At 40.9% G+C, this 576716-nt stretch overlaps 3 protein-coding genes, 1 non-coding gene and 1 pseudogene across 4 annotated transcripts; 2 read left to right on the top strand and 3 right to left on the bottom strand.

Moving 5' to 3' along the window:
* Window positions 1–3151: 3151 nt before the first annotated feature.
* Window positions 3152–184248, bottom strand: LOC126426658 (pre-mRNA 3' end processing protein WDR33). The gene is made up of 16 exons (XM_050088544.1): window positions 183610–184248; window positions 179200–179351; window positions 176139–176256; window positions 164397–164548; window positions 109847–109944; window positions 73828–73954; window positions 70984–71217; window positions 59473–59684; window positions 49170–49315; window positions 48606–48684; window positions 38993–39169; window positions 36480–36746; window positions 33015–33238; window positions 25791–26080; window positions 11300–11453; window positions 3152–3640 (listed from the first exon to the last, which is right to left on the bottom strand). Exons 1-16 carry the CDS (start codon window positions 183892–183894, stop codon window positions 3152–3154), a joined length of 3204 nt encoding a protein of 1067 aa, XP_049944501.1. The 5' UTR covers window positions 183895–184248.
* A 2348-nt stretch (window positions 184249–186596) lies between these two features.
* LOC126427110 (sperm-associated antigen 7 homolog) lies at window positions 186597–269184 on the top strand. The gene is made up of 6 exons (XM_050089333.1): window positions 186597–186777; window positions 191216–191283; window positions 203804–203892; window positions 232618–232789; window positions 241362–241536; window positions 268223–269184. Exons 1-6 carry the CDS (start codon window positions 186699–186701, stop codon window positions 268384–268386), a joined length of 747 nt encoding a protein of 248 aa, XP_049945290.1. The 5' UTR covers window positions 186597–186698; the 3' UTR covers window positions 268387–269184.
* Window positions 269185–272610: 3426 nt separating this feature from the next.
* On the top strand, window positions 272611–335188 carry LOC126427222 (poly [ADP-ribose] polymerase tankyrase-like). The gene is made up of 3 exons (XM_050089461.1): window positions 272611–272802; window positions 323274–323847; window positions 334598–335188. The coding sequence occupies exons 2-3, from the start codon at window positions 323285–323287 to the stop codon at window positions 335079–335081; spliced, it is 1047 nt and encodes a 348-aa protein (XP_049945418.1). The 5' UTR covers window positions 272611–272802; window positions 323274–323284; the 3' UTR covers window positions 335082–335188.
* Window positions 335189–389309: 54121 nt separating this feature from the next.
* Window positions 389310–389384, bottom strand: Trnas-uga (transfer RNA serine (anticodon UGA)). Its single transcript has one exon. It is a non-coding gene; the product is annotated as a tRNA-Ser (tRNA).
* A 47225-nt stretch (window positions 389385–436609) lies between these two features.
* Window positions 436610–436727, bottom strand: LOC126427494 (5S ribosomal RNA; annotated as a pseudogene).
* Window positions 436728–576716: the final 139989 nt, after the last annotated feature.

The raw sequence follows: 576716 nt of genomic DNA on the forward strand, positions 1-576716 counted from the left end.
AATTAAACAGTGAGCTGCAGAAAGGTAAGCTTTTAGAACAGCAAAAGCAGTAAGGGAAACAATACAGCAACTGTGTACCTTATCCGATGTTTTGTAAGAGACATTTCTCAGAACAAGTGAGACGTATCCTACCTCAATACCTCATTATCAACTCCAGTACCCCCTTCCTATAATTTGGACTAAGGCCAACTTTATCACAAAATTTTCGTTGTTATGTTCATTAATCTCTCATTGCTCGTAATGCATTGTGTTGGTCACAGATATCAACACGATCTGATCAACACACGTTTCTAAAGGAACACTCCCATTTACATGATAAAAACGATGCTGTCCCCCCACTCAACCCACAAAATACACACACACACACACACACACACACACACACACACACACACAAACGCGCGCGCGAGGCGCACTCAAGCTCATCCATGCGCGCGCCAGAAACATTGTCACAATGGAAACTCTGAACTAAAGGAAGACACTTTTCAATACTTTCCTTTACTTGGTATCAAAACACAGGCTGATGCCACCCCTCTGCTCCATTAGGTCTCAGTTAATATAAAATGTTTTAGTAGTAATGCAAGATGACTGTGACAGAAAATATTCTCAAAGCACACTAATCTACATCTGGTGCACCACTGATTGTCTTTGTGATGGATTCTTCAAGACACATGAAAAGATAAAACACCAGTGCTCCCTGCTTCGAAATTATGACGTAAATTCTCCGGCAGTGGAAGTAACGTAAACAGGGTAGCAAATATCAGTTTCTGTAACACTGCAGGCTACTTGTACAAATTACATAGACCCATATCCACTCTCATACTCTTCCCATTTTCTTTAAGTACACAACTTCACTTCAAACCTTCCACCACCTTGTTCTCCATTCACCCTCTCATCCAAGTAACAACGAAGGGGGAAAAATCACTTTCATGTTGTATAAAAATTATAATAATAAAAATATTTGAAAATGGCTTTAAATGCCATCTTGAAAGGAAAATTAAAATGATATGTAGGTAAACTACTTGCTCCTGAAAAGAATATTTCCACGGAACCTGTGCATGTAGAAAGAAAACTAAAAAATGCTGCACAGTGGGATCCGATCTTGAGTGTCAGCTATATCAGACAGCCAACAAGTCAGACATAACACACATAAATTCACATTCAGTGTCCCCAGTTTTACTCATATTTGTGCCCATTTATCATTCTGCTCCATGTGTTTCCTCTTTCCCTTGACACAGAGCCACATCCTGTGTATTGTCAAAGCCTGCAACAAAAAATGAATGAAATGGCAGACAGTCAACTAGCAGAGAAACCCATACTGAGCTACGCAGTTCTAAAGGAAGCACATTGTATCCCAAAAACCTACACAAAGGCCACAAGTTCCTGAAAGGCGAAAAATGATATGTCCTTGCTCTACACTGTTAAATATACATTAATGCCTAAAAATTATTGGCATGAAAAATAATCACTAATTTACAGCATCCCTGCTTGAGATCAATGCATGGTTCTTTCCAACACAACCTTACACACCAAAGTTCTGTACACCCCAATTAATGAACACTGCTGGTATTCTTTTATGTTCCCAAGAGCATTAGATACAAATTCATATGCAAATTGGCCATACTTTTGAGAAACAATTGTGATTTCTCACTTTGGGGTACTGTATAAACAGGAGCACTACGACCAAGAGAAAAATGAATAACTGCAGAAGCACATGTTTGTGTCACTCCCGACACCCTGATTCACACACAAATGCAAGGCAGCCGCACATTTTATTAGGACCATTGCCTTTTAGATTGAATCTAGAGAAATAAAAAATGTATTTTCAAATTACGCTAACAGCTCACAACTGTGCTTCAAGAAGCTAAAACAATTTCTGATTAGTGCTGTCATCGATAACTGAAAATGAGAACTCATTTTATTCTAATAGTTCAACACAATCTAAATTTCAATAATACATTGAAGTTGGCACCTCCCCTCCCCCTGGTGATGCCAATACAAATATTGTTTTTTCCACCCAGGTAAAGAGGAGACGAATCATTTACACAACAACTCTGTTAACTGATTGTGAAATTTCATGTGTGAAAGTCTTCAGAAAATTAGTCCAATTCCTATTTGCTCTCTCACCCCACTTCCTAACTTTCCAATCTGAAGTTTCTTAATCTATGTTTTCATGTTCAGTCATCTTCCTCATTTGAGGTACTTAATGCTTACAATAATGGCTTCCCGTTACAGTAACCATATGAACTTATCTCTGTTTCTGTGCTCTTCCTGCTTACTTGGCAAAAAAAGTGTGGAATATTTTGCAAAAAAAAAAAAAAAAATCAATCAATCATTATACAAATGTAAGTTTCTGTACTCCTCTCATGATAAGATCTCACCAAATCACCAAAAAATAAGGAAAGGTAACAGTAATAATAAAAGAACTAAATGGTCAAGTGAGGTGCAACACTGCAAGATGAAAGCTTGTACAATGCACAGTGGAAAAAAATAATTTCTCACTTTCAGACTTAAACATAAAGATACATGCTTTGCTTCCATAGGTAAATGTGGGCCATTTAGGAGGAGCTTTAAGATCAGTTAGCATCTGGTGAAGATTCCTATACTTAGGATTCTGTAGTTAGCCCTAAGGCAAGCGTACAAGTGTTGAAAATTTCTTCATCTAGTCAAGGCACATCTTATTACACTACCCTACACTACATAAGGAGGCTAGACTGGCAGTGAATGGCTGGCCAAATCACATTCTCAGTGTGTGGGCATGGAACAGTGCAGAAGGGTCCATTCCCAAAGCATCAAATAAGCACCACTGTCAGAATTTAAGTGGCTTTTTCTTCTTCTTTTTCAATTCAGGAAATAATTTCCCATAGGAGCAGAGAAGGTCACACCACAGACAGTCTTGTAGCGTATACACATCACTCGAGAACACTAAACGTAATATTCTTCCGTGAATCCGTAATAATTTGAATAGTTTTACAATTCCCTATATTGCAGTGACAAACCTCATGTAGGGACAAATGGCCAACCCTATCTTTGCAAACAAGTCACCGACGAATAACTGATATCATCAGGGGTGGCCATCCGACAGAGCCGCAGCTGACGGGACTCCGATCCACGTTCAGTCCTCACTGTCCGGCTCCGGCTGCGGACTCTGTCAGAAGCCTCCACCTCCCCTCTTCCCAGCTCCACCCCTCATCGACCCCCGCCCCCTGGACGAATACCGACCTCCGCGGCCACCACCCCGCCCACCCCCTCTCGTGTCACCACGGTAGCTGTTAGGAGAGCGGCCCCGGTAGCCACCGGATCCGAGGTCGGCCCCGCTGCTGGTGCTGTCCCTCGGGCGTGGGTACGGATGTGGGAGGAGGCCACCTCCTGCCACCCTGGGTCCGCCAGTGGGGGGTGGCCAGTCGTGACCGGCGTCTCCTTCCGGGCCGACATCCTCGCCGCCTTCGGAGGGTGACCCCGGATAGCCGTCGTAGCCCTCGTCCCTGTACCTGGGTGGTGGTAGCTTGCCGGAGCCTATCCCACCACGTCGATATTCCGCACGGCTGTAAGGCTCGTAGTCGGGCAGAATGGGGCTCCTCCCTCGCTGGTCGCGATCGTAGGTCCGCACCGATCCGCTGCTGCTACGCTGCAGGTACGGCTGCAAAGAGAAAAACAGTTGCAAATTAAATGTTAGAAACTATGAGAAACCATTGCAACCTAAATAAATAATAACTGACATTACAAGAATGTATTCTATAGTGTCACAAATACCGATGGTAACATTGATGTCTTTCATGCCAGAGCAAAGTAGACATCTATACATTTATATTTTAGTATATCTAAAAACAAAGATGATGTAACTTACCAAACGAAAGCGTTGGCATGTTGATAGACACACAAACAAACACAAACACACACACAAAATTCAAGCTTTCGCAACCAACAGTTGCTTCATCAGAAAAGAGGGAAGGAGAGGGGGAAAGACGAAAGGATGTGGGTTTTAAGGGAGAGGGTAAGGAGTCATTCCAATCCCGGGAGCGGAAAGACTTACCTTAGGGGGAAAAAAGCTGACGGGTAAGTCTTTCCGCTCCTGGGATTGGAATGACTCCTTACCCTCTCCCTTAAAACCCACATCCTTTCGTCTTTCCCTCTCCTTCCCTCTTTCCTGATGAAGCAACCGTTGGTTGCGAAAGCTTGAATTTTGTGCGTATGTTTGTGTTTGTTTGTGTGTCTATCAACATGCCAACGCTTTCGTTTGGTAAGTTACATCATCTTAGTTTTTAGATATATTTTTCCCACGTGGAATGTTTCCCTCTATTATATTCATATCATTTATATTTTAGTGTATTTACATTAGCACTATTTCAAAATATTCATTCATTTTTTATTTCTATCTGTTCTGTGTGTATTTTACATAATCATGATAAGGCCTATAGTAGTTCTCTAATGACGTCATATTTTACAGTGCCAATCAGTGTGTCCTTTTAGCCGACAGACAGCAAACGTGTGAAGATGGGATCTGTATTGACAGGAGTCTTGTGGTGTTTCAGACCAGTAACACTGGGCAACAAAAAAATAATTTTTGAATTTTTCGAGCACTTCATGAGGCAATTCCTACTAATTTTAGGTTGAGAAAAACAAATATGACAATGAAAAATTTTTATTAGATCTAGTTTCTATGATGTAAACAAGGTGGAAGTATTACATATTAACGTATTGAGAGAAAAGGATACATTTTAATTACATACATGCTAACAACAATGAAAGTGCATTTGATTTTTTTAACTGGTAATTACATGCTACGAGTTCTAAATTGCTGGAAAAATACTTTGCAGATGGTCGTGTCTGAAGAGAATCGTGTGGTGACCTACTGACTTTGTCGTCTTTTAGCTTGCCTCTTGTAATGGAGTTCCACAGAATCCCTACACAAAGACCAACAGTAATCCACAAGCATTACTTCATTCCAACGGCCCTGATATCTTTGTTCCATAACTGTCCTGATGGAATCTCTCACCATCACTTAATTTTGAAAATTTCTCTCTTATGTACTTAAAGGCTCGTCCTTCTCGATTCATAGCTTTGACAAAGCTTTCCATCAAACCCAGCTCGATGATATGTAGGGGTGGAAGAAGAACGTCTTTTGGGTCCACAAGAGGCTCGGCAACGACGTTTTTCTCACTAGGGTGAAGATTTCTTGCAAGCCAGTCTTCTTTAATATAATGCAATTTCCTATCTCTATTGTCCTACATACATAAGAAGCAGCAATGCTTTGTGTAACCCAGTTGCATTCCTAAGAGTATGGTAGTGACTTTTAGATCACTACAGATTTTTCATCTGTGTTCATGATATTTAATTGAGTCCGAGAGAGCCGTCATATTTGCATACGTCATGTGAACAGCATGACCAACAGGAATAGATGAAAGAAGGTTCCTATTGTGAAGTAACACGGCTTTCAAACTAAGCTTGGAGGAGTCTATGAATAGTCTCCATTCAGTTGGATCATGGTTCAAATTCAAAGATTTCATCCAGCCATTAATGTCGCAGCAAACACCAAGATTATTTTTCTTCTCAAAAACGGGAAGCAGTTCCATGTGACGTTTTCTGTACTGTGAGATTCTCACATCACTTTGGAGAAGATTCCATTGCTGTAGTCGAGACCCAAGAATTTCTGCATTCTCCTTTGACAGGCCAAGGTATCTAATGAGATTTCTCAATTCTGCTTAACTCAGTCTGTGCAGTTTATCATCTTTTCCCTCAAAATCAGGGTCATGGGATATGGAAGGCTTGCTTGGTTCTTCTTGTTCCACACTGTCTTCATTTTCTACGTCAAACACACAATTTTTGGGTGGAGTAGGAACTGGTAAACTATCCAAATGTGGAATGGGTCGAATAGCAGATGGAAAATTCGGGTACTGCCTTTATAGGTGGAGTCAGGCAGAGATAGCAGTCATCTGTATGGTTTGTAGGCTCCCGCCAAATCATAGGCACAGCAAAAACCATAGATAGTTTCTTCTTTTTCAGCCATTCTCGCAGTGTAACTGAACATGCGTTGCAACATATATGTGGAGCCCAAGACTTATCCTGGTCCCCTACTTTCATACCGAAATAATACTGATAGGCAGTCTTTACAAGAGGCATCAGATTGCGTTTCTGTGAGGAAAATGTTATTTCACCACAAATATAACAAAAGTTATTCACCATATTTACATATTTTTGTGGCATTTTTACAAATTTTACACTAAAAAAGCACTCGCAAACCAGAAATTTTCCATTAATTTGAGTAGAAACTACATGTAATTCACAGTCACAGCAACAGTATCTACATTTATGACTTACAAGTAGCTGAAGAGCATTTGTGTTTTGTTATTTGACAGGTGTGCCAACCCCCCCCCCCCCCCCTCACCCCTAAAAAAAAAAAAAGATGGAAATACATGTAAATTTACTATTTTTAAGCCCAAAGCATTTTCATTGTTGCCCAGTATAATTAAACAAAAGCATAAAAGAAAATTTATAATTGAGTTCTGCAATTAGCATCACATAAATGTTTATTGGTCTTCGATAGCTGACTGATGGCCAATGTCATCTGTTCATACTGATTTTATTTGTATTGTACACAGTCAGAGAACACTAGAGGGGCTGCAGACAGTAAAAACTGTAGGGTAAGACATAGATTGGAATAGGTCCAACAAACAATTGAGAACAATAAGATGCAAGTGTTACTTTGAGATTAAGAGGTTTGCACTTGAGAGGAATTCAGGGAGGGACTGTATCAGTCCAAACAGAAGGCTCTTGGAAAAATAAATAAAAATTAAAAAAAGAGCCACTCAGTCAGACAAGTCAATTGATGTATCAAGCATTCAATAAACTATTACACAAGAAGATTTATTCGAAATAAAGTATCATAGAAATTAATCTTTTTACTTGACGCCAATTTATTAAGTTACAACAGTGAGTATGAAAATATTGATAATTCTTCTGGAGAAAAATAAAGTAATGGAAAAAACATAATTATGATATTCACAGAAGATAACCCAAATATCCATTATATCAATGAATTTTGTTTTACAAATGTGGGTGATCAATGACGAAATAATATACTGCTTTCCACATTGCATCATTTCAAGAACCTACAGTTAGAAAAATTAATCAAAACAAAAGAAGACAATGTTCGAAGAGTTATTTATATGACTGCCACAGAAAATAAATGTATGTCAATGTATGCATTTCTCTCACACTCATCCAAAATGATGAGGAACACCCCATCTCACTGTTAATGGCGAACAGCTGGTTACAAACTGCCAATGAAATCAGCAGATAGACATCCTTTTAAGGCTTCGAGAAGGGATGGGAAAGGGGGAAGACAGCATTTTACCAGTCCAAAATGACAAAACAAAGCTATACATGGTGTAACCAACCTGTGGCCACTGGCTGTTTTCAGAATAGTTATTAGAAACATTCGGTAAATTTAGCCAGCTTCTTGATGCATCACACTTATTGCTTTCAGCAACACACAACCAAACTATCACCTTTTACCTAACCAAGATCTCTGGTTACACTGCACGTTGGTCTGTCACCACCACTTTCCTTCCAATAAATAACTTCATGTCATATCACAGTTATTGGCTTCACCAGCTCAGAACCAAAGCAAAGTTTTGAATTTCACATTTAATAAATCACTCAAACAGGAGGATTGTAAAGACATTTTGTTGTTTCATTGTCACAAAGACTTCCATATAAATGACAAACTAATAGGCACCCTGCTGTAGAGGAGCAACTAAGAGAGTTGACAACACATATGTCACAGGGTCCAGATGAAATCCTAGATTGGTTTTTCAGAAAGTACTCAGTAGCACTGGCCCCTTACTTTGCTTGCATTTATCAAGACCTGTTGCCCATCAGAAAGTCCCAAATGAGACACATGACTTCTGTAGATAGGAAGGATAAAAGAATGCAACCCAGAATTACAAACCAATATCCTTGACATCAATTTGCTGCAAAAATCTTCACCACATTCTAAGTTCAAATATAATAAATTTTCTTGAGACAGAAAAGCTTCTGTCCACAAATCAATATGTATTCAGTAAGCATCGCCCATGCAAAACACAGTTTGCCCTTTTATCACATGATATCCAGAGAACTGCATACGAAAGGCAACAGGCAGATCCCACATTCCAGAAAGCATTTGACGTGGTGCTCCACTGTTTGTGAATTTCTGAGCATAAGGAACAGGTTCCCAGATATCTGAGCGGCTCAAAGATTTTTAAAGACGTAGAACTCAGTATGTTGCCCTCAATTGCGAGTATTTGTCCGATACAAGTGTGTCATCAGGTGTGCCCCCAGGGAAGTGTGATAAGATCACTCTTATTTTCTGTATATGTAAATGATGTGGCTGACGCAGTGAGCAGCAATCTGTGGTCGTTTGCTGATGATGCTGTGGTGTACAGGAAGGTGTCATCGACGAGTAACTATAGAAGGATACAAACTGCCTTAGACAGACTTTGTACTTAGTGTAATGATTGGCTGCTTGTTCTGAATGTAGAAAAATGTAAGTTAAAGCAGATGAGTAGGAAAGAAAATCCTGTAATGTTGAAAGACAGTATTAATGGTGAGCTGCTTGACAGAGCCAAATCAATTAAATATCTAGGTGTAACTTTTTTAAGTAATACACTATAGAATGAGCACTTATGAACAGTAGTAGGGAAGGAGAATAGTTGACATCAGTTTATTGGGCTAGTTTTAGGAACTAGTAGCTCATCTATAAAGGAGACCGCATATAGGACACTATGTATGTAGAGGCAGACGAAGTGCAACCAATCAACCTAGTGCAGACATATAGCTACATTACAGTCCAGTCTGTCACTGTGACCTTTATCTCGAACATGAGGGACCTTTCTCTCGAACAAGAGGTAGAACACATCAAAGCTATGATGATGAAAATTTAATGAAGCCCTGAAAATATCAAACTATTTCAATTTTAGCACTCTAAATGAAATGTCTCCTTTGTTGCATATTATCAATAACCATAACTATGCTCACATTGGCTTCATGGTAACATGCATACCCATCCAAGCATACTGGACAAAAAATTAGACACTGGCCCACGACATCACACTAATACCACATAACACTACCTCTTGCCTCGATAATGACCCCATTTGGCAAACAAGAGGGTCCACAAGTTTCTTCGTGTATTCCATATCTGGCTCATTAGCTACACCCAAAAGGAAGGAATCGGGTGGTGACGTATCCAGCGAGTGCAGGGGCCAGGGACCTTTTGTAATTACTCTGTCTCCAAATATTACATGTATAAGTCATAGGGAATGATGTGCCATATGAGCAGTAGCATTGCCTTGTTGGTAAAATGAATGACTCATCTCATTTTCATTCAGCAGGGCAATAATGGATAAATTATGTGGGGACTTCAGAAGTAACAAGAGTATAGAAAAAGACTGACGTTATAATACGTGCTCATGTTATGGCAACACACAACACACCAATTTTCTCTCACTTCAATGGCATTTCTCTTAAGGCATGTGGATTTTATGATGACCACTGCGCAGTTGTGGTGCCTCAAGTATTGGTCAAACTCTCAGGACCGTGGAGGGCTGATGTATTGAGCATAAGTGTCAAATATGCTTACAAAAGCCAAATGACTCTGTTGTAGTAGAAAATTATCTTGGCAGCAGTCATTCTATAGAATATAACAACAACAAGATTCTGGCATGAACTTCAAGCTATTGGGAGAGTGTTACTGAGGAATCAGTTGAGATTAAATAAGCAAGTGATCTTATGTATAGAAATGCAGGTTTTTTGCTTAAATTCTGAATCTGCTCCTGTTCTTCCCCAGATCATAAGGATGGAGTTAATGCTACCTCAGCTATTAATTATTACTATTCAATATTGATACTTCTGACATTGGTTGCCTTTGATTGCGTACTTGTGATAGTGTTTCCCCTGTGTGTTTCTTTTGTCTTTTCACATACACTCTGCATACCAAGGTTTTAAATTTCCTAGCACAATGCTTTCTTGTTGACAGGGATGGCACCTGTCAAAATATCGTCAGTTGTTGAAGCTGTCATGTAGCCGCATTCCCATAACTTACTTGAAAAAGGTTATGACCTGTACCCCATATTATTCGATCTGTGTGCTGAGGAACCCATAATATAAACTAAAGATACATTTGGAAAAGGAATACAATGCTGAAAGGAGTAGATGAATTTTCCTATTTGGGGAGCAAACTATCTGATGATGGCAGAAGTAATGGCTCTACAGTATATTGCATAGTAGTAATAGCTAGAAAATCTTTTCTGAAAAAGAGAAACATTCTGATGTAGAAGTGTCATGAAGTCTCTTCTGTAAATATGTGACTTGGAAACAAAACATGAATGATAAGCAGTTCAGACAAGATGAGAATAGATGCTTTCAAATTACAGTGCTATAAAGAATACTGTAGGTCAGATGGGTAGATAGGGCAAGTAACGAAGAGAGACTGAATCAAATTAAGAACAGATAGTTATGACATGACATAATTAAAAATAATGAATCAGGCGATAGGATGCATCGTAAGGCATAAAGTAATACACATTAAACTGCTGTCCCATAAAGTAGTACTGACAATTTTCTCATTTTCTAGTTATATAGCTATTGGTTAAACAAACTCATTTAAATGTCTATTGTATCTTTGTATCTTCTAATTTTCCCATTTTTATGTTAATACTTAACATGTAATAAACTTATATTTTACCAAACTGTAGTTTTCCCATTATACATGTGTCTATTAACAGGCCCTGTGCAAGAAGAAGTCAGTCAGCCGGCTCTCAGTAGCCTGAATGCATAAATCTATGTTAGTCTGGGCATAACAGTGAAATCAAGTACAATCTGTATTTCACTGCATAATTTTTGTTAATGGCGCATTATCGTTCAATCAATACAGACATTATCTTATTATTTTATTCTAACAGCCTGTGTTCAATACTCAAAATGTGAACATTTATGTGACGTTATTGTAAAGCTACTATTCATTATTGGTATCACCATTTGAGAAACTCTGTCAAGTCACTCAGAGATTGTGTGAAGTGCTGACCATTGATATATTAATTGTTAAAATTACAAAATACAAGCTGATAACGGTCAGTTTAAAGCAATACGTGCAATGAATGAAACAAGTGAACTTGAGTGTCTTGTGCTAGCAAGTCGTTATTTATCGTGACTGAACCTGCTAATTAGCTAAACAAGTTTCTCTAAGGTCAACTTCAACAAGAAGCTTGAGGCAACGTAAAAGGTCAGTAACATTATAACGAGTCCATAGAGTGAGCACCTGTGGAGTAGAAGGTCGTCCATCGTCCGAGCCATTGTCCGCTCCCCAGCGCCTCTTCCGTGGGCCTCCAGGGACAGGTGCGGGTCCCCCACCCCCACTGGGTGCCCACTGCTGCCTCATGTCGTGGTCCTCCACCGGGCCGATGTCTCGATATCTGGATAACAACACGGGTCATAAGTTGAAAATTTGTAATGATATCTCAGTTTTCCAGGAACAAGGAAAATATCTGTTGGTATATTCTGTGAACTTGAACAGAGAGATGTAATCTATCCCCCCCCCCCCCCCCCCGCCCCCCCCCCACCCCCCCCAAAACACACATGCAGCACACCATGAACTTTGCCGTTGGTGGATAGGGTTGCGCACCTCAGCGATACAGACAGCTGTACCATAGGTGCAACCACAACAGAGAGATATCAAAACGGCCTTGCTGTGCTGGCACTGCGAATAGCTGAAAGCAAGGGGAAACTACAGCCATAATTTTTCCCATGGGCACAAGCTTTACTGTATGGTTAAATGATTATGGCATCCTCTTAGGTAAAATATTCCAGACATAAAATAGTCCCCCATTCGGATCTCCAGGCGGAGACTACTCAGAAGGATGTCGTTATCAGGAGAAACATAACAGGCATTCTATGGTTTGAAGCATGAAATGTCAGATCCCTTAACTGGGTTGTAGGTTATAAAATTTAAAAAGAGAAATGGTAGGTTAAAGTTAGATATAGGGGGAATCAGTGAAGTTCGGTGGCAGGAGGAACAAGACTTCTGATCAGGTGAGTACAGGGTTATAAATACAAAGTCAAATAATGGTAATGCAGGAGTAAGTTTAATCATCATCATCATCATCATCATCTTGGACAGTTCCCAGCCTCTGGCTGGGTCTGTATGGAAGTAGGTTTAATAAAGAATAAGAAAATAGTAACATGGATAAGCTACTACGAACAGCATAATGAATGCTACTACGAACAGCATAATGAATGCATTATTGTAGCCAAGTTAGACACAAGGCCCACACCTACCACCACAGTACAAGTTTATATGCCAACTAGCTCCACACTTGATGAAGAGATTGAGGAAATGTATGATGCAATAAAAGAAATTATTCAGATAGATGAGGGAGACGAAAATTTAATAATCATGGGGGACTAAAATTCGATAGTAGGAAAAGGAAGGGAAGGAAAAGGAGTACGTGAATATGGACTGGGGGTAAGGAATGAAAGAGGATACTGCCTGGTAGAATTTTGGACTGAGCATAACTTAATCAAGCTAACACTTGATTTAAGAATCATGAAAGAAGGTTGTACATGTGGAAGAGGCCTGGAGACACTGGAAGGTTTCAGACAGATTATATAACGATAAGACAGAGATTTAGAAACCAGGTTTTAAATTGTAAGACATTTCCAGGGACAGATGTGGATGCTGAACACAATTTATTGGTTATGAACTTTAGATTAAAACTGAAGAAACTGCAAAAAGGCGGGAATTTAGTGAGATGGGACCTGGATAAACTGAAAGAACCAGAGGTTGCAGAGAGCGCTTTAGGGAACGACTGACAAAAACAGGGGACAGAAATACAGTAGAGAGCTTTGAGTGAAGGCAGCAGAGGATCAAGTGGGTAAAAATACGAGGGCTAGTAAAAATCCTTGGGTAACAGAAGACATAGTGAATTTAATTGATGAAAGGAGAAAATATAAAAATGCAGTAAATGAAGCAGGCAAAAAGGAATACAAACTTCTCAAAAATGTCATCGACAGGAAGTGCAAAATGGAGAAAAGAGAACCTCCTGTATGAATATCAAGGGTTCAGACAGAAAACCAATCCTAAGCAAAGTGGGGACAGCAGACAGGTGGAAGGAGTATACAGAGGGTCTATACAAGGGTGATGTCTTTGAGGCCAATATTATGGAAATGGATGGGGATGCAGATGAAAATGAAATGAGACATATGATATTGCATAAAGAATTTGACAGAATTGCATAAAGAATTTGACAGAGTCTCCCATAAGTCCAACCCCTCGTCCAAGTCGTGGGAGATGGGCAATGGCACAAAGTAGGGGACTGCCTATAGGGGCGATGTACAGCGGGGACTTCGTGTGCCCCAGGACCGCTACGGTAGCTGAGAAGGCTCTATGGGAACCCTGAAACGTGACGGCTAACGGGGCTCTGGTGAAGCTGCGATAGGCCTAGCAAGCCAGTAGTGGATAAATCAACTGCTTTTAAAAAGGGAACATGCCTCGGATCACGGAACGGATTTAAAGGAAACCGACCAAGCAATGGAAAAGGATTACGAGATGGTTTACGACTGGGCACTTTAAACGTAAGGACTCTAACTGGGAAGTTAGAAGAAATTGTAGAAATGATGGAAAGGAGGAAATTGGACATCTTGGGACTTGCTGAGACTAGGTGGAGAGGAGTTGGTGAAAAACCACCAAGTAAAGGATGTAAACTGTACTGGATAGGGAATGAGAGGGGAAGAAATGGAGTGGCAATAGTGGTCAGAGAGGGTCTGCAGGAGGAGGTGGAAGGTATCAATGATCGAATGATAAAAGCCAGAGTACGAGTGAAAGGAAAAAGCATTGAAATCATCCAAGCATATGCCCCACAGATGGGGTGTACAAAAAAGGAGAAGGAGGAATTTGAAGATGACATGCAAAAGCAGCTAAATGGAGGTAATCAGATTATAATAGGGGACCTCAATGCACATGTTGGCAAAGACAGGAAAGGATTCGAGGAGATAATGGGACCAGAGGGCTGGGGAAACCGAAATAGAGAAGGAAAATTGTTGCTGGAATTCTGCAAGAGGAATGGGCTGATGATCGCTAATTCCTGGTACAAGAAGAGAAGTAGTCACAAAATAACTTGGTACAGTGGGGACTGGTCCCAAACTTCAGTAGTAGACTATGTACTAGTGGATAGGCAGATGATGAGCAGCCTCACAGATGTTAAGGTCATTCCATCTGAGGCCTTAGACAGTGACCATCGGCTGTTGGTAGCCACCCTGAGAGAGAAAAAAGATAGGAGGGCAACAGATATACAGGAGAAAAGGTTGAAGACATGGATGCTGAAAGAGGATGAACGGAGGACCCAGTACCAGACACTGATCAGGAAGAAGCTGCCAAAGGAAGATCAGAGAACAGTGGAAGAAGAATGGGGGGATTTTAAGAGGGCCCTAGTTGAGGCAGCTGAGACTGTGTGCGGAAGAACTAGCACAAAGAGGAGAAGTAAGGAAACCCCATGGTGGAACAACATATGTAAAGAGGCAGTACTTCGAAAGAACAAAGCCTTCAGAGAATGGTTCCAGACCCGAACAGAGGAAGCTAGGGTAAAATATAAGGAAAGCAAGAAAGCGGCACAGACCACAGTAAGGGCGGAGAAGAAGAAGTGGATGGAAAAATGGACAAGAATGTTAGAAGAGGACAGTGAAGGGAACAAAAAAGTACTTTACACCATGGTAAGAAATAAGAGGAACGACAGAAGCGAGTGCCTGAGGATCATGGATAATAATGGAAGAGTTGTGGAGGAAATGCATGAGCTCAAAAAGATTTGGAAGGAGTACTTTGAAGATCTGTTGAATGCCGCCAAGCGGGTAACTAACAGTGATGGAGAGCCTAAGGCAGCAGACGATGATAATAGTGGGGAAATTGATGATCTAACTTGGAATGAAGTGGAAGAAGCCATAAAGAGGATGAAAGGGGGCAAGGCACCAGGTTGGGACGAAGTAACAGTGGATATGATACGAGCAGCAGGAGAAGTAGGAACCCAGTGGCTATACAGAATGCTGAGGGTGGTGTGGAAGGAGAACAGAATTCCTGAGGATTGGAAGAAAGGAATTATAGTCCCGATCTTCAAGAAAGGGGATAAAAGGAGATGTGAGAACTACAGAGGAATCACCCTGCTATGCCACTGTGGAAAAATCTATGAAAAGATCCTGGAGAAGAGAATAAGAAGCAGTATTGAAAGTAGACTGCAAGAGGAGCAGTACGGTTTCAGACCGGGAAGATCAACAACGGACCTCATATTTGCGGTAAGGCAACTGCAGGAAAGGCACTATGAGTACGGGAAGGACTTAATCATGGCCTTTTTAGATATTGAGAAGGCGTATGACAGTATCTGTAGGGACAAGCTCTGGGATGTGCTGAACGCAAAAGGGATAGATGAAGAGATAACACGAAAAGTCAGAAAAATGTATGAGGGAAGTGAGAGTTGTGTGAAAGTGGGGAGGGAACGTACTGCATGGTTCAAGTTGGAAAATGGGCTGCAACAGGGAAGTGCACTTTCGCCTTTATTGTTTATTATTGTTATGGATGAAATCCTACAGCAAGTGTCAGATGCAATTGGAGATCATAAAATGAAAGCAGTGCTTTTTGCCGATGACCTGATGTTATGGGGAAATTGCGAGAAGGAGGTGTAAGAGCAGTTAGATGCATGGGAGGCAACGGCAGCACAATATGGAATGCATTTCTCTGCAAAGAAAAGTGAAATAATTGTCACTACAAGGAAGACGAATAGGCCAAATGTGGATATAACTTGTGGAGGGGAAAAACTACAAGTGGTAGAGAACTTCAAGTACCTGGGAAGTGTGATTGAAAGTAAGGGGGGAAACGCAATGGAAATAAATGAAAGGTGCAGAAAAGCAGGGCAGTTCTACAAATGCATTAGGGGGCTTATTTGGAGCAAGGAGGTGCCACAGAAATCCAAGGGAATTATATACCGAACCTACTTTGTCCCCATATTGGCGTACGGAAGTGAGACATGGGTAATGCACAAAAGCGACAAAAGTAGAATACAGGCTAGTGAAATGAAGTTCCAGAGGAGCAGGTTGGGTGTAACAAGACGAGACAGATTGCGAAATGTGTATGTGAGGGAAAGACTAAAGGAGGAACCAGTACAGGACAGGATAGAAAAATCAAGACTGCAGTGGTATGGACACATGAAGAGAATGGATGAGGGAAGAATTCCAAAGAGGATGTTTGATCTGCAACTGGAGGGGAAGAGGCACAGAGGAAGACCAAGAGATAGATGGGTGAAGGGAGTGAAGGAATGTGTGACGAGAAGAGGAGAGAACTGGACGAAGGTGGAAGAGGGGGAATGGTGGAAAGACAGAACACGATGGAGAGGCTTGTGTTCCCGACAGACCCAGCCAGTGGCTGGAAACTGTCCAAGATGATGATGATGATAAAGAATTTGACAGAGCACTGAAAGACCTAAGTCGAAACAAGGCTCCGGGAGTAGACAACATTCTTTTAGAACTACTGATAGCCTTGGGAGAGCCAGCCATGACAAAACTCCGCCATCTGGTGCGCAAGATGTATGAGGCAGGCAAAATATCTTCAGACTTCAAGAAGAATATAATAACTCCAATCCCAAAAAAGCAAGTGTTGACAGATGTGAAAATTACCGAACTATCAGTTTAATAAAGCATTGTTGTAAAATACTAACATGAATTCTTTACAAATGAATGGAAAAACTGGTAGAAGCCAACCTCGGTGAAGATCAGTTTGGGTTCCACAGAAATGTTGGAACACACGAGGCAATACTGACCCTACGACTTGTCTTAGAAAATAGGTTAAGGAAAGGCAAACCTAAACTTCTAGCATTTGTGGACTTAGAGAAAGCCAATGACAATGTTGACTGGAATACTCTCTTTGAAATTCTGAAGATGGCAGGTGTAAAATACAGGGAGCAAAAGGCTATTTACAATTTGTACAGAAACCAGGTGGCAGTTACAAGAGTTGAGAGCCATGAAAGAGAAGCAGTGGTTGAGAAGGGAGCGAGGCATGGTTGTAGCCTATCCATGATGTTATTCAATCTGTATATTGAGCAAGCAAAAGGAAACAAAAGAAAATTTGGACACTTCCCTGGACCCAAGTGATCAACTTTAAACATTACGTTATCTACAAAGATTATTCTTATTTCTAGTAATGATTTTGTGAACTGAGCTGTTGGTTTAAAAAAAGATAGTCCCAGCTAAACGAGATATGTGGTAAGTGTCATGGGTTGACAAACAATCTCTGTAATGTATAAGGAAAGACAGACACTCTTGGCATGGAGACGGTGATTCAATTTGATTTGCTTGGAGCAGATGAACTGTGCCAGCTATCAAGGGAAGCCACCCCATACGATTGCTCACAGCTTCCTATATATCCGGCCCATGGCCCCTGGTATTTTTCGCGAAGTTCTGAAAGCTTCTCACCAGGTATACGACTAGACAAATATGGAACAGAGCTTAAAACCATGTATTACAGCAGCGGGTTATATGTATCCCATCAACTATGTGAGGGTTAAGTGTCAGAAACCTGAAACATCCCATACATCTCATGAGAATCTCCTTAGAAAACTTCAACCGCTGTATCTCAGTAGAGAAACAATTACTATTCTGCAGCCCCCTATATATCTGCCCCATAGAGACCTCACAACTAAATCTATGCAAAGAACACCACCCAAGATACAAACAGTCATTGTTCTCTTGCTTGATTTGTGAACTAAATGGAAAAATAATCTTAATGTAGGGTGTAAAAAGAGCTTTCTGTCACAGTTTACAGTCATTTGCAGAGAATTGGTGTGTATGTACTGTGCTCTAGTCAGACCGACTAAAATTGGACTGATATTTACATAAGATTTTTAGTCGGGAGTGCTAATTTTGTGTGTATTTCAGTAAAAGCATTGAGGTACAGTACAAGGTTTCAGACCTCTTTCTAATTTAAAAATGTCCAGCTTACAGCCTAGGAAGTTTTTCATTCCAGTGTTATGGCAAGCCTGGGAGAAGCTTTTGGCTCACCTTTCTGTAAACATCTAGGGAAACATTATACCTACTCATAGGCCCTCATCATCTCTATTCACAAGTGTACTACCTCGTTCCATTTAAGCCACAAGACTGAAAAACAGCCTGGAGGCTATTTGGAAGAACGAGCGGCATAGAAGTAGCTCAAAGAGTGCCCTAGGAAAGTGGTTTAGGTCCCTTGTTCTTGTTGTATATTAATTACCTTGCGGACATTATTAATATTAACCTCCGATTTTTTGCAGATGACGCAGTTTTCAGAAATGAATTACTGTACAAAAATTGCTGCACAAACATTTTGTCAGATCTTGATGAGATTCTGAGAAGATACAGTGGTTACCAACTTGCTTTAAATGTTCAGACATGTAAAAATATAGTATCTCGCGACTACAAATTTACTCAGTCACAATTGGCATCAGACAGCTGATACAAACACCTGATTACAACAGTTTGTAGGGGTAGAAAATGTAATGATCACATAGGCGTAGTCGAGGAAAAACACATGGCAGACTGCAGATCACTGGTAGGTTACTGGGAAAATGAAATCAGTCTGTGATGGAGATTGCTTACAAAACACTCCTGCAACCTATCCTAGAACATAGTCATAGTGTGTGGGACAATGGAACGCATAAGATAATTTTTCGAATCTTACTTGCACATTCTATTAATGGGATTGTGGAAACATCACATCTATTGCCATTAGGGAAACAGTGTAATTCGAAATCGAACATTTCACAATTAGTGGTGTCGCGATGAATCGTGCAGAACAATATCTGTCAGAGGGGTAATGTGCATTAGATGGAACAGCGCACAGGACTGACGGCATGTTTACATTAGTTGCGAGTGGAGTAATGCACCCATGACAGACTCCAATGTACATGCGTCCACATATAGAATGTTCTCATTGTACGCCTCTAAACCAGTGTAGCATATGTATGTCATACACAAATGATGAATACGTGGATACGCTTCTGGTCCTCGGTGCATCTGATGACCGGGTTGGTATCGCTGCTCGTGAATATGCTGCTCGATATCCTCGTCGACGCCATCCAGATAAAAATGCGTTTCGTCATCTGGAGCTGCGACTTTGGGAGTCAGGTTCTCTCCTTCCACCATCGCGTGACAGAGGTCGTCCGTGGACTCGCCGTACTCCAGTACTAAGGAAACTGTTATGGAGGTGATACACCAAGAACCACAGCGAAGTACACGTAGTCCAGCAAGGCAGCTGCATCTCTCTCAACGCACGGTCGTTAACACGCTGCACGAGCATGGACTGCACTCCTATCATTATCACGCAACACCTGCATCCTGCAGACTGCCAACAGTGGATACAATTCTGTGAATGGTTCCAACAACAACAGGAAGCCAACGATGATTTTGTGAACACCGTAATATGGTTGGATGAAGCAGCATTCACTTGTGAGGGTGCCTTCAATACACACAATGCCAACCACTGGTGTGAGGTTAATCCGCACATCTCAAATGTCGATATCAAGTTCGCTTTGGTATCAACATCTGGGCCGGAATATTGGGTGACAGGTGTTTGGGCCACTGCGTGTTGCCTGACTGGTTAACTGCATGAAGGTATCATGCATTCCTGTCAAACTATCAACCTATTACACTGGAAGATGTTCCACTACATGTTCGGCAGAGGGTATTGTTGCAACATGACGGTGCACCTCCACACTCTGGACTTAATGTGCGACAGTATTTGGACAGAAAATTTCCAGGGGAATGGCTCAGACATGGAAGTCCAGTTATATGGCCACCATGTTCACCTGACCTAAATCCCCTTGATTTCTTCCTGTGGGAACACCTGTATTCTACTTCGCCGACAAATGTGGAAGAATTGGTAGCGCTGTGTTCTTGCTGCTCTTATTACTGTGGATGCAGCTTTGCGTTCATGTTATACATAGTATAAATGACAAGTAGATGTTGCGTTATTGTACTGTGCTATCATCTTTAGCATCTCGAAATTGATATTGCTTTTGTAGTTATTCTGTCCTATGACAGGTCATTTGTTTCAACTGTCAACTTTTTATTTATCTAACCACATATTTGTTATGGCCAATGTTACAAAATATCATAAATTTAGGATACATGTGACCCAAGAAATGACGTATATGGCAGTATGAAATGTCAGAATGAAATTAGCAACAATACGCCCCAACCCAGGGTCGAACCGTCGACCTCCTGCAAGCTAACCCAAAACTTTATCTACTGCACCAACTCTACAGCACAACTAATATGTGCTGATGGAGGTAGTTACCATACATGTGGTTACACTGTTGCCAGATTTCCACACTTTAACGCCCTTTTTCTGCCGGATGTACTCGCCAGATGAAATTTTGTGCGACACATCTTTTTTATCGCTTGCACGTGAGGAGTCACGCTGTGAAGCCCGCGTGCACGAATTTCGGTTCACCCTGTATATTACACTCACATTCAGAAAAAACAGAACATTTTGAACAATTAGAGAAATGTTATTCATATTCACAGGATATGTACATTAATAGGTTCTGCAGAAATGATTAGCATTTCAGTCACCTCAGTTCAGTACGTGTCCTGTTGCCTAATAGGCACAGGGTCTGCCATGGGGCCTGACAACTTGTTCCATCCGTGATGCCATTGATGCGTACAAGGTGCGAACAGTGTCCCTCGGTATCACCATCATTGCTGCATTCACCTGGTTCCAATGTTCATCTGCGACGGCTGGCACAGGGTCACAGTGCTTCACCCATTGTTGCATCATGTCCCACACATTTTTGATTGGCGACAAGTCTGGTGATCTGGTGGGCCAGGGCGAAGGGCTGACACCCTGTGATACCAAGGAAGAGCATGTTCGTGCAGCAACATGTGGTTGCACATTGTCTTGCTGAAAAACGGTGTCTGGGATATTGTGCAGGTCACAGGATCTCATTCATGTATTTCATGCTGCCTTGGACACTCACCAACTGTGATTTCTGGTTGTATACAACAGCACCCCACACCATCAGGCCTTGAGCTGCCACTGTATGTCTGCAGCAAACCAAAACGTGCCATAATTTTCAAACAAACTGAACCTAGATTTGTCCAAAAACACCATCTGATGCCATTCCTGTCCCCAGTGATGTTCCATACACCACTGCCATATAGCATGTTTCTGTACACTCGTCAAAGGTAGGCGGAGAAGTGGATGATGCACACATAGCCTTTGCCATAATAAACAGTGACGGAATGCCATCCTTGATAGTGTGCAATGTGTTCCACTGTTCCACAGTTGTGCCAGAGCTGAGGAGGATGCAGATTTGTCTTGCAATGCCATTTGGATGAGGTGTTGATCTCCTAGGGGATGGTGTGGATGGTGCGACATGACCTATCTTGTCACGTTCTACAGCCTATCGTGGACCATTCTGCATACACTAATTGCACTGCCGAAACACTTTGTTAACCACGAGTAGCAATTTCCTGGATGGTCGCATCACGAACTATCATACCAATAATGCGCCCTCTTTCAAACTCACTGATCTGACGGTACAGTTGGCACGTACATCTGCGAGGCATCCTCAACATATGCTCAAGTCACACTGATCCATTACCTTCAGTTTAAAGTGGCAACAAAAGCTGCAGGCTCATTTTACCAGTAGGTGGTGATGCACTGCAATATCGATGTTGACCTTAAACCCACAGGCCAACATGGTTCAAATGCCAATCATTTCTGCAGAACATACTAATGTACATTTCCTGTGAACATGGACGTCCTATCTCTAGTCGTTCAAGGTGTTCTGTTTTTTTTTTCTGAATACAAATGTACTACCATCAAATACAGTGAATATTATCTGAGTTCTGAATATCTTCAGTGCAGTAATAAGGTCAATGTAAAAAAGTGTTGCAAACTGATTTTCTGTTTGATGATGCACTGAAGTACAATAACATTTTATGACGAGTTTGTTGTTACCTCTGAAACTAAAATATGTTTAAGATTTTTTGACTTATTCCACATCGACAAGCACCGTTGACGATGCATATCTACAACTAATTTTATTATAATTTTTATAATAAGTAAATAGGACAAGGATAGTCCAAAAAGTTGTTGCTTATATGTAGATGGTTCAATATTTATTTTGTATTTTATTATTTGTTTGAGGTACTCATTGGGCAGCATGTGGGGAATGGAATTTGACAGCAGACATCCCTATGTCTCGGCAGTTGGTGTATGGAGCTACCAATGTCATATGGAATGCCTAAGAGGGCCTTAGAGTACTACTGTGATTGCCCCAAGTTTACAGAAGCGAAATTCCCTGATTTTCAGACAAGTTTCACTGTCTTTCCCTGACAGATTTTGAGATCTCAAGAGTACATTAAGACGTGAGTTGACCATCTGTCTTTGCAGCTATGGTACAAGAAACAATAGTGCAAACGAGGAAAAATCTAAAAAAAAAACTTGCAAGCAGATGGCATTTCCTGATATGAGCAAATATCTTATGTGCTAATATCAACAACCTTTGAAACGAACTGTTTTTGGTTAGAGAAAGCAAGCCAAATGGTATACATGTTTCATTAAGACTACTGATGTTATTTTATTTCAAAAAATGAAACACATTTCGTGACAAAAATACACATTTCCTTGCAGTTGCAAGACAGATTTAAAATACCTTCTCTGATTTTGGAAATAACCTCAGAAAAAAGTAGACCTTTTGAAAGAATTCTATAAGGTGGGAAAGAATTGTGTAAACCAACACTGTAGCTGACAGCCAATAAAATGTTGGTTCTACTATGTTCGTTATTGTCGGATATTACCCACTGTGTTATATCTATTATCTTACAGGTACTTTGTATTTTACTTTCAAGAAATATACGAGTACTTAGTGTACAAACCACCAGCAATTGACACAATTTTCCTCTTCTTATTGTCCATACTTTCTAACATATAAATTACTTTTTAAAAGCCAAAATGTGCTAGAACAAATAAAATCTCTGTAAAATGCCACACTGTACAACATACTTGCGGCGAGAGAGTCGCAAGTCCTGAAATCCATCACCCATGGCCTCTGACCTGCCGAGGAGTACTGCAGTTCTGTGTCCACGGATAAACTATGAAAATCTGCTGCATTACACCATACACAAACAGACTTGCCCTGCAGCAGTTCGGTGAGATTAGATTTGGTGGGCAGGGCCTGCACATTAGTGGGAACCAAATGGCTTCCGATTGGCAGGCCCGATCCATTAAACGATACCTGCAGAAACGGCCTGCGATTTTGGCCCGCCATGGAAGTCCACTCGTGTGGCCAGCTATTCACGAGACACAGACAGATAATTTGTTCAAATACTCTGAGAATCAATAATAATGAGGGCAGGTAGCATCTCACTGTAAAGATGATTGCTGAGCTGCAGACAGGCACGTAGAAAAGAAAATCACACTCTCACAATGAAATTTTCAGCCATAGCTTTTGTCAGACAATGAGAGCGCACACACACATTCACATAATCACTCAGACACAACTCATGCACACACCACTGCCATCTCCGGGTGCTGCCTCTACAGTCTCTGAGAATCAGATCCAAACAAACCACTCCTCATGCCTCCCTGCCTCTCGCCGGCAGCTGCTAGGCCACTGGCAAAAAGTGGTGGCAGCACTGACTACAAGCAGAACGGAGTGGTAGAAAGGGAGAAGCAGTAGTAATGAGGGAGAAGGGAAGTGACGCACGTACTCAGCTGCACAAAGCCAGCAACGAGGCATGGCACATTAGTAAACAAACCATTTCATATACTCAGATAAAAACGAGATTTTTCCAGTGGTTTTGTTTTTTGTTTTCTTGTTTTTTTCCTTAAAAATTTCCCTGATTTCTGTGATGTGTTTGGAATGCCCTGATATTCCCTGATTTCCAGAAACTGTGGCAACCCAGACTAAACAACAATGGACATCAATGGAGAAGCAACACAACAATATTGTTGAAAAATGAATGACTGAAAATCTTGTAAAGCTTTTAGTTCAGTGTGAGTCTAGCTACTTCTCAAACATGATACCTGTACTCACGTAATAAATGTTCATTGTTTTTTAAAAATGGTAGATGTTACTTCAGGAAAATAAAGACAGACAATAACAAAACACTAATTCATTACAATTAAACAAGAGTTCTACTACAGAAAAAGTTGAAATGCAAAGCTGCAGCAATTGGAGAAAAAAAGTAATGGAAGAAGTCCAAATTTGATAAATATTAGCTGGTTGTTGGTTTTGAAAACCTGGAAAGGAGAAGACATACACACTGGTGAACAAAACTTAAGAAAGAAAGTAACTTTCACATGATTTGTTACTGCCAAGTAACCCAGCCCATGAAACTTGGACCACAAATGGAAAGAACTGCTACAGTATAGTGCAGAAGGTAACCAAAACAAATGTGTTATGAAACAAGCAGATATGATAATTTTATCCAAAGACAATAATTACACAGAAGTCATCACAATTTATGATGGTTCCCTGCACAATACAAAAGGTGGGACACGGTTCTTCGGGCGACAATGCACACTCTGTGACATCCTCCCACGCTGGCTGGCCTCAAGGTTGGTAAGGAATGCTTGTGGTAGGGTGTTCCATTCCCTGGGTTGACAACTGCTGGATGATTGATGGTACATTTGGATGTGTTGCAACACATCTCCCCAATGCACCCTACACATGCTCGATGGGATTTGAGTTGGGCAAATGGCTAGGTCAGTCCATTTGCTGAATATTCTCTCATTGCAGGAGCTCCTCCACATGTGCTGTTTGATGCACTTGCACACTGTCATACATAAAATTAAAGTTAGGGCTGAATACACATGGGGAAGGAGTGCAGTGTCACAACAATGTTGACCAATGAGTGTACCACGTTGAAAGATGTGGAGGTCAGTACACCCATGCAACATTATGCCTCTCAACACCAAATAACTGGACCACCAAAATGACCATGGTCGACAATGTCTCTGGTTGCATTACATGTTCCCATCTCTTGCCATGTGAGAGTGTGTCCTGCATTGTTGAATGTGATTGTATTGGTGGTTCAGATGTTAGGGCGTGGGGAGGCACAATGTTGCTTACATGAACTTACCTGCAAATCTTTAAACACTGTACACTCAATGATAAGCGTTACTGGGACGCTGTACTCTTTCCTTGCGTGCCTCTTTTCAGGCGTGCATTTGGGCCTAACTTCATTTTTATCGCTGACTATGTGTGACCGCATCAAACACTGCAGGTATAGGAGCTCTTGCAATGAAAGGAAACGTGATGAATTGACTGGCCTGCCCGTTTCCTCAACTTAAATCCCATAGAGCACATGTGGGATGCATTGGAGAGATGTACTGTAGCACATTCACATACACCAACGACAATCTGGCAGCTGTTTACCTCATTGGAGGAGGAATTGAATGCCCTACCACAAGAACTCCTAACCAAATTTGTGGCCAGCATGGGTGTACACTGCAGAGGGTGCCTTGCTGTCTTTGGGGATCACATACATGATTAACAACCGTGCTCCGCCTCTTGTAATGTCCACAGGACAAGTTCAGTTCTTTCTGTGTATGGTCCAAGTTTCATTGAGCTATGTTACCTGGCAGTGACATCATCATCTTAAAGTTACTTTTGTTCCTACGTTTTGCACACCAGCCGATTTAAAAGTAAATACTCATCATTTTCATTTAAACACCACAGCTCAGAATTTCATTACACAAATCGCCTTTCATTACTAGACAGTAGCAGACCGACCTGTCGGCATGGGGAGGGACTCGCAAGTCCTCGTCCATCCCACGAACCGGCGGCAGCCCTGCACTCGGCAGCAGTGGCATGCGACGCAGATCACTATCTCCTGTTGTTGACAACATGCCGGACATCGGCGAACTCATCAGCGGAGGCGGCAAGTCGCTGTACAGGTCCGTGTTGCGCAGGTCGACATCCCGACCGCTGCCCGGCGTGGGCAGAAGGGTGGGGGGACCGGCTGGGAACCGCATGTCCTGATCGGACATATTCTGCATTGGTGCCGAAGTGGAGTAAGGAATCTGTAACACCAAAACCGACTTTATGTGGTGCTTCAAACTTGAAAAGACAAATCACTGTCAACTATCACTTATAAACCAAATATGTGTGGCATTAAGCCACAGGTATGGACTTAATTATTGTAGTCCTCAGTCTCAAGACTGGCTCGATGCAGCTCTCCATGCTACTGTAGCCTGTGCAAGCCTCATCATTTCCGAATAACCACTGCAACATACATTTCCCTCCAATCCTTAAGATGATTCCTCGATGTCTCGGCAAGTTTTCTACCAACTGATCCCTTCTTTTAGTCAAGTTATGCTACAAATTTATTTTCTCTCCAATTCTAATCAGTACCTCCTCATTAGTTACTTGACCTTCCCATCTAATCTTTTGTCTTTCTGTCAAAAATGCTTCTATCCACATTTCGCTTCCACACAAGGCTACACTGCAGACAAATGTGTCCAAAAAATACTTCCTAATATTTAAATTTAAGTAGAATGTTAACAAATTGCTCTTCTTTTAGAAATACTTTTCTTGCCATTCCCAGTCTACACCTTATATCTTCGGTACTTTGACCACCATCACTTATTTTGCTGTCCAAATAGCAAAACTCATCTAATACTTTTAGTATCTAATAGCCTAATCTAATTCCTTCAGCATTGCCCAATATAATCTTACAAAGTCTCATTACCCTAGCTTTGCTTTTGTTAATTTTCATCTTATACCCTCCTTTTCAGACTGTGTCCAATTCGTTCAACTGCACTTCCAAGTCCTTCCTTGACTGTGTCTGGCAAAATTATGACACAGTCGGCAAATCACAAAGTTTCCCTCTGAACTTTTAATTCCCTTTCCAAATTTCTCCTTCTTTTCCTCCACAGTTTGCTCAAAGCACAGATAGATTAATACTGGGGATAGACTACAACTCTGCCTTACTCCCATCTCAACTACTGCTTTGCTTTCACGCCCTTCTAATCTTACAATTGTCACAGTGATTGTTATCTCCTGACACTGTAACCTGTCCTTGTCCCAATCAGAAAGGAGAACAGTTAGGGATGTGGATCTCAAGATATACATTAACAAAATATAAGGAAATCATTTAAACTTAATCTGTATACTGTATTAACAATCACTCATGTGCTTCTTCATGATATTCATGCTTAAGCCAACTAAATTTAATCCAATAAAAAAACAAACATAGTTGCTACCCTGAAAAAGCTGCTGCCTTCTGACTTACACTACATACGGACTTCAAAAAGTAGGCTACAAATGTCAACCCACACTAAGCTCTCTGTGTACAAGAGTGACAAATTGTCAAGAGAGAGAACATATTGCTGGTTTGCTGCAAACACAGTTCTGCTGTGGTACGCACAACAGGTGCATCACAATTTGAAAGCAAAATGACAGAACAACTGGAAATGAAATGCAAAGTTGAAATAAATCGGACAGTACGATTCTTGTGGGCAAAATGTCTACATTGCAGACTCACTGTGAAGTTCTGGTGGTGTATGGCCCCAAATGCAGTATCATATCCAGCTACAGAGAAATGGTGCCAAAAATTTGACCAAGGCTGCACAGATGTGGGTGGTGATGATTGGGAAGGAAGAAGATTGACTTCTACCACAAAGGACAATGTCCAGGCAATTACTGAAGAACATTGGGGAAACAGAGATTTTCCAACAATAATGGCATTCAAGCAAAGATTATTGAATGGCTCTGTGGCCAATGAGTGGATTTCTGTCATTGAGGAATTGAACAACTGGTGGGAAATTATGACTATTTTCACAGAGACTTCACGACTATGTTGGGGGTGGAGGGTGGGGGGGGGGGGGCGGGGGAGGGGGGAATCTTGTATCTCTGTCACTTTCAAGTGTAGTGCAGCATTCAATAAAAGTTACTTGGCATGCCATAATAATGTGTAATATTTTTTTCCAAATCCCCTCATACTTAGTTGCTGTTTATCTGCTACTGGTAACTTCATATTTTCTTGACCGCACTGGTACGTTTCCAATAAAAGAATTACCTGTGTCTCTAAATACTGAGTTATATTTATAGCGTATTAATATTTGTCATGTAGCTTTAACACCAAACACAATTACTTGCAAAATTGCTAACAGATCTCTTCACTCACAGCATTTACCTATTCAGATTATTTTTTGAGAGAGAACCTGGTGATATACATTTTTAATTTTCTTTTGACTTGGAGAGAATTCCCAATTTCTTTCTATTAGATTGGAGCTCACTGAATATCTTTCCCCTAGAGAACATCACGCCATTTTGAACTCTAGAGAGGGAGGCAAAGTCTACCTAAAAATTACTTTTGTGTCATGTAATTGTGCATCTACATCAATACTCTGAAATTCATATTTAAGCATTTGGCAGACGGTTCACAGAACCTCTTTCAGACTATTTCTCAGCCATTCCACTCTCCTCTAGCAAGTGGGAAAAACGAACACTTAACTCTTTCTGTGCAATCTCCCTTTTCTCTTACTTTATCACTACGATCTTATCTCAATAGACAGGTGGGTGTCAACAAAACATTTTCGCATTCAGAGATGAAAGTTGATTATTGAAATATTGTGGAAAGATCTTACCTCAGGGAAAATGCCTCGGTTTTACCGATTGCCACTCCACCTCGAAGAGAATGGTCTACTGAGACATAGACAACATGGGTTTAGAAAACAGGGCTTAAAAAACATCAAAATGTTGAGTGCTATCAATAAGGGATTTCAAACTGATTCCATATTTCTAGATTTCCAGAAAGTACCGTACATCACAAGCAGCTTGTAATCAAACTGCATACTTATGGAATATCGTCTCAGTTATGTGACTGGATTCACGACTTCCTGTCAGAGGGTTCGCAGTTCGTAGTAACCGACGGGGAATTTTTGAGTAAAACCAAAGTGATTTCTGACGTTCCCCAAGGTAGTGCTACAGGCGCCCTGCTGTTTCTTATCTATATAAATGATTTAGGAGACAATCTGAGCAGCCATCTTAGATTGTTTGCTTATGATAATGTCGTTTATTGTTTGGTGAAGTCATCAGAAGATCAGAACAAATTGCAAAACAATTTGGAAAAGATATCTGTTTGGTGTGAAAACTGGCAATTGGTCCTAAATAATGAAAATCCTGAGGTTATCCACATCAGTGCTACAAGAAATCCGTTAAACATCAGTTACATGATAAGGGAAAAAAAAAAAAGGGCTGTAAATTCAACTAAACACCTGGGAACTACAATTATGAGCAACTTAAATTAGAGAGAACATGTACAAAATGTTGTGGGGAAGGTGAATTAAAGACTGTATTTTATTGGCATAACACTTGGAAGATACAAGAGATCTACTAAAGAGAGTGTCTACACTGTGCTTGTTTGTCCCCTTTTTGGAGTACTGCTGCGTGGTGTGGGATCCTTACCAGATAGGATTAATGGAGTACATCAAGAAAGTTCAAAGAAGGGCAGCATGTTTTGCATTATCGAGAAATAGGGGAGAGAGTGTCTTGGATGTGATACAGGATTTACGGTGCACATCACTAACATAAAGGCGAATTTCATTGCAGGATCTTTGCATGAAAATTACTCCAAATCCGAAAATATTTTGATGGTGGGGACCTACTGACCTACACTGGGAGAACAATCATCATAATAAAATAACGGAAATCAGAGCTTGCACAGAATGATATAGGTGTTCGTTTTTTCTGAGTGTTGGAAGAATAGAGAAGTATTGTGAAGGTACTTCAATGAAACCTCTGCCAGGCATTTAAGTGCAATTTGTAGGGTAGCCATTAGATATAAATGTAGATCATATTTGTGACACACTTTCCCCTATTTCCCAATAATACAAAAAGAGCCATCCTTCTTTGAATTTTTCCGTTTTCTGTCAATCCTATCTGGTCAGACTCTCACACCATGCAGTAAAATCCAGAAGAGGACAGACAAGTTAAGTGTAGGTAGCCTCTTTAGTAGATTTGTTGCATTTTACAGGTGTTCTGTCAATAACTGAGTCTTTTGTTTGTCTTTCCTGCACCATTTTCTATGTGAATGCGCAAATCACAGTTCAACTGAAACTGTTTTTTATCATCATCAACAAAAACCATTAACGAGTAAATGGACAGTGAAGTGAGTGTAAGAGTACCAAGGTCTTTGAGAAGGCTTCTGCATGGTGTACAGTTCTTTACTTTAAACAATATTCTTACAGCTTTCTTCTGCTGAAGAAAACTTTTTTAACTTCATATGCACTGCCCCAGAAGACAATCCCACAACAGCAAAAACATGCAAAATAAGCCAACACTCTCTTTATTAGCTCAATACATGAGAGATCCTTCAAAGTGAAAAACATGCTGAAGTCAGTTTCACGATTAGTTAATCTATGTGTTAACTAAATCGTATCTTGTTATTCAACATGAAATTTTAAGAGAGTATGTTTCATTTAGTTTATTAGCATTAATCTCTACTTTTGATCCCAGTAGGTCATTACTGCTTGTCTGAAATTACATAATATGTGTCTTTGCAATATTAATCCTTAAACTGTCAGTTACAAACCACTAGTAGGCCTGTTCAGCTATTGTCTGAGCTGTCTCTGTGAAGACTGAGTCTGCACACATTTGTTTCTTGACTTATTTATCCAATCAATCAATCACTGAATGGTTATTAACACAAGACGTTATAATTTCATAAGAATTGTTTCTGTTGTGCCATTGCTCACGAGCGGATACAATGGGGAAAAGAAGTTTGTCCAGTACGGGACAGTGTAGAACAATTGAACTGTTCTATACTATGCCCTAGGTCTTTTATTCCAATAGTTAAACTTTTTATGTGTAGTGAGTCAAGGGCTCGATGAAATATAATTTTGATAAATTTTAGTCAGCTGCATAGAGCAAAATGTAGCAAAAATGGAAGAATAATATTAGCACTATCGTCATGATAGAAAATGAAAAGATTAATAGTCATTGTCAATTTTAACAACACAGGAATACAAAAAAGTTCAAATTTAGTTTTTTCTGGGTTCATTGCCTACAGAAAATGGCCATCAATCTTACAATTGAAAGTAGAGAAAGGGCCACTTCAGCAGGAAATGAATGTGGAAGTAGTAATGCTATATGCATGGATGACAAGCCAAGTTTTGAAACAGTTAAATCAAATATTACCAAAAGATAACACCCAGGCTTAGCCAGAGAGGCAGGTGCGACAGTGTAATGCTGTCCTAGAGTGCAGATAATGCAGGGCCTGTGATCAGCAGCTTGAGAAAGGTGTACTCCAATAGAATGGTCCCTGTCATGCACTGAGTGTGTTGTGTTTGTACAGTTGGTGTGAATACTGGCCAGCTTCCAGTTAAAAGGCAGGTATAACGTAACAGGCATACATTCAAAGTGAAAAATGAAAACAAGAAAGTAAAAAATGAGAGAAAATAAAAAAAGTAAATATGGTGATTAAAATGACATGGCAAAGGATTAGAAATGAAACAAATATACAGGGTGATCAAAAAGTCAGTATAAATTTGAAAACATAATAAACCACGGAATAATGTAGAGAGAGAGAGGTAAAAATTTACACACATGCTTGGAATGACATGGGGTTTTATTAGCAAAAAAATTTAAAGAAGTTCACAAAATGTGCGACAGATGGCGCTGGACAGCAAAACTGCTACCGTGACGCGTGAGAGGTATGCCGATATGTTACAAAATCACATCATCCCCAGCCTGGCTCATAAACACCTGCTGGAACATACGATGTGCGCTCCACCCCATATTGCTAGACACGTGAAAGATCTCTTGCGCGCATCGTATGGTGGTGATCGTGTGCTCAGCCGCCACTTTCGTCATGCTTGGCCTTCCAGGTCCCCAGACCTCTGGCCGTGCGATTATTGGCTTTGGGGTTACCTGAAGTCGCAAGTGTATCGTGATTGACCGACATCTCTAGGGATGCTGACATACAACATCCGACGCCAATGCCTCACCATAACTCCGGACATGCTTTACAGTGCTGTTCACAACATATTCCTCGACTACAGCTATTGTTGAGGAATGGTCGTGGACATATTGAGCATTTCCTGTAAAGAACATCATCTTTGCTTTGTCTTACTTTGTTATGCTAATTATTGCTATTCTGATCAGATGAAGCGCCATCTGTCGGATATTTTTTGAATGTTTGTATTTTTTTGTTTCTAGTAAAACCCCATGTCATTCCAGGCATGTGTGTCAATTTGTAGCTCTCTATCTACATTATTCCGTGATTTATTCAGTTTTCAAATTTATACTGACTTTTAGATCACCTGGTATTTAAATCAATCAATTGATTTAATGTAATGATCACAGTAAATTGCACCTGGTGGGATTCAAACCAACAACCTTCCGCAAACTGGCTAAATAACTTAACAGCTATGTTACAGCACTGCTTTGATTGTGGGGAACTGCCTGAAGTATACTGTTGTAAGCAGAACGAAATGTGATGATCTGCTATTAGAATATGCAGAATAAAGTTCTGGAAAATAAGGGTCACCTTGAGAAAAAGGAAAGTGAATCTACAACAGAAACAAAAGAATTGGCCAATTCCTTGCAGACAGTGAGCTGAAAGCAATTTATACGAACTACAGTGTCTTTTAAGTGTAATTTTGTAAATATCTTGTCAGTTTCAAGTGAATAAAACATAAGTACAGTAGTGAAATGGAGCATGTTTTGTAAATACAGTGAATACCAGTTTCGGGAAAAAACTCATGTAATAACACTGACAGTAGGGAGTTCAATATATTACCCTACGAATTAAATGCAGCCAAAACAGAGGCTCTCTCTAACATCATCAGTCAACAGTGTGTATCCCTACTGTTGAATTCTGTTGCTCAGTCCTCAGGCAAAACACAAAATGCTTCTTAAAATTGTCACTATTCACTTCCCCAGTATTTAGAGTTTTCTTTCAACTGTTTGACATTGACCACAGTGATGTCAAGACGAGGCATCACTCCTCACCTGGTGCTGGTGTGGGTGCGAAAGTGGCGTCTGCCGCATGTCCTTGTCCTGGTGCGGCAACTCCTCGATCTCGTGGTCCTGAGGCCGCTGCATCTGCTGCTGGCTGTCGTCGTTGCTCAGGTCTGGCGCCGGCAGGTCGCTAAAGCGAGTCCGCCGCTGCCGCGTGCCCGGCATCGGTAGCGGATCGTGGTGCCTCGTATTGTTGTGAGGGTCGGTGTCCATACCTAAAGTAAAATTGGAGTCCCATTATTCACAATTGGCAAGAAAATTCCTAAGTTAGTAAATATTTTTAATAAAATGTTTTTGACATCTACTAAATTTACATCCCAACTCAAAAAATCACTGCGAAGTGTATGATGTCACATACCACTCTAGATGAGTGACATGTATCCGTATGTGAAAACCATAAAAGAAATTACTATAGGGGACACCACAAATATTGTGTGATTGCATTACTTTATTTGCATGTGGAGAACCACGTCAAACTACGAGTGTGTGTTTGAGATGGGACAGAAACTTTGTGAGACAAAATAACTGCGCGTATGGAAAGATATGGGCTCCTAACATCACCGGCCTATACTGGAGGAGAACAATGCCCTGGGAGAATATATAAATATAACACTGACAGCAGTTATGAAGAAACTCAAACAAATTGACTGTTAACGAAGTGCCATTCCGAATATTTTGTTCTTTATACATACATCAAAAAGAGTTTTGCATCACCCCAGTTCCCAAAGCTCCTGAAGACAGCCGTCCCTTTGACTGTTCAGAGATGTCACTAAACCCGCCCAAAGATGTAAACAAGCATGCATGAGCAGTGTCTATTAGATGGAGGGGGTCCGACAGCCGATCAGTTTGTCATTCCACCAGGAAGGAGGCACATGGCTCGTGTTGTCTGTAGTTCAACCGTGCCAAGACTGTCAATACCACGGTTTGATCGCATCCACAATATTACTTTGTGCCAGGAAGGACTCTCAACAAGGGAAGTGTCCAGGCGTCTCACAGTGAACCAAAGCGATGTTCAGACATGGAGGAGATACAGAGAGACAGGAGCTGTCGATGACACGCCTCGCTCAGGCTGCCCAAGGGCTGTTATTGCAGTGGATGACCACTACCTACGGATCATGGCTCAGAGGAACCCTGACATCAACACCACCATGTTGAAAAATGCTTTTCGTACATCCACAGGATGTTGTATTAACTCAATCTGTGCGCAAAAGGCTGCATGATGTGCAACTTCACTCCCAACGTCCATGGGGACGTCCATCTTTGCAACCATGATACCATGCAGCGCAGTACAGATGGGTCCAACAACATGCCAAATGGACCGGCATGGAATCACGTTCTCTTCACCGATGAGTGTCGCATATGCCTTCAACCTAACAATCGTCGGAGATGTGTTTGGAGGCAACCCGGTCAGGCTGAACGCCTTAGACACACTGTCCAGCAACTGCAGCAAGGTGGAGGTTCCCTGCTGTTTTGAGGTGGCATTATGTGGGGCTGACGTACACCACTGGTGGTCACAGAAGGTGCCATGTTGGCTGTACGATACACGAACGCCATCCTCCGACCGATAGTGCAACCATATCGCAGCGTATTGGTGAGGCATTCGTCTTCGTAGATGACAATTCGTGGCCCTATCGTGCACATCTTGTGAATGACTTCCTTCAGGATACTTACATCACTCGACAAGAGTGGCCAGCACGTTCTCCAGACATGAAATGTATTGAACGTGCCTGGGATAAACTGAAAAGGGCTGTTTAGGATGACGTGACCAACCTACAACTCTGAGGGATCTACACCAAATCACCGTTGAGGACTGGAACAATCTGGACTAACAGTGCTTTGATGAACTTGTGAATAGTATGCTACGACAAATATAGGCATGCATAAACGCAAGAGGATGTTCCACTGGGTATCAGAGGTACCAGTGTGTACAACAATCTTGACCACCAGCTCTTCAGGTTTCGCAGTATGGTGGTACAGCACGCAATGTGTGGTTTTTATGAGCAATAAAAAGGGTGGAAATGATGTTTATGTTGATCTCTATTCCAATTTTCTGTACAGGTTCCGGAACTCTTGGAACCGAGGTGATGCAAAACTTTTTTTGATGTGTGTATAGGAAGGTTCCAGTATTCATTAGAGCATCAGCAACTACCATTTGCTATCCACTGCAGGGTAAAAGCTTACCTCAGACTTCTCTATGCATTCCCGTCTACAGTTTCCCATTTCCAAAAGCGTTGTGACGTCATCCAACCACAACCCATCATGCCGTCATCTTGGTGTTTCCTCACCTATCTATAGGGAGTCTAGCAGAGAACTTCCTCACCCCATCTGCCACCCATCCTCTTGGTTACATATCCCACCCACTTCCACTCTATTCTCATTATGTCCCCCACACTGACTCATTAGTTGTTTCCCTTTTTTCCTCTCCATTTGTAGGTATAGTTACACACAGATATTTAAAAGAAGAGCAACATTTAATACTAAAATTCCCAGCATCTAATCAAGCAGTTAATCACTACCCATCATCATGTACTCAATTTTCTCAATGGAAAATCTGCAATGGAAAACAATAACAATACACATTAGGATAGGTTGCTACTCACCTCATACAAGAAGTGTTGAGCGGCAGACAGACACAGTGAAAAGCATGCTGTTGAATACTGCTCAGTTTCCAGAGCAATCCATCATATGAAGAAACTTATTCACACATGCGTGAGAGACACACACATGGCCACTGTTGTCTCTGGATGTTGTGGCTGTTATTCAATTTTCTTTTTCATTTTTAAGCCCTACCTGTCATATTCTTCAAACAACTTCCTCAGCATACAGCTAGAGTTGTCACAACCTTTTGCAATTATCAAATAGTCAATGGCAAACAGAAATGGGTATATTTTATCATCTCCCACTGACACTTCCTCAGAAAATTAATTACTTCTCCGAGTGCTTCACACTCGCTTAAAATAAATTTTTACGTGACAATGGGCAATCTCGTCAAAGCCCTTCCCTAATTTGGAATTCCTCTGATAAATCATCACCCACTTTCACCGAGCCAATGTTTCCACAATATCAAACTTTAGCTGCATTAATGTAACATTTAAGACACTATTACACCTCATGCTTAGCCACAACTTACATAATCGCACCGTGTCATATACATTTTCTACGAACGCAAATGTTAAATGGACTGTTTGCTTCCCTTCATTTTTTCTGTTAATTGTTTAAGTATGAGAACTCCATATACACATGGCGAAGCAGCCCTGAATCGATGATGGTCTTTGGATTCTTTAAAATATTTCTCAGTTCTGCTTTTTTGAGACTCGCCGATTGAGCAAACCCGCCCAACAAATTATAGTTGTATCTCTATAATTTCTGCAATACTTTCTGCTTCATTACTTAAAGACACTGACATTAATTGATTAAAAAAATTTGGTTTTGAAATGAAAAGGAATACAAACTTACGATAGGAGTCATTGCTGGTCTCGTCTCGGTCGGAATCGTTAACCGACCGGTCTGCGACGGGCTCCCTGTACTCGGGCTTCCGCGGGTGCGCGCGGGGCGTCACGACTGCCGCAGACACAGTGTTGGAGCCGCGTGCATTGCCGCCCAGTGCGGGGGAATCGTCGTTGTGCGGCATCACGTCCTGCAGCTCCTCGATCTCGCCAGAGTCGATCAGCCTGCGGAGGGCTTCGCCGCCTTGCTGGATCGCTTCCAACAGCACGGGGTTACCTGCAATGCCATTTTCACAATTTAGCTGTGACAGTTTACTGTCTTCTCTTTACACCACAGTCAAGTGAGAGGTCTCCAAAACCTACGATTCAGTCTAACAAGGAGATTTCAGAAACTGGCTCTCTTCAGTTTTATTCATATTTACAGGATTCGAAGCTTAGGACATATTTTTTCTTTCTTAGCTGGCCTTATCCAATGTCTTCACTAGGTCGGCATACTACTTTGGATTTGACAATATTAGTGGTGGAGGGTGGACGGATGTGCTTCCTCTCTCCATCCCTTCCCTGCTGGACGGAATTTTGTACCCCATCTGCCAGTATCCAGTATTATCCCGTGTAAAAGTGAGACAATATTTTTCAAAAAGTTTGCAAATTGCGTAACTGAGGTGGAACATGGGTACCAGCCAGGTACTCACCTAGTCAGATGCGAGAAAACGCCTAAGGATCATATCCAGGCTAGCCAGCAAATTGGTCCTTGTCATTACCCTACCAAGTGGATTCGATCCGGGGCTGGTGTGCCTCCCTTAATCCCGGAAGTGGCATACTGACGAGTGCAGCTATCTGGGTGGGCCAATTTGAAGCTTAGGACATCAGTCTCCTAAAGCAGTGTAATGCAACTCTCAAAACAATCATCTTATGAGATCTGAAGATTTTTGAGAGATGTTAAGTAGTAAACATTTTCAATAACCACGAGCAGGTGAGTGTGTTGTATAAAAGTTTTGTAATTGTAATGTCACTAGTACGAATCTCACTAGTTGTGATTATTGTTTTTATTTTGGTTCTATATTTTATTATCAAATGGAAATGTTAATTAACAAATATTAAATCAAAATTTTGCAATAAAATTAACCTCCTTTTATTTTTAATTACAGGTCTTCCAAAAATAATTTAAAATTTGATGCAGAGGTGCAAAATGCCTCATTGTTAAATGAAAAATAGTTACATACATCAATAATTCTGTCTGGTCTCTTCAAATGAGTAAGTATTTCATTTATTGTTTGATGTTCCACATTTTTATCTCAAATTTCCATTTATCGCAAATACATGGACTTTCATGCAATTAGCGATTAAAAGTAACAAGATATAAATTTTATTAAAAAATATGATTCAATATATGTTAATTTCTATTTCCATTTGTAAGCAAACATGAAAACGAAATAAAAGAAAAAAATTATATATGCACAATTTGGGTCCATGCTTTAGTTTTTCTGTGAAAACGTAGGAATGCAATCATCACAAGTGTATTTTATTAATATGTAATTTATTTATCAACATCTTTAATATAATGGTTACATACAGAAGTGCATATTATAGTTAAAGAATAGATTAATTCTAGCTGCACAAGCTATGTAATTGCTTTATTCCTTCCCCCCCCCGACTGCCGCATTCTCTCGGCACTAGAATTTTTTGGCTTTGTCATTCCTTTTGGTGCAAACTTTCCTCTCACTAGAGTTTTTATAATTCTGAGCACATTTATGAATGACATCTTTCATTATTTTCTAATTTTCAATTTAATACTTACTTTTCACCGACATCCCCTCAAGTATTTATATTGTCTCATTTTGGGTCCCAGTAGAGCTCCACAAGCTCTTCACAATGACTCCTGACTCAATGTCCTAACTAAATGCTTTCCCACACTACACTTATTTATAACCTTAACAAAACTAATTCGTAGCAATCACGCACATGTGATACACTCATAAAATGACGTCGAAGCAAATACTGTGCGACACATATGTACAGACATGATTTAACCCTTGTGAGCTCAATCATTGTTTATGCATTATTAGTCTTGCAGTTATTATCGCATCAAATTGGACGTTATTCGGTCACACAAGAAAGTTTCACCAATGAGTGAATAGACTTTTCATGTCAAAAAATAGTTGCCACTAGTGAGATTCAAACCACTGACATTGCTACTGCAAGACTTCTATATTATCTACTCAGCTTCTGGTTATCACAATGATTATTTGGAAATGTTTGTACTTAACAGCACCCTAATGTTCAAACATGATTTTTTTTTGTCAGACTGCTGTATGAAATTGATGTACAGACAACACAGATTAAAATGCTGTAAATGAAGGAAATTGAGGAGAGCCAGTTCGTGAGTTAGTCTTCCCGTAAACCAGAGTTACAGCTACAAACAAACAGAAACAATGAAAGTGACACTGTATTGTAACAAGTAGTGTTAACCCGACTGCTTCGTTTCTGAGAACTGCCGTGTGACAGATTAACGAGGCGACTCACCTTCAACGGGAATGAGTTTGCCGTAGATGAGGATAGCCTGCGGCTGCAGCTGAGACAGGGGCACCACCCCGGGTGGAGGGTTTGTCTCCATGATCTGCGAGATGACCTCGCTGATGGGGTCCTTGGCGGATCCTCCCCGCCTGTTTCGCCAGCCCTCTTCGCCGTCACTGTCTTCGTCTGCTTGAAAAATTACACAAATATGTTATATCAATATAAACGAACTTGACAAAAGTATAGCTGATTGTGTGTATTGCTAAAGGAGAGATGAGAAACACGACAGAACATATTAGAAATAAGCTACCTGATAGGAAAAAAAGCCAACAGCAAACAGGAAACACACCAAGTGAAACAGTTTCCGACATGTTCATACCTACAGGGTGCTTGAGAAATCTTTTCTCGATTTTATACAATTGGGGATGAACAGTTGTTTCATCAACATTCATGCTTCGAAGTTGACAAAAAACATTGATGTCAGTACTGCATCGTTTCAGTTGTGAAGTTGTGGCTCATGTGAGCAGATACAGTTGCAATGTTTAGGAGTGATTAGTGGCTCGACCACAGGAGGGAAAACAGTGACAGAGATAATGAGTATATTTAGCAGTCACTTTGGCAAACTGGCACCTTGTTAAGTTACCCTGTTCGAATGAGAGAAATTTGCTTTTCTTTTGGACTGTTTCACAGATGTATCTGTCATAGATTTCATGTGAGAAAGTATGAACAACTCCAACACTGGCATACGTTAGAATGAATAATCAACCCTTATGGGTCTGGATTTTGCTGATAACATCTTTCTTCTGGCAGAAACATCACAAGGTTTACAAGATGGAGGGAATGGTCAGTTCTGCAGGGCTAAAAACAAATGGTGATAAAACAAACACAGTGTGCGTAAAAGTGGAAATGTATCTATCCGATTTACAGTGCAACGTATGGTACAACAAGATGTTGACTAATTCCTTGATCTTGGTAGAGTTATCTGTAATAACAAGGACATAGATACACACATCAGCAGCAAAAACGGGAGAGCTTCTGCAGTCGCCCAATGAATGTGATCCATGCAGTAGTTCAACTCTATACGTATGTCCGCAAAGCTTCAACAGCAGTCTTCTATCATCCTAAAAATGGCCAAATATACATGTGAGACCTGGAAATGTCAGTAAAATCAGCATACAAGCTCAGTCTTTTACACCAACAATGCCCAAGATGAACTCTGAAGACCAGTTATCACGGCCATATGTTAACTGATGGGTTGCTGAGAAGAAGCTGTTACGTAGCCAAAAGAAAATAGATTCAGAAAGAATACTGAAGCTTGCAGAGCATGTTCTTCATATCAAAGGTGGAAAATCCCCAAATCAGCACTGTTGTGGGGGAAAAAAAAAACAGATGGATACAGAAGTAGGGGAATTCATTGTAACATCTGGAAATAAACTTTTGGGAATGATCTTCAACACACAAATATGAAAGGGAGGAAGCTGAAAACCATGCAGTTAGCTGGGTACATTAGGGGGAACTTACTGCCTAATACACTATTCAGCATAACAGGAACTAAGTAAAGTCTCAAATCTAAGTGTCAAGACATATGAAAATGTGAGAGGATAAGTGTGCCTCCATCATTCAAACTGAGCCATCCTCAATAAAATCCATTCATAAAAGAGCAGCTGAACTTCAGATACTTTGTGACCACTTTAAAAAGATTGGAAAATGAAAGTATTCAGATTGACGTTTGTGACCTATCTGACAATGACACAGTGCAGTGAGTTGCAGCCTGCCATGCCTTTCTTGCTCAATTTCCAAATGCCGTGTCTTGCTTGTGAGCGTTACTTTCTCACAAATGTGTGGTATATTGCAGTTCACATGGGAGAATTGCTGTTTTGGGAAAATCCCCATTACTTTCAAGAGTAGGAAAGGAACCTATCTTACATTCAGCACATTTTTAAGGATACACGAATTCTTATTTTTGGGCACAGTGCAAACATGGTTAACACCTCAGCTCAAAGATAAAGGAATCGTGCATCATGTGTAATTACAGCTCCTAAAAGCATGAGAATGTTATTGCGAAAAACACAAAATGCATAGAACAAGGCAGACTCCACAGCCGTTATAGGAAAACCACAGTTGTTACAGCACAATTGACCAAATACACACCTTACATGAAGTAATTATTTGAGCCAATGAACATAAAATGCCACTGTACGTAGTTTTTACAGACTGTAAAACAGTTTTTGATTCTTTAAGCCACACTGCATTTACACAGGCACTGATCACACTAGGTGTGGAAACAAGTTACATAAACCTATTATGTAACACCTACAATACCTTAATGCCTCCTGTCAGCAAAGGAAAACACGAGTGAATTTTCAATTGGAAAAGAAATGAAGTATGCTGATGCTGCATCCCCAAACCTATTTACAGCTGTTACTGATATGACTCTGCCCAAATTATTTGGAAAGAAAGTGGAATTAGAAGAAATGAGAAGAGACTCACTAACAAAATTTGCAGCTAATTTAGTAGTCACAGCAAACAATACAACGGAACTGCAGTCCTCTATGAAAGATTTACTATACAGTTGCAAGAAAGTAAGCCTTCAGATAAATCTGTCCAACACAACTGTTAAGCACAACTGGGTAACAGCAAAAGAAATAATACTGAACAACAACCGATTTAAAACTGTTAACAATTATGTCTATCCGAGTGAGTTAACTGATATCCCAGAAGACTTAAAACCTGAAATTTTTTGCTGAATAAAGGTATGTTGGGGGGCCTATGGAAGATATGCAAATGTTTTTAAATCTAATATGCCAACAAACTTTTACAAGAAGGTTGTTTTTAAACAGTGTGTTCTTCCCATAGTAACATGGCCATGAAACGAATTTTAAACCTGTTTTTTATTAACTTCCAACAGCTCAGAGAATTATGGAAAGATCACTCCTAGGCCTCAGAGAGGTTCAGGTTGTTGCACAAAGGGTAAAGGCTCTAAAACGAAAATGGGCAGGATGTATCACACAAAGAAATTACAGAAGATGGTCAAAGGCAGGGGTCCCAGAGAAAGGTGAAGATCACAAGGCAGATCATCCGAACTGAAGGAAGCTCTAGGCTTCAACTGGCAGTGGACAGCAGGAGGCAGGGAGGCATGAAAGGAACAACTGAAATCGTATATTTTAGCTTAAGATTTCTAACCTCAGAGTACCGTATTAACTCGAATCTAAGCCACACCTGAAAAATGAGACTCGAAATCAAGGAAATTAACTCGAATCTAAGCCGCACCTGAAAAAAAAAAAAAAAAAAAAAAACTCGAATCTAAGTTGCACCTGAAATTTGAGACTCGAAATTCGAGGGGAGAGAAAAGTTTTAGACCACACCTCCAAATCGAAACAAAGTTGGTTCATTGTAACATGAGAGACAATTGTGTTCGAATGGATGAAGATACAGCTACAGTAGTTTGGTGCGAGTCGTAAGCTTAACAGTTAAGCTTTACCAAGTAGCCATTGCTATGTGTCAAGCGCTCTGTCCGTATTTATACGGGTGCCCTTCCTTTTTCACGTGCTTCATCTGGTTTGAATTGATTGCTTATTTTGCTTTGATCTGATAAGTGCTGTTATCTTTGTTATAGGTGTTTACGTCGCTTTAAGCTGAAAATGCATTATTGTACTGTGTCATGCATTGTTTGTCTCATTGTGATAATGAATGTTTACAAGCTGTCGCCACTCGTGGCATGGCTTGCTTTTGTCCGTGCTACCACTGCACATTGTTTGTCTCATTGTGATAATGAATGTTTACAAGCTGTCACCACTCGTGCCATGGCTTGCTTTTGTCCGTGCTACCACTGCTTATAAAAAAAGAGAAGAAGAAGAAGAAGAAGAAGAAGAAGAAGAAGAGAGGAATTGTCTCATAAGCGAAACAATGGCAAGAGACTGCTATTTGTTATTACTTTCAATGCAGCTTTCTTTGATAATGATCAACTATTACCAAATAACAGACTGTGTATGATAGAAGATGTTCTGAACGAGAGTTTAGCGAAAAATTTTCTCAATTTGAAAATCTTTGCAACGCCTCTTTAGTACATTACATTTTGCACAGAAATTAGATTCATCTTAGATTTAAAAATCTAGTCAGTTGCCGTGCTTCATTTCTGACTGTATCACTATTCAACATAATAATACTACGAATATTAACAAGACACGATATGTATATTTTTCCGTGTTTGCTGTTGTCTTTGCTGTTGTCTCACTCTAGTTTCGTAGTTTATTAGGCAGACAGGATTTAAATGAGATAGCAGCAAACACGAAAGAATACATGGCATAATGTTTACATTCTTCTACCTTTTCTTTTAATTTATTTACTGACGCAGAGGTTTTGGTGCCAGTATTTATCTTTGTGCCTGCAAAGCATGCCTGTGTAGCGCTACATATAGTCGATGGCCGAAGTTAGTTGTAGTGGCACCTACCAGCATTTTTCAGAACTTCTGCTTACTTTGCACTCGATTCTAAGCTGCAGGTGGTTTTTTGAACTACAAAAACCAGAAAGAAAGTGCGGCTTAGATTCGAGTAAATACGGTAAGGGGACTTCTCACTTCCATCCATTTTGTTCTCTTGTGGATGATGCAAGAGAAGACCAACAGTCACAAAGTCTCTGTAGAATTTCTAATATCTCCCACAATGACATCATGGCCATTAAACAATGGAAAATACAGTAAGGAATAACAACAATATTATAACAGCAGCCAGAGACAACAATCACATGAGCGTGCGTTGTGCCTGTGCGAATGTGTGTGTATTTAGTACTTCAGAAGAGGGGCTTTCAGTTGAAAGCTTCAAGGGGCACTCAACAATAAATGCAACACATTTTTTTTCTTGGCCAATTTCAGATGAAAAAAATCCAGAATTTGTTGTGGCACATCAAGGAATAATCCCATTTCAGCCCCTATAGTTCCTTGACATTCCAATAGATGTCAGCACTATAAGTAGCAATGAAAATGTTGTATGTAACTGAGGTGCATTCCAAACAGAGAGGTGTCATTGAGTTTCTTTTGATGGAAGACCAGAGCAGTGCACATATTCATAGGTGCTTGCAGAATGTCTACAGATACCTGGTAGTGAACAAAAGCATCGTGAGCAATTGGGCGGTGTGTCTGCTATCACCACAACAAAGTCGTGCAAACCTGTCTGATCACCCGCATGCTGGCTGGTCGCATACAGCTGTGACTCCTGTAATAGTGGAACAAGTAGTCACTCTCATTCGAGTTGATTGACAGATTACAGTCAAACACCTCACTGCATAAATGAGAGTCTCTGTTGGTAGTGCTGATACACTCGTCCACCAGTGGGGGTACTCAGAAGTGCGCACTCACTGGGTTCCACGCCGCTGAGCAGAGGACCATAAGGAGTAACGAAGGATCATCTGTGCAGAACTGCTTGGGTGTTATGAGGACAATCACGACAATTTTTTGTCGAACATCGTCACAGGTGATTAAACGTGTGTTTGTCACGTCGAACCGGAAAACAAAACTGCAATCCGTGAAGTGGCACCACAACACACCTCCTCCAAAGAAAAAGTTCTAGGCCATACCCTCAACTGGTAAAGTCATCGTGATGATCTTCTGGGCCTCTGAAGGTATTATTCTGTTTAATGCCCCCCTCAATGTGCAACAGTCCATCCTGAAGCGTATTGTGCTACCCTCAGGAAAATGAACAAACAACTTCAGCATGTTTGTCTTCACAAAAATGCAAATGAACATTTCCTCCTCCATGACAATGCAAGAACTCAAACAAGTGTGCACGCCCAAGAGGAGCTAAGATAGCTTTGTTGGACTATTCTCCCTCATCCATCTTTCAGTCCAGATCTCGCATCTTCTGAATTCCATCTGTTTGGCCCAATGATGGATGCCCTCTGTGGGTAGCAGCTGAAATCGTTATAGGTACAGAAAGCTGGCTTAAGCCAGAGATAAATTCTGCCGAAATTTTTACAAAGGTACAGACGGTGTTTAGAAAGGATAGATTGCATGCAACCGGTGGTGGGGTGTTCGTCGCTGTTAGTAGTAGTTTATCCTGTAGTGAAGTAGAAGTGGATAGTTCCTGTGAATTATTATGGGTGGAGGTTACACTCAACAACCGAACTAGGTTAATAATTGGCTCCTTTTACCGACCTCCCGACTCAGCAGCATTAGTGGCAGAACAACTGAGAGAAAATTTGGAATACATTTCACATAAATTTTCTCAGCATGTTATAGTCTTAGGTGGAGATTTCAATTTACCAGATATAGACTGGGACACTCAGATATTTAGGACGGGTGGTAGGGACAGAGCATCGAGTGACATTATACTGAATGCACTATCCGAAAATTACCTCAAGCAATTAAACAGAGAACTGACTCGTGGAGATAACATCTTGGACCTACTGATAACAAACAGACCCGAACTTTTCGACTCTGTATGTACAGAACAGGGAATCAGTGATCATAAGGCCGTTGCAGCATCCCTGAATATGGAAGTTAATAGGAATATAAAAAAAGGGAGGAAGGTTTATCTGTTTAGCAAGAGTAATAGAAGGCAGATTTCAGACTACCTAACAGATCAAAACGAAAATTTCTGTTCCGACACTGACAATGTTGAGTGTTTATGGAAAAAGTTCAAGGCAATCGTAAAATGCGTTTTAGACAGGTACGTGCTGAGTAAAACTGTAAGGGACGGGAAAAACCCACTGTGGTACAACAACAAAGTTAGGAAACTACTGCGAAAGCAAAGAGAGCTCCACTCCAAGTTTAAACGCAGCCAAAACCTCTCAGACAAACAGAAGCTAAAAGATGTCAAAGTTAGCGTAAGGAGGGCTATGCTTGAAGCGTTCAGTGAATTCGAAAGTAAAATTCTATGTACCGACTTGACAGAAAATCCTAGGAAGTTCTGGTCTTACGTTAAATCAGTAAGTGGCTCGAAACAGCATATCTAGACACTACGGGATGATGATGGCATTGAAACAGAGGATGACACGCGTAAAGCTGAAATACTAAACACCTTTTTCCAAAGCTGTTTCACAGAGGAAGACCGCACTGCAGTTCCTTCTCTAAATCCTCGCACAAACGAAAAAATGGCTGACATCGAAATAAGTGTCCAAGGAATAGAAAAGCAACTGGAATCACTCAATAGAGGAAAGTCCACTGGACCTGACGGGATACCAATTCGATTCTACACAGAGTACGCGAAAGAACTTGCCCCCCTTCTAACAGCCGTGTACCGCAAGTCTCTAGAGGAACGGAGGGTTCCAAATGATTGGAAAAGAGCACAGATAGTCCCAGTCTTCAAGAAGGGTCGTCGAGCAGATGCGCAAAACTATAGACCTATATCTCTGACGTCGATCTGTTGTAGAATTTTAGAACATGTTTTTTGCTCGAGTATCATGTCGTTTTTGGAAACCCAGAATCTACTATGTAGGAATCAACATGGATTCCGGAAACAGCGATCGTGTGAGACCCAACTCGCTTTATTTGTTCATGAGACCCAGAAAATATTAGATACAGGCTCCCAGGTAGATGCTATTTTTCTTGACTTCCGGAAGGCGTTCGATACAGTTCCGCACTGTCGCCTGATAAACAAAGTAAGAGCCTACGGAATATCAGACCAACTGTGTGGCTGGATTGAAGAGTTTTTAGCAAACAGAACACAGCATGTTGTTATCAATGGAGAGACGTCTACAGACGTTAAAGTAACCTCTGGCGTGCCACAGGGGAGTGTTATGGGACCATTGCTTTTCACAATATATATAAATGACCTAGTAGATAGTGTCGGAAGTTCCATGCGGCTTTTCGCGGATGATGCTGTAGTATACAGAGAAGTTGCAGCATTAGAAAATTGTAGTGAAATGCAGGAAGATCTGCAGCGGATAGGCACTTGGTGCAGGGAGTGGCAACTGACCCTTAACATAGACAAATGTAATGTATTGCGAATACATAGAAAGAAGGATCCTTTATTGTATGATTATATGATAGCGGAACAAACACTGGTAGCAGTTACTTCTGTAAAATATCTGGGAGTATGCGTGCGGAACGATTTGAAGTGGAATGATCATATAAAATTAATTGTTGGTAAGGCGGGTACCAGGTTGAGATTCATTGGGAGAGTGCTTAGAAAATGTAGTCCATCAACAAAGGAGGTGGCTTACAAAACACTCGTTCGACCTATACTTGAGTATTGCTCATCAGTGTGGGATCCGTACCAGATCGGTCTGACGGAGGAGATAGAGAAGATCCAAAGAAGAGCGGCGCGTTTCGTCACAGGGTTATTTGGTAACCGTGATAGCGTTACGGAGATGTTTAATAAACTCAAGTGGCAGACTCTGCAAGAGAGGCGCTCTGCATCGCGGTGTAGCTTGTTCGCCAGGTTTCGAGAGGGTGCGTTTCTGGATGAGGTATCGAATATATTGCTTCCCCCTACTTATACCTCCCGAGGAGATCATGAATGTAAAATTAGAGAGATTAGAGCGCGCACGGAGGCTTTCAGACAGTCGTTCTTCCCGCGAACCATACGCGACTGGAACAGGAAAGGGAGGTAATGACAGTGGCACGTAAAGTGCCCTCCGCCACACACCGTTGGGTGGCTTGCGGAGTATAAATGTAGATGTAGATGTACATTGATAGTGGGGAAATTATTGATGCAGCAAGATGTTGGCTCTGACGACCAATACAGTGGTATCATGTGGGCATAAGGGGCTTCCCAGTAAGATGGCCTAAGGCAGTCACACTGACAGAGATTATGTTGAAAAATGGGGTTTTTGCAGCCAAAAGAGCAGTGAATAACTTGCCGTCAGGAAAAAAAAAAAAAAATATATATATATATATATATATATATATATATATATATATATATATATTTTTTGTTGTATTACTTACTGACACCCCTTCATAAAATGTATGGCAGTCTTTTCGTTGTGCCTGTGCCTACCTGTGACTCGTTCCCTCTATATTGTGAGTAGCAATGTATCCTTTTAAGAATATCAACATGGTTATCACACGAGTCCTGAGAGACAATGGGGTCACCTCTGAATGTATGCTTTTAGAACTGAGTATGCCCTACTGTGATGTGCATGGTAATGAAAGTTTCACCTCTGACTGGAATTTGTTGAGCATTTCTAAAATTCACTAACAGTGACAACACTAACTAGAGGTGGATCACACAATCTTGCTGTAGTATTTCCTGTTGCTTTCACAAATGTAGCTGGTTAAGAGTAATGAACTGTACCCAAGAATCATATGGATACGTCTTTTGTAAGCAATCTCCTTCCTAGATAAATTACATGTCCTTAGAATACAATTATTACGCTTCCAAGGAAGCAATAGCTGATATATAAAAATTACCACATAATAAGCCTACAATCACATACACCAAAATGAGAAAGAAAACTTAAAGTGGATTAGAGAGAAACTGTTTGGTTTATGAAAAAGTAAGGACCACTGAAAATTAATTTTAGTATGGTGGCTAACAATAGAGCAACCAACTGTGTCAAGAAATAAACATTCAGACTACAGTTTATATGCAATCTCAATTGTCGAGGTATTACGTATGCTTACAGATTACAACAATAATTATCTAACTGTAATTGGTAGTAATATCTAGACTAATTTTCTTACCCATCCCATCTTCATGATTGAGTTTAGTCTCATTCCACTGTGCTTGGAAGTTGCGTGGAATTGGCTTTGAGTATGGAACCTTAGAACAGATATTACAACTTTATTAGAGCTGCTGGCAAATGTAAATAAATAGCTCATGTACAGTTGTATAAAACTCAGGTTCTGTATCAAAAACAGTACCTGCTAATGACATTGGAATCTAAGACATACTTCTATATAAATAAAGCATTTAAGAAAACATATTAAACATTTTACTTAGTGTGGGCAGCAAAATGTATTTGCAGTAACAGGTAGTGTTTTCTGTCTAAACACAAAGCCAAATAATTATACTGCAGCAGAAATAAAGCATCAAGAATCCCACCACTAAACAAGCCTTAAACAATGAAATACAAGAAGAAAACAGTTGTATATTTCTGGGGGTACAGGCAAATGACAACCTGAATTCAAACATCCACACCATACATTAATGAAACACATTAGTTGCATTTGAAGTAGGTATGAGTACTGGCATACATAAAGCTCTTAATGAAAAATTTCAGTTGAATTCAGACAAATGCGTATCACCTTTTTGTGCAGCTGCCGATGCCTGTCCTCAACACCCTCAAAGTCAAGGCCGGGGATCTGAGACGCAGCCGCAGGAGCTGGCGTTGTCCCATCGGTCGTCTCCACCTTGTCCTCCGGACCCATGCCGGGAATCACTGCTGGCTCATCTGCAACAGAATCACCCACAACACATATTAACACTCTGAGGTCCCTTCAACTGGAAAATTGTAGGCCCTCCCACTTACAGCATTATTTAACACGTAACAGGCACGTCACAGTTTGAGATATCTTAAGGGACAACTCACAATAAAAAAGACTAAGCTTCAAGGTTTATTTTTCATCTTTATTTTATTTCTGCGGCAGATTGCAAACTTCACAATAACAATGACAGAAAGTATAACTATGAACTATCTCCCCCCCCCACACACACACAAAAAAAAAAAAAGAAAAAAAGAAATAATAATAAAATAATTAAAAATAATTATGCGAGGTGAGATCTTGAGCAATTCCACACATAAATGGCTTTTGTATGGAAAAGTCTGAGACACTGCGGTGTGCAGAGAAGTAGGTTGCATTCAGGACAATACCAGCCCGTTTCTTTCCTGCTTACTATGCCAGTAGATTGTTTCGTCTTCTCCAGACAACTCCAGCAAACCTGTGTTGGACACTGTTTCACCTCAGTTGCAGGAATTTTATCAGAAAAGTGTCAGCCTACAAGCCTGTTGCTGATAGTTGCATCAGAAAAAATGTCTTGAGTTAATGTGGTGTTGTGCCTTTCTGAAAGAGTTCTTCACCAGTTTCCTCAGACTGTTTCCTGTCAGATGTTTCTCCCTCCAATCAAGAATTCATCCTATAGTGTTTCCAGACTTAATTACTCACTTAACAAACACAACACATTTGTACCAGAATTACAGAAAACATCAAAACCAAATGAGTACACACAAGAATCTCACGACAAAGTAAGCACAAAATGGCTGTCAGTCAGTCACAACAGCATGACTAGTTTTGGGCCGGGACCCATTTTCAAATCAAAATGACATAGCAAAACATAGTATTTCCCAAAATGCAAAATCCATGTCAAAAATGTGCAAACGAACAGTTACAATGCATACAGTTATAAATACAGCAGAGTCCCGCTAATCCGAACCCTGGTAATCTGAACATTCGGTTAATCCGAACATGAAATATGTTAGTCTAAGTATGGAAAACTGTGCAGTAAACTGCTGTACATACACAATATTTTAATTTAAACAGTACAGTAAACAGGTATTTAAAAAAATGGCAAGAAAACATTAGGTTTAAACAGAGCATAAAAATGAAAGAAAAGCTGTCAAACTTACTAAAACACAGTGGACATTTTATCACTACTTTTTTTATGACAAAAACTCAGTCATTGTTTTTTGGCATAATGAAGACAGTCTGTTATGTGACGCATAGTTGCGCCATCGTCTCGTAAACATCAAATCGGCAGTTGTAGCAGTGGGCTTTTGCTCCAAATAATATAGTGTAAGGTCAAGGGCTTCTGCTGCATCACTGTGTGGCACCAGCTCTCCTTTGTTACTTTCAGGCTCATTGTCACTTCTGTCACAGCAGTCCACTTCTTCTTGGTCTCAAGTCACAGCAGCAACTAAATCAGCATCAGTAAGGTTCTCCACACATGCCCCATCCACTGTCATCCACTCATCTAAGTCTCTTTCATTAGCTTCTTCACATCCAGGGATTGTCTGTATCATTTGTAGCAGATTTTCCTCTTCATTTTCAACTAGGTTGTCCTGAAATTTAAGACTTTCTCCAAGATTTTCTCAGAGTATTTTCTGAAATATTCTGCCACACCTCAGCGGCCCAATAAACAACATCCTTCACATTGGTCTTCTTTATTTTGACCACTAAAGGAATGCTATCATGTTTGATTAGCATTCTTAAAAATTGTTTTCTGTAAATCAGTTTTAATGTTTGCAGTACGCTCTCGTCCATCGGCTGTAGAAGTGGTGTCACATTCAGCGGCAAAAACTTCGCCACAATTTCTCCATCACATAATTCCTCAATGCTTGGGTGAGATGGCGCATTATCAATCAAAAGGATTGCACGGGGAGACAAATGATTTTCCTTAGAAAATGGTCGAACAGAGAGAACAAACTGGCCGTGAAGCCATTCTTTGAACAGCTTACCATCCATCCGTGCTTTTTTCTGGTTGCGATAATATACAAGCAGGGACTTCGTGTTGCAGTTTTTGAAAGCTCTGAGCCTAGCAGACTTGCCGATCATCAGTAAAAGCAGCTTGTGATTACCAGCAGCGTTGCTGCACGCTAATAAAAGCACATGATATTTGCACATTTTAAAACCAGGAGCATGGTCTTCTGCTTTTGATGCCAAAGCTTTTTGTTGGCAATGCCCTAAAATTAAGGCCAGTCTCATCAGCGTTATAAATTTGTTGGGGAGAATGCTTTCCCTCTCTTATCATTTTTTCAAACTCACGCAAGTATTCCTTCTCTGCGTCACTATCAGAGGAAAGCTTCTCTCCAGTAATTGCTAGCTGACGGATTCCATGACTTTTTTGAATCTGTCCAACCAACCTGTACTCGCACTAAAAGACTCATCACCATTAATTAACTTGTTCAGGTAATCAGCATTCTCCTGAACCAGTGCTCCACTCAAAGGATTTCCCGTGTCTCTTTCCAAAGGAAAAGAGCTCCATCCACTTTATCGTACTGGGATTGTTTCAAAGTCTGCCAAATTTCTAGTGTTTTTTGGGAAGACGTTGCACTGGACTGTTCAAGCTTCATTCGGTTCTTCTTCCAATCACAAATTGTTGCTTTACCGACACCCGACACCCGGTTCCATCGCCAGTTTAGATACATTCTCACCATTGTCTATCCGCTTCAAAGCATTCAGACTTTCTTTGAGAGTTAACACAGTATGTTTCCGTTTACTCAGGACGAAAATACGTATACCACTACACCTGAATGAATACAATACAACTGTTACGTGTGCCAGCAATCGATAGCTAACATAACCAAACACTGACCTCAAACACTACAAAGGTCTCAACAATGCACAACAAAAAGGGCAGGGAGTGAGAGTCAACCATTGTTCTCACACTTGTTCTGATTTGTTACCATGGTGTACCTACTTATCTGCTTGGTATACTTCATTCTAGAAATTTGTCACCGTAATTCCAGCTAATCCGAACAAATTGGTAATCTGAACAAGATCCAGCCCCAATTAGTTTGGATTAACAGGACTCTACTGTGGTCACCGAATGAGTAATATTAATTATAAAAAAAGTGAAATTTGCTACTTTGGATGTTTTTATTTTATACTACTACTTTTATCAAAGTAATTCTGTAAACTGACAACACAGGCCAGCACCTGTCAAGGGACAGGTAGCGAGATGCCTATACATTGTTTTTATATGAAACTATTTCAGTTTCTGAGTGCATCATGAAATTAACAGGCCATGATACAGCCAGGAGCAGTTCTTTGAACACTGTGTCATGACCTGAGCTGTGCCCAAGCACAAAGTGTTAATCATATGTATGCATTATGCACTGTGGTAACACTTTTCTGTGCAGCATACCGGAGTAGTCTGACAGAATGATACAAGAGCCCAAAATCAGGAAAGACGTAATACAGGGTTTCTCACTGTCAGTAAAGGACTATCTGAAAGTGAGAGTTGTTTGGCGCAGACAGGAAATCGGCACAATACAGTTTGCTGGGGTGCTCAACGAAATGAAACGAGTCATAGCTTATGGGTACAATATGCACATAAATTAAAGAAAAGCTAAAGTAATTGTGTACACATCAGGTGGATATGCTCGATGGCTAAATGCTAAACTTGAGCAAGTCACTCTAGAAGAAGTGGCTGCATTTTGCTTCCTTGTATGTAGAGTGGATACAGTAGGAAGATGCTAAAAATACATAGCAGCAACAATTGGACAAGGTAAAAGGACTCTATAAAATGCAACCCTTGTTAATATCTTAAAATATTGAAATGAGAACAATGAGGGAGACAAGGCATGAAATGATTTGAAATGTGTGATGGGAGGCTGTTGAAGATCGTATGGAGTGACAGAGTATGGAATGAAGATTCCTGCAATGAGTAAACAGGAGAAAAACTGCCTGATAAAGACAAAAACGAACGGATAACACGCAATGGTTGGACACACATTATGACACGAGCCACTGCTGACAATTGTAATTTGAGAGATAGTGGAAGGAAAGAATTGCAGAGGCAGGCTTAGATACAAATATATAATGCAGAAGACTTTGTAGTCAGGGCAGCCACAGCCTGGATACATCATTTTGAAGATAAATCCACTTCCGCAGCAGTTATGTCAATATGAAGAGCAAAACTGGCAAGTGACAGAACTGCAGAATTGTATCTTACCAATCTGGCCTGTACTGAAATAAATGTAACAGATAATCATAAGAGTGTCTCGTCAGGTTTTTGCATCCCAATGGCATTGGTGTTGTTAGGAGACTGAACACAGACCCAGTTTCTCAAGGACTTTCGAGAAAACAACAACAGCCTTTTTGACAGAAGCAAGCCAACTTTTGTTTGAAGTCATTTAAGGGAACTGCAGCAAATTTAAACTAGCAATATTAGTACAGCACCAGCAGAGCCTCACAGGTGACATTGCATGCCCACCGGAGCTGCAAGCTCCACTGTGTTTAGCACAGTATGTCTTTGAATGGCATGTTTCTAATACGGTCACAGTCGCATTGATTAGTCGATGAAATGTGTACTGTGGATGAAAGTGATCTGTAAATAAGTTCTCAGAGGAGGAGGAGGAAGAGGAGATTAGTGTTTAATGTCCTGTCGACAATGAGGTCATTAGAAATGGAGCACAAGCTCGGATTAGAGAAGAACAGGTAAGGAAACTGGCTGTGCTCTTTCAAAGGAACCATCCCGGCATTTGTCGGAAGCGAGTCAGGGAAATCACGGAAAACCTACATCAGGATGGCCGGATGTGGGCTCGAACCGTCATCCTCCCTAATGCGAGTCCAGTATGCTAACCACTGTGTCGCCTCATTTGGTAATAAGATCTCGATTTGGCAGTGTATTATCAATTTAGCCTGAGTCGCAGCAATGGCTTTTTTACAGTTCTACTTGCTGTAGATTTCTCGTAGTAGTGTGCATTAATTTTGCATTACTTGATTGAGTTAATGCTGGTGAACCGTAAATCAGGCACAATGTGTTGTTCAACAATCTCTAGGAACCAAGAAAGACTGTCACTCATTTGCTACAGGGTCAGGAAATATAAAAGGTCGCTGTTTGACAGTTACACAAAGAAAAAGATAACAAGAAACAGCAAAGTGTGAAAGAGATGTCAGGAGTAACCTGAACATTACTGAAACTCATGGACTCTCTGAATGAGTGAAGAAAGTAGTTCCATTCTATGAAACCTGCAACAAATAGCTCCACCCACCAATACTCACAAAGGCACTGATTGCTATGTAGCTGCATCCTCACCTTCTCAATCATATGTATATATGATCATTTTCTTTCTTTCTGTTTGTAGTTTACCTATAGATTACAAACAGTTTTTATTTCTAATTCACATTGTGGTGTCTTTTGACTTATAAGGGACATGTACACACAGAGCCAAAGAAATTGGAACACCTGCCTAATATCATGTGGGGCCCCCGCAAGCACGCAAAAGTGCCCCAACACGATGTGGCATGGACTCGACTAATGTCTGAAGTAGTGCTGGAAGGAACTGACATCATGAATCCTGTAGGGCTCTCCATAAATCTGTAAGAGTAAAGGGGGTGGAGGTCTCTACTGAACAGCATGTTGCAATGCATCTCAGATATGCTCAATAATGTTCACGTCTGGGGAGTTTGGTGGCTGCGGAAGTGTTTAAACTCAGAAGAGCGTTCCTGGAGCCACTCTGTAGCAATTCTGGATGGGTGGGGTGTCACATTGTCCTGCTGGAATTGCCCAAGTCTGTTGAAATGCACAATCAACATGAATGGATGCAAATGATCAGACAGGATGCTTAAGTATGTGTCACCTGACGGAGTCGTATCTAGACATATCAGGGGTCCCATATCACTCCAACTGCACACACCCCACACCATTACAGAGCCCCTACCAGTTTGAACAGTTCCCTGTTGACATGCAGGGTCCATGTACCCATGAGTTATCTCCATACCTGCACACGTCCATTGACTTGACGCAATTTTAAATGATACTTGTCTGACCAGGTGACATGTTTCAGTCATCAATAGTCCAATGTCAGTATTGACAGCCCCAGGCGAGGCGTAAACCTTTGTGTCGTGGAGTCATCAAGGGTACATGAGTGGGCCTTCAACTCTGAAAGCCCACATCAATGATGTTTTGTTGAATGGTTCACATGCTGATACTTTTTGATGGGCCAGCACTGAAATCTGCAGCAATTTGCAGAAGGATTGCACTTCTGTCATGTTGAATGATTGTCTTCAGTTGTTATTGGTCCCATTCTTGCAGGATCTTTTTCTGCCTGCAGTGATGTCAGAAATTTGATGTTTTACCGGATTCCTGATATTCACGGTACACTCATGAAATGGTAATATGGGAAAATCCCCACTTCATCACTATCTCAGAGATGCTTTGTCCCATCACTTGTGTGACGACTATAACAACATGTTCAAACTTACTTAAATCTTGATAACCTGTAGCTGCAGCAGCAGTAACTGATTTAACAACTGCACCAGACACTTGTTGTCTTATAAAGGTGCTGCCGACCACAGTGCCGTATTCTGCCTGTTTATATATTGCTGTGTTTGAATATGTATGCCTATACCAGTTTCTTTGGCACTTCAGTGTATAAATAATGATGGAATAAAATAACTTTGTTTAATAAGATTTACAAATATTTTTGTTATTTGCTGGAAGCCCGAGAACTCTTCGCCAGCTGTATACGCCGGGAAAGCATACATTCACATTTTTGTTATTGTTTACTGGCCTGCCCTGACATGTAACGGCCTGGCAGTGTGGCCCCTGGCAGGTACTTTGGGGACTATGTGTCTGGTGTGAGGCTTTGCGGTGCCTGCCACAGCCTTGTGGTAATCGATAATCTAATTTCAACCTTTCACATTTCTAATATACCAACGAAAATAATCAATTTTTGACAATATTATAAAACTGGATAGATAAAAAAATCTGTTGGCTTAAATTCTCTAATTTTAATTGCTGCAACAGATTTAAATAATACCTACAGCTTCTGATGAGTGTGTCCCTCGGGATCATCATGTGCCAACTTTGGCTGTGCTGGTATTTTTTTAACGTAATATATGGCGGAACTGTCCAATGGTGATGTCATGCAGAGGTCAAGAAATTTATATGAAGTACCAGGAATTAAAGTCCAAGGAGAAGAAATAAAAACTTTGAGGTTTGCCGATGACATTGTAATTCTGTCAAAGACAGCAAAGCACTTGGAGGCACAGTTGATGAAGTGGACAGTGTGTTGAAAGGAGGCTATAAGATGAACATCAAAAGAAGAAAAATAAGGATAATGAAGTGCAGTCGAAGGAAATCAGCTGTTGTTGGCAAAATTAGATTAGTAAACAAGATACTTAAAGAAGTAAATGAGTTTTGTTATTTGGGCAGCAAAATAGCTGATGATGACCAAAATACAGAGGATACAAATATAGACTGGCAATGGCAAGAAAAGTGTTTCTGAAGAAGAGAAATTTGTTAACATTGAATATAGATTTAAGTGTCAGGAAGTCTTTTCTGAAAGTATTTGCATGGAGTGTAGCCATGTCTGTAAGTGAAACATGGATGATAAATAGTTTATACAAGGACCAGTTGGCAGGACACATTTTGGGACACCTAGGGATCACCAATTCAGTATTGAGGGAAGCATGGGGGACAAAAATTGGAATAATAATTCCTTTTAGAGCACAGACTATGAGCATACTTAAAACTTTACACACAGAATCCACTAAGTGTCTGATGCTGACATCCTAGAGTGTGACCTGGTACACTTGGAACTGGTATTCAGTAAAAATGCATATACAAAGCATCAAATTAAGAGTGATCTGCAAGTGAATATGCCCGAGCAACAAAAGAAAGAGCAAGGGAAAGAGATTTAAAGTCTATGGTCTTTCTGCTGTATGTGGGAAATGTTTCTTCAAAAATTGCCAAGAATAATGAAGAAGCATAATGTGGTTATGATCTTCCTCCCACTGGCCAAGAAAACATCTTCTGTGGTCCGCTTTTATAAAAGGGTGTATATGAAATTCCTTGTCTATATGTAAAAGTTACAGAGGACAAACAATACGCAGTGTACGATGATGGTAAGAAGAACTCCAAGCCAACAAACCTGCAGTGGCTGAACATTGTATTTCCACTGGTCACTATGGGAAATTCAGAGATATTGGTCACAGACTCATCTTATTGGGGTTCAGCAGCCAAAGAGGCTGTAGAAATACAATTAACAGACAATCTAATCAAACGAGATGAGGCTCTTCAGCTTGACAAACCATGGAAACTACTCTTTTTAATGTCTGCATTCTCGGAGGAATTATTATTCTGAGTCTTCGCTTCCTGGCATTCTGACACGTGCCAACACTTTAATAATCAATCACAAAAATCATATGCATTGCAGATTTGCTGACTCTGCATTTTTTTTGTTTTAATCCTAAGTGCATAAAATTTGATGCAGGCATATTTAACTCTCACTATTGTGTCTAGTGATTTAAATTTTGCCAGTGACTCATCAGGAAGAGGGCTGTAATGTTATCGGTTGAAATATCAGAATGACAAATAATACTATTCTGGATGCGTGACTAAAGGATGATGGAATGTTCCATCCACTGCAAAACTTCAAGAAACATAAAAGGAAGGCTGTTCAGATATGTTCCACTAGTATGTATTAATCCTTTGCTCCCCTCTAGAGCTGCCAAAAATAGCTGTGATGATATGGAATCTCCTTGCCTGCCTCCCCTTTCAGTTATGATATTCCCACTATCCTGAGGAAGTATAATGTTAGTGTAACACACACATATATATTCTTCATCATATTGACAAAAATGCCTCATTAATATTCTAATGATTTCAGTAAATAATTGGGTCATCAGTACAGTACCTGTTGTTGTTGTTGTTGTTGTTGTGGTCTTCAGTCCTGAGACTGGTTTGATGAAGCTCTCCATGCTACTCTATCCTGTGCAAGCTTCTTCATCTTCCAATACGTACTGCAGCCTACATCCTTCTGAATCTGTTTAGTGTATTCATCTCTTGGTCTCCCTCTACAATTTTTACCCTCCACGCTGCACTCCAATACTAAATTGGTGATCCCTTGATGCCTCAACATGTCCTACCAACCGGTCCCTTCTTCTTGTCAAGTTGTGCCACAAACTCCTCTTCTCCCCAATTCTATTCAATACCTCCTCATTAGTTATGTGATCTACCCATCTAATTTCAGCATTCTTCTGTAGCACCACATTTTGAAAGCTTCTATTATATTCTTGTCCAAACTATTTATCGTTCATGTTTCACTTCCATACATGGCTACACTCCATACAAATACTTTCAGAAACGACTTCCTGACACTTAAATCTATACTCGATGTTAACAAATTTCTCTTCTTCAGAAACGCTTTCCTTGCCATTGCCAGACTACATTTTATATCCTCTCTACTTCGACCATCATTAGTTATTTTGTTCCCCAAATAGCAAAACTCATTTACTACTTTAAGTGTCTCATTTCCTAATCTAATACCCTCAGCATCTCCCGACTTAATTCGACTACATTCCATTATCCTCCTTTTGCTTTTGTTGATGTTCATCCTATATCCTCCCTTCAAGACACTATCCATTCCGTTCAACTCTTCCAAGTCCTTTGCTGTGTCTGACAGAATTACAATGTCATCGGCGAACATGAAAGTTTTTATTTTTTCTCCATGGATTTTAAGTCCTACTCCAAATTTTTCTGTTGTTTCCTTTACTGCTTGCTCAATATACAGATTGAATAATATCGGGGAGAGGCCACAACCCTGTCTCACTTCCTTCCCAACCACTGCTCCCCTTTCATGTCCCTCGACTCTTATAACTGCCATCTGGTTTCTGTACAAATTGTTAATAGCGTTTTGCTCCCTGTAGTTTACCCCTGCCACCTTCAGAATTTGAAAGTGAGTATTCCAGTCAACAATGTCAAAAGCTTTCTCCAAGTCTACAAATGCTAGAAACGTAGGTTTAATAAAGCAAAAGTATACTGACAGAAAAAAAAAGGTATCACAGTATTTCTGGAAAAACAAGACAATAATAATACAATAAATAGGAACAGTTTTGTGATACCACCAATATTAGGTTCCCAACTGTGAACAGAAGCACTTACCGACATCCTGGTCATCGACACCTGTCAGCCCGGCTGGCAGTGTGTTGAGGTTGTACTTGTCTCGCATCTGGTCTCCCGGACGGTTACGGGTCCAGAATTTGCTGGTGTGGTCGTTCGAGCCCGAGCAGAGAATGTGCCCGAGGGGATGCCACGCCAGTGTCCAGACGATGCTGTCGTGTGCCTGCTCGATTCCGCCCACCTCCTTGTCTGCCCTGATAGTGTAAACAAAGTCTTACATGATGTGTTAAACATTTAATCCGGTCAGAGGAAGAGCCATAGCTGTACAGGCATTGGAAACTGAACACCTAAAAATAGTCTTCCCCAAAAAATATTGGAGATTTCGTTAACTCACCGACGCATGTTGCACAGCGTAGTGTCACAGAAATCTATTGAGGGCACTGGTACCCATTGCATGTTAGGAATCATAGGTAATGTTAATATTTAGGCTGTCCTACTATTTACGTTAACATTATTTTTCAAAAGCAGGGGATCCCCTCGCTCATGGTTCCAAGCGACCTGCGCCTCTTTTCTCACTACAACCTACCACTTTCTCTTCCATGAGGAAGAAATCATTTATTTATTTATTGTACACAATGATGTACAAAAGCTAACCCCATAATGCCTGAATAAATTTCTTCGTGGAAGAAAATAAGTCAAAAATTATGTCACTCTAGAGGTACTCAAAAACTAAACATGGCAGCAAACGTCAGAAGCATTTGTGGCTTCGCGTTGATTCTGCACACCTGATAGGTCACTGCCAAGTAACACACCTCAATGAAATTTACCATATATAGAGAAAACTGAAAGATGTATGCAATGATATGAAATGATACTTCCATTCAAAGAAAATAATTACATTCAAGTCACCATGATTTATGATTGTCCCTTGGACATGGTTCTTAGGATGTGTGACCACAATGGATGGTAATGCACCACACTCTGCAACATGCTTCCATGCTAGCCAAAATGAGTTCTTGTGGTAGGGTGTTCCATTTCTCCAGAAGTGTAGTTGGCATACGCTGCAGTGTCACTGGTGAATGTGGACATGTGCAATGCGTCCCACACATACACATTACAAATGTAATTTGGAACAGGAAGACCAGCCCATTCGCTGAATATACAGGGCTATTACAAATGATTGAAGCGATTTCATAAATTCACTGTAGCTCCATTCATTGACATATGGTCACGACACACTACAGATACGTAGAAAAACTCATAAAGTTTTGTTCGGCTGAAGCTGCACTTCAGGTTTCTGCCACCAGAGCGCTCGAGAGTGCAGTGAGACAAAATGGCGACAGGAGCCGAGAAAGCGTATGTCGTGCTTGAAATGCACTCACATCAGTCAGTCATAATAGTGCAACGACACTTCAGGACGAAGTTCAACAAAGATCCACCAACTGCTAACTCCATTCGGCGATGGTATGCGCAGTTTAAAGCTTCTGGATGCCTCTGTAAGGGGAAATCAACGGGTTGGCCTGCAGTGAGTGAAGAAACGGTTGAACGCGTGCGGGCAAGTTTCACGCGTAGCCCGCGGAAGTCGACAAATAAAGCAAGCAGGGAGCTAAATGTACCACAGCTGACGGTTTGGAAAATCTTACGGAAAAGGCTAAAGCAGAAGCCTTACCGTTTACAATTGCTACAAGCCCTGACACCCGATGACAAAGTCAAACGCTTTGAATTTTCGGCGCGGCTACAACAACTCGTAGAGAATCCTCACACATTCGTGCAGCAAATTCGCAATTCACCAAAAGTTAACGTGTTTTGTGCAATCTCACGGTTTAAAATTTACGGCCCCTTTTTCTTCTGTGAAAAAAATGTTACAGGACATGTGTATCTGGACATGCTGGAAAATTGGCTCGTGCCACAACTGGAGACCGGCAGCGCCGACTTCATCTTTCAACAGGACGGTGCTCCACCGCTCTTCCATCACGATGTTCGGCATTTCTTAAACATGAGATTGGAAAACCGATGGATCGGTCGTGGTGGAGATCATGATCAGCAGTTCATGTCATGGCCTCCACGCTCTCCCGACTTAACCCCATGCGATTTCTTTTTGTGGGGTTATGTGAAAGATTCAGTGTTTAAACCTCCTCTACCAAGAAACGTGCCAGAACTGTGAGCTCGCATCAACGATGCTTTCGAACTCATTGATGGGGATATGCTGCGCCGAGTGTGGGAGGAACTTGATTATCGGCTTGATGTCTGCTGAATCACTAAAGGGGCACATATCGAACATTTGTGAATGCCTAAAAAAACTTTTTGAGTTTTTGTATGTGTATGCAAAGCATTGTGAAAATATCTCAAATAATAAAGTTATTGTAGAGCTGTGAAATCGCTTCAATCATTTGTAATAACCCTGTACTTTTGTTCCTCCACCTCCACAGTTCGATGCTGTCGCACACTGTCACCCACAAAAATGAAGTACGGGTCAAATGCATCCCTGAAAAGATGCACGTGGGGAAGGGCTACAGTGTCAGAATAACCGGTGAGTGTACTATGTTCAAACATTTGGAGGACTGCATGCTCATGCAACATTATGCCTCTCCACACCATAACACATACACCATTGAAATGATCAAGTTCGACAATGCTGGATGTGCGCTCATGTGGTGAGAAGTGGGAACAGATAATGTACTCCAGAACATTGTTGAACACGAGTGTTTTGGTGGTTCAGGTGTTACGGCAAGCAGAGGCATAATGCTGCATGGGCATGCTGTCCTCCAAGTCTTTGGACACGGTCAACATCTACATCTACATCTACATCTACATCCATACTCCGCAAGCCACCTGACGGTGTGTGGCGGAGGGTACCTTGAGTACCTCTATCGGTTCTCCCTTCTATTCCAGTCTCGTATTGTTCGTGGAAAGAAGGATTGTCGGTATGCCTCTGTGTGGGCTCTAATCTCTCTGATTTTATCCTCATGGTCTCTTCGCGAGATATACGTAGGAGGGAGCAATATACTGCTTGACTCTTCGGTGAAGGTATGTTCTCGAAACTTTGACAAAAGCCCGTACCGAGCTACTGAGCATCTCTCCTGCAGAGTCTTCCACTGGAGTTTATCATCTCCGTAACGCTTTCGCGATTACTAAATGACCCTGTAACGAAGCGCGCTGCTCTCCGTTGGATCTTCTCTATATCTTCTATCAACCCTATCTGGTACGGATCCCACACTGCTGAGCAGTATTCAAGCAGTGGGCGAACAAGCGTACTGTAACCTACCTCCTTTGTTTTCGGATTGCATTTCCTTAGGATTCTTCGAATAAATCTCAGTCTGGCATCTGCTTTACCGACGATCAACATTATATGATCATTCCATTTTAAATCACTCCTAATGCGTACTCCCAGATAATTTATGGTATTAACTGCTTCCAGTTGCTGACCTGCTATTTTGTAGCTAAATGATAAAGGATCTATCTTTCTGTGTATTCGCAGCACATTACACTTGTCTACATTCAGATTCAATTGCCATTCCCTGCACCATGCGTCAATTCGCTGCAGATCCTCCTGCATTTCAGTACAATTTTCCATTGTTACAACCTCTCGATACACCACAGCATCATCTGCAAAAAGCCTCAGTGAACTTCCGATGTCATCCACAAGGTCATTTATGTATATTGTGAGTAGCAACGGTCCTATGACACTCCCCTGCGACACACCTGAAATCACTCTTACTTCGGAAGACTTCTCTCCATTGAGAATGACATGCTGCGTCCTGTTATCTAGGAACTCCTCAATCCAATCACACAATTGGTCTGATAGTCCATATGCTCTTACTTTGTTCATTAAACGACTGTGGGGAACTGTATCGAACGCCTTGCGGAAGTCAAGAAACACAGCATCTATCTGTGAACCCGTGTCTATGGCCCTCTGAGTCTCGTGGACGAATAGCGCGAGCTGGGTTTCACATGACCGTCTTTTTCGAAACCCATGCTGATTCCTACAGAGTAGATTTCTAGTCTCCAGAAAAGTCATTATACTCGAACACAATACGTGTTCCAAAATTCTACAACTGATCGACATTAGAGATATAGGTCTATAGTTCTGCACATCTGCTCGATGTCCCTTCTTGAAAACGGGGATGACCTGTGCCCTTTTTCAATCCTTTGGAATGCTACGCTCTTCTAGAGACCTACGGTACACCGCTGCAAGAAGGGGGGCAAGTTCCTTCGCGTACTCTGTGTAAAATTGAACTGGTATCCCATCAGGTCCAGAGGCCTTTCCTCTTTTGAGCGATTTTAATTGTTTCTCTATCCCTCTGTTGTCTATTTCGATATCTACCATCAACGGCTGAAAGCAAGGGGAAACTACAGCCGTAATTTTTCCCGAGGGCATGCAGCTTTACTGTATGATTACATGATGATGGCGTCCTCTTGGGTAAAATATTCCGGAGGTAAAATAGTCCCCCATTCGGATCTCCGGGCGGGGACTACTCAAGAGGATGTCGTTATCAGGAGAAAGAAAACTGGCGTTCTACGGATCGGAGCGTGGAATGTCAGATCCCTTAATCGGGCAGGTAGGTTAGAAAATTTAAAAAGGGAAATGGATAGGTTGAAGTTAGATATAGTGGGAATTAGTGAAGTTCGGTGGCAGGAGGAACAAGACTTCTGGTCAGGTGACTACAGGGTTATAAACACAAAATCAAATAGGGGGAATGCAGGAGTAGGTTTAATAATGAATAGGAAAATAGGAATGCGGGTAAGCTACTACAAACAGCATAGTGAACGCATTATTGTGGCCAAGATAGATACGAAGCCTACACCTACTACAGTAGTACAAGTTTATATGCCAACTAGCTCTGCAGATGACGAAGAAATTGAAGAAATGTATGATGAAATAAAAGAAATTATTCAGATTGTGAAGGGAGATGAAAATTTAATAGTCATGGGTGACTGGAATTCGAGTGTAGGAAAAGGGAGAGAAGGAAACATAGTAGGTGAATATGGATTGGGGGACAGAAATGAAAGAGGAAGCCGCCTGGTAGAATTTTGCACAGAGCACAACATAATCATAACGAACACTTGGTTTAAGAATCATGAAAGAAGGTTGTATACATGGAAGAACCCTGGAGATACTAAAAGGTATCAGATAGATTATATAATGGTAAGACAGAGATTTAGGAACCAGGTTTTAAATTGTAAGACATTTCCAGGGGCAGATGTGGACTCTGACCACAATCTATTGGTTATGACCTGTAGATTAAAACTGAAGAAACTGCAAAAAGGTGGGAATTTAAGGAGATGGGACCTGGATAAACTAAAAGAACCAGAGGTTGTACAGAGATTCAGGGAGAGCATAAGGGAGCAATTGACAGGAATGGGGGAAATAAATACAGTAGAAGAAGAATGGATAGCTTTGAGGGATGAAGTAGTGAAGGCAGCAGAGGATCAAGTAGGTAAAAAGACGAGGGCTAGTAGAAATCATTGGGTAACAGAAGAAATATTGAATTTAATTGATGAAAGGAGAAAATATAAAAATGCAGTAAGTGAAACAGGCAAAAAGGAATACAAACGTCTCAAAAATGAGATCGACAGGAAGTGCAAAATGGCTAAGCAGGGATGGCTAGAGGACAAATGTAAGGATGTAGAGGCCTATCTCACTAGGGGTAAGATAGATACCGCCTACAGGAAAATTAAAGAGACCTTTGGAGATAAGAGAACGACTTGTATGAATATCAAGAGCTCAGATGGAAACCCAGTGCTAAGCAAAGAAGGGAAAGCAGAAAGGTGGAAGGAGTATATAGAGGGTCTATACAAGGGCGATGTACTTGAGGACAATATTATGGAAATGGAAGAGGATGTAGATGAAGATGAAATGGGAGATACGATACTGCGTGAAGAGTTTGACAGAGCACTGAAAGACCTGAGTCGAAACAAGGCCCCTGGAGTAGACAATATTCCATTGGAACTACTGACGGCCATAGGAGAGCCAGTCCTGACAAAACTCTACCATCTGGTGAGCAAGATGTATGAAACAGGCGAAATACCCTCAGACTTCAAGAAGAATATAATAATTCCAATCCCAAAGAAAGCAGGTGTTGACAGATGTGAAAATTACCGAACTATCAGCTTAATAAGTCACAGCTGCAAAATACTAACACGAATTCTATACAGACGAATGGAAAAACTAGTAGAAGCCAACCTCGGGGAAGATCAGTTTGGATTCCGTAGAAACACTGGAACACGTGAGGCAATACTGACCTTACGACTTATCTTAGAAGAAAGATTAAGGAAAGGCAAACCTACGTTTCTAGCATTTGTAGACTTACAGAAAGCTTTTGACAATGTTGACTGGAATACTCTCTTTCAAATTCTAAAGGTGGCAGGGGTAAAATACAGGGAGCGAAAGGCTATTTACAATTTGTACAGAAACCAGATGGCAGTTATAAGAGTCGAGGGACATGAAAGGGAAGCAGTGTTTGGGAAGGGAGTAAGACAGGGTTGTAGCCTCTCCCCGATGTTGTTCAATCTGTATATTGAGCAAGCAGTAAAGGAAACAAAAGAAAAATTCGGAGTAGGTATTAAAATTCATGGAGAAGAAATAAAAACCTTGAGGTTCGCCGATGACATTGTAATTCTGTCAGAGACAGCAAAGGACTTGGAAGAGCAGTTGAATGGAATGGACAGTGTCTTGAAAGGAGGATATAAGATGAACATCAACAAAAGCAAAACAAGGATAATGGAATGTAGTCTAATTAAGTCGGGTGATGCTGAGGGAATTAGATTAGGAAATGAGGCACTTAAAGTAGTAAAGGAGTTTTGCTATTTGGGGAGCAAAATAACTGATGATGGTCGAAGTAGAGAGGATATAAAATGTAGGCTGGCAATGGCAAGGAAAGCGTTTCTGAAGAAGAGAAATTTGTTAACATCCAGTATTGATTTAAGTGTCAGGACGTCATTTCTGAAAGTATTCGTATGGAGTGTAGCCATGTATGGAAGTGAAACATGGACGATAAATAGTTTGGACAAGAAGAGAATAGAAGCTTTCGAAATGTGGTGCTACAGAAGAATGCTGAAGATTAGATGGGTAGATCACGTAACTAATGAGGAAGTATTGAATAGGATTGGGGAGAAGAGAAGTTTGTGGCACAACTTGACCAGAAGAAGGGATCGGTTGGTAGGACATGTTCTGAGGCATCAAGGGATCACCAATTTAGTATTGGAGGGCAGCGTGGAGGGTAAAAATCGTAGAGGGAGACCAAGAGATGAATACACTAAGCAGATTCAGAAGGATGTAGGTTGCAGTAGGTACTGGGAGATGAAAAAGCTTGCACAGGATAGAGTAGCATGGAGAGCTGCATCAAACCAGTCTCAGGACTGAAGACCACAACAACAACAACCATTTTGTCATCTGTGCGACAATCTAGAGAAGGAAATACAGTGCAGTCTTCCTCTGTGAAACAACTTTGGAAAAAGACATTTAGTATTTCAGCCTTTAGTCTGTCATCCTCTATTTCAGTACCATTTGGGTCACAGAGTGTCTGGACATTTTGTTTTGATCCACCTACCGCTTTGACATAAGACCAAAATTTCTTAGGATTTTCTGCCAAGTAAGTACATAGAACTTTACTTTTGAGTTCATTGAATGCCTCTTGCATAGCCCTCCTCACACTACATTTTGCTTCGCGTAATTTTTGTTCATCTGCAAGGCTTTGGCTATGTTTATGTTTGCTGTGAAGTTCCCTTTGCTTCCGCAGCAGTTTTCTAACTCGGTTGTTGTACCATGGTGGCTCTTTTCCATCTCTTACGATCTTGCTTGGCACATACTCATCTAACGCATTATGTACGACGGTTTTGAACTTTGTCCACTGATCCTCAACACTATCTGTACGTGAGACAAAACTTTTGTGTTGAGCCAACAGGTACTCTGAAATCTGCTTTTTGTCACTTTTTCTAAATAGAAAAATCTTCCTACCCTTTTTAATATTCCTATTTACGGCTGAAATCATCGATGCCGTAACCGCTTTATGATCGCTGATTCCCTGTTCTGCGTTAACTTTTTCAAATAGTTCGGGTCTGTTTGTCACCAGAAGGTCTAATATGTTATCGCCACGAGTCGGTTCTCTGTTTAACTGCTCAAGGTAGTTTTCAGATAAAGCACTTAAAAAAATTTCACTGGATTCTTTGTCCCTGCCACCCGTTATGAACGTCTGAGTCTCCCAGTCTATATCCGGCAAATTAAAATCTCCACCCAGAACTATAACATGGTGGGGAAATCTACTCAAAATATTTTCCAAATTATCCTTCAGGTGCTCAGCCACAACAGCTGCTGAGCCAGGGGGCCTATAGAGACATCCAATTACCATGTCTGAGCCTGCTTTAACCGTGACCTTCACCCAAATCATTTCACATTTCGGATCTCCGTCAATTTCCTTCGATACTATTGCACTTCTTATCGCTATAAACACGCCTCCCCCTTCACTGTCCAGCCTGTCTCTGCGGTATACATTTCAATCTGAGTTTAGGATTTCATTACTATTTATGTCTGGTTTCAGCCAACTTTCTGTCCCTAGTACTACATGAGCGTTGTGACCGTTTATTAATGAGAGCAGTTCTGGGACCTTTCTGTAGACGCTCCTGCAGTTTACTATTAGCACATTAATATTGTTATTCCCTGTTGCATTTTGCCTACTCCTACCTTGCTGCGTCTCAGGAGGCGTCTTGTCGGGCCTAGGGAGGGGATTCTCTAACCTAAAAAACCCCCATGTGCACTCCACACGTACTCCGCTACCCTTGTAGCCGCTTCCGGCGTGTAGGGCACGCCTTACCTATTCAGGGAGACCCTACATTTCTCCACCCGATAGCGGAGGTCGAGAAATTTGCACCCCAGATCTCCGCAGAATCGTCTGAGCCTCTGGTTTAAGCCTTCCACTCGGCTCCAAACCAGAGGACCGCGATCGGTTCTGGGAACGATACTACAAATAGTTAGCTCTGATTTCACCCCGCGAGCGACGCTTTCCGCCTTCGCCAATTCCGCCAACCGCCTGTACGAACTGAGGATGACCTCTGAACCCAGATGGCAGGAGTCATTGGTGCCGACATGAGCAACAATTTGCAGTCGGGTGCACCCAGTGCTCTCTATCGCCGCCGGTAGGGCCTCCTCCACATCTCGGATGAGACCCCCCAGCAAGCAGACAGAGTGAACACTGGCCTTCTTCCCCGACCTTCCCGCTATTTCCCTAAGGGGCTCCATCACCCGCCTAACGTTGGAGCTCCCAATAACTAATAAACCCCTCCCCCCGTGTGCCTGCTCGGACCTTGCTGAAGGAGCAGCCACATGTCCACTCACAGGCAGAGCGGGCGACGCCACACGGCCAGCCTCCACATTGACCCTCCGCCTCATGCGCCGCGAACGCCGCTGAACCCGCCACTCCCCTTGGGGAGAGGGTGGCCCAACCGCGCCCAGTACACGCGAAGATGTCTCGACAGCAGGGACAGTGGGTGAAGCATGTAACACCTGGGGTGTACCTTGCGACGCACCAGACTCCCCACTGCCACTACACTCCGAGGCAGCAGCCTGAAGACGGCTGACCGCGGCCATCAACACGCTCAGCTGTTCGCGAACAGTGGCCAGCTCCTCCTGCGTCCGTACACAGCAGTCACACATCCTATCCATCCTAAGGAATCAATTTACTGAAGAGAGTTAATCAACCTTTAACTAGACTGCTAATTCAGTAAAGGCGGCTGTTTATTCACTAAACTGTGGTTGCTAGGCACTTCTTGTAGAAAACAATGAAAATAGCACTACCTGTCTCTGGACTGTATTGCAAACAAACACTAGCACTACTGACTAGCACTTGACTATAGGGACTCTCTCTGACTGTATTCAAAACAAACACAAAATCTATGGAACACTATTAATAGCACCCGATAATTAACGCTTCCTAAAAGCAAATATACACGGAAGAAGAAGTGACAAGTAAGAAAAATACAGTTAATACTTAAATTAAGGTAGCTCGCTGCACAGCAGACGTGAAGCAGACGGCAGTTACGACGACACTGTGGCACTATATTCCTCCCCGTGTGCATCTCTTAAGGAGTGCATTTGGCCCTGAGCTTAATTTTATGGATGACAATGTGTGACAGTATCAAACTGCAGGAGTGGAGGAGCTCTGGATTGGCAAGATATTCGGTGAAGCTACTGGCCTGTCTTTTCCCCTGATGTAAATACCACTGAGCTTGTTTGGGATGCAATGGGGAGATGTATTGCAGCACATCCATGTGCAGCAATGATCGTCAAGCAGTTGTCAAACATGCTGGGCGAGGAACGAAATGCCGTACCGTGAAAACCCCTTATCAGTCTTGTGGCCAGCATGGATGCACATAAAGAGCATGCACCACTGTCTGGTGTGGGCACATACCCTATTAAGAACCATGACCTGTCCTTTATAAAGTTTAGGGGAACACCATAAATTGCAGTGACTTCAATTTGGTTATTATCTTTGAATAAAAGTGTCTTTTCTGTTCACCTTGCTGCATATTCTTGTCAGTTACCTTCTGTATTATACTATAGCAGTTCTCTCTATGTATGGTCCAAGTTTTGCTGAGCAATGTTATTTGGCAATGACACATCGTGTAAAATTTACTTACACACCAGTGTATGTGTGCCTATTTGGAGGACTACCATGTTGTCATCCAAAAATAGTTGCTAGGCAGTTAGTTTGTGTGTTTGTAATTTTGTAATTTGATAACACAAATCTGATTCATTCCCTCCCTCCCTCTCTCTCTCTCTCTCTCTCTCTCTCTCTCTCTTTCCCTCCCATTTCATGTACTCATGTACCGGCAGACTACACTACTGGAAATCATGGAATCATTTAAGTTGCACATGTTATCCAAGATAGAAGGAGAAAGGCTCTCAACAGGAACCAGTCTATCGTCCTGCCTGGACACAGCTTTTATTTGGTTTTCCACATCCGCCTACGTAAATATTGAGCTGGCTTCCACATCCGACAACAGGTACACAAGGCAAACATTTTAAAAAATGGTGTCACATCTGACCACATGACTACACTATATGCAGTGAAAAGGGGTACATGGAATTCTTCCTATGGGGAGGGGGAGAGGCAGCAATTAAAAAAACCTTTAGGAAGGGCGACTCCCCCCCCCCCCCCCCCAATCTTAGTAATAGCTTATATTCAGGTGTGGCCTGTTCTTCACTCCATGAAATTGGAGAAGTCCCATACCAGCCCCAACCCAACACTGAAAGGATACAGGGAACCAGAAAGCAAGGAAGGAACAGCCAGTTGAAATAAATCAGTACTGCCTGTCAATGCACATTCAAGTTCACAGACACTGAATTGGTCTTTAATGCCATTAAGTTGAACAAGAAAAACATATCATTTGCTGATAGATGGCATAGGTCATTGTATTTCAGCACTGAAAGTGCAGGCTTCCATACTGGACATTTTCCTAACACTTTTTGTTAAGACTCCCAGCAGAAGTCTATTAACAGCAGTAGTCATGCTAAGATCTGGGAACTATGATTTTCATCACAAACACATGAGCACTCACCCAACGTGCCAGAAGAGGATAGCTCCATCACTGCCCCCACTGCAGAAGAGGCCCTCGTGGTATGGATGCCAGGCCACAGACGACGCCTCCTTTTTGTGCCCGCGGAAGGTCTGCACCTCCGTTGACAAGTTCCGCAGGTCGAATAGCTTCAGCAAGTGATCTCGCGATGCAGTCACTAACCAGTTGCCATTAGCATTCCACTTGATGTCCATCACAGTGCTCTTGTGAGCGTGCCTAAATAAATAAAATGAAATGTTACTAATGTCTGTAGATTAAAAGAGGCTCGTATATTTACTTCACAGTAAATTATAGGCACATCACAATGCTACAAAACTACCATATATATACGACCAATGTTTAAAGGTACACCAAGATAAAAATACAGAAAAAAATAAAGAAACTTCCAGAATTTAAATACTTTGGAGAAACAGTCCAGCCAAATGCTCTGGACAAAGCACCCAAAAACACAGAGCCACAAAAACAGAAATTGCATTCAAATTAACAAAGAATATGTACAACAAAAAAGTTCTTATTTATTAATACAAAACTGAGGCATTGCAATGTGGTGTTTTAAAACTAAGTATCTTACACGCTCAGAATTCCTCACCATAAACACAGCCAAACTATTAAACAGTTTGGAGAAGAAAAAAAGAAGAAAAGTTAAAGAATTTTGTGTTCAAAGAATGAAAATGGGATTTGGAAATGGAAACACAACAAGATATACGGGAAAAATGACGATATAATACAAACATTGAAAAATCAGAGGATTACATTTTATGTCAATTTAAAAAGAACTGCTAACAAGCCGCTGACCAAAAAAATTAGTTTCTATGATGAAAAATCCAAATTTCATGGTTGGCAATAATACACAAAGACATGGAAAACAGACATCAGTTCAGGAAAAAGCGACAAAAAGTCAAAGGTTTTCAGAAGAGAAAGCAAAAGGAGAGGAGGGAGATGAACAGAAAAGAAGAGAACCAAAGATAAAAAAAGTGATTCAGCTCCGATGAAGAGGTGAAAGAAGAGGTTCATAACTTTCTGAACAGCACGATGGCGAGCTAGTATGACATGGGCATACAAAAACTGTGTCTACAAAAATGCATCAACAGAAATGGTGATTATGTGGAAAAATAGCTAAATGTTCCAGCTGATGTAAACCATTGTAGAAATGAACAGGTCTATGTACTTATAAAAAAATAGGAGACCTTACTTTTGGGATTACCTTCGTACATAAAACTACCAACATTTTGGTCCCTGTTGCAAGTGACTTTCTTCAGGGAGTTTTTGTTTACTGCCAACTGAGAAAACTTTGTTTCTTATATACCTGCAGACATGGCTGTTATCTAACTCTGATAGACTGTTTAGGATTAAGGGGAGGGATGTTAGAAGTCGTTATCGGTGTTTTTATTATTTCTTTTCCATTAGTGGAGACCCGACATGTTAATTGGTGTTTGCATTACTGCTTGTAATTGATGAAATCGGCGCTCCAGTCTGCACTATTATGCCCAGAATGTTAGCTATGATATGCTGACGATACTTTCGTTATCTGGTCACACAGATAGGAAGAGCTATGAAATTTCATCCAACACCTCAACCGGAAGCACAGCAGAATCCAATTCACTATGAAGATGGAAGAGAATGGGGTGCTGCCTTTCCTTGACGTGGAAATTTACAGAAAGTCTGATGGTAAACTGGTCCATAAGAGTATACAGGAAGCCAACCAGTACTGAGAGGTACCTACATGCCTCCTCGCATCATCACCCTACGCAGAAGAAATCCGCACTGCACACTTTAACCAAGAAGGCTCACAGAATCAACGATGAGGAAAATCTAAAAGGTGAACTACAAAACCTTAAGTCCATTTTTTTGTGCCAGTGGTTACGGAATGAAAGTAATAGATAAAACTACGGTGACAAAGAGTGAAGATAATAGAGGAGAGCAAAAGGAAACACAAAACATCACTCTGTTACCATATGTTCACGGTGTCACTAAATGGGTGGGCACAATTCTCTGCCGAGCAGGCATCACATCGATTTTCCAAAGCAGCAACAGAATAAAAGATGTTCTTCGCACAACAAACTACACGTTGCTGGAGTTTACAAAATCAGGTGTGAATGTGGATTAGTGTATGGAGGTGAGACAGGGCGATCAATCAGCACACGGATATTTGAAAACAAAAGATATATCCGCATAAGACAGCACACCAAGTCATCGGTGGCAGAACAAACAGAATGATTTTGCTGAAGCTCGCGTACTAGCGAAACAGCATCTTACTTTCAGGAGGAAGATTACAGAGGCAATAGAAATAGCCAAGCAACCGGCCAACATGAACAGAGAAGACGGCTACTGACTTCCGACATCTTGGCTACCACCAATAACAGCACTACGGGATGATAGCTCACGTGAAGCAACACATACGGGCACATGAGAGACCACAGTAGCTGCATGTACATAGAGTACTGGTGAGCCTCGGCTGGTGCTAGAAAGTAGGAAAACAATGCCACGTCACAGCTGCCACCTGGTGTTCATTTCGCCAATTTCCACCAATTACAAGCAGTAATGCAAACACCAATCAAAACGTCGCGTTTCCATCAATGAAAAGAAACAACAAAAACACCAATAAAGACTTCTAACATCCCTCCCCTTCATCCTAAACAGCCTATAAGAATTAGATAACAGCCATGTCTGCAGGTATATAAGAAGCAAAGTTTTCTCATTCAGCAGAAAACAAAAACACCCTGACGAAGGTCACCTGCAACAGGGATCGAAATGTCCGTAGTTTTATATATATTGACAATGCAGTCACAAACCCAGAAAAATTTTATTGAACATTCATATACTCACAGTGTTGCCAGAGACTGTCCTGTTTTGGGATCCCACAATTTGACTGGCTGCTGGTTATCTTTACTGCCCGATATGATGAGACCTTTCTGCGGATGCCAGTGAACACACTTCACATCAGCTCCATGCCCTGTAAAAAAGAGAGAGAAATTGTTGGAAATACACACATTTCAGACAAGCAAAAATTTTGTCCAATTAGTGGTTGTCTATTTTAAAGCACTATGTTAGATAGTGTGGGTGAGTGTCCAGATATCTGGATATGAAAGCAGGTGTATTGTATATACACAGAATTGTGGACTTCTGCTGTGTTGTTCAATACCAATGATTGGCTTGGAGTATGGATAATTTTGAGCAAAAACTTTCAAAAACTGTTCAATTACCATTAACCATAACTAAAAGCAGGTTGAAAATGACATATATACTATGGACACTCGCAAATAGGATTTACTGCCACAGTGAAAACACATTTTCAATGTTTATTAATGTGAAAATACTCTCAGAAAAGATGTGTGGAGCACAGTAACACATAACAAAAAACAGCATTCATACTAGTTCTTTTTCCAGCAGTAGTACACACATTCACACACACAACCACACAAGACACCCAAATGCACACTCCCATAATCACATATCACAGCAACATGATCATGTGTCTGTTTGGGTGTCTGCGTGGTGGTGATGGTGGTTTGTGTATACTCTCAGGAAAAATAGAAACAATCTTGACAAACAACAATTCACAGTATAGACAGAGCTCTGAACAGCTTCATCTTTTTATATGGTTGTTGTAGTGAACTTTACAATTAAGTAAGGCTTTTGTCTTGATGAACTGCTTTTTCCAAACTATGGGCTGGCTGCAGATACAATTGTTATTCAGTACTATGGAACTATAATCTAACCAAGTTTGATATTCTATTAGGGAAAAGATAAAAAGCGAAGTCAGCAGATTTGTTGTTATGTTCTAGTCTTCAGTGCAGACAGGTTTGTCCACACTAACTTATCCTCTCTCTCTCTCTCTCTCTCTCTCTCTCTCCATCCATTACCAAACTAATTCCTTAGTGCCTCAGGATATGTCCAATTATGTGATCCCTTCTTTCATTCAAGATATTTCATAAATTTATGTTCTTCTCATTCCATTTCAGTACTTCTTCATCAGTTATTTGATGTAATCTTCAAAATTCCTTTGTAATGCCACATTACAAAAGTGCTGTTCTCTTCGTGTCCAAATTGTTTGTCACCCATGTTTCACATCCATACATGGCAGAATCTAAAAAAATTTCTTTAGAAAAGACATCCTAACATTCAAATTTATGCTAGATGTTAACAAATTTCTCTTTTTCATAAATGTTTTTCTTGCTTATAATCTGTATTTTATATGCTCCCTACTTCTTTTAATGATTTCATTAGGAAAGAGACATGAATTAAGCAATCAGGCATCATCAAACTGGGAACTAATTACATGTGGTGTCCCACAAGGTTCTACCTTAGGATTTTGCTTTTTCTTGTACGTATCACTGACCTTTCACCAGTAACATTGCGATATACCAAGTTTCTTTTGTTTTCCGGTGATACAAAGACTCCAATAAATAGCAACTCAAGTGCAGTCTTAGAAAGATCAGTCAATGAAATTTTCATGGACATTAATAAATGGTTTGTAGCCAGTTCCTTGTCACTAGATGTAATTCAGAACTTGTACGTGGTATCCATTGGTATATGTCTAAAATATAATGGCAAACAGACAGAAGAAGTGGACAGTGTTAAATTCTTGGGGTTACAGCTTGATAATAAATTCATCTGCGAGGAGTACACCGCAGAACTGATGAAGTGCCTAAACAAATCTCTATTTGCAATGCAAATGTTGTCAGACAGGGGATATGAAATGAAAGAGCTTGCACACTTAAGAGCTTGCATACTACGCTTACTTTACAAAAAAGTGTTAGAAGAATTATTTGTGGCGTGAACTCAAGAACATCCTGCAGGGGTCTTTTTAGGGAACTAGGGATACTGGCTACTACCTACTTCCAAATATATTTATTCCTTAGTGAAATTTGTTGTTACAAATATATCTCTTTTTCAGACCAACAGCTCAGCTCACAAAATCAGAACTAGAAATAAGAATAATCTTCACAAAGAATCAAAGTCACTTACTTTGGTCCAAAAAGGAGCCCATTATTCAGGAACACACATTTTCAATAATTTGTCAACAGCCATAAAAAATTAACTACAAATAAAGCTTAGTTTGAGATGAGCCTTTTTGTACAAATTCAGTGCAGTAATACAAGCATTGTAAATAAATGTTGTAAAATGACTCTTCTATTCAGTGTTGATTACATCATAAATAAAAATACGTTTAAAATTTTTTTTGACTCATTCCACATCCATGGCAATTATTCCATTTCGGATCTGTGGCAAGTACATTAGTATGTTTCTTTTTCAACATAAATATTTATTGTGTATTCTTGTTCTTCTGACATGTTCTACATACTGGAGGATGTTCTCACTATAGATCAATTGGAAGAAACTGTACATCTAATCTAATCTCTTCTGTCATTATCGTTTATTTTGCTGGCCAAACGGCAAAACTAATCTACTACTTTTAGTGCCTTATTTCCTAACCTAACACCCTCAACATAACCTGATTTGATATGGCTACATTCCTTTATCCTTGTTTTTCTTTTGTAGAAGTTCAACTTATAACACAAGGCGCTGTCCATTTCACTTAAGTGCTTCTGGAAGACACAGCAAATCCAAAAGTTTTTATTTCTCCCTGCACTTTAATTCTTTTTACACATTTTTCTTCATTTCTTGACAGCTTGCTTAATGTATACGTTGAATAACACTGATGCCAGGCTACAGCTTTGTCTCATTCCCTACTACAGTTTCACTTTCATGTTCTTCATGTTTTATAACTGCAATCTGGTTTCTGTAGAAATGGTAGATAACCTCCATCCCCTGCATTTTATTCCTGCTACTTTCATAAATTCAAAGGGTGTATATCAGTCAACACTGTCAAAAGCTTTTTCAAAATCCACAAATGATACAAAAGTAGGTTTGCATTTCTTCAGCCAGTTTTCTAAGGTGAGTCATATGGTCAATATTACCTTACACATTCCTACATTTCCCCAGAACTGAGAGCAATCCTCCCTGAGATCAAGTTCTATGAGTTTTTTTATTATTCTGTACATAATTCACGTCAGCATTTTGTAACCATGAGTTACTGAACTGGTAGTTCAGTAATATTCATGCTCGTAAGCACATGCCTTCTTCAGAATTAGGATTACTGCATTCTTATTGAAGTATGAGGGAATATTGCCAGTGTCATATATCTTGCACATCACATGGAATAGTTTTGTCATGGCTGCCTCTCCCAGGGATCTCAGCAATTCTGAGGGAATGTCAGCTATTCCAGGGGTCTTGTTTCATTCACTGCTCTTCTAATTCTCACAATCTCACCTTTATCTATTTCTACTTATCTTTGAATAGCATACTCCTCTACATCAACGTCTAATACCGTGCAAGTCACCATGAGGTGCATGGGAAAGGGTACATCCCACTGTATCAGTTATTATTAAGGTTTCCTCTCGTTCCACTCACGTATGGAGTGTAGGAAGAATGATTGATTGAATGCCTCTGTGCATGTGGTAATTATTCTAATGTTATCCTCATAATCCCTATGGGAGTGATATGTAGGGGATTGTAGTACATTCCTAGAGTTGTCATTTGAAGCCAGTTCTTGAAACTTTGTTAATAGGCTTTCTCGAGATAGTTTATGTCTATCTTCAAGAGTGTTCCAACTCAGTTTCTTTGGTATCTCTGTGATATTCACCCAAGAATCAAATAAACCTGTGACCATTCATGCTGTCCTTCTTTGTATATGTTCAATATCCTATTTGGTATGGGTCCCACACACTTGAGCAATATTCTAGAACCATCTGCATGAGTGATTTGCATGCAATATCCTTTATAGACTGATTTAACTTCCCTAATATCCTCCCAAACCAACAAACCAAAGTCTACCGTCTGCTTTACCCACAACTGAATCTATGTGAACATTCCATTCCATGACTCTACAAAGTGTTCCATCCAGGTATTTGTATGAACTGGCTGATTCCAATAGTAAGTCACTGATATTATAGTAATAGGATACTATGGTTTTTCATTTTGTGAAATGTACAATTTTACTTTTCTGAAAATTTAAAAGAAGTTGCCAATCTTTGCACCACTTTGAAATATTATCAAGACCCGAATGAGTATTTAAGCAGCTTCTTTCAGATAGTAGTTCATCATCGATAACTGCATCATATGCAAAAAGTTTGAAGCTGTGATTAATATTGTTTGCAGTGTCATTAACACACAATGCAAACAGCAAGTATCCCAATATACTTCTCTGGGGCATACCTGAAGTTACTCCTACATCTGATGATGACTCCCCATCCAAGATAACATGCTGTGTCCTCCATATCAAAAAGTCCTCAATCCAGTCACAAATTGACTTGATACCACATATGATAATACTTTTGACAATACGAGTAGGTATGGTACTGCGTCAACTGTTTTTCAGAAATCAAGAAATACTCCATACACCTGACTGTCTTGATTTAAAGCTTTCAGTATGTCACATGAGAAGAGTGCAAGTTGGGTTTCACATGATAATGTTTTTGGGATCCATGTGGGTTGACACTGAGGTCATTCTGTTCTAGATACGCCATTATGTCCGGGTTCTAAGATTATACAAGGCATCGATGGCAAGGATACTGAACGGCAGTTTTGTGGTCCCCTTCTACTAGCCATCTTGTGGACGGGTGTTTTTCCCAAGAAATGGGCACAGTTTTTTTGCTTGATAGATTATAATTAGAAGAGGGGCTAACTCAGCTGCAAATTCAGTACAGAATCTGATAAGAATTCCATCGGGCCCTGGAGCTTTGTTCAATTTTAACAATTTCAGCTGTTTCTCAACACCTCTAACATTAGTAGTTATATCATTCATCATTTCGGTGGTACAAGGATTAAATTGGGCAGTTCGCCTGTATTTTCCTTTGTAAAGGAGCATACGAAAATTTTCGCCTGGGTATGGACATTAACTTTTGTGCCAACAGCCTTTACATGCAGTCAGAATTTCTTTGGGTTCTGTGAAGCATCATTTAACAATATTCTTCTGCAGTATTCATTGCAGGCATCAAGCATCGCTCTCCTGACAGCCAAATGTGTTTCATTCAGCATATCTCTATGTATGCCCTATGTTTTATTTTACACCTATTATGCAGTAATCTCTGTTCCTTTAGAAGGTTCTTCACAGTGGCTATATACCATGGAGTCTCCCTCAAAGGCCAGCCGGTATGGACGAACAGTTCTAGGCCCTTCAGTCTGGAACCGCGCGGTTGCTACAGTCGCAGGTTCGAATCCTGCCTCAGGCATCGATGTGTGTTCTGTACTTAGGTTAGTTAAGTTTAAGTAGTTCTAAGTTCTAGAGGACTGATGACCTCAGATGTTAAGTCCCATAGTGCTCAGAGCCATTTGAACTATTTTTTCTCCCTCAAAGGCACAAGGAAAAGAGGGCGGCAATAAATGAGATGGATCAATGACATTGTAGAAGAGGTGTAGTTCCAATCTGGAAAATCGGTGGGAAGACTGACGTGCTTTAGTTCACAGGGTCCCAGAGAGTCAGAATTGACTAAAAAAATTCCTTTATGCCTGCTTCATTTTTGTGTTTTCTCTTTTTGTCAATTGATTTCAATATACTGTGTGTTATCCAAGGTTTCTATTAGCTCTTGCCTATTTGATTCTCTGTTGCCTTCACTATTCCATCCTCATAGCTACTCATTCGTCTTCTACTATATTTTTTCCCATATTTCAGTTAACTGTTGTCTAATGCTGCCTTCAAAACTCTCAACTTCTAGTTCTTCCAGTCTGTCCAGGTACCATCTCCTTCCTTTCTCCAAGGTTCTCCAGTTCATAATTAATAAATTATGGCCCAAGTTCACATCTGCTCCTGGAAATATAAGGAGTTTAAAATCTGGTTTCTAAATCTTGTCTTACGATTATATAATCTATCTCAAACCTTCTGGTGTATCTCGGTCTCTTCCACATATGTAGCCTCCTTTCATGATCCTCAAAACAAATTTTTATAATGATTAAATTAATTTCTGTGCAAAATTCTACCAGGAGGCTTCCCTTCTTTTTCATCCTCCTCCCCTCCCCAAACACATATTATCCTTCTCTTCCTTTTTGCTACTGTCGAATTCCAATTTCCCATCAAAACTAATGTTCTCTCTCTCTCTCCCTTAACTATCGGCATAATTTATCTCAGCATACATTCTTTCAATTCTATCGCCTGGAACAAGTACTAATCTAATCGAATCAAGTACAAGTACTAATCTTAGTAGGCATTTAAATTTTTACTTCTGTAGTGGGTGTTTGACTTCATGTCTATCTTAGCTTTAAATAATGTATTCACCATACCATTCATAGTAACTTACCTACTTTCCAATTTTTTATCCATTAGTAACCTTACTCCTACATTACCAAAGACATTTTGTATCTACAACACTGTACTCACAGGACCATATGTGATGTTCTTCCTGCCCCCACATTTCACTAATTGTCACACCATCCAACTTCAACCTATCGATTTCCCTGTTTAAATTCTCTAACTGATTACGAGATCTAACCAATAGATTGCCAGTACTGTTATTCCTGGCGAAACATCCTCCTGAGTAGTCTTGAGATTCAAATAGGGAATATTCTAACTAACAGGATGCCATCATCATTAATCCTTACAGTAGAACTTCATGTCATCAGGAAAGATAACATGCTGCAACTCCATTTTCTTTCAGCAGTCTGCAGGCTTAAAGTAGACTAAAGTGATAAGTCTACTGTAAGAGAAATTACAAATGTAATGGGTATTTGATTATGAGTTTAGACGGTCTAGCATTGTGCACATTTCTTGGTTCATTCTCCCAAAAAACTAAGGTCCATCCCTTTCTCTCTCTTCATTATATCAAAACCTCCAGTTTCGTGCTGACACTTTGTGTGGGATGGCTGGAAATTAAATGTTAATATCTGCTTTCAGATTGAATTACGTCGAGTAACAGAATCTTTAAGGTTGTAAGCAGGGCGTCACCAAATGACCAATTAAAAAAAGAAAAAGGTTAAACTTCAAATGAAATTTGTGAGTTCACGTGTTGAGTGTTGGGCCTGGCACTGATTATTCTACGATATCAGTATTAAATTGTAATTTTGGGAATTATGGGTGTAAAAAAACTATTTACATAATTGATGTGTTGAAAACTTTTGCACAATAAAACAATAATATGCTAATTACCAGAACAGCGAAAACCTTGTTAACCAGTTAAATGGTAAGTTCATTCTAACACGTTGCCTGCACTTTTACCGCTGAGATACGTTATGCCCCTCTTTCTACATCATTTGTTTCTAGTATATTCAATTGGTTGCATATGATTTAAAGTACACTTCTTTCTTTTATTTAATAGTCGAAGTTTTTTAACCTTTTTGTGGGTGTGTGCAGTCTCTAATAAAGGGGAAAAAAAATTCAGGGTCGGCTTCAAATTTTTCTCGTTGCGCGAAGAGAATTAATCATTTAACTCACATTTAAAAAGTGAAGGTTTCCCGTCGCCGTCTAGCTATCAGTTCTAGTATTTCAGGGGTTTCGAAGTAATCGCACAAGCTAAATGCCGGAAATCCAAAGTCGATTTCTTTCCCCATCCTTGTCCAATTCAGGCTTTAAGCTCTGTCCCTCGTTGTCACAGGCGTCTAAAGCTAGCAAAATGAGGGATGCTCAACTACTGGACCTACCGATAGATGGCCCTAGCGCGTGCCGGCCAAACATCATATCATTGAGTGTCCGCCAGAGATCACTGGTGTCCGCCATATCTGAATTTGGCAAAAAGCGAAGTGTCAAAACACGGATGAAAATGTTTTTCGTTCTGCGCCCTCATAAGTCTTTTATATTCTATGTTCTAGATATCTACACATCAACATAATGAAGTGTTTCTAATCTAGCGAGAAAAAACAGTGACTGTTCTGCTATGAAATTCCTAAATTCGAGTGTGTTTTGGAAGTTTGGCAAGCTGACCTATAAATTGTTTACTATTAATTTTATGAGTGCTTTACTTATTTGCCCGTTTTAAAACACTATTTAAGATTCAATTGAGGTCAACAAATTACCTTGCTTGCCAAAGCTTTTAACTACAGGTATAATTCGGAAAATCAAGTGTGGAAAAGAGTGAAGACGTCCCTTAAAGAGAAGTTGACATCGTTTGCTTAGGGGTATCTTTACTGACAACAGAAATTACAACTGAACTATTAAAGTATTACTTCCGTATAAACGGAAAAAATTTTTCTTTATCTGTAGTGATGCATTACCGATCTGCTTATATGCTGACACTGTAATTGCAACATGCACTTACGAATTTGGCTCACTCTTTGATCAGAAATTTAAATACCATGATATTATTAACGCCTGTACATGACACGGTGTATTTTAACTGAGTGATAAGGTAGAAGTACTAGTTTTTGAAAGTGCTTCAGTCTTTGATACGAGACAAGAAATACATTTAAATGAGAGAAACACAAAAACCAACGTTAAGGCTCCTCTTAAATGCATGACTTGTATCATTTGGAAGTTAAGTCTATTAATAATATTATATTGGACTGATCCATGATGATGTAGGAAGTGAAGGAACTTGTTGAAAATAACATCGTTCACAGCTGTTAATTTTAAGGTTGGGGTGTCTTAAAACTGTAATTTTCCAGTCTGACACCCAAACAATGACTGGTACCATGGTTTTATTTTAAAATTGAGTTAAAAACATGTCAGTGAGAAAAAATTATTACACTATGAATTACAACCATGGAATCTTATTTCTGTGAATCTTGGTTCCAGTCTTTGACATGGTGTCAATCACTGAAATGACTGGTTGTCAGTATAGGGCCCAAGCAAAAAACAAACCTGAAAGCAAAAGCTGCAGAAGTTGGCACCCCAATGGCTGCTACAATCTGTGAGAGACAAGGGTGACATTATATTTCAAATTTAGTGTAAAAAGTTCCATATTGTCTGAATTTGTCCTTTAATGACAGGACATTCTAGTCCAGTCGATTTTCTTACCTGCAAAAGTACACTAGCCAATACCAGTGGCACAAAGGCAGTGCCAAATTACAAACTATCCAGTAACAACAGAAGTATTGCTGGACAATGTACAGTAAATAATATGTAATAACCTGAGAAATTCAGAATTGGTTTGAAGAAATAGAACAGTATTTGGAAAGAGAGTAACATTTTGAATATAACAAATGACGCAAGTAGAGTTTTCAGTTATTATGAGAGCTTGCTTAATTATTTTTTTTCCTCTCTCTTCTCCATTCTCAAGGGAAAAATGTGATAACATAAAAGTGCAAGAAAGTTGTGTACAATGTTGGAAATGACAAAAAAGAAAATCGCACCATGCTTTTAACAGCATATGCTGCTGTAAAGGTTGCTCCTCCTAAGAACATGATGTTCTCCAATCTCTCTCTCTCTCTCTCTCTCTCTCTCTCTCTCTCTCTCTCTCTCTCTCTCTCTCTCTCTCCCCTCCATGTGAAGAGTATTCCTGTAATAACAGCTAATAGCATACCAAGAACACGAGGGTGTCACAGTGGAGATTTGTTTTCTGGTACAGACGTCTGATACAACTATTCCACAGCAAAACTTACTTTCAATAGGTGTGGTAGCAGTGCACTCCCATAGGATAACAGAATATTATGTCCTCCAGGAATCACATTGGGTACACCACTTACAGCATAAACTGTACAGCAACTACAATGTTTTGTGAGCAAGTAATACCAGTCAGTATCTTTAATTTTAACATAACTCTTGACTCCCATAATTACCTGCTTATACATGTGCTTGTACTACAGGTTATTGGTAAAGCAAATACTTATTGAATAGGTCTTACACATTTAATACTTAGCAGAAATTCTTTTATTACTGTATCACCTCTATGGTGAATTAAGAGGTACTGACTGGTTTCTTTGAACATTTAATAGAAGCCTTCTTTTTACCTGCTATTGATAGACAGCCATTCCAAGTTCTGTACAGAACAATCTCTCACATTTTTCATGAGGTTTGTTATTCTGTACACTAAGATTTCCTCTTCTAAATTGTAAATATTGCATTCAACATTGTTGGTATTAAAGATAATTCATGAAATAAATTATATTTAAACCAGAAAATTAAAGGTTCCACATGGCACATGAAAAGTACCTTGCTTCACACATGTATGTACAGATTCCAAAATGTCTGTGAATTTGAGTTACGAACTTTTTTAAATTGAAATATGAAGATCACAATACTTTGGGTCAGCAATAACTCAAACGTAAAATACTTTTGTTCCCTATGGGAAACTTTGTTCTTCATGTGACTCGTGCAACTGCTTTCACTCTTAATGGAAAACTAAACGGTTTATGTTAAAGCTAACTAGCAAAAAGTGTAACCATTGTTACATAATTTCTGTGAAGTAAGATTCCTTATTCCTTCCTTTGTCATCATAACTTGATAATTTCAGTTCCATATGGGACATATGAACTAAAAAAATGAAATGCTTTTATTACCAATCAGCAAAAAGTGTAACCGTATAATGAAGGTAAATGTTGATTATTTGCATCCTCTCCCCCCCCAACACAGGAAAATATATAAGAAAATTAGGTTTTGCCTGAATCAGGCCCCCTTATTCTAGAATGGTTCTAAAGTAATAAGAATGCTTACGATCAATTGGAACATTGTGTTCATTCTAAGAAGTATTAAAACAAGAATTAAGAGAGTAACAATTTTATTGCTCTTATGTTGCAGAGTATCCACAAACATTACTGTTTGAAACATAGGGCTACTGCATACTCCATTAGATCACACCCATTCTGTGATTAAACTGCTTTCTTAAAGTGAAAAATTCAAGTTAACATAGTTATTGAGGGAAATATTTTCTCACACTGAAAGCTATCTCTCAAATAAGTCTCAGAACTTTTTTTTTCATTAATTTCACACAAATCACCTGTTTTTAATGCAAGTGCATATTTTGTAACACCTAACATCTTAAAATAAGCTTATATAATAAATAATTATTGTGGTGTCACCGCCAGACACCACACTTGCTAGGTGGTAGCTTTAAATCGGCCGCGGTCCACTAGTACATGTCGGACCCGCATGTCGCCACTGTCAGGGATCGCAGACCGAGCGCCACCACAAGGCAGGTCTCGAGATACGGACTAGCACTCGCCCCAGTTCTACGGACGACGTAGTTAGCGACGCACACTGACGAAGCCTCGCTCATTTGCAGAGCAGATAGTTAGAATAGCCTTCAGCTAAGTCAATGGCTACGACCTAGCAAGGCGCCATTAGTAACATTGCACGTATCTATGGAGTCTCACTTATATCGTCAATAGCGATGTACCAAGGATGGATTAAAGTTAAGTATTCCAGAAGCTACGTACTTTTCTTTATAGCATTCATTACGTATCCTGTTTCAGACCTCACGCCATCCTGCTTTAGCTTAGCACGTGCCTTTCGGCTTCCTCTCATTGTGTCTAGGCTGTCTTGTCTAGACACAACAATTATAATTTTGTTACAATATCTACACAGGATGTAAAGAGTTAATTTTACTTCAATGTGATTCATCGTTTGAAGTTCATCATTATACAACAACAAATCTATGGACAAAATAGTTTTAAAAAATCTGTCAAAATGTCACACCCATCTGCATGAAATGTCCCAATACATAATCTTTTCCAATTTGAGCACTATACATGATTAAACAATATGAGTTTATTTAACTTCTGCCTTATACGTGATTTGTTGTTTAAAATTTTCTCAGCGGGCTTTTTTTTCCATATGTTTTTAAGCATGTGCAGGAGTACAGGGATGCAATCTTACAAACAAGTTGAGTCTGATGTAAATCCTCAATCCCAATTTCATAATGGTAATCATGACCAAGAGCAGGAGCAGGAAATGGGTAATCTACGAATTTAATTTTAACACAATGCAAAATCTTGGCCTGTATATATTTCTGTCGCATATCCCCAGCAATCACAAAGATCTGAAACAGTTTCTGAGTATTCTACAACAGAGTACACGCAGTCACTTGTTTTAAACAGTTTTCCCCAGTTAACAAAATTTACAAATGCATTTTTATTGGCATAGAGATAAATACATTCTAATGCAGATTTAACATTTCTTGCATGGAGCAGCAATGGAACACCAATGATTTTTAAGCTTTTGATATAATTTTCAGTGTCTGAAAATACCAAGGACTAGTGTAGCAGGGGATACAACCCGTCGGCTTTGGACATTGACGTCACAAGTCGCCAATCGAGAAGCGATTCTTCTTAGTGTTGTAGCTCCCTTCAGTGACTGATAAGTGTTTTTTGGCTTTTTTAAAAAAAAAATCTCACGAGATAGAATAAACAGATCCGCTTTATTAAGCAATCAGTAAAAAAATGAAACTGAAACATAACAGCAAAAGCGAAAATGGTAAACTGCTATCTGGCGACTTGTGACGTCATTGTCCAAAGCCGACGGCTTGTATCCCCTGCTACACTAGACCCAAATACCAAGCCAATAAGATTTGTTGTCAAGTCTCAGGGGGCTCTTATACCCTTTACCTAATGGATTTCTAGAGTTCAGAATATCAAAAATCCTCTCAATAAAATACAAAAATTCTACTGTTGCTTCACTTCCTTTAAAATTTGGATCACAAACCCTCCTCAAAAACTCTATACTATCTGCCACGCTAGAACTCAAAGTCTGTGCAGCTAATGAAACATTCATTTTTCTATTTACACTACTTATATGTTGTCCTGATAGTTTGTTCGCGAATGTCATACCTTCTTCTTGTTGTACCTTGTTCAATTGCTCAATGAAATGCCATCTAATAATGCCAGTTGGTGACTCAATAGCAGATACTTCTGCTAGAGCATTTCTGGCAAACTTAATCATATGGCACATGTCCAAGATACATTAAACATTGTATTTTTCCACAGGATGAGGAAAGTAGCTTTTAAAATCACCCTTGTAAAAATTTAAAGTACAGCCAAGTGAACGTAAAGTGCTTATATTTACCTTACAGCCATCACATGTAACACACCAAACCCTAATGCTAGAACTATGCAGCCTCTCTAAAGCAGATTTTATCAGTGTGGCCTGATTATTTGCCTGTACACCGTTGATAAAGAAATATGCAATCAGGCATTTAAATTTGCCTTTAATAGAGACAAGCATGAAAACCAGAGCCTCAGATGGCTCTACTACTTCTTTTACTGAGGCACTTCCCCATCAAAGTCTAAAAAACCTGTGCTTAGTTCCTTGGTCCCAAACTACTTGCTTCCTAATTGCCACACTGTCTACAATTAGACATGAATCGCTGAACTGGTCCCTTACAATGTACTTGAAAACATCTTTTAAGACGCCAGGTTCACAGTCTACACTTGCCACCCATTTTGAAATCAATGGGGCAGAGGCATTAATTTTTTCAGGTATTCATATGCTGCTGGTGAATAAAAGTACACAGTCATCGCAAACATTTTCACATTTGTTGTGTATCTATTACCCTTTGATGAGAGAGAGTTGTTCACTAAATTGCACACTAATTCCACTTGTGTTCCTTTCTGATGATTGAGGAAGTTATGTAACTTCTCAGGAAGATGCCCCTTCTCCTTCAATGAACTTATCATGTCATCCACGGAAAACACTTTTTTCTTCGAATTTTTTCACGAACACACTTCAGTTTACGTTTTAATTCGTGCACAATGTCTGAGGAAAAGAAATGCAGGTTTCGGTCGCCTTGTCTTCCATTTATACTTTCGACTGTATACCACAATCAATTACTGAAGAACCAACTGCACTCTAAATAAGGAAATAATTTCGTTATATACGATTGAAATAACTCAAGGTTTGATGAAAAAATATTATAAGAAAACGTTGGGGGTGTGAAAACATCCTTATACTAACGTTTTCGACACAATTCGCAGCTTCTGCATTGGATAAGTGGGACATGCTTTCCACGGAAGAATTCTCATTGACAACATTCTCCACGCAATCAGCAGCGTCTGCAATGGGCAAATCGAGCACGGATTCCATGACAGAACGCTAAAAACAAAAATATGGACCTGTATTACAACATTGCTTAGACCTATGTAGCGTACGAAATAAATTTACAAAAGTAAAAAGCGCACACACAGCAAGGAAAGTAATTAGCTACCTCAAATGGAGAATAATCGTTTTCACTCAAAATCCTAACAACATGTCGTCGTGACTGTTTATTTGGTGCATCAAATGTGTCGGAAAGTCAAAAACTATGGCACTGCTTCTGGTTTGAAACGTTTCTCCCACGTTCCAGGGCTCACTACGTAATCATCTTGTCGGAAACGGTTTCCGCAAAGAAAACTGCAAGACGTAGGATTAAAATCTTTCCGCTTCACTGAAGTAATCCATGTCTTTAGTAGCTCTGGGTGCTTTAGAGGAAACCTGTTCAAAAACATCGAATTAGCAAACGCACTAAGTCTGTATTTTTATCGTATTGTATCGGTAGTCGTATTACCTGTGAAATGGTAAGTCACTCTCCTTACTCCATCGCTTCGTACAATTGAAATCGGAACAAGAAATCACCATTTCGATAGTCCGTAATTCCTTATACACCGTACAGACCGAGAGTAACTTCTTGCCAAATTCGAATATGGCGGGCAATACAGACGACTGTAATCAGCTGGTAGAGCCATCTATCGGTAGGTCCGGTAGTTGAGCATCCCTCATTTTGCTAGCTTTAGACGCCTGTCTCGTTGTCGACCAAACAATCTTCCTCGCAATTTTTTCAGCATACCTTTGGACGCTCAATCTCTGTGAATCATGACGTACAGTTTTTAAAATGTGATCCAATACATATTTCTCATTTTAAACGGATCATCTATATGTCAACAGTTCAAACGCGTTTCGAATGCTTTGATTCCACCTCGTATCTGCCCTCCTTGCTGTGTGTGTGTTTATGTTGTGTGTGCCTTGAGTGACAAAATATACCATCGTACATTAAATATTCTTTGAAAAATCGCCAAGCAATGCAATAAAAATGTATAGTTTTATGTTTCATTCATGTTAACATGAAAATTAAAAACTACCACAGTATTTGAAGAATTACATATCAATATGGCGGATCCACAAAAGGACGATAACATCGTGAAAATCGATATATCGAAACGTGCAGGCACTCGCTCTTATGGCGCCATGAGGAATGATAATACATGCCCTAAAATCCTGCCAGACTAGCCTGTGGTTAACAATTCATTCGACTATCTCAACACCACGAATATTTGTTTCAGCAACATACCCGATATTAACTAAAACACTGATAATATGCAGGTGAAACCATAAAACCATTTGTCTCCAAACGGCACAATTGACTCAACACACATGTGGAATAATTATAAGTAACATTCTTAACTTCCAGAAAATTTGTGGAAATGGCATTAAAAATTCGTTCGGAGTTAACACTCAAGAGCTACAATACGAATTGATGTTATTCAGTTTTATTTACAGCATTATTGTTGACAAGCATATGTTATTGGTAGGCAATATTATGACTTGTTTCTTTAATTTAGTCCCTATTTGATATACGTGTAACTTATATGTCAGTGCAGCTTTGATGTGGCAAATTATTCTTTTTCCGTATTTGACGCGTCGGAAATCCAAGAAACATATGAAGTACCGTTCCAAAGTAATATTCTTATAACGTGACTAAACGCAACAACTAAGACGACGTTTATGCTTGACACAATTTCCGGTCGTCGGAAACAGACTTTCGGAAACCGTTTATCGCTGTCTCACATGTTAAGACCCGAAGTGAATTTCCTACACCGGTAAAACATCACGTCTGGAAATCAGCTGTTCCGGTTTTTGATGTAATCAGCATAATGATTGTTTCTCGGTTAAATATTAGAGGTAAACAGCTTCATGCGCAGTCTAATATTTCTACTTCTTCTTCACTATACGAAAAGTTACTCCGATCAAATTAGTAGACAATTTTTAAAAACAGCACTAACCGGAAACCCAAGCTCATTTCAAAAACTGTTTGCTGGGAGCGAAAATCGATTGTGTAAGTGGAAAACCCGATTTCTAGATTCGATTGTTGATGTTACTTAACCAACCAGAAACAGCGTTCGGAAATGTTTATCAAGTCCGGTTATGACTTTTCCTGCAAGGAGTTTTAAAAACTTGTGAAATTAGTTTTATTTTTTACAGTATTCCATGTAACAAAGTCACTGACTTGGGAAACTGCAATATTCTAAGAATTACTCTTAGTCAACCTCCGCTGCCAATTGCCGTATAGGGCACATACATGTAAAGCTTATTTAGTTCACAAACAGTCACCTCCGTCACTGTCGAGTCTTCATTTTCCACCCAAATTGGTGCAGTACTTAGCACAATGGATGACATTTGGTACAATTGCAGTTAAAATCCCCGTCCTGTTATGTAGATCTAAGTTTTTCTGGTTTTTTCCTAAATCACTAAATACAAACGGCAGGATGATTCCTTTGAGAGAGATGGAAAATTTCCTTCCTTCCCATCTATCCGCTAAGCTAACCTCACACTCTCTCTTTTTGTTTACTCTCTAGTGCTGTATGAAGCAAATTGCAGCTCCAAATGTGAGTACCATACTTACCGTGATCTCCCTCACACACACAATATATATATATATATATATATATATATATATATATATATATATATATAGTCTTTAAATATGTCTGCTTGTGTCTGTATGTGTGGATGGATATGCGCGTGTGTGCGAGTGTATACCTGTCCTTTTTTCCCCCTAAGGTAAGTCTTTCCGCTCCCGGGATTGGAATGACTCCTTACCCTCTCCCTTAAAACCCACTTCCTTTCGTCTTCCCCTCTCCTTCCCTCTTTCCTGATGAGGCAACAGTTTGTTGCGAAAGCTTGAATTTTGTGTGTATGTTTGTGTTTGTTTGTGTGTGTCTATCGACCTGCCAGCGCTTTTGTTCGGTAAGTCACCTCATCTTTGTTTTATATATATATATATATATATATATATATATATATATATATATACACAAAGATGATTTGACTTACCAAATGAAAGTGCTGGCAGGTCGACAGACACACAAACAACCACAAACATACACACAAAATTCAAGCTTTCGCAACAAACTGTTGCCTCATCAGGAAAGAGGGAAGGAGAGGGGAAGACGAAAGGAAGTGGGTTTTAAGGGAGAGGGTAAGGAGTCATTCCAATCCCGGGAGCGGAAAGACTTACCTTAGGGGGAAAAAAGGACGGGTATACACTCGCGCACACACACACACACATATCCATCCACACATATACAGACACAAGCAGACATATTTAAATATGTTATGTTAAATATGTTATTTAAATATGTTATTTATAATTTAAATATGTTATGTTAAATATGTTATTAAATTTAAATATGTCTGCTTGTGTCTGTATATGTGTGGATGGATATGTGTGTGTGTGTGTGTGTGTGTGTGTGTGTGCGCGAGTGTATACCCGTCCTTTTTTCCCCCTAAGGTAAGTCTTTCCGCTCCCGGGATTGGAATGACTCCTTACCCTCTCCCTTAAAACCCACTTCCTTTCGTCTTTCGCAATATGTGTCGGACTTCCTTTTGACCGTTGTAGTGCAGCAATGGGCTCAACAAGTCATTGGTGGAAATCCGCTGCATAAATACTGAGCCATGATGCCTCAATAGCAGTTCATAATTGCAAAAGTGTTGGCAGTGCAGGATTTTGTGCAAGAACTGACATCTCAATTATGTCTCATAAATGTACTGTAGGAACCAATTTAGAACAGTTGTGGCATGGTGACGTGATGCATCGTCATCCATAAAAATTCCAAAAGTTTATGGGCACATGATGAATGACAGCAAATGGTATCCAGGTAGCCAAACACAACCATTCACAGTTGATGATGAATTCAGTTGAACCAGAGGCTCTCGTCCACTCTATGTAGACGCAGCACACATCATTAAGGAGCCACCAACAGCTTGCACAGTGCCTGGTTGACAACTTGGGTCCGTGGCTTTGTGAAGTCTTCACCACACTCGAACCTTACTGCAGCTCTTACCAACTGAAATTGGGACTCATCTGATCAGGCCATAGTTTTACAGTTGTCTGGGGTCCAACTGATATGGTCATGAGCCCAGGAGAGGCACTGAGGCGATGTCATGCTGTTAGCCAAGCCATTTGTGTTGGTTGTCTGCAACCACAGCCCATTAATAACAAATTTCTCCACACACGGATACATTTGTCATATGTCCCACATTGATTTCTGTGGTTATTGTATGCAGTGTTACTTGTATGTTAGCACCGACAACTCTATGCACATGCGGCTGCTCGACGACTGACGCTGTCTTTCCAGATTCATTACTTATATAGCTGCCAGTTATCAAACCACAACTTCCGGGCTGCAGCGCAGTGGCAGCGGAAGGGTGTTGACCAGAAGTTTTATCTTAGTGCAGCAGCTGTCTCGTTAAAACTAGAGACAGATAGGCAACCAGCTACAACATTTTCAAGACAAGATTTTCGCCCATATGAACAAATATTAATGAGCATTTAGCATCACAGGGTGCCCCAGAGAGCTACAACACCAAGAAGAATCGCTTTTCGGCTTTTGGCAAGATCAATGTGTAGTTTTTTTAATAGATAAGGAATAAGGATAAGGAAGCGAACTTTATTTAATTTCCATAATGATGAGTCAGATCACCGAGTGTGATCTTTTTATAGTTGTCAACACCTTTCACCCACACTGAGACAGATTCCGTTTCATTTATTTTTCGATGATTCCTGGTCCTGAGAACTAAAGGCATAGTCGACATGTAATATGATCACTTATCTCTGTTGTAAACTTCACAAATCTGAAATGTCCGATGAGTGATGACATCACGTGAATTGAAATTATCTAGCCCTTTTGCTTTATCAACTTTTGGTCCACGTACAAGAGCAATGATGACCCAGCTGTTACCGTGTTCATTCGTATCCTTGTTAGCGAGTAACAGCTGGCTCACCGTTGCTCTTGTACGCGGACCAAAAGTCGATAAAGTAAAAGGGCTAAATAATTTCAATTCAAATGATGTCATCACATCGGACATTTCAGATTTGTGAAGTTTACAACAGAGATAAGGGTTCATCATATTACATGTCAACTATGCCTTTAGTTCTCAGGACCAGGAATCATCATAAAATAAATGAATCGGAATCTGTCTCAGTGTGGGTGAAAGGTGTTGACAACTGTAAAAAGATCACACTCGTTGGTGATCTGACTCATTATTATAGAAATTAAATAAAGTTCCCTTCCTTATCCTTATTCCATATCTATTAAAAAAACTACACATTGATCTTGCCAAAAGCCGAGAAGCGATTCTTCTTGGTGTTGTAGCTCTCTGGGGCACCCTGGGATGCTAAATGCTCATTAATATTTGTTCATATGGGCGAAAATCTCGTCTCGAAAGTGTTGTAGCTCGTTGCCTATCTGCCGCGCCAGGCCGTCTCTACCTTTAACAATTTGTTATTGGTAGTCTGTAAGCAATTTGGTTAATTCCCTTCATGTGTCCATAATCACATTGGAAACCTTTTCTCATGAATCACTTGAATACAAAGTGTCGTTCAAGTATCAGAAGGTACCAGACTCATCAGCTGATGGTTTTCCCCAGCACGTCAAATTCTGCCAATGGTATCTATGCTTAAATGTAAATATTCCTGAAGCTCAAACGTGTGTTCTGTATACCAACAAGGATACCTTCCTAAAGGATGGGAAGCAACATCTCTATAACAATATTCATCACATGGCGGTTGAACTCTCACTGAACATTACTAGTGTCAAAAAATCTTCATGGACACCTAGTGAGGAAACGGTGCAGCTGTGAAATTTTTATAATGTCCTTTTTATCTCCTCTAAACGCTCCAAAATTTGTGATGACAACATGCTGCGCATGGGAGATAGGTGATAACTTGGAGTGAAAGGAGGAGGAGGTTGAGGAAGAGAATTACAGCTTCCAAACTCCACAACACAGCAATAATCCATATAATTACTTAAAGAAACGAATGACCGCTCACACATTCATGAGTAATTGAATTAAAGGTGATTCAAATTGGGAGTCACAGAAAGTGAAGCATTCCACGATGCATTTTGGCTGGCAGCATTCACAGACTTTTAACAGAAAGGGAAGGCCACTAAACATTTGGATGCCATGCGTTTCTCATGGGCTTTGCCCCTTCTCGTTTCAATGTGCTGGCTGTCTTCTACTACCATGTGGAAGTGCCACTCAGTTATTGTGCAAGTAATGATCGTTTTTTACGTTTTGACATCCTACTAATACATATCATTCAACCAAATGTTTCATTAGGCTAATTTTGGGTTACTCCATTGAATGCATCCACAAAATTAAAAAAAAAAACTTTTTGTCATAAAATACAAATTGCGATTATCTGTTGATCCTTGAAGTTGCACGAAACACGTCATACGCTGCATTTTCTCCACCTAGCTCAAACTACATCACGGCTGAGGAAGAGTTCAGCTCACAAGTCATTCTCTGGCTCACGTGCTACATAGCTCTATCTCACTTCGATTCACATTCCCCTGCCACCACGGCACACTGTCTGAGCATGAAGAGGGAGAAGAGGAGGAGGGAACTGTCAATGAGCCACATTTAGATTCCTATGCAGTCCCACTGCATATGTCTTGGTTTCATATTTTATATTTTTCTACAACATATATCACAAATAAAAGAAACTTTCAGTATTATTTGATTATTTTTGGCACACTAAAGACATAATATAATTTTTATCTGGTACAGATTGTCGGTGTAAGGACAATTTCACTGAGATTTTCACTCTGTTTGCCATGTATTCATAACTTATTTAATTTCATAATTGAAAAAAGGTCTTTCACACACATACATTGATCAAAACATTGTGTCACTTATGCAGCCTCATTATGGAGATGTGAAAACTCTACCTAAGGAAAACAATGTAGACATTCTGGACACTTTTAGCGTTAAAGGATTTGTTTTTAAAATGGGAATTACACTGCAGATCAATCAATCCCATCCACACATAAACAGGGATGCTGGCCACTGGAAGGGCGAACAAGTCTTAAAAACAAGTAAGGTAGAGGAGTGTCTTTAAAACATTTAGAAAACTAGTAATTCCTTCAAGGCCACAATGAATTCTTAAACCTCACATTTCCTTTATGGTAGGTGACTTCAGTGAACTGTGTTCTTTGTCAGAATTTGTCCCTCCTACAAGGAGATTTTCTTTTTAAATATCTCCCCATCAAATCAGAAATAAATTGTTTTTCACCTTGCAATGTCTTACTGTGGGAAGTGCGCAGTCAAGTTCACTTGAAATGCAAGGTCTGAAGTCCATTCTGGATGTTCTGATTTTCATTCCTGCTCTCTGTTCTCCACTGTAAATTCAACAATTGTCTGTTTTTAAATCAAAAAATCAGCTGTCTCGATGTAACCAACGTACTTTACAGTAATATATTAAGACCGTAAACTTTGTTCAGTTCCATCGAAAACAGTTGCGACTGACAGTGGAATGATGCATGCGACTTCAGAAAATTTACTATTGTACCACCAATTTATTCGTGTGCTCCACGTCTGCAGATTTAGCACAAAATGCCTTTTAATGTACAGAACAATGAACCCAGTCTTTTGACCCTAGAAATTTTTTACACTCTAATTCTCAACTAAATCTTTAAATTCTTTTTGTATGGTACTGTAATGTTGTTTCATGTAACATTTGCCATAACCATTGATTATGCAACTGCATAACAGATATTGAGACTTCTCGTCCTTCTCTTCTGTTATTCCCATTCATTTTTAAAAGCTTGTGATGATAGATTCCTAGACTGCCTCTTTTAGCGCAAGCAGTCATGGGACCTGCGAACTTCCTTTATACCACAAACAAAGAGTGAACGGTAGTAAGCAGAGCTGACAACACAGGTTTTGCAAAACTGAAGAGAGTTGTGCCAACCAAAAAATGCTGCACCCCAATACTAAATGAAATGTCACCCTGTATTGAGTACTTCCAAGAAGGCCGTGCATTGGACTGCACACAATCGGCACATCAGGCTCACGTGCAATTTCGCACACCGTGGCCGGTCCTATCTACACACTATAAAAACAAAATTTAAAATGTCTGTCAAAACTAAATAGAAAATGTGACTGACAATTCTTAGAAGACACAGGTGGTCTAAGAGATATCTTTGAGGAATTGTACACTGAATACACTCAGTACCGACCTTCTCACATAGCTTGTTATCTTCTTATAAAAAATGAAGAAAGACAACTTGATAATGTCAGACCAGACTAGAGCACGTGGAATCTATCAAAATTTCCCAAGCTAATCTAGGTCGTAACTGCACAGCTGTAAACCTATGATAGAAAATAACAGCCAATCAGCAATCAGTGCACAGAAATGTGTCTGGTTAGTGAATGTGTTTGGGTGTGTCTAACAGGGCAGGTTTGTCTGACTAAGCTGCTGCTATGTTGTTGTTGTTGTTGATGTGGTCTTCAGTCCATAGACTGGTTTGATGCAGCTCTCCATGCTATTCTATCCTGTGCAAGCTTCATCATCTCCCAGTACCTACTGCAACCTACATCCTTCTGAATTTGTTTAGTCTATTCATCTCTTGGTTTCCCTCTACAATTTTTACCATCCGCACTGCCCTCCAATACTAAATTGGTGATCCCTTGATGCCTCAGAATACGTCCTACCAACCGATTCCTTCTTCTAGTCAAGTTGTGCCACAAATTTCTCTTCTCCCCAATTCTATTCAATACCTCCTCATTAGTTATGTGATCTACCCATCTAATTTTCAGCATTCTTCTGTAACACCACACTTCGAAAGCTTCTATTCTCTTTTTGTCTAAACTATTCATCATCCACGTTTCACTTCCATACATGGCTACACTGGATACAAATACTTTCAGAAACGACTTCTTGACACTTAAATCGATACTCGATGTTAACAAATTTCTCTTCTTCAGAAACACTTTCCTTGCCATTGCCAGTCTACATTTTATATCCTCTCTACTTCGACCATCATCAGTTATTTTGCTCCCCAAATAGCAAAACTCATTTACTACTTTAAGCGTCTCATTTCCTAATCTAATACCCTAAGCATCACCCGATTTAATTCGACTACATTCCATTATCCTTGTTTTGCTTTTGTTGATGTTCATCTTATAACCTCCTTCGAAGACACTGTCCATTCCGTTCAGCTGCTCTTCCAGGTCCTTTGCTCTCTCTGACAGAATTACGAGGGCAGTTCAATAAGTAATGCAACACATTTTTTTTCTGAAACAGGGGTTGTTTTATTCAGCATTGAAATACACCAGGTTATTCCCCAATCTTTTAGCTACACAACACTATTTTTCAACGTAATCTCCATTCAATGCTACGGCCTTACGCCACCTTGAAATGAGGGCCTGTATGCCTGCACGGTACCATTCCACTGGTCGATGTCGGAGCCAACGTCATACTGCATCAATAACTTCTTCATCATCCGCGTAGTGCCTCCCACGGATTGCGTCCTTCATTGGGACAAACATATGGAAATCCGACGGTGCGAGATCGGGGCTGTAGGGTGCATGAGGAAGAACAGTCCACTGAAGTTTTGCGAGCTCCTCTCGGGTGCAAAGACTTGTGTGAGGTCTTGCGTTGTCATGAAGAAGGAGAAGTTCGTTCAGATTTTTGTGCCTACGAACACGCTGAAGTCGTTTCTTCAATTTCTGAAGAGTAGCACAATACACTTCAGAGTTGATCGTTTGACCATGGGGAAGGACATCGAACAGAATAACCCCTTCAGCGTCCCAGAAGACTGTAACCATGACTTTACCGGCTGAGGGTATGGCTTTAAACTTTTTCTTGGTAGGGGAGTGGGTGTGGCGCCACTCCATTGATTGCCGTTTTGTTTCAGGTTCGAAGTGATGAACCCATGTTTCATCACCTGTAACAATCTTTGACAAGAAATTGTCAACCTCAGCCACATGACGAGCAAGCAATTCCGCACAGATGGTTCTCCTTTGCTCTTTATGGTGTTCGGTTAGACAACGAGGGACCCAGTGGGAACAAACCTTTGAATATCCCAACTGGTGAACAATTGTGACAGCACTACCAACAGAGATGTCAAGTTGAGCACTGAGTTGTTTGATGGTGATCCGTCGATCATCTCGAACGAGTGTGCTCGCACGCTCCGCCATTGCAGGAGTCACAGCTGTGCACGGCCGGCCCGCACGCGGGAGATCAGACAGTCTTGCTTGACCTTGCGGCGATGATGACACTCGCTTTGCCCAACGACTCACCGTGCTTTTGTCCACTGCCAGATCACCGTAGACATTTTGCAAGCGCCTATGAATATCTGAGATCCCTGGTTTTCCGCCAAAAGAAACTCGATCACTGCCCGTTGTTTGCAACGCACATTCGTTACAGACGCCATTTTAACAGCTCCGTACAGCGCTGCCACCTGTCGGAAGTCAATAAAACTATACGAGACGAAGCGGGAATGTTTGAAAATATTCCACAAGAAATTTCCGGTCTTTTCAACCCAAATTGGCCGAGAAAAAAAATGTGTTGCATTACTTATTGAACTGCCCTTGTACAATGTCATCGGCAATCCTCAAAGTTTTTATTTCTTCTCCGTGGATTTTAATTCCTACTTCAAATTTTTCTTTTGTTTCCTTTACTGCTTGCTCAGTATATAGATTGAATAACATTGGGGACAGGCTATAACCCCGTCTCACTCCCTTCCCAACCACTGCTTCCTTTGCATGCCCCTCGACTCTTATAACTGCCATCTGGTTTCTGTACAAATTGTAAATAGCCTTTTGCTCCCTGTATTTTACCCCTGTCACCTTCAGAATTTCAAAGAGTCAGCATTGTCAAAAGCTTTCTCTAAGTCTACAGAAGCTAGAAATGTAGGTTTGCGTTTCTAAGATTAGTTGTAGGGTCAGTATTGCCTCACGTGTTCCAGCATTTCTACGAAATCCAAACTGATCTCCCCTGAGGTCGGCTTCTACCAGTTTTTCCATTCATCTGTAAAGAATTCATGTTAGTATGTTGTGGCCATGGCTTATTAAACTGATAGTTCAGTAATTTTCACCACATATGTCAACACTTGCTATGTTATGCTGTGGTCATTGGGCTCTGCTGTAAGTTCATTCATTCTCGATCCATAAAATTGCAAGAATTCAGCCATAAACAAACTTTGGCTGCTGGTCATATTCCAGCTGTAAACCGTTTAGCAATCTTCAGCATGAGTAAGAAAGACTGATGAGGTGCAGCTATAAAATAAGGGGACTGATGCTGTCACAGAGTAAGTACACATGCACCATGCACCAAAGGTGAACAACCAACAGCTTTGAAGCCTTCTTTGTCGAATGCAGCATCTCTGGTGGCTGTAGACAAATCAGTATTGCCATGGTCTTCATTTGTGTAAGAGCTGTTATTTTGTTTTGTCAGAAAACAGGTAAGTGTAGTAATAGAGTAATGAACTGTCATGAAGTTTCACATAAATCTTGGAAAAACTGTTTGGAAATCTATCTTGTGCTAAAAGAATTGTATGGTGAAGACTGTTTATCATGAACATGAGTTTCTGAGTGGTTCGAGCATTTCAAAGATGGCCAGGAAGATACCGAAGATGACTCATGCCTGGGACCCCCATCGACTTCAAAAATGGATGAAAATATCGAAGAAAAAAAAATGGTAATCTGATTTGATCTGACCGTCAGTTGAGTATCCAATCGATTGCTGAAACTGTAGGAATTGACAAAGAATATGTAAGGCAGATTTTACAAAAGCAATTTAACATGAGGAAAGTGTGTGCTTGCATTTTGAACACCACTAAAAATGGTCCTAATTCCTTGAGAAGAATTACAACATCTGAGAGGTTTTGGTTTTTTTATTTATGATACAGAAACTAAGTGCCAATCAATGGAAGTGCAGTGGAAGATCCCAGCTCCATCTGAGAACAAAAAAATCTTGACTGAGCAAATCAAGGTTCAAAGCAATGATTATTGTTTTTTTCCCCGGTATTCTTGGTATTGTGCATCTTCACTAGGTTCCTGAGAAGGTCAAACATTACTGTGTTGAGTTTTTTGCTCAGCTCTACAAGAAAATAAGAAAAAAACGACCCAACATGTGGAAGACAAGTTTTGTGTTCTGCATCAAGACAAAACACCACTTTAGACCACATTGCCTGCCAAGAGGTTTCTAGCAATGCACCATCTCTGTGTTAGACTACCCACCTTATTCAGCTGACCTAACACTATGCGAATTTTCTCTCTTCCCCAAGGTCAAATCCGTGTTGCAAGGAACAAGATTTTCGAAGCAGTGAAAGAGTTCAGTGCTGTTTCCATCAGTGGAAAATACGCATGGAGCATTGTAGGGGAGGGGGGCGGGGGTTATATTGAAGGTGAAAATAACTAGATATGTATTTTTTAGAAATAAATTTTTTTTACAGCAATAGTCCCATTATTTTACAGCTGCACCTCATATACTGATAGGGCAAGCCAAGATCATATGAATAAATGTCACATCATAGTGAAAGAAATATCATACGGACAGCAGAGGTACATGTTACCGTGTCCTCTCAATGAAGGACGTTCCACAAATTCTGGTACACAAGGGACAAACCCATAGTCTATGAAAGTAAACTATTGCCAGTGCCAGATTCCACATTTTGCCAATGTTAAAACCATCTTTGCCATTGATTAAATAATTAGTCAAATATATTTTAATAGTTTCCTTGAAAACTGAATCCCCAAAATGTCAAAGATATGTTAAAATCTGGATGTTCTTGTATTCCAGATTTTAACACGTTTCATTCTATATACAGCCATGCCATGCTATGGGCTATTAGAACATCCAGATTTTAAAGTGGGTTTCAATTTTCTGGGGTTCAGTTTCCAAGAAAGCTATTAAAAATATTTGCAAATGATTTAATTAATGGTGATGACAGTTTTAACCCTGACAAAAATGGGGATCAGGCACTGATAACAATTAACTCTCACAACAACAATACTGTCACCCTGTCATCCAGAATTTGTGAAACAACAGTCTTCTCGGAGGGGTCATGGTAGCAAATCTCTCTGCAACTGTATGGTATTTCTTTCAATTTCATTATTAATATCATTGCTTTTCAATGACTTACTGATACCTTCAGCTGCCGGTGTCTCTTCATTTCACTATTACAATCTTCCTAGTATCAAGTATGTTAAAACATCAACCTTATGTATAAGAGCTTTGCAACAACTGCTCGAAAGTAATGTACTCCTAAAATAGTAAAAACCTTTCTGACAATATTATGAGAAGGAAAGTTGTTACTCACCATGTAGCAGAGATGCAGAGTCACAGATAGGCACAACAGAAAGACTTTAACCCTTAAAGCTTTTGGCCAATGGCCTTCGTCAACACATGCACACACTCACACAAATGCAACTTACACACACGACTGCAGTCTCAGGCAACTGAAACTACACTGAATGCCCAGTTCACACCCACTAATTCCACCATCCAGTCACATCTTCCGTCCCCCTTCTTCACACTTATCCATCCTCAGACCTGCTACCCACAGTAATATATATTTTTTATTAGTTATTCTTTACTTTGATCCTTGTGACTTCTCGCCAATTTTAGCAAGTTTTCACGTTTCGCCATTGTTGAATCTCTCAAATTTCATCTTGTTTTCCCCCTTCTGCATCAATTTCATCCTTTTTGTATGTTTTCACACGTATTTGGGTGTATCTTTGAAAAATTTTTTGGATGTCATTCTACATTATTTACGAAATTTTTCGCATTTTTCCACCACCATGGATTCTTGCTCCTTCCACCTGTATCAATAGAGAAAAGTGTCCTTATCCCTACACAAATCCCAGTACCACATACTGTTCCTGCATTGTTGCTTGGCTCACGGAATTCCCCCTAATGGCTTTACCATCAAATTACTCATCTCTGACTGCCATATCTCCTTCCACAATGATCTCCACCTGTTCAAATTCTGCCAATCCTTAGCCCTCACCAACATAGTCCTGCAAAACCATACCAACCAAGCCCAAACCTCCTTGCAGTATCTTTTCTCCATCCTTAAGGTTCTCCTGCTATGCAATCCCAAATTCCTGAAACCCATAACACACAATGAAACTGTTGCCCTGCAGGAACTTGAGCAACACGCACAAGGCCACCTCAAAAAGCTCTCCATCCTGCTCACTTCCTACTCCCGCCTTGGAGTTTCCACTGTCCACCACCTCTACAACAACCCTCCAAACCTCCCCCACACCCCTTCATAGTGCCAAACCCTGTCTCGTAGACCTACTACTCTTACCCCACCCTCTGAAACTCCCTTCCACCACCACACAGAATCCAGAAACTAAACAGACTTGCAATACAGTCATGAACCTTTCCTCCAGAAGCCTTAGCCCCACAGAAATATCAGTCTTTTCCGAAGGGCTCACCTTTAGCCCACTCCCAAATTCAACCATGCAGGACTTGTTAAAGACCTTCTCTCCCTTCTCCCGGTATCTACAGTGGAAACACTTTTTCGCCACCAACCCTAACAATCAGACTCAACCAAAGACTGATAACGAACCTTGCCTAACTCAGTTCACTCCTTCATCGAATCGTGACCCACCCTCACTGCTCCCAAACCACCCCCTGTTAACTTTCCAGAATTTCTTAATCACAAACCTTGCCTCACCATCATTCCCCAAATCCCTCAACATGCAGACTAACCTTACATCCACAGAAAAAACCAGTCCACCACCTAAAAATGGATCCTCACCTTATAACCCTACCTGCAGACAAAGGCTCCACCACTGTTGTTCTGAACCGCAAGGATTACCTGGCGGAAGGACTCTGCCAGCTATCAGATACTCCCACATACAAATCTTGCCACAGTGACCCCATTCCAGTAATCCAGCAGGATCTCCAGTCACTACTCAAATCCTTAGGCCTATCCCAGAACCTCTCCCCGGATTCCATCTCTCTACTCACCCCTACCACTCCCCGCACTCCTACCTTCTACGTGCTTCCTAAAATCCATAAACCTAACTGCCCAGGACCAGGACGCCCCATTGTTGTCGGATACTGTGCCCCACTGAGAGAATCTCTGCTCTTGTAGACCAACACCTTCACCCTATTACCAAGAACCTATCCTCCTACATAAAAGATACCAACCATTTCCTCCACCATATTTCCACAGTTCTACATCTACATCTACATCTACATTGATACTCCGCAAGCCACCCAACGGTGTGTGGCGGAGGGCACTTTACGTGCCACTGTCATTACCTCCCTTTCCTGTTCCAGTCGCGTATGGTTCGCGGGAAGAACGACTGTCTGAAAGCCTCCGTGCGCGCTCTAATCTCTCTAATTTTACATTCGTGATTTCCTCGGGAGGTATAAGTAGGGGGAAGCAATATATTCGATACCTCATCCAGAAACGCACCCTCTCAAAACCTGGACAGCAAGCTACACCGCGATGCAGAGCGCCTCTCTTGCAGAGTCTGCCACTTGAGTTTATTAAACATCTCGGTAACGCTATCACGGTTACCAAATAACCCGGTGACGAAACGCGCCGCTCTTCTTTGGATCTTTTCTATCTCCTCCGTCAACCCGACCTGGTACGGATCCCACACTGATGAGCAATACTCAAGTATAGGTCGAACGAGTGTTTTGTAAGCCACCTCCTTTGTTGATGGACTACATTTTCTAAGCACTCTCCCAATGAATCTCAACCTGGTACCCACCTTACCAACAATTAATTTTATATGATCATTCCACTTCAAATCGTTCCGTACGCATACTCCCAGATATTTTACAGAAGTAACTGCTACCAGTGTTTGTTCCGCTATCATATAATCATACAATAAAGGATCCTTCTTTCTATGTATTCGCAATACATTACATTTGTCTATGTTAAGGGTCAGTTGCCACTCCCTGCACCAAGTGCCTATCCGCTGCAGATCTTCCTGTATTTCGCTACAATTTTCTAATGCAGCAACTTCTCTGTATACTACAGCATCATCCGCGAAAAGCCGCATGGAACTTCCGACACTATCTACTAAGTCATTTATATATATTGTGAAAAGCAATGGTCCCATAACACTCCCCTGTGGCACGCCAGAGGTTACTTTAACGTCTGTAGACGTCTCTCCATTGATAACAACATGCTGTGTTCTGTTTGCTAAAAACTCTTCAATCCAGCCACACAGCTGGTCTGATATTCCGTAGGCTCTTACTTTGTTTATCAGGCGACAGTGCGGAACTGTATCGAACGCCTTCCGGAAGTCAAGAAAAATAGCATCTACCTGGGAGCCTGTATCTAATATTTTCTGGGTCTCATGAACAAATAAGGCGAGTTGGGTCTCACACGATCGCTGTTTCCGGAATCCATGTTGATTCCTACATAGTAGATCCTGGGTTTCCAGAAATGACATGATACGCGAGCAAAAAACATGTTCTAAAATTCTACAAGAGATCGACGTAAGAGATATAGGTCTATAGTTTTGCGCATCTGCTCGACGACCCTTCTTGAAGACTGGGACTATCTGTGCTCTTTTCCAATCATTTGGAACCCTCCGTTCCTCTAGAGACTTGCGGTACACGGCTGTTAGAAGGGGGGCAAGTTCTTTCGCGTACTCTGTGTAGAATCGAATTGGTATCCCGTCAGGTCCAGTGGACTTTCCTCTATTGAGTGATTCCAGTTGCTTTTCTATTCCTTGGACACTTATTTCGATGTCAGCCATTTTTTCGTTTGTGCGAGGATCTAGAGAAGGAACTGCAGTGCGGTCTTCCTCTGTGAAACAGCTTTGGAAAAAGGTGTTTAGTATTTCAGCTTTACGCGTGTCATCCTCTGTTTCAATGCCATCATCATCCCGTAGTGTCTGGATATGCTGTTTCGAGCCACTTACTGATTTAACGTAAGACCAGAACTTCCTAGGATTTTCTGTCAAGTCGGTACATAGAATTTTACTTTCGAATCCTATGAACGCTTCACGCATAGCCCTCCTTACGCTAACTTTGACATCGTTTAGCTTCTGTTTGTCTGAGAGGTTTTGGCTGCGTTTAAACTTGGAGTGGAGCTCTCTTTGCTTTCGCAGTAGTTTCCTAACTTTGTTGTTGTACCACGGTGGGTTTTTCCCGTCCCTCACAGTTTTACTCGGCACGTACCTGTCTAAAACGCATTTTACGATTGCCTTGAACTTTTTCCATAAACACTCAACATTGTCAGTGTCGGAACAGAAATTTTCGTTTTGATCTGTTAGGTAGTCTGAAATCTGCCTTCTGTTACTCTTGCTAAACAGATAAACCTTCCCCTCCCTTTTTTTATATTCCTATTAACTTCCATACTCAGGGATGCTGCAACGGCCTTATGATCACTGATTCCCTGTTCTGTACATACAGAGTCGAAAAGTTCGGGTCTGTTTGTTATCAGTAGGTCCAAGATGTTATCTCCACGAGTCGGTTCTCTGTTTAATTGCTCGAGGTAATTTTCGGATAGTGCACTCAGTATAATGTCACTCGATGCTCTGTCCCTACCACCCGTCCTAAACATCTGAGTGTCCCAGTCTATATCTGGTAAATTGAAATCTCCACCTAAGACTATAACATGCTGAGAAAATTTATGTGAAATGTATTCCAAATTTTCTCTCAGTTGTTCTGCCACTAATGCTGCTGAGTCGGGAGGTCGGTAAAAGGAGCCAATTATTAACCTAGTTCGGTTGTTTAGTGTAACCTCCACCCATAATAATTCACAGGAACTATCCACTTCTACTTCACTACAGGATAAACTACTACTAACAGCGACGAACACTCCACCACCGGTTGCATGCAATCTATCCTTTCTAAACACCGTCTGTACCTTTGTAAAAATTTCGGCAGAATTTATCTCTGGCTTAAGCCAGCTTTCTGTACCTATAACGATTTCAGCTTCGGTGCTTTCTATCAGCGCTTGAAGTTCCGGTACTTTACCAACGCAGCTTCGACAGTTGACAATTACAATACCGATTGCTGCTTGGTCCCCGCATGTCCTGACTTTGCCCCACACCCGTTGAGGCTGTTGCCCTTTCTGTACTTGCCCAAGGCCATCTAACCTAAAAAACCGCCCAGCCCACGCCACACAACCCCTGCTACCCGTGTAGCCGCTTGTTGCGTGTAGTGGACTCCTGACCTATCCAGCGGAACCCGAAACCCCACCACCCTATGGCGCAAGTCGAGGAATCTGCAGCCCACACGGTCGCAGAACCGTCTCAGCCTCTGATTCAGACCCTCCACTCGGCTCTGTACCAAAGGTCCGCAGTCAGTCCTGTCGACGATGCTGCAGATGGTGAGCTCTGCTTTCATCCCGCTAGCGAGACTGGCAGTCTTCACCAAATCAGATAGCCGCCGGAAGACAGAGAGGATTTCCTCTGATCCATAGCGACACACATCATTGGTGCCGACATGAGCGACCACCTGCAGATGGGTGCACCCTGTACCCTCCATGGCATCCGGAAGGACCCTTTCCACATCTGGAATGACTCCCCCCGGTATGCACACGGAGTGCACATTGGTTTTCTTCCCCCCTCTTGCTGCCATTTCCCTAAGGGGCCCCATTACGCGCCTGACGTTGGAGCTCCCAACTACCAGTAAGCCCACCCTCTGCAACTGCCCGGATCTTGCAGACTGAGGGGCAACCTCTGGAACAGGACAAGCAGCCATGTCAGGCCGAAGATCAGTATCAGCCTGAGACAGAGCCTGAAACCGGTTCGTCAGACAAACTGGAGAGGCTTTCCGTTCAGCCCTCCGGAATGTCTTTCGCCCCCTGCCACACCTTGAAACGACCTCCCACTCTACCACAGGTGAGGGATCAGCCTCAATGCGGGCAGTATTCCGGGCAACCACAGTCCTAGTCCGATCAGGGGATGCGTGGGACAAGCTGGCCGTCCCCGACAAAACCCCATCCGGACCCCCACAGTGATGCCCATTGGCAACAGCCTCAAGCTGTGTGACCGAAGCCAACACTGCCTGAAGCTGGGAGCGAAGGGATGCCAACTCAGCCTGCATCCGAACACAGCAGTTGCAGTCCCTATCCATGCTAAAAACTGTTTTGCAAAGAACGTCTGAACTAATCTACAGAGAGCGCAAACAAATCGACAAAATTTAAACGGTTATTAAAATACAAGATTGCCTAGTAAATGCAGTAATGCTGCTACTTGCGCACTGCTGACACTGCTCGGCGGCGGAAGGAGACTAAGCGAAATTACACTATTCAGGTACTAAAACACGATGCTACACTCTCAAATACTATAATACGCCCGAAATTTATGAATTAAACAATGCAAGTACCAAAAACACGCAAAGAAATTAAGAATTAAACTATGTAGCAAATGAGTGAGCTAGGAGTATACGACTTGCTGCTGCAGCTGCTTATCCAATGGCGGCAGGGAGCACACTCCTGTCCCTTTACCACATGGTGTCCTGCTCATCACTATTGATGCCACCTCCCTGTAAACTAACATTCCTAATGCCCATGGCCTTACACTATTGAACACTACCTTTCCCACTGCCTAACAGTTTCCAAACGAACAACCTCCTTCCTAGTCACTATGACCAACTATATCCTCAACCACAATTACTTCTCCTTTGAAGTACGAACAAGTCTGGGGTATAGCTATGGGCACCCGCATGGCACCATCCTATGCCAACCTATTCATGGGCCACCTAGAGGAATCCTTTCTAAAAGCCCAGAATCCTAAACACCTTACCTGGTTCACATTCATTGATGACATCTTTGCCATCTGGATCGAAGGTGAGGACACCCTATCCACATTCCTCCAGAACCTCAACTACTTCTCCCCCATTTGCTTCACCTGGTCCTACTTAACCCAACAAGCCACTTTCCTAGATGTTGATCTCCACCTCAAACATGACTACATCAGTACCTCCATCCATATCATACCTACTAACCATCAGCAATACCTCCGCTTTGACTGCTGCTACCCATTCCACACCAAGAAGTCCCTTCTGTACAGCCTAGCCACCCATGGTTGTCACATCTGCAGTAATGAGCAGTCCCTTTCGAAATATACCAAGAGCTTCACTGAAGCCTTCACTGACCATAATTATCCTCTCAACCCCGTACAGAAACAAAGCTCTAGTGTCTTACCTTTCCAGTCTCCCACCACATCACAAAGTCCTACCGTCTAGCCACAGAGGACCAATCCCCTCGTAACTCAATACCACCCAGGACTGGAGCAACTGAATTATATTCTCTGCCAGGGTTTCGATTACCTCTCGTCATGCCCAGAAATTAGAAATATCTTGTCCACTATCCTTTCCACAGTGGTATTCCACCGTCCACCGAACCTACACAATATACTCGTCCATCCTTACACAATCCCTGCTCCCAATCCCTTATCTCATGGCTCATGCTCCTGTAATAGACCTAGGTGCAAGACCTGTCCCATCCACCACCTACTCCAGTCTGGTCACTAACACCACCTATCCCATCAAAGGCAGGGCTACCTGTGGAACCAGTCATGTGGTCTACAAGCTAAGCTGCAACCACTGTGCTGTATTCTATGTAGGCATGACCACCAGCAAGCTGTCTGTCCACATGAATGGCCACCGACAAACTGTGGCCAAGAAACAAGTGGACCATCCTGTTGCTGAACACGCTGCCAAAGATGATATCCTTCATTTCAATGACTGCTTCACAGCCTGTGCCATATGGATCCTTCCCACTAACACCAGCTTTTCTCAATTGCCCAGGTGGGAATTTTCCCTGCAATACATCCTACGTTCCCATAACCCTCCTGACCTCGACCTTCGTTAGTCACTGTCCTCACCCATCCAGCCCACTTCCTGCTCCCATTCCAGCACTACACAGCTGTCATTCCACTACCACACCCAGTCTTTTTATTTATTTCTCTCTATTTCTCTCCTTTTCCCCTGCTTCCACCCCCCCCCCCCCCCCACCCCTGCCCTCTGCCTAACCTGCAGCACTTCACTGTCCACCATCCCCACCATACTATCCCTCCCCCTCCCCACCCCAGCCTCCTCCTTACCCCCACCCAGTCGCCACTCCCATCATGCACTGGTGCTGCTGCTCGCAGTGTGGTTTCAGTTGCCTGGGACTGCAGTCGTGTGTGAGAGTTGCATTTGCGTGAGTGTGTATGTGTGTGCGTATGTGTGTATATTGTTGACAAAGGCCAAATCGCTGAAAGCTTTAAGGGTGAAAGTCTTTTTGTTGTGCCTATATGTGACTCAGCATCTCCACTATATGGTGAGTAGCTCAAATGGCTCTGAGCACTGTGGGACTAAACATCTGAGGTCATCAGTCCCCAGGGTGAGTAGCAACTTTCCTTCTCATAATACTAAGACCATTACATGCAGTCACAGGAGCAAGGATGTACGTGGCATAATGTACTACAAAATGATCATCCATAAAGTGTGTAGTAATGTGCCTAGTATATCTAAAGATATGACTTGTTCCTATGTCAAAATCACAAGTGTCACTAATGATCCAAAGTGTCACTAATGATCCAATGTATAATGCTTCTGTTTTGATGCTTGAAACTCGCCTAAGTCTGAAAGTGTACAATTGTACAATAAGTAAAGAGATTGGCAGCTAGAAGCATTGTGAAATCATTCAAGAAATTCATTGCACCTGCAGACCCTATCGTATTGAAAATTATGATAACATTGCACCTCCAGTACCACATGGCAATCCTGTTTCTGTGGTACAACTTACTAACATAATAAATTATCAGCACTGTGGTACTTTCAGCATAGTTCCTTTATTACCCAAGCTTTATCCAATAAACCTCACAGAGAATACCATCCAATGCAACTAGCCATCCTTAGCTTTGCCTGTCCAGTTGAAGCCACTGTCTTCAGGTAATTTGTGAGGGACATTCCAAAAGAAGGCTTAATCAAAGTTGTGGATTGATATTTAATAACAGGCTACATACCTCGGAGTATCCTCTCTTCGTGGCAGCGCATGAAATCCCATATCCTGAGGGTGCCATCGTCAGAGCAAGTCACAAACTTGTGGTCCGTCGGACTGAAGCTAAAGTTCGAGCGGGGGGAACAGACAAAACAAAAAAAGCACGTGATACAAACATATTCTGCCTCATTATGTCAATAGATAAAGGAAGTAAACAGCAAAATGAAAACTGGAGGATACTGTTTCTGTTTGAGACAGCCAGTGCTAGTGCGCGCACATCCAAACACAAACACGCAGGTGCAAGCACGCGAGCACACACACATACACACGCACACACTCACTCTCTCTCATTCTCTCTCTCTCTCTCTCTCTCTCTCTCACACACACACACACACACACACACACACACACACACACACACACACACACACATCCCTCCCTCCTGAAATGAGGTGCACATCTTATTAAAAGTCAGTCATTACAGCATGGGAACAAATTATAAAACTTTATTTTAGTTATTGACTTTTGTCCAGCCAACTCATTTGTACAGATCATCAATAAATGTTACAGATCATTGCTATTACAGAACTTTTTTCCCCCACAAACGGGATGCATTGTACTGATTTTACATGTAGGTGTGTGTCCCATCATAGTTTCTTTTCAAAATAACATGTTAGGCACCTGTACACGTGTCCCCAACAAATGTTTTAGAGATGGGTGATAGAAGTCACCATGTGTATTACTCAAAAATGGAGACACAGTTAATTTCAAATAAAAATACAATGCAGGCTTTCATGGCCAGTACTTATATTCTTCATGAGATTGGTGATTGGTTATATAAGCCTCGATGGTGATGATGATGATGATGATGATGATGATGATGATGATGATGTCTCAAACTCCGAGGAGCGTAGGGCACAATGTGAGAGACCCGCACCGCCGACTAGGAAAGGTCCTAACGGAGATGGTTTGCCATTGCCTTCCTCCGACCATAATGGGGATGAATGATTAGATTAGATTAGATTTACTTTCATTCCAATTGATCTGTAGTGAGGAGGTCCTCCAGGATGTAGAACATGTCAGAAAAACAACAATACATGACAAATATTTACAACTCAAACAAATAAGCTAATGTACCATTCCACAGGTCCCAGGTGGCATGGTCGTCATTTTTTAATGAACGCTATATGAAAGAATCATTTTACAAATACTAATGCACTGAATTTAAAATAAAAAAAAAATTTTTTAATTTATTTATAAGGTAATAAACGTGTAATACAACTACTATTTGCAGAGATTTAATGACTTCAACATCATAACATCAACAAGCAAACATGAAACATTAAATGTTTTTGAACATCATGGGATAAAAGGAGGCAGTACACAAAGTTTCTCATTTTGCCGAACTGGCACAAATTGTGGCTTTCGCAACTCCCAACCATTTCATAACAAATATTTCTTTCCTTTCTCCAATCACAAATGTTTTTTTTAACCCTTTTGCAGCTACTGGCTTTCAGATATGTCTGGGAGGCGGAAAGTCTAGATGGCTAATGGCATTCATATACGCCCATGTTAGGGAGCAGGTAAACATACACATTAGAACCCTTACTTAATGTTTTCCGCATTTCTGACAACAATGTCATTATCTGGTTTTCTTTGTAATGTAGGAAAGAGCTATAGTTTTCACCTCCTCTTGGCCCTTTCTGTTTACGAGTCTGACATTCGGCCAGTCATCTTTTCGCTTCTGGTGAGACGGCAGCGTTCGCGGATGTAGCCTTTGCCATGTTGGGACACAATTCATCGCACAAGGAAATCACGAGTATTCTAATGAATAATATCGACGAAGACTGTAGAGATAAATTAGATTAGATTAGATTTACTTTCATTTATGATGATGATGATGAAGACAACACAACAGCACCCAGTCATCTCGAGACAGGAAAAATACCTGACCCCGCCAGGAATTGAACCCGGGACCCTGTGCGTGGGAAGCGAGAACGCTACCGCAAGACTATGAGCTGCAGACATATATGCTTTAGGCTGTGTTATAAGGTCACCCTCAGAGGTTGTAAGGCACATTGGTAAATTTTCAAACTCAAATTTTTGGACATGGATAAATTAATGGAACCACAGGCTGTTCAGAGTTTCAGTAGTGTTAGGTAATGTTTGACCAAGACAGGGAAAGAATCCAACAGAAAATTAATGTGTAACTTTGAGAGATGAAAAAGGGAAGGCAGCAGAATAAAAAATATATAAAGACAAGGCCCAATAGAAATTATTGGATAGCACACGAGTCACTCAATTCAACTGACGAAAGGAGTAGGAAATATAAAAATGAAGCAGGTGAAAGGGAATATAGACATCTAAAAGTGTGTTACAGAAAGTGCAATTTGGCTCAGTAGGAATGGTTGGATGACAAATGCAAGGCTGTAGAAGCATGCATGACTAGGAGAAAGATAGAGGCCACCAAGAGGAAAATTAAAGAACTCTGGAGAAAGGAGAAGCTGCACTATGAACTCCGACACAACCCAGTACTAAGTAAAGAAAGTAAAGCTGAAGGGTGGAAGGAGTACGTAGAAGGGCTACAAGGAAAATTAACTTACAGATAATATTATAGAAAGGGAAGAAGAAGTAAATGAAGATGAGATGAGAGATATGACACTGTGAGAAGATCTTGATACAGAACTGAGAGGCCTAAGTGGAAATAAGGCCCCTGGACAAGACCACATTCCCCCACAATTACCGATGTCCTTGGGAGAGCAAGATGTGGCAAAACTATTCCACCTAGTGTGCAATATGAGGCAGGGAACATAACCTGAATTAAAGAAGCAAGTGTGAAGACTGCTGAACCAGCAGTTCAATAAGTCATGGTTGCAAACTACTGACACTTTATTTACAGAAGAATGGAAAAAAACTGGTAGTAGCCAGTCTCAGGGAAAATTAGTTTTGGTTATGGAGAAATGTAGGAACATGAGAGACAATACTGACCAATGACTTACCTTCAGAGACAGATTAGAGAGAGTTGAACTTATATTTATAGCAAATAAAACTGTATGGTTCCAGAGACCTTCTCCAGTCTCAAACATCTATGATGTATATATGTGACCAAAGTGATAAGTGAAAATTTGTACCAAAGCCAGGATTCTAACCCGGGTCTCCTGTTCACTAGGTAGATGTGCTAACCATTATGCCAGCTTGGCACAGAGGGTTTGCACAACTGCACAGATTACCCTAGCACGTCTCCCTCATCAATCCAAATTCCCATTCATGCCTTAGTCCACTTGGCACTCCGCCTAAACTCAGAGGCTCTGCAGCTGTATTGGAATAGCATCTCAATATCAAATGTAGCACTTCATTTGATTAAAGTACTTATGACTGGGTTTTAGGCAGGATCCTCCATTTCATTTGATGCTGAGGTGCTATTCCAATACAACTGGAGAACCTCTGTGATGCTGTTTGAGTTTAGGGGGAATACCAAGTGGTAGGTAAATATGGACTGGGGGTAAGGAATGCAAGAGGAAGCCACCTGGTAGAATTTTGCACAGAGCATAACTTAATCATAGCTAACACTCGGTTTAAGAATCGTGAAAGAAGGTTGCATACGTGGAAGAGGCCTGGAGACACTGGAAGGTTTCAGATAGATTATATAATGATAAGACAGAGATATAGGAACCAGGTTTTAAATTGTAAGACTTTTCCAGGGGCGGATGTGGACTCTGACTACAATCTATTGGTTGGGACCTGGATAAACTGAAACAACCAGAGGTTGAAGAGAGTTTCAGAGGGAGTGTTAGGGAACAATTAACAAGAACGGGGGAAAGATATACAGTAAAAGAAGAATGGGAAGCTTTGAGAGATGAAATAGTGAAGGCAGCAGAGGATCAAGTAGGTAAAAAGATGAGGGCTAGTAGAAATCCTTGGGTAACAGAAGAGACACTGAATTTAACTGAAGAAAGGAGAAAATATAAAAATGCAGTAAATGAAGCAGGCAAAAAGGAATAAAAACCTCTCAAAAATGAGACCAACAGGAAGTGCAAAATGGCTAAGCAGGGATGGCTAGAGGACAAATGTAAGCATGTAGAGGCATGTATCACTAGGGACAAGACAGATACCGCCTATAGGAAAATTAAAGAGACCTTTGGAAAAAAGAGAACTACTTGTATGAATATCAAGACCCTTGTATGAATATCAAGAGCTAAGATGGAAAACCAGTTCTAAGCAAAAAAGAGAAGGCAGAAAGGTGGAAGGGCGATGTACTTCAGGGCAATATTATTGAAATGGAAGAGGACATACATGAAAATGAGGTGGGAGATATGATACTGCATGAAGAATTTGACAGAGCACTGAAAGACCTAAGTTGAAACAAGGCCTCGGTAGTAGACAACCTTCCATTAGAACTGCTGATAGACTTGAGAGAGCCAGCCCTGACAAAACCCTACCATCTGGTGAGCAAAATGTATGAGACAGGTGCAATAGCCTCAGACTCCAAGAAGAATATATTAATTCCAATCCTAAAGAGAGCAAGTATTGACAGGTGTGAAAATTATCCAACTAACAGTTTAATACGTCATGGCTGCAAAATACTAACATGAATTCTTTACAGACGAATGGAAAAAATGGTAGAAGTCATCCTTGGGGGAGATCAATTTGGATTTCATAGAAATGTTGGAACACGTGAGGCAACACTGACCCTACGACTTATCTTAGGAGATACATTAAGGAAAGGCAAACGTACATTTCTATCATTTGTAGACTTAGAGAAAGCTTTCGACAATGTTGACTGGATTACTCTCTTTCAAATTCTGAAGGTGGCAGGGGAGCAAAAGGCTATTCACAATTTGTACAGAAACTAGATGGCAATTATAAGAGTCGAGGGGCACGAAATGGAAGCAGTGGTTGAGAAGGGAGTGAGACGAGGTTGTAGCCTATCTCCGATGTTATTCAATCTGTATATGGAGCAAGCAGTAAAGAAAACGAAAGAAAAATTTGGAGTAGGAATTAAAATACATGGAGAAGAAATAAAAACTTTGAGGTTTGCCAACGACACTGTAATTCTGTCAGAGACAGCAAAGGACCTGGAAGAGAAGTTGAATGAAATGGACATTGTCTTGAAAGGAGGATGTAAGATGAACAACAAAAGCAAAGCGATGGTAATGGAATGTAGATGAATTAGATCAGGTGATGCAGAGGGAATTAGATTAGGAAATGAGACACTTATCTTAGCAGATGAGTTTTGTTATTTGGGCAGCAAAATAACTGATGATGGTCAAAGTAGAGAGGACATAAAATGTAGACTGGCAATGGCAAGGAAAGTGTTTCTGAAGAAGAGAAATTTGTTAACATCGATTATAGATTTAAGTGTCAGGAAGTCTTTTTCTGAAAGTATTTGCATGGAAGTGAAACATGGACGATAAATAGTTTAGACAAGAAAATAGAAGCTTTCGAAATGTGGTGCTACAGAAGAATGCTTAAGATTAGATGGGCAGATCACATAACTAATGAGGAGGTACTGAATAGAATTGGGGAGAAGAGGAATTTGTGGCACAACTTGACTAGAAGAAGCGATCGGGAAGGGATCAACAACCTGGTATTGGAGGGAAGTGCGGAGGGTAGAAATTGTATAGGGAGACCAAGGCATGAATAGACTAAACAGATTCAGAAGGATGTAGTTTGCAGTAGTTACTCGGAGATGATGAATCTTGCACAGGATAGAGTAGCATGGAGAGCTGCATCAAACCAGTCTCCCAACCGAAGACCACAACAACAACAACAACAACAACAACAACAAAGAGGGCTGAGGCATGAATGGGAATTTGGATTGAGGAGGGAAGCATGCTAGGGTAGTCTGTGCAGCTGTGTAAAGCCATTGAGCCAGTATGGTATGGTGGTTAGTGAATCTGCCTAATGAGCAGGAGATGCGGACTTGGTATAAATTTTCATTTATTACTACAGTCTGCATATTATATAAAATTCAATGTTTGTTCGTTTGTTCATATTTTATGTACTGCTATGCCGTTCATATGATTGGCATAAAACTTTGTGTACTTATTGCTTACACCTGTGGGAAGGTTACAGGTACAGTGCAATTAACTTATGCGGGAGTAAGCACCATGTACCAATCAAATGGGTGGGGGTGGGCTAAAAACAATCCTAGCTCATGACGCGTGAATTCCCACACTGTCACATCCTTCATAACAGAATGAGAGTACTTAGTGACTTTCAACAAACTTTACACATAATTTCACATCTTTATGAAAGTTTTTCTCACTCACAATCCCCACAAAATGATGAAAGGAATGAAGTTCATCGCTAACTACATTTCTGCTGGCCATGCGCTAAAACTGCTGTATCAGGGATGACATTTTAATTCTTTAGTTTTTTACTACTAAATTTATTCATAACAGATTCTGCATACAGTATACGCAAATACCACTGAATGTACCTGCAAAATAATATCATTGTACGACACATACTTCATGAGACATAAAGTCATATACACTGAGATGTGTAGAAAACAGCCGCATCATGCCTGATGTTGCAATTTATTATGTCTTTACTACCGACTCTATTCACAAAAAATTTAACAGACAATATAAAAATTTACCACTAAATGCTCCTGCAAAATTATATCATTCTATGACATATTCTTCAGGAGAAATGACATCATAAACATTGAGCTGCTTGAAAACAAAACTGCAGGGCAAAATTCACTACAGATACAGGTGAAATATATGTACAAATATGTGTGACATATGTTAAATATAGTGAAAATATATGACATGTGCATACTATGGCAAAGTTGCTGGAAAAAACCTCCTAAACTCCTGGAATAATTTCAACCACACTTGGTGCATATAGTACTTAGTATCTGGGAAGACTTGTTGTGGTGGTAAGAACCACCTGCCTGCTATTTTGGTGGGGGATAAACTGGAGGGAAGGAGATGGAGAGAGGTAGGACGAGATGGACATAGATAGTGAGGAGGGAATGGACAGAGAGAGAAGGATGAGGATATGGACAGAGAGATGGGAAGAAGGTGATTAAAAGAGAGGGGGAGGAGGAGATTGAATTCAGGAGGGGGGGGGGGTTGTTAGGAGATGGACTTCAGATAGGGGAGGATGAACTTAGAGAGGGTAAGAGGAGATGGACTTAGAGGCAGGAAGGAGGTGATGGACAGTAATAGTGGGAGGAGCGGATAATCAGAGGTGTGAGGGGGGGCGGGGGGGGGGGGGGGAAGAGGCAATCAGGTGGACAGAGAGACGGGGGGGGGGGGGGGGGGGATCAGATGCACAAGGAGAGAACAGGAGATGGATAGGGAGGAGGACAGGAAGAGATGTACAGAGTGGGGAAGAGGAGATGGACTGACAGAAACTTGGAATAAACATATACTCAGGCAATTCTGGGTATCCAGCTAAGCTAGTACATTATAATTATAGTTTCTGTAAATTTGGAGAAAGCTTGTTCACTGAATTCGCTCTTTGAAATACTGAAGGTAGCAAGGATAAAATAAATGGAGTGAAAAGGTATCTACACTTTACAGAAACCAGATTTTAGTTAGAACAGTTGATAGACATGAAAGGGATAGATAGAGAATGTTGTAGGGCAGGGTTATAGCCTAACCCTGGTGTTATTCAATCTGTACATCAAACAAGCAGTAAAAGAAACCAAGGAGATACTTGGAAAGAGAATTAAAGTTAAGGGAGAAGAAATAAAATCTTTCAAGGTTTGATGATATTATAATTATGTCAGAGACAGCAAAGATTATGATGAGCAGTTAAATGAAATGAGTAGGGGAGGGGCAAAAGAGAAGGAGGAAAGAAAATAATTTTGCCAGTACCATAAAACACAAATATTTATAACTGCAAATGCCAAAAGTTGATACCACCCTTCTTTTAATTAAATATAAAAATACAAGCCTTTGAATTTTTAGCAATATTCACCATTAAAATTGTTCTCTGGCTACTACCATATCAAGTGATTAACCTGATTCTATCTTACGCATTGTCAAGTGTCATAATTGTTGTGTTAATACTAATCTTTATAAGTATAAGTTCTAATTGTTTGAACAGTGGAAGGAAAGAACCCATATATGTGTGAATTGAAATGGATCTTACTTTGGAAATGACCATTTTTTGATGCGTACATATAAGAACACAAACTCATGGCCCAAGTCCTGTTTATTTTATGTCAAACCACATATACACAGCACAAAAACATGTACGTAGTAAACCGCTTGTCCATTGTCATGGAGCTGATTGATTTTGATGTTACAAGAACAAGTTTAAGATTTAAAAACAGTCATGCAGTATTATGCCATGAAACACAGTTCCTGAATAATGCAAACTGTCTGGTTCCTTTTGAAAAATCTCAAATAATGCATCTATTTTTAGTGTCCCTACTGCATCTATGACTCAAACACTCTCCCTCCCTCCTCCCCCCCCCCCCCCCCCCCCTCTCTCTCTCTCTCTCTCTCTCTCTCTCTCTCTCTCTATAGCTTTTCAAATTTGCAAATCTCATGTGTTACTAGGATATTCTTGATAAGCAATTTGATTCATTATCTCAAGTCCAGAGTGATGTTTCTCCTTTATTCCTGATTATAGATTTGTTCTCAACAATGATTCCTTTCTCAAGCATCTGTATGTCACCTTTTTGGTCCACACTTGTATTTGCTCCTAGAAATCTTTTCCCAACAGTATATGACTGCAGTCATCTTTAATAATGAACATTGGACAGAAATGTTTGGAAAAAAAATTGTAGTATGCACGAATTAACATTCTTATATTTACAGGAAAGACTACCAAGACACTGATAAGGCAAGAAATGAAGACATTTTTTAACAAGTTAGAGATACACACACAAACTAATGGCAGTATTTACAAATGCCAACAAAGTTTGATAAAATGTACAAAAAATAAAAGTGGACACTGATTAAAAACTTCATCTGCAAGGCTTTTCCTATCAAACTTAGTCCTTATCTTCAGTCAAGATACTATGAGGAAAAGGGAACAGGTATTCAAAGTAGGAATTACAACAGAAACATTGATAACTTTTACTCTTTTTTTTGCAAACAGTTTTGAGTTGCCTTTAACAAACTTATTACATAAGTACTGTTAAAAAAAGAAAGTGATGAATGTGAATGATGAGCAGGATGACACAGCACATGAAGCATGCTATTTGAAACTATAGACAGGGTGAACATTAATAAAACCAACAAACTACAGACAGATTCCTAACTGGAAATGGAAGGAGAAAAGCTCGTATGAACGTGTGTCTGGAAATGCATCACAGCCACAGAGATGGCGCTGACAAATGACAGTTCCTCTGGCCACACGGCATGTGCTGCAGGCTGTGATTGACACAGCATGCTGTAAGTTGCAGAATAGTCTGGTATTCGTGTCGGGGCCGGCCGAAGTGGCCGTGCGGTTAAAGGCGCTGCAGTCTGGAACCGCAAGACCGCTACGGTCGCAGGTTCGAATCCTGCCTCGGGCATGGATGTTTGTGATGTCCTTAGGTTAGTTAGGTCTAAGTAGTTCTAAGTTCTAGGGGACTAATGACCTCAGCAGTTGAGTCCCATAGTGCTCAGAGCCATTATTCGTGTCGGGACCAAGCTGAGATAGTGTTTGTGTACGGCCTAGAAGATGGAAAGTGTGGAGAGCTAGCATGGCTATACTAAAACAAGTACCCTCACAGACACCAAGCATGTTACACAATATCTCAAGCCCTTTTTGGGAGTTTGGATAATCACGGGTCCTTTAAGACAGATGAATATGCAGAGAGGTGGTGGACTGTGCATACAACAGATTTGGAGGATCGGGTTCTGCAGGACATTGAGACGAACCCTAGTCCCAGCTCGAGACAAATGGCCCACCAACATGGTGTAAGCAAAGTACAATTGTGTGTCTCATGCATGACAACCACTACAATCTTTATCACCTACAATCCCATGGAGGTCACTTTGAAGATCTGTTGTGACATGGATGTGATGCAGCTCTGTATTGTGCCTGTGTTCTGGAATGATTTGTTGTCACTGCAGGCACACCGTCCATTTCCAGACACCTGTTCATAGGAACTCTTTTTTTTTTTTTTTTTTTCCTCCATTTCCAGTCAAGAATCCATCCCTGCACTTTGCCACTAAAAAAAAGTTGTGAAATACAGTGTATACAGCAAACAGATTTGTGGGAATGAAATATAGACTTTGGAAATGGCATGCACGCATGCACGTACGCACACACACACACACACACACACACACACACACACACACACACACACACACCAACCATTGGCAGGTATGCAATGGATTAGAGCAGCAATTCTCTGTGACAAGTAAAATGGCATGACTGTGAAGGACGGAGATGATGTACACTCATGTCAGATAGTGTTATCAGCATATGACAAGAGTTTGAAACAGGACTCATTCTGGATCCCCATTTGACTGGCTGGTCAGATCGTGCAATATCCAGATTTGTTGGGCATTCAGATGTGAGAGTGGTCTGATGCTGGACAGCATGAGAATGTCAGGGCGAGCATACCCGTCGCCTAGGTTCCCAGCTACCATGTCTGACCACCAGGAGGGAGGATCCCCATATTGTGAACCCTTAAACATCTGTGCCGCCCATTGGAGAACGAGTAATGGACTCCGTGCAACATTCTGTGCCATCCCACTTCATTGGTCAGACACTAGTAGCAGCCACAGCCACACTCTTTGCCTTTACAAATGTCTGCTTGTGTCTGTGTATGTGCAGATGGATATGTGTGTGTGTGCGAGTGTATACCCGTCCTTTTTTCCCCCTAAGGTAAGTCTTTCCGCTCCCGGGATTGGAACGACTCCTTACCCTCTCCCTTAAAACCCACATCCTTTCGTCTTTCCCTCTCCTTCCCTCTTTCCTGATGAGGCAACAGTTTGTTGCGAAAGCTTGAATTTCGTGTGTATGTTTGTTTGTGTGTCTATCGACCTGCCAGCACTTTTGTTTGGTAAGTCACATCACCTGTGTTTTTAGATATATTTTTCCCACATGGAATGTTTCCCTCTATTATATTCATATCATATATTTTTTTATGATGTTAAGGTGCTCCATTGACCAGCAAAATCCCCAGATCTGTCCCCGATACAATGTAGGTGACCAGCTCTGGATGCCAACTTTGTACCAGTGTTTGAATCCAGATAATCGAGAACTAATTACACCAGTTGTGGGTCAGCTAGCCTCAGGAGAGAATACAACGGCTTTATGAGACCCTTTCCACTTGAACTGATGCATGCATCCAGAACTGAGGGTATGCAAAGGCATTCTGGTAAGTGGACTCATGGTGCCAAGTTCTTTGTAAATTCAACACAAATTTGTAACCACTGAAATATCACACACCCTATCAAACTGTTAAGTTTCATTTTGTTTCCTCTTCTCCCTCTGGGTGCTTCAATTTTATTTACTTATTTTTTTTTCCTGGCAGTGTAGAAGCACGACACGGAATAATCCTAAAACACAGAGGCCTTTTTATGAGAGTAAAACACGATGAAAGAGGAAGTAGGATTTGTACAAGCATGATAAGCCTGACGAAATCCATCAAAGTTTTTATTGTGTACCAGTTACAATGTTCAACAGATTGGTGATACAGAAATGGATGAAGTGCATGTCAAACATCTTACAAAATGAAGTCTTAAGGAGTTATCAACTTGCAAGTCACAGGATATGGAACTGTACCAGCAAGGCTGGCAGAAATATTTAACAACATGCAGTTGAATCTTGAGTTTCAGGATTTTTGGACGTTCCTCCATAAAGGCAAAGAAGATTCTAAAGAAAAGGGAAAGGCACTCAAAAGTCTAGAACAGCAGAGACACACAATACAGTCCAGTATTTAGCAAGGAACATTGCACAGACAGACACAATTCAAGTTTGACAGTTCTACTAATGATGGTCAATAACCCAGAGATAAGAGCTAAAATCAAATGAAATACTGAGGAAACAAATACAATAGTTGAATTCAAACAAAAGAAAAGGTAGTGAAGTTGGAGAAGGGGGATTTGATGAACGGGATAAGAAAAGACACGAAAATAAAGAGAGAGAAACATTTTGATAATGTGTAAAATGACTGTAGAAAAATATCTCAAGGAAATTAATGAATTTGTTGGTGCGTCCTGCATTTATTCTCAACATTAACAACGAACATATGCAAAACAGACAAGTTGCAGAAAAACTTGCATTTGAAAGCCAGTCCTCGCTTCCGTACAAAAATTATTACCAGTAGTAACAGCTGATGCTATAATTGTGTTACAGAGCAGGAATCAGTACAAATGAAAAATTAATATTCATAACTTTCCAAAACAGTAAGTGAGGGACGTCCAACACCAGACAATGATAGTTTATCTGTTTAATGAAAAAGAGAGCATTTCAACAAAGTTTGTTCATAACAGTCAAGCTGTTACTCGGACACTTTATCTACACTTAATGAAGCTATGTTTCGTATGGTGTGAGATATAGAGCCATGTGGTGATTTCTTGTTTAAAGATGATGGTGTTTCAAATGGCTTGACATGACAAGTGCACCCAACCTCACTCTGTGCAACTTTTAACCCCCCTTCCTAAAATCATGAGAAAAACTTGAGTCTCACCTGATTTTGTTGACACATTCTTATTTCTTTTCAAGCTTTCAATGTTGTACCACCTGGTCTGGTGGTCTAGTGGTAAAGTGCACTCCTGGAAACCGAAAGGTCACTATATCAAATCCTGGATTCACCAACTGAAATTTTCAGTCTGCCTTTAATTTGTCCTTCACCTCTCCATGGCGTGCAGAGTTGCCAGGAATGACACACGTTTCAGATTCCACATTAAACTATAGGTTCCCTTTCCTTGTTTGGACAAACGAGGTACATTAGGTACATCCAAGTTCGCAAAGTGGTACCCAACTGAAAGAATTACACTTGAACCCAGATTTACAGAAAATTATTAACATTGTAACACACCGTAGATTTTTGATAACGGTTGTAACATGTTAAGTAGCTCCTCATATAATAATGTAGGGGAGTGTAAGACTTTTTTTTGAGTGACAGAAACCAGTACATTGTGCTGGAGAGTAAGTGTTGGTACGAGACACAGGTGGCGCCAGGAGTGTCCCAAGGAAGTGTGGTAGGACTTCTGTTCTCCACATATGTAACTATCGGTTCAAAAAGAATAGGCAAATGACGACAGGCAAAGTTCATGTATTTGTAAAAAAGAACGATGTGAAAAGCATACGAGTACCACCATACTTTACCAAAAGATCTTGCTGAGAACCTGAGAAAATTCTGGTACTAAGTAAAACTGCTAAGCGCGTTGAAGGCTTCCATCCAGTCCCTCATTGACCAGTCTGGTGTGGCAATAGAAGGTAACAAAATGAAAGTTTTAAATTTCGCATTTAATATATCATTCAAGGAAGAGGACTGTACAAACATACTGTTATTTGACTCTCACACAGACTCCTGTATGGAGGACATAGTAAAAGGCATCCCTGGCATAAAGAAGCAACTGAAAGAGTTAAAAATAAATAAGTTGCCAAGTCCAGATGGAACCCCAGTTCCATTTTACAGAGAGTACTCTTGTTCCATTTTACAGAGAGTACTCTATGGCATTGGTCCCTTACTTTGCTTGCATTTATAATGAAGCACTCTCACAGCACGAAGTCCCAAGTGACTGGAAAAAAGCTCAGGTGACTCCTGCACATAATAAGGATAAATGAATGGACCTACAAAATTATAGACCAATATCTGTAACATTGGTTTACTGCAGAATTATTGAACATATTCTCAGTTTGAATATAATAAATTTCCTTGAGAGAGAAAAGCTTCTGCCCACAGATCAGGACAGATTTAAAAAGCATCGCTCGTGTGGAACTCTGCTTGCCCTTTTCTCTTGTAATACCCTGCGAACCACGAATGAGGGGCACAGGCTGATTCCATTTTCCTATATTTCGCATAAGCAGCAATCTGCAGTTGCTTGCTGATGATGCTGTGGTGTTGGGAGAGGTGTCATCCCTGAGTGACTCTAGGAGAATGCAAGATAACTTACACAAAATTTCTAGCTGGTGGGGATGAACGGCAGTTTGCTCTATAAGTTAATGTAGATGAACAGAAAAAATAACTCCATAATGGCTGAATACAGCGTACTGCTTGACACAATCAGGTCAACTAAATATCTAGGCATAAAGGTGCAAAGTGATATGAAATGGAATGAGCATGTACGGACAGCAGAGGAGAAGTTAAATGGTTAACTTTTGTTTACTGGGAAAATTTTATGAAAGTGGATCATCTGTGAAGGAGATTATTTATAGAACACTAGCATTTGTAGACTTAGTGAAAGCTTTTGACAATGTTGACTGGAATACTCTCTTTCAAATTCTGAAGGTGGCAGGGGTAAAACACAGGGAGCGAAAGGCTATTTACAATTTGTACAGAAACCAGATGGCTGTTATAAGAGTCGAGGGGCATGAACAGGAAGCAGTGGTTGGGAAGGGAGTGAGACAGGGTTGTAGCCTATCCCCAATGTTATTCAATCTGTATATTGAGCAAGCAGTAAAGGAAACAAAAGAAAAATTCGGAGTAGGAATTAAAATCCATGGAGAAGAAACAAAAACTTTGAGGTTCGCCGATGACATTGTAATTCTGTCAGAGACAGCAAAGGACCTGGAAGAGCAGCTGAACGGAATGGGCAGTGTCTTGAAAGGAGGGTATAAGATGAACATCAACTAAAGCAAAACAAGGATAATGGAATGTAGCCGAATTAAATCAGGTGATGCTGAGGGTATTAGATTAGGAAATGAGACGCTTAAAGCAGTAAATGAGTTTTGCAATTTGGGGAGCAAAATAACTTATGACGGTCGAAGTAGGGAGGATATAAAATGTATAATGGCAATGGCAAGGAAGGCGTTTCTGAAGAAGAGAAATTTGTTAACATCGAGTATAGATTTAGGTGGCAGGAAGTCTTTTCTGAATGTGTTTGTATGGAGTGTAGCCATGTATGGAAGTGAAACGTGGACAATAAATAGTTTAGACAAAAAGAGAATAGAAGCTCTCGAAATGTGGTGCTACAGAAGGATGCTGAAGATTAGATGGGTAGATCACATAACTAATGAGGAAGTATTGAACAGAATTGTGGAGAAGAGAAATTTGTGGCACAACTTGACTAAACGAAGGGATTGGTTGGTTGGACATATTCTGAGGCATCAAGGGATCACCAATTTAGTATTGGAGGGCAGCGTGGAGGGTAAAAATCGTAGAGGGAGACCAAGAGATGAATAAACCAAACAGATTCAGAAGGATGTAGGTTGCAGTAGGTACTGGGAGATGAAGAAGCTTGCACAGGATAGAGTAGCATGGAGAGTTGCATCAAACCAGTCTCTGGACTGAAGACCACAACAACAATGTAACCCATTCTTGAGTACTGCTCGAGTGTTTGGTCGAAGTGACTTCAGAGAAGGGCTGCTAGGTTTCTTACTGGTAGGTTAGATAAACACAAGTATTACAGAGATGCTTTGTGTACAGAAATGGGAATCTCTGGAGAGAAGACGGTGTTCTTTATGCAAAACACTATTGAGAAAATTTAGAGAACTTGCATTTGCAACTGACTACAGCACGATTCTACTGGCACCAGCGTACATTTCACGTAAGGACAACAAAGGCAAGGGGACTTCAAGTCAACATTCTATTTGTGCAAGAAACGGGAAAAGAAATGTGTGTGTGTAGGTGTGTGTGTGTGTGTAAATACAGATATAGGTGTAAACACATGACCTCATTTTACCTAATCCAATTCCTCATCCACCTTCCTGAAGGCAACTGTTAACTACTACTTCCAAATGTATGTTGAACACGTTCACTAATAAAGGCAATCCCATGGTAAATTTAGTTCCTTCTGATATTTTTTGACAATTTTTACTTTTATTTATTGTTTTACATTTTCTGTTTTAAATATAAATGGCATAGTAATTACACAAGAAAGTGAAATGATTCAAAAAGAGCGGTGTACATATTACATTTACTCTGCGGAGACTATAGAAAGCAAAACAAAAGTTATGGCCCTCCTGCAAAAAGTCCCTGTGTGATCTCTCAAACAAATGTCAATCTCCAAACATAGGGTTATGTTTTCACCGTCGTCAATGGTTTCTTCCTCATTGTACTTAGCAATGCATATTGCTTTTGATGTTGCTGTCTGGCTCCTGTATTACAGCAGCCATTTTAATACAGTTCCTTTTAGTAGTTGGTGGTTATAGTTGCCACACTGTCAAAACTCTATAAACTTCACTCGTGAAACTGACTGTTCACTGTGTTTCGTTTAACTGATTATGGTGAAAATCATCTCCATACAGGTGAAGAAATAACAAGAAATCACGTTTTGCTCAAATTAGAACCTTAGAGTTTTGTTTAAAGCAAATACACACACACAACTAGTGAGTTTTCATAAACAGAAATTGCCTCAAGGTGAATACCTAAAACGTACTTCAACTGTTGCTATAGACACTGAAACCAGGACAAAAACAAGTAAACTGTGCATTACAAAGTAAACTGTGCATTACAATACAAATATGACTAAGGAACAAGTCAAGAAAGGAAGTAAGGATAAAATTTTACAGAAAATGCCATTTGTGAACCCTTCTATTTGGATGTAAAACATACACAGTTAATGAAAAAAGTGGAATAGATGGTGCAGTCCACTGAAATGAGGTTACTTGAGCAGTAAAGATGTTCCCTGGGGAGACATTGTCAGAAATGAGGACTCACAATGGGGAATTGACAGTATAAGTGTACTTAGGAAAGTTAGGTGGCACAGGAAGCACTGGAGTGATTGTGTTACATACTGAATGAAATTATTCAATCTTTTATGGCCATCATTTGTAGAATTCACCTGGTGCTTGATTACTGGGCCTCGTGATTATTGTATACTAACGTTCTTCCACTCAACATTTCATGACCACACATGAGTAGCATTTTCAAAGGTTTTCCGAGTTCTAGGAAATTTTACCTATGTGCACTGGTGAAAATCTGGAAGAAGAAATGTTAGTGGACAATGTCCAGTATGCACAATAACCAAGCCTCAAAAAAACTATTCATCTTATTTGGCTTAAAATGTTCTCTGGGATATTTAGTTTATTGCAGCATTCATCCAAGTTTGCCAGAAGTTCCGTAATTGAGTTACAAGGTGATTCATGAAAAAATTCCCTGTTCTGCTGAATGCCAGTCCAAATGCACTCGCCGGATATGTCAGTTACTTGTGTCTGGTCGATGTCTCTGAAAACCATCCACAGTGGGGAAAAAAATAGTCAACATCCCGGCCACGTGGCTGCACGCAATTTCAACACAGCCCAACGGGCACTGTGGATATTATGAAAGTGCTCTAACTTGGGTGCAGACAAGCCTGCTACAACTTCTGCACAAAAGCGGATGAATGGCAGATCGAGCAAACAGAGCAGAAGATGACAGAAGCTGCCAAACAGGCCCACAGAACCACCATGGCCACATGGAAGATGGAAGGGGAACTCCTTTTGGGTCTGGAAGGATTGATGCACAGTCCAGGAATGACTGGCAAGAGGTATGTTTACAACTTAACTAGAAAAAATGTAATGCGAAAATGTAAATGCGCTTTTCAAATTGGTGGGAAACGTAACTTTAGACTGCTACTTACGTAGCCATTTTGCAGTGTCTTCAAAAGTCTATTTTTGGTCCACGTGATTATTTGGGTGCGAGGGAGGGGGGGTTAAGAAATTTTTTTCAACACATCATCATTTTTTAGCACTTAATATTTTTAGTTATCCTATGTGCTATCACAAAAGACATATTGAAGATGACATATACAAAATTACATTGTTACAAGGCCAATAGGAGGCCTTTAGGACCAGTGTTCTGGCTGCAAGAGGTCCTACCATCTTGTGCAGTGGTTACAGGACACATCCAATGTTAACACAAAAATGGTTTCGTAAAGATGAAAGCTAAGGAACAAAAATATACCACCAGATTTAGCATTCATTTTATTTCTACTTGAAAAAAAAGTACAAAAATAACCTGTTTTTCATGCTTTCAAAGAGGGCTACCTTGTTAAGTGTATGTGACAGGTTAGCTCTCTTTCTAAATGTAGAGATATCAGCCTACCAGCAGGAGAGACTCTGGAACACTCAGGAAACAACAGGTATCTAAACATGCTACTTAGCTCAATTCTTGAATGACGGTGTAGGTGGTGGTGATGGTGGTTGAGTGATATGTTTTCAGATAAAGCTCTCAGCTAAAGAACCGAAAATGTTATTGGCAGAAATGAATCAAACACACTACAAATCAAATTTAAGGGAAGACTCTTTCATCATTGTGACGCCACTCTTCCTACATCTCAGCTGAAAAGAAAACAAATACTACTGAGCTACGCACATTCACTATATGACTGACCCAAAGCTTCATCTGCCTTGAACTTCTCTCCTATTGGTCAAAACTACAAAGCAGCTTCCCTGCATAACTTTTTTGACTAATACTGCATGGAGAATTGTACTAGGAATCAAAGCTTTCAGTCAGGCTGCAATGAGAGCTGAGACTACTCACAAGGAAAGAGCATACCCTGCAAAAGGAGATGATCTGGTTCATAATCCTCAACGACCACACTGTTTTAAATCACCCGAAAGTGTTATCACAGTATCTGTGGTAGCAACAGTGTTCTCAGAGCACAAGAACTGATGCTTGTCATTATGGCAGATATCTACTGAAGGTAGGAGACCGAGACTTCCCAACATTGCTGCGGAAGAACTGAGAGTTCGTGTTGCAAGACTGTGGAGGCATGACAGGAGGGAATCAACAATGAATGGATTTAAAATTGTTTGGCACTGAAAGGTAAGGCCATTAATCCTTTTTTCAAGACCAGGGTGCTGTTATATGATTACTCATTCTTGTTAAAAAGGAAAGTAATGGGCATGTATCTAAACCCACAATTAGAAAAAAACGTTTCACATAAATCCACCAGTAGATCTGTTCAAAATGTTGTCATACACTAATAGTATTAATAAAACAGTAGATGGCATGAATATGAACAGTTGATCATATAATTAATAAAATGAACCAGGCACCCAGAACACATTAAAATCTCTGTCCGGTCGGGCAGGAGCCCTGACGCCACACAAAGTATGAAAAATTTTCTTGTTATTGTCTCATCATCGTCTACAATTGAGGGTAAGTCCTTCACAAGACCAAAGACACACAGCATTAAGACATGATCCACTGTGAGTATGATGCCACAAACACTGCATTCCAGTGGATCCTCATGCCACAAGAGATAAGCATGTGGCAGTGGGCAATGTCCGATACAAAGTCGAGAGAGGACCACCTCGTTCCTTCTTCGAATTCGATAGGAAGTGTGCCGTGGTCAAACAGGGGCTTTGACTTACTGCGGCTTGTTGGCCACTTACAGCCACTGGCTTTCCCACTGAGATATCACTCTCTCTGTTATCCGTGACAGAATACCCTGTGGGGTGGCGAAACACATTACAGTGAACTGTTGTGTTTTCCTGTCAGGCTGCATATGTTGCTCTGTCAGCTTTCTCGTCCCTCCTCAATTCCTATATGGCCAAGCAGCTTTACTGCCTTTGCAGGTAGCAAGTAGTGTCCTGGACCATTTGAACTATCCTTTCTGTTGGGTATGTCAAAGCACAGTATTACAGTGGTACATAAACCACAATAAACACACTGCCATTAAGCCCTGGTAGTGTTACTGTCAGGCAGATTCAGAGTCCAATTATTCATGATAATGCAGTGTGCTGACCTGCCCAGCTAACCACTGTAGACCATGATTAGAGTATCTGTTGGGTACCGTTTAAAGAACAATGCCAGTGTTAGGTCATTTCTAACCACTACATTCCAAGACAAAATCTGCTTACTTCTACTGGACCAAGAGAGACACCTATCCAAAATAACAAACTACAAGATGAACATTGTCCAACACACTGTTAAAAATTTCAGAAAAGGAATCTGCATAGTCAAAAAGTGAAGCTGGCAAGAATTCCTTACATGAAGCAAAGAAGACTCTTGTACTCATAAAGAGAAAAGAAAAATCTGGTGGAATCAAGAACACCAGGAAGCAAAAAGTAGATCTGAGACATTGGGAAGATGGAAATCCTCTGGAGATGCACAGCATTTGGAGCAATTCAGATAACAAAGGACACAACGTCCAGAATGCTTCATAAAACTGAATGGTCATTTCAAACAGCACAGTTAGGAAACCTCCTGCGAGTGGTGACTCCTTTACGCATAACTAAGCAGATTCCTTGCAGACTTTTTTGAGAGAGAGAGTTAGTTTTAGAAATGCGCAAGGCAAAACTGGACTTAACAACGAAGAAGTTGTGAGACACTTGTTGGGTATTTTCAAAAGCTCTTGAGATGCCCGCACATAACTTCTAGGCTAGAAATCCCGGAGCTTAGGCTAGAAATCCTGGAGCTAAGAAAACTCCCAAATGACTGACCATCAACAAAAGAAGAAATTGGAGATGACATTAAGAATCTCAAACACAACAACTTGATTAACAGAAGTATTAAAAAGAGCAGAACCACAAGTTCTAGACAACCTTCACTGAATCATTGCCAAAGTGTGGGAAACAGAGAGAATTTTAGAAGAATGCAAAACTATTTGGTCCACAAGAAATGGGATAAGCAAAACATTAACAACTGCAGAATCGTGTCCCTCTTCACAGTTGCTTATGAGATTATGTTGAAGCCATTTGTACGTAAAATAGAAGAAACACCTGAAAAACGACTATAGTCCGATCCACGAATGGTGGCAGTTCGTGTATTTCGGGATACGGACTGGGTTTGCATTCTTGCCGTTTCCAAGCGACAGCTGCGGTATGCACATACATGTGCTTTGCCCTTGTTGTAAGCATCTTTTCTGCAAATTATGTCTCTCACTTGCTTGTGTAGAATCTGTCACTTGACCACCATTGCAACAAATGGAATAAAAACTGACTAAATAACTCACTACGATTGCATTTAATGTTCGCAGTGGGTATGACATTCACAGCAGAGCACTCAGACCACTCTGAACGCTCACTGGCTGTTGGAGAACTCGTGACGTGAACTCAACCGCCACCGTTTGTGCCTCCAGCTACAATTGAATGTTACTTTCCAGAATGAGATTTTCACTCTGCAGCGGAGTGTGCGCTGATATGAAACTTCGTGGCAGATTAAAACTGTGTGCCGGACCGAGACTCGAACTTGGGACCTTTGCCTTTCGTAGGCAAGTGCTCTACCATCTGAGCTACCCAAGCACAACTCACACCCCGTCCTCACAGCTTTACTTCTGCCAGTACAGAATGTTACTTTGTTGAAAATTAATGTCATGAAGCTGTGGCTTTGCAAAATTGAAGTTTAATTCTTACAAGAAAGTGAAAACAGCAGACAGACACTGTCAATAATTTTATGAATTAGAAACAAAGAGCTCTGTTACCAGTTTAGAACCAACAGGCTCATTCTCAAATGACTGTTCACATTACACTGTACACTGTCTGATCAGGAGTATATGGACACCCCTTTGTAATGTGGAGTTGACCACCAGATGTCACAGGAGGTGGATATAACATTGTTAAGTATTGTGTTGTCAGTAGGGAAGCGGTAACAGCAGAATGAGTTTGTTAGGAGAGCTCAGTGACTTGAAGTCACTGAATAACAGATCCATCAGGGACATTTTAACCCTTCTAAAGCTACCCAAGTCTACTTTTAGCGATGTGATTGTGAAATGGAAATGCACAGAAATAACCATAGGTACACCAAGTCGTAGCAAACCTTGTGTACTGACAGACAAGAACCACACACACACACACACACACACACACACACACACACACACACACACACACACAACTTGCACGAAATCAGCAGAGGCAGTCGCTTGTGCGTTCTGAGTGATACCAGAAGTCGAACTAGCAGAATGATTGTGTGAAGGGAGGTATAAAAGAATGGGGTACAATGGTTCAGCAGCTGGTCATAAGGCACACATTTCTATAGTCAACACTAAGTGATGCTCGAGATGGTGTAAAGGGTGATGCAACTGGACAGCAGATGACCGGAAATAATGGTTTGCAGCGACGGACTACACTGTACTCCGTGGCAATCTGATGGAAGGATTTGGGTTTCGCGAATGTCTTGAGAACTTTATATGTCGTCATGTGTAGTGCCAACAGTGCAGTATGGAGAATCCTGATTCTGAGCAAGTGCTTAGTGCCTAAGGAGATCAAAACCTAAGGTCATGAATCTCCTATTCACCCTCCTCCCCCCTCAAAAAATCCCTTCCTCCAGTCTGTATTTATATAGAGTAAACTATGTGTGCAGACACTTTGACTGAAAGAAATCTAAGGCAATGTATCTCACTCACAAGCGAGTTGGCCACAAAATATTAATCCAAATGATTCCCAAATACTCTTCATAAGTGTGTGATGCTTAACAAAGTACAGCCGGAAACAGGGTGACACAGAAATCAAGAACAAACTTCAGATATAAATACTGTAAGAAAGGCAGAGTGCATCACGCAAGGAGTTATTTCCCAAGGCCTGCGTTTTGCGCAATGATCGTAGTGGGGTAGTATTAGAGGTATTTGATCTTATATTGAGAACTGGTCTCTCATTCTTTCTTATCCCGCATCACCTGTAAATGGGAATAAGTCATTTGTGATGGGAAGGGGGAGAAGGGGAAGGATTATGCTGGGCGTCCTACACTGTACTGTATCCTGAGTTGCTCAGTGCAGAAAACTGAAACAAGTAACATCTTAAAATTACAATATCAGTGACACACAACTGGAAACAGTCAACTTAAACCAAATACATGGGTCTAACAATTTGTGGCGATATGAAATAGAATGATCAACTACTCGAGTAGTGTAATGTTCAGTGTGCTAGCTTGGGAGACAGTAATGTCAGCCAGACCCGGATTGAATCAGAGCTGTGAATTAATGACCAAAGCTGGTACAAGAGCCTCTGTACGGTTTTCAGGCAGTTTTGTATGCTCGTTTAGGCAAATGCTGACCTGGTCCCCAATTTCTGCATCAGAAAATATGATAAACAGTTAAAATATGATCACACAATTCAGATACATGTGGTGCACTTAGGTAACTTATGACACACTAAAGGAAGGGCATCAGACCACAAAGTTAAATAAAACAAATTTGCAAAATCTTGAGTACAGCAGAGCATGTGGTGGATGGGATTAGCACTAAGATGATGATGAAGAAGAAGAAAAGAAGAATGATTGCATAAGCTCAGTCGTAGGGTGGAGGTGGAGGGGTGGATGGGGGAGAGAGTTAGGAGTGGGGAGCAGGAGCAGGGGGCAGACTTTAGTTCACCAGAAAGGTACTAGGAAATTGCAGGTGGTCGACAAAGGAGATTGCTTACAATCAACAAAGGAGATTTCTTACAAAACGCTCATTACTGCCATCCAAGAACACTGCAGGTTTGTACAACCCATCAGAGAGCATTACGGAAAAGCTGAAAAACGTGAACTGACACACGCTTTAAATAACTAATTACAGCATGCACAGAACACATTCGAGCAATCATTCTTCCCGCACTCCAAAAGGAATGGAACAGGTAAAAGTACAATGAAAAGTACCCTCTGTGCAGTGGTTCGCATATTATAGCAGTAGATGCAGACGCAGAATAACATATATAATTTCAATAAGTACTTTTTCTTTGTGTGCCTGACGGCAAGGGGCAAAACTGTGTAGACGATACCATTTCGATAGCTGTGTGTCGAGTGTTACTACCGAAAGCATAAGATTACACAGTGCAGAATGAGCAGAGTAGTCTAAGTTTTCATTATCACTTCAAACAAATAAAATTATATAATTAATTTTTTGATTGTATGCACATGTAAGTACACCCTCCTGGGACACATACTGAAATCACTGAGCTAAAGTACTGTAATGTGGTTGTAGAGGAGCGAAATCAAAGTGGCACAGCCCATCTCCACTATTTCTATGGGCTGTCACCTATTTGGAAAACATTTCTTTCTTAAAGAATGTTTCTACCTTCCCTTCACAAAGTGTGTGTTGCACCATTTACATATGTCAAGTGAAGGTGGAGTTTTAGTTAGTGTTTTGTGTTGTTGATAATGATGATGACAGAGGAGGGAGAGGGAAAGACCTGGTGTTGGCACACTGCCTACTCTCTTGAAATAGCAGCAAAAAGGCTGCCAAGCTTCAGAGTCCCCGTCCAACAAACAGATATCCGCCGACAGTGCCACACTGCAGACAGGTCTGGCATGTGACCAAGGACTTTGGCATAGACAGACAGTCAAGGACTGCACCATAATGCCACTGTTGTCCTTGACTCCCAAATACTGGAATGAGATGTTTCTTCCACCAGTCAGGATTCAAATACACTTCTGTTTGAGTTCACATCTAACACTTGTTTTGTGATTGGAAGCAATAACATTTACCCTTCAATTGTCCTGCCAGGGTCAACACTATTGGAAGTTTTCTGTTGTGTGTGTGTGTGTGTGTGGGGGGAGGGGGGGTCTGCTACAATAGCCTTCAGTAGCCCTCTGCCCTACCAAACCTGCACAGTAGCAGGTCCTTTCGATGGACTGACCGGTGGACCAACACCATTGCTAGATGACAAATCTCGGAGCTAGCAAGAAAGAGTTGGATACGTGGTGCAGATCAATTCCCTGAAGATCAAAACAGACTCTCCCCCAGTCATACTGCATATGGCCGAGAACCCTTCACAACAACCAAACAAGTTGACAACAAACTTGAAGCTGCTGAAATAAAGTTCTTAAGAACTGTGGTCTGGAAAACTAGGAAAGATAGGGTACGGGAAAAAAGGGCAAGAAACTGGAGTATACACAACCTGTGGACAAAAAAGGGGGTGACATGGGCTTATTTCAGGTCTTCTGGCCACATCAAATGAATGGGGGTAAGGATAGCAAAACAATGGCTACACATAGGCGTGACTGGTAGAAGACTGAAGAAGAAATGGCTGCACCAAGGAAAGCAGAGTGTAGCAACAGGAGGAAGCAGCTAGGATACAGTCCTGAGAGAAGAATGGAATTCACACTAGTTCAGTCCCTTCTACAGGTAACACCTTCCTCTATTCAACGCAGCTGTTTGGCAGAAACACTGGTGGCATATGACCAGAAAAGTAGCAATGATGTCACACGAAACTGAATACTATTTGGCTTAATGGCTAGATCTAACACTCCAGGAAAGTATTCACTGTGAACTGAAATCTTTCTCGAGTGTTGCGATATGCTCGTATTTGGGGAAAATTTCCTATCTCACGCCTTCGCCCGTACGGCTGCCAACAATTGCAGTAGCACAGCAGATTGTGGGGTTCTCAACTTCTGAAAAATCTAGCACACACTTGGCTCATCTCATATCCTACACTGTTCTTTCAAACTACTGTATGTAAAATCATTTTGCAGACAGAAATCAGAATCAATGAGAACAAGTACTTACAATCTCTGTAAAGGTGCCCAAAGTGGGAGAGCTGTACAGCTTGTCTAAATGATGGACATACTAGCAGCTTTGTACAATGTAGTGATTGTACGGTTAAAAAAGGACCTGAGAACTGAGTACAAATCTGAAACCTCCCATTTCCATTTCAGGTAATAACCGAGTGGAAGTGGTTGCCTGCAGAATCCCTCTGGCCTGTTATGACATGTCTAGTCTCTACAAGGGCAAGTCACAAGGTTTTAATTATCACCTTGAAAAAAATCAACCTACATAATTATTTTTTCATTGCAGGTAAACACAGGTACACGTCTGTAGTCCTGGTGCAGGCTGAAATGACAGTTGTTACAGATGTGTGCTGAGTGCACCTTATGACCTCAAAACAAAGGAGGGAAACAAACAGTCAAATGTGGGTCTGCCACTGCCGAAAATGGCAAAGACCCAGCCATCACTGGGCAAAGTGATGATGAGTGTTTTTGGGCTGTCACAGCACACTGCTACCAAATTGTGCTGGTAAGGGGGCAAATTGCCACAGAAGCATACAACTGAAATCTCATGACTAAGCCAGAAGAGGCTGTCAAGATGAAGCACAGTGAGGAGCTGTTCATGGCAACATTCCAGCTAATTCTGCACAAGACGCAGAATGACAATGAGATGATTTTCTAGATGGAACATTTCCTGAAAAGCCAAGATCTCTGCCAAGCCATCCATCATTGGGAAAAGAGTGTGGCATTGAAGGGAGAATGTGAAGGGAAGGACTAATAGCAAGTTTCGGGTTACAGCTTGTACTTTTGGAAGTGATAATTGAATTAAAACTTTATGACTATCGCTCATATGATTGTGATCACAGAAGTCTCCCTAAACAAATAATTTTTTTTTCTCAGCCATGGAATTCTCACTGGTTCATCATTATAGGTGAATGAAGATAAGATAGTACCCTGGTGCCAACACATAGCCTACTCTCTTGTAACAGCAGCAAGGTGGGGAAAGATGGGGGGTAAGGGGCAGAAGTGTCAAGGTTAATGTTCTCATTTGTCAGGTGGATTGCCATCAACAATGTCACAATACAAACAGGTTTTCACTGGGATCTACGACACACACACAATACTGTGATCTGGAACCCACTCTAAATCTGTCCTATCATAGACAGACATTTTTGTCACAACCACAATCCAAACTGGTTACCTACTCTGTGAGCAGCACTGCACAAGCCTGCATTAGTGAGCACAATTGTGTAGTTGAATTGCACAGTACAGTTCCAATTCTTCATCTCAAAAGTATTTTGTGTTTTTCCCATTACGGAAAAAATTAGGAAAGGCCAGCTCCACTTGTATACACAAGTGCTTAGGTCAGTCCACTCTGCACCACTGTCATCTATGGCCTACCCAGTTGGCCGTGTGGTCTAACGCACGGTTTTCCGGGTGGGAAGGAGCGCCTGGTGCCCGGCACGAATCCGCCTGCCGATTTTGTGTCGAGGTCCGGAGAACCGGCCAGCCTGTGGATGATTTTTAGGCGGTTTTCCATCTGCCTTAGTGAATGCAGGCTGGTTCCCCTTATTCCGCCTCAGTTACACTATGTCGGCGATTGCTACGCAAACAAGTTCTCCACGTACGCACACACCATCATTACTCTACCATGCAAACATAGCGGTTACACTCGTCTGGTGTGAGACGTTCCCTCGGGGGTCCAGTGGGGGCCGAACCACACAATAACCCTAGGTTCGGTGTGGGGCAGCGGAGGGGTGGAGTGGACTGCGATAGTCATCGTGGGGTTGTGGACCACTGCGGCTGCGGCGGGGATGGAGCCTCTCTGTCGTTTCTAGGCCCCCCAGTTAACATACAATACAATACAATACAATACTGTCATCTACACTGTGCACATTCTGTACCAGTGGCAAGTGATCATGTCGACAACTTAGGTGGAAATGCTATGATGTCATTAACGTAGATACAAACATCTTTGGTCTCTGCACAGAAGATGTGATATATCAAAGTGGTGTACTTAAATATGCAGAAGTGGGCCCAGCTAAAGTAGGAAAATACAAGAATAAAGCCAGTACTGAAGGAATTATATTAGGAAATCAGTTTTGTTACTTGGGTAGAAAAATACACACTTGCAATAAAAAAAAGCATTTCTCAAAAGGAGAAATGTAAGAGAAAGAGTTTAGAAGCCTTTTCTGAAACTATTTGATGGAACATAGGAAGGAAAATCTATCTCCATAGCCGCGCTGTGGAAAGGCAAACCAAAGATTGTGTTTTATTTGCAGTTCACTTAGAAAATGTAACAGATCTACTAAAGACATTGTCTACACTATGCTTGTCTGTTCTCTTTTGGAGTACCACTGTGCACTCTGGGATCCTTACCAGACAGGATTAACAAAGTACATCGAGAAAGTTAAAGGAGGAATGGCATGTTTTATGTTATTGCAAAATGATATAGGATTTGGGGTGGCCATAACTTAACAAAGGCTTTTTCGTTGCAGTGGAATCTTCTCACGAAATTTCAATCACCAACTTTCTCCTCCAAATGCAAAAATATTTTGTTGATGCTGACCTACACAGGGAAAAACTATCATCACAATATAATAAGGAAAATCAGAGGTCACACGGAATGATACAGGTGTTCCTTTTTTCCATGTGCTGTTCGAGACTGGAATAATAGAGAATTATTGTGAATGTGGTTTGATGACACCTTTGCCAGGCAAGTGTGGTTTGCAGAGTATCCATGTAGATGCAGACGAGTGGCCAGTGTGGTCGACTGACGTGTGGAGGATGTGGGTTCAGTTCCTGGTACTGCCAGGAATTTCTCCTCGATGGGATGGCCAGACAGGGTGTTCTCAGCCTTGTGAGACAAACTGAGAAGCCACTCGATTGTGAAGTAGCAGCTACAGGTCATAAAAACTGATAGCGGTTGGGAGGGCCACGTGCCACCCCACACCTCGTCATATCGGATCTGATAACACTACAGGTAGAGGACGACACGGCAGTCAGTCAGTAACGACGGGTATCTATGCCCTAACACGGTGCTAGCTGCACTAACAGTGCCAATGCCGTTTTTCGGCAGGTGGGCTGGTTGTGGTGGGTGTAGTGCTCAGTGGGGCAGGTAGAGAGAGAGAGTGAGGCAGGAACTAGGGAGATTGGTGGGTAGCAGCTTGGAGGGAGGCAGCCAGTTTGCTGGCTAAGAATGTGGGAGGGAGCGGTAGCAGGCACAATTATAACGGTCGGCGAGAAGCAGCACGTGCTGAAGGCGATGGGTAGACACGAATTGGCAGGGTGTGACAGCACAGAGGAAGGGGAAACTATTGGATGTAGGGGATCGGGGACAGTTGTTTACCTGACACTGAGACCAGGACAGTTATGGAAGCGGAGGATGTGTCGTAAGAATAACTAACTCCCAAATGTGTAGTTCAGAGAAGCTGGTGCTGGGCGGAAAGATCTGTATGGCTCGTGTTGTGAAGCAGCCACTGAAATTGGGCATGTTGTTGTCAGCTGCATGTTGTCCCAGTAGATGATGAACTTAGTTCCCAGCAACTGTTTGGCAGTGGCCACTCATCATGGCGGACAGCTCGTTGGTAGTCATATTGACATAAAAAGCCGTGCAGTGTACGCAGCAGAGTTGGTATGTAACATAGCTGCTTTGAGAGATTGTCTGGATTCTGATGGGTGTGATGAATCTGTGACAGGTCTGGAATAGGAGGTACTAGGTGGGTGGATTGGATAGGTCTTGGACATAGGTCTGACCAGTTTCAATGGCTGCTTCACAACCTGAGCCATGTGGGCCCTTCCCTCCACCATCAGCTTCTCTCATGTACATATCTGGGAGTCAGTTACCTTTAAACCACATCCTCTGCTTCCATAACTATTCTGACCTCACTTACTGGCCTCGGTCTGAGGTAAACGACTGTCCTCAAGCCCTCCACACAACAGTTTCCTCTTCCTCTGTCTTGTCACACCCTGCCAATTCATGTCCCCGCATCACCTGCAATGTGTGCCACTTCCCACCAATCACTACAATCGTGCCTAGCCTTTGTGCCTGCCACCTCTCTCTCTCTCTCTCTCTCTCTCTCTCTCTCTCTCTCTCTCTCTCTCTCTCTGTGTGTGTGTGTGTGTGTGTGTGTGTGTGTGTGTGTGTGTCCGTGTCCGAAAGCTACGAAGTTTTCTTCCTTTTGCATGTGGCTATCAACAAATCAATGGTAAAGATTAGATTAAATAACTAATTAAGAGGTACTGAATTAAATTAGGATGAAAAGGAATTTATGGTGCAACTTGAATAAAAGAAAAAACTGGTTGAGAGATCACATCATGAGATATTGAGGAGTAGTCAAGTTGGTAGTGATTTGGAGACCATAGGCAGTGACAAAACCAAAAATGAGGCAGAAATTGGTAGTGCAAAATTCCATGTTAATAAAGTCTACGAAAATGAAGAGAAAACAAAATCATTAAAAGAACTAATGCTAAATATGAAAAAGAAATGTACTGTAAGTTTAAAATGTAGAGAAAAGAATACTCTTTCATCTTATTGTATTACAGCCACTTACCAAAAAATGGCAATAAATTACAAAGCAAGTATGTTACGTACGAATCCTTTGGCACACAGAATCGGAAAAGGCTATATTGCTAACACATATTAGTTCAAACTACAAAAGGAGGGGTGATTCAGATTTAACACCCCGTTGATGGTGAGGGAATGAGAAGGAATAGTGCCAGCACGGAATGGCCTGCATAAGCAGAAACACTTCAGGAAGGAAAAGTATGGAACTTTCTTGCCATCGATGAGACATAGCTAATATTTTTGCAAAATATTAAGCCGGTACACTTCACATAACTATTAAAAATTAGAAACAATATGCCAAATAAATGCCTATTCTGCAGATGAGATATACAGTTCAATGGAACAACTCCACTAGAAAGTTACCATCAGCATCTGTGGACACACACGGGAAACAGTGATGTCTTACATTAAAAAGTAGGTCAGACACTAATTCTGGAGAGGTAGTAGGAGAATGTGCTGGAAACATTTAAATAGCCTGCCAACAAAATATATTAGATGTAAAGTGTCTTTAGTTTCAGAAGTACACATTTCCTATACCAACAGAAAATGTTTGTTATTGAAAGAAAGATTAAGACAGATTTTTGCACCATTCTGGAAATGAAACATTTTTGTCAATCATTTTCGATTTAACATAAATATACAGGATAATTATAAAGTCCATAAAAATTTCAAAACATTGGTACAGATGAACGGCCAAGTACAACATAACAAATGACATTGCACGTGAAAGACAAACTCTCCAAGTATTTTTTTACAATGTTTAGAAATTTTCTACGCGTAACCTTTCATTATATTACACATACCTAATCGGTAGTCCAATCCTGCCCACACCAGACCCAGAATATCAGGAGGGATGGTAAGAATAATTGGTGATGTAGAGTCACAAGGGTTCAATGTCCCTTGGTATTACACTACAAGAAAAGATCACACATCAAGTCTAGTGACTGTGGTGACCTAACGAGTAGCTCAAGGTCAGTGGTTGCAGCACGGTCTGTGGCATCCTTGTCCGCAGTTTTCAAAGCTAATTTGCTAGCTCCACATTCAATAAAAACTTTGAGTCTGTCTTTCATTTATGGTATCTTTTGTTACATTATGTTCAGCCATTTATCTATGACAATGTTTTTAAATGTTTCACGAATTTCATAATTACTTGTACTGTCAAGCACTGATGACACCATTTCCTGCCACAGGGTAGATTCCTTAGTGTGGCAGCCATGTTAAAGATGCCTTCTTCAGCACTGAAGTGGTTTCTATTTATCCTCACAGTACCTATGGCCAACAAGATTTATAATGAAAATCATCAGAAACACTTTGTTACTATCAAAGTTTCAACAACACAACAAAAATAACTGTTTTACTGTAATCTAACTTTACACGATATATTGTCATATTATAATCATTTTCTATCACGTGACCATAGGCTATATTTACAAAAATGCCAACATCATTGTTTCACTTTGACCCCACACTATTGCTGAATTCCTTGTTGAAGAGGAAAAAACAGCTGCCGAAATTCATCTCCAGACCTGTGTGTATGGATGGTAGCTGTGTTAGAAGAGGAGTGAAACAGTTTGAAGGTAAGGAACACTAGCATCTGAGATGCACCTCGTAGTAGTCACACTGTAGCATCCTCTATGATACGTAACAAGAAGAGAGTAAATGAGATCAGTAGAAAAGGTGAACATTTTGTTGTGAATGAAATACCAACAAGGTTTGCAAAGGATGTAGTGCATTGCAGAGATGATTCAAAGCTCAGGCTGTGGCCATCAGATTGTGTGTTTGTTGACTAAAGATGCAACGCCTTCTTCAGAGACGAGTTTTTTTAATCACTATTGTAACAGATAATGGAAGCTAGTACCATCACTATGAGACTGAATTACAGTATGGAACAGCACAATTTTGGTTCACTATTAAAAAGAAAAACGACAGTTATCTGCTGGGAAAGTTACAGACAGCCTCTTCTGGGCTGGAGAAAGTTTTCTGATCGATTTTGTTTAAATTGGGTGGACCACAAAAGCTGTCTGCTACTACAGACAATTTTGAAGCTACATCATGCATTACACAATAAACGCCCTGGGGGGATGATCACCCCGCCGTGCAATAATGTGAAGTTTCACACAGGTTGTGTCGCTGTGGAGAAAGTTGGGTAGGAAAGTTTCCCAAACCCTCTAGACAGTCCTCACTTGGCAATCTACAACTACCATGTTTTCAGTTCTATGAAGGAACATTTGGAAAGCCAATGCTATGACATGCTGGAGGACATCCAGAAATTGGTACATCAGTGTATGGAGGCATCCCAGAATGGACTTATACTGCTATGGAATTTACGCTCTCTCAGAGTGACAGGAAAGGGCCGTGCAAATAAATGCAGATTACATTGAAAAGTGATACTACGTCGATAGATTAAAATGACGTACATAGTTTATCTAAAATAGTTTGTTCATGACTTCTCAGTATGGATATGTGTTTGCTATTCCACTAACCACCTGGCCTTAAAGTAAAAATCGCATGTGTTGTTCAGTACTTGCTTCCTCTTTCAGTCCTTAACTACAAGCCCCTTCCCCACAAATTTTCAACTATTCTCACACTTCTTCCCACATTTTCAAAATTTAATATTTTACAGTTTATGTTTCTTCTTCCTTTGCTCATGTTCTTTCGTTTATGACAGTAGTCTTCCATCCCAGGTTGGTGTGCATATATTTTTGGAAGAACAAGAGGGATCCACTCTTAAGTGATTGTATCAGTTTTATTGTATAATCCTATAAACAGTACCTTGTAGATGGTAATTCTAATTCTATCATTAATTTTGGTGTAATTTTTTTACGACCTTGTTGTTCTTGAAAACCTCATGATAGCTATAACTTGTTTTTTACATTTTGTTAAAATTCATACCCATCTTACATACACCAGAGTAGGTATAGCCACAATGACTTACAATTTATTTCTAGCCTGTCTCCTAATTTTGCTTTTTACTATTACTATAATGCATGTCTTTCAAGCAATTGAACCTTTGTTTTACATGCAATGTACACTACTTTTTAGAAAGTAAATTGGAAATTTACTGCTACACAAAAATTAAAAGGACCTTCAGAGGAAACAGAACCGCCTGAATAAATATCAAAAGCTCAGATGGAAAAGCAGACCTAAGCAAAGAAGGGAAAGCAGAAAGGTGGAAAGAATATACAGAGGGGCTAGACAAGGCAGATGTACTTGCGGGCAATGTTATGGAAATGGAGGAGGATGTAGAGCAAGATGAGAAGGGAAGTATGAGATACTGTGTGAAGAATTTGATAAAGCACTACAAGATTTAAGTCAAAACAAGGCCCCAGAAGTAGATAACATTCCATTAAATCTACTGATAGCCTTGGGTAAGCCAGCCATGACAAAACTGGTAAGGTGTATGAGACAGGTGAAATATCTTCAGACTTAAAGAAGAATATAATAATCCCAATTCTAAAGAAAGCAGGTGCTGACAGGTGTGAAAATTAGTGAACTATCAGTTTACTAAGTCACAGCTGCAAGATATTAACATGAATCCTTTACAGAAAAATGGAAAAGCTGCTAGAAGGCAACTTTGGGGATGATCAGTTTGGATTCCAGAGAAATGTAGGAACATGCAACGCAATACTGACCCTATGACTTCTCATAGAAGATAGGTTAAGGAAAGGCAAACCCACACTTATAGCATTTGTAGACTTAGGAAAAGCTTTTGACAATGCTGACCAGCATACTCTCTTTCAAATTCTAAAGGCAGCAGAGGTAAAATACAGGGAGTGAAAGACTATTTACAATTTTTACAGAAACCAGATGGCAGTTATACGAGATGAGGGGCACAAAAGGGAAACATTGGTTGAGAAGGGAGTGAGACAGGATTCGTAGCTTATCCTCAATGTTATTTAATATGTATACTGAGCAAACAGTAAAGGAAATCAAAGAAAAATTTGGAGTAGGAATTAAAAACTTTGAGGTTTGCCAATGACATTGTTATTCTGTCAGAGACAGCAAGGGTTTGGAAGAGCAGTTGAATGGAATGGGCAGTATCTTGAAAGGAGGATATAAGATGAACATCAACAAAAGCAAAATGAGGATAAGGAAATGTAGTCAAATTAAATCAGGTGATCCTGCGGGGATTAGATTAGGGAATAAGATACAAAGTAATTAATGAGTTTTGCTATTTGGGAAGCAAAATAACTGATGATCGAAACAGGGAGGATCTAAAATGTAGACTGTCAATTGCAAGAAACGCATTTCTGAAGAAGAGAAATTTGTTAATGTCGATTATAGATTTAAGTGTCATGAAATCTTTTCTGAAAGTATTTGTATGGAGTGTAGTCACATAAGGCAGTGAAATAAGGACAATAAACAGTTTAGACAAGAAAATAATAGAAGCTTTTGAAATGTGGTGCTGCAGAAGAATGCTGAACATTAGATGGGTAGATCTCGTAACTAAAGAGAAGGTACTGAACAGAATTGGGGAGAAGAGAAATTTGTGGTACAACCTGACTAAAAGAAGGAACTGGTTGACAAGATACATTCTGAGGCATCAAGGGATCACCAATTTAGTACTGGAGGGAAACATATAGGGGTAACAATCGCAGAGGGAGATCAAGAGGTGAATACAGTAAGCACATTCAGAGGCATGTAGGCCGTAGTAGTTACTCAGAGATGAAGAGGCTTGCACAGGATAGACTAGCATGGAGAGCTGCAACAGACCAGTCTTTGGCTTGAAAACCACAACAACAACAACAACTGCTTCTTATTTGGAAAGTCTGATCACTTAAGGCATATATAACTAGTTTACACCTAATAGGGTCCAATTCTTTACAATTTATGGTTCTAGTTTTCCTGGTCAAAATAATAAGTTTGTGGTCCACAATTATCAAGTGGAATTCAAGAGAGGCTCTTTGTAAAGATTTCTCACTGTTAGTAATTATTATCTGAAAATCAGAAAACAAAACTGTATTGTGGAAGTTGTGTTTTTAGTTGTACTTTTTTCTGCATACTGAATCTTCGCCATAACACCGAAATTGTTTTTCTTCTTCGTATCTTCATTTCCAGCAATGATTATTTGTGAGAGCTTGTACATATTTTAGCATTACATTAGACTTAATGTTCTCTGGAAAGAATACATGGTTAACAGGATCAAATGCTTTCGTTCTTAATCTATGAAGTAAAGGGAGTTTCCCCTCAATATTCTATAATGTACATCAATTATTTAGCTAATAATAAAAATGGTTATCTATACATTATCTTACATGAAGTAGAGTTCAGTCTTCTAGGAAGAGGTATTCCCCTATTTTGCTTAATCTTTTGGTTGTTATTTTTGTTGGTCACATCCATTCTTCACTACTACTACCTTTTTTTTCTTTCAATTGACTTTAGTTCCTGTCTCATCTGCACCCTTTATTACTATTATCTCTCTCTCTCTCTCTCTCTCTCTCTTTCTCTTTCCCTGCAGTTTTTTGGCTGACTTATCAGAGAGTTCTAAGTTTATGTCTTCAAATTTCATCTGTTAGCAGCATTTTGCTGTGAATTTCCCTTGTTCCATGTTGCTGTCTCTCACTTGACCACTGGTCCTTTTTAGTTTCCCTGCTTCACCCTTTTTGTGTGATATCTCCTTTAAGCTTACTAGCAGAGGAAATCACTCCGTACCACCATCATCCAAAGATGCCTTTCACTCTGACAGCACTTTTATGTAGGTAATCTCTTTCTTTCTTTGATAGTACATATTTTCTCTCTCATCATTCTTTGCCTCTTCCAAATATGTTCCTGTTTCATAACACATGTTATAGCATTCAGTATACAGATTTGATGCAGGAAAGCACATGTGTGTTTTTGAGACCACACAACTCAAATTACCCTTGTACATGGAGAAAAAAGTTTTCTTCAATAGTTCCTGGACACTGCTCCATATCAACAACTCCTGTTAAGAACCCACAAATTATGCTACTTTGAATACTAGCAAATGGTTACATCAACAGATTCAACTACAACACCTGAAACATATGTGGAAGGGTCATATTTTATTTCCAAGTACATTGTTTTCGATTCTATTGTTAATATTTTACTGTTCTGGCGAAACATCACAACAAAGCTGCAGAAACCGAATAATTGGATCAGTTGCTAAATAGAATAAAAAATGGGTCTGAAACTTGAAAGAAAAAAAAGCTGTAAGATTACCACTGAGTGTAAGGAAATCATCAACAACTTCTAATGGTTGTGCCTAGTCACTGCAAGAAATTACAATTAAGAAATGTGATGCATGACCTAAAGGTCAGACAACTTATGAGATTTTTTCTTGCACAATATCTATGGCTGAGAATTATCACATAGTCTAAAATCACACCCCTCACACATATGCCTGATGGGCTTCATGTTTTAATAAAAGGATGCAGAAAAATTTATGGGAATGCACATATAATGAAAAGAGATACCTTTATTTGTCTTTCATCCAGGAAGGATACACATTAACACCACACCAAAATCAATTTTATTCTTTCTTTATTTTGTCCAGAAAAGTGGGAAGGATTTAGGAAATTCTTTATTACTTTATTTTTTGCAATACTATTCTGTTCAAATATATATAGATATACACAAGAACAATACTCTGTTTTTATTGAAAATTTGCAGTTCAAGTGTGTGTACTAAAAATATTTATTTTCTTTATCATTTCATTGTCTACAAAAATGGGACTTAATAATGTAAATTCTACATGTAGACACAGATGACTTACTGCAAACAATGGCAAAATTTTTCCAAAATAATACCTGGCATTCTCGTTCAAATATGTTCAACAATTTAGTCCCAGATAAAGAAAGAAATCTATCCCTCTGACTGCTGCTAACAAGAATGCCAGCCAAAACTTTGGAAACATCATCAATACTTTGCACCATTAGAAAATGTATCTTTTTGAACAAAGTGGTGCAAAATTTTCACATTTGATGTCAAGTACATATTACATCATTTGCCCACTTTCTGGTTAGCAAGTTAAATCACTCTCCACAAGTGGAGCAGGTAAGAAAATGCTTTCCATATATTGTGTGAGGGGAAATTTTTCCTTTATTTGTTCTTTCATCACAGATTACAAACAAGTGATAACAAATATACAATCAGTAGTATATTTGGAAGTGCTTAAAATAAGGGAACACTGAACCCCGAGTGGCCATACAAATGTTACAGTGAGGAGTACGTAACATCGCGGCTTTATTGACCTTCATTCTGGCAAGATACATACTTTTAAAGTGTTTCCAAATCTCAATAACAGAACGATCACATGGGGCTTATTCCACTAGTAATTTCTATTGCTGGTTCACCACAGTAGCGAAACTAAATCCAACATGAGAAGTTTCAGCAACATTGTCAAATAATCTTAATTATATCAGTTGGCAGAACATATATTAACTGTCCTATAGGAATATTAATAGGAACTGGGTAGCAAGCAAATTGTTTTCTACCAAATATGAGCATAATTCAAAATGCTATTACAAAGTAAATCCTTCTGCTGAGCAAAACCAAATATTTATTCAGCTATAATGAAAATATTTAATCCGCAACATCATACATTATGTTGAACAGCATTTATGTCCTAAATTGTAGTTATTGTGCATGTACATTCATGCTGGTACATGTATCTCGTGTCTTTTCCCCCTAATCACCTATGTAACATGTTACACTTGTTCATCACAGCACTTTCCCCCCTCCAGCAGCATTAATTTAGCAAATGACCTGCCAATATTATACACACTATTTCATTAAGGGGAACAAAGGAGGTGGAAGCACAGTCACACCAAACACACATTACAGTCAGTTCTACTGTTCTACGAACTTAAAAACTTATCAGTGCACCCATCTCTTTCGAGGACTGGGTTTAAGAAAGTTTACCAAATAAGTAGCTCAGAGGTAGATATCAGTATAAATGTAAAGGATTCTCAGTATCAGCAGAAAATAATTTTACTGAAGGGTGGGGCAAGCTCATATTTGACAAATTTTGACAGCTTTAGAAATTCGGTCCACCATGTGAAAAATACAGGTTTTGTTTTATCATTCTCTTTTACAACAACATGGCCAGAATTTTTTACTATTAACCCTCAAATTAATGTTAATATCTGTTAGGACTAATGCACTATTTATGTTTACATTCACGCAACCTAAAATTTCTCACATTTACATTCACGCATCCTAAAATTTCTCACGTACTACACCAGTGATCATGTGATAAGCACATTACAGATTTGCAACTTGCACGTGTACAGTTACAGCACATTTCCATCACAAGGATGCACAGTATCAAGGATACTTATAATTGTCTCAAAATTTCGACGTACATACTCCATAACTTTATTCATCATCATCATCATCATCATCATCATCACAATCACCATCACCATCAACGTTTTCAAAAAGCCTGCAACTATATCACTCATGATTTAAATTACAAAACATTGCACCAATTACGTATTTTTTCATTGTTTCTAGAATTTATTTGCATTGTCAAGTGCAAATATTTACATAAGTATTTTGTGTGATGTTTGCATGTATGTCGTTCTGCCTTTCTTGCACTGTAGCCACAGAGGAGGCACACACAGTATCTTACAACCTCCAAATGACTATGGTGTAAGAGAGGCAGTACAACACACATGTAAACATTACAAATAATATTTTCGTAAATATTTGCGCTTTCAAAATGAGAATAAATTCTCGAAAGACGTTGTGCTAAGTACGAAAAATACATAACTGGTGCACTGTTTCATTAATTAAATCATACATATTTCTGTCAAAACCACACTTCAATGCAAAAATTTGGAAATTTTGAACAATCTTAATAAAATGCAATTTGTCTATGTTACAGACATTATGCATTATCCATACACATGCAAGCTGTCAATCCTTAGTATGGACATCACACCGTAAGACAGTGTAATAAGAAAGAAGAATAAGAACAATGAGCAAAAATGAAGGCAACAGTACAATAACATAGTTTATTACAGTCAAAGACTCTCAATGTGCATGTTTGTTAATTTTAATTGTGCTGGAATGTAAAACTGTAAGCAATGTTCTTATAGGCACATCCACCTCTAAATAAGATCTTGTAAAGGCTCCAGTCAGCCTACCCACAAGAGCCTCACAATATGGTGATGCTCGAGATATTGGGATAAAGCCTTAGCACACGAGTCATTATGTGGGATCATTTTACATTTTATGTAGTTAGTTATATATCTGTGTAGTTTATTAATGAAGGGTGTCTGTATGTCTGTTTATAATATATTTCTCTTCGCGTTCTTTCAGGGCTATTGAGGGGGGCGGGGGGGGGGGGGGGGGGGGGGGGGGGGGGAATAATCCTCAACCATACACTACTGGCCATTAAAATTGCTACACCACAAAGTTGACGTGCAACAGACGCGAAAATTAACCAACAGGAAGAAGATGCTGTGATATGCAAATGATTAGCTTTTCAGAGCATTCACACAAGGTTAGCACCAGTGGCGACACTGCAACGTGCTGACATGAAGAAAGTTTCCCACCAATTTCTCACACACAAACAGCAGTTGACCAGCGTTGCGTGGTGAAACGTTGTTCTGATGCCTCATGTAAGGAGGAGAAATGCGTACCATTACGTTTCCGACTTTGATAAAGGTCGGATTGTAGCCTATCACGATTGCGGTTAATCGTATTGCGACATTGCTGCTCACATTGGTCGAGATCCAATGACCGTTAGCAGATTATGGAATCGGTGGGTTCGGGAGGGTAATACGGAATGCCGTGCTGGATCCCAATGGCCTCATATCACTAGCAGTCGAGATGACAGCCATCTTATCCGCATGGCTGTAATGGATCATGCAGCAATGTCTCGATCCCTGAGTCAACAGATGGGGATGTTTGCAAGACAACAACCATCTGCACGAACAGTTCGACGATGTTTGCAGCAGCATGGACTATCAGCTTGGAGACCATGGCTGCGGTTACCCTTGACACTGCATCACAGACAGGAGTGCCTGCGATGGTGTGCACGAATGGCAAAACGTCATTTTTTTTCAGATGAATCCAGGTTCTGATTACAGTATCATTATGGTCGCATCCATGTTTGGCGAAAACACTGTGAACGCACATTGGAAGCGTGTATTCGTCATCGCCATACTGGCATATCACCCGGCGTGATGGTATGCGGTGCCATTGGATACACCTCTCAGTCACCTCTTGTTTGCACTGACAGCACTTTGAACAGTGGATGTTACATTTCAGACATGTTAGACCCGTGGCATTACCCTTCACTCAATCCCTGTGAAACCCTACATTTCAGCAGGATAATGCACGACTGCCTGTTGCATGTCCTGTTCGGGCCTTTCTGGATACAGAACATGTTCGACTGCTGCCCTGGCCAGCACATTCTCCAGATCTCTAACCAATTGAAAACGTCTGGTCAATGGTGGCCGAGCAACTGGCTCATCACAATACGCCAGTCACTACTCTTGATGAACTGTGGTATCGTGTTGAATCTGCATGGGCAGTTGTACCTGCACACGCCATCCAAGCTTTGTTTGACTCAATGCCTAGGCGTATCAAGGCTGTTATTATGGCCAGAGGTGGTTGTTCTGGGTACTGATTTCTCAGGATCTATGCACCCAAATTGCGTGAAAATGTAATCATATGTCAGTTCTAGTATAATATTTTTGTCCAATGAATATCCGTTTATCATCTGCATTTGTTCTTGGTGTAGCAATTTTAATGGCCAGTAGTGTATTTACAAGAATTTCAACTGTAATAAACCATTGTTGACAAGCATGCTCACTGCTTCTTTCTGGAAAAAAAAGACCCTCACAAAAATTAACATTAATTCTGGGACACTAGTAAAGAAGCCAACTGACAACGCCACAGCAGTAGCAAAACATATTTGAAAAACACAAATGAATAGTGTTTAACATCCCATTCACGATTTAATTACTTGAAACAACAGCAATATTAGACTTTTAACACCCTGTTTACAATACAACAAGGTTTTTAGAGATAGGCACAAGCTAGCACTGGGTACTAATGGAAAATAAAATGTAGTGCCCCCCCCCCCCCCTCCTTCTTTCAAACAAATCCTCCTGGCATTTGTTGTAAGTAATTTAGAGAAATCACAGAGAATTGATTTCTACACAGCTGAATGGGGATTTGAAGTGGTGTCCTCCAAATGCTGGACCAATGTCGTAAACAGTGTGCCATCTTCCCTGGTCAAAAAAATCTTTAATCAGTGACCCTGGGATCACTTATTAAAATATTCTGGTTGTTATGCCATGGTCGGATGAATTTCTTTTCGAAACACAACATTTTGTCTCCATCTGCATATAACATCATCATGGGACGTTGTAGCTATTCCAACCGAATAAGAAAGGTCTTGATGAAATAGATTATAGCTGTAATCTACAAACCCACTTGGAAGATACAGGAACACGTAAAGTTGGCCAAGGATGCTCGGAAACCACCCAATAAAGCAAGAATTTATATTATACTGCAGAGGTGTGGTGGCCTGTACATGGGTAGTACTGAAAGAGTGGTTAAAAAAGACCAAAGTTTTCAGAGTGTGGCAGCACTCCTCTGTGCAGGAGCACACAGAAAGGGAATTTTACTTCAATCAGTAGTGAAATAGGGTGCGCATCAGATCTTCAGAAAAATTACGGCCCCCCCTTTGAAGACAACCTTGGCAGATGGAAACAAAACAGCAATTTTCAACTATAAATTCTCCAACCAGGCAAAGTATAGCCAGCAATATTTTAACAGGTGTGACATTTCTGTCGATAGTTTACATTTTACAAAGGATACTGACTATTTCCTTCGCTAAAGTAGCATCCCAGTGTTTCTCTGATTGATTTAGAAAGAAAACTTAAATTTGAATGGGTAATTGGGAAACAGAAACCCCAATTCATCCCAAACACCCTCTACTACGAGAAAAATAATTAGCTGATGATGAAAAAAACTATTTTGTGTAAGCTAGACCCAATTTACAAAAATGCTCGTGTGGGAATATTATAAAACTTCCTGGCAGATTAAAACTGTGTGCCCGACCGAGACTCGAACTCGGGACCTTTGCCTTTCGTGGACAAGTGCTCTACCATCTGAGCTACCAAAGCACGACTCACACCTGGTACTCCGGTATTCACAGCTTTACTTCTGCCAGTATCTCGTCTCCTAGCTTCCAAATTCGTGCTTTGGTAGCTCAGATGGTAGAGCACTTGCCCGCGAAAGGCAAAGGTCCCGAGTTCGAGTCTCGGTCGGGCACACAGTTTTAATCTGCCGGGAAGTTTCATATCAGCGCACACTCCGCTGCAGAGTGAAAATCTGATTATGGTGATTATAGTTAGAGCTACACAAGATAACTGACCTTCCAAGTTCACCAGGAACTGTACTGTGAGTCAGTGTAAGACACTATGCAAATTCTCAAACTGATGACATAGTAATAACCACCACCAAGCTGTTAATTTATTCAACCAAGCGGTTTCCCTGAGGTTTACAGGTTGAAATTCTTAATTTTCTTCAATCAGTTTTTCTTGCTGCGTGACAGCAAATTCTGCTATACTACTGCTTGGTCACAAATGGAATTTTTTTTTAGTTGCCACAATACCTATTAGTGACTACCCAATGTCAAAAAATAATACTGAGTCAAAAACTGTAAAAAAGTTTTTATAAAGAACTGAAAATGTTTTATTACAAGCATCATTTCCAGTGCAAAAACTATACTGAAGCTCGGTGGAATCTAGTCTCAGCAGACTTTGCTGACCGAGTCTCTTCGTTATTCTCAACCAGACACACCTCATTTACTTAGTCACTCCTTTCTATGTTCAGTTTCATGATGTTGAAATTTACAACTTTCCAACCAGAATACCTCTCCAGAAAGGATGGTTTTTCTGTGCAACTGTAGGAATGTTGTGCATTCGCTGCACTCATGTATAAAAGCATCAGCCAGAGGGTGGCAAAGACAGTTCTTTTGCACAAGTTTGAAGCAAGTTTATGCAATCATTTCTGATTCATGTCAGGGTTAGCTCCAGGCTGAAGACTACTTGCAGCTTTTGTTAACAGGGAAGTTAAAAGATGATATAGGAATTTTTGACATAACAAAGACAGCTTAAAATCTTAGGAAGATTTGTTTAGAGTACAGTGACGGGGAATTTTGTGTATCATTATCTAGACACAAAAACAAAGAAAATCAAACAGGAGTTTATTTACAGTTTCAGAAACAATTATGCAAGTCACAAGGCTCACTATTCTGAGCTATTCCCGAACAGTGTGGGGTAAACTGAAGTGTATGACGTTATCTCCTAGCATGGTAATAAGAGAATGTTATTACATCTTGATAGCAAGAATGGATGATGTCTCAAATTGGATTCTTGTGCCATGGTGGTAATTTACTTGAAACACAACAGTGTAGAAAGTCAGCACAGAACTAGTTTGGAATTAGCATACGAATTTACTATTGATTTTAAAAAGGTATGTCTGTTCAATGCAAACTATGAGTATTCAAATAAAGCACCCATCTTTGCTATTGTGTGAACAATGTAATTACAGCTACAGAAAATTTCAGATGCCAATGTGACAATGATGCAATATAAAATATACATGGCAAAACATTCAGTTTGTATAATGAGTGACAGCTATCTAGAAATGCAGTTACATTTAAAAAAAATGTGGAAAAGTAGGTGGAAAAATTCTACCAGTGATAGCCCAGTCGTCTAGAATGAATTTTTATTTCACTCTGCAGCAAAGTATCTACTGTCTGAAACTTCTTATCAGATTAAACTGTGTACTGGACTGGGACTCAAAGCTGGATCCGTGCATCCTGCAGGCAATCAACTTAACGAATGGGGTATCAGGATAAGGCTCCAGGTTTGAGTCGCATTCCAGCACAAAGTTTTAACTTTCAGGAAGTCTCAGACACGCTCATATTTGTTGAAAGGTGTGCCCTTATGAAGCGACGGGAAGTGCAACAAAGGAGTCAAATCAATTTAGGAAGTGCAAATTGAATACTTCAATTTCTTGAGCTAATTCTGAGATAGAGTCATAGTGTTAAGGAGGAGACCGACAAGTTGAGGTCCCCACAAGTGGAGCTGTTTTTCAAAACCACCTACACAATAGTGTAGGTTAGTGCCCAAGGTATCATTCTGCAGTCATTCACGTTGGTGGGCTCTCATTTGCATGTAATCGACAAAACAAAATTTCATAATTTTTTGTTATCCTGTAAAGACTTGAAATTATCATAACTTCAAAGAGGAACATTAGCATAATCATTAATTTATTTTTTTTAGCTGGTATACTGAACATTGTGGGTCTGAATCCCATCAGGTACAATCTACTTTTTTTGTCTATATTGAAATGACGGAAATTGTTATTTTAAATCAAAGAATTGATTCAAATATTTTTTTTTATTTCTAATCTTCTGCTGCATCCATTTTATCAACATCATTTGCTTTTTTTTTACTTTGTTTTAATCCTTTTTCATTTGGCTCCTTTGTACATGTGATTTTGGAAACCTGGGCTGGATTCTCAGCAATATAAGGAAAAGATAATCGCTACTCACCAAAAAGATGGCACGCTGAGTAAAGACAGACACAATGAAAAGACATATACATATTAATTTTTGGTCAAAGCCTTCTTCAGAAAAGAAAATACACACACATTCATCCACACAAGCAAACACACTTCACACACACGATCCCATTCCGGTAGCATTCCTGTCCGAGCTGCCGGAGGTGGCGGTCAATGTGAGCACGAGGTGTACTTGCTTGTGTGAATGAATGTGTGTGTGGTGTTCTTTTTCTGAAGAAGGCTCTGGCCGTAAGCTAATGTGTAGTGTCTTTCAGTTGTGCCTGTCTGCAATTCAATGTGTCATCTTTACAGTGAGTAGCTCTACCTTTCCCTTATATTGATGATTTAAAATATTTTAATAGAGGGAAACATTCCACGTGGGAAAAATATATCTAAAAAGAAAGATGATGAAACTTACCAAACAAAAGCGCTGGCAGGTCGATAGACACACAAACAAACACAAACATACACACAAAATTCTAGCTTTCGCAACCAATGGTTGCCTCGTCAGGAAAGAGAGAAGGAGAAGGAAAGACAAAAGGATATGGGTTTTAAGGGAGAGGGTAAGGAGTCATTCCAATCCCGGGAGCGGAAAGACTTACCTTAGGGGGAAAAAAGGACAGGTATACACTCGCACACACACACATATCCATCCACACATACACAGACACAAGCAGACATTTTTTCCCCCTAAGGTAAGTCTTTCCGCTCCCGGGATTGGAATGACTCCTTACCCTCTCCCTTAAAACCCATATCCTTTTGTCTTTCCTTCTCCTTCCCTCTTTCCTGACGAGGCAACCATTGGTTGCGAAAGCTAGAATTTTGTGTGTATGTTTGTGTTTGTTTGTGTGTCTATCGACCTGCCAGCGCTTTTGTTTGGTAAGTTTCATCATCTTTCTTTTTAGATATATTTAAAATATTTTTATTTAGACAAGTAAGAAGTATGTCCGCATACAAGCAATACACCCGTTTCTCCACATTTATTCTCTGCACTGAATAACACTACAAGGTTGTGTAGCACAGTTCATATAGCACGACAAAATAGATGTTAAACTGAAATGGCAACGAAGTTCCACTTTTGAAAAGTAAAGATCAATTTCATTTTTGCATGCAGAATATGTTAAGACATGTTGTTGATGTTTCCAGTGATGGAAATGGTACATAATTTTTCAGAACTGCAAAAAACAGAAGTTGACAAAAAAAAATCTGTTGACAACCTTGTGTGACCAAGGATACAGGTGAACTTCATAATTAAACTATATTAAAATTACTGAATGACATCTTCACAAAGACCACCATATAGTAGCACGAATATTTTATTTATCAACACTTGGACAAGATCCGACTAATTATAGTGCACAAAGAAAGGTGCACTGGCCTCCCTCTCCTGGAATCTGTAGTACAGTGTTTTTATTCATATACTTAGTGTATAAACACAATTTCTCTGAGATATTACAGCTTGTTGCGACACTTATAAAATTTAGTTCTTATGGCAGGAAATATCTAAAAATTGACCAAACTGGGCATTCTGGCCTGAGCTGCCGGAGTTTGTGGTCATGTGTGAGTGAGGGATGCTCACTTGTGTGAACGAATGGTGCACGTTTCTCTTTTTCCGATGAAGGCTGTGGCTGAAAACTTACGTGTAAGTGCCTCTTAATTGTGCCCATCTGCAACTTAGTGCATTATTTTTATGGTAAGTAGCAATCTGTCTTTGCTTACATTGGTTATATTTCTACCTGGAGTTTCCATTGTTTGATTTAACTGATCAACTCAATTACATAAGTAAAAAAATGGCAACTTTTGAAATCTTGCTATCCCCCCTCCCAAACTCAACAAAATTTCTGCAGATGTTCATGCTCCATATATGAATGGAACAGAATACGTAGTACAGTGGGAAGTACTCACTGGTATACATTTCACAGTAATTTGCAGAGCATGTACTTAGTTGCCAATATTTCAACATAAGCATATTACCAATAGTCAGATGTTGAAACTGCAGAATTAATAGTGTTTACATATTGATGTCACAGTACAACCATTTATTACCTGACATATCCTGAAACAACTATACACTTTGCCACAAATTTAACAGCATACGTAGATTCAGCAATTTTCACTGTGGGCGAGAGAAATGAAGTAAAATCAAATGACATCAGCTTTTGTGCAAAAGACTGTCATCACAGTGGCACACACATCAATGGATTGTGCTTACGAAAGACACTGGTTGAAGAATTCAGATAGTGTCATTGCAATTAAAATCAGTGTGTTTTCTTTGACAATCAACCAATGTTCCCACGTGAAAAATAGGACTGAGACAAACTTTTAAGTTCAGTCCAAGAAAGGAGGAGCTCGGTGCATCCTGAGGGGCAACAAAGATAATAATATGAGTATGCCTCAGAATCTGCAGTCTGAAATCACAACTTTATAGGAAGTCACAAGTTTTGAACAAACTAAAAATTTAATAATCATTCACTGAACAGTATCTCATGTGCATTAAGAATGTTCTGTGGCTATCTAACTGTTTCAACCTTATGTCTATACTTAATGTAGTACATCATCTGCAAGACATGCAGATTCAAATTGGAAATTTTAGGCCTGGATTGTAACCTCAAAACATTGTGTATTCAAGTGAGGAAAGTGGCATTTGTCAATTTTGATGCTTATATTTTTTTTAATTTTTTTTTATTTTTTTTATTTTATTTTTTTATTTTTTATTTTTTTGTGGGTGAACACTAGCTATATACAAATTACTAGTACTGTTTACAGTTGTTTTTATGCCAGAAGGGTAGTGATTTTGCTATGTGAGGTGGTTTTCAAATGCAGTGTTTGTGGTCTCCACTGTTCAGTTCTTTTAAGTGTTCACAGTACCTTATTGAAAAATTTGTATTTGCCTTTCACACATATGCTGAATGACAGTCATTAAAGTTTGATTTGCATATACCTATTTTGCTGCACTTATTTGATGTTGTGCAGAGTGTTTCTAATTTGCTTTTCAATGTCACCACTGATCATCTTGAGTCTGGAATAGAATGTTTCTCTTTTCTCTCACAAATTCGTAAAACTTGTATAGTTGCTCCAATAACAGTACTCGCCACACAAAACAGATTCTAGCCTCTGTGAAAGCATAGATTCTAACCCTAACCCAACTTAACCTCCCTGACCTCATCAAAAACTGACAAAGGAGACCGAATGCACAGTGACCGAACTGTCAGCCAATGTAATTGGGTGACCTCTGGTGACTGTGTCGTGCCACTGTTGGTGATACTGACTACAGCCTAAGACAATGTATTGATCACCACACTTTCACACTTGACTGTTGATGGTTTTATCCCAAAAAATCTCCCAGGTGTTAGTAAATAAAATATTCATGGAGCTACATCCTACTGCTACTTATGTCATTCAAGAAATATTTATTGACTGTAAAACGTGATACTCAAATTTGCAAAATGTCATCAATGTTCTATGTCAGCAAATCGCTAGATCAATGTCAAGAAATGTGCAGTTGTGTACAAAATTAGTGCAGAATATTTACATTATGGCTAATGGGGATGTTCAGCAAGACAAGGAGCAGCACAAACATCCTGAATTTGTGATAACCAAGCATTTTCTTGACCATGCTGCCATAGGGTGTGAAACCTATGTTTCATGCAACACCCTGGATGAGAACTGAGCAGCCACGATGTGAAAACTTGCTTATTCACCAAATAAAATCTATAGAAAGTAAAATGAATTATCGAGGTGCAAAAACTGACAATCTCTGTTTTCTCGACTCATCAACAGGTACTCCTCACTGCTGTTATGCCCTACACCACAATACAAACATTGGAAAGAGTTACAGCATCCTTCCATGTTGTCATCAAACTAAGCCAAACTCCTGCAGAGGCTAAAGGCAAGTCCACCCTTGAAACTTCCTAGCAAGCTAAAGCTGTGTGCCAAACTGGCACTCGAACCCAGAATCTCGCCTTATTTCTATGGTTTTCTTATCCAACAGAGCACAGTTTCTGACAACAGCTCCTAATAAATTAAAACTTTTGCCACCAAGGACTCATCGCTGGACCTTAGCCTTTCCACAGCAATTTTTAACCAATTCCAGCAAACCCCATAACTCAGTATCTTTCTCCCACTCTCCCAAAGTACAAAGAGGAAAGTATACAGGGTAACACTGCTAAATGAGGATGAACTGTAAGACATGATACCAAAGGGGAAAAGGAACAAAAACAAAAGGTCATACAAACATATGGCTGCAAATGCCTTTCAAGGAAGTCACAACCATTTGAAGGTGAACATAAAAGATGTTTGACAGTGTGGGATTCAGTAATTGAAAGCACACACAAAAACACATCAGGTAATTGGGAATATTCTGTTGTACTAGTGTTTTAGCTCCATACTCCAGAGTTCAGTGAGCTGGACCATCATCATGCAATAATCACAATACTTTTCATATCACCACAGGTTCATCTTCCAGCATGGGAGACAGGACGCTCACAAGTGAGGCATCGCGGAAGAATGACTGAACCGGTGTCAACATTTTGCTGTCACCACACCGTTGAGATTCACTGTAATCCACATGTGGGAGTTGTGAAGGTTGTCGATGCCAACCCCCGTGTAGGTAGCCTCATCTGTGAATAGGATGGATGACAGAAATCCCAATACGGTGTTCACCTGTGAGAACAACCAGAGAGAAAACCGTTACTGCTGGGATAACTCCGTAAGTAATAAGGCCTGCACACCTAAGTGATACGAATAGTGACAGATGTTGTGGAAAATGTTCCACACGGATTTTGGGTTACTTCTTTCTGTCAGGCTACCCTCCTTGTGCTGGTACAGAGGTCATGATCTACACCTTTGATCTCCATTTTCAAGTGGAATTACCTGTCTTGGAACACATTTCTGGTTGTATGTCCATACAATCTTTTTTGCTCCTTATCCTCCCATGAATCATTTTCTACAATTTATCCACATTTAGCAAGATCACCCTATATACATTCTGTGAATGGCACACCTCACAGAAATGTTGTGCCCGAGAATGGCTTACCAAAAAGCGAGGAAGTCTTTTCAAGAATGTAACTTACTCTTCAGAGGTGTGTACACTGTGAAAGTAATTTGACACATTAAATATCGATATTTACCTTTCCTGAGCAAGAATCTGAACAAATAAAATTTCTAGCTCCTTCTCCTTCCAAGATCATGTTTAGATAATTCACTGCTAATGATACTGAAATAGAAATTCACTCTATGAAACTGTGAAGTTATGAGGAAACTGTATGTCAAGCCAGTATTTACCTTTAGGAGACAAAATTTTATTTCTGCTGATAAAAATGCTTAAAAAAAAAAAGAAAATACTAATCATAGTTTCTGAAACAATTAAATGTTGTTTCGTCCGATCATTGCCTCCTATCGTCCCAACAAGTGGGTTCTTCTAAACCTTGGCTCTGAGCGACTGTGACTTGCTTTCCAATCTACTGTTTTCCCCTGTGAAGAAAATAATTTCCTACCTTTAAATGTGTCCAACAGCAGTAATTGGAATTTTGCCTGGTGAAGATAAGTACTGGCTGGCCATTCTCTCTCCTTGTAATTTTATGGTTAAGTAACTACTAATCAGACATGAACTGTAGAATTCACCTGGTCATTGAATCTCAGGCATATTGGCCACCACCCACTACCACTTCTTATTTCTGATGCTTCACTGGCTGAAAGCCCTTGAAAACGCTAGTCGCGCGCACTGGCGATAAGTCATGTGATGAAAATGTTATGAAGTGTGTTCATAACCCTGATGACTATATAACATGGAGAATTACAACAATATAGAAAGGGTACATTGCTGCTCAGCACATAGAGGAAATGCTGAGTCACAGAAAGACACTATGGAAAGAATACTAGAAATATTTAAGCTTTTAGATAAAGTCCTTTTTCAGAAGTAGTACTCTCACATCCTCTCTTAGCAACAATAACAAAACAACATACACACACACACACACACACACACACACACACACACAGGTGACTTGTCTCCAGCCATTAAGACCTGACTGCACCCAGAGACAGTAGCCATATGAGTACGAGTTGTTGTTGGTGTTTAAATATGTGAGAGTTCTACTCGTGAGGCAGGACTTTGTTTGAAAGTTTAAATATTTCTAGTCTTCTTTTGGTTCTGCCTGTCTGTGACTCAACACCACCTTTATGTGGCGAACAGCAATCCATCCTTTCCATATTGTTGATCTCCCATCCTGGAATTTCCATTGTTTAGAATGGAGAATTCTGAGTTTTGGTCACATTTTGATTTATTTAAATTGATTACCTGTTTTGCTTCTACAGTTATAATTGGATCTTAAAAAGAGCGGTAACACACAGGATGCAAAGCACTACACTGAACTTACTTAACGCAATTCAGTTCACAACTAATTGCCCTACACACCACAGTCCTTTTTATGGTCTGATAATCGTTGTACAGTAAAAACCAGTAACTTCATTAATTTAATAAAAATGTCGCCAACACAGAATTCTTTGGTTTAAAGAACTAACATTGACAATAACCAACATGCTCAAGGCCTGACCAAAAAGAGGAATTCTACAAATGATATCCTGAATAATTTTATTGTGGTATAAACTGTCAGTTCTAAGCAGTAGAAAACAATATAAAGACACAAATCATTCTCTGTACATCCATCTACTGGTGGATATTAGGACAACACCTGCTATTTTTACAGCTTGTACAAAATAGATACGTGTTTCAAAGTTTTGCTGCTGACCTACAAAGTAGTCACCAGCATTGTGTATAACCCGATGCCAGTGATGTGGAAGTCATAGGACACTCTTAGCAGTGCCAGTTGTACTGACAGTTCGAGTGGTGTGGTCTATTGCCTGACGAATTTGTAGCAGTTCTGAAGTGAATGTTGTGAAGTGTTTCCTTCAGTTTAGAAATCGAGTTGAACTCACGAAGGCTTAAGTCAGGAGAGTGCAGTAGGTGGTATAGCACATAGCAGCCGCATAAGTGAAGCAAATCAGCAACAGCTTGCATTGTATGTGCTTGAGCATTGTCCTGCAAAATGATGGTCAGGTCCTGCAGAAAGTGTCATCACTTCTGTCTCCGAGCTGGTTGCAGGTTGTGTTCCAAAAATGAACAGCATACAGACAGAAGTGATGACACAATGGTCACACATGTACAGTGCAAGCTGTTACTGATTTGTTTGACTGTTGGGGCTGCTAAGTGCTATACTTCCTACTGCACTCCCCTGACTTAAGCCCTTGTGAGTTCAACTCGATTTCTAAACTGAAGGAAACACTTCACGGCATTCGCTTCAGAACTGCTACAAATTCGTTGGGCAATAGACTGTGCAGCTCGAACTGTCAACACAACTGGCACTGCTAAGAGTATCCTACGACTTCCACGTCGCTGGCAACGGGTTATACACAATGCTGGTGACTACTTTGAAGGTCAGTGAAACTTTGAAAAACTTATCTATTTTGTACAAGCTGTACATAAATAGTTGCCACTATTAAAGTTCCAACCCTTGTACATACAGCATCTTTACCCTGTCTATAACTCCAAGTGATTACATTGATATGAGAATCCCATATACAGTATGAAGGAGGCTCAAAACATTGGTGTCTGCTAAACAGAAACTAAGCTGATGTACTGCCGCAGTACACACCATAGGCGATAAGAAGCTGTAGTTTAGTGGACACCGATGTTTTGGACCTTCTACAGAAAGTTATACAACTCCCGGTATCAAAGTAATCACCTTCTGTCACAGAGAGGCCTGAAGATGGTGTACCTTGACACCGAAAACTTGTTACGTATGAATAAAATAAGTAAATGCAACTGACAGTGTTATCCCTACTACGTATAAGATACAAATAATTCCGTCCTTTACTCAACAGTATTTACACAAAAATGGGAATACACCTCGCCGACAAACAGTACAGTACTCACGGGCCAAAAATTAAGACTTGTTGCAAATGATCACTGAAAAATTCCTAGAACGTAAATTTCCTTATGTGATAGTAAATACAGTTCCACAGCTCTAAGGTGCAGAGAAGTTCCAACATAAATAAATTGTGAGCCAGAATAATACATAATTTATATGGAAATTCGTTTGAAATGTTGTGATACCGCACAGTGAAATGTCAGGAAAATGTCTTATCTCTACTAACCCAACAAGTGCACACATCTAACTGTAAGGCATTATCAAAAGGGGAAAAAATAATAAAGGAGGAAGTTAAAACCCATTGAAAATCAAATGAAAGGAAGTTTAGGGTTAAATACCCTGCCAATGAAGGGATTATTAGAACTCAGCACAATCTCAGGCAGGGCAAATATGAGGAAGGAAACTTGTCTTTTTTCTTTTCCCCCAAACAGTTCATCCTAATAAAAGCCATTAGCAACAATGGAAATCATTATGGCTGGACCACGATATGATCATATTTGTTCCAAAAATAAGTCTTCCATTGATAATGTGATGTATCTTACGTTTTGGTAGTCTTTGCACTGTCATTACTGCTGTCTTCTATCTGAAGACTGCGTGCTAGTCTATCTGTTAAAGTCACTTAATCTCTGAAAAAACTACTGCACCCTATATCCACTGGAACCTGCCTACAGAATTATTATACAGCTTTGGTCAGCTATCACAATCTTTACTGTTTCACACTTCCCTCCATTACCAAATTGACAATTCCTTGACATCTCAGGACAACATATTTCTATTTATGAGGAAAGCTTTTATTGGAATTGCTAGTTTGCATTCCATTCCTTTTTTGCTTCGATCATCACTAGTTATTTTGCTGTCCAAACAGAAAAACTCGTCTATCACTTGTGGTGTCATTTACTAATCTAATTAGCTCAGCATCACATAATTTAATCCTACTAAATTCCATTATCCTGGCTTTAATGCTATGTATGTTCATCTTATAATCTTCTCTCAAGACACTATCCATTTCGTTCAACAGATCTTCAACTGTCCTTGTCCAGAATTATGGCACAGGATAACCTTTGAACTTTAATTCCTCTTCAAATTTCTCTTTGGTTTCTGTTTACTGACTCATCTGTGCACAGATTGAATAACAAAGGGAATAGGTTACAATCATGTCCTACTCCTCAGTAACAGGGAAATTTGAATAAAATTTAATTATTACTTTGAAAAAATAATGTTGCATAATCAGTTTTTTGTTCGTTTGTAGGTACACGCCTGCAGTCCTGATACATGTTGAAATCCTCATGCCGCAGAACCGTAGCACACTGCTGGAAGAGCCAAAACTGAATGATGCAACCCACTTGTATAAAGTTGAGATGGGTGGCGTCATTTTGTTTCAGCTATTCTAACAGTGTGCTTCCGTATTGTGGCATGAGGCTTTCAATGTGTACCAGGACTGTAGACATGTAGCTGTAAACAAACAACAAATTAATTATATAACTTTATTTTTTAAGGTGATATTAAAAATTTTATGGTGATCCCTTCGTACTGCTTCCCTTTCACGTTTTTCGATTCCCATAACTAGGTCCAGGTTTCTGTATAAGCCATAAATAACTCTCACCAGCAATTTCCTGATTTCTAAATGTTTATTCCAATCAACATTGTCAAAAGCCTTTTCTAAACCTACAAATACTGTAAGCTTCGTGTTGCCTTTGGCCAGCCTGTCTTCTTGAGATAAGTCTAAGCATTGCCTTGCATGTTCTTACATTTTTATGGGACCCAAACTGATCATCCCCAAGATCGATTTCTATCAGTTTTTCCATTTTTATAGACTTAAAAAGAAATATAAATAATATAACAGACCCTAAGATAAACCGACGAAGAGTTACTACGATGAATAGCTGTGGATAAACATGTGAGGTGTAAGAGTACATTCCTGCAACATAATGTGTTTCAAATCAACTTTCTAAACACGTAGAGCATAAGGAAAAAGTGTCGAGTACCAGGAACAAGCAGACAGACAGATGTAGCCTCAACCACGACACCCCGAGACACAAGAAACTGTTCTCCCACCGTTTCGGTGACGGTTCGGGCACAGCAATCGCATGAGGAGCAGGCTGAGAGAGAGTACCTGAGGCCACGAATCGCTTCCTTGTGCGCCTGGAACATTTTCACATTGTTCATGTTGCTCTGCCAGTACTTGACGTAGCCTGCGTGGTCCCCAGTCACCATCCACACATCATTGTGCGACCACACCATCGTCCGCACTGGACTGTCGTGAGCCTGCAAAAAGTACGGTACATTCTTCGACATGTGACAAGAAAGAGAGATTAGTGCTAAATAAACTGTTGCTAGTGTGTGCGCTCACATACACACAACTTAAAAACATTTTTGAAATTTCGTTTTTGGAATGGGTAGATGGAGTCAGCTCCAACAAATACTACTATAATTATGTATTTCATACAACACTCATTCTCAATGGCAAACTTGGTTTTGTCTCTCATCGCAAACAAAATGTTATTTGACTGAGCAGATCCAAATCAAACTAGTGTGATATTTGATTTTGGGCTATGTATTAAGTGGGACAGAAAAAACACAAAGAATAACCGTACTTCCGAAGTGGCAATGTAGTGCCACTATGTGGCAACAGACAGACAGTGCAGGGCGTATAAAGACATGGTTGGCATTTTTGTTACATCAGAAGATATCCCCATTTTGAAATTACAAATTTTACTGAACCTATTTTTGTTGTATGTCTGAACAACTTTTACTTGTTCCTGTGGCTGCAAATGAAATTTTTTGATTTGCACATCACTTGTTTGTCGTTATTCCAAATCTGACAAGGATTCCTAGTTCTATCAATTTTTCTGTAAGATGTAAGCTCTTTCCATCCCTGCTGGAAATTCCTTTGTTATCCTTCTCCATTGCCATTCTGTCACTGTGCAATAATCTCAGATGTATGAGAAATATCGACAAAAACACATTTCCTATTATTATCACTGGAATGCAAGATCAATACTTCAATAACAGTGATAGATTGTGTCTCATACTAAATGGTTTTTTACAATATATTCACTATTACCATGAAGGATGAGACTACGAGAAAGTCAGCAAGAAATAAATCCTGAATATTTAAATATAAATAAGCACTTATAGTTTTCATAAAATTAAAAAAAATACCATGATGAATTCACTGCTATTACTTTCTTTCGAGTACATACCACAATACTACTTTTTTAATGACAACATCATTCACTTTCAGCTTTAATAGCTATTTGTTAATAATCTATACATATTATAAATTAGGTCCCATGCTGTGTTTATCTGTCTGTATATGAAGGTTAATTTCCAGAACTACTGTAGGGATTTTGATATAGTTGTCACTAAAAGATAGACTGATTCAAGAGGAAGGTTAGTGTACAGGATATCCTTAATTGAAGTTCCAGTTTCAAAAGGCTGTAAAAAGAGAACCACAGTTCAGAATGACATCAAATTTGAACAGCTTATTATTGATGCAGGTGCCATCATCATGGGGAGGGGAGGGAGAATAATAATAATAATAATAATAATAATAATAATAATAATAATGATAAATAAACAAACAAATTGGATCAATGGATGGTACTGTAAGCATCAGAATATGGAATATGCACACCAACAATGCATGGTGCACGGTTGTTCCTCAATTTGTGTCCGAGATGTCCACCATTACTGTCTCCATAAAGGACCGTACACTGCTGGTAAAACTCTTTTACAAGAACAGTGACTGTGCACCAGCAGCCCTGCAGGAGTTCCGGACACTCAAAGGTATGAAGAAAGGCATTGGTCCATTGTCTGCTAAGGATCTGGAGAAAAAAATTATAAAATTTGAAAAGATAGATTCTTTTTTTAAGTGAATGTGGCAAAGGGAGAGAAGCAGTAGATCCGATGCCTGTCGGAGATGTGACTACAGCATTGCAGGAGTGCTTGAGTAGTCGTGTGCAAACATGCAGTGCACAAGCCCCACATTGCTATTCATATAAAATCATGCACGTTCAGGACTTGCTACCTGCTGACCTGCTAGCAAGACAAACGTGCTCCTTGGAATTTCCTCCTTGCATGGAAGCGGACAATGAAGCGATGGAACATTCTGTGGACAGATGAAGCCCATTTCTATCTCCAGGGACATGTTATTATGCAAATTGCAGAATATCGGCAATGGAAAATCTGCACATACATCAACTAATACCACTTTTCATTCTGCAAGGGTGGAGATGAGTCTTGCGGGTCCTGTTACTTATACTGTCACTGGTAAATGCTATGAGAGTATTTTGTACACCAATGTCATTCCAACTGTTCTGCAACATAGATGTGTGAATAGGGTCATTTTTATGGAAGATGGCACTCCTCCACACATTGCACCGCCAGCATAACGGCTGCTGCAGAGGCATTTTAGAAATGCCAGAATTATCGGCCATTACTTCCCTACACAGCCTGACTGCCCAGATAACCTAATCCTAACCTGTGTGACTTCCGGCTGTGGGTTTATTTGAAAGATATGTTCAGTGCTCCAATTACATACATAGCTGAACATAAGGCAAGCAATGCATCTCACATGCTGAATGTGACCCCTGATCTGTTGTGGAACATGCTGTTTCTCGTTTTCAGCTTATGGTAGAAAAAGGAGGACAGCATATTGAACATGTCTTATGTCAGTCTTACAACAATTAGAAACTGATGTATTTTTACTTTTTGTGAGATTTTTGGCTCCAGGACAATTAAAAAGTGATGTTATTTTGCTTTTTATGTGGTTTTCTGGCCCCACAATTTTAGGCCTCAGGGCAATTAAAAAAAGATTTTTGCCATTTTATGTGGTATGGCCTTGCAATGGTGGACGAGCTTATATGACACACAGGGCCACAACTGTTGACTACTGAACTTGTGCAGTCATGCACGCTAAACAGTATGGATCGTGTAATGTGCAACTCAAACCATAGCTGATGTAGTGTGATTCATATTTCATTTGCAGCTGACCCCAATTACGTTAAGATGCTTACAGTGGCATCAATTGGAAAACTCTTCCCTGCCCCCCCCCTCCCCCCCTTCCCCCATGCGGTGATTATATGCTGTTCAAATTTGATGTCATTCTGAGCAGTGCTCTTCTTTCTACATCGTTTTGAAACTGGAACTGGAGGAAAACCTACACATAATTGCCATACGCCACTTAAGTCCTTTGGACATAGACATTTGGTGCTACTTGTGTGAAGGCAGAGTGGGTCACTATCAACAAAAATAAATAAATAATTACAGAAGAAGGTGGACAATGAAGCCATTTCAAAAATTCACAGGTACATGATAAATTCTGACACGCACACAGCATTCTGTCACACACATTCGTGCAATGGAAGCCTAATCTGGAACGAGAGTCCATAGACAGTAATGAAGGCTCCTGTGTCAGTGAGTGCATTGCAGTTAGTTGCCACCAAGCAACAAATGTCACAACAATTCATTGCCTTCTTCGACTAGTCTTTTAAGAGGCCACAAACGATTGTTTCCAAAGCATAGTCTAAAAGATTTGTAACAAAATGACAAAGATATTTATTTTTGTCAACAAATAGTTCTACTAACCACAGAGTTTTTCAGAATTCTCTGAGACTTCTCTGACTATTCTAGTAGATTTTACCTCCCTGTGAATATCCAATTTTTTAGGTTTTCCACACAAGTCAGCACCCCGTCTGAGTACTGTGTCTACATAGGTTATTCTTAGTCACTAGATCAGTTGATAAGAACAGATATCTAAATATCAGTTACAACTTATTCACTATGATTCCCCTGCCCTACTTATCTGCATTTTGCTGCCCCTGAAGCACATACTGTTAAACAGAACACTGCTCTAAACCAAATTGCGGCCATTCTATGAATTGGTGCATAAAAACAACATTAAAAAAACATTCTGTTTGCAATGAGAAACAAATCAACATTCCTGAATGAATTTTCACTCTGTAGTGGAGTGTGCACTGATTTGAAACTTGTGGCAGATTAAAAGTGTGGCAGAATGGGACTCGAACCTGGGACTATCACCTTTTGTGGGCAAAAGCTGCCGACTGAGGGGCAGGTCATAAGTCATGGTCGGATAGCTCAGTGGGTAAAGCTCTTGCCCGTGAACAGTGAAGGTCTCAGGTTCGAGTCCCGGTCTTGCATGCAGTTTCAGTCTGCCACAAGTTTCAAATCACCATTGCCCACCTGCTGCATGTCATATGCAACAATGATGATGATGATGATGATGATGATGATGATGATTGCTTTGTGGGGTGCTCAATTGCGCAGTCATCAGCACCTGTACAAAGTCCCAACTTTTACACAGTCGAATTTCTTGACACAGTTCAGTCTAGCCACTGTCACAAATAATGATGATGATGAAATGATGAGGAAAACACAAACATCCAGTCCCTGGGCAGAGAAAATCCCCAACTCAACTAGGAACCGAACCCGGGTCCCTGTGATCCAGAGGCAGCAACGCTCGCCACTAGACCACGAGCTGCGGACATGCAGCAATAATGAGAAGAATTTGTTTGGGCTGACTACCTACATATTGCAAAAATGCCTGCCTAAACACCAGGGACAGTACATCTACTGGTTCTTAGAAGACACTCACTTTCTGCATCTATACGGTCAAAAAACAGCTACTATGAAGAAAAGCAACCACTCTTCCTCTTGCATTACTCAAGTGCTGTTCATATCTACTAAATCGTACAAATTTGTCTAACTACGCCAGTAAAAAGTGTTGTTTGTCATTTGCTTGTGAAAAGATATGATTTATAGATTGTGACAATCAATTAATCATACAATGCAGATTTGCACAGCTGGTATTTGCCGATTTTTGTTTTATGGCATTAGATCATGATCCAAGGCATATTTCTCTGCTGGTGACATCATCAGAGGATTTAACAACTCAGATAGCAGTTACAGTCTCAATATTTATATACATCCATGCAACAGTTAGTTCGTGATGTCATCGAACCACTGCCTAATATCGCAAACTCATGCTGCCATGTGTTGGGGAGCTTGTAGTGAGGAAGAAATTCAGAAGTATAAAAACAACATTAACAGAAAAGGAGGATTTAAATTAAACAATTTGTGGGCAAAACTCTTCTGCAGTACAAGATCCACAACACTTCTCGGCGCAACTTCAAGTTTGAGGCGGCAGTCTGACGAAGTGTGGTGTGGATATGTATAAATAGTTTGGCTTGTTGAGGTTTTTTTGGTGCTGTACCTGTTTTCTGAGTTCTTATATCCTCTTATAATGTCACCAAAATTGGAAAATGAAACATGAGGCAGATAAATATGCCTTGGACTACAGCCTAATATCCATAAAACACACATAAAAAAAAATGACAAACTATCAGTTAGCCTGTTGATCCTTCCGAGGTGGACACAACTGGATAGGCAATGTGATTTGCATATTCTCCATGGTCTTCATCTGACTCGTCACTGTCATTCTTAACAACTTTCTTTGCATATGAAATGTCTATTATCATTCCATAACTGCAATACAAAGTATGATACGTCAAGCATCTCGGCTTTACCTCTGCACAACACTAAATCTTTCTCAGCCTCCTTCAACATTCCAGCCATAAAAGTTGAGAACAAACTGTCCAGTAAGCTTCTTATTATGCAAAACTGCTCTGCACTCCGGAGTAGATTAAAGGTTTACCTGTTATTACTGATGCTTGCCCAAAGCAGTTTTAAATGCCCAAAATCTGGGCATTTATAAAAAAAAGTACTTTTTAAAGTTTTTACTTTTAGAATGTATAATTTACCAGTTACAGGACTGGAGTAGGTGGTGGTGGGAGGATGCATGGGGCAGGTTTTACATCGGGGGCGGTTACAAGAGTAGGAGCCAGAGGGTAGGGAAGGTGGTTTGGGGATTTCATAGGGATGAACCAAGAGGTTACGAAGGTTCATCCCTATGAAATCCCCAAACCACCTTCCCTACCCTCTGGCTCCTACCCTTGTAACCGACCCCGGTGTAAAACATGTCTCATGCAGCCTCCCACCACCTACTCCAGTCCTGTAACCCGGAAGGTGTACACGATCAAAGGCAGAGCCACATATGAAAGCACCCACATGATTTCCCAACTGACCTGCCTACACTGTGAAGCTTTCTATGTGGGAATGACCAGCAACAAACTGTCCATTCGCATGAATGGACACAGGCAGACAGTGTTTGTTGGTAATGAGGATCACCCTGTGGCTAAACATGCCTTGGTGCACGGCCAGCACATCTTGGCACAGTGTTACATCGTCCAGGTTATCTGGCTACTTGCCACTAACACCAACCTATCAGAACTCCGGAGATAGGAACTTGCCCTTCAATATATCCTCTCTTCCCCTTACCCACCAGGCCTCAACCTCCACTAATTTCAAATTGCCACCGCTCATACCTGTCATTCAACAACATCTTTGCCTCTGTACTTCCGCCCCGACTGACATCTCTGCCCAAACTCTTTGCCTTTACATATGTCTGCTTGTGTCCGTATATGTGCAGATGGGGGTGTGTGTGTGTGTGTGTGTGTGTGTGTGTGTGTGTGTGTGTGTTTTTCCCCCTAAGGTAAGTCTTTCCGCTCCCGGGATTGGAATGACTCCTTACCCTCTCCCTTAAAACCCACATCCTTTCGTCTTTCCCTCTCCTTCCCTCTTTCCCGATGAAGCAACCGTTGGTTGTGAAAGCTTGAATTTTGTGTGTGTGTTTATCAACATGCTAACACTTTCGTTTGGTAATATTAATAAAAGATGCTGTGAATTATCAAACGATAAAGTGCTGGTAGATAGACACAATAAAAAACATACAAACACACACACAAATTTCAAGCTTTCGCAACCCATGGTTGCTTCATCAGGAAAGAGGGAAGGAGAGGGAGCCCACATCCTTTCGTCTTTTGTCATTCCCTTGAAATTTGTGTGTATGTTTGTGTGTTTTTTATTGTGTCTATGTACCAGCGCTTTCTCGTTTGGTAAGTCACAGCACTTTTTTTGTAAATATATTTTTCCCATGTGGAATGTTTCTTTCTTGCTGTACCAAAGGAGAGTGCCCGTTGCTCTCTCTCTCTCTCTCTCTCTCTCTCTCTCTCTCTCTCTCTCACTCACACACACACACACACACACACACACACACACACACACACACTCATGGACACCACGTTAAACAGCTGCGTAGTGATAATCTAGTATTAAAAAAAGCCATTATCATTAGGTCATCGCTTTGCATACACACTTTATAATCTGTGCTAAATCTCAGAATATTATTGGAGATTATATTCGAATATAAAATATCAGCCCATTTTTTTTTATAAGTGCTGCTTATCAATTAATCTTTAAAATGCATAAATGCCTGGGTATTTATGAATTTTGGGCATTTGCCCACCCATTTATCCTGAGCATCTGTCCAAACTTATAAATTCCCAGGCATTTTAGGCCACTACCTGTTGTTATTTGTCCATCCTCCTTCCCAGCCTGTGTCCGCTGTTTCTTTCTGCCAACCAGTATTTGTGTCACACAATAACCACACCTCCTTCATCAATATAATATGCTAACTTTATTATAGCTCAATCATCTGCTGACCAACCAACATCTCCACATTTGATCTTATTTGTGCTGCTGCCATACATTTCTTCTTCCTCAGATATTTCTGCTTATGCAGGTAATTCATGAAGCTTCTTCCATCCTTCTCTTTTTCCTCACAGTCTACCATTCAGCATTCCTCCCATTCTAGCCCTCTCAGATTCACATCATCCTTCACCTGGCCTCTCCATCTTGTTTGAGGTCTTCTCCTAGGTTCCATCCATTCCAGGGTTCTTCTTGGTAGTCTTTCTTTTCCCTTTTGGTTAAAGCAGCTAAACCATTTCACCCTATTCCTCTCCACACTTCCATTTAGTGGATCGATCTGAGGTGCATTTAGTGTCATTTCAGTTTTTATACCGTCCTTTCTCATCTCGCGCAGGAACCATTGTAGAAAGAACACCTTTGTCACTTGTATTCAATTCAGATATTTGTTTGTCCAGTTCCAACATTCTGATCCATGGGTCAAAATTAGTAGATGATTTGTATATCAAGATCTATGCTTTGGCAGGTGTTTTGCAATTCCTGATTGTGCCTGATGGAAAATAACAAAATTTTTGGGCAGTTTTCTATCCTTTCTAAAATTTGTTCTGTGTTGCTTCCTTTCTTGGTTAAATTATTTTCTTTATATTTGAAAGCACCTACTTCTTTAATAATTTTTCCATTACAACTTACAACATTAATTTCTTTTATTTCCCCTGCTAGTTTTCATTACCTCACTTTTCGATACATTTACTTTAATGCCTGTTTTCTCAACTACCCTCTTCCAGTTTCTGCTCACTGTCTTCACATATCACCATATCATACACATACGCTAAGATTTCCTTATCGTCTGGTGTTGATCTGTGGCAAACTTTCCTTATGATGTTATCTGTGGCTATATTGAAGAATGTTGGTGAGAGCACACTTCCTTATCAAATCCCTCAGTTTGCTCTAAACTATTTGGATTGTTTGCCATCTATTGTAACACGATTCAGGCAGCTGTTAACATTGTTTCTGGTTCTGAACTGCATTCATTTTGACAGTTCCAGTCTATTCAGAACTTGCAGCAATTCTTCCCTTCTAACAGCATCATAAGTCTTTTGTAGTTCTATGAAAAATCTCTTTTAAATGTTTGCAATAAGAACGTACAAAAGAAATTGCTTAACACGCTATTATAAATACTGACATTTTTTAAGTATCTTATATTCATTTGTGTAACTATTATCATCATTTCTTCCCTCTCCCCCACTTTGACCAACTAGGGACAAAAACTTCAATTCCTTAATCTGCTCTTTCCTGTTCCTCCAACATTCTTTCAATTGTCAACATTCTTTCTGCAGGGCACTTTCTATCTGTCATCTTACTGCTTCTGCCTCGGAATCAATCTAAATACAACACCTTCATTCTGAAAATCTCTCTTTCTGCTGCTGCTTCTGCTTTTAATGTTGCTTTTTTCTTAATATTTTTTAACTTCTTGGCTCCAGTGTCTTATTAACCAGTAAACCCCCCATTCTTTAAACAATCAAACTCCCAAGTGTAAAACAGCTTTGACAGTCATTACTTTACAAATGAGCTAAATATTTGCCTTTAAGTATGCAAGGCAGATAAAGTTTAGGTAAGTTTTGAAATTATGATTAAAGTTTATTGGAAGTTACTAAGTGCTCTATTTATGAATCACTGGATAAATATAAACTGGACAATTTGCACTCCATTTTAAGCAAAAGCTAGTTTTTCACACATCTCAGTGTTTATGATGTCATTTCTCCGGAACTGTGTGTCATACAATGATATAATTTTGCTGGTGCACTCAGTGGTATACATGGGTACTGCCTGCAAAATGTGTTGTGAACAGAATTAGTACTAAAGAAGCAATAAATTAAAATGTCACACCTCTTGCTGACTGAATGAAATGCAAAGATGTTGTAAGCGATCAAGTTTTTTTTTCTTTTCACCATTTTCTTGGGCATGTCAGTAAGAACAAGTTTCATGAAGGTTTGAAATTATGTGTAAACTTTGTAACAATATTTTAAATTCGATCAATAATTGCGCGAAACATTGAAAATCAAATTTTTGTTGCCCCTACACTGTAATTGGTACCATGCAGGGAGAACACACGAGGCAAGTGGGAATGTTCCATCTGTAGTGTTGTTTTAGCCCCATTTTCAAGAGGGCAGTGACTGGAGCACCAAATGCACATCTTCTGGAAGACAAAATGGGTTCATTTGTAGAAGTGCAGATATGCCTTGCCTGTGATACCTTTTGGAAGGATGACTGGTCACCAATAATCCCTGCCCACACACTGAAGCTGAACCGCCAATGATGATTTACTGCCACCATTCCATGGGGATTTTCTGCGAACCACATGTTAGTGTTGTGAAGATTAATGGTTCTGCCCCTAGTAAAGATAGCCTGATTTGTGAATAGCATAGATAACAGAAATCTCAGCACAGTAGCGGCTGTGTGGTGAACCAGCAACAAAGCTGTAGCCATGGAGACAAGTTTGTAGCTAATAAAGACTGCATGTGTTGTAAGTAATACGGATAGTGGCAGTTGTGGTGGAGAATGTCCCACACAGTCATTTGGCTTAACCCGTGCTGGTGGCCACCTGCCGTGTGCTGATAGTAGAGACTGTCACAGATCTTTTATCTCCACGTTGAAGAGGATATTCCTCCCTTGGAAAACATTTCTGACCATGTGTCCATATAACTGTTTTTGCTCGTTATCCTTTTAGGGATTGTTTCCTGCATTCTTCACCACTTAGGAAAATCACCCAGTATAAATGTCCAAAGAATATGCCTTCTTTTACTTACTGTTTCACAAAGTGGGGAAAAGATAGATCGCTACTTACCATAAAGATGGCACGTTAATTCGCAAGGAGGTGGAACTGAAAGACACTTACTTACACATTAGCTTTTGGCCACAATTTTTGTCAGAAAAAGAAACACATCCACATTCATTTACACAAGCAAGCACATCTCATGCACAGGACTGACATGTCCGGCAGCTCTGGTCCAAGTTTCCGGAGATAGTGGTCACGTGTTAATGACGTGTGCTCGCTTATGTGAATGGATGTGGTTGCTTTTTCTTTTTTTGATGGAGGCTGTGGCCGAAAGATAATGTGTAAGTATCTTCCAGCTGTGCCCGTCTCTGACAATGTTTCGTCTTTACAGTAGGTAGCAATCCATCTTTTTCTTACACTGTTGATATTCGAACCTGCAGTTTTCACTGTTTGTTTTTTCCGTATAGTCTGTTCTTTTTTGATACATTTCACCAGCAATAGTGCTTCTTAATTTTCAGGGCTCTGTGCTTCTTATTTGACCTAAAATTTTCCTTGTGATACATCTCTCCAATATTTTTAGTTTGTTTACATTATAATTCAGTGTTGGGCATTTGTTTGGACTGGGTCATTCTGGTTTCATTATTGTATTGTAATTTCTTGATGTCCAATTTTTACTGTAACTACTTTTTGTTATCCCATATGTCCTTCCCATCTTGTGAATGATTTCATTTTCTTCTAATGCATTTTACTGATTTCTCTCTTGTACATATTATTTGCCCTTTTCCATTTGACCAATGTTAGTCTAAAATACTGGCGAATCTTTCTTGTGTCTGTGATAAATTTGGCTTTCTCTGCAGAAATTTTATCCTGGTCTATTGTCTATCTGTTCCAAAACACTGCCCCGTATTTCTGCGTCTGCTATATGTTCAGACAACACAGCAAAATCGCTAACAAATCCCAGGCAATAAAGTATTTGTTTCTTACCAATTTCACTGGTGATATTTAATCTTGTAATTTTTCATTCCAAATTCATACTGTTTTTCCCCCTCTAACAAACAGTTAAAGATAACTAGAGATTAAATTGCCATCTAGTCTTACACCTATATTTATTTTAAAGAGTTTACAAATTCCCTCCATGAACTTTTTTACATTTCAGACAGCTTCTGTAATCATCATCATCATCATCGTCATCATCATCATCATCATCATCGTCATCGTCATCGTCATCATCATCATCATCATCATCATCACCACCACCACCACTACCACATCACCGTCGTCATTATTATTTTACTGTTCAAGTATTATGCACATCATGAAAGAGGTATGGTTAAATGTAGCAGTGGGCTTGATCAGTTTAATCTTTTTATGCGAAATAAACGCATAAATACATAATGAATAATGCAGATGAAGAAATGGGAAATACTCCCAGCACATTGTCAATCTCAATTCAAACCAGCAGAGTCCTGAAGCTAGCGCACAGCGAAGCAGTGAGGATACTGTAAACCAACCCACCTGCAATATTGTCTCAAAGTTGAACGTGAGTCCATTCCACAATGTGAACTCTCCACTGGATGCTCCTGTGACCAGTCTGCGCCCCTCCGGTGTCCACGCCATGCAGAATATGGGACACCTGGAAAACAGCACACACTGAACTATAACAGACCAAAGTACTGAGCCACTGAGTAATTTCTTGACATTTGCATTGTTAATGTTACTGGAGAACATACTTCACAGCAAATTCAAACAAATTAAGCTGTTACTAAAACAGAGATACAAGTCCAGCATGACCAAATTGCACAGAGACCATGCTTTTATTGAAATACAGTGCTTATTGTAGGAAGGAGGGTGACTGACTAAATTGCTCTCTATCCTCGAGGTATATATAAAAAAAGATAATCATTCTGATTTTTATACCATTTAAACTTAATTTCTAACAATTTTCATTATAACTATAATTAACAAAGAAGCAGATGGCTCAGTTACTTATATCATTTTTATTTTCTTCTCCTTAGTTTTCCTTTTTCCCCTACATTTTGCACCAACCTACACAATGAATCATTGTGCCTTCTTAGTAATGACATATCATTTAACAACCACATGATGATTATAAGTTTTCACTTACTAATACCACAAAATTCATTCTCTAACCCAGTGGTTCTCAGCCTTTTTCAACTCAGTGCCCCCACTTGCTGTCTTGGAAGGGTTTTCAGTGTGGTTGAGAACCACAGCTTTAATCAATGTCTACTATTCAAAACGTTTATTTGCTTGCACATTTAAAAAAAAAAAAAAGAAGAAATAATTGTTTTCCCTAGCTGATAAGAAAACCAAATGATTTACTTTTATAGTTTCTTATACTCCTAGTACTTTTAAACTTTTATTGTGTTAAATAAAACAGCCATTCTTAATCATTTTAAAACCATATCACTCCGCTAATGTGATTTTTTCCCACGATGTCATCATTTGGTGACTACTGCAATTCCTGAGCAACAATGAACAATTGCTTAAAAAATGGGGCTTGAACTATAAATAATTATAAAACTTAGAAAATACACAGAACAACAAGAGATTGTCCTTCCACCTGAAAATTTGTATGCTACATGACTTCCATGCACAACACAAATTTACAGAGTTCTAAAGTAACTGTAAAATAAATAGCAAGCACACATATTACAGAATTATATGATAAAAGAGTAGTTGTGGGACAACATATTTTCAAGGCAAGACACAAAGGAATGAGAAATCCATCCATACTTACCTACAATTAATCATCATCAATTGTGCATGCTTGCAACTGTAAACACGACTGTGTAAGTATGTTCTACCACCACTTCTGCATCATTTTATAGCACCACAGTTATGTTCATCTCCAAGGATAGAGGGAGGAAAGTATGGCAGTTAGAAAATCTGATTCTCTTGCAAGTTCAAAAATAGGGATTGAAATCATATCAAGCAACTTGTCTTCCAAGTACGTTAACTTCTGTAATATAATAATAAAACAGAAATTACCTAAAACCTTTTCGAAGTACTTCAATTACAACAACTTTGTGATCAATGTTTCAGGGGGGCAGAGCAGTACGGGTCAGCCAATCACCACACACTCATTCTTAAGTGCTGCAAGAGCAGTTTGCTTGTTTCATAGGTGCCAGTCAAGCGTGACTAGCTGTTTACTGGCAACACTGCCCCCACCACTGTAATCTGTCGATCACAATGTAATTTTATTCAATGTTGTAAGGGAACAGTGTGAGACGGCCCTACTTGTTCTTGTACCACTCCTGGCATCAATAATACTTTTTCCTCCTTGTCTTTGTTAATATTACACATACCATAGTTACAAGAAATACCCAATTTCTTATTTAAGCAGGGAATCTCTAAACTTTAGTGTTCACTATGTAGTTTCTCATCATTAATGATAATATTATAGCTAGTTTAAAGCAAATATTTGATGGGCAGAAATACTGGAGATTTACAACATGCGCAAATCAGGTGAGGTGAAATTGTCAATGAGCAAATAGTTTTCTAAAATGGTACAGCTCATCTGAAAGCCCTCATTTTTCTCTTTCCAATAAGTGTCTTATTTCTTCCAAACACTTTATACTCGAAAACTTATTTGTATGCAAAATTTGTGTGTTTCAGAATGTTCAAACCTCAAGATGTACTTATTTCCAAAATCAAATATCATTGTAATGTAGCCATGATCTTTCTGTGTCCAAAACTACACATTGTCATTACAATTTCTTGTTAATTATTTACATTAGAGAATTTCACTTTATTGAAACTTTTAGTGGGTTTTGGGACTCCATGTGTACCTTATCATTGTCCTCATAAAATCGTTCCTATTTTCTAGTTATACCAACCTTAGCTAAATGAAAATATTATGAAAATTGCTACTCACCATACAACAGAGATGTTGAGTTGCAGAGAGGCACAACAAAAAGACTTATCACAAAGTAAGCTTCCAGGCAATAAGGCCTTTGGCAAAAATAGATTGCACGCATGCGTGCAAATGTTGCCAGTGAGGAATGCAAATCACAACAGATAAGCCTGTTACCACAATTTTAATTTCACGTCTACATGTATTAACTTCATCAACTCGCAATCAAACTGTCATCTTCCAAGGCCACAGGCTACCCCACAGATCAGTCTGTTGTCACAACCTAGATCTTGGAAGGGGGAGTGGATGTACGACACTTAAACATAATTTATTACTATGTAAACACTCACTAAGCAGAAAAATGCCACAAACATGGCTACGAAACATTTACTCACCAATCGGCAGCAGATGGAAACTCATACAAGTACATAAAATTGCGACCTTTGTAAGCCACGATTTACTTCTGATGTGAGAAAGGAGCAATAGGTTCGAAGAGAACAGACTGGTAAGGTTTATCTGTGCACGAAACATCACAGAAACAGTCATTTATGACATAGGCTCAAGGGAGAATTAATCAAAAATTCGAGACAGTGAAAAGTTGGGTGACTTAAAATACTGTTCCTACATCACCATCACCTGTGAGGAAACACAGCAACTATCCTAAGAAAAACAACAACGTTGGCCTGGTAGCAATGACATTACCTCATTTTATTGGTAGCAGTCTTGACAAAACGTGTGGTCACTGAGTTAATGGGATTATCTGCATACGCTGGGGGCGGCTGGAGGTCTGGGTAGTACAGCACATCCGGCTGCAGCGACCGTCTGTCTCGGAAATCACGTTGCCACACCCGAGACTGAAAAAAACAAAAAAATGAATAAATTATTAAATGGTCTACTGCAGAAATCGGAACTTATTTCAGGAACCAGAAGCTTCCATATAAAAACTACAGATTATCATTCAACTATCACCATAACAGATTCCTTTGACAACAATGGGTGGGAGTAAAGAAAGATTACCATTTTACAAACTGTCAGTGATGAGGCCATTAAACAATGAGAACAAATTCAGACTGGTGAAGGAAAATCCATGTCGATTTCAAAGGAATAATTTCAGCATTTGCCTTCAATGATTTAGAAGGACCATGAAAATCTTAAAACTGGATAATGTGAGAAGATCTTGAACTATCATCATCTCAGGTCAGCAGTAGTAATTTATTCACCTGAGGATCATTTTACGAAGACACAGGATCTGTTCCCACAGGTGGTTTGCCATGACCTTCCTGAAGGTACCATCCTAGCACTTGCCAAAAGCGATATTGGAAAACAACGAAAAAACAAAACTAGATCATAGAACTACCACATATCATGTTTAAAAAGAATGATAATTTTAACAATAACAATTTTAAATTGCAGTTTCACGAGGCATTTTATAAAATATTGTGGGTGTTACCACCCCCCCTCCCCCCTCTTCAGCCCTGACAGTTGCCTCTAAATACATCTTAACAAGCCACCCACAGACTCATTTTTATATGCTGGTTCTTTAATTATGATTCAGTTTTTCTTCCAAAACAGTTTAGAATCAGTGGGCTAAATCTGGATGAAGTGCCAATGGCAGGTAATGAAAGTGAAGTGTCCAATGATGACATTATGCGCATGGAGCTCATCTCTCTCCATCGTTGCATGTCCACATCCTCACCAACACTCATTTTTAATTCCACTTAAACATCAGAGAAACGAAGTGTTGTTACCACGGCCAGCAGAGATCAAACATGCAGGTTTACACAGTATTAACATTAGATTAATCTTATAGTTATAACAATAGTATACTGCAAAATAAAATTTTGATTTTGTGAAATATCAAAATATTCCTTAGCGGACACTAACAGGATGCTGTAAGGGGTGTGTAGTGTGTGTAATAGAATGAGTTATAACTCCTGGTGACTAAGATGGGATCTTTCTCCTTTCCTATTTCCAACTCATTATCTCTCTCACAATCTTTTAGTTATGTGTCTTCAGTTTTTCACAGAGTTTATATCTTTTAGGTTAAATAGAAATATGTTGTACGAATTACTAGTAGATCATACTTTAAAGTCACATTATATACATGTGGCAGTTGAATGCCATACTGTATGTAATTATGATTATTAAGTGTGTCATTAATGGAATGTATATCACAGTATCTAGATGGATGATGATACGTTCTTGCCACAAATAAACAAATTATGAACTCCTACATCTTATTTAATAATTGACTGTGCGATGAGTGTTGATGGATTCGTATATTATTTTGCAGTGTTCCTATTGCATTCAGACATGACTTGCGAGTACAATAATTTTGCTACACCTCAGAGTAAGCCTTACTTCTCTAAATTTATCATTATGGTCAATATTTTAGGTGTGTATGGCAGAAAGTAATATATTTGCCAAGCTGTGTTGGAGAGTACCTGTTGTAGTGTGCAATGAGTTTGTTGTTCTCTCTCTTCCAACAAATTTAGATGGACAGTTACATGTCACACATCTCATGACTAAGGAATCCGATGACAAAGCAGCTGTTCTCTGAATTCTCCCTACATTTTCCACTAATCAAATTTGGTGATGGTAGCAGATTCACAATCATTCAGTACAGTATGACCATAGTGATAACTGTGTAATTCTGTGCATTTCTGCTGTTACAATTTTTTTTTTAATACTTCAATGATCTTTTTCATAACACAAGTGATGTAACCACTGTGGTTCTCAGCTGGTGAATAAGATACACAAGAGCTGTAACATAATGGAATATTACACGAGTACGTTGAAAGGAAAGGAAACTGTAACAACCTTACAAACAAGATGACAAGAATTAGGGTACATAATAACATAATTTTCCTGCTTTCTATTCAGAAATGAATTGATAAAATGAGGGACAAAACAGTCCCAAAGAACAAATTTTATGACTCTTATAGCACTTTGCTCTTCTCAAAAATATTTCGGAAATGGGAACTTGAAGGACTGGAGTACAGGTGGTCAACAGACTTTTATTCATGAAATATATAGCTGGTTTTTCCCCATACATTAAGTAAGGTAACCAAGAAGTAAATCCTATGATTATCAATGTGAATAATTAGCATCACTCACAATTTGTTGTCAGAATACTTTAGAGATGTAACCTGCAGTGACTGCTTTGGTGTGTGTATACCTGGAGTCAGTCCACATCCTTAAAGGCTCTGATGGGAGCATGATGTGTAAATGAACAAATGCAGATATAGATGTGATAAATGACCACCAGAACAGATGAAACAACAGTAAGAGGATGACTGTTCATTGGTGCTGCCATACTACCGACACTTTCCATATCCTTTATAATCGTGACAAGTATTTCAACATATTATTTATCTAGCTACATACTGTTCAATGCTGCTCTTAAATGGTATAGTACAATGTTTTACACAGGAGTTTACATTATTGTAGCAGAGTTTAAATACACCATTTATCACTGGTCAGAAATGGGATAAACAAAGATACCAAAACATCTGACTTGATTCAGAACAGATGCAGATCAAATTAAAGGATAATAAATTTAAAAATAAAAATATGAAATCACAATGGACAAGACTAGGGAAGGAAAAGGGTTGTGTCCTTTTCAAATGAATACCATGGCTTTCATCCTTGGCAAATTATGAAAATGAATATCATGGCATTCATCCTAAGCAAATTATGAAAACCTAAATCATTATGGCTGAATGGGTATTTGAACGCAGTCTTCACAAATACAATGACACTATCTTACCCGTGAATTACCTCACGAGGTGCAAAATAAACAAATAAATACAAACTTACACAAACAGTAGACCATGAGCATCCAGAAACTTAATAAAAAATGTCGAGTTCAAATATTTACAATCTGAACAAAAAACAAATAGGAACTAGCATAGATCTGTTGTTCCATCTGCAATATGATTAGTAGACCCACCCAGGTAAGTCGATTTCCAGTCGAGTGAAAGAAGGAAATAGGCAGACGCTTGTTCAAGGCGCAAACTACAAACTGTCCCCCCCTCCCCAAATGTGTGACCTCCCTCCTGAAGTAGCAGCATTAGCTGACAAACTTTTTTAATTTATTTTGTGCAACATAACGGGGAAAATAAGAAATAATTTACACATTTTGTTAAAGCTGTCAATGGCTCCACTCTGAAAAATAACTGGCACTGAAAGTGATCAACTGTAGATGTAATAAGACGCTACAGTTTGAAACAAAAAGGTTGTGAGAGACTTGGGACAAACCTGAATACAGCAAGAATGGGGGGTGAGAAACTGAACTGGTTACTTTCCAGAGGCCTCATAGCAGCATTCTCTTTAACAACTGGGATATCATGGCACATTTAAAACAGAATGGCCAGATGACTATTTAAACTCCACTCCTTCCTATTGTGCCTTGTGCAAACCACGGTGTCACCTCACATGGAACAAAACTAGAAAAGTATCATACACTACTTGTAGAGAGAAATATAGGAGGAGGTGAAGGATCTGATAGTTCAAATACTTTCCAAACAGGTGTAGGAACTATGATTTTTCCACACATAATATAACAAATACATATCCCTCTAAGTTCCAAGTTTCAGCTAGGTTTCTTATAAAGATGAGATATTGTCAAAACCAGGTAAAAAGGTGTCTCATACAAGTTTATAATGCTATAAATAGCAGCAGTGAGTCTAACGTTACACGGACATGATTTGAAAAACATTACAGCAAATTAAAAGGCTCCGCGCACACACACCTATTCTCAACTACATCTCCTGTTTCATGATCAACTGTTACACAAAATTCAATGAAAACATTAAAACCAATTACTGCAAATAGCGACTGCACCGAAAGAACTTATTTCTGAGAACCCTAATACATTTATAACAACCCTTGAACCAACATAGGTACCGATTACAATTATGACATAACACTGCTTCAACTGTCAGTATACTGAAGGAACGTTAACAGATGAGAATAAGTAACAGTATACTCGGTTTCCTAATGACAAGAAATGCAATCATATACACAAATCACCGAGGCATGGAACAAACACTATTAATCTACCAGTCACAGGAAATCTATACATTCTAGCCTTTCCCTCATTATACATACCTCCAACATTTTAATTATTGCTGAGTTGTAGTCAACTGTCTTTCTCATAACCGATTTGCGCAATCGTTTGCCATCAAACTCACTATCCGCACCTACAGGGCCTGGTCTGGTGTACGGACGGAAAGGCTGGAAAAAATGTCCCCTGTGTACTCCTCTTGGATCGGTTCCATAACGAAGCTGTTGCTGCTGCGGCGGGGGTTGCTGGGGCGGTGGAAAGTTGGGAGGTGGTATGGAGAGATTCGGCATAGGGGGAGGAGGTTGACTGAACTGCACACTTTGCAACATTGTGAGAATTGCTTTGTAAACTACAACTTTTAAACCTAAAGTCTACGATGCTTCTCCCATATAATTAACATAACAATTTCGATATGTTTCCGCAATTTATGAAAACACAACACGATCGTCCTTTATTATACGCTATAGCAATAAAACAATAAATGGATGCTGGCGGGCATGTCCTCTTTCCCATGCAACCACAAATTCCTATAAGTGGGAAACATACGATGTGTCACACCTACGCAGATAATACATCACCCAAATATTGGCGTTTTTTAAACATTGGTTAACCAGATTTCTACAAAATAAATTTCAGGTTTATCTTTATTGAACGCCAACTCAATACATTTGTCCACCATTGCAACAACGACGAGAACGAACAAATCGAATCAAACTGACAGAGATATTTAGTAACATTAAACACTATGCCAAAGAACTAAACACCATAGACCAATGCTATGTAAACGTTGAACGACAATTTTGCCCTTTTGAAATTTAAATATATTTACTTCCTTAACTTAAAACTTTAATAATAAATAACAAAAAACTTATGCTTTATTTTTTATTATTGCATTACACCGAATAATTACTGACCAATGTAGTTGATTTTAGACCAAATGTTAATTTAAAAACAGAATATCAATTAGATAAAACATTACTACATATTAATAAGTCACTGCTGTAAATTTGCTTCAATTAATTAAATAATATCGATCGTTGAGAAAGTCTTTGAGTAATGAAATGTAGTATATGATCATTGATTAGGCCGGTATTACACTATCAAATTTCTTTGTCCAATATCTTTGTCCAATATCTTTGTCAAAGATTTTTGATAGTGTAATAGGGATCTTTGACAAATGTCGTCCAATATTTGATCAAATCTAGGCCGAGGCCGTATATTTGATCAAAGAAATCGCTTGTCTTCTGTTCACTGCAATGCGATATGTTACCACGCGGAGCGCTAGCATCGCTGCAGCGTTCTGTCGTCTGTAGTGTTTTTATAACCATTGCCGGTAAATACAATTGGTGTGTGCCGACAACTACAGAATTAATAGAGATGTCTGAAGCTTATCAGGCGCGTTACAACGTGAGGCACCCTGAATAAAAAATAGATTAATAAGATTGGAGACCTAACCTGACCTAACCTAACCTAACATAACATAACCCTCTCCTGTAGCAAGGAATCGGAGTGTTATAGTGAGCCTGTCTTCTGAAGATGTAGCAGTTCTTAAGTGAAAATTGTGCTTCGTGATATGAGGATGCACTTCACTGAGCACATACAGAAATGTATGCTCATCCATTCTTAAGTAATTGATGTACGACTTGACGTCTTCCACTGTAAGCTCACGTAACAAGTTTTGTTGAATGCTTTTATCGTGTCGTCGTAAAACCCACGGCTTCACCCAGATTAGATTAGTTTTTCGTTCCATAGATCCGTGCTGAGGAGATCCTCGTGGATGTGGAACATGTCGATTTTTTTTTAAGCTGAAATAAAAATACTAATAGTATGAATAAATACATCATTTGTTTCTATTAAAAATTTCGCCAGTGGAGTAGAAGGAGTTTGCCAGTAGTAAGTCTTTCAGGCTCCTTTTAAACTGATCTTTATTTCTAACTAAATTTTTTATGTTTCCTGGCAAATTATTGAAGATGAGTGTTCCTGAGTAGTGGACCCCTTTTTGAACTGAAGTAAGTGTTTTTAAGTCCTTGTGCAGATCATTTTTGTTCCTGGTATTGTATGTATGAACTGAGTTGTTTGTTGGAAAAAGAGATATATTATTTACGACAAATTTTATTAAGAAGTAAATATACTGAGAGGCAGTAGTTAACCTGCGAGCCGGAAGTATAGTGAGACTGTCATTTGGGCCTACGAGAGTTATAGTTTTTTTTGTTTGTTTCTCATGCCTAGATAACTGTACAAACATATCGTTGCATGTATTGTAATAATCATTACATATAATGATCCACATGCAACAATATCTCTACGGAAGTATCTAGGCATGAAATACAAAACAAAAAAGCTAACCTGCAAATCTCGTACGTCCAAACGACAGTCTCACTGTACTTCTGGCCCGCCAACAGTTTCATTTTCTTTCTTATTATCCCCCGTACCAATGCAAGAATCTGAAGTACCCAGTTCTTTGAAGAGGTTTCTGCAGGAGGTCCGTGAATTTACTCCACAAATAATACGTATTACACGCTTTTGGACCTTGGAAACTTTTGTTTTGACTTCAAGATTTACCCCAAAATATTATCCCATATGACAATGAAAGTATGCAAGCTTTTTCATTTTTATGTTGCCTATGTCTGCTAACACTCCAATTGCAAATACAGATTTGTTAAGGCGTTCTGCAGTTCTGTGGTGTGCTCCTCCCAACTGAATTTATTATCAAGTTGTAATCCCAGGACTTTTAAGACTGTCAACCTCGTATGTATGGTTCCATTTTCTCCCCCCACTTCTTTTCCGCATGTGTACACAATGCAATTGGAGTACGTAGAACTGCTGCGGTTAATAACTTGTTGTCAGCCATCTTGAACTTTGACGAAAAATTTGATGACAGTGTAATACCCCTCGTAGCGCTACGTCAAAGATCTTTGTCCAATATATTGGACGGAATATTGGATCACATCTTTGATCAAATCTTTGACAAAGAAATTTGATAGTGTAATACCGGCCTTAGACACTACAATATCTTTGTTACCAGTGTCAAAGAAGTGTTTTGAAAAAGTAGTCGACCTTGTGTGAATATTTCATTGTGAAATTGTTTAGAAAAATATTAAGTTATTTACGCCTGTAAACAGGAAAGTAAATTATGGATCTCCTAGGCTCAATACTAAATGCAATGGACAAGCCACCTAGTGTAAATGACAAACAGAGACTTATGATGAAAAGTAAGAATATAACCTACAAGTGTGTTGCTATTAATTCATTAATATATTATGTATACCGTCAATTCTTTGACTTATGTGACCGTCGAAGTTCTGTGTATTTTACATGTAATGTAGAAACGTTTTCATTCCCCCTCATCTTTGCTTTTTCCGCCTAGTGCCCCTTTGTTTACTCGTGTAGACCAATATCTACAAATATTTATATTGTACCTACTCATATCTCGCTGGTCACATCCCAGCCTTTCAGTAAAATTGTTTATCGCCAGCACTTAACGAAGTGCGGCTTGTGAACAACTGCATATAAACAATCGTAGTAATTGCTACCCAGCACTTCATTAAATTTTTTTTGTAACTGCAGATAAATCTTGGGCTACGCTTGTTGTGCACAAGTGTTTACCAGACAGTACTGCTTGTACTAAGTATATCTCATCCTCAGTTATTTGAAATACTTGCAACAAGTGACTGGAAAGATATGAAGACTATTAAAAGCTGCTGTCGAGTTTCTTGCTGTGCTCCCCCTTTTACATGCCATTGCAGTGTATTGTGTAGAAAGATAATTGACACAGTTCTATATGCGCTGCATTACCTGCAGATGTCTACAAAAAATTCAAACTGTAAACAACTGTTGGACTGAATCATATAAATTTTTATTGTAGTATCATTTATAATTGGACTTCAGTATTTGATTAAATATACAACAGTAGTTGAAGTATTATCTGTTTTTACAGTAATGGAATCTGGAAATCCAATAAGGAGTATGATATACTTACTTAATATTCACCAAAAGTTCATAAGATATTTTATCTACTGTGTGCCAGAGCTTACTGAATTCACCTTGTAACTGTCAATTCAGATTCTAATTTTAGGTATTTGTAACAGAGTGTGTGTTGCCATGAGAGATATTGCAATTATATATATCTTGACAAAAGCTTATTTTTGCGTTCTTGCTTGCAGGGCATAATAGCTGACAATTTTGATCATATATAATGATGATCTTCAGATCTAAATGTTCACGATGGTTAATAAGTTGAAATAAATAAATTCTAACACTTCAGCAGCAAACTCTAGTGCTGGTGTGTTAGAGTTTCTTTATTGTGTGACTTCCAGCTGATCTCTGGGACCGCATCTTTGTCTCCAGGCTGAGTGCAGTGTTCCAAGCCTGACTAAGTTGAAGGCCGCTGTCTTTATTAATTAGATCGTGCTGTAGTCTGATTTCGATGGCCTCTTTAGTAACTCCGTCCCAGAAGTAGGAGGATTGACAGAGTATTTTTGTTTTTTCATAGTCCATAGTATGCCCAGACTTTATACAATGGTCAGCTACAACTGATTTAGTGGCCTGGCGTAATTCGGTATGGCGCTTGTGTTCGCGGCACCTCCCTTCTACATTGTGGACTGTCTCCCCAGTATATGATTTTCTGCACTGACAAGGAATTAGATAAACGCCTGGTTTTCAAAGGCCTAGGTCATCTTTCACTGAACCCAGTAGGGTCAAGGTTTTTGCAGGGGGTCTTGAATACACATTTCACCTGGTGTTTCCCCAGGATTCTGCCGATTTTTCTTGAGGTGTTTCCGACAAACGGAATGCACGCCAATGACTTGTGTTCTTCTGTTTCTTCTTCTTGTTCTCTTGGCGCAGTCTGTCTGAGTGTGATTCTTATTTGCTTCTGGTTTACCCATTTTTCTGAAATGATGTCTTGACGTGCTGCAGTTCTGCTGGAAGGCTCTCCTGATCACAGATCAATCATGCCCTGTGAACAAGTGTGCACAAAACACCTTCACACTGGGAGTTTTTGTAGCAAGTGAAGGCATTTAGGTACAAATCGGTGTGTTTAGGCTTTCTGTATACACTGTGTCCCAGCTTGCAGTCATGTTTCCATTTCACCATGACATCAAGAAACGGTAGGGCACCATCCTGCTCCACCTCCATCGTAAACTGTATGTTGGGGTGCAGCGAGTTGAGGTGTTCGAGAAATTCATTTAAGCTGTCCTGTCCATGTGGCCAAACAACGAACGTGTCATCCACGTAACGGAAGAAACAAGTTGGTTTTTGTTTGGCTTGTTCTAGTGCCTTCTCCTCGAAATTCTCCATAAAAAAGTTGGCTACAACCGGTGAAAGCGGGCATCCCATGGCAACGCCATCTGTCTGTTCATAAAAATTTCCGTCGAACAGGAGGTATGTAGAGATGAGCACAAACTCGAAGAGCCTTGTTAGGTTCACCCCAACCCTGACATCTCTACCGATTGTGGACATTATAAGCTGTGTGGAGCAGGCCACCTACACTCTGCCAGCCAGTGAAGCAGAAGAAGTACGTCATGAAACGTGCCGTGCGCTCACCGGGGCTGCACCACTGAAACAGAACATCTCGAAGGAGGAGAGAGCGGCTGTCCGTTAGTTACGCAGCGATCCTGAGTTGGTTATCTTGCCTGCTGACAAAGGCAATGCTACAGTACTGCTCCTACACTCAGAATATAAGGGAAAAATGTACAAACTTCTCAATGTCGCAGCGTACAGGAGGATGGAAGGAGACCCGACAGGCCGCCTTCAAAGAAGAACCGTAGAACTTGTTCGCAGTACCTTTGATGGAAAAACTGTCAAGAAACTTTGAACACAAGCGGCTGCACCGCCACAACTGTATGGGCTACCAAAGGTCCACAAGGATGGGACACCTATGCGTCCAGTAGTCAGCAACATAGGAGCAGCAACCCATGAACTGGCCCAATACCTGACGAGTCTCCTTAGTCCATTTGTGGAAAAATGCGAACACCACGTCCACAATTTAGTCCACTTTGGACAACATATACAAGAACTTTGGCTCCAGGGTAGCGACTTGTTAGTGAGATTTGACATAGTGTCCCTCTCCACTAGGGTACCCCTGAAAGACTCAATCAATCTGATAAGCAAGAAATTCAACAACAACTGAGCTAGACTCTTCGAGTTTGTGCTCACCTCAACATACTCCCTGTTTGATGGATATCATTATGAACAGATAGATGACATCGCCATGAGATGCCTGCTTTCACCGGTTGTAGCCAACTTTTTTATGGAGAATTTTGAGGAGAAGGCACTAGAACAAGCCAAACAAAAACCAACTTGTTTCTTCTGCTACGTGGATGACACATTCGTTGTTTGGCCACACGGATGGGACAGCTTAAATGAATTTCTCGAACACCTCAACTCGCTGCACCCCAACATACAGTTCACGATGGAGGTGGAGCAGGATGGTGCCCTACCGTTCCTTGACGTCCTGGTGAAACAGAAACCTGACGGCAAGCTGGGACACAATGTATACAGAAAACCTAAACGCACCGGTTTGTACCTAAATGCCTTCAGTTGCCACCACAACTCCCAGCGTGAAGGCATTTTGCGCACACTTGTTCACAGGGCGCGATCAATCTGCAATCAGGAGAGCCTTCCAGCAGAACTGCAGCACCTCCAGACAGCATTTCGGAAAAATGGGTACAACCAGAAGCAAATAAGACACACACTCAGACAGACTGTGCCAAGAGAACAAGAAGAAGAAACAGAATAACACAAGTCATTGGTGTGCGTTCTGTTTGTCGGAAACACCTCAAGAAAAATCGGTAGTATCCTGGGGAAACAATGTGAAATGTGTATTCCGACCTCCTGCAAAAACCTTGACCCTACTGGGTTCAGTGAAAGATTACCTAGGCCTTTGAAAACCAGGCGTTTATCAAATTCCTTGTCAGTGTAGAAAATCATACACTGGGGAGACAGTCCGCACTGTAGAAGAGAGGTGCCCCAAACACAAGCGCCATTCCGAATTATGCCAGGCCACTAAATCAGCTGTAGCTGGCCATTGTATAAAGACTGGGTATACTATGGACTATGAAAAAACAAAAATACTCCGTCAATCCTCCTAGTTCTGGGACTGCATTACTAAAGAGGCCATCGAAATCCGACTACAGGACAATCTAATTAATAAAGACAGTGGCCTTCAATTTAGTCAGGCACTCAGCCTGGAGAGAAAGATGCGGTCCCAGACATCGAAGACCGCCCCCGACGGCGGCAGCAGGGAGACTGCAGACCCCAGTTCAGACCCAGACGCCGCTTTCCCCACCACCAACAGTAGCCGCTGCACCAAAGACACCGGGAGAGGAACGGTGGAGGAGGGTAACAGCTAGTATATATAGGGCGCTGAGAGGAGCAGCTTAGCATTAGTCAGGAACCAGCTGAAGATGGCAGGCTGTACGTCTGCCAAAATATTGTGGAGAAATAATGACGCTGCCCTGTTGGATACCCAAGAGTTGTTCCAATTGGAAATATGCTGGGAAAACTTCAGATCGCATAAATTTTTCTTATTATAGGATTTTTCATTTGATAAATATTAAGTAGTATACACCTTTTGTAACTTTTTTCTTTCCTGTAATACTGACAGCTTTGTTAGCTTGCTGATGATGTCTTTTGGCTTTTATGTTTCAGAACAGCGTGAAGCCATGTTGAAGAAAAAAAATGAAGATAAGGAAAAACTGAAGAAATTTAGGGAAGAGGTTTGTGTTAATAAAGTTCCGTGAAGGTTTGTGTAATGACTTGGCCAACAATGTAGTGCACTAATGCTATTCCTTTGGACATGCCATTCTCTATTAGATGACTAGCTTATATTTATTCCTGTCTGCTTTGTGCATGGAGTTTGGTGCTTAGGAATTTTAAGTGGAGTTCTTTTGTAGGTATAAGCATTCAAGAGTTTGATATTATAATGAAAATTGTGCATCATTTGAGGACGCAGTTGTTATAAAGCTCTGAAAAGTTAACTAAGAAATTCTGACTCAACTTGTTGCATCAGTTACAGTGACTATTCCTTTTTCTTCCATGAACTATATGTTTTCCTCTTCTGTCAAAACTTTGTTCACTTTCCAGTCACTATATCAAATTAGGGCACGCATTAGTGTGACCTGTTTTTCTCTAAGTGGAAATATTGAAGCATCCAATGTACCTGGTTGCAGCATTGACCCATGGCATCATCAAAATAGTGGGCTTGTAATATTTACTATGAAAAATTTTAAAAGTTCTGCTGGAAGTGCCTAATATGTTGAAAGTAGTTGCTGAATAATAAAATAGAAACTTTTATTAGCTTGGTGTATTTATTTTACAAGAAAACAGAACAAAATATAAAACTTCCCACTTTCCCCCTCAGAGTGAATCAGTAACATAAGTACCACTTGCACATGGTCAAGTGGTACCCGAGATAGATTTTTTTGAACCAAGTACCCCACTGAATAGATAATCGCAAATTGTGACAACAGCATCACATGAAATTGTCACTGCTACAAGAATGAGCAATCTCAACCATTTTGGCAGGGTTTCCTCATCTTTGATGACACTTAACATACTCTCCCAGTACACCATTGTCCTGAAGGAAAGTTATGGTGTTCAGTACGTCACACATCCATTCCACCAACGTAAGACTGTTGTACTTCACTGTTGAATCTCTCATGCAGCCATGATACAAACTGTTCAGGATTAGTTAACAACTCAGTACCGTACCAACAAACGGGTGACTTAACTTCGTGGAGATATGAACACTAAGAAACAATCAGTAATTGACATAGCTTACAACATGACAGCATTAGCAAAGCAAAATTCAAGAAACTAATATGAGCTACACGTGAGCAGGAGATATCGTGCCAGGGCTGTTCTTGCTATTAATCCCTTCAAACCTGTGAAACCTTGTGCATGTTAGAATATTCTGTGAAAATAAGGGTTTTATGGGGGACACAGCTGTAAAGGAAGTCATGATACATTCATTAACTTTCCCAGCTCACAGCTAATTTGTCACCTTTCAACTTAGCCTAGACCTCAGGTTATGTTGTAGTCAGCCTGTCACCACAACACAATTAAAAAAAAAAAATTCACCAAAATGCAAAACATCATTCCCCTCTGGGTTACCATCTCCACTCAACTTAGTAGGCCTAGTAAACAACATGACCCAAGCCACCGCCCACAAGAAATAAATGACACATTATGAACAAAACATAAGACCAACATTTACATCTGAAATATATGAAGAAAAACATCCCAACACTATCTACATAACATATGTCATTGTTCTTCAAAGAATATATTGATGACTCTAATAGTTCCCTAGAACCACATTTTACAATTAACAGCACACCGTGAACTTCTTTACTATCAAAATTTACAAGCAATACACCTGTTGCAAAGTGACTTTTTCTCACATGCCACTTTTCGGATTAGCTGCTCATAGAGTATATCAAACGTTTCTTCATGGTAAGGTCACAAATCCAAGCTGGAGCATGGTACCAGGTGTTTCAGTTGACCTATCTGTCATCTTTTCTCTAATGATCCAGTTGCATTGTGTATATTTTGAGCAACTCGTGATAAGATTGATTGCTTCAACTTTCCCACAAACATATAAACAGCAATATTTTGTGAAACCAGGTTCTAAAGCTGTAAGTAATGAAACAGTTTTAAACAACTGCATATTGTACACATATGATCTTTTAAGTTTGATGGCTTCCAATAGCATAGCAATACTTTCATATCTTTTCTTCTTACTCACTGAATTGACCAGTGGTACTGACAGACTTTACTGCCATTATTCAGTAATATTACTTTTAAATTGCTTTTAGACGCGAGCCTGCAAATCTTGCATCAAACAATTCGCATGTGTATGTACGGACACAGAATTTTTATTGTTGGTGTATGCAGGCAAACCACTGTCTACAAATCGGAATGATGAATTTTTGTACCTAGAATGAAGAGGTCACCTCGCTGCAATCCGTCATCCAATATTTCAGTTTGTTTAGACAATTTTAGATTGCAAACTAAATCATTTAGTTCCATCTGGAGTATGAGGCAAGGGAAAGTGTCTCACGATTCAGGGATGTGCTCATTCACTGCTGGAGTATCAGAGTCACTTTCCTCAGGTAATTCTGATTGCCCCACTTTGGTTTCCAGATTGCAGACAGGAGCAAGCAAGCCTGGCTGAAGTTTAGATTGGGCCAATGCCAGTTGTGGTGGTGTTTCTTTACTGCCCAGAAGTTGCCAATGTGTTGGTTTCACGTAGTCATTGTGAAGATAGTTTCCCATGACTAATGAGAGATGAGAAAACAGGCAATATATATCTAGTGCCAAAACTGAAACCGTTCCCATCTTCACTCTTGATTCATGGGTACTTACTTCTAACAAAGGTTGCAGTAACAGAGTGATCTGTAACATAGGCTGAGGTCTGGTTTAGGCTGAAAATCTGACAGTAAGTTGGTGAAACCAAAGAATTGTGTCCTGTAAAAAGATCCATCTCTTGGAATGGAAGTTGTTTAGTGGTGTATAGCATAGCCCAAAGTATAGATTAGGTTGGTTGGTGATAATTTAGTGGTGAACTGGCAAAGCAAACGAATGTATACGTGAAAAGAAGCATTGTCTCAGAATACATCTATGTTGGTATGAGAATGTCATAGTATTCCTTTGTCTCGTGCTGCAAAACATGTTATCTGCCCTCTGCTCTCTCATTGGCTGTGTAGAACCAGCGACTGGCATTCGTCTTTCATTCCCATTGTACTTTGCAGCAACCACTGACAATGTTGCTGTACGAAATGTGGGAGTATGACAGTTATACCTTTCCAGCCTGGGCTTCAATATTAGGAGTATGTTTGTGTACTGAAGACACTCTTGGATCCATAATATTATGTTTGGTGTTAGTAGAAACCTGCAAATTTTATCATAGAAAAGCAGCAACACGTGTGATCTTTTGGCTCTTACCGGACCATTGCAATGGCAATGAAATGACTGAAATAAAATAATACATAATTTTAAATATCCCAAACTCCTTCATGACACCACATTAATACAGATACATTTTGATTCTACAATCAAAAATAATTTGAATTGGTATATCATATACAAGATTCAAAATGATCATTGACAAGTGTAACTGTACTTTTAGAAATAAAAAGTTAATATTGCATATTTAAATATCTTTCAGGAAATACATATTGACTCATTGACTGACAATAGTGATAGCTACAAGAAGGGAGAATGGGGTCAGCTGTACCAAGTGACATGTTTTCAGTACTTTGGTTGAAATACCACAATAGTACTAAGAACTAATGTTTCTCAGTTGACTGTTCTCAGTTCACTCTATAAAAGATTTACATGTTTGCACCTGTTACTGTCCTTCCAAAGTTGTCACCAGTATTGTGTAGAACCCGTTGCCAGCAACGTGGAAGTCGTAGTCTATCGTTAGCAGAGCTGGTTCTGTTGATGATGTGAATGGAGCGGTCTAAAGTTATGGTGATTCTCGTGTACGACTGTCACAGTGTTATCCTCCACGGCAGACCGTCAATGCACAGTTTTACTGTTCGTTTTTGGAGCATCTTCTGCAACATGCTTTGCGAAAGAAGCGGCGACACTTTCTGCGCGACCCACCCATCATTTTGCGAGACAATGCGCGGGTGCATATAGCGTAAGCTGTGGCTGCTCTGGAAGTACTGTACCATCCACCATACTCCACGGGCTTAGTCCGTGTGACTTTGATTTGATTCCGAAGATGAAGGAACCACTTCGTGGCATTAACTTCAGAATTGTTCCAGAGATTTGACAGGCAGTAGGCCACCAAGTTTGGTGTGGGTTGGACTTGGCACGAGCCGTATATCTTAGTGTAGTTTCCGTGCAGTGGGTGGTGCAGCAGAAAAAGTACAGGACAACAATCCCAGGGTCTTTGTGCCAAGTCCGTATATAGAAGCTTTTTTTCCCTACCTTTATGTTACTTACACTAAAGAAATTGAAATAATGTTCAGTGCATTGCATTTATTAATATTTCTGTAAATAACATTAAAATGAAAGGAAATTAAATTTTTGGATTGCAAATAAATTTCCAAGAAAGGATTGTACTTACAATATCTACAAGAACTCTGCAAATAACCCTCAGAGACAGGGTTGTAATTGATGTGTACAGGACTCTGTATTCTGTTAGTTTCATTTTGACATTTGACCAGCCCTTGGCGGCAGCAGCATGTGAATAGTAGGTTCCCGGTGAAGGTAAAATTGGATGTATTGGCCATTGGGGAAGAACACTAAATATGGCTACAGAGCTCATTCGCTTGCTGAATCGTGAGCAAGTAACGTACAATTTTCAAGCCCATTGTGATGGGATAGTAAGAATATTTCTCTATAGAAACTTAAAAAATAACCATAAATAACCGTATAAATGTAAAAATGTGGCAAGATGCTGTGAAAATTACTTCTTACCCTGTTTTTATGATCAATATCAACCGAGCACATGAAAATCATCAACTGTAAAATAATAAAACTAATTTTACGTACAAAATTCTCATGTATAGCTTACAATTGCTTCCTGGAAATTTACTTGCAATCCCAAACTTTCCTTTTCAAGCCTTTTATGAAAATATTAATTACTGCAATTATTAAGCATTATGTCAGTTTATTTTCTGTGTAAGTAACGTGAAAAAAGAAAATAAAACAAGTTCCCAGATAGGGACTCAAACCCAAGAGCCTCAGATTGTCATTCTATACTTTTCCTGTCATGCTAATCACTGCCTGTCAACTACACTAAAATAAATGTCTTATGACTCAACTGAACCGTGTCAAAAATTCTATTTTTTCTAATTGCCTGGCCATCTGGAGCTCCCACGTCTATCGCTTCCATTTCTGGTCGAGCCTTGCAAACACCATAAATTTGGACAAAAGCAGTCGTTACGAGTAGTTGCAGTCCCCTCGTGAGTCATCACATGTATTCTTACAGTCACTCAAGGATGACACTTTCTTGGACATTACAGCACCATCATACCATTTATACGAGTAGAGAACAGGAATGGTCACGTCACACTTACCTGTGGTACTCGTGGGATACCCTAACCTTTTGATCCCGTAGTGTTGTTACAGTCAGTGTTTGTTGGATAACGGTTGCAACTTAACAGTACGTTGTCACTCTAACCATCACCTTTAGAACGCTGTTTCCCGTACAGTAGTGCCATTCTGGATATCTCCCCACAAAAATTACTGAAGCTTACTTGAAACATTGTATAGGATTATTACTTTTTCCCATCATGCGCATTCAATTTTCAATCTTAAACTCGTGAGCAATTTAAAATCGAACACAACTTCTTAAATGACTTCTTATTATCTTTCTTCTGACTACTTTAACTAATATTCTTCCATATATTTTACTTCCACTTCTCACCCGATCATGACATTTGTCTCAGTTTCAGTATTTACTAATCTTCAGTATCACATTTCCACTAAAGACTCTCCCCTTACAGAGCAACCTAGTGGCTCAGTCTCTCACAGCGACTCACATCTTCATCCACACACTGGTAACCACTGTGAAGTGAAGTGTATGGTAGAGGGTATTTCCCATTGAACCACTTATGGCTTCCTCCCACTCATTCACATATGGAGCACAGGAAGAATGATTATTTGATTGCAACTGTCCATGTTGTAATTAGTCTAATCTTATGCTTGCAGTCATTATGGGAGTGATACGTAGGTGGCTGCAGTACATCCCTAGATACGCCATTTAAAGCTGGTATTTTAAACTTTGTAAGTAAGCTTTCAAGAGATTCTTCAAGCATGTGACAGTACAGTTTCTTCAGCCTCTCCATGACCCTCTCCCACATCTCAACCAAACCTGTGAGCATTCCTGTTGCCCTTCCCTGTATATGTTAATCCTGTTTGGTACTGGTCCCACACTTGATCAATATAGGGTGGGCCAAAAGTCACTACTCATCATAATCTTACTAAATACAAAACAAACAGTTGCAGTTATGAAATAACTGAAAACTTTATTGAAGCTAAACGATTATTTATAACATTCACTCTTGAGTTGTTTTCCACATTTGTGGATACATTTCATCAGACAAATTGGGACACGTAAGCGTACTTGTTTACACAATGATTTATTAGAATCGGGATCTTCAAAATTGTTGTAAATAGCTTATTTCAAGACCTAATGCAGTTTTATAGCATAAACTTTAACATACCCCAAAAAGAAGAAATACATAGGTGTCAGGTCAGGGGAACTGTGTCACGTTTACATTACCCTTCACTTTCCAATAACTTTTCCTCCAAATACTTCATCAAAGTAGTTTGGCACAGCTGGCGAGTGAAGTGGTGGGGCCCTGTTGTGTTGAAAGGAAAGTGTTTGGAAGTCATCGTAGGTTATTTGTGGTCCGGAATGGTGTAGATCATCAACATTTCCAGTTAGTTCTCTCTACTTTGAGCAACACCCAAGTCCCAATTACTCCATGGCATGAGATGACACCCCAAATGGTGACCCCAGCTTGACTTAACTGTGTCGTTAAAAAAAATTCTATATTTCTCTGTTTACCATCAGGCACTGTTGTATCTGTTGACGTGGCTTGATATTGTGAAAGTTGCCTCATCACTCCAAATTCCCACAACTAAACGTGATTACCTTAATGTTTACAGCTGGTTGTGGTGGGTAGTGATGTTTTAGGCCCACCCTGTATTCTAGGCTATGTTGCACAATTGGTTTGTAAGCTGTCTGCTTTATACACTGATTACATTTTCCTAGAATTCTACCAAAAAACTGAAGATGACCACTTGCTTTGTCGATACTGAGCCTCTGTGATTGTCCATTTCATATCCCTACAAATACTTACAACCCAGGTATTTGTATGAAGTGGCTGATTCCAGTTATGAGCTATTGATATTGTAGTCATAGGATACTCAGTTTTTTTTTTCAGTTTGTGAGGTGCTCAGTCCTCCATTTTTCAGTGCTGAAACAAGTTGCTAACCTTTGCTCACTTTGAAATCCTGTCAAGACCCGACTGAATATTTATGCAGTTTTTTGATACAGTACTTCTATATTGGCAACTCCATCATCTGCAAACAGTCTGAGCAGACTCCACTCACCACTGACTTGCATGCTCAAATAATGAAACACCCATTCTCAGCATGACAATACCTAACAAATGTCTGCCTTGCAAATAACAAGGTTCCTAGTAGATATGTTACACCATTGTTACATCCACTCGAGCTGTTGTTTCAGCATTGTGATTCTTGACATTCTCCTGGCATATTTGACAACTGAACAGTCCACAGGTGTACTACCAGTCCATAGTGTCCGACGGGCACAATATTTGTGCGCCATTGTTATGTGCGCTTATGAACTTAGTTTCTGGGGGTGCTCAGCCGACTTATTCCTCCTCGCACCACAAACCATTCCCTCTCTGATCCGCACCCGAGAGCACGCATTGGAAGTTGTGGAGACACTTTGTTGGAGTGTGTGGTAGCTTCGATATACTTTACTCTGTCTGCCCTGGTTGCCAGATCATTGTGTTTGCTGAATGTCTTAATTAGACCTAGTGCTAGTTTCCAAGCCTTGCTGAGATTATAGCTACAGTCCTGATTGATAAGATTATCCCTAGTACAAATTTTGATGGTTTCTCTAATGACACTGTCCCAGTATGCCTAAGTCTGAACTACAATCCTGGTATGTTTGCATTCCATTGCGTGATTCTCTGACGAACACTGCTCTGCATCTGCAGACTTCGTGGGGTACATTAGTCGAGTTCCCAGCATCAATCTTCGACGATGCACACTGTTTGTGCAATATGTGTTGCCACATGGAGTTTGATACACCCCAACGTTCCTCAAACCGAGGTCATCTTTGACAATTCCCAATAATGCCCCTATTTTATTGGGCACAAGACAGGCCTTACATGATGCTCTTTCAGTATATGCCCGACTTTTCCCGGTAGCACGTCAGTGAACGCCATTTAGGCTGTGATCACCTCTTCCTCGTTGATGTCTTCTGTCTTCACCATTTGTACTGGAGCGGTTGGGTGAAGAGCGCGCTTAATCTGCTATTATGAGTAGCCAGATTCTGAGTGTACAGATTATCAGAATGGCAGATTAAGCACGCTCTTCACCCTACCCCTACAGTACAGAGAGTGGAAACAGAAGAAATCATGGAGGAAGAGGTAGTCACAGCCTTTGTACTATACACTGAAGTGCTGTCAGGAAAAGTTGAGTGCATACTGAAAAAGCACTGCTTAAAAACTGTCTTTTGCCCACTCAATAATAAGCAGGCATTACTGAGAAGTGTCAAAGATGACCTCAGTTTGCAGAAGGACGGAGTGTATTAGATTCCGTGCCAACATGGTGAAAGATATTGGACAAACAGTGCGCATCACCAAAGATCAATGCTGGGAATGCTAGTGGCACCCTCGACTAATGTGCCCCAAGTTGATGGTTGCAGATAATGATGTTACGGAATATGAACATACCAGGATCTTAGAGCAGACTACGGATGACACTACGGATCGTCATTACACTTGTGGACTGTTGTTTCAGCGCAAATTATGGGCGCTTGTCGGAAGTGAGGAAGTCTGTTTTCTACTGTGGTACTTGGTGCGCAACTTGAACACAGAGGTCCAACTGGAGTACCCCATACGTGGCTTGCATGTGATGATAGATTTCAATACTGTCACACCTCTTTGGAAAGTCACATCCTGCTTGTTTGGTTGTAATTAGCACACATCACTGCTGTGTGCTGTGCAGTAACCTCTGGAAATTAATAGTATCCTGTAGTTACAGCTTATTGCCAGTTAAACTACACTGCTGTGTTGTAGCTGAGAGACAAATATTTCTGGCATTACAGGCTTTGTGTACATTTCATATGAATGACCTGTATACACCAGTAGCTGACCTTATTGTATAACCCATTATTACATCAGATTCCTCAAATAACCAAGTGTGTATGGATTAAGGAACACCAAAAAAGAAGTGTCGCATATTCCTGAAGGAGGTAGTATTGATCAAAACTTGAAGAAAAGTATCTATAATTTATGTGTCTGGAAACCAATATAAGTTGAGATTGGGCCATTTTGCTTGTTACGAGTAATGTGTAGTATTTGGTAGTGTTTTACTGTTCACAAGAGATGCGTGCATGTGTAGGCAGATGCAAATCCTTGACTAGGCACAGAAGTGAGATATCAGCATCGCTAGAATATCAATGTACGGGAAGGAATTGTTGTTGACAGACTTGTACGGATCATGTGACATTGCCGTATTGCACTGTTCCACATATGATGGATTCGTGGAGGCAGTCTGGCAGCATGTTCTTGCCGTTCACCGGACATGAATTGGTTGGATTTCTGGCTGTGGGTGCATTTAAAGGTATCGGTGTATGCTTGATCCAACGACGGTGTCCAGATGTTACAGGGCATGTGACAACTATGTGTGACGCAAACTAAATGGAAACGTGTGTATTTAAAGAGTGCAGAATCCATTGTGAAGAAACGCTCAAATATGTGTCAGCACTGCCTGCAGTATCTATTTCTGCATAACAGATGGATAGGAATGAGAGGACAGATTGCCCCATATCTCGACAGGTTTTGGTGTCCGTAAATATCATTATAAGAACTTTCTTTGTATTTTAGACAAATACTACCTCTTGCAGAAATATGTGATGCTTGAAAACATCTTGTATAACAGCGCACACACACACACACACACACACACACAAAACTTATTTTTATAATTAATGTTCAAAGATGTTGAACTCACTTTCAAATATTGAAGTATTCATGTGGGACTGCCCAGTTTTCCCAGTGTAATTGGCAGCGACACCATTCGTAGGTGTGCAGCTGGATTTCAGTCTCCAATGGGCACAATATTTTAGACACCAAAATGGGATGTATTCCAACTGTACTAGTGTTCTGGCACATATCAACAGGACTGTGTCAATAAAGGATCCCTTGAGATAAATGGTAAGGCCTCTGCCAATTGACATATACATACTCTTTGCCTTTACAAATGTCTGCTTGTGTCTGTATATGTGCGGATGGATATGTGTTTGTGTGCGAGTGTATACCTGTCCTTTTTTCCCCCTAAGGTAAGTCTTTCCGCTCCCGGGTTGGAATGACTCCTTACAGAGGGAAAGACGAAAGGATGTGGGTTTTAAGGGAGAGGGTAAGGAGTCATTCCAATCCCAGGAGCGGAACGACTTACCTTAGAGGGGAAAAAAGAACAGGTATACACTCGCGCACACACACACACACATCCATCCGCACATATACAGACACAAGCAGACATATGTAAAGGCAAAGAGTTTGGGCAGAGATGTCAGTCGAGGCGGAAGTACAGAGGCAAAGATTTTGTTGAATGACAGGTGAGTTATGAGCGGCGGCAACTTGAAATTAGCGGAAGTTGAAGCCTGGTGGGTAAGGGGAAGAGAGGATATACTGAAGGGCAAGTTCCCATCTCTGGAGTTCTGACAGGTTGGTGTTGGTGGGAAGTATCCAGATAACCCGGATGGTGTAACACTGTGCCAAGATGTGCTGGCCGTGCACCAAGGCATGTTTAGCCACAGGGTGATCCTCATTACCAACAAACACTGTCTGCCTGTGTCCATTCATGCGAATGGACAGTTTGTTGCTGGTCATTCCCACGTAGAAAGCTTCACAGTGTAGGCAGATCAGTTGGTAAATCACATGGGTGCTTTCACGCGTGGCTCTGCCTTTGATCGTGTACACCTTCCAGGTTACAGGACCAGAGTAGGTGGTGGTGGGAGGGTGCACGGGACAGGTTTTACACCGGGGTCGGTTACAAGGGTAGGAGCCAGAGGGTAGGGAAGGTGGTTTGGGGATTTCATAGGGATGAACCAAGAGGTTACGAAGATTAGGTGGACGGCGGAAAGACACTCTTGGTGGAATGGGGAGGATTTCGTGAAGGATGGATCTCATTTCAGGGTAGGATTTGAGGAAGTCGTATCCCTGCTGGAGAGCCACATTCAGAGTCTGAGCCAGTCCCGGAAAGTATCCTGTCACAAGTGGGGCACTTTGGGGTTCTTCTGTGGGAGGTTCTGGGTTTGAGGGGATGAGGAAGTGGCTCTGGTAATTTTCTTCTGTACCAGGTCGGGAGGGTAGTAAGTGGATCTGGTAATTTGCTTCTGTACCAAGTTGGGAGTGTAGTTGCGGGATGCGAAAGCTGTTTTTAGGTTGTTGGTGTAATGGTTCAGGGCTTCCGGACTGGAGCAGATTCGTTTGCCACGAAGACCTTGGCTGTAGGGAAGGGATCGTTTGATGTGGAGTGGGTGGCAGCTGTCATAATGGAGGTACTGTTGTTTGTTGGTGGGTTTGATGTGGACGGACGTGTGAAGCTGGCCATTGGACAGGTGGAGGGCAACATTAAGGAAAGTGGCATGGGATTTGGAGTAGGACCAGGTGAATCTGATGGAACCAAGGGAGTTGAGGTTGGAGAGGAAATTCTGGAGTTCTTCTTCACTGTGGGTCCAGATCATGAAGATGTCATCAATAAATCTGCACCAAACTTTGGGTTGGCAGGCTTGGGTAACCAAGAAGGCTTCCTCTAAGCGACCCATAAATAGGTTGGCATACGAGGCGGGCCATCCTGGTACCAATGGCTGTTCCCTTCAGTTGTTGGTATGTCTGGCCTTTGAAAGTGAAGAAGTTGTGGGTCAGGATGAAGCTGGCTAAGGTAATGAGGAAAGAGGTTTTAGGTAGGGCATTCAGATCACAGATATCACATTCTAGATTATCAAACATCTCACATGGCGTTTTTTCATTTAAATAAGTGATTACTTACAGTTTATGTATTTTATGCTTCACAGAGATACTTGTAGAACAGGCATCTTTGTTTAAAAATTTCAATCCGCCGGCCCCCAAGTGGCAGGCGAGTATTCTATCACATAGCTGTACTGCTTGTGGGACGACTGATCTCACTTCATTGTATTGACGATGGTCGGAAAACTTAGAAATTGATTTTCTTGAGGATTTTTGATAGTTGGCTCAAACAGCTCTGGCAAGTTGATATTTTACTTCTGAACTTAATTTACCACAAGTATAAAATATTACAAAAATCTGACTGGTGTTAGGTCAAAATATTGTGTCTGTCACTGTATGTTCCAGTGGTGATTACTGTACTGCACTAGCTTTTTTTTAGCATTGGATGTGTGGCATTAAATTGTTTTGGCTGTTTTGTGTATTGACAGCAAATGTTTTCCCTGTACTCTGTATTTAATTTACGTGTCACTTTACATTGCAGGTAGAGAAGACGATAGAAGAATTCATCAAAGATGACAGCAAGGGGAGGCACGTGTTTGAACCAATGGAGCACGTGCTCAGGAGTGTTGTGTAAGTATGTCAGTCAATGGAGTGCATGACATTGAACAGGACTAAACTCACTGATAGTTGTTTTGTAAACAAAACCACCTTTTCTTGCTGCAACTTAGTACATCTTTCCCACACGCATTTCATCTTTTTCTTACTCTAAGGCATCTTCAGTGGGATCTAGAACGATGTAGTTTTTGTTATTTCTAGATTATCAAACATCTCACATGGCTTTTTTTCATTTAAATAAGTGATTACTTACAGTTTGTTGACATCGGCGCTTTCTCTCGTCTGGTCTGGAGGTCACACTACTGCTTCATTTCCAAAACATAAGCACAATTTTGTATTTCGAGCTTTTTCTTTCACACTGTTCACCACATTTCTCCTTCTTCTTTGTGGTGCACTATTATTCTTTTGCCACTGGTCATAGCTGTTTGTTTGAACACCGTGCTTTTAAAGATGTGTAAACATTGTGAGTCCATTATGTGTTTCCTCCTGGTTGGTTTGCCAACCTTACGAAGTATATGTTGAAAACTAACTTCTATTCATGATGCGCTCTCTCTCTCTCTCTCTCTCTCTCTCTCTCTCTCTCTCTCTCTCTCTCTCTCTCTCTCTGTGTGTGTGTGTGTGTGTGTGTGTGTGTGTGTGTGTGTGTGGGTGGGCGGGCGGGCGCGTGCGTGCGTGCGTGCGTGTGCGCGCGCCGTGTTGTCCTTTTCCATTTTGTCCACGATATTTTGATGAGTGACCCGACAATCACCTTCAGGTACTGAAAGTTGTGCCGTGTGTACTCACTGCCTACTATACTCTGGCTTAACTGTCAACTACTCATTATCCTGCACCACTGTAGTGCTCCTTTATTTTTGACAGCCTCCTGTGATATTCTGTGAAACTCAAATCCTCAGAGTGTGTGGCTACCGTATTTACTCGAATCTAAGCTGCACCTGAAAAACGAGACTCGAAATCAAGGGGGGGAAAAAAAAATTTCCCAAATCTAAGCCGCACCTGAAATTTGAGACTCGAAATTCAAGGGGAGATAAAAGTTTTAGGCCACACCTCCAAATCGAAACAAAGTTGGTCCATTGTAATATGAGACACAATTTAGGTCAAATAAATGACGATACAGCTACAGTAGTTTGGTTCGAGTCGTAAGCTTAACAGTTAAGCTCTACCAGGTAGCCATTGCTATGTGTCAGACGCTCCGTCCGTATTTATACGTACCCTTCATTTTTCACGTGCTTCATCTGATTTGAATCGATTGCGTATTTTTCTTTGATCTGATAAGTGCCGTTCTCTTTGTTATAGGTGTTTACGTCACTCTAAGCTGAAGATGCATTATTGTACTGTGTCATGCACTGTTTGTCGCATTATGATAATGTGTGTTTACGACCTGTCGCCGCTCGCGGCATGGCTTGCTTTTGTGCGCGCTACCGCAGCTTACAATAAAATAGGAGAGGAATTGTCTCATTAGTGAAACAATGGCAAGAGACTGCTATTTGTTGTTACTTACATTGCTGTTTCCTTTGATAATGATCAACAAGAACCAAATAATAGATTGCGTATGATAGAAGATGTTCTGAATGAGAGTTTAGCTAAAATTTTTCTCTGTTTGAAAATCTGTGCAGACACCTCTTTTGTCCATTACATTCTGCACAGAAATTAGAGTCATCTTAGATTTAAAAATCTAGTCAATTGCCTTGCTTCATTTCTGAATGTATCACTACTAGGCATAAGAATAATACGAATATAAACATGACATTATATGTAAATTCTTCCGCGTTTACTGTTGTCTCACACTAGTTTCGTAGTCTATTGGGCTGACAGGACTTAAATGAGATAGCAGCAAACACGAAAGAATACATCGCAAAATGTTTATATTCATATTATTCTTATGGTAAAGAGAATACTGCATGTGATTCACAGTTCATAAAAGTTCCTATTAGCAACCATCTCTTCTCACAGGTAGGAAAAATTCAGACCGTAGAGTTGGCCATATTGGCAAACATCCCAAGCAGTCTTGCCACTCGGATTTTCGTAGTACATTGGAATGCTGCTACATTTGAAGATGAACAATACGGAATTTGTATTTACTTCGTTGGATAATGTATGAAATTGCAGATGTCGAAACTCGGGGCGGAGAAAAAAGCTCGTCTTCCACCTTTTTTTTAAATTTATTTACTGACCCAGAGGTTTTGGTGCCAGTATTTATCTTTGTGCCTGCAAAGCATGCCTGTGTAGCGCTACATATATTCGTCAGCTAAAGTTAGTTGTGGCGGCACCTACCAACATTTTTCAGAATTTCCGCTTACTTTGCACTCGATTCTAAGCCGCAGGCGGTTTTTTGGATTACAAAAACCGGAAAAAAAGTGCGGCTTAGATTCAAAATAAATTGAGTGCTGGACTTCAGGTCTAAATTGACTCTAGGTTTAAATTGTAACCACTGTCCTTTCTTATAAGGTTTTCTGACATCATTAATCTGGTAAATTCCTTAGTTAATGCTGTCCCATAAATTTGGTTTTTGCATCACAACATTTCTCTCGTCTTATTTCGTTTCAGTTTATATTCGAGTCAGTGTTTGGCGATTTTTACAAATGATCTAGATATCAGAAAGCTGGATGTGTACTGCATTCGTGCGAATGTGACACATCTTATACAAAGAAGACTATCGGAACAGTTAAAGCGAGATGTAAGGAGCATTGTCGACATGCCCGAATAAAACAGTCGAGATGATTGGCTATCTCTGAGCACTGCACCAAATACAATCAAGACAGGATGTGTGATGGTGCAAACTCCAAGTTTCTGGACAACATAATTAATGTGTGTGTCAAACTGAAGTTGGCAGAAAGCCAAATCAACAGGGACAGATGTTTCAATGCAAACGAGACTTGAGATCTGGCTCTCAATTTATTAAGATCTTACCGACCACCACATCCACCAGGGCTGGGAAACACTGAGAGAATGTGCGTCTCAGCTAATATCGGTTGAGCTCTGAAAAACCAAAAAGTATTGAAGGGTAAAAGTAAAGGGAAATTGAACTGACAAGGAGCCCATGTGGCAATAGGATTTTTGTATTTTTTTAATTTGTGGTATGTGGAGTTCAGAACTCAACTATTAATCACCCAAAGCACTTTGATGAAACTCTCAAAAATTCTAAAGAGTACTGATCTTTAATATGCTAAAGTGAGGTCAGTTTTTCTTGAGAGGTGACGTGTCTCTGTGGTCGAATGCTCGCCTGTCATTTAGGGCTCTTAGGTTTGATCCACAACCATTGCAAGTTTTAAACACAGGTGCTTGTTATGACAGCATTTCCATGAAGTGTAAAATACATAAAGCAACAAAAATAATCACTTTTTGAAAATATAATGTAATTGGATAGATAAAAAAATCTACTTACCAGGCAGCAGCAGGAGAACACATTTATAAAAGGTACTACAGTTTGCAAGTTTTCTGAGCCAGTGTCTCCTTCTTTTGGCAGAAGGAAGAGGCGTGAAGGAAAAGGAGCAGAGTTTGGAAAAGTTATCCAGAACCCCAAGTCACAGGGATATACCACGCCAGTCATTTTCTTTCGCCCCTCTTTCTTTCCCTTCAGCACCTGAAGAAGAAAGCTGTATTGGTCATTGAAATATTATGTAGAAAATGGCAACAACTACTAGGCAGAGCACGTTGAAGCATCCCATCACTTACAGTTGCTCACTTGTTGTCTTTCGTACCAAAATGTTTGCAGGACAGATGAGTGAAGGTTTTTTTGGGTGATTTTTAATACTTTTCTAAAGGCCTGACTCTGCAACAGTGCCTCCAATTGCTTTGTTGGGCTTTCTGTAATTGATAACACTCAGATTAGACTTTACATGCAGTTTGTGGAATTTTGTTTTAGTGATTCTTCTGTCAGCACCGAATTTTTTGGAAATTGGACCAAAGTCAGTTGTTCCAAAAGCCACTACTGCTTTTCGATATGATTGAAGACGTTCAGCATAGGACTTACCACGAAATAGAGGCATCCATAGAAATTGAAGACTGTGGCACATTTGATTTTGTACAAATGTTATGTTACAGAAAAAATCTATTACTGAAGGAATCTACATAATTTGTCCAGCTCAAAAACAGGACCATATCAACGCCTGTAAGGAAATGCTCTGAAAACTAGACAAAGGAATAATCTGTATACAGCATAGTAACAGGAGACAGAACTTCGATGTATCCGTGTGATCCAGAAACTAAATATCAGTCAGTTGTATTGATCGTTCAAGATGAATCCAAAACAAACAAAAGTGGTTCGTTTATGAAGCAGGTGAAAGAAATGATGGCTCATTTCTTTTGTTAAACTCGACATGTTACAGACACTGCTTGAGAGAACTGGAGAATAGTTCATGCTGAATGGTTCGCAAATGTATGTCTGCTAAAAGTTATCAATGACATCAGCAAAACCAACAGAAAACATTGTGTCATTGTCATGACAATGACACTTGGCACACAGCACGTCAAACAATTAATTATCTGATGTAGAAAAACATGCACTTAATCTCATATTGCTTGTATTCGCCTGGTTCGTTACCTATCGAATTTCTTCTGTTTCTCTGCATAAAAGAAGAAGAAGAAGAAGAAGAAGAAGAAAGAAGAGTTGGTGGACACTGATATTCATCATCACAAGGATCTGTAGAATGTAGCAAAATCATATTTATGTGGTATCAACATCACAGTATCCAATACTACCGTCTGATTATAGAGCTTCCGTATTTAGTATTTGAAAATTTGCAAAACATTAAATTTCTGATTTGCAGGTCATTTGATCAGAATAAGCCAGTGAACGTCACAATGAGTTAACAGCACCAGATGCTGAGGCAAAATTGAATAATAATGTTTTAAATGTTATTTAGATTTGAAGGTTGAGTTGATCATTGCCAGGGATTCGATCTTCATTAATAATAACCTGACATCTGTATACACTTGATCTTCTACTTATTAACTGTATTAGCAACAGACTTCAACAACATTGTTCGTATGTACATTTCACAATTCTCTATTCGTTTTTCACAAATTAAACAATGAACACAATTCGATAAATACTACTTGTTACTTTCTCCACACTACTGACTGAACTGCCTCTAATGACTACCTACATTCAGACTGTGGCATGCGCTGCCTCCCAAAACTATATATGAATACAGCAGTCAAAATCTTATAATGCATTAACAAAAAATGTAAAATTCAGGTAGGAATATTAACAGCGTAGGAAAAGACAGATTGCTACTTACCGTAAAGAAGACATGTTAATTTGCAGACAGGCACAGTTACACTGAAGAGCCAAAGAAACTGGTACACCTGCCTAGTATCGTGAAGGACCCCAGCGAGCATGCAGAAGTGCCACAACTCGCTGTGGCGTGGACTCAGACAAATGTCTGAATTAGTGCTGGAGGCAATCGACACCATTAATCTGTAAGAGTATGAGGGGGTGGAGATCTCTTCTGAACAGCACATTTCAAGGCATCTCAGATACGCTCAATAATGTTCTTGTCCGGGAAATTTGGTGGCCAGTGGAAGAGTTTAAACTAAGAAGAGTGTTCCTGGAGCCACTGTGTAGCAATTCTGGATGTGTGGGTGTTGCATTGTCCTGCTGGAATTGCCGAAGTCTGTTGGAAAGCGCAGTGGACATGAATGGATGTAGGTGATCAGACAGGATGCTTCTGTAGTTGTCACCTGTCAGAGTTGTACCTAGACACTTCAGGGGTCCCTTACCAATCCAACTGCACACACCTCACACCATTACAGAGCCTCCACCAGGTTGAAGAGTCCCCTGCTGACATTGTGTCCATGGATTCATGAGGTTGTCTCTATATGTGTACATGTCCATCCGCTTGATACAATTTGAAATAAAACGTTTCCGACCAGCCAACATGTTTCCAGTAATCAACAGTCCCATGTCGGTGTTGACGGGCCCAGGCGAGGCGTGAAGCTTTGTGTCGTGCAGTCATCAAGGGTACACAAGTGGGCCTTTGGCTCTGAAAGCCCATGTTGATGATGTTTTGTTGAATGGTTTGCAAGCTGACACCTGTTGATGGTCCAACATTGAAATCTGCAGCATTTTGTGCAAGGGTTGTACTTCCATGATGTTGAAAGATTCTCTTCAGTCATCATTGGTCCCATTCTTGCAGGATCTTTTTCTGACCGCTGCAATGTTGAAGATTTGATGTTTTGCCGGATTCCTGATATTCACGGTACACTCGTGAAACGGTTATATGGGAAAATCCTCACTTCATCGCTACCTCAGATATGCTGTGTCCTACCGCTTGTGCACCGACTATAACACCACGTCTAAACTCACTTAAATCTTGATAACCTGCCATTCTAGCAGGAGCAACCAGTCTTAACAATTGCGCCAGACATTTGTTGTCTTATGTAGGCGTCGTCGACCCCAGTGCCGTATTCTGCCAGTTTACATATCTCTGTATATGAATACGCATACCTGTACCAGTTTCTGTGGCACTCCAGTGTAAGGGACACATAGATAAAGCTTCCGGTCACAGTCTTCATCAGTAAAAGTGAGACACGCACCATTCATACACCCAAGTTGGCACACATCATACACAAGACCCCTAACTCCAGCATCTCGGGCCGGAATGCAACTATCACGTGGGATGCAAGCAGCAGTCTGGAGAGGCAGGGAAGGGAAACAGATAGTAGTGTACGGATGGGGAGAGAGACGGATGCTGTGTGGTGAAGTATGAAAGGACTAGAATGCCAGCAGGTGCAGCACCAGGAGGTTGTGGGGCAGGGAGTTGGGAAAAAAAGGGGCAAAAAAGAAGAGGAGTGGGGAAAGACTGTTGGGTGGAGGATGTGGTGGCAGTATGTTACTGCAGGTTGAGGGTTGGGATAATTATGAGAGTGGTGAATGTGTTTTAAGGATATCTCCTATCTGCACAGTTCAGAAAAGCTGGTGGTGGTGTATCTTTAGCTACATGTTGTGCCACAGGCTAGTCTACTTTTCTCTTGATGTCCCTCATCTCAGGGCATGATGATGAGTTATGAAAGCCCTGCTGAAGGATGTGGTTCAGTTCTTCCAGTCTGAGGTGGTATTGGGTGATGAAGGGGATACTCCATCGTGGCTGGTTTTTGGGAGTGGTGGGAGGATTGGGGATGTGAGGGGAAATGGCACGGGAGATCTGTTTGCGGACTAGGTCCGGGGGAGAGTGGCTGTCTGTGTAGGCCTCAGCAAGATCCTCGGCATACTGAGAAAGGGAGTTCGCGTCACTGCAGATACATTGCTCCCAGATGGTCAGACTGTATGGGAGGGATTTTTGTGGTGTGAAAGAGCTGACAGCTGTTGGGTTTAATGTGGACAGAGATGCAGATGGAGCCATTAGAGGGGGCGAGGGAAACATCCAAGAAGTTGGCACGTTGGGGTGAGGAGTACCGTGTGAAGCACTTGGTAGAGGAGGTGTTGCGGTTATGAAAGAATGAAGATATGGTGTCTTGGCCCATGAGTCCAGATCATGAAGATATCATCTGTGAATGTGAACCAGACGGGGGTTTGGTTTTTGAGAGGCTAGAAAGGTCTCCTCTAGATGACCCATAAATAAAAACGTTGGCGCAGGAGGGTACCGTGCAGGTGTCCATGGCTGTGCTGTGTGTTTGTTTATATAACTTACATTTGAAGGTGAAGTAGTTGTGGATTAGGATAAAATTAGTAAGTTGTTTGAGGATTTAGGTAGTGGGTTTGGAGTCTGAAGTGCGTCGGAAAAGGTAGTGTTCAATAGCAGTAAGACCATGGTCATGAGGGATGTCGATGTATAGGGAGGTGGCATCAACAGCGATGAGATCGATGCAGGAGGTAAAGGGGTGGGGATGGCGGAGAGTTGGTGAAGGAAGTGGTTGCTGTTTTTGATGTAGGAGGCTAGGTTACAGACAAATCTCCCATGCCAATTTCCTTGGTCTCCAGCACCTGGAGGAGCATTCCAGAACCACCTCCATAAGTTGCCAATCTGCTAACTGCCTACTGCCACCTCAGGGGACCATTATCCAACCCCTATCGTATCCACAATGTTCCTTCTCATCCATTCCTCATAGGAGCTGAACTCTGTCTATCTGATCTCTACAACTTGCCACATCCCCCTAAACACCTTACTAGTTCTCCATCAAATCCAGAGCCAAAACTTCCCAACAACACTATTGTTAACCTTTCCACCAACTCCACAGAAGTTTCAGACCTATCCAAAGGCCTCACCTTTAGCCCTACACCCAAATTTAACCATACTGGACTTGTCAAAGACCTACTCTCCTTCTCCCGATCCCTGCAATGGAAGCACTTCTTTGCCGCAAACCCCTGCAACCAAAACCACACTAACACCAACACTGAAACATGCCTCTTCCAGTTCGTACCACCATTCAACCACCTAACCACCTGCTGGTCACCTACTAGGAACTAGCTATACACAGCCTAATAACAAATCCTGACCCAATCATCCTACCTGCAGACAAAGGTTCCATTGCTGTTGTTATGAATCACAGTGACTACCTGGCAGAAGGCCTCTGCCAGTTATCTGACTCCACCTACAAACTCTGCCAGAGTTATCCCATCCCAGAAGTTCAACGTAATCTCCAGTCCCTGCTTAAAGCATTTGGCCATTCCCAGAATGTCACCCCTATATCCATTTCCCTCCTCACCCCAATGACACCCTGCACACCCACCTTCTACATGCTCTCCAAAATCCACAGATCCAACAATCCTGGACGCCCCATTATGGCTGATTATTGTACCCCCACTGAAAGAATTTCTGCACTCATTAACAAACACCTTCAACCAGCTGCCTGTAATCTAGCCTCCCATGTCAAAGGCACCAACCACTTCCTTCACCAACTGTCCACCATCCCCACCCTTTTACCTCCTGGATCCGTACTTGTCACTGTTGACACTACCTCCCTAGAAATCAACATCCCTCATGCCCATGGTCTTAGAGCTATTGAACACTACCTTTTCCCAATGTCCTTCAGACTCCAAACCCATTATCTCATTCCTTATACACCCTACTAACTTAATCCTAACCCACAATTACGTCTCCTTTGATGGAAAGGTATATAAACGGATCTGTGGCACAACCGTCGGCATCCACAATGCGTTCTCCTGTGCCAACCTTTTTATGGACCATCTAGAGGAGACCTTCCTAGCCTCCCAAAACACCGAACCCCAAGTCTTGTTCAGGTTCATTGATGATAGCTTCATGATCTGAATTCAGGACCAAGACACCGTATCTTTGTTCTTTCACGACCTCAATGCCTTCTCTCCCATCCACTTCATGTATTCCTCCTCAACAGTCTGTGCCACCTTCTTAGATGTTGACCTCCTCCTCTCTGATGGCTCCATCTGCAACACTGTCCACATTAAACCCACCAACCACCAACAGTACCTGCATTTTGACAGATGTTATCCCATTCACACCATTCAGTCACGGCTTATCTGCAGTGACATGAACACCCTTGCTCATTATGCTGAGGGTCTCACCGGGGCCTTCACAGATGGCCTCTATCCCCCAAACCTAGTCCGCAAAGAAATCTCCTCTGCCATTTCCCCTCAGACCCTCAATCCTCCCACCTCCCCCAAGAACGAGCTGCAAAGGAGTGTCCCCTTCATTATCCAATACCACCTTGAACTGGAACAACTGCACCACATCCTTTGCCAGGACTTTGATTACCTATCATGCCCTGAAATGAGGGACATCCTACTCGAGATACTTCCCATCCCTCCTAATTTGGTGTTCCGTCACCCACCCGACCTCCACAACATAGTAGTCCGTCCCTATGCTACTCCCAATCCAAATCCCTTGCCACGAGGTTCATACCCCTGTGGAAGACCCAGGTGCAAGACCTGCCCAATCCACCCATCCAGCACTTCCTATTCCAGTCATGTCACAGGTTGATCCTACCCCATCAGAGGCCGGGCCACCTGTGAAAGCAACTGTGCTACACTCATTGCACGGCTTTTATGGTGGTATGACTACCAACTAGCTGTCTACCTGCAGGAACTGCCACCACGAAACTGTGGCCAAGAGCAAAGTAGACCAGCTTCTGACACAACATACAGCTGAACATAAAACACTTGATTTTAATGGCTGCTTCACTACCTGAGCCATTTGGATCCTTCCCTCCACTTCCAGCCTTTCTGAACTGCGTAGATGGGAGTTATCCTCATAACACACTCTCCAATACCGTAATTATCCCAGCCTCAACCTATGGTAACATGTTCCTACACCCTCCACCCAACAGTGTCCACCCCCTCTGTCCTGTCATCTCCTCCCCATTCTCGTCTCCCACCCTATTTATTTGCTACCCTCTGGCAACGCATCTGCCCGTATTTACCCGCTCCTCTCTTTTTTTACTCCTTTTTCCCCCACCTCCCTACCCCACAACCTCCTGGCTCTGCACCTGTTGGCATTCTAGTCCCTCCACACTCCATCAGATGGCATTCGTCTCCCCTTCCCCACCCTCTCCAGATTGCTGCTTTCATCAAAGTGATAGTTGCATTCTGGCCTGAGTTGCTGGAGCAAGGTGCATGAGGTGTGCTTGCTTGTGTGTATGAATGGTGTACGTCTGTTGTTTACTGATGAAAGTTGTGGCCAAAAGCTTTATGTAAGTGTCTTTTGATTATGCCTGTCTGCAACTTACCATGTCTTCGTTACAGTAAGTAGCAATCTGTATTTTCCATGTCGTTGTTATAAAGCATCGGTGCAATAACACCATTATTGAAGTTATAATTACAGGTTATTACTTCACACTAAGTCTGGTATGGCATAATGATTTACGCAATAGGTGGAAATGTTTAACATAATTTTGTTGTTGGTTAGTGTGCAATTTCAGTTTAAAATTAATGAAGCATACCATCCAAAGAATTACACTAGATTAGTCTTCAATTACATATTTTTAGACATTTTTTTATACTAACAATTATACTCATTTGACATTTTACAGTATTCATCTGTCATTTCTATGAAAACAAATACTGTAGAAGAGAATGATTTCAGAAACTGATGATCTTCCAATCTTTCTAAAATAAATTCTGAATTGAATACTGAAAATGATTCTAATTGACAAAAAAGTAATTGTAAACTCATCTGTAAGAGAAAAGTAGTTTGAACATCTTAGTAATTATTAACAGCATGTGTGTTCTGTCCACATGCGGTGGATTGAGATGATCATCGATTCTGATATTGATAGCTTCATAATGTCTTTTCCTGCTTTGCCACATTATAAGTGGAACAAATCTTTCAGAATGTATTTGAGCACATGCAGAAGTGTATATATTTTATAGGTGGATATTTTGTGAAACAGTAAAATGATATGCATCAAATAAATATTTTCCTTTTATTTTTTTTTTTCCAATCCATGCTGTTGATGTGTCCTTAGTGAAAATAAGTTGAGGGGCATTTCACAAGGTGGACACACTTTGTTGCTCCATTACTGGAGTGTTCTTCAAATCCAACACCTGGCTGTGTTGGTGTATCAGCACTGGTATGAGTTGGAGGCTTTATTCAGTTGTCATATCCCTATAGTGGCATACAAGTTAGAAGATGGCTGCATGATGGGTGCTGCACTTAGAGAGATGGAGAATACTTTTTAGCAGCACGATTGTGCTCTCTGACTCTGCCCACATTTTATCTTTTAATTAATTAATTTATTTTTTTGCCACAGTCATTACCTATCCTGGTAATATGCAACACAGATGAATGCTGGATACCATCACTGCTTCTGCCACTCTCTAGAAAAACCAATACAGTCAGAAAATTATTGCTGTCCCTTCATAATGTAACACTTCTTTTTGCTTCCCATAATGAACACTACAGAGGCTACACACTCATTATATCTAACCTCATGTGAAAAATGACCCTAAATGTTCGACACTTGCTGATGTGCACCCTACACACATAGTGCCATAATGACCTGACTAACTGGAGCATCACGTAGTACACTGCTCCGAGCTGCTGCACATCCACCCGTGAGCCTTCTCGTGGACACACCTCTATAACTGTGTTGTACAGGGACTGGCGGCAAGATGCCCTGGCTAAGAGTGCTGGCTGAAGTACAGGTCCTACAAAATGTGTCACATCAGAAGGTACATCTCTCCTTAGGAGAGCCGTAGGGGAGTGTGGAGCAGATGAGGTTTGTTTAAACATTGTGGCAGAGAGGGTGGTGGGAATGGCAGAATGGTTCACTACTGGACCACCTGGACCACCTTCCGATATGACACACACTACAGGTGACAGATACTGATGATTCCAGTCGAAATGTGCAACACAGGGTCCCCCCCCCCCAGTGCAATGTGAATGCATTATTGCATGTGCAAATAATGTGAGCTTTTGTGAGAAACTTTGCCATGTTTTGATCAAAAACAACATAGATTTTGAGGTGTGAAACTGGGTGTTCCTCCTTCTGAAGGTGGTGTAGCTGTAGTCCAGCATTCCTGCAGTACCCTCAAAACAGGCTCACATGTCTGCCTACAGCATGCATACTTGTTGATAGTGCATAACTAAACCTCTTTTTTATGACATCCTCAAAATCCAGTGCCTCACATAATACCTTTGAAACAGTCTGGCAGTCTGCCTTTAGTGTACACTTCATCTCCGAGTGATGCACAGAGTCATCAGGAAAGATGCGTGGTTCGGATTCCACGTTAAACTACATATACCTTTTACCTAGTTGGATAAATGGGGGCCGGCCAGAATGGCCGAGCGGTTCTAGGCGCCACAGTCCTGCCTCGGGCGTGGATGTGTGTGGTGTCCTCAGGTTAGTTAGGTTGAAGTAGTTCTAAGTTCTAGGGGACTGATGACCTTAGAAGTTAAGTTCCATAGTGCTCAGAACCATTTGAACCATTTTTGATAAATGGGGTAAATAAGGATGCCCAAGTGGCTGAAATGATATCTAGTTGAAAGACTTGCACTCGGCCACTGAACCACACAGATTTATTATTATTATTATTATTATTATTATTATATAATGAATTTGACAGTCAACATTCTGAGGATGTGGACTTGCTATTTCTGGAGTTTGTTGAAAGATTGCAGCCTGGTTCCTACGATGTGGATGCCTGCTGTGAGGAAATCACTGTGCAGAAATACTACAAGTGTGTCTCTTCTGTTGCCCTTTGCCCCTCCGTAACTTCTGTTATTTCAATGAGGTGAAACTGTTTGTAGCCTGTACTGAAACCAGAAGTTCAACTTTAAACACCACCAGTAGGTATTATTTGTTCACTTGAAAAGTGTTGTGGTGCATTGGCTGAAAGGAGTAGCTGTTTCAGTGGGAGTCAAATGGTCTCAGTTGTTGCTGACAGCATTTTCATCACAGCCAATGTAGTCGAGCATAGTTAGCAATGGGCAGTGTGTTCAGCACATCTGTGTACTTGTAAACAGAAGCAGACATTAAACGTGGAGTTTGAGATCATAAAAATGTTGTATGCAAATGAATTTGTTTAAATTTGTTGATATGTTCAGTGAAGATACTCTTTGCACATATTATTGAAAGCTAAGGTTGGTAGTGACCAGATACAAGTGAAGTCACACTCTTTCTATTGAAACAGCTAGTCCCATCAGCAAGCAGACTGTAGTAAACAATTAATAATGCACACTGGACGCTGACTAATGGAATGGTAAATGAGTATCACCATTAAAGAAACGGTACTGCGTAAGTGACTCTGTGTCGATTTTCCACTTAAATACAAAAGTACGTGTGCAGACACAACACATTATTTTTGGTTGTTATGTCCATCTGCGTGCTGGAAAGCAGTCTGTGACTCACGACTTATTATTTTTGCTTGTTATGTACGTCTCTGTGCTGGAAAGCAGTCTGTGAGTCACGACTTATGTAGACAGAAATGGACAGCTTTTCACAAGATTATCTTTTCGTCATCATCATATTGTTTGTTGTTCTAATGTATTTGATGGCTAGCAAATGATGGTTCTCCTCCAATTACAGATCTTAAATTTCTCTCCTCCTTTGATACAGTCCCAAGTATGTCCTCTCTGCTGAATAACAGATTTCACCCTATTTTGGTACCTGATTCTTTGAGCGTGCATTTGTATCTTTGTGGTATGGTCGCATGGTGAAGAGAAGCTGGATGCCCTCTTGGTACACTAACAGTATGAGCCCAAAAATTCGGTTTACAGTGGAAATGGAGAGCAACGGGCAACTTAATTTTTTGGATGTACCTGTGATCAAATGGCGGGCAGGACTTTTCAGGCTATAAGGTGAACAGAAAAGCTAGATACCTCCATAATGACTTCAATCATCATCCAAGGCAAAAGAGAAGTGTCATTAAGACCTGCCAGGCGGTTTATTTATAAGATGAGCTGAGTCACTTACTGTTGGCTTTCAAGAAAAATATTTATGCCAGAAAGGAGGTGGACTGACCACTCCAATGAAGAAGAGAGAAAGCCAGTACTAACGAGGAACAACAGGAAAAGTTTTGCTCCCATTTAGTAACAAAATTATGGACTAGATCAGGAAAATGTTGACCAAGTGAAGTAGAAATGGTTTTTATACTCACTAAAAAGGTGTACAAAATTCTGTGTAGTTGTGGGAAAGTGTACATTGGCACCACAGTATTAATATCCGTCGAACTGAAAACAGGAGGAACTGCTGCCTGGGATTCCCTGACAAATCAGCTGTAGCAGAACATGTCTTTCGAGATGGACACCACGAAACAAAATTCAGTGTGAAGAGTTTCCTAACAAAGCTGACACATTATCAAGTGCCTGTGTGTTTAGACCGTAGAGATTCACAAGCGCCATCATTTTAACAGAAAATAAGAAGCTCTTAAGGTAGATATAACACAGATGTCAATTTTGCACCAACAAAATGGTGATCAATTACTTTTAATTGAGAAGGATGGTGCCAGTCAGAGATAATCACACAACTGGCATCAGGTGATGAATGGTGGTTCCTTCTGTGTGGCTCTATAAATTCGGGTGCCTTTGGAGCCCTCGTTGCAGCTGCTGTTTTACCTCCAAAGATGTCTCCCATAGTTGTAGGTGAAACATCAGGATAAAGTTTTATTTATCAACTATTGCCTCTCAGTCAAGAAGTTTTAACTGAAGAACCTTTGAAATTTTGTCGGTGGAGTTGGGGTTCGCCACCTCCCTCCCCCCTGACGTATAGGTGGTCTGCCCCCGCTGAGCTCCACATAACAAGTGGAAGGGGGGGAGGAGGGGGGGGGGGAGAGGCTGCACAAGAGTCTCCGGCTGGGGGTGTTCAGAACTGTTGGCGCTAATGAGTCCCAAACAGAACTCTGTTGGTAACTTCTGTCTCTATTTACGAGGTCACCGTTGCTTCTAATTTGGCTCTTTCCTTTATTATACCATCCCAAATTCCACTAGCACTACACAGCACTCAGGTTGTTCAAAATCAGAAGTACCTGCATTTAGCTGCCGTAGTTTATTTTCCTGTCTGAGACAAAGTGCCCTGCCCTCTTGCTTCTGCAATGTGGTTACCCAAGAAGCCTGGCGGGTTGCAACAGCCACCAGAAGACTGCATCGGTGGACACAACTCGACACAGTGTCATTGACTGTCGCCCCGGGGCCGATTCGTCAGCCAGTTGATGCCGAAGGCACTATCTTGGCCGTGAAACATTGCTCGTACAAGTCGCCGAGTTCTAGAGGCTGAGCCCACTCGAGGCACGTAAATATGCCATTTCACTGCCCAGGAAAAGAAAACCTCAGTGCCTATTCAAAGAGATGGTGCTGGTTCGCTGTACTGAACCCTAGAAAATCTACAGTATAACCACTGATAGACAAGCTGTCAATGTGAACTATGTTGGAAGGAACGCCATTAAAAAAACAGTGCATGGAAGTTGTCGTGGTATTTGGTTATTTATCGGAGTTAGCCCTCAACCTGATACCCCAGTAAACTGAGCTGCAGCTGCAGCAGTCTTCACCACAAACACTGTTATGGTACAGGCATCGTTACATTTCCTACGTACTGTACTTTCCGTTAATCGTCTACGGTTTTGTATGCGGCACTTGTTGTGAGGAAGTCTGCAGAGTGGGCCACAGGTGAGCATGGTGTGCACAGTCCTGCATCAGAGTACAGAAAGTATGAGACTGTTAATAATTGTTGATTCACATTAGTTTTGTATTAAATGAGAAAACATTAATCATTCACACTGGAGGAATGTGCAAACCTACTGTTGTTATACTGTCGCTCAGAGTCCTGTAGGGATGACACAGGAACAAATGTCCCTGATGTAGGTGAAGCAAGTGACGGAGTTGAAAACAAATAAGTCGGCCGGTTGATGCCGAAGGCACTGGAGGCACTATCTTGGCCGTGAAACGTTGCTCGTACAAGTTGCCGAGTTCTAGAGGCTGAGCCCACTGGAGGCACTCTCGTTATAGCTCTCAAGTCCTCCAAGTGGTGAATCACCTCCTCGTAATATGGCAAGTGTTAACCACGAATTGCCACTAACGACCTCTGTAGTAGTACAAGAAAATTGAATCTTGCAACCAACAAAGGTAATGGGTCCTTGTAGTAATTCTTGCTGGCCAGTCTCATTTGGTGTAATAGAAAAACTATCAACACTCTTGTATACAGGCATCCTTTGTCTCCTGTAATATCTTCTCCTCCTGTACGGCATGGCATGGCATGGAGGAGAAGATATTACAGGAGACAAAGGATGCCTGTATACAAGAGTGTTGATAGTTTTTCTATTACACCAAATGAGACTGGCCAGCAAGAATTACTGGTGGAATCCCAGTTTGATTTTACGGAGAGTACTCTGCAGCATTGGCCCCTTACTTAGCTTGCATTCAATGTGACCCTGTTGCCCAGTGCCGAGTCCCAAGTGACTAGAAAGAGATCCAGGTGACACCAGTATATAACTAGAGTAAAAGGGCGGATGTGCAAAATTACAGACCAATATCCTTAACATCGGTTTCCTGCAGAATTCTTGAAATTGTTCTCAGTTTGAATAGTAATAAATTTCTTTGTGATGTACAAGCTGCGGTCCACAAATTCACACATCTTGTGCAAAACTCAGCTTGCCCTTTTCTTGCACGATACCGTGTGAACTGTGGATGAAGGGCAAAAGGCACATAGCATATTCCTTTATTTGTGAAAAGCGTTTGATACAGTGCCCCACTGCTGACTTAATGAAAGTACAAGCATGCGGAGTAGGTTCCCAGATATGTTAGTGGTATGAAGGCTTCTTAAGTAATAGAACCCAATATGTTGTCCTCGAGTGTTCGTCAGGGGTAAGGGTATCGTCAGGAGTGTCCCGAGGAAGTGTGATAGGACCACTGTTTTTCTCTGTGTACATAAATGATCTGACAGACAGGGTGAGCAGCAATCTGCAACTGTTTGCTGATGGCACTGTGGTGTATGGGAGGGAGTCCTAGAATGTCTGTAGGATGCTAGATGACTTCTGCAGCATTTCTAATTGGTGTGAAGAATGGCGTGTAGAAAAATGTAATTTAATGCAGAAGAGTAGATAAATAAGTCCGATGTTTGAACGTGGCATTATTAGTGTGCCACTTGAGAAGGCGAATGGCTGACTTCAGTTTATTAGGAAAAATTTTGGAGTGTGTTTCATCTGTAAAGGAAGATTGTGTACAGAACACTAGTCCGATGCTTTCAGTACGCCTCGTGTGGGGTCCCCACCAGGTCGGATTGAAGGAATTCAGAGGTGGGCTGCTAGATTTGCTACGGGTAGGGTCAATCGACACACGAGCATTAGGCAATATGGAGTTACGTACTACATGTCTCGACAGTTACTGCTTCATTTATTAACCGTTCGTGGGCGAATGCTCCGTAAGTAAAGCTTTGTGTGAGGGGACATTTCAAAGGAAAAATATACGAAAATAACCCTGGAACAGAAGACTAACGGAAGGGAAACATAGACCTGTACATTAAAACAATCGATGTTACTGTTCTGCATCAAGTCAGTGGAGGTGCAGGGAACCATTTTCAACATATGCTGTAGTTTTTAAATTGTCATTTTTAGATGTATTTTCTAATTTGTTTAAAAAAAATAGTTAGCTGCTCTGGTGTCACCCAGTTAGTACTAGACCAGTAAACACACAATTCTTAAGGGAATTGAACTCCCGTGTAAGTTACTGGAAAATGAAAAGAAAAAGAACATCAAGAACGCATTGACCCAACAGAGCCATATACATTTCCACCTGGTGCCTCAGTTGGGCCAGATTTGCTGCTATACTTGCGGACTGTGTGAGATAATGTTGTGTCCAGTCCCCAGTTAGCTCAGTGGGGGACAGATCTAGGGATCGTGCTGGCCAGGGTAGTTGACGTACACCTCGGAGAACGTGTTCGTTGGCATGGGATACTGGGATTCCTGTAGATGTGCATTGTCTGTCGATACAGCACTTTGCCTTATTGGTGCACCGACAGTAGCGTGATGGGTCGAATATTGCTCGGATGTACTGTGCACTATTCAATATTCCCTCCACGATCACGAGAGGAGAACAACCCTTTTAAGATACGGCTTCCCAGACCGAGATGCCGGTTTTTGCCCCTGTGTGCCTCTGTCGTGTACACTCCAGACATTGGCCCTCAGCTGCACAATGCCACGCACACGTATGACCACCGTTGCCACCGAGGCAGAAGTGATTCTCGTCACTGAAGATGACAGGTCTCCATTCGTCCTTCCGTAAGTGCCCGCCGCGACACTGGTGCGGGTGGGCCGCACGGTGCCCGGTTGTGAGCGGAATACGTCCTAACGGCACACGGGATCACAGTCATGTTTCACAGAGATCTTTGCGAACGGTTCTCCCAGATGCCCCCAGATCGACAGTGTCCCTAATTCGTAGTGAAGTTGAGGTGCAGTGCAATCTGGCACTTCGTAAGATGCGGTTGTCCCGGCACGCGTCTGTGCGTCACTGCTGTACAGATCTGAGCTGCGGGCACGTGCACTTCCTGCTGACCACAGGCAACAACATCGACACACTGTGGAGGTCTCTCGCCCCACAGGTAGCACAGCTCTGCAGTACGATCACTCGGTCTTCCGCTAACTCCCCGTACGTCTTCGCTCGAACTCCATCAGTCGGACAACCGCTTCACGTCCACATTGTCGCAGCATGCTGACGGTGCTGCAGATGCAGATGGAGCAAACTGGCACTACTGTCTCTGGGACTGAACAGCTGCTCCGATGTTTGCAACATTCCACGGCTGATAATGCAGTTCCCAGTTTGTCTGCAGTACAACACATTTGGTCGTCACATTAACTGTCCTCTCGTAGCGTCCTGTGCAAGTACGGAATGCCTTAGTCACTTACATTGAGGTCTTCCTTTTTCGTTTTCCAGTAGTGTATAAAATTACTTCAAAATATATCTAAAAACGAAGATGATGAGACTTACCAAACAAAAGCGCTGGCAGGTCGATAGAAACACAAACATACACATGAAATTCAAGCTTTCGCAACAAACTGTTGCTTCGTCAGGAAAGAGGGAAGGAGAGGGAAAGACTAAAGGATGTGGTTTTAAGGGAGAGGTTAAGGAGTCATTCCAATCCCGGGAGTGGAAAGACTTACCTTAGGGGGAAGAAAGGACAGGTATACACTCGCGCACACACACACACACACATATCCATCCGCACATACACAGACACAAGCAGACATTTGTAAAGGCAAAACGGTTTTGCCTTTACAAATGTCTGCTTGTGTCTGTGTATGTGCGGATGGATATGTCTGTGTGTGTGTGTGCGCGAGTGTATACCTGTCCTTTCTTCCCCCTAAGGTAAGTCTTTCCACTCCCGGGATTGGAATGACTCCTTAACCTCTCCCTTAAAACCACATCCTTTAGTCTTTCCCTCTCCTTCCCTCTTTCCTGACGAAGCAACCGTTTGTTGCGAAAGCTTGAATTTCATGTGTATGTTTGTGTGTGTATCGACCTGCCAGCGCTTTTGTTTGGTAAGTCTCATCATCTTTGTTTTTAGATATATTTTTCCCACGTGGAATGTTTCCCTCTTATTATATTCAGATTACTTCAAAAGTATGATTAATTTACAGTATTCTGGCCGTTGGGCATGTAAGCGAGAAATGTTTGGAAAAGGTTTGAAATTATACTTAGTTTGTTGGGAGTCGTCGTCATCGTGAAGTACTGGATGAATATAAACTGGGTGATTTGCACTCCATTTTAACCAAAAGCTAGTTTTTCATACATGTCAGTGTTTATGACTTCATATCTCCTGAAACTGTGTTGTACAATAATATAATTTTGCAGATATGTTCAGTGATACTATGTAGCTGCTGTGTGCCCAGCGTGTTGCGAATAGAGTCGGTAGTAGAGAAGTAATAAACGAAAATGTCATACCTGATGCTTATGTTTTACTGTGCCCCATTTTATGGAAAAGCTTGTTTTTCACGCATCTAAATGTTTATGACGTCATATCTTCTGAAATATGTGTTGTACAAGGATATAATCTTGCAAGTGTGTTCAGTGGTATATGTGGATACTGTCTGCAAAATGTGTTGCGAATTGAATTTGTAGTAAAGAAATAATAGATTAAAATGTCATGCCTGGTGCTGAAGTTTGACTGCATGAAAAAAAGGGGGGGGGGGGTGCATGTTGATGATAAAATTTTTTTATAAAGGCTTGAAATTATGTGAAAAGTTTGTTGGAAGTCACTGAGTGTCTTCATTCTGAAATACTGAATGAATGAATTCCCTATATTTCCACACTATCATTCACGCGTTCTCAGGAAAAACACGCTGTTTCTAACTGTAAAACTTGTCGTATTGTGTTGAACTTTAAATAAAGTATTGAGCCTTGTAATGAGGATATTCTGGGAGCATTTAAATTTTTACATTCTGTCCGTGATTACGTAATATTGAAAATCAAATTTTTGCTAGCCCTATGATGCAACTGATATCAGTTTCCAGGATAGCATTTTAGAAATACAGATATGTATAGCTGGGCAAATTGTCTTGTGTAGTAGTAATTTTGTTTGTGGGCCACTGTATGCAGTTATGAATCCAGCACCAGTCTGGGATGAGCTACATTTTTTGTATGACCTTTTCCCATGTTTCCCTCCACACTCCTTAAATGTTTTTATGAAAAGAAATCCGGATAAGTGTGAGTAGAACTGACACAGTACTGTACTGAGCTTTCAGTACAGATTTAATTATGGATATAGACAGCTCATCCATTCTGGGAGTTTAGAATCTCTAAGATTTTAGCAGTTATCTGTATCGAATACTGGCAAGATATATGTCTACACGTTCCTGAGGAAAATGGTCATATAGTTGGAATCATGAACGATGGCGGTTGAGTTTAGGCTTGTTCTGCACACCTAAGTAACGCATTTTCTGACAGCCAACGAGCATTCCGTAGTGTTCTGATTGCTCTGTTGTGAATGACATAGCTAATGCGAGCATTAAACATTATTGTAGGGAGTTGTTTAGTGAATGTTCCATTTGCTGTGAGCTGTCATTGCGGATGGTGATGGTAAGTGATACATTCCGCGTAATAAATCCTCATCCATATCTCGACATGCACAAACCGCCATTGTTCGTGGATCGTACTACAATAGATAGATAAATAGACACTCAGATAACAAAAAAAATAGGTTATGTGTGATATAATTACAAATTAACAATGTTCAGATTTTTTCCTTTACTTGGGCTGTGAAACCTTGCTTCTTGCCAAATTTTATGATTCTAGGTCAACAGGAAGTACCCTATAGGTTTTGATGAGTGATTTTGTGTGTACCAAAATATGTGACATAAATGGTCGTATTTTTTTATTGCATTGATTTAAAAGCATAAATATTTCACACCACCAATGGACCATAGACGTTAGTGTGTGACATAAATGTCAACCATAGACACATGTATCTATTTTCGAGAAGAAGGTTTTGTAACAGTCAGACAGACCAACAGACAGGCAACAAAGCAATCCTGTAAGTTTCAGTTTTTACCTACTAGGGCATGGAATCCTAAAAATCTGTTCTCACTGACTTAATATCTCGTACATGCTCTATTGCAGGGTCATTCAGGAAGTTGGTGTTAAATTGTGCTGGCTGGTGCTGTAGTTGGGCAGCCTTACACCTATCTCTTGAGCATTGCTAGATGGCAATGGCATAGTTTTCGCAGTGATGGAGGCACTTTAAATTCCTCACAGTTTAGCCAGTTTGCATTAAATATTTATAAATTAGATACACAAACCTTCTTCATGAATGAGTCTGTCCATTAGTGCAAACCCTTGTCAGAATCCCTACAGTAGTTCCTGAGACTAGCTCAAAAATGCAGCCAGAAACTGTGGTAAAGGTCTTTAATTTGTATACAAGGTTCCACTCAAAACTGACAGAGTGAGGTGGCGCAGTGTTTAGCACACTGGACTCGCATTCGGGAGGACAACAGTTCAAACTTATGTCTGGCCATCCTGATTTAGGTTTCCCGTGATTTCCCTAAATCACTGCAGGCAAATGTAAATGGGGTCAGTGACGGAGGACTCATGAATTGCAGTATGATGGGTACAGTTTGATCTGTGTGTTACACCACCTATACTGTTCACTGTGCACGACAGCACAAGTTCGGCAGTCAACAGTTATGGCACTGTTAGGTAAGCCTATTCACCTTGGCGTGGGCATACGATATTGGATGGGGAAAACCACTTTTTAATTGTCATGAGGCCAAAAACTGTATAAAAAGCAAAATGACAGGCCCTACGATAATCGATGCTGTCAGCCTCTACCGAACAGTAACCATTGCAGAATGGAGTGGTATAATTTGATGTGTGTGCGAATTTTCCATTGCCCGTTCTTTGCAATTTTGCATGTTGACATGTCCTTGGTCATGGAAATGGGCTTTGGCTGTGCACAGAATGTTCCATGGCCATTCATTGTCCAGTTCCATAAGAGCAAGAAATTCCAGAGAAGATGTTTGTCTTGCTGGCAAGTCATTAGGAAGCAAATTCTGAATGTGGGTTATTCTGTATGGATATTAATGCAGGATGTTTCATAGTATTTGATGTACCATTCTCACAGGCAAGACCAACATTCAGGCAAGTCTCCATGCACTGCACGTCTGCATATCACTGCTCAGCCCCTCATTCAATACTGTGACCACATCTTCAACAGACATTTGATCAAGTGCTTTCCTTCCTCTGCCACATTGCCCTTCAAAAGAACCTTTCTTTTCGTATTTTGTACTCATTTTCTCATCCAGACCATTAGCAGACATTGGACCAATGTCTTTTCTTCATACCCTTGGGTGTCCTATTTACAATGCCATATAATGGTCAATTTTTAATTTTATCCCCCCCCCCCCCTCTCCAACGTTTACTCCTACGACAATAACACGCTGTTCAAATTTGAAGTCATTATAAGCAGTGATTCTCTTTCTCTTTGTACATTTTGAAACTGGAACTTTAATTATTTACACCTTATTTATGTAGAAGATAGATGATGCTGATCTTTGGCAGAATATGTGTGTCACTGGCATGGGGATATTTTTATATTTGTAGCCTTGTGTGTTGCTCTGACACTGCCAGACTAATCTCACTGGGATTCAAATGTGGCACCTCCCCGCACTCATACCTGCCTGTGGCACCAGGGGGGAGGAGGGGCAGATGGCCTACATAAAAGATGCCCTTTGCGACTTTTTATGTGCATTTGTCCATGGTCCAAGACATACTTGTCTGCAAGGTGTAGTACGACTCAGACACTGGTTCCTGTCTCGACCTGAAGGTCACACACATGAAGCTCGTCAAAATAGCATATCGTTTCAATGAACTCACCTGGCTGGAAACCCGAGAGGTTCATATTGATCCTGTTTATTGCCCTGGTAAGTTGTGCATCTTCATATTTTCACGGCATATTGGTCAGTGCATTTGATTTCGGGTGTACAGACACAGAAATTCAGTTTCTTCTATTGGCCATCTTGCGAGTGAGCTGACAGACAGAAGTTAAGCACTCAAATCTGTTATTTTAAACACGACAGCCACCACAATGAACTTAGAAAACAGGATACACGAGGGTCAGTATGTTATATTGTGACAGATAATTACGTGTGGTTAGACACGAAATCTGTGCTGGATGTCGGTGCATTGACAGGAACTGCACAGCTGTGAGTTGATGGTAGTCCTGTGTTCTGTGCTTTTACATACTAAAATACCTATCTGTGTCAGTTAAATATTTTGTTAATTGAATTTCCACTATTTCTTTAATGAGCAAGTCCCAAAAAAAGATGAAGTCAGAATTAGGATTTCAACATTTTTGTACTGCACAGAGTGGCCAGAATCAATGCAGTGCTCTCCCACAGCCAATTAATGGGGCTGTAACAAGCCAGTGTACCTTTGGCATTCAGTGCACGTTACGAACTGTAAGAGTCATCTGCCTGGTGTACGAAAGGCCACATTAACATGCATCTTGTTACCCCAGGCTTGCGGAGCATCCAGTCGTCCTTGACAGAACCCAAAATTGCTATGGTCCTTGCTGGAGGCTGAAGGATTACTTTAACTCTGTGCTCACTGTGGTTCCGACGTATGTCTGGCAACACACTTGCCACATATGGCAGGGGAGCCATGGTTTTAACCACCAATATTGCTATCAGTGCCTTGGTTTTACCACTCATACATTCTTTCATAATTTGATCAAATTTCTGGCTGACGTCACTAACTACAGATGAACTATCTCTTGGCTGAGGGTCTGATAACATCTCCGTTTAGTTCCATAACCCCACAACCGACCAATGAAATAATCTCTCTACTTCATCTTCCGTAGTCCACTGTAGGTTTTATCGGTAGTGCCTTGCTTAAAAAGCTCTTTTTAAATGTAAAAGCTCATCCTGTAGATTACTTTCATCAAGAGTGCTTGAATCAAACCTCTGAGAACACCCACTGTGTGTGTTGAAGGCTCCTATCCAGTCGCTTGCAGACCAGTATGATGTGGCAATAGAATACAGCAAAATGAAAGCCAGAGTTATAAATCTCCCATTTAAGAATCGTACAAACAGTCCGTCATTCGACCGTCCAGCAGATGCCTATATGGTGGACCTTCCGGGATGTAAGGTCGTGGTCCATGAAACTCTTCAGTTCCTAACGTTTCGTCCAGAGCTGCGCTGGACATCTTCAGAGGGGTGTTTCTCCTCCAGTGAGTCTTGCGGAGGAGAAACACCCCTCTGAAGATGTCCAGCACAGCTCTGGACGAAACGTTAGGAACTGAAGAGTTTCATGGACCCCGACCTTACATCCCGGAAGGTTTACCAGAAGATATGTCATCCGGTCGTGAAAGCCTTCATACTATGACCTATATGGTGGGCGTTCTAATAGGCATCCCTGGTACAGAGAAGAGTTGAAAACTGATAAGTCACCAGGTCCATATGGAATCTCAGTTTGGTTTGATAGAGAGTATTTTACGGTATTGGCATCTTACTTAGCTTGCAGTTATCGTGAATTTCGCACCCGCCATAAAATCCTCAGCCAGTGGAAAAAAGGGCAGATGACTCCTGTGTATAAGGAGGGTGCAAGAATGACCTGCAAAATTATCTTTGCTGTGCTGTAAAATTCTTGAACAAATTTTCAGTTTCAGTGTCATAAATTTCTGCAAACCAGCACAGGCTTACGAAGCATTGCTTGTGTGAAACTTGGCTTGCCCTTTTCTCACTTGATATTCTGTGAATTTTGGATGAAGGGCAACAGGCATATCCCGTATTCCTAGATTTTTGAAAAGCATTTGACACAGTGCCCCACTGCAGACTGCTAGCAAAGGTACAAACATACAGCTTACTTTCCCAGATATTTCAGTGGCAAGACTTCTTAAGTAATACAACCCAGTATGTTGTTCTCAACGAGAAGTGTTCGTCAGAGACAAAGCTATCATCAGGAGCGCTCTAGGGAAGTGTGCTAGAACCACTGTTATCCTCTATATACATAAGCAATTTGATTTACAGTGTGAGTGTCAATCTGCAGCTATTTCCTGATGATGCTGTCGTGTACAGGAAAGTATCACTGAGTGAATCTAGGTAGACGCAAGAGATTTAGACAAAATTTTTAGTTGATGTGATGAGTGACAGCTTGCTCTGAATGTAGAAAAATGTAATTTAATCCAGATGAATAGGAGAAACAATCCCATAACATTGGAGTAATTTTTTGATTCTGTAACTTTTAGAAATCATGTGGTTTTGATGAGAACTACTTGTCGAGCCGTGTTCGGAGCACATTTTGCATCCAGAAAGAAAGTTCTTTGAAGGTTGTTGCATTACAGCGAATTGTAGTGAAACAGAAAGTAAACCTTCAAAGTGAGCTGACAGACTGAAATTACAATACTTATGTCCGTTATTTTCAACACGAGAACTGTGCCGCTGCCTTACATTCTCAGATTTTTTGGTTCATCGCAGTGATGATGGCCCCTCATGACACACAGTTTATCACAAACTGAGTAATACAGACTTGTGTTCAGGTGCAAGTAGTGACCACCTCTTCTGCGACTATACGTACTTCACAGGCCACAGTATGGTATGTGGTAGAGCGTATCTTGTACCACTCAGTCATTTCCTTTCCTGTTCCACTCAGAAACAAAGTGAGGGAAAAACGATTGTCTACATACCTTTCTATGAGCCCTTATACAGGGTGTCCAGAAAAGGACTCCCTGATTTCAAAATTAAATATCTCGAAAACAAAGCTCAATAGAGGAATGCAGTAAATGGTATGTTTATTGTGAAAGCTGTAAGAAGTTTATGCACCAGTTTGAAATAATAGTTACAAAAGCTGCTAACAGATGGCGCTGTAATCGCCATACGTAATGCCTAGTATAAATAGTGATCAGAAGCCCAGAGCGATCAGTTCCACTATTGAAACATGAAAGGAGGTTAGTGTACTGAAGGAAGAGATTAAAACCATGTACTCCATTGAACATTGCGTTTTACTGGTGCTAGAGTACCACAGGTTAGAAGAGAGTCCTACGGCAACAAGGTGAAGTTTTCGAGCACGATTTAATGTTCCAAAAGGGCCCGATGCGAAAACCATTCGTACGCTCTTCGCAAAATTTCAATGAACAGGCAGCGTAACTGATAATCTAGTGGGGCATGTTGGCCACAAGCAAACCGCAGTTACGCCTGAAAATATCGCCACAGTTTCTGGAATTATTCAGCGAAATCCAATGTCATCCGTCCGTAGAATTGCATCTGAGACTGGTTTGATGCATTCCAGCACGCAGAAAATACTGAGAGAGAGCCTACACGTGTTTCCATTCAAAATTCAAACGCACCAGGCCATAGCCGTAGGAGCTGTGCAGCAAAGGGTTGCCTTTGCTAATCAGATGCTCACAATGATTGACAGTGAAGGATTTGATGTTGGATGCATCTGGTTTACAGATGAAGCACACTTCCACCTGAATGGATACGTGAATAAGCAGAACTGGCGATTTTGGGGTTGCGAAAAGCCATATTGGTGTGAAGCGAAACCCCTGTATTCTCCTAAAGTTTCTGTGTGGGCTGCAGTATGCAGCAGAGGCATTATTGGCCCGTTTTTCATTCGAGAAACGGTCACTGGTGCACGTTACGTTGCAATTTTGGAACAGTTTGTCGCCACACAGAAAGCATTAGAGCATAGACCAGGTACTGAATGGTTTATGCGAGATGGAGCCCGACCACATCGGACCGAACAAGTGTTTTACTTTCTTGAGGAATACTTCGTGAATCGAGTCATTGCTTTGGAATATCCCAAATTTACTGGTGCAGGCATGGATTGGCCTCCATATTCGCTGGATTTGACTCCCTGTGACTTTTTTTTTGTGGGGCACAGTGAAAGACACGATCTACCCGAAGCATCCCGCCACGCTGGACGAGCTCAAATCGGCGATCTCTGTGGCATGTGAATCCATTTCAGTTGAGACACTACGAAATGTGATGGCAAATTTCATTCTTCATTTGCACCACCTCTGTAGTGCCAATGGTGAACATTTTGAAAACATTGTGATGTGATTGTTTGCAAAGATTGTTTTCATACGATTATTTCACTTATGTATGCTGATACGAGCTGTACAGCGCCATCTATTAGCAGGTTTTGTAACTGTTATTTCAAACTGCTGTATAAACTTCTTACAGCTTTCACAATAAACATACCGTTTACTGCATTCCTCTGTCGATCTTTGTTTTCGAGATATTTAATTGTGAAATCAGGGAGCCCTTTTCTGGACACCCTGTATCTCCTTTCTTCGTGGTCCTTAGGCAGAATGTACATTGGTGGTCGTGCAATTAGCTTAAAATGCTGGTTGTCTAAATTTTCTCAACGGTGTTCCACAAAAAGAACATCATCTTCCCTCCAGGGATCACCACTTTTGTTCATGAAGCACCTCTGTAGTTCTCGCATGTTGATTGAATGTAATGGTAACAAATCTAGCAGCCCACCTTTGAGTTGTCTCAATGTCTTCTTTTAATACAACCTGTTGGGATCCCAAACACTCGAGCAGAGCTTAAGAATGAGTCGTACTAATGCTGTATACAGGGTCTCCTTTACAGAAGAACTACACCTTTCCAGAATCCTCCCAATAAACCTGAGTCAACCATTCGCCTGCCCTACTACCGTTCTTATACGCTCGTTCCATTTCATATCCCTTTGCAGTGTTATGCCCAGATATTTAACAGACGTGAATGTGTCGAGCAGTACACTGCTGATGCTGAATCTTTAACTCAATTTTTTCTGGACTAGTGTCTTCACAATTATTCACCATTTTTTCCAGAATACTGTGTATAGTGGCTAACTATTGTTTAAACGTTTTCTTAAATACTCAAACTGTCAAACTGCTGTAACATCAACACACTGTCCTCAGCCTGGACGTGGTGGAGGTGGCCGGCGTATCGGCATTCATGGTGGGGGAGGAAGGTGTGGACCGGCACGTCGTGGCGTACAAACGAGAGTTCGCTCCTTCGGAGGATGAACTGGCTGTGCTGAGGAGAGGCGAGGAGTGGACTCCGGAAAAAGCTAAGGAAATTGCAGAGCAGGTGCGTATTGCGAGGGACGCGCAATGTATCTTTAATCACACAGTTGCTTCCGTGTCAGTTCTTTCTTGCTAAAGTTTGTGAAAGGATGTTTGTGCACTGTGCATACACGTGGTGTAGGTGAGATGACAGAGTGGCAGAGCATCATTGTATCAAAAGGAGGCAGTCAGTGGGTGGACAATGTGGTGTAGCCAGTTGGAAGCACTTGTATGCCAGAAGGTATTACATTGGTGCATAAGTTTTTAGCATTTTTCCATAAGTTTAATAAAACCAACAGGTACACATAACTGAGACTTTAGTTTTAAATAATATGTTATCCTTCACTATTTACAAAAATGTGGAACTGCAAGGGTAACTTTTCAATTCTGTGACTGTAGACATTGTGTGGTTTTGATGTTAAGGACTCATTGAGACATGTTTGGAGCGCATATTCATCTGGAAAGGAAGTTCCCTGTACACTGTTTGGCAGAAAGCGGTAAAAATTAAAATCTGAGGGTGCAAATTCATGTATAGGGTTTTTTGTCAGTCCAGCGGAACGCTGGCAAGTGTTATTGAGGAGTAGCATCACTTTGAGCAGTCTTCCTGGTCGTTTTTCTCGGATTGCATCTGCAAGACATCTCAGTTGTTCACAGTGAATGTCAGCAGCGATGATTACACCTTGGTGAATCAATCAGTAGTACACCATACTATTTCTGTTCCACCAGATGCATAACATTATCTTTTGCGGATTCACGCAGGTCTGTGTATGGGTTGCTGCTTTGTGTAGACTCAACCATTCCGTTCTTTTCCTTATGTTAGCATAAAGACACCATTTCTCGTCACCAGTAACGATACAGGATAGATATGGTCAGTGTTGTTCACGAGCCAGTTGAGGATGAGCAAGCAAAGATGCACCTGCTAATTTTTGTGATTTTGGATTAGAGCATGCGGTACCCAGATACCCGATTTTTGAACATTCGCCAATTCTACAGTACACCTACATGAATCATTGTGGATTAATGTGTTTAAATAATCGTCATCAAACCCCTGAATGTGGAGAGAGACTGATGTCAAATGATCGCCCTTAAAACGAGAAAACAATTTTCTTCCTGTGTTCTGTCCAGTGGCATTATCCCCATATATGGCTTAAATGAAAGACATACTCTCCTTCTCCTGCTCTCTACAGAGGAAACACATATTTGCCACCATCCAAAGCCAGTCCAGTCCTAACAATGAATCCTACCTGTCTCAATTCATACCACCATCCAACCATACTTATAATCATCACCCAGTCACCTTCCAGGAATTCTTAACTTCCAACCTGCCTCATCATCCTTCCCCAGGTCCCTCCCTAAGAACATGTAAGCAGAAGAAAGGTTTGCACAACACAACCTAAAACTGGATCCTGACCAGATCATTCTCCCGGCAGACAAAGGTTCCACCACTGTTGTGATAAACCGGAGTGACTACCTGGTGGAGGGCCTCTGTCAGTTGTCAGACACTCTACCTACAAGCTCTGCCAAAGTGACCCCATTCCAGAAGTCCAACATAACCTCCAATCCCTGCTGAAATCCTTAGGCCCTTTCCAGAACCTCTCCCCTGAATCCATCTCCCTGCTCACCCCAACAATAGCCCGCACACTCACCTTCTACAAACTCCCCAAAATCCACAAACCTAACAGTCCTGGGCACCACATTGTGGCTGGTCACAGTGCCCCCCCCCCCCCCCCCCCCAGAAATAATCTTGGGCCTTGTTCACCAATATCCGCAACCTGTTGCCCAAATCCTAGCCTCCCTCATTAAAGATTACTACCACTTCCTGCACTGGCTCTCCACCATCCCCACACCCTTACCTCCTGGGTCCCTACTCATCACTGCAGATGCAAACTCCTTATACACCAACATGCCGTGCCCTTGCTACGATTGAACACGCTCTCCTAATGCCCTGCAGATTCCAAACCCACCACTTCACTCCTCATACTCCTACCCAACATCATCCTAACCCATAACTACTTCACCTTTGAAGGGAAGATATACAAACACACCTGTGGCACAGCCATGGGCACCTGCATGGCACCTTCCTTTGCCAACCTCTTCATAGGCCATCTAGAGGAAACATTCCTAGCTTCCCAAACCCCTGGTCTGGTTCAGGTTTATTGACGACATCTGTATAACCTGAACTTACAGCCAGAACACCTTATCCTCACTCCTCCACAATCTCGACACCTCTGCCATCCACTTCACTTGGTCCTGCTCCCAGTGTGTACCCTCCTAGATGTCGATACCCACCAATCACCAACATTACCTGCACTTTGACAGCTGACACCTCTTCCACACCAGAAAATTCCTCTCATACAGCATGGCCACCCGTGACATCTGCAGTGATGATAATTCCCTTGCCCAGTATGCTGAAGGCCTCACAAAGGCCTCGGCAGACAGACAATACCCCACAGGTGTGATACACAAACGTATCTCCCGTGCCATATCCTCGCACACACCTGATCCTCACACCTATCCCGACAAGACAGCAAAGAAATGCCACCCTTGTCACCTAGTACTACACGTGACTGGAACAATTGAACCACATCCTCCGTCAGGGCCTCGGATTATCTATCGTCGTGCCCAGAAATAAGGGACATTCTATGCAAGATAATTTCGTCCCCTCCCAAAGTGGTGTTCCACTGCCCACCCAACCTCCACAACATCCTAGTCCATCGCTATGCCACTCCCAACCCCATTCCCTGGTCACAGGGATCATACCCTTGTGGAAGACCCAGGCACAAGACCTGCAGCCATCCAGCACCTCCTATTCCAGTCCCATCATAGGCTTATCCTGCCCCATAGAGGCCAGGAAACCTGTGAAAGCAGCCATGTTATATACTAGATCTGCTGCAACCACTGCACAGCATTTTACATTGGTATGACAACCAACCAGCTGTCAACCAGAATGAACGGGCACTGTGAAACTGTTGCCATAAACATGGTGGACCACCCTGTGGCACAACATGCAACAGAGCACATCAGGCAAGATTTCAATGGCTGCTTCACAACCCGTGCCATCTGGATCCTCCCAACAACCATCACCACCGCGAGCTTTTCTGAGCTTCAAAAATGGAAGCTTTACAGCTTGTCTTTCGCTCCTGTAACCTCCGTGGCCTAAACCTAAGGTAACTCGCTGTCGCCCACCCCCCTCCTAATAGCGAGTGTCGTGTGTCGTGTGTCGTGTGTCGTGTGTCGTGTGTGTGTGTACACACACACACACACACACACACACACACACACACACACACACACACCATCTCTTTCCCATTACCTCCTTCCAATATGTGTCAGCTAAAGTGCTCGTCATTTATGATGGCGGCCGAGTTTAGGTTCGTTCTGTGCATCTGAGGTCACAAACACAGTTAGCCAATGAACAGAGAACGACGTTACCAGAGCTCAACTGCATTGCAGAGCACGGACGAGTGTCTTCAGTTTTAGAAACATTCAGGCATAAATAAAGTAATTGAACAAAAGCAATGTGATGATAGCAGACTTTCTTTTATAGAAAGTTTGGAAAAAGCATTCTTTAAACCAATTGCTTCATATTCTATTAATTAATTAAACCAAACAAGCAATAAGCCTTTTAATTCAGGCGATAGCAAGGATAGGTGTTTGTATCATTCTCACTAACCGCTTTTTCGCAATAAAGAACAGCGGTAATTGTTTATTTCCTATTGTACTTCGACGAAACGTAAGTAATTCATAATCATACCAACAGTGTTTGTCGGTATTTTGCGTGATATTTTAAAGTCCTCCGGGAAACACAATCAACGACGAGCTGCGTTAGCGTAATGGTTAAAGTGTGTGGCTGCTAAGCGAAAGGTTCTGAGTTCAAACCTAGATTGGTGCTTAATATTTTCTTTATTTTAAAAACAGTATCGAAGTGTCTTACTTCATGAATTTTATTCGTTTGAATGTAATTTTTTGAAATTTCTAGTGGCAACTAAAATCGACCATACGGAAAGTATACACTATGGACTTTACCTCTGCATACTCTTCAAAATTTCGTTCAATGGTTTACTACATCTAATGCTGCACAATAACTGCGTTGAACATCGAAACAAAATTAAGTCATTTATGGGGGGAAGGTATCAGTCAAGATGATGTGTAAAAATCAAATTTTTGGGCCAAATAGTTTTTGTGAAATCGAATGATAAAGTGTGTCAAAGCAGTCGAAATACTATGTGTCTGCACAGGCGAGCAGTGCAATGATGACAAAATTGCGGAATGCGGGGAGCACGTCTCTGTAGCAGTGAAAGGGTTAATGCAGCCGTGGTGGCTTTACTTCATAAACTGCACGCTCCCACCTAAACGTAACTTTGCGAACTATACTGTGGCGCTGCTTCTCTTGGCGCGTACAACTGGCAACGCAGCAGTTTCCCGCGTCTGGGTGCGCATGCGTGAACCGCCAAGATAAAAGAATTGAACTATAGTTGTGTGCTGCCATTTCACACTCAAGCCTGTGAAATCGCGTGCTCAGTTGTTTGCCACCTGCCCCCTCTACATGCACCCCTAGCTGGTCTATGGACAGCTCCCCACTCTCCCACAAGCCGCTAGATGCTCACCTCCCCCCCCCCTCCCCAAACCCCTCCCCCCCCCCCCACCTCTCTCCAGCCCTCATTCCACCCCATCTTGCACCCCCACCTCACCCCAGTACACTCATCATGGGTGAGGAAAGATCTGGAGGTCGAATGAGCACAATATAGGGAGACAGGTGTGTGTGTGTGTGTGTGTGTGTGTGTGTGTGTGTGTTTCTCCTGCAGCTTGAGAAAGGAATTTCATTCCAAAAGCTATGTGTGTGTGTTTCTCCTACAGCTTAAGAAAGGAATTTAATTCCAAAAGCTAACAAAGCAAAACTCTGTTTTGTTTGTGTATCTGATGATGACACAGCAGTTCTACCTCATTATTCCTAAAATTAATTATTCTCAACCAGAACTTTCTGTGCATTATAATTGATAATAGTTATTCTGTGTTGTATTTATCTATTGTCTCTGTGTTTTTCTTTTTTACACCAGTGTTGTATTCTAAATTCTGTTCCTCATATTCATTTGTGATTCCTGGGTGAATTCAGAGCTTTTTGTCATTCATCTGATGAGTAGCACTTACACCCAATCACTAAATTATTTGTTAGATATATCCCACCCTCTGTCATCTTGTACTGTGTGTGCCCTCTACTCCATAAAGTTCTATGGGAGTTAATCCCTGATGCCTTAACACACATAATCTCATCCGACCCTTCTTGTAATCAGTCTTCCTCAATACACACACATCAAAAAGAGTTTTGTACCATCTTGGTTCCGGAACCTGTACAGAAAATTGGAATAGAGGTCAACATAAACATCATTTCTGCTCTTTTTATTGCCAATGAAAACCACACATTGCATGTTGTACCACCATGCAGCCAGACCTTTAGAGGTGGTAGTCCAGATTGCTGTACACACCAGTACCTCTAATACCCAGTAGCATGCCCTCTTGCATTGATGTACCCCTGTATTCGTTGTGGCATACTATCCACCAGTTCATCAAGTCGCTGTTGGTTCAGACCGCCCAACTCCTCAATGGCGATTTGGCATAGATCCCACAGAGTGGTTGGTGGGTCACGTCATCCATAAACAGCCCTTTTCCATCTATCCTAGGCATGTTCGATAGGATTCATGTCTGGAGAACATGCTGGCCGCTCTAGTTGAGCGATGTCGTTATGCTGAAGGAAGTCATTCACACGATTCATGATGGGGGCACGAATTGTCGTCCATAAAGACGAATACCGCACCAATATGCTGCCAATAAGGTTGCACTGTCAGTTGGAGGATGGCATTCACGTATCGCACAGCCATTATGGTGCCTTTCAGGACCACCAACGGCATACGTCGGCCCCATATAGTGCCATCCCAAAACAGCAGGGAACCTCCACCTTGCTGCACTCACTCGATAGTGTGTCTAAGATGTTCAGTCTGACTGGGTTGCCTTCAAACATGTCTCAGACGATTATCTGGTTGAAGGCATATGCGACACTTATTGGTGGAGAGAACGTGACGCCAATCCTGAGCCATCCCAAAACAGCAGGGAACCTCCACCTTGCTGCACTCACTCGATAGTGTGTCTAAGATGTTCAGTCTGACTGGGTTGCCTTCAAACATGTCTCAGACGATTATCTGGTTGAAGGCATATGCGACACTTATTGGTGGAGAGAACGTGACGCCAATCCTGAGCAATCCATTCGGCATGTTGTTGGACCCATCTGTACCACACTGCACGGTGTCGTGGTTGCGAAGATGGATCTCGCCATGGACGTTGGGAGTGAAGTTGCGCATCATGCAGCCTATTGCACACAGTTTGGGTCGTAACACAACATCCTGTGGCTGCACGAAAAGCATTATTCATCATGGTGGTATTGCTGTCAGGGTTCCACTGAGCCATAATCCACAGGTAGCAGTCATCCACTGCAGTAGTAGCCCTCGGGCAGTCTGAGCAAGGCATGTCATCGACAGCTCCTGTCTCTCTGTATGTCCCACATGTCCGAACAATAACACTTTGGTTCACTCCGAGATGCCTGAACACTTCCCTTGTTGAGAGCCCTTCATGGTGCAAAGTAACAATGTGGATGTGATCTAACTGTGATACTGAACCTCTAGGCATGCTTGAACTGTAGACAACACGAGCCGTGTACCTCCTTCCTGGTGGAATGACTGGAACTGATCAGCTGTTGGACCCCCTCCATCTAATAGGCGCTGCTCGTGCATGACTGCTTACATCTGTGGGTGGGTTTAGTGACATCTCTGAACAGTCAAAGGGACTATGTATGTGATACAATATTCACAGTCAACGTCTATCTTCCGGAGTTCTGGGAACTGGGGTGATGCGAAACCTCTTTTGATGTGTGTGTTATTTTTGTCACTGGTGGACCTCCTCATACTTTATAAGTCCATTTAATTTTCATCATCCACATCTAGAATGCTTCTCTTGTTTTTTGGTTTTCTCTCAGTCATATGTTTGATACTACTTTTAGCAAGGAAATCTCTTGTAACCTGTGCAGATACGCTTCTTATATCCTCCCCCCCTTATCTGTGTACAGTGTTCCACAATTTTCATATTAAGTTCCAACAGGTCCAGTAAAGCAATGTTATCAGCAAATCTTATCGCTGAAATCCTTTCATGCTGAATTTTAATCCCACTCCTGAAATTTTATTTTTGTCTCTGCTTTCTCGATGTAAAGGTACGTTTACACTGGGATACATGTATCGCGACATGTATGAGCGACATGTCAATTTGACATGTCGCGATACATCACCTCATACAAAAATTCACGGAACTTGTATGCGGACCCTCGAGCTCATACATGTCGCGTATACATTTTGTATATCGCTTTTTGGCCATATACGCGACATGTATGAGCGACATTTGAAGAACTCGCGCATGCGCAGTACTATCATTTCCTGTCGTCTTGTCGACTGCCACTTATTTCGACGATTAGCGCATGCGTAGTACCAGGCTCTTTGGCGGCTGTTTGAGTTTTGAAGGTGCCGACTGTCGTTTCGACTTTAATGTATCTGCATAAAATATCAAAAAGTGCCATATGCAACGTTATTCTTCGTGTTTGCGAGGCCATTGTGCAAGTTTTATCCCAAGAAGTGAAGGTAAAAGTTTTATATATATCAGAGTATGTCATACATTAAATAATTTTTTCATGCATCTGGCACGTATATCAATGTTTTGCTGTTATTCCGGCGGCCTCGCGTGATAATGTTGACAACGGATGCCGACAATCGTGTGTGAGACGTCGGCATTAGCAATTGCGCGACAATGCAAATGTTTTGTCATGAAATCTTCGTTTTACGAGGAATCCCCAGTGGCTAAAAAACGGAGTGTTACTGCCAACTGATCCTCTGGTGGAATCGCTTCCCGAAAATTTGTGTTGGTTTTGGACACAAGAAGAGCCACAAGTGATAACAAACCGCGGAAATCCTCCATACTCATCCTAACATAATTTCTAAAATATGGCATTAATTCGCGAGAAACTCTCTGTGCCACCATCTACGCTTCCTCCGCCTTTTCTTCCTATCATCTTCCAAAAGAGCAAGTGTATCAGCACATAAAAATGTGAAAACTTCCAAATCGTCGTCGGAAGCTATCGCACAGTGATACATATCAACCAGTGTAAACACACGCTCATACATGTATGAGGTTGATACTTGTCAACTCATACAAGTCGTGATACATGTCGCAAAGTCGTATATACATGTATCGCATACATGTGCCGATACAAATCGCAGTGTAAACGCACCTTAAGGTTGAACAGTGGGGGTGAAAGGTTGCATCACTGCATCACTGCCTTCTCTCTCTCTCTCTCTCTCTCTCTCTCTCTCTCTCTCTCTCTCTCCAGTTATTGTACACGTTGATACCAGTGACCCAGCAGAGCAGTTTAGGACTTTAAAACCAAAATCATCATCATTGTCATAATGATCATCAGAAACAACTGCATCAGATGAAGCCATTTGAATGTATCATTTTGATCAACTCTGCTCTGTTTTATTTTTGTGCAACTTCTGTATTTCCAGAGAGAGCGTGATCGGCAAGAAGCAGAGGAGGCATCAAAGAAACGTTCCTCGCGTGATGAGAAAAATTTTGTTCCTGCCTCCAACTTCTACAAGGACAAGTACAGGCACCTGATTGGCGAGGATGCTGCCCTAGCAGCTGCAAAAAAGACTGAGACAAATAGAGCTTATGGGTTTGGTAGGTACCAAAGTGTCCTCTCTCTCTCTCTCTCTCTCTCTCTCTCTCTGTGTGTGTGTGTGTGTGTGTGTGTGTGTGTGTGTGTGTGTGTGTGTGTGTGTGTCGTATTATAGAGCAGCTGGGAGCTTGATGAAAGCTGGACCATATCCATATTATACATTTTTATTTCAAGAAGTTTTGAATTAAACACCTTTACATGGACGGCACAGCCAAACATTTACAATGCCACAGCATTTCCTTCGTTACCAGGACCAAAGATGCTGGTCTACTGCATTGTCAGCAGTGGACGATACCTCATCTTCTGTATTAACACCACCCTCTAACATTACATTCAGGCATATGGTATGATACACAGTGGGCATATATAGGGAATAAGGTTTTTTTTATACACTTTAGTTTTGCATATGCAAGTTTTGTTTATTTCTGGATATTCATGTACTACGGTACACAGTGAAATCTTGTACAACTCCCTCCTCATTGGCAGCAACTGATCAGTTATTATTTTACTGTTGCTATTTTCATTTCAGTGGAATTTATTTGATTATTCTTGAGAGTTACGTTCATTTGGTGTGTTATCTACATAATTTTCAACCAGCAAAATTATTGTCACTGGCTTTCTCTGATGAAACAAATAAAAAATATCTGAATATAACCTTTGAGTTTTGTTACATGAGGTAGACTATGTTGTGTAGTTACGAAAAATATTTTACAATATAATGTTAAAGCAGTATTTATAGAAGTAAAGTAATAAGAAATGGATAAGTTTGAAAAAGTCATCTTGACTAAATTACTCACCATTAGTCCATATTTATTTTAAGTTTAAAGCGGACAGGTGCTTCTGCCTAGTATCGACAATATAACATAGTTTTAGTATTACATTTTGTTCCCATACTAAAATATGTTGTAGATGGCTTCCTGATTCTTTTATCATTCTTTTTACCAGATAAAGCTATGATAACAATTTCTCTGGATAAAAATTGTGCAGGTGACACACTGAATGAACCTAATTCGTAACGATAACTAAATAAATAATTGAAGTAAAAATAATAATAAAATAATAACCAGTCAATTCCTCCCACTGAGGGGGATATGTAGGGGATATTACAATACTTGTGGTAATGGGTGACCCACCTTCTGTCTAGCAAAGTCCAAACTTTCCAGTCTTCAGTGTCACCAACTGAGTATTTGATATGCCATTGAAGGCATACATCCTATACAAAGCTCGTGAATGTACAGCCATTTTACTGTAGAAATAAATATCAACATGAAGCGATATGCTGAACTCACCCTCACATGTCATTACAAATAAATTTTAACTTAAGCAGAATTGTGGTATGCAAATATGTGAAGCACTCCTGTGTATTTACTCATTTTTATCATCTCTAGAATTGCTATTAACACGAGACAAGAATTGCTGTTAACATGATGAGACACGAAACACAGTCCACAACATTAAACACTTGATGGATTTTGCCCATTATAGTACTGAAAAAGGGGATCTCACTACTTGGAAATACACAGATCTGGCAACAGATGGGAAGTAGCACATTCCAGGACTTTTTGGTTTTTTATTTATTGATTTACTTAACCTGGCAAGATCATGGCCATCAGGCCCTCTCTTACATCTAATCAGGTGTTCTGCGAGGGTAAGTCAATTATTACCTGCAATTTAGTTATGTTTTTGTTTATTTTGGTAGTGCTGCTGTTTTACATTGATGGCACATGCTTTGTTTATTCGTTGTTATATCTTTACAGTTTTCAAGCTGCTAGGTTGGTTTTGTTATCGCTGTGTTGCTGTTAATCATGGTTGCTCTGCTATCTATTTGCACCAAAGAAGAGCAACATTCAGTGATCCATTTTTTGTGGTCAGAAGGCGTATCAGGGGCCAAAATTCATCAAAGACAGTACGGGAACAGTGTTTTGCCACAACAGAGTGTCTACGAATGGATTGAAAAATTCCGAAATGGTCGAACAAGTGTTACGCACGGAGAAGTAGTCGGACGACTGTTTACCACCACAAATGAAGAAACCGTTGATCTTTCACGTGAAATGATTCTCTTGGACAGAAGATTAACTGTTGACGAAGTGGCACATTGTCTGCAAATTAGTCATGTTCCTGCCTACAAAATCATCCAGAACAGCATAAAGTTTGTGCAAGATGGGTCCCAAAACAACTTGCACAGCTGCATAAACAAACACGCTTGGACACCTGCAGAAAACATTTGGATCGCTATGGTAACGAAGGGGACAACAACTTAGACAGGATCATTACTGGTGACGAAACATGGATCCATCATTTTCAAGCTGGAGAGTAAACGGCAGAATGGAAACATCCAAATTCATTGTACAAGAAAATGTTCAAGACCCAACTGTCCGCCAGAAAACCGATGCTTACGGTTTTTTGGGATACAGTGAGATGCTTACTGCCAGACTAAAGCCTGAAATTTGAAGCAAACGTTGAGGATTGCTGTCAAAAGGTGTTACATTGTTGCAAGACAATGCCCGTCCGCATACTGCTGCCCACACTGCTGAAATGCTCCAGAAACTCAAATTTTAACTACTGGATCATCCTCTATATAGTCCCCATCTTGCCCTTTCTGACTATCACTTGTCTAGTCCACTCAAACAGGCATTAGGGGGCCGTCAAGTTGACTTGGATAAAGCAGTGAAAGAAGCTGTGCGTTCCTGGCTCGCAGCTCAACCAAGAACCTTCTTTTATGCAGGCATCAGGAAGCTTGTACACCGATGGACTAAGTGCACTGAAACGCAAGGAGATTATGTTGAAAAATGTTCTTGTAAGTTTCCTATTTGATTACAATAAAATTTTATAACTACTTTGTGGATAATAATTGACTTACACTCTTATATATTTTACATCGTATTACAGGAAGCATGTTATACTAAATTTAGAAAATAGAAATTACAGTGATATATATAAAATTTAAATAATACATACAATTTATATTTGTACACGATAAATACAACTATAATTAGTGATTATGGTAAAGCAGGTTTTTAATAACGAGTGCTGGCAGCAGTGAGCATGGAGAAAGAAGCGGAGGAGGGAGGGAAAGAGGAGTGTGGTATAACATAGTTAAAGATTATAAGAGAAGAGGGAGTAGCCTGACTCACAAGTTGCAGGATAAGAGAAAGAAGGATAACTGGGGAAAGATAGGAGCATTGACTTTCCTATTTGATGGAGGGAAAGTTTACCATGTACCGTATTTACTCGAATCTAAGCCGCACCTGAAAAATGAGACTCGAAATCAAGGAAAAATAATTTTCCGGAATCTAAGCCGCACCTGGAATTTGAGACTTGAAATTCAAGACGAGAGAAAATTCTTAGACCGCACCTCCAAATCGAAACAATGTGGGTCCATTGTAACATGAGACACAATTTAGGTCAAATGCATGAAGATACAGCTACAGTAGTTTGGTTCGAGTCGTTAGCTTAACAGTTAAGATTTACAAAGTAGCCATTGCTATGAATCAGGTACTCTGTCTATATTTATACTGGTACCCTTCCTTTTTCACGTGCTTCGTCTGGTTTGAATCAATTGCTTATTGTGCTTTGATCTGATAAGTGCCATTCTCTTTGTTATAGGTGTTTACGTCACTCTAAGCTGAAACTGCATTACTGTATTGTGTCATGCAATGTTTGTCACATTCTGATAATGAGTGTTTACGACCTGTAGCCGCTCACGGCGTGGCGCGCTTTTGTGCGCACTATCGCTGCTTACAATAAGAAAAAGGAGAGGATTGTCTCATAAGCTAAACAAAGGCAAGAGACTACTATTTGTTGTTACTTACACTGCTGCTTTCTTTGATAATGATCAACAAGAACCAAATAATATACTGCGTATGATACATGATGTTCTGAACGAGAGTTTAACGAAAAATTTTCTCCGTTTGAAAATCTTTGCAGACGCCTCTTTAGTACATTACATTCTGCTCACAAATTAGAGTCATCTTAGATTTAAAAATATAGTCAGTTGCCGTGCTTCATTTCTGACTCACTATTCAGCATAAGAATAATACGAATATAAACTGACACGATATGTATATTCTTCCGTGTTTGCTGTTGTCTCACTCTAGTTTCGTAGTTTATTAGGCAGACAGGATTTAAATGAGATAGCAGCAAACACGAAGGAATACACGGCATTATGTTTATATTCTTCTACCTTTTCTTTTAATTTATTTGCCGATGCAGAGGTTTTGGTGCCAGTATTTATCTTTGTGCCTGCAAAGCACGCCTGTGTAGCGCTCATGTATTCGACGGCAGAAGTTAGTTGTGGTGGCACCTACCAACATTTTTCAGAACTTCCGCTTACTTTGCACTCGATTCTAAGCCGCAGGTGGTTTTTTGGATTACAAAAACCAGAAAAAAAGTGTGGCTTAGATTCGAGTAAATACGGTATGTTAATTCTGGGGAAGCCCTATGACAATGACAGAAGGAAGTGCTTCAACTTTTAATAAAAAGTCACAGGGCATTGAATTGTGCGAGGAGTATAGGGCGGCTTGTTCCAGAGGCAAACAGCAGTGAAAGTGAAGAAGATTGGAAATGTTTTTGTTTTATTAATGGGCACAGCTAGTATACTAGACAAGTGATACCTAGTATTTATATTACGGTACCACGAAAGATATTTAATCTCTGCACTGAGGTACTCAGGTGCTGGCACAATTGAGGAGCCATCGAAGTAGATGTACCGTGCGGTGGTTCTGTAACGTGTCTGGCTGCTAGCACCCGAACTGGGTGTCTGAAGCACTGACACAGTTATATCGATGAATGTTGCGTGTGTAATGCATACAACTCTAACCGTGTCATGTCCTCATTACTCGTACCATGTTGAATTACATCACAGTAGTGGAGGTTTGGTAGAACAAGCGATTACACGAGTTTGCATTTCACATCCTGTGGAAATATGTTACAAAGCTTTTAGAGAACATAGAGGCAAGCAGGCGTCTTCTGACACACGGTATGATTCTCTGCTCAATTTAAACACCCAGCTTGGTCACTGTTTTGTGGTGTGGTATTGGGATCCATCAAATTCAGTGGGAAGCAGTTGATTGCAGAATTCCGAACTTATTAATTTCTTGTGTATACTAAGAATACTTCAACCCTTTTGCATAAGGGAACTACTTAGATTACTTGCAACTCTTTTGCATAAGCCCTACTGAACATACATCATCATCATCATTCATCTAGGTAATCACAGCATTTATGAGGAGTGATCATAAGTAATGGTTGGTTGGTTGGTTGTTTGTGGGTTTTTTTTTTTTTTTTTTTTTTTTTTTTTTTTTTTTTTTTTTTTTTTTTTTTTTTTGAGAATCTTTATTTATTGATCACCATCAACTTTTTCCCCTGCAAAGTACTCCCTCGCAGATATAGTACACTTGTGCCAGCAATTTTTCCAATCTTGTAAATACTTCTGGAACTAACTTTTCATTGTGGTGTTTTCAGCTCGTTCAGTGATTCTGGTTTTATTTCATCAGTGGTGGCAAACAACATCCTTTCACGGTTCTCTTCGACCTCGAGACTAAAAAGGGGGCCACACCTGGCAAATACAGTGGCTGAGGCAACGGTTTTGTTTTTTGCCAAAAAATCGTGAAGAGGCATTGAGGTTTGAGTAGGAATGTTATCACGATGCAATTTCCACGAGCGCTTTTGCCACAATTCTGGTCATTTTCTTTGTACGGCATCTCACAAATGGCACGCAACTTCCAGGTAGTATTCTTTATTTGCTGAATGACGATAAGGCAGGAACTCGTGATGCACTGTCCCATTGTAATTGAAGAGAAAGTGAGAACAGGTTTTGCATATGATCAGACTAATCAATTTTTTCAGTTTTGACTCATCAGGCAATTTCCATTGGGGCAATTGGGCCTTGGTTTCAATGTCATACCCGTCTATCCATGCTTTGTCAACTTTGATAACCTCCTTTAGAAGTTTGTTAGCTTCATTCAGCAATTCATAAGCAGTGACTGCACGATGACACTTTTGGTCAGAATTCAACAATATCGGACAAACTTTGGTTCTACATATTTCATACCCAAAACGTTAAAAAAAATGCTCGTTGTGAGCCAAAGGATATGCCAACACCATCAGCAACCTCTCTGATGGCGATTTGGTGATTTTCCAGAACCATTTTCTTTATTTCTTCCACATTGTCATCAGTAACTGATGTGCTAGGATGTCAGGGCGGTTGTTATCTTCACCGTCTTCTCAGTCCTGTTTGAAACATTAATACAACTCGTAAACATTTGTCCTGTAGTGGACTCACCAAAAGCCACAGTCAACAAATCAAATGTGTTGCTACACTTTATTCCATTTTTCAAGCAAATCTAATGTGAATTCTTTGTGCAATCTTTATTGAAAGTAAAAATTCACCGAACATTCAACAACACACATAACTTGACTATCAACAACTGATTAAATATTCAAAATAGCTCTTAATGCAAACATATAACAGAAACAAGTATAACAGCAAGATAAAAGAAAAAAAAATTGGAAGTTGGATGTTTAAAGCTTGCAAAATTAAAAAATCTGGTTACTTTTTGATCACACCTTGTAGATCTTCAGGTCTCGGACTGAAGTAGAGCTGTCTGCAGCTTGTGGTCTCTCGGTCGCGTTCACACTTCCTGAGCACGGGGTCCCGGGTTCGATTCCCGGCGGGGTCAGGGATTTTCACCTGTCTCAGGATGACTGGGTGTTTGTGCTGTCCTCATCATTTCATCATCATTCCTGAAAGTGGCGAGATTGGGCTGAGCAAAGGTTGGGATTTTGTATGGGTGCTGATGACCACGCTGTTGAGCGCCCCACATACCAGACATCATCATCATCATCATCATCATCAAGTAGAGCTGGAAGTCATTGGTACAGGTATGATATTTACAGGACAAAATGGATGAAATATAACTGACCTACAAGGAAGACAAAAGTGGGTCCAAGCCTGTTTGTTGTGGTGCTCCTGACAGAATATTTTTGTAGGACAATTTTTCATTCCCATAGACAACACCTTGCTGTTTGTTTTTCAAGTAACTTTCAGTCCACTTCAGTGCACTATTTGAATAATTTAGCTGGCACATTTTTCTGAGCAGTATCTGAAAGCTGACAGAGTCAAAGGCTTTGCTGAAGTCTAATAGTGTCAGTATTATGACCTCTCTGTTTTCCAAGGCATATTTCAGGTCATCAGTGACCTTAATTAGTACAGTATTTGTGCTACTGTGTTTATGAAAGCTGGACTGATATTTGTCAAATAAATGAATTTGGTACGTGTTTCCTTATTCGTACCACACTTACCCACCATATCTTAGATACCATAAAAGAGGAAGTGGGATGGAATCATGGTTGGTAGTCACAATTTATAACTAAGACAATTTATTGACATTACGCCTTTTAAGGAATTTGACAATTACAAATTGTGGACGAGCCACTAGTAGAAATCCAACGTACTCAGTACTCAAATAAACAGTCCCTTAAGAGAAAGTTATTAAATCTTAATTTGCCAGGCATTTATAGAAACCTTAAGCATAGCAATTATCAATTACTTCACATAGTCACTTCATCAAACTCCTTAAAACCAGTTATTACATTAAGATGGCCTCACTTAACATTCTTCACTAAAATACCCTTATAAACTTACTATTTCAATCTGTTAAAGAAACACATGTTAGGAGATCAATTACAAACTTAACGTTTCCGGGCACTAATACCCCTCGCTTTATTTTCCCTTATTAAGAAAACAGAATTACTGACAAACTTCAGAAATGCAAACTTCCAAATAGGATTTCCCTCAAAATACATATAATGAAAACAGTTACCAATAAAGGGTGACTTAATGACACATCAACAATAGTGCCAAGCTGAGATCCAATTACATAACATGGTAGAGAACCACTTACATAACAAACTACAGCAGAAACACTGATCTTTAAAAATAAATGTTCAGGCACTCAGACGTGTTAATAAAAGACTACTAGAAAGAGCTGCGAAGGAACTCAGCAGATGCTATGCAATTTAAAGTTTAGCGAGTTGCTAATATTTAAGGAAACAGGTTCGTATAAGAACAGGTTACATACAATATATGTTTGTACATCTACCAGCTTAACCTGCCTTGGCAGAAGGAAGATAAATACTAAATTTTGGAAGGAGGTATGTGAACGACTCCCGGTAGTGGCCAGGTTCTTAAACACTGGCAGGCCTAGACCTCGGATGACATTTCACCCCCCCCCCCCCCCCCCCCACCCCTCCCCTGCTCTCCAAAGGGCACTGGCACAGTCAAAAGTTTTTGCACGACTCACAAAGACATTCCAATAACTCTGAAACATAGAAACACTCGGCAGAACCTTTGATTTGATTTATGGGTAAGCATGTAAAGGAACACGTTACACTACTGACAAATTTGCAACTTTGACCTTAAGCATTTTACTCATGGACAATTGTATTAATAGAGTGCAGGCTTTGAAAACGCCAACATAAAATCATTTGATTACAAGAAACACAGACCACTAGTGAAACTTCTGAGTAAACTTTCAAATAACAGCCACCATTTAACTAGGCCAACTGATCTCTTCCACACCATTCTAAAGTTCGACTATGAAAGTCTCATAATAATAATAAAATTTAAATGCCTCAGAGTGTCAGTCAACAAAACACAATTACGACCACTTACTTCATATCACATACACAATACAAAGGAGCAGGTTCCACAGCTTCACTTTAAATTTAGTTCCCAGCGAAGTCACAGAACTTGTATCTCCAAGCTGCCCATCTCGCCAAAACACCCGACCTATTTCACACCGCAACATGTAACGGTCATCATGCTCGTTAGGCAGCCGTTGACACTCGTCTCCCAGCGAATGTCATGAGATCTTGAGGGTTACCCCTCGAAGGCTAACAACCAAATCACTTCACCCACTAACCCGGAAGATAAGACACACGAAAAGCAAAGATAGCTTAGCTCGACCACAATCGATCTCAATGATACATGAACAAAATAACATTGGCGCCAGCTCAAAATTCTCACAAGTGTTCAGTAATATGGTCATGAACAATATATTCCAGGGCTTTGGAAACAGGAGGTAACATGCTGATTGGTCAGTCATTACAAGGTGATTGTGGATTTTCTATCTTAGGGATATCTTGGATTATGCTTTGTTTCCATTTACAAGAGAAAAATTTAATATGTCTGTTAAGGGGACCCGGTCATGAGCGAATGTCCTATGGTTGACCATACTAGTGTCAAAAACTATTTTTTCAAATCATCCAGATTTGAAACATGCGTAAGTTGTCAAATTTTCTTCGAAGTGTATATCTTATGAGACAATAGTATTGTTATCACAATAGAAATTCCCAAACGGTATTTGACGTAAAACATTGGGATTTTAAAAAAATAATATCTAAGTGTTTTTTAAACCTTTTATTTGATTGCCATAATTATGGTACATTTTAATGAAAGTTGTTTAGTTAATCTCTGTACCATGTTTTATTGACATAGGTATATTAGTCTTAGAGAAAATTGTATCCAAAGCTAAAAATTTCATGGTTTCTCTTCTTTCCCTTCTATGGCAATGCTTCATGTAATGTTAATGCGTTGCTCTATAGGTTTAATGTTAGAACTTCTTTCAAGGCCATTAACACACTAAGTCAGTTGCTTGTACATAATATTAAAACTAACAATAACGATTTTGCAGTTACAGGTAATGTAAAATCCAGTACACTGACCGCAAAGCTTTTTATATTGGCCAAACGTGCAGACATTTCAGAACCATATACAACGAATGTATACAAACAGGGAGAAAAAAATGTAGAAGATAAATCCACGTTTGCTTCCCACCCAATCACATAATGTTACTAATATTGAAAATAACATTACAATTTTGCATAAAGTGGAACAGAACTCCCCTACGCACTTTCTGTAAGAAATACAATATTGTAAGCATGTGCACTACGATAAGAACAAAATTATTAAAGAACAGAAATACTCTAAAAAATTGTTTTTCGTGATGCCTTTCATAATGAGTTCAGTATGTTCAAACGTATATGAACCTATCACTTATTGTTACACCGTATGTGTACCTCACTTACTGTAAACAGCAGCTCATGCTCAGTACTTCAGACTTCACGTTGTGTAAATATCTTGTTTGTGTACAGAGTTAAATTTCCTGATAGTGCTTGTTCACCAATGCTGGCTTTCCAGCCTTGACACTTATTCCATCAAGGTTCTCTGAGCATAATCTCTTGTCTTTACTTTTTTCATATTATTTCTTTTTATGCTGTTCCATCATATGTGTCTCTATAAATATTTTCTGAACTATGTAATGCTGCATTTTGTTGTCGTTTGGTGTGCCTCCCCTATTTATGCATTGCGTCTTCGCATTCTCACCAGTCTGTATCTGTGTACTTCCATAACACTAGGCTCATAAGTTTGTTCATTATTTATGTTTTCTTGTTAAAATTTGGACAAGTTGTTATACAATGTTATTTACACTGAAGTGCCAAAGAAACTGGTATAGGCATGTGTATTTGAATACAGAGATATGTAAATAAGCAGAATACGGCACTGCGGTTGGCTATGCATATACAAGACAACAAGTGTCTGGCACAATTGTTAGATCGGTTACTGCTGCTACAATGGCAGGTTATCAAGATTTGAGTGAGTCTGAATGTGGTGTTATAGTCGGAGCATGAGTGATGGGACACAGCATATCCAAGTAGCGATGAAGTGAGGATTTTCCCATATGACCATTTCATGAATGTACCTTGAATATCAGGAAGCCGGTAAAACATCAAATCTCTGACCTTTCTGTGGCCAGAAAAAGATCCTGCAAGAATGGGACCAACGACAACTGAAGAGACTCGTTCAAAGAGACAGAAGTGTAGCCCTTCCGCAAATTGCTACAATTGCAATGCTGGGCCATCAACAAGTGTCAGTGTGCGAACCATTCAACGAAACATCATCAATATGGGCTTTCAGAGCCGAAGACCCACTTTTGTACCCTATTGGACTGTTGATGACTTGAAACATGTTGCCTGGTTCGGACAAGTCTCATCTCAAATTGTATTGAGCTGATGGATGTATGCAGTTATGGAGACAACCTCATGAATCCATGGACCCTGTGCGTCAGCAGAGTTCTGTTCAAGCTGGTGGAGGCTCTATAATGGTGTTAGGTGGGTGCAGTTGGAGTAATATGGGTCCCCTGATATGTCTAGATATGACTCTAACAGGTGACATGTACATAAGCATCCTGTCTGATCATGTGCATCCATTCATGTCCAGTGTGCATGCTGACAGACATGGCCAACTCCAGCAGGACAGTGTGTGAGACCCCACACATCCAGAATTGCTACAGAGTGGCTCCAGGAACACACTTCTGAGTTTAAACACCTCCACTGGATGCCAAACTCTCCAGACATGAACATTATTAAACATAATTGGGATGCCTTGCAACATGCTGTTCAGAAAAGATCTCCACCCCCTCATACTCCTAAGGATTTATGGACAGCACTGGAGGATTCATGGTGTCAGTTCCCTCCAACACTACTTCAGACATTAGTCAAGTCCATGCCGCATCGTATTGGGGCACTTCTGCATGCTCCCAGGGGTCCTACACGATATTAGGCTTGTGTAACAGTTTTTTTGGCTCTTCAGTGTATTTTACATAATGTATTTCATACTGTGCTGTATTGTCTTAATGATGTTTGTTGTCACTTTCTCTTTTTTATGTAATTTAATCCATTTGTGCCTTGCTTTTTAATGTTGTTATGTATCTTTATTCAGATAACCAGTTGAAAATAGCTCTGGTGGGTGAAGCTGGTTTTGATGTTAAAAAATAAAATTGCAACTGCTGCTGTTAATTTCAAGTTGATAAGTACAGTTTCAAGTATCATTAATCATCATGCTCAACATGCTGGTCAGGAAAAAAAATCTTACATATCAGTTACAGGAACTTAGTATGGTCAGACTCACAAGCAGAAGGATGACACGCGAAATCGGTGTCCGGCCTCTATGATTTAGGTTTTTTGTGATTTACCTAAATTGTTCTAGGCAAATGCTGGGATGATTCCTTTGAAAGGTGCTTCTGATTTCCTTCCCCATCCTTCCTTATGCTCAGGTGCTCTGTCTCTAATAACCTCATTGTGTGTGAGACATCAAACACTGATTTTCCTTCCTTCCGAAGACTGTATTAGTGCAGCTCTCCACACTGCTCTATCTGTGCAAGCCTCTTTTCATCTCTGCACAATTACCACAACTTCCAACCATTTGAGCGTGCTTATTGTATTCCTCTCTCCGTCTCCTTCTACTGTGTTCCTCCTCTCCCCCCCCCCCCCCCCCCCCATGCTTTCTTCTGTTAGTAAATAGACTGTTCCTTATTGCTTCAGAACGTATCCTATCATCCAGTCCCTTCTTTCTCTCATCCTCTTTTATCTATCTAATCTTCAGCATTCTTCTGTACCACTACATTTCATACACTTTTATTCTCTTGCCTAGAGTGTTTATCATACAAATTTAACTTTCACACAAGGCTACACTCTTGTGAAATCCCTTTATAAAAGACTTCCTGACGATGAAATTTGTATTTGATGTTAAAAGAGCTCTCTCTCTCTCTCTCTCTCTCTCTCTCTCTCTCTCTCTCGTTACATCCTCTCTACTTTGGGCATCATCAGGAATTTTGCTGGCCAAATAACAAAACTTATCGACGGACTTTAGTTTCTCATTCTTTAATACAGTTTCCTCAATGTCACCTGATTTAATTCAAATAACTTCATTACCCTCCTTTTCCTTTCGTTGACATTCATCTTATAACCCCTTTTCAAGGTATGATCTGTTCCATTTGGTTGATCTTTAGAAGCCTTTGCCATCTGTGACAGTATTATAATGCCATCAGCAAACATTTTTTTTCTCCTTGATCTAAGATTTTTGTGTGTCCAGAAAGAAACATCTACAATTGGAATGCATTACCTGTTCTGACTAATGGCAGTCAGATATAAACTTGTAGTGCAGTAAGCATTGGGAACATGAATTTGGAATGTTTGGGAGAGGAGAAAATGGGTCAGGGGACAGATTTGAGAGGAAGAGATAATTATGACTGTAGAGCAGGGGTGGGCAAACGTTGCACGCGGCTCATGAGCACACAGCGCTGCACGTGTGCTGCTCGCGTGCAGGTGTCGACAGGGGCAGTGGCGACAGCCGGCAGGTTGCGGCAGTGTAGTACCAGGCTAAGATGCGGACGTTGAAGCGAAGCGACCACTACGTAGTGAACGTTGTATTTCAATAACCGGAAAATGCAGAGTGAATCAAGGAAACGGAGAATTGGAGATTTGCTATCTTTTAAAAAGGAATGGGAGACTCATTTTTTTCTCTGTGCAAAAACGTGAAAATTGCAAATGTATAATATGTGACAGTATTCTGGCTGGTCAGCGGAAGTTTAATATTGAACGCCATTATAATAAATTTCAGTATGTTGCCTTTCTTGGTGCAATAAAAGAGGAATTTCTCAAGAGATTTGGGGATATATCTTACTTATCCCAAGGTTTTGAATAGTTCTCGAGACAATCTGCTGTTTCTGTAGATGATATTCATCCCAGTTTGCAAATGGAATTAATAGATCTACAGCGTAATTCTCGTCTGAGAGACAAGTTCCTTTTGGCAAGACGTGTAATAGATTTTTATCACGACTTTCCACAGCAAGAGTTTCCTCGTCTCCATCGTGAAGCCATGAAGATAATGTCAATGTTTGGCTCGACATACGTTTGTGAGAGATTTTTTTCTGTTATGAAAGTCTCAGTTAAGAGCAAACATCAGTAATGAAAATTTATGTAACTGTTTGCGTTTGTATGTAGAAATTTTGTTGAAGACATTAAACGTATTGTAAACTCCACCTGTGATAATTAAACAAAACGTATCGTAGGTAAGAGGTACTCTTTCAAACCACAATTACTTTCAAGCACTTCTACTAACCTTATTCCTTTATTCAATAAAGAAGGCCAGGAAACAAAACGCATTACAAAGGAAAAAGCTGTGAGACGGTATGGCGGGGAGGGGAGAGAAGTGGGTGGCCAGCTTGCCCCTGTGTGCGCGCAGGACACCTGTTAACTGCACACGTGCATGTGCACCACACACATGCAGAATTCCTGCCCACCCCTGCTGTAGAGGGTCTGGACCCCATACAGAGAGGTGAAACAGGGAAACACTGAGACTATGAGAGGTGGGAAGGTGACATTAGGAGATTTGTAAGGGAGATAAAGATGCATGGAGTTGGATATGTGAATGTGTGGGAGATATCTGGGTTGGGAGCGGTGGAGGTCATATAACTCATTATTATTATCAGTATTATTATGATTTATAGCAATAAACACACCAAATGAGTTAACTATGTTGCTTTTCATATTTCATCACTAGTTGGAAATGTCCCAAATACCTAGGACTATGTGATGTATAGGTGAATAATTGGTGCAGATTCCAGTAAAGACCCTTTCATAGTTGGCAAATGGATATTTCATCAGTGCCAATTCTTCTTCTTTTTCTTCTTCTTCTTCTTTTGTTTCACTCTACTATGTGGGGAGAATATTTTCTGTTATTTGGAGTTCTCATAAGTCCTCCACTTCCTTAAACCAATTTTGTTGTGATTTTCGTTGCGGAAATAGTAATTTTTTTTCTGTTCTGAGGTTGTGTTCATAAAAATCGATTCTTCATTTCTAATTTTGTTTGAGAGTTTCTCAGTAGTTTGATAAAGGTTTGCATTTTTTACACGAATTAATTTGTTTTGAAATCTGGGGCCAAGGATTTTTCTTAATATCTTCCTTTCTTTCATCTCCGACCTTTCAACTGGGCGATGGTTGGTGCTGGACAATGTTTCCGCTGCATACAGGACTTCTGGTTTGATTACTGTATTGTAATGTCTTATTTTTGCATTCCATGACAGAAACTTGTTGTTGTGCGTGTGTTTGGTGAGTTGGAACACCAGTTCAACTTCACTTATTCTAAATTCCCTTTCCTTTTCCTCAAGGGCATTCCAGCTGATCAATTCTCCAAGATATTTAAATTCTTTGACAATGTCAGTTTTGGAGGATTTCTTATGTTCGTCAGTATCTTGGCCTTTTCAAAGGAGATTTTGAGACCTATTTTTTCAGCTGTTTTTGTAGTTTGAGGATGTGTTCTGTGGCTTCTTCCTAGGCCTTGGCTAATAGGGCCATATCATTTGCAAAGGCTAGACAATTGACTTTGATGTCCTTGTTTTTTGTTCCTAGTTAGAGTCCAGTATGGATCTTTGTGTTCCACTCTCTGACTACTCTTCCTAGGACACATAAATAGCAGTAAAGTGAGTCATCTTGCCATGCACCAGTTTTTATCTCAAAAGAGTTGGAGAGTCCACCCATGAATTTGAGTATGTAGTCGTAAGGGTTTCTCTGATTAAGTTAGTTGTTTTGTCGCCTAGGTTTAACTCTTTTAGTTTAGAGATGAGATATTTCTGGTCATTTGAGTCGTATGCTTTCTGAAAGTCAATGAAAGTGAAAACATGATTTTGCTCTTGATTTTTGGTATGCCATGAGGTTTTTGAGGTTTAGGATTTGTTGTGGGCAGGATTTCCCTTCCCTGATACCTGCTTGGTATTCTCAAAGTTGCTGGTCTACTTGGAGTTCTGTCCTTTTTAGTAGGACTCTAGAGAATATCATGTATGTTATATCTAGGACTGAGTTGTTGGAGTTTGTATTGGGCGCTTTCTTGTGGAGCGGGTATATGAGAGCTGTCTTCCATTCAGCTAGGATTCTTTAATTTGACCAGATTTCTTCAAAGATGCTTCAGAGAGAATCTATGACATTTTTGTTGACATTTTTCGAAAGTTCAGCTGTGATTTGGTTTTCTACCGAGGCTTTATACTTTTTGAAATTTGAAATAACTGTCTGTAGTTCTTCAGTGTAGGGTGGTTCATAGTTAGGGTTTGTTATTGTTGAGGTCTTAAAGTCCATTTTTCTGTGAGTTCTTCACAGTTGAGAATGTTTCTGAAATATTCTGCCAATATTTTGCAGTTATCCTTGTTGTTGTGGGTAATATTGCCATCTTTGTCTTGGAGTGGTAGGGTCGGTGGGCTGTATTTGGTGTGTGTGTGTGTGTGTGTGTGTGTGTGTTTAAAGGTTTTGTGGAAGATCCTTGTGTTGCTTTTGATGAAGTCTTCGTTGATCTGAAAGAGGAGTTAGTTTTCTTGGGCTTTCTTTATTCTTTTGATTTGCTCACTCTTTTTCTTATGATTAAGAAGTTTTGTCTGTTACATTCATTTTTCTGTGATTGCCACTGTTGCTATGTTTTTCTTCTCAGTTCAAGCAGTCTGACACTTTCTTCTGTCCACCAAGCTTGTTTTTTGGCTTTGGTTAAGGAAGCTAATTGTTTGGCTTTACTTATTAGTCTTTCATGTACTTGATACCAGTTTTGGTTTTGCATGTCTTCAGTTGTGAGGGGAAACTCCTCGGAGTTTATTATCTTTTTTGAATCTCATTTTATTCTTTTAGGGTTGGAATGGCTTTGAGTTTTATTTTAGAAAGTTAGCGATCAGAATCTTGGTTGTCTTCTCTGAGGACTTTGACATTTTGTATTTCTTTATGGCTCATGACATTTTGTATTTCTTTATGGCTCTTTACTTTGTGGCCACTTGATCAAGTTGGAATTCAGGTAGTCGTGGATTTGGTGGAACCTATGTTTCCGGGGTAGCTTTTTAAAGGCTGTGGATGTAAGGATAATGTTGTATGCTTGGCATAATGCTGTCAGTCTGGTGCCATTTTAGCTAGCTCTATTATGTGCTGAGTAGTTTCCAACAATTCCCCCCCCCCCCCCCCTCCTTCTCCTCTGTCTGGGCATTAAAATCCCTCAGAAGTAGGACATTGTGTTTTTCTGGGATTCTTTGAACATCATCGTCGAGTTAGTCCTAAAAACATTCCACCTTTTCTTTGCCCTTTTTATTGTCTTCATTTATGGGGGCATATGCAGTCACGATAGTGTATACTTTATTGGAAGATTTGAAGATAAGTGTAGAGTCTCTTTCTGATTGTGATTCAATATTGATAATGGAATTCAATTTATTTTTGTCTGTTATGAAGCCAGTTCCAATGTGTGGGTAGCTGGTTTTTCTGAAACCTTCAGAATCGAAATTGTTTTCATCTAAGTATCTAGTTTCCTGTACGGGCGTTATCAGACATTTGTGGTTCTTAGGGCTGTCTGTAAGGTGTTTTAATCTTCCAGTTTTTAGAAGAGAATTTATGTTGAAAGTAGCTATGTAACTTCGTATTCTATACTCAATCTTGTTTGAGGTTTCAAGGTGCTCCAACTCATCTCTGTGTAATGCTGTAGACTCCCCATTATCTAATTGTCTGCTTATGCACTTGGGTGCGGTGTATTGTTCACCTGGGGTAATTCGTTTCACATCACACTCTTCCGTGATTGATAGTATTGTGTATGGGGTGGCACCTGCTGTTAGAGCCACTGGTTTGCAACGACGTTTATTAGCCCTGGAGGTTTTTCTCAGCTGCCCCTAACCTGGGGAACAGACACTGACCAAAGGCCACCCAATCTGTGGACAGTCGCATTTGGTTTTTGATTTCTGTGTTGGTCAGCATGTGGTATTTTATTTCCCACTTACCCTGCATATCTATAGAGCCTTCTCCTATCCAACACCTGGGGACAGACCTGGTAGGGGAACAGTAACCCCTGGGATTACTACTACTACTACTACTACTACTGTTGTTATGCTGCTGGCAAAGGAGGAAAGATGATGGTGTAGCATAAAAATTGTACTTACCAGACTTGGAAACCTCTCCACACTGTGTCACATAATTTGGACATATAATACCGATGATTATCAGCGTATCGGATAGAGAGGTGAATCTGGTGGCCCTCTCATTGCTGAGGAATAAGTTATGTGCCAACTCTGGTTTGACCCTTTCTCTTGTCTCATCATCATTGTCATTGTCCACAACAACAATAAATGTGGGACTATGCTATAGACACTCTCCTCACAGTGGCTTGCACGAAGAAGTTGCAACTGACCAACATCTGACATGCAAAACATTATGGTGGCATGGAAGGAAGATTAGAGTTTATTTTGCTGTCAACAAGTAGGTCATTAGAGACTGAGCAGAAACACAAAATGTTTCAAGCATGAGGAAAGAAATCGGCATTACCCTTTCAAAGGAACCATCCTGGCATTTGCCTGGAATGACATAGGGAAATCACGGAGTGCCTAGATCTGTATGGCCAGGTGTGAATTAGAACCATCATTCACCTGAATGCGTGATACGTTAACTTGAAGAAGTGGCTACAGCCTATGAATCACACAGCTAAATAAGTAATACAGTTTCGAGTCCAATGCATTTTGGACCAGCAACTCCAATTACAAGGACTTTATTGTCTTCTTTCGGACACAGTACATGGGTCAACAGTATCCATGAGAAGGTTTTGCATGGGTATTCACACTTCAACAAAATTTGTCATATCTATTAATATACTGATGTACATTACAGAATAGTGTCAAATTTCATGAAGTGCAAGTGGTACTTTTTCTGCAGCTGAAGAAAGGTAATAGATAAAATGAAGCAGGCATAACTCTCCAAAGCATTAATCAGTCCTTGGAAATAGTGTGGCAGGTCTGAATCATCAGAAAAGTTATTTTATTATGGATCTCCTCCTAATAACAAATAACGTTTAGAATCTTTTTTATATACAGGAAGAATATGTACACAATTGTGAATATTACATCTATAGTAGTTCAGGACCTCAAACAGAACTACAATCAAGGTTTAATCAGATGGAAACAAAACAATTAAATAAATGAAAAACTGTTACGTGCTCATTATTACTAAATGCAATTTTTGTAGTCTCCCCAAGTGTGCTGCCAGATTCTAAAATCAAAACAATTTGATCTTTTGGTGATCCATCCGTCTACTGTCTTCAGGAGAGCACTGCTGCCACTGCGTCCCACTAAAAACTGAACTAAGGCTGCAAATCTTCATCCTATGCAGGCCTTATATATCGTACACGGTGCATGCCCTTCCCGTCACAGCTGCTGCTCCCCTAGACAGGACTCGGAGAACCACTCCTGGTAGAACACCGGCACCAACTATATACTACACTCAAGCTGGTCACACCAAAGAGCATTGCGTTTTCATGTGAGACAGCAGAATGTGAAACCCTGGGCTAAGAGGAAAACGCTTGTCTTTATTAATCAAATTATCTGCCAATCTAATTTCAATTGCCTCTTTTCAAACATTGTTCCAAAACCTGGAAGAACTGGTAACCATTGTAGTCTCATCAACTTTCGTCTCATGACCCTTGTTCACAGTATTTCAGTACCACCAATTTTCTCAGCTGTTGTAGCCTTTTGTGAATTTCCATATTGATATCGAATTTTGTATATGCCAAGCATTGTAAGTCCCAAATCATCTTTGACAGAGCTGAGTAGTGCCCTAATCTTGGAAGTGGATGGAACACATTCTTAAATTTAAACCCCTTAAAGTTCTTCCAGTCTTAAACAATACCGCCCAAGTGTAAGGAATAGAGGCCACAGATCTATGCTTGTCCTGATGTACCTCCAGGGATGGTCTAAACTCCATAGCCTGAAGAATCTGCTTCACTAAGTATCTCTTTTCCCTAAACACAGCCATCAAATATGCAATTTCCTGGATTATCACAAAATCAGCCAGAGTACTGTTGATGTCTGCAGCACTGTGGATTTCACAGAGTAACAGAGCAAGCTGAGTTTCGCAAGATCTCTGTTTCCGAAATCTGTGTTGATTTTTATAAAGGAGATTTTCATTCTCCAAAAAGTCATAATATGTAAGCATAAAACATGTTTGATAATTCTACAACAGATTTAGGTGAGCAATATAGGCCTATAATTATGTGTCTGTCCTGTGCCCCTTCTTGAAAAAGGGATGACGTGTGCTTTTTACTGGTCACTAGATACCCTTTGTTTCTCCATTATTTTGCATAATCTGTGTAGAATCTTGTCCAGAAGGTTTTCGACTAGTAAGCAGTTATAGCTGCTTTTCTGTTTTGCGATTGTTTATCTCAGTATCTGCCATTTCAGCATTCACACAGTGAATGAAAGGAGGGATGGTTGTACGGTATTTTGCAATGGGATATTATTGAGGCAAGAAATGTCGTTACACGGTATTAGTACGATGTCTCCATGGAGCAATTAATATTTTAATTGGCACACTTATCTTTGTCCTGCTGGTCTCTGACAGTTCCCCCTTCATTTTGTGTTCCCTCATCCTCCAAACAAGCGGGTCCAGCTCGACCTGTGATCTGAGTTCCTTGCCATTTTCTCTTGCTGAGGAATGGACATAAAGGAGCGATAGCTTAAAGAAATTTTTTCTACTTTTAAGTACTTCCAGCAGCGAGTTCATGGATTTTCATATCCTGAAGATAGTATTAGCCAGCCCTTCTGTATCCTTGTGATTTCACAGTTCCTCAATTCAAATATTCTTTGAAAATGATGCACTCTTTATTATTTGAGGAGTATAGGTAACAGCTCATTAAATAAGTGAGGTGCAGAGTTGTCAGCAGTAGGGTTCTGGGTGGCAAAATCTTAAAAATATACACTCCTGGAAATTGAAATAAGAACACCGTGAATTCATTGTCCCAGGAAGGGGAAACTTTATTGACACATTCCTGGGGTCAGATACATCACATGATCACACTGACAGAACCACAGGCACATAGACACAGGCAACAGAGCATGCACAATGTCGGCACTAGTACAGTGTATATCCACCTTTCGCAGCAATGCAGGCTGCTATTCTCCCATGGAGACGATCGTAGAGATGCTGGATGGAGTCCTGTGGAACGGCTTGCCATGCCATTTCCACCTGGCGCCTCAGTTGGACCAGCGTTCGTGCTGGACGTGCAGACCGCGTGAGACGACGCTTCATCCAGTCCCAAACATGCTCAATGGGGGACAGATCCGGAGATCTTGCTGGCCAGGGTAGTTGACTTACACCTTCTAGAGCACGTTGGGTGGCACGGGATACATGCGGACGTGCATTGTCCTGTTGGAACAGCAAGTTCCCTTGCGGGTCTAGGAATGGTAGAACGATGGGTTCGATGACGGTTTGGATGTACCGTGCACTATTCAGTGTCCCCTCGACGATCACCAGTGGTGTACGGCCAGTGTAGGAGATCGCTCCCCACACCATGATGCCGGGTGTTGGCCCTGTGTGCCTCGGTCGTATGCAGTCCTGATTGTGGCACTCACCTGCACGGCGCCAAACACGCATACGACCATCATTGGCACCAAGGCAGAAGCGACTCTCATCGCTGAAGACGACACGTCTCCATTTGTCCCTCCATTCACGCCTGTCGCGACACCACTGGAGGCGGGCTGCACGATGTTGGGGCGTGAGCGGTTGACGGCCTAACGGTGTGTGGGACCGTAGCCCAGCTTCATGGAGACGGTTGCGAATGGTCCTCGTCGATACCCCAGGAGCAACAGTGTCCCAAATTTGCTGGGAAGTGGCGGTGCGGTCCCCTACGGCACTGTGTAGGATCCTACGGTCTTGGCGTGCATCCGTGTGTCGCTGCGGTCCGGTCCCAGGTCGACGGGCACGTGCACCTTCCGCCGACCACTGGCGACAGCATCGATGTACTGTGGAGACCTCACGCCCCACGTGTTGAGCAATTCGGCGGTACGTCCACCCGGCCTCCCGCATGCCCACTATACGCCCTCGCTCAAAGTCCGTCAACTGCACATACGGTTCACGTCCACGCTGTCGCGGCATGCTACCAGTGTTAAAGACTGCGATGGAGCTCCGTATGCCACGGCAAACTGGCTGACACTGACGGCGGCGGTGCACAAATGCTGCGCAGCTAGCGCCATTCGACGGCCAACACCGCAGTTCCTCGTGTGTCCGCTGTGCCGTGCGTGTGATCATTGCTTGTACAGCCCTCTCGCAGTGTCCGGAGCAAGTATGGTGGGTCTGACACACCAGTGTCAATGTGTTCTTTTTTCCATTTCCAGGAGTGTATTATCCAGTTTTGATTGTGAGGCATTCCTTTTTCTTCTGTACTTTATAAATAAGTTTCACTAGATTATACAGCCATGTACATTTATTCCATGAACATCTGCAAATGTAATTTCAGTGTTGATATCAAAATTACACTGAAGCAAACTAGGAGGTTTTTTATTATATTAGATGTATACATTTTTGAATGTAAATTCCTTCTTGCCAATATACCACACACAAAAAAATGCAGGCCTATGTATTACTTGAAACATATGTTTTAATGTGACATTAATAAACAACATGTTTAGTCATTTATATAAGACACAAGTGTACAGGAAAAAGTCCTGTCTCTAACTACTCATAATTCTGTACTCTCACACCAGTAGTCACATAAATAATGCAGAGAACTTCTTTGCTTGCCTTAGCCTTCTGATGAAATCAGAGCCAGAGCACACGAGTGGCCCCCCCCCCCCCGCCCCCCCCCCTGCCCCCCCCCCCCCCCCCCCACACACACACACACACACACACACACACACACACACACACACACACACACACACCTGCATAGCTACACTGGCGTGACTGACTACACTGTGCTGATGGCACTGCAACTCAACTGGAGTGAGGGATTTCATCTTGTGGGATGGGTGGGAGGAGAAAGGACATAGGGAGCAGGTGGGAGGGCAAGGGAAGGGTGGCTGATGGCTGTGATGGAGAGGCAGCAGGTGTCCCGAATATGAATCTGGCACCGATGGGCTTGCTCTGACTGCAGGCTGGGGCGTTGTGTGCAGCACACGATGATGCGAAGGAGTGCATTGGGAGGGGAAGGCAGAACGGAGGAGAAAGAGGACTTGGAAAAAAGCATGTGGATGCAGGATGAGCGAAGATGGCACCTAAGTAATTATTAATCATATTAGTAACTCGAATATTCCATTCAGTTGTAGTACTGACCACTAATATTGCAAAGCTTATTTAATGTTCACTGTAAGTATGTTATGTTAAAATGTTTGAATTGCGTAACTTTCACTGGTAGCAGTCATCTAGAAGATGTATCATTCCACCAAAAACACCAGTATTCGGGCTTAGATCTTTGTAAGTACTATACTGAAGTGCTAGTTTCTTCTTCGTTTTTCAATGTAATTTGACATTTTCAACCAAATACGATGTTGACAAGACAGCCCGAGTTACAAAATGACTGTTTACAAAGCTTTTTCAGAAGCCAAAAGTCAATTTTCTAGAGTCTGCGCAGAATAACATGGCCGGTAGATGTTCGATCGGCAGTGCGTGCGTGCGGAGAGAGGTAGTGGTGGGGGTTACGGACAGGCGCTGTACGGGAGATGCCGAGTGCTGGAGGGGAAGTGCCAGTCTGAACTGAAGCCTACGCTCACATTTTCTGTAAATATTAAGTGGGGCCCCTTGGCGACAGGAAGGGCATCTGGCCACCCCTTCAAATTAGCACGCCAAATCCGGTTAACCGTATCAGCAGACCCCGCACGTCGGGATTAATGCTTGGAAAGAGAGAGAGTAAGCGGGGCCCCTCCACACCCACACTTGCTTTGTGACCATTCAAGAAGATTTGTTACATCTGCTTTGGTTAGTATCTAAAAAGACTTCCACTGAAAATACAACAAAAAACAGCAATTTATTTTCACCTGGCTTGTCAACCATTTGTAACTTTCAGAAAAGCGCCACAAGTGGCGAATTTTGAGTAAAAACTACATATTGCTCTTGTTTCCCTGTTAAAATTTGCTGCTTTTGCCAAAACACAGCAGGGTTTACACAGTCTCGCCTCACTGATGTGCTGTGCAGACACAGTTGCATGAGAATTCTGAAACAGTGGTTTATTTTAGTAAGTGAGAAAAAGTAAGGTCAACAGCTTTTGAAAAAAAAGGTGTAATGTCTTTACTTGTGTTGTTCCAAAACCTATAGCATTTCTCATTTCACCATGTGTCGATGGCCCTTAAAAATTACATCCTTTCGTTGAAGAAAAGTCTATAGTTAGTGGAATGACTCGATAGATAATAACTGTAACATGTAATAACCGTGTGGCAAAATACTCTCCTCATTGCGTGCTGTCATTTACCAAAATCTCTAACTGTTTATGAAATATGAGGAATGTGGATATTTCACTTTGGCTTTATCACTGACAAGCACAATCACAAATGAGTGTGCTTCATCAGGTCAATTTTCTTGAGATTGGTGACAGATAGAGACCTCCACCCAAGTCTAAAGAAAAATTCAATACATTGCCTAAATTTCATATGCAGCAACATATGTAATATGCATGAATCACAACAACATAGCGACCCCTAATTTTCCTTCCAACCTTTTTCAAATTTTGCAGTGTGTCTTACTTCCATGCAAATGTCACAATAACTATGACCATTAAAAAAATGATGGGCACATCATTATGAAGCTATAAGTAATGCAAAAATGAAATGTTTTAACAAATAGTTTCTGTAAAATCATTTGAAAAAAAAAATTGCATAGCACGCATCTCGATTCTGTCCTTGCCGACTGGCTGAAAGGGGGGCAAACACTGTCAGCCTCCCCTTGCAAACAAACAAATGAACTTGCTCAGCATTTCTGATGGAAATTGGTCACTGTGCATCGGCCACCATATCCTTTGTGGACTCTTTACACTTGCATGTGTCTGACTACTTTGTACAACCAGCCACTACGTACTCATACTGATACATCCCTTGCCCCCCCCCCCCCCCCATGTGATCTCATAACTAGAGACACTGTTGCAGAACAGATGAGTTATGAACGGTTTATGAAGATATAAATTGCAAATTGTAATTGTAAAATTAGAAACTCATGTGTTATTGAGTAATGTGAATTAGTTCATCTTTTAAAATTTATGACTTTGCTTACATTTGCTTTTATGCGATTTATAATCATCAGGACAACTGATTATCTGGGGGGGGGGGGTTTACATTCTTGAATTTTAATTATAGAAAACATTTATGTTAGGTTTAAAAACCATAAAGCAACTGTAATAACAGAAAAGTATCTTAATGCATGAAGTACTTTTGCAAACACCGAGAAGCACATGTATTCAAACAAAAGTGGCATCAGAAACTTCAGTAGAACAATTGGCACATTCTAATATTTGTATTGTATAAAGAGCAGAACCCATTGTACAGTTCTGCAGGTTTTGAAGTATCCCTGATATCCAGCACTTATGATCAGCAACATATTTTGCCACTGAGTGCTCAACTCTGCTCATAGCCACAGTGCAGGGGTTACAGCAGAGCTGATTTTGACATGACTGCTTTCACAGGTGGCTCTGCCTCAGATAGGTGGGACAAATCTTTGAAGGGACTGGAATAGGATGTTCCAGGTGGGTATATCAAATAGGTCTCGCACCTGTTATTCCCCAATCATATGACCCATGTGGCGAGGGGTCAGGAATTGGTGTGGCCAATGGATAGACTGGGATATTCCACAGAGGGCTTTCTCTTACCAATCTCTCTATTATTTAAAGCATTTTGGAGCATATACTGTACTCGAACATTATGAATCACCTTGAAGAAAATGACTTATTGATACATAACCAACACGGATTCTTGTGCAACACAGCTAGTTCTTTATTCCCATGAAGTAATGAGTGCTGTCGACAAGGGATCTCAGATCAATTCCATATTCCTAGGTTTCCAGAAGGCTCTTGATACCATTCCTCACAAGCGGCTATTAATCAAATTGCATGCATACAGAGTATCGTCTCAGTTGTGTGACTGGCTTCGTGATTTCCTCTTAGAGAGGTCACAGTTCGTAGTGATAGATGGTAAATAATCGAGTAAAACAGAAGTGATATCTGGTGTTCTGCAAGGTAGTGTCATAGGCCCTCTGCTGTTACTGATTTACATAAATCATGTAGGTGATAATCTGAGCAGCCACCTTGGATGGTTTGCAGATGATGCTGTAATTTACCGTCTAGTAAAATCATCAGACAATCAATTCCAATTACAAAATGATCTAGAGAGAATTTCTGTATGGTGCGAAAAGTGGCAATTGGCACTAAACAAAGAAAAGTGCGAGGTCATCCACATGGGTACTAAAAGAAATCCTATAAATTTTGGGTATACGATAAATTGCACAAATCTAAGGGATGTCAATTCGACTCAATACCTAGGAATTACAATTATGAGCAACTTAAATTGGAAAGACCACATAGATAATATTGTGGGGAAGGCGAAACAAAGACTGTGCTTTGTTGGCAGAACACTTAGAAGATGCGACAAACCCACTAAAGAGGCAGCCTTGTTATCATGCAATAGGGGTGAGAGTGTCACTGATATGATACGCGAGTTGGGGTGGCAGTCACTCTAACAAAGGCGGTTTTCTTTGTGGCGAGATCTATTTACAAAATTTCAATCACCAACTTTCTCTTCTGAATGCAAAAATATTTTGTTGACACCCACCTACATAGGGAGAAATGATCATCCTAATAAAATAAGAGAACTCGGAGCTCGGACGGAAAGATTTAGGTGTTCCTTTTTCCCATGCGCCATTCGAGAGTGGAATGATAGAGAAGTAGTATGAATGGTTCGATGAACCCTCTGCCAGGCACTTAAGTGTGAATTGTAGAGTAACCATGTAGATGTAGATGTAAGGCATTATTTGGCATTCCATTGTTTCATATTAACACTTGTCAGTGTGAATAAAACTGAAATTGTAACATTCCAGTACCTAGCGAGAACAAGAAGGATGTCCGATCGATTGAGCAGACACTGGCTGACCTCCAGAGGCGGAAACGTCAGAAGGTGGATGGTGGAACTCGTCAGGAATCACCCCCGCCGGGCAACAACGGGCCGACGGAGCCATCCGAGGCTGCTAAGTATCCGGCCTGAGGGCAGTGCCAGCATTCAGTCTCGTACGGGACTTTTAGAGCCTGCTTGTGGATTACCAGAGAGACACACAATATCACTCGGAAGTCGGCAGGTTCAGTAGTGTCTTGCAAAACCCACGTTTTATGCTTCGTACCTTTGTGACGTAATTCCTATTATAATCATTATATGTGCTCAATGAAACATGTTTTGGTTTATTACAAAGTTCATTGACTAAACTGAGTGTTTCACAGCAAACCCTTGCTGTTTCGAAGTCCTCTGTTATCTGGGGCCTATGCTGTTTGGTGTGTTTTCATGACTGAATGCTATACATCAAAATAGCTGACTTTTCTTGCTCATAATTTACCTTTCATCATTTTTGTGCCTCTGACAATTCCTGCCATAGTTTATAGAAGTGACGAGCTTTGTAGTTTTCTTTTATCAGATAATTTTCAGTCGTGATTTGTGTGTGTTCAGTAGTTTGCTAGGTAATAAGTGATAGAAAGCAAATACCCAGTGGTGGGGCACTGTACGTTCCTAATGAATCGGGTTTTCATTTAGTGCCTTACAGAGCCAAATGTTGTCAACATCTTTTTGGGTAACTTCTGAATCAGAAAATGGCATAAAGATTACAGGTGTGTTGTGTGTGATCTGTGTGTTCCAGATCACAAAGAAGATTCATTTTATTAAACTGTATTGTCTTTTGTGCTACAATTCAATCATTTTCAGATTTTTCCAGCACACAGTGTATCTGTAAAATATTGTTTGTAATATTTATGTCAATATTTATACAAAATTGAATTAAATGATGTATAATCAGCATTTTGTGTTATTCCTTTTTTAAAAGCCAAGAACAACTTCATGTAAACGTGTATTATTATGTTTTGCATGCTGACGCATCACATAGAAAAATCTACTTCTCATGACAGATTTAATGTTTTGTTTACTTGTACTGAGTGGTATAAAATTATTGTGGGGGATCAATTTCGAAGGTAATACATTTAATCATCAGATACCAATTTATGCCCCCAGTCTCTGGCAGTGGTAGTTGAGAACTCAAAGCTTAGCTGGGGGCGTAAATCTGTATATGGTGATGAAGCACATTAGCCTCAAAATAAATCACATATAAACATTTAAATTGAATAAATATGAGTGAATAGAAAGCAATTTTTTATGTAAATACGTCTGCTCAATGCAGTTACTCTGACAAAGACAGTAACACTTGCTGTCGACGTGGAGTAACCTAACACTGAAGTGACACCCAAGTTCATGAGTGGCAAACAATTATAATTAAGTGTCACTGAATTAAGTTATTAAGTCCTCGAAGTCTGTCATATCAGTACAAAAATAACATGCACAGTAAATATTGGCAGTAGCCCTGTTCAGAGCTTGAATCTATTTTCACAGTGAGAAATATTGAAGTTTGGCACAGTTTACAGTGGGCATTATTGAAGATTGGCACAGTTTATGATATTAATTTCACATTTACTATCCAATTAATCATTTAAAACAGTTACTGAATTATTGAATAAACCCCTGAACATGAAATCTAGACAAATTGAGATCCCATTTCTCGTGTGTTTTACACTATGTGTGTGGTACATTACACGATATTGATGGACTTAGGTCGTGCTTCTTTCTGCAAACTAACTCAAAATGGCTCACAACAAGATCCTTATGTAGATTTACAAGAATTAGACCTTTGTAAACTATTGTTGTTTACTAGATTTTCACAATTACGGTTAAAGATTTATATTTCTAAATAACTGAAAAGTACAGGGATATTTGTTTCAACAAGTACTTTTAGATATTATGATAACTTCTATTCAGTTACACTGGCTAGTTTTCCTAAATATGGAATTCTCTTTTAGTAACATTATTACTAAGGAAGCTAACTACTCTGAAACTAAATGAATGCTAACATATTTTCATCGTTGGATGTATGGGTACTTCACTTATTTATATATCTTTTTTATCTATTTTATTAGGAACTTAGTAATCAAATGTATGTTGAGAAATGAACAATGACAATGAAAACCAAAATTACTGATATTTTGCAATTAATGCAATTTTTAGGCAAACCAGCTGGCTCATTGACTTTTGATTACAAAAGGAATGTAGTAGATAATAAAATTATGCTGGTTAAGCCCTGGGTCAATATTTGGAATTTTAGGTACTGTGCACATCATCCAAATAACATTATTGAAGAGATCATGACATTTCAAAAACAAAAAATAATAATTTTTGGAGGGAAGAAAAACATAACAGCTGGAAAAGACCAGCTTGCTTTGTTGCAAGTACTTACCAGTGTAAAACTATTTCATTTGAATGCAGTGAATGACTGCTACCTACGTATCATGGCTCGGAGGAACCCTGACACCAATGCCACCATGTTGAATAATGCTTTTCATGCAGCCATAGGATGTCGTGTTATGGCTCAAACTGTGTGCAATAGTCTGCACGATGCGCAACTTCACTCCCAACATCCATAGTGAGGTCCATCTTTGCAACCACGACACCATGCAGTGCAGTACAGATGGGCCCAACAACATGCCAAATGGACCACTCAGGATTGGCATCACATTCACTTCCATGTGCCTTCAACCAGGCAATCATCGGAGATGTGTTTGGAGGCAACCCAGTCAGGCTGAACACTTAGACACACTGTCGAGCGAGCATGAAATATATATATATATATATAACTGCAAAAATGTCTGTTACTAGAACATAAATGAAAATTGGAATGTGTCAATTTGTACAAATCTTGCATATGGATTGATGTAATTGGAGACCCTAGATACGTTATGAAATTTTTTTGTTTGTTTGTGAAGTAAATACCAGACTAGGTGGCACAAGATTGTAGAACTGGACCCATATTCCTAAGGACTTGGTTTCAGGCCTGTTCTGTGTTTTCTACGATTTTACAAAGTCTTTAGCCTGAATGCTGAGATGGTCCATTGTAAATGCCACGGCAGACTTCCAACTCCCTGCCCCACTCTTGCCAGGTCCAGTCATACTCCATACACATTTCATAAACATATATTTGAAGTGCATTTGATGAAATATCCCACACCATTATGTTAAAGGACAAATAAATAAAATATGCTGCTGTAACAATTTTATACAAATATGAAATGCATCGTGTAAGACGTGCTCATTTGCTGATACAGAAGGTGACAGACTTCAATTCAGTGGAAAAGTGGAGTAAGTATATGAAGGAGATGCCTAAAACACCATTGTACAACTCATCCTAGAAAACTGCTGAAGTTTATTGGACCCGTACTCAAAGCACTAACAGGAGTGTCGGGTATGTACAGACAGCACAGATGTCCGCAGTTTTTATTTGACCCATGGGAGAATGTCACACACTGAAGATAAAGAAACTAACCTGCTAAGCTCTACTTGCTGTTTTAGGAACTACTGTTCCGTTAAGAATTTAAGGAATATCACTCTCATGAGGAGTGCTTAGGCAAGATTGGGCTAATTAGATTGCGCACAGAGGCATTTTAACAGTCATTCTTTCTCACGATTCTTGCAATATTATTTATGCACCAGCTGATGAAATACAGCACTGTAAAGAAAAATAAAACCAATGATTTTTGTGTAAACTTTATGTATGTAGGATAAAAGTTATCCCTCATAATTTTAGGAAAGTTTTTTTTTTTTTTCAAATTACGGGTATCAAGATCTTATTGGTGGTGGCGCACATATTGTAATAACTACAGTAACGGATATATAAGAAATGAAGCATTTATCAACTGTCAGAATTTTAAAAAAAGTCTTATACTTTGCTCTTCATAGTAGAAAGCGTGTCGATTGGCTGAATATTTGTAACACTTCTGAAAATGAAGCAAGTATATTTTAGGAATAAAAAATCTGTAGAAAGCCTATATTTCAGTTCTTTCCGATACAAATCGGAAAAATCTAATCTGTCTGTATTTCGGACGTTAGTATTGGAAATAAAATCTAAAAACCGGAATTCAGGCAGACGACGGACTTATATCCATAACGTATACATTTTTTACTGTCTGTTTGTGTCACATTAAATATTCATTAAAAAAAAGAAACAACTACTTCGTTTCTTGCATGTATACAGCCGGACGACGTGTCCTATTAACATTTCCAGACTTCCAACTTCTCCAGAAAATCTATCACGTTAACGGTTAGCCATATTTGAACAACGTTTGTTTCCGCGCGCAATGACTGAAGGTAAACTTTTGTCGGGCGGTTGGCACGACAGCGCACACGCGCCAAAATTTGTTTGTTTGTAGGTGAGGTGCGGCACGTGGGACTGTGAGTGATCTTTGGCTGTCAGGTGTTCAGGTACAACTACATACATAGAAGTCTCCATCCTTTCGGAGATTGTGCCCAACCGAAAGGTCGGTCGCTACTGGTGCCCGTGTGAAGGGCACGTAAACACAATACTTAGCAGATTCTACCGTAAGTTTCCTCATCACGCCATTTATTCTTTGTAACATGCTGCAGCCTACAGTCGGTATCGCAAACTTCGCAGTACGGAGAGATAATAAAAAGCGGCTAAGATTATGAACGTCACTCTTATTTCACTCTTGATTTATGTATAAAATGAAGAACAAGGTTCTATATCCGCGTGGGCCAGATACGTGTAAAATAGTTGCTTCATATTATATTGTCGATCACGAAATTTTTTGTAATTTTTGTTTAAGGACAGCTGTTTTTCAGGTGTGATAGAATCCAGTCTCCTGCATTCACTCGTAGCCGTATAGCATACACCCAACGTATCTAATGATGTTTTAAAATCCACACAGTCAAAAGCCTTAGTTAGATCCTAAAGTACTATTACACATCTATTTTTAGAATCGTGAGTTTCCATGAGATTCTCAGTGAGATCTGTGCCTGCATCAACATTGCATTTATCTTTCTTGAAGCCAAATTGGTTTTGTTGATTGCCCCATATTTAATTAGAAATGCAACTAATTTCTGTGCATAACTCGTTCAGAAGTTTCGGATGTAACTTGTAGAGGAGCTATGGGTCTGTAATTTTTTGATTTGTTTCCTTTTTTTTAATGTATTTATTTTGAAGCAATTTCGAAAAATTTCTCCCAAGAATGGTGTCTTGATAAGTTGTGTAAATTTCTTGAATTCCATCATGCAAAATTTAATTTCCATAAGTGGTGTTTTTTCAATTTCATATGATTTGGTTGTTTTAGGTTTATTAACTGTAGGATGTTTTGTCACCATTGCTTTTCCATTGGCTGAGTAAATGATTTCAGTGTGTTATTGTATCCATAATTTGTTTCTTGCTGAACAAAAACTGATTTTTGTTTTTCATATCCCTGTGAATTTGGTGGTAAAAAATGTTTGGTATTAGTTTCATAACTTTCCTTTTGTATCAGTGTTGAAATAATTCTGGTTTGTTTTTATTGTACCATGGTCAGGCACAATTGCCCCTGTAATTTCACTTTTGCAATGAAAATCTTATATATTTGTGAATATGTTGTGAATTTGTGTACAGGAGTGTGCAGTTGTACTTGATGAATTTTATCTTGTGTTATTTAAGTCATCTATTTTCATTGTATTATGAAGTTTCCTACTGTCTTTGAGAGCTTGCGATGTATTTGTTTAGATGATCTGGAAGTATAAGTCTGTAGCTTTTGTTTAGAATGATATGCAGAATTTTTGCAATATTTTCAGTGAAAATGAATAGGCTCAGTCCTTGTCAAATCACCCAGTATTTCTGGAATTTGTAACCCTCCAGCTCAGATTTTCATGGAACTGTATATTTGCTTATACCTATACCATAAGTACTTCTGGAAATTCTTTTCGGTCTCTGAATGAAATGTTCTTTTTTATGTTAAGTAGTCAGTGTAGCGATTTCCTGATAATTTGACTCTGCAAGAATATCCATGCAAAGCGGTACTTATCTACAAAAATGCTCTTAACTTTTTCAGAAGTTGAGAGAGACATATTTAATCATCATCATCATCATCATCATCTTGGACAGTTTCCAGCCACTGGCTGGGTCTGTCGGGAACAGAAGCCTCTCCATCGTGTTCTGTCTTTCCACCATTCCCCCTCTTCCACCTTCGTCCAGTTCTCTCCTCTTCTCATCACACATTCCTTCACTCCCTTCACCCATCTATCTCTTGGTCTCCCCCTGGGCCTCTTCCCCTCCAGTCGCAGATCAAACATCCTCTTTGGAATTCTTCCCTCATCCATTCTCTTCATGTGTCCATACCACTGCAGTCTTGATTTTTCTATCCTGTCCTGTACTGGTTCCTTCTTTAGTCTTTCCCTCACATACACATTTCGCAATCTGTCTCGTCTTGTTACACTCAACCTGCTCCTCTGGAACTTCATTTCACTAGCTTGTATTCTACTTTTGTCGCTTTTGTGCATTACCCATGTCTCACTTCCGTATGCCAATATGGGGACAAAGTAGGTTCGGTATATAATTCCCTTGGATTTCTGTGGCACCTCCTTGCTCCAAATAAGCCCCCTAATGCATTTGAAGAACTGCCCTGCTTTTCTGCACCTTTCATTTATTTCCATTGCGTTTCCCCCCTTACTTTCAATCATGCTTCCCAGGTACTTGAAGTTCTCTACCACTTGTAGTTTTTCCCCTCCACAAGTTATATCCACATTTGGCCTATTCTTCTTCCTTGTTGTGACAATTATTTCACTTTTCTTTGCAGAGAAATGCATTCCATATTGTGCTGCCATTGCCTCCCATACATCTAACTGCTCTTGCACCTCCTTCTCGCAATTTCCCCATAACATCAGGTCATCGGCAAAAAGCACTGCTTTCATTTTATGATCTCCAATTGCATCTGATACTTGCTGTAGGATTTCATCCATAACAATAATAAACAATAAAGGCGAAAGTGCACTTCCCTGTCGCAGCCCATTTTCCAGCTTGAACCATGCAGTACGTTCCCTCCCCACTTTCACACAACTCTCACTTCCCTCATACATTTTTCTGACTTTTCGTGTTATCTCTTCATCTATCCCTTTTGCGTTCAGCACATCCCAGAGCTTGTCCCTATAGATACTGTCATACGCCTTCTCAATATCTAAAAAGGCCATGATTAAGTCCTTCCCGTACTCATAGTGCCTTTCCTGCAGTTGCCTTACCGCAAATATGAGGTCCGTTGTTGATCTTCCCGGTCTGAAACCATACTGCTCCTCTTGCAGTCTACTTTCAATACTGCTTCTTATTCTCTTCTCCAGGATCTTTTCATAGATTTTTCCACAGTGGCATAGCAGGGTGATTCCTCTGTAGTTCTCACATCTCCTTTTATCCCTTTTCTTGAAGATCGGGACTATAATTCCTTTCTTCCAATCCTTTGGAATTCTGTTCTCCTTCCACACCACCCTCAGCACTCTGTATAGCCACTGGGTTCCTACTTCTCCTGCTGCTCGTATCATATCCACTGTTACTTCGTCCCAACCTGGTGCCTTGTCCCCTTTCATCCTCTTTATGGCTTCTTCCACTTCATTCCAAGTTAGATCATCAATTTCCCCACTATTATAATCGTCTGCTGCCTTAGGCTCTTCATCGCTGTTAGTTACCCGCTTGGCGGCATTCAACAGATCTTCAGAGTACTCCTTCCAAATCTTTTTGAGCTCATGCATTTCCTCCACAACTCTTCCATTATTATCCATGATCCTCAGGCACTCGCTTCTGTCATTCCTCTTATTTCTTACCATGGTTTAAAGTACTTTTTTGTTCCCTTCACTGTCCTCTTCTAACATTCTTGTCCATTTTTCCATCCACTTCCTCTTCTCCGCCCTTACTATGGTATGTGCCGCTTTCTTGCTTTCCTTATATTTTACCCTAGCTTCCTCTGTTCGGGTCTGGAACCATTCTCTGAAGGCTTTGTTCTTTCGAAGTACTGCCTCTTTACATATGTTGTTCCACCATGGGGTTTCCTTACTTCTCCTCTTTGTGCTAGTTCTTCCGCACACAGTCTCAGCTGCCTCAACTAGAGCCCTCTTAAGATCTCCCCATTCTTCTTCCACTGTTCTCTGATCTTCCTTTGGCAGCTTCTTCCTGATCAGTGTCTGGTACTGGGTCCTCCGTTCATCCTCTTTCAGCATCCATGTCTTCAACCTTTTCTCCTGTATGTCTGTTGCCCTCCTATCTTTTTTCTCTCTCAGGGTGGCTACCAACAGCCGATGGTCACTAAGGCCTCAGATGGAATGACCTTAACATCTGTGAGGCTGCTCATCATCTGCCTATCCACTAGTACATAGTCTACTACTGAAGTTAATAAGAATGCATTTATCTAAACAGTAAAGTTACAAAGAAAATTTAAAAAATATTAATGTATGTCACTTTCCAATTTATGGGAAAATTACAAGGACGTTTAAAAACAGTTATTTTTTCCAGCTTGCTGAGAACCTAGTTGTGGTCTTAAATTCCTAAAGTTGTAAGCTTTCTAGTAAAATAAAAATATTAATTCGTTTTTTTTTTTTGTGAATGGCCACACAAATGAATTGGAAATCAAGAAACCTTTTACTGTGATGAAAAGTCACTGCATATATGTTCAGCCTGGTCTGACACCCACTGTCTCAGATGCAGGAATTTCAAATAAGCATGTTTAAATATCAGTTTTTCTAGGCAGACAAATTACTCCCAAGTGTGAAAAATTTCATTTTATTAATTTAGTGATTTTTGAGAGCATAAAATATATCGCATTTATAGCTGTACAGCTAACCACCAACTCACAGAGATAGTGTTCTATGTATTTGCAGTAGGTTGCTTGAAATCAGTACATAAATGAAGACACTGCAGCAATCACTGTCATATGCTGTTGAACATCACTGACATGCAACAATCAGTCCATTTGGATTCAGTTGCTTTTTGTATTACTGTGAAATGGGTAGTATTTGTTTATGGTACAGGCATTTATCATTCTTTTTGTAATGCAGAGTGTTTTTAACTGAAGTAGTGCTCAATTACTTAAAATGGAAAATATGAATTCATGTAGTGTTGGAAATTACCCACACCATGCCATTTGGCGACCTACACCTCAGTAAAAAATCTTCAAAAAATATTCAGAGCTGAATGAAGACCTGGGAGATTTGGTAGTGGTATGGTTCAATATAAATTTTCCACATCTTCAAGGAAGAACATAAGTGGACATCACAATTAAAGGTTTTTAAAAGCTGTTGAAGAACTTGTGATCCTTTCAAAGTACGTGGACAGACAGTTAAAAAATCCGTGAGGTCAATAAGTTTGGCTGGAAATACGGAAGCGTCCGATCCCACTTGTCTGCTTTGACCCATGACGTCACAAATATGGCGGAAACATAAACAAACACACACACTTTCCACAAGAAGCCTAATGACACTAACGGGACAAGCGCGGGAAACAGGGTGTTTTGGGTGGGGGGCAAACTAAATATAAACAAATTTAGACGCCTTGTGTAGCTACAACGTGTAAGTGAAGACAGCCATGCATGAATACCCACCCACCTCCCCAGGGGTCGTAACCCCTGCAACCCATAGAAGATAAAGATGCTTCAGTAGCTGATTAGTGTTTTTTGTCTTTTAAAAAAAAATCTCACGGGATAGAACGAACAGATCAGAAAGATAAATATAATAAACTGAAACAGAAATTGGAGGAAACAGATAATTAAAATAAGTAATAAGTGTTTTTAAATTTAAAAAAAACTCACGAGATAGAACGAACAGATCAGAAAAGTAAATGAAATAAGATAAAACGGAACTGGAGACAGCCACACTCAAACCAAACTCCGCGCTGTCATGACGTCACACACAACACCCTTACGTCACTGGTCAAAGCCGACGCATTGGATCGGACGCTTCTGTCGACCCGTTTGGCTTTGTCTAAATCATTGAGTGCTGGGAGAATCGATGCCAAATCGGGCAAAATACTTCGTACAACATGTCATATGTGAACATAAAACGGAAATCAGTGATAGAAATGAAAGTGTCAGTGACCCAGAGGTGATATTTCCTGAGTGAATGCTAAAAAGTCGAAGCAAACTTTAGATGATTTGGGGTGTTCTCCCTTAAAAATAAGTATATTTAATTGTTCCTGTGTGCAACTTAGCATGTAATCTTTATGGTAAGTACCAATCTGCCTTTTCGTACATCGTAAACATTAACAGTGGTTTGTCTAAATTTTGTTCACTAATGCCAAAGTCCTATATTTTAGTTGGTGCTCTAGGCACTCATTCAGTGTGTGTCTGTTATCCAAGAAAAATTATCTTAGAAAGATGCTGCTGATAAGTACAGCCAGTGGATTGATGCAGACTATCAAACTGGACTGGGAAAGCAATCTGCAACTGTTGATGGAATGCACTGCTTTGTTGGTAACAAAACTACAGCCACTTAAACCATATTCATTTATATGTATGTATTAGAAAATGAAAGAAAATCTAACCACAGAAAAAAAGCAGTTCTGTTAAGGCCGACCAGTGTGGCCAAGTGGTTCTAGGCACTTCAGTCTAGAACTGCCCGACCACTACCGTCGCAGGTTCGAATCCTGCCTCGGGCATGGATGTGTGTGATGTCCTTAGGTTAGTTAGGTTTAAGTAGTTCTAAGTTCTAGGGGACTGATGACCTCAGATGTCAAGTCCCATAGTGCTCAGTGCCAATTCTGTTAAAATGCTTTTCTGAAAAGCTACTGTTTCGTAATTTGAGATGTAATCCAGGATTACCACTGGACATCCCGTTTCTGTTTATGTGATAAATGAGGAAAATACGTTGATAATAGGAAACCATTGCTTTATAAGTGATGATATGGATCACAATGTACGCTTTGTAAATGCTGTTCCAAAAGGAGTGGTTAAGTGGTTGGTTGAACACTACCCATGAGTCAAAAAACTGCGTTTCACTAATAGATGTGCTGCTCAATGTAAAAAGTAGAAAAAAATCTTTAAAACTTGAACACAATGACTTTTCGATTGACACTGAAAATTCCTTTTTTTTTCTACTGGTCGTGATAAATCTGTGTGATGGATAGAGGAACTGTAAAACACATGTTGAGAAAAGCTAGTCTTCAACTGGATGATGTCCAAATAACATCTGCACCTGGTGTTCACAGTTCCTGCAGGGTCAATATTGACAAGTGGTTTTTTACGGAAGAAACTCCGAGAAATTTTTGACAGTGCACGATACTTTGTACCAGGAATTTTCGCAGTTACAAGCCACTTTCCTTGATTCATTAGGAATTAGAAAATTAACTTGTTCTGAAAAGCTTTCTTTGGTTTTCTCATTCAAAATGCCCCGCAGTGGACATGTACCTGTCCTCAACAAAACTCTTTTGTGGCAGCTGTCTATGATGACAGGCAATACATTACTTTCTTCAAGAATGTAAGTCACGAAGGAACAGATGCTGAACTACTCTCTCTCCACCCATCTGGATGGTCAGTGTCAGTCTTTTGGCCTGAGAAAGACAACTTGTTTTGTGCCTTTGGAAAAACTGTTGGTGTACCTGAATCGAGCACATTAGGTAGAATGTACGACTTCAGTGAAAACAATGTGAAGTTAACCAACATATTTTCCAGTGGATTCAGACCAGAGATGCTATCACTGGATAACTCCAAAGCTCTTCACTGCTGAACACATAAGTCTTAAATTTAAACATTTGTCTGAAGGAGATACAAAGTGATAGACGACATAAAGGGAAGAGGAAGTGATGTAGACCTGAAGAGGATGGCAGAAGACCGGACAGCCTGGAGAGCTACCATGTGAAAACCTGCCTTTAGGCAGGATGATGATGGTCTGTGTAGAATACTTGTCATTTAAATATGCTGTTTTGATATCTGTAGATAAAGTTAATATTAGTAATGAAAATATTTCAATTAAAATTATAATATTTGGCTCTGTACTTTAATTGTAACAAGTTCTAAACCTTAGCAATCTACATAACGTGTTTTGAAAGACCTTCTGAACTACATTACTTTGGTTTTAATCACATCATATTTGAGTTTAAATTACAAGAAAAATTTGCCTGCTAACAGCTCTGTCTAGAAATATTTTGAATATTTCAGAAATTGTTTGGGTCATAATAATTTAATTTGATTTTCTATATCAGCAGAAGTTGAGCGAAATTATTAAATATTTTTTCCCATAAAGATACATTCTTTTTCTGGTAGTTGGAAAAGTATAATGGTGATTCATTGAAAATTGTCTAACTTCTGTTCTCCCCCCCCCCCCCCCCCCTCTTTCCCCCTTTCTAGAGTAATAAAATGCAAAGCGGGAACTTTAGACACAGTGTAAGCTTCTTGAAAATTTTACAATATTTTCCTTCAAAAACTATATGAAATATATGTAAGAAATTTTACACTGGATTTTACTATGACAAAAGTAACAAGCAAAAAATCTGAGGCACTGAGCATTATGCACAGATGAGCTTACTAGGAATGTCTGTTGGTTCATTTCAGTAAAAAGTGTTTTTGAATTTAGGTTTGTGTATCCATTCATAGAAAACCCATTAATATTTTTATTTTATTAGAAAACCTGACACTTACGTATTCTCTGAAAGCATTTGTATGGAATGTAGCCATGTATGGAAGTGAAACATGGATGATAAATAGTTAAGACAAGAAGAGAATAGAACCTTTCGAAATGTGGTGCTACAGAAGAATGCTGAGGATTAGATGGGTAGATCACGTAACTAATGAGGTGGTACTGAATAGAATTGGGGAGAAGAGAAATTTGTGGCACAACTTGACTAGAAGAAGATATCTGTTGGTAGGACATGTTGTGAGGTGCCAAGGAATCTCCAATTTAGTATTGGAGGGAAGTGTGGAGGGTAAAAGCCATAGAGGAAGACAAAGAGATGAATACACTAAGCAGATTCAGAAAGCTGTAGGTTGCTGTAGTTATTCAGAGATGATGAGGCTTGCACAGGATAGGGTAGCATGGAGAGCTGCATCAAAACAGTCTGTGGACTGAAAACAACAACAACAACAGAACCTACAACCTTGGAAGTAATTAAGACCAAAACCAGATTCCCAGCAGGTTGGAGAAATGTGATAAAAGTGCTTTTCAACATCCCTGTAATTTTTCCAGAAACTTGAAAGTGACCTACATTAATACATTTTGTAATTTTCTTTGTAACTTTATGGCTTAAATAAACGTGTTCTTGTTAACTATATGCCTCTCGTAAGTTCTGAAAAAAATTCCAAATCATAGGCTTTGTATACCCCTGAGTCGTGCGTGTTCATGTATGTAAGTACCACTTTGCATGGATATTCTCTTGGAACCAAACTATCAGAACATCAGTATATTGAAAATTCAAAAATTCAACACAAAAAAGTTTGTCTGAGCCCAAAAAAGAATTTCCAGAAGTATGTATAAGTATCAGCAAATATACAAAGTTTCATGAAACTGAGATATTGGGTGACATGACCTGAGTGGTTTGACATGGACTGACTGAATATGTATTCATTTGGCAGAGTGTAGATGTTGAAGATGTGTACAGTGTGAGCAACAACTAAAATTTATTTTCTGCCTTTTTACTTCTACTAAATTTTCAATATTGTATTTTTCTTTGTAAATCAAGACTATATACATAGTTTTCTCTTATCTTGTTACAGATTAATATAGCAACTCTCCCACCTTTATTATTCCTTCAGTGTGATCTAGCTGTTACACTGTAATTAAAGTGAGATTTGAAATGTTATGCCCATTTAGTACATGTTCTGTCAGAAGTAGAATATTAGGACTCTCTTCATTTACTATTATCTCTGATTGTTGAAATAATCTGCAGCCAGTTGCACAAAAGAAATTTTATTCTTGTACTGGTCTCAAGTGTTCTTCAGAAGATTATATTATCACATTATTAGTGACTGTAAAAAAAAATAAGCAGGTGTATGCAGCATATTACTGTAGTCATGTGGGCCATAATGACTGTATAAATAAAACATAAATATCAAACAGCAGTACAACAATACAATACAATACAATGAAATCAAACAACTGAAGACATCATGCCATAACTGGAGCTTGTTTGGTTTCGTTATACTGTATTTGTGCAGGCTCTATAATCCACATGACTATAGTAATATGCTGTATACACTTAATTATTTTTGATGCTCCCTAATAATGAAGAAGGTCTGAAACCAGTAAAGGCATAAAATTTCTTTTGTGAAAATGGTTGCTGATTATTTGTACCAATAAAAATACATTTGCTTTGTTTGTGGCTTTTCTTTTTGGACTTTGGTGTTCTGAGTTTGGCCTAAGATTTCCTTGGCTCCTGGTAAGCAACTTGTTAAGATATAAAGGAAAAAAATAAAGTATTTTGCTCTGTGCCTGGATAAACAGCCATAATACTAGTTGCAGGTATGTAGTTTGTATATGTCTGAGTCTTCTATTTTGTTGAAAAGTCAGGCTGTGAAATAAGTAACCTGTCATTGCAGCACTGTCCTAAAGCCCCTGTTAATGCAATAGGTGTTGTAAAAACGTAACTTAAACACGAGTCATGAAAAATGGTAAATTAAGAGATTATGCCTTAAAGGTGGTAGATTTAAACGTTCATTATCTCGCGAATGGAACGGACATTGGTAGATGTGGTGTACGTGTACAGACAAACAAATGAATACGGTTTCAGAAAAAATTGGGTGATTTATTCAAGAGAAAGAGCTTCACAAATCGAGCTTGCCAATAATGTGTTGGTCCACCTGTGGCCGCTGTGCAAGCAGTTATTCGGCTTGGCATTGATTGATAGTTGGTGTCAGTTCTAAGTGTGACTCATCACTGAAGATAATTGTACTCCAGTCATGGGATTCCAGACTGAAGACATGTTCAGAGACGTGCTCAATTTGTGAAACTTTGGTGAAGTACACTACTGGCCATTAAAATTGCTACACCACAAAGATAACGTGCTACAGACGCGACATTTAACCGACAGGAAGAAGATGCTGTGATATGCAAATATTAGCTTTTCAGATCATTCACACAAGGTTGGCACCTGTGGCGACACCTACAACGTGCTGACATGAGGAAAGTTTCCAACCGATTTCTCATTCACAAACAGCAGTTGACCGGCGTTACCTGGTGAAGCGTTGTTGTGATGCCTCGTGTGAGGAGAGAGAAATGCGTACCATCACGTTTCCGACTTTGATAAAGGTCGGATTGTAGCCTATCCCGATTGCAGTTTATCGTATCACGACATTGCTGCTCGCGTTGGTCGAGATCCAATGACTGTTAGCAGAATATGGAATCGGTGGGTTCAGGAGGGTAATACGGAATGCCATGCTGGATCCCAACGGCCTCTTATCACTAGCAGTCGAGATGACAGGCATCTTATCCGCATGGCTGTAACGGATCGTGCAGCCACGTCTCGATCCCCGAGTCAACAGATGGGGACGTTTGCAAGAAAACAACTATCAGCACGAACGGTTCGACAGTGTTTGCAGCAGCATGGAGTACCAGCTCTGAGACTGTGGCTGCGGTTACCCTTGACGCTGCATCGCAGACAGGAGCGCCTGCGATGTCTTACTCGACTACGAACCTGGGTGCACAAATGGCAAAATGTCATTTTTTCGAATGAATCCAGGTTCTGTTTACAGCATCGTGATGGTCGCATCCGTGTTTGACGACATCGCAGTGAACGCACATTGGAAGCATGTATTCGTCATCGCCATACTGGCGTATCACCCGGCATGATAGTATGGGGTGCCATTGGTTACACGTCTCGGTCACCTCTTCTTCGCATTGACGGCACTTTGAACAGTGGACGTTACATTTCAGATGTGTTACGACCTGTGGCTCTATCCTTCATTCGATCCCTGCGAAAACCTACATTTCAGCAGGATAATGCATGACAGGAGCAGGTCCTGTACGGCCTTTCTGGATACAGAAAATGTTCGACTGCTACCCTGGCCAGCACTCTCTCCAGATCTCTCAACAACATACTGTGATTGGATTCAGGATTTCCTAGAAGAAAGAACACAACATGTCATTCTTAACGGTTCAAAATCTGCAGATGTAGAGGTAATTTCGGGAGTACCGCAGGGAAGCGTGATAGGACCTTTATTGTTTACAATATACATAAATGACTTAGTTGACAACATCGGTAGCTCCGTGAGGCTATTTGCAGATGACACGGTTGTCTACAAGAAAGTAGCAACATCAGAAGACTCGTACGTACTCCAGGAGGACCTGCAGAGGATTAATGCATGGTGCGACAGCTGGCAGCTTTCCCTAAACGTAGATAAATGTAATATAATGCGCATACATAGGGGCAGAAATCCATTCCAGTACGATTATGCCATAGGTGGTAAATCATTGGAAGCGGTAACGACCGTAAAATACTTAGGAGTTACTATCCGGAGCGATCTGAAGTGGAATGATCACATAAAACAAATAGTGGGAAAAGCAGGCGCCAGGTTGAGATTCATAGGAAGAATTCTAAGAAAATGTGACTCATCGACGAAAGAAGTAGCTTACAAAATGCTTGTTCGTCCGATTCTTGAGTATTGCTCATCAGTATGGGACCCTTACCAGGTTGGATTAATAGAAGAGATAGACATGATCCAGCGAAAAGCAGCGCGATTCGTCATGGGGACATTTAGTCAGCGCGAGAGCGTTACGGAGATGCTGAACAAGCTCCAGTGGCGGACACTTCAAGAAAGGCGTTACGCAATACGGAGAGGTTTATTATCGAAATTACGAGAGAGCACATTCCGGGAAGAGATGGGCAACATATTACTACCGCCCACATATATCTCGCGTAATGATCACAACGAAAAGATCCGAGAAAGTAGAGCAAATACGGAGACTTACAAGCAATCGTTCTTCCCACGCACAATTCGTGAATGGAACAGGGAAGGGGGGATCAGATAGTGGTACAAGAAGTACCCTCTGCCACACACCGTAAGGTGGCTCGCGGAGTATAGATGTAGATGTAGATGTAGAAAATGTCTGGTCAATGGTGGCCGAGCAACTGGCTCGTCACAATACGCCAGTCACTACTCTTGATGAACTGTGGTATCGTGTTGAAGCTGCATGGCCAGCTGTATCTGTACACGCCATCCAAACTTCGTGACTCAAACCCCAGGCGTATCAAGGTCGTTATTATGGCCAGAGGTGGTTGTTCTGGGTACTGATTTCTCAGGATCTATGCACCCAAATTGCATGAAAATGTAATCGCATGTCAGTTCTAGTATAATATATTTGACCAATGAATACCCGTTTATCATCTGCATTTCTTACAAATGTCTACTTTGTGTGTGTGTGTGTGTGTGTGTGTGTGTGTGTGTGTGTGTGTGTGTGTGTGTGTGTGTGTGGGCACGCGCGGATCTGTCCTTTTTTTTCCCTCTAAGGTAAGTCTTTCTGCTCCCGGGATTGGAATGACTCCTTACCCTCTCCCTTAAAATCCACATCCTTTCATCTTTCCCTCTCCTTCCCTCTTCCCTGATGAAGCAACCATTAGTTGCGAAAGCTTGAATTTTATGTGTATGTTTGTGTTTGTTTGTGTGTCTATCGACCTGCCAGCGCTTTCGTTTGGTAAGTCTCATCATCTTTGTTTATATTTAAAAACAAAGATGATGTGACTTACCATACGAAAGCGCTGGCAGGTCGATAGAAACACAGACACATACATACACACAAAATTCAAGCTTTCGCAACAGACTGTTGCCTCATCAGGAAAGAGGGAAGGAGAGGGAAAGACGAAAGGAAGTTGGTTTTAAGGGAGAGCGTAAGGAGTCATTCCAATCCCAGGAGCGGAAAGACTTACCTTAGGGGGAAAAAAGGACGGGTGTACACTTGCGCGCGTGCGCGCACACACATATCCATCCACACATATACAGACACAAGCAGACATATTTAAAGACAAAGAGTTTGGGCACAGATGTCAGTTGAGGCGGAAGTGCAGAGGCAAAGATGATGACGAATGACAGGTGAGGTGTGAGTGGCGGCAACTTGAAATTAGCGGGGATTGAGGCCTGGTGGGTAATGGGAAGAGAGGATATATTGAAGAGCAAGTTCCCATCTCCGGAGTTCGGATAGGTTGGTGTTGGTGGGAAGTATCCAGATAACCCGGACGGTGTAACACTGTGCCAAGATGTGCTGGCCATGCACCAAGGCACGTTTAGCCACAGGGTGATCCTAATTACCAACAAACACTGTCTACCTGTGTCCATTCATGCGACTGGACAGTTTGTTGCTGGTCATTCCCACATAGAATGCATCACAGTGTAGGCAGGTCAGTTGGTAAATCACGTGGGTGCTTTCACATGTGGCTCTGCCTTTGATCGTGTACACCTTCCGGGTTACAGGACTGGAGTAGGTGGTGGTGGGAGGGTGCATGGGACAGGTTTTACAACGGGGGCGGTTACAAGGATAGGAGCCAGAGGGTAGGGAAGGTGGTTTGGGGATTTCATAGGGACGAACTAACAGGTTACGAAGGTTAGGTGGATGGCGGAAAGACACTCTTGGCGGAGTGGGGAGGATTTCATGAAGGATGGATCTCATTTCAGGGCAGGATTTGAGGAAGTCGTATCCCTGCTGGAGAGCCACATTCAGAGTCTGGTCCAGTCCCGGAAAGTATCCTGTCACAAGTGGGGCGCTTTTGTGGTTCTTCTGTGGGGGATTCTGGGTTTGAGGGGACGAGGAAGTGGCTCTGGTTATTTGCTTCTGTACCATGTCGGGAGGGTAGTTGCGGGATGCAAAAGCTGTGGTCAGGTTGTTGGTGTAATGGTTCAGTGATTCCGGACTGGCGCAGATTCATTTGCCATGAAGACCTAGGCTGTAGGGAAGGGACCGTTTGATGTGGAATGGGTGGCAGCTGTCATAATGGAGGTACTGTTGCTTGTTGGTGGGTTTGATGTGGACGGACGTGTGAAGCTGGCCATTGGACAGGTGGAGGTCAACATCAAGGAAAGTGGCATGGGATTTGGAGTAGGACCAGGTGAATCTGATGGAACCAAAGGAGTTGAGGTTGGAGAGGAAATTCTGGAGTTCTTTTTCACTGTGAGTCCAGATCATGAAGATGTCATCAATAAATCTGTATATATATCTATACCGTGTGTGTGTGTGTGTGTGTGTGTGTGTGTGTGTGTGTGTGTGTGTGTGTGTGCGTGCGCGCGTCCTTTTTGCCCCCTAAGGTAAGTCTTTCCGCTCTCGGGATTGGAATGACTCCTTACCCTCTCCCTTAAAACCTACTTCCTTTCGTCTTTCCCTATCCTTTCCTCTTTCCTGATGAGGCAACAGTTTGTTGCGAAAGCTTGAAATTTGTGTGTATGTTTGTGTTTGTTTGTGTGTCTGTTGACCTGGCAGCACTTTCATTTGGTAAGTCACATCATCTTTGTTTATATATATATAAAACAAAGATGAGGTGACTTACCGAACGAAAGCGCTGGCAGGTCGATAGACACACAAACATACCCACAAAATTCGAGCTTTTTCAACAAACTGTTGCCTCATCAGGAAAGAGGGAAGGAGAGGGAAAGACGAAAGGAAGTGGGTTTTAAGGGAGAGGGTAAGGAGTCATTCCAATCCCGGGAGCGGAAAGACTTACCTTAGGGGGAAAAAAGGACAGGTATGCGCGCGCACACACACACACACACACACACACACACACACACACACACACACACACACATCCATCCACTCATACAGACACAAGCAGACATATTTGGTCTTTAAATATCCGTGCTGATTACTGTTTATCAGATTGTGGATATTAAGATAATGTGTGACTCTATATTTCATTATTATCTCTAAAACCTTGGAGAAAGTTGGGAGAAGTGAGACAGGTCTGTAGTTTTCTATTTTAAGCTTATCACCTTTTTTCAACAGGGGAACAGAAATTTTGAGTTTCTGTGGAAACACGCCCTCAGCCATTGACGAGTTTGCTATGTGTGCCAATGGTTTCGCTATTTGATTAGCTGTTTTCTTTACTAGTATTATTGGCACCTCATCTACTCCAGCTGACACCTTGGACTTGAGTCTTTTAATCACTTTTAAAACTTCCTTTTCGTTTGTTGTAACTGCCATCATACTGCTGGCTGCCTTGGGTGCTTCCATCTTAATCTGCTCCCCAAAATTCCTGCTTAATGTCTGGGGTACATTTAGAAAGTAATTATTTATATAATGTGGCATGGCATATTTATCTACCATTTTATTCTCCTCATCTCTTAGAATAATTTCCTTATCTTTGATAGGTACCCCAGTTTCTTTTCTCACAATTTCCCATGCTATTCCAGTTTTATTTCTGGACTGTTTTATTTCCATATAATTACTTAGTAACTTTGCATTGGCAATTACTCTGAGTTACATTTACTTATATCTTTTTACATATTCTATAAAATCGGTATCTGCACACTCCCTCAACTCTGAATTCAGTTTTTTCATGTTTTCACATGATTTCTTATTGCCAAGAGTCATCCAAGAACTTGACTGTGTGTCCAGTAGACTTGATTCTGGTCAGTTTCTTTGGAAAACACATCTCAAAGTTCATCATATAAATCGATGCAAATACATTGTATGCCCCATCTGTACTTGTTTGTTTCATAACATCTAACCAATTTTCATTTTCTAAGATACTTATGAACTGATAACAGCTGTTCACAGATAAGTTTCTTTTGTAAATATTATTTACACCTTTACCTTCCTTTGACTTTAAAGGGATTTCAATGATGGGAGCATTGTGGTCAGGCTATCCTAAATCTATGTTGTTGACATATTTGAGAAAATGTTATCTATGAGGCTATTGGAGGTGTTTGTTATTCTGGTTGAATTGTTTGTGTGTGGTGACATGTTGAAACTCTTTAATATGTCCAAAAATTGCCTTTTTTTGTTGACTTTCAAGTAGAAGATTAATATTGAAATCACCACATAATCAGTTTCTTTTCTGTAAAAAGTATTTAGCAACAATTCTAATTTATCATGTTTCCACATGATGATGACCTATACACTGTTATGACTATGACTTTACACTGTACTGAGCATAAACGGCACACACGATTACTGCAGCAAAGTAGATCTGAAATTGCCAAACATTGTTTGGATACTGGTCACCTTGATATTGGCATGCACATCCAGCTATTGGGACAGTGTTACTAAGGAAGCTGTTGAGATTAAATTAGCAAGCAATCTTGTAAACAGGGATGGAGGTTTTTGTTCAAACTCTGCTTGGAATCCTGCTATCTCCCTTGTCAAAAAATAGAGGGACAGAGTCAGTGTTACCTCACTGCTAGTTTGTAGTCTTTCACTGTATGCGAAGAGAAACTTGGGTCTCACATTGTTTACCTCTCCGGGGAGGAAACGTATCAGTGTTTATGAAAGTTGGATGAACTTCGTAGCTGTCGACTTCGACTGCAATGTGCTTTATTGTTTTTTATTGAGGTGTCGTGATGAAAATTGTGTTCCAACATTTGCTGAGGTTGTGCATCACATTAATTCTCCTGCCGCCAATCGCATCAAGCAACGTGCTGGCTTGGTTCTTGTGTGTGAAAGGACTTTTTACTCATCGACGTTTGGATTCTGTTTCCAAAGCACTGTTTAGTTTTAATTTATGGTTGCTTCAAAATTGTGCTTCGAAATGGTTTGATTTCACTTGGGATTGGTTGGATGGTGTCTATGGACTCGAGCTGATTGGGAATGCAATTCTATTACTGCTCGGTATTTGGCAAAGTTTGAATGTTTCCATCACTCAGTCTGATTTTATATCTCGACGTTCTGTGATAAATCTCGCAGAGAAATCTTTTGACAACACAACCTTATCTGTGCTATGGAAGGGTTTATATTTTGCACCCACACTGAAGAGTTTGCCAGTAGTTGATCTTATTTGTTCAATTGAACAGGCAGTTGGCAAACTACCTCCTGTTGCTGTAGAGGAGTTAAGGAGGGTTGTGTGTCATGTGTTGACTAGGGCTTGTCCACCCAAGAGTAATGTAACAGCAGCAGAGAGACCTGCTTTACACTCTCTCATAGTTGATCTTGATGTTGTTATTTCACCTGTGGACAAGGGCAATACCACGTTGTTTTAAACAAACAGGTTTATGTACAAAAGATGCAATGTTTATTATCTGACTCAGCGTATCGCAGAATCGATGCTGACCCCACAAAAAGTGTTGAGAGAAAGACCAACAGCCTCCTGAAGGAAAGTGGTTTGTCGCAGGACACTACCAAGAGTCTTAACACCTATAGTGCTGTTCCCCCTAGGTTATATGAAGGTTCAGAAGGAAGGGGTTCATTTCCACCCTATAGTGAGCAGTATCGGCACTCCGACATATCGTGTAGCTGAGCATCTTGCTTCTCTGTTAAGCCCACAAGTTGGTCGTTGTGAACATCATATCAGGAACTCAGCTCATTTCTTATGTCACTTGCAGGGAATGTGGTTGAATGACGTATTTTAGTATGTTTTGCTGTGGACTCCCTCTTCACTCGTGTTCCACTGTCTGAGTCGTTGCAGTTAACTGAGGTTAGGTTTGGTGTGGAATTAACTAATCTCTTTAGACATATGTTGACATCCACTTACTTTTTAATTAATGGCCAGTATTATGAGCAGGCAGATGGAGTTGCGATGGGTAGCCTGTTGTCTCCTGTGATTGCAAATTTGTTTATGGATGACTTTGAGGAACGTGCATTGGAGTTGGCGCCTTTGAAACCCACCGGTTTCTTCAGATGTGTTGATGATACTTTTGTTGTTTGGCCTAATGGCAGGAAGAATTTGAATGCTTTTTTAGAACATCTGAACTCGATCCGCCTGATTCGTTTTATGATGGAGGTGGAAAAAGATGGTTGCCTTCCCTTTCTTGATGTTTTGTTGGAAGGAAGGTTGATGGGTCATTGGGACATGCAGTTTACCGCAAATATACTCACACTGACTTGTGTTTACAGGCTGATAATTGTCAATAAAACTTCGACACGAGATAGATCTTAGTGTATCACATCGTAAAGTGTTCAGCTAACACAAATTACAAAATTTTGAAGATCGCCGATAATAAAGTCCTGAGTACACTCATCCACTGGACTTTGACTGAAATATCCTGAAACTTGCCACTTATTAATTTCTGCGTAGCCACAAAGTCTAACGATATATTTCACAATGGCTTCCTGTGAACAAAGATCTTGGAGGAGCTGACTGGAGCTCAGTGGATGTATTTATCTTGTACCACTGAGCAGTTGTCACTGTGCTGACAAACTGTCATCACTTTCAGTCTCTAGTGAAGTAACATCACATTCTTCTTCACTTCTGAGCCACTAAATTCAATGTCAAACTTGGGATCCCATAGCCATCCTGTTTTCTAAAGCATTGCCTAAACAGCAAGGCTGAAAGTGCAAGCTTTGTTGTTGCATATCCAAAGCTGCTTGCAGTGAAGATGATATCTAGTGGCAACTCCCTCAAACAAAACCTGATAGTCAGGCTACAAATAGAGGGCCGAACTATCAGTGCCAAAACGGATATAAGCACAGTTTTACTTTTTTCTTCAAGGTCTGTTCTCAAGTTGTCTGAGTATGCTTGGGATTTTAAGTTTCTAACCCAGGATTTTATGTTAATGGGTTGAAATGAACAGGAAACACCTCATTTGTAATGGAAAAGTTAGGTTATTACAAGAACATCAGTAAAAGTTATGTACTGGTTTCCCTCATACCATTTTCAATGTAGCACGGCTATAAACAATAGTCTTAGCTATCAGCGAATTTCTTATTGCAACCAGATTTTCCGCTTTCACCCTTGTTGTCTCCGCCAACTCTCAACCAGTTTGTCACTGTCCAGCTTGATCTAGACGTCTGGCTGCGTTACGGGTCAGTTTGCCAACACAACCGAGATATGGGGTGGTCGAATATGCAACGTTAACCACTACCCCCATTTGAAATCCGTAGTATGAATGAAAGGTAATGTCTGGCAGATGATGTCCATTTTCTTGAATCCAGGTTTCAAACCTGTGGTGAAAATCAGTGTAAGCACTGTCCAACACTTCACAATAAATTGCTTTCATTTTCAGCGTGATTGCCTCCTTCAAATTGGGGTTTGTGAGAAAAAATATGATTTTAGGTATACCTCCAACCTCCCCCCCCCCCCCCCCCCCCCAAAAAAAAAAAAAAAAAAAGTTGCAAGTGCTTAAATTGTGGGATGTCATCGAAATGGGAAATGACCCTCTTTGGACACAAGCAATGATGCACGTCCGTGGAGCCATGTGCAGGGTGGCACCATTTTGTTGAAAATGAACACTATCCTTGTTGCGTAGATGTCACTTTAATAATTGTGGATACAAAAAATGTTAAGCATGTGAATGTAATGTTCAGTGTTGTTACTTTTGCACCATTTTCATGTATAAGAAAAGGGGGCCAATGTTGTTGAAATTGCTAATTGCATTGCACACCACGCCATTACACACTCAGGATGGAGTTGTTTCGTGAATGATGCTCGGATTGTCAGAAGCTCAGTAACAGAAATTTGCTTATTAACTTCCCCACTCAAATGAAAACAATCTTCATCACTCATGATTATTGCCCGCCTTTGAAATCTTCTTAGGACCAAGTGGCTTCTGCTTTACATTACTTCCTGTCATCCTCGCCCGCATCTCGTGGTCGTGCGGTAGCGTTCTCGCTTCCCACGCCCGGGTTCGATTCCCGGCGGGGTCAGGGATTTTCTCTGCCTCGTGATGGCTGGGTGTTGTGTGCTGTCCTTAGGTTAGTTAGGTTTAAGTAGTTCTAAGTTCTAGGGGACTGATGACCATAGATGTTAAGTCCCATAGTGCTCAGAGCCATTTGAACCATTTTTTCCTGTCATCCTTGGACTGGTAACCCACCTGAGAATCATATTGCAGCAGGGAATTCCAGCATTCACGGTTGAAATGAACGTGAAAAAGCCACTTTACTGCTGGACACTACAAACGTGTCATACGCAAACGTGTAGGAAGACAGATTGCTACTTACTGTAAGGAAGTCGCATCAAGTTGCAGACAGACACAATTTAGACGGCTACCTAAAGCTTTTAGCCATAGTGTGTGTGTGTGTGTGTGTGTGTGTGTGTGTGTGTGTGTGTGTGAGAGAGAGAGAGAGAGAGAGAGAGAGAGAGAGAGAGAACATGATTACAACACTTCTGGCAAAGAACAAAATTAAAAATTGCATGTTGATGCCCATGTGTCAGTGGTTTGGTTTAGTTCAACAAACACTCTAAGAACAACTTCAATACAGAAGTAAAATATCTACATCTACATGATTGCTCTGCAATTCACATTTAAGTGCTTGGCAGAGGGTTCATCGAACCACAATCATATTATCTCCCTACCATTCGACTCCCGAAAAGCGCTTGGGGAAAAAAGAACACCTAAACCTTTCTGTTCGAGCTCTGATTTCTCTTATTTTATTTTGATGATCATTCCTCAACAAAATATATTCGGAAAAGGAAGTTGGTGACTGAAATTTCGTAAATAGATGCCGCCGCGATGAAAAACGTCTTTGCTTTAATGACTTCCATCCCAACTCGCGTATCATATCTGCCACACTCTCTCCCCTACTACGTGATAATACAAAACGAGCTGCCCCTTTTTTGCACCCTTTCGATGTCCTTCGTCAATCCCACCTGGTAAGGATCCCACACTGCGCAGCAATATTCTAACAGAGGACGAACGAGTGTGGTGTAAGCTCTCTCTTTAGTGGACTTGTTGCAGCTTCTAAGTGTCCTGCCAATGAAACGCAACCTTTAGCTCGCCTTCCCCACAATATTATCTATGTGGTCTTTCCAACTGAAGTTGTTCGTAATTTTAACACCCAGGTACTTAGTTGAATTGACAGCCTCGAGAATTGTACTATTTATCGAGTAATTGAATTCCAACGGATTTCTTTTGGAACTCGTATGGATCACCTCACACTTTTCGTTATTTAGCGTCAACTGCCACCTGCCACACCGTACATCAATCTTTTCTAAATCGCTTTGCAACTGATACTGGTCTTCGGATGACCTTACTAGACTGTAAATTACAGCATCATCTGCGAACAACCTAAGAGAACTGCTCAGATTGTCACCCAGGTCATTTATATAGATCAGGAACAGCAGAGGTCCCAAGACGCTTACCTGGGGAACACCTGATATCACTTCAGTTTTACTCGATGATTTTCCGTGTATTACTACGAACTGTGACCTTCCTGACAGGAAATCACGAATCCAGTCACACAACTGAGATGATACCCCGTACGCCCACAGCTCGATTAGAAGTCACTTGTGAGGAACGGTGTCAAAAGCTTTTCGGAAATCTAGAAATACGGAATCAAGTTGATATCCCCTGTCGATAGCGGCCATTACTTTGTGCGAATAAAGAGCTATCTGCGTTGCACAACAACGATGTTTTCTGAAACCGTGCTAATTACGTATCAATAGATCGTTCCCTTCGAGGTGATTCATAATGTTTGAATACAGTATATGCTCCAAAACCCTACTGCAGACAGACATCAATGATATAGGTCTGCAGTTCGACGGATCACTCCTACTACCCTTCTTAAACACTGGTACGACCTGCGCAATTTTCCAATCTGTAGGTACAGATCTATCGGTGAAGAGCGGTTGTATACGATTGCTAAGTAGCGAGCTATTGTATCAGCGTAATCTGAAAGGAACCTAATCGGTATACAATCTGGACCTGAAGACTTGCCCGTATCAAGTGATTCGAGTTTCTTCGCAACCCCTGAGGTATCTACTTCTAAGAAACTCGTGCTAGCAGCTGTTCGTGTTTCAAATTCTGGAATAGTCCATTCGTCTTCACTCGTGAAGGAATTTCGGAAAACTGTGTTCAATAACTCCGCTTTAGCGGCACAGTCGTCGGTTACAGTACCATCGGCACTGCGCAGCCAAGGTATCGACTGCGTCTTGCTGCTCGTGTACTTTACATACAACCAGAATTTCTTCGGATTTTGTACCAAATTTCGAGACAATGTTTCGTTGTGGAACCTATTAAAGGCATCTCGCATCGAAGTCTGTAAATTTTAGCCAATCTTCGGGATTTTACGTTATTCTGAACTTCACACGTTTTTTCCATTGCCTCTGCAACAGCGTTCGGACCTGTTTTGTGTACCGTGGGGGATTTTCTGCTATAAAAATATTTACATTCATTTAAGGAATTGTAAGACAGGACTTGTGATGTCAAGCAGTAGCATAGCAGCAGCTGCAAAGTAATGATGGGTAAAATAGATACTATTTTCTTTTCTGACACTGTAGCCTGTGAAGGGCCCGAGCATGGCCTACCTAAAGTCTCCTCTAGTCAGCTCTTGACTTCGCCAGTTCCAAACTCCTACCTTTCTCAGGTTTGTCTCTACATCATCCAGCAATTGTAGTCTGTCTCCTCGCTGAACGGCTACCCTCTGGCTTTGCAGTTAGCACCTTCTGTGCAGTCGCTGTTACTCCATTCTCTGCACGTGCCCCAACTACGTGTCTTTAGATCTAAGGTGGTAGAGGTCTAACAGTTCTGCATTGGTCCTAATTCTCCAAATGTGATTTTCACACACTACCCCACCTATCTTGTGCACTACTTTGTATTCGCATGCATCTGAGGTATTCCTGACGTGTTGTATTATTGTCCGGGTTTTGGAGCCATAAATAACAGCTGGTTTTATAATTGTTTTGTGCACTGATTTCTTCAGCTGTCTTGAAATGTTGCGAGGACCACAAAATTTCAAGGAAGCTGCAATAGCACTTGTTGTTTGCTGCCATTATCTCTGTTAGTACCACAGTGTCTTCAGTAACTATTCCTCCCAAATACTTAAAACTGGTTTACTCTGTCAAACTCTCCAGCTAGTTTTGTCACTGCTCTTTATACAGGGTGTTACAAAAATGTACAGCCAAACTTTCAGGAAACATTCCTCACGCACAAATAAAGAAAAGATGTTATGTGGACATGTGTCCGGAAACGCTTAATTTCCATATTAGAGCTCATTTTAGTTTCGTCAGTATGTACTGTACTTCCTCGATTCACCGCCAGTTGGCCCAATGACCTCAACCCTCTTGACTTTCATTTATGGGGGCATTTGAAAGCTCTCGTCTACGCAACCCCGGTACCAAATGTAGAGACTCTTCGTGCTTGTATTGTGGACGGCTGTGATACAATACGCCATTCTCCAGGGCTGCATCAGGGATTCCGTGCGACGGAGGGTGGATGCACGTATCCCCGCTAACGGAGGACATTTTGAACATTTCCTGTAACAGTGTTTGAAGTCACGCTGGTACATTCTGTTGCTATGTGTTTCCATTCCATGATTAATGTGATTTGAAAAGAAGTAATAAAATGAGCTCTAACATGGAAAGTAAGCGTTTCCAGACACATGTCCATATAACATATTTTCTTTCTTTGTGTGTGAGGAATGTTTCCTGAAAGTTTGGCCGTACCTTTTTGTAACACCCTGTATATGTTGTTGTAGTAGTAGTAGTAGTAGTAGTAGTAGTAGTAGTAGTAGTAGTAGTAGTAGTATTCAGTCCTGAGACTGGTTTGATGCAGCTCTCCATGCTACTCTATCCTGTGCAAGCTTCTTCATCTCCCAGTACCTACTGCAACCTACATCCTTCTGAATCTGCTTAGTGTATTCATCTCTTGGTCTCTCGCTACGATTTTTACCCTCCACGCTGCCCTCCAATACTAAATTTGTGATCCCTTGATACCTCAGAACATGCCCTACCAACCGGTCCCTTCTTCTTGTCAAGTTGTACCACAAACTCCTCTTCTCCCCAATCCTATTCAATACCTCCTCATTAGTTATGTGATCTACCCATCTGCTATTCTCTTCTTGTCCAAACTATTTATCGTCCATGTTCCACTTCCATACATGGCTACACTCCATACAAATACTTTCAGAAACGATTTCCTGACATTTAAATCTATATGTTAACAAATTTTTCTTCTTCAGAAACGCTTTCCTTGTCATTGCCAGTCTACATTTTATATCCTCTCTACTTCGACCATCATCAGTTATTTTGCTCCCCAAATAGCAAAACTCCTTTACTACTTTAAGTGTCTCGCTTCCTAATCTAATTCCCTCAGCATCAACCGACTTAATTCGACTACATTCAATTATCCTCGTTTTGCTTTTGTTGATGTTCATCTTATATCCTCCTTTCAAGACACTGTCCGTTCCGTTCATCTGCTCTTCCAAGTCCTTTGCTGTCTCTGACAGAATTGCAATGTCATCGGCGAACCTCAAAGTTTTTATTTCTTCTCCATGGATTTTAATGCCTACTCTGGATTTTTCTGGTGTTTCTTTTGCTGCTTGCTCAATATACATATTTATATTGTATATAAAAGTGTTTTTCTTACTTATGACCAATTGAAGTGCAGCTACTTTACATTTTAAAAATACATAGTTTTACAGCAAATATTCTGTTCCTTCCAGGCATGGCTGTGCGTTCCATAAATGCCATATTCTGAGTTGTAATGTTCAAACTTGTAGCATCTGTTTTGCTTCGCAGTTTTTGCACGACATCTTCCAGGGACAAGTCAAATTACTTTGGCGATATAGAATCTCCTTTCTTAAGTCCTTGAAAGATTGGAAACTTATCGGAATGTTTACCATTAGCTTTTATCTTACAGTTGGTGTTGCTTCACCTGTAGCGCCTTAAAGACTTTCTATTGCTACTGTTATAATTTGCTTTAAAATCCACGTACTGTTGATGCACCCTTATACTGAACTTATAACACTTTTCAATTATTAATCTGCGAGTGAACATCTGATCTGTTGTTCTTTCTTTCCTGAAACCGCTTTGGTTTTCCAGTCATTGCATCTGCATATTGTCATCATTTCTTGTTCTGTATCCTGGCAAGTATTTTGTGGGCTGCATTCGCTGTGGTTATTCCTCTGTGGATATTGCAATTTGTTATATAATCTTCACATGTATTGGTATAATGATGAATGTTTCCAGTTCATTGGTATTTTTTCCCTTCTCCATATTTAACGGACCAGTTCATATGTTTTTTTAATGTCTCCATACCACAATACTTAGTATCTTATCTTCCTCCACAGCTCTGTGGCTCCTTATCTCCTTAACAGCTCCAGTGACTTCTTCCAGTGCTGATCCCTTGTCATTATCATTGCCACCAGCTTGTTCCACCCATTCCTCCTCTTCAAATAAAAAAGATATTGTAGTACAGGATGTCCATAATTAAAGTTCCAGTTTCAAAATGCTGTAGAAAGAGAACCACTGCTCGGAATGACGTCAAATTTTTAACAGCAAATTATTCCTGCAGGGCTAAATGTCGCGGAACACAAAATTTAACCAAAATTTAACAAGTAGGTGGCACTCTAAGCATCTTAACGTAAATTGGGTCAGCGACAAATGACAGATGAATTGCAGCACACCAGCTATGGCTCGAGCTGCACATTATGCCACCTGTACTATTCAATATGCACGACAGCACATGTTTGGCAATCCTAAAGTTGTGACACTGTTACTTAGGTAAGCCCATCCACGACATCACGGTCATACCACATTTGATGGAAAAAGTCAGTTTTTAATTGTCATGGCTCCAAAAACGCATAAAAAGCAAAATAATATTGGTTTGTGATTGTTGAGAGACAGGCGAAAGGTGTGCTAAATATGCTGTCCACTGTTTTCTTCCACAAGTTGAAATAGAGAAACAGCACGTTTCACAACAGATCGGAGTGTCTCGGGGGTCACATTTTGAATGCATCGTCTTGAGTGTGCATTCAGAGGCTCAGCATTTGTTTGCCGAGTACGGGCCTGGGGACTCCGGGGTTCCTGATGAAATATGCTCACTATTTTTATATACTTGAATTTAGCATATTTCGTGACAGTAATCACTTTTACGTGAAATGTTTATAAGGTGATATTTGACTTTTCTGTGTTGGCTTCAGTCGTCTAGTGAAAGTATGATTCCACAATGCTGTTTCGTCGGCTGCAGAAATGACCTGGTTCGATGCATTTGCCTCACTTTTAGTGCTTCAAATACCATTTCTTCGAATGTGGTTCCTTCTTGATGTTTATATAAAAAAGTAGTAACATAATTCGTTCTTCCTTTTCACTTGCAAATTATTATAACGGCGACCTGCACATTGTTCCACCGTCACACACACCGAGAGTTCACTGCCGACTGACTACGGTCAAAGACGACTCCAGTGTCAAAGACATTTCACACAACACACGAGCTTCTACTTGTAACCAGGCTGTTTGATATTCTTTGTCACATCTACTAATGTTAATCAATATGCTGTCACTCTCAATCATATACGCAAATTAGCATAAAATAAGGCAAATTACAATTCACACCAAAAAAATATTCTGACAAAAATATAAGGAAACATTTACAATCTCCCTCATTAGATTTGGTATCGACAAATCCGGTAGAAAATAACACATCTCCCAGATCCATTACACTGAGCTGGGGGCTGGTAAGCGCCGCCAGTCCTCTGTCACTGTAAGCTCTGGATGTGCTGCAGCGGCCACTGTACGGCACGGCAGTGGAATGTTGTTTGTCACGGGAATGGGGCTCTGAGCTTGATTGCCAGGATTGTGAGGATAGAATAAGCCTCTATAAGAAAATCCTTCAATCCTGGGGTGTGCTGTGCACTGACGACACGCGTGGCTGTCGAGGTGGAACAGTCATTAGTGGGCAACCCCTGGGGAACCTGCTGCGTCTCAGTTTATAAGGCTTACTCGGGCACGTGGGGCTCTGTCTGAGTGGACCCTCTCTTCCTTAGCTGCTTGTGGGACCAAAATGGATTCTCCGAAATTTTCTTTTTCTCCTCCCAGGAAAGGGTGGGCTGCTGGTACATACTAACAACCGGTCTAACAAGAGAACTCGAGTAGACGGTCCTGTCTCGGGGGTTATACAGAGTTCTTCAGTATATTGTAACAGGACACTTGCTGCTGGTCAGAATGTGTTTGTGATTGTGACATGAAAAGAGGGCAGCTTTGAGATGATGATGCCTTTTTATATTCAGAAAGGTATAGAGGGCATCGCATATGCTCTGAAATCTGTCAAGCAGTTGTGTAAGGGAACACTGTTGGTTGAAACTGCTAATTCCCGACAAGTCACCAAACTCTGGAAATCTAAATATTTTGGGGAATATGCCATAGAAATCGAGCTCCACAGTATTCCCAAGAGGGGGAATTGAAGGATGAATGGGCTCAGGAAGGTATAGTTGACATACAAAATATATTGAAAAGGGTGGATGGGGATCTCATAAAATCTGACTCCATCATCCTTACCTTCACCAAGTGAGGTGGCGCAGTGGTTAGCACACTGGATTCCCATTCGGGAGGACGCCAGTTCAAACCTGCATCCGGCCGGCCATCCTGATTTAGATTTTCCCAAATTTCCATAAATCGCTTCAGACAAATGCTGGGATGTTCCCTTTGAAAGGGCATGCACGACTTTGTTACCCATCCTTCGCTAATCTGATTGGACCGATGACCTCGCTGTTTGGTCCCTTCCACCCCCCCCCCCACCCCCTCTCCCCCCCTCCCAAATCCACCAACCTTCACTTCAATAGCATGAAACTACCAGAGCACATCAAGGCAGGTTTCCTTTGTCTAAGTGTATGGCCGTATGTCCCTAACCCAATGCAGTGTTTACAATGCCAGCACTTTTGGCATACCACCTTCGGATAGGAGGGTGAAGGGGGCAAATGTGTGCTCTGAGGGGGATCATCCTTTCTGGAGTAGGGATTGCAGAGGCTTCCTTGAAGAACGGAAGATACAGGAGACTGACATCAAAATGTATCCCGTATGAAGAGGTCAGGATGATATACGAGCCTCTGCGCCTTCCCACATTCGCTACATCTTTTTCTTTGTTGCTTAAAAAGTCCATTTTGACAGCCAATGTTTCTACACAAATGTAGGTTGCTAGTATCAGCACTAGTACCTGTGTTTGCAGTGCAGTGCGGGTGTTTCAGAGCCAGTAGCCCTCACGTGAACATCAAATAAACTGACAGTTGCTGCCACTGTGAACCTTCCAGTATCTCCAAAGGCAGAGCCCGCTAAAAAATAAGGCACTGCCTCCACTGCTGCTTTGGTAGCTCCTCCAAATCCCTCCAGCTAAAAAAACAAATGGAGAAACTTGTACTACAGGCAAAAATAGGTGGTAAATTGTTGGATACTGTTGATGCCATTCGACTTTTTGGCTCTGCTGCTTCTGACACCACTTCTCTGCTCATTCCTTGGTTGCTGACCTACAAGCAGTAGCTGTTGCAGTTCATGTGTTTCAGATCATCACTATTTGCTCCCTCTATTTATCTCTGCTGGATGCAACAGACTCTAGGAGTCTTGCAGGCCTTATTGAACAACTCCCCTGTCCATTTATCCTCCTGGCTGATTTCAGTGCCCGTAATGTATAATGGGGCACCAGCTATACTTGCCCCGGGGTCGAGTATTTGAGAACCTCGTGACATCTCGGGAGCTGTTCGTCCTCGACGTGAGCAGTCCCACTCATGTCAGCTGCTACTGGGTCATCCTCAGTCATCGACCTCTCTTTCTGCTCTCCCGCCCTTGCAGACTCGTTGCTGTGGGAAGCGACGGATGGCCTTCATTCCAGTGACCACTTTCCACTGTGGATCCACGTACTGGACTGAGGATTAGTCGAATAGAAGTAAACGCAGTGGACGATCAGCGAGGCTAACTGGGCGCCGTTCGGCCAGCCGGCTGTGCTCGAACGCTGTAACAGCATCCGGGAATGGGTGGTCCACATCACAAGAGTGATCCGTTGTGCCGCTTACCTAGGCATTACAAAGTTCTCGAGTCTCCTCAGGAGGTGACCTGTACCTTGGTGGACAGAAGAGTGTCGTGCAGCAATTTAGGACAGGTGTGCAGCTCTTAGACAGTTAAATGCTGACAGAGGAAAACCTCGGGGCGTTTAGAGTCGTGAAGGCCAAGGCTCGACACGTCATTACGGAGAGCTGTAAACAGCATTGCAAGCATTCCTGGACTCTTACCAACCATTCCACTTGCTCTATTAAAATATGGTAAGCCATCCGGCAGACTTCCAGTGAATGCAGTCGTTTACCGACAGCAGCAGTGGCGAAACAGGACTGTCTCCAAACAACACCCAAAGACATTGTTCAGACACTGGCCTAACATTTTGCAACAGCTACTGCCAATGCAAGCCAGGGCCCAATGTTTGGTCGCTACTGTGTGACTGCTGAGAGGGCCAAGTTGGACTTCGGATCCAACTGTGCCGAGTCCTACATCTCTCCTTTCTCCGAGCGGGAGTTGGAATTGGCACTGTCTGAGACTCGTGACACTTCAACTGGTCTCGATCAAATCCGGCACTGCAGGCTTCAATATTAGCAAGCAGCGTCGGAGGAAATCCTCCTCGAATGCTTCAGTCTTATACGGCAGACAGGTAACTTTCCGAACTCGTGGAGGAAGGCAATTTTAGTACCTCTCCTCAATTCAGGAAAGGACCACATGTGTCACAGCAGTTACAGCAGTATCAGCTTAAGGAGCTGTGTAGAAAAGATCCTGGACTGAATGGTTGACCATCGTATGATACGGTTATTGTAGACCAGGCAACTCCTTAGCCACACTCACAATTGTGAAATTCAGATTCGATTCACACTGCGCATAATAAAAGCTCATGGCCAGAGGAGTAATGTGGCAAAGCACCAAGATGCACTTCTCAGCCGTTGTTGAGAAAATCGACAGTTAAAAGAAACCGTTGCGGTGAAATACTCTCTACGAATAATAATTTTCTACAGCGTCGTGGCGCAAAGGTAAGCGCTCGGGTTCGTAATCCGAAGGTCGCCGGATCGAATCTCATGCCATGCAACTTTTTTATCATTCATGTGTGTATATATATAAAAAAAATTCCCGGTAATCAGTTGCAACAATTATGCATATAATAAGTTGTTGAAAGTCGTTTATCGTGGAAAAACTGGCGACTTCGAACATCATTATGTTTTCCGCAAACAAAGTTGTATAGTTAACGGAAGACGTAGAAACGATATTCCGAAATAAATACGTATAGCGCAAGTCAAACGTTCGAATTAGAATTCAGACCCCAAGAACACAAATTTGCTGTGGCAGGTATGAAATATAAACTCCGTTACTCGCTCGTTACACTTGAAGGACAGATGTTGAATGGGCCGAAACGAGCCGCCGCATAACAGCGTAGTTGCCTGCTAACTTCGAAAGAAGGTAGATGCGGTCCCTAGCGCAACTTATAACATCGTCGAAAATCAGTGCGGACGTGAGAGCTTTGGTAAACCCTGTTAAACAAACGGAAAAATGGAGGCGGTACAATTGGAGAGCGATCCGCCTTCACCAACGTGCATAAGCAATTCATTAATGTTTAAATTACAAAAAAGTAATAATAAAAAAAGTTTGTGGCGCGAGATTTGATCTGGCGACCTTCGGATTACGAACCCGAGCGCTTACCGCTGCGCCACGACGCTGTAGAAAATTATTAATCGTAGAGAGTATTTCACCGCAACGGTTTATTTTAACTGTCGATTTTCTCGAAAACGGCTGAGAAGTGCATCTTGGTGCTTTGCCACATTTCACAATTGGCGGCCTCCCCTTGTCAGTATGGATTCTCGAGATTTCAGTGCAGTGTCAACAACCTGACCCTGTTAGAGGTGGTTATTCAAAATGCTTTCCCATGTAAACATCACTGTATCAGCATATTTTTTTTTTTTTTTTTTTTTTTTTTTTTTTTTTTTTTTTTTTTTTTTGTCATCAGTCTACTGACTGGTTTGATGCGGCCCGCCACAAATTCCTTTCCTGTGCTAACCTCTTCATCTCAGAGTAGCACTTGCAACCTACGTCCTCAATTATTTGCTTGACGTATTCCAATCTCTGTCTTCCTCTACAGTTTCTGCCCTCTACAGCTCCCTCTAGTACCATGGAAGTCATTCCCTCATGTCTTAGCAGATGTCCTATCATCCTATCCCTTCTCCCTATCAGTGTTTTCCACGTATTCCTTTCCTCTCTGATTCTGCGTAGAACCTTCTCATTCCTTACCTTATCAATCCACCTAATTTTCAACATTCGTCTATAGCACCACTTCTCAAATGCTTCGATTCTCTTCTGTTCCGGTTTTCCCACAATCCATGTTTCACTACCATACAATGCTGTACTCCAGACGTACATCCTCAGAAATTTCTTCCTCAAATTAAGGCCGGTATTTGATATTAGTAGACTTCTCTTGGCCAGAAATGCCTTTTTTGCCATAGTGAGTCTGCTTTTGATGTCCTCCTTGTTCCGTCCATCATTGGTTATTTTACTGCCTAGGTAGCAGAATTCCTTAACTTCATTGACTTTGTGACCATCAGTCCTGATGTTAAGTTTCTCGCTGTTCTCATTTCTACTACTTCTCATTACCTTCGTCTTTCTCCGATTTACTCTCAAACCATACTGTGTACTCATTAGACTGTTCATTCCGTTCAGCAGATCATTTAATTCTTCTTCACTTTCACTCAGGATAGCAATGTCATCAGCGAATCGTATCATTGATATCTTTTCACCTTGTATTTTAATTCCACTCCTGAACCTTTCTTTTATTTCCATCATTGCTTCCTCGATGTACAGATTGAAGAGTAGGGGCGAAAGGCTACAGCCTTGTCTTACACCCTTCTTAATACGAGCACTTCGTTCTTGATCGTCCACTCTTATTATTCCCTCTTGGTTGTTGTACATATTGTATATGACCCGTCTCTCCCTATAGCTTACCCCTACTTTTTTCAGAATCTCGAACAACTTGCACCATTTTATATTGTTGAACGCTTTTTCCAGGTCGACAAATCCTATGAAAGTGTCTTGATTTTTCTTTAGCCTTGCTTCCATTATTAGCCGTAACGTAAGAATTGCCTCTCTCATCCCTTTACTTTTCCTAAAGCCAAACTGATCGTCACCTAGCGCATTCTCAATTTTCTTTTCCATTCTTCTGTATATTATTCTTGTAAGCAGCTTCGATGCTTGAGCTGTTAAGCTGATTGTGCGATAATTCTCGCACATGTCAGCTCTTGCCGTCTTCGGAATTGTGTGGATGATGCTTTTCCGAAAGTCAGATGGTATGTCGCCAGACTCATATATTCCACACACCGACGTGAATACTGCTTGGAAACACAGTATTCTCGCAACAACTGCATCAGTGAGGCTTTCGTGGCCACCTCTCCATTTTCCTATGCTCTTTCCCGTCTGTGGTTTTTTAAGACCTGATTTGGTGACATGCTGTCTGATCATTTTGAGCAGGAGAATGGTGTCCCTCAGAGCAGTGTTTTAAGTGTTACTCTTTTTGCGAAAGCCATAAATGGTATCACGTCTATGGTGAGGAGTCCTGTACAGTGCTCCTTATTTGTGGATAATTTTGCTGTTTTCTAGTCCTCCTTCAGTGTTGCAATAGCGAGCCGTCAGTTGAAACTTGTGTCTGTAATATTTAATATCTATTCCGAGAATGTCTAAGAATTACGTCAAAATATACACACCTACAAAGCGACAATGTCTGTGACGACAGTACTAAAATAATGACATGAGAATGAAGTGCGTTCTCTAATTGGTGATTAATTATTAAAATAAATATACAACAATCTTTGAAAATGTTACCCAAAATGTAAGCTAAGCTACATAGTTCGCTGTTAGGCCATAACTGCAAGTTGCTACGACTGAAAGAATATAGAAATAGTGTGTGTTTTGGTCAAAGGGCATAAGTGTCATTGCTCTGAATTCTGTTTTTATTTGACACAGCACATTGTTTTTAGATGGTAGAGGCGGAGAATACAACTGCTTTGTTTACATTGGAGAAAATTTGTGTGTTTCTTGTCTGACGCGTGGACTATAGTGTGGAACATGTTCCGTGTATCACTCTTCCTGTAACAGTACACATTTGCAATTGTAGACACTGCATCGCTTAATTTTCGTCTCGCATCCTCCAGTCTCACAAAGCATAGCTTCGTTAAAGGCCATCTGATCCAAACAGTTGGTCATTTTGGCTTATCAGTGCTCGTGGTCTTGCGGTAGCGTTCTCGCTTCCCGCGCACGGGGTCCCGGGTTCGATTCCCGGTGGGGGTCAGGTATTTTCTCTGCCTCGTGATGACTGGATGTTGTGTGTTCTTTATCATCATTTCCTCATCGTTGACTCGCAAGTCGCCGAAGTGGCGTCAACTAAAAAGTACTTGCAATACAGCGGCCGAACTTCCCCCGCAAGGGGCCTCCTGGCCAACAATGCCATACGATCATCATCATCATCATCATCATCATCATAATCATCATCATCATAAGTGCTAGTTTACAACAGCAACACTGTGCTCTTGACTTCCATATTAAGTCACAATTTGTCTCTCTTCCAAATGCTTCAGCAAGACTGAACGAGTTGCCAGACAGGAAGTGACTGCAGTAGCACAGTTCTCTATCTTGGTCATACTCGCTGAACTACAGCGGGAATGAAGAAAGCCAATATAACACTGATGTAACAGTGGCGCCTGGGTTTGTAAAGGGTGCAACCCACATCATTAGACTCGTACTTGCTCCAGTTTCTGATCTCTCGTGTTGTTGTTGTCATCTTCAGTCCTGAGACTGGTTTGATGCAGCTCTCCATGCTACTCTATCCTGTGCAAGCTTCATCATCATTTAACCATACAGTAAAGTGGGTAGTTAATTTATTCAGCGGAGTGCTAAAGGCATCCCATGTTAGCAGTTTTTACTTGACTGAACTGCTTCTAATGTCAATGACGGGCTGGTTTTGCTTGTGGCAATATCCTGGGAGGGAACTTAAAAGTCTCAATGGAAAACAGTGTGAGATAAAATTTGCATAAAATCCTAAATATGTTGAGACTGACTGGTTGTCCTGTACAGAGGGATTTTTGTGAGTGTGAGCAGTTGCGGAACCCATCAGGCAGCATGGCCTTAAAAATATTCAAAATGTGGAACGCAAGACGTTGAAAATGATTTTAGCTTTTTTACTATAACCTGGATTGTGACACACTGATCTTCAAACATAACGGCCTCCACTTCTCTTGTGATTGCCATAACCAGTGCAATGCTGCTGCATTGTTGCTGTGAACTTGTAGCAATTATTGTTTCAGCATTGTTCCTCTTCAAATGCAGAAGAAATGATTTTTCTGTGCCCCAGAATTGCAGACATGTGCCTGAGGAAAAAACAAAAATTAATTATGTGACTATCTTTTTGATGTTATAATTTATTTATTTATTTATTTATCGTATCCAAGACATCACCATTTTACAAAAAAAAAAAATTATACTACAATTCAAGAGAAGCAGTTATAATACAATAATACATGGTTATAAGGTAAATTAACTACAATAATATAGAAAAGTATGTAACATATAATAAGTGCTAAGGATGCGAAACAGAGAGATTTTCATATCCCACGTGAAGCCCAATACACTGTAGCTTGAATAGCCTTGTCATTTGCTTCAAATAGATCTTGAGTCGAACACGGGTTGTTTAGTTTCCTGCAGACCAGTAGGTGTTGTGTCTTGCTGTTCTCCACACTCACAGGGCTCGTCTGCACTGATGTAGCCCCATTTTTCCAAGTTTGCTCTGCATCTCGATACGCCTGTTCGTAGTCTATTCAGGGCTTTCCAGGTCGTATATGGGAGTTCAGAGCCAGCTGTGGGTTCTTCCCTGGGGCTATTCCCTGGTCTTCCTGGGTCCACATTGTACCACAGCTCTTCTCGTCGTGCTCTAGGCGATAAGAGTTGCTTCAGTTGTTCGTAGGAAACTCTTCCTCGATTTATGTCAGTGAGGTTGAAGATTGTATCCGAACATTGGATGCCTGGGATCTGTCTCCTGTTTATGTTTCTCGATTTCTGCGGCAGTCCTTCTTCTGATGTCTGGCGGGGCTATGCCCGTGAGGTGGTACAGCTGCTTTGTGTGAGTTGGGCGGAGGCATCCTGTCACGATGCGTCCAGTCCCATTCAATGCTATATTTACTTGTTCAGCGTGGGTGGAATTTTGCCAAACGGGTGCCGAGTACTCCGCAGTGGAGAAACATGAAGCTAAAGCTGACGTGCGGAGAACTGTAGGTTGCGCTCCCCATCTGCTATTTGTTAGCTTGCGGATTATGTTGTTCCTGGCACTCACTTTCATCTTTGTGGCCAAACAGTGTTCCTTGTAGGTGAGAGCACGGTCAAGTTTAATCCCAAGATATTTTGGTGTGTCGCAGTGAGATAGATGTTGAGTTTCCTCCTTGCTTCCTTGATGTTATAATTATAACTTTGACATACACCTTGTCTGCTGGAGCAATCTTCTTCTTCAGTAGCTCTACAGCCCTTGGTGAGCCTTTGCTTCTTCAACAATCTTCCTCCACACTTCTTGGTTATTTGCTGCTCTTTTCCACCCCCGGACTCCCATATTGCTGATATCCATTATTACCTCATCGATCCATCTTCTTCTAGGTCTCCCTTTTCGCCTAACTGAATGGATCATACCTTTCATCATTTTCTTTGGCATTCTATCCTCTGCCATTCTCTCCAAGTGTCCTAGCCATCGTATTCGCTGTGATTTAACAAATTTTACTATGTCCCTGCCTTGTATTAACTCCTGTAATTCAGCATTGTAGCGTATTCTCCAGCCTTCTTCCTCCCTTATTGGCCCATAGATTTTGCGTAGTATTTTCCGCTCAATGCTTCTTAGAGCATTTTTATCGTGTTCTGTCAATGTCCATACCTCTGAGCCGTATGTGATAACTGGGCGGACTAGGGAATTATATATTAGCAATTTAGTTTTTCTTGTAACAAGGCTACTTTTGAAAAGCTGCATATTTGCAAAGTAAGCTCTGTTTCCTGCTTGTATTCTTTCCCTTATAGCCTTTCCAATACTGTTATCATTTGTTATTAGGGCTCCCAAATAGTTAAAAGAGGACACTCCATTGAAGCATTTCCCATTGATGTTTAGGTTTTTAGGGGTTCTTCTGGCCTCAGATTGTGACATTACCATATATTTTGTTTTGTTTACATTTACTATGAGGCCAATTTTTAAGGCTTCTGTTTCCATTGCCCGGTATGTTTCTAGGAGTGTATTGGTATTTCTTCCTACTATAGCAATGTCATCAGCGTATGCACATATCTGGCTAGTTTTCATAAATATGGTGCCTCTTTTGTTGATTTTATTTACTGCACTATGCAGGGCAATGTTGAATAGGACAGTGGAGAGGCTATCCCCTTGCTTCACACCTTTATTAAAGTCAAAGCTCTTACTTGTTCTGCTAAGGACCTTTACTTTTGCTCTTGTCTCTGTCATTGTCATTCTGATTAGTCTTATTAATTTAGCACATATACCAACTTCTTTCAGTACTCTGTATAGTTCTTGCCGAATTATGCTGTCAAAGGCTTGTTTGAAATCGATGAATAAGAAATGCAGATCTATATCATATTCATAGAACTTTTCCATCATTTGCCTTATCACAAATATTTGATCAGTTGTTCCTCTGCCCGGTCGAAAGCCACACTGATATTCCCCTAGTATGCCTTCTGCACACTTCCGTATCCTTTCGTTTAATATACTTGTGAAGATCTTATAAGCTGTACTTAGGAGTGTTACACCTCTATAGTTTTCACATGCTGTTCTGTCCCCTTTCTTATAAATGGGGACTATTATTCCAATTTTCCAATTATCTGGCATAGTTTCTGTTTCCCATATATCTGATATTAATGTGTGCAGTTCCTTTATTACAGCCTCACCACCAGTTTTTATTAATTCAGCAATTATGCTGTCTTCCCCAGGGGCTCGATTGTTTTTTGACTTGTGCACAGCCTGGGAGACCTCTTGTAGTGTTGGTTTTCTTGCCTCATTGGTTTCATTGTCTACTTCCAGCTCCACTCTTCCCTCCTGTGCAGCTGTCTCTTCATCTTCTAGGCTGGTGCTTAGTGTATCTTTGAAATATTCTGCCCATCTTCCCACTATCTGTTCTTCCTCCCTTATCATTTTCCCATCTTTACTGGAACAGGCCATTGTCTTTGGTTGGAATCTATTCTTCATTTTGCCTATGGCATGACAGAACTTTCTTATTTCACTCTGTTCCTTTAGTTCTTCTAGTTCTTGAAATTTCTTCTTATTCCACTCTCTTTTCTTTCTCTTGCACAGTCTGTTAGCTCTTCTCCTTAATTCTCTATATTGTTCCACATTATTTCTGGTTTCTCTCTGTAGCATTTTTGTTCTTGCCCTGTTCTTTTCCTCTATTGCTGACCTGCAATCTTCATCAAACCACTCCTGGGTTCTTCTGTTCCTTCTTATGCCTATTATTTCCGCTGCAGCATCCTTAATGGCTTTTTCAAACCTGTTCCACCTTCCATCTACTCCTTCTGTGGTCTCTTCATTGCTCAACTTTCTGCTTAGTGTTGCTTGGTATTTTTTTACTTCATCGGGGATGTTCAGTTTGTCTGTATTCCATTTCATCATCTTTCCCATTCTGTTGCCATTTGTTAGTGACAGTTTCTCTCTCAAGACTGATTTTATCAGAAAGTGGTCTGAATCACAGTTTGGTCCTCTGCAGCTCCGTACATCCGTAACTGACGTGGAGTGGCGTGCAATCACTAAAATATGATCAATCTGATTGACTACTCCATTGGCTGCAGACTTCCAAGTTCCCAGATGGATCCTTTTATGTGGAAAGCAGGTACTTTTAATAATCATATTATTCCTTGCTGCGAATTGGCATAATAAGTCTCCATTCTCATTGTTTTCTTCATGTAGTGAATATTTTCCAGAAACTCCATACAGATGTTCATTCCTCCCTATTTTTGCATTAAAATCTCCTATTACTAGCATCAGGTCATATTTAGGTACTGCACCGTATACTTTTTCCAAGTCTTCGTAGAAATGTTCTTTAATTGTATCCTCTTTTTCCTCTGTTGGTGCATGTGCATTAACTATTGATATATTCCTAAATTTACCTTTTAGTCTGAGTCTGCACATCCTTTCATTTATGGGTTCAAATTCTAGAAGGCTTTTCCTAACTTCCCTGGTTATTATAAACCCTGTTCCAAGTTGGCCTGTTCTTTCTTCTGGTCCACTATATACCAACGAGTACTCAGGTTTATCTATCTGCCCATTCCCCTGCCATCTTATTTCCTGTAGCCCTACAATATCATATTTGAATTTTAAAATTTCATTAGCTATTTCTTTCATCTTTCCAGGCTGAAGCATTGTCCTCACATTCCATGATGCTACTGTTAGATCCTTTATCCGTTTCCTTTGCCGGGGTCGTGATACATGCTTTCCATCCAGTTTCCGAGGCTTCTGTTGAATTTCCGTAATATTCTTCTTCTTCTTCTTCTTCTTTTTTTTTTTTTTTTTTTTTTTTTTTTTTACAGTATGGGGTTATTAGCCCCATGCCCAACCCCCAAACTGGAGGACCAGGATTTGTATGAGGTTTACTCCTCTAGGGAAGCTGGCTTCACTACGCCTCTAGAGCCCTCCCTGCCCTATGTTGTGGGACACACTTTGTCTGGCTCCTCTGTCGGGACCAGTCCGGCTTGGGAGACCCTGCCAGTAGCTATGCTACCGCCGGCATAGCTCTCGACTTCACCGAAGCACACAAACCCTCCCGCCCGGCACTGAAGGTGCCTACTATAAGGCGGTGTCCCCTGAGAGGGCTGCAGGAGCAATGATTTATATTTTATTCCAATAATGTAAGCACTCTGATGCTCTGCACCTTCATTTTTTAATCATATGTTAGCAATATAATGAATATTATTAAAGACTGTAAAATGTCGCATCACCTTTGAGTCTTAGCTCCATTCATACAGCAAGGGAAAAAATCACGGTTTATAAATACTAAGTTTAGCAATGATAAAACTGTGATAAATGTTTTGGTCCACAATGTATTTAGGCCCCCCCTCCGGGTCCGGGGATTAGAATAGGCCCGCGGTATTCCTGCCTGTCGTACGAGGCGACTAAAAGGAGTTTCAACCGATTCGGCCTTCCATGTAATGGTCCCCCTTGGGGTTTGACCTCCATTTTTCAAAATTCTACAGAAGTACGAGCCTTTTGGGGAAGGACACCTTACATGGTGTACCACTGGTCCTAAGTGCACTAAGACCTTGGCACTCAGCATTGCACCGGCGTTGTAACCTTACCCACTATTCCTCAAATTGGGCCTCAACGCGTGATGGGTTGTCCAAGTTACGCCCATAGTGCATCTCCATCTGCACCAGCAATCATGATGGACTTTCCATGGCACCAGAAATCCAGCACGGTAGCCAGCCCGTTGTGGTGGGGTCGTCATGTACCCTCTAGGTTGTAGCCCCCTGACAACACAGGGATCGTACTGCCGATACCTGAGCTGCACCCTCCCCACGTCGGCCAAGGAGTAGATGCCCGTCTCCTTGGGGCATCAGGACTCCCGGCAGCTGTCATCCTGCCAGGTGGCCCTTGCTGAGGCTGGGTGGCGCCCGTGGGGAGAGCCCCTGGTCGGAGTGGGTGGTATCGGGGCGGACGTTTCGCAGATGAAACGTCAACATGTATCAGGTCGCTCTGCGGCCGAGTCTTTCAAAAGAAAAGGTACCGTTTCTAGTTCTGGTTCTCCTGCCCTTTCCCCCTTGGCCACTCCATGGGAGGAGGGACAGGCCCGCCGGCTTGGGGCGAAGTACTTCCCCAGCTATTTGGTCTGTTCTCGAACCGATGGGGGGACGTTCGCCACCTCCAAGCCCATGTTCTTTGTTCAGCACATTGAGGACGTCTTCGGGGAAATCGAGGCTCTCAGCAAGATGCGATCAGGGTCCTTCCTTATCAAGACCACCTCCGCCACACAGTCGGCGGCGCTCCAGGCGTGCGACCGCCTAGGGGACATCCCAGTATCCATTGTCCCACATCTGCCACTAAATAGGACGCAGGGGGTTATTTTTCATCGTGACCTCCTGCTACAATCTGATGAGGAGCTCAGGGCCAACCTGGAGCGCCGAGGCGTGCATTTTGTCCGGCGAGTCCAGCGCGGCCCCAAAGACCGTCGCATCGACACCGGGGCCTTTATCCTCGCCTTCGAGGGGGACGTTCTCCCGGAGAAGGTAAAGGTGATGTGCTACCGGTGCGACGTGCGACCTTACGTCCCGCCTCCTATGCGCTGTATTAGGTGTTTGCGCTTTGGGCACATGTCGTCCCGGTGTGAGGCTGAGCCCCTTTGTGGCGATTGTGGACGTCCTCTTCGTGAGGAACATACATGCACCCCACCACCTCGGTGCGTTAATTGTCCTGGCATCCACTCGCCTAGATCCTCAGACTGCCCCGCATATCAGAAGGAGAAGAAGGTACAAGAAATCAAAACTTTGGATCGGCTCTCTTATTCTGAGGCCCGGAAGAAGTACGACCGCCTCCATCCCGTGTCATTGACCACTTCGTTCGCCTCAGTTGTGTCCACTCCTTCCGCGGTATCCTCACCCCTATCCTGTCCCCCCTCCGCCTCCTCCGCCCATCAGGGGGCTCTGCCTCCGCCTCCCAAATCCCTCCCTTCCAAATCCTCCTCCCCCGTGGCCCCCACCCCCTCTGCCCCAGGGGCCACTCCTCCTCCTCCTCCTCCTCCTCCTCCTCCTCCTCCTCCTCCTCCTCCCCCCCCCACGCCACCTGAGAAGCGATCCTCTTCTCAGGCGTCCATCGGGGCAACGTTCCGGACCCCAGCTTCCGAGGTCCGGCGTTCCAAAACGGACCCCGCGCGTGAGGACCTTCTTCGGGTCCAGCCCACCATCCCTGTGCCTCCTCGGCCTTCCAAGAAGGCCTCCAAGAAGAAGTCTCTCTCCCCCTCTCCACCCCGGCGCGTTTCGTCTGACGCTCCATCCGTGAGTCGCTGCTCCCGGCCGTCCTCAGTTTCGCCGGGGCGCTCTGCTGCCAGGCGCTCAGCTGGCCTCTCGTTGACAAATGATGCTGCCCCTCCTATACAACCAGGGACAGCGGCCGCGGCTGGCGACGAGTCGATGGAACCGGATCCGCCTCCTGTCGGTTGTAGCGTTGTTCCCTCGCAACCTGGCCCTCTGCGGCCGTCGAGGTGACCAGCTCTTCCCCCGTCTCGTTCCCCCAACCTTTTGACTAGCGATGGCGTTGTTTCATTGAAACATAAGAGGTATTCGATCTAATCGGGAGGAATTACAACTGCTCCTCCGCCTGCACTGTCCGCTCGTCCTTGGTCTCCAGGAAACCAAGTTGCGCCCGACTGACTGTATTGCCTTTACCCACTATACCTCGGAGCGGTAGGACCTCACCCCTGTGGACGGTATCCCAGCTCATGGTGGGGTCATGTTGCTCGTTCGGGACGATGTTTATTACCATCCCATCCCATTGACCACCCCACTCCAAGCAATAGCTGTCCGCATTACTCTTTCTGCTTTTACTTTTTCAGTTTGTACCATCTACACTCCACCGTCATCTGCTGTTAGTCGGGCTGACATGATGCACCTGATCGTTCAGCTTCCCCCGCCGTTCTTATTGTTTGGCGACTTCAATGCCCATCATCCCCTTTGGGGCTCTCCTGCATCCTGTCCAAGAGGCTCACTCTTGGCGGATGTCTTCAACCATCTCAATCTTGTCTGCCTCAATACCGGCGCCCCGACTTTCCTCTCGGACTCTACTCATACCTACTCCCACTTGGATCTCTCGATCTGTTCTACCACTCTTGCCCGTCGGTTCGAGTGGTATGTCCTTTCTGACACCTATTCGAGCGACCACTTCCCCTGTGTCGTTCGTCTCCTGCACCACACCCCATCCCCACGTCCTTCGAGCTGGAACATACTGAAAGCTGACTGGGGACTTTACTCCTCCCTGGCGACCTTTCCGGACCACGATTTTCCCAGTTGTGACAGTCAGGTCGAATACCTCACGGCTGTTATCATCAATGCTGCCGAACGTTCCATTCCTCGTACTACTTCTTCTTCACGTCGCGTTTCCGTCCCCTGGTGGAACGAGGCTTGTAGGGACGCTATCCGTGCTCGACGACGTGCTTTACGCACCTTTCGCCGCCATCCTACGTTGGCGAATTGTATTGAATACAAACGACTCCGAGCGCAAAGCCGTAGAGTCATCAAAGACAGCAAAAAAGCTTTTGGGCCTCTTTCACCAGCTCCTTTAACAGTTTTACTCCCTCTTCCGTCGTTTGGGGTAGCCTGCGCCGGCTGTCGGGCATTAAGGCCCACTCCTCAGTACCTGGCCTGACCTCAGGTAATGAGGTCCTTGTTGATCCTGTGGCTGTCTCCAACGCCTTTGGCCGCTTTTTCGCGGAGGTTTCAAGCTCCGCCCATTACCATCCTGCCTTCCTTCCCAGGAAAGAGGCAGAAGAGGCTCGGCGACCTTCCTTCCACTCGCTGAATCTGGAAACTTATAATGCCCCCTTTACTATGCGGGAACGTGCGCTTGCACTGTCCCGGTCCTCTGCTCCGGGGCCAGATGCCATTCACGTTCAGATGCTGGCACACCTTTCTCCGGCGGGCAAAAGCTTCCTTCTTCGTACCTACAATCGCGTCTGGACCGAAGGTCAAGTCCCCATGCATTGGCGTGACGCCGTTGTTGTTCCTATACCCAAACCCGGGAAGGATAGACACCTTCCTTCTAGTTACCGCCCCATTTCTCTTACAAGCTGTGTCTGTAAGGTGATGGAGCGCATGGTTAATGCTCGGTTAGTCTGGATTCTTGAATCTCGACGACTACTTACTAATGTCCAATGCGGCTTTCGTCGCCGCCGCTCCGCTGTTGACCACCTTGTGACCTTGTCGACATTCATCATGAACAACTTTTTGCGAAGGCGCCAAACGGTAGCCGTGTTCTTTGACTTGGAGAAGGCTTATGATACCTGTTGGAGAGGTGGTATCCTCCGCACTATGCACAGGTGGGGCCTACGCGGTCGCCTGCCCCTTTTTATTGATTCCTTTTTAACGGAACGAAAGTTTAGGGTACATGTGGGTTCCGTATTGTCCGACGTCTTCCTCCAGGAGAACGGAGTGCTTCAGGGCTCCATCTTGAGTGTAGCCCTTTTTGCCATCGCGATCAATCCAATTATGGATTGCATTCCACCTAATGTCTCAGGCTCTCTCTTTGTCGATAACTTCGCGATCTACTGCAGTGCCCAGAGAACATGCCTCCTGGAGCGCTGCCTTCAGCGTTGTCTAGACAGCCTCTACTCTTGGAGCGTGGCAAATGGCTTCCGGTTCTCTGAAGAGAAGACGGTTTGTATCAACTTTTGGCGATATAAAGCGTTCCTTCCGCCATCCTTACATCTCGGTCCCGTTGTTCTCCCATTCGTGGACACAACTAAGTTTCTAGGGCTCACGTTGGACAGGAAACTGTGTTGGTCTCCACATGTCTCTTATTTGGCGGCCCGTTGTACACGTTCCCTTAATGTCCTCAGAGTTCTTAGCGGTTCATCTTGGGGAGCGGATCGCACTGTCCTGCTTCGCTTGTATCGGTCCATAGTCCAATCGAAGCTGGATTATGGGAGCTTCGTCTACTCGTCTGCTCGGCCATCCCTCTTACGCCGGCTCAACTCCATCCACCATCGGGGGATACGTCTTGCGACCGGAGCCTTCTACACTAGTCCTGTCGAGAGTCTTTATGCTGAAGCTGCCGAGTTACCATTGACCTACCGGCGCGACGTACTGCTGTGTCGGTATGCCTGCCGGCTGTTGTCTATGCCCGACCACCCCTCTTACGAGTCCTTCTTCGCCGATTCTCTCGACCGTCAGTACGGGTTGTATGTGTCTGTCCTGCTGCCCCCCGGAGTCCGCTTCCGTTGCTTGCTTCGACAATTGGATTTTGCCCTCCCTACCACCTTCAGAGAGGGTGAGAGCCCGACACCACCTTGGCTCCAGGCTCCGGTTCCTATTTATCTCGACCTCAGCTCACTCCCGAAGGAGGGTACTCCGGCTGCAGTGTATTGCTCACGGTTTGTCGAACTTCGTGCTTGCCGGTCACACCTTTATTTACACCGATGGCTCCAAAACTGACGACGGTGTCGGCTGTGCCTTTGTCGTCGGGGCCGCCACCTTTAAATACCGGCTCCTCGACCAATGTTCCAGCTTTATGGCCGAGCTTTTTGCTCTCCATCAGGCCGTTCAGTATGTCCGCCGCCACCGCCATTCATCGTATGTACTCTGCTCTGACTCACTCAGTGCTCTTCAGAGCCTTGGAGCTCCCAATCCGGTCCATCCCTTGATTCAACGGATACAGCAGTCCCTCCATTCTTTCGCTGATAATGGTGGTTCTGTCAGCTTTCTGTGGGTTCCCGGACATGTAGGAGTGCCTGGGAATGAGGCTGCGGATGCTGCAGCCAAGGCTGCAGTCCTCCTGCCTCGGCCAGCCTCCCATTGTGTCCCGTCATCTGACGTTCGTGGGGATGTATGTAAGAGGCTTGTGTCGTTGTGGTGGGATGCTTGGTCATCCCTCCAAGGAAACAAGCTCCGGGCAGTAAAACCGCTCCCAACTGCTTGGACAACATCCTCCCGACCATCTCGGCGCGAGGAGGTCCTTCTGACCAGGTTGCGGATTGGGCATTGCCGGTTTAGCCACCGCTACCTGCTCTCCGGTGACCCAGCCCGGCAGTGCCCTTGTGGTCAGGCATTAACAGTGCGCCATGTTTTATTGTCGTGTCCCCGTTTCAGTCAATTTCGTGTTATCCTGTCCCTGCCATCTACTTTACCGGATGTTTTAGCTGATGGCGTTCGAGCAGCTGCTCGTATTCTGCGTTTTATAACTTTAACTTGCTTGTCCAAAGACATTTAACCTTTTTAATTATTTTATCTGCATCTTTGTCAGGTCCTTCTGATGTCCCCCCATCCCCTTGAGTTTTAGTGGATTCCATGTGCTCTAACACCAGTGACTGGGCGCTAATGACCTCAGCAGTTGAGCGCCCTTAAACTCTACCCAAAAAAAAAAAAAAAAAAAAACGTATTTAGGCTGTGTATACTCTGAAACTGTCAAAAGTGAAGAGGGTGCCCTTACTCTTGATTTCACTAACCAAGGTAACCATTGCTCCAGATTTCTACCATTGCTTGAACTACTGGCAAGCAGAACTGACAGTTCTCTTCGTTACAGGCAAACTTTTGCATGTCAAGTATTTAAACTTACCAGTGGTTGCATACGTAGCTGTGCAGTTTTGCTGGATCACCACTTGAAAATGCTGTTGTAGGATTTATTCTTAAAATGAGCAGCCAGATGCTTCTTTGTTGTCAGTTCAAAATTGGAAGTTCACCAATTTTTAATTGTGTGCTTAAGACCTTTACCGGTGATGACCAGATCTCTTACAGTATCTAATATCTACAAACAGGTAGTTAGTGCTGACACATGCAGAGCTCAATAGTTCTCATCTTCTCATAAAGTAAAAGAGCACACAGTACAGATGAAGTGATCAAAGGTTGCTTCACACACTATTTTGTAAATACAGCTCACAACAGTTAATATAACCGCCAACAGTCCTCAGCTAAACCGAAATTATACATTTTAATGACTATTTATACCCATTCAGTCCTTGTTAGACAAATATAACTTTTAGCACTGGCTAAATTGAACAAAAGCAAAGGCAAAATCAGAACTGGTGCAGCCACTGAAAAGCGTGTGCTTTAGCCTTATGAACACTAGCTTTAGGATATTGTTCAACTTCATTAATTTACACTACTGGCCATTAAAATTGCTACACCAAGAAGAAATGCAGATGATAAACGGGTATTCATTGGACAAATATATTATACTAGAACTGACATGTGATTACATTTTCACGCAATTTGGGTGCATAGATCCTGGCAAATCAGTACCCAGAACAACCACCTCTGGCCGCAATAATGGCCTCGATACGCCTGGGCATTGAGTCAAACAGAGCTTGGATGGCGCGTACAGGTACAACTGCCCATGCAGCTTCAACACGATATCACAGTTCAACAGTAGTGACTGGCGTACTGTGACGAGTCAGTTGCTTGGTCACCACCATTGACCATACGTTTTCAATTGGTGAGAGATCTGGAGAATGTGCTGGCCAGGGCAGCAGTCGAGTATTTTCTGTATCCAGAAAGACCCGTACAGGACCTGCAACATGCGGTCGTGCATTATCCTGCTGAAATGTAGGCTTTCGCAGGGATCGAATGAAGGGTAGAGCCACGGGTCGCAACACATCTGAAATGTAATGTCCACTGTTCAAAGTGCCGTCAATGGAAACAAGAGGTAACAGGGATGTGTAAACAATGGCACCCCATACCATCACACCAGGTGATACGCCAGTATGGCGATGATGAATACACGCTTCCAATGTGCGGTCACCACAATGTCGCCAAACACGGATGCGACCATGATGATGCTGTAAACAGAACCTGGATTCATCTGAAAAAATGACATTTTGCCATTCGTGCACCCAGGTTCATCGTCGAGTACACCATCACAGGCGCTCCTGTCTGTGATTCAGCATCAAGGGTAACCACAACTACAGCCACGGTCTCAGAACTGCAAACATCGTCAAACTGTTCATGCAGATGGTTGTTGTCTTGCAAACGTCCCCATCTGTTGACTCGGGGATCGAGACGTGGCTGCATGATCCGTTAGAGCCATGCAGATAAGATGCCTGTCATCTTGACTGCTAGTGATACGAGGCCGTTGGGATCCAGCACGGCGTTCGGTATTACCCTCCTGAACCCACCGATTCCATATTCTGCTAACAGTCATTGGATCTCGACCAACACGAGCAGCAATGTCGCGATATGCTAAACTGCAATTGCGACAGGCTACAATCCGACCTTTATGAAAGTCAGAAACGTGATCGTACGCATTTCTCCTCCTTACATGAGGCATCACAACAACATTTCACCAGGCATCGCCCGTCAACTGCTGTTCGTGTATGAGAAATCGGTTGGAAACTTTCCTCATGTCAGCACGTTGTAGGTGTCGCCACCGGTGCCAACCTTGTGTGAATGCTCTGAAAAGCTAATCATTTGCATATCACAGCATCTTCTTCCTGTTGGTTAAATTTCGTGTCTGTAGCAGGTCATCTTCGTGGTGTAGCAATTTTAATGGCCGGTAGTGTATAATAGTTTGTAAATTCTATAGCTAAGAATGTCTGCCTTTCACTGGCTGACAAGTTTATTATTATATTTTGTTTATACATTATTGCTCTTGAGCTGCATTTATCGACATATGCAATACTAATTTGTGCTCACACAGTTGGGAGTTTGATTTATGACCATAGGAACCATCTTGTAGACAGAAATTGTCATTGAAAATTTAGTAATTTTTAATGAGTGACTCTTGCTCATCAAAACAAGTGTCACTGGATTCGGAAAAATCAGGAGATCAAAAGCATATCAACAGATACCCGAAACTTGATGGTTTGGCTATAATTGGCACTGAAAGTTAAGTCCAGATGAAATCTTTAATTATCAAATGGAAAAAATGTGCGTTGCATTATTTCGAGCCCTGTCCATACCTCCAAGTTTCGTCAAGGTTGTTTGTTTACATCCGAGAATGTTCCCTTTTGAGCAAAATACAGCAGTCAAAACCACTGCATTTCAATAGCTATACGGGATGTAATTGTCGGTGACTTTGACCAGATATGGACTACCTAAAGAAACTTGTTAATTCTCTTCCTCGATGTCTCGTGAAGGTGACTAAATTTTGTCTAATGTGCTTAGTGGGGAGAGAGAGAGAGAGAGAGAGAGAGAGAGAGAGAGAATCTTAACTGTAAGCTCTTTCTAGCAGTGAAAGAACTTAAATAGTTAAAATTTGACAATTGTGAAATTTTTGTAATAGAATGAGAAAACAGTGCCCAAATTGATTTCTCACACCATTACACAATGCAATAGTAACGTGAATGTTACTGCAGAATGGACATAAATCACTCTGAACTTAGGAAGTGGTGTGGTTGACTAAATTTTTGCACATGTAAATAAATACAACTCTCATGTTTCTTTGATTTTGGACAGAAATACGGCCTCACACCTAGAGACTAACAATTGGTCATGTGCGAGTAGGATTCATGTACTGAGGGTTCTATGCAAACTTAATTATACATACATAAGAATCGCAACGATGTTTGTGTGTTATTGATATTGAAACTGGCAACATATTAATCCTGGAAATTCAAAGACCGTGTCAAATTCTGTACAGTAGTCCTCAGGCCAGCCCAGGCGTACAAAAAGAAGCGAGCAGGGGACTAAAGTCTATACATGTAGAGAGAGATGATTTAATAAAACATTTTTTATTTTCCTTCCTGGAAGATACAAACTGTGTGCAAAGGATTTTCTTTTGAAAATGTATGTGGTAGATATTGATATTATACTCAAAAATTAGAGCAGAAACTTGACTTGGCAGTCTTGCAAGGCCCAGAATTGTTTTAGAACTGACTTTGTGTTTGTGGCAAGAATTTAGAGCCATATTGACTGCTAATCGACTGAGTCTGTTTCAAAATCCTTTACGTATATGGAAACCTTTTTGTGTATGTTAAGTACAAAACAAGGTGACGCCCAGGGCTGATAAGTAGTCTTCACTGAGGTGTCTTCAGGCTTGGACACTTCTTAGCAGGTACAGAGTATTAAGTGTTAAGCGGTACTGGAGCACATGAGACAGTTTCAAGGAAAGAAATTTCTTATTTGATCTAATTTCCTCAGTGCACAACAAGCACCAAAAGTTACGAACCTGGCAGAGAAAACAACTTAGAACGTAGACCCCTCTTGGTGTTTCACAGCGGAAGCAGTGTGTATCACACTGCAGAGTGTGGAGATAAGTGCAAATATGGGGAAAATGAGTGAGCAAGTATCACAGCTGAAAAGCTTACAGGAAAGCCACAGTGTGGCGGTTACCTGTGGGCTCGCATCTCGCTGTCGAGTCGGGCAGGAGTGGCTGGCAGTGAGAGGCGACAAGCTGTGCTCGAGGAAACCAACTCTGTGATGTACCTCACACCAGTCGCTCGACGGCACAGTCACCTCGAACTGTCTCTGATTTGTATACTGTGTATAAATGCGTGGCTTTATATTTGTCCTTGCCCTTGCCACAGCCCCTGTAGGCTGTGGTGGTTGTGGCATACAAAGCACCTCGTGCCACATTTTAATACTGTATTTCATATCCTTACAAGATGATAGCATTAAACCTGACTGGTGACCTGTGCTCTGTATTGGATGGCAATGAGTGGAATGTAGAGGAGGATGAAAATTGGAGTGTAGGCTTTCTCAATGAACCTCATTGATAAAATATTCTTAAGTTATCAGCCAAGTTGTGGTATCGTGTTGCTGCAACGTTTTGACGAGTTTCCTACTTGTCATCCTCAGGTGAAGATGACGAATGGAAAACTAGAAATACTGCAGTAGCACAACACCACAACTTGGCTAATTATCAGAGATTTCTTAAAACGTCTAAAATGTGGGTCATCTGGATCACGGACTAAGCCCATAGATTGGAGAGTTTAGTGTCACCAAGTGGTGGACTCGTCCTCTTTTCGTGCAGTGATGATCCAGCCACATGCATCTTTTTTTTTTTTTTTTTTTTTTTTTTTTTTTCAGTCACTGCTTCATTAACTTGATTCCCTATTTTAAGCATTTTAGGTACTGTCGTACATAAGTTTTGGGGTAGGGTGAGGGTGAAGGTGCTTAACTTTTCAGACTTTTTAACTACACCTGTCTTATCAAATTTAGTATGTACATAGGGGTTGCACTGTCTTGCACCAAACAGTCCTGTTGTCATCACGCCAAAAATAACTATTGATGTACTTTCTTTTTCTGCAACAGTAAACAATGTTTCATTATGCATTGTTATGCGCAATATTTGAGATAAAGCCTTTTCTTGGAATGAATCCTGACATGTCCAGAAGCAGTTCTGATCATGGCTCTGAAGGATAATTGTTTCAGTTTCTTTATACAAGTGATTCAACAGTGAAGTCGGGATCTGTACAGTGCTGGAATAATTTAGTCATTTCACGGTTTAAGAAGTAAGAGGACAGAAAGGCAAGTAGCTGCGGCTAACTTACAAACAACAGTTCTGCTAAAGAAGGACAAATGATGGTTGGTGAAATTAGGACAAATTAGGTGTATTAAGAGAGAAGGATTTACTGTTTAGTTACCTTTGAAAATTGAAACTACGTCGTACGTGTTTCAGGAGGTACTGCAATGGCAGCGAGAAACTCTAAGGACGGCAGTTTCGCAAGTGACATGTGTGCTCTGCTAACCTCTCGCGAGGGTGCGGACGTGACTCTGGTGGTTGGTGCCTCGCAGCTGCCGGCGCACAGTCTCGTCTTAGCAGCGAGGAGCCCCGTCTTCGCCGCCATGTTGCGGAACGACACGAAAGAAGCCGGCAGCCGCCAAATTGAGATAACCGACGTGCGGGAAGATGTGTTGTGGCAGTTGCTGTGTTTTGTGTATACTGACACAGTTCCGAAACTGGGAAGAATGGCAGCGGAACTGTTAGGTGCTGCCGATAAGTACGACCTGCCGTTGCTCAAAAAGAGGTGCGAGGAGCAGCTGGCGCAGGGCCTGAGTGTGGACAACGCTGCCGCCACCTCACTCCTCGCCGTGCTGCACTCGTGTCCGGAGCTCAGAAGTGCCACCGTGGACTTCATAGTGAGGCACCCTGAGGTGATGACATCTGACGGCTGGATAAAAGTGCTGCGGAACAATGCAGAGGCTGCAGCTCAAATTTGCAGTCTGGTGGCGGCGGCAACACCGAAAAACAGGTCTGAGCACCTCTGTGTGTGTGTGTGTGTGTGTGTGTGTGTGTGTGTGTGTGTGTGTGTGTGTGTGTGTGTGTGTTTGAAAAATTACAAATAATAATCTTACCTTTTTTTTAAAAAATTCTTCCAAAGACAAACATTGCACAAGTGGTGTTTCCCTGTCGATACAGTTCCCCACAGTCGTTTAATGAACAAAGTAAGAGCATATGGACTATCAGACCAATTGTGTGATTGGATTGAAGAGTTCCTAGATAACAGAACGCAGCATGTCATTCTCAAAGGAGAGAAGTCTTCCGAAGTAAGTGTGATTTCAGGTGTGGCGCAGGGGAGTGTCGTAGGATCGTTGCTATTCACAATATACATAAATGACCTTGTGGATTACATCGGAAGTTCACTGAGGCTTTTTGCAGATGATGCTGTGGTGTATCGAGAGGTTGTAACAATGGAAAATTGTACTGAAATGCAGGAGGATCTGCTGCAAATTGACGCACGGGGCAGGGAATGGCAATTGAATCTCAATGTAGACAAGTGTAATGTACTGTGAATACATGGAAAGATAGATCCCTTATCATTTAGCTACAATATAGCAGGTCAGCAACTGGAAGCAGTTAATTCCATAAATTATCTGGGAGTACGCATTAGGAGTGATTTAAAATGGAATGATCATATAAAATTAATCGTCGGTAAAGCAGATGCCAGACTGAGATTCATTGGAAGAATCCTAAGCAAACGCAGTCCGAAAACAAAGGAAATAGGTTACAGCACTCTTGTTCGCCCACTGCTCGAATACTGCTCAGCAGTGTGGGTTCCGTACCAGACAGGGTTGATAGAAGAGATAGAGAAGATCCAACGGAGAGCAGCCCTCTTCGTTACATGATCACTTAGTAATCGCGAAAGCGTTACGAAGATAATAGATAAACTCCAGCGCAAGACTCTGCAGGAGAGATGCTCAGTAGCTCGGTACGGGCTTTTGTTGAAGTTTCGAGAACGTACCTTCACCGAAGAGTCAAACAGTATATTGCTCCCTCCTACGTATATCTCGCGAAGAGACCTTGAGGATAAAATCGGAGAGATTAGAGCCCACACAGAAGCATACAGACAATCCTTCTTTCCACGAACAATACGAGACTGGAATAGAAGGGAGAACCGATAGAGGTACTCAAGGTACCCTCCGCCACACACCGCCAGGTGGCTTGCGGAGTATGGATGTAGATGTAGATATATGTTTGTGCAGATGTATTTAATTCCTGGACATAAAAATGTCAGCCTACACACAATATTATCACAATTATAAATGAAATAATTAATACAATAGCCCCAAAATATAGTAAATATGGTTTTTGTCTTTGGAAGTTCCTAATTAACATGATAGCCCTTGAAATGTGCAGCAAATTTTAAAGGTCCCCTTTACTCCATAGAAATACGAGCACTTGGTTTTCTGTCTACGAGGTGCAACAATAAAGTAATGAGACTGATGTGAAAAAAAATATTGCTTAACGTTTTAGTCAAGTTTAGTGCTCTTCTTCAAAGTAGTTCCCTTCTGGTTCTACACATTTTTTCCAACGCTTCTGCCATTGATGGTAACATTTCTGGACTTACATTTTGTAATAGCCTCAAAGACCCTAGTCACCTTTTTGGCCATCTTGTGTTGTTTGAAAATAGTGTCCCTTGACCACCATTTTGACTCTTGGAAATAGAAAAAAAGTCACATGGAGTGATACCTGGTGAATAAGGTGGCCATGGTAGTACTGAAATTTGTTTTGAGGTTAAAAATTGCTATACTGACAGAGTAGTATGGGATGGCGCTTTATCGTAATGCAGAATCCAATTATCAGCAATGTTGGCACGGGCATGAAGAACTCTTTTACGAAGTCTTTCTCAAATTTCTTTGTAGTAATATTGGTTAACTGTTTGTCCAGGAGGCACCCACTCTTTATGAACAATTCCCATGGAATTGGAGGTTGATGGTCATCCACTGTGGTCTTCATCTTCAACATTCATTCTGCCTTCACTAAACGTTTTATGCCAATGAAAAACTTGAGCTCTTGACATAACCTCCTCTCCAAAAGCCTTCTGAAGTTTACCATAAGTTGTCGTCACGTTTTCACCCAATTTAACGCAAAATGAAATGGCTACTGTTGCGCAGTATTATGCGGTTTGATTTCAGTGATGAGAGAGACAAACACATGTTAACGTATTAAAGCACAACCCACGACTGAGCAGTTACATCGATGTACCACTTGGTCTAGAAGCAGCTTATAGACATATGAACCAGAATCCCCCATTGGAAACGCCACTAAAAGCAAATATCTTGGTTTAGGATCATCAAAATTTGTCACCATTGTTACCTTCCTCTTTAACCGATTCATCCAACGAATCTTTAGTGGAATACTGTTTGTCTTCGTCACAGTCAATGGAATCCTGGAACACTGACTGGTTTTTTTTTTTTTTTTACCTATTGTTTTTCATGGTTTCGTTTTCTTCATTTCTTGGTTAACACATGATGAAAGATTTCTTCAGTTGGCTGAGATGTTCTGCCTTCAGTACTGGCAACACACTTTCCTGTCGTTTTCCCTTGTTTTGCCGTCTCTCCCCCCCCCCCCCCCCCCCCCACATTGTTTTCCCCTTTTGTTTTGCGATTTTTCATATCTCGTGCCCTGGAACACTTTTATGACTGCTTCTCCCATTACTGTGGGTGTGGTCTGAAGTTCTGGAGACTCTACCATACCAGACTGTGATGATGGTAGTTTATTAAGGACTTTCTGTGGCTCAAACAGAGAAATTGCACAAACTCAGAATCCAGACTTCAAGCTAGCAGCTGCATTACAATGGATGGTCTCCATCAACTCACAAATAAGAGCAGGAAAATTGTCCTTTGGAATTGAATTTGGTCTTCTGTCTGCTTTCTGGTGCCATTTTGACAGTGCTGCTCTACATGCCATTTAAAGGGTCTTAAAATGCCACATCCAGAGGTTGTAGCTAATGTGTGGGATTTGGATGGAGACAGATGAATTTAGTTTTGTGCTCCTTCCCCATTTTCAGCACCTCTGATGAAAGACAGATTGTCACCCAGCACTGCTTTAACTCCTTGTTGGCTGTCCCAAGGTATCACGGTAGTATGGAGCCAGTCTTTGAACGTCACTTCATCGAACTACCCAGACTTCGTCCTGTTACATCTGTTCCCTTAGGCCCTCCTTGTGTCAAAGTATCCCACATACGTTCAGATTTGTAAACGACATATGCATGTAGGAGTTTGCCATCGATTGCATCGGCAAACATAGCACTCGTTACTGATTTAGAAGAGTTCATTATTCTCTCCAGATACTCATTTGAGAATACACACTTTTCCATCCCGTTTATCCGACAGATTGGTTTCATCGTAATTTAGGATGTTAGGCTGATCCCTTGTAGAGTCTTTTCAAGGTTTTCAAAATAATTCTTAACTGTATCAATATCAATGTGAAACATAAATAAGAAAAAATTAATAATTTTGAGCAGAGAAAATAAGAATTTCTTCACGAAACAGAAAACAGCATAAAATTGTCAGGTGTGTTTTATGAAATTCTCGTTGACAGCATGGCATTTTTATGATACAAACCGCCTGTCGTCTCTTCTCTGGAGAAACACTTTTTGAACATGTTTGCATTCCGTTTTTTCTTTCCAGATGAAAGTATAGCTAATACCTGAGTTTCAAATTTTGTAGATAGAAATCCCGACTCTGAAACAGTAATGAAGTGTTCTGTAATGATTTTCACGTGTGTCTTCCCATTATATGGTACCCCTCGGTAGTTTGTGGAATTCTGTACTTCTTTACATTTGTAGCTGATAATGCTTTTGACTTTTGTCTTAAACTGCTTTAGAAAATATGGACTTTTCCATCAGCCACTAAGTGACAGATAAAACTGACAATGAGAGTACAGAAATATTGGGAAGACAGTGGCTTCCACGCCAGCAAAAAATTGTGCCATAACTAGTGCAGGGTCATCCCATGTCAAGTCACCCAGGCCTTGACACCAGCCATGTCAGATTTTGATGAAACTTGGTACATTTACTTCTTTTATCATCCTGAAAGCACTTGTAAAATTTTTTTGCTCTATCTCTTATAGTTTTTTTATATAAATTTTTAAAGTTTTTAGATTTGGCGTTGTTTCAGCAGTTGAAAATCGTAACTTAAATGTGTCCTCACAACTAAAAAAATTTGTATGTTAAAGAATACTCAAGATATCAGTATGAAATTTTGGAATAAGTTTGTGTATTATATCTAAATGTTAAAAAAAATTACCATAAAGATATATTAAAATCTTCCAAATAAAAAAAATTACAAGTAGTTGTTGGTTTTTTGTTTTTTTTTTTTTTTGTTTAGTTTTACAAAAACTGCAATATCTAGAGTCTCAGACCTGATAGAAAGCTCAAATTTGTTTTAAAATACTCTTAATTGTATAGGCTATTAGAGAAAAGAAAAATTACGTTGGCTTTTTAACCTGTTCAATAGTTATCTAATTTTTTAAATAATATTAATTATATTTTAAAAATAAAAAGTACCAAGTGACTTAGACACCAAAAATAAGTTTTTATCTTCTTGGAGTAACAATTTATGCTTGGATTTTGTTTTGTTATTCCTGTGTTTTGAAGTAAAAAATTATTACAGTGTTAAATAGTGCTTGGATAGTATTTCATTAAGTTTATTCGAACTTTCAGTAAGTACTGTTACTTAGTTTACAGAGATTCTTTTCCAATATCCTATAAAAGTAACCAGAACAGTAATCAGACCAAAAGTGAAATCAGTATGTCAGATATTCAAACCTGTAGCGTAGGGTTATTTAAAAAATCTGTTTCCAAACAACGTACACACCTTCAAAAAAGTTACAACCACTACCTGAATTGAGTGAGGAAGAAAAAAATTTGATCCACTTACGATCTGGAATTAATCTGTGTGAATTTAAGAATATATGTTCACACCACAGCTACTACTTTTTAAATGTTTTTGTAAAGTATCAAACAACATGTGTAGACCCACTAAAAAAAACACAAAAAGCCCATCAAGTCGTTGAGAAGTGTAGGCTTGGATCTCTCTAAACAATTACTGACAATAAATAGTAGCGTAAAACCTGGACAAAAGCTTTGCTCAACATGCCGTAGCTTTTGTGAGGAAAAATTAAGAGTTGAAGTCAATGAAAGTGAAACAGATGATGAAGTCATGGTTGAATTAGAATCATTGGAATCCAGAAATGAATCCCTTGTATAAACAAACATTGCTCTTTATAATTTAGGTTTAACACCGATAAAGCTTCATGGCTTGTCAGAACAAAGTAAAGGGTCTTATTTTAAAAGGAAGGTTAGTAGTATTGAAAAGACTGCAAAAAAGGCGGTTTCAAAAGCATTAAAATATGATGCACCAAGTTCTGATGATGACGAAGAAGATACAACTGTGGTTGAGAAAGCAAATGATTTTGATGTAATGATTTCTCTTATGAAAGAGAAGATATCATCTGTTGGAGGTCTAGAAAAATCCAGATTCTGACCTTGGCTCCAGATTCTTGGAGTCGAAATAAAGTGATGAAAGAATTTAATGTAAGTGAGTACATGGTGCGACAAGCTAGAAAGCTAAAATGTGAAAAGGGTATTTTGGAAACTCCTGGTCCAAAAAAAGGTAAAACTCTTTCTGAAAATACAGTAAGACTTGTAACAGATTTTTATGAAAAGGATGAAAGTTCCAAAGTGCTACCTGGAACAAAAGACAAAGTAAGTGTTCAAAAAAATGTGTAGATGCAAAAAAGACTCATTTTGTGTAACTTGAAAGAACTCTATTATTCTTTCAAATTGGATAATCCCGAGGTAGAAGTAGGATTTTCAAAATTTTGTTTCTTGAGACCTAAATGGTGTATCTTTGCTGGTGCTGCAGGCGCACACACTGTATGTGTATGCAGTGTCCACCAGAATGTTAAACTATTATTGGATGCTGTGAAAATTGAAGAATCTTATAAAGACCTAATTAAGATGCTTGTGTGCAACACGGAAAACCAAAACTGCATGCTACATCATTGCGACAGCTGTCCTGCAAATGCTGCACTGACTGAGTACTTAACTGAAAAACTAAGTGAAGATTATGATTTAGAAGAAGAAATTGTAATCAGTCAGTGGGTTAACACAGACAGGGCAGAAATGATCAAACAGTCTATCAGTGTTGAAGACTACATTTCTTTATTGGTTAGGTCATTGGAAAAGCTCACCCCGCACTCGTTTATAGCAAAATCCCAATCAGCAGCCTTTAAAAGATTGAAAGAAGACCCATCACCCAAAACAGCAATTATTGTGGTGGATTTCAGTGAAAATTATTCCTTTGTTATACAAAATGAGATCCAAAGTTACCACTGGAATAGAGGTGGTTGTACTCTACACCCAGTTGGAGTTTTCCTAGGAAATGAGGAAAACAATGTTTTTGGTTTCAACCACTGTTTTATTAGTTATGACCAAGAACATGACACTTGTTTTGTTAACTTTGTACAAAAAGAAATTACAAAGTGGCTGTCATTACATCATACTGACATTGACTCAGTTCACTACTTTACAGATGGTTGTGCTGGGCAGTACAAAAATAGAAACAGTTTTAAAAATTTGACTGAACACTTGAGAGACTTTAATTTGAAGGCCCAACACTTTTTTTGCAACGAGTCATGGGAAGTCAATTTGTGATGGCATAGGAGGAACTATTAAAAGAATTTTAAGGAAAGCCAGTCTACAGTTTTCAGATGAAGAACAAATAATGACAGCAATCGATGTGTACAAGTTTTGTGAAAGAAATATTGAAAACATTCATTTTCACTTTATTGACAAAAAAGAAGCTGATTTGCTACGGTTAAAACTAGAAAAACGTTTTTTCAGCAACCCGAACCATTCCTGGAACAAGAAGTTTTCATAACTTCAAACCACTTCCAACAAACAACCTTGAAATTAGAAGGACTACAGATAGTGTAAAACCCTCCTTAGCCTTTTCTTTCCATTCTTCTACTGATTGGGTTCGTGTTGAACCATGCAAATCATGATGGTAACTGGTACTTTGGACAGGTAAAAACAATATTCAATGATGAAGAAGATGCAGAAATTCTATTTCTACATCCTTCAGGACCAGCTGCATCATTTTATTGGCCTGAAAGAGAAGATTCTTGCATAGTGCCTTTGGAGCACATAGTCTGTGTAGTAGACACACCTCAATCAAGCGGCACTGGAAGAATGTATTACTTCAAAAAAGACTGTATCAAAAGAACTGAAAGCTCTTGGATGAAGTGGAAAAACAGTTTGAATCAGCATTAATGTTTATTAAAAAGACAAAATTACTCAAAAAATTCAATGTTTCAAGCAATAAGTTGGGTTATACATAAGTGTTGTAAGAACACTATCTTTGTACATAATTCTAATGTAATCTACTATAATTAATAAACATGTTAAAAAGCCATCATTATTTATGTTTTATCAAGTAGCCTATATAAGAGATACAGCAAAAAAAAATTGCAGGTGTTGTCAGGATGGTATTAGAACCATTTGAGCCAAATTTCATGAAAATCTAAGGAGGTGGGTGTAAAATTTATTTTTTATTGGGTGATTTGATATGGAATGACCCTGCAGCTGTTTTGCTTTGTCAGATGTTTGATTGACTCTGTACTGGAATACTATTTCAACTTGTGACAAGTTTCAATAATGTGAAAAAAATATTTTCATTCTAATATTTTTAAGCCAAAAATCATGACTATAGAAATAAGATCAGTTTTTGCTTTAGTACAGCTTAAAAGTGCTAAATGGATCAAAGTCAGACACAGTACTTTTTAAAATTATTTTTGCCATTGGCAACGCAATGTTTTTCGTGCCAACTTCCTGTGTCAAAGGCAGTTGGAAGCCAACAATGGCAGCTGGTAGCTTATTGTGTTTGGCATAAACACACCAATTCAGTTTGTGTGAATCTAGACAACCTCCCAGTTTGGTTTTGTGGCGCTGCTTGGAAAACTAACCCTCTCCTATTTAACAGTTGACACTTCTCTAGTGTAATCGTGACCACACAATGAGCACACATCTTTCTCCTGCAAATGCTTTGCTTATGAGCAAGAGCTTGATCAGACACAACTCCTCATGCCAAAAATCTGTGCTTTGTTACATCTTAACCTATATAAGAGTGTATACATGGATGAGAAAAACAATTCTTGAATTTTCTATTTAAAATACACTTTTTCTGGGTGAAAATGCACTATACCACAGGTAAAATACATTTTTTCTATGTTAACTGACAATATACTTTCTCTCGGAGCTGTAAAACTTATCAAGCCTTTGACTGGGAAAGGTTTTATACATCTACATAGAACTTCCAGGCACTTTAGGAAACAAAACCCAGCAAAGATTTTGTAAAGATCTTTGACATGTGGCAACATGTTCACTGCATAATTTCATATTACAAAAGTACAAATATGAATTCCACCAAATACAGCTTTGAAATTAAGATTGCAATGTGCTTTTGTCAGCCAATAATAGCTTATGCCACGTGATCTCACCAGCCAACAGCAGCAGATATTCAGAGTGTAGGACACGCAGTGTCGTCAGCCAATAGGAAAAATACTGCTAATAACACAAACACACACAAATAGGGAAACTTGGTGGTTTGTTAATATACACACAGTACAGATACAAGAAAAGTTACGCTTTCACATTGGTTGTGGAAAAATGTTTTTGCTGGTTCCCCTCCCCTCCCCCCCCGTCCTCTCTTCTTCTCGAGGATCCTAAGAGCACAGTTTAAATTGCGGCAGCTGAATATTTCTGAAAAGCAGTATTACAAAAATTCACTGCTGTGTACTAAACATTTCGTGGGTTACTTGGCTGAATGCATGTTCTGTCGAGCATTTTGACTCTTGCGTTGCACAATTCATAAACTATGAGAGAGTTAAAATAGAACACTTTATGTTCTGTTGGGTCCACAGCGTTGTATATGTCGGTATAAGACATTATAGAAATGAATGCTCCAAACCAGCTGCAATAAGGTAGTATGTTTTTTAATATTTTAAATTACAAGCCTGTTTGTTTATTGCCATTATCAAGTAACTTGTGAAATAACATTAGTAAGATCAGCTGTACATAAATTGTAGCTGTTTTACATTTACATTTGCACTTGTACTCAAGTCTAGTTGGAAGTAATGAATATATTGCATCTGTAGTAAAGATCTTCTGTCATGTCTTGGTGAGTATAAAAGTTCTTGTAGTTATTGAAATGTAAAAATAAGTTTTTGAAAGATATTTCGACAGTTCAGTTTTGACAGTTCTTTATTCTGATGCTATATGTGTGTGCAAAGTTTATACAGCTTACCAGAGGTGTTACGTATTGATGGTCTTAGTTGCTTTTAAACTTAATCTGTTGTCCATGTATGTTTTGTTTACCACTTCACTGTGTCTTCTCATGTTCTGTCATGTCAGTAAAGTTTTCTAGATATAGCATATATCTTTAAAATTTGTGTGTGTGTGTGTGTGTGTGTGTGTGTGTGTGTGTGTGTGTGTGTGTGTGTTCATTTAGAATTTCATGTGGGTATTTCCTTATGAATATAAATTTCCAGTTCAAGAATTCATAGTAAGTTCTTTTGGTATTTTATGTAATATTACAGTTTCAATTTTCTCCTCTTGGGGGTGTTGAGTTTTCAGAGACAAATAAAAGCTTGATGGATTACTGTCACTGTTTCTAGTTTCTTTAAGATATATCAGACACTAATGTGCCAGTAAAATTTTAAATAATGGCATAAATGACTGGTCTTCTGAGACTGAAAATTTTCCAGGTGGCTGATGAGTATCAAACCTTCTGTAATTTAAGAAATTCTTTGCACATTGTCACATGTAGCATAATTGATCTTGTGTAAAAGGAAATTTATTTTGCAAGTACCAGTAATGCTTCTAAAATCACCATTAACGATATTTTCTCTTGACCTGCTAGAAGTATAGAGAGTTGCGACATCACACTCATCGAAAGCACCGTGTTGTTACGAAATACTGTGTGGTCTTCATCCTAAAGCCTTTGACACATTGTGCTGTCAGTAGATGTTTGTATGTGCACTGTGTCTTGTTGTTATAAATTGCACATTTCTTTGAAACTAAAGTTTTATTTTGGTGTTACTTTCTCGTTTGTTTTATTGCTGCAGTATTATTCTGCAGTAGCAAGCTAAAGTAAAATTCTTTGTTAAAGTGTCAGTTCTTAACAGTCAAAATAACAAAAATAGAACTAAAAACTAAAACGGTGAAATATTCCTGGATATTTTTTAAAAAATTCCCCTGTTTTCCTGTGTTTCGCGGTTGTCCTGGGTGGTATATATGCTGTCCTTGTTTTATTTCCACCCCAAGTCAGACTGTAATTTTCTGTTACAGAATTTTCTGCCATATTTTGAATGGTAAAGATGGTTGCACAACAGTTGTAAAGATTGTCAACCAGACATGTGACTAACATTTCATGTAAAATTTCCATATGAACGGAACATTCTTTTTTGCTTAAGAAACATGACTCTAGCATAATATTAACTATTTTTATCTGTTTTATTGTTTATCCCAAAGTTAACTCAAAAGTACCAACATTTTTGTAATCTTAATATGCTACTGCACTTCCCTGTACATTTTCTTACACAATTTATTGACACTGTCATTCCAAACGAAGGCAGCCACCTGTGTGAGTTTTGAGTATTACACATGCGACGTCACTGTCAGTACAGAATTGTGCCAACTACAGTGCACTTTGCAGGACTTCGTCTGTGGAGCAGACAGAGGACTTGAGCGAGTGGCTGGCAGTGGCAGCCAGAACGGGTGACGTGGGTGAATTGCGGCGGCTGCTGGCCGCAGGAGCACCCGTCGACGCGAGGGACGGCGCTGGGTGCACCGCCCTGCACCTGGCAGCGATGGACGCGAATCCGGAGACGGTCAAGTGTCTGCTGAGTGCAGGGGCTGACATCAATGCGAAGGACTCGAGTCTGCAGACGCCTCTGCACGCGGCCGCGTACCGGGGTAACTTGAAAGCGATGTGGGTGCTGCTGACGTCGTCGGCACAAGTAGACGTTCGGGACCGTTGGGGGAAAACGCCGCTGCACTGGGCTGCTGCCACGAAGCGGGTAGAAGCAGTAAGGGCTCTGTTGCTCGCCGGAGCGAGCAAGAAGGTGAAGGACAACGAAGACATTACACCTGCGGACACTGCTACCTCGTCCACTAGAGAGCTGTTCAGGATGTACTAAATCTGACGTAACTAAGCCCTCTACTTCTGTACCTCTTAAATGTTACAATAAATGTGTAATTTATTACTGTTTTTTCCTGTTGTATCACAGGAATCTTTGTAATAAAATATTTCACAGAATGTCTGCTTCATTTGCTGCCATCCCTTGAATATCATCTAATTGGCTTAGATACACCCAAGACGATTAGGTTTAGCATGAATTGATGTTTGGTGTCACATATTTATTCCAGTTGAACAAATCTAATTAAATAGCTTTGTAATACTGAGGCAATTAAACATATAATACTGCAACTCCACATCTTTAACCAGTTTGATGTCAGCTTCATGCAACATGTATCTGGGTTCATCAAAGTGTCTAATCCTTCAGATATATTTCGTAGCTGCTTAAGATGTCTTGTGGTAGAGTAACTGCTTTTGCAAGCATTTATGCATAATAAAGTAAGCTGTTCCAATTAAAGTGTCATAAATAACATTGCCTCTGTTGAAGGAAAAAAAAAGCACAGCAACTGAAGGGCTTGAGTAATGCAGTTGCACCCATGTCAGCCTGCTTGTGCTGGTGTCCGTATCTGCAGTGTTAAAATATGGCACTTGTTATGTAATCTCTCGGATAGAATTACAAACTGGAAAAATGATTTGGGTTTGTTGTAGTTTTTTTTAAAATGTAACTTGTAACGTAGGTCTTGTTCTTTTTCACTTCAGCTGCTATTTGTGTAGTGACGGTTTTGTTGAGTCTGCCTAGTGCTGTTGGTGAGCGGGGTGGACTCGACCCTTGTGGGGCCAATTGAGGCAGCCAGTTGGTATTACATCAAGCCTGGGCCTACAAGGCCAGTTCGGATTGGATGATGGTTTTTGTGTGTGTGTGTGTGTGTGTGTGTGTGTGTGTGTGTGTGTGTTGTTTGGGGAAAGAGACTGAACAGTGAGGTCATCGGTCTCATCAGATTAGGGAAGGATGGAGAAGGGAGTCAGCCATGCCCTTTTGAAGGAACCATCCCGGCATTTGCCTGGAGTGATTTAGGGAAATCATGGTAACAACTTTGTTTGAAGTTCTGGGTTGATGTGCAGCATCATGAGGTCTCCTTAAGATATGTTTATATCGCTAAACTTTTTTGATCAACTGTCGACACCGTGTGACACATTCGGCTGCATGTGTACCACTCTTCCACCTGTGTATATAACTTAAGGACAAAAGTAATGTGTCGCAACCAAGTAACGTAGCTCAATGGAACTTGGATCATACATAGTGATGAAAAATATTATTTAAAGGCAAGAAAACATTTTATTAGCTTTGTAATTACACCCTGGATACGAAAAAACAAAACACATTTACTGTAAGAAAAAAAACACACAGAAGTTACACACAAGCCAAGAATAAAGATATTGACAGCACATAAATATAGACGTCAAGGAATTTTTTCTTTTCTTTTAACACTTCCTCCAAAAGAAAAAATCATGAAATTATTGCTTTGTCTCTTGCATGCCAAGTTCTGAACGTAGAAAATTAAATCGAACTCGTTCAAGAGGTTTCGTCAAAATATCTGCCAACTGATTGTGTCCATCAATGTATTCCAAGAAAATCTCACCGTTCAGATATCTTTCATGAACATAGAAATGTCGGACCTGTATATGTTTAGAATGTCGATGATATTCTTGATTTTTTGCCAACTTCAATGCACTAGCATTGTCAATGTAAAGAACTGGAGGCTGCTCCGACATTTCCACTAATTCTGATAGCAGACGACGTAACCAAACTAACTCTTTTGCTCCTTCACTAGCTGCAATTATTTCCGCCTCGGTTGTGGATGTGGCCACTACTTTCTGCAACTGACTTGTCCATGACACTGCACCACCTGAGTACTTTGCAAGAATTCCAGTTGTTGAGCGCCTTGTCCGGTTATCACCTGAGAAATCTGCATCAGCGTAAATCTTTAACTCTTCTTTTTTATTATATACAATTCCAAAATTTAAGGTCCCTTTCAAATACCGGAAAATGCGCTTTACTCTATTCCAGTCTTCAGTGGTTGGTTTCTCCATAGCTCGAGCAGCTTTATTGACTGCAAAAGTGATGTCTGGACGAGTTACTGTTGAAAGGTACATGAGACAACCAATTGCTTCACGGTAGGGTACAGATGACGAAACTTCTTCGTTTTGATTATTGTCCTCACGTCCAATAGGAGTCGAGATTGTATTGCATTCTGCCATTTGAAATCTTTGCAGAATTTCTTCTGTGTATTTCTCTTGACTTATCATTATTGCTCCATCTTCATATTGCTTTATTTTTATGCCAAGAAAATTGTCAAGACTGCCAGTTGTTATTTCGAATTCATGTTGTAAAACATCCATAAAAACAGCAATTTCTTTCTTGTTACTGCCGACAATCGGGCCATCATCAACGTAGATTGCCACATAAAGGCTATTTCCATTCTGTCTACGATAAAATAGGCATGGGTCTGCATCCCTGTTTGAAAAACCAGCTTTCTTCATGAACTCAACAAAACATTTGTTCCAGCAACGTGGCGCTTGCTTCAACCCATAAAGACCTTTTTTTAAGAAACATACTCGGCCTGTACCATCTTCGAAACCTTCTGGTTGTTCCATATATACTTCATCTTCAAGTATTCCATTCAAAAAAGCTGTCTTTACATCGAATTGTTCTAGCAGCATTTTCTTTGAAGCAGCTACAGCCAACAGAGTTCGTATGGTGTCGTAACGTGCCACAGGGCTAAAGGCGCCGTCATAATCAATTCCTGCTTTCTGAATACAGCCTTTTGCAACCAATCTGGCTTTAAAGCGAGTACCTCCATTGACTGCGACCTTTCGCCGTAGAACCCAGCGGTTTTGCAATACTTTGGCATTCTTCGGACGGTCAACCAGCACCCAGGTATTGTTTTCCTTAAGTGATTGAAGTTCTTCACTAATAGCTTGCATCCATTCTTCCTTCTCGTTTGACTGCAATATTTCTGAAAAACAGTTTGGATCTTTGTATCCAAGTGCATCAACTTTTGTTGCCATACAAAATTCACCACTTTCCATCCAGGTTGGTTTTCTTCGTTGTCTTTTATTCTTCTGTTTCTCTTCGTTAGAAGATTCAGCAGCTTCTGCTTTTAGAAATTCTGTTAATTCTTTATTTTCTTCAGATTCACTCGACTATTGACTCTCTCTAGAATCGAGAGTTTGGCTTCCTCCAGAAGTGTACAGCCTAGGAGATTTACATTGGTCATCTTCGTATCCAGGGTGTAATTACAAAGCTAATAAAATGTTTTCTTGCCTTTAAATAATATTTTTCATCAGGTTATGGGCCCAGTACACGTGTAAAGGCAAACAACACAGTTTAATTAAAACAATATTTGAAATGAGCGTATGTCTGTATAGAAACATGACTGCTAGCAGCGATTATAAGGTCAGCATTGATAAGCTTGAAGGACCTGACGACTGGGCCCATAACCGGATGAAAAATATTATTTAAAGGCAAGAAAACATTTTATTAGCTTTGTAATTACACCCTGGATACGAAAAAACAAAACACATTTACTGTAAGAAAAAAACACACAGAAGTTACACACAAGCCAAGAATAAAGATATTGACAGCAGAGTCGTGGAGCAGCACATAAATATAGACGTCAAGGAATTTTTTCTTTTCTTTTAACACATAGAAAGAACAGCCACGGTGTAATACAGAAGATAACACACAGAAATATGCAACGGAATGAACGGAAACGACACTGTTATTCAAATACATAAATTTCACTGAAATCGCCGCGATTCTTGGCAGTACACCGCACATTACAAAATGGGGGACATGGTTGTTAATGGGGTGTTTGATCACAAAGGATGGCAATGCGTGCTCCGGTAGTTGCTCCCATGCTGGCCACAGTATTGGTTTGGCGTTCTGGTGGTAGGCCTTTTCATTCCTCAAAAAGCACAGATGACAGCTACTGGATGGTCATTGGTGGACGTGGGCGTGCTGCGGTATGTCTCTGTAGAGTATGTGTAGGCCGGTCCATTCACACAACACACTCTCATTCCACAAACTCTACCACCTGCACTGTTCGACGTGGTTGCGCATTGTCATTCATAAAAATGAAGCCGGTGCTGAGTACGCCCCTCAAAAGATGCACCTGGGCAAGGGGTACAGTGTCGCAGGTACATTGACTGATGACTGTACCGTGATCAAAGATTCGGAGGCTGGTACACCCGTGATGCAACTTACGTGTCCACACACATCACCACCACCTGGGCCACGAAAATGATCACGTACGATGAGGTTCTTAGATGCATTGTGTGTTCCCATTTCTCGCCACATGAGGGAGTGTCCAAAATGACTGCTCGTACTGAATCTTCTTTCATCCGAGAACAGCAGGTGACCCCCACTGCTAACTGGCCCAGTCCTTATGCTCTTGACAACCACTGCAAATGGTGCCATCAATGTGCGGGTGTCAACGGAAGACAAAGTACTGTCTGTTGGGCAGAGACCAACCCCACGGAGATGCCGTGCCACTGTGAAGCGTGAGAGGGTGTGCCTTACAATCCTATAAAATGTGGTTGCAATTACATCCATTGTTTGCTGTGGATCCCTCCTTGCTTGTCGAATAATCTGATGTAGCTGGCCGTGGTCGAGCACTTCCTGTCCTTCGCACAGCAGTGGCTGTGGTTCGGAATGCTATCTGTGCACATGAAACAGTGGTGTGAACAGTACCAAACTCCTGGGTTACACTCATCCCTCTTCATTCTCATAAGTTTCTCAATCTCACTTCTCCTGTGAAGTCATCCAAATGTTCTCACTGTTCTCTGTTTCAGATTGCTTGCACCCTCAGTGACTCCAAAGTAGTGTTACTATAATTGCCTCGGAAAGTGTTGTGCTGACTGTGTAAGGGGCGATTAATTCATTAACAACAGTAATTGTGCTAATGTTATTTTTCTTCTACTCATTGCATTCTATTACAACAGCAATAATTCGAATTTCTTGCTACAAATAGGTACCAAATTTGAAGGTGAAGTCTCTATAATGCGCATTCACAAACCCACATTACTTTCGTGTTAATGTTTATACCTTACCAGCTGATCAGTATGAGTTGCACACGCTTTTCAGTTGTTCGTACTGGAAGACAAACAATAAAATATCTACCCTTATCACATCCTATAACCTCGCAGTGGTCACATTACCCCCTCTGCCTGTGAGGTAAGTGGCCAACTTTACTTGGATCACTGCCAAATTAAACAGTGTCGGTTAAAGATAAGCACATCTTAAAATATTAATGTCTATTTTAAGTTCTTGTCTGTAACTGAGCAGCTCTTAGCACTAGTTAACATTTTCAAATTCCACTGTGCTAATTGCTAGGTGCAACCGTGGGCCACACAGATTCTCGAAATGGGCCGCAGTTTGACAACCACTGGCTTATGGCAGCGGCTGCTGGCAACGAGGGTGCAGAATTTCTCACTCGAGATATTATCACCTACAGGACATTTATGATCAATCGTACATCGGCTGCAATGAGGACTGACCACGTCTGCTAAATTTTATAAATATAAATCTGTATGTGCTCATATTAGATGTATGTGTAAATTGTGTGAAGATGACACAATGCATGTATTTGTTCATGGTCATGGAATTGATACAAAGTTTGATTTTGTTGTTTATATGACTGTGTATCATAGTGTATAGGAAGTGTACATCGGGAACCAGGGGCTCAAGGATGCAACAGTTTTGTTTCCAGAATGAGATTTTCACTCTGGAGCGGTGTGTGCGCCGATATGAAACTTCCTGGCAGATTAAAACTGTGTGCCAGACAGAGACTCGAAGTCGGGACTATTGCATTTCGTGGCCAAGTGCTCTACCAACTAAGCTACCAAAGCAAGACTCACGACCCATCCTCACAACTTCAATTCTGCCAATATCTCGTCTCCTACCTTCCAAACTTCACAGAAGCCTGCAGTCAGAAATGCACAAAATACATCAAAAATCATTTTCTGAGTCAGTATTTCACATACTAGCTCTGTAAAGGCACTAACTTTACAGGCTGCTGACTTTACAGAAGGAATGGAATCACAACTTAGCTACACTATGTGATCAAAACTATCCGGACAGCTGGCTGAAAATGAAAGTTCTTGGCGCCCTCCATAGGTAAAGCTGGAATTCAGTATGATGTTGGCCCATCCTTAGCCTTGATGACAGCTTCCACTCTCACAGGCATATGTCCAATCAGGTGCTGGAAGGTTTCGTGGAGAATTGCAGCCCATTCTTCACGGAGTGCTAGGCTGAGGAGAGGTATCGATGTAGGTCGGTTGGCCTGGCAAGAAGTCGGCATTTCAAAACATCTCAAAAATGTTCTATAGGATTCAGGTCAGGACTCTGTGCAGGCTAGTCTGTTACAGGGATGTTACTGTTGTGTAACCACTCTGCCAAGGGCTGCGCATTATGAAATCGTGTTGAAAGGTGCAATCGCCATCCCCGAAGTGGGAAGCAAGAAGGTGCTTAAAACATCAGTGTAGGTCTGTGCTGTGATAGTGTCATGCAAAACAAGGGGTGCAAGCCCCCTCCTTGAAATACACGACCACACCATACCACCACCATGATTAGTCCCTCCACACAATGTTTTTCCACTGTTCAATTGACCAATGTTTATGCCCCTTACACCAAGGAAAGTGTTGTTTGCCATTTACCGGTGTGATGTGTGTCTTACGAGCAGCACTTGACTATGAAATCCAAGTTTTCTCATTGCCTGTCCAACTGTCATAGTACTCACACTGGACTCTGATGCAGTTTGGAATTCCTGAGTGATAGTCTGGATAGATGTCTGCCCATTACACAGTACAACCCATAAACTGTCGGCAGTCTCTGTCAGTCAGCAGATGAGGTCTGCCTGTACGCTTTTGTGCTGTACGTGTCTCTTCACGTCTCCACTTCACTATCACATCGGAAATAGTGGACCTAGGGATGTTTAGGAGTGTTGAAATCTCACATACAGACGTATGACATGTGACATCCAATCACCTGACCACGTCCGAAGTCTGTGAGTTCTGCGGAGCGCCCCATTGTACTCTCTCACAATGTCTAATGACTACTGAGGTTGCTGATATGGAGTGACTGGCAGTAGGTGGCAGCACAATGCACCTAATATGAAAAACGTGTATTTTTGGGGGTGTCCAGATACTTTTGGTCACATAGTGTAAATTATAGGCATTAATTCTTTGGAAGCAGAATCTAAGCTAATGTAATGTAAACTAACAATTGTGAAGGTATAATGTAAATGGATAGATGAAAAATCTACTCTCAAGCAGTGGCAGGGGAAAACACACACACACAAACACACACACACACACACACACACACACACACACACACACACACACACACACACACAGTTTAACTTGGAATGTGAGGGCAACCTTCTTATTGTCAAGGTTCCAGATGACCACACCTGTCAACCGCAAGGGAGGGCTGCTGTATTGTGCAGCAAGCACATCATAACTCCTTTACACCTGCGCATCTCACCTGAAAACAATGTACTCCCTTCATCTTTCTGTGTCATTACACACAACTGGTCAGAGACTAGCAGTAGCCGTTCTAGGCAATTATTTCCATTAAAACCACAACACAAACAGCTGATTATGGAGTGGTGCTACAAGTGGGAAGTGGAGATTGTTGATGAATGGAGTCATGTTGTGTTTAGTGATGAATTGCAGTTCTCCACTAACCCAGGTTTGCTGCAGAATCCTCGGACATATTCTCAGTTTGAATATAATGAATTTTCTTGAGCACAAGAAACTTATGTCCACAAATCAGCACGGTTTTTGAAAGCATTGTTCGTGCAAAACTCAACTTGCCCATTTCTCACAAGGTATACTGTGAACTACAGATGAAGGCAACAGGCAGATTACATAATTCTATATTTCCAGAAAGCATATGACATGGTACCCCATCACATACTGTTAAATAAGGTACAAACATATGGAGTAGGTTGCCAGGTATGTGACTGGCTTGAAGACTTCTTATATTACAGAACCCAGTATGTTGTCGTCCATTGCGAGTGTCTGTCATAAACAAAGGTATCGTCAGGAGTGCCACAGGGAAGTGTGATAGGACTGCTGTTGTTCTCTGTATACATAAATGATTTGGTGGAGAGGGTTGGCAGAAATGTATCGTTTGCTGATGATGCTGTGGTGTACGGTGAGGTGTCAAAGTTGAGTGTGTGTAGGAGGATACAAGATGATTTAGACAAAATTTCTAGATAGGGTGATGAATGCCAGTGAGCTCTAAATACAGGAAAATATTAGTTAATGTGGATTAGTGGGAAAAACAAACTGTAATGTTCAGGTACAGCATTAGTAGCGTCCTGCTTGGTGCAGTCGCACTGTTTAAATATCTGGGTGTAACGTTGCAAAGCAATATGAAATGCAACAAGCATGTGAGGATTGTTGTGGGAAAGGCAAATGATGGACTTTGGTTTATTGTGAGAATTCTAAGGAAGTGAGGTTCATCTGTTAAGGAGGCCGCATTGAGGATGCTAGTGTGGCCTATTCTTGAGTATTGCTTAAGTGTTTGGGATCTGTACCAGGTCAGATTCGAGGAAGACTTCAAAGCAATTCAGAGGCGGGCTGCTAGATTTGTTACTGGTTGGTTCAAATGGGAATGCCTGGAGGGAAGGCAAACTTCTTTTTGAGGAACACTGTCGAAAAAGTGGGGAACTAGGATTTGATGCTGACTGCAGAATGAATCTATTGTCAACAACATAGGAGGGCGGTTTGAAAAGTTCTCGGAATCACCACGAGAGGCCAGCACTAGTGCAATGAGTTGTTCAGTGTTGCCTGTAAACATGTGCCACGTCAGTGGTCTTGGAAGAGGGTTGTGACGGTGACGTGAATCTGTTGTTGTTCCCATGTAGTGATTTGCAAAGATGGAAAAAAATTGAGATTCGAGCAGCGGTTAAATACTTCATAAAGAAAGGTATGAAAGCAAATGACATTCATGCTGTATTTCAGAATACACTGGGGGACTCTGTTCCTTTATATTCAAATGTTGTCAAATGGACAAATGAGTTTAAATTTGCTCGGGAGAGCTTAGATGATGATCCGCGCAGTGGTCAGCCAAGATGTGTCACTACTCCAGAAATCATTGCCAAAGCGCAAAAAATTGTCATGGAGGCTCACCGACTGAAAGTGCGTGCAATTGCTCACGCTTGCCAGATGTCATATGAAAGGGTATATCACATTTTAACTCAAGAATTAGAAATGAAAAAAAATTATCTGCAAGGTGGGTGCCACGACTCTTGATGCTGGATCAAAAGCGCATGAGAATGGACAAAACGCAACAATGTTTGGCCCTTTTTAGGAGAAACGAACAAGATTTTTGTGCCCCTTTGTGACGACAGATGAAACGTGGTTGCACTACTGTACCACAGAGACAAAACCACAGTCCAAGTAATGGAAACATGCTGGTTCTCTGCCACCAAAGAAAGCAAACACAATTCTTTTTGTGGGAAAGCTCATGGCATCAGTGTTCTGGGATGTAGATTATCTCCCCACTTGGCAAATAATTACTGGAGAATACTATGCTAATCTCCTGGACAAATTGCAACAAAAGATACGCGAAGAAACGCCAGGTTTAGCAAGCAGGAAGTCCTCTTCGATCAAGATAATGCACGCCCGCACACATGTGCCGTCGCCATGCCAAAATTACGCGAACTAAGGTATGAATTGTTGACACACCCACTTTATTCCCGTGGTGTGGCTCCTTTAGACTTCCATCTCTTCCCAAAACTGAAAATTTTTCTCGGTGGACGAAGATACACTTCAAATGAAGAATTGATAGCTGGAGTTAACAACTATTTTGCAGACCTGGAGGAAACTCATTTTCGAGATGGGATCAAGGAACTGGAACATCGTTGGACCAAGTGCATTAATCTGCAAGGAGACTACATTGAAAAATAAAACAAGTAAGTAATAGATTTCAGATATCAGTCGTCCTTTTTAAATTTTATTGGCATATTTAGATTTCAGCTAGAAACCAGCCATTCTCAATGAACTATCATTTTTGATCAATGCATGTAAAGCCTGTTGGTTGGGCTTCATCCACAGTTCATTGAGTATTCAATGATAGTGCACTGAGAATGGCTAGTTTCTAGCTGAAACCTAGATCTGCCAATAAAATTTAAAAAGGATGACTGATAGCTGAAATCTATTATTTACAAATCAATATAACGCCGCATGCAACAGCCTTCTGAATGGAAGGTAACCTGATGAAATAAAACCGTTTCAGTGATGTAAGTACTTTTTTCTGTTCCGTTCCAAGAACTTTTCAAACCACCCTCATACATTGTGCATAAGAACCACAGGGATGAGATATGAGAAAATAGGGCTCATACAGAGGCAAATAGATAGTCGTTTTTCCGTCATTCTGTTTGCAAGTGGAACAGGAAAGGAAATGATTAGTAGTGGTATAGGGTACCCTCTGCCACGCACTGTAAGGTGGATTGCAGAGTATCGATGTAGGTGTAATGACCACTGTCAGTGAGTATGATGGCAACCGGGAGAGAGTTCTTCCAACGTTTTGGAGAGGCACAGCAGAGTTCAGAGTTCCTTGTGGTATCATGGTGTGGAGAGCCGTCAGGTATGGCTGGTAGCTACTGAGGGAAATCTGATGGTGCAGTGGTATGTCGCAGACATCCTGCATCCTCACTCGTTACATCTCCCGTATTGTCTGCAAGAGGACAATGCCTATTCAAATGTGGCGCAAGTCTCCTTGAATCATCTGTGTTGTGTCAACATAATTTCATGGCCAGTAGGATCCCCAGGTCTGATCCCAATGGAACATTTGTAGGACTAGCTTGGATATCAACTCCATCCCAGTGCCAGTGTCTGGGATACTTTCCTAAAATGTGATTCCAGCAATTCGATTGCAATGCCCTTTAAGCAGAAATTTTTTAAAGTTTTGTTTAACAATGTGCAATACTCTTCCCATGTCTTTGACACTAGTAAAATATCATCTACATTCTTGAAGACTTAGAGATTTTTAAACATATTTCTCGAAATGATAGCCTCATTCTCAATGAGCAGCTGCAGTTGTGTAATAAAAATTTCTTCAACTATATAAAGCTGGTACTTGACATTTAATTTCGGGCCGCCTCGTGCAATTCACCGAATTTTTTTCCCCCCTTCTAAGTCATCTCATTATTTTTCATTTATTAAAAGGTTTATTGGCTGTATTTCATGTTATATCGTTATCTACAGGCTGTGTCATTCAGTCCATTCTGTATTTTCCACAATGAAGTTTTTATGCTTCAAACTGTACTTCTAAGATCCGATGTAGACAACATGTTACTTTATCTGTCACTGTTAAATAAAATATTGCCTTTTACATTATGTACTGAACTATATTCGTTATGATTTTCGCCTGTCTACATTCGAATGTTAAGTACGGTAGCCAAGTTGTACACGCAGCTACTAGATGGTGCTCTCACTGCAATGTCATGTTCGCCTGCCGCACTTGTTAACGTGAGCACCTCAGTCCGTTGCAACCTGTGGCTGTACAGGTATGAGCAGCCCTTACAGGCTCGCCTTCACACATTCCTTTTAAATGTTTTGTGACTAAAGCCCTTCTGGCCTGTTATTTATTTTATACGAGACATGTAAGTACTGTCTTTGTCTTGTATTGTTAGTCAGTACTTACACTTTTTTATATAAAAAACCTTTTTCTTTCCGTAAATTTGTAATTATGTTATAGACCACTTTAAATGCGTAAATTCTGATGAAGGCACTCTTAGAAGTGTTGAAACCTGGTTAAGACTAAAAAATTGTGATCGCGGGCTCATTTGTTTCAGTTTTAATCTACATAAATCATTAACTACTGTAATAAATCCTCACCTAACACTTCACCCAGTGCTTATATGAACACTGACACTGAGATGTTTATCGCAAAACGCAGCACTCGAAACTGACAAAACTTTATGTCAAATAAAAATACGGTATACTTCCTTGAGTTCTCCTTCAGGCTTACCTACAAGGACTTGGCAGACTCATGGTGACAATTACTGAACTACACGAAAAAAACTGTAAATTAGTTACAAACTACAGCGTGCACACACATTATTCAACATGTAAGTCTCACTACATGTTTTCGGATTTAGGATATGACATTTTCGATATACCTGCCACCATTGGCGATAATGTGTTACAGATGAATATCGAAATTCTGCTTGACCCGCTGAAGTGTTGGAACATTGATACTACTGATGACCTCCTGAATGACTGTTTTCAGCTCAGAAATGGTTTTGGGTTTATTGCTGTATGCCTTATAGCCTACAAAAAGGATTCACGTGTTCATATCTGGAGAATATGGTGTCCAATCGAGGCCCATGCCAGTGGCCTCTGGGTACACCAGAGCCAGAATGCTGTCCCCAAAATGCTCCTCCAGGACATCAAATACTCTCCTCTTTTAATGAGGTTGGGCTCTGTCTTGCATGAACCACATCTCATTGAAATCAGGGTCAATTTGGGTAATGGGGATGAAATCATCTTCCAAGACTTTCACATACCATTTGGTAGTGACCATGTCATCAAAGAATATCGCAACAATTATTCCATGACTGGACACTGCACCTGTTGAAGGTGAAGAGACTTCTTGATCACGAAATGCGGATTCTCAGTCCCGCAAATGTGCCAGTTTTACTTATTGATGAACCCACGCAAATGAAAGTGGGCTTCATTACTAAACCAAACCACATACGGCAAACCGTGCAGTTTGAACATCCTAACTCAAACTGTTCAGAAGTTATGAAGATTTCATTTCGTATAGTTCAATAATTGTCACCCTGTAAATCCATAGAACTAATTATCACCCCTGTTCAAATTTATTTGTCAGTACAGATGGGTCTGCCTTTCTCTGTTTCTGAATGACTATTAAGTGTTCGTGCATTTAATATGAACGACACCCCTGCTATGGTTTTTCTTACTACTACTGAGGGTTTATTATACACACTTAAACTTCTTTCTATTTTCCACTATACTATTTTCCTCTTCCTGTACTGCATGTCTTAAACTAAAAGATGGAATACAATTTACTTTTTATTAGGTATTGGCACACATATTCGCCAATTACTTCTCATGTGTCAGAGAATACACTATTGTTCTTTAACATGATAATCACGCCTTTGTTCTTGAGTTAACAGGTTGGATGTGTAAGCTTTAACCCGTATATGTTCATCCAATTAATCAAAGTCCATTACTTTTTCCTCTTTGCTCACTACTTTATCGAATAATACCTTTTGCTTACTTTCTGGATGATTGACATTAAACAGTAGTATGTAATTATAATCTTCATTCTTCCAGTACAATACTTCAGCCTCAAAGCGTAGTTTCTCCTTACATGTTAGTAACCATCAATATCTAGCAGAATTTGCAAAAATTTACATTTGGTGCCACTGAACAAAGTTTGCATGACCTTAAAGTTATTTATATCTAGGGGTAACCTTATTTCTTATTTAATTAACATTCCTTTGCTTCCCATTATTGCAACAAAATAGACTCCAGTCAGTGGTAATATGGGGCAAGGATTCTTATTTTTAATTGTCTCTAAGAAATCCTGGGATACCAGAGATACCTCACTCCTGAGTCAATGTAAATGTCTACCTTCTCCCACCACATGTTTCTTACCACTTTAGGTCTAGTTTGTTCTTCATTCTTACAGAATATTTATATCACCAGCATGTCTTTGTATTTTAGACCTGCTTTCTTCAACACTCTGAACATCTCTTGCCAGATAACATTATCAAATGCCTTTTCCAGGTCTACAACGGCAATATAAGTTGCTTTATTTTCTGTATTTGCTTTTAAATTAGAAGACTCAGTGCCAGAATTACTTCTCTTGTCCCTAATCCCCTCCTGAATCCAAACTGTTCGTCACTCAGTATATCCTCCATCTTCTCTTCGGTTCTCCTCAGAATTATCGTTATAAGAATTTTTTATGCGTGCAATACTAGATTTAGGGTTCCGTACAGTTAGCATTTCATACCTGCTGCCTGCTTCGGTATAGGAACCATTATGCATCTCTGGAAGCTGTTGATATCTCTGATGTTATATATGGACCTAATCAGTTTCAGCAGCATCATCTTCATTCTGTCACCTACATTCTTAATTAGTTTCGCAGGAATGTCATCAATATCCGTTGATTTTTGTTCCGTAGAGCTTTCTCAAATTCTGCTTGCAAAATGTTGTTTCCGTTGTCATGTTCATCTACTTCCTCTTCTTTTCCTATTACATCCTCTGATAAAGGCATTCCATCATACAATTCCTCGATGTATTCTTTCCATCTCTTCTTCATATAGCATTTTTCGCTCTTTGTCTTTTACTGTACATGAGTTTGTTTGTTTTGCTGTGATGCTCTCTACAGAGGTAGAACTTTATTTCTTCAGTGTCTCCTTTGGTGGGTTTCTAATACTGGGAAGGGAAGCGCAGCCGCCGCTACGACCTCTGCCATTACGTCTAGAGGAGCTGATTGCAGCGTCGGTATGCAATATAGTTGACACTGGGTTTCTTTCGGCTGCCGGTCTGGTCCAGCACCAGTACTGCAGGTAACGGGGATTTTCCAGAGTTCGCAAAGTGAGCACATATGTCCCAGTCTTGAGGACCTTAATTATTCTCAGAAGCATTCCTTTTCTCAAACTGGACTAGCCGGCTGCTGTGGCCGAGCAGTTCTAGACACTTCAGTCTGGAACTGCGCTGCTGCTACGGTCGCAGGTTCGAATCCTGCCTCGGGCATGGATGTGCGTGCTGTCCTTAGGTGAGTTACCAGGTGTACCGGTATGAAATGAGCGTTTTTTTGTGAAAAATGAAACACTAATTTTGAATTGAAAGGTAAAAACATTTTATTCAAAGTACTGACCATTGCTTTCTATACATTTTGAGCACCTTTCTGGCAATTTGTGGACACCACGCCAATAGAAATGTTCATCTTTTGAAGCAAACCAATCAGACACCCAATTTTCGACTTCTTCATAGGAATCGAAGTGTTCCTCAACCAATCCATGTCCTATTGATGAAAACAAATGGTAGTTGGAAGGGAAGTCTGGTGAATATGGCGGGTAGTGTAGCAGCTCCCAGCCAAGTGTTTTGATTGTATCCTGAACCAGTTTTGCTTTGTGTGCAGATGCATTGTCATGTAGAAAAATTACGTTGCCATGTCTTGTGGCCCATTCTGGTCCTTTTTCGATCAATGCATAGTTTAAATTGATCGTTTGTTGTCTGTAACGATTAGTATTCACAGTTTCACTGGGTTTTAGAAGCTCATGATACATGACACCTTTCTGATCCCACCAAACACAGAGCATTGTCTTCTTGCCGAATCGATCTGGTTTTGCAGTTGATGTTGATGGTTGTCCCGGATTAACCCATGATTTTTCCCGTTTAGGATTCTTAAAATAAATCTATTTTTCATCGCCAGTAACAATTCGATGCAAAATTGATTTTCTTTCATGTCTTTGAAGCAAAATTTGACAAATAGTTTTTCGGTTTTCAATCTCTCTCTCATTCAATTCATGTGGCACCCATTTTCCACACTTTTGGATCTTTCCCATAGCTTTCATACGGTCAGAAATTGTTTGTTGTGCAACATTTAGCATTGATGCCATTTGCTTCTGACTCAAAGTATCATCTTCATCTAATATATTGCTTGCAATTCGGCGTCTTCGAACTTTTTTGGTGGTCTTCCACGTTCTTCATTTCTTACATCAAAATCATTATTTCTGAACCGTTGAAACCATCTTTTGCATGTTGCTTCTGATAGAGCACGATCGCCATATGCCTCTACAAGCATTCGATGCGACTCTGCAGCACTTTTCTTCAAATGAAAACAAAAAATTAATGCTTTCCGCAAATCTTCGCTTCCTGGTACAAAATTCGACATTGTTAACACGATGAAAACATATGATGATGTTTGTTCCATGACTTGGTGTATACTTAATATCTTTGACAGATGTCATACCAACTAAACAAAAAAAATATTTAAGTTCGTTCACAACAAATTTTCCCTATCTACACATTTGTATCTTAACCATGGAGGTAGAATCATAGAGTAAATATCTCTTACTCTCTGGGTAGAATAAGGGGAGATGGCATTGTACATTGTTTTGAAGCCAGTGGACGAGGCCTGCCGCCATCTTGGATCCCCCAAAACATTAGCAGACGAGTGTTTACAATTGCTTCTTATTCGCCATTTCTGTCGTGTGCACGCGATATTTGTTTAATATAGTAAATGTTACACAGTTCTAGTGAACAACACAGCATAAGGAACGCAACTTCAAATGTTTTTCTTGTCTTAAATGCGTATTCGATACAGTAATACGACGCATCTGGCCTCAGTACTGTAATTCTTTTTTGTTTATACACTTCGAATAACCGAGAAGAGAAGTATGTGCTACGAAAAGCGTGCTTTCGTAATCCATTTCTATTCACTTTCATTGTGTTTGTGTCGATTATTGATAAAGCCAGAACGCCAAAAGCAATGATTGATAGCTTAGAGGCACCGATTTGTATTCGTCGCATTTTCAAGTCAAATGCAAATTTTAAATGTTCAAGTTTGCAAGAAACTTACATTATTTCCTTTGGTGTCCCATAGACATATACATGGATGGTATAAACAAGCCAGCTGTCATGTCAACAACGTGAAAGATTCGTTAAATTACGAAGGAAAAGAACTGAATTTAAGATTGTCAGGCCCATTGTAGTTTAAACGTCTGCTTTGTTTTTAATTTGTACCTACCAAGTGACATTCACTGTGGCGAACAACAGCAATTTACAGGGTAATACGACAGCACAGTGATTAATGTAATGATCTAAATAGCCTGAAACTTTGCTTTAACAAATATGTAACCCTTTAAGTACTTATAATTTAACCACTGTAACAGGCGTTCCACACATCTTACTCAAGATTTAATTAACTACATGTAGTTATGGAATTTAAAACATTAGTCCCCATTTCCAGAATATTTCATGCCAGGACTTTTCAGTTACTAGGGAGTAACCAAACAATGAAAACCAAGTGTATTGCTCACCTCCTTCCAATTAATTTTAAATTCCATTTTGAGGGTTTTAGAGTACACAGAGTTACAGCAAATAAGTCAGTAACAATATTAATATCCCTTGCAATTACTTTTATTTATTCATTCTTTCATCCATCCATCACCCAGATAACATTTAGTACATTGGACATTTTCAATACAGCACATTAGTGAACTCAAGTATGAAAGATAATTTATTTTTTCTCTATACTGAGTGGACAAATGCTGACATGGCAAAACATACATAAGCAGTTAAGAATTTACTTTTTACAGACTAAACTGAAATGAGACAAATTTGATGAATGCAATACAATATGAAGAAGAAAAGCAATCTTTTACACAATATTGCTCTAAGAGATAATTCTCCAGTTTTAAATTCTCATTTCAATTGCATAACATTCTGTGCCAACATGCTGCCAATTTTAATCACTTGTACTTGGCAAAGTTACACAGTTCTTTGATTAACATTTTCAATTCTAAGTAAAAAGTGTTTTGGGTGACGCAACTGGTAGTCTACAAAATCTGACTCACTGATAAATTTTGAAAGTGTTTTCCAAAAATATTAGTCAAAGTCAACCCATCTGGGCATAGACACACAAATCTAGGATAACACACAGTATTATAAATATTAAAACATATGTGGGTACCATTATTTATGGTATATTAACAACATGCAGAAAAAAATGCTCCATTGAGAGAGAACTTTCAAATTCATTGGCTCTTAAAAAGCACCAGCTTTGTGTATGCTGATCTCAACTTTTTTTGCATGCAGTGCATCTGTTGCACATTGTGCAGAGTGTTTCTGCCATGTCAGCATATACCTTTTGGCAATCGTCTTGATAAGCAGCAGTAAATGAGTGTCTAAAGGGTGCTGATCCTTCACGTGTTCTGTCAAGTCAGTGAATATTGGTCTGTACAGAAATGTTGTGAGTATTTCTGACACACACTTAGTACATAGGTGCTTCTTTGGAACTTCCCAATCTCCAGCAGTGTATTTTCTGAATGTCTTTTCTGCAGAAAGGCAAATGTTAACAACATCATTTGATGGTGAAATTAAACCACCTCTACTCTTCATATGTATAAGGGAATATAAAGTATGACTGCCATCACCTCGCAACACAGATAAGCATTGTTCACACTGAAGTGTACTTTCTAAGTGGCGAACGACAAGCCCCGCAATGTACACTACAATATGGGCAGCCACTTCAGAGAGAAACACACCAGCTTCAACATAGTCATGGTCATGAGTCATTAAATAGCTGTCCATGTCTACTAACTGTGAGCGAGTTGAGGTGAGATTTGTGTGTTCTTCAATACTCTGGCTGCAGTAAGTCAGAATAGAGATATCTTCAAGTGCTACACAATTGCCTTTCTCAGACCCGCGAATCTCATTGTGTACTAATAGCCTTTTGTAGGCAGACATGAACTGACGTGCAGTTGGGTTATTGTTCCACCCACCATGACTACGAATGGCACTGAAGAACATTTCTAAATTGTCTTGAGAGCACTTGTAAATTGGTAGGAATTTCAGCAAAGGCGCAGAAGATTGAGGCTCAACTAGTTTTGCATACAAGTGTAAAACACTGTGTATACAAATAATAAAGCCAACAAATCCCATCTTCCTGTTGGAGTCCACAAGTTTTGTGTTATGAGGCACTGGAGACACTGAAAGTGTTTTGATGCATTTCTCTGCATCCAACAAAAATCCTTCCACAACTCTAAAGTTATGAACTGTCAGAGGCTTCTTCCACTAATTCTGGATTAGGCTCCTCGAATTCAGCACATCGAAAAAGTTATTGAATATGCAGATAAATTTTGTAGTTGCAGATGCATCGCCAAAGCCAGGGATCTTCATATCACAACAATGTGGAGGATTTAGCATAAATGCCACTTCACAAGTGGTACCTTCAACAATAATTGTTGTCTTTAAATTATCAAGGACAAGACTGCATCCCAAGTATTTGGCCATGGATAAATTTGTGGCACAACCATCACAAGACAGAGACACCACCTGAACACCACTGGCACTGGCAAGGCTAATGCATTGTTGAATTATTTGAGCTTTCTGCTCCCCCATTATCCCACAAGTCAAAATGTACCCCACTGGTAGCTTCCAAGAGACATTAATAGCGCACAACGTCAGTACAAATGCCTCTTTAGCTACAGGTAAGGTATCCATGGCTATAGAGGACGCCATATCAACAAAGCCATAGTACTGACTACCATCAAACTCAATGTGTTGCCTAATTGCAATCTCATCAACCAATAGGCTGCAGAGAATACTCTTACCTAATCCTGATGCTATCTAATTATGGCAAAAGCTTCGGAAGTAAATCCAGGTGTCCCACCCACACACTGGTATCACCTTGATAATGTTCTAGGATGTGGTAGACATGTATTAAAAATATTTCTGACATACTTATATGCTCTTGGAGAGTAAAAGTGTAAGGTTAATGCAAATGATTGCAGTTCGGGTCTGTATGTTCTAGGCACACTCTGACAGTTAGCTTTTTCAGTTTGCCATTGCAACAACTCCTTCTGCATTCCAGGAATACTTTCCAGGACAGTAAGGCCACTTTCATCAATAAAATTGTTTTTCCTAAGTTCATTAATAACACTGTTCAAAGATGTTACTTTCTTTTTTAGACATCGTTTTGACTGCTGAAGAACTTTTATTTTTTTTCTTGTATTCTTCATTTTTTGATGACAAAAAACTCACATCCCTCTTGAGTTTTTTTACCACAACTGATGCTTCATCATGTCTACCACTCGAACACTTTGTGGTCTCAGCAGCAAGTAAAGACACTTAAGATTCAGTTGCATTTTTGGTGGCTAGATCTGCAGTGCTTTTTGTAGCCATCTGCCTTTCTGTTGGTGATGGTCTCTTCCTCTCTTTCTAAAAAAAAAAAAAAAATGAAAACAAAAAACTTAGCTAAAACATTGCAACTGAAATGTGTTGCATGTAAAAAAACCAAATTTGCCTCACAGCACTCTAGAAACTCCAAAGTTAAATGTAAAATGTCACATTCTCATAGAAACTTATTAAAGGAACATAATAATCATCTTGTGCACAAACAGATTTCGTGCACTATAGGAATAATGAAGGGACATGCATATATGGTAGAGAAGACACTGAACACTGGTGCTTAAAGTTCATTAATCAGCTAGGGACAGAGCACGTTTTTGAAATTTCTGCTACAGAAAGAAAGTTAAATATAATTGCGAAAATGGAAATGATTGTGCAGTAGAAGTCAAGGAAGTGATTGCAGTGTCAAAGTGCTAAACTGACACAGTTTGAAGTTATTTGGCCTGCCAGTTTAAATGCAATTAAATATAAGTTTTTGTTTAACACCTACAACAGCAGAAATAAGATCTGTAATCTTGCCAAAAAACAGTCAAACAACAAAATATGACAATAATGGACAGTAAATGTTGATTTAATTTACACACACACACACACACACACACACACACACACACACACACACACACACACACAGAGAGAGAGAGAGAGAGAGAGAGAGAGAGAGAGAGAGAGAGAGAGAGAGAGAGAGAGAGTTAGCTAATGGACATTAGTAAATGAAATGGCATTAATGTAAATGAACTTCCCCCTTCAAATATCTGTAACGTGTAATACAATAACAAAGTGAAATTAACATATCTATGAACAAATACTACACTATTATTACATACAGTTAATCCCGGCTGGCCGCAGTGGTCTCGCGGTTAAGGCGCTACAGTCTGGAACCGCGCGACTGCTACGGTCGCAGGTTCGAATCCTGCCTCGGGCATGGATGTGTGTGGCGTCCTTAGGTTAGTTAGGTTTAAGTAGTTCTAAGTTCTAGGGGACTGATGACCTCAGGTGTTAAGTCCCATAGTGCTCAGAGCCATTTGAACCATTTGAAAATACAGAGTGGTTGAACGAGAAGCCTTTAGCATTCGTAGAGAACTGCGGACAAACTGAGGATCTGTGGAACGTACATGAAAGTAGTTATAGAAATAATGCAGTGAAAATGGACGTTATACGAAATCTCGCTTCAAGATATGAAATCGATGAGAATGATGTGAGGAAGAAGATTAAAAATCTGAGAAGTGCGTTTCGTCGCGAACACACGCATGTGACGAATAAAAAAGCGTCTCAGAGGGTAATACGGAAATAAAATGTTTCGCATATGAATCGTTAAAATTCGTCTTAGATGTGACAGAACCACGTGCAGGATTGGACAGCTCAGTTGTAAGTATCTCGATTTCAATAACTACTCATATTTCTTAACTGAGTGCTATGGTATATCAATCCACGGCAACAAAATTATCAATAAGTATATTCGTACAATTGGTGCAATGAATGGGCTACATGTAGTACCTTCTACCAAAGGCTTTCGATTAAGAATGTAATCGCTAGATGTAAACAGAAATTTCAATATACATTTTGCTACAGTGGAAGAAAGAAACTAAATAGTTCATCTAGATAATTCTGTTTATTTACGTAAATGAATATACATTGTAGTACAAACATAATTCATATAAATGATAATTATTTGATAATTATTCTAGAGAAGCTGCACGGTCGTCAATGGTACCTGTCCTTTCGAGAACAGTTACTATCTTCGTATATACACTCCTGGAAACTGAAATAAGAACACCGTGAATTCATTGTCCCAGGAAGGGGAAACTTTATTGACACATTCCTGGGGTCAGATACATCACATGATCACACTGACAGAACCACAGGCACATAGACACAGGCAACAGAGCATGCACAATGTGGCACTAGTACAGTGTATATCCACCTTTCGCAGCAATGCAGGCTGCTATTTTCCCATGGAGACGATCGTAGAGATGCTGGATGTAGTCCTGTGAAACGGCTTGCCATGCCATTTCCACCTGGCGCCTCAGTTGGACCAGCGTTCGTGCTGGACGTGCAGACCGCGTGAGACGACGCTTCATCCAGTCCCAAACATGCTCAATGGGGGACAGATCCGGAGATCTTGCTGGCCAGGGTAGTTGACTTACACCTTCTAGAGCACGTTGGGTGGCACGGGATACATGCGGCCGTGCATTGTCCTGTTGGAACAGCAAGTTCCCTTGCCGGTCTAGGAATGGTAGAACGATGGGTTCGATGACGGTTTGGATGTACCGTGCACTATTCAGTGTCCCCTCGACGATCACCAGTGGTGTACGGCCAGTGTAGGAGATCCCTCCCCACACCATGATGTCGGGTGTTGGCCCTGTGTGCCTCGGTCGTATGCAGTCCTGATTGTGGCGCTCACCTGCACGGCGCCAAACACGCATACGACCATCATTGGCACCAAGGCAGAAGCGACTCTCATCGCTGAAGACGACACGTCTCCATTCGTCCCTCCATTCACGCCTGTCGCGACACCACTGGAGGCGGGCTGCACGATGTTGGGGCGTGAGCGGAAGACGGCCTAACGGTGTGCGGGACCGTAGCCCAGCTTCATGGAGACGGTTGCGAATGGTCCTCGCCAATACCCCAGGAGCAACAGTGTCCCTAATTTGCTGGGAAGTGGCGGTGCGGTCCCCTACGGCACTGCGTAGGATCCTACGGTCTTGGCGTGCATCCGTGCGTCGCTGCGGTCCGGTCCCAGGTCGACGGGCACGTGCACCTTCCGCCGACCACTGGCGACAACATCGATGTACTGTGGAGACCTCACGCCCCACGTGTTGAGCAATTCGGCGGTACGTCCACCCGGCCTCCCGCATGCCCACTATACACCCTCGCTCAAAGTACGTCAACTGCACATACGGTTCACGTTCACGCTGTCACGGCATGCTACCAGTGTTAAAGACTGCGATGGAGCTCCGTATGCCACGGCAAACTGGCTGACACTGACGGCGGCGGTGCAAAAATGCTGCGCAGCTAGCGCCATTCGACGGCCAACACCGCGGTTCCTGGTGTGTCCGCTGTGCCGTGCGTGTGATCATTGCTTGTACAGCCCTCTCGCAGTGTCCGGAGCAAGTATGGTGGGTCTGACACACCGGTGTCAATGTGTTCTTTTTTCCATTTCCAGGAGTGTAGTTAAAGTCTACCCAGCCATTGACTTTCGTCTGTGCATCCGCACAGGCTGCCCAAACTCTTACGGGAATCGTCACCTTAATTGGCGCGAGTAATGAGTGGATGGGCAAATATCTATTAGGAACATTACATATGTAGATTGTGGACAGTTGGGAATGTGGGTCTCACGAGGAGCGTGCAAGGGATAAGTCCCTGCAGTCGCGCTATTCATCTGTGTCCTCGGTGGCTCAGATGGATAGAGTGTCTGCCTTGTAAGCAGGAGATCCTGGGTTCGAGTCCCGATCGGGTCACACACTTTCAGCTGTCCTCATCGAGGTACATCAACAACACCTGTCGGCAGCTGATGGTTTCAATTAATTATCATTTATTGTAGAGAAGCTGCACAGTCATCAATGATATCTGTTCTTTCGATAACAGTTACTATCTTCATATATAATTAATATACATTGGTGCGCCGCTGAAGTGGCCGAGCGGTTCTAGGCGCTACAGTCTGGAACCGTGCGACCGCTACGGTCGCAGGTTCGAATCCTGTCTCGGGCATGGATGTGTGTGATGTCCTTACGTTAGTTAGGTTTAAGTAGTTCTAAGTTCTAGGAGACTGATGACCACAGATGTTATGTCCCATAGTGGTCAGAGCCATTTGAACCATTTGAACTGCCTGTGCATCACACCGGAAGGTCTTCGAGGTACCTTTGATAAATTCATTAAGCCTGTATAGTTGCGAGTAGCTTCTCTCCACTCTCCAAGAGTAATTGCACCATTATCTACCTCTTCTGTGTCCAAACTATCTGGAGGTGAATAAATAATTCTGGACGTTGCACTTTGCCTTAAAAATCTATGGAGATACGTACAAGCTTTTGAAGCTGTTTCAGCATTCTCGACTTTAGGTAACAATGGCTTCGTAAACACTGTAAATCAGAGGACATTGTTCCGAAAGTGTTTCCGACAATACGTCGTGCGCGAGAAAGTCGGTAATTAAATATTCTTTCCTTCGATCTTGGTAACTGTCCAGCATGCGGTTTCATTACATTTGTGGTCAATGGAAATGCCTCGTCCGCCACTAAAACATATGGTATCAAATTTTCTTCCTGGAAGAGATTCTGGGAGAGGAATGTTTAATTTATTTTCCGTTAACCCTTTATGAAACGAAGTGTTCTTAAAAACTCTTCCATCTCATTGGCAGCCCTGACTGCCAACATGTACATATTGAATGCAATAATTTGCGTATGAAATCGCCATAAGGACGGTGCTAAATGTTTTTCTGTAGTTAATATATTCACTTCCAGTATTGGCAGGACATATAATTTGCACATGTTTGCCTTCTGTGGGTCCTACACAGCGGGGGTAGTTCCACTTCACTTCGAAATTTCTGGCGACATTCTTTCATTCTTCAGTATCCTTTAGAATCTGAAAAGTAAAACATTATCATTAGTTTCTTCATTTTCTTCAAAAAGACGACACAGAAACAAAATACGAAGATGCAAGTCAGCCTTCTGAAGACGATGTGCCTCAAACACCAACTAAGTCTGCCGAGGAAACACAGAGAAAGAGAATTGTTAAAGCCAAAACAGCTCAAGAAATGGAGAGAGATGCTCGAATCGAGGAAGCTTATCGGATTGTAAAAACTGTTGGCAACAGAGATGAATGGAGTGTGTATGGACAGTTCATCGCCAGTGAATGAGAAAATTTTCTCCCACAACACAAACGTATGTGAATCACATCATTGGAGATGTGCTGTTCAGATCAGCGTTGGGGGAGTATGAGATGCGAACTCCCAGAATCACTTCATTAGCGGTTGTCATATTGGAAAACAGTGCAGAAATAAGCTGTTCACAAGCTAACTACGAAATTATATACGATGACAATGGTACTGGTGAGACTGAAGGATTCGCTGAAGTACCAGGCACATTAGAAAAGCTCTGTCAATTTATGCAATTTAAAAATACGTGAAATACAGTAGAGCGTCGAATATCCGAAGTAATTGTGGGACATGGGTGTTCGGAAAACTGGTTTGTTCGGATAATCGAACTCTACATGTTTATGTGCCAAAAAGAAGTTGGTTCAAATGGCTCTGAGCACTATGTGACTGAACATCTATGATCATCAGTCCCCTAGAACTTAGAACTACTTAAACCTAACTAACCTAAGGACAGCACACAACACCCAGTCATCACGAGACAGAGAAAATCCCTGACCCCGCCAGGAATCGAACCCGGGAACCCGGGCGTAGGAAGCGAGAACGCTACCGCACGACCACGAGCTGCGGACACAAAAAGAAATACGGTACAGTAAATTTATTCATAAAAACAGGCATCTCTTTTAGTATTACAAAGTAACATACAAAGGCAACTTCAGTAGGAATATATAGAATGTGGCACAGTTTATTAACCAAAAATATGTACATATTACATACGCAGTTTACATGAACAATACACACAGTATACAAAATTAAAATTGGATAAAATGGTTGCAGATTCACCTTCTTGTAACCTTTTAATAATCTCGTTCTTGTCCCTCATAGAAAGGACAACACGTTTACGTTGAAGCATTTTGTATCGTCAAGTTCACTTCTTCACGGAGCAGCACACAAGCGGTCGCAACAGGGAACAGTAGGTGACTGTTTGCACCGTGAGAAGCACTTCTCGGGAGCGCGCAGTCCTTGAAACTGCGCGGAGCGGCACGCCTCAACTCTAAAGATGGCGCAGCTGTTGCTGTGAACAGCTTTGACACTGCCGCTACTTCTACTGCCAGTGCCGAGCCGACAGAAGTGGCCTGATTGTTGAAACACAGCGACTGGCGGCTCGGCCGGTCAGCAGCGCCTCGTGAAGGCCCCATTAGAAGCAATGTTCCGCCAGCGGTGGCGCAGTACGCCGACTACTGTGGGAAACTTGGTTTGGGAGTGAGGGGGATGATGGACGGTAGGGTGGGAGAGTAACAGGTGCGAGCGACTACACAGTTCGGTTAAGCGGCCGTTCGGTTGACCGACGTTCGGATAACCGATGCTTTACTGTACTTTGTACCAGTTATTTAATTTCGATTATAACTTACTTAAAAATAAAAATAAAAAGTTATTTAAACTGAGTATTGAACGTTGTGTATCAACTTTTACTACAATGTAGACTTTCACGACCGGAAATGTCATGTCCATTATAATTATCCGGGCTGTTATGCCGTGGTCGGTTGATGAATTCTGTGGTGATTCCCAATGTTTCGTCTCCGACTGCGGGAGACATCTTCATGGGCGTCTGTAGCTCGATGGAAGGTCCAACACACCCACTGGCTCGCTACTGACTGCGGCTGAATTCCGTGTCCGCGCGCTCCAGCGTCGAGGCGTGACGTCACGTGTTTTGGAAACGTCAGTGCAATTGGCCGCTGTCCGCTGCCGTCGATCGCCGTCGCCATCCCCCAGTGGTGGACGGGTGGTACACGTCTTCTTCAACACCGGCATTAATTTCAAGCCCTCCTCCTTTCGATTGAAATTATTAAGGTGTTTGGCGATTTCGATTGCCTCCCTGTAGAGTCCTTCGTAATATCCGCTTGTGGCCGCTAGTACTTGCGTCTCCTCGAAACGAATATGGTGGTTCCCTGTCTGGAAAGCATGCTCCGCAACAGCTGATCGTTCCGTTTCTCCTCTTCTGCAATTGCCCTTGTGCTCTTCCAAACGTTTTGAAACAGTTCTTTTCGTGGTACCCACATAAACATTTCCGCAGCTGCATGGGATCCTATATACTACAGCTTTTTCCAATGTTTTGCGAGCGTCCTTGGCAGGCTTAAGGTATTCCTGTATCTTCGTGGTGGGCTTGTAAATTACGGTAATATTCCGCTTCGTCAAGATCCTCCCTATTCTTTCCGTTACATTTTTAACAAACGGCAGGAAAACCAGTAGCCTGTACGTCACTATGATTTCTGTGTGGCTGCCTTAGCGCACGCGTACAGCGGCCAATTGGACTGGTGTTTTCAAAACAGGTGACGTCACGCCTCGGCGCGCACACGGAATTTAGCGGTAGTCAGTAGCGAGCCAGTAGGTGTGTTGGACCTTCCACCGAGCTACAGACCGCCTTGAAGATGTCCTCCGCAGACGGGGACGAAACGTTGGGAATTAGAATTTATCAACCGACCACGGCATAATAGCCCGGATAATTATAATTGACATTAACTTTTGCGTAATTCTTCAACACTGATGAAATAGCTTCACATATTTCACTGTATGGGAAATAGATGAATATGATACTTCGAATAAGTACATAAGTAACTTGTATGAATCCCCAGTTGCTAAAAATCGTAATGCGATGGCCAGTCGAATTCTTGGTGAAATACTGTCGTGGCAATTGGTTCTTTCTTTAGAATAAGAGGTGTAGTTAACTGTAATAAATAACTCAAGTCTTCATTGCACATTCTCTTAAAATTACTAAACAATGCACCATCTATTGCTGGATCTCCTAGTGTACTCGTTCGTGGGCCTTATTTAAATGTTCTTCTCTTTCAACATAGTTTCCTTCTCCGTCTATTTTCATGTCCATTGTTACCTACATGTGCGATGACCAAGTAAGCAGCCATCGCAATCACTTTATCACCCATTCTCCTGCAAGACCAACTCAGTGTGACACAAATTCTGTTGCTTTGATATAAATTAACCTTCCGCGTGCAACACAGGCCGCAAGGTGTTGCCTTTCGTAGCACACTACAAGACCCCACATTTCCGTAGCATGCCACAACGTTTAAGAGGGGACGTTGATGAAATGGACCATGTAAGTAGGCTGTTTAGGTTTTTTTATTGGTAACGCCACCTCTGTATGAAAATCACTGGCTGTGCTGTGTGCAGTCTGTGGCTGCTTTGCATTGTTGTAATACTCGCCATTGTAGTGTTGGGCAGCGGCAGCTGGATGTGAGCAGCGCGTAGCGTTGCGCAGTTGGAGGTGAGCCGCCAGCAGTGGTGGATGTGGGGAGAGAGATGGCGGAGTTTTGAAATTTGTCATGAACTGCTATATTTATATATGATGATATCAAGGTAAATACATTGTTTGTTCTCTATTAATATCTTTCATTTGCTAACTATCCCTATCAGTAGTTAGTGCCTTCCATAGTTTGAATCTTTTATTTAGCTGGCAGTAGTGGGCCATTCTTTTGTAGGGAATTTTGAAAGTCAGATTGCGTTGCGCTAACAAAATATTGTGTGTCAGTTTAAGCACAGTCATGTATAATTGTTCAAAGGGGACGTTTCATGTCGACCCTTAGCCTAGGATACCTCACTGGAATCTTCTGATTTTTTCTTGTAGTTTGTGTAATTAGTGTAGCTATTGTGGCCGGCCGAAGTGGCCGTGCGGTTAAAGGCGCTGCAGTCTGGAACCGCAAGACCGCTACGGTCGCAGGTTCGAATCCTGCCTCGGGCCTGGATGTTTGTGATGTCCTTAGGTTAGTTAGGTTTAACTAGTTCTAAGTTCTAGGGGACTAATGACCTCAGCAGTTGAGTCCCATAGTGCTCAGAGCCATTTGAACCATTTTTTGTAGCTATTGTTTATTGCTAGCGCGTAATTGTAGAGAAAATCTCCTTTGTAGTTGCAGTCTTTCATTGTTGTACAGTAAAACAGTTGTGGCATGCATGTAGATTTGCACCAAGTATTTCGCAGCTGCAATTAACTAGATATTATTTTCAGTGCTATGTTAATGTGTTCTCTTATTTTTGATCTTCAAATTGTGTTTTTCTGTGTTGTAGTGTGAAATACTGTGACAATAATGGCGTGTGAAAAACGTAATACTAGGCTCCAAAGTAAACTGAGAAATGACAGTGAAAATGAAAGCAGTGTGTTAGCGCCACCGAGTAATGAATTAACTGATGTTCAAAGTAGTAATTTGGTAATTGTGCATAGGGAAATGGAGCGGGCTGCAAACAATGGTGTAGACATTGAAACAGGTCGTGAACAGGGAAGCATTATCGATCGATCGGTCGGCAACAGCTCGCCTCAGGAATCCGAAATGACAGGACACAATTTCGCAAATACTGTAGATTCAGGTTTTGGGTTCTCACCGTTTTCTCAAATGAGTCAAGACACATTTTCCGCTTGTCAAAATGTGAATGTTGCCGGTGCAAATTCACTGCCGAAAAGCACTGAGGAACATGTTTCAGACACCAATGCATTGTTATTACAATTAATACAACAAATGGGACAAACACAGCAAAAGCTTCAGAAGTTAGACACAATGGAACAAAATCAGAGACAAACACAGCAAAAGCTTCAAAAGTTAGACACAATGGAACAACATCAGAGACAAACACAGCAACAGTTAGACGCAATGGAACAAAATCTTCACACCACGCTTGAACAAACACGTGAAGATTTAACTACTGAGTTACATAACATTGAATCGAAATGTCAAAAAGTCTGTAATGACGTAAAAACACAAATTTGTGAGCATTTTCAACCCATTTTTTCACGGCATGAAAATGTATTACAGAATCACGAAGCAGCCATAAAAGAACTGCAAACTATTGTTCATGAAAATCATGAGACCTTGCAAGCTAAATTTGACTCAGTTGCATCTACCGATTCGGTTACGCAACTTGCAGAAACCCAGGAAAACTTGAAGGATACAGTAGATTCGATTTCAACACAAATGGACACTCTGAAACTTGGTTCAGAAAAACACACTGAGGAAATGTGTTCACTATCGGAGAAAGTAGCCGAACTTTCGGATCAGGTCACTAATTTATCTACGAGGGTAGATGATAATCTGAATGACACAAAACCGGCAGTCTTTAATGACACAGAAGAGAGCGAACAAATTAGGAAACTGAAACAAAATCTGAATCAAATTAATATGCAACACCAAAGAGAAATCCGGGAAGTACAAGATCAGCTGACACAAGTAATACAAAAATTACATATTTCAGAGGACACTCACGCTCCAACACGGGAAGAGGGACACAGAAATACGGAACAGCCACAAAATAATAACACAGGGCATTTCGGAAGTTATGAAAGAAATTGGCAATGTGCACCGAATTTTGAGATGGAACGGCCGACACGACCTAACAATGACCGATATGCGACTCGCCGACATGATGATTTTGGCTATAAGCTGTTCATTACTACACGTAAATTCAAAACATTTAAGAATTCTGGCTACGACATTCATCCACAAGCATGGCTCCATCAATTCTCGCATTGTTTTCCTCCCAACCGGTCGTTAGAACACAGATTAGAATTTATGTGTGGCTACTTGGAGAATGAACCAGCTGTAAGAATGTGATCGGTAATTCACGATTGCCACAGTGAAGGAGAGTTTTACCATGCCTTCCTCTCAACATATTGGTCTCAAGCCACACAAGACCGAGTAAAAGATAGCATCATAATGATGAAACGTTTCGAACAATCTGAATTTTCCAGTCTTATGAAATATTTTGAAGACATGTTGCATAAGAATCAGTATCTTTCAAACCCATACAGCCCCTCAGAACTCATCCGCATTTGCTTACTCATATTGCCTGAACATTTACGACATATTATTTTAGCAGGACGTTGCAAAGAAGACATTGAGGCTTTTCAGGGACTGTTACAAGAACTGGAAATTGACACAGACAGTTGCGGGATGCGAAAACAGGAAAACAATCACTACAGGTCACATCCGTCACAATTCCGTGACGACAGAAACAATAACTGGACACGACAGGTCTATTCTTACAACGCAAATCGTGACCAAAATAGACACCACCCGTACGACAACCGTTGACAGAGTAGTAATAATTACAGGGAAAGATCACCTCTCCGCAGTAGTGACTATCACAGAAACAATCAGAGAAACAGACAATATGGGAACCAAAATAATTATTATTACGGGAGACAGAATAACTTTAGACGCAACGGTCCAGCGCGCAGTTACGATTCAGGGAGAAATTCTCCACCACTTAACCGACAAGAAAGAAACTACAGGAACTACCGACATGACGACAGACGATGTGATCGTAACAACAGACCTGAATTGTATCAGAACTGGCGGGACTTAAACAGGGCAGGGCCCTCTCGTCACGGTGAATTTGTAAAAGTTAGGTCTCCAAATCCCAATAACGACGCGCGCCAACAAAGAGACAATAGGCAATGACTCACACCGCTGGCAGCAACAAAACGTACTTATGAAACTGATGACGCAGCTGCCGTAGCTAGTAATTACGTAAAAATGGAAGACATTAGGGACCTCTTACTCCAGGAACACGACGTAAAACTTAACAACATTGCATATCCTGTGATTCACATTACTGTAAATGACGTAAAATTTACGGCAGTACTTGACTCTGGCAGTCCCATCTCAGTAATTAGTGAAACAGCCTTTAGCAAATGCAACAAATCGAACGATTGCCCCACACTTCCGTTACGTAAGAGTAAATTACAAGGTGCAATCTTTGGAAAAAGTGTAGATGTACGCCAACAAACCAACTTAGAATTCTTTTGTCAAAGCCACAGCTTCTCTACGAACTTTCTTATTGTTCCATTATTGTCGACGGAAATTATATTGGGAGTAGACTTTTTGAATGAATTCAAAGCAATCTTAAACTTTCACGATGCTGAAATAAGTTTAGAGAAGGAAGGTAAGTCAATAGCTTTGAAATTTGAAGATTGGCTCTCAAACCGTGACGAAGAAATCAATCGGCTTTACCTTCTGTTGGACAACAGTTCGGAATTTTCTACGGAACTAGACACTAACAATCACTCTGCAAGTACTGACAGGGATGATATCGACGGCGCATTTGACACTAATAAGTTAATTCAGAATAAAATTCAAACAATTGAGAATTGTAATGACACTGATAGGCAGGACCTTTTTGAGATTTTACAAGCACATTCCACAGTTTTTACTCACAAAACAGGAACAATCAAGGGATTTCAATACCAATTTCGTGTTCGTGAGCATACTAAATTTTGTGTTAGACCATATGTAATTCCAGCACATTATAGGGACCGTGTTAGAACAGAAATACAATCTATGCTTGACGAGGGCATTATTGAGCCTGCAGTAAGCTCATACAACAATCCATTACATGTTGTTGAGAAGAAAAATGGATCGATCAGGCTTGTCTTAGATTCGAGACAAATCAATACGATCATTATTCCTGAAACAGACAGGCCGCAAACGTTGGAAGAACTTCTTCAAAATTTTAATGGTGTAAAAGTGTTGTCTTCCATTGATCTCAGATCCAGCTTTTATCAGATCGAACTTCATCCAGAATGTAGAAAATACACAGCTTTCCTTTGTTTCGGCGTTTGTTATCAGTTTCGGAAACTTCCCTTTGATTTGAACATTTCTTCAGCAGCATTCATTCGCGGGCTAAATTCCATATTACCTGAGTTCTTAAAACGTCACATCACCTTATATGTGGACGATATTCTAATAGCAGAAGCTTCATGGGAACTACATAATCGCATCCTCAACAGTTTGTTACGTATTTTTGCAGAATCTGGAATTACAGTTAACTTGGAAAAGTCTGAATTCGGTCAGACAAAGGTGAAATTTTTGGGACATATTATTTCTTCTGAAGGCATTCAGCCGGATCCTGAAAAGTTAGAAGCAATCAGAGCCATTCCAGTTCCATCCACAAAAAGACAAGTCCGCAGCATTCAGCAGCATTCATTCGCGGGCTAAATTCCATATTACCTGAGTTCTTAAAACGTCACATCACCTTATATGTGGACGATATTCTAATAGCAGAAGCTTCATGGGAACTACATAATCGCATCCTCAACAGTTTGTTACGTATTTTTGCAGAATCTGGAATTACAGTTAACTTGGAAAAGTCTGAATTCGGTAGGACAAAGGTGAAATTTTTGGGACATATTATTTCTTCTGAAGGCATTCAGCCGGATCCTGAAAAGTTAGAAGCAATCAGAGCCATTCCAGTTCCATCCACAAAAAGACAAGTCCGCAGTTTTCTGGGTCTTGTAAATTTTTACCGTCGTTTTCTGAATATGCAAATTCTTGTTACACCAAAACTTTGTTCTCTCACTGGAAAAAATACTATTTGGAACTGGGACGAACAAGCACAATTGGAATTCAATTCTTTGAAAGAAGCGTTACTTCACGCGCCAATCTTAGCTCATCCAGATCTGTCACAAGATTTCTGCCTTAGCACGGATTCTTCTAAAGTCGGTCTTGGTTCCCATTTATTTCAAGAAGCCATAGAAAATGACACTACCATTCAGAAAACCATTGCTTTTGCTAGCCGAGTGCTAACAAAATCTGAAAAAAATTATTCCGTTACTGAATTAGAAGCTTTAGCTATCGTTTGGGCATTTAACAAATTCCGTTTCTTTCTTTCTGGTAAGCACGTAAAAGTATACAGTGATCATCGTGCATTACAATTTCTTATGTCTTCAAAATTAAATCATGACAGGTTAAAACGTTGGGCATTGTTTCTGCAAGAATTCCGCTTCACAATAGTCTACATTCCCGGCAAGGAGAACATTGTTGCGGACGCACTGTCACGCGCACCGGCTGGGCTTGAGAAAAGTACCACAGAAGGCAACCTCGAGAAAAATTTCAGAATTCTTTACATTCAGAAAGTCGCCTTTGAAAACTTCATCACCACATCTTTAAAGGACATTGCTCATGAACAAGATAAAGATCCGATTTGGAAAGACATCAAGAGCAAATGGCATGAAAAGACACACACACAGATTCGGCATTATTATCTGGTTAGAAACAACATACTGTTCAAACGCTGCACTGTTGATGACAAGCTATGGGTACTTTGCATTCCTGACGATTTTGTTAATAAGCTTATTTGGTACATTCATTTCAGCTACGCACATTTTGGTCCACGAAAATGTTATCATATTCTTCGAACGACTTGTTATTTTAACAATATGGAAAAAAGAATTCGAAGAGTCTTGTCTATTTGTAAACTTTGTCAAAAGGCGAAACCATCTACTGTCTCACATCGTGCTCCATTGTTTCCTATTATTCCTTCTAAGTTAAAAGAATTTCCTGCTGTTGATCTCTTGGGACCGCTTGTCAGAACATCCAATGGATTTTCGTACGTTCTAGTCGCTGTTGAACTTACTTCAAAATTTGTTTCTTTCACTCCGTTACGTAAAGCCACTGGACGATCTGTATCCAACGCCTTTGTTAAAAATTTCTTACGTGAAGTTGGCCACGTTGCTAAAGTCATTTCAGATAACAGACCGCAATTTAGATCTGCTGTTTGGTCACGCACGCTTCGGAATCATAAAATCAAACCTGTTTTTATTTCATTGTACTCACCACATTGCAACCCGTCTGAACGGATTATGAAAGAAATCAATAAGCTTTGCAGACTTTATTGTCACAGAAAGCATCAGCATTGGGACAGATATCTACAATTATTTCAAAATGTGCTGAATGAAATGCCTCATGATTCCACTGCTTTACCACCTACTCTTGTACTGAAGAATGAAGAACCACCGAACAGAATCAGAGAGCTTGTTCCTTTCCCGAATACACGTAAACTTCGACACAAAGACATAATTGATTTGGCTCTTAAAAATATAAAATCTGCAGCAGACAAAAGGAGAGAACTACACGGTAAAGCAAATGCAAAGAAATTATATATTGGTCAGAAAGTTCTCATTAAAGCTCATTCATTGTCACATAAGAAGAAACACTTGAGTCACAAATTCTTTCTAGTTTACAATGGACCTTACAGAATCCGACGTATACCACATGATAATTGCGTTGAAGTTGAAACTCTGCGTACTAGGAAGAGTAAAGGTTTACACCACATTTCACATGTAAAACCGTTTATTGAAAGATAATCTGCTTTTTAACTTTGTCATTGCCATAAAACTTTTCACTTTACATTACTAGTATGCTTGTCAGACTTAGAATCTGTTAACATGCAACAATGTTTGAAGTTAAATATCCAGTCAAGAACCAAGAGAACTTGTTGAAACAGAAATGACGAATGCATTGTTATAGTGAACAGACGTCACAGTGTTATTGTGTGTGTACATTCTTGCTTGTTAGTTGCACGATTATGGAACGACTATAAGGCTTACATACTTAGAACATTTACCAGTACTGCTAATGAGATTTTAATGCAACATTTTGGTTTACTTGAAAATATATTCTGGATTTAAAGTACTTTCAGTGAGATACCAGATGGCACAGTGGTTAGTTTATGTGACAGCTACACGGTTTTATCACGACGCTACTAATGAGTAACAATTTACAATGTTGCTTTTGCGGTGTATCTGTTTTATATCTGCACAGTTTTCTGTTTTATTCTGGAAAGTAAAACAGGTTTTAGTAGTAACTTTTGTGGTATAGCTACAATGAGACTGCCTTTTCCGTAGCACAACAATACGTTATAGCACAGTACTTTCCTCATCACGGCAACAAGTGTAATAACTAAGACATTTATACGCAAAGCATTTCACTTTTGTGTATTATGAGGTAAGTACATTGACTTCTGCAGAACTTAGCTTTCGGAGGACGATAACTACGACACTTCCACACAGATTATGTTGCAACAAGACGCACATTTAGCGCTACAGTACACATATTCGAGTGATTAATTTTGTACTTAAAACATTTATTTTTAAAGATTTTTGAATTACAAAGAAAGTTTTCCATGATACATTTCATTCCATTGCTGTAATCTGTAACACGGAGGGTATAATTACATTAATCCTCAGGGGAGTACACGCTTACTTTGTGTACCATGTCTGTGGCAACCACAAGGAACCCTAGCTAATATGGTATTTGCTTATACAACTTTACACATCGGTACCATATTTCTCTAACACACAAATTACACAGCTATCTGATTATTTGACAGAGAAACAAACATTCTTTTTACTACATCAGTGACAGATGTTTACGCAATTACACAGTTGGATAACTTCACACTTATGAAATTGTATTTTGTCTGTACTTTGTGAACTGCTCATATTTTTCGGAACCATTGTGATACTACGAGAGCTTTGAATGATGTATTTGGTATGAGATCATGATTTTTAAAGTACGTTTGAGGTAGATGACACTATTGAAATGAGCAGAGAATTTTTTTTAGGTTTTGAAATTATTGCAGAAAGCTACGACGTTTTTGAGATTTGACTGAGGTGTTATGATGTTATTATTACGACGACGATGTGTACTATGCTGTTGAGATATGTTTATGATCAATAAGATGATGCTACCGTATATGAGGAATAAGAAGTATGTTGGAAACCAAGAATCGTACTTTAAGAGTTATGAAATGTGCGTAAATGCGTGACTGTATCACAATGCTGACGAATATTTTATTTGGACACTTATATATATAGGATTTTCTTTCTACAGATTTGCAACGCTAATTCTTGACCTGTGAAATATTTTTATGTGAGACTGTCACTGTAGCGGAAACTGCTGTCGTAAATATTTCTGTAAGAAAGTTAAGTAACCACCTGCACGTGCGTCGTCGGCACACCGCTGTGTCAGACACCTGGAGAACAAGCCATTAGGGTGCGCCTTTCCGGAAGCACAGGTAGAAAAAAAAAGGGGAGGCCATTATCCTCGCTATTGACATTTCCTTGTTGAAAGCATACTGTGGAGCTCGTAATTTATGATATTTACTGAAATGCCTAATGAAATGACGAGAAATATTTTTACATCTGCACACCTGATTACGACAAGCGTCTTTCTACGAGAGTTGAGAGAATTTCTACTAACTTATGAAATGTCACATGACTATTGAATGATATTTGTATGCTTTGGTTTGCGTAATTGCTTATTTCATTTGATACCTGTTTTCCAGCTGTGTTACAGCATTAGTTTTATAAAATAAACTTAGATGCATTTGCTAATGTGAACACTTTCTGTCAACAGATCTATTAAATAATTACTTTATGATCCACATTCTTCGAAAGAGGAGCTCTTGGAAAGGAAAGAACAATAAGAAGGGACTAGTAACAGTGACTGCACACACAATTTTCTTTTCAAGTACTTGGTAATTTCTTTTGTTAAATAATTTGTGGTGCACCACTTTAATTACATAGACATTAAGATGTGATTCTACATTTCCCTTATCTGCATTGTTATCTTTAGTGTACTATTTTTTCTGCTTGAGCTATGTCATGTTTAGATATAAGCTGCTGTTTGCCAGGCATAGTGCTACTGAACCTTAATTTGTGTTACTCCGCTAAGCCAGATTTATTTTTTTGTTTGCTGCGCATTGCCTCATATTAGTTGTAATGTTGAATTGCTTGGTAATTTAGATTTACTGTAGCTTGCTTTGCGATTTTCCATTTTTTTTATTGCTGTTTATATTAATTGTTTTAGGTGCTGCTGCATTGCCTCGTCCCTTAGTTTAGCATCTGAGCTCAGTAGATTTAAGTTAGCTTAAGAGGGGGTAGACTATATAAGAAACTGACTATGGAGAATAGGTAAAGAATGCATTGCGAAGTTATATGAAAAAGATTTGGGCCCAAATGAGTATTGTACAATCAGAAATAATTATTTTGAAAGAAATATGAACAGAATACAGAAAGCAGGCTTAGATAGGACTTTTCGGAATAATGATGAACAAAGGGAGATCTCCATGCAAAATACTGCAGTAAAACAAACCCTGTCCTTTCCCTTTTGTGTTATCCCACTCTGTGTTTGTGTACCCTTGTGTATTTGTTTTCTTCCTGTCTGTGTGTAGTTTCACATAATTTTTTCTTCTTTTAATATTAAGCTACATTCACTATGATGAGGAATACTGTTATCCTCGAATATAATTGGCATTAATAATATGTTATTTACTTTGTAAAGATGTTAGACATTATTAATTCTGTTCTGTTTAATGCTCATGTGTGAAGTTGATGTTTCAAAAGTTATTGTGATCTTTTATGTATGTACTCATGTCATAATTCCACTGATGTATATGTTTATTTCTATTCTGTTGTAAAGCCTGTACTACAAATGTTATCTGTATTGTTATGTTCTTTAATGATCTATTTTGTGCCTTTGTTATTGTATTCTTATGTTATAAAATTGTAATTGTCACCAGTTCATGATATTATTAACTTGTTAGTTACATTTCACTGCACACGTTTCTGTTGGTCATAGTATATGGACAATATGTGAGAAGTTGGGACTGTTAGTGTTTGCACGTGTGTTAATAATTCAGCAAGGGACTGGATAACAGCATTGTTGGTTCTAAGGACAGTTCCGAAAACTTTGTGAGTGCACAAGTGGTGGTTTATGGACTTGCTATATTATCCGCAAGACTCTTCAATGGTGATTGTGCACCTGCACAGTCACAACAGATGGCTGCTGGCTATCTCTACAAGGACTACAGTGGGTCTACATCTTTGATGATCCATCAATACCATTATTTCTACAAGGACTGCAGTGGGTCTGCACCTCTGGTGGCCCACCACTACCGTAATCTCTACCAGGACTACAGTGGGTCTGCTCTGTGATGACCTACCTACCAATACTCTTCAAAATTTCGACTGACTCTGCTGTGGGTTTGCTCTGTTGTGGCCCATTACCTGTATGCATGTCAAGAGTCAGCACTGTCTTTCCGTTGGAAGGACAACACTACTTCTTCAAGACTGCATGGAAATCCGCTACTTCTGTGTGCATTTTCTTTTACTGCTCAGACTTTGAGAAAAACACTGCAATTTTACTGTGACGAATGATGAGGACTGTCTTTATGGACTGTGAGAAAATTTCAGCTTTTGACCAACATTGTATCAATAAGTGTGTGCCTTTGATATCTTTGTTATTGTAATTATGAAATTTTTTTTCAAATCTGTATTGGCCACTGCCCAATCCAATTTGTAAAATTTTTTGTGGGGAGCATGGGGGCTATGTAAGTAGGCTGTTTAGGTTTTTTTATTGGTAACGCCACCTCTGTATGAAAATCACTGGCTGTGCTGTGTGCAGTCTGCGGCTGCTTTGCATTGTTGTAATACTCGCCATTGTAGTGTTGGGCAGCGGCAGCTGGATGTGAACAGCGCGTAGCATTGCGCAGTTGGAGGTGAGCCGCCAGCAGTGGTGGATGTGGGGAGAGAGATGGCGGAGTTTTGAAATTTGTCATGAACTGCTATATTTATATATGATGATATCAAGGTAAATACATTGTTTGTTCTCTATTAATATCTTTCATTTGCTAACTATCCCTATCAGTAGTTAGTGCCTTCCATAGTTTGAATCTTTTATTTAGCTGGCAGTAGTGGCGCTCGCTGTATTGCAGTAGCTTGAGTAGCGAAGATTTTTGTGAGGTAAGTGATTTGTGAAACGTATAGGTTAATGTTAGTCAGGGCCATTCTTTTGTAGGGAATTTTGAAAGTCAGATTGCGTTGCGCTAACAAAATATTGTGTGTCAGTTTAAGCACAGTCATGTATAATTGTTCAAAGGGGACGTTTCAACCAAAAATGTCAATTTTCGATTTATTTTTTATTTGTTAGTATAACCCATGGACAATAAGTTCCCAAAGTTTCAGTGTTGAAATCGCATCCGAAATGCCTGAAAATTAATTGAAACTGTGTCGCGGCCTCCCTGCCACGCCAAGCTCAGAGGGATAACAACCCCAAAAAATTCACAAGTAGAGGCTTCCAAATTGTATCCTGGATCTTGGCAAGCCCACTTACAGGTTTCTGGACGATCCTGTACTTCTCAGAAAGTGTGTTCATGGCAAAACCCAAAATCCAAATGAGTCTCTAAATTCGCTCATATGAAAACGATGCCCTAAAAACACTTTTGCATCTGCTACAGTTGTCAGAATTGCAACTTATGATGCAGTTATTATTAAGGATGAGAACGTCGGGAGGGTGACGGTATCAGAAAGAATGGGCTTCAAGATAGGAAATTTTACTCGACGTCCTGAGAAAAATAGATTTACAGCACGTCTCTGCAGCTGAAACGTCAGTTGAAGACCTGGTAGAGGAAAGAAGACAGACAAGACACCAGAAGAGAAGCCTTGAAGGGAAAGACGACCCAGAGTACAAATGTGGTGCCTTCTGAAGAAGTGACATAAGGAAAAAAGTTAGGTTGAACTTTAAATTGCGTTTCCTGAAAAGTTTATTTTTTAAAGTTTATGTACCGTTTCCTCAGATTCTATGACTGCTAGAATTATGAAATTTTGTACACATATTTCTGTAAACTTAATAAATGTTGTGTCAAGAAATTTTGAAATTCTGATTACAAGCTGAGATTTTGGGGCAAAGTGCTTGGAATTTTGCATGAATTTGAAATTATACTTGTGGAATTATACTTAAAAATTATGAAAATTCTCGTATTTGACCTATTCCAAAGACCTCATGAGAGAAGCATACAACATATAAAGAGATAAAAAAGAGTAATTTTTGTATCTCTTAAACACTTTCCGAGAAAAAGGTACATACATTATTTTTTGAAAATAAAACTTCAAATTTAATTGAAAAAAGTTGAATATATAGAATCAAAGGATTTTTATATGTAAGTGTGTTACTTTTATGTAAAGTGTGGTACAAAATTTCTTTGCCATATCTCCAAAACTGTGGATTTGGTGCATTTTTGAAATAGTGTGTGATTTTCATCAACGTCCCCCCTTAAGATGTTGCCCCAGCGTAAACGAACCTTTATAACCGTTAGCTGTGTGACCTTCACTGTTGTCTTCTGTTGCCTTACGGACTGGTATAAACGCATTTTCGGTGGCCTAACAGTTCTGTCATTCGCCCGTTATGGTCTCTGAAAGCTGCTTCCACTTACTTACGGTATCACCTTTCTTGGAACAATCACAACTTTCATCTTGAGAATATTAAACGCTTTAATGGCTTACAATACGACACGTTTGTAATTTCCTTACACAGTATGGCTGACGTCAGAGATCTTTAAATTCTCACGTCGTTGCAAGATGTACATTTCTTAGAACACTCATCTCGAGCATATTCAACGTTTTAATGGCGTATGATAAAACCCATGTTCTTAAATTCCTCACACAGTATCGCAGACACGAGAGCTCTTGAAATACATTGTTGCCGATGCTGCTGCCGTGTCTACAAGGCAGGAACACATGTCGTCGTACCAACAACACCTAACACCTAGGTAAGACTTAGCAAAGAACCCTTCCATCCTGCATGGTTAAACACATATCCAATGGAATTGGCAAACCCTACGGTTTCTGGCCTTTCAGATTTTTGCTCGAATGTTGTGTGCCTTTGCAGGCTCAGACAAACCTCAGATTGTTCATGATGTTACTATGTTGTTCTTGGTCTCACATATGCACCCAGTTTCTCTGTACAGAACTGGTCTGTAATGTAAGAATTGTTAAAGATTATCTCCTCTTCATTATTGCTTTAATTTTTGTAAATATTTTTAAGTTTATAACTATGCATTAACACGGGCGCCGACTTCCCAAAATTTCTGTGGGTGCATATCAATGACAGAATGTAGTATATGTTTTCTGGAAAGTTTCGATGGTCTTTTCTTTTTTTTCGATGGTTACCTTTCATTTGTAATCTTTTATGAACACTGCCTGTGTCATAAAGATCTGTGCTGTGATAAAGTAAAATATACCGGTACTATAAGCATACATTGAGACTGCCCTAGCTTAGTCGGTAAAACAGCTGACATAAAAGCAACAGAATTGAGAACGAACTCGGGTCCAGTTGTACTTGGATGAACCTGCAGACCCAGAATCCTAACTTACGCGATATGAGCCCGCAAAAATAAAAATCCTGACCCGCTAACATAAAACGTATAACCTATCATTAACTAACGCAGTTCTCATTACAGCAGGTAGGAATTTAATGGAGTGCATTGTAAAATCCCACGCAATATAAAGAAAGACATCATTCGTGTACTATATTTGAAGTATTAAAAATTAGTAATACCGATAAATGTTATTAAAAATTAAACACATCATAGTGACTGACAGTCAGTATTAATAAGCATAGGCCAACAGGTCTATCTTTTGTTTAATTGATTTGTACTTACAAAACCTCACTGTACTCACCTTGATCTCTAGTGAAATTGCACAACGCGGTGCACTTTCTGTGACGGAAGGTATTGATTATTTAACTGGTATCAACAGATCACTTTGGGTACTGTAGGTGCTGAGTTCACTAACTCTGTTTGGATCACATAATTTCACAGATAGTTCTTTATAAGTATGAGCTTCAAATATAAGCAGGTATAGTTTTGTACTTTTATCTTGAACGCTACAGAACACTTTGTCGTAATAAACCGAAGGAAATGTGTTTTTCCATCCTTCGTAGTATGACCTGCCTGACGGTTTCTCGACACTTCTCGCTGATATACTACAGGAACTGGCAGAAGACACATTCTAGCATTCCTTATTTTTTTGCTGAACTTGCTTTTCACCATTGTCGGTGTTAGTGATGATGACGACAAACTTACGACCAATTGATCCATAGCAACAAGGAAACTGTTCGAACTCGAAAGTATTCGTAGAAGCAATACGCAATGTTGTGTTTCAGCTTTCCACACGCGTCCAGTAATCACGCAACGTTTGAAAATTGCTGAAACTTTTGTTCGACGAAGAGCTTTTGCTCCACGCATCCCGTCGGTAGACCCTCTTCTTTGAACTAGCTATTAAAGCTGCAACACACCTTCAGTCTACAGTATAAGCTCCCGCTCCCTTCAAAGCCATTGTCTGAACAAACAAAACGATAACAATCCAGATTACAGGAAAACAATTTCACGGAAATCTTAAACCACACCAATATTACGTTAAAAAAAGATACTGAGGTAGCCGGTAACAATCGGCTTCCTCGTATCTCTGATCATTATTGCTCGATATTTTCAAGCAGATATTGTAACACATTGACTGTCACGTGAGTTAAATACGGTATAACTCACAGGAAGTGTTCTCTTTGGGCCGCGTGAAGTAAATACAACTCACGGACATTTTTCCATTTAAAGCTCCGTGGTGCAGTTGTAACTAGGGTGACCATATTTTCTTCGGACAAAAGTGGGACTTTAACACATTTTCTTGGCCAAAAAGTGGGACAATTTTTATTTCTCGTTAAATATCACTTTTAATGTTGACGTTTCTTCTTCCTCTGCAAATATAGCCTTCACTGATATTTGTGTGTGTGTGTGTGTGTGTACAAAACCAAACAACGAATGGAAAGACTGGAAAGAAGTACATTTCAAGTTTTCAGAAATTTACTTGTTAAGAAATGTAGCATTTATAACACGGAATGTAGAAAGACATACAGTAACAATCACTGCTAAAAAAGTTCCTAGTGAACACAAGGAATTTATGGTTTTGTGGATTCCACACTGCAATCATATTTCTTTGAAGATGAAATTTCATTCAACAACTCAGGTTTGCCTAATAGGTATGAACAGAAGTTAGTGCAACTCTATTTACTGAAGTTTAAACAGGTCAGTAAAATACACTTAACGCTCCTCACCGTAAATCTATTCCTCTCATCTGTCCACTGTGACGATAGTAAGATGAAAGCTCTTTCAACATTTGCATTGTGGGCAGGGAGTGCAAAGAAGTACTGCGCTATATTAAGCGATTCTCTGAACTGTTCATTACACTGGCAAGATCTGAAAAACCTACACCATTTTTCATGTGCCAACAACTGATTCCATTGTTCACTGTCTGTTTCCACATGTTGTTTTACAAATAACTGTATATGAACTATTTCATCAAATAAGAGGCTGTCATTTACTAGAATGCCCTTTTCATTTAGTCACATTAAAGTATTTTCAACTGCTGACCATTCTGATGATTCTGTGAGCATCATCCATGAGAATACAGAAAACTCAGCTATTCCCTGTAACCATGAGGATGAATAGTTTACTGAAGCATCATAAAATGTTGATACTGCTATGTCAAATTTCTTAACAGACTGGTCATCACAATCATTCAGCAGTTTTTTTACACTTAGTGGTACAAAATGGTCATGTTTCCTTGAATTTAGACTTGTAAAAGCTTTATTTAAGACTGCTAATACTTCACATATGGAATTATTCTGTTTCCCAATGCTCAGAATGGATTGTTGGAAAACACTCATTTGTGAATGTACAAAAACTAAATAACTTTCATTTATAGGATCACTGAAAAAACTCGTTAAGATTGCAGGGCGCTTTGAGTTAGACTGTGACAAAAAGTAAGATTTCAAAGGTTCATACATTTTCAAGATCCTTTCTATGGCTAGCAACAATGAAAGCCACCTTGTTTTGGAAAAGGAAAGTAAATTTTTGTAAGTGACACCAACAAATTCACAGAATTCAGTGAGTTCTGCAACATAAACAGAAAAAAATATGAAAATGGTTGTACAACTTCATGACAATGCAGTCAATGTCAACAGGTAAAACATCACAAGCACTTTGAAGTACATTATGAATAACATGTGCTGGACAACCTATGCCAACAATGTAAGAATTTTTTAATTTTTCTTTCAGATGTGTGAAAACATTATTACCCTCTTTCTTCATTAACCCCCCAAAATTACAGTTAGTATTGTCTGCACCAAATGCAACACACTTTGAAATGATACTGAATGACTGTATAACATGAGAAAGATAATTGGAAATTGTTTCGGACTTTTCGTTCTGCAATTCATCAAGATCAAGCAATTTCGTCTCCAGTGCAGACTATCACAGGAAAAATTTTCTGATGCCCATGGTTGCTAGCATCAGTAGATATTGAAAAGTATTTTGCACTGTTTACAGCAGCTATTACCTGTTTCTGGGAATGCGGAGCTATAACATTGTTGATAATTGCTTCACACTTTGTTCTTCCACACGAAACATTTTCTGCAACCTTAAAATCAGGAAACATTTTTTTGTTAAGTTGAACAGTGCAGTCATTAGAACGATAGCTTTGGTGGTTTTTAACAACATCGAATGACAGGGTTCCTTCTGTTGCAGCTACGTTTTTCTGTTCCTGTGTATTTGAAGTTACAAAATATCTCGTCATTTTTTGCGAGGAACCTGCCGATCGAAGATTCTTCCTGTGTTTCCCTGATTCCGTATGATGCTTGAGATGTGCAGCACCACCATGAGACACGGATGCAGCACAGTTACATACGTTATATTCTGCTGAACATTCATTGTCTGTAGCAGTGAAGCAAGGAAATTTCCTCTGAAGCTCTTCCGAAAACTCTGATTTTCGTTTCGGCATCGCCACGACGTGCTAGCGCTTCACGAAACTGAAACTGAGTGCTGACAACAATGGCAAGCAAAAGCAAAGAAAATAAGAGTAGTCAACAATTATAGTGCTTAAGCTGTACATTATCAGGGGGTACCAACGTACGGAATGTCAGTTTAATTGATAGTTTATAACATCGACACTCAAATATTTCAACCACTTTGTAAATGTCTGAAAACAATCCTTGAAAATCGGGACAAATTGCTTGTTTTAAAAAAAAAGTCGGGACAAATTTTTGAGCCTCAAAAAACGGGACAATTCCGATTAATCGGGACGTATGGTCACCCTAGTTGTAACTCACAGGAGTGTGCTCTGACTCGGTGTTATAGTATGTTATGGCCCCAGTAACAAATCATGTTGGTGGCCTACGGTTTCCAAGAGCTCAAGAGTAGTCCTTGACATTTGAATTCGTGAGTTATATATAACTCACATGGCTCAGTCGTATTGGACTTTTCTTCTTTTTATTATTTATTTTAAAATATCACTAAAACAGTAGTGTGATGTTACAAAATAGAAGTGATGTTGCTATTCAATGGAAAGTTGGAAATTGAGATTTAACTAACTGTTTTATCAATCACAATTGGCGTAAGAATCATGGATTGACCATTGTCATAAAATATTGCATTATGAGATGTGAATAGTTTTTACTTGCGGTTTCACGTGGCTTGAGGCAGTCACAACTAGCGTGCTATTGATTAAGAAGTTGCGTTATCGTCTTTCTAATTACTTCATGATCGTAGATACGATCATACCCGGTTGTGAAGTTATTGTTATGACAAAAAAAATTTCCTAAGGGACCAGAAAGTTCTTAAGGGCGCAAAAACAACTGTAACATCACACAAAAGAGAAATTCAATATTAAAGCTGATGCAAGAAGACGATAAAACAGTTTTCTTTTTATCAATGTAACACGCACATTGGACTGCTGATCTTGGAGTCTGTAATATTAGCAAAATGCATAATTAAAATGAAAATAATACTGAGGAGATAACAGAAATGAGCACTGCTAAATGATTCAGTATTCCCAGAACAAATATTTATTATAACTAAAACATATATCGTACCTTAAGCTTAATACTACAATGACGGTAGATTTTTATGTCCATATCATGTCCATTGAGCGCTCTTTTATATAGCCATTGTCCTCTTGAGTCGCTCGTGCTTCGTCACGGTAAGTTACAACAGTTCTTCTTCCTACACTTCACTCAAAACTTAGACGGAACACGTTTTTATTTATTTAGTAAAAATAATTAGATCAGACCGCTACAAATCTGCGTCCGTCTTACTCGAGAAAAACAGTAAAAGTCTTTTTAGCGCTCGAGGCTTCATTTGTTCTCCAGCGAACAAAATAGTGAAGGATCGCATATACATCCGTACTTTTCTGTTTATATTGCCGCCCAAAGACGACGAATTACATTATCTAGAAAATTCCACCGTCGCCATGCGACGCCTTATTATATATTAATCATTCTTTATAAACAAGTATTTGCCTTCTGGCTGAATTTGCTGTTTTAATTAAGCCAAAAATAGCGAATATCACATTGCCTCCCATGAGGAGAGAGGGAATGCCGAAGGATTACCTCGATCCTCATGTCCTCATGAGATATTCGTGATTTTTGGTGTGACATTTACATAACGTTACTGGCGTACAAAGTACATAAATTGAAATCACATTTTTAAACATATATCAGATATTTATCATTTTTCAAAATAAAGTTTTTCATTCTTTGTTCATCAGTCACTTCATTCCATAATACCAAGACTAACATTTATGTGCATTTTTAAGTTTGGTCCATATTTGCTTATAACAATAAGTGAACGTTCATTTCGCTCTTCAGGGGATAGAATTCAGAAATTACTTTCTCTTGAGCTTAACAACTAATACATGAGTACAGTGAGTGCTTATTTTCACTAAACTAGAGTGGACAATGTTCGAGCATCTGTTGACTCATTGTGGTTCAATTACAGTTTAATAACGTAGCACTACACTTCGTGATGCTTTCACTTTCTGTGTTAGCTGTCTACGGCGTTCATCATGCAGTACATCTGTCCTTTCCGCTGTGGTGCCAGGAATTCAAGTGGCTTCCCGGGTTTTTATTTACAATATGAAACAGAAGAAGTGGAAAATTATTAGTATAACTTACAACCTATTGGATACATTTGTTAAGGATCGGGACTGGTCTGGAGTTTAGTGTCTTCCTATAGTGCACATTCATTTTCTTTGTCCATCAAGAGACAGGGTTATAATTCATTCTAGCAGTGTTCAGGAGTGCCGGTATTAATGGCTTTAAGGCCTGAGTAATCTATCAATCTACTTCTCACTCATCTTAACTTCAACTCAAGAAAATTGCTTAATTTACGTATGAAAATGTAGTCACACAAGTGTACAAATGTCTTTCCTCCAGTATGTACGATGGAAGTCATGGCGGTTAGCAGTTTAAAGTTTGGATTGTTTCGTCACCCACACGTCAGCCACTCACAGCGGCTGCACAGTGTTGCGTGAGCTCCAATACTCAGTATCCGTTCGCGCTAAGGCTGTAACAGAGCTGCTGGTCGTAGATTGCTCCTTTTTTTTGTGAACTTCGTATCACACGAGTGCATCGATACAAACACCTCGCGCGCGTTTTCCATCGGAGGAGCTGGACACTGACGCTGCCTCCATACTTCTCTGTCAGGACGTATGGTCACCCTAGTTGTAACTCACAGGAGTGTGCTCTGACTCGGTGTTATAGTATGTTATGGCCCCAGTAACAAATCATGTTGGTGGCCTACGGTTTCCAAGAGCTCAAGAGTAGTCCTTGACATTTGAATTCGTGAGTTATATATAACTCACATGGCTCAGTCGTATTGGACTTTTCTTCTTTTTATTATTTATTTTAAAATATCACTAAAACAGTAGATTGCAAATCACATACAGTTTCATTTACATTCTTCAACTCTAATTGCAACAACCATGAAACTGAAAAATTTGGGTCATTACATTTTGTTTCTCTAACAAAGAAAATGTGATTCACAAGTCTTATATTTCCATGTAGTTTGTTTGCATTTCTTGACAGCTTGCTCTCGTCCAAATTCATTCATTATTTTTTCGTAGCACACTGTACACCTACGTGTGGCTGCTCCCATGTACAAATTACATGTACAAATTATTTTGTCGAGTGGTGTATTCTAAAATTTCATCAGTTAAAAAATATTTGAAGAAATCGTATTGTTTCTTGCTTTTAAGAGTTAGTGCAACAGAAGCATTTACACCAGAACTGGAATGAATAAATGTAAAGTTTTTCATATTTTTATACGTAACTGGCCCCCAGACAATCTCATTAGAATTCGATCTGTGTGTGTCATCTTCATCTTCAGAACTTTCTGATATTACACTTACTTCAATTGAACCTGAATCAACTGCAGTAGTTGTGGCGCTAACACGGTTAGAGGTGCTTTGTTGCCTGGCTTTTACAGCTGTGAAGTCTGGTTCTTTGACTGAATGTACACCTAAAATTCTTCTTCCTACCTTCACTGATGTGACTTCATCATCAGAACTTCCGGTTTCGCATCTGGTCTCCTCTAGTAAAAATTCGTCTGAGCTATCACCAAATAAAGACACAGCATCTCCATCAATTATGTCCATAACTTAATGTAAAATGTGCTGTACATGCCTTTTTTCATCTGAATCTCCATCACTTATGTCCATAACTTAATGTAAAAGGTGCTGTACATGCCTTTTTTCATCTTCATAACTTCTATGAGACATTTTCTTCTGCCAAAATATCACTTTGTTACGGAGCAAACAACACTGAATAAAGACTGTAGCAACAATACAGGAAGGCAATAATGGAACTGTACACAAATAGTGCTGTGGAATGAAAAACTGACAGGAGTACAAACCTAAAATTATTAGTGACATAGCAAATAACACACCTGGTACCTTTACTCTGGAGCCGTGTGAATCATATGTAACTCACACAAAAAAATTTAAAAAAAGGTACTAAAATGCTACATTCTCACTTTAATTGTTCTTAACAAATTTACTTGGAGCAGACTGAAGCAGGATGTTGAAAAAAAGTAAATGGCCCCAAGAGGTCGGTAACCCAACTATACCATGGCAGTCAGTGTGTTAAAACCGTTATTGGCGAGTGGAGTGTGTGAATTGTACGGAAACATGAAAGCAAGCTGAAAAGACGGGATTCCATTCACAGTGTTGAGCGACTGTTATACTGTGGAGTGCCTTTGATATGGCCAGAGAAAGGCAAGTAACGGGTGAAAGTGTTGCTTGTTTGCTTTTGCACAAAGACATCTAAAACCAACAGATATGTTTTAGAAGTCAGAAATTTTAACTTCCATTACTTAAAAGCTCATCACTTTTTCATAAGGGCAAGTGGGAAATGTTTATTTTGTTTTGTTTTTATCAAGATTATGTACGTGGGTGCTCGAGGTAGTCGGCAGGTCTGTGCATTAACCTCTTTGGCGCAACGACATTTGATTCTAACAAGCTATTGCACCTGACACCTCATGCCCATTGAACCCCCCTCCCTCCCGTCCCGATTTTGATGCATGTTCGTCCGCACCCTCTGATATCTTGGCGTTTTATCCTTTACATCTACAGTGTGTTCGGAAATACCCGTTACAAACTTCTAGGATTTATACAGGGGAGTGAGTATATAATATTTTGAATAGCAACTCATCCAACGATGCTATAGAACGTCGAAGTTAAACACACCAGCGCCTGTAAATGTATGTATCTACACTCATGCTCATAAAGTAAGGATAGTTCTGATACACGGTGAAACAACGCTCTGGTGGGCGGTTTGCGGGTTTAAATCACCTCGGGGTCTGACCGTGCGGTGCATTTGACCTGCGGTCGTCGCACGGTGGCGCTGGCAGCAGTCCACAAATGCAGAGGTGTGTCGGTGCTGTCAGAGTACGGTGCAGCGAGTAAGTGTGCAGACGTTTTCAGACGTGCTAATGGTGACTGTGTGTTGAAAATGGGTCAACAAACGCATATTGATGTCGTTATGAGAGGTAGAATACTAGGGCGACTGGAGGCTGGTCAAACAGCAGGTCGTAGCATGGGCCCTCCGTGTGCCACAAAGTGTGATCTCGAGATTACGGCAAGGATTCCAGCAGACAGGAAACGTGTCCAGGCGCTACAGTGCGGGACGTCCACAGAGTACAACACCACAAGAGGACCGATATCTCACCATCAGTGCCCGCAGACGGACACGGAGTACTGCAGGTAGCCTCGCTCGGGACCTTACCGCAGCCACTGGAACAGTTGTCTCCAGACACACAGTCTACAGACGACTGAACAGACACTGTTTATTCTCCCAGAGACCTGCAAGGTGCGTTCCACTGACCCCTGGTCACAGGAGAGCCCGTAAAGCCTGGTTTCAGGAACACAGTACATGGTCATTGGAACAGTGGTCCCAGGTTATGTTCATGGACGAGTCCAGGTATAGTCTGAACAGTGATTCTCGCCGGGAACCAGATGCCAACCCCTTAATGTCCTTGAAAGGACCTGTATGGAGGTCGTGGTTTGATGGTGTGGGGTGGGATTGTGATTGGTGCATGTACACCCCTGCATGTCTTTGACAGAGGAACTGTAACAAGTCAGGTGTATCGGGACATCATTTTCAGGGGTGCAGTGGGTCCCACCTTCCTCTTGATGAATGATAACACACATCCCCACGGAGCTGCCATCGTGGAGGAGTACCTTGAAACAGAAGATATCAGGCGAATGGAGTGGCCTGCCTGTTCTCCAGACCTAAACCCCATCGAGCACGTCTGGGATGCTCTCGGTCGACGTATCGCTGCACGTCTTCAAACCCCTACAACACTTCAGGAGCTCCGACAGGCACTGGTGCAAGAATGGGAGGCTATACCCCAGCAGCTGCTCGACCACCTGATCCACAGTATGCCAACTCATTGTGCAGCTTGTGTACGTGTGCATGGTGGTTATATCCCATATTGATGTTGAGGAACATGCGCAGGAAACATTGGCGTTTTGTAGCACATGTGTTTCGGGACGGTTTTCTCAACTTATCACCAACACCCTGGACTTACAGATGTGTGTGGTGTGTGATCCCTATGTGCCTATGCTATTAGCGCCAGTTTTGTGTAGTGCCACGTTGTATGGCACCACATTCTGAAATTATCCTTAATTTATGAGGATGAGTGTAAATGGTGATTCCGTGGTGACGTTACGTACTTCCAAGGATGATGGAGAAGTATATAGGATGTAAGGATCCATGTAACGTAAATAAAGGAATCGTAAGTTACAAGCGAAAATCGTTCTGATATCTATGACAGTAGAATACATGTACCGGTACTGTCGCTTTCAGAGGTGGTAGTATGGACAAAAACAAGGAAAAAATGTGTAGTAAACATGGGCTCTAAAATGTATACCTGGGGAGCTATGAGCACTTATTCGTGTTCGCTAGCGTGAAACAAATCTCTTCTATTGAACAAGTGCTCATAGCACATAATGTATGCGTCTTAGAGCCCATGTTTCTATGGGACATTTTATCTTTTTCTTTCTTTCTGCTCCATACAACCAATTGTGAAAGTTGCATAAACTGCGTTCTTATCAGCAACAGGTACATGTATTCCACTGCTAGAGGCATCAGAAAGCTTTTCACTTATCACTCCCGAGTCGTTCGTTTCCGGTACAGAGAGGTTACCTCAAATTGATACGTTTATCCTTATCCATCATCCTATAAAGTTAGCAACATCATCACGGAATCACCCTGTATATACATACATTTAAAGACGGCGGCGCCCATAACTTTGACGCTCTGTAGTGTCTTTGGATGGCGTTTCCGGATATGGGTTCCTGTTCAGAATATCATGTGCTCATTCTCCTCTACAAAATCTAGAAGTGTGTAAAAGGGAATTTCCGAACACCTGTATATGTGATGTCTTACTTAGACTATGTGCTCAAAAGTATCCGAGCACCCCCAAAAACATACGTTTTTGATATTAGATGCATTGTGCTGCCACCTACTGCCAGGTACTCCATATCAGCGACCTCAGAAGTGAATAGACATCGTGAGAGAGCAGAATGGGGTGCTCCACGCAGCTCATGGACTTGGAACCTGGTCAGGTGATTGGGTGTCACTTGTGTCGTACGTCTGTACGCGAGATTTTCACACTCCTAAACATCGCTAGGTCCACTCTTTCCGATGTGATAGTTAAGTGGAAACGCGAAGAGACACGTACAGCACAAAAGCATACAAGCCGACCTCGTCTGTTGACTGACAGAGACCACCGACAGTTGAAGAGGTTCGTAATGTGTAATAGGCGGACATCTGTCCAGACCATCATACAGGTATTCCAAACTGCATCAGGACCCACTCCAAGTACTGTGACAGTTAGGCGGGAGGTGAGAAAACTTGGATTTCATGGTCGAGCGGCTGCTCCTAAGCCACACATCACGCCGGTAAATGCCAAACAACGCCCCGCTTCGTGTAAGGAGCGTAAACAAGGACGGCTCAACAGTGGAAAAACGTTGTGTGGAGTGACGAATCACGGTACGCAATGTGGCGATCCAATGGAAGGGTGTGGCTATGGCGAATGCCCGGTGAACGTCATCTGCCAGCGTGTGTAGTGGCGACAGTAAAATTCGGAGGCTTTGGTGTCGTGGTGTGGTCGTGTTTTTCATGGAGGGGGCTTGCACCCCTTGCTGTTTTGCGTGGCACTATCACAGCACAGGCCTACATTGATGTTTTAAGCACCTTCTTGCTTCCCACTGTTGAAGAGCACTTCGGGGATGCCGATTGTATCTTTCAACACGATCGAACACCTGCTCATAATGCACGGCCTGTGGTGGAGTGGTTACACGACAATTAAATTCCTGTAATGGACTGACCTGCATAGCGTCCTGACCTGAATCCTAGAGAACACCTTTGGGATGTTTTGGAATGCCGACTTCGTGCCAGGCCTCACCGACCGTCATTGATACCTCTCCTCGGTGCAGCACTCCATGAAGAATGGGCTGCCATTGCCCAAGAAACCTTCCAGCACCTGACTGAACGTAAGCCTGCGAGAGTGGAAGCAACATCAAGGCTAATGGTGGGCCAACACCATACTGAATTCCGTCATTACCGATGGAGGGCGCCACGAACTTGTAAGTCATTTTCAGCCAGGTGTCCGGATACTATTGATCACATAGTGTATCAAATCGACTGTGGCTGATCCGTCTGTTCTTTAGTTATAGGCTTAAAATGTCAGCATTCTCTTAACGACGTTTGTAAATGTGTGCACAATAGAACAGTTTTAGATAGTGATTGTTTTGTAAATTTTGTCGGAAGCTGGATCCATAGATATTGTAAAAAGGGAAGCATGTGCGCGTATGCGAGTATGTTCCACATCTCCTCCTAAACCGCACGTACCGCTTTCTGTCAGGCAACAATCGCTGTGAGGGTTAGGACCATCTGCCTATAACAGTTCAAGAGACATGACGTTGTATGCCATGAGATGCGTGAAGAACTGTCGCATCATGCATGACGTTTAAGTATATTGCTTCTCTACTACTATTCTTGTTGGCAAAAAATTTCGCAGACATTATCCACATATACCGATAAAACCCCTACGAAAGTATACCATGGTACCACAAACAGTTCAGCAGATATAACGTCATAAACATTGAGATGCGTGGAAAAATGCTGGACATTTGCCTTGTTGCGGTCCATACTAGCACCTCCGAAAGTTGCCTACTTTACAATGTTAACAACAACAGCACCAGTACACGCATTCCGCTGTCAGAGGTATCGGAACGTTTGTCACTTATAACTTTCGACTCGTTCGTTCTCGGTAATGAGTCTGTATATACATTCATTTACAGGGGCCAGCGCCTATAACCTCGACGCTCTGTAGCGTCGTTGGACGACGTTTCCGGACATGGGTTGTGTAAAACCTGACCTACGAAGACGTCTCCACAACCTCTAGAAATGTGTAACATGAATTATGAAACGCCCTGAATGAGGTTTTCACTCTGCAGCGGAATGTGCGCTGATATGAAACTTCCTGGTAGATCAAAACTGTGTGCCGGACCGAGACTCGAACTCGGGACCTTTGCCTTTCACGGGCAAGTGCTCTACCAACTGAGCTACCCAAGCACGACTCACGCCCCGTCCTCACAGCTTTACTTCTGCCAGTATCTCGTCTCCTACCTTCCAAACTTTACAGAAGCTGTCCTGCGAACCTGCAGAACTAGCACTCCTGAAAGAAAGGATACTGCGGAGACATGGCTTAGCCAAGGCTGGGGGATGTTTCCAGAATGAGATTTTCTGTCTGTAGCGGAGTGTGCGCTGATATGAAACTTCCTGGCAGATCAAAACTGCGAGGACGGGGCGTGAGTCGTGCTTGGGTAGCTCAGTTGGTAGAGCACTTGCCCACGAAAGGCAAAGGTCCCGAGTTCGAGTCTCGGTCCGGCACAGAGTTTTGATCTGCCAGGAAGTTTCATGAAACACCCTGTAGACAAATAATCTGGTGGACAAGGCAGGCAGCAATCTGCGACTGTTTGCTGATGATGCAGTGGTGTACGGGAAGATGCCGTTGTTGAGTTACTGTTGGGTGATACATGACGAACTTGACTAAATTTCTAGTTGATTTGATGTCTGGAAACGTGCTCTAGAGAAATACTTAAATGCAGATGTATAGGGAAAACAATCATGCAATGAAACTTCCTGGCGGATTAAAACTGTGTGGCGGACCGAGACTCGAACTCGGGACCTTTGCCTCTCGCGGGCAAGTGCTCTACCGACTGAGCTACCCAAGCACGACTCACGACCCATCCTCACAGCTTTAATTCCGCCAGTAGAGCACTTGCCCGCGAGAGGCAAAGGTCCCGAGTTCGAGTCTCGGTCCGGCACACAGTTTTAATCTGCCAGGAAGTTTCATATCAGCGCACACTCCGCTGCAGAGTGAAAATGTCATTCTGCAATCATGCAATGTTCGAATACGGCATTAGTAATGAGCTGCTCGACCCAATCACGCTGGTTAAATATGAAACGAAAAGAGTGCGTCAGAACTGTAGGAGAGAGGGAGAATGGTCGACTTCCGTTTATTGGGAGAATTTCGGGAAAATGTAGTGCATTTGCTGCGTATAGAACGCAAGTGCGACATGTTCTTGAGTACTGCTCGAGTTTTTGGGCCTGCACCAGGTCGGATTAAAGGAAGATATCGAAGTAAGTCAGAAGCAGACTGCTAGATTTCTTACCCACAGGTTGAATCAACAGTCGATTATTATGGAGATGATTCTCAAACTCGGATGACAATCCATGGAGGCAAGTCAATGTTCGGCGAAACGCTATAGAGAAAAATCTTGGGAACTGGCGGTTGCGGCCGACTGCTGAACTATTCTACTGCCGCCAACGTGCGTAAGAAATGCGAAGACAAGGTAGGATAAATCAGAGCTCGTACGGAATCCGATAGACAGTCGTTTTTCCCTCGCTCTATTTGCGAGTGGAACAGAAAAGGGAATGACTAGTAGTGGTATAGGGTACCCTCCGCCATGCACCGTACCGAGGCTTGCGGAGTATGTATGTACATGTAGACCCATAAATGTTAAAACATCAATCATACAAAACCCAATTTGCGCTTTTTCTCACATGACATCATCGAAGCCATGTACCAGCCTCATGAGGAGGCTGCACTATTTCTTGTCTTTCGAACACAATTTGACTCACGAAGAGAACACCGGGAATGCCATGACCCGAATCCCCAGAAACTTCGCGCTCAATGGAAAAGCAGTCAAAATAAGGGAACATGTGACTCAGCTTACCTGTAGATAACTGACGAAATGACGGTGAAAATTTTAGAGGTACACTATGTGATCAAAAGTATCCGGACACGCCCAAAAACATACGTTTTTTTCATATTAGATGCGTTGTGCTGCCACCTGCTACCAGATACTCAATATCAGCGACCTCAGTAGTCATTAGACATCGTGAGAGAGCAGAATGGGGCGCCCCGCAGATCTCACGGACTTGGAATGTGGTCAGGTGATTGGGTGTCACTTGTGTCATACGTCTGTACGCGAGGTTTCCACACTCCTAAACCTCCCTAGCTCCACTGTTCCTGATGTGATAGTGAAGTGGGAACGTGAAGGGACACGTACAGCACAAAAGCGTACAGGCCGACATCGTCTGTTGACTGACAGAGACTGCCGACAATTGAAGAGGGTCGTAATGCGTAATAGGCAGACATCTATCCAGACCATGACACAGGAATTCCAAACTGCATCAGGATCCACTGCAAGTACTATGACAGTTAGGCGGGAGGTGAGAAAACTTGGATTTCATGGTCGAGCGGCTGCTCATAAGCCATACAACACGCCGGTAAATGCCAAACGACGCCTCGCTTGGTGTAAGGACCGTAAACAGTGGACGATTGAACAGTGGAAAAACGTTGTGTGGAGTGACGAATCACGGTACACAATGTGACGGTCCGATGGCAGGGTGTGGGTGCCAGTGAACGTCATCTGCCAGCATGTGTAGCACCAGTAGTAAAATTCGGAGGCGGTGGTGTCATGGTGTAGTCGTGTTTTTCATGGAGGGAGCTTGCACCCCTTGTTGTTTTGCGTGGCACTATCACAGCATAGGCCTACATTGATGTTATAAGCACCTTCTTGCTTCCAACTGTTGAAGAGCAATTCGGGGATGGAGATTGCAACTTTCAACACCATCGAGCACCTGTTCATAATGCACGGCCTTTGGCGGAGTGGTTACCGGACAATAACATCCCTGTAGAGGACTGGCCTGCGCAGAGTCCTAACCTGAATCCTACAGAATACCTTTGGGGTGTTTTGGAACACCGACTTCGTGCCAGGCCTCTCCGACTGACATCGATACCTCTCCTCAGTGCAGCTTCCCCAAGAAACCTTCCACCACCTGACTCAGCGTAAGCCTGCGAGAGTGGAAGCTGTCATGAAGGCTAAGGGTGGGCCAACACCGTATTGAATTCCGTCATTACCGATGGAGGGCGAAGTCATTTTCAGCCAGGTGTCGGGATACTTTTGATCACATAGTGTATTTTCAGGCACTTTACGCCCGTTTTAGCGAGTAAATAGTTCAATCGAAGCAGTGGCACAGTGGCTAGCGTCGAGGTTTCACAGTTTTGCTCCAGTTATTAACCATTGTTATTTTATTTATTTTTGTTTTTCATTTTGTTACCCATGTCTGTAAATGATTACTACACGAATGTTTTCCAATGTATACCGAAACAACGTTGTCCTAATTCGTCTGTTAATTGTGTGTGTGGTGGACGAATATTTTTAAAAAATGTAAAAGTTATTTGGAATCGTACGCCGGGTGCCGCGAAATTATTGCCAGTGCATGAAATAAACCGCAATGTTTACAACGTTTCTTTCTCGAGAGAGAACCATACGAAGAAATGTGGCTGTGGCAAACCTGCCTTCACGCGATGTTGGGAACTTCTATGTTTAGCATTTTTCTATATTCGGTATCATGCAAGGGAACGCATCAAATTTTTCTGAAGAATAAAGATAAGAATAAAATGTACGAATTACGAACTAATATAGGAAAGAAATATAAGAATATGAGAGTTCTCATATAGTAATCTCTGAAGATAACATACACATATATTATACAATTAATGTTGCACTTATTGTGAAATCCAGTTACAATTCTACTGTTACGAAAACGCCCTTGCATCGCCTAACTTGATAAGAAACATTCGTGTGGTAACCTTCTACAGACATGGATAGATAAATGAAAATAATTTTAAAAAAATAAATAAAAGTAATAATCTCGTTTCGAACACGGGACGCAAAAGAGAAGCAACGACGCTATACTCCATTCATCATAAAAATAAACCTGATGTAAACAAACACAAAGTCGGTGATTGGTCAGAAGCCGTAGCACACGTACACTGGTGTTGTTACGCTCTGGGAAGTAGATCCTACTTGTGTATTAGATATCTCATTCCTAACTTACGTCACATGAAACTTTAAGGTATTCTAATGTATTAACAGCCATCAACGTCTTTGTTAATGACGCGTTAGCTACGTAGTATTTATTTCAAAAATCGTGTACTGTCACAGTCTCTGTACTATTGTGCTGTGATTGTCGCGCTGTTACCAACACGCAGTACAAAAACAGCTGAGGCTGCTTCCTGCTCCGTAGTGAATCACGCGTGTGGGATACGCTGAGGCTGCTTTCTACGGTTAGAAAGTGCAGAGAAATAAGTTGTTCTCAATATTTTTCATAAATTTACAGAATAAAAATCGGCTTTGAAGTTTTCTGAGGTTAATACAGTCGGCATACTAATAAACCATGTTTGTATAGCGGAATCGATAGTGTAGTAGCATGATAATGTGGTGCAGTTCGTGGGTCGCTGGTTCAAGTCTGACCTTGGTCACCTGCGCTTTTTTTTTGTTAAATTTGAAATACTTAAATCTTGTAACAGTAAAATTAATCATCATTTTTTATGAGTAATGCACGGCTTCTTGTTTCTGATTACATATTGCACGGAAAATTCCCTTTTTCATTTCAAATATAAATTCTTAGTTATCGATATTTTATGAAAGATTGTTAATAAAGGTTACTTTAATTAAGAAAACATAACAATTTGATTCTGGGGAGAAAAATGAAAAACCAGATACTATGTGTTTGGACTATGTCCATTTTTTTGTTTTTTGTTTTGTTTGTTTGGCCTTTGAGTGTGTACTCAATTTAGCCATCGGCAACACATAGTGACAATGTACACATAATTGAATAAACAAACACAGAAATGCATATTTACAAGAATAAAAAGCTTAACTGTTACAGTTGTGTACATAATGTTTTATAAATTGAATTGAATTTAACTGGAAAATAATTAAAAGTGTCTTGGCTTACAATTCACACCAATTCTGAAATATCTTCATCAGCAAGACATATTTATAATTCATGTACACCATTAAAACCTACAGAATGTAACCAGTACTCTTGATGAAGTTAACTGTCACTTTATATAGACGAACGTCTTTAGTACACAAAAGAGAAGAAGCTGATTGAGGAAGATGGTAGCCCATACTCAGCAATGTCTTCAGAAAGACCAACCGTTCATGGTCAAATTTGGGGCACATAAATAAGATGTGGTTGACATCAGCTTCCCACTCAGGATCACACTCACATGCTGGTGAACTGTAAACGTTGATCCGATGTAGACGTTGTGGGAAAGAGGCACGATTGAAGCGGAGTCTTATGATGGTAGAAATCGTGGATCGGTCCAGATGTGTCCTCACGAATCACAGCTGTGAAGGAATCGGAGGTTGTAGCACTGCGTAATAACCGCCTTTTGTGTGTTGAGAAACGGTCCACATTTCCTGCCATTGTTGTCTTGTGTGATCCTTGACTTCACGTAAGTAGTCTGTATAAGGAAGGTGCTGATCCAGGACGGTGGATAACGTTGCCGCTTGTTTGGCTAATGCATAGAGGATACCAGAGTGGGAAGGTACCCACAACAAATGGATTGTCCGGCCCGTGCGTGTGCTGCGAATATATTCAGATATCACATCCAAGATATAACTGTTGGTTGTTTTGTTCCATCGACTGTACTGAATGTTTTTAAGAACGCTTTGCGAGTCACATACTATCAATATCTTGGGGAAGGAAGTGCTAGAGACAAATTTAAGTGCTCCCAAAACTGCCACTGTCACCGCCGTAGTCCACCTTTTTATATCACAGATGTAGCCTCACACGAACCAGAGCTGTAAGTGTCGTAGGAACATGAAATACAATCTTTCCACAGCATCGAACACACCATATAAATGCTGCATTTTTACATTTGCCACCGTACCATTCCAACATGAAACCAAGGGTACTCATCTGGAGCCAAGTTAAGGGATTTGTAACGAGAAATAACAAAACTGTTAAGCTGACTGGAGTACCGGTAGTAACGCACGCAGTTTTCCACATGCCACTACCGAACGCTGGCGGGTTATAGAACAACACGTCTTAAAATAAGAGAAGAAGATGCGCTACCTGGGTGGCTTCGTGGATTCTACTGTCGATCAGTTCGTTATCAACGAAGTCGATGATAGTTCCAGGACCGAAATGCATTTCTCTGATTCAGAAAAAGAAAGAGCTAAGCGATTACCGGACGACCGACTGTAACTAATACCTTCAGTGGCTTCAGTATTCAACAATACGGCGAAATCCCTGCAGTATGCTTTTGCATCACATATAAGGTGCGACAATAAGTAATGAGACTGATGTGCCACTGATGGTAACATTTCTGGAACTCATCTTCTGTAGTATCCTCCAAGACCCTAGTCACAGCTTTTTGGACGCCTTGTGTTGTTTGAAAATGGTGTCCGTTGACCGCCGTTTTGACTATCGGAAATAGAAAAAAGTCGCACAGAGCGATATCTGGTGAATAAGGTGGCTCTGTGGTAGTACTGAAATTTGTTTTGAGGTTTAAAATTGCTGCACTGACAGAGCAGTATGGGACTGCGCATTATTGTGATGCAGAATCCAATTATTACTAGACGAACCATATCTCGATTGATGTTCAGTTCTTCTGCAATCATTTTCACGGATAATCTTCGATCAGATCGTACGAGTACACGCGCCCTGGCCAAGGTGTCATCCGTCCGTGGGGTTGATGGTCGTCCACTGCGGTCTTCATCTTCAACATTCGTTCTGCCTTCACTAAACATTTTATACCAACGAAAAACTTGAACTCTTGATATAACCTCCTCTCCAAGAGTCTTCTGAAGCTTACCATAAGTTGTCGTAGCATTTTCACCCAATTTAACGCAAAAAGAAATGGTATACTGTTGGGCAATATTATGCCATTCCATTTCCGTGATGAGAGACACAAACACGTGTTAACTTATTACAGCACAACTCACGACTGAGCAGCTGCATCGATGTGCCGCTTGGACTAGAAGCAACTTATAGAGCAAGGTCACAGATATTGTGCCCATGCAAGCCTGCAGGGTTGCCACATCTTGCAAAGAAAATCAGTCTCATTACTTTATTGTCGCACCTCGTAGAGCTCGCCCAGAAAAATTACCCTGTGTTTGAGTTAGGAACTTTCATCACTCTTGTTTGTAATTAGAATGCTGTGTTAGATGAGAACGAGGGCATTTGATGCATTCTGCCTGGTCACCTAAAAAGCGTGCGGTAGTGCCGGAGTTTCGCCGAATATTATTTCATTCTTTTCAAAAATTAAATGACATTCAAGAGGGAACTTAAGACTTACATATTAGGGACGGTATAGCCACCATTGTTGTGCCCCTCTCATCTCTTTCTTTCTCCTCTCCATCATAGCTTCGAATTTTACCACTCTATTTCTCTTCGTCTAACCTGTCTACCTCTTCTATATCTCTTTCACCCCATTCTATCGTCTTACGACTCTGCTTGATGAGAATAACTCACAATCTGCAAGAATATAACGAGAAAACTCCCAACTAGCAATAGGACTGACATTCATAAAAGAAAACTATGTTTACTTTCATATAAATAGTCACTACTATTATTATTATTATTATTCTTGATTGTTATAATTATTTTTTGATTGTTATAATTATCATTGTACTACGTTTATAATCTCTATTTTTTTTCTTTAACATAAATACTGTATAACATGTTATATGTCCTTAATGTTCTGTAGAAACTGAAATTTGTTGAATCTGAGTATGCCTGGTTAGGTGTAAGAGAGGGCCTGAAGGCCCTAATCTTGCCAGGTAAAATAAATGCATAAATAAATAAATATATTGTCTCACTTTTCACACCGTTGCAGGTTAGTTGGACCGCTGGCTGACCAGTGCTGTCCGAGTTAAATGCGTCGGTAGAGCTGTTGTCTCGCGTTATCACTCAGTTTATGTGCGTGTAACACAGCAGAAAATGTATCCTTATGGTCGTACTTGTCACAGCTTGGCTGCACGTAAAACGAAATCCAACGAGATTTAACAAACGCGGAAGAATACATCACGTAATGTTTACATCAGTTTATTCTTATGATGAACTGAGTGTAGTTCTACTGCAAGCGACTTCTTGCTGTAGAGAGTACACTCGTTCTCTTACTGTGCAACAGAAGCGGGCGTAGTTCACCATACACTTAAATGACTGTTCAGCTTACGTATGTTGGGCAGATGAATAAATTCTCTGTCACTTTACGCGCTGGATGACGGTCGAACTGTATATGGCTGATTTTCATTTTTTGTTCAAAAGCCAGCTGTTAGAGCTATTCAATTCTGCGAGGCCTACTACTGTCTGTGGTATCAGTGTAATCATAGGGTCTAGAAGAAACCTTTTTAGTTGATACCACTTCGGCCACTTGCGGGTCAATGATGATGAAGGGCCCCCTGCGTGATAGGCGGAAACGCTACCGCTACGCTACTGTTTTTAATCTCATATTGTTCGTTTTCGTTCGTTACATCTGCTCGTGGCGGACGTCGCAAGACACCCGTTTCAGTTCGTTGTTTGACCCATTAACTCAGTTTTCTTATTACAGAGAGCTGCTAACCGTCTGACCGAACACGCTGAGTTACCGTGCCGGCATCCCTAAGGAGGCGGACGTCTAGAAGAGGACAAGTTTCCACGAACCTGTCGCTTAGCGCTGGGCGAGGACCTTTCCAATACACGTGTTAACACGTATTAGTGAGTGCCGGATTAGCCACGGAGCAGGATTTAGCCAGTAATCGTTGTGTCGGAGCTAACTTCGATGGCCAGCAACAGCTTCTTAGTGACATTTACTTCATGCAACATACCCCTTGCACGCAACCAACGCCACACAGCGCAACAATTAGAAATGTAAAAGCGGGGGAGTGTTGACGCTGACAACAGCGATTCAAAAAGGGCAGACGATACAAGTCTCGAGAGGTACACATGGCGTGACCATATTTTCTTCGGACAAAAGTGGGACTTTCATACATTTTCTTGGCCAAAAAGTGGGACAATTTTTATTTCTCGTTAATTATCACTTTTAATGCTAACATTTCTTCTTACTCTGCAAATATAGCCTTCACTGATATTTGTGTGTGTGTGTGTGTGTGTGTGTGTGTGTGTACAAAACCAAACAACGAATGGAAAGACTGGAAAGAAGTACATTTCAAGTTTTCAGAAATTTACTTATTAAGAAATGTAGCATTTATAACACAGAATGTAGAAAGACATACAGTAACAATCACTGCTAAAAAAGTTCTTAGTGAACACAAGGAATTTATTGTTTTGTGGGTTCCACACTGCAATCATATTTCTTCGAAGATGAAATTTCATTCAGCAACTCAGGTTCGCCTAATAGGTATGAGCAGAAGTCAGCGCAACTGTATTTACTGAAATTTAAACAGGTCAGTAAAATACACTTAACGCTCCTCACCGTAAATCTATTCCTCTCATCTGTCCACTGTGACGATAGTAAGCTGAAAACTCTTTCAATATTTGCATTGTGGGCAGGGAGTGCAAAGAAGTACTGCGCTATATTAAGCGATTCTCTGAACTGTTCATTACACTGGCAAGATCTGAAAAACCTACACCATTTTTTTATGTGCCATCAACTCATTCCATTGTTCACTGTCTGTTTCCACTTGTTGTTTTACAAATGACTGTATATGAACTATTTCATCAAATAAGAGGCTGTCATTTACTAGAATGCCCTTTTCATTTAGCCACATTAAAGTATTTTCAACTGCTGACCATTGTGGTGGTTCTGTCAGCATCATCCATGAGAATACAGAAAACTCAGCTATTCCCTGTAACCATGAGGATACATAGGCTACTGAAGCATCATAAAACGTTGATACTGCTATGTCAAATTTCTTAACAGACTGGTCATCACAATCATTTAGCAGTTTTTTTACACTTAGTGGTACAAAATGTCCATGTTTCCTTGTATTTAGACTTGTCAAAGCTTTATTTAAGACTGCCAATACTTCACATATGGAATTATTCTGTTTCTCAATGCTCAAAATGGATTGTTGGAAAACACTCATTTGTGAATGTACAAAAAGTAAATAACATTCATTTATAGGATCACTGAAAAAACTCTTTAAGATTGCAGGGCACTTTGAATTAGACTGTGACAAAAAGTAAGATTTCAAAGGTTCATACATTTTCAAGATCCTTTTGTCTTGGAAAAGGAAAGTAAATTTTTGTAGGTGACACCAACAAATTCACAGAATTCAGTGAGTTCTGCAACACGAATAGAAAACATATGAAAATGGTTGCAGAACTTCATGACAGTGGAGTCAATGTCAAGAGGTAAATAATCACAAGCACTTTGAAGTGTGTTATGAACCACATGTGCTGGACAACCTATGCCAACAATGTTAGATTTTTTAAATTTTTCTTTCAGATGTGTGAAAACATTATTACCCTCTTTCTTCATTAACCCCCCAAAATTACAGTTAGTATTGTCTGCACCAAATGTAACACACTTTGAGATGATACTGAATGACTGTATAACATGAGAAAGATAATTGGAAATTGTTTCGGACTTTTCGTTCTGCAATTCATCAAGATCAAGCAATTTCGCCTGCAGTCCACCCTCACTTACAGAAAAATACTGAACTATGAGAGGAAAAATTTTCTGATGCCCATGGTTGCTAGCATCAGTAGATATTGAAAAGTATTTTGCACTGTTTACAGCAGCTATTACCTTTTTCTGGGAATGCGGAGCTATAACATTGTTGATAATTGCTTCACGCTTTCTTCTTCCACGTGAAAATTTTCCTGCAATCTTGATTAGTTGAACACTGCAGACATTAGAACGATAGCTTTGGTGGTGTTTTTACAACATGGAATGACAGGGTTCCTTCTGCTGCAGCTACGTTTTCCTGTTCCAGTGTATTTGAAGTTACAAAATATCTCGTCATTTTTTGCGAGGAACCTGACGATCGAAGATTCTTCCTGTGTTTCCCTGATTCCGTATGATGCTTGAGATGTGCAGCACCACCATGAGACACGGATACAGCACAGTTACATGCGTTACATTTTGCTGAACATTCATTGTCTGTAGCAGTGAAGCAAGGAAATTTCCTCTGAAGCTCTTCCGAAAACTCTGCTTTTCGTTTCGGCATCGCCACGACGTGCTAGCACTTCACGAAACTGATACTGAGTGCTGACAACAATGGCAAGCAAAAGCAAAGAAAATAAGAGTAGTCAACAATTATAGTGCTTAAGCTGTACATTATCAGGGGGTACCAACGTACGGAATGTCAGTTTAATTGATAGTTTATAACATCGACACTCAAATATTTCAACCACTTTGTAAATGTCTGAAAACAATCCTTGAAAATCGGGACAAATTGCTTGTTTTAAAAAAAAAGTTGGGACAAATTTTTGAGCCTCAAAAAACGGGACAATCCCTATTAATCGGGACGTATGCTCACCCTAGGTACACACACCTAACAATCGGTGCTTGGAGGCCAATCGTCAGCTTATTTTACAAAGCAGAAGATCATTAAGTGGGTGACATCGATTTTATAGAGTGATTCCAAAATTGCTGACTGGAAAAAGAGAACCACTGAGGCATAAGGTAAGATCCTTGTTTGTTCATATACAGTGTGGTCCATTGATAGTGACCGGGCCAAATATATCACGAAATAAGCATCAAACGAAAAAACTACAAAGAACGAAATTCGTCCGGCTTGAAAGGGGAAAGCAGATGGCGCTATGGTTGGCCCGCTAGATGGCGCTGCCATAGGTCAAACGGATATCAACTGCGTTATTTTTTAAAATAGGAACCCCTATTTTTATTACAAATTCATGTAGTACGTAAAAAAATACGAATGTTTTAGTACGACCACTTTTTTCGCTTTGTGATAGATGGCGCTGTAATAGCCACAACCGTATAAGTACGTCGTATCACGTAACATTCCGCCAGTGCGAACGGTATTTGCTTCGTGATACAATACTCCTGATAAAATGGACGTTTACGAATTGCGGACACGGTCGATATCGTGTTGATGTATGGCTATTGCGATCAAAATGCCCAACGGGCGTGTGCTATGTATGCTGCTCGGTATCCTGGACGACATCATTTAAGTGTCCGGACCGTTCGCCGGATAGTTACGTTATTTAAGGAAACAGGAGATGTTCAGCCACATGTGAAACGTCAACCACGACCTGCAACAAATGGTGATGCGCAAGTAGGTGTTTTAGTTGCTGTCGCGGCTAATCCGCACATCAGTAGCAGACAAATTACGCGAGAATCGGGAATGTCAAAAACGTCGGTGTTGAGAATCCTACATTAACATCGATTGGACCCGTACTATATTTCTATGCACCAGGAATTGCATGGCGACGACTTTGAACGCCGTGTACAGTTCTGCCACGGGGCACAAGAGAAATTACGGGACGATTTTTTGCACGCGTTCTATTCAGCGACGAAACGTCATTCACCAACAGCGGTAAAGTAAACCGGCATAATATGCACTATTGGGCAACCAGCGACCTTGGTGGGTTAATGTATGGTGCGGCATTATGGGAGGAAGGATAATTGGCCCCCATTTTGTCGATGGCAATCTAAATGGTGCATTGTATGCTGATTTCCTACGTAATGTAATACCGATGTTAGTACAAGATGTTTCACTGCTTGACAGAATGGCGATGTACTTCCAACCTGATGGATGTCTGGCACATAGCTCGCGTGCGGTTGAAGCGGTAATGAATAGCATATTTCATGAGAGGTGGATTGGTCGTCGAAGCACCATACCGTGGCCCGCACGTTCACCGGGTCTGACGTCCCCGGATTTCTTTCTGTGGGGAAAGTTGAAGGATATTTGCTATCGTGATGTACCGACAACGCCTGACAACATGCGTCAGCGCATTGTCAATGCATATGTGCGAACATTACGGAAGGCTAACTACTCGCTGTTGAGAGGAATGTCTTTACACGTATTGCCAAATTCATTGATGTTGACGGACGTCATTTTGAGCATTTATTGCGTTAATGTCGTATTTACAGGTAATCACGCTGTAACAGCAAGCGTTCTCAGAAATGATAGGTACACGAAGGTACATGTATCACATTGGAACAACCGAAATAAAATGTTCAAACGTACCTACATTCTGTATTTTAATTTAAAAAACCTACCTGTTACCAACTGTTCGTCTAAAATTGTGAGCCATACGTTTGTGACTATTACAGCGCCATCTATCACAAAGCGAAAAAAGTGGTCCAATCAAAGCATTCAAATTTTTTTACGTACTACACGAATATGCAATAAAAATGGGGGTTCCTATTTAAAAATTGCAGTTGATATCTGACCTACCTAGCGAGCCAACCATGGCGCCATCTGGTTTCGCCCTTATTTCGTGAAGTATTTGGCCCGGTCACGATCAGTGAGCACCCTGTATACCCCGAAGTTTAAATTAAAAAAAAAAAAAAAAAGGATATTGGTTCCCGGTATGTAACCATGTAGGAATCAGCTCTTTGTGTTTCAGATCATCACAAAACACTATAGTCTTTATTTGGATGATTTCGAATACAGTAGACATTTATTTAGCGCTTAGTACTCGTTCACCCTTAGTATCGGTATATTCAGCGTTATCGACTTGAAGTCATATTTTAAAGAGGAAAACATAACACTGGAGAAATAACAACCTTGCAATGGATTTTGCGGCAAAATTTGAGCGATAATTTTGATAGTGCGCAGGTTTGCCCATCTGTGATGAACATTTATGGTAAGGCATTAGGACATTGCAAAACCCCACTCCACTGTATCCTTTTAATGGTAAAGCGTGAAGCACGAACACAGGTAATTGGTGAAACAGTTATTTTAATAACGGGTTAATAATTTTCAATTTACAAATCCGTAGCGTTGAAGAATGGTGTAGCTCTTGAGTCTGTACTTCACATTAATATTGTCAGCTTTACAGTTCAGAGGAAGTGTTCCCTCTAAAAATTTTTCGAAGGATGGTGATTTGACGTCCACCCAGCTACGCAAGACATTGGCAGCGAAAGTCATTCAATATTGGACATGGCTTTGCTGCATATTAGCCGGTTCTCTTCGAATGATACATTCAGTGGTTTCTACAGCATTGTGAATTTACACATATAGTAAAATTGTAACTTGTAGATGTCTGTACGAAGGAAATACTTAAGAAAACTGATTATGACGGTATGAGAATTTCACTCTACAGCGGAGTGTGCGCTGATATGAAACTTCCTGGCAGATTTAAACTGTGTGCCGGACCGAGACTCGAACTCGGGCACACAGTTTTAATTTGCCAGGAAGTTTGAATATGACGGTGTTTTTTATATCAGCTATCGAAGAGAAAAAAATTATTTTTAGAACTTTTGTGTATATATCTGTACACTCACCACGCAAAAACTAATGCACGGAATTTGATGCGAATTTCAGTTGTATTATTGCAGGCAAAAACTTAAAATGTAATACAGCTTTCATTTTGACACGCCTGGTAGAATCAAAGTTATCGCAGTTCTGCCGTAAAAGCATGTGCTGTTACACACCATAGGACATTGTCGCTTGTAGGAAACGATCAAATGTGCCGGCACGACGGCAAAGCTTTGTGAGCCGCTGCAATCGTGGCCGAAACGTTAGTTTTCTCCAGCAGCAGTAGTTTTTACATTATGACGCGGTACCAAACCCAGAAAACTTTTATGCCGACTGACTCTGGCCGCGGAGGCCTACGCAAATATGTCGAAAAACAGCTTAAGATGCAAAAAAATCATATATAGAGGCCCATACCAGTCAATAATAAAGACTAAAACATAGGAGATAAAAGATAATGTAAACTCACCCGTGTAATTTGTAGCTGTTAGTTGCCAGAAACTGGAAAGCTTGCATAATGACTTAGCAGTCTTCACTGACAAGAGATCTTTGCTGATTTCTTTCGTGCGAAAGAAATGGAAAATTAATTTACCGCCAAGGTCAAGTTCATGTTCCAACAACATCCTAAATCGCATGTTCCAAAAACAATTTCGCCAGCGCTGATTAAACACTCATAAAATATACCACACATAGATTGAGATGGAAGACAGTTTCTTTCCACGAAATACTTCAACTTGGAAAAGTGTGTTGAAAACGCTTTCGGACGAATAAGTCAAATAAGAAGGGCTATTTATTGATCCGTAGTCCTTCATGCCGATGAAAGTTGAAACTTTTGTGTCAGACGGATTTTTATTCACAAGGCTTGAGCACAATTCACACAGCTGCTCTGTTTGTTAAGCTTTTTGGCAATGTAACCTCCAGTCCCCTATCACCGTTTTGTCCTTAATTTTGTCCTCCGTTTCTTTAGCACACAGACGCATTAAACTCGGGTCACAGTTTGCGGCTGCAGGAACGGCCATCCTAACAGGGCATACACGCACTCTAACTTGTGTACTTGGCAGAAAATCTACAGTTGATGGGTGGTGTCACAACTTATTTCAAAATGACGTTCCAGAGGGTCTTGGCTGATTTTTCCTGTCATTATGTGTTGTGGGTTGCCAAGACAGCCAAGCCACTATGAGGAAGCCGAAAGGCACGCGTTTAAGCTCACGCAGGCTGGCGTGAGGTCTGGAACAGGTAAAGTAATTGAGACTAGCAAATAAAGTACGTAGCTGCTGGAATACTTAACTTTAATCCGCAATTGGTGAACATCGCTCTTGACGGTACGTGTTTTACAGCATCAATAGTAACTGCTAATAGCGTCTTGCTAGGTCGTAGCAAACGACGTAGCTGAAGGCTATGCTAACTATCGTCTCGGCAAATGAGAGCGTAGTTTGTCAGTGAACCATCGCTAGCAAAGTCTGCTGTACAACTGGGGCGAGTGCTAGGAAGTCTCTGTAGACCTGCCGTGTGGCGGCGCTCGGTCTGCAATCACTGACAGTGGCGACACGCGGGTCTGACGTATACTACCGGACCGCGGCCGATTTAAAGGCTACCACCTAGCAAGTGTGGTGTCTGGCGGTGACACCACATTATGTACCTAAAATCTGTGGACCATGAATACGGAAAAACTCCTAGTGTATGCTTCAGTGTGACAGAGATTCCATTGTTCTGTTTGAGAAAATGTGTTGTTTCCTGAGCAGATGGTTTCGTAAAAGTCTGTTAATATTTTGTATGAAGGGGAATGTTTCTAAAGTGAGTTATTTGGCATTCTAGAGTTGAGCTCATCTGAAACATTACGGTATTCATATCACTCGTTAATATTACCGTATTTTCTCTGCCGCTAAAATGGTTCCAATGGCTCTGAGCACTATGGAACTTAACTTCTGAGGTCATCAGTCCCCTAGAACTTAGAACTACTTAAACCTAACTAACCTAAGGACAACACACACATCCATGCCCGAGGCAGGATCGAACCTGCGACCGTAGTGGTCACGCGGTTCCAGACTGTAGGGCCTAGAACCGCTCGGCCACCCCGGCCGGCTCTGCCGCTAAAATTCTCGGTATAGTTTTGCGGAAATACCCTACAAACACACATGAAAATATTACTCTACTGTCACTTTTAATTAACAAATTCCTTAACATCACGAAACAACTAAATATAAGAACAATTCTAAATGTCTAACGAGTGCACTGTTAGAATGTACTTCAGCCAGCCACAAGCGACCGTTGCGCGATCTGTCGGTGGGCGCAGCAACTACCTTACCAAGGATACAAAAAAAAAAAAAAAACAAAAAAAAAACAGAAGTAACGGCACTTCTCCTTCTAAGTGCTAGCGTATATTCATCGACATTCCTTATGAAATCTAATAGCAGCTCTCCGTTGCATTTGAATTTTCCCCGCAGTACCAGATTCCACTCATTTCCTTTACGTGTGCTGTTCCTAGTCTTCTTCAAACCGAACCCTTCTCCATAGTTACGGAATCGAATGCCTGTATTTGATACCTACAGGATGTGACCTCAGTACCAGTTGTCACGATGTGTAGTAGGTTATTAGAAGATATTTCATTTGTTAAATACACACATTAAAAAGAGTTTTGCGTGACCTCGGTTCCGAGAGTTCCGGAACCTGTTGGAATAGAGATCAAATTAAACATCATTTCCGCCCTTTTCATTGCTCGTGAACATTGTATGTTGAACCACCACACAGGGAGAGCTTCAGAGGTGGTGTTCCAGACTGCTGTAAACACCGGTACTTCTAATACCCAGTAGCACGTCATTTTGCTTTGATTTATGCCTGTATTTGTCGTGGTATACTATCCACAAGTTCATCAAGGCACTGTTGGTCCAGATTGTCCCACTCCTCAACGGCGATAGGAGTAGATCCCTCAGAGTGGTTGGTGGGTCACGTCGTCCATAAACAGCCCTTTTCAATCTATCCCAGGCATGTACGATACGAAGTTCATATCTGGAGAACACGCTTGCCACTCCAGTCGATTCGAATGTTACAAGATGTGCACTATGGGGCCGGGAATTGTCGTCCATGAAGACGAATGCCACGCCAATATGCTGCCGATATGGTTCCACTGTCGGAGGATGGCATTCACGTATCGTACAGGTGTAACGGCGCCTTCAAATGGTTCAAATGTCTCTGAGCACTATGCGACTTAACTTCTGAGGTCATCAGTCGCCTAGGACTTAGAACTAATTAAACCTAACTAACCTAAGGACATCACACACAACCATGCCCGAGGCAGGATTCGAACCTGCGACCGGAGCGGTCGCTCGGCTCCAGACTGTAGCACCTAGAACCGCACGGCCACTCCGGCCGGCAACGGCGCCTTCCATGACCGCCAGCAGCAAACGTCGACCCTACATAATACCATTCCAAAACAGCAGGGAACCTCCACCTTGCTGCACTCGCTGGACAGTGTGTCTACAGCGTTCAGCCTGACCGAGTTGTCTCCAAACATGTCTTCAACAATTGTCTGGTTGAAAGTATATGTGACACTCGTCGGTGAAGAGAACGTGACGCCAATCCTGAGCGAGCCATTCTACATGTTGTTGAGCCCATCTGTAGCAAGCTGCACAGTGTTGTGGGTGCAAAGATGGACCTCACCATGGACGTCGGGAGTGAAGTTGCGCATCATGCAGCCTACTGGGCACAGTCTGAGTCGTAAGATGTCCTGTGGCTGCACAAACAGCGTTATTCAACATGGTGGCGTTGCTGTCAGGGTTCCTCCGAGTCATAATCCGTAGGTAGTGGTCCTCCACTGCAGTAGTAGCCCTTGGACGGCCTGAGCGAGGCATGTCATCGACAGCTCCTGTCTCTCTGTGTCTCCTCTGCCTCCGAACATCGCTTTGGTTCACTCAAAGACGCCTGGACACTTCCTTTGTTGAGAGCCCTTCCTGGCACAAAGTAACAATACGGACGCGGTCGAACCGCGGTATTGACCGTCTAGGCACGGTTGAACCACAGACAACACGAGCCCTGTACCTCCTTCCTGGTGGAATGACTGGAACTGTTCAGCTGTCGGACCCCCTCCGTCTAATAGGCGCTGCTCATGCAAGGTTGTTAACATCTTTATGCTGGTTAGTGACATCTCTGAACAGTCAAAGGGACTCTGTCTGTGATACAGTATCTACAGTGAACGTCTATCTTCAGGCGATCAACTTTATTAGATGTCATTAGTTTGTTATTTATAGTACTGTATAGCTATATTAAAGATAAACACTAAACAGTCTAAGATTTCTAGTGTTTCTGGCATTGTGTCAGAACTTATTACCGAGCGGGGTGGCGCAGTGGTTAGACACTGGACTCGCACTCGGGAGGAAGACGGTTCAATCCCGCGTCCGGCCATCCTGATTTAGGTTTCCCGTGATTTCCCTAAATCACTCCAGGCAAATGCCGGGATGGTTCCTCTGAAAGGGCACGGCCGACTTCCTTCCCCATCCTTCCCTAATCCGATGAGACCGATGACCACGCTGTCTGGTCTCCTCCCCCAAAACAACCAACCAACCACCAGAACTTATTCTTTGCAACAATTCAAAATAATTTAAATGGTATTAACCAAAAAATATTTTCTCGATACTTCAGTGTTGTAAGAGTCAGCATCCCTGAATATGAACTGTTGAGTGTCTGAACCACTGATTACTGATTGTTCGTGAAACCGCACTGAATAATACAAGTCTCCTTCTCGTCAAGACGAGCCATACATTACATGAAAACTACTATACCATGTAAGAATGCCTGTGTAGCAGCAATACGGTTATCGCAGGTCGTCGTTAGCCGTTGTTACTGTGTACACTGAGGTGACAAAGTCACGGGACACCATTTAATACCATGTCGACCAGCTTAGTGCAGCAACTCGACGTGATATGGACTCACCAAGTCACTGTAAGTCCTCTGCAGAAATATCGAGCCATGTTGCCTGTATAGCCTGTAGTGGCACGTAAAGTGCCCTCTGCCACACACCGTTGGGTGCCTTGCGGAGTATGAATGTAGATGTAGATGTAGCTGTTCATAATCGCGGAAGTGTTGGTAGCGCAAGATTTTGTGCACGAACTGATCTCTCGATTAAGTCCCATAAATGAGCTATGAAATTCGTGTTGGGCAATCTGGATGGCCAAATCATTCGCTCCAGTTGTCCAGAATGATCTTGGAACCAATCGCGAATAATTGTGGCTCTCTGATAGGGACATAGGGTGCATTGTCATCCACAGAACTTGTAAGGCGTATGCTTCGCCGGCGATGGGCGAGGCATGACAGAATCTCTGACCAGAGAGTAGTTTATCGTTAGTTGTTGCTTGTCGCTAGTCTGCGCTTGTCTGCGCAAGTCGACGGGTGTAGTCTGCGTGAGTCGGCGGGAGTCGGCATGCGTCGGCTGTGTGCTCAGCTCGCGACTCTGGTCAGGACTCTGCAGGATGAGTATTCTTGTAGAACGTAAAGAAGCAGCCTTGCGCATATTTAATAATGTATGTTAATTGTAATTTAATTTGTTCCAAGAAATGCCCCAATAATAATTTTTATAATATAAAGCAACTCTTTTAAAGAAAAGCATTCATTTCAATTTAAAGAATTTCCAATGCACAGTATTACAGTTCTGAACATTTAAAGTAACTTTGAAATCTCCTGAGCACCAGACTGACTGACTGTGCAGCGTTTTTGAGACATTACTTCGTTTTAAATAACTGCTATTAATTTTATCCGCAAGGTCATTAATGTACAACATGAACAGCATGGCTCGCAAGACACTTCCCTGCGGCACTCCTGAAGTTACTGCTATATCTAACGATGATTCTCCATCCAAAGCAACATGCTCTAACGTGTCTACCAAGATATGCTCAAGCCAGTCCCAAATTCCTCTTGATATGTCATACGATTGTACTTGGCGTGGTACTGAGTCAAATGTTGTTCGAAAATATACATGTACTACAGAGACTATAAAATTAGCTCTATTTTGAAAGTGGCGCCTATGTAGTTGAATTGTAGTTTGTGGTATTTTGTAGGCTGATGGGCTGTGTGGCAGTTTTGCTGCTGGCTCTGCTGACGCCCTCGCTGTTGGCTGCTGAGGGAAAACAACTGCGATGTTCAAACGGAAAGACGAGCAGAGGCATCGAGCGCAACCGCGAAGAAGAAGAGAAAAGAGGTGCCATTTAAACAATGTCATTATTTACTACGTTACAAAACTCTGCAAATACGGATATACATGCAGCGATTTCCTTTGATACTAAACAGTATCCATAGAGACACTTCCAATAAAAAGTAAAAATACACACAGAGTACCCAAGTTATAAACACGACGCTGCATTATTTTTAACCATTTTATACGAAAATCACAATGAAGCGGTTTTTGAACGTATAAACTCTTTTAATCTTAATAATTTTTTCCATAAAGCGGGGCCACAGTCATATTTCTTTAAAGTCAGTACCGCTATTGGACTGTTGTTTATTTGCAGTGTTACATTTACACGATCATGATTTAGGCTTCAAAGTCCCATTATCAAGTGTTTTAAGTGCTATACGGTGCCTAAGATGGCATACTGTCGTATTTAAAACACACTATTAGACACATTGTCTAAGAGTCAATTTTTCTGGTAAAGCCTACTGCTTTGTTTTATCATTGAGTATACCATCGTAGGCACTGTATAACACTTAAAACACTCCATAATGGCACATTGAAGCCGAAATCATGATCGTGTAAATGGAAATGTCGTGTGGCTAGGGCCTCCCGTCGGGTAGACGGTTCGCCTGGTGCAGGTCTTTCGATTTGACGCCACTTCGGCGACCTGCGTGTCAATGGGGATGAAATGATGATGATTGGGACAACACAACACCCAGTCCCTGAGCGGAGAAAATTTCCGACCCAGCCGGGAATCGAACCTGGGCCCTTAGGATTGACAGTCTGTCACGCTGACCACTCAGCGTGTAAATGTAACACTGCAAATAAACAACAGTGGGTATTGACTTTAATGAAACTTCTAATCTTCCTTCTGAACTGTTCTCCTCTTAGTTAATCCAGCAGTTTGTGAAAATAACGAAAACGTGAAGTCGGAATTGCGACTTCACCGCCATAGTCTTCAGTACCACTGGTACCACATCACGGTATTACCGTAACAGCCACGCTAATAAAATTATAGGCAGTATTTCCATATGAATACGACACCAGAATCGAAACCTTCTGCCTAAAGCCAAGTAACCTGTGATATGTAAGTATGCAAATGTGGAAACATGTGTAACAGCTATGGAATGCGAAATGTTTTCAGACTCCTCTAGCCTCTCAAGTGACCTTATTATCTGTCCGATCATGCAGCTGTACTATATACACACATCAAAAAACAGTTTTTGCATCACCCCGGTTCCGAGAGCTCCGGAACCTGTACAGAAAATTGGAACAGAGATCGACGTTAACATCATTTCCGCCCTTTTTATTGCTCATGAAAACCACACATTGCATGTTGTACCACCATACAGCGAGACCTTCAGAGGTGGTGGTCCACTTTGCTGTACACACCGGTACCTCTAATACCCAGTAGCACGTCCTCTTGCATTGATGCATGCCTGTATTCGTCGTGGCATACTGTTCACAAGTTCATCAGGGCACTGTTGGTCCAGATCGTCCCATCCCTCAGAGTGGTTGGTGGGTCACGTGGTCCATAAACAGCCTTTTTCAATCTATCCCAGGCATGTTAGATAGGGTTCATGTCTGGAGGACATGCTGGTCACTCTAGTCGAGCGACGTCGTTGTCCTGAAGGAATGCATTCACAAGATGTGCACGATGGGGTCGTGAATTGTCGTCCATGAAGACGAATGCCTCGCCAATAAGCTGCCGACATGGTTGTCGGAGGATGGCATTCACGTATCGTACAGCCGTTATGGCGCCTTCCGTGACCACCAGCGACGTACATTGGCCCCAGATAATTCCACCCCAAAACAGAAGGGAACCTCCACCTCGCTGCGTTCGCTGGACAGTGTCTCTAAGGCGTTCAGCCCGACTAGGTTGCCTCCAGACACGTCTCCGACGATTGCCTGGTTGAAAGCATATGCGACACTCATCAGTGAAGACAACGTGATGCCAATCCTGAGCGGTCCATTCGGCAGGCTGTTGGGTCCATCTGTACCGCGCTGCTCGGTGTCGTGATTGCAAAAATGGACCTCGCCTTGGACGTCGGGAGTGAAGTTGCTCATCATGTAGCCTATTGCGCACCGTTTGAGACGTAACAAGACGTCCTGTGGCTGCACGGAAAGCATTATTCAACATGGGTGGCGTTGCTGTCAGGGTTCCTCCGAGCTATAATCCATAGGTAGCGGTCACCCACTGCAGTAGTAGCCCTTGGGCGGCCTGAGCGAGGCATGTCATCGACAGCTCCTGTCTCTCTGTATCTCCTCCACTTCCGTAGTACATCGCTTTGGTTCACTCCGAGACTCTTGGACACTTCTCTTGTTGAGAGCCTTTCCTGGCCCAAAGTAACAATGCGGACGCGATTGAACAGCGGTATTGACCGTCTAGGCACGGTTGAACTACAGACAACACGAGCCGTCACCTCCTTCCTGGTGGAATGATTGGAACTGATCGGCTGTCGGACCCCCTCCGTCTAAATAGACGGTGCTCGTGCATGGTTGTTTACATCTTTGGATGGGTTTAGTAACATCTCTGAACAGTCAAAGGAACTCTGTCTGTGATACAATATCCACAGTCAACGTCTCTCTTCAGGAGTTCTAGGAAACAGGTGTTGCAAAACTTTTTTTTATGTATGTATTTTCTCCAGTTCCTCATCTGGATCTATAGAGATATGGAGCACAGCGAATATGTGGCATATTTCTTCGTTAAAACTTATTTCGACTCCCTGTGAGATACTCTTTCAGTTTCTCCCTTCTGTTTCAAATGGTTCTTCAATTTGTCAGTCTCAAACATACTGACTTTATTTAAATATTTTTTTGTATGTGTAAATAAATATGATATTTCTATCCAACCGCGTTCAACTCTTTTTTTTGCTTTTTTCACTTTAGTTGGTGTGGTATCTGAAATTACCATTCAAGCGTTTACTAGACAGCAACTGCATCTTCGGTCATATTTTGCAAGGCTACAATATTAACTGAAGGTACAGGATAAGATGTGTAAAACACGGGCTATCAAGCACTGAAACTAAGCTTAGATGTGTCGTTGTTGTTGTTATGGTCTTCACTTTGATGCAGCTCTCCACGTTAGTCTATCCTCTGCGTTTCTCTTCATCTGCATAACTACTGCAGTTGACACCTATTTGAACTGCTTTCTGTGTTGTGTTCAAACCTCGGTCTCCCTCTAAAACTTTATCGCCCCTCCCTATCATCCCCCTGCTGTTCTCTACTAGCAAATTCATGATTCCTTGATTCCTCATAATATGTTCTATAAACTGTTTCCTTCTTTCATCAACTTGTGTGACATACATTTATTTTCCTCACAATTCAGTTCATTTGTTATGTGTTCTGCCCACCTAATCTTCAGTGGCACCGTATTTCAAAAATTTCTATTTTCTTCTTGTCTTAATTGTTTATTGCTCAACTACTACACTGTTAAACTTTGGACAAATACCTTCAGAAAAGAAATCCCAAAATTCAAATTTGCTTTTGATATTAAGAAACTTTAATTCTTCAGAAATTATTTTCTTTCTATTGCATTTCTGCATTTTATATTGCCTCTGCTTCTTTCATCATCAGTTTTTCTGCTGACAAATAGCAAAAGTCGTACATTACGTTTGGTATCTCTTTTTCTTATCCAGTGCTCGTTATCCAGACTTTGAAGGCCCAAGGTATGTATATCGGCCGCCGTGTCATTCGCTGCGTTGCCACGCCATGCAGATGCGATGTGGAGGTGCATGTGGTCAGCACACCGCCTTCCCGACCATTTTGCACACTTCCCAGAGGGTGAAGCCGCTACTACTCGGTCGAGTAGCTCCTCGGTTGGCGTCACGAGCCTGAGCGCACCCTGTACCGGTCCTCTCACTGAGGCCAAGTTCTTGGTAGCACCGGGAATCGAACCCGGGTCCTCCGATGGCAGCCATCTGTGCTGACCACTCAGCTGCGGAAGTGGACTATCTTCACCATCGCCTGATTCAATTCGACTACAAATCGCAATCTTTCTTTTCTTGTATATAACCTCTTTTCAGAAACCATTCATTCCACTCAACTGGTCTTCCAAATACTTTGCTGTGTCTGACAGACTTGCAAACCCATTAGAAAACTTCAAAGTTTTTATTTCTTCTCACTGACCCTGAATACCCTTTCGTAATTTCTCCTTAGTTTCCTTCACAGCTTGCGCAATGGCCAATAATTGTGGTATGAGTCCACATCTACTCCTGGAAAAGTTTTACGTTTTGAAGTCTGGTTTGCAATTTTGGAATTCTGTGTTACACAACTATGTAACCAGCCTGTAATCCTCCGGTGTTCTCAAGTTTCTTCCACATATGCAACCTTCTTTCATAATAGTTAAACCGAGTTTCTGAAATAATTAATTTATCCTCTGTTGGAAACTCTACCATGTAACTTCCCCTTTTATTTCTCTTCTCCAGTCCATGTTCTACTATTTCTCCTTCTCTTTCTTTCCCTGATATCGAATTCCAGTCCTCCATCACAATAACGTTTTCTTCTTCTCTAACTTTATCAAAAATTTCTTTTACCTCACCAGTCTCTTCATCGCCTATGGAGCTAGGAGGAATATAATCTTGTACTATTGTAATGGGTGTGGACTGCATCTCTATCTCGCCCATGATGATGTGTTGACTATACTGTTCATAGTAGCTTCTTATTTCTTATTCATTATTAGACCCACTTCTTCATTACCCCTATTTGATTTTATAGCTATGGCCCATTCTTCCTGTCACATTATTTCACTAATTCCTACTGTATCTAACTTAATGCCATTAAATTCCTTTTTTGAAATTCTCTAAAAACCTTACTACTCTGTTAATGCATTTAACTCCGGCCAATTGAACGCCAGTTTTATATTATCTGGTGATGGCAGGAGATCTGAAGGGGGGACTGTCAAGGGCATATTGGCTTATGTTGCCAGATTAGTCAATCGTCTGGACTGTTGTTCCTGCAGCTATTGAAAAGGCTGCTGCTCCACTCCAGTAACCACAATTTTGTCAGGTATCTTAACAGATACACCTTCATTGTGGTACAACATGGCTATCCGTAATGTTGAGATGTGGCAAGGTTCTTGGTTCAACTGAGAGAGGGGTGCGGATTTAAGAATGTGAATATAAGAGATATATCAATACACTGAAGAAATGTGATACGTACAAATAGTTGAAATATCTTGTAGAAACAAGCAATTTTATCTGGAGTCACATGCAATCTAATCAAAAAATAATTAGTATGTAGGTGAGCAGGAGAATAGATGACCTGCTACATATCACCTAAATGTAAATTTTATGCAGCTTCATCAAAATTTAATTCCATAACAGTGAGAATTCCGTAGAAGTTTTAAATGGTACTAAGGTCAGCAAAAATAGTTGGTTAAAGTTCGTCGCTCCTGCTATCGCGCAGAACGGATCTGAAGACAGCCCCAAACTATGTACACATATACAAGGCAGGATTCTGCATGAACTCCACTCATATTGAAGTTACATATGAATGTAATTGTTACACATGTATACAAATTTTCGTTGATAAGATGGAACTTGTTTTATCTTCTGTTGATGTAAGAATCATAATAAAATAAACGTCAGGAATAAAATTAGTATACTCGATTCTCTGTGAGAGGTAGTCGGAGACTCGTGGGTATTTCGTGGTCCCATCACTCTCCAGTCTTTTTATATCGTATACAACAGTTCTCTTTGCGCAGTTTTCCACAGTATTCGGTTACTTTGTAATGAAGGTTGCAAACTCCATAGGAAGCAGACGCTTCTGACGGTTCACTGACAGTTCCCCATGGCAATAGAACCTGCAGTGTATGATTTTAAACTGAATCATCAAATATCCACACCAATAATCGGAAATGAAGTTTTCCAGAGAGTCAGCGGGTTTTCTTTATTGTTTTATCTCTCATTTTATTACATTTGCTGACAATGACTGGTTTTACTCTGACAATGACAAGTTTCAGACCAGTTTCTGATGTAATGAAAGAAGAAAGCTGAATCATTTGTCAGACATTGCTCTGCAAGTCGATAAGTAAGTTTTATTTCACAAAATCATCCGTGTACCTTCCTTGCGCTTGAAGTGTGAGGATATATTTTTATTGAACTACTAGCTAATGCCGCCGAACTTCGATCCGCCTCTGAAAATCTTTATATGTTATAGCTGACCCGCAAACGTTGTTTTGCCATATAAGAATAATGTATACGTGTAACACAATGTATACGTGTAACACAATAACCGTTGTTGGCGGGAGCTCGTGACACAAACAATAGTAATAGCCGAAAACTGTGTAGGGAGTGAGAAAAGGCTTAGGGGGAAGTCCGGCAGTATCGGCCACTGTTAGTTCTGGCGATTCTACGGCAGATCCCCGCGGATTTAACAACTGCAGCCGATACACGGCTCGCCCATGAGCACACAAACATGGTGGCAATTTCGTGTCGAAACGTGTTCGCCAGCATTATGAAATAAGGCCAAGCACACACGCATCGATTTTTATCGTACGCAAAAATATTGTACGCTTAAATTCTTTTAGAGGAACAAAGGAGAGCATAGGAACTTCTTTGTTCCACTAAAAGAATTTCATCGTACGATATACTTCCGTACGATAAAAATCGATGCTTGTGCGCTAGGCCCAAATGTCGGTTTGGCGAATGACGCGTGCTACCTAGTTAAGCTTCTCGGTCTAGTTACGTCGATGCAAAGAGGCGTATTCGAGTCGTTGCTTTTGGTACGTTTTCTTCAATTGCCTATCTATAGAACAGAGAAAGAATGTAACTGGTAGACACCTGGCGAGGATAACTGATCAAGTGATAATTGATCAATTATCGACTGGGGTTGAAAACTACTAAATTACTAAAATCGCTATTAAAAAACAGGGGTTGGTGGTAGAAGGGCGAAAATTTAGGATTGCGTATATTTTGTAATGCCACATCATAAAAAAAAGTAAAAAGTTCTGTCCAAAAACTAAGAAAACAATTTTTTGAGGTGGACCACCCTTATCACTTAGGGGTATGAAAAATAGATTACGACAGATTCTAAGACGTACCGAATATACATGTAAAATTTCATTGGAATCGATCGAGCAGTTGATCAAGTGATAATTGATCAGTTATCGATTGGGGTTGAAAATTATTAAATTACTAAAATCGCTATTAAAAAATAGGGGTTGGTGGTAAAAAGGTAAAAATTTAGAGTTGTGTGTAATTTTTAAGGCCACATCATAAAAGTAAAAAAGTTCTGTCCAAAAAATAAGAAAATAATTTTTGGGGTGGACCACCCTTATCACTTAGGGGTATGAAAAATAGATTACGAACGGTTCTCAGACGTACCGAATATACATGTAAAATTTCATCAGAATCGATCGAGCCGTTTCGGAGGAGTATGGCAACTAACAGTGTGACGCTAGGAATTTTTTATATATATAAGGATATATACCAATACACCATTGGTATCAAACAATCATCTGTTTAACCTTAGGGTGTTTTAAGGCCACCATTTGTTTATTGTTGATTTCCTTCACCAGCTGTTGTATTGTTCGTTTACACTCTTTTAGAGATGAGCAAGTAACGTAAAGGACCGCTTTGCAAGCTTTCTTCATGTTGCATCATCACTCTATTTTTGTACAGAGTTTTATCTTCATAATTATGTGCTATTGTATAACCATTTCAAACTGGTGGTGTTGATATCTGAGTTAACTGAATAATTCTCTTTTATTTCAGCTGAGCTGAAGTTCCCAGAGTGGACGTCGTGTCGTGTTAATCCCTGGGAACAGAGTAACAAATTTGAAGGCGATATAATTGTAAAAAATCACACCGAACTGAAACAGGCTCTCAGGGATCCGGAAAGGCTGTGGCCAAACAAGACGGTTCCGTATCGGTTTGGGCACCTGTACTTCTGTAAGAGAGTTAAATTATGGTTAACCATTTTCTACTATGTGTATAAATTTGGAGAGGTCATACTGTACCACATGTCTCACGGCTTATATGAACAGAATACAATGAATGGTGACTGTAAGGGCATTGAATTGGCATGCACACGTAAATTGCTTAATATATAGCCACAAGTAAATTTTAAAATTATCTCGCGAGAGCTCGCACAAAGTGGGCAGTAAAGTAATTTGGTCAGCGGAGAGCATTAAGAAAAATTGGTATTTATTGGCCGGCCCATGTGACCGAGCGGTTCTAGGCGCTTCAGACCGGAACCACGCGGCTGCTACGGTCACAAGTTCGAATCCTGCCTCGGGTATGGATGTGTGTGATGTCCTTAGGTTAGTTAAGTAGTTCTAGGGGACTGGTGACCTCAGTGCTTAGAGCCATTTCAACCATTTTTTTGGTATTGTCTGAGGCTTACAAAAGAGGAGCATACCGCAGATGATATGGTAATGTGGGGTGATAAAGAGGTAGATGTACAGTTACAGCTTGATGCGTGGAAGGAAATAATGAAAAGGTATGGATTAAAAATAAATAAAGATAAGAGTGAAGTAATGGTATTTGGAAGAGAGAAAGGAATCAACAGAAATATTACCTTGAATGGAGAACACCCCAAAGGGGTAGAAAGTTTTACTTACTTAGGGAGTCAAATATCTAGGGATGGAAGAATAACGAACGGAATTAATAGGAGTTTACAGAAGGGGGGCAATTTCTATCAAACAATAAAACACCTGATTTGGAATAATGAAGTTTCAGAAAGAGCAAGACTCCTTATGTATAAGAATTATTACATCCCTATTGTCACCTATGGTGGAGAAACATGGTCAATGACAGAAAGGGACTGGAGCAGACTGGAAGCAGGGGAAATGAAATTTCTCAGAGCAGTTAAGGGAAAAACAAGAATGGACAGAGTATGGAATGTAGAGATTAGAAAGGACCTCAAACAAGAAAGTATGAGAGAAGAAAATGAAAGAAAGAGATTAAGATGGTATGGGCATGCTAAGAGGATGCATGGGCAGAGACTTCCCAAAATTATGGAAGAACTAAAGATGGATGGGAAAAGACCTAGAGGGCGCCCAAGAACACGGTGGAAAATGGGAGTGAGAATATCTGTAGAAAGGAGAGGTGTGACATGGCAGCAAGTGGAGGAAGGAAACTGGTGGGAGGACCGAGCCACGTGGAGAGGACTCGTCAGCACCCAGACCTGGCAGTAGCTGGAGCGGGATTCGGATATAGATAGACTGAATTAAGATTGTGACCGCCTTTTTCGAAAGCGTGGAAGCAGTTCAAAATCGCATTCGATACCAAGGAAACGTAACCTTACAAACATATTGCCACGCATGCTTGTGATTTTTGTAATGTCACCATCGGTGAGTCCGTGATCTCCTTATAGGAAGGACTTTCTCATGATCCTGTAGATTTATATACAATATCAGAAGAGCATGTAAAATGATTGTCCCTTGTAAAGTCAACTCTTAATATTTAGAACGGTAGTTTCAGATAGGCTATGTGGGCAAGTGGAAGTTGAAAGAAACGAAGGAGTTGAGTGCTAGTCACCCTAGGCAACGAATATCACACCTTTCAAGACGTTGTAGTACTTTTTATTTGGATTCCGTAACGAACTCTTAAGTGCCCTGCAGTCGACTATATTATCCTCTTTTGTGATCAGATTCTGATGTGTGCATATCGATATAAAACGAACATCCGTAGCAATTAACTATTTATGAACAGCTACTACGTGAGCGGAGATGTACACTAACAAGGGAACCTCCCCATCGCACCCCCCTCAGATTTAGTTATAAGTTGGCACAGTGGATAGACCTTGAAAAACTGAACACAGATCAATCGAGAAAACACGAAGAAGTTGTGTGGAACTATGGAAAAAATTAGAAAACTATACAAACTGAGTAGTCCGTGCGAAGATAGCCAACAGAAGGACATTGGGTGTCAAGGAGAGCCGTGGTCCCGTGGTTAGCGAGAGCAGCTACGGAACTAGAGGTACTAGGTTCAAGTCTTCCCTCCAGTGGAAAGTTTAATTCTTTATTTTCAGTTTATGTGACAAACTCTTATGTTTTCGTCATTTTTTTGGGAGTGATTATCACATCCACAAGAAAACCTAAATCGGGCAAGGTAGAAGAATCTTTTTACCCATTCGCTAAGTGTACAAGGTAGGTGGGTCGACAACATATTCTACATCTACATCTACATCTATACTCCGCGAGCCACCTTACGGTGTGTGGCGGAGGGTACTTATTGTACCACTATCTGATCCCCCCTTCCCTGTTCCATTCACGAATTGTGCGTGGGAAGAACGACTGCTTGTAAGTCTCCGTATTTGCTCTAATTTCTCGGATCTTTTCGTTGTGATCATTACGCGAGATATATGTGGGCGGTAGTAATTGTTGCCCATCTCTTCCCGGAATGTGCTCTCTCGTAATTTCGATAATAAACCTCTCCGTATTGCGTAACGCCTTTCTTGAAGTGTCCGCCACTGGAGCTTGTTCAGCAGCTCCGTAACGCTCTCGCGCTGACTAACTGTCCCCATGACGAATCGCGCTGCTTTTCGCTGGATCATGTCTATCTCTTCTATTAATCCAACCTGGTAACGGTCCCATACTGATGAGCAATACTCAAGAATCGGACGAACAAGCGTTTTGTAAGCTACTTCTTTCGTCGATGAGTCACATTTTCTTAGAATTCTTCCTATGAATCTCAACCTGGCGCCTGCTTTTCCCACTATTTGTTTTATGTGATCATTCCACTTCAGATCGCTCCGGATAGTAACTCCTAAGTATTTTACGGTCGTTACCGCTTCCAATGATTTACCACCTATGGCATAATCGTACTGGAATGGATTTCTGCCCCTATGTATGCGCATTATATTACATTTATCTACGTTTAGGGAAAGCTGCCAGCTGTCGCACCATGCATTAATCCTCTGCAGGTCCTCCTGGAGTACGTACGAGTCTTCTGATGTTGCTACTTTCTTGTAGACAACCGTGTCATCTGCAAATAGCCTCACGGAGCTACCGATGTTGTCAACTAAGTCATTTATGTATATTGTAAACAATAAAGGTCCTATCACGCTTCCCTGCGGTACTCCCGAAATTACCTCTACATCTACATTCCTGTCATGAGATGCACATGCCGTCACCAGTGTCGTATAGAATATATCAGACGTGTTTTCCCGTGGAGGAATCGGTTGACCTATGACCTTACGATCAAATGTTTTCGGTTCCCATTGGAGAGGCATGTCGTTTCGTCTACTAATCGCACGGTTTTGCGGTGCGGTCGTAAAACACAGACAATAAACTTATTGCAGTAAACAGAGACGTCAATGAACGAACGGACAGATCATAACTTTGCGAAAATAAAGAAAGTAAAATTTTGGGTCGAGGGAAGACTTGAACCTTTTTTTTTTGTAACCATATATATTTATTTAAATATATTAACAACGATACATTAAAAAAAAGACATTTTATTCTATTAATCTATTACGTTCCTAGTGATGGTTAATATTACTGTCATTTTATATGTTTTCGTTTTTATATTTTCCTTTTTCGTTTTTGTCTTATTGTTTGTTCCTTAAACCCTTTTACATGGCCATTTGTCGTCTTTTTTTTTTTTTTTTTTTTTTTTTTTTTTTTTTTTTTTTTTTTTTTTTTTTGAGGGGGTAGACATTGGACAGGCATAACAGTTTGTATTTGGCATCGATGCATTGATTTTGAGTTTATGTTTCTGTATGTGATGCACTTGTGATGACACAGGCACATTGTGTATTCTGGTTTGATCTCTTCCTCTAGTTACACTGTTAAGTGGGACAGTATGAAGGAAACGTCACCATGATAGGTGGAGCAGAAGTGGAAGAAACTTTTTTTTTTTACATATACTACAGAATATACCTAAATTGAAGAAGAGAGAAAATTTTGTCATATTACATAAGAGAAGCAGAAAGGATTGAGTAATCAATAGAATTTTATAGGCACAAAGTAAAGGGAATCAAAAATATCTAATAATAATAATGAGTAGTTGGCACTTTCCACTAAGCAGCACTTTGTGTCACTGATTTCACTAAGAAGAAACACTTTATACTACTATACTTCACTATTTGATGCGAGAAGGGAAAGCACTTTATCTTTTGTGTTGCACTTGTTCACTATCACTGCACGCGTTTGTCTTGTGGTGAGTGTGTGGTGAGGTGAGGTGGCTGGTGGCGGTGCTGAGGGTCACAGGCTGGGGAGGACTCTGGCGATTGCTGTCTGCAGTGGAATCTGCAGGAAGTTTTTGAAGTTCTCGTGGTATCGCCTGTGCTGCTGGGCCGTCTTGTTCTCCTCCCAGAGGTCCATCAGGAAGGCCAGCTGGTCGGTCTGCCTCCGCGCTACGATAGCGTGTGCCGTCATGGCGAGGATCCAGAGAGTCGCCAGTCGCTTGGGCCGTGGAAATGGGTTGCAGTCTGGGGCGGTGATTGCTTCCACTGTGATGCTTCCCGGCGCCGTTCTCTTGATGTGGGCCACCATCTGCTGGCACGCTTCCCAGCTGTTGGTGGCATTCCCGCAGGTGAATCGGTCCTCGAGGGTGTCGGTCATGCCACATACGTCACACTTGTCACTTGCGACGAGTTTTATCTCCGCCAGTCTTTGGTTGGTTGGTACCGTTCTGTTAATTATTTTGTACCATGTCTCCTTCGCATGTTTAGGCAACACGTTTTCCGAGACGTACCCCCATATTTGTTTCCAATTGTATTGCAGGAGTTTTTGTTCAATTTTGTTTTTTGCCGGCTTCCCCCTGAGGGCCCAGTATATTCTCTTGGCTGTTCTGTGGCTGGGGTTCGCCACGGTGTCCAGAACGTAACTTTTGTTGGCGTAGTGCAGCCTGACGTGTCGCATTCTGCAGGGAATGTGTCTCGTGTCGACCGGTGCTTCTTGTGATGCGGGCTTGTATCTTCCAATCATCTTGGCTGTGACGCTGTCAGGGTTTTTGTCCTGGATGGCGAGCGTTCGTTTCAGTAGAAGGGCTGCACATTTGGTCTTTGTATCAACTAGACCTAGTCCTCCTTCTTTTGTTGGCAGCGAGCATGTTGCTTGCGCCACTTTGAATATATTTCGAACCCAGGACCTCTCGTTCCGCAGCTGCTCACGCTAACCACGGGACCACGGCGCTCCTGAGCTCATATCCTCCTCGATGTTACATGGACTACTCAGTTTGTATATTTTACTAATTTTTTTCACGGTTCCACACAACTTCTTCGTGTTTTCTCGATTGATCTGTGTTCAGTTTTTCAAGGCCTATCCACTGTGCCAACTTATAACTAAATCTGAGGGGGGTGCGATGGGGAGGTTCCCTTGTAAGATGACAAAAGCCATGGGGTAGCAATATGCACATATGCAGATGGCGGTAGTATCACGTACACAAGGTATAAATGGACAGTGCGTTGGCGAAGCTGTCCTTTGTACTCAGGTGATTCATGTGAAACGTTTTTCGAAGTGGTTATGGCCGGCCGGCCGCGGTGGCCGAGCGGTTCTAGGCTCTTCAGTCCCAAACCGCGTTGCTGCCTCGGTCGCAGGTTCGAATCCTGCCTCGGGCATGGATGTGTGTGATGTCCTTAGGTTAGTTAGGTTTAAGTAGTTCTAAGTCTAGGGGGACTGATGACCTCAGATGTTAAGTGGCACAGTGCTCAGAGCCATTTGATTACGGCTGCACGACGGGGATTAGCACACGTTGAACGAGGCAGGGCGTTTGGAGCCAGATGCACGGGATATTCCATTTGGAAAATCGTTTGGGAATTCAATATTCCGAGATCCACAGTGCCGAGAGTGTGACAAGAGGACCGAATGTCAGGCGTTGCTTCTCACCACGGACAATAGCTCTGAGCACTATGGGACTTAACATCTGAGGTCATCAGTCCCGTAGAACTTAGAACTACTTAAACCTAACTACCCTAAGGACATCACACACATCCATGCTCGACGCAGGATTCGAACCTGTCACGGTAGCGGTCGCGCTGTTCTAGACTGAAGCGCCTAGAACCGCTCGCCACATCGGCCGGCTCATGGAAAATGTAGTGGCAGATGGCCTTCACTTAACTACCGAGAGCAGCGCTCCTTGTGTAGAGTTATATGAGCTAACAGACAAGCAACACTGTGTGATATAATCGCAAAAGTCAGTGTGTGGCGTACGACGGACATTAGAATAGTGCGGCGAAATTTGGCGTTAATGGGCTATGGCAGCAGACGACCGACGCGAGATTCTTTGCAAACAGCACGACATCGCCTGTAGCGTCTGTCTCGGGCCTGTAACCGTTTTGGTTGGACTCTAGACTACTGGAAAAACTGGAGAGTCCAGTTGATGAGAGCTGATGGTAGGGTTTTAGTGTGGCGCAGACCCCACGAAGCCATGGAGCCACATTGTCGACAAGGCACTGTGCGAGCTGGTGATGGCTCCATAATGGTGTGGGCTGTGTTTATATGGAATGGACTGGGCCGTCTGGTCCAACTGAACCAGTCATTGACTGGAAATGGTTATGTTCAGATACTTGGAGAGCATTTGCAGCCATTCGTTGACCTCATGTTCCCAAACAACGGAGGAATTTTTGTGGATGACAATGCGCCATGTCAGAACATTCTCGACAGTTCGAGTCACCACTGTCGATACCCAGATAGCCAGACTTGGATCCCGCCAAACGTTTATGGGGCACAATCGAGAGGTCAGGTCGGCCACAAGGCCTTCCGATACTTTCGCAATTATGGACAGTTACAGACGGAGCGTGACTCAATATTCCTGCAGGGGACTTGCAACGACTTGTTGAGTCCATGCCACGTTGAGATGCTGCGCGACGCCGTACTTAAGGACACGAGGAGGTGTCCCGTGACTGCTTCCACCTCAGTGTAATGAACGTTGGATCTATTCTGTTATAGATCGTCCACGGCCTTTTTATTCTTTGCCTTTAGTCTACGGTTAGTTCTCGATCAGGTCGGTCTTGCTTTAGACGAAGATAAGTGAACCGTGATTTTCACCATCAAAATCTTTCTCTTAAAGAATTTACTTTATTTACTAGCGATTCATCAAAAACATTAACACATTTAATCACACTGGGTGAGCGTGGAAGTAGTTGCCAGGGAATAACTGATGGAAATTTCTTTTAACAAATGTGAATTTCATTCGTAAAAGCTTTTTCAAAAACAGATTTAAAAGTATAAGCAGAGAAGCACCCTCGAAATATCAAGTTACAATTTTATTTAGAGGCAAAAGAACAATATTAACAATAGGAGCCTTCGGGCTGAGAAGCTTGTCTGCTCCCTTTCAACAGGGCCGTAGTCATGACCGCTGACAACAACCTCTGAAAGACTACACTGGTGCAAACCTGCAACCCACCAGATTACTTTAAACTAAAAAATTCTAACAACTCACACAAACACGTAAACTATGCACCCCGTAAGATGGATGGAAGTGGTACAACACTCAAATTATTTGCCACCGAAAGTGCAATTTGTTTTTTTTTTAAAGGACTCATACGGTAGAAGGTTGGCAACCTTATAACCTAAAATGACTATTTAAATAAAGCCCATAAAATGCAGACTTACATAAAATGTACAACGTGCTCTACATTACACATATACCACCCCGCAAGATGCTAGGCATATTCCAAAGAATTCGGCCTTTAAGCAATAAATTCGTCAACACCGAATCCGACAAACATGACAGAGGCAGAATGAGATTTTCATTCTGCAGCGGAGTGTGCACTGATATGAAACTTCCTGGCAGATTAAAACTGTGCGCCAGACCGAGACTCGAACTCGGAACCTTTGCCTTTCGCGAGAAAGTGCTCTACCAACTTTTTTTTCCCCCGTCCTGACAGCTTTACTTCTGCCACTACCTCGTCTCCTACCTTCCAAACTTTACAGAAGCTCTCCTGCGAAACTAGCACAACTAGCACTCCTAAAAGAAAGGATATTGCGGAGACATGGCTTAGCCACAGCCTGGGGGATGTTTCCAGAATGATATTTTCACTCTGCAGCGGAGTGTGCACTGATATGAAACTTCCAGGCAGATTAAAACTGTGTGCCGGACCGAGACTCGAACTCGGGACCTTTGGAAGGTAGGAGGCGAGGTGCTGGCAGAAGTAAAGCTGTGAGGACGAGGTGTGAGTCGTGCTTGGGTAGCTCAGTTGGTAGAGCACTTGCCCGCCAAAGGCAAAGGTGCTGAGTTTGAGACTCGGTCTGGCACACAGTTTTAATCTGCCAGGAAGTTTCATTACAGAGGCAGCTATTAAAGTATGGTAGACCGACGGACAGACAGACACACACTAACTGCCTAACAAATGCGAACGAGAGACAGACCAGCAACTGGTGACGCGAGACTGACCCAGCCTCACCCAGACTGACTATCCTGGCGAGCTCATAGCGCCCCTTAAATGCACGTGAACAGGCAACTTTTCCCGTTTCCCATCAGAGGGAGATACCAAAGCTGTACAGTTGCTGAAATCTCAGAAGCGAGGTGATGCAAAACTTTTTTTATGTGTGTAGTAATGTAGATAGGACATATTACGACAGAATAAAGCGTTTCGGCGGTCCGAGAAGAGCAGTGCACTACTTATGAAACAAGACTGTGAGTACTAAAATGCAGTCATGTTTTAACAAGCCTCACACATGATGAACGCGTAGCCCATAATCAGAGAGATGTGACATCAGACAAATGCCACTGGGTGGATAACTTGCAAAGCACCGGTGTCAGCAAGCAAGCGTTACAAAAAATGGCTCTGACCATTATGGGACTTAACTTCTTAGGTCATCAGTCCCCTAGAACTTAGAACTACTTAAACCTAACTAACCTAAGGACAACACACACATCCATGCCCGAGGCAGGATTCGAACCTGCGACCGTAGCAGTCGCACGGTTCCGGACTGCGCGCCTAGAACCGCGAGACCACCGCGGCCGGCGCAAGCGTTACAGTCTTGCGCTGTGTAACACCATAGAAAATGGCATAATAACGTCTTGGTGAAATAAATGACTTGGTGTTACCTAGAGACAACTGACAGTACCTCACTATGCAAATCAGACACGAAGCCATACCACCTATAAAGCCACAGTGGTCAAAATTCTCCAGAAGAAATAGTCAGAGTGTTACGCGCCTCGATTGACTGCGCATATGCTTTCGAGTAAGTAATTGTTGAAGTGGTGTCTCAACGTGAAGTCCATGTTTCATGTCAGAATGAGACTTCAAAATGGTTCAAATGGCTCTGAGCACTATGGGACTTAACTGCTGTGGTCATCAGTCCCCTAGAACTTAGAGCTACCTAAACCTAACTAACCTAAGGACATCACACACATCCATGCCCGATGCAGGATTCGAACCTGAGACCGCAGCGGTCGCGCAGTTCCAGACTGTAGCGCCTAGAACCGCTCGGCCACTTCGGCCGGCTGAATGAGACTCTGTAGTGTTTCCTTTCCTCGGGGTTCTGCCGAGAAAATATAAAATAGAAAATCTGATTGGGTTTTGAATTTTGATGGAATAAGTTACGGATAAGGCGGACTTCGTATTACTGATTGAGATCGTGCTGTAATTTGACCGTGCATGGCAGACCGGGTCGGCAACACTACAAAAAGCGACTGTACGGAAATAGCATCAGAAACTAATTGAAATTTACCTTATAATCTCGTTAGATACGCATTATTAATTACAATGTAGTCTTTATGTCTGTCCTCGTAATTTCTCATGTAGGACGACCCGTCTTTCACTTTTCTCCGTCTGTTGAGAACTTCTTCAAGTTGCCACTGTCATGATCAGTTTACAAATTTGATGATAACCACCTCGAATCACTATTGAAACAACCTCGCTTTGTAATACAATTTTAATTTCCACCCAAAAGCACATTCAACACATCGCCGAAAAATACACGTGTTTCGTATGAAGACAAGAGAGAGAGTGTCATCAATCAGTTGTTAAAAAACAAACACCTACGCAAAAGTAAAAAAAAAAGATCAAAATTATGTATAAAAATCGGCCGCTGGCGCAGCGCTCTTCCGCATGCGCTATCGTAAATCATATCTTTGTATTGGCGGAGGCGCGGTAGTCAAAGTACCGTAACAACTCGGTAAGCCAACCGTGCCGAGTTTGAGCTAAGCGTGATTAGATCAGGCACACCTGTGGCGTTAACTGCTAGGGACCACTCTGATATGCTACCTCAGGTGGCTTCTGACTCAGTTCGGTGAAGGAACAGGCAGTCGAGAAGCGATATAACCGGCCGGCCGGAGTGGCCGAGCGGTTCTAGGCGCTACAGTCTGGAACCGCGTGACCGCTAAGGTCGCAGGTTCGAATCCTACCTCGGGCATGGATGTGTGTGATGTCCTTAGGTTAGTTAGGTTTAAGTAGTTCTAAGTTCTAGGGGACTGATGACCTAAGAAGTTAAGTCCCATAATGGTCAGAGCCATTTGAACCAAGCGATATAACCGAAATGTCTCGGTGGTTCCATTAAGCAATCACAGTTGATCACAAGGGCGAATGCGTGGTTGCGCACAAGTGGTGAGAGCAATGTGGACATTGGTCCGTGGACCAGTAGCACAAGTCTCACAGAGTGATGAGTCGCAGAGCACAAACTGTCTGTGACACGGATCATGGACGAGGATGACGACCATTTGTTGTCTATCCGATGACATATGCGGTTGGATAGAAAGTTTTCTAACAGACAGGAAGCAGTGTGTCGTCCTGAACGGGGTGACTTCAACAGAAACAAGCGTAACTTCAGGTGTGCCGCAGGGCAGCGTAATAAGTCCTCTGCTTTTTACGATTTTTATAAACGATCTGGTCGATGGTATTGACACTGGATTAGACTGTTTGCCGATGATGCTGTAGTGTACAGGAAAGTAGTATCCCACGAAAGTTGTGAACAAATCAATGAGGATTTGCAGAAAATAAATGTGTGGTGTAATGACTGTCAGTTATCTCTGAATATTAGTAAGCGTAACCTACTGTGTATAACAAGGCGAAAATCCCCATTAATCTACGAGTGCAAACTGAATGCCCAGTCCTTGGAAGGAAGCGGTAACGTCCGTCAAGTATCTGGGTGTGACTATTCGAAATGATCTCAAATGGAATGATCACATTACACGTTCAACGGGTAAGGCGAACTCCAGATTGCGGTAGAATCCTGAAGCGATGCACTCCTTCAACAAAGGAAATAGCTTACAATACAGTCCAGTCTTAGTGTTCGTCTGTGTGGGGCCCCTACCAGTTGGGTCTGATTCAAGAGACTGAGAAGGTCCGAAGAAGATTCGTGATTGGTACATTTAGCCATCGCGCGATCGTTACAAATCTCATGGAAAGTTTGAAGTGGGACACACTCGTAGATAGACAGAAGGGGCTGCTCACTAAATTCCGAAATCCGAGCTTCACCGAGGATCGTAGAGCATGTATTATTACCACCAACTTTCAAATAGCGCAATGACCACCATTCAAAGATAAGGGAAATTAGAGCTCGTACTGAGGCGTTCAGACAGTCTTTTTTCCCTCGCGCGATCCGCGAGTGGAGCAGAGGAGGGGGGGGGGGGAATATGACTTTGGCGCGAATTGTGCCCTCCGCGTTACACCCCTTGGTGGCTAGCGAAGTATATATGTAGATGTAGCGAAAAGGAAATTCTGATGTAGTCTGATTTCCCAAAATTAGTTTGTCTATCTATGTATGGAAACGTTTTGGGCGAGAGTGTGCTTCTCAGATTGTGATAATACAGGGTGTTTCAAAATGAATATACAGGTTTTAAGACTCTGTAGTATTTATTACATTCAGCTTAAAATTATAAATAACACATCAAATGAAAGAGCAACTCAAAGAGTTTTGACTGTATACCTGTGCGCAAAGGGAAGAGTACAGAAGGGCAAAGAGTGCATGAAGAGCTCGCTGACCGAGTGAGAGTCTTTCACGCTTACCCCAAGAATCAGTTCGGAATGCTAATCGTCCATTAGCAGTTCCAGTGATTTATGTGTGGAGACTTTTAAGCAAACGCTTACAATTACATCCTTATCGTTTGCTGTTGTTAAGAGATCTACAGACTACGATCTACGTGCCAACTTTGCAAACGAAATGTTGCTACATGACGAATAAGATTTTCTGCATCGTGTGGCCTTCAGTGATGAATCGACATTTCACCTAAGTGGAAATGCGCACATCTGCGGGTCAGCAAATCCCCCCGAGATGGCCGGCCGGAGTGGCTGAGAGGTTCTAGGCGCTACAGTCTGGAACCGCGCGACTGCTACGGTTGCAGGTTCGAATCCTGCCTCGGGCATGGGTGTGTGTTATGTCCTCAGGTTAGTTAGGTTTAAGTAGTTCTAAGTTCTAGGGGACTGATGACCTCAGCAGTTAAGTACCTTAGTGCTCAGAGCCATTTTTGAACCCCCCAAGATTGTATAGTTTCACAAGACTCCCCTAAATTGAATTTTTTTGGTGCCATATCCAGGCAGAATGTTTATGGTCCTTTCTTTTTCGGAGAAGTAATTGTAACTGGTATTTGTTATCTCTAAACGCTAGAACTATGGCTCTTTCCTCAGTTGGAAGAAGCTTCAACAGTACTTTACTCGGCAGCGAGATGGTGCGCCACCTCACTGCAACTCAGCTTGCAAGTGGTGAAGCGACGTTGTATCCGACCCCTTGATTGGCCGCAAGTGGCCGGATGACACAGCTTATTTGCACGACTTCCATTTTCACACACGATTTTTCTCTTTGGGAGTTAATCGACATCTACATGATTACTCTGCAATTCACATTTAAGTGCTTGGCAGAGGGTTCGTCGAAACACAATCATACTATCTCTTTACCATTCCACTCCCGAACAGCGCGCGGGAAAAACGAACACCTAAACTTTTCTGTTCGAGCTCTGATTCCCCTTATTTTATTTTGATGACCATTCCTACCTATGTAGGTTGGGCTCGACAAAATATTTTCGCATTCGGAAGAGAAAGTTGGTGACTGGAATTTCGTAAATAGATGTCGCCGCGGCGAAAAACGTCTTTGCTTTAATGACTTCCATCCCAATTCGCGTATCATATCTGCCACACTCTCTCCCCTATTACGTGATAATACAAAACGAGCTGCCTTTTTTTGCACCCTTTCGATGTCCTCCGTCAATCGCACCTGACAAGGATCCCACACCGCGCAGCAATATTCTAACAGAGGACGAACGAGTGTAGTGTAAGCTGTCTCTTTAGTGGACTTGTTGCATCTTCCAAGTGTCCTGCCAATGAAACGCAACCTTTGGTTCGCCTTCCCCACAATATTATCTATGTGGTCTTTCCAACTGAAGTTTTTCGTAATTTTAACACCCAGCTACTTAGTTGAATTGACAGCCTCGAGAATTGTACTATTTATCGAGTAATCGAATTCCGACGGATTTCTTTTGGAACTCGTGTGGATCACCTCACACTTTTCGTTATTTAGCGTCAACTGCCGCCTGCCACACCATACAGCAATCTTTTCTAAATCGCTTTGCAACTGATACTGGTCTTCGGATGACCTTACTAGCCGGTAAATTACAGCATCATGTGCGAACAATCTAAGAGAACTGCTCAGATTGTCACCCAGGTCATTTATATAGATCAGGAACAGCAGAGGTCCCAGGACGCTTCCCTGGGATGGACCATGTGTATGTGTCTCGGTTACTAACTGACTGAACCGTGGTGCGGCTCGCGTTGGTGCTGTTTGTAGGTTTCCGCCCTCTGTTGGAGGCCAGCCGGTATCGTTCAGTTGGCACGGTTGCGGTTCTCGTGTTGACTGGCGCCACTCGGTTTTGCAAGCGTTGCCTATCCGGCAGTGGCAGCAGCGGTGGTTATCGATTTGTAGTAACTGTAGTCCTATCTTTGGGGAGGCATCGTTGCTTTTCCGGGTCGTGTGAGTGAGGCAGTTCGGCTGGGGACTCAGGAGGAGCGAGGTTCGCGCAGCGCGAGAACACGCCGGGACCGCTGGCGGCACGCGTGGACTGCTGGATGGAAGGGCTGCGGTCGCGAGGCTGCACGACCTCGTCGTAAACCGGATCCAGCGACCTTTAAGATGAGTGCATTTCAATCCAAGTAGAGAAACCATTGTGACATATCGCGATTCTCCAGTGACTCGGGTTCGTGTCGCTGCTCGTAGTGTTGCCGAGGCGAAGAGCAGCGAGTGGAGTGCTTGGGGAAGGCGGATCTGATTAGCTCTCCGCGATTTCTTATTACCGTTTACTGCGTTCAACTTGTTACAATTTGTTAAGCTCAACCAGCGGTAATTTTCCTTGCCTGGTGGCCGCTAACGCCCCAGTTACCTGCCCTGGGGCAGCTCTCCGCGATTTCTTATTACTGTTTACTGCGTTCAACTTGTTACAATTTGTTAAGCTCAACCAGCGGTAATTTTCCTTGCCTGGTGGCCGCTAACGCCCCAGTTACCTGCCCTGGGGCAGCTCTCCGCGATTTCTTATTACCGTTTACTGCGTTCAACTTGTTACAATTTGTTAAGCTCAACCAGCGGTAATTTTCCTTGCCTGGTGGCCGCTAACGCCCCAGTTACCTGCCCTGGGGCAGCTCTCCGCGATTTCTTATTACCGTTTACTGCGTTCAACTTGTTACAATTTGTTAAGCTCAACCAGCGGTAATTTTCCTTGCCTGGTGGCCGCTAACGCCCCAGTTACCTGCACTGGGGCAGCTCTCCGCGATTTCTTATTACCGTTTACTGCGTTGAACTTGTTACAATTTGTTAAGCTCAACCAGCGGTAATTTTCCTTGCCTGGTGGCCGCTAACGCCCCAGTTACCTGCCCTGGGGCAGCTCTCCGCGATTTCTTATTACTGTTTACTGCGTTCAACTTGTTACAATTTGTTAAGCTCAACCAGCGGTAATTTTCCTTGCCTGGTGGCCGCTATCGCCCCAGTTACCTGCCCTGGGGCAGCTCTCCGCGATTTCTTATTACCGTTTACTGCGTTCAACTTGTTACAATTTGTTAAGCTCAACCAGCGGTAATTTTCCTTGCCTGGTGGCCGCTAACGCCCCAGTTACCTGCCCTGGGGCAGCTCTCCGCGATTTCTTATTACCGTTTACTGCGTTCAACTTGTTACAATTTGTTAAGCTCAACCAGCGGTAATTTTCCTTGCCTGGTGGCCGCTACGCCCCAGTTACCTGCCCTGGGGGTTAGTGTATGTAACGGCAGTGTACGTTTCCTCGCCTTCCAGCTGCCGACCGGTAAGGCGTGTAGTTTTGACAGCTTTCTTTATCGTAGGCCGTTTGGTGATTCTTCTTCTCTGGTGGTAGTGATTCCTTTCTCGTTCTGGGCGCTCTAAGCACAGTATTCTGGGGACGTAATGCACACCGCCGGTTCAGGCTTTGGCGTATTGTTCCATCGTTGCATTTGGTTTATCGGACATCAGGTAGCTTCAGCAAGATTATCATTAGCCATTCGTTAGACTGCAACTGGTCTGAGTTACCTTCTTGTGAAGTGAGTGCAACTCTTGGCTGCCTATCTCATCGCTCGCGAAAGTGTTTGTTGTCGGACCTTCTCAGAGGTCGATTCCTGGAGCACTGTCTGTGGCCCCTTGGTCCTTGTAGACGTGTGTTCTAAAAGGAGGTCTGATGGCCAGTAATTCACTGTAATCATCCTTCTGCTGTGTTTGTGGCGACTTACCTTTAATGTTTCAATACCTGTGAGTTGTAAATTGCAGCGAGTTCTTAAGCAATTCTTAATTTATTGCCATTCTTGGCGTGTAAGGCCTTCAGCTGTGATTGTGGTCACTTGCCTTAAAATTCTAATTTGGTATTTGTATTTACGCAGTAAGTATTTGAAATGTTATTTACTGCCATTCCTGGGATCTTATGCCTTCTGATGTGGTTTTGGTTACTTGCCTTGAATATTTCAATACCTGTAATTTGTAAGTTGCAGCGAGTTTTAAACAATTCTTAATTTATTACCATTCCTGGCGTGTAAGGCCTTCTGCCCAGATCACAGTGGCTTGGTTTTAAAACATTATCTGCTGTATCTGTATTTAATGGTGATTTGCTAAACTGTAACTCACTGAAAACACTATTATTTACTCAGTTGTTTATTCCTTCATTAACAATGTGTGGTATTTTTGTAGTGGCGTGGCAAGACAGCCAAGCCACTCGGAGGTAGCCGAAAGGCACGCGTTAAGCTCACGCAGATTGGCGTGAGGTCTGGAACAAGGTAAAGTAATTGTCCTATAAAGAAAAGAACGTAGTTCTTGGAATACTTAACTTTAATCCACAATTGGAGAACATCGCTCTTGTTTAGACATTATTACACTGAATATAAACTGGTAATGGCGCCTTGCTAGGTCGTAGCAAATGACGTAGCTGAAGGCTATGCTAATTATCTTCTCGGCAAATGAGAGCGCATTTGTCAGTGTAGCATTGCTAGCAAAGTCGGCTGTACAACTGGGGCGAGTGCCAGTACGTCTCTCTAGACCTGCCGTGTGGTGGCGCTCGGTCTGCAATCACTGACAGTGGCGACACGCGGGTCCGACGTATACTACCGGACCGCGGCCGATTTAAAGGCTACCACCTAGCAAGTGTGGTGTCTGGCGGTGACACCACAATTTTTTATTTATTGTTGATCCTGGAATTACTCGTTAAAATAAATTGTGTATAACAATAAAAGGCAACCAGCAGGAACTGATTAAGGCCCCATCCACAATCGTAACCGAATCCTGGCTTCCCTTGACTACCAGGTTACACTGATCCACACGACCTTGGAAACAGCCATGTTGTAACAATTTCTGCAGACACACTGATCAAGATTTGGGAAGAACTCGCCTATCGACTCGATGAGCGACAAATGGCGCTCACGTCGAACACTTGCGAGAAAAACTGTCTGAGGTGCTCTTTCATATGATGTATTGTTAACAATATTAGACTACTGGCCATTAAAACTGCTACACCGCGACGATGACGTGCTAGAGACGCGAAATTTAACCGACAGAATGAAGATGCTGTGATATGCAAATGATCAGCTTTTCAGAGCATTCACACAATGCTGGCGCCGGTGGCGACACCTACAATGTGCTCACATGAGGAAAGTTTCCAACCGATTTCTCATACACAAACAGCAGTTGACCGGCGTTGCCTGGTGAAACGTTGCTGTGATGCCTCGTGTAAGGAGGAGGAATGCGTACCATCACGTTTCCGACTTTGATAAAGGTCGGATTAGAGCCTATCGCGATTGCGGTTTATCGGATCGCGCGACATTGCTTCTCGCGTCGGTCGAGATACAACGACTGTTAGCAGAATATGGAATCAGTGGGTTCAGGAGGGTAATACGGAACGCCGTGCTGGATCCCAACGGCCTCGTATCACTAGCAGTCGAGATGACAGGCATTTTATCCGCACGGCTGTAACGGATCGTGCAGCCACGTCTCGATCCCTGAGTCAATAGATGGGGACGTTTGCAAGATGACAACCATCTGCACGAACAGTTCGACGACGTTTGCAGCAGCACGGACTATCAGCTCGGAGACCGTGGCTGCGGTTACCCTTGACGCTGCATGACAGACAGGAGCGCCTGCGATGGTGTACTCGACGACGAACCTGGGTGCACGAATGGCAAAACGTCATTTTTTCGGATGAATCCAGGTTCTGTTTACAGCATCACGATGGTCGCATCCGTGTTTGGCGACATCGCGGTGAATGCACATTTGAACGGTGTATTCGTCGTCGCCATACAGGCATATCACCCGGCGTGATGGAATGGGATGCCATTGGTTACACGTCTCGTTCACCTCTTGTTCGCATTGACGGCACTTTGAACAGTGGACGCTACATTTCAGATGTGTTACGATCCGTGGCTCTACCCTTCATTCGATACCTGCGAAACCCTACATTTCAGCAGGATAATGCACGACCGCATGTTACATGTCCTATACGAGCCTTTCCGGACACACAAAATGTTCGACTGCTGCCCTGGCCAGCACATTCTCCAGATCTCTCAGCAACTGAAAACGTCTGGTCAATGGTGGCCGAGCAACTGGCTCGTCACAATACGCCAGTCACTACTCCTGGTGAACTGTGGCATCGTGTTGAAGTTGCATGGGCAGCTGTACCTGTACATGCCATCCGAGCTCTGTTTGACTCAATGCCCAGGCGTATCATGGCCGTTATTATGGCCAGAGGTGGTTGTTCTGGGTACTGATTTATCTGGATCTCTGCACCCAAATTGCGTGAAAATGGAATCACATATCAGTTCTAGTATAATATATTGGTCCAACGAATACCCATTTATCATCTACATTTCTTCTTGGTGTAGCAGTTTTAATGGCTAGTAGTGTAAGTCGAATGTAGTAAATGCTATAAAGCCTTAAAACCCATACATTCGTTTTGAAACACCCTGTATTTTGTAATTAAAATTTTTTCCTCTAAGATTGTTCGAGGTTCTCTTAATGGTGGAGTGACCACTGCCACACAGAAGAAAACAGGGTGGATCTGTTGGACTAGATCCTACCTGACTGCCATGGATTAGCAGATGCTCTGCTGCTTGGTAGCTAACGTCATACAAAACCCTGACAATGACTCTGTATCATGGTTCAGACAATACGGATACAACTTGAACACCTCCTGCATCACATTTTATTGGAGGTTATTTTCGATAAAACGCACAGTAGTTGTGAGAAAGAAGGTGTTACACGCTGTTATACCCCGCATCATAGAGGCTGGGTGATAGGGACGTGTGAAGGGGATGAAGTCTGCACATGCGTGGCGGCAGAGACTGGGCAAACAAGGTCCGTGTTGCCGACCTGTGTAGCTGCGGACAGCAATCAGGCGCAGTTGCATTCGGTAAATCAGTTCAAATCTATGAGTACTCCGTCTTCAGGCCACGAGTGGCCTCCCGGGACCATCCGACCGCCGTGTCATCCTTAGAGGAGGCTGCAGATAGGAGGGGCGTGGGGTCGGCACACCGCTCTCCCGGTCGTTATGATGGTATTCTTGACCGGAGCCGCTACTACTCGGACGAGTAGCTCCTCAATTGGCATCACGAGGCTGAGTGCACCCCGAAAAATGGCAACAGCGCATGGTGGCCTGGATGGTCACCCATCCAAGTGCCGACCACGCCCGACAGTGCCTAACTTCGGTGATCTCATGGGAACCGGTGTATCAACTGCGGCAAGGCCGTTGCCTTCAAATCTATGAGGGAATAACATATTTTAAAACCGATTTCGATCAGTTATCTACATGAGAGAAATCTTACTTCACGTCTTGAGGTTGGGTCCACCGCTCCACAGCAATTGTCTGTGTGTCGTCGGTAGGAGAGAACAGCTGATGCAGTCTAACGACAAGACCATCGATAATGGTTGCAGAAATTACCATTTGTTGCGATTTGGACTATATTATAAATAAAAATGTGGTACACAACAAAATATACTTCAAACGTAAACCGAACTCATTATTGATATTTGACAATTGCTTCTACTCGATGTAATTTTTTAAATGTATATAACGCGCGTATGTGGGTGTATTTCACTGCAGTTCAATGTAAATCACTATGCACAAAAAAGAGTTACTAGTAACAAAGACTAGTGCAAAGGACTATCGTAAAAATTGGCAGTGTGTCATATTTTACGGTATAAAAAGAGGCATTATGATTTTAAATTAATTCGTTCCACATTACAATGGGAGAACGCATTTATGATCCATTGAACAAGCAAACAATTAACCATCTTCCGTGAATAACTAGGCGGAATGCTCGCGATAACGTCGAAAAGCTGCGATATCTCGACGGGTAACCCTACCTTTCATTTTAAGGCGTTTTCCAATTCGTGCCTTGAAAATGACAGCGGTTTACTTGTCGAAATATTGCAGTTTTCGACGAATTTATTCGGCCGCATTCTCGTGAGTAACTAGAGCATACAACACGGTGTGTAAACCTTAACTTCTCGCTGGGCGATGTGTTGAACATTATAGAGTGAATACTTGATGGGCTACATATTCCTAATCAATAAAAGCTAGGAAGTTCTCATGTACAGCATGTTGTTCTCAATGGAGAGACGTCTACAGACGTTAAAGTAACCTCTGGCGTGCCACAGGGAAGTGTTATGGGACCATTGCTTTTCACAATATACATAAATGACCTAGTAGATAGTGTCGGAAGTTCCATGCGGCTTTTCACGGATGATGCTGTAGTATACAGAGAAGTTGCAGCATTAGAAAATTGCAGCGAAATGCAGGAAGATCTGCAGCGGATAGGCACTTGGTGCAGGGAGTGGCAAGTGACCCTTAACATAGACAGATGTAATGTATTGCGAATGCATAGAAAGAAGGATCCTTTATTGTATGATTAAATGATAGCGGAACAAGCACTGGTAGCAGTTACTTCTGTAAAATATCTGGGAGTATGCGTACGGAACGATTTGAAGTGGAATGATCATATAAAGTTAATTGTTGGTAAGGCGGGTGACAGATTAAGATTCATTGGAAGAGTCCTTAGAGAATGTACTCCATCAAAAAAAGGAGGTGGCTTACAAAACACTCGTTCGACCTATACTTGAATACTGCTCATGGGTGTGGGATCTGTATCAGATCGGGTTGACAGAGGAGATAGAAAAGATCCAAAGAAGAGCGGCGCGTTTCGTCACAGGGTTATTTGGTAAGCGTGATAGCGTTACGGAGATGTTTTGCAGACTCTGCAAGAGAGGCGCTCTGCATCGCGGTGTAGCTTGTTGTCCAGGTTTCGAGAGGGTGCGTTTCTGGATGAGGTATCGAATATGTTGCTTCCCCCTACTTATACCTCCCGAGGAGATCACGAATGTAAAATTAGAGAGATTCGAGCGCGCACGGAGGCTTTCCGGCAGTCGTATTCCCGCGAACCATACGCGACTGGAACAGGAAAGGGAGGTAATGACAGTGGCACGTAAAGTGCCCTCCGCCACACACCGTTGGGTGGCTTGCGGAGTATAAATGTAAATGTACTATGTATCCAGTTGGGATGTTGACAAAAACATTGTTAACTTATGAGTCTTTAAAACCAAGAAAAATTATTACCTCACTTTGTTTCAAAGTCTACATCGTAATACCATCTGCTATCCGAGTCCATGTCCGAACCATTTGATTGTAAATTTAGGATGACAAGTTTAAGGCTTTCTCCTCATCCTTCTTTACCTCCCTGTTGGTCCTCGTCCCGCGCACATTGTACTTCGAGCTGAAGGGTGACGCTGTCTATTGCTTCATGTACAAGCGTTTCAGTGTCTGTTATTTTGAATGTTTAATTTTTTTCCCCACATGGCTTGTAACCCGTGCACAAATTAATTCTAACCCATTATACTGACAGTGGTGTGTGGGTAAATGCAAAACTGTGTGACCACAATCACCTGCAAGAAAGTAAAATTTGTACATTCTTTCATGTGACTTTTATAAATTAACGAGCTGCAGGCCTATGCTGCCTGGAATATTTTTATTTTTGAACCAGAGCAGAATATCCCATTTCTAGGTACTCGTACCTGGTCTTCTCCCTGTAACAGCTGAATGATAATTGCCATGGTAATACAAGGACCGACAAGATATGGCAAGAATTGTTCAGTGAGCTGCTTGTTGAAAATGGCACTGTTCGTTTCCGAGTGGTAGTCACTATTGATTTTCTTACACGTGAATACTAGCTTACTCTCTGGAACCAAATCAGAAGGGTCAGCATGCACAATAAGTATCCGAGAACCTTTTCCTATGGGAACTTTAAAACCGTCAGTACCATCACTCGTTTCCCAGCAGGTATTCATGGAATGAATTTCACCCATAGTGATTTCTGTTTAACTCCGTGACTGTTCCTTTACAGGGTCTAGAAAAATTTCCGCTACCAGTCACAATAAAAGGTTATTTTCACGAGCTGCGACATCGTCGCGAAAAGACAGTGACCCGTATATGTAATAAGTTTCCTTTAATTTACGTCTATGGTCACAAACTTTTTGTTAACAGATTACCGGTTTCGGTCTTTAGTGACCATCATCAGATCTGCAGCAAAAATGGGAAAAACATAAACACACTCGCATACTGTATACAGCAGTGGAAAGCGGTGGTGCTCTTAATTTGTTAGAGGTGCTTGAAATTTATAAAGCGAAAAATAGTGAACCAACTAAGCTGCTTAACTGGCAGAGCGACCTTGTACCCAATGCCTACTTTACTTTATTAGACAATCATTTACTCTAATTACTGCACTCCTCTGTTGTATATAATTTGTTGATAAGTTCCACTAGTATTGAGTGCTTCACATATTTACTTCGTTTTCATACGTTTTATGCATGACTCTAGTACGTTCTCGTTCCTTCTCTATTCATGTCATAGACTGCATTAATCAGCTAATGTGGCTCATCCACTGTTACGGAATTCTGTCATTCTCTTCTTGCAACGGAGTGCCGCAGGGTACGAGGTGCCCTCTGCCGGTCACGTTCCTCCAACCACTTTCCGCGTGTGCGGAATTCTGGCGTTAGCGCTAACAGAGGGGGCTGATTATGTGCTGCACTGTGTTTTCTTTCATTTGTGGCTCCTTTAGCGATTTGTTTTATGGTTGTTTAACACTACCCGGTGCACTATCAACGGTGTTTAATATTTATGTCATTATCTAGAATATTGGCACTAGAGCACATGTCAACCACTGTTTCTTAACTCTTCCTCTTTTTAACAATATTACTCAGGCGATCTTCATAGGCCGCACCACCCGCTCCTTCTGCCTCCATGATTCCTACCTCACCATTTATGGCCGTCCTATCCACCTCACTCCTACCTTCAAATACCTTGGCCTCACCCTAGACCGCCACCTCACCTGGACTCCCCACCTCGTCACCATCCAAAACAAAGCTCACAACCGACTCCACCTCCTGAAACTCCTGTCCAGCCAGACGTGGGGTCTGCATCCTTCCACCATCCTTCACACCCACAAATCCTTGATCCGCCCCATCCTCTGTAATGCCAGTGTAGCTTGGATTTCCGCCCCTCCCCGGTTCTATAAAGCCCTCCAAATCCTCGAACGCCACGTGCTCCGCCTCGCCTTCCGCATCCGATTTCCGTCCCCCACGCGCATCCTCTACGACCTCGTCCCCTTCCCCCATGTTCTCCTTTTCCTCGAACACATCCGCACACTATATATTGTCCGCCGCCTCGATCCCCCTCAGCCCCTGGTGTCTTCCTTCCTCTCCACCCCCAACCCATTGCCGCGCCTTTACCGTTGTGTCCCACCCCCTCTCCATCTCCACACACTCGGCCTCCTTTTCCGACGCAACTTTCACCGTCTATCCCTCCCGGATGATGAGCTTCGCCCCGACATCTACCCTTCCTACCAACTCTAACCCCCCTCTTCCTGCCTCCTCGTCAGGGCTCCCTCTCCTCCCCCTTCCTTCCCCTGAGCGGCTTACCCCTCCTACCCCCCTCCCTCTCTTGTGCTCCTTCAGTGTCTCTGCACTCCCTCCTGTCTTGTCTTCCCTCTTCATCTCCTGCCCCACCAGTCTCCTGCCTCTCCGTGTACCCACTGACGCCCCTACTCTCTTCATCCTGCTGCCTCCCCTGCTGCCCCTTTCTCTCCCCTCCTTTTCCATCCTCTCCAACCTTTCCCTCAGTAGGTCCCACCTAGCAGTTTTGTTCTTCATTGTGTGTGCTCCAAGTCGGTTTTAAGTGTGCTGTTCTGGAGTGTTTTTAATACTGTGGCCGACTTTTAACCTGTGCATGTGCATTCAATGTCTCCTCTGTGTTTTAAGAATCGGCAACTGCGTTTTTTTTACTTTCTGGTGACTTTTTTAATTCTCCCCCATGAATGTCCCCATGTCAGTGTATTTTTAGCTCAATTTTCTCCTCTGTTTTATGTTCCCCTTTTTTATCGCGTTACGTATGTAAATTTTATTCTTGTTTTAGTTGTCGTGTCACTCAGCTAAAGAGCGGCGGATTGTGCCACTGACAGCCCTCCCCTGCCCATATGGGGCAGGGGAATCAAATCACAATAAAGAAAAAAAAGTAATATTACTTTTGTCGTGTTCTTCTTTTTATTGCTTTTTATTACTGTAATGCCTTTTATACGTTATTAGCTTATTACAGACTTCAACTATTGTATCTCCCTTTATTTTCGCTGTTTCAATTAATTATTGAAAACTAGTGTATGCCGACATTAACGACATCTGGTGAACTTACAACACAAACATCTTGTGGCTATTGTACGGCAGCTTGTTTTGAACAGTAGTACTTCTGACATGACTTGTGCATGTGATGTTATCTATATGTATTTGACGATGCTGGTGCTGATTCCGCATTTAACATTTGACGATGCCACTGTGGCTGCAGTGCATTAGGACTTTATTTTTATGAAACAGGTATGCCTCTATATATTAAAACGCACATATGTAAATTTTGTCACTACTACTTTACATTATGGTCTATGTATTGTTCTTAAGCTGTATACAGTTTGCGAGTGTATTTATGTTTTTCCCAGTTTTGCTGCAGATCTGATCATAGTCATTAAAGATCGAAACTGGTAATCTGTTAACAAAAAGTTTGTGACCATAGACGTAAATTAAAGGAAACTTATTAAAAGATTATTTATTTGTCACACGACCGGTTTCGGGCTTGTGCCCATCTTCAGGTGTTTATACATTCATGTACATGTTTATATTGCTGGAGATCACTATAAATACAAAAAAATATTTGCTGGTGACTAAACAGATACAAGTGGAACAATTGTAAGTGACAAGGCAGCATTTGTCGAAAATATATCTGCACTTACATAAAGATGAAGCATCATTATTATAGTTATGCTGTGGTGACAGTTTTTCCACCTATTTGCACACTTATTATCATTTTCACCTCCATATTTCAGTTTTATAAAGTTTAGCTGCACTCGTGAAATACACTGTGTTTACATACAAACATGTGGACTATGGTCAAAGAACTGAGACGTAGCAGGTGTAAAGATGTTGCTCATACAGAAACATGTAAGTTATGGTCAAAGAACTTAGCCACAGGAAGTGCAAGGGTGTTGCACATATAGAAACTTAAAAAGCTATTATAAACTGCGAAGTTTTTGATACACATTTTGAAATTTTTTGATCCATTCATGGAATGATAATGATTCATCCACGTTTCAACAGTGTAATACACTGTAAAACTACCTCCCCTTGTTGTATCGTGCACTCTCATAAGGGACGTTCTTCGTGCTGCTTCTATGTAACTTCCTTCACTTAAAAGCTCTCTTCGTAACATATTTGAAACCAATGCCTTTTAAAATTCATTACATTGACGAAGCGCTACCCATTGAAACCAGTTTGGTCAGCCATAGTTGTAATAAATTTTCTGATGTCGGGTATTCCCTATTTATTTACATTTCAAACATGGAACGCTTTAAAATATCGTAGTCAAAACCATCCGTTCATTTGTGTTACAGGTTTCTTGCAGTTTCGGTGCCTTCCAGGCAACACGAAAAAAAAATTTCCAGAGGTTTCTACAGCTCCAACACTTTTGTTTAGTGCTCTCTGTACAGCTCTCTTACCGACCCAAGCTTCTGCAGTTCGTTCTTGAGTCTTCAAATTGTCAACAACAGAAGTCTCGCTTTCAGATTCACATTTTAAAAAAGTTATAAATGCGGGACATAAACCTTCTCGACTGCTTGTGAAGCAACTGCTCTACATCTACATGATTACTCTGCAATTCACAATTAAGTGCCTGATAGAGGGTTCATCGAACCAACTTCAAACTACACTCCTGGAAATGGAAAAAAGAACACATTGACACCGGTGTGTCAGACCCACCATACTTGCTCCGGACACTGCGAGAGGGCTGTACAAGCAATGATCACACGCACGGCACAGCGGACACACCAGGAACCGCGGTGTTGGCCGTCGAATGGCGCTAGCTGCGCAGCATTTGTGCACCGCCGCCGTCAGTGTCAGCCAGTTTGCCGTGGCATACGGAGCTCCATCGCAGTCTTTAACACTGGTAGCATGCCGCGACAGCGTGGACGTGAACCGTATGTGCAGTTGACGGACTTTGAGCGAGGGCGTATAGTGGGCATGCGGGAGGCCGGGTGGACGTACCGCCGAATTGCTCAACACGTGGGGCGTGAGGTGTCCACAGTACATCGATGTTGTCGCCAGTGGTCGGCGGAAGGTGCACGTGCCCGTCGACCTGGGACCGGACCGCAGCGACGCACGGATGCACGCCAAGACCGTAGGATCCTACGCAGTGCCGTAGGGGACCGCACCGCCACTTCCCAGCAAATTAGGGACACTGTTGCTCCTGGGGTATCGGCGAGGACCATTCGCAACCGTCTCCATGAAGCTGGGCTACGGTCCCGCACACCGTTTGGCCGTCTTCCGCTCACGCCCCAACATCGTGCAGCCCGCCTCCAGTGGTGTCGCGACAGGCGTGAATGGAGGGACGAATGGAGACGTGTCGTCTTCAGCGATGAGAGTCGCTTCTGCCTTGGTGCCAATGATGGTCGTATGCGTGTTTGGCGCCGTGCAGGTGAGCGCCACAATCAGGACTGCATACGACCGAGGCACACAGGGCCAACACCCGGCATCATGGTGTGGGGAGCGATCTCCTACACTGGCCGTACACCACTGGTGATCGTCGAGGGGACATTGAATAGTGCACGGTACATCGAAACCGTCATCGAACCCATCGTTCTACCATTCCTAGACCGGCAAGGGAACTTGCTGTTCCAACAGGACAATGCACGTCCGCATGTATCCCGTGCCACCCAACGTGCTCTAGAAGGTGTAAGTCAACTACCCTGGCCAGCAAGATCTCCGGATCTGTCCCCCATTGAGCATGTTTGGGACTGGATGAAGCGTCGTCTCACGCGGTCTGCACGTCCAGCACGAACGCTGGTCCAACTGAGGCGCCAGGTGGAAATGGCATGGCAAGCCGTTCCACAGGACTACATCCAGCATCTCTACGATCGTCTCCATGGGAGAATAGCAGCCTGCTTTGCTGCGAAAGGTGGATATACACTGTACTAGTGCCGACATTGTGCATGCTCTGTTGCCTGTGTCTATGTGCCTGTGGTTCTGTCAGTGTGATCATGTGATGTATCTGACCCCAGGAATGTGTCAATAAAGTTTCCCCTTCCTGGGACAATGAATTCACAGTGTTCTTATTTCAATTTCCAGGAGTGTATTTCCCTACCGTTCCACTGTCGGACAGCGCGAGGAAAACACAAACACTTTAATCTTCACGTGAGAGCTCTAATTTCTCTTATTTTTCATGATGGTCGTTCTTCCTTATGAAGGTGGACGCCAAAAAAGTATTTTCACAATCGGAAGAAAAAGCTGGCTACTGAAATTCCATGAGATTGTTTTGATGGCTACCTCCCCAACTCGCGTCTAATAACTGTGGTCGTCTCTCCCCTATTTCGCGACAGCACAAAACGAACTGCCCGTCTTTGAACTTTTCGATCGGTCCTGTCTGCTGTGGATCCCACACCGCACAGCAGTACTCCAGAAGAGGGCGGAAAAGCGTGGTGTAAGCAGCCTCTTTAGTAGACCCGCTGCATTTTCTAAGTTTTCTGCCAATAAACCACAGTCTTTGGTTTGCTTTCCACACAATGTTATCCACCTGATTGTTGCAATTGAAGTTGTTGCAATTGAAGTTATTTGTAATTGTACACCCTAAGTATTCAGTTGAATTTACAGCCTTTAGATTTGTGTGTTTTATCCTTAATTTGAGGAAGAAATTTCTGAGGATGTACGCCTGGAGTACAGCATTGTATGGTAGTGAAACATGGACTGTGGGAAAACCGGAACAGAAGAGAATCGAAGCATTTGAGATGTGGTGCTATAGACGAATGTTGAAAGTTTGGTGGACTGATAAGGTAAGGAATGAGGAGGTTCTACGCAGAATCGGAGAGGAAAGGAATGTGTGGAAAACACTGATAAGGAGAAGGGACAGGATGATAGGACATCTGCTAAGACATGAGGGAATGACTTCCATGGTACTAGAGGGAGCTGTAGAGGCCAAAAACTGTAGAGGAAGACAGAGATTGGAATACGTCAAGCAAATAATTGAGGATGTAGGTTGCAACTGCTACTCTGAGATGAAGAGGTTAGCACAGGAAAGGAATTCGTGGCGGGCCGCATCAAACCAGTCAGAAAAAAAAAAAAAAAAAAACAACCTGTAAACCGAAATTTAGCGTATTCCTTTTAGTACTCATGTGAATGACTTAAAATTTTCATTATTTAGTCAATTGCCACTTTTCTCACCGCACAGATATTTTGTCTAAATCGTTTTGTGACTTGTTTTAATCATTTGATGACTTTATGAGACAGTAAATGACAGCATCATCTGCAAACAGTCTAAGAGGAAAGTTCAGATTGTCTCCTTGTAAGGTGGCTATAATTTCGCACCTTACAAGAACTCATCCACATACTTCGCCATGATCTACAAACACAGTTACGTATCATCTGACAGGTTGTACATTGTATATATCATTGTATAAAGGAGACTGACATTGTCACGTACATCTTGTAAATAATTGTTAACGCTTATTGCATGAAAGGTGACGGAGTGTCTTTATTATCAGAACAGCAAAATGAATGATTACTAGTAGAGGTTGGAACACCAGTGGAAATGAAACGACAGGCAGAACTCAAGCTCTGGGCGGAAGGCCCACACAGGTGTTGGTCCGGCTCAAACCCTGGAAGTAGCCAGGCGGACGTCGTGGCACCTGAGCTCTGGAGCACAATAGGGTGACGGCCGGCCGCTAATGTAGCAGGGGCTGGAAGGATAATCGCATAATACTTCCGAACGCTGAAAGTCTTGGACTTAGGTGAGAGGAACGAACAAGCGGCACCTCGGAAACCACGCAGGCTGGGTTGTTTCCAAGGGTTTTTACGCAGAAGCGTACCATTGCACGAGTATGGGTTTTTCCTCACAAACTTTCCACGCTGGACGACAAGAGACTAAAATATGGTTGGTTGGCGTTCGGTGGAATCCGTAGAGAGGAAGAATATTCCGAGGCTTCGGGAATATGATTCGTTTTCGGAATTACGGTGGTGGGGAGCCGAGCCTCGCTGGGAGGCCAGCGGTGGAGAGACGAGGTCTTCCGTTGTGAGCGCCCGTGTGTGACGGTCAAGCTATATCAGCTTTGTTGGTACAGACGGACTTGCTGTCTTTGCTCTCAGGAGAGTTTATAGTCAGAACAGTTAGGCGCTGTACTGTTGCGAACATATCTGATTCAGGACTTCCCCTCCGGGTTGGAAGTCGTCGTTGAGTACGCAGCGTTCAGCAATTCAGAGCACTTCTTCTGCCCACACTTACGTTGAGACGTTATCTGAACTCCGTCCTTGTGCCTGGGAGTTCGCGTTTCTCGTCTGCAGAACCGAGAACCATCACTTCGACGCACCAGACGCAGTACGTACGGTGATATCGCAAATTGCTTCGGTTTATTAGGGCTATAACAGATAAACAGCTGCAATCACGATAGTTTATTTCCACTGAGGTTCCACACTACCATAGATCATCTTTGAAAGTAGTGTCTTCTAGTGTTTCGTACGTAGATGATGTCAGTCATTTCGCGTTATTGATATTAGACCGTGCAATCATAATAAAGGGCAGAGTTGGGCAGTTGATCAGTAATTTACTTAGGAAATGTAAATTTTGAAATATAACTTATTTAAAATCTACAATACACACACACACACACACACACACACACACACACACACACACACACACACATATATATATATATATATACATATATATATATATATATATATATATATACACAAACAGGAACAACGTTTATCGTTTAGTAGGATTAGTGCCATCATCATTCATTTATGCTTGGGTTGTAATTTATAGAATTAACAGATCTTAAGATCTGCTTCAGGGAGTAGTCAGACAGGGCCAGATCTTCATTTTAGCCTTATTACACTACTGGCCATTAAAATTGCTACACCAAGAATAAATGCAGATGATAAATGGGTATTCATTGGACAAATATATTACACTAGAACTGACATGTGATTACATTTTCAACCAGTTTGGGTGCAACCCACAACAACCACCTCTGGCCGTAATAACGGCCTTGATACGCCTGGACATTGAGTCAAACAGAGCTCGGATGCCGTGTACAGGTACAGCTGCCCATGCAGCTTCAACACGATACCACAGTTCATCGAGAGTAGTGACTGGTGTATTGTGACGAGCCAGTTGCTCGGTCACCATTCACCTGACGTTTTCAATTGGTGAGAGATCTGGAAAAAATGTGCTGGCCAGGGCAGCAGTCGAACATTTTCTGTATCCAGAAAGGCCCGTACAGGACCCGCAACTTGCGGTCGTGCATTATCCTGCTGAAATGTAGGGTTTCGCAGGGATCGAATAACGGGTAGAGCTACGGGTCGTAACACATCTGAAATGTAACGTCCACTGCTCAGAGTGCCGTCAATGCGAGCAAGAGGTGAACGAGACGTGTAACCAATGGCACCCCATACCATCACGCCGGGTGATACGCCAGTATGGCGATGGCGAACCCACACTTCCAATGTACATTCACCGCGATGTGACCAAACACGGATGCGACCATAGTGATGCTGTAAACAGAACCTGGATTCATCCAAAAAAATCACGTTTTGCCATTCGTGCACCCAGGTTCGGTCGTCGAGTACATCATCGCAGGCGCTCCTGTCTGTGATGCAACGTCAAGGGTAACCGCAGCCACGGTCTCCGAGCTGATAGTCAGTGCTGCTGCGAAGTGTTCGTGCAGATGGTTGTTGTCTTGCAAACGTCCCCATCTGTTGACTCAGGGATCGAGACGTGGCTGCACGATCCGTTACAGTCATACGGATAAGATGCCTGTCATCTCGACTGCTAGTGATACGAGGCCGTTGGGATCCAGCACGGCATTCCGTATTACCCTCCTGAACCCACCGATTCCATATTCTGCTAACAGTCATTGGATCTCGACCAACGGGAGCAGCAATGTCGCGATACGATAAACCAAGATCGCGATAGGCTACAATCCGACCTTTATCAAAGACGGAAACGTGGTGGTACGCATTTCGACACAGAATTCATTAACCGACCACGGCATAACAGCCTGGATAATTATAATGGACATAACTAATAATCGCTTAGGCGCCCAAAAATCAGAGTTACAAGCACGTCAAAGATCATAGTGACAAAAGAAAGAATACACATTAGAATAATATCATTGCAATATAAACATATCGATGTATCAAAATACCTCTACATTAATGAAATCAAATCTGAATGTTGTCTCAGAAATATGTCAACTACTTTACAGAAACACAGTAGAATATTGCTGGTATCGAAAGGTTGAGTTGAGGTGCCGTAATGGTTACGTAATTGAAGTACCATTCCACCGTCTTGCAGTGGTCCAAGCGCCGGCCGGTGTGGCCGTGCGGTTCTAGGAGCTTCAGTCTGGAACCGCGTGACCGCTACGGTCGCAGGTTCGAATCCTGCCTCGGGCACGGATGTGTGTGATGTCCTTAGGTTAGTTAGGTTTAAGTAGTTCTAAGTTCTAGGGGACTGATGACCCCAGCAGTTAAGTCCCATAGTGCTCAGAGCCATTTGAACCATTTTTGCAGTGGTTCAAGCTGCAGAAGGTGGCTATTCAGGCCTCTGAATGTGGTTGGACATTCGAATACGACCACCAATCTGTCTTAACAAAAACCATGGTTCATCTGAGCAGACGACGTTTCTATTGGCTCACCGTTCAGTCTCGACGATGCCGTATCTACTGACATCGCAACTGGCGACGTCCTTGTCTCAGTAAGGAAACAGGTTAGAGTCGCCTACTGCGAAGCCTCACGCTCAACAACCTGCACTGAAGGAGGCGCTCCCTCCGAAAAATACTTGCCCGGACCAACGCTGCACTCTTTCGTCAGATCTGCCGCAGCTGTCGCCTACCCTGATCTACAGAGCGCGACAGCCTCCTACTTCCACGTACTGTGATGGCGCGTGGACGTCGACTGCTTGTGGATGTTCGCCACAACAGCACACAAACAGCCGTGCAGTTTCGCCGTTTTCAAGTCGCTCGTTCCCAGTCACTGGGCCATAACAATCTCCCCTTTGTCAAAGTCGCTAGTGTCAATGGGTTTCTCCACTTGTGCCCTGTGTCGCCGCTAGAGTGATCCCTCATTCACTCTGCTCACACACTTTCCTTACCACGTCACGTGACCACAGGGTCACCAGTCGGCATGCACCAACGCGTGGGCAGTGGTCATAATAATTTTCCTCATCAGTGCATCACAAAACACATCCTTATTGACTCTCAGTTTGTTTTGTGGAATATGTTAGTACCTGAGCGACTGGAACAGGTCTCAGACAAATGAAGGACTCTCCGAAAGGGCAAGAAGATGAAAATTGTGCAGAAGGAATTACTACAGAAAAGGAAATTAGCAATTAATGGTGGTATTACCTCAGGAAGATTCCTTTGGCAGAGATTCCAATGTGTTTCTTAGAAAGGTTTACAAATCAATCTTTATTAATCAGGTAATATCCAGCATTGCAAATCATAAATATTTGCTCGTTAACATAGGTAACGTACATTAGAATATTAAATTTTTGAATAATTTTTAATTTGCAAATTTAGTTAAGTAAATATATTAGTGAAATATGTAATTGATTTAAGCACTTTCTCTGTTCAGATGAGAATGAACTGAAGAGAATAAATGATACAATCAAAGAGTTCAATACTTTCACCTGTGTGCATCTTCGTCCTGCCACGGATAAAGACAAGGATTACATCCTGATAACTGGCCACAGTGAAGGTTGCTGCACAAAGATTGGAAGAGTGGGTGGAAAACAGCTGCTGTATTTGGAGCCTCCGGTTTGTGTTTTCAAGAAAGGCTGTATACACCACGAAATCATGCACGCCATAGGTTTCGGCCATGAGCATAATGCACCTTCACGTGACAAATATATTCGAATTAATTGGAGCAATGTCAAAGACGGTAAGAACAATGGAAGGCTTCCAATTTATTGCACTTATTATTTTAATTTTGCATTTTGTCACATAAATATTCACTAGGGTATTTCCTGTATGAACGCCTGGACAAAATAACACATTGTACAACAGAATGATGCAGTCATAGTAAAGAGAAACAGTAGTCCTCCTAGCGAACAGTGCGTATAAGTTCTGAATGATGATCAATGCAGTTTTGTAGCAAGGAGAAACGCTGGAGTAGAATAACGGGCAAGTAATTTATTTTTCCAATATGAACCACAATGATTTGATAAATTTGAAGTCTGTGAATAATGGTTTACAGGCAACATGAATTACTGTTTGTGCAATCCAGCATAACATATTTCCAGAAATATGAGTAGCTCTATTTTAAGACAGCTGTTGGACAAAATGTCTGCTTCATTGGGTAATCTGTTCAAATACTCGCTGCATCCTTCAGTGCGTCATTAGAACTGTCCAAAACTGTTCTACGGTTATCCAACTTATGAGTCAATCACCACCACTGTTAGCAGTTGAAAGAAGTGAGTCCACAGTTTTCCTTGGTACAGTCAGGGTGTGAACCCAACGCGCAACCAGAAAAGGTATAAAAGTAGCTTCGTCAGACTTGCCCGATAGTACAAGTTTTGGTTTGATTGAACCTTAGAGGCCCCTTTCTACATTCAAAAAGCTTGTAAAAAGTCCTACAATTTCACCTTTGTTTATGTAGCTTCTGTGCTACTGTTTTTGTTGATCTGTGTCCCAAAGACAAATATTAAGATTTTTTTCGCTTTTGAGACAGTGATATTATCAAATATATCATTGATCCGCAATCCCTGGTTGTATCTAGCAATATTTTCAACTTTCCTCCTCTCACAGTTCTTAGAAGCCGACATTTTCTCGCGAAACTAGTACGCCAGCCTCCGTCACACAAGCACAGACCAGACAGGTTTCGAGTCCTGCACCTCTTGCAAACTCAAATTCAACCACCGAAGATTTGTGGATGGCATCTGATACTCAAGCCTCAAAGGCCTAGGACCATCATAACGTTACCGTTTTGCCGCTGCCAAGCTGATGGCGGTGATATTTATTCGCTTGGGAACCATACGAGATGTGCTTTGGTGGGAAGTCGGAATTTCGCCCTACTGCGCCAGGAAATGCGATGTTACCTTGCTGCAAGTCTGTAACAGCTCCATTTCAGACTTTCAGATGCTAACATCATTCGCCTAGCGTTATTATGGGCGGCGTTTCCATTTTTGGTTCAGAACTGCTCTTAACCCTTCCAGACCCGAATTATTTCTCGAGGAAAGACAATTTATGTTTACGTGGTAATACTCTTACGTTATTGTTCAATGACTTTAGATGCAATATTTTTACAGAAGTTCTTGTTTTCTAAACATACACTTCTGGAAATTGAAATAAGAACACCGTGAATTCATTGTCCCAGGAAGGGGAAACTTTATTGACACATTCTTGGGGTCAGATACATCACATGATCACACTGACAGAACCACAGGCACATAGACACAGGCAACAGAGCATGCACAATGTCGGCACTAGTACAGTGTATATCCACCTTTCGGAGCAATGCAGGCTGCTATTCACCCATGGAGACGATCGTAGAGATGCTGGATGTAGTCCTGTGGAACGGCTTGCCATGCCATTTCCACCTGGCGCCTCAGTTGGACCAGCGTTCGTGCTGGACGTGCAGACCGCGTGAGACGACGCTTCATCCAGTCCCAAACATGCTCAATGGGGGACAGATCCGGAGATCTTGCTGGCCAGGGTAGTTGACTTACACCTTCTAGAGCACGGTGGGTGGCACGGGATACATGCGGACGTGCATTGTCCTGTTGCAACAGCAAGTTCCCTTGCCGGTCTAGGAATGGTAGAACGATGGGTTCGATGACGGTTTGGATGTATCGTGCACTATTCAGTGTCCCCTCGACGATCACCAGTGGTGTACGGCCAGTGTAGGAGATCGCTCCCCACACCATGATGCCGGGTGTTGGCCCTGTGTGCCTCGGTCGTATGCAGTCCTGATTGTGGCGCTCACCTGCACGGCGCCAAACACGCATACGACCATCATTGGCACCAAGGCAGAAGCGACTGTCATCGCTGAAGACGACACGTCTCCATTCGTCCCTCCATTCACGCCTGTCGCGACACCACTGGAGGCGGGCTGCACGATGTTGGGGCGTGAGCGGAAGACGGCCTAACGGTGTGCGGGACCGTAGCCCAGCTTCATGGAGACGGTTGCGAATGGTCCTCGCCGATACCCCAGGAGCAACAGTGTCCCTAATTTGCTGGGAAGTGGCGGTGCGGTCCCGTACGGCACTGCGTAGGATCCTACGGTCTTGGCGCGCATCCGTGCGTCGCTGCGGTCCGGTCCCAGGTCGACGGGCACGTGCACCTTCCGCCGACCACTGGCGACAACATCGATGTACTGTGGAGACCTCACGCCCCACGTGTTGAGCAATTCGGCGGTACGTCCACCCGGCCTCCCGCATGCCCACTATACGCCCTCGCTCAAAGTCCGTCAACTGCACATACGGTTCACGTCCACGCTGTCGCGGCATGCTACCAGTGTTAAAGACTGCGATGGAGCTCCGTATGCCACGGCAAACTGGCTGACACTGACGGCGGCGGTGCACAAATGCTGCGCAGCTAGCGCCATTCGACGGCCAACACCGCGGTTCCTGGTGTGTCCTCTGTGCCGTGCGTGTGATCATTGCTTGTACAGCCCTCTCGCAGTGTCCGGAGCAAGTATGGTGGGTCTGACACACCGGTGTCAATGTGTTCTTTTTTCCATTTCCAGGAGTGTATTTAAGAGCAGGTGCAATCATTCCGTCTACATGTCGGAGCACCGTTCTAGTATGAAATGTTCAATCTCTGCATTGGGCAGAATGTTAAAGCGGTCTGACGACTTTACCCAGACGTTCTTTGATATGCTACAGCCAAGAGCCTCTCAAACAATGTGACGCAAGCAGTGATATCTCCACTTTCCACTCGTTGTTCCATAAGACTCGATGTGGCGTCTGCTCGTCTGAGAAGTATCCAAAAATGACATCGCTCTCTCCTTTCCGTCTGGTCTTGAAGAATCGTGTGATCAGGACGTCAGACAGTCATTAATGATTCCTCTATGCAGTGTAAAGACACACAATAGTGTGGCATGAATATTTTTTGTGCTGCGGTAGCATCTCTTGTTAGGCAGAGAAGGTATATATAACAGGGGAGAGCCCTCCATTCTCAACCTTGACCTTTCAAACCTTTTGGCTCATGTAAGTAGAGCAGAACGACGTCGATTCCATGAAAAGCAGTTCGTTACTCTTCTACAGGGTTATTACAAATGATTGAGGCGATTTCACAGCTCTACAATAACTTCATTATTTGAGATATTTTCACAATGCTTTGCACACACATACAAAAACTCAAAAAGTTTTTTTAGGCATTCACAAATGTTCGATATGTGCCCCTTTAGTGATTCGGCGGACATCCAGCCGATAGTAAAGTTCCTCCCACACTCGGCGCAGCATGTCCCCATCAATGAGTTCGGAAGCATCGTTGATGCGAGCTCGCAGTTCTGGCACGTTTCTTGGTAGAGGAGGTTTAAACACTGAATCTTTCACATAACCCCACAGAAGGAAATCGCATGGGGTTAAGTCGGGAGAGCGTGGAGGCCATGACACCAATTGCTGATCATGATCTCCACCACGACCGATCCATCGGTTTTCCAATCTCCTGTTTAAGAATGCCGAACATCATGATGGAAGTGCGGTGGAGCACCATCCTGTTGAAAGATGAAGTCGGCGCTGTCGGTCTCCAGTTGTGGCATGAGCCAATTTTCCAGCATGTCCGGATACACGTGTCCTGTAACGTTTTTTTCGCAGAAGAAAAAGGGGCCGTAAACTTTAAACCGTGAGATTGCACAAAACACGTTAACTTTTGGTGAATTGCGAATTTGCTGCACGAATGCGTGAGGATTCTCTACCGCCCAGATTCGCACATTGTGTCTGTTCACTTCACCCTTAAGAAAAAATGTTGCATCACTAAAAGCAAGTTTCGCACTGAACGCATCCTCTTCCATGAGCTGTTGCAACCGCGCCGAAAATTCAAAGCATTTGACTTTGTCATCGGGTGTCAGGGCTTGTAGCAATTGTAAACGGTAAGGCTTCTGCTTTAGCCTTTTCCGTAAGATTTTCCACACCGTCGGCTGTGGTACGTTTAGCTCCCTGCTCGCTTTATTCGTCGACTTCCGCGGGCTACGCGTGAAACTTGCCCGCACGCGTTCAACCGTTTCTTCGCTCACTGCAGGCCGACCCGTTGATTTCCCCTTACAGAGGCATCCAGAAGCTTTAAACTGCGCATACCATCGCCGAATGGAGTTAGCAGTTGGTGGATCTTTGTTCGTCCTGAAGTGTCGTTGGACTGTTATGACTGACTGATGTGAGTGCATTTCAAGCACGACATACGCTTTCTCGGCTCCTGTCGCCATTTTGTCTCACTGTGCTCTCGAGCGCTCTGGCGGCAGAAACTTGAAGTGCGGTTTCAGCCGAACAAAACTTTATGAGTTTTTCTACGTATCTGTAGTGTGTCGTGACCATATGTCAATGAATGGAGCTACAGTGAATTTATGAAATCGATTCAATCATTTGTAATAGCCCTGTATATTTCAGTGCGTTACCTTTTGGCAACAGTTTCAGCGGCCAACTACTACAAATCGATATACTCTGATCATCCAGAACATTCTGGCCACCTACATATAGCCAGTATGTCCACCTATGGCATGGATAACAGCGGCAACGTGTCGTGGCATGGAAGCAATGAGGACTTGATAGGCCGCTGGGTTGAGTTGGTACCAAATCTGCACACACAGGTCACCAAATTCCTGTAAATTCTGAGGAGTGGGGCAATGAACTCTGACGCAGCGTTCAATCACATCGCAGATGTGTCCGATTGGGTTCAGATCTGGTGGGTTGGGGGGGGTCAGCACATAACTGGAACTCGCCACTGTGTGTCACGAACCACTCCATCACAATCCTGACCGTGTGGCATGGCGAATTAGCTTGTTGAAAAATGTCACTGCCATTGGGAAACATGATCATCACCAAAGGATGTATGTGGTCTGCAACCAGTGTGTGATACTTCTCGCCCATCATGGTACCTGGCACGAGCTCCACTGGACCCACGGATGCTCAAGTGAATGTTCCCCAGAGCATAATGGAACCGCTGCTAGCTTGCCTCTCTCATGCAGTGCAGGTCTCAAGGACCTGTTTCCCTGTAAGATGACAAAATGGTTCAAATGGCTCTGAGCACTATGGGGCTTAACTGCTGAGGTCATCAGTCCCCTAGAACTTACCCTAGAACTTAGAACTGCTTAAACCTAACTAACCTAAGGACATCACACACATCCATGCCCGAGGTAGGATTCGAACCTGCGACTGTAGCGGTCACGCGGTTCCGGACTGTAGCGCCTAGAACCGCTCGGCCACCCCAGCCAGCTGTAAGATGACAGATTCGCGCTCTCCCAAGAGCATGATGAGGAAGATTTCAGGATTCATCAGACTGTGCAACTCTCTGGCACTGTGACAACGTCCAGTGCCAATGGTCACGTGCCCATTTCAGTTACAGTTGGTGATGTCATGGTGTTAACATTGGCACAGGTCGTCGGATGTGGCGACCCATCACTAGGAATGTTTGGTGCAGTTTGTGTTCAGACACACTTGTACCCTGCCCAGCACTGAAGCCTGATGTTAGTTCCGACACACTGACATGAAGGGTGGCCACGCAATCCCATGGCGTCTGGATGTGTGGCCACCTTGGTTTCGCCACGTGTTGAAGACACTCACCACAGCACTCCTCGAACACCTGACAAGACGTGCAGTTTCCAAAATGCTCATGGCAAGCCTTCGGGCCACCACCATCTGCTCTCCATCAAACTCAGATATTTATTTTATTTATTTATTTATTGTTCCGTGGGATCAAATTAAGGAGAAGCCTCCATGGTCATGCAAGGAGTCAATACATGAAATTTTAACATGATAGTAGAAACAGAGAAAATGAAATATAAGAAACATATGCAGGCGACAAGTCGTACGTTTAAATAAAGAAAATCAACAATGTAACACTGGAATTTGCTTAATTTTTCAGCTCTTCCAGGAGCTCCTCGACAGAATAGAGGGAGTGAGCCACGAGGAAACTCTTCAGTTTAGACTTAAAAGAGTTTGGGCTACTGCTAAGATTTTTGAGTTTTTGTGGTATTGAAAATGGATGCAGCAGAATACTGCACTCCTTTCTGTACAAGAGGCAAGGAAATGCATTCCACATGCAGATTTGATTTCTGCCTAATGTTAACTGAGTGAAATCTGCTAACTCTTGGGAATAAGCTAATACTGCTAACAAGAAACGACATTAAAGAAATTATATACTGTGAGAACAACGTCAGAATACCCAGACTATTGAATAGGGGTCGACAAGAGGTTCTCCAGCTTACACCACATATAGCTCGAACAGCCCGTTCTTGAGCCAAAAATACCCATTTTGAATCAGAAGAATTACCCCAAAAAATAATACCGAACGACATAAGCGTATGAAAATATGCGAAGTAGACTACTTTTCGTGTTGAACTGTCACTTATTTCAGATACTGTTCTCATGGTAAATAAAGCAGCATTTACTTTCTGAACAAGATCCTGAACATGGGCTTTCCACAACAGCTTACTATCTATCCGAACGCCAAGGAACTTGAACTGTTCTGTTTCGCTTATAATATGCTCATTCTGTCTGATCAAAATATCGGTTCTTGTTGAATTGTGAGTTAGAAACTGTAAAAACTGAGTCTTACTGTGATTTAGCATCAAATTATTTTCCAGAAGCCACGAACTTGTTTCACGAACTACATTATTTGGTACTATTTCAGTATTACACACAAGATCCTTCACTACCGAGCTGGTGTCATCAGCAAACAGAAATATTTTTGAATCACCTGTAATACTAGAAGGCATATCATTTTTATAAATAAGAAACAGCAGTGGCCCCAGCACCGACCCTTGGGGAACGCCCCACTTAACAGTGCCCCATTGGGACCGAACGTCACTACCACTCTCAACAGATCGCGTGCCTTCTCCATTCTACACATGGACGGCACGCTCACTGATACTACGCACTGTGCGTGTGTCTGGCTGGCAGTCTTTCCTCGCCGGGTGACACTGCTATCGCCTGGACGGGTTTATATCTATAGTGGGCTGGCGGTTATAATATTCTAGCTGATCAGTGTAAATAGTGTTGACAAGTTAGACAATTTCGCGTTGCCATCGATTTCTCTATACTTTACATTCCATCTTTGGATGGCTAGCTCTCTTGAAAGATCTTGCATTGCGATTTCTGAAAAACTCTCTTGCAGGCCTACAGTTTATTGATTTTCTTCATACCCGATTTTTCTCGCTATTGTGTGGCAGGAATGTTCTAACAAGGGGACCCTCCATACTGTAAACCACGGATTTTGATGCGCTTCAAATATGTTATAGAGTCACCTTGAGTATCTGGCTATCCGGTGTTTCAGCGATGGGCCTTGGTTTTTGAGAAAATAGATTTTGAAGGTCATTGAGCGCTTTCTATATACGTAACTTCAGAAATATTTCGAGTATACACTCCTGGAAATTGAAATAAGAACACCGTGAATTCATTGTCCCAGGAAGGGGAAACTTTATTGACACATTCCTGGGGTCAGATACATCACATGATCACACTGACAGAACCACAGGCACATAGACACAGGCAACAGAGCATGCACAATGTCGGCACTAGTACAGTGTATATCCACCTTTCGCAGCAATGCAGGCTGCTATTCTCCCATGGAGACGATCGTAGAGATGCTGGATGTAGTCCTGTGGAACGGCTTGCCATGCCATTTCCACCTGGCGCCTCAGTTGGACCAGCGTTCGTGCTGGACGTGCAGACCGCGTGAGACGACGCTTCATCCAGTCCCAAACATGCTCAATGGGGGACAGATCCGGAGATCTTGCTGGCCAGGGTAATTGACTTACACCTTCTAGAGCACGTTGGGTGGCACGGGATACATGCGGACGTGCATCGTCCTGTTGGAACAGCAAGTTCCCTTGCCGGTCTAGGAATGGTAGAACGATAGGTTCGATGACGGTTTGGATGTACCGTGCACTATTCAGTGTCCCCTCGACGATCACCAGTGGTGTACGGCCAGTGTAGGAGATCGCTCCCCACACCATGATGCCGGGTGTTGGCCCTGTGTGCCTCGGTCGTATGCAGTCCTGATTGTGGCGCTCACCTGCACGGCGCCAAACACGCATACGACCATCATTGGCACCAAGGCAGAAGCGACTCTCATCGCTGAAGACGACACGTCTCCATTCGTCCCTCCATTCACGCCTGTCGCGACACCACTGGAGGCGGGCTGCACGATGTTGGGGCGTGAGCGGAAGACGGCCTAACGGTGTGCGGGACCGTAGCCCAGCTTCATGGAGACGGTTGCGAATGGTCCTCGCCGATACCCCAGGAGCAACAGTGTCCCTAATTTGCTGGGAAGTGGCGGTGCGGTCCCATACGGCACTGCGTAGGATCCTACGGTCTTGGCGTGCATCCGTGCGTCGCTGCGGTCCGGTCCAAGGTCGACGGGCACGTGCACCTTCCGCCGACCACTGGCGACAACATCGATGTACTGTGGAGACCTCACGCTCCACGTGTTGAGCAATTCGGCAGTACGTCCACCCGGCCTCCCGCATGCCCACTATACGCCCTCGCTCAAAGTCCGTCAACTGCACATACGGTTCACGTCCACGCTGTCGCGGCATGCTACCAGTGTTAAAGACTGCGATGGAGCTCCGTATGCCACGGCAAACTGGCTGACACTGACGGCGGCGGTGCACAAATGCTGCGCAGCTAGCGCCATTCGACGGCCAACACCGCGGTTCCTGGTGTGTCCGCTGTGCCGTGCGGGTGATCATTGCTTGTACAGCCCTCTCGCAGTGTCCGGAGCAAGTATGGTGGGTCTGACACACCGGTGTCAATGTGTTCTTTTTTCCATTTCCAGGAGTGTATTAGCGTAGAGCAGTGGTGAAGGTTCACAGTCACCGCGCTGCAGGTACGTGTTCGAATCCTGCTCTTGTACTTTTTTTTTCCAAATTCGACCGAATTTTTCGATTTTATTTCAAAGAATATCAACACAGTGTAAAGTGTGCGGAATTATAAAGACATATTCAGTTATTAATTTTTTCTGTCATACACTATTGCAAAATCTTATTTTTCATCGCCCACATTGCTTGATGCGCCAGAACAATATTCTGAGTGATACTTATCACACAAACAACCGAAGCACAAATTTTCGCAGCACCACGCGCGTTTTATGAAAGCAACCGTCTTGCAGGCGCACGGTTTCTTCATGAACGATACCGGGAAACACAATTCTTTTGCATTCAATAAAGATTTCTCTTTCATCCACTAATTTCGATGCGAACCATGCGTATCTAACCATGCTTTCAAAATTAGGTGCGCTGAAATCATGTAGGATTAGCGAAAGTAATTTATCGAATCTTCCCTAGAAGCGATCTCCCTACTGTCTTTCATCAAGTCGGGAGCATTCTGAATAATTTCCGTGAAGATTTTCACCTGTCGGTAAAAATCAGCCTCGCAGAGCTGGCAATAAGGAGTGCACTTTGGTGGGACCACTTTTAGGTTGCAGGTGCTCGCTTTCCTTTCATCAGTGAATAGATGATCGTATAAAGTTGAATCGGTTTGTGCTCCCCACGAATCGATAATGTACAAAGAAAATTTCTATCGCACGTACGGAAGAATTACAGAACGCAAAAACTCTTCGTACACCAGTTTCGTGAACTTCCCGAATTTCGTACAGGACACGACTACATGTCTGTATTTCCCAGTTAAGTCGTCTACTCGTTTTTGAACGTTAGGACAAAATTTTCCGGACGGTTCTTACATATACAAAAAAACATATGGGAGCAGGATTCGAACACGGTACCTCCAGATCGGTAGCCGTGAACCTTTAACGCTGCGCTACATTGACTTGCTCGGAATATATGTAATGTTACGAGTATACAAAGCGCGCAGTGAACTTCAAAATTGATTTTGTCAAAAACCAAGGCCCGTCGCTAAAAAACCGGATAGCCAGGTGCTCAGGGTAAGTGCCTCTACTTCAAGCGCATCAAAATCCGTGATTTACAGTATGGAGGGTCCCCTTGTAAGAGTCCAAGATCTTTTACAGTTACATCACACTTTTGCCTGTCCATATTTGGGGCCATACGGTGGATTACTGATGCTGTCATTGTAGTGACTCCTGTTGCTGTATTGGCCTACAGGGACATGACAAAAATATGAAGGATGCTGCTGAGGGTGCTGCTACTTTCATTCATCATATTCGTGATTATGTTTATGCCTCAATACAAAATTATGTTGACTTTTGTTCTTGAGAGTTCATCCAGAACTTCTGTTAATTTATTGGAAAAAGTCTTCACACTGTCATGGGGTGATTGACACACGCACACACACACACACACACACACACACACACACACACACACACACACACACACAAACACAAGCAGACACACACACACGCACACACACACACACACACACACACACACATTCATACACACACAAAAAATGGTTGTAATGTTATGCCCTGTTAATTCAATAGTTATTTCAAAGTGTCTGTGTTCACTTACTGCACATATGTCACGTCTTGAATTAAACTGTGTTCCTTCTCTGGCATAAATGCATGACCCTCCATCCACTGAAGTAGTTCTACTGTAAGAGAGTGTCATTTGGCACAACGATAATACGATATGTTGGGTTTCTGTACCACTACACCAGTGATCAGTGACACGAGCTACTGTGCACTTCCAAGATTGGTGCTCAACTTCAAATTGATGAGTTTTATTGTTTTATTGCTTGTATGTTTTGTTGTTGTTGTTGTTGTGGTCTTCTGTCCTGAGAATGGTTTGATGCAGCTCTCTATGCTACTCTATCCTGTGCAAGCTTCTTCATCTCCCAGTACCTGCTGCAACCTACATCCTTCTGAATCTGCTTAGTGTATTCATCTTTTGGCCTCCCTCTACGATTTTTACCCTCCACGCTGCCCTCCAACACTAAATTTGTGATCCCTTGATGCCTCAGAACATGTCCTACCAACCGGTTCCTTCTTCTAGTCAAGTTGTGCCTCAAACACCTCTTCTCCCCAATTCTATTCAATACCTCCTCATTAGTTATGTGATCTACCCATCTAATCTTCAGCATTCTTCTGTAGCATCACATTTATACTCGATGTTAACAAATTTCTCTTCTTCAGAAACGCTTTCCTTGCCATTGCCAGTCTACATTTTATATCCTCTCTACTTCGACCATCATCAGTTATTTTGCACCCCAAACAGCGTAACTCATCTACTACTTTAAGAGTCTCATTTCCTAATCTAATTCCCTGAGCATCACCCGACTTAATTCGACTATGTTTTGATGAAGGATTATTAAAAATCTGTGAAGTGTCCCACGATACATTTCCAATAGTTTCTTTCTATTTATGACACGTAGTGCGTGTGTCCTATTTGATATGTTAGAATCTATCTTGGGAGTGATTATTCACATTTATAATGAGTTTTGCATTGGATGGGCGATGCAGTTGCTGAACTTACTGTTCCCACTCCCTAATAATGGCCTATGTTTCCCCTGACGATAACTGGTGGAGCATGCAGAACGTGGATGGTCTTATAGGTGTTAGCTGTAGCCATCAGATCACCAGGAGTGAGTGGTTGTGTGCATCATGCTGGTGCACAGTGTACCCTTTGTGTACAGAGATTTTCTGCACTACATACTACCAAGCTACTTACTTTGATCATCACTGTTTGTGTTCTAGGTTCTATAGATCAGTAAAATTCGCACAACTCCCCAATGATGTATCAGTTTTAAAAATTCTTGCAGCCAATTTCTCTCTTACGGCAGTTTTATCTCTAGTCTCATAATCTAAAAATGTACGAGAGTGAATCAAATGAAAACTTTAAATATTTTTTTAAATATTATTTACTGTGCAGAAGTGGTACAAAGCTGTATCACTTTTCAACATAATCTCCCCCACGCTCAATGCAAGTACTCCAGCGCTTACAAAGTGCATAAATTCCTTTAGAAAAAAATTCTTTTGGTAGTCCGCGCAACCGCTAGTGCACCGCGTGGCGTACCTCTTCATCAGAACGGAACTTCTTTCCTCCCATTGCGTCTTTGAGTGGTCCAAACATATGGAAATCACTCGTGGCAAGGTCTGGTGAGTATGGTGGACGAGGAAGACACTCAAAATGCAAGTCTGCGATTGTTGCAACTGTTGTACGGGCAGTGTGGGGCCTCGGATTGTCATGTTGCAAAAGGACACCTGTTGACAGCAATCAACGTCGCTTTGATTTGACTGCAGACCGCAGATGATTTTTTAGGAGATCTGTGTGTGATGCACTGGTGACAGTGGTCCCTCTAGCCGTGTAATGCTCCAAAATGACGCCTTTTTCGTCCCAAAAGAGAGTCAGCATAACCTTCCCTGCTGATGGTTCTGTTCGAAACTTCTTTGGTTTCAGTGATGAGGAATGGCGCCATTCCTTGCTCGCTCTCTTCGTTTCCGGTTGGTGGAAGTGAACCCAGGTTTCGTCCCCAGTAACGATTCTTTGCAAGGCAGCCATCACCTTCTCGTTCAAAGCGCCGAAGAAGTTCTTCACAAGCATCGACACATCGTTCTCTCATTTCAGGAGTCAGCTGCCGTGGCACCCATCTTGCAGACATTTTGTGAAACCGGAGCACATCGTGCACAATGTGGTGTGCTGACCCATGACTAGTCTGTAAACATGCTGCAGTGTCATTCAGTGTCACTCGGCGGGTTTCCTTCACTATGGCTTCAACTGCTGCAATGTTCTGTGGAGTCACAACTCTTTGTGCCTGAACTGGACGAGGAGCATCTTCCACCGAAGTCACACCGTTTGCGAACTTCCTACTCCACTTGTAGACTTGCAGCTGTGACAAAAATGCATCATTGTACTGAACCTTAATTCGTCGATGAATTTCAGAAGGTTTCACACCTTCACTACGCAAAAACCGAATAACAGAACGCAGTTCTTCCCTGGTGCAAGTCGCAAGTGGGGCGGCCATCTTTATACTGATACTGCGACGCTAGGTGTGCATCTGCACTATGCTGCCACCTACAGGACATTCTGCGCGCTGTTTGTAGCACGCTTACCAACTTACAGGATAACGGCGCGAAATTTCGATTTTATTTTACAGATTTAAGGTTTTCATTTGACTCACCCTCGTACATCTGTGTGTGTATAGAAAAGTAGCACATGCTGCTTTGAAGAGGCATAAAACACAGTGTTAGGTGCAACAGATCCAAGGCAATTTCACTTAAATGTATCCAGCGAGGTGGCACAGTGGTTAGTACACTGGACTCACATTCAGAAGGACGACAGTTAAAATCTGCATCCGGCCATCTTGATTTAGGTTTTCCGTGATTTCCCCAAATCGCTCCAGGGAAACGCCGGGATCGTTCCTTTGAAAGGGCATGGACGACTTCGATACCCTAATCTGATGGGACCGGTGACCTCGCTGTTTGGTCCCTTCCAAGATGTGACACTCAGCGTGCGGTATTGACCACCTCGTGGAAAAAAGAAGTTAATAGCAGCTGTGGTGCCGTCCCAAGGCCACACAGCATGAACTCAGCTAGCCACAGTGTGTACCAGTCCGAACGGCACAGTCTGCGATAAATCCTTCCGCTACTGAAAAGGTGTTACGGAGGTGGTGTAGCAGCTAAAGCACTATGCTGGCATTCACTAGATGTGGGTGTGTACCTTCCTTTCAGCTTCAACATTTATGTGATCTCTCTACATCAGCATAACACTATCAGGATGGTTCTTGTGCATACAGCCAGTTACGTTCCTCCTGTCTGTGCAGCCCAGCACACCTCGAATAACCTATGTAACGAAACTTCCTGGCAGATTAAAACTGTGTGCCGGACCAAGACTCGAACTCGGGACCTTTCCCTTTCGCGGGCAACTGCTCTACCGTCTCAGTTATTCAAGCACGACTCACGCCCCGTCCTCACAGCTTTACTTCTGCCAGTACCTCGAATCCTACCTTCCAAACTTTACAGAAGCTCTCCTGCGACTCTCCGCTGCAGAGTGAAAATCTCATTCTGGAAACATCCCCTAGGCTGTGGCTAAGGAATGTCTCCCCAATATCCTTTCTTTCAGGAGTGCTAGTTCTGCAAGGTTCGCAGGAGAGCTTCTGTAAAGTTTGGTAGGTAGGAGACGAGGCACTGGCAGAACTAAAGGCTGTGAGGACGGGGCGTGAGTCGTGCTTGGGTAGCTCAGATGGTAGAGCACTTGCCCGTGAAAGGCAAAGGTCCTGAGTTCGAGTCTCGGTCCGGCACACAGTTTTAATCTGCCGGAAAGTTTCGTATCAGCGCACATTCCGCTGCAGAGTGAAAATCTCATTCTGGGAACCTATCTAACGTTAAACGCAATCTTCCATCCTTCCTTCTTCCAGAGGTCAGCAGTGTCTTGTGGCAGTAGTGTTAGGGTTGCAGTCGTTCAAACTCCAGTGTTACATTCTCCTTCCGCCGGATTAACTCCACAGACACCACCAGGTACTCGTCCATCGATCCGTCTGTGGTCGTTCTTCTCAGAAATATATGTACAAATTTGCCTTCACCGCTTCAGTCCACACTACTGGCCATTAAAATTGCCACACCAAGAAGATGACGTGCTACAGACGTGAGATGTAACCGACAGGAAGAACATGCTGTGATATCAAAATGATTAGCTTTTCGGAGCATTCACACAAGGTTGGAGCCGGTGGCGACACCTACAACGTGCTGACATGAGGAACGTTTCCAACAGATTTCTCATACACAAACACCAGTTGACCGGCGTTGCCTGGTGAAACGTTGTTGTGATGCCTCGTGTAAGGAGGAGAAATGCGTACCATCACGTTTCCGACTTCAATGAAGGTCGGATTGTAGCCTATCGCGATTGCGGTTTATTGTATCGCGACATTGCTGCTCGCGTTGGTCGATATCTGATGACTGTTAGCAGAATATGGAATCGGTGGGTTCAGGAGGGTAATACGGAATGCCGTGCTGGATCCCAACGGCCTCGTATCACTAGCAGTCGAGATGACAGGCACCTTATCCGCATGGCTGTAACGGATCGTGCAGCCACGTGTCGATCCCTGAGCCAGCAGATGGGGACGTTTGCAAGACAACAACCATCTGCACGAACAGTTCGACGACGTTTGCAGCAGCACTGACTATCAGCTCGGAGACCGTGGCTGCGGTTACACTTAACGCTGCATCACAGACAGGAGCGTCTGCGATGGTGCACTCGACGACGAACCTGGGTGCACGAATGGCAAAACGTCATTTTTTTGGACGAATCCAGTTTCTGTTTACAGCATCATGATGGTCGCATCCGTGTTTGGCGACATCGCGGTGAACGTACATTTGAACCGTGTATTTGTCGTCGCCATACTGGCGTATCACCCGGCGAGATGGTATGGGCTGCCATTGGTTACACGTCTCGGTCACCTCTTGCTCGCATTGACGGCACTTTGAACAGTCGACGTTACATTTCAGATGTGTTACGACCCGTCGGCTTTACCCTTCATTCGATTCCTGCGAAACCCTACATTTCAGCAGGATAATGCATGACCGCATGTTGCAGGTCCTGTACGGGCCTTTCTGGATACAGAAAATGTTCGACTGCTGCCCTGGCCAGCACATTCTCCTGATCTCTCACCAATTGAGAACGTCTGGTCAATGGAGGCCGAGCAACTGGCTCGTCACAATACACCAGTCACTACTATGAACTGCGGCATCGTGTTGAAGCTGCATGGGCAGCTGTACCTGTACACGTCATTCGAGCTCTGTTTGACTCAATGCCCAGGCGTATCAAGGCCGTTATTGCGGCCAGAGGTGGTTGTTCTGGGTGCTGATTTCTCAGGATCTATACACCCAAATTGCGTGAAAATGTAATCACACGTCAGTTCTAGTATAATATATTGGTCCAATGAATACCCGTTTATCATCTGCATTTCTTCTTGGTGTAGCAATTTTAATGGTAAGTAGTGTACGATAACGGGATACCAGAGTTGACGGCAGAAGTTCAGTCGTTTCCATAGTAAATTATCGCCTTCAGACTGATGTTTTCACGTAACCGCAAAGATCTTTACCCATATGACGCTGGGCGACACGCTACTGGCAGGATCCTCCATTTGGTCTAAAAGCCTCTGTGGCAGTATCGAGTGAGGGTAAGCAGGCAATGTAGGAGGTGATAACGTAAGCAAGGCACCAATCAAATGTGAAATTTGTTATGAACTACGCATATGTTTTTTTTCAGGTCAAAAAGAGTATTTTACAAAGCTAAAACCGGAAGACGTAACAGATTATGGAGTTGAATACGACTACTACAGCATTATGCACGCCAGCAGGAAAGCATTTTCTAAAAACAACAGAAGTACAATTGAGACAATAGTGAGTATTTTAGACATATATTCTGACAAAACAACGAAGTGTATTTCGCTACTATATAATAGATTTATTGTATTGATCTTATTTTAACAAGTTAGCCAAGAAATGTATTGGTCAACTCACTCGTTTGATTATACAAGGTGGTCCATTGATAGTGACCGGTCCAAATATCTCACGAAATAAGAGTCAAACGAAAAAACTACAAGGAACGAAACTTGTCTAGCTTTAAGGGGGAAACCAGATGGCGCTATGGTTGGCCCGCTAGATGGCGCTGCCATAGGTCAAACGAATAACAACTGCGTCTTTTTAATTAGGAACCCCCATTTTTTATTACATATTCGTGTAGTACGTAAAGAAATATGAATGCTTTAGTTGGACCACTTTTTCCGCTTTGTGATAGATGGCGCTGTAATAGTCACAAACGTATGGCTCACAATTTTAGACGAACAGATGGTAACAGGTAGGTTTTTTAAATTAAAATACAGAACGTAGCTACCGTTGAACATTTTATTTCGGTTGTTCCAATGTGATACATGTACCCATGTGAACTTATCATTTGTGAGAACACATGCTGTTACAGCGTGATTACCTGTAAATACCACATTAATGCAATAAATGCTCAAAATGATGTCCGTCAACCTCAATGAATTTCGCAATACGTGTAACGACATTCCTCTCAACAGTGAGTAGTTCGCCTTCCGTAATGTTCGCACATGCATTGACAATGCGCTGACGCATGTAGTCAGGCGTTGTCCGTGGATCACGATAGCAAATATCCTTCAACTTTCCCCACAGAAAGAAATTCCGGGACGTCAGATCCGGTGAACGTGTGGGCCACGGTATGGTGCTTCGACGACCAATCCACCTGTCATGAAATATGCTATTCAGTACCGCTTCAACCGCACTCGAGCTATGTGCCGGACAGCGATCATGTTGGAAGTACATGGCCATTCTGTCATGCAGTGAAACATCTTGTAGTAACATCGGTAGAACATAACGTAGGAAATCAGCATACATTGCACCATTTAGACTACCATCGATATTATGGGGGCCAATTATCCTTCCTCCCATAATGCCGCACAATACATAACCTGCTAAGGATGTTCCACTTGTCGCAACCATCGTCGATTTTCCGTTCCCCAATAGTGCATATTATACCGGTTTACGTTACCGCTGTTGGTGAATGACGCTTCGTCGCTAAATAGAACGTGTCCAAGAAATCTGTCATCGTCCGTAATTTCTCTTGTGCCCAGTGGCAGAACTGTACATCGACGTTCAAAGTCGTCGCCATGCAATTCCTGGTGCATAGAAATATGGTACGAGTGCAATCGTTGTTGATGTAGCATTCTCAACACCGGCGCTTTTGAGATTCCCGATTCTCGCGCAGTTTGTCTGCTACTGATGCGCGGATTAGCCGCGACAGCAGCTAAAACACCTACTTGGGCATCATCATTTGTTGCAGGTCGTGGTTGACGTTTCACATATGGTTGAACACTTCCTGTTCCCTTAAATAACGTAACTATCCGGCGAACGGTCCGGACACTTGGATGATGTCGTCCAGGATACCGAGCAGCATACATAGCACACGCCCGTTGGGCATTTTGATCACAATAGCCATACATCAACACAATATCGACCTTTTCCGCAATTGGTAAACGGTCCATTTTAATACGGGTAATGTATCACGAAGCAAATACCGTCCGCACTGGCGGTATGTTACGTGATACCACGTACTTATACGTTTGTGACTATCACAGCGCCATCTATCACAAAGCGAAAAAAGTTGTCCAACTGAAATGTTCATATTTCTTTATGTACTACACGAATATGTAATAAAAATGGGGGTTCCTATTTAAAAAAAACGCAGTTGGTATCCGTTTGCCCTGGCAGCACCATCTAGCGGGCCAACCATAGCGCCATCTGGTTTCCCCCTTCAAGCTAGATGAGTTTCGTTCTTTGTAGTTTTTTCGTTTGATGCTTATTTCGTGAGATATTTGGCCTGGTCACTATAAATGGACCACCCTGTATGCAATCATAACAATTTTTTAAATAAAAAAAGATCCCAAGACTCTGAGATATAAAAGTGCCTCCATTCTTGTAAACGACACTTCAATAGATAAGACTGGTTCTACCTAAATTTCCTCGAACAGGTACCTAAAATAACAGTTTCTTTCCGATACATCTAGGTACTTTGTATAATCCTACTTCCATTAGCCGCACCGTATACCCTCCAAAAGCAAGGAACATTCCTCCCCAGCACCTCATTATCAAATTCCTATTCCAGTAAAAAAAAAAAAAATGAAGAAGTCATTTCTATCTTTGCCCATCGTCATCTTCCTCATGTGACTGCGGACCTTCCAACCAACAAACCCAAAGTTCGTTGCGTATGCTCGAAAGATCGCTCCCATTCTGCAAGCAGTACTACGAGCATCGTTATCACGAGCAGAAATGTCTCATTTCAGTGAAGATCACCATGGAAATTCTCATTATCTTCGAACTAAGAACATGCAATTATAAACGACAGTACTATGCGTATGTGTCAACATTGCAGTGCTCATTTTCGAACGGTAACTTTCTCTATCGCTGACTAACGAGTACCATTGTGCTTCTAAATCACTACAACTGAGGAATGAGTGAAGCTAAAGAAAACTGCTTTGAAAAAAAATTGTTAGTGGAGAGGTCACTTTTCGTACTGTATGTAAGGAAAGGTGAAAAATCATAGCAAAAGTGTTTGACGATTAGAAAATGAAACGGATTTATGATTTTCCCTATTAGAACTGTCCCAATTATTGTGTTTCTATCCACTTGGCAACAATTGTTTATGCAAGAATTATTGTAAGACAATGATAACACCAATTTTCAACATAATAATGTTCTTTTCACTTTTCTATTCATATACATGACAATTTCAGTCCACCTCTCAAAACACTGGATAGTGTGCGGTTCCTATGATGTCTCTACTGTTCTTCAATTTACTCCATCGCACCATAACTTTTATTTCTTATGGGGTATTTTCATTTGTCAAATAACAACTGATGTAAGACCTGTTAATGAGAACTGCGAATACTGTCGCCGATGTCTACTGATTCCCTGACATACAAGGGAAGAGTCGATGTATCGTTCTAACATTTGTTGTTTCGTACAAGTTAGGTAGTTTTTAGCACTTCCAATATTTGAATCGATTCTCTAAATAATGATGCAAAACTTAATTTAAAAGAAGTGTAAAGTTATGTATGAAATTTCTTAAACTTTGTATCTTTCAATATTACAGTGTGAAATCTTCCATGTTACAGGATGAATTTGCTGTCATTGGTCAACGACAGAAATTAAGCAAAGCAGACATAGTTAAAGTTAATAGACACTACAAATGTGCATGATACGGCTGAACTTTCAGAGCAATGCCTTTTGAAGGTTAACCAAAATTCTCATCTTCTGAACCAGTCACACCTTGAATTTGAAGAAAAACACCTGATATCACGTTATACCTCAGTGTGATGAAGATATTGTTTGTTCATCAAATTTTTTTTGTAATTAAACTAGTTTACTTTTGTGCAACGTTTCTAATTACTCTATAATGTATTGCAAGCACAGTAAGGTTTGGAACTTACAAGTTGTTTAACAATGTTTGTCACCAATGTAATACCTGCTTTTGTTCAAATAAAAATAATGAACACATGATGATACTGCACAGCAAAAACAAAAATGAGCAGAAAATTTTCTCCTTGGAAAGTCAATTCAGAGTAAAAAGACTATCCCTGCAAAAATGAATGCATTTCTTAAAATTAACAAAAAGAGATTGCAAAGAATGGTACGGTGTAGGGTGGGCAAACAGGTTGTTTATTCTGACGTTTCATGCCATAAAAACACTACTGACTTTGATCTGCTTTGTAATGATGTGGAATGAGTGGATTTCCAAGCTGTTTACAGATGAACGTTTTTTAAATATGGTTTTATACACTCCTGGAAATTGAAATAAGAACACCGTGAATTCATTGTCCCAGGAAGGGGAAACTTTATTGACACATTCCTGGGGTCAGATACATCACATGATCACACTGACAGAACCACAGGCACATAGACACAGGCAACAGAGCATGCACAATGTCGGCACTAGTACAGTGTATATCCACCTTTCGCAGCAATGCAGGCTGCTATTCTCCCATGGAGACGATCGTAGAGATGCTGGATGTAGTCCTGTGGAACGGCTTGCCATGCCATTTCCACCTGGCGCCTCAGTTGGACCAGCGTTCGTGCTGGACGTGCAGACCGCGTGAGACGACGCTTCATCCAGTCCCAAACATGCTCAATGGGGGACAGATCCGGAGATCTTGCTGGCCAGGGTAGTTGACTTACACCTTCCAGAGCACGTTGGGTGGCACGGGATACATGCGGACGTGCATTGTCCTGTTGGAACAGCAAGTTCCCTTGCCGGTCTAGGAATGGTAGAACGATGGGTTCGATGACGGTTTGGATGTACCGTGCACTATTCAGTGTACCCTCGACGATCACCAGTGGTGTACGGCCAGTGTAGGAGATCGCTCCCCACACCATGATGCCGGGTGTTGGCCCTGTGTGCCTCGCTCGTATGCAGTCCTGATTGTGGCGCTCACCTGCACGGCGCCAAACACGCATACGACCATCATTGGCACCAAGGCAGAAGCGACTCTCATCGCTGAAGACGACACGTCCCCATTCGTCCCTCCATTCACGCCTGTCGCGACACCACTGGAGGCGGGCTGTACGATGTTGGGGCGTGAGCGGAAGACGGCCTAACGGTGTGCGGGACCGTAGCCCAGCTTCATGGAGACGGTTGCGAATGGTCCTCGCCGATACCCCAGGAGCAACAGTGTCCCTAATTTGCTGGGAAGTGGCGGTGCGGTCCCCTACGGCACTGCGTAGGATCCTACGGTCTTGGCGTGCATCCGTGCGTCGCTGCCGTCCGGTCCCAGGTCGACGGGCACGTGCACCTTCCGCCGACCACTGGCGATAACATCGATGTACTGTGGAGACCTCACGCCCCACGTGTTGAGCAATTCGGCGGTACGTCCACCCGGCCTCCCGCATGCCCACTATACGCCCTCGCTCAAAGTCCGTCAACTGCACATACGGTTCACGTCCACGCTGTCGCAGCATGCTACCAGTGTTAAAGACTGCGATGGAGCTCCATATGCCACGGCAAACTGGCTGACACTGACGGCGGTGGTGCACAAATGCTGCGCAGCTAGCGCCATTCGACGGCCAACACCGCGGTTCCTGGTGTGTCCGCTGTGCCGTGCGTGTGATCATTGCTTGTACAGCCCTCTCGCAGTGTCCGGAGCAAGTATGGTGGGTCTGACACACCGGTGTCAATGTGTTCTTTTTTCCATTTCCAGGAGTGTATTACTGTAAGTTAGATTTACTTCGACAGCAGAAGTAAGCTGCGTTGTAAAACTACCTGTATAGACCACTCAAACTGTACTTTATAGGCTCAGCATGTTCTCTCGGATGTGAACTCTGTAGCCAGATGCTAATAACACTGCCATCTTTGTGTCCACACACGGGAGACTTGGTGTGGCCCACAGACAGTGAGTGGTCACTTGAAAGACTTGCTCCCAGAGCTGGGGCCGTCCGCTGTTGATGGTCTGCAGATATTCCGTACGCACAGCGTCGGTACACTGAACCACGAGTGGCCCCGCACGATGGTAGCAGCGGAACGCAATCGCCACAGCCACAGGCGGCTGCGCGATCTTGTGTACACCGTCTCTGCTGTTCCTCACGCCTGCTAACAAGGAATTGTCTGCAGAAAGCGGTTACGGCATCGGTGATTTCAGCAGTAAATAGAAACATTAAAAAAGGTAGGAAGATTTTTCTGCTTAGCAAAAGTGGCAACAAGCAGACTTCAGAGTACTTGACGGCTCAACACAAAAGTTTTATCTCACGTACAGATTGTGTTGAGGATCAGTGGGCAAAGTTCAAAACCATCGTACAATATGTGTTAGATGAGTATGTGCCAAGCAAGATCGTAAGAGATGGAAAAGAGCCACCGTGGTACAACAACCGAGTTAGAAAACTGCTGCGGAAGCAAAGGGAACTTGACAGCAAACATAAACATAGCCAAAGCCTTGCAGACAGACAAAAACTACCTGAAGCGAAATGTAGTGTGAGGAGGGCTATGCGAGAGGCGTTCAATTAATTCGAAAGTAAACTTCTGTGTACTGACTTGGCAGAAAATCCTAAGAAATTTTGGTATTATGTCAAAGCGGTAGGTGTATCAAAACAAAATGTCCAGACACTCTGGGACTAAAGTGGTACTGAAACAGAGGATGACAGACTAAAGGCCGAAATACTAAATGTCTTTTTCCAAAGCTGTTTCACACAGGAAGACTGCACTGTAGTTCCTTCTCTAGATTGTCGCACAGATGACAAAATGGTAGACATCGAAATAGATGACAGATGGATCGAAAATCAATTAAAATCGCTCAAAAGAGGAAAGGCCGTTGAACCTGATGGGATACCAGTTCCATTTTACACAGAGTACGTGAAGGAACTTGCCCCCCTTCTTGCAGCGGTGTACCGTAGGTCTCTAGAAGGGCGTAGCGTTCCAAAGGATTGGAAAAGGGCACAGGTCATCCCCGTTTTCAAGAAGGGACGTCGATCAGATGTGCAGAACTATAGACCTGTATCTCTAACGTCTATCAGTTGTAGAATTTTGGAACACGTATTATGTTCGAGTATAATGACTTTTACAGAGTCTGTAGGAATCAGCACAGGTTTCGAAAAAGACGATCGTGTGAAACTCAGCTCGTGCTTTTCGTCCCCGAGACTCAGAGGGCCATAGACACGGGTTCCCAGGTAGATGCCGTGTTTCTTGACTTCCGCAAGGCGTTTGATCCAGTTCCCCACAGTCGTTCAATGAACAAAATAAGAGCATATGGACTATCAGACCGATTGTGCATTTGGATTGAAGAGTTCCTAGATAACAGAACGCAGCATGTCATTCTCAATGGAGAGAAGTCTTCCGAAGTAAGAGTGATTTCAGGTGTGCCGCAGGGGAGTGTCGTAGGACAGTTGCTGTTCACAATATACATAAATGACCTGGTGGATAACATCGGAAGTTCACTGAGGCTTTTTGCGGATGATGCTGTAGTATTTCGACAAGTTGTAACAATGGAAAATTGTACTGAAATGTAGGAGGATCTGCAATGAATTGACACATGGTGCAGGGAATGACAATTGAATCACAATGCAGACAAGTACAATGTGCTGCGAATACATAGAAAGTAAGATCTTTTATCATTTAGCTACAATATAGCAGGTCAGCAACTGGAATCAGTTAATTTCATAAATTATCTGGGAGTATTCATTAGGAGTGAATTCAATTGGAATGACCATATAAAATTAATCCTCGGTAAAGCAGAAGCCAGACTGAGATTCATTGGAAGGCTCCTAAGGAAATTCAGTCCGAAAACAAAGGAAGTAGGTTACAGTACACTTGTTCGCCAACTGCTCGAATACTGCTCACTGGTGTGGGATCCATACCAGATAGGGTTGATAGAAGAGATAGAGAAGATCCAACGGAGAGCAGTGCGCTTCGTTACAGGATCATTTAGTAATCGCGAAAGCGTTACGGAGATGATAGATAAACTCCAGTGGAAGACTCTGCAGTAGAGACGCTCAGTAGCTCGGTACGGGCTTTTGTTGAAGTTTCGAGAACATACCCTCACCGAGGAGTCAAGCAGTATATTGCTCCCTCCTACGTATGTCTTGCGAAGAGACCATGAGGATAAAATCAGAGAGATTAGAGCCCACACAGAACCATACCGACAACCTTTCTTTCCACGAACAATACGAGACTGGAATAGAAGGGAGAACCGATAGAGGTACTCAAGGTACTCTCCGCCACAAACCGCCAGGTGGCTTGCGGAGTATGGATGTAGATGTAGATGCAGAATATGTTAAAGTCATGTAAATCATCACATTGATGGAGCATCCATTTCTCATCCACGTGAAGTGCCTTGATTTAGACTCTCTTACAGTTGTTCTACCTCAAATCTACCAGAAAATCGTTGTCAATGGTGAGTGAAACCCTTGAAGTAACTCCTTCATTCAGTCTGGAGATTTTGAATGTCGTTAACTGACTGGTTAACCTTGTCCATAACCATATTGAGTTTGTTCGAATTGCTGAATCGAACTGTCCCGTAAATCTGAACTTTTTTGCAGTATGGCGTCAGAAATGCCAACAATTTGCTCATGGATATCGATCAGATTAATGTACTTGTTATCTGACTCCTAAGCGTCAGTAGTAGGGAAATTGCGGCGTCAGTACACTTTGTTAGTGCAGGGTGCCTAAATCAGCGGCAAATCAGGGGCAAACTTTATTGATTTATGACCCCCTCCTCTCCCCTTAACATATTGTTCTGTTAACTGATTTATGACTCCCTGGCGATAATCTGTCCTTCTGAGAAAGCCCTCACCCGTAACTCTTCCTGAGACACGGTAATATCTTGTCAAGTTCTCTACCAGGTGACGTTAGTAAAGTTATTATAGTTCATAGTTTTACTCCGCTGGATGTTGTCAAAATAACGAGGGTGGAGAGAGAGAGAGAGAAAGAGAGAGAGAGAGAGAGAGAGAGAGAGAGAGAGAGAGAGCACATTGTCAGCAAAGTCTGTGACAGCATTACACTGTTGTATTTCTAATGTAGTTTTTTTTTTTTTTTTTTTTTTTTTTTTTTTTTTTTTTTTTTTTTTTTTTTTTTTTTTTTGTGGGTCATGAGTCTTCTGATTGGTTTGATGCGGCCCACCACGAATTCATCTCTTGTGTCAACCTCTTCATCTCAGAGTAGCACTTGCAACCAACATCCTCAATTATTTGCTCATTGTACTTCAATCTCTGTCTTCCTCTACAGTTTTTGCCCTCTACTGCTCCTTCTAGTACCATGGAAGTCATTCCCTGATGTCTTAACAGGTGTCCTATCATCCTGTCCATTCTCCTTGTCAGTGTTTTCCATATATTCCTCTCCTCTCTGATTCTGCACAGAACCACCTCATTCCTTACCTTATCAGTCAATCTAATTTTCAACATTTGCCTGTAGCACCCCATCTCAAATGCTACGATTCTCTTCTGTTCCGGTTTCCCCACAGTTCATATTTAACTACCATACAATGCTCTGCTGCAGATGTACATTCTCAGAAATTTCTTCCTCAAATTAGTGCCTATGTTTGATAGTAGTAGACTCTCTTGGCCACAAATCCCCTTTTTGTCAGTGCTAGTCTGCTTTTGATGTCCTCCTTGCCCCATCTGTCATTGGTTATTTTGCTGCGGTTATTTTGCTGCCCAGCTAGCAGAATTCCTTAACTTTGTCTACTTCCTGACTATCAATCGTGAAGCTAAGGTTCTCACTGTTCTCATTTCTACTACTTCTCATTACTTTCGACTTCCATCGATTTACTCTCAATCCATGTTCTGTACTTATAAGACTGTTCATTCCATTCAGCATATCATGTAATTCTTCACTTTCACTCAGGATAGCAATGACATCAGTGAATCCTTTCACCTTGAATTTAAATTACACATCTGAGGCTTTCTTTTACTTCCATCATTGCTTCTTCGATGTACAGATTGAACAGTAGGGGCGAAGGACTACATCCCTGTCTTACACCATTTTTAATCCAAACACTTCGTTCTTGGTCGTCCACTCTTATTACTCCCTCTTGGCCCTTGTACATCTTGTATATTACACGTCTCTCCCTATAGCTTACCCCTATTTTTCTCAGAATTTCGAACATCTTGCACCATTGTCTTGATTTTTCTTTTGTCTTGTTTCCATTACCAACTGGTATTGCCTCTCTGGTGCCTTTACCTTTTCTGAAACCAAACTGATCGTCATCTAGCACATCCTGAATTTTCTTTTCCATCCTTCTGTATATTATTCTTGTCAGCAACTTGGATGCATGAGCTGTTAAGCTGTTTGTGCGATAATTCTCTCATGTCTCCCAATAATTCTAGAAATTCTGATGGAATTTTATCTATTCCTTCTGCCATATTTGATCTTAAGACTTTCAAAGTTCTCTTAAATTCTGATTCCAATACTGGGTTCCCATGTCTCTCCTAAGTCGACTCCTATTTCTTCTTGTGTCACATTTGACAAATCGTCCTCCTCATAGAGGCCTTCAATGTACTCTTTTCACCTATCTGCTTTCTCCTCTGTGTTTAACAATGGAATTCTCGTTGCACTCTTAATGTTACCGCAATTGCTTTTTGTGTCACCAAACGTTTTTTTGACTTTCCTGTATGCTGAGTCAGTCCTTCTGACAATCATTTCTTTTGAATTTCCCTGAACATTTTTGTACTTCCTTCTTTCATCGATCAACTGAACTATTTCTTCTGTCACCCATGGTTTCTTCGCAGTTAACTTCTTTGTACATATGTTTTTCTTTCAAATTTCTGTGATGGCCCTTTTTAGAGATGTCCATTTCTTTTCAGCTGTACAGCCTACTGAGCTATTCCTTATTGCTGTATGTATAGCCTTAAAGAACTTTAACTGTATCTCATCATTTCGTAGTACTTCTGTATCCCACTTCTTCGTCTATTGATTCTTCCTGAGAAATGTCTTAAACTTCAGCCTACTCTTCATATCTACTACATTGTGAACTGAGTCTATACCTGCTCCTGGATACGCCTTACAATCCAGTATCTGATTTCGCAGTCTCTGCTTGACCACAATGTAATCTAACTCAAATCTTTCATATCAGCTAGTCTTTTCCAAGTATACCTCCTCTTCTTGTGATTCTTAAACAGAGTATTCGCTATTACTAGCTGAAACTTGTAACAGAACTCAATTAATCTTTCTCATTCCTTATCCAAAGCCCATATTCTCTCGTAACTTTTTCTTCTACTCTTTCCCCCGCCACTATATTCCAGTCCCCCATGACTATTAGATTTTCGTCGTGAAATTTTTTCAATTACAGGCCACATGTCCTGTGGGTACACGTTATGTGTCTTTAATGCAGTCATTTCCATTACCGTCTGCATCCTCATGCCGTTGATCATTGCTGATTCTTCCACCTTTAAGTGCAGTTTCCACCCCAAGGACAGGAGAGTGCCCTGAACCTCTGTCGACTACTTCGCCATCTTTGGCATAGCCGTTAGCAGAATGAGAGTGACTTCTTATGCTGATTATTAATCAAAATTTTGATTGCTAATCAAAGACACCACCCCTAGACCACAGATGCATAGGAATAAGGCAAAGGAGACGAGAACATGTAGAGGGTGACAGTTACAGACCATCATTCGATATCGTTGAATTATGGGTGTTACGCTTTTGAATTTCTCTGTGCAGTCCGCTTATACTCTGCATGATTGTGAATTTTCTCCTGTCATTTGCCTGCTGTTTTTCTCGTTGTGATAGTCATCTATCCTGTCAGTGGTGGGTGGAGAAGAAGACAGCCTTCTACGTAATGGAACAGTGCTGTCGGAACGTGATGGGATTTCGAGAGAATTAGCAGGAATGTGTGACTTGGCGTGGGACATCTCTTCATTGTGGAAATCACGTGGATTCAAATGATACATATCGAAGAACGAAAAATTCGTGAGAATACGGGCAGGACGAGAGGGGTGTTGAGAGGTGAGCTGGATGCCGCTTTTCCTAAGTGTTGTGGGCAAACATATTACAACCTCTCACATTCGTCTCACAAAGTGACTGCAGTGAGAAAACTAGGAGCTAGTACGCAGATTTTTACTGAGAGACTATCAGCAGTAGAAATTCCGACTTTTGTTTTCTCGATAAATAAAAGACAAAATTCTTCTGTGAGTTTGTGTGCCTCTAAATGGATGGAGTGACATCTCAGTAGGTAGACTAAATTTACTTTTACATGGGTATGCTTACTTAGCAAAGCATTGTACGGTGTGTGGTAGAGGTGCCCTGTGCTACTACTACTCATTTCCTTTTCTATTCCATTCGCAAGTAGGGCGAGGGAAAGAGACTGCTTACATGCCTCCCTATGAGCGCTAATTTCGGTAATCTTGTCTTCGCCGTCCTTCGGCGAAAAGTATGCTGGCGGCAGTAGAATCCTTCTGTCGTCAACTTCAAATTTCGGTTCTTAATAGTGTTCATGGAAAAGAATGTCGTCTTTCCTCCAGTGATTCCCGTTTGAGCTATCTGCCGAGTGTAATCCGACAGCTGCAAAATAAAATTGCTCGCCATGGTCAGTTTATTTAATTAGCCTATTAATGTGATATCATTGACGTGCTGCCTGTTAGGTGAAAGTGGGGGCTAGGGTACCACAGATATAATTCGGGAGCTGGAGCAGCAATCAGACGTATTTGTCGTTGTCGCGAGATCTTTTGGTGAAGTTTAAATCTCCCCCTACACAGTGAGGGATGACCGTCGTAATAAAAGCAGCTACACTATGCGTTGAAAAGTATCCGGACGCCCCCAAAAACATACATTTTTCACATTAGGTGCATTGTGCTACCACCTACTGCGAGGTACTCCATATTAGCGACCACAGTAGTCATTAGACATCGAGAGAGAGCAGAATGGGGCGCTCCTAGGAACTCAAAGACTCCGAACGTGGTCAGGTGATAGGGTGAGACTTGTGTCATACGTCTGTATGCGAGATTTCCACACTCCTAAACATCCCTAGGTCCACTGTTCCCGATGTGATAGTGAAGTGGCAACGTGAAGGGACACTTACAGCAGAAAACCGTACAGACCGACCTCATGTGTTGACTGACAGAGATCGCCGACAGTTGAAGAGGCTCGCAATGTGTAACAGGCAGACATCTATCCAGACCATCACACAGGAATTCCAAACTGCATCAGGATCAAATAGTTCAAATGGCTTTGAGCGCTATGGGACTTAACATCTGAGGTCATCAGTCCCCTAGAACTAAGAACTAATTAAACCTAACTAACCTAAGGACATCACACACATCCATGCCCGAGGCAGGATTCGAACCTGCGACCGCAGGGGTCGCACGGTTTCAGACTGAAGCGCCTAGAACAGTTCGTCCACACCAGCCAGCGCATCAGGATCCACTGCAAGTACTATGACAGTTAAGTGGGAGCTGCGAAAACTTGGATTTCTGGGTCGAGCGGCTGCTCATAAGCCACACATCACGCCAGTAAATGCCAAACGACGCCTCGCTTGGTGTAAGCAGCGTAAACACTCGACGCGTGAACAGTGGAAAAACGTTGTGTAGAGTGACGAATCACGGTACACAATGTGGCGATTCGATGGCAGGGTGTGGGTGTCGCGAATGCCCGGTGAACGTCATCTGCCAGCGTGTGTAGTGCCAACAGTAAAATTCGGAGGCGGTGGTGTTATGGTGTAGTCGTATTTTTCATGGAGTGGGCTTGCACCCCTTGTTGTTTTGCGTGGCACTATCACAGGACAGGCCAACATTGATGTTTTAAGCATCTTCTTGCTTCCCACGTTCGAAGAGAAATTCAGGGACGGCTATTGCATCTTTCAGCACGTCCGAGCACCTGTTCATAAAGCACGGACTGTGGCGGATTGGTTACACGACAATAACATCTCTGTAATGGACTGTCCTGCGCATAGTCCTGACCTGAATCCTTTGGAATGCCGACTTCTTGCCACGTCTCACCGACCGACATCTATACCTCTCCTCTGCACAGCACTTTCTGAAGAACTGGCTGCCAGTCCCCAGCACCTGATTGAACGTATGCCTGCGGGAGTGGAAGCTGTCATCAACTCTAAGGTTGGGAATGTAGTCGAATTAAATCAAATGATGCTGAGCAAAATAGATTAGGAAAAGAGGCACTTAAAGTACTGGTGAGTTTTAGTATTTGGGAGGAAAACAACCGATGATAGTCAAATTAGAGAGGATTTAAAATGTAGACTGGCAATTGCAAGGAAAGTGCTTCTGAAGAAGACAAATTTGTTAAAATCGAGTATAGATTTAAGTAGTTGTATGGAGTGTAGCCATGTACGAAAGTGAAACATGGATGATAAATAGTTTGGACAAGAAGAGAATAGAAGCTTTCGAAATGTGATGCTGAATATTAAATGGGTAGATCACGCAACTAATGAGGAGGTACTGAAGAGAAATGGGGAGAAGAGGAATTTGTGGCACAACTTGACTTGAAGAAGGGATCGGTTGGTAGGACACATTGTGAGACATCAAGGGATCATAATTTAGTATTGCAGGGAAGAGCGGAAGGTAAAAATCGTAGAGGGAGACCAGTTCATGAATGCACTAAGCAGATTCAGAACGGTGTAGGTTGCAGTAGCTACTTGGAGATGAAGAAGCTTGCACAGGACAGAGTAGCATGGAGAGCTGCATCAGGCCAGCCTCTGGACTGAAGACTACAACAACAACAATAGTGAAAATGGAGTATATCCCTCTATTTTTCATATCATAATCGCTGCAGTTCTCCCTTTGTCCCCAGCATTACCCAATAGGAACTCAGTATTCTGAGGAGAGATGAAAACTTCCAACTGCATGTTTGGAGATGTTGGTTCTCGCAAACAAACAGGAAGTAGCCAATTGAGAGAGACTGCAACAGGGAGCGAATCCCGAATTTCCCTCTCAACAGAATGTCTTCACTTGTTGTTCCGTTTGGGGTGGTGAGATCAAAGTAGGCCGACATCTGGTCCATGGTCGGTGGTATTTAGTACTGTGATCTTTGATTAGGACATTGGGTGGTTTTTAACCTCCGTGGCAAGTCCTGGGCACACACTCCAAACGTCTGCACTTCATTCCATTCCTCACTGCTTACAGCTGTTACATCATGGAAGCGGGGGTGGGGGGCGCAGATGTGAGTTCTACCCAAGTGGGGGAGCCCTGTATCCCACAAACTGATTAAATAAAGAATGCGCATCAATATGTATATTATTGACATTGACTTGAAGTTCGTGTCGTGAGATCCATCCTCTCCAGCACAGACTGGGTCTTCTTCCAGGCATTTTTTCTGGGAGGGGTGGGGAGCGAAGGGCCGAGGGCTGGTAAGTGGGACATCCTCTGGCAGTGGCATTGTCCACTAGCTCAGTCGATCCCTGCATGTCAAGGTGAGCACGTAGATATGAACGTTTTCCAATAAAACATGACCTCCAGTCTGTAGCAGTGTAATTACATAATTGGGACGTGTAGCTGCTGGATGTGATCTTCTCGTGCTAAATAAAGGGATCCAATGCCTGAAAACTGAATTTTAGAAATAAACATTGTATCCTCTGCTATGTGATTGGTATTGACTTCAATTTTCCTATTATGAGATCCTTCCTCTTCAGCACAGCATGAGTCTTTTTCCCACCAATTTTCAGGTGGGGTAGGGGATGGGAGTTGTGTGATTTCCCAGAGAGGATGAGATAATTAACGTATAGAATTAATTAATTAATCAGTTACTTTGATATAAACAGTTTATTGGTATTGGAAAGGTGGTCTCCAGAGGGTTTAGGGAATGGTGAGAAAGGGGGAGGGCTGGGGCTTTTCTCAGATTATCCCCAGAGAGTAATAAATCAGTTAACAGATCATAGGTTAAGGGGAGGGGAGGAGGTCATAAATTAATCAAGTTTGCCACTGGATGTATGCTTATGCCTGGTGTAAGCAACCTGCACTAATAAAACATGCTCACACCGCAATTGCACTACAGCTAGCATCATGGATGAAGTTGAAGCATTAGCATTGTGAGATCTGATTGCACAGCATTTGCAAAGTCTTTGTACCTGTGTAGGTAACTCTTTTTTCTTTAGATAAGCTAAAAGGTATAAATTAAAATTCTTTTATACTACACCATACATGATCAGATGAAATGTCATGAGTTAGCTTCTGAGATTTTGTTTTGCGATATGTCATTTATTATGTGGATTTAGATCTTCACAGTTATATTAGTTTCCTCCCTAATTCAGAATATTAGTTTGGGAATTGTTAACATAGTTATTTCATACATACTATATTGCTTTATACATTGCATCAGCTGAGGAATATCCAGTATTAGCCAAACCATTACAACAACATGCTCAATAGCAAGTTGGTGCACCTTTGGAAGCTAACACAATGGCGATTTTGCATGGCATGCATTCAACAAATCCTTTGCAATTTATGAAGATACATGGCGTCAGATATCTATGCTCATGTCACAATATTCCTGTAAATTACTGCTCAGTGGTCTACATACTGGGAACCAATAGTATCAGAGATGTGTCACACTGGATCCATATCAGGCGAATTTGGCGACAAAGACATCGGCATCAGCATAAATTCACCCGCAACCTACTGCAGCACGATTCTGGACTTGTGACAGATGTCATCACCATCGAGGAAGATGTCAAGCACTAAGAGACACTGTTGGTCTGCAATACTGTACATGTAGCCCACTGATCTCTTGGTAGTAGATAACTTGTTTCTAAGAAGAAAATCTGAATAAATCACAAAATCCCTCAAAATTGTATGATTTATATCGTTTTTCTGTAGGGGAAATAACCCAGAACCTGCAGAAATTATCTACTATCCTACTCTATTTCAACTCATTCACATCATTCTTAAGAGAAACAAGTAAGTAAATGAGCAGAGAAATGGCAAATTTTAGATATAATATATATTATTTTGCTTTAATTACAGTTTTTTATATTTTATCAGTAGTAATTGTGTACATTGAACACCTGTGGGAGGAGAAAACAAAAGGTGCTAGTGTAATGGTGAGTAACAGCAATGATCTTAAAAAATTGAGGGTAAAATTTCAAGTAAACTAAAAATTCCAAATCATTTCCTTCAGTCCATAGTATCTCAATTTAATGTGTCCATCTTCAAAAAATTGGAACTCCCAAATAATTATTAAGTTCAAATATCTGTCTGGTACAAGATACTTAATATCATTATTAACCTCCATACCAATTTTTTCTTGATATCTAGTACTGAAATATTCACATTCAGTAAGCTTATACAAACCATTTACTTCTAGCTCACTAATTTTTCTTAAACTAATTAGTATTGCTTGTATTATTGAGCTTCTTGAGTAGGGTCTATATTTTTATATGAAAAGCTTTAGTAAGGAAATTTAAATTTTATAAATGAATAGCATAGAAAACATCAATGAAAAAGCTGTAAGGGTTTATACTGTTGAAGAGATCGAAAAAACGATATGCAATAAACCTGAATTATGTTATTCATTTTTTAAAGATGGAAAAGATGATTTCAATGATTATGAAAAAAATGACAGCAGCAGCTGAAGCAGACTTTTGACTACATAATGTCCATATGGTATTGTACCTATTTTATTTTCCAAAACATATCTTCTATCAGCATGAGGACTCAGTGTTTTTTATTTCCCTAGACTGAATAAATTTCATGTTCAATGCTTCATATAGACTTCATAGTTCTGTACTATTCAATATTATTGAACAAACAATCTTCTAAGCTGAGTTTATTTTTAACAACACAGTTATTGATTGCTTTTGGCTTTTTCTAAACTTTGTCACCAACTTTATAAGCATATGTGTTTGCTCTCAGACCACAAAATTCTTCTACTATTTTTCCATTGCATTCATCTCTCACTTTTCTTAAAACTTTGTTTGACTGAGGAATATTGTATATATTACTTGTTGGATACTCACTAGTAACAATTTTATCAATAGCTGATTTCATATTCTCATAGAAATCTTCAGTCTATATGTTGTAGATATAATTGTCCCTATCTCCATAGCAATGCTCAGTAATTTAACCATATTTTGGTATCATAACTCTACAGTGAAAATCTACATCAGTTCTTTAGATAAATCAGTTACACTCATACTAATGTGAAATGGTTTATTGAACATAATTTTAGTTTCATTCATGTGAATTGCAGTAAGAGTATCATCAATTATTGTTCTTCCTTCGAGTTTTGGCTTTGGCACAAATCTTTCGCCTTTACCTCCATCTGAAACTAATTCTATATCATATTTTCCATCGTTTCTGCAAATACTGAATTAGTCATCAATTTGTAGAAAACTTTTTCAATATCATTTCTGGCTATCATCCTCTTGTAAGTATTCAAATTTATATATTTTTCAACCAGTCAGAATGTTTAAATTTTAAAACTCTGTGAATTTTTCTTGCCTTTATTCCTAGAGACAGATACTGTTTAAGATTTCTATAGAGAACTACATAATTATTTATATCATTCAGAGTAGACAAGCACTTACTTAATGTAGTAACAGACAGTAATTTATTTTTGGGAGATAATGCTATATACTTATGTAAATCATGCAGTTCTCTAGCATATTCTATATCTACTTCGAATATATACCCTGTTTTAGAAATTTCTGACTCAAGGTTTGGCTTATTCGTGAAATTAGATGAATATTCATATTAAAGATTTGATTTGTGGTCCCTCAAATAGAATTTCAATTTTAATATTAATGTAAATTTGCTTGACTTTTATAGTGACTTTACTTTTAGTTATTTTTCCAAAGCATCGAAGGAATAATGGCTCTCATAATAAAAACAACGAAAATGTTATTTTGTAACTTACGGTCGCCAGAAAAGGAAACACCATACTTCGATATTTAAAAGCTACAGGTTCCTGGTCTGAAAGGACACATATAATATGAGACCACAAATAAAATGTTAGTTAACCACTATTATCCTTCGTCAGTTTTCTTCACATTGATTGCTGTACTACACAAATACAATTTGCTTATAACAGAAGCAACTAGGCTCAGTATACTGTTATTTTACATGAAGCATTGATGCTTTTTATGACACTTTATGAACTAAATAATTGTACATCATCTGGTTGATTAAGCCTGAGGTGTTCCTCTCCAAACTCTAATAGACAGAACATAATAATAATAATTGTAAGTTTTTGTCTTTTGTTTCAGAAATAAAATTATCTGAAATATTACCTCTTATGCCTATCACATATATATATATATATATATATATATATATATATATATATATATATATGTAAAAATTAATTCTTTGCCGCTACTCGGCATATTTATTCCATATAGAATTTTTCTTTTCCCTTAAAAGATTTATTATACAGCCTCCTAAACAGTGACGATGAGTGTCAAACTACACTTGAACTATTTATGCCTAAAGTTTGTTTACAATATTGTTCAAAAACATACATATACCAGTTGTCTTTTACATTTATATGCAATAATCAAATTTAAATCCCTGCTCTGTGCTTCTTGACGCATTTTTATAGTGTCAGTGCGAGCAGAATATGTCAGAGCTGACGTCATACAATGTTCCTATTTCAGCAGTCTCTGATTGCACAGTATCTCGCTGTATAACAATCTTTCCACAGTACACTGTGCAATGGCTTAATACATTGTTACATGTGTTTAAATACTTGGCTTGTTACGGCAAGATCATCAGTAGAAGAGGAAATAATACACTTTAACATGGAAATAACAAGGTAAATATATAACAGATACTGCAATAAATATAATCCGTTTTTACACACAAAATAAATGTTGCTTATATTTACAATATATATACTGATGTCACCAATTTAATGATTTTTAATTTCTTCGCTGATTGTCCATCATATGCAGTGTTTGCTAAGTGCTCAGACAAATTTAAAATCGTTCTTAGGTTAGTGTTTCTTAAGTTAATAGTTTATTCGACATCATTATTTAGAGAGTCTTTTCTCATAATCCATGAACATTCCATGCTTTACATACAATGATGGTTTTTTTACAATGCTATTTTTTTTGCAGAATAACAGATGCACATAACGAGATTCATCTGGTGCTCTTCATGGTGGCGATTTGTTTGGGAACAAGTGCCATTAAACACTCGTTCTTTGTGTATCTGTGCGGAAGGGTGATAGAATTTCTACGTCGAGTCCTGTGTTTGGATGCTGTGCTAGGCTGGTGGGTTGTCGACGTGTTTCAGAGAACTTTTTGCCCTCCAAATTCCACACTACTTCTCACACCTGTAGTATTCACTCGTTTATATTTGTTTTTGTTACTTCCCATAACCTTACACACGTTTCACTGTACACTGCATTGAACTTCAATGTTTGAATTTACCATAGTTTATGGTGCCTCAGAACATTCTTGTCATAATTTATACGATTTCGTTCGTTCTTTTAAATGTTTTCATTTTAAATATTTCTGTTGTTCTAAGCATTCTACTATACGTTTGTTTATGCAGCAGTTCTATGTTTCTTTTACTCACCATAGGATTTGCTTAGTTAATACTGAAACCTGAAAGAGAAGATTATTCCCAGCACAAACCTCACAACAACACATGAGCTAAAGTGTTTATCTATGAATCAAAAGCTAAGTTAAAGAAGGAATTAAAATTGCTTTAAATTGAGCTACAAGATACAGATACAGATACAAGATGTGTTTGTGGACTCAAACCTGTGTTCCAGTGTCGTGTAATGATTTCGCTCATCTACATAATTTGTCTGCCTCCTTTGACATTTTCCATTATATTCTGAAACTATGCGGTTTCGTTGTGTGTTTTGAAACGTAGTTCATTTTTGGAAATGATTTATGTTTGTGTCAGGTTCATATGTGCTCAATCTTCTATCATTACTGTTACACATAAAATTCCTGAGTGATTGGCATAACATTCATTGTGCAGCATAATAAATTAAATAAATCATTTATCATCTGGAGATCATTTAAATCGTTAGTTTTATTCCTCATCATCTCTTCTTTCTTCTTATCTGCTGACCTGAAATAATATATCTTAGAAGATTTCGTATATTTGTAAGCTGTATACACGGTGTTGTGCTTAACATTCATGGTTAATAATTCACTTACCTGCGTGTCTCTTAATGAATTTGTGTTTTTTTTGTATGAAACTTACCTAAATCTCTATGATTTTGTTTGTTCTAGGATTTTGTTAGAAATACGACCCTTCATAAAGAAGCGCCCACTTAGCTTTATGTCGCTTCCGTGCCCAAGATATTTGGTGAGTACGCAAAATATTACAGTGTGTTAACTGTAACATGGCAGAGTTGCCAGGGGAGTGTGGGGAGAGGAGGAAGCAAGCATTGGCTGGCGAGGGGAGAGGAGCCGGTGGGGGGGGACAAGGCACGCCTACCAGTTGCAGTGCTGCCACTACAAATTGCGCGTCATGCTTACACGAAAGCAGACGAAAGACCTGGAAGTAAAACTCGCTTTAAATGTTGTTCGTAAACGAAATTGAAATTGTCATGTACATTAAAATCTATACATATAAAAATGAATGTATGTATGTTTGTCTACTATGCGCTCACAAACCATTCATCCGATTGCAATGAAACTTTGGTGAGTTGTTCTCCGAACGCCCAAAAAGAGTAATGGACAATGTTTCAACAGTTAAGTCAGGGTAGCATATGTAGCGCAATTGATTAGGTAAAGGTTTCTCATGCAACGGACCCAGGTTCGATTCCTAGCTCGCAATATTTTTTCATTTTATTTCATTCCCCGCAATGTTAAACTATTAATTATAAAATTTAAATATACTTAAACAGGTCATATAGTATAACGTAACTGTCAATCTCTACACATAAAAATGAATGTACGTATGTCTGCCCTCTGTACGTTCCCAAACCATTCATCTTATTGCGATGAAATTTTGGTGATTTGTTCTCCGTACGCCCACGAAGGTTCCTAGTCGGAAAAAAAAGAAATAAGACACATTCCTGAGGAGATATGACGTCATAAACAATGAGATGCCACCGCGGGAAAATACCCAGATTTATGCATCCACTATTTGAGAATGAGAGCACTTAGCGACTAGCAACAAACGTTACATACAGTTTCAAACCTTCACGAAAATTTTTCTCGCTGACACCCCCCACAAAATAATGAAAGGAAAAAAGGTTATCACTTACTACATTATCTCAGTACATACCGTAAATCTGCCGCAGTAGGCATGACGTTTTAATGTATTATTTCGTTACTATTACCTCTAATCGCAACATATTTCGCATACAGTATCCACATATATCAGTAAATGCGCCGGCAAATTTATGTCTCTTTACGACATATAATTCAGGAGATATGACGTGGTAAACATCGAGATGCGTGAAAAAGTGCCGCGTCAGGCATGACGTTTTGTTCTATTGTTTCTTCACTACTAACACTATTCGCAAACGTGTTAAAAAATAGTATATAAAACCACGGGCGAATTCCTAAAAAACATTGTGCCAAAATTTTAAATCAATCGGTCAACAACTTTCTGAGTGATGGAAGCATGGGGTGAAGCAATTTTTTCTGCTCCCTTTCCCTTTCGCAGCATTCAATCACACGCAATATAATTTTGCGAGCATCGCTGCGTAATACTGGTTTCCTTCTAACCGTAGGCCTACCGGTAGGGGTTGTTGGCGACTCCCGAGATGGGTCAGCAACTGCATCTTCACTCATTTTCATAATGTTTAGCATAACTGCACCATAAAAACACGCAGAACATTACAGCGCAAAACAATAACAAAAACAATAACGAAGCAGACGACAATGGCTACCTTGTAGAACACAGTCAGCTACGTAATGTTCGCAGCAGTCGAAACTGCGTGGCTACTGAAGCCTCCCGACGTTTACCGACTTCTACCGATTCAGGACTAGGGGGAGGTCTGCCATCTAAAAGTTTACACTCTTTAACTGCGGCCACCAAGAATAAATGCAGTATACTTTCATAACTTTTAGCTTAACGGTACTTGCCAAAACGAATTTTTCTACATCCACAGTTGATAAGTACTTTACCCCTAAAATTTTCTGCAATTATTCTTCGAGATTTTCTGGTTTTGTGCAAGGTGTCACTATGATTTTGTTGACTGCACGCGCGTCCAGAACTAAGCGTATATATCCGTTTGGTTTGTTTGTTGTTAATAACGGATTGAAATAAGGAGATGTTGGTGGTTCTATGATATTCCACTTCAGCATTTCCTTGATTCATTCATACATCGCAGGCTGCTTGGACAGAGGACTATTATATATGTTATAGCGAAAGATTTATATATATATATATATATATATATATATATATATATATATATATTGATCACACCTAGCTTCTTTGTAAATAGATTGATGTAGTTTAGCAATAGTTTGTGCAGTGTTTCTTGTTGTTGCTTGGTAATAGCTATAGTTTCATTTACTTTATCATTAATTAGGGACAGTAGGCCTTCCATCTCACGATCAAATACAGGTTAATTGTTAATACTGTCATCTTGTTCACGTACCAAGTGGATCTTTTATCCCAAACAGTGTTTACTGTGGTTCAGTGTCTGCTTATCCAGACTAATGTCGATGTGAGTGTCGTTGTGCTTTGTAAAACATTTACCTTGTAAGAAGTCAATTATACTCTCCTTCTCTCTACGCCAGTCAGGCAATTTATGACCAGGTTTTCTACAACAAGGAACGGCCGTTCTATTGTACCATTTCCTACTCCCATAGTCATAAATATTTGCTTACTTACCCTATTTGATATGCATCCAACTACAAACAAGAATTGGCATTTTTGAACAGGAAATTCAGGTATTGATCCTGATGCAACCATTTTTTTATAAAAATTGTGAGATACGGTGCTAATTGCCGCTCCCGCATCAATAAAAATATTTGTCGGTTACCACCTACAATACCTTTAGTCGTTACCAGAACTATCTCTTTTTATTGGTGGTCGGCAGTAAGTATGATCCTCATGTAGCTCGTATGTGGACTTGCATAGTGACTGTACCTTAGTAAAAGTATGTGTGGTCTGTTTACATCGCTAGTTATACTTGTGTTTGTGTACTGTTTTTCGTTCGGTGCGTCAAATACGTCTGTTACTGTACTATCCTCCCCCACGCATTCCTCAGTCACTGCCTAGGATGAGTTGTAACCTTATTTAGTCTGTCGAATGTGTGGTTGCTGGAGTGACTTCACTCTCCACCTACACAATAGTTGCAGTCGGATATTGCCTGTTAGAGTCACCATTTTGTTGCCTTGGTGTTTGTGGTGTCGTATTTTGATTTGTCATATTATTGTTGCTTGGTTCTCCATGATTCATTAAATTACTGAGTTTTGTGTGAAGTGTAATTGTGATTATTTCCACGTCGATAGTTGTTATTGTTATCGGCTTTTCGTTTCTTGTTTGAATTGCCTCCATTTGAATGTGTGCCATTGCTGTTTTTGTACGCATTCAGATAAGGCTGCATGTTTTGCAGTGCCACGCAGTTGACATTATTCTGCGCGCGTGGGTTACTTTGACTAACCTGTGCTGTTTGACTGAGGCGTGTCGTAACTCTTTGCCGTGTTCTCCACGTCTTCATTAATGACATCAGGTGCATCTAAGACCGAAAGAAACTGTTCTGCATCATGATCTGGTACCTGCATTAACTTTTATGTGGAATGGTAATCGTGTTTTTAGTTCACGGGTTACGTCTCGCGAAGACACGTGATCGTCCCAGTAGTGTGCCATGTTCAAATAATTTTCAAAGTAACGACAAAGATTACCTCGCCGTGAATCGAACGTATCTGGTTCGAACACCATTTTTCGAAGCCTCTTCTGAACCGAAGCTGACCAGAATTTGTTCAGAAAAGGTCGCTAGAATTGTTCATAATATGTACAACGATAGGCAACGTAACATCCCCCTACGGCTGTTTCGCCTTATATGATTCTGGTGACGTAACGTAAGTGTTGCCTATGTGTCGATGTATTGGGAATAGCATTTCTAAAACCTTTGAGAAAAGCAATTGGATGCACTGTTCTTTTTGCATGGATGAAGATTTGGAATTTCCTGTATTTTAATAAACTTTCATCCTGTAACATTTATGCTAATGCATTTCCTATCCCATGATTTGAAATATGCTTGTTCCTCATATACATTGAAGACGGTACTTTATCTGTATTACTGCTATATGACGGCGGTACATGTTCATACACTTGTTGTTGCTGAACGGGCCCACAAGAATCTCTACGATTGGCATTAGAATCATAGCCATTCTGTTCATTTGCATATGAGTTACTATTCGTATGTTTTGTATGCTCATTAGGTATGTAATCACCTTACTGTTTGTGTGCGTGTCTGTCGGTTTGTGGTGGGAAATGCATAGTATGTGTATCACTCTTCAAAATTTCTTTAACTGTACCGTTGACAACCGCTAGCAAATTTTGTTGTAAACGACTTTCGGAATGCTTATCCTTCTCCTCCAGCCAAGTGTGAATAATCTTTGTTAACTTGATTGACGAGATTGTTGGTTTCTAAGTGCAAACTGTCTCTCGAAGTATTTTGAAATTTAGGTCAGTGACACATGCGTTTACAGAAGCGTGCGCCTCAGCAACACTTCCTTCTTGTGTGCCTACTGTATCGTGATTAGAACACGCCCCCTCAACATCAGATACAAATAACATTTGCTGATCCTCATATTTCTTGTTTTGATTAAACAAAGTTCCAGTTTTGGCAGTTGTTGACCCTTTTGCACACTAAGTGTTTTAATCTATGTGTGTAAACTTGTGAGCCAAGTATTTATTTCATCAACTTTGGTGTTTAGTGCAGAGTTACTGTTTTGCAGTGTGAGTTTGGATTGTGTTCAGTTTGCTGAATATGATTTGTAATGGGGCAGTGATGTTTGACGACGGCGCAGGCTATACCATACGCGTCGCGTCAAACAATAATACGTCGGCCCCCTTCAAAGGCTCTGACGTAGCTTCATTCATTCATGTTATGCACCATCTTTGCTAATTGTCTACGTGCTTCAACCATCCCTGTACAAAAATTCTATTCATAAAATTTTGTTTTGATAGCAAAAGTCTGATGTTTAGACATCCCCTGCTACGATAATTCATAAATTAAAATTTAATTTTTTTTCCGTCCCAATACCATTTTCTTACTGGCGGCTCGCCATTTTGTGAATGATATGCATGATGAATGCATTGTTCCAACAAGATGGCTTCGTTTGGCTCGCCATTTTATGAATGACGTATATCATTCATAAAATGGCGAGCCAAACGAAGCCATCTTATTAGAACAATGTTCTAAGTTTTATTGTTATACTCTGTTGTGTTGTGAGTGTACGTTATATGAATTTTGAAATGAAAAGTGCTGCATCAACTTCAAACAAAACAACATTTCCCATAATAAAATCTATATCACATACATGCTCTTGCTAATGTGCTGCCGCAAAGCATTTCTACACCTTACCTTTCCTTGCTCTTCTCTCGTAAATTCTGCTTTTAATTTCCTCGTCAGATAAATTTTACTTTTCTGTTCCAGTGGTTCTCTGAACATCTACAGTACTGTGGCATTAAACAATAAATAAAATAAATATTAGTACACACTTACAATAATCCTTTTATGTACGTCGCCAATGGTTTGAGTTGCGATCTCTCAAAGAGAATTTCAGTTTTAATATTATTGTAACTTTGCTTGACTTATATGGTGACTTAAGTGATTTTTGAAAAGTCTCGAAGGAATAATGGGTCTCATAATTAAAACAATGAAAATGTTATTTTGTAACTTATAGTTGCCAGACAAGGAAAGATCAGATTTCGATATTTGATACATACAGGTGGCTGGTCTGAGAGGAGACATATTATGACACGAGACCACTAACAAAATGATAGTTAACAGCTATTATGCTTGATCAGTTATCTTCGCGTTTATTGCTGCAAAATATTACCGCAGAAGCACAGATTGTTTCTGGCCGAAGCAATTAGGTTCGGTATACTGTCCATTCAAATGAAACGCCGATACCTTTGATGACTTACTTCATCAACTAAGTAATTGTACAGCGTCTGGTGGATTACTCTAAACCGTTCCTCTCAAAACTCTAACAGACAGAAAAGAAGAACAGTTTTAAGTTTTTGTCTTTTGTTTTAGGAATAAAATAATCTGAGACATTATCTCCTGCGCCTATCAAATGTACATAAAGTAATTCTTTGCCGCTACTCGGCATAATTATTCAATAGAGAATTTTTCTTTTCCCTTGAAAGATGTGTTACAGACTACCGTTTGTGATAGCACAAGCGTCCCACTGATAACCAGTTTCTTCCCACACTTTTGAGGCAAACTGGGTGTAACTTGCCCAACGGCGGCGTAGTTTCGGTTCTTCACAGGGGTAAATTGCTTGGTAGGAGAGGAACACACACACGGTCTTCGATGAACTCCACCACAGAGCTGGGAAGCGATTATCGAGGAGACCTCGAGCTTCCGTGAGGAAATGAGATGGTGAACACTCTGCCTGGTAGTAAACCATCCATCTTGATCATCTTCATTGATATGTGGAATTAAAAAGTTCTCACGCTGATCCAGACACACTCTGCGCCAATGAAAGCAGCCATCTTAAGTTTTGACTATGCTGGCGCTCCTGGTGGCAGAGTGGGGTACTGATGCACTACGTGAATCAAAACTAATGTCGTGTGCTACAAAATGACACATCTACCAATTCTGTAAGTTACCTCAATAAATTTCTATATCATTCCCAAGTTTTAAATTTATTTTTGACTGACGCTGTATCAGTTGGAGATAAAAAATGGATGACCTCATAAAACAACTAACGACAATAAAGATGAGAGGTACGGTCCATGAAAAAACAATTGCGGATACGAATAATGTTGAGGCTAAGGTCCACATCACGTCTAACATAAGTACTTCTAGTACTGCCTAGCTGAGTGGGTCTGCCGTCACCAGTAGCTCAACGTGTTCAGTCAGAGGGTAAGCTGCCTTCTGTAAAAAAAAAAAAAAAAACTGAGTGAAGGGATCAACGATGAACTTCAACAGCTGTCATGGGACGTCCGCCCTGGACAAACGCAACGAAGTTGTTTAACGAACATTTGAGATCAGAAAAAAAAATTTTGTTACATGCTTGCCTCCCATGCAGCAGGCCCAGGTTCGATTCCCAGCAGGGACGGAGGTTTTCTCCGCTCGTGGGCTGGGTGTTGTGTTGCCCTCATCATTATCTCATCCTCATCACCGGCACGCGAGTTCTCCAATGTGGCATCGACTGAAATAAGACTCGCACTCAGCGGCCGAACTTCTGCGGATGGGGCCTCCCGGCCAGCAATGCCGTACGATCGTTTCATTTTTACTTCTAGTTAATATTACATAAAATACAGACCGAAATGAACATGTGTAGGAAATGTCTTATGAGCAGTGCAGAAGATATTGTTTAGGTCCTCCTTTTAAGAAAGAGCTCATTATCTTAGGGGATGGGGTTATTTAAGGACACAGAAGCGTTCTTTGCCCTATCGTACAACGTCTAGAAAAACTGATTAATTTCAGCGTACTAAGGTGATTTCAAAAGAGGTTGTAAACTTAATTACAGCTAAAGCAGAACTAATGTTCGAAGTAAAAACATTATTCGTCTTTTAATACTCACGGAAAATGAAGATGCCATTCCTCTGCCTTAATGTTGTACTTACAGAGGACCGAAGCCAACCTCTTCTCTCTATCTCCATTGATGTTTCAACTCCAGTACAAGTGACCAAAGAAAACTTTCTTTTTAGTCATCTACGCGATGAACTATGATCCAGTTCATCCCATAATAATGCTGAAGAAGACTTTTTTTTTCAAAATATTGACTGTAAAAACATTTTATGTATTTGTACTAAGATGGCATCTGTTCTTTCGGACATGTCCGAAAGAACAGACACCATCAGTGTCCTAGCAGCTCGTTAGAATGAAATTACAATGAAATGAACACCATTAGCTGCTTACAGGCGTTGACATATGTCAACTGGGGCAGATGAAAATGTGTGCCCCGCCCAGGACTCGAACGCGGGATGTCCTGCTTATATGGCAGACGCTCTATCCATCTGAGCCGCCGCCCCCCCCCCCCCCCCCGCCCCCCCATTTTTTTAAATCTAATTTTGTTTTATATTGCTCGTTGACTTTGTTCGTGGCGGACGTCCTATGACACTGGTTCTGGTGGGGGACTGATGACCTTCGCTGTTTAGTCCCCCTTAAACATCTCAACAACCACCACCACGACCACTGGTTCTGGTTGTTCGTTGATCCGTTCACTCAGTTTTTTTATTACAGAGGACAGCTAAACCCTCTGACCGAACACGCTGAGCTACCGTGCCAGCGGCCACCGAGCACACAGAGGATAGCGCGACTACAGGGATTCATCTCTGGCACGCCTCCCGCGAAACCCACATTCTCAACGTACTGCCCCGCACTACATTCGTAGTGCCCCCGCCCATTATACTCAACACCCGCGGCGCGTTGCCGATTCCCGTAAGACTTCGGGCACTGTTTGTGTATTCGCACAGAAGAAGAAGATGGTCAAGTGGCCGGTGAGCCTTAAATTTATATTTACTAAGATGAAATCTGTTCTTTCGGAAATGTCCGAATGAGTTCTCGGTGGCTCAGATGGATAGGGCGTCTGCCATGTAAGCAGGAGATCCTGGGTTCGAGTCCCGGTCGGGGCTCACATTTTCATCTCTCCCCGTTGACATATGTCAACGCCTGTAAGCAGCTAAGGTTGTTGCTTTCATTGTAATTTCATTTTATGTATTATTCCTGGGTGCAGCTACCGCATTACAACGCATACGAAATGATAAGTTTTGTTCGACACAAAAATTTTCATGTCTATATATCGAGTAGAAGTAGTTGAGATGCGTCCAGAAATGCCCACAAAAGCTTTCCATTCATCGATAGTTTGACTGATTCTTATACCAAATCATAAGTGACGCAGCGTCTATTGCTGAGTATCCTTCAACAAATATTACCTCAGGAAACACATTTTAAGCTCGTCAACGTCATGCCATGTTTCTGCTCTGTTGTCCGCCCATCGAATAACACTCTTACATAGGTGGTAACGGATAAAGGATACCTTCTCGTCTACACTACGTATTCCGGAAACTAGTTTTGAGAGTCCTGAAGAAACACTTTTGGACGGTCAGTCCTATCGAGGAAAAAAAATGACGCTGGTGGTAGTTGGCGAGTCACTAATTCTAGCAACAGCTTCGTTATTGAAGGTGCTTTTGCTATCGCTAGTACGAAATTAGTGCATGTAGTTCAGATTCAAGTGCACGAGTTGTTTCGTGCGCACGACCTTCAAAATTGTGGCTCTGTACGTACAACACACTTTCATGGAACACTTTTATTTTATTGGCCATGACATCTTCCCCTATTGTTTGCCGATGTTCTGCGTCTTATGTGAAAGTCTGTTGTGCAAAAATTTGCACATCAATTTTCTTCTCGACCATGCGTTTTCGCATTTACTGCAATCTTTGTGAACAGCACTGCACGGGCCGCTACGCTCCCTGACTTCGCTGGCGCCACAAAATTGACAAATCATTTCTCAACGTTAAAGAGTAAAGGATAGGAAGACAGCCAAAATTTCGATATCGGTTTTTATGCATATTTTATGATACATTTTTATATCTATATTTATGATTTATGATTTAGACGAAACTATATTTGTAACTCATAGCAATTAAGGTTAAAATATCGTTTCGGTTACTTTTCCGCACAGTACATTGTATTTAACAAAAGATCGTCACCCTATCATTTATTTTTGGAATAGGTAAAAGTAAGGAAAGACAAAAACAGGAAACATTGAAGAAATTAATACTTGCTTTTATTTTCGTGAATTCTGATGGACACTGAATGACGAAGATGTAGATTATGCAATAGTGAAAACTTTATTTAGAAGACTGCGAGGTAAACTTTATTGTGAAATACATAATTACACATCTGAGTCTATTTATGAAATTAATTTTTAAACACATTATGTTTAAATTAATACACCCAAAAATCTTAAGGTAAACAAAATTAAGAATTTTCGAATTTTCCACAGTAAATTAGAAATTAAGTTACAGAAAAATTGCTACTACTTTGTGCCAATAAATTCGCAGATTCTAAAAATACAAATCTGTGTCAAAACTAATGTTTCGATTAGAATAGTATTACAATTACAAAACAGCAAATGTGTAGAACGACCGCACACACAAAACCACAAACTATATAAGGACTCAAAGCGCACAAACGAGTCAGTCAACTGTTACCCAGGTTTTGCACACACAACTTATACTTCATTTGTCTGTGTCAATTAAATACCTTTCGAGCCTTAAGTTCAATTCATGTTTCGTTGATTAAACATGTGATCCAGTGGTCCAGAAATGCCCACAAAAGCTTTCCATACATCGTGAGTTTGACTGATCCTTATCTCGATTCAGAAGTGTTCTCAGTATGCGCATTTTTATGAATATGTTTGGGTAGCTCAGTTGGTAGAGCACTTCGCCGCGAAAGGCAAACGTCCCGAGTTCGAGTCTCAGTCCAGCACACAGTTTCAATCTGCCAGGAAGTTTAATATAGATGAAGATCTGTCAAGTTGTTCTGGGAGAAAAATAATCACCAAATAAATATACAACAATAGAGTTTCAATCATCTAAATGAAGAAGCTGTACCACATAGATGCTAATGCCAATGATTTATAGCATATAGTATTCAACATTAAGAGGAAAGCTAGATGTTACTACTTCCCCATAGCAATTTAATGTCCAATATCGGTTTTCTATATGCCAGAAGTGCACTAAGACTGACTTAAATTTTATGTAGTCACATTTGGGAAGGACACTTATAATGTGTTTAAACAGCTGGTGTTTTAATATGTTGATGATTAGATATTATGTGTGACAAAAAATATTTATAAGTTCGTGCTTGTGTAATATTGGAAATGTGGACCATGTTAAATTGAAACTATGCTTGGATATCCTTTCTGTTGGTCCCAGACGTCAGGCTCAGGAGTAAACACAGTAAACAAATGTGACTCATCTTTAGTACAGTCGTCTTCCCCTGAAATTAAGTCCAGTTCCCTTACCTTCTTACCATTACATAAGAACACTCCTGGTAGTTCGCTCTCCTTCTGCGAGTGGAGTTGGGAAAGGATTTTGGTGTGTGTGTGTGTGTGTGTGTGTGTGTGAACCTATGAGTTACTGGAAGATATCCAGATATATTATGTGAAGAAGTTACACACATATTAAGGGGTTTTTTAATTTTTTTATAATCTTCATTATGTTACCCCCAGTTTGATTCATTACCATCTAAAATGGCATACGGAAAGTTTGAGCTCAGTGGGATAGTGGTACGATGTGCCTCTGGGCCATCAAATTAGAAATAAATAATTAATATACTGCCTGATGAAGAAACGAAACACGCACAAGAAATGTAAGATGTCAACATAAATTCATACATGTACACACCAAGGGCAGATATGTAAATGATTATAGAGTTGGATTTCCCTGTGACATGTAGAATGGGCACCAGAGTGAATTAGTGTTGTTCGTGTTTAGTGCTGTAAGGCCTAGCATGGTATATAAAGGGCGTGAACAACGTCAGATGTTGAGTAGTGGTCACTGTGAAATAGACGGAGAAGACAGCCTTATCAGCACCTAAGAGTGTTTGTGAGGTGTCTCGTTGTAGGTTTTCATTTGGCCAGTTGCTCGAATCATACAGTATTCAGAATTGTCTGCCATATGGATGCGACAGAGGCCCGATATTGGACAGTGGCGGCACGTGAAGATTCGCACTAGGGAGAATTCCCCTTCAGATCTGCCTCTAACATCGGAGAACAAGAAAGAACAGTCAGCATTTGTACATAATTTGTACATAACTTGCTTCCGAGAGGCCATCATACACATAATACGAGGTTGGTTTGAAAAGTTCTCGGAATGGAATAGAAAAAAAGTACTTACGTAACTGAAACTTCTTTTATTAATCTGCAAGGAAGTTTCAGTTTATAAGTGGTTTCCAAATTTTCGGAGTGGCCATATGGGCACAAGTGATGCTGAACGTTCTGGACGCTCTGTGGAAGTTACGACTCCAGAAATCATTGATAAAATCCATGTTATGGTGATGGATGACAGAAGAGTTAAGATGCGTGAGATTGCTAGCGCTGTGGGCATCTAGAATGAAAGGGTGCATAACATAATATTTTGCATAAACATTTGAACATGAAAAAGCTATCCTTAAGATGGGTTCCGCGATTGCTCACGCTTGACCAAAACCGGAATCGTGTGAAGTGTTGCAAGGATGGTTTGCAGGTGTTCAGGAAGAATCCGCAGGACTTTAAGCGTCGTTTCGTCACTGTGGATGAAACATGGATACGTTACTATACTCCTGAGACCAAACAACAATCTAAACAATGGGTTAACTAGGGAGAATCTGCTCCAAAAAAGGCGAAGACCATTCCTTCGGCCAGAAAGGTTATGGTGACTGTCTTTCGGGATTCACAAGGGATAATCCTCATCGACTAGCTGGAAAAGGGTAAAACTATTACAGGTGTATATTATTCGTCGTTATTGGACCGTTTGAAAACAGAGCTGCAAGAAAAAAGCCGGCGATTGGACCGCAAAAAATTCCTCTTCCATCACAATAATGCACCAACACACATCTCAGTAGTAGTGGTCGCAAAATTAATGTTAATAGGATTCCAACTCGTTTCGCATCCCCCCTATTCTCCATACTTGGCTCTCTCGGACTACTTTTTGTCCCCAATTTGAAGAAATGGCTGCCGGAACAAAGATTTTATTCAAATGAGGAGGTGATTGCAGCAACTAATAGCTATTTTGCAGACTTGGACAATTCCTATTATTCGGAAGGGATCAAAAAATTAGAACAGGGTTGGACAAAGTTAACTCTAAAAGGAGACTACGTCGAAAAATAAAAAAGGTTTATGCCAAACACGTAAGTAGATTTTATTTTTGCATGGACTTTATAAATTGATAATGAGTTTTCGTATTTCGTGCAGCTGAAGATAGCTAGTCGATTGAGTCAGGAAGAAATCAGCCCAAGAGTGAAAATAGCGTGTGGTGAGTTTGGCAAGCAAAATAAGCCACCAGAACCAAGTTCTTTGGGACAGGATAAGTCGTTGGTTATGTATGATAACCTATTGATGAGAGAAATATCCTACTTTTGCAAATGGTATAATCACTCAGAGATTTCTACTGTAAGTTGTTCTGTTAATGCTGCTGCTACAGGGAAAACTTGGCCAGGCAGCTGCAAACTCCCTGCAACGAATAACATCATACAGAATCTATGTGGAGCTCTTCGGAATTTACGTTGTGAGTAACACCTTTACCTCTATCTCGTTCAGTGACAGAACGCAACTTCCCCACCTAGCATAACAACCCTTCATCAAGAAAAGAGACGCCGAACTAAGTCACACAATGCAAATTGTTTAGGACATGATTAACGGCACTCCCAGCTCTTGGCTACTGTGCCTAAGTCACCACAACAGCGAGGAATTTATGAAGATTCAAAACAATCAACAACTTACTTTTCTTTGTCCACTGATTACATAAATGTGAAAGGACTCCGCTCTAGAAAACCACCATCTGCAGAAGCTGTAGCCCTAGAAGATAATGTTGATACTGGGCAGTACTGGAAGACAGCCAAGGAACTGCGAAACTCAAATAATTCCGATACATCATTTGAAAAACCGACTGTCTTTGACCTCCCAAGAAAGTACTACATGGACAATTTGAAGAGTTCTTGGATGTGACTTGTGGTTCAACTAACTAAATTAGTAACCTACATGTTTTCGATTAATGTTGTTATTAGTTTATGTTCATTAATGTGAATTGTAATAACGTTGAAGGTTAAATGAAAAAAAAATCTTACCTGTTGAAGTGGCTTCTGCAAGACAGTCTTGGACAAATTCTCCTGGAAAGAAAACCTTACTGGCTGTAAATGACAAATTTACTTGAACCTACTGTGACAAAATGCACTTGTTACGACAGAACGAGAAACTGCGAACTTATCAATTTATTGAGCTGCATTTATGACTTTATTGGGATGAAATGAAATGATTGTACGGCACTGTTGGCCGGGAGGCCCTATTCGGGGGAGTTCGGCCTCCGTATAGCAAATCCTTTTTACGTGAGGCCACTTCGGCGACTTGCGAGTCAATGATGATGATGGACACACAACACCCAGTCCCCTGCTGGGAATCGAACCCCGGGCCCCCTGTGTGGTAGGAAGTAATGCTACCGCTACGCTGCGGAGGCGAACCTTATCGGGATGAACCAATGTTGGGGAAGGTATAATGCAGCAAAAGAAATGAACAGAGTGTATATGTCAGCGATATGTTTATGGCTTGTAGAGATAGGTTAGAGGTCAAATAATTATAGGTTTCTTAGAAATACTTACTTTGTGTGAAGTAGAAAGTGTCCAGTTTTACAGATGGCGGCGCCGAGTTCGCCAGGGACTGTAAAGTTTCTGAGTGTGTGGTCCGTCAGTCACGCAGGCGGCAGTCGCGGTATATAAGGCGGTGCGACGGCCGGCCGCTGCAGTAGCAGCAGCAGCGATGGATGTGCGAGCACTGTACTTCGTGATATCCGCTCTGCTGACAGTTACGGCGAAAAGGAGTGAGTGAACTTTTAGTAATGATTATATTATGCAGTGAAATGTTCAAAATGGCCAATTCGTTTCCAAGGAATTTTCATAGCTCTTGTTGCCATTGTCAAGGTTAATCTATGTGTCGATTTCTGTTCTTTCCTTCTGATTACTTTGTTATAGTCAGCTACTATTTGATCTACTCTCCCAATTTCTTCATCTCAGACTACTATTTACGTTCAACATCCTCAACTATTTGCTTTATGTAGAAAATAGAACTCACGTGATTATTTTAACGAAAAATAAACGATTTTATTGTTTATCATAGCTGTTTTCTGACGAAATTGTTCCAAAACAAGTGGAATGTATGATGAATGGAGACAAAGTAAGAGTTCGAAGATAATAAATACGGTGTGTTACTACACAAAATACCATATACAGTGTGAGCATTGTCTGGCCCCAGTAGCTGAGTGGTCAGTGCGACAGAATGTCAATCATAAGAGCCCCGGGTTCGATTTCCGGGTGGGTCGGAGATTTTCTCCGCTCAGGGACTAGTTGTGTGTTGTCCTCATCATCATCATTTCTTCCTCCATCGACTCGCAAGTCGCGGAAGTGGTACAAATCGAAAGACTTACACCCGGTGAACGGTCTAACCGACGGGAGGCCCTAGTCACAAGACATTTACATTTTTAGTGTGAGCATTACAACAAGCAACAAACTGCACCGACGGATTCGTGACTGGAAATGGGGAAAAAATGGTGCTATGAACGAGGGTGCGGCAATGCTTCGTTGCCAAGTCATATGGTGCTGGCGAATGATAGTTCCTCTGAGCACGTGCCGTGTGTTCCTTGTGTGTTGCAGGGTGTGTGATTAACGCACTGTACTGTAAGCAGCAGAATAGTCCGGTATTTATGACAGGAAGAAGCAAAGATCGTGTTTGTGTATGGCCAAGCAGATGCAAACAGTCGAGAGGCAGCATAGCTATACCAAGAAATTATCTTCACAGACACCAATCCTGTCACACAACAATTCAAGCCCTTTTTCTCGGCTTGTTCCGATGTGAACACCGGACTATTCTGCTGCTTACAGTTGTTATTGTTGTGGTCTTCAGTCCTGAGACTGGTTTGATGCAGCTCTCCGTGCTACTCTATCTTGTGCAAGGTTCTTCATCTCCCAGTACCTACTGCAACCTTCATCCTTCTGAATCTGTTTAGTGTATTCATCTCTTGGTCTCCCTTTACGATTTTTACCCTCCACGCTGCCCTCCAATACTAAATTGGTGATCTCTTGATGCCTCAGAATATGCCCTACCATCCGATCCCTTCTTCTAGTCAAGTTGTGCCACAAACTTCTCTTCTGTCCAATTCTATTGAATACCTCCTCACTAGTTATGTGATCTACCCATCTAATATTCAGCATTCTTCTGTAGCACCACTTTTCGAAAGCTTCTGTTCTCTTCTTGTCTAAACTATTTATCGTCCATGTTTCACTTCCATACATGGCTACACTCCATACAAATACTTTCAGAAACGACTTCCTAACACATCTATACTCGATGTTAACAAATTTCTCTTCTTCAGAAACTCTTTCCTTGCCATTGCCAGTCTACATTTTATATCCTCTCTACTTCGACCATCATCAGTTATTTTGCTCCCCAAATAGCAAAACTCCTTTACTACTGTAAGTGTCTCATTTTCTAATCTAATTCCCGCAGCATCACCCGATTTAATTCGACTATATTCCATTATCATCGTTTTGCTTTTGCTGATGTTCATCTCATTTCCTCCTTTCAAGACACTGACCATTCCGTTCAGCTGCTCTTCCAAGTCCTTTGCTGTCTCTGACAGAATTATGTCATCTGCGAACCTCCTTTCTTTTGTTTCCTTTACTGCTTGCTCAATACACAGATTGAATAACATTGGGGATAGGATACAACCCTGTCTCACTCCCTTCCCAACCACTGCTTCTCTTTCATGCCCCTCAACTCTTATAACTGGCATCTGGTTTCTGTATAAATTGTAATTGCGTTTCGCACCCTTTATTTTACCCCTGCCACCTTCAGAATTTGAAAGAGAGTATTCCAGCCAACATTGTCAAAAGCCTTCTCTAAGTCTACAAATGTTAGAAACCTAGGTTTGCCTTTCCTTAATCTATCTTCTAAGATAAGTCGTAGGGTCAGTATTGCCACAAATTTTCCAACATTTCTACGAAATCCAAACTGATCTTCCCCAAGGTCGGCTTTTACCAGTTTTTCCATTCGTCTGCAAAGAATTCGTGTTAGTATTTTGCAGCCGTGGCTTATTTAACTGATAGTTCGGTAATTTTCACATCTGTCAACACCTGCTTTCTTTGGGATTGAAATTATTATATTATTCGTGAAGTCTGAGGATATTTCGCCTCTCTCACACATTTTGCTCACTAGACGGTAGAGTTTTGTGAGCCCTGGCCGTCCCAAGGCTGTCAGTAGTTCTAATGGAATGTTGTCTACTCATGGGGCGTTGTTTTGACTTAGGTCTTTCGGTGCTCTGTCAAACTCTTCACGCAGTATCATATCTTCTATATCATCTTCATCTACATTCTCTTCCATTTCTATAATATTGCCCTCAAGAACATCGCCCTTGTATAGACCCTCTATATACTCCGTCTACCTTTCTGCTTTCCCTTCTTTGTTTAGAACTGGGTTTCCATCTGAGCTCTTGATATTCATGCAAGTGGTTCTCTTTTCTCCAAAGGTCTCTTTAATTTTCCTGTAGGTAGTATCTATCTTACCCCTAGTGAGATAAGCCTCTACATCCTTACATTTGTTCTCTAGCCATCCCTGTTTAGCCATTTTGCACTTCCTGTCGATCTCATTTTTGAGACGTTTGTATTCCTTTTTGCCTGCTTCATTTACTACATTTTTATATTGTCTCCTCTCATCAATTAAATTCAATATCTCTTCTGTTACCCAAGGATTTCTATTAGCCCTCGTCTCTTTACCTACGTGATTCTCTGCTACCTTCACTATTTCGCCTCTCAAAGCTACCCAGTCTTCTTCTACTGTATTTCTTTCCCCCATTCTTGTCAATCGTTCCCTAATGCTCTCCCTGAAGCTCTCTACATCCTCTGGTTCTTTCAGTTTATCCAGGTCCCATCTCCTCAAATTCCCACCTTTTTGCAGTTTCTTCAGTTTTAATCTACAGTTCATAACCAATAGATTGTGGTCAGAGTCCACATCTGCCCCTGGAAATGTCTTACAATTTAAAACCTGGTTCCTGAATCTCTGTCTTACTGTTATATAATCTGTCTGGGACCTTCCAGTATCTCCAGGCTTCTTCCATGTATACAGCCTTCTTTTATGATTCTTGAACCAAGTGCTACTTGTCTGAGCACATGCCTTACGTTGCAGGCTGTGTGACTGACACAGCAGCTGTTTGCAGTACGCTGTGTCAATCACACAGCCTGCGACGCAAAAGGAACACACGGCATGTGGTCAGACAAACCGTCATTCACCAGCGCCATGTGCCATGGCAACGACGCACTTCTGCACACATGTTCATGTCACAGCTTCTTTCCTAGATTTATAGTCATGAATCTGTCCCAGCAGTTTGTCAGTTTTGTTAACGTTCACCCCCTATATTGCAGTATGCCTTCCTGTACCATTTTTGCACCCAGTGGTTCTATCTATCTACCCTGCAGTTGTTATTAATATCTTAATACGTATCCCACCACACTCTTTTCATTTCAGTCACTGTTTTCTACACACTCCTCACCACGACAATTCTGCACAGAAATATCACACTTTTTATTCTAATTAATTCTCTACACCTTTCTGTAACAGCACCTACCTCTCTAGTACAGACGACTGATACGTGTTTGCGCAGTAGCATTTGACTAGGAGAAATGTCAGTTCGAATCTTGATGGTGGAAAAATTAGGTGGCAACATTTGGCTGATAAGGGGTGGCGAGGTGGTTGCCAAAGGTCTGGGATTATATTCCAAACACCTGCACAGTGTCACATTAACTGATAGCTTGTGACACTGTTGCTGATGATCTGTCCATTGAATAAGGAAGCCGAATTCTGTAGCCCTCTTAGTGCTATTCGAGTGGGGTGGGCTATTTGCTGGCACAAGGTTTCAGCGTCTCTCTTCTATTCGACTTACAACACTCTACTCTACAAACACTCAATACATTTATTCACATGACAGAGATACACACTTAATACTTCACATCACGTTGAAGGAAGACAACGGCAGACATCCTCATCATGAGTGGCAGTGTTGCATTCCAGAATTACTGTGTATACCCACGACACTCAGTCCCTGAACACAGGACTACTTGGACTTTCTGTAACGACGGACCTCAGACGATTCAATTCTCCCCTTTTCCAGCTTCCCCACGGTCTACGACTCATAAAATTCTGGGCTCCAGGTGGGCGTAGCTGAGAAACTTCAGGTCCTGATCTACTCTGAATAACAGTAGACGTGTTCTGTGGCGGAAATCTCTATTTGTCTGTGTTAGTCTGCTTCTTACATTCTCTTGCTTTATTCGTCATCCTCGAGTTTCTGTGAAAAGCAGGGAAACCTTTCACTTCATCAAATGTGTTCTCGCAAATTTCATGTTAGGTTTGTCACCACCCTTCTTTCTGCTGTCTCAGATACATATTTATTAATATAGGACTTACCCTCAGTCAGTATTCTAAGCTGATAAAACTGTTCATTCTATTGAAAGAGGTGACATAATTCTTTCTCTCTTTTACAAGTAATGCAAAATTCATTGCTGTCTTTTCACCTCGATTTGAGTCCAACTTATGAATCTTTTCTCTCGTGTCAATTTTTTTTTTTGCTTCTCCAAAACACAGGTTGAACATAAGGGAGAGAGGCAGCACCACTGCCTTGTTGTTGCTGTTGTCTTCATTGCAAAAACTGGTTTGTTGCAGCTTTCCACGCTTCTCTATCCTGTGCAAGCGTCTCCATTTCCACATAACTACTGCAGCTCCCATCCATTTGAACCGCCTTATAGTACTTGAGTCTATGTTTCCCTCTACATTTTAACCACACATCCCATCCCGACCTTATCTCCCTCCATTACCAAATGGACGATACCACTATATCTCAAAACATGTAACATAAAACAGATTCCTTTTTTATTTGAGTTATGGCATAAAGCTCTTCTCTCCCCCCCCCCCCCCCCCCTCATTTCGAATAAGCCTTATCAGTTATCTGTTCCATCCATCTAATCCTTAGCGTTCTTTCTTAACAACATATTTCAAAAGATTCTATTGTCTTCTTGTCTAAAACAGCTTATCGTCCACATTTCACTTGTGTACACTCCCGATACGTAGATGCCTTAAGAAAATACTTCCTTTGTTACCAGAAGTTCCAGGGCAGGTTCTTTTTTTATTTTGAGTTTGCATTACTAAAAAGGAATAATTGTTGTTTATATGTTACCTGGTATGTGTGTGTCCTTGAAATGACCTTGGCCATGTTGTGCAGACACACTAGATGGCATTGCTGTATTTAGCAACACATTGTTTGGGTTCTTGGTGCATTAGTTACAGTGACACAATGGATGCAGAATGTGAGTAAAGAGTGAACATTAACTTCTACCTTAAGCTTTGGAAAACCTCTAGTGAAATGTGGACAGTGATGAAGCAAGAATATGCAGGCGGCGCACTTACAAGAAGGTGGTTTTAGAGTGACCCAAGGGCTGGTCGCCCGTCCACAGAACATATCGACGCAAACGTGGAGCGAGTTAGGCGTTTATTGCAATAAGACCGTCACTTAACTGTGTGTGCGACATTAAAAGTTCTTAATTTAAAACGTGATGTGTGTCATAAGATTTTATGTGAAGATTTAGGAGAACAGAAACTTAATGCGATACTCGTCCCTCACACACTAACAGTGAAACAGAAAGGGCAAAGAGGAAAAATTTCTGCTGAACTACTGGATGGAGCTAGAAGCGATCTCACGCTTCTGTCAAAGATTACTGTTGGCGATGAAAGTTGGTGGTTCCAGTATGACCCTCACACGAAGCGTCAAGGTGCTGAATGGTGGAGTCCTGGATCATCAGCCTCAAAAAAAGTAAAACTATAACCTCGAGAATAAACACAATGTTGATCGCATGGTTGATAGTAATGGATTAATTCACCATGAGCATCTTCTTACAGGTCAGTGAACCAGTCTCCTTACATCGAAGTCTTGAAACGTTTTCGACAAGCAGTTCAGGACTGGTTCTCACTGCATGCCATTGCGAGACCCCATACTGCTTTATCTGCCACCGAGCATCTGGCTAGACATTCTGTTATTGGTATCCCCACATCCGCCAGATTCGGCCGGCCTCTCGCCTTGCCATTTTTTCTTGTTTCCGCGAGCGAAAGGCGACTGAAAGGAAAGCTTCATCGAGATATCGCAGACATCCAACTGGCTGTGCCAAATGAGCAGATGAAAAGTTCACTGCTTACTTCTGAGACCTCCTGAAACGTTGGCAACTATGTATACATAGCCTAGGGGACTTCTTCGACAGGAATTAGGATCATTACTTGGTTAGCGCAATTTTCTATTTCAAAATAATACCTTTTCTGGAACTTTACTAACAAACGGAGTATAATCTACACTGCAGCCATCATGAGCTACTTTCCTTTCCAGTTAAAAAAAAACTCATTTACTACTTCTAGTTTCTTCTTTCCTTATCGAATTTCCTTAGCATCTTCTGATTCAATTCAGCTACATTACATTTTCCTTAGTAGGAAAACAATGTACTCTTTTGATTAAATCTGCACACTTGTCGTTCCTTGTGCTGTGTTAGTAGGAGACACAGCTGTGGCAACAAGAGCAGCAGTGCCAACGTTATGATGTCATCATGTTCCATCCCTCCTCCCCTCCCCTCTCCAACACCAAGCCCCTTTCTTGGAAATAGGCTATTCGAAGAGCTTCTAAGCCAAACTCATGTACTTTGGTCACCCAGTTACAGCTCATTATGTGTATCGTCTTTCTTCGAAATACTCCAACCAGAGACCTCATAGGCCAAAACAAACACAGTTTGCTCCCCTAATCACAGCCCAGTATTGGGCCATTAAAAAGAAACAGCATGTACAACAGCCATTAAAAAGAAACAGCATGTACAAAGAGCTGGCTATCTTGTTCTCTGTAACCTACTTGGCAACAACTATAGTTTGATATTAGTATCAAAGTAAAATAGAGCTTTAAAAATCCGAAAAATTCTATTTGTTATTTAGCAGAATACATAAAGATTTGTTCTATAACAATACAAAACTCATTTTGCTCAGTTACTTGCACTATTGGTATGACTTACAGGTTAAGCTACAACCAATGTTTAAAACTTGACAGTGGACCCTCAACTTAAGTGGCACAATGTTATTCCACAGTTTAAATTATCTGTAATATTTATCAAAATATGTAAAGATTTTGGCTTTTGATCTTAGGTCTACTTGAGGTAATCTGACAATTTTTAGAAGTTTGTTAGGTAAAATTAGGTAAGGTCTTAGCAAATGGTGTATCAGGGGAAGTATATTACGACAGCATGTTGTTCTTGACTAGAAAGAAGGGATCTAATTGCTGATTGACTGTTACAGCTTTTTATCACTTAGGATCTTAGGTCTACTTCAGATGGAACTTTTTTTAAATGACATATTTGGAAGTTTTTCAGTAATGGATCACTGCACCAAACACAAGTTTAGAGGAGAGTAAGATAATTTATCATGTTCACCCTAGAAAAATATAATTACCATTATTGACTAGCTGATTTAACTTTTTATTGTTTTCGATCATCTGTTCTATATGGGGTTATGTTACACTTGCAATACAGAAATGAACTTAAGCTCATGTGTTTTTTAATTAATACAAAATCTTACCAAGCACCATTTCAGGGGTGGAAGAAGATCATCATGTTCTACATGAGAGGAATATAGTTGCCATTTTGACTGGTTTTATATTTGCTGTACTTAGTGAAAGTACTGACATAGTACTGTTTTTGAACAGGTGCAGCATGTGGTTAGACATTGAGGAAGGGTGCAAGATTTAGAAGCTGGAGCTTTGGTGCCAATGCTGTTTAAAAAGTTCATATATTTTCCTCCTTATTATTAACTCCATATAATACCAAGAGCTAATCTCAAGATAAGATCTATAGCACACTTACTCACTGATGCCACATTTTCTCACAATTTACAACAACAAACTGTACTAATATGACTGGTTTGGAGAGATCTTTAATGTCGTGTATCATGTAAAGGTATATGTTCGTAACACTCAAGTATAAGTAAAGCCCCAAATATGACACAAAAAATTTGTAAACACTTAACATCATGGTGGCTGCTTAGTTTGCCTGAAAGCTGCTTGGTTTGCATGAAAGCCTTGGTGTACTACTATGAGTCTCGGTAGCAGTAATTTCTTTGGTCAAGGTTCCCCACAGAACTAAGTTCGATCTCTGATCCCAGATCAAAATTCAATATTCTCTTGAAAAGTAAAAGAGCATATTATCAAAATATGTGACTACATCTTCAAAGCAATACAAGACACATGTAGCTTTCTTAATGGCACTACAGGTCTAACTTGTCAAGTAAGGAGGCTACACTTGGTGATGGCTGCTGCTTGATCTTTACACCCATTCTTTATAAGATCCAATGGAACGCCAAATTAAGTGAACTATGTCATTTCCACATAAAAATTTTCTGTAATATTCCTCCAAAACTCGTCTTAGTTCAGCTGAAAATGGTGTGCAACCTGCCACAGACAGATGATCAGGACACTACATATGTGATGATCTCAGCCTGCCTCCCTTGTATGGGAATCTGCATAGCTCCTGACTCAGTACTTGTGTATACAACGTACAACACGTTTCTAGCTGAGAGCTTTTAGGAATTTTGGATTTGAATTTCATCTCCATTGTGTCATACATTTGTCTCAATATTTTTCTACAAAGATGGCTGCACACATTGTGAAAGGGGCACCCTCTGCTATGCAACATAGGTATGAAACACCCTCTGACACATAACAATGTGACAAAGCACCCTCGATGACAACAAACTGTTACAAAGTGTCCTCCCCCACACAGCACTGGTGTGACTCGCACCTGCCTCACAGCATTAGCACGAACAGCCCTCCCAGTGTCACAATGATACAAAACACTACGCACCACATTGGTAAGAAGCTCCCTCTACCATGTAACAATGGTATGAAACACATTCCACACCATGACATTCGTACAAAGTACCCACTATCATGAAACACTGGTATCATGAACAGTCTGCCACATAACACTAGTAGTAATGGTAGGAAGAACTCTCCCATACACAACACTGGTATGAGGCATCTTCATCCACAGAATGTTGGTATGAAGCATCTCCTGGCGTATAACATTGGTATGATGCACCCTCTGCCACATAACGTTTGTGCAATGGACCCTCCACTACATCAGATTAGCTTGAATCCCTCCATACCATATTACATAGGTAGCAAGCAACTCCACTGTAGCAGAGTACATAGTATTGTCATATGCTTCATTACAGTTGTATTGTATGCTATACAGGTATGTGCTCCAGATTTATAGTTCAAATGAGATGTTGGAACGTGATATGTTGTTTGATAGTGGTTACACACTAGGCATTGATGTCACAACACACCTGATGATGATGTGTTTACGACTGAAACTGATTGTGTAGTAAACTAATTAATACATTGTGTTTGGTAACACACAGTTTGCAGTTGGGCCAATCAGTGCAAAGCTCCAGTCACTGCAAATTGGCAGAAACTGTGCGCTGCAAGGCAGCTGCATGGTAGGAATGCAGATCACTACTGTGTGGAGGGCCTGTTATCTTCAGTTGCCCATTGTTTCCATAGTTTTGTGACAAATCGCGCATGCCATTCTTCCAGTGCTCCAACGCACAGTTATTATTAAAGTTGCCATCTGGCCTTTGAACTCTTCTCATAAGACTGTCCACGTCATTCCACAGCACTCATCCTACAAGTCCTCACACTGCTGCTGGCAGCTGCTGTCACAGTCCTGAAACTTTTAATTCATCACTGAGAAACATATCTGTGTGACATAAATTGTTGAGCATCTTCTGGCAATAAGCTGAAACAGTGCCTCCACTTTACCCTCAGCTCAAAGGAAATTCTCTTGCTACGTTAGCTAGAATTTCCTATGAGCAAAATTTTTGGACAAACACCTCAAATTTTTGACATTGACTTAATGCTCTGTACACCCACTCCTGACTATCTTCTCCCCTCACACTGCAATCTTATTCTATTTTCATCGATTCGCTCAAATGTACTGTATATTCCTTCACAGCTCTTGCATCAGATCTACTGTGTGAACAGCTGCTGCTCTTTTGCATTCCATATGATTGAATTACACCTTTTCCCAGTGACACTCAAACGTTTCATTCCCTATCCTATGTAGTATTAAAACAATCTTGGAACATAATTCTGTTTCTTACTACATCATATTCATTTTTGGTTCTAATACTGTGATTCGTTTTTGCAGAGTTTCCATTTTCGTCTTGTTGCCCAGTCACCATAGACCAAAATAAGGGGGGGACAGAGGAGAAAATTCGTGTACTCGCAAATTTTTGTACAGTGGTACTGCCAAGAACAACATACTGAAAATCACTATGTGTGGGGCGTGAGCGTTGGAGTGAGGGGGCGTTTAAAGGTTACTTTTTTTAATTTCTCTTGAATAACTCGAAACCGCTGCTTCTAGCGGAAATACTTGCCTGTATGAAACAACAGTTGATGGCTGTCTGAAATTATATCGAAATAAATTCACTGAGTGCGAGTATATCGGCATCAGGTGTTTTATATATGGACGTGCTATGTGTTAGTGACATATGAAAATTTGTGCTGGATTCAAGTCCTTGTCCAACACAAATGTTCATACATCACTAATAGGTAGCACACTTACACCTAACACCTGATACTAAGATTTTCAGACTCAGCAAATTTATTTAGATCTAGCGAAAATGTTTCACCATACAAAATTAAACTACATTACATTTCCTACGAAAAAAGGAAGATTCATTTTTTTAGGAATATTAGTTGACACACTGCTGGCAGTAGGAAAATCGCAGGCAATTAGAAATAGTATTTTAATGATATACAGCTGACGTATACGGTTAAATTAAGTGAGCTAAGAGCAAATATTGCATATGTGTACCACATTTAAATGCAGTAGAGCCATATCAAGAGGCAAACCGTATTCTGAAGATGTGGCAGGGGGGAGAATGAAGGGGATGGAGGGCAGAAGTGCGAAGGGTAGGTAGATATCCAGAATGTAATCAACAAGTTCCCTCCATCATAGATCTGCAAAACTGAAGAGGGGGCAGGCGATTCCCCAGTCATCTAACCCACCACATCACAAGAAACAACTACAGGGTGTTTCACAAAGTTAGCACTGACATGCTGCAGCTCGCCTTATAAATGACCGGTGTCACAGTACGCACACATGCCAGGGGGAATCTATTTCCTCTCCAGCTGTGTAGAGTAGAATGATTCGCTCCACATGTGTGCCTTGGTTTAATATTACTAATAACTCATATCTCTATTCCATGTAGTGTTGGCGCACATTATGGAAAATAAACTCCTCTCCCCCCCCTTCCCCACAGTACTGCAGAGGGTCAGTGTTAACTTTATGAACTTTTTTGCAATGTGGAATCCACTAGTCCTAGAGAAAAAAATATACAGGACATTTTGTAGGACTGGACCTTCATTCTTTTTTATGATACATTTACGCTATAAGCTGTAGTTTTCGAGTTATGCGAGAAAACGTAAAAGGCGAACTTTACATGCCATCACTGTCCCCAACCCAATGCTCACACTATGTTGTTGATGACATTCCTACTACCACTACACAAAAATTTAGTAGTACAAGAGTTCTCCTTCGTTGACTGGACCATAGGTGTCCTCTCGTCTTTCTACGAATTGCTTCACTCTACTCCACCTCACCTGGAACACTCAACATCCTCTTCTCTACACCTTTTTCTATCTGTTTGTTCGATTTCTCCAACATATTCCTGCCTTGGATATTTCAGTTCATTGGTCAGTGTTGCTTCCACTTAAGCAGTTGTTTCCTCTTATTTAAGTGGATCATAGGAGATTTTATTTTCGACTTTTCTTTGGCCTGTCCATGTTTCGGTTATTTCTGTTTCTGCCCTCATTTTATTTTTCTTTTCTGTCTGACCAATTCACATTTCTGTTTCTAGCTTTTCTAATTTGGTGTTACTTACTTTTACATCGCTTTTCATCTTGATCTGACTTGCTTCCATTCCACATTGTGCTGCTTTCATTTTAGTTTTTATTTGACTGATTAAACTAAGTAGGTGACTCAACACAACATTAGTGTTCACTTTTCCTACTGAACCTGACTCTACCTACTGCTAAACCTGCCTTTCCCACAGTACTTGTTGTTGTTGACTGGATTTTTGAGTCAGTTGTGTAGCAGCACTACCATTTAAGATGGGAAAAGTTCAGCTTCAGTGCAATATTTCTGAGCACACAAGTTACACCCAGCTTGTTGACAGTAAGTTATGCTACTAGTGGTTGCGAAGTAGATTGGCGGCCACAGGACCATAGACCCACTGAAAAGAGTAAATGCAGCGGTTTGCATGGCGCAGGTTACAGGCAGAAGGGGCCCACTTTCCGAACCTAGATGTTATGAGTACATGACTCAGAGCAGCACGTTAGCTAAACAGAGGCCCATAGCTACGTATAAACAGGCGCGGGTTCACTAGCAAAGCATTCAAGTGTGACAGCTCTCCTGAACGGCAGGGTGTATCACACCAGGAGCTACACGCAGCAGCAGTAGATCAGAAGAATCAAGTGAAATCGGCGTAATGTGTCTGCTAACCAAAGACGACAGTAAGTGGCAAGAGAATAGGGCGAATCCATCTCGCACATCGTGCACAACAAGAAAAATAGATAGAAACTCGTGCGGCCTGTGCATTCATATATCAGCATTATTAGACACAAACTGAAATCGGTGACTCTCACGCACTGACCATGACAAAAAGCAAGTGTGGTGAAGCAGAACAAATAACTTTGGTGGGCATGAATAAGGGAAATAACAGGCTACACTGAAAATTGTAAAAGTGGCTGTGGGACCAATACATATATACAGTATGGGCTATTAATATCGGAAATAACATACATGTAAAGAATCAAGATAATAAGAGGAAGTCATGTAAGACTAGTATAAGCATGCTGTAATCTAACTATTGTGATGTATTGTGGAAGAATTTGTTAACTGAGTGAAGAAACCATCTCATGACTTCAGTGTATACAAGTAAAGATTTTATCAGCCTGTATCCAAATTAGCGAAGAATGAAGGCTACGGGGTGGGAAGGGGGAAACCATTTCATAAAATAAAACCTAAACATAATTTAAAATAACCATGATTACAAAACTACCACCTAAGCTACTAATGTCACACACCATGTATATGCAATGGGTCAATGTAATGGATAACTGTAATCTGGACATAATGATCAGTAACAGCTTATAAGTGGAGTGGGTGTGGGTACATGAAATAACTGTCTACATGAAAACTATAAAAATGTAGAGAAATAAAAACATTTATTTGAGGGGAGAGGAGAAAGACAGTGAGGATCGATTATATAAATGGAACATATGGGCACTGATACACAAGGGGGCCAGGGGGAACCCATTACACAAATAAAGCACAAATATGGTGTAAACTAACTATGAAAACAAAACCACCATGTGCGTCACTAATGTCTTACATCATGTATATGTAGTGAATGAACAAATAAGAGAAGCTGATCTAGATGTAAGAACACAGTGACCTAACTACTATGGCCTATCACCCACGATTGTGGCGCCCAAATGAACACTGCAGTAGTATAGAAACCATAATATGAGAAAGAAAACTCAGCTCTAAGTAAGTAGTGGCTTCATTTTCCCGAAAGACATCAAAAAGGAAGTGTCATGGGAAAATATCCAGTATCTGCAACTAGCAGAAATACGTCAGAAGACGTTTTAACATCATATCCATAAGTAATTACAACTGACATCCTGCACTGATCATACCAGCACTTGCAGTACGCACTCACATATGGTGACACCACAAAGAGAAGTAGAGCAAACGAGAGTGTCAGACAAATAACAACATCTCCTAAGACAGCGACATAAACTAGTTGAACCGAATTTGTTTATGTATAGGGTCGATATGCATGCAATGAAATTTGCCTGTATAGAAACATACCTAAAGAAGAGTGTGCTGTATAAAATGCGCAACTAAGTGAGCATCAAACTGGCCTTATGTGCTGCAGTCATGATGGCATGTAATATATCCATGCAGAAATACAAATATGAACAACAACTGTCTAATATTATGGAATAGCAGCTGATATATCGTAAAGTTCAACAACAAATAACCAGTACACGGCAAGTTGGACATATACCGATGGCTTTAGATTGTGATATTACATGACCAGCAATCTCCAACACACGACTATCATACTGGTTTATGCAGACAATAATATCTATGAAAATGACAAACTTTTATCTCGGGTACCACTTACTTTAATACATTTCATGTTGTTCATCTAATCTGGCCAAAAAATGTCTTATTCTTAAATTCTGCCAGCCAATCTAACAACTTTTCTGGATTTTGGAGGGTATGAAGATAAATTTTCAATTCTTTGAGGACATTCATGGCTCCTCTTCTGTCTGGAATGTACAAGATCCCGAGATTTCTTTCAATGCTGGTCACTGTATAGTTTTCAGTGCGAAGGTGTTGTCTCACGGATGAGAACTTTAAACAGCGTTTAATGCTACATGCTGATTCCACCTTTCTCTAAATGTCCTACCAGTCTGCCCCATAAATATTCTATCACAATCATTAATCCTGTACACACCCAATTTTACAAATATATCATACTGCTCAACATAGTAAGTAGTATAGTCATACCAATTTTGGGCCAAAGAGCATTTCTGAGTAAAATTTCCAGGATGCCAACCAAGAATCCAATTTCACAGTTTCCCCAGACGACAAAATCTCATTTGCATACATCGAATAAACTAAATTCTCATTTAAAATTTTCGAATCTAATAAATTTTAATCTTTATAAAGAAGAACCAAAAAATCTCATTTGCTTATATCGAAATTCAAATTTCCTCATTTTAAAAATTTAAACTCTAAAAATTTTTATTCTTTATAAATAAGTACCAAAGAATCTCAAAGGCACATTTGACTGAAAAAGTTTTAATGAAGATAAAAGATCAAATTTCCTTCTCTATAAATACAATGGAAAAAAAGGCAAACAAAGTTGAGCTCTTAAAGAACTTAGAAAATTATAGCAAAGGAAAGTTTGGATTGAGTTATAAGGATTTAGAAAATTATTGTAAAGGAAATGGTTACTCCAATGTGACTAGTGAAGATTGAATTTATTGATTTATTGATTATTTTAATAGGAAAGAAATGAATGAAGAAATAAAGAAGGTAGAACTAAATTCTACACTTTAAAAGGATCTCGATCAATTGCTTAAACAGAAAAATTGAAGACATATTCTAGACTTCATAAACAAAAGTTAGTTGATATTATTGTAAATCATGTTGACAATATTAATAACAATGATGATGATGATGAATTGAATAAAAAACCTTTAAAAGATTTTCATCAGATCTATAAGCCAAAAAATAAAAAAATATTCTAAATTTAGTAAAAGTCAGTTAATTAATTTTATCAAAAGAATAAAGATAAAATTATAATGAAAACAATGTGACTAGAAAAACCTCTTAATGAACTTCATAAGATCTGTAAAATGAATGATTTACAAAATTATTCTAATCTTAAAAAACAACAATAAATCTTATCAAGAGACAAATAGAAAATTTTAATAATGGTAACGATAATGAGAATTATTTTAAAAAAGCTGTAGAAGTTAAATATCAATAAATTAAATAAAAAACGATTAGAATAATTTACCAGGTTTCAATTTTCTAGATTATGAAGGTTTTTTCATATCAACTAAATGAAATTATGGAAAAGCTTCAGTTTTCACAACAACAGTAATAACTCATGTAATTAACAATATTGTTAATATCGTGGAAAACAAGATTTTTTTGCAAATTAAAGAAGAAATACTTACCAAATAAAGTAATATATTAACTCAAAGAAAGGCATTTAATTTAAAATGAAACTTCACTGTAGTTTTAAAAGACAGGAAGAAGTAGAAGAATCTAATTTAAAAACAACCAGTTAAGATTTATGTAGAACAACTGATTTAGAAGATTATTAGGAAAAATCAACAAATAAACTATTTACTGAATTGGAAGAAATGCAAAGGAAAAACTGTGCTTGGTCTTTATTTTATATTGGCATTTTGGAATTAAATGTTAATAGGCAAACTATAATTTTTCCTTCTTCTTATATCGATTTATGAAAAGTAATTAAAGATAAAAAAGCTGTACTTAATGCTGAAAACAAATGTCAAAAATGTTTTCCTTAGTCAGTGAAATTAGCTTTATATCGGATAAACGATCATGTAGAATGAATAAATAATTATGAAAATATTGGATTAAAGTTGGATGAAATGTTTGAAAAACAAAAAATTGATCTTCATGTTCAGTTAACAGATATTCTAAAATTTGAAAACAAATCAAATATTTCAATTAGTTTTACGCCTATCAAAGCTATGTACGAGAAATATTGTATATCCTTTTTACCATACACAGAATAAACTAGAAAAACATGTCAATCCTCTTTTAATTCGAAATGAAAGTAGCTCATATTATCGGTGGATGAAAGTCTTTCTAGATTAATTAGTACACATACAACTAACAATGGACTTAAAATTTATCTTTGTGGTAGATGTTTAAGATATATTCATTCACAAGAAAAATTAGAAATTCATGAAAACGATTGTAAAAAACATTAAGAAGTAAAAATAGATATGCCTTTTAAAGATCAAAAAATTAAATTTAAAAACGATAATCCTTCTTTATATGCGTCTTCTTTAATTTACTCACATTTTGAATGTTTATTAAAAGATACTGAAACTTGTAAACCAAATTACGATGTTCACCTTTTACTAAAGAAATAGCAGTTCATAATAAAGATATAGATGCAATTCCAAATAATGAACAAAATGTATTTCTCTTACTAAACTTGTTGAAGATGATTTACTTTAAAATTTTCGAAACATTTAAATTTATGTCTTCAGGTATTAACAAAAAACTCCAAATTTTACAAAAGAACAATTTAGAGAAATAGCAAAGTATTTTGAAGATTAACAACTGTATTTAATAATTAAAATTAAAAAAGGAGTTTATCCTTATGAATATATGGATGCTGAAGATAAATTACAAGAAACAAAATTGCCAAAAAAAAAGGGAACGTTTTTATTCAAGACTTAATAAAGATAATATTTCTGATGAAGATTATAATAGAGCAGAAACAGATTGGGAAAAATTTTATATTGAAAATTTAGATGAATATACAAGATTGTAAAATACATCTGATGTTTCAATTTTAGCAGATGATTTCGAAAATATTTGCGTTACTTGTATTAAATCTTATAGACTTGATCCATCTTAGTATTTTACTGTACCAGGAGTAGCTTGGGATGCTATGGTAATAATGACATAAGGTAAATTAGATTTAGTTCACGATTATGATTTGATTAAATTTCTTGGAAAATGAATCTGAGGTGGAATTTTTCAAAGTATTAAAAGACTGGTAAATCAAATAACAAATATATGGAAAATTATAATTAAAAAACAATCATAAGATCTAGAATATTACATGCAAATAATTTATATGGATTTCTATGACTCAGCATTTAGCAATTACAAATATAAACTGGATGGATCCAAAATATTTTCATGCTACAAAATTCTTACAATACCAGACTATTATAAATGCCATTATATTTTAGTAGTTGAATATCCAAGAAGTGACATGATTAACATAAAGATTTAGTTTTAGCACCAGAAGGAGGAAATAAATTATTAAGAACTTTAAATAACAAAGAAAAATATATTTTACATTATGAAATCTTAAACAATATTTAAATCTTCGATTAAAATTAAAGAAAATTCATATTGTTTCTTCATTTGAACAATCACATTGGTTGAAGAAATATATTGATTTTAATGCAGAATTGAGAAATTGGGCAGCTAACGTTTTTGAAAAAGATTTCTACAAGGTAATGAATATTTCAGTATTTGGGAAAATATAAAAAAATTAAAATCATAACACATGAAGGAAAATAGGCACATTATATTTCAAAACCAAATTATGAACACACTCCTGTATTTTCAGGAAATTTAGTAGCAATTCAACTGAAGAAAATTAAAATAAGGTTCAATAAACTAATTTCTATAGCAATAAGTATTCTAGAAATTTCGAAAATAAAAATGTACGATTTTCACAACAACGTTATGAAACCAAAACTGGTGAAAATATTGGTTTATGTCATATGGATATTGATTCTTTCATTTACGATGTAGCAACTGAAGGTGACTACCCATAGGAAATGTTTATGTACTCCTCCTAGAAAATAAGAAATTTTTTGGCCATATGTAAGATGAAAATTGACGAAACATCATGTTACAACATGTTAGTTTAAGAGCAAAAATGTATGCTTGTAATGTAGAAGATAAAAAATAAAAAAAAATCTGAAGCAGTTAAAAAATCTGTTGTGAAAAGTGGCGTTTCTTCTGATGATCATAAAAATTGTTGAGATGCCAAAATAAAACAGTATAGAATGTATTTAATTATATCATTTAAACATAAATTGTATGTAGTTGAATGTGATAAAATTGTTGTAAGTTCTGATGATGACGCTGCACTGAATAGTTGCATGGTCTGGGTCACCTTGCCACGGTTCTTGTGGTTTCCTCTGTTGGAGGTTCAAGTCCTCCATCAGGCATGGGTGTGTGTGTTTCCTTAGTGTAAGTTTGTCTAACTTAGATTTAGTAGTGTGTCAGCAAAGGGACCGATGACCTCAGCTGTTTGGTCCCACAGGAAATTACCACAAACTTCCAAAAGAATTTTTCTGGTGATTTTAAATGTGTTGTACTCCAAGATGGAATTAATACTTTACCATATGGTCATTATAAATAAAATAGATTATGATAAAAATTATTTCTTAAAAGAATGAAACAGTTGCATAGAAAATTAAATAAAAATAGAAATAATTAGTTTTTAATACTTTTTCATGATATTGTAATTTTTGATGTTTTGGTAAATAAAACTTACAAACATGTTATCAACAAAATCATTGAACTTTTAGATAAATAATTTCTTTATCTTTTTGATGATTTATTTTTATTTCTCATCCTTTGAATGGCCACAGTTATGAATAAATTTAGAAGAATTTTTTACTCCCATTCCACGTATTTCACAACTAATGTTTTTGATCTGCCAATTAGAAAGAGGTTCTCTTTGTCTCTTTCTCTGACAATCTTTCAACATGATTTTGAAGGCAAATAATGCATGTTATTTAAATTTCTTCATAAATTTATTTATCGTGATTGCACAGTCGATGAACCATGATGCTATTGGAATACTACTCGACAGAAATGAAGAAATAAATACATTATTGAAACTTCCTGGCAGATAAAAACTGTGTGCCAGAGCGAGACTTGAAGTCAGGACCTTTGCCTTTCGCAGGCAAAAGCTTTACCTGCAGAAGTAAAGCTGTGAGGAAGGGGCGTGAGTTGTGCTTGGGTAGTTCAGTTGGTAGAGCACTTGCCCACAAAAGGCAAAGGTCCAGAGTTCAAGCCTCGATCCGGCATACAGTTTTAATCCGCCAGGAAGTTTCATATCAGCGCAAGTGAAAATCTCATTCTGAAATACATTATTACCACATGTTGATCCTCGATTAAGTGATGAAGATTTAGAATTGTATGATTATGATTTTAATTATGACTATTATGTTATGAGAACACACTTCAATAAACTTATATCAACAAAATGGTTCAAATGGCTCTGAGCACTATGGGACTCAACATCTGAGGTCATCAGTCCCCTAGAACTTAGAACTACTTAAACCTAACTAACCTAAGGACATCAAACACACCCATGCCCGAGGCAGGATTCGAACTTGCGACCGTAGCAGTCACGTGGTTCTGGACTGAAGTGCCTACAACCGCACAACGACCGCGGCTGGCTTATATCAACAAATGGAAGCAAATTTTGGAATGTGGAAATTATTTCAATTCTTTGGTAGAGTATTCACCAGATGAGTTTCATGAAGATATAAATAATCTAGCAAATATTTCTCAGAAACAAAACTAAATAGCCATTTATTAGGAAACAATTTATTAGAATAACAAATGAAAAAGATATTAATTTTTTTATGTAAATGGAATCGCTAGGGGATATAAAAATTATTAAACTTATTTATAATAACAAAAATTTTATAATAATAATTGTAGAATAAATAATGTATGGTTTAAAGCGAAAGACGTTTCTAATCTTTCAGAATATTGTAGACGATATAACATGTGAAGAAATTTTTTGACTCACTGATTTGAGGGGTCTGACTCTGAATGAAAAAATAAAATAGTTTTCATTATTGATTCTGTGCTATATTCTTTAACTATAAAATCTAAAAAAGAAGAAACAAAACCATTTAAATCTGGGTCACTAATGATGTTTTACTATCTATTAGAAAACATGGTGAATATAATATGAAAGAGAAAATAGCTCACTTGGAAAATTTGAATAATATCAAAGATGAAAGGATAGACAGTTTCAGGGAAGTAATTCGTGATGCAGTTGAAATAAAACAATAGCAATAAATAAATAAATATATTACTACCACATGTTTTCCTCAATTAACTGGTGAAAATTTAAGACCTACTTTTGATATTTAGTAATAAACTACAATCGAAATTATTTCAATGTTTCAGGTAATTTTTCATGAGAACAATTGTTTGAAGATGGAAATAACTTTACAAACATTTTTTATAATATAAAACTAAACTTCCATGTACTTTTTTCATAATTCAGTTTTAATATATTTTTCTACTAGCTGACCCGGCGAACTTCGTACCGCCTAACAGTCAATGAATGTCGTGTTACCTTTTAGCTGAACTAATTTAGGCTTTGATGAACGTAATACAATGATACAAAACAATATTAATATAGATAGAAATACAAAAGTATTTTATTTTGATGAATGATGATGAATACATACAGAATGAGAATAAAAATTAAAAAAATAATAATAATTAAGTATTTCAAACACATGTCAGAAAAAAATCATTGAAAACTATGTTGTGCAGGTTGGGATACACTCTGATTAATTCATTAATCGGATTTTCATTCAAGCACCTTGTGATAAACGACATTCTTTGTTTTTTGGTCAGGCGCAAGAACAAATAATGCAGATGGTTTGCCGACACGTGAGCATACCACGTACAATTGACCATGAGAAAAACATGCATTTTCTAGATTGAGGCCACAAATAGTCAAGGATTGGCCCTTTGATTTGTTGATCGTCATGGCGAAGGCAAGACGAATCAGGAATTGAATTCGTTTAAACTCAAAGGGCATATCTGTTGGGATCATCGGAATCCTTGGAATAAGAACTTCCTCATCTTTAAATTTTCCTTTAAGTATCGACGCGTGAATCACATTGCTCGTCAGTTTTCTTATCACCAAACGCGTTCCATTGCACAGTTTTGGTTGGTTTAAATTTCTAAGCATGATGACTACCGAGCCAACCTTCAGTTGTAAATTGTGCGGTGGTAAACCAGGCACATCCAAGGAGTTCAAAAATTCAGTTGGATAATTAGTGGCTTCTTCTTCGTTTGTTACACAGTCGATAGATTTGAATGAATACAGAGTACCTACGATGTGATTTTGAATTATAAAATTGAGGTCATCTACATCTTTATTTTTAGCCGCCAAAATTGCTCGCTCACTTAACCATTTAGTATTTTTGTGGTTAGCAATGAAATCCGGAAATACTTTGTTGATAAGCTCGTCTTTTGATGAGACAAAATTGCAAAAATTTGGAGGAAATGATATCAAACCGCTCGATTCGTCAACAGGAACACGGCCATTACCGATAGTCAGCAATTGCTTCGAGAAATCATCAGCAGATAGATCATTCAACAATGCAACTCTCATATTTACAGACAGTTGAAGTTTGTTTACATATCGCCACAGATTTGATGCTTTGAGGCAAGCGTTTATTTCGTCGGCAGCAGTAGATCTTGGAATTACTGGTAGTGTTTGTCGGAAATCGCCAGATAATAAAATCATCGAACCACCAAAACATCTTGAGTCATTGCGCAGATCTTTTAATGTTCGGTCTAGTGCGCCATTGTGCATTCGTCCCATATGATGATTTTTGGTGCTACTAAAACTTTGGCCATTGCGGAGTGTTTCGAAATGTTACATGTCGATTGTTCAGTAGTTTGAAGGTTTAATGGCAATTTTAACGCTGAGTGAGCCGTACGGCATCCGTCTAACAATGTGGCCGCTATTCCAGAAGAAGCAATTGCTACCGCAATTTCGGATCTCGCACGTACAGTGGCCAAAATCAATGACATGAGGAATGTCTTCCCAGTTTCACTGGGGGCATCCAAAAAAAATAAGCCACCATTTCCATCATCAATTGCATTAATCAGTGTATCATAGACTTCCTTCTGCTTAGGATTCAACAGTGGTACATTCGTTTGAACTGATTGGATTAGTTCATGTGGATCATATTCACGTTCACGTTCCAATTCTCTATTAAATGCGTCATTCATTCCGCGATCTGGCGCTGGCATTCCTAACCTAACTAACAAACTGCCGCACATGAGGCAGCAAAGCCTGGTTATGCATCTCCTCTTCGCCTCAAGATCGGGATTTCTTGAGCTGACACGAATTCGATATAAAATGTCTTCTGAGATGTTATCTTTGTATTTGTTCCACAGGTCACGTGGGTTCGATGGGAAGCATGTCGAAATGATATTAGCAAATAATGTGCGTATCTGACTTGGAGATGCAGAAATAATTGCTTCAGCGATTGTCGTGTCCCAATGAGTATCATTTTCAAGCAAATTCAGCTCTTGACATGCTGCACGAAATGTGGGGCACACTATACCATTAACAGTTCGTAGTAATTCAAATGATATTGGCCCTCGAACATGTACCAGCAACAACAGCAAATAGAAACATTCATCATTCTTCGGATGAACTGTGTAAATACGACCAAGAGCATCAGCAGAACGCATATCTGGATGACCAGGAACTGTATCGCCTTGCTTCCGACGTTGAAATTTCTTCGATGTAGCGTTCCAAGTGTAATAACGTGGCATTTCCGAGTAAAGCAACGTTCGTGCGAACGGATCGTTTTGACAAATCGCAAAGAAACTGGTCAGTGTTGTCGCTGGAGGTGTTTCGGCACGTTGAGCAGCATTCGACGCTGTGAAATATACTCTCTGACCGTTCTGTAGATGCACCCCCAAATGTACAACAGTGGGATAACGTTCGTGAATAGGGAATGAGAATATACGCCAAATTGCTTCGTTGCAGTTCACATATCTACCAACTTGATAGCGCGTGATTTCATCGTTGATATTGGATGTTTGGATATCAAAAACCGCCATGTCGCTCCCTTTCGTGATATATTTGCAAATGTATTTAATAGATTTGACCGAATTGCAATACTCAACATTACAATGTGCCTTGAATGTTTTGGAAAGAAGTGGCGAATATGGAACAATCCAACTGTTGTCAACTATGAAATCGTTTCCTTTCACCTTAGTTGTGATAGTTCTACCATTAACATCGGGCGATCGACGCCGATACAATGGATAGCCATCGTTGCCTGTAATGGTCTCTGCCATGAATTTTCGCAGATACCATTTGGAACAATTGCCGTCGACCATGCACGGTGATTGGCGGTTGATAGTGCCACATGGTCCATGAATCATATTCGTGATTACAACATCATGTAGGTCTGGATCGGTTTCAGGAGCAGGAATCTCTGCACATATGATGTCATCTATTTGATCTGGCCGAATTCTGTTTACTAACCAAATTAGAATGTGAGAATGCCGTAGGCCTCGTTTTTGCCATTCGACTGAATACATCCAGCATCGAGTAATCCCAAAGACGTGTTGCTTAAGAATGTAATTTATTAGTGACCGAATTTTTTGCTTGAAAACCCGTGCGGTGATGTCATGTCGATCACTTGATGTTTGTCCGGGAAGCAGCAATTGAATAATTTCCATCCATTTCGGATTACATGTAAATGTAATGAATAGATCTGGCCGACCATAATGACGAACATATGTCATTGCATCTTGCGCATATTCATGCATATGACCTGGGCTACCTGTGTATGTCGCTGGTAAAATAGTCAATCGGCCAACATTTTCTGAATCTCCTTCTGTGCTTATTGCATCGCGTCAATGAATATACTCTTCCGAACGCAATTTAGCTTGATTCAACCGGATGAAAGTCAGGCACTCCGTTTCGATTTTAACGTACATGTCAACGCAGTTTTCACCAACAATCAGGATTGCCTCTTCATCGATTGATGGAGCATTAAATGTGCGTTCATGTGTTCCAGCTGGTCTTTTATCTGCTCTGATTACAACTTTATAGTCATCACTTGGCATGTGCTCTAAAGCAGTCTTGAACAGCCTGACCAATGCATGATGTTCGTGAAGCATTTGCTGCAAATCTTCGAGAATTGCTCTTTTCGTAGCTGTGTTGATCCCTTGACGCCGGTCAAGTTGTTCTTCCATATTGCCCATGAAGTATATTTGCAAGAATTTGTGCTGTGCACCTTCAATAGGTTGCAATGATCCAATGCGATGGCAAATCTGGCCTTGAATCTGTAAATTCAAAGCCATAGTTATAGTTAGATTTACAAATACTTTTTTTTCAAATAATAACATACCATTTTTATTTTAGAGATAAATACAGAAATCTAACAAACTACATTCCAAATTTTTTTTACAATCATAGAAAATAAAGTTTTTAACGTAAATTACCTTAAATGTCGGATTATATCCGTGTTCTTCGATAATTTCCGCCCCAAATGAAGTCATTTGGAAACAGACATTGTATTTTTGAGTTTTCGCTAGAAAATGTCGTGATTCTAGTGTTTCGCCATAAAGCAGGGAACGCAATGGCTCTGGTGGCGGGACCACTAATGGCAATGTCACTTTACCACTAAGGCAGCACAAACCAGGCGTTTCACCAGCAAACTTCAATGCGCCACAATGCTGGCAAACAACGTCCATTGGACCAATGCAAACTAAACGACGCAAGCTGTAGTCGATGGTGCAATCATATCGAAACGCTGTTCGATTCAAATCAATACTTGAACCATTTCTTCTTGCACTTCGAAGATTATTCCTCTGTTATCTGTACGATAAGCTCGACGATTTCTCGTTTCTAATCTAGCCGTTTCACGGGCTGCCTCTCTTTGCTCTTGTGTTTGAGAAGCACGAATTAAGGCCCTTCTTTGCTCCATCCTAACGCGGCGCTCTTCTCGGGCAATTTCTCGTTCTTCATCAGATAATTGACTCGCGATATTCCGTTGCCTAATTGCATTACTGCTCCGCTGGGAAAGATTAGATCTTCTAGGACGCAGCATTTTTATTAATAGTAATACTGAATATGCACTCGCACAAAACCACATAAAACAATCGAGACGTAGACAATAGCTTATCAAGAAAAATCATAGACAACCTATGAAAAGACATTTACACTTTTGTTAACCTGTAGAATAAATCTTTAATTAATTTAATAAATAATTTACACAAATTAATGTCTAAAACAAACAAATATAACAGTACCTACCTGAACTTTCGAGACATTTTACACAAAAAAAATTGCTGAATGCACACATAAATAGTTGTTACAGTATTTGACAGGATTGGACAACAAATGTTTGACATGTAATAAACAAATGAGCATTTATTGAAATGATTAAGTATTCATTACACATTTCTGAACGCACGCGTAATATTTTTCAATCTTTTTTAAAAAAATACAATTAATAGTTTATTCATCTATTTTAAATAGTTTATGAACGCATGCATAAATGTCAATCATTACTTACAGATTTCAACAAAAAAATTTGACAGCTCCGAAACTAAAGAACTTTTAGGGAAAATAACGCATTTTTCAAGTATTCGTCAACTTTTCATTATTTTTAAGATGTATTCTGCTATTTGGGACGGAGACAAATCCAACAAATCAGAAACCATAAAAATTGGTCCAGCAGATCTCGAGTTATAAGTGTTGTAACAAACCCATCTTTGTTTTATATATATAGATATACATTTAATAAACAAAATTCATTAGATCCATCATTTCATTCCATTATCTAAAATCTAAAATCTTCAAATGGTTTAGACATTAAATAGCTTTTGTTAACCTTTATTTGAATTTTAAAATAACTTCTGCCTTCTTCAATGAAACATTAAACATTATGAAAATTATATTCAGTACCTTGAAGAGCAAATTTCTTCCACATCTTTTCTTTCAATGTTCTATTAAACCATTCAACAGCAGTTGCTTTTAATTCACTATAAGTGTTATTTTTTCACTAATTCTTGAAGTTATTTCTTCGAAAGTTCTTTTTGGCTATCAGTTTGCAAATTCTTTGGTTCTCTCGACTCAAATATTTTTATGCAGAATGAGTTAAATTCTTACCTATTTCATCTTTAATCTGAATAACCCAAGCAAATTAAAAAAAAAATGTCTATAACAGCTAATAAACATTTATAGCCATTATTTATTTTCGAAATTCCTTTCAACTTTCCAGTGTCTATTTCGTTTAAATCAGCTTGCTGTAAATGATCTATTTAAAAAGAAATTACATTTTCCCCTTCAAATGCATTTTCATTGTTTTAAGCAAATCATTACTGATTTATTCACAAATATTTGAATGGTGTGTTTCAGAGTCAACCCTTTGCCTACAAAATTTCTTTAGTGAATTTCCTTTTTTTAGTTTAACAAATTGAACAAAGTCCTTCAATTTTTTGCATTACATTTTTAATTGGTAACCTACTAGGATGAAGTGTTTCAGAAAAATTTTTGTGCTTCAAACAGTAAATGTGACTATCATTCTTTATTTATACAGAATAAGAATTAAATTAATTGTTTCACCAAATACAATAAACTTTACAGCAGCTGGAATAGTATTAACAGAACCTTTTAAACCAAAGGTAGAAAATGTTATTTTTGAACTATTTTTGTTCCTTGGATTTCAGGAATAATTTTATGAAGATTATCAATAACACTCAAAAAAATATCAAAAAAATTAAATGTTAATGCTGTTTATATTTTCAGTAATATCACGAAATTTTAAGCATAAAATCATATTCATTGAAATTGAGTAATTCTATTCCCCTCCAGGCATAAAAGTAAATTCAATAATTTGTATATCACATATTTTGTAATTAAGTCTTTTTAGCTCATTTTAGTATGGTGTTAAATCTATTGCTGAAACAAAATCTTGAATTCCCTTTCTTGTAAAATAGTTAGTTAGATCTTGTTTATTAATATAATAGCATAAAACATTTTTTGATATCTTTCTTGAAGAATAATAATTTTGAAACATGTTTAACACATTTATATATTGTTGTTCAAGTTCTAAATGTCTTGTTTCCAAATATATTTTCATAACTGCAATCAAATTATCAACTGGATCGTTAAGATTAACAACTCTTCGATTTCTGAAATAAATATACTATTTAGCTACTTTAAAAATAACTTTCAAGTCTTTTCTGAACTTGCCTAATAAATCATTTATTTGTATATATACTGAAAATTTAATGTCTTTAGTTTGTGATTGAAGATACTGAGGTTCTAATGACTGAAAATATTTTGATTTTCCTAAATCGTTACTGAGTTTATTTCAAAAAATGACCATTTATTAAATTTAAAATATGATTAATCTTATAATTCATGTGAAATAGTTTCAAAACAAATAAACGCAAATGACCACAAATTACTTCATCCAAACTTGGTGTTCTTTCAATATTGTACTAAAGATTATGTTTCACCAAATATTTAACTAGTAGTTTTGGAATATTTCCACCATATGAAACAAAAACAAATTTTATGACGTTATTTTTATAATAACAAATCCAACGAGTTATAACATGATCAAAAGTATCTAAATTTACTATTCCGCATGCCAAATTTTTTGGTTCATTAGGTAGTTCATCAATTATACAAACATCACAAAAATGAATAATTTTTAATTAACTAGTTCTTCTATGCCAAAATTAGGTAAAGGATTACAAAATATTTAAATTCTTTCAAATTTTTTGACTCGGTTATATTGCTGCATGCTGGATCCTTCTTTAGCTGGTGCTTTGTTCTCCATTTCAAAATTATGTCTTTTGTACTTCTTATTCTTTATATCATTTTTTATTGTGTAGAACTGCATTTGTGATTGTTGTAGAACCACCAGGAAGTAAACCAACAGCTGCTAAATAAGATAATGTGGCTAATAGTTATGGATGAATTCCACCTTTGCATTGTGTTAATCCTGAACCTTCTTTCATTTTTGTTAGATATTCAATAACCTTAATTAGAACAGCTATAGTTGATGAAACAAGTAAATTTCTACCAGTTTTTAATACCCTGACGATGGGGGTTTTGAACTGTCGTTTTTATTTCTCTTTTTTATGTACACCGGTTAAAATGGATTAATAATATGTTCATTATTTTATTTAATTTTAATTGATTTTGGTGTAGTTTTACCAGTTGGTAGTAAAATATAATCAATAGAAAAGTTATTCATTTATATAGATTAAGAAATAATAAAGAATGTTTATTAACTCTATCCATTTTTATCAAACTGCAGGTTTAAGACTTAGTCAGCTGGCACAACTTCTAAATCCACTCCTAATTTACATTTTCCATACTTAATTCCTGTAACTGCAGTTGGAGCTATTTTTTCTTCTAAAGAAGCATCACTTGCATGCATTCTTTCTTTTGCAACTAATTGAAGTTTCTTTTATAAGCTTCATGTCTTTTTTCTTAGTCTTTATTATCTCTTTACAAATAAAATGTTCTTTACATGCTTCATCTAGTTGAGTAATTCCTTGATCTTGTCTAGGCAATCTTCCTCTAATTTGGTTCCTGGATCACAAAATTTATAGCCTGGAAGATATACTTCAAATGGTAATTTGTTTTTTGAGTATTAACTAATCGTTTTTGTTGTTACTGACGTTTCGAAAATGTATGTCGTTAATTATTCAAAAATATAATTAATATAATGAATTAACTAACTAATATTCTTTCTGGATCACTAAAAATAAAATCACTAGATTTGTTTGTTAACATTTGTGATTCCAACTTTTTCATTATAATAATTCTCATTTCTAGCTAATTCTTCACTATGAATTACTGTTATTCTATCAGTTAAATCTCTAACATCATTCATCCAAATATATTCAATTGTTTTTTCTGAATATTTTTGTAACCCATAACAAAGTTTATCTGATAAATCAGTAAGATTTCTTTCAGAAAATCATGAAAATATTATTCAACAATTCTTTTTATCAAACAAGTATATTTATTTCCTCTAAGTGATTTTATTTTAGCTTGATTACATTCATTACATATGGCATTAGAACCAAATGAAATTCTTGCATAACTTTGTAAATGAAGAGTAACAATTCTGTTTCTAAATCATCAATAGTTATTTGTTTCCTAGTTAAAAGTTACTTTAATCCGCCTTTCCCTTCATATCCTTTTCCACAAATTTTTAGTTGAACATTATAGAATTCTAATGGTAGTTACCAACAGGTCTTAAAAACAAAAGCAGGATTCTTGTATGATTGATAAATTATAAAGTCTTTCACTTACATTCACTTTTATACACATCTTTGTCTTTTAATTTTGATCTTTCCTCTTCACAGTTTTCTATCAGTTTACTTATTTCTGATTCACTTAATGTGCAGGATTATCGTCAATCCAATCAGGTAGTGGAACATCGCCAAGTTCTTCTAAATAGTGTTGATTATAAGGAACCATTTGTTTTCCTTGCTTAACTTTTCAATTATTTCGATAACCGGCTGATCTTCTTGATTAAATTTTTCACATTCTGTTCTTGGTTGTTTTTTCCATTTTGAAAATTCTTCTTTTAATCTATCTTTAACTTTTTTATTTTGCTTGTTTTTTTAACAATTTCTGGATCGTATTTTGAAAACATTTATTAAGAATAAAATAATGATAATAATTTTTTATTTTATGTTTAATGTTTGTGTTTATCATTTATGTTCAACGTTTTATGTATAACGTTTACATTCCATGTTTATGTTTAATGTTAAGATTTAATATTTATTTTTAATGTCTTATGTGTAATGGTTATGTTCAATGTTTATATTTACAGTTATTGTTCATTATGTTCAATGTTTAAAAAATGTTTAATTTTGTCTTTCTTAATTTATCTTGACATGGCTATTGCTACGAAACCAAATTTATTTTTACACCACATTTACTACATAATTCTTTAAATTCATCAAACTTTAAATCACCACCAAAAAATAAATGATAAATATGATTTAAATTTGTATTATCTTGTCTAAAAACGTTTAAAAAATTTAAATTATCTCCCATTAATTGTTTTGGAATTGTTGACTAAGTTTGACTTAAGTAAAAAGTCTATTCCTTTATATCTTCGTCTGTTAAAATAGTCTGTAACCATATCTAGACTTTCAAGAATGAAATTATCAAAAACCTGAACTGAAGTAGCTTCACTTATTCAATGGAATATTTTCATCACTATTTTCAATAAAACTAATAATATTTTCTTTCATTTTATATTCAATTCTTTCATGTCTTTTTATAAACTCTTTGTATATTGATTAATCTAAACCTTTTGAATGGACATACAAATGATAAATATTTTCGAACGTAACTACCCTGGTCCTAAAATATAATTGTCAATAATTAATGCTCTTTTTCGACAACCACTTGGTGCTGAGATTGCACATCGAATAGCATGTGGTAAAAGTATACATTATATATTTTTTAACTTCGCTTCTGGATTCTTTTCTTAGTTCACATTTCGTAATTTATTTACATAATGTTTAACAAATAACTGATTAGATTATTTCAATTGAGTGTAATTCTTATCTTCTGGAAAAACGATTAACTCTACCAGTGAGAGTTGGTTTTTATTCAACTTTTGTACTTCCAAGTATACCATCGAAATGAGAAGCAATGGAAATTCTTGTTGATCAATATACTTCGAAAAATGTAGATAACTGATTCATTCGAAAAATCCAAATACTCAGATTAATCAATAAAATTTGAAATAGAATTGCAATAGAAACTGAAAAATGTTATACATCCATATAGAAGAAAATAATGTTGGAAGTTTTTTAGGATTTAATAACCAAATTTTTGAAGCTAATAGAAGAACTGTCACTAAAGATATTACTAAAATTATTCCATTTGAATTTATTAATGTGAATTTAAATTTGGCTGATTGAATATTCATTAAACATAATGATTGTTTTCATCAAGAATGTCGCATTATCACTTCATTTTAGTTTAATTCTAAATTTGGTGGCCCAATACTTTCTGAAGCAAATTGTCCTTAAAAATTACAATTTTCGATACTATTCAAAATTTAGAATCTACTAAACTGATGATAGAGGGAATTTAATTGATTTCAATGGTGTTAATGTAACAGGTGTTTTAGAAATGAATTAATAAATTTTTCCTTAGTAAATATTGAACCAAACTGAAAGATAGTAATATTATTCATTTCTTGATAATGAGAAAACAAAAAATTATTTTAATCTTCCTAGAGAAGGAATCTGAATTAATATTAATAATGTTGCTGGTTGCATTCATCCTAATTTTTCACAACTTTATATGACTTAGATGTTATTCACACAGATTGAATGGATTTTTCTTCACATGATGCTAAATCAGCTATTAAACCAATTAATACTTGTTTTAAAATTGTTTGACGTTACTACAATTAAAAAAGGTAGTAACACTTAATCTAGAATCTAACATCTTTTTATTTTCTTCTTCAACTCTTAATTGTTTAACTTCTTCCTTTTGGAATGAATTAAATATGGAGGGTCATATTCTTAACAATGGAAAAATTAAAACTAAACACAATGAAGTTCTTCATCCATTAGAAGTATTTGGTGAACTTTTTTAAAAGATTAAAAAGAAAATCCATATGAAAGTGATTCAACTGTTGTTTTTAGTTGCAGTTTGAGGAAAGATCAAGAAGTTTCTATTCTGTGTGGGACTACTGAAAATGATAATTTTACACTTCCAAAAGAAGGTAAAATTGATGTAAAAGTATGGAAATTCGTGTTCCTGTATGTTAAATATAAACCAGAATGTTCACTTGAATTAGAACAAGAGAGACTTAATAATCCAAAAATTGCAGGTTCTTTCTTTGAACCACAGACAACTGAATTTGCTGGTTTACAGGAAAAACAAAGTTTTAATTAAATACTACAAATTATTATAATTCTACAGAATTTGATATGCCTTACTTTATTTTTGTCGTTTTTCAAACTAATCGAAAAATCACCAGTTACTTGAATTTTCTCTGCTTTTAATTTGGTAAATTATGAAATATCTATATTAAAAATGAAAGAAGTGAAGTTTCTCCACAGGAATAATGGAATCTTGATCCACCAAAAAAATTTTAAGAGCTCAAAATTCTTTTACAGATTTTATAAGAATAGCCCAATTAAGTAATGGTGTAAATATAAGTCCATTTAGTTTTATTCAAAATTGTCGAATTTATTTAATTGATGTGTTTAGAAAAATGAATGTTTTACCATGTCAAAAAACAACAATGAAGTTGTGTGCCTTCTTTAATGAAGATTTTGCAAATGATACAATTGCTTATATTACTATGTATGGTAAAAAGAATTTGACTTACAATTCACATAATAGAATGCTAACTGAAAATTTCTAATTATATAAATGAATGAAGAATTAGAAAAAGAATTAAAGATCTTTTGTCTTCTTGTTTTGATTTCCTTTTTAAATATTTTCAGAACACTAGAGAAGATAAAACTGAAAAACTTCAGTTCTTCAAAAATTAAAACACTTAGAGAGAGAAATTGTAAATCTATGAACTGAACTTAAGAATTAAAATAATGGTTATTCAAAAGTGTTCACTAAATTATCAGAACTTAAAATACGTAAATGTTATGTAACTTCAAAACCTGAACTTGCACCTACCAAATAATTAATAAAATTTTCCAATATATTAAAATCTCTAAAAATGATGATGATAAATTAGATAAAACTGTAAATTTACATTTTCTGTATCGAGGTAAGAAAACAAATAATGATCGACCCATTCATGTTATTTAATTTGAATAAATTTTAAAAATTTTGTGTTATTCATTTAATTAAATTAAAATTTCCTTTGCTACAATTTTGTAAGTTTTTGAATAGTTCGAATTTGTTTGCCATATTTCTTTGTATTGTATTTATATACAGTTTTTGTTTTCATTATGAGATTTTATGATTGGGGGCAACTGTGAGATTGGATGCTTGGTTGGTATCATGGAAATTTGACTCAGAAATGCTCTTTGGTCCACAGTCAGCATGACTATACTACTGTAGTATATATGTATGAGTACATTACATATGTTATTTCTATTTTGGAAACCGACATGTAATATTCCACTTCCTCAAGATTTGCATCACTTTGGTGGAGATCTCAATCAAGTAATCTATGCGGGAATATACTATTTTCTTTTGTGCTTTACACACTGCACTAATTTTGTTCAGTAGATTATACCATTTATTCATAACAGTGATATATACATCTGGTTTACAGTCTCTGGCTTATACCCATTTTTAAGTGCTGTATCTTTCAAAACTTTGATTTCATGTTGTCTCCTATACTATTCCAGTGGTATTTCACACATTCACTAATAATACTAAAGAAAAATATTTATCACAATGCGCCAAGGTATATGGAATAATGGAATGTGTGGTAGTCATTTTCTATAAATGCCAAAGTAATGAAATCCTTCCTTATTAATCAGGTTGGACAATGGGCTGGCTCACTATTATTCGGATGTGGTGCCTCATGGAGTGTCTGCATCTCTGCTTGGTAGAGAATTTGTGGATAATTGATGAAAACTGTTTTATTATGCAGCCAAAGGGCTCACTGGTATGCTGTAGTATCCTTTCCTGAGGACCAAAAAACCTTTCATCTATGAAACATCCTATTGTGTGGTGCAGTTAATTGGTGTTTACCCTGTTGAGACAGCCCTTCTTCATCTGCTCCCACAGATAATGCATTTGCCAGATCGTAACTGTGATTCACTATAATTAACCATCTGCTGACAGACCAAAATGTGACAGAAAACCGGCATCAGATATGGAGTAAGTGACATTAGTGACTACGAAAGTCTGTGGGAGCTTGAATGGAAGACCCAAGTCCAATGTCCATACTTCTTCCCTGTACCTTTCAGTGCCGACTCGTTTGCTACTTTGAGTCTATCTTGTGTCACCTTGATAGACTTAACATTTAGCTATTTCGGATAGACCCACATCTCAGAGCCAAAATCCACCAAAAAACTCTAGCTGGAGATGCACTCGGGTACAACTAATGTCTATGAGTTGAGTCCTGCGGTCAAACTCGCGTCGTACTGTCGATGACATACGTCGTTCAGGCCGCGCAAGGGCTACTGTTGCAGTGGATGATCGCTACCTACGGATTATGGCTCGGAGGAACCCTGACAGCAACTCCACCATGTTGAATAATGCGTCTCGTGCAACAACAGGACGTCATGTTACGACTCAAACTGTACGCAATAGGCTGCAAGATGCGCAACTTCACTCCCGACGTCCATGGCATGGTGCATCTTTGCAACCACAACACCAAGCAGTGCGATACAGATGGGCCCAACAACATGCCAAGTGGACCACTCAGGATTGGCATCATGTTCCCTTCACCAATGAGTGTCGGAGACGTGTTTGGAGACAACCTGGCCAGGCTGAACGCCTTAGACACACTTTTCAGCAACGTGGAAATTCCCAGCTGTTTTGGGGTGGAATTATGGGAGGCCGACGTACGTCGCTGGTGCTCATGGAAAGCCCAGTAACGGCTGTACGATATGTGAATGCCATCCTCCAACCGAGAGTGCAAGCATAACGGCATGGGCTATTGGCGCCGCATTCGTATTCATGGACGACAATTCGTGCCCCCGTCGTGTACATCTTGTGAATGAATTCCTTCATGATAATGACATCACTCAATTAGGGCGGACAGCATGTTCTCCAGATATGAACCCTATCGGAAACGCCTAGGATAGATTGAAAAGGGCTGTTTATGAACGACGTGACCCACCAACGACTCTGAGGGATCTACGCCGAATCGTGGGACAATCTGGACCAACAGTGCCTTGATGAACTTATTGATAGTATGCCACGACGAACAGAAGCATGCATCAATGGAAGAGGACGTGTACAGCAATCTGGACCACTAGCTCTGAAGGTCTTGCTGTATGGTGGTACAACATGCAATGTGTGGTTATCATGAGCAATAAAAAGGGCGGAAATGATGTTTATGTTGATCTATTCCAATTTTCTGCACAGGTTCCGAAACTCTTGGAAACGAGGAGATACAAAATTTTTTTTGATGTGTGCAATAACGAATTTAAACGTCATGTATGATCCGGCAGTTGTTCATTTTCATTAGTTATTACATCATATATACTGAACGATGTGTCATACAACAATATAATTTTGCCGGTACTTTTAGTGGTAAACGTGAATACTGTCTGCAAAATGAGTAGCTAATGCAGTTAGTAGTAAAGACATAAAGCTTTAAACATGGCTGCGTTTTCAGCGACTGTTGCAAGGTAAAATTAAAACAGTGTAGCCCTCGGTCGCGAAAATGAAGTCTTTTTGACCTAGGTTTCGGCCACTTCTAACAGTGCCTTCATCAGAAATAAAACGTTTAAAACTGACATGTTACGTATAAAATAAATAAGAAGCGATGACACTTTAGTCACAAAATATTCACATAGAAAACAGAGAGGCAGGCCACTAAGGGTTGCACCACATGTCGAGCTGCGGTAGCATCAGACTGAAAATTACGTGTACATATTAAATTTGTTGCATGTCACTAAGTGTTCTCGTTCTGAAATACTGCATGAATGAAATCTACACATTCACGCGTAAGGGCTACACTTGTTTTTCATCCCCACTTTCACCCCTTTGACACAGAGACTCTTCCCACACAATAAGTGATATGTGTACCACGTTTGGTTGAAATCAGTCCAACGGTTTCGGCGTACATGCAAATCTTACATACACACATACACACATTTTTATAGTATATATGATTATCTTTCTTTCCGTGATCCGATTTTGATGAAATTACGACAAAAATATGCCTAAAGGTGTACTCAAGATACCTGCGGAAAACCATGAAATTTCGTCAGACAATTTTGCAGAGACAGGCAGACAAGAAAGTTTTCCTAAAGCCTCAAATCATTATACCTTTTTTTCTGTCATCTCATTTTGGTAAATGTAGCCCCTAACCTATAGAACAACTACCAAGAAGACAAACATAGAAATAAATATCCTCGGTGTCGCAAAGCCGCTTAAATCACTTAATTAAAAGAAAGGCTTGCAGTCCAGATCGTATACCAGTCAGGTTCCTCGGAGAATATGCTGATACAATAGCTCCATATTTAGCAATTATATACAACCGTTCGCTCACAGAAAGATCCATACTGGTACCTAAAGAATGGAAAATTGCTCAAGTCACACCAATACCCAAAAAGGGAAGTAGGAGTAACCCGTTGATCTGCAGTAGGGTTTTGGGACATATACTGTGTTCGAACATTATGAAGTACCTCGAAGAAAACGATTTATTGAAACGTAGTCAGCACGGATTTAGAAAATATCGTTTTTGTGAAACACAACTAGCTCTTAATAGTCATGAAGTAACGAGTGCTATCGACAGGGGATGTCTAATTGATTCCATATTTTTATATTTCCAGAAGGCTTTCGACACCGTTCCTCACAAGAGTCTTCTAACCAACCTGTGTGCCTATGGAATATCGCCTCAGCTGTACGACTGGATTCGTGATTTCCTGTCAGAAAGGTCACAATTCATAGTAATAGACGGAGAGTCATCGAGTAAAACGGAAGTAATATCCGGCGTTCCCCAAGAAAGCCTTCTATTGTTCCTGATCTATAGTAACGACATAGGAGACAATCTCAGTAACCGTCTTAGATTGTTTGCAGATGATGCTGTCATTTACCGTCTTGTAAAGTCATCAGATGATCAAAACGAATTGCAAAATGATTTAGATATCTGTATGGTGCGAAAAGTGGCAGTTGACACTGAAAAAGAAAAATGTGAAGTTTTTCACATGAGTACTAAAAGAAATCCGCTAAATTTCGATTATGCGATAAGTCACACAAATCTGAAGACTGTAAATTCAACTAAATACTTACGGATTACAGTTACAAATACCCTAAATTGAAACGATCACATACATAATGCTGTGGATAGAGCCAATCAAAGATTGCGACTCATTGGCAGAACACTTAGAAGGTGCAACAGGTCTACTAAAGAGACTGCTTACACCACGCTTGTTCGCCACATTCTGGAGTATTGTTGTGCGGTGTGGGATCGGCATCAAATGGAATTGACGGATGACATCCAAAAAGTACAAAGAAGGACAGCTCGTTTTGAATTATCGTGAGGTAGGTGAGATAGGGTCACAGACATGATACTTGGAGTGGCTATCATTAAAACAAAGGAGTTTTTCGTTGTGGCGGGATCTTCTCCTGAAATTTAAATCATCAATTTTCTCCTCCGATTGCGAAAACATTCTGTTGGCAGCCACCTACATAGGGAGAAATGATCATCACGATAAATTAAGAGTAATTATGGCTCGCACAGAAAAATTTAAGTGCTCGTTCTTCCCACTCGCCGTTCGAGTGTGGAACGGTAGAGAGACAGCATGAAGGTGGTTCATTGAACCCTCTGCCAATCACCTTTTTGTGAATAGCAGAGTAATCACGTGAATGTAGCTGTAGATGTAGCTAGCTGGAACGGATGGGTGTGGATTGACCTTGGAGCGAACCAATGTTGATCTTCTGCCATTTGATCGAGGTCAATTAGTGAATACTGAAATCGACAAGTTCTGTGGATATAGTTAACTCATTTGATATCGTTATGCCCATAGTTACAGATTCATGGCATCGTTTTGATGTTATAGGTGAAGCTGAGTTTTGAATTATAAAGAGAAAGTATACGGAATGTTCTAGTGCAAACAAATTATATATCTGAAACACCTGAATACCAGTAATTGAGTCCTATCTCAATTAACATACTTTCTCTCAGACCAAAAACTATCTATTAACATAATTTCAAATTAAACTGAAGGTGAGTTTTACGGAAGATGCAGTGCAACATAGTAAGCAATACAATCCTTCTGAGACTGAAAATTCTATTCGCATAGAAATTGTGTTTACAGAATACTGGTTTGACGTCCAGTAACAATGATCAAAGTGACTAAGAACACAACAGAACAAAAATCACTGAAAATAGCGAAATAACGTCAACGTGTATAAAACGGTTGCATTTCATTGGGGAAGTAAAAATCTGAAATCAGATTTTGTCAAGGGAAGGTATTTTATGTGATATTACTTAAAACGTCATCTTTTAGGTGAATATATATATGAATGTATATATATATGTGTGTGAATTGGAATTTTGTGACGTTCTCTGACTGAGATATCTCAGTTTCATTGAATGGCTTCCTTGTATATATGTTACAGTGGAACACCGAAATCTGGAGAAGTCGACTTTCACCGGTGAATGTCAACATTCACATATTTGCTAAATACCGTTATTTGTGACTTACACCGGTAAATGTTGACGTTCACCATGCACTAATGTTGAATGTTGAACATGTTGGAGATTTATATTTTCTTCTCCGTAATTCAGTCGCTATAAAACGTCACAAGGGTGACGTAACTTTTTCGCCTCTCTTTCTGAAAGGAGTGAGCAAGAATTTAAAATACACAACACATTTTATATGAGAAAAGAAAATAATAGTTATAAAAAATTACTTATGTGATTCAAATCTTATTTATTGCAACTACTTAAACACTTCGAATTGCACAAGAGTCCCTTGCTTTTACAACTGCATTTGTTTGTGGAACACTTCCTTTTGCAGTGACAGCGTGTATAGCCTTGTCCCCCGCTTCTCGAATTAGCTGCAGCTGCTTCTCTCAGCGACATTTCTTTAAAAGAAATTTCATCTATGGAAAGTAACTTTTCTTTACAAATTACGAAATGATTACGTTGTAAAGCTGCTTGAGGGTACCATTTTTATTTGCCAGTTTACAGAAGTCGGAGTCTTCTATTCCAACAACAACCACTAACACATTTCGGCTCTTTGCACGACCACGGTCGATATCAGGGACTTGTATTCGTACATTGTCACCAATTTGAGCAGGAGGATATTGTTTTTGCGAGGTTTGTGACATCTTTGTTGCTTGCAGTAGAAGATTTTCTTTCACGGCCGCTCTTTTTGTGGAAATCAACTGGTGTTTTTCAGACAGAATTTGATGTGAAGACGTTGTAGGTCCTCTTCAATATTTTTCTTTGAAATATGGATTTCGGTATGACCACCCCTCAATTTTTTTTTATAAGCATTAACAGTTTCTTCAAGCTGTTCTTTGGTTTCAGAAGTATTGGCAATTTCTTCGAGTTGTTCTTCAGTTTCAATATTTGCGATTTGTTCATCAGGCAAAAAAGACGATGCTATGCCTCTTTTTGCTTTAACGCCAAACATGGCTTCATAGGACTTTGGCGTATTCCATCGTGTAGTGTTCTTGGCAAATTGAACAAAGGATAAACATTCTGACCATTTATTTGTATCGTTATCATTCATCCATGCAGTTAGCATATTCTGTATATACTGATTGGCCCTTTCAACTGAGCCTTATGTTTGACTGTCACAAGTCCTTCCATGAACCATTTTAACATCTTTCCACATAGCGCATATTTCGGATATGACTTGATTACTAAATTCTCTACCATTATCTGACTGCAATATTGCTGGTGCACCGAATGTTAGAAATATTGAAAGAACGTGATGCGCTACTTCTTCAGCTCTTTTAGGTTTCAAAGGTCGTAGCTGGACAAACGTAGTTAAATGATCTTGATACACCATTATGAACTTATAATCGCCGTCTCTGTTTGACTGCAGATCTATCAGATCAACTTGACATCTTGAGTTTAATTCAGAACTAACCACTGGCTTCACAACAGTACCTTTTTTAGGTGCACTGTGTTTCATTTGACACTGTTTGCATAAATTTAAACACAACATGCAACTTCATATGTAATATTTTTGTATTTAACTTGCAACTCTTTAAGCATATGTGTTCTTCCTCGGTGGCCTATTCTGATGTGAGTTTCATATAGTATACTGTACAATTCTTCATTGGTAACATAATACTGTATGTTTGTTTCCCCTGGTTTTAATGGTACAATTAACTTCACTTCATCATTAATTTTTAAAACATCAAAACGTTTTAATCGTCTGAAATCCAAAGGTATGTTTCATTTAATTTTAGCCGAAACCATTTCAGAAAGTATTTTAGAATACTTTTCTTGAGAAAAATAAAAACAATTGTCTTCTCGTTTACCCGATATTAATGCATTTAACTTTTCATGAAAAAGATCACGATTTAGTGCAGTATTCATTTAGTATAAATTGAGGTATCGGATAAAAAAATTAAGAAAACGTTGATCGCGTTATCAAAGCTTGCATAAGACTGACAAAACTGATTGACTCCGAGCAGAACAAAGGATTTGGCGGGAGAGAGCCAGTCGCTTGTTTTTTGACTCTTCTGTTTTGGACCTCCACCAGAGCATATCTGTGATTGTCGACACACACCAGAGAGGGTCCGAATGCAAAAAAATGTAATGAAATATTCGATCTTTCACCGACGTATTTGGTATCTGCTGACATTCACAGGTGAAAGTCGACATTCTCCAATTTCGGTCATTCACGGTAACATATATATGTAGAACAGTGCTTATTACTTGTCATTGTTGTTGAGATAGTTCTTGGTAGTGGTCAAACACGAAATCTGTTATGTGACTGCCAGGAGCAGGTGATGTTATCTTATAATAAATACGAGTAACGTTAGACACAGTTTATAAAAATGAAACGTAAAGCGAAGACTGGAATCGTACTATAAGGGCTGATTGAGTAAATATAAGCAGAGTAAATGGCGTAATAAGCTAAACACAGTGTAGGAAATTTCCAGTTGTAACCAAAAGCGTCTGTTGTCTTACATCGTAACCAACATCTGCTACGTGAAAGGTCGACTAAACAAAGACGCATTCGGGAGGACGACAGTTCAAACTCGCTTTCAGTCATCCAGAATTACGTTTTCTGTGGTTTCCTTAAATCACTCGAGGCAATGCCGGGGAGGTTCCTTTCAAAGGTCACAGCCGATTTCCTTCCCTATCCTTCACACAACCCGAGTTGTGCTCCGTCTCTAATGACCTGAATATCGACGGGACGGGACGCTAAACCCAATCTTCCTTCCTCTCTCTCTCCCTTCTTTTCTTTTAAATTTTCAAATCAGTTGTAGGCTTCCGTCTGAAGTGCTCGGTTAGACGTTGATAGAGTGTTTGCTGCACACCTCGGAGTGATGAAAACAGCAGAGACTTCAGAGCAGACATCACGTCTTGTTTCAGGGTGCCCCCGACCCCGATATCCCCGAGATGCTGAAAGCATACAATTTCGCATCCTCGATGGCCACCTGGCAGGTGTCGGCCAGTTCCCATACCAGGCCCTCATCGTCAGCGATAGTAACAGTGTATGCGGCGGGTCGCTCATCACCCAAACAGCAGTCCTCACCGCCGCCTACTGCACCGTCAAGTGAGTAGACTCAGCCGCTCGGAGGGTGCTGAAAACGTAACATAGCTTTGTTCGGTGATGAATATGTTTGGGTGCTGCTGCTGTGTAGTCATTTGAGCGTGTTATGTCATGTGTTATAGTTTAACAAACTGTTGTTAACGGTGTTTTCAGCTGTAATTTTGGTATCTTACAGTACTAGCCATTAAAATTGCTACACCACGAAAATGACGTTCTACAGACGCGAAATTTAACCGACAGGATGAAGATGCTGTGATATGCAAATGAATAGCTTTTCAGAGCATTCACACAAGGTTGGCGCCGGTGCTGACATGAGGAAAGTTTCCAACCGATTTCTCATACACAAACAGCAGTTGACCAGCGTTGCCTGGTGAAGCGTTGTTGTGATGCCTCGTGTAAGGAGAAGAGATGCGTACCATCACGTTTCCGACTTTGATAAAGGTCGGATTGTAGCCTATCGCGATTGCAGTTATCGTATCGCGACATTGCTGCTCGCATTGGTCGAGATCCAATGACTGTTAGCAGAACATGGAATCGGTGGGTTCCGGAGGGTAATACGGAACGCCGTGCTGGATCCCGACGGCCTCGTATCACTAGCAGTCGAGATAACAGGCATTTTATCCGCACGGCTGTAACGGATCGTGCAGCCACATCTCGATCCCCGAGTCAACAGATGGGGACGTTTGCAAGACGACAACCATCAGCACGAACAGTTCGACGACGTTTTTAGCAACACGGACTATCAGCTCGGAGACCATGGCTGCGGTTACCCTTGACGCTGCTTCACAGACAGGAGTGCCTGCGATGGTGTACTCAGCGACGAACCTGGGTGCATGAATGGCAAAACGTCATTTTTTCGGATGAATCCAGGTTCTGTTTACAGCATCATGATGGTCGCATCCGTGTTTGGCGACGTCGCGGTGAACGCACATTGAAAGCGTGTATTCGTCATCGCCATATTTGCGTATCACCCGGCGTGATGGTATGGGGTGCCATTGGTTACACGTCTCAGTCACCTCTTGTTCGCATTGACGGCACTTTGAACAGTGTATAGATGTGTTATGACCCGTGGCTCTACCCTTCATTCGATCCCTGTGAAACCCTACATTTCAGCAGGATAATGCACAACCGCGTGTTGTAGGTCCTGTACGGGTCTTTCTGGATACAGAAAATGTTCGACTGCTACCCTGACTAGCAAATTCTTCAGATCTCTCACCAACTGAAAACGTCTGGTCAATGCTGGCCGAGCAACTGGCTCGTGACAATACGCCAGTCACTACTCTCGATGAACTGTGGTATAGTGTTGAAGCTGCATGGGCAGCTGTACCTGTAGACGCCATCCAAGCTCTGTTTGACTCAATGCCCAGGTGTATCAAGGCCGTTATTACAATCAGAGGTGGTTGTTCTGGGTACTGATTTCTCAGGATTTATGCACCCAAATTGGGTGAAAATGTAATCACATGTCAGTTCCAGTATAATATATTTGTCCAATGAATACCCGTTTATCATCTACATTTCTTCTTGGTGTTGCAATTTTAATGGCCAGTAGTGTAATATTTGCTATGCTTGTCATGGGACACATAAGTGTAAAGTATACTGTAAATTAATGCAAGGGTCCATCATAACAGATATCAGGATTAGAATGCTGAAAGTAGACTTTGTGGGACAACATTTAGATGTAGCTTTGCACATGGAGGGCGGTCCGACACAAGGAACCAACCAGGATTTTGTGAAAGATGTGAGTGGTCTAAACTGTATATAATTTGTAACAAACACACACACACACACACACACACACACACACACACACATGTCTGTGATACAACAGAGTTCTGTGGCTAATGGACCAAAAGTAATTCTCGTTCAGCTCCGCTATCAAACTGGCATACATACATAATCAAATTGTATTGCAGACGATCAAATAAATGCGATGAGAAGTAAAATAATAACTCATATCATCGAATTCTCAGAAGAAACTCTCTTAAGTTTTTGTCTATCACCGTCGTTCCTGAAAATATGTTCAATTGAATTTCTTCTTTTTTCTTTTTTCTTGACTTTCAACATTATTCAAGTTACATATAAATATCTAAGAGACTTGAAAATTAAAATTATGCGTCTTTCTAATTTTGGCAGACTAATATTTTATTCCTTTATTTTGCGACCAAAAGAAATTCTTGAAACATTTATTATCTCTTAAACTGACAAACATTCTCAGTTATAACCAGATACATTAAGACGATTTGCCTGCCATAAATTAATTTAGTTTCTTTCAATAAAAATTTTGATTTTTACTCTATATTTCCTTAACTGTAATTTAAACTGGTTTGTCAAGTGCATATCTGTACATCTTACAGGAAGCTTAGACTTGGATTTCTCATTCAAAGTTAATGTTTTTTTGTAAAATAACGAAATGACAAACATAAATAAATGCACAACTTCAAGTACAAATAAAAGTATGATAGAACTTGGAATAATGAACTCTGTAAGCGGGCCTCAGCAAGATAGGAACGTTTTGATTCACGTTTAAAATTGTAAAATTGTGTCTTTCACATATCATCATCATCATTAGCAGGCAGTTTGATCACTTGGTGATTGGCCTCTCTGAGCCTGTGTGCAACATACAAATTCCTGCAGTTCTTCCATTTCTGCGTAGCTTGAGCTTCTTGTTGCCAATTCAGCCCAACTGTCTTTCTTACATCACTATCCCATATGTGCAGTGGTCTTTCCTTCGGTTTTTATTTTTGCATTTGATCATTTGCCAACTTCTCTTAGAGTGACATGACCAACTCACTGCCATTTAAAGGTATTCACTCTTTTCAGTATGTCGCTGACCACTGTTGTCTACCTGATATAAATTGCTTTCCTTCTGTCTTTCTTTGTCTTGCTCAACTTAGATCTTTCCATTCCTGTTGGGTTGCTATCAGTTTTGTAACAGTGAATTCATTTGATGACACGTCTCACAGTCAAAATATAGGCAATTGCTACTTACCGTAAAGAAGAAACGTGAAGTTGCAGACAGGCACAATCAAAAGACACTTAAACAAAGCTTTCGGTCATAGCCTTCATCAGGAAAAGAGAAACAGTTCCCTCCAGTACTAAATTGGTTATCCTTTGATGCCTCACAATGTGTCCTACTACCCGGTCCCTTTTTCTAATTAGGTTGTGTCACAAGCTTCTCGTCTCCCCAATTCTACTCAGTACCTCCTCATTAGTTATGTGATCTACCCATCAAATCTTCAGTATTCTTCTGTAGCACTATATTTCAAAAGCTTCTACTCTCGTCTTTTCTAAACTATTTATCGTCCATGTTTCGTTTCCAGAAGTGGCTACACTTCATGCAAATATTTTCAGAAATGACGTCCTGACACTTAAATCTATACATGATCTTATCAAATTTCTCTTCTTCAGAAACGCTTTTCTTGCCATCACCGGTCTACATTTTATATCCTCCCTACCTCAACCATCGTTAGATAATTTTATCCCCAAATAGCAAAACTCATCTAATACTTTAAGTGAGTCATTTCTTAATACAATTCCCTCAACATCACCTGATTTGATTCGACTACATTCCATTACCTTCTTTTTGATTTTGTTGATGTTCATCTTACATCCTCCTTTCGAGACACTGCTCATTCCGTTCAACTGCTCTTCCAAATCCTTTTCTGTCTCTGACAGAGTTACAATGTCGTCGGCAAACCTCAGAGTATTAATTTTTTCTCCCTGGGCTCTAATTCCTGCTCCAAATTTTTCTTTGGTTTCGTTTACTGGTTGATCAATACATAGGCTGAATAACATCAGAGACAGGATACAATCCTGTCTCACTCCATTCTCAACCAATGCTCCCCTTTTGTGCCCCTCGACTCTAATATCTGCCATCTGGTTTCCATGCAAATTGTAAATACCTTTTTCCTCCCTGTACTTTACCCCTTCTTTCTTTAAAATTTGAGATAGTGTATTCTAGCCAACATTGTCAAAGGCTTTCTCCAAGTCTACAAATGGTATGGATATAGACTGTCCTTTCCTTAACCTATCTTCTATGAGATTTCGTAGGGTCAGTATTGCCTTGCGTGTTCTTACATTTCTTTGGAATCCAAACTGATTTTCCCTGAGGTTGACTTCTTCCAGTGTTTCCATTCTTCTGTAGAGGATTCGTGTTAGTATTTTCCAACCATGACATATTACACTGAAAGTTCGGTAATTTCACACCTGTCAGGACCTGATTTCTTTGAAATTGGTATTGTTATATTGTTCTTGAAGTCTGAGGGTATTTCGCCTGTCTCATACATCTTTCGCACTAGATGAAAGAGTTTTGTCATGGCTGGCTCTCCCAAGGGTGATTAGTAGGTCTAACGGAGTATTAGCTATTACTGGGGCCTTTTAGCACTTCGTCAAATTCTTCATGCAGTATCATACCTCTCTCGCCGTCTTCATCTACGTCCTCTTCCATTTCCATAGTATTGTCCTCAAGTGCATCTCCCTTGTATAGACCCTCTATATACTCCTTCCACCTTTCTGCTTTCCATTCTTTGCTTAGGACTGGTTTTCCATCTGCGCTCTTGACTTTCATTCAGGTCTTTTTAATTTTCCACTGATATATGCCTCTACATCCTTACATTTGTCCTCTAGCCATCCCTGCTTAGCCATTCTGCCCTTCCTGTGAATCTCATTTTTGAGACGTTTGTATTCCTTTTTGCCTGCTTCATTTACTGCATTTTTATATTTTTTCCTTTCATCGATTAAATTCAGTATCTCTTTTGTTACCCAAGAATTTCTACTAGCCCTCAATTTTTTACATACTTGATTCTCTGCTACCTTCACTATTTCATCCCTCAAAGCTACCCACTCTTCTTCTACAGTATTCCTTTCCGCCGTTCTTGTCAGTCGTTCCCTAATGCTGCTCTCCACAACCTCTTGTTTTTTCAGTTTATCTAGGTCCCTTCTCCTTAAATTACAGCCTTCTACATCTGCCCTTGTAAATGTCTTACATTTTAAAATCTGGTTTCTAAATGTCTGTCTAATCATTATATAATCAGTCTGAAACTTTCCGGTGTCTCCAGGTCTCTTCCACGCATACAAGCTTTTCTCGTGATTCTTAAACCAATTGTTAGCTATGATTGAATTATGCTCTGTGCAAAATTCTACAAGGCAGCTCCCTCTTTCATTCCTCAGTCCATGTTCACCTATGACTTTTCCTTCTCTTCCTTTTCCTAATATGGAATTCCAGTACCCCATGGCTATTAAGTTTTCATCTCCCTTTAATAATCTGAATAACTGATTTTATCTCATAACACTTTTCTTCAATCTCCTCCTCATCTGCGGTGCTAGTTAGCATATAAACTTGTACTCTCGAACTTACGTAATCAATTAATGTAGAGAAAGGTATCAATGACCATGAGTCTGTGATAGCAACAGTCACTATGGGTTTCACAATTAATCTTAAGAAATGTAGGAAAATATTTACGGTTAGCAAGGATGACAGGGTACAAATGGCAAAGCATCTGAGTAGTCCACACCACATATTCGGTGATAAATACGAAGATGTCGAGAACAAATGAAGAAGATTGAGAAGCGTCTTTCAGTACGTCTTAGAGAAGAATGTTCCGAGCAAGGTCTTACGAGATGGGAAAGACCCGCCGCAATTTAATAGCCATTTTTTAAAACCGTTACGTAAACAAAGTGAGCTTCATCACAGATCTAAGAAAAGTCAAAACCCAGGTGACAAGAAAAGCAGAACGGAGCGAAAATGATTGTAAGAAGAGCAACTAGAGAGGCATTCAGCGCCTTTGAAAATCAACCTATCTGAGTAAAAACCGTAAGATGTTTCCTTCTTACGTAAAACCAGTAAGCGATTCGTAACTCTCTATTCAGTCACTTTCTTAACATGCAGCTATCGAAACGGAAGATAACAGGGAGAAGGCCAAAATACTGAATTCGCTCTTCCGAAATGGTTTCACCGCGGACGATCGTAAAGGATCCCTCATTTGAATCGTCGTGTACACTCCGAAATGGCAGATATTGAGATAACCGTTGTCGGAATAGGAATGCGACTCTACTCGCTTCCTAGCGGAAAGACATCATGACCAAATGAGATACGTGTAAGATTGTACAAAGGTTATGAGAAAGAACTAGCTCCCCTTCTAGCAGTAGTTTATCGTAGATCGCTGGAGCAACGAATGGTAGGCCTACCTAGCGACTGGAAAATAGCGCAGGTCATTCCCGTTTTCAAGAAGGAACGTATAACATATGCACATAACTGGAAGCCTTTATCGTTGAAATAAATATGTTGTAAAATTATGGAACGTGTTTTATGCTCAAGAACTATGAAGTTTTTGGAGATCGGAAATATTATCTATAAAAAAGCAATATGGATTCGGCAAACAGAGATGTTGCGAAACTCAGCTAGCTCTGTTCCTCCAAGAGAACCACAGCGCTGTCGAGAGCTTCACTCAGGTTGACCACGTGTTCCTCGACTCCGGGGAGGCACTTGACACCGTCCCGCAATGCCGTCTGGTGAGAAAAATGCTAGCTTACCGAGTATCGGAGCAGACCTGCAACTGGATTCAAGACTTCGATGCAGATAGAACAAAACACGTCGCTCTTGACAGAACAAATCTGACAGATGTAGTATGAGGAGGACCCTGAGGAAGTGCGACAGGAGGAGCGCTGCAGTCCTGCGAGCGCCTGCCGTCGCTCTCCAGCCCACACACATCGCTCCGCGCCCCCCGCCCAGACCAGGCTGTTCCAGCTCGTGGGCTCCGCTGTGAGCCGCGGAGCGCTCCCTGCTCCAGGGAGCCGCGTCGCTCGCTGTGACCAGTCAAGTGGGCCGGCGCGCTGGCACGTGGCTGGCGCGCTGGCTGAGGCAGGCGGCAAGGCAAGCGTTTTGATGTGCCAGCTGCGTCTTACAAGATCGACAACCTCACACTCTTAGCTGCTAAGACGTGGTGACGTGCTACACCAGGAAATACGATCTTCAGGAAATAAATAAGAAACAAATGCTTTACACGAAATTGCATACTAAATTTTTTGGGCCTCTGTAGTTTTAAATTTTCTTTTCATTGCAAGATCGGAAATATCAGGCGTCAAAGTGTTCGCAGCATTAATGCGGAGGATGGCCTTCATTGTTGCATCCTGATGAAGCGATCGTTCCTTACTTTATAACTGTTTTCATTGCACAGAAAAGCTGATCACATCAAAACGCAGATCCAAACATGCACATGATCTGAGCGGCATTGTTGTGAAGTTTGGGAAACGTTTTTTCTGTAATGAACGCTACCATCGTGACAAATACAACGTGTTGTAGTACCTCTCTTTCAACAAAGTTGAATTTAGCAAATCAATAATCTCCAATTGAAGTGACGATGACAAGTCATCGGTGGAAACTGAAAAAGGAGTGCTGAACACCTTAAGTTCCATTTCCTAACTAGTGAGGTCTCGGAATCGTGTTTCAAACGACGTGATGAGCTGCTTTAAGTTTGCTTGGTAATCGCCGAAAATAGTACCTTCAGGTAGTTTTAAAGAAGCAAGATCATTGAAGAACGTTAGATGTCCATTACTCATCTGTCTCTCAAATAAACGTAACTTTTCCATGAACACTTTGATCAGGTAGTGCATGTCAACGATTAGCTGCCCTTTGCCCTGCAATGACAGATTTAAATTATTCAGATGCATAGTTATGTCAGCTAGGAACGCCAGGTCTGATATCCATTTTATATCTTTCAGACAACGCATTTCTTCCCCTTTCATTTCGAGAAAATGGGATATTTCCTCACGAATGGCAAAGAAAACATCAAGAACTTTTCCCCGACTCAGCCAACGAACTGTACTGTGGTAAGATATATCCCCATACTCCGCTTCCACATCTTTCAGGAATCCTTTGACGACGCACAAAATTCACACACTTCACGACATCTTTCATTACGCCACCTAGCTCTACTGTTTCAGCACACAGTGCCTCTTGGTGCATTACAGAACACGAACTATGTTGCATGTTTTGATACCCTCCATATTACGAATCCGTTTTAAACATACATCTACTGGTATGTCGTTCTTAAGCCTGGCTACCAGTTCTCTGCGTGCAACGCCTTCTACCTACTGTATTTAATTCTGTATATTGTACCTCTTCGCAGAATTAAATACTTTATGACATACAAAACACTGCGGTCGACCATCCCTCTCAATGAACAGAAAGGTATCCTCCAATAGAGGCACAGAGGTACAGGGGGCAGTGAGTTCGCTTTCCCCCTCCACGCGGGCTCCGAGATGCCGCAGTGAGCGCTCCGGAGCGCTCCGGCTCCCTGGAGCTCGGTTGGAACAGCCTGGCCCAGACAGTCCCGCTGTAGTCTGTCTGTGAACTCAAGGGCGAGCAGCGCTTTTGGTGGGGGAAGTGGCCTTTCCCGGAAGAACCCTGCCACCGGCCTACAGGGGCACCCAAAATCTGTTGCCTGTTACCTGTCTAGTGGTATCGATGGGCGTCCAGTGATACGCATCGTTTCTGTTCGTGGGATCTTAGTTTCCAGTGTCAGCGGGTTAACTTTGTATACTTACTGATGTACTTCTGTATGTGTAAGTGATGGATAATCGTCTAGCATTGCACGAAAATGCGCAGAATATGAGGAAGAGGAGGAGGTATCTGCGGAGTAACGAGTCTTCGGTCGTCTCTAATGTTATTACAGCTTGTATTGAAGAGGCGACCCAAAAGGAAATGTTGGCTAATATTACCAGTCCCAATCAAAGGGCTGCAATTTATGCAAACGTCAGTCTCACCCAATAGGGCGCATAAAGTAGGAATGGGGAAATAAGCCGCGTGGTTTACTGGTCTCACCACGAAGGAAAACTAATAATTTTAGGAGGCCACCCATCGTTACAGACAGTTTCAAAATCACGTAAAACCTTTGATGCTTATGGAACACTAAATCTCAATCTCGGTCTCTATTCACCTGATTCTAAGACATATTGCTTAAAACTTGTGCGCAATAGCTATTCTAAACACTGCTGAAATTTCCTTCGAAACGTGTACACCGATTGTGGACTTCTAAGCAAAAAGCTTGTCATACGAGGTGCGTTCACATATTAATTTTTATTTCTTGGTAAAAACTTTATTTGTTAATCTACTGCAATGTTATCCTCTTCAAAATATTTTCCATTACATACTATATACTTATGCCAGTGCTTTTTCCAATTCCCGAAACGCTTTAGGAACTGTTTCTTCGGGATACTTTATAGTCTCTTAACTGTGCAATTTTGATCTCTTCCATGCTTGTAAAACCGCTGTCCTTTAAGACCTGCTTTGAAATGTTTATACCACTTGTCTGCCCTTGGTTTACTCATAACAGGCTCACCAAAAGCAATATTTACCATTTCTAAAAATGTCATACACTTTATTCCATTCTTATAACAACATTTAATACAGATACTCAAATTTATCTCTATACAAAACAAATAATCGTTAATGCTACCAAAACACATGTAACCTCTCTGACAGCTGACAATAGAGTAAATACACAACATGCATAACATTGAACACATACTTTAGAGGCGTGTTTATGAAGACAGTGACATAAAAGTAGTGCAAATTGGACTAATACAGCACACAAAATTATAAACTTCTGCTTACTTTTTAAACACTCTTTGTGGTGCAAGAATTGTTAAGTTTCAATGCAGCCCTTCAAAGAAAACTACTTTTTAGTAGAAACACAAAGTAGGGACAAGCCTTAAATTCGACACACTGATTGCATTTATGGGGTTCGTTTTACGATTAGCAATAGAAGAAACACACATTCACATCAACAGGCATTTGGTTCTATGTTTGTAGTAGAATCCTGACTTCCCTTCTCATGTTAGTATTATTTACTCTATAAAGTTGTGTTTCGGAAGAAGCTATCTTTTTTGTATTCCTTATGGTCTTAATGCATTTGTCTAAAAATAATCGCAGCCGAGACGTATCTGTACACGGCTTAGCGACAGATTTTAAGCGTGCGCCGCGGCAGGGCCGGTACTCCGTTGTGAAACAGCCTGTAGAAGCGCCTCGTTGGCAGAGTGGGCACTCGCACGCTCGCTCTTCAGTTCAGCGGCAGACCGTAGACTCGTGCGCCTAGCCCTAGCCGCCGCCCGGGTCGCCGCTGCCTGCCGTCCACTGTCGACCGGCTACAGGTACACTGCTCTGCATTCGTGTCTGACTCTTACCAAAGAGTTACAGCAACAGGTTGTGAAACCTGGTGGTAGTCGAGGGGAGACAGCATTGCGCACGGGGCCGTAATCAGTTGCTATTGGTGCCTTTTCCGGTTACACACAATTTATTTCAACATCAGTAACTCCAGACTCAACAATAAATAAAAAAATACCACACGTTATTAATGAAGGAATAACCAACAGTGTAAGTAATAGTGTTTCCAGTAAGTAACAATTTAGCAAATTGCCATTAAATAATATAATAAGAATATAATAATAATAAGAATATAATAATTCCAAACCCAAAGAAAGCAGGTGCTGACAGATGTGAAAATTACCCAACTATCAGTTTAATAAGTCACAGCTGCAAAATACTAACGCGAATTCTTTATAGACGATTGGAAAAACTGGTAGAAGTCGACCTCGGGGAAGATCAGTTTGGATTCCGTAGAAATGTTGCAAGACGTGAGGCAATACTGACCTTACGCCTTATCTTAGAAGAAAGATTAAGGAAAGGCGAACCTACGTTTCTAGCATTTGTAGACTTAGAGAAAGCTTTTGACAATGTTGACTGGAATACTCTCTTTCAAATTCTAAAGGTGGCAGGGGTAAAATACAGGGAGCGAAAGGCTATTTACAATTTGTACAGAAACCAGATGGCAGTTATAAGAGTCGAGGGACATCAAAGGGAAGCAGTGGTTGGGAAGGGAGTGAGACAGGGTTGTAGCCTCAATTCAATCTGTATATTGAGCAAGCAGTAAAGGAAACAAAAAAAAAAATTCGGAGTAGGTATTAAAATCCATGGAGAAGAAATAAAAACTTGGACGTTCGCCGATGACATTGTAATTCTGTCAGAGACAGCTAAGGGCTTGGAAGAGCAGTTGAACGGCATGGACAGTGTCTTGAAAGGAGGATATAAGATGAACATCAACAAAAGGATAACGAGGGTCATGGAATCAGATTAGAAATCAGACACTTAAAGTAGTAAAGGAGTTTTGCTATTTCGGGAGCAAAATAACTGATGATGGTCGAAGTAGAGAGGATGTAAAATGTAGACGCAATGACAAGGAAAGCGTTTCTGAAGAAGAGAAATTTGTTAGCATCGAGTATAGATTCAAGTGTCAGGAAGTCGTTTCTGAAAGTATTTGTATGGAGTGTAGCCATGTATGGAAGTGAAACATGGACGATAAATAGTTTGGACAGGAAGTGAATAGAAGCTTTCGAAATGTGGTGCTACAGAAGAATGCTGAAGATTAGATGGGTAGATCACGTAACTAATGAGGAGGTATTGAATAGAATAGGGGAGAACAGGAGTTTGTGGCACAACTTGACAAGAAGAAGGGACCGGTTGGTAGGGCATGTCCTGAGGCATCAAGGGATCACAAATTTAGCATTGTAGGGCAGCGTGGAGGATAAAAATCGTATAGGGACACCAAGAGATGAATACATTAAGCAGATTCAGAAGGATGTAGGTAGCAGTAAGTACTGGCAGATGAAGAAGCTTGCACAGGACAGAGTAGCATGGAGAGCTGCATCAAACCAGTCTCAGGACTGAAGACCACAACAACAATAACCATTAAATACAGATACAACAGATAACGTTTTAAAAGCAAGCCACTGTCATCTGAGCAGAAGACCTTACACGCCCAGAATGGCAATAAATTAAGAATTGTTTAAAACTCACTGCAACTTACAAATCACAGGTATTGAAATAATAAAGGCAAGTCGCCAAAAACAGAGCAGACGGCATCAGACATCAGGAATGGCAGTAAATAATGTTTTAAAGGCTTACTGCTAAAATACAAATACCAAATTCTAATTTTAAGGCAAATGACCACAATCACAGCTGAAGGCGATACACGACAGGAACGGCAATAAATAAAGAATTTTTTAAGAACTCGCTGCAGTTTACAACTTACAGGCATTGAAATATTAATGTAAGTGGCCACAAACACAGCAGAAGGCATCAAACGCCACAAATGGCAGTACATAAGTTTTTAAGGCTTACTGCTAAAATACAAATATCAAATTAGAATTTTAAGGGAAATGACCACAATCACGGCTGAAGGCGATACACGCCAGGAACGGCAATAATATAAAAAAAATTTGAAACCTGCTGTAAAACAGGAAATGCATTAGCAAAAGTTAATTAAAAAACAAGCAACTGATCCAGACAGTGCTCCAGGAATCGGCCTCTGAGAAGGTCCGGCAAGTAACTCTTCCGCGAGCGATGAGATAGGCAGCCAAGAGTTGCATTCACTTCACAAGATGGTAACTCAGACTAGTGGCGGTCTAACGAATGGCTAATGATAATCTTGCTGAAGCTACCTGATGTCCGATAAACCGAATGAAATGGTGGGACAATACGCCAAAGCCGGAACCGGCGGACTGCACTATGTCCCCAGAATGTTGTGACTAGAGCGCCCGGAACGATAAAGGAACCACTACTACTCTTCGCCTCGGCGACACTACGAGCAGCAACACGAACCCAAGACACTGGGGAATCGCGAGGTGTCACAATGGTGGAGGTTTCTCTACTTGGATTGAAATGCACTCATCTTGTAGCTTGTTGGATCCGGTTTACGACGAGGCCGTGCACCATCGTGACCACAGCCCTTCCATCCAGCAATCCATATGCGCCGCCAGCAGTCCCGGGGTGTTCACGCACTGCGCGAACCTTGTTCCTCCAGTGTCCCCAATCGAACTCGCACATTCACACGACCCGGCAAAAGAACGACGTCACCCCAAGCATAGGGCAACAGTTACTACACATCGATAACCGCCGCTGCTGCCACTAGCGGACAGGCAACGCTTGCGAAACCGAGTGGCGCCAGTCAACACGAGAACCGCAACCGTGCCAACTAAAAGATACCGTCTGGCCTCCAACAGAGGGCGGAAACCTGCAAACAGCACCAATGCGAGCCGCAGCACGGTTCAGGCTGGTTACTTAATAACGTGCATCAAAACGTGTATAAGGGTCGGTGAACACAGGGCTGTCGCAGCGAGACTGAAATACTCCAAAAGTAAACGAAAGATATATCTATCCAAAAAAAGAATAAAAATTCACTTGACGCTTTCCCTGAGAGATAATCTCAACTCCTACCAAATCAAGTACGTAAGTGTAGACCAGATGTGGCCTGAATTCAAAGAAATAGTGTCGACAGCAATTGGAAAATTTATATCAAATTACTTAACAAAAGACGGAGCTGACCCCACATGGATCAGAATAATGAAGTAACTTAAATCACTTATTAAAAGCAAATCTCCTGGTCCAGATCGTATACCAGTTAGCCTCCTTTCAGAGTATGGCGATGCAACAGCTCCATACTTAACAACCATGTGCAACCACTCTCTCGACTAAAGATCCATACCCAAAGACTGGGAAGTTGCACAGGTCGCAGCAAGGCTATAGGCACGAGACACTGATGTCACCACGCAGCACGATTTTGGAAAATACGTTGTGTTCAAACATCGTACGTTACCTCGAAGAGAGGCTGTATTGACTCATAGTCAACACGGATTTAAAAAACATCGTTCTTGTGAAGCACAATTAGCTCTTTGTAATACGAAGTGTTGAGCGATATAGGCAACGGATTTTAAATTAATTCCGTATTTCTAGATTTGCGGAAGGTTTTGACACAGTACCTCACAAGTGACATGTAATCAAATTGCATGCATGTGGAATATCGTCTCAGTTATGTGACTGGAACAGTTATTTCCTATCAGACAGGTCACAGTTCATAGTAACTGACAGAAAGCCATCCCGTAAAACAGAAGTGATTTCTGGCGTTCCTTGAGGTAGTGTTACAGGCCTTCTGCTGTTCTTTATCTATATAAACGGTTTAGGAGACAATTTGAGCAGCCGTCTTTGGTTGTCTGCACATGATGCTGTTGTTTATTGTCTAGTAAAGTCATCAGAAGATCAAAACAAATTGCAAATCGATTAGAAAAGATTTCTGTATGTTGTGAATATTCTCAGTTGGCCCTAAATAATCAGAAAATGAGGCCATCCAAGTGCTAAAATGAATCCGTTAAACTTCAGTAACACGATAAATCAATCAAATCTAAAGGCTGTAAATTGAAGTAGAAATCTCGGAATTACAACTTATATTAGAAAGAACACACAAAATGTTATGGGGAAGGCGAACCAAAGACTGCAATTTGTTCAAATGGTTCAAATGGCTGTAAGCACTATGGGACTTAACATCTGAGGTCGTCAGTCCCCTAAACTTAGAACTACTTAAACCTAACTAACGTAAGGACATCACACACTGCCATGCCCGAGGCAGGATTCGAACCTGCGATCGTAGCGGCCGTGCGGTTTCTGACTGAAGCGCCTAGAACCGCTCGGCTAAAACGGCCAGCGTCCAATTTATTGGCAGAACACTTAAAAGATGCAACAAATCTACTAAAGAGACTACCTGTACTACGCTTGTCCGTCCTCTTCTGAAGTAGTGGTGCGTGGCGTGGATCCTTAACAGATAAGATTAACGGAGTATATCGAGGATGTTTAAAGAAGGGCAGCACGTTTTGTATTATCGAGAAATAGGGGACAGAATGTCAGTGACAGAATACAGGATTCATTAAAACAATGGCGTTTTTCGTTGCTGTGGGAACTTCTCACAAAATTTGAATCACCAACTGTCTCCTCAGAACACGAAAATATTTTGCTGACGTCGACATAAATAGGGAAAAATTGTTCGAGAGTGCAGTAATAGAGAATTAGTATGAAGATGGCTCGATGAACTCTCTGACTGGGACTTAAGTGTGATTGCAGAGTAGTCATGTAGATGCAGTAGTTCATTGTGCGCACCTCCACGCACACGGTCGTGTGGGCAAATTCCCACTTCATCGCTAGCGTGGAGATACTGTGACCCAACGCTCGTGAGCCGACTATAACACCACGTCAAATCTTGCTAACCTGCCATTCTCGTTGTTTTATACTGGCGTTGCCGACCGCAGCGCCGTATTCTGCCTGTTTATATATCGCTGTATTTGAATATGCATACCTATACCAGTTTCTTTGGCGTTTCAGTGGATAATAAATGTCCTCTTTCCACGAAAATAAGAGCAATCCATTTTTTTTAGTTTTATGAGCAAAAGCGATATACACTCCTGGAAATTGAAATAAGAACACCGTGAATTCATTGTCCCAGGAAGGGGAAACTTTATTGACACATTCCTGGGGTCAGATACATCACATGATCACACTGACAGAACCACAGGCACATAGACACAGGCAACAGAGCATGCACAATGTCGGCACTAGTACAGTGTATATCCACCTTTCGCAGCAATGCAGGCTGCTATTCTCCCATGGAGACGATCGTAGAGATGCTGGATGTAGTCCTGTGGAACGGCTTGCCATGCCATTTCCACCTGGCGCCTCAGTTGGACCAGCGTTCGTGCTGGACGTGCAGACCGCGTGAGACGACGCTTCATCCAGTCCCAAACATGCTCAATGGGGGACAGATCCGGAGATCTTGCTGGCCAGGGTAGTTGACTTACACCTTCTAGAGCAGGTTGGGTGGCACGGGATACATGCGGACGTGCATTGTCCTGTTGGAACAGCAAGTTCCCTTGCCGGTCTAGGAATGGTAGAACGATGGGTTCGATGACGGTTTGGATGTACCGTGCACTATTCAGTGTCCCCTCGCCGATCACCAGTGGTGTACGGCCAGTGTAGGAGATCGCACCCCACACCATGATGCCAGGTGTTGGCCCTGTGTGCCTCGGTCGTATGCAGTCCTGATTGTGGCGCTCACCTGCACGGCGCCAAACACGCATACGACCATCATTGGCACCAAGGCAGAAGCGACTCTCATCGCTGAAGACGACACGTCTCCATTCGTCCCTCCATTCACGCCTGTCGCGACACCACTGGAGGCGGGCTGCACGATGTTGGGGCGTGAGCGGAAGACGGCCTAACGGTGTGCGGGACCGTAGCCCAGCTTCATGGAGACGGTTGCGAATGGTCCTCGCCGATACCCCAGGAGCAACAGTGTCCCTAATTTGCTGGGAAGTGGCGGTGCGGTCCCCTATGGCACTGCGTAGGATCCTACGGTCTTGGCGTGCATCCGTGCGTCGCTGCGGTCCGGTCCCAGGTCGACGGGCACGTGCACCTTCCGCCGACCACTGGCGACAACATCGATGTACTGTGGAGACCTCACGCCCCACGTGTTGAGCAATTCGGCGGTACGTCCACCCGGCCTCCTGCATGCCCACTATACACCCTCGCTCAAAGTCCGTCAACTGCATATACGGTTCACGTCCACGCTGTCGCGGCATGCTACCAGTGTTAAAGACTGCGATGGAGCTCCGTATGCCACGGCAAACTGGCTGACACTGACGGCGGCGGTGCACAAATGCTGCGCAGCTAGCGCCATTCGACGGCCAACACCGCGGTTCCTGGTGTGTCCGCTGTGCCGTGCGTGTGATCATTGCTTGTACAGCCCTCTCGCAGTGTCCGGAGCAAGTATGGTGGGTCTGACACACCGGTGTCAATGTGTTCTTTTTTCCATTTCCAGGAGTGTAGTTTTTACGTTCGACTACAGGATACAATTCGCATCTCATTTTGTGACATCCAACGGAGTGCACCACCACCGATTACAAATGATCTGAATACACCTGCATGACATTGGGAAAAAAGCTTCCACTATTTTGCTGCGAAAATTGCCGCAGCATGTCCATATTATTTCGAAACCGTCATTTGGGGAAAGAAAAAGCGAGAATTTAAACTTCGAAGAAAATGCATCTATGTCAAGCAACTTCTTTCATCTTGATGGAAAAATTACACGACCTGAGAGACTTGATTTGGGATGGAGGGGGACTTGGTGGAACATAGGATGTCTACTACTTGTCACCATGGAGTATGAGATTAAATGTTGTCTGGCAGCATTCGTCAATGCTGCGGACTCATCCTACTTACATATGCTGTGATGTTCTCCACATGTTTTTAATTTCTTTATTTTTTTCACCAACAAGATAATGTACCTCTTTTTATTTCAGCTACCTTGGGGGTGTTATGAATGGCACCTTCCAGCGATGGTCTACACCGGAAAGTAATAATGTACATGACTGCCAAATGAGGACACAAGGCCCTTTGAAAAAGAACACTTTAGACATTCACTACCCTGTCACTGTGGAAGGTGAGATGAACTGTATAGGTCATGACCTTCAGATACCCGTTGGAAACGCTCTAGAGTGCCACAAACGCTTCCAGTTTCCATTCGTTGCAATGTCTTCCATGTTTTTGTCAATGAGAAATAACAACTCTCTGTCTTATTTCTACCAACCTGTGTGTTGTGGGAGCTGTGTAGTTTACAACATGCGATGTTCAGATTTCTGTGAGATCCAAATGGTCGAAACGTGTTAATGTCAGTTTAGTAGCCGACACAGATCTCAAAGTCATGGTAGAACAATGAAGTGTGTGGCAGTGTACAAAGGTGTAGTCATACACTGCGTGGATGTGCTACAGCCGAAAAACCAATATATTAAAGAACCAAACAACCAATACAGGAACCGTCTCTTTGATTAATAGTCTGTTTGATATGGTATCAACCAGGACAGTCGACAGATCTGTGCAAGCAGCATCGTGCACTGGCCACATGCTCCAATGGAGAAGTACTTCTGTATGTAATATGCTCGATGTCAACATACAGATGGTATTTGTTTTTTCGATATATCAGAAGAGAGAGACACAGTATAATCTTATGGGAGGTTCTATTACACGGAGTGGTATAACTGGTTAAAGTCTGGATGCAGATGGTACTCTCAAAACTACACCGATTTTGCTCCTACAAATCTTTTCTCATGGAATCATCACTGTTTTTAATACTATCATCACGATTGCTTGTTTAAAAAACAGATGTTACCACAAGGCCTGTGTTAAATCATACTTCATAACCTCTAATTAAAAAGTAAACACCACTTGAATTATAGCTCGCAGTGGAACATAGAAATGATAGTTTCTTTCAGGACATGTGAGTATATTGCGTGAAACAGGCTGTGATGATCAAATTGCTTACAAACGAGGAATACAATAATCTGCTGTATGATAGAAACTTTACAGACATGTCGGTAGTGGAGAGTTATGGAGCAAAAATATATGCACACTTTGGCGATCGGTTTCGATGTAATATAAGAGAGAGAGAGAGAGAGACACGACAAAATCTTACAAGTGGTTCTATTACAAGACAAGTTTTCACGATTTGTTTCTTACATGTCAGTGTAATATAGCATTGCATTGGTAAAACAGAACGTGCGATGGTGTACAAAACAGCAACGTCCTCTTGAATTACGGTTCGTTGTTGTCAAACGTAAAATAATTGTGTTTTTTTCCGACGTGTGACCGAATGTCGTGAAAGAGTGTATTCTCTAATGTTGTTTCACGTGTCTGAAATGCCTGTAACATAGACGTGCGTGACAGTTTACTTACAGATACTGATTTGAACGCTCTAAGGTCGTGTAATTTTTCCATCAAGGTAAAAGAAATTGCTTAACATAGTTGTTTTTTTTTCGAAGTTTAAGTTTTTGCCTTTTCTTTACGCCGATGATACTTTCGAAATAATGAAGACATTGTGAGGTTATATGCGCAGCAAAATAGTGGAAGATGTTTTTCCAATTTTACACAGGGTGGACATAAATACGCCTCTGTTGTCTGATATTTGGAAGTGGTGGCGGTGCCTTTGTTGGATATCACAAAATAATGAGATGCGAATTCTGTCCTGCAGTCGAACATAAAAACTATACCGATTTGCTCATAAAACTAAAAGAAAACTGACTGCGCCTATTTTTGTTGAAAGAAGACGTTTATTATCGTCACGACTGTAGTTTTGTTGAAGAGACTCGATTACGGAAGGTGTGTTGACGTTAAATACATTTGTTACAGTGCAATGCTTCCACAATGAGAACAGTGGGCACTTCTGTGGGTTGGTGTGAGGGACAGTCCAGTGTGTGTGTGTGTGTGTGTGTGTGTGTGTGTGTGTGTGTGTTTGCTGTAGGCAGCTGTGCTCCAGTCAGGGCGTGGCCTGTGGGCGAGGCAGTGTTGCTAAATATCCCCTTTGTGTTGGTGAGGGGCCAGCGCTTGGACCATCACATCAAGGAGGTCACGATCTCGTCCGCCGGGTGAGTGGCTTTTGACTGCAGAGCAGGTCTTGGTGGCAGCAGCTGGCCGTTTGGAAAAAAATGTCTGCGTTCCCCTGAAGGTGGAGGGAAGGAGGGGAAGGGGTGAGGGGAAGTAAGAGGGCCCCCAGTTTCAGCAGTTGTGATCATATACACAGGGGAGCGCGTGTTCAACTACTGGCCCCTCTGCAGCCTTTTGGGACGGCGATTTTGCCCCAGTACATGTGTTGCATTATGACCCACTCATTAAGACTGCTATTTTTTTCATGACAATTTCGATGTGTAATTAGAACAGTGATGCATTTTCCATCAGTTGTGTTAGTTTATATTGGCTTCGATTACCTGGGCTACATTGGTATTATTAACCAAACAGGAACATCCGTTTGTTGAAAATGAGTTTTTACCATAAACGCTTTCCCACAATGTCTCAAAACGTAAACAAAAGCAAGTCTACTTTCACATCCTACTTGTACCGGCCACCAGCATATGCCTGCACCGAAATATCGATAGTTCTCTACAAACAATTAAAAACGAACATTAGCCTGGAAAATATAAACAACCAATTAGGAATTCGTATTTATTGAACATGAGTTTTACCTTAAACAGCACACCAAAAATCCAGAAAACGCGAAATAATAGCAAATCCCAGTTCCTCCAGTCACCAGAAGATGGCTGCACTCTAAAATAGCGACCATATTTCGATCTTTGCACTACACCAATAGATAGCTCCAGTATTAATTTAAGAAATGCGAACTGAGTGAGGTGGGGCAGTGGTTAGCACACTGAGCTCGCATTCAGGAGGATCACAGTTCAAATCTGTGTCCAGCCATCCAGATTTAGATTTTCTGTGATTTCCTTAAATTGCTCCGGTCAAATGCTGGGATAGTTCCTTTCAAAGGACACGGCCAGTTTCCTTCCCCATCCTTGACCCAATCCGAGCTCGTGCTCCATCTCTAATGACCACAATGTCGATGAGACGTTAAATCGAATCTTCCTTCCTTCGTTTTGAAGAAACACTACATATTGAAAATATTCTAGATGTCCACATAATAGAGCAGCAGTCCCAAAAGCGATGTTTATATTGCTGGTAGAGGTTAATACATGAAAAATGCTGTTTGACGCCACAGTATTGCATAAAAAGTCTGCAACGTAAAAGAAAGTACGAGTTAATATCCCCATATATGTATATATATTCAACAAATTAGTGCCAAGAATTCTGAAATATGTGCCCCAATGGTAGATTTCAACAGCTGATGCTCATACGAATTAGGCCTAAAAATTCTAAGCCTCAAAGCTAGCCTGACCACGCCTATACTTGCAGAAAACTGTGTGTTAGCTTATCAGGCAAACAGACAGACTGAGTGTATCTGCTCACAGCACATCCTTCACTAAAATATTTCTGAGGCAGTGCAAAAAGTACAATGTTACGTTACTTGACGTTTATACACGGAATAACACTGTTTGATGTCACAATATTGCAAAAGACGCATGGAAAGTAAAAGAAACGCAGACATTTCCTGTCAAGTTAGTGCTCAAAATTCTGATGTATGTATCCAAGGTGACAAAACTTCTTTCATATGTCTTCGATCACACACCCATACATGCAGGATAGGTAAAATCCCAAGCAATTATTCTGTGAACTGATGCATTTTCACTACATTCTAAGTACAGATATCCAGCAAGAACATGTCGTAACATAGTTGTACAGATTTTGTGACGTGTTTCCGTACTTGCGATATTTATCCTCATGTATATACACTTACTGCTTACCAGATGTGACTTGCTATTTCTGTTTATACCATTTTATTCCGATACATAGCCTCCAACCCAGTCATGGTATCTCCAAACTATCGTAAAAACACACACGTACGTAAATGGATCACTGTGGTAAGGTAGGGTGCTGACGCTATTCTGTTGTAAACACGCACATATCAGTGCACAGTTCACGTATTTCGTGTGTTGGATCCCCAAGCTGGGACCTCCCACACCCTTGCTCCCTCACTCCCTTACACCTGAGGCGTCGTCATCGCAATTTGCTGTGTTGCTTGCAGCTCGCGTGTGTCTGTATGCCACAGACAATAGCATCACTTTAGTTCATGTTGTGGTGTTTGTATAGCCTTTATAACAATGTAAGGTGGTCATACATAGTCTTGCATTAGGTTCAAATGGTTCTGAGCACCATGGGACTCAACTCTTGCATTAGGTGTTACGCGTATTATAGAGGCTCTTTGTGACTGCAAGGCGTACAAAATCGACTTTTCGTGGTGATTTTGCATAAAGACAGGTGTAATAATGAATTAAACAGATAATTTAAATATGACAATACTTAATTTATGTTTGCGAAGTGTGACGCATCCCGCAATATACGGTATGTAGTTTTTTTCCGAGATATCGACTCTGGTATTGTTTCTGGAAATGGTACATTTCTTACTGTTAACATCTTTGGTCGTGTGTTCATAAGCTCACTAAGCTGTGAATGTGTTTGTGTTGTCTCTTTCCTTCCTTTCGTAATAAGACGAATGATAAAGGATCTATCTTTCTGTGTATTCGCAGCAAATTACACTTGTCTACATTGAGATTCAATTGCCATTCCCTGCACCATGCGTCAATTCGCTGCAGATCCTCCTGCATTTCAGTACAATTTTCCATTGTTACAACCTCTCGATACACCACAGCATCATCCGCAAAAAGCCTCAGTGAACTTCCGATGTCATCCACAAGGTCATTTATGTATATTGTGAATAGCGTCCACAGCTCCACTCACTGTCTGCAAATGACAAAATGAGACTATGTAAACTCAAATATCAACAGCGAAGTACAAATAAAAAAAATGGCAATCGATAAATAAGCCGATAACAACAGGAACACCATCATGGAAAACAAAGACGCTAAAAGCTTATGCACCAACCTAATATATTGTGCTAGAGCCGCACAGTGTGTGATGGGCAGTGCATCCCGCTGTTTAGACTTGGGGCTGGCCATGGCCCAGTGACCTCAGTGCCATCATTTGAAACTTTTCGTCTCGCTGAGTTTAGTACAGAAGGTGGACAAAAATGTGGTAACACCAGAAACCAACACCATGACCACTCAGGTGTGGGAAAGCCGGTGGCATTCAAAACAGCCTCCAGTCGTGTCACAGTGGATAAATAAACGCCCTGTACGATTGTCGGGGGAATCTTATACCACTATTTCAGCAAATCAGTGGGAAGTTCAGGTAGTTATCATAGAGATGGATGCAATCATGCACCATTCTCTCCAAAGTGGACTACTCAGGTTCAATGAAACTGAGATCAGGTGACTACAGTGAACTGGGGAGACATGACAGTTCATCATCCTGCTCATAAAAACATTGCTTGACAACGCCAGCTGTGTGAACAGAGTCCCTGTTGTCTTGGAGTACAGCATCACCTCTGTACCATGGCATTGATGAACTCATCCAAAATCGTCACTTAACACATGGCAATATTGCGACTGTGTGAAGTAATCAGAGCGCCCTTGGAATACCATAATATGGCTCTCTAAATAATCGCCAAATCCCCTTCATATTTTCCTCCTGAGACGTAAACACGGCCAGAAATTGGATGTAAGTGTGAACAAGACTCATCTGACGAATAACATTTTCCATTGATCCTTTTTTTTTTAAACTGAATTATGATTACCACAGTATGCCATCTTACTACTATACGTAGGCCATAGTGCTCCACACAGACCTCTTAGCCAGTACCCATGGCCACCACCACACAGCAAAATTGTGCTGTGCAATTGAGGCTATGGGCACTGTTGCTCACGCAGCTTCATGTGGACGTGGGGCTGGTGGAGTTCATACGTCTCTTCTTTGGTGTTACCTTTTATTTACTTACTGCAATAACCATTTTTTTAAAAGAAAAATACAGGAATTTGGAAGTAGCAAAATATAAATTTATGGTATAATTTAAGAAGAGAATAAAAGAAGACTGAAAAAGTAGATATAAATATCCCTTCACGAACACCACCTGGGGAAGGGGACTTGGTATTCAGTATCAAGTCCAGCGACCACATGTGATGCTACCCATTTTAGTAAATATCCACATGAACATCCCTATTCAGGAAAACACAGTTTGTTCAGTACATGCAGATCCAATCTATCTCAATGTTGTTTGTTAAAGTGCTGTGTGATTGATGTTATGTTACATAATAACTGTTACTACTAATTTAGATAGTAAACAAATTCTTCAGGACTTTGGAACAATATCCTGCCTCACTGTAATAAGCCACTGTAACAAGCCACCACTAACCTATTATTACTCTTGTAAAATCATTTTTGTAGAATAAAACTAGAATTTTTTGAGTAGTGGAACCATCAATATTGCACAATTACGTAATATGCATGATCTGTTTCTTTTTTGTATTTGAACTGTTGGATTTTGCTTGTTTACTTTATACAAAATTTACATTACATTCATTTTATTACATTTACAATGATACATTTATGTATGTAACTATGTAATAATGTTGGGTACAGGTTTATCATGGATTCTAGAACAATATCTATTCAAGGAATATTCCAATTACTTCTAATTTTAATTAGACTCATTCATAATACGTTATAAACTGCAGTCTTTGATTAATGATCACATGAGTTGTTGTGCATGCTTTGCATGTTTTACGTTATGTATATTTTGTATGTTATGGCAATTTTCTCATTGTCGCACATACCATCAGCTCCTCGAGCTATCTACATCAGCTTGTCTTCGTCTTCTGCGCCTTCTGGATTGATGAATCTGTTTGTGTATATCATGTTCTGCTTCTGAGATGTTATTGGCGATTGCGAACTGTGTCAATGTATCTGGGTTCCTCAGTGCATCTATAGTGTTGTTTCTGATATGTGTTTTATATCACTATATAAGTCCCTGCATGTAATACATTTCAAAAGGAATTGTTCAGGGGCCAATTTCCCCGCATGTGCAATGATTGTTTTCTGAAAGTGACATGCACTGCAAGTGCATGGGATAAAGTCCATGTCCAGTCACAAAATGAATCATGCCTTGGCTGAGATTGACATGGCGCAACCGTAACTGCTCCCTGAAAGGGGGGGGGGGGGATGTGAAAAGACTTGATGGCCCTTATCACTCTTGTTCCACTCTTTTTGCCAAGAGTCCACACGCCAATTTTTTAGTCTATCTACCTTGTGCTGCTCAGTGATTTGCAACGCTCTCTCAGGTCAACCCATCTTCAGCCAGTATGTTGTGGCCTGACCTCTGATCGTTATATCGATCAGGTATAATCCAAGCACCACATACAGCGAATTGAATGATGTGGTACCGAACACGCCAGATAGTCTATCTGCCTAACAGTGATCCTGTTCATGATGAGAGTGCATCTGTGTGCCCATGGACTAGTTGTAAAGCTCAGTACAGACTCGGAAAGTGCATGGTGGTACATTCTTATCTGTGTAGACAAGTGTATGGTGCTGCGAATACATAGAAATATAGATCCCATATAATTTAGCTACAAAATAGCAGGTCAGCAACTGGAATCAGTTAATTCCATAAATTATCTGGGAGTAGGCATTAGGAGTGATATAAAATGGAATGAGCATATAAAGTTGATCGTCGGTAAAGCAGATGCCAGACTGAGATTCATTGGGTGAATCCTAAGGAAATGCAATCCGAAAACAAAGGAAGTAGGTTACAGTATGCTTCTTCACCCACTGCTTGAATACTGCTCAGCAGTGTGGGATCCGTACCAGATAGGGTTGATAGAAGAGATAGAGAAGATCCAACGGAGAGCAGCGCGCTTCGTTACAGGATCATTTAGTAATCGCGAAAGCGTTACGGAGATGATAGATAAACTCCAGTGGAAGACTCTGCAGGAGAGACGCTCAGTAGCTCGGTGCGGGCTTTTGTTGAAGTTTCGAGAACATACCTTCACCGAAGAGTCAAGCAGTATATTGCTCCCTCCTACGCATATCTTGCGAAGAGACCTTGAGGATAAAATCAGAGAGATTAGAGCCCACACAGAAGCATACCGACAATCCTTCTTTCCACGAACAATACGAGACTGGAATAAAAGGGAGAACCGATAGAGGTACTCAAGCTAACCTCCGCCACACACCGTCAGGTGGCTTGCGGAGTATGGATGTAGATGTAGATGTAGATGTGAATGGTAGTCTGTATCGTGTGTAATTTAATGTCACTGGTTTGTGAAGTATACTTTCTCTGTGATTAGTCGCATATGTTGGTTGAAGCTATGTCGTTCGTCAATGTGTATCCCGAGATATCAAGTTATTATTTCGCGTTTTCTGTATCGTGTGTAATTTAATGTCACTGGTTTGTGAAGTATACTTTCTCTGTGATTAGTCGCATATGTTGGTTGAAGCTATGTCGTTCGTCAATGTGTATCCCGAGATATCAAGTTATTATTTCGCGTTTTATGTTTGTATAGTTTATTTTAATTACCATATGTCTTCGTAGTGAACGATTAAGGATTATGTAAGCTGTTTTTCGTGCTGCTATGGATAATTTGTTTTGGTTGCACCATTGTTGTAATGTGTGTAGCATGCAACTGGCCTTGTTTTCCAGCACAAGATTAAATTCAAGAGCTGAGATAGAGTCTTGTGGGCATCCTTTGGGAATCCTATTCCACTGCTTCATAGTCCAGATTTCATGGCTTCAGCACCACGTTTTCCTGGAAGGGCATTTGAAGCCCTGATCAGTGGTTTTCGAATTCCAGTTCACTCTGAAATTCCCTGTTTATGGCGCTCCCTTCAAGTTGCTTTGTTCCTGTCAGTTTTCGTGAGTGCTATATTTAGATCTAGAGTGACGTTTGACTTTTACCTTTATACTGCAGTGCAAGGAAACTCAGATAGGAGTGTGTATTCAAATGAAAAGACATGTAAACAGACAGAATATGGCGCTGCAGTTGGCAACTCCTGTATAACACAACAATTATCTGCCATAGTTGTTACTGCAGGTTATCAAAATTTAACTGAGTTTAGTAAACAGGACCCTTTCGGAAGTTATTGTGTTCACACGGCAAATCTACATCCACATCTATATCTAAATATACACTTTGAAAACGACTGCGAATTGTCTGGCAGACGGTGCATGCCACTGTGTAAGATATTAGACTTTCACCCATTTGCATTCACGCATGGAGTGCGAGGAGAATGATTGTTTAAATGGCTTTGTGTGCACTGTAATTAATTTAATTTCGTCCGTGCTCCATAAGGGAGCAATATTTTGGGGGATTGTAGTATATTGCAGGTAGGAATACATTAAATCTGGTTTTTACAGCTTTATAAGAAGACTTTGCCATGGTGCTTTGCATCTGCTCAAAGTGTGTGCCAGTTCAGTTCCTTCAGCATCTTGGTGGCACTATATCTAGGGTCAAACAAATCTGTGATCATTCTTGCTGCCCTTCACTGTACATGTTCAGTATCCTCAGTTACTGCTATTTGGCATGGGTCCCACACACTTGAGCAATATTCTACAATGGGTGGTATGAGTTATTTTTAAACACTCTCCCTTGTGCAATGAGTAAATTATCCTAGTATTTTATATAGATATCAAAGTTTGCCAGTTGCTTTACCCATGTCTGATCCTATGTGTTTGTTTCATTGAATGTCCTTGCATAGTGTTACATCCAGGTGCTTGAGTTGACCTATTCCAGCTGTGACTTGTTGATTCAGTATTCACAGGGTGCTACATTTTACGTTTTCTCAAGTGCACAGTTTTGCATTTCTGGGCCTTTGCAGCAAGCTGCCAGTCTTGGTACCACTTTGAAGTCTTAGCAGGATAAGACATTGTTTGTCCAGCTTTTTCAGTGCGTTCTGCATTATACATAACTTCATCATCTGCGAAAATTCTGGGGATGATGTTTTTACAAGTTCATAAGTATACAACCGAAACAAAGAAGTTTCCACTAAATTTGCCTGGAGCACTCTCGAATTTTCTTCTATGTCTGCCAAATAATTCATATTACACATTTTTGAGTAGGAAAATATTCGCTTTGCTTAATGAGTTACCCCGAAAAATTATGCAGTGTGGTATTATATGATACAGTGCTGCATAATCTGTGTTATTCCAAATTACGATGCAATGATCCTTCCGACATGATGGAGCAGGCACTGTAGCAACTACAACCGTTGTGAAATACATTACATGTATTCACAGTTGCGAATGTGGACAAGCATCAGATGTAGAATCGAATGAGGACAGTGAAAATTTGTGCCGCACAAGGACTGAAACCCGGATTTCTCGGTTGTTGCGAGATGTTGCCTTACCATTTGGCTACCCGAGCGCGACTCATGATCAGATGCAAACTTCCATATCTCGTCTACAACTTGGACTCGTACATCTATTACGTATATTTCTGTACAGGGGAGACACTTTGCTTGAAAGTCGCTTTCCTGGTGTCGGCGGATAAACACTATATTCCATTGTCTGTATTATTCCAAATTGCGAATCAATTTCCATTCGGACATGTATGCCAAATGATGAGGCAACTGCTTGTGACAAGTGGGAGATCCAGGGTCGAGTCCCCGTCCAGCACAAATTTTCATTGTCGTCATTCCATAATGCAACTGATAGTTGTCCACATTCGCATTTCTAAATACAAGTACTGTACAGCCTGGCATTATTGAGTGAAAGTAAGAAAAATATAATAGTTTTTTTTAATATTTTTATATGATCTATGACAACATCTGCCATTAAAATAGAGATTTTTTTCAAAGTGGTCGAACACTGTAACTTTTCTATATTTCATCTTGTGAACTGAAACCGTAGTAAACTGAGCTGCTTTTCTTTGTAGTTCATGTGTCTATGTTGTAATCCTGAACAATGCAAATGGTGGAGTTATGGAAATGCTATTCAATAAATGAGTGCCAAAAACGAAAATTTATAACTGTATTTTAATGAACTTCGACCAAACTAATAAGAAATCCCAAAACTGTAAACTAAACCAGCTGCCATTTTGAAACTATGTATTGTGAAGGAGTGAGCAGTGCTAAAATGTGTGACGTTGCAGAACCCCAGGTGCAACTGCAACACACAAAAACAACAGATCAAAAATGTTACATAAAATTATTGAACGAATTTCCAAAGAATAAATCACCTAAATTGTTTCTATAAAAATCCACTGTAAATTTACTTATGCAGTCTGACTAAACAAGTTCCAGGCACTGAATACTGCCTATTTGTACGTAACACTGAAGGTGAAGCAAAACTATCTGTGTATGAAATGAAATCTACTGTAAACCGACTGGACATAACAAATTTTGTGTGGCTTACCTGTGGCAACCGATCCTCGCTGCTACTCAAAGCGATGAACACAAAATGTGCAACTGAGCAGCAAGCAAGCTAAAAGCAAAGACAAGCCTTGCCCAGTGCAATGGAAAGACGCACAACTCTTCTAAGTGCCTCATGCTTCAAGACTACTGCGTTCTGCAGAGTGCAATAAGAAAATGTGAAATTCTTTCATAAGGAGACAGTGGTGGCATTTGATCTTGCTAAATGATGAAAGGAAAATTGACCTTTAAAAACTGTATTGCAAAAACTGAAACTCATTGTCTGACTATTACACAGCTCTTCACAAAAATTAACTTTGATAGCAAATATTTCTCTGCAATAAAATTAACTTCCGAACACTTCTAGTGCAAATCATGTGAACTGATAACTTAACTTATTCTCATTTGAGCAATGAAACCAACTAACCCAAACTAATAAAGAGAAGTTCCACTAAAACCTTCTCTTATTCGAACTCATCATAATTACTCACAAGCAAACAATGCAGCAACAACTTTACTTGGACATCTTAACTTCCGAAATTAATCTTCAGCAAATCATATTTCAAAATTCAGTCCTCTCTCTAACTTCATCTCTCCGTTTTACGAGCTATTTCAATCTCCTCAATAGCATAGCCGACACATAAGTCATTCACTCACTAGCTTCTTTTAGAAGGCTGCCGCAGTGACATTGCCACTGGCAACCAAAGATCACATTGCTTGTACCCAGAAACTCTGTGGTGTAACATATCGACTATTGGAAACTACTGCTTGAAAATTGTTTAGCGCACAACTATGGAATATGACACATCCAATGAAAACATAAACCTCATACCACTTTCCTTCAATACGAAAAATAAACTTTAAACCTTACAACTTCTATTTTATGGCCACCCCTGTTGGATGTATTGGCAAGCTGTGCTCCCAATAATTTAACACTATCAACCTCTTCTGCCCACCTGTTGTCATAATTATGAATATACAAGGGAGAAAACCTCTTACACGTTATGAGCTGAATACAGTGTGGTGTTTCCCACTTTAGTGACAGGGAATTCACTAAGAACCATTTACAAACGTCCATCAAACTTTCATTTCCCAATATTTCTGAAACTATACTTCATTTGCTATTTACAGTTGTGGCCGAGCGATTTAGGCACTTCGGTATGGAACTGCGCGACCGCTATGGTCACAAGCTCGAATCCTGCCTCGGTCATGGATGTCGTTAAGTTTAAGTACTTCTAAGTACTAGGGGACTTATGACCTCAAATGTTAAGTCCCATAGTGCTAAGAGCCATTTGAACCATTTTGCTATTTACAGAGATGTTTTCATCATCTGGAAACAAAATAAACTTGTTATTTAGTAATGTTACTGATGAGAGGTCGTGATGTACACAAAAAAGTAAGGAATGCTTGATAGAACCTAGTTGGAGCCCACATGTGATTAGTTCACTGTTGTATGTTGCCTGATAGCTTAATACACTACTGGCCATAAAAATTGCTACACCAAGAAGAAATGCAGATGATAAACGGGTATTCATTGGACAAATATATTATACTAGAACTGACTTGTGATTACATTTTCAACCAATTTGGGTGCACAGATTCTGAGAAATCAGTACCCAGAACAACCACCTCTGGCCGTAATAACGGCCTTGATACGCCTGGGCATTGAATCAAACAGAGCTTGGATGGCGTGTACAGGTACAGCTGTCCATGCAGCTTCAACACGATACCACAGTTCATCAAGAGCAGTGACTGGCGTATTGTGACGAGCCAGTTGCTCGGCCACCATTGACCAGACGTTTTCAATTGGTGAGAGATCTGGAGAATGTGCTGGCCAAGGCAGCAGTAGAACATTTTCTGTATCCAGAAAGGACCGTACAGGACCTGCAACATGCGGTCGTGCATTATCCTGCTGAAATGAATGGTTTCGCAGGGATCGAATGAAGGGTAGAGCCACGGGTCGTAAAACATCTGAAATGTAACGTCCACTGTTCAAAGTGCCGTCAATGCGAGCAAGAGGTGACCGAGATGTGTAACCAATGGCACACCATACCATCACGCCGGGTGATACGCCAGTATGGCGATGACAAATACACGCTTCCAATGTGCGTTCACCGCGATGTCGCCAAACACGGATGCGACCATTATGATGCTGTAACAGAACCTGGATTCATCCGAAAAAATGACGTTTTGCCATTCGTGCACCCGGTTTCGTCGTTGAGTACACCATCGCAGGCACTCCTGTCTGTGATGCAGCATCAAGGGTAACTGTAGCCATGCTCTCCGAGCTGATAGTCCGTGCTGCGGCAATTGTTGTCGAACTGTTCATGCAGATGGTTGTTGTTTTGCAAACGTCCCCATCTGTTGACTCAGGGATCGAGACGTGGCTGCACGATCCGTTACAGCCGTGCGGATGAGATGCCTGGCATCTCGACTGCTAGTGGTACGAGGCCGTTGGGATCCAGCACGGCGATCCGTATTACCCTCCTGAACCCACCGATTCCATAATCTGCTAACAGTCATTGGATCTCGATCAACGCGGGCAGCAATGTCGCGATACGATTAACCGCAATCGAGATAGGCTACAATCCGACCTTTATCAAAGTCGGAAACGTGATGGTACGCATTTCTCGTCCTTGCACGAGGCATCACAACAACGTTTCACCAGTCAACGCCGGTCAACTGCTGTTTGTGTATGAGAAATCGGTTGGAAGCTTTCCTGATGTCAGCAAGTTGTAGGTGTGAATGCTCTGAAAAGCTAATCATTCGTATTTTCTTTCTGTCGGTTAAATTTCGCGTCTGTAGCACGTCATTTTCGTGGTGTAGCAATTTTAATGGCCAGTAGTGTAAAACTACCTGCTCATTGTGTTTCCTACCATAGAGATACGATCTGAACCATTCTGCCGTTCTTACTGTCGCGCTGTATTATCCTAATTTACTTGACAGGATAATCTAATCATCTAATGCTCTTCACAGATCACATACATACCAGTAGCCTGTAATTACTTCTACTGAATGAAGTGCATTCTCGTTGTATGTGTAAACAGGCTTCTCAGTTTCACAGTCCTTTATAAATCTGAGCTATATCATTAACAATATGGTATTTCTATTACGAGAACGGTGGCTACACTCTGACTACGCTATGAGGTGGTGGCGCTGCCCTGACAGACCCACACTTCCACATGTCACTGGGTGAGTCTACACCCTAGACTCACGCAGATGCTATGGGTACTGTACAGGAAGAGACGTACGATTAAAGTCAAATTTCAGTTGTTAAGCATGAAATACTAAAATACAATGGCCATGTTGTTCTAATGTACTTTTCAATGTCCTTCAGACATCCACACATGTCTGGAGCAACGGGCACTGCAGCAAACAAGAGCCAGATGAGATACAAGAATCATAACTGCTTGTCTGGAGGGCATTGCAAAGTACATCAGAACAGCACAGGCAATGCAATTTAGTGTATTATTTGCAGTCAGGTGTTTTAGAGGCTGCTGGTATATTAACTTCTCTAAAATTTATGTGAATGCTGGGAAAAGTGAAATTTGGCAGGAAATTAACAGTCTTTCTTTAGTTCATCTCTTATGCAAGGTATTAACTTTCCCATATTTAAACTATTCGGGAAACATTGCACTGATAAACGACAGACTACACAAACAAACAACTTAACATCTACCAAACACAGAATCCTGTTGAATTAGGTTTGTTGGTTTTTATTGGGTTTCAACTTATCTGCAAATTTCCGAAAAATCACCTGAGACAGCTTGATAAAGAGAAGACGAGTTTTCTGTTGCTTTTCCATTCCCATAGTACTGACTACCAGCAGCAATAGGTAAAACATTACTATCCTCACTATTCTGCTTCGCATCTGTAATTAAGAAATTTGCTGTCACAGGCGCACCAAATTCACCGTTCGCCTGGGCGGCATCTATCGGAATAAGACAGAGAAAACCGCCTTTATTGTGCAATCCAGATGGGCTGTGGCGCACCCGGAATACGGCGCTGGAGTTTTTCTCTCTAATAACATGGCTATTATATTTCTGCCCAAGAAAGCTCCTACG

The sequence above is a fragment of the Schistocerca serialis genome, chromosome 11 (genome assembly GCF_023864345.2).
Source record: "Schistocerca serialis cubense isolate TAMUIC-IGC-003099 chromosome 11, iqSchSeri2.2, whole genome shotgun sequence".
Taxonomy (NCBI): domain Eukaryota; kingdom Metazoa; phylum Arthropoda; class Insecta; order Orthoptera; family Acrididae; genus Schistocerca; species Schistocerca serialis.

Bases quoted from the DNA above. Each gene is read 5' to 3' on its own strand.
- LOC126427110 (XM_050089333.1), top strand. From the start codon at position 186,699: ATGGATCTCCTAGGCTCAATACTAAATGCAATGGACAAGCCACCTAGT. The intron at 203,893-232,617 runs GTAAGTATGTCA...CACTGTCCTCAG, and splicing joins CACGTGCTCAGGAGTGTTGT to CCTGGACGTGGTGGAGGTGG. The intron at 241,537-268,222 runs GTAGGTACCAAA...GTAACATTCCAG, and splicing joins AAATAGAGCTTATGGGTTTG to TACCTAGCGAGAACAAGAAG.
- LOC126427222 (XM_050089461.1), top strand. From the start codon at position 323,285: ATGGCAGCGAGAAACTCTAAGGACGGCAGTTTCGCAAGTGACATGTGT. The intron at 323,848-334,597 runs GTCTGAGCACCT...TGCACTTTGCAG, and splicing joins GCGGCAACACCGAAAAACAG to GACTTCGTCTGTGGAGCAGA.
- LOC126426658 (XM_050088544.1), bottom strand. From the start codon at position 183,894: ATGTTGCAAAGTGTGCAGTTCAGTCAACCTCCTCCCCCTATGCCGAAT. The intron at 36,747-38,992 runs GTGAGTCGCCTC...ATGGCATTGCAG, and splicing joins CAAACTCATTCCCGTTGAAG to GTAACCCCGTGCTGTTGGAA. The intron at 3,641-11,299 runs GTGCTCACTCTA...TTCTCTTTGCAG, and splicing joins GACGACCTTCTACTCCACAG to CCGTACCTGCAGCGTAGCAG.